The sequence below is a fragment of the Drosophila biarmipes genome, chromosome 3L, assembly GCF_025231255.1.
Source record: "Drosophila biarmipes strain raj3 chromosome 3L, RU_DBia_V1.1, whole genome shotgun sequence".
Classification (NCBI taxonomy): domain Eukaryota; kingdom Metazoa; phylum Arthropoda; class Insecta; order Diptera; family Drosophilidae; genus Drosophila; species Drosophila biarmipes.
The window spans coordinates 7,252,173-7,739,759 of record NC_066613.1 but is presented as its reverse complement, the minus strand read 5'-3'; the positions used below and the strand labels follow the sequence as shown (position 1 = coordinate 7,739,759).

Below are 487,587 nucleotides of genomic sequence, written 5' to 3'. Positions count from 1 at the left end.
GAATTCACAACTCGCGACCGCCACGCGTTCCACTTCAAAATGTGCTCGCAGCGATGGCAAATAAAATAAAATTTTTACGTGCCCACGCGTCCTCAGTCAACAGTTTTCCCGACAGCGGCAGCGACGGCCAAGGAAAATCCGTTTTCACGTTGTTTTTCCAGAAAATTAGTTTAAAAGCATCATAAAATAATTTTCGTGCGGCGCTGGGAAATTTCGCGTTTCCCGTTTTATTGTTGCCATTGACTCCCTTTCAACTTTGGCCATTTCGGGTTCGTTTTTCGGCCATTCTCACACCCATTTGGTGCGCAGGTGGGTAAATGGATTTGGAGCGCTTAGATAGCCCATCACCATCATCATCAGCATCGCCATTCGCCGCCCGAGTTTCAAATGGTCCGGCTCCATAAAAGAAGCAAATGCACAGGGCCAAATTAGATTTATGTCTTTTTTTGAGATTTTTTGTGGGGCAGTTAAAATTGAAAATGGTTTTTGCCCTCTGCACTTAGGTCATCGCAGGGCGATTCGTAATTAGAGATACAGTTTATGTCGAGATCCAAGGGTCAAATTGAAAACAAATTGGGGCAGGTGAAAGAAAAATGGGAGTGGGCAATTACAAATAACTCAAATATATAAAGTATGAACTATGATTTGCTATATTTGTGCTAGAATTAAACCCGTGGAAGCCAGAAAGGGTAAGAGAATATTTGGACTTAGCTTATTTTGATGTGTATATCCTAGGGTCTTAATGAAAACACATTACGGCAGGTGAAAGACAGATGAGAATGGTTTAATTAAAAATTTTTGATTTATGATATATCCTTATGTCAAATTTTGTAACAAAATGTGGCAGGCGGCAGACAAATGACAATTTATAATTAGAAATTTTTTATCACGTAATCAAAAAATTAATTTATTAAATATTTATAAGTGTTAAGGGATTATAAACATGCGTCTGATCGGGTTTTGGTACTAGAAGAGTTCTTAAACAGTCTGAAATAGTGATGCTTTCATCATTCCTAAGAAAAGTTCGCATTTATCATAATATGTTATGTATTTAGATGAAATTACCATTGTTTGTGGCTTTTATCATCCTCTGAATCACAAATTCAACTCTAAGATAGCCCAATTTCGTCATTCATGATAAGACAGAATCTTCTTCGACAATCAGCCTGAATCACTGTCCAGATAAAGGTATTATCTAGTTAGTTGAAGTGCCTGTTGCCATGGGGAATTCCCAGGGGCTGCATGTCCACAAAAACAGAGTTGAGCACAACAACTTCCTTATTAGTCGACAAATTTGTATCTTGTCCCACATAGAGCGCAATATCCTTCTGGCTCACGTGTAATCCATACCGAAATGCACTTAAGTCCACACTCCCACATGTATCCTCAAGACCCAGTGCGAGTGCCCTGAAATTTGAGCAATTTGTTTTCATAAAGGATCCCCGGCAACCTTCTCCCACTTCCTTCTTATACAATATGATGCCAATGGCCACTAAATAGTATCTGGTATCTCAAAAAACGAGTGTATCTTCTTTGTTGTTCCTTCTTTCGTAGGAATTATGCTAGGAAATTTGTTGAAAACCTCTCGACTGGAGCATGTGTGGATTGTGGCATAGCTCGCATGTTGTTCCTCCTCTTAGCAGTCGCTTCCTCTGAGAAAACAATCACCACAGAACCCTGCCAAACCACTTGGCTCACAAATAAAAATTAAAGGAAAACTAAAACTGCGGACTTGTGGTTGAGGCGTGAATGTTTCAAGTGCCTTTCGCTGAGCTGTCTAAGAGTTTGTTTGCTAAGCTTTTTAATAACAATTTGCCACAAATGTGGCCAGGTTTTGTTGCCTTCTTTTCGTTTTATGCATTTTTATATGTAAACATAATTTCTTTAATTGGATTTTGTCGTTGGAGCTGAACAAACATTAAAAGCGCCGTCTGACGTTGCCATAGAGCTGGTGACAATGGCGGTGTGAAAATCGCAGGGGGTGGTGTTCGGGTGGCACAGCCGAGCGAAAACAAACCAGGCTCAGGCCAGACAGCCGGCTCCCAGCCAGCCAGACGAGCCAGTCGGCCAGCTGGTGGAACCCGTTAAAACTGCGACCAAATAAAAGAGTGTGTGGCTTAAGTGTTTAGTTTGGGTCTGCTGAACTTTCCGAGGCGCTGCAAAAGCAGTGGGAGCGAGGCTGGGGGTCGTACGAGGCAAATTTAAGAAAGTTTCGGCATTTTCTGGGATTAAGTAATTAAATAGGACTAGCCCCACAATTACCCGAATTGAATACAGTACTTAAGAACCCTGATCCCCGTTTGTCATACCTTGAGGGTTTACCATGTAACCATATATGTATATATTTATTAAAATTGTTTAATGTCATTAGAACCGTTGCATTGAATTTAACTAATTTATAAAATAAATAGATTTTCAAAAGGACCTGTATTATTATAGGTAAATAGTGTTATCTGTTACCATTTTCAAATCGCCTCAATTTTTATAGGTAGCATCTAACAATGTTACTTAGGAACAGACAGTAAACTCCGAAATTAGCACAATTACACTTGTGTTTCTTACAATATGTAAGTACTTCACTTAGAAATGGTTAGTTTATTACCCCCTAAACCTTTCACTGTCATAAAACTACCTGTAAGCCCCCGAAGAGTCTCTCAAGCAACGCTTCTTTAAGGGTTTCTTTGTTATTTTACTTTCTCAGACCCATCAAACTGTTGAGCTAATCCCGACTCAGTCCGACTTTTATAGCGTATTTTATACAAGCACCCCGTGCCCCCGTACCTTTGACCGAGGACCATGTCCAAGTCACTCCTCGTCCGGTTCGGCGGAGTGTATATCACCGCAGGGTATTCGCTCCAGCAAATGCCGCTGACAGGCGACAGCGCGACACGCTGTCTAACAATTTTAATTTTCAATTTTAAACTACGGCTGCGACGACGTCACGCGGCTGGGTCTTAACCAGGCCCGAAGTACACTACAAAACAAAAAATATAATTGATTAAGGAGTGCTCAGTGTGGGTGTAACTTAAATTCCCACAGTATCACTATATTTAAAAATATATATAACTTTATTTCGTTATGAAAAGTTTTTTTTATAGTTTTCCAATTATTACCCTGGTGTATGTACTTCAAATAGTATATTGTTATAGCCTACACAACATATTCTCTTTTCATGCAAAAATATTATTTCTTACTATTTTTTTTTACAACACCATTTGTATTATTTAAAAAAAAGAAACCACCATTAAAATTTAACTTTGGTAATGCAGGAGTGCAAACAATTCTTTAAAATTTCTTCTATCATACAAAAGTATCATATTTTTACTATATTTTTTTAAACTTTAAATATACAATTGTCTTAGTAAAAATGTGCAAAATATTGTTTAGTACTATAAAAAATATAAATAATTATTTAATTCAAGTTATTTAATTTAGTTTGGTAACGTAGACGTAAGTATATTTTTATATTATCTCTGAAATTACAAACCCAATTATGTGTTTTCCCCGGTGCCGCCTGTGGTGCATTCGCAGTTCGTCCAGTTTTCCTCCAGCCGTTTCCACCAAGCCACGTACGGAACTGGGTCACTGGTGTCAATCGGTCGCTGGTGTCGCTGCCACTGTTGCTTTTGCGTTTGCCATTGCCAATGCTTTTGCTGTGCTTTTGCCGGGGCTGTTGCTGCTTTTGTTGCATCTGTTGTTGTCAACTTAATTATGTCGCAATTGCTTTGAAGTCGGGTTCTCGTTGTGCTGTATTTTTTGCAAATGTAAAGCAGACAGCAGGTGGCAGCAACATGGCCACATTGCTCCGCCGCCGTCCAGTTGAAATTGCGCTTTATTCAATTTTTATGCCAGCTCGCAGTTCCCACCGCCCCGAAGCCCCCAGGCCGCCGCCCCCAATGCCTCCCACTTGCCTACTTGCCCTTTTTAGTGGATGCAGTGTCGTTGTCACTAGTTTAATTGGATTTGGACCCGCTGCCTTGCCAAGGCTTTGTCTTTGGCCTTTTTCCATTTCCTTTCCACCAAGTCGTGGATTTCCCTCATCACCATCGAGCAGTGAGAAAAATTAAGGGGAATTCGTTTATGGGCATCATAATTATATCCCGGAATTACTCACCAACAAAACATAAAACAATAAAATGTTGCTAATCCATTTTTAATTGAACTTTTTAAAAGGAAACTAAACTTATAAACTAACATCAAAATATCATATGTATACTAACTTTGTTTGGATAGAATCCGTATTGTATTTGATTTTTTGAGTTTCTGAAAATAAACTATATATGTTCAAGCGTTTTCTGCAGTGCACCTCGTCGTGATCGCAATTCGTTGCTGTAGCTAAAAAGCTGAAGCGCATTACAAATTGGTTTAGTTATTGGCTTAATTGAATTGTTGCAGATTGCACTTTAAATAAGCGCGACCCAGTCTCGCTTTAGTTTTGAGCGAAAAGCGCCAGCGGCAGTTCGGGTATAAATTTCCATCAGGTGCGCGTGTACAAGGTAGCGTGCAATTAATTTTTAGCGTGGGTGTGAGACGACCGACGGCTATATAGTACTGTACCATATAGAGTGAGGTGTCTAATTGGAGCATTCGCAGATGAGCGTGTGAAAAGTGGCAGAAAAGGAGCGGGGCCAAAAGCCGGGGGAAATGCTGAGCTCGGGCTGAGGAGGGTGTGCAAATCCCATTACAAATGCAAATAGTGCGGAATGATGGGGGATTATCTTATCTTAATTGCTTTTACTGTGGCTGATGTCTAACTAAAAGTGGGGAGCGTTTAATAAGATATCGGAAAATGCAAAGCGACTTATTAGAACAATAAAGCTTTAAACCAATAATTAAACCAGGTGAGGACTGGAGCTTTAGCGGCATACAAAAAGTGGAAAGAAAAACTTACTTATAATAATGTTATTAAGTGCAGATAATACGTTTATAATTGTCGCACAATTAGAACAATTAAATCTGTAAAAGAGTAGAATAAATGAATAATATATGTATATATATATAATAAAATGTAATAGTATATCATTTTATTGAGTTTTGTATCTAACGTCAATAAGGTACATAACACAGGAGGTGTGTTCCAACAATAGAGGTTGGGCTCACCTTGCTTACTTGAATTCATTCATAAAATCTGAATCACTCTGGAAATCATAAATGACTTTCACTTCAATCGGCTAATGAAAGCAGCACTCTTCCCGATTGTTGGATCCTTTTGGCCGCATCACTCCGCTGCTTTTGACAGACTAACAAACCTTTCTAAGCCCTTTCAAACGCCCCAATAACCGACTTATCGAAATCAAAGGAATGGGGCGAAGTGAACCTCAAAAAGTGGGAAAGGTACCTGCGCCAAAAAACTCAAAGAATGCAGCGAGAGGGACACTTCCAAGAATTGCTAAGCCGGCAGACCTGAAAATCCAATGCTTTGTAACGCTACTGTCGCCGGTCTAAACACTCCCCCGACTCAAAGCCCCATTTCTTGTTTGCATGCAACGTTGACAGGGCAAAAAAAATAAAAAATGGGAAAAAGAAACGTCAACACGGGAAAAATTGGAAACTGAGCTCTTTTCTCTGGGCCTGATTGACACGAAAATCAGTGAGGAGGGAAGTGTTTTTGTTTCTTTCGGTGACACTCGAAAACTAATGCGCTTATCAGTGGAAATGGATCTGGGGTCCCCTGAATGCAGGTGATTGTTGGCCGTGTGTGGAAATAATTAACATGTACTTTCGATTTCGTGAGGCGCAAATGAAAGCCGTGCCCAAGAAGCCCAACGACACCCAGCGGACGACAATCAATAACATTGGTAATGTCAATAATGACAAGGGCCACAGGCCCAGGCTGGGGAACCCACATGCCTGAATGGAGGCACAGAGAGAGTGCATTGATGAATTGCCCAAGCACATCAAACCGCCCAGCACCTTGCATATCATTTGATAAGAGTGCTCCGATAAGGGGAATAAAGAAGTTCGGGCTGCGGGAGGCAGACGCAGTGTTTCCCAACACCTTGTGAGCATGACCAACACGATAATCAATAATATAAAATTTGTTTATTGATCGATTCCGATGCTCTGACGAAACCAATTGGGGTCAGTAGAATCGGGGCTTAAGTGGAAATCGGAAGAGAAAATCGGCCGGGCGCCAAGTGCGAAATTAAGGTTAATTGAAAGTCTCCCATCGATGTTAAAGGTCTGTAAGTCCGTCGGTCCGTCGGTCTATGGGTCTATTAAGCGATCCCACACTGTGACCACAACGGCTTTCTGAATAAAAGAATTCCATTTGAGTTTGCCGTGCCGGATTCGATGATCTTGTGGTTTATTACACAAGTTCGGTATGTTAATGCAATGAAATCTTTTACACGTGCGAAACTGGGCGGAAAACTCGTTTGTGTCGGTCGGGTTCAATGACTGGCCACCAAGTGCACTTGATTAATTAAAGTTCGATTCGATGGATCGCGGGGGTGACTTAATGTAAAAACCTCAAAAATGAGTGCAAACTGTTTACATTACTGTGCGATTACGTACTAAAGTGAGAATGCCACTTGTAACTCCCCCAATGATTTGTGTGATTTCGAATCCCACCCGGAATGCTTACAGCCTGAGGATCTGGTGTGCAACATGGTGTTACATAGAACGATCGCTTCCTAGACTTGAGAGCTAGTCTGATTTAATTACAGATCTCGGGCATCAACAACTTGTTGCTGTCAGCGCAAGCGATCGATAAATCAGTGGGGATAATTAATAAGGTTGATCGGGAATATTAAACTGAAATTACCAGATTCCGCGTTCTACCCAGAAGTGAAAAGCGAGCTAAGGAGCTTTGATTAGTTACAGTAGCTGCAAATTAAATGGTAAATTAATCAATAAAAGAATATTTAACTGCATTATAAAATAATTTATAGGTGGTTTTCATTAGCACACACTATTTTGCAAGCTCTCTATTAACCTGATTGCGTGCTGCGTAATTTTCCAGTTGCAATTGCGATTTTGTAACTCACTTAGTTGTGTTTGGCTCAATAGTAGTTTGATTTACGAGTTACTTAACTTGTACTGTTCAACAAGAGAGTTTTGATTTAACCCGAAGGGGCCATAGAAGTACCTATCTCTCCATCAGACTTGTGACTTCTGGGGCTTCCTTCACCTAATGGACTACAAACATTGAAGCAGTTAACCCTGTCGAGAATGTCGAACAAATTTATGCTTGAGTGCTAATAATGTTCAATCAATTGTTGTATAGAAAACCTCTGGAGCGATAAACCAACAGAAAACCGAAACTTTGACAGCCGGTGATGGGGAAAGGTCCCGAAGACGGCGACAATAAAATGAAATAACATCATAAGTACTACACGCTTGGGATGGGATGGTGTCGTAGGGGTAGTGCGGGGAGGAAGTCTGGCCAAGCGCAACGAACTTGGGGCTAAAACGCGCCCAAGATAATCAGACGGTAAAACCATAAACAAATAAAGTAAAAATCCAAGCAACGACAGCGTCGGAAGGTGGACAACTTTGGAGTGCTCCATTCCGTGTGCTTCTATCTGCCGCTATAGCTGCAGGCGGAAAAATTTTGGAGCTTCACAAATAGGATTTCAGTTAAGCAAAAAGAATAGTAAATTGGTTTGTAAAATGAAAAATTGTTGGTTAGTCTTTTAAATCCATATTATCATAACTCCCCATAAAATAAACTTATGCCAACTTTTTTCCAATCCTCGAAACATGCCAAACAGTCCCATTTTCGGTATATAAATATTTCGTTTTTATTTTGATATTCTTGGGCATAAATAAAAATACAATTATTGTATAACATTCCCCTAGATTTTCAGCCAGAAATTCTAGTCCTAAATAATAGTCTCTAAAAACCGACCACATCAAAAACTTGTAATACCTACTTATCTACAAAAATTATTTTATTTCTTACTGATTACTGACACATTTCCAAGCTTTAAGTATTTAAGGAAATCCTCAAAATATAAAGTGTTTTCTGTACAACAATTTCATCCTACACCTGTTTTGCTCAGTGCACTGTAGCTGTATGCGTATCTTTGACTGTGATGGGCGTATAAACATTACAACTGCGGTTCATTGACATTGAATGGGTGGGTGCCTACAAGACGGTTCTGTTGCTGGAGGTGGGCTTGGTTTGGCTTGGCTAAACTTGAGCCAGACTTCCAGCTATTCTGCTAACTCTATGCACAACTGCGTTTTTAATTGTGCCTGGAATAAAAGGCCACTCAGCGCTGCACTTGTTGTCTTCGGAAACAGAACATAATAGGCCCGAGCTACTTGCCTCGACATAAGAATATGAAAAGGATGCCTGGCATGCTCACGCGTAATTTCTACGAATCCATAACAAACACAAAGGGACCAGAGACAATGCGCCGTCCAGAGCTGGCGTTGGAGTGGAGATGGTACCTACTCGGAACCTTGAGGGTTGCATGACCTATATCACAGATTAGGGAACTGCGAACTGACTTTCCCATGGCAGCGGCACGTCGCTCGGTTTCGGTCCATATGACAAATGTTTCACATCACTGCCCCCCGACAACTGCAGCAATTACCTGGCCAGGCACTCTGGTACTTTCAGATATGGCTACACTCCTGCCATGACTTTCGCTCCGTCACAGCTCAGTTGGTCGCAATGCGTCTTGCTGAGCTTCGGAAAAAAGGCACAAGATACGTATCCAGCAAATGCGCCCCGGGCAGGGTGAGAAAAAGTCGGAGTGGAGATGCAGAACAAGTGCTTCTAGTTGCCCGGCAGGATGTCATGACTTTATGGCCCCTGCCCGCGGGTGGCTCAGGGCCCGAAACTCCGGATCCGGGATTCTGGGATTCAGGGAATCGACTGCGAGACTGATTCGTCCAATGATACTTCTCCTGATCGCTCAATAAGAGCAAATGTGAGAAACGCATTGTGCCCTGTAATTATATGGAAATCAGTTTGGCTTGGAGATGTGTGCACAAAAATCTAGGGTTGAATTTACAGCTCAATTAGAACTGGAAGGAAGTGGGTGTCGTATATCAAGGGGTTTCATTCTCATGCTATCCTGCCGGGATGATAATTGCCATCTTAGCTGCACCCGGAAAAAGGTTTCATTGAAAATAAAATTTATTCGGGGAAGCAACTATAGCAAACACATCTCTGAACTAAAATCAAGTGCTTGCATTATCATATACATTTAAAGGTCATCAGCTTTTTCATTTTCTAGTTCGTTTAAAAACATTTCAAGTTCAGTTTTGTTTACTTTTAAAATGGCTATCAGTAAATATTTACGAGGAACTAATTACCTCCCTCATTGACATAAAGATTTAAATCTTGTTATATAATCAGTAATATTTTTTATAGTATTCAAAGAGCATTTATAAATTTTTGCGACACTTTGTGGCTGATAAGGGAAATCTCCTCGAGAATAAATATGGTACGATGTAGAATGGTAATGACGTACAAAATAGGAACTAACAGAAACCCCTGGTGGGGCGTCACAGTTAGCCCAATGACTCGAACCAATGTAACGCCCGTCAAAGAATTTCCTATATAATTAAAGCCAATCCACTTAAATCACTACCAGCAAGCCGATTATGAGGCCGACCATAACTCAGGGGCCCGATCGCCCGATCGGCGGATTCTTTGGGGCCGGCTTCTAGCTAAGGTCAGTCCCCATCATCAATAATGCACACACGGTGCCCTGAGATACAAAGTGCCCTCAGCTAGGACGGGGAATCAAAATACACCGCTCAAGATCAAATTTAAGCCGATTTATTTGTGTCAGAAGCGGTTGACAGGCGACAGAGGGCGGCGGGGAGTGCGGACACCTAAGCCGAAATCCGAAAAATTAATAAACTATGTAAAAATTGTGGCTCGGTGGCGGGCTGCATTATGCAAAGCAGCGCAGAGACCCCGATCTCGGAGTCAGTGAAAAATTAAGCAGCTTTATCAGCATCAGAGCATCTGAGCATCACCCGCATTCGGAAAAGAGTCCCCCAAAAACCAAAGACCGAGGCCCGAAATCCAAAGACTCCAACTGGCCGTGGACTCATTAATTTAACTTTGTTCGGGGGCAGGGAGACACACAGTAGTCGGCATTGAAGACACAAAGCCCAGAATGCCTAAATGGCTCATTAGGGTCTTAAATTAAAGCTACTTGGCCCAAGTCGGTCAACTAAGCCGACGTGCAAGGAAAGGAAAGAAAGCGGCGCGAAGACAAGACCACAATGAGGAGGAACCCAGATATGTACGCCGTCTTTCAGGGCAGAAGCTACTGAGCTACCCCGAGAATAGGTTGAGGCCCAGAAAACCCAAGGCGGGCCTTAGCCCGCTTAATTAAATTGCCATTGTCTCTTCTCACGGTCCGTGACAGTTGATTGCAAGAAACTGCATACCTGGCATAGATGGGCGAGTATCTAAAATGGTAGGGAATGGGAATGGGATTGGCATTGGCATGGAATGTCTTCGCCCATATGGGTTAGCCGCACCAACCGGAGAAGAATACCCGCCTAATTCCCCCGCCCCTGGGTGAGCTGAAAAGACGTCATCGACCCACTGACAACCTCCGGCGTTCTGCTAATCTCCCCAGCCTCTGCTGATTCACTTCCTCGGCGAGATTAGCCGATCGTGATAAGGAATGCTCATTTCTGGCCGCTCTTCGATGAGCTCATCAGGAACCGCGTCCCGAGACCATAGGCAACCCTTTGTGAGTCGCAACGAGATTTATCTTAGGCGCTGTCTTGTTGAAAAGCAATTTCTCCTCCATCTCCGAGCGGGTGCTGATCTTATCCGCCTTGTTTTGAGTGCTTGTATTTATGTGATTTTTATCGACGGGGGCATCGTAATGGGAAATGGCAACTCATTCCGGAGGGGCTCCCTTTAGTTAATTTTTAGGGGATGGCTATAGAATTTTAGCTGATTTATTGGTCTGTTATGGGTCTGAGGAAATGCGTAGGAATATTCTACCATTAAGGGGTTCTATCAAAACGAAAAGCTATGGCGTGGTGGGAAATTCGTTCCATAGATTATTAAATAACTACTTCTTATTATTTCTCTCGTTGAGTATGAGTTGTTTAAGTATTTTTTGTCATCCTCAGAGCACCTCGAAGTACTAAAGATTTTCCATTGACAACCTCTAAGGGGTAATCCCACTGCCATCTCCATTTTTACGCAAGATTATGTCATACCCTGCTCCGCGCCTCTTTGATTTCAAGGATAATCCCCCGGCAGCATCCCTTCTCAGCCACGAATCCTCCAATTACACACACATCAATCCCATAAATGGACAACTGTTGTATCTATTCGGTCCTCGGTGCCAATCCCCATTCCCACTCCCGGTTCCATTCCCAAGACCCAAGAACTAACCCTACCTGCCGCTATCGCCAAAAAGTGATCAACCTAAGCCAGGTGATCATCGCGTCGCCCACAAAATTGCTGCCCGAAATAAGATATCTGCACGTAGCTGTAATTTAAAACTCCACCAAGCCAAGGGAAAATAAAAAATTGAAGAAGAACCAGAGAAGTCTCGGGCCCCTTTGGGCACACAAACAGCAACAGGGCAGCAACAGTCCCACAAACACATTATCCTACAGCCATAATTTCTCTTTCCCCGTCCAACAATGCGGAGGAAAAGAACAGCACTGTACACCCAGAGGAAAACTGTGCTATGGATTTACACTAAATATTTCTAGAATAGCTAGGGAATCTTTTATTGGATTTATAATTTGATATGAAGTCATACCTAATGGATTTTAGCATTTATATTATATTTTTATACAAACAACTATTGGTTTGTCCAATTATTTATATAGTCAAATAATATTAACACTCCAAACAAAATACAATTTGATTTGGAAGTTCGCTTGACAAGATGAGTCGGTGTTCCACGAATTATATGGGTTTTTATTTATTAAGATACAAGTATAGTCTTTACTAAGAATAATAATATAAAAAGAAACCTTAGTATTTAAAGTAAAATAACACTCCGAAATTTTCTGTTAGTACTCCTGTTATTTCTCTAACTGCAAGGAACTGAAGATATGTCATTTGCCCGGCTGCAAACCGAACCGAAATCGAAGAAGCCGGCGGAGAAATGAAGATCGATGCTCCGAGGCCCGCGCTCTCTCTTCCTTATACCGATCCCCGTACCGATCCGATCCCTATCCCGTTCTTCTCCCTCTTCCTCCTGCCTCTCTGCTTGAGCAACATGTGCGCCGCTTTGTAACGCCAATTATGGTCCCATAATTCCAGGGCATTATCTGTTCTGTGGGAGCACAAAAGACGCGCTCTGGAATTGGAATTACAAGATACAAGATCGCTTCACGGCGAGAGAACGTTCTCGGCGATGCGTAACCGAGCGGCAAATGAGTGGGGAGAGGGAGTGATCGAGATCTCGGCCAGGTAGATCTGGACTCGGATGTGCTCTCCGGCGCTCTCTTGAGTGGAACGGAGTTGAACTCGCAGAGCTGCTCGGGCTGACCGCTTGTCGGAGCGGCCGCTCAAGTCAGTTTGTTTGTGGACTCAGGCGTCGACGGACGTATGCGTTCGCCAAAAGAAACCGCAGATTAAGAACGATCCACGAGATACAGATACCGATAGCGACATCGAGGCAGTGAAAGTGTGCCGCACCGGAGACACAGCTACACAGATAGAGATAGAGATTACCCGCCTGCCGACCAATATAAAAGTAAACCATGGAGAGCCTGCCGCGCGCATTGAACTACGAGCTCTCGCACGATTTGCATTTCGACCACTACGCCGGTCCAGCCGCCCAGAAGATTCTGAACAGCGGGAGGAGTACTCCCGAAGCCTCCACGCCTACGATCACCACCCTGGACGCCATTTCGGGCAGCGATTTCCTGAAACAGATTGGCCAGCAGATCCTCAGCTCCATCCAGCTGAAGCACCACCACCAGCTCAACGAAGTCAACCACCCGAGGAACGCCACCGGCGGGGAGATAATGGATTTCGACCTGGCCAACCGGGTGGTGCTGGACAGCAGCAGTGTGGGCCAGCTGCAGCAGCAGCTGGAGTACGACAAGTTCATGAACGAGGTCTGGATCGGCATCGTCTTCACCCTGATCCTCATCTCGATGGTCTTCTGCATCTGCTCCTGCTTCCTGTACCACCAGTTCCGAACCTGGAAACGCAATTGTAAGTATTCCGCACTAGAAATGGCAAGCTGTTGACCTCACTGGTGATTAAGTCTTATCGAGTGTTTTGATTAGCCTTTACTGCCGAAAAGTACTCACGATGTACGTCACAAAACAAGTTAAAATTCCGGCCATTATAGAATACTTTTTATGGCCGAAATTAGGTGACCTGGAGCGACCGTCATCAGGGAAATACTCCATTAGCAGTGGAAATCTTTTCGAGCGTTATTCCGTCTTAGTGCTTCCACATCTCTAATGATTCACTTTATTGTGCCTAGGCAGTTTGGGGTCGTAAAGCCAAAGTGATTCGATACCTGACGCAAGGTTTAAGAACTCCAAATTTCTATAACTCGTGAGGCCGCTGGAATGGGCACAAGCCTTGAACAAATTAGCACACTGCCAACGAAAAGTAATTCGGAAAGTACTGCTAAATTCAGAGAAATTCGTTTACCTCATGCTTATGCGAAAGCGGTGCCAAGGCAATTATGAGAAGAATGCAGCGAAGAGAAAATATTCAAAAAGTTAATGGCAATGAAAGCCAGCAAATAGGAGAAAACAAATGCGAGCAGCGAGGGCTCAGTACTGTAATTCAGCAACTAGGTCGAGGTCTTTATTAATCTCAGCCAGCCCCTTCCACTCCACTTACAACGATTGCAAGTGCTAATAAACAATTATTGTTCTTTGTTTTGCAGATCGCAACAATGCCAGCGGCTCGACGCAGTGCACCGTTGTGGATATAGAGGCGTTGAAGCTGCACCCGGAAGCGGAGGACCCGGTGCCGGAGTACACCCTGGTATCCGGACTGCCCAGCTACGAGGCGGCGCTGAAGCTGCTGCAGAAGTCGCCCCAGTCCTCCTGCCTGATTGTCTACCCGAGTGTGTTTAATGTGTTCAATAGGCAGGAGAGGAGCGGCCAGGAGCCGCTGCATCCAGGAGTTGCAGCCTCAGCACCTCCGGCCTCGGCAGCCGAGAGTGCGGCAGCACCGCAGGCACCTTCGTTTTGCGAGGCCACAATGCCGCTGCTACCAGCAACAGCAGCGCCGGCAACAGCAACACCAGCAACAGCAACACTGGCAACATCTGCGGCCACAGCGACATCGCCCACGTGCGCGGCGATTAAGCCAAACTTTGTGATGATGCCAATTGTGCCCAGCTATGCGGAGGTATTCGGCAGCTCCTACAAGACCGTCGACGAGAAAAAGAAATCGAAGGCGAAAGACAGCCAGGTGAAAGACGACGGCAAGCGGTAGAGCCACCTCGAGTGGCTGCCGCGCGGGTGCCCATCCACGCAACTGAGCTCTGTGATACCTCATATTCATGCTGGAAAGACATACTTTATGTAATTAAACTAAGCGCTGTGATTATCAAAAGACGTTACTAAACACTCTACTCGCTACTGAACGTGCTAGCCAGTTAGTTTCGCCAGATTGTACTTAATGACTCTGTATCCAGTACTTATGGAAACGCGAAGACGCACATTGTTACTAGACTTAAGTAGGCCGCCAACTAGGTGATAATAAATTATACACAAAATACCTAACAATCAAATACCAATGGCTCAATTATGCTCGTATGTGCAGAAGGGGAGTCCGCTTGGCAACTCTCCATCTGTCAGCGGCTCTGATTATTATTTTCCCATCAATCGCTTGACATTCAAATTGATTCATTGGCGCTGCAGCAGCTGATTTGATTGACGCCAGGAACAGATGGCGAAGAAATCCTTTGCCAGGCGGGGACTCCCCGCGCCGCTGAGCTTTATAAATAGCTCCCAGCTTCGGTCTGAGCGAATGCCAGAGCAGAACAACAACCCAACAATCGAGCAATCGAACAACCCAACAACCCGGCAGATTGAGATGGTTGCCGTAGATAGATAGATAGACAGATAGAGACAGTTCGATTTGACATTGAGCTAAGGACGTGATAGCTTATTCGCCTGCCACTGCCAGCACAACTGCACAATGCATCTGTGCAATTGTAATTTCGCATTGATAAGCTAGTAAACCCATGTATAGGTATGCAAATCGCTGGCGGAGACAATAGACATAGACATAACAAATGATCTCGAACACTGTTTTCCTAGCACCGATGCTGGCCCTGTGGACGTGACTCCCAGTTAACCCCGTGCCGGAAAACGTGGCCAGGTCGGAAGGCAGTACGGATTGCGGTAGGTCTAGGGCTTCGCTCTATCTTCTGGGGGAAATGCTTTCGAGAAATTCCCCCGGCTTTATCTTTCCGTCTCCAAAGCGGCGCATTCCATGGGCCAAGATAGGGTCCGGTTAGCGTGAACAAACGACTGCAAGTAAGGTACTATCACTGCGCTATCTGCCATCTGAACCAACCGGCAATCGACATTAACAAATGGAATGAATTCTATGGAAATTTATCCCACAGTGCAACGGATTTGTCGCTCTTTGCCGCCATGTGATTTTTTACTATCACTATTATTATTATCGTTATTGTATTTATAGATTGCCGGTTGCACCGCCAGTTGCCGTTTCCGTGCTTCATTATTATTATGCCCATTTGAATGGGTAAACAAATCACCGACAACTAGAAACCCCCATGTGGGGGTGCGAATAAATTGCATTTATGCGAGCGCAGTAAAAGTTATTTATCTCACGATCCGCGATTGGCAATCCGTGATTGGTGATCGGTGCTCGGAGTGGTGCGAAGTGGTCCAAGTTCGGGGGAAGAACCTCTTGCGGTGGCATTTGCATATCGGTGGGAACCCACTTCACCTGCGAGTCGCCTATGCAAAGCAATAATTATTAATTGCAAATGCAGTCGGGATTTACGATCGCTCTTAGTTTATTTGACAGTTTATGACATATCCCCCTACGAGACGCCTAACTAACTTAGCCTCATGTCTAGAACCTATGAATATTTAGCCGGCGACCGCTTTCACAAGGGCTGGATGATCTATGGATTTTATTGTCGACCGGACTGTAAAATGAGCAAAGCCCCGCCGAAGCACGCCCACCGATTGGTCAGTTTGAGTTCGCCACAATGTGTGCAAATTGTTTCATTAGGCGACTTCGTGTGGCGGTAAAAACAATGCCAAAAAATTCCTAAAACTCACAACGAGCGCGTGGTCAGCCGCTCAGGTAATCCCCTCACGTTCTGCCTTCCCCATATCGAAAGCTTCTGGCTACAAGGAAAGACTGAGGTATTGGCTCTTTTGGTTAGCAGAACAATTCTGGATTGTTACGTATTACGAATTACAGCAGGCCATAGAATTTCATCACCGCCATTACCGGGCAAAAACAAATAGTTCCAGTGCATACTTGAAATTGTTGCTAATGAGTTTTAGTATCGCGCTTTATGTTAGCCATGCTAATTGCCTGGCTAATGGGCTGAAGCCCAATCGGTTATGAGGCAAATAGCCAGTTTCAGGCGAGTATAGCGATTTGTGTATGCTTTCACCTTGGCTCCGGACCCCAGACAGCGAGTCCATTTTATTTTCAGTTTTATTTTCGATTTGCATTTGCATTGACGGTTTAACGGCTGCTGCCACGAAAACATGTGTAGATCGCACACAGGGCACATCAAAATATTATACAGCATAAACAACATAATTAGCTCTAAATGCAAATCGCGGATTCCGCATCCAGCGAGAAAGCGCAACCGAAGGGCAATTTATTAAAAGCCCATCCGTCGGATGCATCTCCGATCGGAGAAAGTTGCAGGTTGCTGGGCCAGAGGGCGGAGGGCCCAACCCCGAGCTAATGAAGCGGACAATTTATTAATAAAATGCACATTAGCCCACGTTTATGGCCCCTCACAACGCGCTGGCCCGGCCGCCTGAATTTTCAATTAAGCGCCAAAATCTTGGCCAGGCCGAAGCCAACTTCGAGCTGGAAGTGGAAGCTGGAAGATACCCAAACACAAAGCTGCAGCCACATCCAAACGGTCCACACCAAGTCCCGACTCAGACGAACCGCCGCCGATGTTTGAAAGCGAAACCGGTTGGCCAACAGCCGCCGGCTGAAAAGCAGCGTCATACGCAACATTTGACCCACTTTTTGTGCAGGCGGCTGAAAGCAAAATCGAAACCAAAACAAAAGCCAGAATCAAAATTGGCAAGCCGCTGTCCCTCGAAAACAGTCACCAAGTTTGAACATCCACACATTTCTATAACATTTTTATGGGGTCAGCCCGTTGCTTGTACCAGTAAAACATAAATTACATGCCAAAGCGTTAAAATCGATTTCAGCCTCGAGAAGAACAAACATTAAAAACTACAATGGGTGTGTAAATTGTGTTGGGCCAATATTTAAATATTAATTTAAGCCCATTGACCTAAAACCTAAAAGTTATTTACAAGTATTTAAGTGGTCAAGGGCGATTACCGGCGATTAAGGCCGTCCAATTTTTTCTGATCCCCATGAAGTGTTTATTTATGCTCTCCGAGATTCTTATTAAAAGTCACACAGTGCCTCCCATTTGTTTGCCCCCTTGTCAGTTGTGGAGCTTTTTAAAATGCCACGAGTTAAATACAACCGCCATGTCTCCATCTTTCCTTTAGACTTTGAGCAAACATTTCGAACTGACGCTGCGTTATTTACTCGGATTTTACCTTAACTCAAAGGTGAATGAAAAGTTTGCAATAAATAAAAAAGCAACAGTGTCTGCCAAGGCAAGATTTTGCAATTTGATGTGTTTGCCTTTGTAAATGGCAGCGAGAATGCGGCGCTTGTGAAAATATTTGCTCAAAATGCTCTCCATATACGTAGATATGGTGAAGTGTAGTAAAAGCTTTGCCCCGGGGGTTGGATAGCGAAAAATTAAGAGCTTTTTTTAGATAAATAATCTGTATTAGAGTTCTGCGTGCCTGGTTTGCGGCAGACCACAGAAAGATATAAATTGGAGGCTGTATCTCGAACACATGTGCTGACAACCAGCAACACTTGCTGCAATTTACCTAACAAAAAACGTTTTACATTCAAGAAAATTAAAGAATTTCTGATTGAAATTCCCAAAAAAATAACAATAAATTGATTTTGGGCTTGGCTTTGAGAGCTGCATGAAAAGGCAATTTAGCACTGGGTCAAGCATGGAATGCGAATTAGTAACTGACAAACGCTCTGCGCTCCAAAAATTCTGCAATGTAAATATAACAATCCCAGCACTTGAGATTGGAGGGCCCAAAAGTGCAGTCGGTTCGGCCAACTTTGGTGCTTAATTCGAGTAAAATATTTAACTCAATTGGGATGCCAAACAAAAGCGAAATTAAATTCTATCTTCATAAAAACATATAAAAAGTTGGTGTGTTCCGAGAAGCCCGACTAAGGAAAAACAAATAAAAATGCAAATAAAAGTTGTACGACTCAAAGTTATGGGCGCTGCAAGATACTGTAGACGTGAACCCAACTCATAAAAACCCAACAGGAAAACTCCGGCCGAACGAGTTAACTGCGATGCGCTAACTGTTCCTATCTCGGGCACTACCATCAGAGGAACGTCAAAGAGCAGCGGTGGGGGTTCGGATTGGATTTGGGATTCGGAATGGGATTGAAAGTGCACTGGGGAAAATATCCGGGAAAGTAGCTGAATAGTTCAAAAATGGGCTTAACTCTCAGTTACGCTAAATGTATTTAATAGATTTTTATATTTTAAAATAAATAAATAAAGGTGTCTATAAAACGTATATTAACAGTGAATCATAACATATCTGGGAGAGCAAAAAAAAATTATTTTAGCTTAGGAAATAAATGGGATTAAAGCGGATTCTTTAAAATCAACAGTATGTGCTAAGGCTAAATCACATTTAATAAGACATATATGTACGCTTAATATTCTTTAAGAAATAAGATGACGTTAATGTATTTAATTACTCAATTACCGCTTTATTTATTCATTTCAAATTTTTTTTATTGAAAAAAACAACTTTTTTCTCTCTGTTTGAAATGGGATTGGGCCACGGATTGGGAGCTCGCAGCAGCCAGCCACAGCGGTTACAGATGCAGATGCAGATGGAGATGCAGGCAAAGATACAGATACATATAAAGTAGGTTGCTGCAGGTTTGTTTTCCTGATAAGCTCGCGCCATGAGATTAGCCTGTTTTCCTCCATCTCCCAACAATTTGTTTTCTTTGCCGTCTTTGTCTGTGCTGCGTATTTGGCTGCGGTTTAATTTTATGGGCCAAAGATTTTATTTTGTAACTCAATGTTTGCCTGGTTCGAGGAGACTCGAGCAGCAGGTTGTTGGATCTTCTTTTATTTCGGTGCTCATCTGCTTTCAACAGAAATGCACTTAAATTGTGAGATGACTGGGGACAGCCATTTACGTTTTATAACCCCTTTCGTATTACACTTTAATTGTGCCCATTTGCAGAGCTTACTGTTATTTAAATTACATTCATCCTTGGTCAAAGGACTATCAGCGAATTAGCTCATTATTTGATTGAAGCGTACATTTTGGTTATCTAGTTACTTCGTTATCTCCACCGCGACCACACAATTTGACCTTTCCCTGATTGGATTCCCAAAATGCAATCAAAGCTTGCTAATCTTATCAAAAAGGCTGCTCCCAGCGGACATCGAGTCGTGTAATTATGCTTAATTGGCCCAACAAATCGAGTTAACACTTTGCTGGCTAAATAAATATTTTAATTAACTATTCAAATTGTACATGCAACCGTCAGCCCATTCACCAATTTAGCTTTATTTAATGAAATTAAAACGACCGCGAAATCAAGATTATTTTGTGTGCAAAAAAAACTAATCCATGTTTAATTATAGGAACTGTCTAGCGATAGAATTCGCTTCCTGCTCCTACTAAAAAATCACTTAACCATAAACAAAAGCCGGTTGAAATGAGAGCTTCCGTGCGTTTCCGAAATACTAGGCCTGAGTGCACATCGAACCCCCAATAAACGAAGAGGGTTAAGTTCTATCTGCAGGTTGATAAATTTCTTATCTTAAATGGAATATTTCCCCATGCGTGCTAAAGTCAATTATAGTTTAGTTCGAAGTCATGACTTCGCCCAGACGTGTCTGCTATTACCTGTTTCTGGTTTTGATTTTGTTCTTGGCGATCACCCTTTATTTTAATATCACCGCCGTTGAGAGGACATCGGTGAAAGCAAGTCACAAACATGCCTTGGATCCGCTCTACGAGAAGGTCCGAGTGCTGTGCATGATACCTTACGACTATACCGATCCTGAGACTGCCAGATATGTGAAGCGCACTTGGGGAAAACACTGCAATGCATTGCTCTTCGTGAGTGGCAACATCGATGGGGAGTTGGAGCCCTATGTGCCCGTGGTCAACTCAACGGACAAGTGGACTTTGGTCCAACGGGGGCTGATGCACGCCTATCTATTTTATGGCCACAAAGTCGATTGGGTCCTCAAAGTCGAGTCCTCTAGGTAAGACCCCGTATTATTCACCAGATCATAACTTCATTTGAATTGCTCGACGTAGTCATAAATTGGCGACGCGCTCATTGTCGTTCGATTTTATCGCTGGAATATTGTTATGATATTCTAAACATTCGACAGTCACTCCGTTCTACACTGAAATAAGTTGTATTCTAAAAAAAATAATTAAAAGTCAATTTTTTAATTTTATTTAAAATACTCCCAGGGCAGAGGCAGGCTTTATCCGTACTAGCGATGGTGGGTGTTAAGCTTTATTTATTGGTTTGACTTACAAATAATTATTTTAAAATATCTAGGATACATAAACTTGATCGGATATTTCTTACCGTGCCTTTTCATTCATTACCGTTTATTTTTATGAGCGCTGAGTTCGGTGGCCGCCACACTCAACATATTTTGACTTCTTTCATTGATAAAGTTATCAGTCAGCCTTCGGCAGTATTTGTTTGTGCTCGAGTTTGGGTCTGAGTTGATGTTTGCTGGATGTTCCCGTTTACGTTAAGGTCCACATCCCGTTCTCAGTCGGTTCCGTTCTATTCACTCCATTGTAGATCGATTTTTCTTCGGCTTCCTTTTGTGGTTTGGCCCACAGAGGGTTTCCTTTATCGCAGCCTGGGGAAAATGTGCCGAGGAAGTGCGAGTATCTATAGGCGGTAGTTTATCTGTCTTTTGTAGGGGCACACAATGCAGTTCCCCACCCCCGGTTCTCCTCTGTGCATATGTCGCTTGATTGCACTCCGGGGAGGTTTGCCTTCATAATTGGTACAAATTTTCAGTTCGGAGTTGAAAAAGAATATTTTCCCATGGATTTCCATTCACGGTGCGGAATGCCATTAGCATAGCTTGCCTCAGATTATGCTGATAACTTGACAAATGAATTCTATTCAGAGCGGGCGATCACAACCCTATCCGAATGTGTTTTCCCACTCATTTCGAATTTTTGAAAAACAAACTATAATTTCTAGACGAGTATCAATGTGTCATTCTATTTTATTGGCATTAATTAGAGTAAATATATTCGCGAATAGCGCTATCAATTTGTTTTGATTTTTTGCGCACTTTGCAAAGTGCAATTCAATTAATCCATGTACTTCTGTTTACGCTCAAATGCCAAGTTAATGGCTACATAAATGTCGAATTTTCTATAAATGTTATTGATTAGACCGCATTATCAAGAGTTTTCAATGGTGAAAATAAGTGCGAGCCAAGGGGTCAATCAAGTGTGCCGGAGTGCTGTCGATGGAAATAGTATTTTCCTAATTTATGCCGTCATACATAATTGGGAATTTATTGGATGCGATGTCAACACCACAGCCGTAGAATATTTCAAAATCAATTGAATGCGGATTAGAATTGGAATATTTATACCCTGCTTAATCGCCTCTGAAATGACTTGATAACTTGACTCGGCGGATACTCCGTGTGGTCGTTGACTGGCAATTAAAAGTTTATGTCTATAGTAACAGTCATTAGGGTTTCTACTTTTATTGGCCGGCTTCGGCTTGGACACAGACTATCTTTCGCACAGCCCAATGATAGCTCGACTTCTGCTTTATTTATATATTTATTTAATTACACGCCTTCATCTGATGGGAAGACAATGCGAAATTGAAACATTGTGGGTCGGGGGGCACTTGACATTCATACCTGCCACATCTAAGTATATGGCACCTCAGCTCATCGAAATTATCCGCAATTACTGGTATCTCGGTCCGGTTGTTTGGCAAATAATCCACACTGTGTTTATGTTTTTTTTACATTTTGTGTATATATTATTTTTCTATCTTAGCTGTTTGCGTCGCACATTTGCGGCTTGAACTTGGACTTTGTTTGCTTTGCGTGTCCACGATTCATTCAAAAACGGATCTCACCATGTTGTTGACACGGTTTTTCTAAATGGCAATTGTTTGCCTTTCGCTATACGCTTATTCAAATTTTTTGAACATCCATAAACCCACACCGGCCAATTTGGCCATACATCGTCGTATTTGCACTCGGCTTTGTATGCACAGCAGATCTGAGATGGGTTTTATTGATATGCACGATTTTGCGACGTGAATGAAGAATGAGAATTATTAGTTGGCACAAAGGTAATTTTCGACTGACGCCTAAGTGTTTTCCAATTCCAGCTTTGTGGTTGTGGAGAATCTCCGGTACTTGATAGATAGAAGAAAGTATCTGCCCAGTCAAGCGATCTACTTTGGCTATGAACTCGAGAACATCATCACACATGAGGTATGTTTTGGCCTAGGTAATAGCTTTCATGTTAAATTTACTCCAAGTTTTTTCATGATTTTATTATCCTTCAACCTAGCCCTTTATTCACGATCGGAGTGGCTATGTGATTAGCCGCGAGGCCTTGAGGCGCTACACAAACGCGTCGATGGATCCAGAGGTCAAGGAATGCCTCCATTGGAAGGGATATGTTGAGGGACTGGATATATATCGTTGCCTGAGCCATGTGGATGTGAAAATAGTCGAAAGTCGGGATGAATCTGAGCACGAGACGTTTTTGCCCATTCCGATGAAGCACCACTTTTTGGGGGGCTACGATTACATAGACTGGCTGCGTAACGTAACCTATCATAAAGTGCCAGGGGTAATAGTTGACTAAAAGTTAAAATTGCTTTTGCTTTAATATTTCTTCCTTATTTCCTTGTAGAACACAGTGCCAATATCCAAGCGCGCCATAAGTTTTCGGGTGGGCTACCCGCCTGAAATGTACGATTACTATTATTTTGTTTACGGATTGAAAATCTTTGGCACCCCCGTGAATACTCCTTAGAATACAGACCTTAATAAAGAACTCACCTCTGCCAGCTGGCGTTGTTTTTCTTTGCTGATGTTTCAATTTCAACAAGACAGAGGATCTTGGTTACTTCCTGGTAAGACCGAGGTAAGGGAGTAACCCACATATCATGCACTCCATCACATAATTCATTTCACATACGGGAAAGGGGAGGATAAACGTGTTCATCAATGAATCTGTCGCCTGGCCTGGAGTCTCATTTTCCCATTGCCCTTTGTCTGTGCAAAAATACTTCAGTTTTTCTTCGATTTTTCCTTTTTTTTGTTGCCCAGCAGCAAAGTGTCATTGTTACATCATGTCTGAGGGAAAGGAAATATGCGCATGCATGCAATATTGCACTTTTCCCCGCTTCCTGTAACCTTAATCATGTGTAGGCCTTGGGTTACCTGTTAGCTGCCATAATTCATCTGGTAACTTGAGCACGTAAACTGAGACATCGATATCCCACATAGGCAGAATATCGCTTACCTCTCACAGGTTGCTTGTTTTTCGTTTGACAGTTTCACATGAAATACGCACATGTGATTACTGAAATCTATACAAACATTTGTGGGTCTTTTGTTTTTGCAACAACGGAGTCGGGAGATTGAATAATCTTTCTTATACATATGCGACAGCTATTTGGTATTTTGAGCGGGCCAAAAATAGATACGATTATCTATGCAAATCTGGAAACGTGTTTGATCCGAATCAAAAGTTGTGGGCTCGGACTCTATGTCATAACATGGCCCGAAGAAGGGAAACACGAGTGCCAGATGAGGCGGACAAGCAATCGATACTCCACTTTGAATTTGTGTGTTTACTCAAAACGAACTGACCAAACCCTTCCCGGAATCGCCGAGCCACTCTGGTCGCTGCCCGGCTTTCAAATGCAAAGTTTTGCATCAACTTGAAAGCCATTATCGTCAATGAAAGACGGTGGCGCAACGTCTTGGGTGCCCGAGTCGTCAGGTGGGTTAATAATTCTAATTGAAAAAGGCAATTTGTATGCGGCGGGTGAAGGGACACCAAAGGCATTGCAGACAGATAAAAGCACTCAATATAATTAAATTGCCGACGGACCACCCAGCGCGAATAATTCCACCACCTGAACCACCGATCCAAGTAATAGTTCGAAAATGCCACGACTGTTCGGTGCACGGCGGCTCTTCCTGGGCGGAAAGAATAGGTTCACCCTCTGCAATGCCATTTATCTGCTCCTCCTGGGCACCCTATCACTTACGGTGATGCTGCAGAGGTACCGGGACTTGGAGCCGGAAGAGGTCGAGGCCGATGATCCCCCATCTCCCCGGATATTTTGCATCATTTCCACCTATGAGTTTCGCCATGAACACACCGCCATCCACATCCACCGCACTTGGGCCAAGCATTGTGATCACTATCTGTTCGTCAGCGATAATGTGCACAAACATTTGGAGCCGGCAGCGTTTATGAACCTTTACAACAAGTGGCTCCGGCTGAGAGCCCATCTGGAATACGTCTACAAGAACCACTTTCATCAAGGGGACTGGTTTCTCTACGCCAACGATGACAAGTATTAATTATTAATTTAGCATTAAAAGGCAGTCCCCATATTTTTTTTAACTTCCCTTTTCAGTTTCGTAGTTATAGAGAATCTCCGGAAAATGCTTGTGTCGTACACTCCCAACGAGCTTATCTATTTCGGATGCAAACTTCGAACTCCGAATGGCCTGGTGAGTGTTTGGCATCTTATTTGGTTTTGAACACAGCAATTGCTGGCTTATTTAAGGTCTTCATGTATGAGGGCTCTGGGATCGTCTTCAGTAGAGCTGCTCTCAAACGATTTGCCCTCGCAGCCCTGACCAACGAAAGCATCTGCAGCTCGGAGCCGAAAGGAAATGATTTCACCGAGGAACTGGGTCGGTGTCTCACCAATGTCAATGTGATGGCCGGAGACAGTCGAGATGAGATGCAAGGGCATCGATTCCTGCCGTTTGAGGCAGACCTTCACTTGGGAGGTCAAATGAATGAGTCCAGAGCTGAGCACAAGTATTATCTGGACCATTCATACTACCCAGTGATTGATGTAAGCTGTTATAATGGGACATCGCATGGCTGATGTATTTGTTTCATATTCAACTTTGTTATTTTTCAGATGAAACTGCCAGTTTCCTTACAATCTATATGCTTCCACATGCAGGCCATAATGAACACATATGACCACTACTACTTTGCATATAAAGTTCGAATTTTTGGGGCGCCACTAGACTTGCCCTCTGAAAATAAGGACATTGGAAAGAAAATAAATCTCATAAATGTACGGAATAAGCAGGTGTTGTTAGGTTGAGTTTATGGTAGAAGCACTTAAAGGTGTCTTATATTAAATTAAACCAAACAATATTCGAAAGAATTAATGATAACATTGTTTCTTATAGAACACCTAAAACCTAAAATTAAATGTACACATGCCGAAGCAGGTTTAGACTCAAACTTAACTATGAAACAATAGAATTTCATCATCTTAGATAAAGTCATGGCAAGTTAGATTTGAAGATTGTCTAAGAAAACTTTTACTTGGTCTTGACATTGTCCCAAAAGTGGCTCAATCTTTGGTTGTTTTGATACCCGAACTTCCATTGCTGACTGGACTTTTTCGGATCACAGACACTCGAGGTAACCGCACTTGTTTTCGGATGAGCCTCCAGACATTGTCTGAAGTTCGCCATCTGGCCTGCGATGACCTGGCGGGACTTGGGGTCGTAGGACCAAAACTGATTACCACTCTGACCATGGCACTGATAGATACGAAGATCCTTCCCTTGGTTGCGCACCTCCAGGCAGTAGTAGCCGGATTTTAGCTCCCGACGGTTGGAAAGGATCCAATGCTGCTCTGATATCGGGAACACGTGGTCTGAACTACAGGGACTCAACTTTGGATGTTCGTGTCGACTGTCGTTGCGATCCAAACACAGTTTCGGCGAGGCCACGCTCTGCAGAACCCCAGATGCGTACTCTGCGGGGTCTATTATGGGATACAAGTTTAGGAAATCCGCTGCAAGGTTATTCAAAAACCACTTAAAGGGCTTGCAGTGAAGGCGCTTTTTGAGTTCCCGCTGTTCGGTGAGGCTTCCTACCGAAAGCACAGTCAAATGTGGCATATTGGCGAAAATCTTGTCCTTAAATTCATCCAGCCACACCTCGGCCACGCGGCGGTAGTTCTGAAAGAATTTTCGATTTAAATTTTATTGTCCATTATATATAGGTTGTTTAAAAAAATCTCTTACCCTCGCAATAATTTTATTCTCCTTGTCTTTATTCTTGTCGGTATAGCGAATCTGGAACCTGCCGTCTCTGTACAGGTGACCAACCCTGGAGCAGGGCACTTCCAGAATCTGGCCCCCGCACAGCCACAGCTTGAGGCTCAGCTCGAACTGCTCGGCTCCCCAGATCTTCAGACCCTTGTCGTAGCCGCCAAGCTCGGCGAACCACTGACGACCGATGGCGAAAAGTCCGCCGTTCATGATGGGATTCTTATGGGGAGCCGGCAAGGCCACCGCCTCCTCCTTGAGGAGCGGCAGCTGTATGTAGTTGAATTGCCAGTTGAAGAAGCCCCTGGACGGCTTGCCCCTCCTGTACGAAAAGTTATCGTAGTCAATGGTGTCAATGATCGGAGTGGTACACGTCCTGTTGTTCCTTAGAATGGGAGCCAGGAGTGGCTCCAGCCAGCCCTTGGTGACCTCCACGTGGGAGTCCAGGAAGACCAGCACATCGGCCAGCGCAAGTTGGGCGCCAGCGACTCGGGCCTGCATCAGGCCCACCTGGCTGGGGAGTCTGTGGTGCCTCACCATGTTGAGGAACTTGATCTGCAGAAAATCGTTGAGCTTCTCGTCCACCGCACTGCTGCCGTCGTCCACCAGGACGATCTCCCGGAGCAGCAGGATCGGAGTTCGGCTCCTCAGACTGCTCAGCGTGCGCAGCAGCACGCTCGCCTCCTCGTTGTGATAGGTTATCACCACACTGACGGAGGGAAGCTTTTCCAGCGAGTACTCGAGCTTTTTGCAGCTGTCGAAAGATCGCACAAGTCAGAGGGTCTTATAATCACAAGTGATGCTAGCTTAACCTTATAAACATTTAACATATAGATATGTATAAAACTTTGATTACAAATTCTTATAAATTTTTTTATTTTCATTACGGAAATTATGTTATATTTGTTATCCTTACATGATTCATGCAATTAATATGAAAACTTTAAATATTAATAATAAATACAAAAAAAAACTACCGAGGTAAAAACTCGCGCTGATCGCACCTTTAACATACACAATTCAGATGTATCAAATCATCAAAATTAAAAGATATTAAATGATTACACATAATACTAAACGGTGTGATCGTTAGTTATTTTCTCATCAAAAATGGTAACCGATTGGTATTCATTCCTGTTTACAGTGGTCGCCCGGATATTTGACTTCGTAAACTCTCCTCGGGTGTATTATCTCTCAAGCACCGGCATCACTGGACCCCACTCTTATACTGCTACCGATCGCCACTCCGCAAGCTCCCGAAGCCCGTTCTCTTGGCACTCAAACTCACCTGCGATGCCGCATGTCGTAGAGCGTTCGCTCTGGCGAGATGCGCTTCGAGAGCCAGGCGTTGTAACCCCTTTCCCGCTGGCTCGTTGCCATGGCCTCCACCTCCTCTTGGGTCCAGTTGCCCCTCGCCGGGCGGCCCAAGGCTCCCAGATCCGGGATGACCTCCGACTCGAAGACCGCCTGCAGCTCGCTAATCTCACGCTCCAGACGCGAGGTCGTCGAAGATGTCTTCGCATCGCGCTCCCGTTCCAATTGCAGCGTATACAGGTAGTAAAGTGTGCTGCCCGTGGCCATCATCAGCAGCAGCAGCAGTACCTTCTTTTTGTGCCTCAGCAAGTCCAGGCACATCGTATCACAGAAACAAGCACAGCCCTCCGGAGCGGACAATAAACTTTCGGCTTAAACCGCGCAGCGTTTTGGCCAAGACTGAAGCCGGCCAGCTGAGAGTGTGACGAGAGCGGTCTTCTACGCCAGTAATCCCATCTTATACGCTGAGAAAGTTTTCGATTAAGTGGCTCAGCCAACCGATCAGGGGCGGGCCCATTTAAATTTCGACCGCAAGTGAAAGGCTTAAGATCAAGTGAAGAATGTCCTCTAAATACATAAAATTAACATAGGTATACTTAAATAAAGTGTAAAAATGATGAAACTGCAGAAAACTTAAGGTTTCTCCTAAGCAACCAGTTAGTATTCGTTATAATAATAGCAAAACTTACAACATGAACTCCCCAACTATTTTTGTAATACCATATAATATCAATTGATTTCACCTAACCGCATTAACACAGAACTTAAGTTATTCCTTAGCATTATGTATTCAGTCTTTCACTCGTTCAGAATGAAGCCTTTACTGTTTGGCACTCCCTTCAGCTGTGCGGTCTTCATTTTTGTGTACTGTCTCATTTCCCTTTTTATTTGGCTCATGTATACGGATAACCTATCAAACGCCATTGTTGACTTTGAGTTCTATTCGATTGACAACCTGGGCGACCAGGGAAAAGAGGCCCATTTGCAGATGACGAAGAGAGATTTTGTGATCGCCGAGGAGCAGTACGGAAGATATCAATACAATGCGTGGCTCTCCGAAAGAATTCCGCTGAAACGAACTCTACAAGATTACAGGGAAGAGGAGTAAGTAGGCCCGAACTTATGAAGAGCAACCTCCATAAAGGTGATCCTCCTTAACAGATGTGTGAACGTCACCTATTCTTCGGAGAAAAAGGTTACTGTTAGCATTATTATAGCTTACCAACTGGAGCATCCCCACACCCTTCTGCGAACCATCCACAGTGTCGTAGAGCAAACATCATCCTATGAAGACACAGAGATAATACTAATTCACGACGGATTAGCCGATAGAGATGTGTTTGATTACATTTCGCATAAGCTTCCCATGGTTATACAGCTGGAAGCAGAAACCATAATGGGACTCATTCAGGCTCGCTTGATTGGAGCAAGGATAGCAAATGGAGATATTCTCGTGTTCCTAAGTGCCCACATGGAGGTCACGACGGGTTGGCTTCCTCCCTTGCTGGAACCCATCTTGCTGCACAACCAAACCGTCACCGAGCCCATTATGGATGCCATTTCCAGAGAGACCTTTGCCTACCAGAAGCTGACAGAACCAGAGCAGCTGGCGTTCAATTGGCAGTTGGAACACACCTTCATACCCTTGGACCAGATCTCCGGGAACAACTTTCCCAAGCCATATGCGACCTCCCAACTGGATGGTCGGGTTTTCGCAATAGATCGCAATTGGTTCTGGCACCTGGGAGGATGGGATGAGGGCCTCCAGGACAATGGGGGCGATGCCCTGGAACTCAGCCTGAAAACGTGGCAGTGTGGTGGGAGCATCCTCACTGTTCCCTGCTCCCGAGTCGGCATCATCTACAAAAGGGATGAGATAGAGGCTCAAATGGCCCCGAATAAAAATCCAAACCTACGAGTTAGAAAGGTAGGTAAAACCAACATAAATTTATTTTTGAAAGTGTAAGCAAGAAATATATATGTTAATCGGGGTTTTTTACAATCACCTATATAACTATTTAATAATGACATTTCAGAACTTCAAGCGGGTTGTTGATGTCTGGTTCGACGAATTTAAGCTGCATTTCTATCGCTACAACCCGAGGCTGGGAAATCTCACGGCGGAGTCACTGGATAAACCGCGAGATCTTCGACGTCGCCTCAATTGCAAATCCTTCGGATGGTACAGAAGCCAAATAGCGCCGCTGCTAAGGAACCACTTCCTTCACGCCGGACTTTCCAACTTGGGGGTCGGTCAGATAATGCCCTTTGTGGCGCCCGAGTATTGCCTATCTATCAAGGGAAGGTTTCTTATCATGAGGAAATGCAATTCAACCAACTTCGAAGACTGGACACTCACGTCCCACTGCCAGCTTAAGCTAGGTCAAATGTGTCTGCATGTAGACTCCAAGAACAACGTGAACGTTGTGGGGTGCACTAAAAAGGTACCGAAAAACCTCTGGCAATATAGTTATCAGCACAGGTCATTTGTTAGCAATGGAAACCATTGTCTGCAAATTGACGTCACAAAAGTGGGTCTAAAAGTGAATACCTGTGACTCAGATCTGGCCGAACAACGTTGGATGTTCACTGGAGTGCAGGACTCAAAACTAGATCATGCCATGACCGCATGCTTAAATACAAACCATTAAACAATCCATTTTTTATGTTTTAAGAGTTCAATTCTTCAACAAATATTTTTAATTGAAAGCTCACATATTTTTTTGCGCTTAAAGCTGTTTTTTTTATTAAGACGAATTAATGAATGATATAGGATAAAATACAGTGAACTAAGAATTGTAATGTAAGCAGAAATTACAAGTTCCTTATTGTTTATAAAATATTGTATCTAACTTAGCAACATTTTCGCTGATTACTTTCGAATCTTTTGTCGCGGGTATGCAGAGGTATATCTGTATAGTTTCTAAAGCACAATCAGCTTTTATTCTTTATAATAAATATAGGTTAGAAAATAATGCGATTACTTAATCTATTCCTAATTATTTTCCGATTGCATGACGCTCATATTGGTATTGTCGAGTATCCATCTCTGTTTTCTATTCGATTTATCGCACTGAGCCAAAAACATGTTGAACTGACCTCCCAATTCCAGACACTTCGTGTTGCTTACCAGATGGTTGTGAAGTGCATCATAGTGCCAACTTTGCCGACCCCCCAACATGTGGCACAAATCGAAACCCAACTTTAAATCGGGTTGCACCTCGGCGCAGATTTGTTTGGCGATTCGGAGATCGTGGAGGTAGGTAAGACTCCATATCTGAAGGGTATAACTTGTTTTGCAGGGCTCCAGACTAATGGTCTGTCTTTCTGAATGAATTGTAAGGCAGCTTTTGGGAAATTCCAGAGGTTTTACCAATCCGGAGGAGTAATACGAACGATTGGTGGGTGTAATGTCTCCTAGTTCCGGCATAACTTCTTTTATAAACGATTTGAACGATTGGCAGTCGTAATCTTCGAATAATCTAAAAGATTTACTTAGATCGTACAAGGGAAAATGTACGAGATCGGGGTTGTATTTGTAGATGATCGACTTCAGATCTTGATCATCTATCCAAATTTCCACGATGCGTTTGAGGTTCTGAAAAGTACTGTATTGTAAGTAAGTAGAACCAATTCCATAAATTTGAACCTCTTACCCATAAAAGTTCTTTGCCCATATAATGGAGACTACCATACCGCTTCAGGTAGTCCTGATCCTTAGGCTGCAAATGTCCAACTCTGGAGCACGGAACTCGGACTATACGCCCACCAGTTCTCCAGACCTTAAAACTTAGTTCGAGCTCAGCGGCGCCAGACCCTCTGAGATTTCTATCGAAATGCGAGAGATCCTGAAACCACTGTGCCGGAATGGCAAACACGGAAGTTCTCGCCAAAGCCACATTGTAGGGTCTTGGAAGCAGATTCCTCGCATGCTCTGGAAGGGGAACTTCCCGTCGTCTCAGACTCCAATCGAAAATTCCTCGCATCTCGACTGAGCGATGGTAGGCCAGATTTCGCTCATCAAGCTCATCCAGAATGGGAGTGGCCAGGGTGAGACTCTGATCCGAAATTGTACTAAGCAACGGGGTCAACCAGCCCTTGGTGAATTCCACTTGTGCGTCGATGAAAACCAGGTTATCGGCCTTGGCCTGCTTCGAGGCCAAAACGCGGGCTTGGATTAGGCCCATGTGTTCTTTAAGATGCATTATTCGCGCTTTTGGATGAATATACCTGATCACATAGCTGTCGAATAAGGAAAGCGATAATTTGTCCTTCCAGAAGTCCACATCACTGTAATCGTTCAATATGATAAGTTCGGAGAAAAGGTGCTTCGGAGTTCTGTCCACCAAACTGTGCAATGTCCTTAGCAGGACTACGAGCTGTTCGTTGCGAAAGATCAAGATTACACTGACTGGTTTCATTTCATCCTCAGCGTATGTCAGGTTTAGGCAGCGAGGATCTCGTAAGTCCGGCAATGTTCGCCACAGGGAGATTCTCTCCGCCAACCAGGAGTTGTAGGCGTAACGCTGCCAACCCTGCGTATACGCATCGATTTCCAAGGAGGGCACACCTAAATAGGAGGCTGTTCCGTTTTCTCCCAGTCCCGGGTGAGAAAGTGCTCCCATCAGACCGTCCCAACGACTCAGATCTCTGTGCAGAAGTAAGAGCACCATAAGGACCCATAGTAAGAAGAACACGTATTTCGAATATTTTAACACAGCCGGGGAAAGTTCCATGACCAAAACGCAACTGATCGTTTAATATGTAGAATTGTACACCTGTTGTCAAACACTTTATGGTCAACTTAAAGCGTAGAATTTTAATTAAAAGCAGAAGTTCGTTTCTTCTCTCTAAACCAGTAAAATTTGTAAAGTACACATTATTTCGTTTAAAGCGAAAACATACATAATTTTAGTTACAAATTCTTTGGCTCTTCAATTGTTGAAACTTAAAGAACTCCAAAAATGTCCGATTCTGTAAGGCCATACTTCTCCAGAAAAGTGGAGGTATATTTATCAATTTTATCCTTGTTCTCAGAACTTAGCTCGTCCTTGTAGGAGCCGACAATACCACGACGCAGAAATCTGAACATAAAATATTGATCATATTTAAATTGGGAAGAAGATGTTTACTTACTGATAGTCATCGCCCGCGTTATTTAACATTTTCATCAAGGCAGTGTGATCGCCAAACTTACTTCCTAAAATCACAAAACCGTATTAGAGAAAATTGGTTTAAAGAACACGCACCTTTCATGTTCTTAAAGCTTAAGTGGCTTAGGAGTTTATCCATTTCACTTTCGCTTAGATCATTGCAGCCCAAGAACCTCGATAGTCTCCTGATAACACCACTTAGGTCTCGGCTCATTTCCTCGTAGGTAACAAAGAAAATATTCTTCTCATCGCGCAGTCTATAAAAGTCGATTACGTGCTCCCAGTAAGGGGTATAAGGAAGCTTATCGGAAACAAATTCGTCGACCAATTCGTCTAAGCTGCCTTGCCAATGATTTAGTGCTGTGAGAAAGTGATACGATGGGACCACAACGTCCTTAGGATTGCGGGCCACGTATATAATCTTGCGGCCCAGTTTCCACAGTTGAGCGGGTAGCAGTTGGGCAGGCAAATGAGATTTTATAAACCTAGGACTGGACTTAATGGCATCACAAAATGAAATCGAATCCGTAGCACTAGGATAGAGTGAAGACTTCCTACAGAAAAAATACGAGAAGAAATGTAAATTGAATTCAGTTCTTAGATTCTTACTTACTCCAAAAAGGGATTCCTAATCAATGCAAAACTGCTGTTAGCTTTTTCGTAATCCATTTGATTTAGCAAAAGCCAAGTACAAAAAGTACATGTATGAATTTAAATACAATTTTTAATAGTTTTTCCTGTTGTTATGTTTCTCAGCTGTTAAGCAATTCTTAGAAATCGCCTTAGATCATATTCAATTAATGGGTATTTTTTCCATAAAAACCGTATTTTATAAATAAAATTCTAGCTCTGTGCAGAAATCATCTTTGCAAACGCCATTTATTCGCATAAACCGCAGGCAGTAGAGAGTTCCCAGCCCCACACCTGTCACATACGTGCGCATTAGGCATCCATCATTACTCATGCCATAAACGGAATCCACTTAATCTCGCAACGAAACATCCGAACATTTATTAAAGACGCCGCACGTCGAGGGTTGCCTGTTCCGGAAAGCCCTTCCGCCAGCGCCCCAAGAAGTTCTGGCTGAAACTGCAACAAAAGGTACAATTTATAGTTCGACACCCTTGCCGGATGAGGCCAACCCCCAAGACTCAGGGGAGCGCACGCCAAGGACATTGGGTGGGTGGTGAAAATGAATTTGCTGCCGCCCCAAAATTTGGCAAAGACCTTGAAAAAAAGAAGCTAAGGGGAGTTGCCTTTGGGGGCCGGAGGTGAGTGATAGAACTTTAAGCTCAAACGCCCGGCCGTATGCAATGAATATTTACGACGGGTCCTCTGAGGATTACATTGTCGGGCTTTCGGCCGGGGGCTTTATGCAATTGCGCGCAAGTAAAAATCTAATTTATCCACCCACCACCCAGCGTTTTGTTTGACAATTGCCCGAAATGATGGCAATGCATTGGCATGAGTGGCCGGGTCTGCCGGCACGTAATTCTTCCGGCTCTCCCACTCCTCCGGGGGAATTCCCCCACTAAGCAGGCTGGAAAAATCGCTCCGCTTACGCATATCAATGCACCCTTTCAGGCCACCGAAGTCCGAGGATTTGGGGTGGCTCTCCCAGCCTCTGGGGTGGGTGGTTGCTGGGTGGGTGGTGGTTCGTGGCTCAGTGGCTCGAAGGTCCCAATCCTCATCATAACACCACATGTTCCGAAATTCGGCGGCGACGAGGCGTCTACTTCATGTAGATTTCTATCTATTCTATTGTCTGACTTTGTCGCGTGGTAAATTTCGGCATTCATTTCGTTTGATGAGGCGCAAAGTTGTGGAATTTATTGCGTACGGGAAAGAAGTTAAGTGGATTTTACGTAAATTAATGAGTTTTCCTCGGGGGTTGATGCCAGCCCGAGGCTATTTAAATTGCTCTACAGGATGTTGCTCATGGGCTGAGGAATGCTGGTAGTGCGGATGATGGCATAGGATCGCTAGGCAGATCGCGAGAGGATCCCCCTGCGGTTATTGCTCCGCTGATTTATACCGCAAATAATAAACATCAACTGAATGCCGTAAAACATTAAGAGCGCCATCAGTCGGACATTCTTCTGTCTCCAGCGACTGTGCACGGGAAACAATCTTTACTAAATAGTTATGCAAACTATTAGTATTAAACTCTGTATATAGTATCATTCAGATTTGAAGATTTTGTATAAATAACTGGGATTCCTAATGAAAAGCAAATTCTAAATGTTCTTCCTAAAAAACTAGACAAAGTTTCGGAGATACTCCTTTAATTTTTTTTAATAAATTCATAGAATCTGTATTATTAAATTTTATATAATTTTGAAATTAAAAATGTAAGTCACCTCTTATAACCTGAAGTAAAACTAACTCCCCAACTAAAACATTTGCTTTCTGTGTAGCCATCATAGTGGACACACAAAGCACCCACAATAAATTTCACTTATCAAAGTTTTCGCTAGCCGGCGGAGACCAAAAATGGAGCAAAGGAGAGATGCGATGAGGACCATTCGAGGAACAGCTGAAAAGAAACCACGACGACGACTAACTTTATTGCACAGCCCCAGATACAGATACTCGTCCTCCGCGCAGAGGAGGTGAAAGGCAGGCGACGCAAGACTGCGGGAAAATTAAATGTCTTTTGTCAACAGACACTGCAAAGGAGCACTGGCAGGAGTCGGAGGACGGAGGACATGGACTGGAGGAGGATCTGGCCGAAAGACAACGAAAGGCGAACGGACAATGACGCACTTTTCGGCCAAAAGTTTGCCCACTCTGATATGCATTAAAGCCGAATCGAAGGAGGGCTGTGTCGATGGTAGATGGTCGATGCCGTGGCCATGGCTATGGAGAACTCCAATGGAGCGCAGAGCAATCTCGCTGTGCAAACTGGCATCATAATGGGCCACTTATCATGGCAATCACTCAGCAGTCAGTTGGGGAGTTCGCCCCTGCACAGAGGAAAATACATCCTAAATTGATCATTGAATCTGTGTTTATTAATAGAAGATGATACTCCTCCTTGATATTTCATATTTCATAAGACGAAACTAAAACATATTAAAACCAAATATTATAAATAGATTAAATATACATTTTTGTTTTATCAAACGTACAATATACTTTCTTCATTTAAGCATGCTTATCTTGTTATTATTTATTATTTAATTGAAATTAATTGTATAAACCAATACTGGTAAGTTTTTCTTCCTCTGCAGACTGCAACTCCAGCGTTATGCTCATGGACACCCCAGAGTTTCGCTCCCAACTTTGCTTTACTACTTTCCGATACTCAATCGTCGTTTGCCTTTTAATACTTTGGGCAAACACATTAAATGGAAATTTCGTGCAAGGCGACCAACACCACCATCCTTTTGGCTCAACCGAAGAATAGGATGTCCTGGGGGCAGAGCTCTTCGGACTGATTTTCCGAGGGTGAGTGTGGGCCATGCAAAGTGCCGGCATTTTTGGCAAACAGCAAACGCATTTTTCATGTGACATTTGCCAAAAAAAGCAAAACAAACTTTAGCCCGAGCGTAGGACTTTCAGCCGACTGTTTGATCTCTTCACATCGCATTGCTTTCCCGAGTTTTTTCGCAATCCCCATCTTTGCCGGCCTGGGAAATCCTTGCGTCAATATGCCCGAAAACAGTTTGGACATTTTTTCTCGTTTCGAGTGTTTTATAAATAAAAGTTCGCTTTTTCTCACTCCGCCTGGGTGGCTCTGAGGAAAAAATTTCTGTGTGTTTACTTTGAAAATTGCTGTGATTCGGGCAGTTCGTTTGCATTCCTTGCGAGCAGGACCAAAAAGGGAGGAGCTCAAGTGGCGTCTCTTAAGGGGGTTTAAAATTGAATGATTGTTGAATTAGCAGATTAAAATTATTCGCCCTGCGGAGAATTGCCATAATGAGAATTTTCAGTGTGCTTGCGGTTTGGATAAGGTGATTTAAGATCTGAGTCAAATTTAGATTTATCAAACACAATATTCAATTAATATTCATAGTCACTTTGGAACAAACCATCAATATATTTAAAAAAAAGGATCATATTTTAAGAACCCCAAAAATCGGAATGAAACATTTTAAACATTCTCGTAACATGAAATTACATAAAAGTCTATACAATCAAAATAATGAATATTTTTTAAAAAGGAGATTAATTTTACAAACCATTCTATTATTCTCAACACAGCTGAAGTGAAAAAATAACACTTATAAATTAAATCAGATCTAATTTTGGACTTATACGGAACTGAAAATAAATGGAAATTCAAGTTCAAGTTGTGCATGTCCTCAGACATATGTATCTGAATCTCAATCTGCTTAGGCATTCGTATCTGTATCTGCATATTTGTACATGCATCTGAAGCTACAGCGCAGGACCCGTCATTCGGCATCTGAGAGTGTCTAATTAATTGTCAAACATTGCGCGCTATGTGACGTTAATAAATGTCAACTAAATGAGCTGCATGTACGGAAGCCCAGCGAGGCGAGACGAACTACTGAAATGGATGTGGTGCGGGACCCAGGGACCCGGGGACCCGGGGAGAAGGATCTCAGCGGCGGAGGAGGAGGGCACAACGAGCCCCTAAACAGATGCTGATGATGCAGACTGGGGCTACTTAGTGGCATTGCCAATGCCACATGTTGCACTCGCCGCCGAAAACAAATGAAAACTATTTTAAGCCGATTGTCTGTCGAGTGGCAGGCAGGTGTGACTGAAACTTTGTCTTGTCACTGGAAAAAAAACCTATAAAATGATTGGTATTTAAAACAATAAATATGCTAAAAAAGGTTATATATTATGTAAACCTTACAGTTTTTTTCCAGTTTATTATAATAAACCAATATATATTATAGTTTTAAATTCTTTTTATTTGACAAACACATAAATACATTTGTATATATTGAGACGAACTTTAATATTTAATAATGGTAGCAAAAGCGATCAGTACCAGAGATCTTTCTTCCAATAAATATAAATAATAAGTTTTTTTCTCCGTGCAAATCCGTCTCCTCCGTATCGGCCCCACCATCTCCTCGGTCTGTTTACCAAATTAGATGCATTTGAATTGATGTGCGTGCATAAATTACGTCTCAAATCCGTATCTCACTTCGGCTCTGGTTTGCTCGGCGGGTTTCCCTGGGTTGGGCGACTGCCTGTGGACAAGTTTAAATTAAATGTTTAACATTCAATCAGGACGACGGCCACCTCCAACTACTCGTAACTCCGTTCGAAACGAAGCCCTGTCTGTGCCGGCGGTTGAAATGCATTTGTAAAGTTTTCTATTTGTCAGATGCGAGTTGTGAGTTGCGGGGCTCGAGATGCGAGATACGAGCTTTGAGGTACATAAACTTATTCACCCCCAGCCTTCTAAACTTGCAATCAGGGCAACTTCCTGCCTGCCGCTTTCACACTTTAATTTCCGGTCTTTATTGTTATAGTTTCTTTGGGTTTGTGTTACGGTTTCGGCTTGGGTTGAACGGAGTTCTGGTTGAGTTCAGCTGACAGGCTCTATATGGCTCAAGTGGTTTCGGTGATCTGTCATTCGAGGGGGTGCAACTCAAAGTGTCTAGGATGTGGACAACCGCGTTTTGGAATTGAAAAGTTGGACAGGAAAATTAATTAACAGGAGCGTAGCAGAGCAGGGAAGATGGAAATCTGGCAAATTGTTTGTGAACTATCAAATTGGGCTGTACAGTCGTTATTAATAAATTATTCAGAGCAGCTAGGATTCAATTTAATAAAATTTAATGAACAAAACACTTCAAATGGGATTTCTGTCTGCAAAATTATTTAATGTTACTGCCTGTAAGTATATAAACACTTTATATTGGTTTCAACCTGCCACAACCGGCTTTCAACACGCTTTGGTAAGTGATCACCTCTCACTCCAGGCGAGTTTTAGCTCCAGCCAGAGCCCAACTTTCCCTAACTTCCTGATATATCATTGACATATCATCCAGATGAACTTTCGCATCTGGCCCCGGGCTAACAACCTTCAGCAGACACAGACAAAAAAGCAACTTGGCAAGTTGAATCCGCTTTCCACCTGCATGCAAAGCCACCGAGGAAATCTCCTCTTACCTTGGGTCATTTTCAGCATGCCAAAGAAGGGTTAATATGGCGAAAGGGGGATCCCCGGCACCGGCACCGCTCCGCACACTTAACCCACCCGCACACACTTGTCTCATTTGGTATTTGTTTTACGTTGAAAGTGTGAAAGCGGCGGAGGGGTGGGGGAAACATGGTATAAATATGCGCTTGGGGTTAAATTCTATTTGAACTTTCTACATCCGTTTTTGTGCTGGCAAAAGGAAAAGCAGGGGTCATGGAGCATTTCATTCACACTTTCATTACAGTCTGCAGAATATATTGCACCCCCGGGGCGTTTGTCACAATCCGTAGCAGGAGTCGCAGTCCGAGTCAAAGTCGGCGATGGACCCTCGAACGGGAGCGATGTATTTGCATTGAAGTTCGCCTTTCAGCAGCGCCTGCCAGGCGGAAGTGCTCTGTGGCAATTGCATTGGAATTTCCACTTTTCTACAGATACGAACCCTTGGATATCTCTTACATCGCAACAATGCAGCGCAATTAGTTGATGGCACGCCTCGTGCAACTCATTTCCCGAACAACAACTGGCAGAAGTAGGAAAATAACGCCCAGTCACGCGGCCACATTAATCAACATTGGCTTCACTGCCGCGTTGCAAGTCGCAAGTTGCACGTTGCACGTTGCCGGTGCCAAGCCGCCAGTGCCGGTTGCCGGTTGCACTCCTCTCGGATGTAGGTGCCGGGCCCAGCTCAGCCCAGCCAGCTCAGTTCCGAAGATTAATTAAGGTCAGCAGGGAGTTAAGGCTCAAAAGAATGCCGCCTAAGACGGCTGACCTAGTCTAGTCATGCCGACTAATATGGGAGAGCCGTGGAGCCTCTTTTCTCACTTCCTTTCCCTACTAAATTAAATTCCCTGCACGCCGAATTCCTACACTCAAAACTACATTCATTTTTGGGCCCAAGTCAGGAATCTTTTATTACAACTTAAGCTAGAACATTTCATAAAAACAAACTAATTTGGATGTTTTCTTTAAGGGGAATGGCCCCTATATGACATATCTGACTATCATATCTGTAAGGTAAAAACAATGGAAACTGCAATTTTTAGCTAAATTAATAAAAAAATATTCAACATATTCTTTATAAAACATGCAGTAATTACTTGAAGTTAATTTAAAACGTAGTCTACTACTTATTTCTAACAAAATGTTTGTATACTCTTCAAGATACAAAAAATATAATAAAATTTTGTACAAAGTCGAAACAATAATAATTATTATTGCAATTATTAAAATATTCCTTTTTTTATGTTATTGGGTTAATGTAAATTGCCCACTCAAAAAAAAATTTATTTAAAGGATATAAATAAAATGTAAAGTTTGCAAATAAAGTTGGAACTGGATTGACTCTTTTATTTTAAGTTGATCCCAATTGATTTGTTTATTATTTGCAGTTCCCAAAATCTGGCAACTTTATTTCGTAGTCTAGGGAAAGGCGGTTTTCTTCAATGTTTATCTCAGTGTAAGTGCAGCACCACACAAAAGCTCAGCTAGAAGTCCGCTTCCGATTTCTGACTTGAAGGCTTCTTGATGCATGTCGAATGCAGGGTAATGAGCGGGGGGTGGCTCACCATATGTGGTCCCCAACATATATTGTTAACGGGAGAAATGTACGATGAAATCGGCTTCAGGAGTCATCAAACATCATCAATTTAATCAATGGTCAGCCCACTGGGGTGTCCTTCGCTCGAGGGGGCGAAAGTGGGAGTCGCTGCACTTCCCAATTGCAAAGTCAAACTGCCCGAACTTTTCTGGGGGTGACCCGGCGAGCTTACAAGTAATTAAGGGTGGCAATTTTAAGACAAATCCTTGGGGTAAGGTGTTCCCCTGAACGATGCGATGGATTCGTTCGGATTGGATATGTAATTGAGGGGGGTTTGCTGTGGGGCGTCGCTTCTGTCGCGCTGAAGTACGTGATAAGGGCATTAATGATGGCTAAGCCGCCACCTTCCGACAACCAAATAGAACTTGATGAGTTTCAATTATTCGCCGGACAGGGGAACGTCTGATGAGAAGTCGAATTTTAACTATGAATGCTTCTGGATTCTGGGAGTAATAAACTTCCGTTCCTTCTTTGTTTCAGACCTTTGATAGGGAAAGTCATCAGCTTTATTAGATGAGTGTTCAGAATGGTTAAGACTTAATTGCATTTTAATTCAAACTGGCTCCATCACGCTCATTTATTTTTCAAGAAATAATAATAAAGATGAAAAGCAGCCATTCACAAAGTGAAAAGAAGATTGAACCAGTGGTCTTAGTTCTTGCTCATTAAATATTAGTCAAAGGAAATCAGTTTGCCTTCCGCCTTTTCATGAAAAGCCTGAAAGGCAGCGTTCGTTGGGTAAACTACAATTGAATCAGGAAAATGATTGCCAATTTGAGTTTTATAGTAGCAGAAAATTCAAGCGGAAATGAATTTCTTTAATTTTGCAGCGCAATTCTAATAAATTAGTCAGCCAAAACCTCACATTTCCAATCCAAATTATGCCCACAACTCAAGTATAACGATAATTTACGGTCAGGAGGACACCACATCCATCAACCCAGGTTGCACCTTGCTTCCATTCCCAGCATCATTACAAATTCTAACCGCAGGATCTCGGCCAGACAACGTCCTTCTCACATGGAATTATCAAATTGCACCTGCTGAATTCATTAAACTCTGCTAACGATCTGCTTGAAAGCCAGCAAACCAGACCCGAAAAAAAAGGAACATACTACAGCCGAAATATTTGTCTTCGCCTGTTTAAAGTGCTGCTCATAACCCAGCACAAACATCATTAATTTTGCACGTAATTATGTGAGCCAAGTGGCGAAACACCTAACCGAAAACCAGACCGAAAAACCCGCCAACCGAGCTGCAAAACCCAGAACTGTAAATCAGTGCAATTAAATGCGACTTTTCAACAAAATGTACCGAAAATTTATGACAACAAACGAGACTAATTACGCGGCGAGGAACAAGAAACCGAAACGAGCGAAAATCTGATGATGAAGTTGGGGCGACGATGAAGACGGCGACATTGCAGATACTGCGAATTGAAGGCAATAAAGTTCCCCTACCGAAAGGAGCGACAATAAAGCCCTAAACGAGAGCAGAACTAGCATTAATCAAGGACTTAATGGGAGCGGGCTCGCCACGAAAAATGTATCTGGTCTGGGCAGGACTTTATCGCCAACTCGTCATCCATATTTTGGCCAGCAATACATCAAACCCAAAGTATACCCGGGACTTGAGGCACAGCCCACTTAACTAAACTGACAGTTCAGCTGCTACAATTTAGTCGATTAACGTCAGATCAGCAGACGATCCCGACTTCTCGAATCCCTGTTTCGAGGGATCAGCCCATGCGATCATTGTTTCTCCGTCTTATTTTTGGCTCGGCCTGGCAACCTGTCGTCATCAATTTTGTGGAGTCGTCTGGGCCCGAAAAAGTGGCAGCTGTTTGGCCTGGTCAACAAACAGCGGCCAAATCACTAAGTGGCCCTGAGTGCCGCAGGTAGCCGCCAGACGGCAGGAGGCACGATCATTGATCAATGATCTTCAGGACAAAGGGCAATCCAACAGCGAGTGCGATGGTACACTCGGGAAAAAAGTCAAAGCTGTGAGCAATTAACTCTAAAATACATGCATTCCTTAATGAATAATGGGTATCGTTTTATAAAACGTACGTTTATTCCTCTATAAAGAACAAAGCTTAAGCTTAAAAAATTTTTTAAACATTTGTACATAATTTCCGAATGGTTTCATTTGATATTATTTATTTTCTTAACTAACTATTAAGTTAAAAAAATACATTTTAAACCTTTACTGACAAAAAATAAACCAAGTTACTATTTTTTTTAAAGCAAAATAATTAAATGAATGATTAAGGATTATAAATCTTATGGATTAAATTGAATTCAGATAAAATTTTATTGAGGTGTCTAAAAGTATGCAGCATTTTTCCTTAGGTTACCAGAATAATAGCTGAATTATCATGTAAAAGTAATTTCATTTTTATAACCTCCTGCTTAGTTTTAACTCATATAGAAGGACTATTTTTTCCGAGTGTTTTATTAAAGTCAAGCAGTGCGCAGGTGACTTTTTACCTCCTGCTATTCCATTTGAATTATGAAATTATGCATCCCAAAGAAAGTTAATCCCGCAGATGCGCACTCCCCTATTGAGAGACAGAGATTTCCCAAATGTTACATGATATGTGACCAGATCTCTATCACCATCGGCCCGGCCATCAGGGGTATAATTAAAAATCGTTCATTTGGCTCGTTTCCATTATCTCTGCTAAGATCTATCGATTGCCTTTCCTGGAACCGCGATGCCGGCTTGTTAGTTTAACAAGCTGGAGGAGAAGCTGCGACTACCAAGGAGACTGCGGCTGACCATTTATTTGGCCGGAATTAATGGTCAGCGGGCCTGGGCTCCATCTGTTGGCAAAGGCTAGAGAGCCATACGATTTTGGTGGCCCGAACGCGTGTCTGCATTTAATTTAATAATACGGTGTCATGTAGCAGTTGTTAGGATGCGCTAAATGCCCCATCCTTTGTCTACGAAACTCGGACTGGCATCTGTCTGAGGCGAGCTGGAGTCGGAGTCGGAGTCGGAGTTGTGTAACCCAATGCCAGACAGCTCTCGTAGACAAAAGCAAGCTGTTGCAGCCCGACCGACAACCTGAAGCCGAACCTGAACATGAAACTCAATGGAAATTATAGCGAAGTATTGTTCATCTGAGAGGATTTCGGTTCGGTAGGTTCGCATTTGTATGCTAACAAGGGCGTGCGCTCAATGGTCTTTAAAGTAGGTGCCTGAAAATAGTAGAAATTCCGCATAATTAAATACGAGAAAGTGCAGAACGATCCTTCGGTTGAACAACTGCCGATAGCTGATCTACTTACCTCAAGTGCAGGCTTTTAGTTTGCCCCTCTAGATTGTATCTTTGAGTACGTGAATGAACCGTGAGATATAATGCAAATACGAGATGGCTATCTCCACGCGAGCTGACCACGTAGTCACCCCTAGATGTAGGACCGTAATCTTATTTTCCTTTCACAACTCGAAGGATTATTGAAGCTTGAATGGTCAAGTCAAATAAAGGAACTAAGGCTTTTCTTGAGATACCTGATAAAGTTGTTATAAAAGCATCAAAATACATATTATAATCCTTTTGCCTGGGGACTTTCGGGTAGGGTTTTTTCCAGTCGCAAAACTAATATTCCCAATCTGGTAATCCAATCTCATCGCTGCCACAACAGCATTACCACTCCCTTTGCCAGAATATTTGGAAAGTGCTCATGTTATTTGCATTCATGTTAGCATCGCATAATTCGTTTGATATTCCCTGTTTTTTATGCTGTCCCCCTCCTGATTATCCTGCTGCGTGTCCCTTCAGCGGAGTGTCCTCGCACTTATTACATATGCAAATGGCAAACAGATTTATATACACCGAAAATGTTGACAGGACTCCAGCCAACTTTTATTTGCCAACTTTCCAGTGGAGTTCTGTATCCCCCGCAGACCATTCAAATGCAAATCCCCAAACTAATTTTTGTTTCGGCAGAATATTCACGGCTCGTTGCACTTTGTGGGGCCACACGTCAGGATGTCCAACCCTTTGCGAGGGTTCAGATGGGTTCACCAGCTGGTCCATGGTCCGTGGCCAATGCACAGCTCCCACTACATAATACAATCGTAAAATTTGCCACAAAAGCCACTTGGCAATATTAAAAGCAGCCGCAGGACAATGACAGTCACGCTCGCCAATAAATCGCTTACGCACAACTTTTCCCTCCGCTCCTCGAGGAGTGATGAAAAATTTTCCATTTTCATATTCCACATGCAATAAAATCTAATAATTTCGATGGGGTAATTTTTGGGGGTTGTGCTGCCAATTTCTGGGAGGCTGTCGCCGACAAAACAGCTACAAACAATTGGCAACACTTGCGAGTGGGGGAAAACAACCCTCAAGTAGTGCACTTGCCGCTTGTCAGGGGTGGGGGGTTTATCCAAGAAAATTGGGGGAGTTATTGCAATCAAAACGGAATCATTTTTATGCGATCCCGAACCCAAACTCCCTTCCCGCTGCCCTTCCGCACGACAAGCTTTCCTCTGATATATGAGATGTAATTAAAGTCCGGACCACGAAATCAGTTTTGGTTTAGTGCAATAGTTTTGCGGTGGGTGGTTCTGACGCGGGGTGGCTCCTGGGTGGCTGTTGGGTGGCAGGCGGTGGGCGCTGGGCGGTGGGGCGTGTCGGTTGATTGCAAATTGGTCCATGGCCTGTTGGTGACGTGTCTTTGATTACGCCGCAAGTCGCTGGCGCTGTCATCGTGTCCCGGCGTCTGGTCTCTGGTTTCTGGCTACCGGCTTCTGGCTTCTGGCCGAGATTCCGGACTCCTTGCTGTTTGTTTTTAATATAAATGCAAATTTCGCCAACGGCATTCGCCAGGCGCCGAAGTTCGCCGTACATATGTGTGTGCGGGCCTGTTCCGGGGATCTGTCATAATTAATATTTTGAAGCTTTGGCCACGGCATCGCAATGCGTGCGTATGTCTAGCACTAGTTGCAGGACGCATATTAAACAGGAGTGCCTGAGAGCCACTTAGCAAAATACCTTTAAAAATTAACCTCAATTTAAGTGCTGTGTTGGTAGGAAACCGTTTTTAAGATATATTTTGTTTTTTTTTAAGGGGAATAGTTTATGTTTATATTTTGTGTTGTTTATTCAAACCCAATCAATATTACTTTCAAGGCTATTATTGTTATTATTATTTATATTGGCAAGACTAATGAAAGAGCTTAACCGATAATTTTTTTGTAATTATTTAATTAAATTAAAAACATTAATTGCCTTAATTTCTTCGAGTGAAGGCCCCACAACTATGCCGCCGGCCTACGACCAGTTTTAATGCAATCTAAAGTTTTTGACAGTCCCGCACTTCAGTTTTGAACGTGTGCCCTGTGCCAAAAAGGATGACAGCCCTGTGTCCTGTCTCCAGTGACCAGAGTCCTGTGAGTCCCGGTCCCGGTCCTTTTCGAGACCCGGGTGAGGGTTTAATTTATGACTTGCAATTAGCAGTTGGCAAATGTGTAATTTTCGTAGATGCAGAGGCCTCTCGGAGTTTATATATAATAATAGGACAGGCTTCCACAGGATATCTCGGCTAATCGAGATTTGAATTTGCCGCTTTGGACAAAAGGCAGTTTAAACTTTTAAGTGCAGCTGAATGGCCCAATATTAGGTTCCCATTTAATTGTGGCAGCCTTTCGCTGCTCAGAAAGTTTGACTTTGGCAAAATGTTGCTGCCAATTTGTGTCAAAATATGAATCCAAAACTGGGTCAGAGTAAGCCCCCAGCTTATCACAATAAATCCACCACATATGAAGTGTGTAGTGTAGTTCACGAGGAAACTTTAATCTGAGTCTGAACAAGTTTTTCATTACAACGATTTATGGCTGAAAATAAAATCAACAACTATCCCGCAAAGGGCCAGGGTTCAGCACTCGAGATTCCTTAGCAATTCAACGCACTGCAGCAGTAATTTCTCCGCTCCGGACATTCGTTCTCGGTAAGCTGCAAAGGCAAGCTCAAATATTTATAATGCTGTCCAACACTTGGTTGACCACAACTGCTGTCCTGGCCAAGAACATTGACCGCAGCCCGAAAAATACAAAAAACAAAAACAAAGAAGCCCAGAAAACATGGCAATCGAAGGGAGGGAAAACAATAAATTGATTTTTGTATCTCCACGGCGAACAAGTGCAGGACTCGGGCGAAGAAATTTTTACAGAGTGCTCGTACACGCCCTGATAATTATGAAATTTGAGGCAGAGAAAATCTAAAAACCCAAAAATAAAAGAAACCAAATTCTACAGAAAGCAAAAATCAATTTAGGGAGCGAACACGCCCCGAAAACTTTGGAGGAACGCCGTTTAACTGCAAAACGCCCCGTTCCCAAGGCGTGTCCGAGCAACAGACATTCGAAAGGATACCAGGCGAGGAGTCGGCAGGACAATGCCGGGTCGCAACATATGCGAAAGGGATAATAATTCACTGGCCGAAAGGCGATGGGAACAATGGTCGCATAACTCAGCCGCGACAGATGAGCTGAGGACGTACATAGGGATTCGACGGGCTGACCGACCGCATTATGGCCTCGGGATCGGCCCTAATTCAAAGGACACGCGCGCAGCGGGAGATGTGCGATGTCCTTTTGCCGGCGTTTGATGTGCTGCGGCGACTAGGAATTGACATTTAATGAGCAGAGTCCTCGCTCCCACGCCGCACCGTTGGGAGTTTTATTTGCGCACTCAGAAAATAAATTGCTTTCTTATTTATTCAATTAGTTGAATTACCCACTTAATTCTAGAGTGTTATTATAATCGAAGTAACCAATACTTGTAAGTAAGTAAACTCTTCAAGAAGAGAACTCAACATTGCCGGAAACTAATAATAGGTTTTATAAATTAAAATAAAATATTTACGTTCCTAGGTACTGATTTTAAGTAGGAACTTAAGATCCTGGAATTTGGCTTTTATAATTTAATTTATTTGTACTTAATTTTAAAAAGTAAATTTATTCTGAGACTATAAAGTTAAAAAATTATTTCTAGTTTTATTACATTTAGGAGGGCATTTTCGGACAATTCATGCTTACTCCCTTTTCTGTGAGTGCATCCTCTTACATAAATCCCGGCTAGCCAGGACCTCGTTTGTGCAACACCTTTTGTTATCGCCGAAAACACTTGTCCTGGGCCCTGGGCTCCTCGCTGCCCAGTCGGATGGCAAATATTACATTGTTACCTGGACACCGGACTGTCCCATGTTTGCTGTCTGGTGGACGTCTGGTCGATGGGGATTTTCGATTAGCTCTCGCACATATCAAAATCGGACGTTAATTGTTTTCAGGTTCGTGGCATGTCAACAGCTTCAAGCACGTCGCCGGGCGGACCGAGGTTTCTACTCGATTTATCCGTCTAGCCGGCTAAATTTTATGGATTTGTTTTGTTTGCCCGCGCTGAGATTGCAACAATTACTTATGAATCATGTATTATGTCTGCAAGACTAAGGCTTAACGTCTAGTTTCAAGGAGCGTTTTAATGCGATTTTTATGGCTTGAGGCTGTAGACTTAGGTACCTATAAATATACTATGATAACAATCAAAGCCTGTTATTATTCTGTTAATGGTTACAAATTGGGACGCAATTCCTCAAACCCTAAAATTAAAGTAAAAAATGTTATAAAAATAATAACAATTTTATATCCTTAATTTTGAATCCAATACGTAAAACTTCAATAATTCAAAGAGCTGGCTCTATATAAATGACGGTTGTCGTTGACTTCTCGCTTAGTACACAATTTTTACTTGCCATTAAAATCAGAGTTTCTTCATTTCCCACACTTTAGGTTGTGATTGGGAGTGCTGGCAAATCGCTTGACTTTTGCGCTTTGTTTGCCCTTCCGATGAATTAAAACCCCCGGCACACACGCAAACATATCAGCGTAAGGCAAACAAGTGCCGAGGCGAGACGAGGGTCCTCCGCTTTGACCACATTGCGGCCAAGTACTGGTCGCATTCTGGCCCAAGAGCACCAGCTGTTGTTCCAACACAACCCCACCCAAAGTCCAGCCACCGCCCACCACCCACCACCTTGCAGCCACCACAAATTCCACCCGCGAAACAACCAACTGAATTCTAATAATTTTAAACAAAACAAACTTCCCGGCCACATGCCTCATGCCCATGCAGTCTGGTATTACAGAAATTACAATGAGCGAGTTTAGAGAATTCGTTTCGAAATTTCACGCCACCGTCTGTGACGAAATTTTTTGTGCGGCTAAGGACAAGTGCAGCGCTGGGCAGGATGAGTCACCCCCTTTTGCAGAGGGCAACCCCCGGTGGCAAGTGGAAAAGGTTGCAATCCGAAACCCAAAAAGCCTCGCAACCCCGCAGACACAGTTGCCACTTTTAATCAGCATGAAAGTTCCCTTCCCGTTCCATCCGGCTGTTCAGCTATTTAAGGACCCCGGAGATTCCGATTCCCCCGAATTAAAACTCTGCCGAAAATGAAAATTTCTATACTGCGTTAGTTCGCTTTTTGTTGAAGGCGAAATAAATGAATGCATGAATTCCAAAGCAATTTTGATGTTGACATTGAGTAATGTTGGCTCCGTTCGGCCTGGCCGCTCACTCTGGGTTCCGGGATCCGGGATCTGCTCCTTCGGTGGGTGGTTGTTTGGCCTGGCATTTTCATATCATTTTCGAATATTACATGCGGATTAGCATTTCCTCATCGGGATTGCAACAAAACGTGTGCCCATCTATTGGGGGTCTTTGTGGGGTGATTTGGGCGGTGGCAGGAGGCATTGGGGATGGGGACCTTAAAAAGGGGGTGGTTCGCTGCACCGGGTGGGTGGTTCGGCCTTTGTTTGGGGGAGTGTGCTGTCGATTACGCTCGGAAGGTGTTTTTTAGTGTTCTTAAAGGTTCTGTTCAAACAAAATTAAAGTGGTAAGCAGGGCGTTGAGAACGGAAATTGATGCCGGAAAAGATAGGAATAATAATGAAGGTTTATGAAAAGGGTTGTATGTATTTAAGACATTTTATTTTAAAAAAGGCTTAAGCCTTTTATAAAATCCACAAATCTATAGTACTATCTTTGCTGAATTTTAATAAAATGAAGTGCACAATCTTATTTTTAATTAATCTAAAATGAAAGAATAGTGACTATACTTTGTATCATAATTATATATCATTTGAATTCGATCCTTATTGGCTGAATATTTATTATTTTACGTAATTATTGAAAAGTTGTTAAGATGTTAAGCATAAAACCGTAAAATCATCTGCGAACTCTGCGCAATCCACCGCACTGCATTCATAGTTTCCCAAACTCAAATGGCTCTCCTCATTTTCCGACTTAGGAAAACTTGCCATATTCTTAGCATATACCGCCAGCAACTTTTGGCTCTTTCAGCCCGACTTTCGGACAAGTTTAAGGAATTTCCCAAATCAACAGCCTTTCAGGAAGCGAATGGTCGCGAAGGGGATTTCGGGGCGAGGGCTGAGTGGAAAACCCGACGTCGAACTAACTTTTCAATTTTCTTTTCACGCTCGCATTTTACAAGCTGCTACATGATTAGGGTCAATGGATCGGGTCCCTACGTCCCGCTCCGCCGGAGCACTGTAACAAGCTGCCAAATTTCACACTCAGCTTCTGACTCGGAAATAACTCGAACGAACACACCTAACGAAGTAAAGTTGGGGGCAGGGCGGCAAAAGGGGGTCCGTATCTCTCAATCTTGTCATCACTGCGATTGTAATCGTAATAACATTCACTGAAAATTTTATTATTAACTGACAGTTTATTAAAAACCCATTGGGCTGGCTGGCCGCTCCGATTTGTTTGCCGGGATTACTGTTTGCCTTGGGTCTCTTGGTCGTCCCTTGTTTGTTATCGAGATCATGGACACATGTCGGGGATGGCTGATTACCGACGCTGGATAAATATTAAGCAACTATGCGGAGGGCTTCCTCCTCGGAGAAGGATTCGGGTGACGACATCGTCGGGCGCTTCCTTGCCGTAATTGACTCGCTGCCAAAGGGCACGGAGTCTCCCCCAAACTGGTAATGAAATTTTGGCTTCGAGTGCTATCAGCATACACATATAGACGGGGGAATCCCCCGACCAGCCAACTCCACTCAAGTTGCCACTGTTGTTGTTTGGCACGTGGCACGTGCAACGTGGCCAGGAAATGCCCTGAAATTGATTTTTATTTTTATTTTAGTTGGGAGTCTTTGTTTTTTCTCGGGGTCTTTTTTGCCCCGGGCCTTGGCGTAATTATTTCTGTCCTCTGTTCCAGCATGTGATTAGATTTTCGAGTAAAAGTTTATTCAGCTTTGTTGTCGCTCGATTACAATTAAAAATGATTAGCTCATAAATATTTCCTCCTGCCGAGGGAGAGATTTATGAGAAGGTAAACACGGAGACAACCGACGCCCCGAGGCCCAAGGAAACATTCCACTTGAAAGAAAAGTTCATAGATAACTTTGGGGAGGCAATCACCCCCAAAAGCGTTGCTTTTTATGTTAAATTAAAAAATATATTTTTATACATAAATCATATACATATATATCATATCATATCATATCATATCATATCATATCATATCATATATATATATATAATAACAGTTTTCTTTATTTTATATTTAACTTTCACAAATGCATTATGTCGGCTATATTTTCACAATTTAATTCCATTCCATTCATCTGAGTTACTGTAATGTAGAGCATTTTAAGAGTGGAGTGTTCATATAGTCATATATTCTATTCTTACCTAAACATTTTGTAGCTTCCAATTCGCATCGGGTGATGTTGCTCCACTGGGATCCAATTTCTTGACTGCAGTTTCGATTAATCTGAAGTACAATGTCATCGTACTTTCCCGCTGTTAACTCAGTTCCCCGACACCTTAGCAGCAGATCATTGCACTTGAAGAGATCCCCAAAATAGCCACTTTCACTTCCATCAAACACACTAACAACTTTAAATAACGTGGAGTTAAAATACAACTTATTAAGAACTAAAAATATAGCCGCTTACCCAGCAGCAATATTATTAAAAACATCTTGAGCTTAACTAAAATGGAAACATTATTTCGAGCGGTTTATATATAGTTAAGCACCCCAAACTCCTTGTGTCAACTTGCCATTCTGTTTTAATAAATGGTTTGCCGAATTATAAAGGCCATATGTTTATTACAAAAGATTTACTTGGTTAAACTTTTCTTAGTACCTGCTGATAATTCAGACAATATACTGCAGTGTCAATAAGCTTTTCTCTTCACTACAATTCCAAGATATCGGCAATGTTATTGCATGACAAGTCATCACAGCGGCGTAAGATAACTAAAATATTAAATTAAATTTAAGAGAACAAAACAAAAGGCTGAACGTTTACTTACGAAGGCAGGTGGCCTTTTCCATTTCACACCGAGAGACATTATTCCATCTTCCTCGGCGCTCCCGGCGACAATGTCGGTTGAAGGAATCTATAGTCTCATCGAATCGCCCTATTCTGGGAGTAAATCGTTGACAATCGGTGTACACATTCTCACAGTACTCTCGATTAGTTTGGGCTTGAATATAAGACAAGTGCAGAGCACAAAGGACTGCCGCGAATTGGGTATAAGTTAAGGGTACATAAACCTTGTTATTAAAAGGCAGACCTACCTAAGAGAAGCGATGTTTTCCACATTTCAATCAATGTGAGCTGATGAAACTGATGGGATATTATCTGTGGGGCTGTATTTATATGCACAAATTGGATCAAGATTTATTGCTAGATAAAAAAAACTTAAGTCAAGCCTTGCCTTAAAATGGGCTATCTGTATGAGATCAATCTTTATTCAGGTGGCCTTTTGTTAAACTGGTTTTCTATCCTACTATGAAAATATATAATGCTCTCAAGGGCTATCCTTGCTCTGATTAAAAAAAAAAATGACGTCTTTGTTTCACCCTGTAGTGTTCAAGTGTTTTCTTTCTTGTTGACTGTGTATAAAACCGAATAAATCCCCTGCGAACTATCAGTTGATGTACATCAGCTGTACTAAGAATGAAGTGCGTTTGCATTTTCCCCCTAATTATTATCCTTTGCTGCCTGTCAATTGAGGCACAGCGTTTAAATTGCAGCAGGATTCGAGAAAATTGTCGTCCTTGTACTCGTCGTTTAGTGGATCCAATTAACAATCTGGAGTTCATAGAGATTGTAGGGAAAAAGTCAGGGAACGTTGGATTTGGCGGGATGTAAGGCGTTGCGATATGCAAATTGTTGCGTGCGAAAGTAAGTTCTCTTTAAAATAAAAATTAAAATACAATTTTATATAATACTAATATATTTTTGTTGTATATTACAGATCATGAGACCAGATTGGATTGCGAGAATGTGGCTAGGATAACTGGAATGAGAAGGATCCGCTAAATTAATTTACCAATATAAGCTACTCTCAGATATTACACAAAATGGAAATAAAATCGTAGTTTATAGCATTACAGGAATATCAAACTGACAACTTTATAACATAATTTGAAGCCTTTTATGAAAATATCTAACATAAAAATTGAAAAACATCAAATTATGTTCTTGCCATGTTTACCAAAGATTCATCCGGTGGGCAACATTCTTACAAGTCGGACTTTCACAATCGCGTACAGTAGCTGAAATCATTAAATTTAAATTAAAATTATTCCAGCTTTTACAGATCTTTGTATACACCCACATAAACAGGCTACTCGTAGAAGATCACATCGGCTGAGGTCTGACCAACCGGAATCCGAACGTCGACAAAACTCGTTAAAAAGCTGAGAAGTATCGTCCTGCCTTCCTAATTTGTCTTCATTTTTAATACACTTCCCGAAAACGCGCATGCAAGTTTCATGCAGTCTTTTTCTGTCAGTATCGGCTTGAATTTCGACCATCAAAAAGCAGCAAAGAGCTGGGTGATATTAAAAATGTTCTATTAAATCCACTAAACAAAACATATCGAACTTAAAACTTACCAAGTGTCAAGACAGATTTCGACATGGCAGTAGCTTCTGATGTGGATCTTTTAGCTTAACCCGTCATAAATGGTACCATTCCGTGTTATTTATACCCTGAAAAAAAGCTGAGAACTGCAATTTTCCGTCAGCAGTTTTTGTACTTCCTTCAATACCTGTGTTCATTTCCCTTTCATTATCTAAATCATAAAAAACAAAATAGGTACTACTTCCTCTTACATATTTTTTTGCTATAAGAAAACTAAAAATATTTAAGTGTTTATTATACAAAATAAGTTAATTTCAGAACGGCTTATGTGCGAGTTGAAAGCTTGGATCAAAAGTAAGAAAGTTAGTTCTTCGAGATGAACCTTACCTATACGGGTATTTATAGCCCGATGTTCCGGATAAATTGCAATGTTATTTTTAATTGTCCACCAACAGATGTGGGATTGCTTTAAAAGGCAGAAGATCACCAGTGATACTGTAAGTACTTTCCCTTCCTTGTAGACCAACATATATAAGGCCCCTTTTTCCGATTTCTTCTATCAAAAGCATCGAAAATGCAGTTGGGTAAAATAATGTTGATCATTTCCCTTTTTTGTTATGTAGTCACTCGTGGACTATCTACTGATTGTCGGACAATAGAGGAGCACTGTTCACGTTGCCTTTTAAAACTCAACGATAGCTATAACCAGTTGGAGGTCGTAAACAATGGATGCAGGCATAAGTTGATCGAAAACTACATCTGGGAGGATCAGGACCTCTGCGATATGCTGGTGATCGCCTGTGAACGTAAGTTAGGATGGACTTTCAAATTATAATTCAATTCAATTTTTGTTATTTCAGAAGCTGGGAAAAAGAAAAAGGATTGCTCAACAATCGCAAGGGTTAAACAAATGCGCAGCGTTAAGGAACTCTAAGCAAATAAGGATTACTTTAATATCGATTTTGAAATAAAAAAAATTATCCAAATTTGAAACAAAAAGTCCAAAAAAATTGCAGGTCTCAGCTTTTCACGTTTCCCTTTTGTATCAAATTTGAATTTGCCTACAACAGAGAGGTAATTACCGAACCATAGCTTAAACACTTTGTATTATTGGGATTCAGAATATCTTTATATAATTTTTGGCTGACAATATTGGCTTGGTTCTGGGAGAAAATAGAAGGATTTCCTTAATTAGGTCGAAGGCTTTCGGCCACATTTTTGCAAGTCCCGTTGTCACAGCGAACCATGGTCACTAAGAAATAAAGAAATCGATGAAAGCAATCTTATTAAACTCATAAATATTAGCTTACAAATGCACGAGGCCCGGACCAGTTCGCATCGGGTTATCCTCTTCCAGTTCCGGTCGTGTCGTCCGCAGTAGGCGTTGAAGAGCCCAACGGTGTCGTCCTCAGTTCCCACCTTGGATTCCTCGCGACGACAGTCGTCGAATAAACGATCGCAGAAACGGCGACCCGAAGCATCCTGAGCCAGGATCTGGGCCACCAAAATGCAGCAAAGAGCTTAAAGAATCGGGTTAGATACTGAGCCTCTGTCTTTAAAGAACTAACTTACCCAATGTGAACACAAGTTTCGACATTTTAGTAGCTTTTAAGATGGGACTGATCACTACTGTGCCAAAACGAATAAATTTTCTTCCTATTTATACCCTTAAAATTAATTCAGGGAGCAGAAGTCTTAAATTATTCGCCAACAACTGGGAAAGACCCTTTTTTCAATTCAATTCAGTTACACTAACTGCAGCTAAAGAGTTGTATTGGGCACAGATCTGTTTCTTTATCTCTAAAACCAGATGTGATCTCATCTGGGGCGGACTACTTCCTCGTTTGTCCCCTTATATAAGGCTGGACTTTGATTTAATTTAAATCAGAAGGCAACCTACAGTTGATTAGCTTCAAAATGCAAATGGCACGAGTCATCTGTTTCCTGTTGATCCTTGGCTGTGTGGTTGTTAATGCCCAAGCTCCTGACTGTCGGAAGCTAAGGGAAACCTGCAATCCCTGCATCCGAGGACTGAATAATACCATAAACAACGTGGAGTACATGAACAACGGTTGCCGCGAGAAAGTACGTGGCAGATACATCTGGAGGAATCAAACTCGGTGCGACCTTCAGGTCATAGCTTGTGGAGGTATAAGCGCAACGAATATTTTAGTTTATTACACAGTAATAACGGAGCTACGTTGATCAATCAACAACATATTTTAGAGATTTTAGCTGCGTACATTTGTATAAATTTTAATTGCTACCTCCCAATTTCAGCCCACAAGAGGAAAATGGACTGCCTGGTCATAGCCGAGCTTGCCGGCATGCCCAGACGTACTTAGAGGAATGCCCACCAGCAATATGACTATCCGAACGAACCCAGCTAAAATATTAAAAGTGATTTTGGACAAATAAATGCACCTTTTCGAAGAGATTTGAGTTGGTTACTCTGGTTGTCTGCCCGGCCAATAAAGCGATATGTTCTTGTCTCGGTCGTGGTCTTGGCCTTCACTTTTTGTGGGTCCCAGCTCGAAGCCCTTCCAGGAATCAACAGTCGCCGTCCCCGAGTGCATCTTCCACGTACGGGGCATTATCGTAAAGACGGGTCCAGACCAGCATCGCGATGAGTTGAGCCAGCACGCACAGCACATCGTCATGCCTGTCTTACACTTGATGCATCCCCGTCATCTCGTCTGGCAGTTCCTCAAAACTCCCCGCCCCCTTTTCCAAAACATAATTTTTCAAACGAAATTGTTTTGATTTTCTTGATGCCATAAAAAATGGGAATTTATTACTCGGCGGTCTGAGATTACAGTCGATGTTTGTGGCTCAGACGCCAGACGCGAGTTCATCTGGGGATCTGAACTTGGAGAAATTTTCCACGACAAGGGCAAACAGAGTGGCGCTTATTAATAAGCTGCCTATTTGCTTGTCCTAAAATTGGCTTCGACCTGAGTTCAAGTCTATAATTAAAATGTATCTTCAGTTATTTACACAATTGCAACCTTACTGAAGCTGCTACTAGACCAGTGCTATAAAAGTTCGGGCTGGAGCTAGGGATGCACACAGTTTCCCAGAACTTCTAAAAGAGGGTCCAACATGAAGCTTACTCCCATCTGCTTACTGGGTAGGTGAAAGAATATATACTGTTTAAACTTTAACTGAAATGGTATTTTTACAGTGAGCTTCGTGCTGCTGCAATGTGTGGAGCACAGTGAATCCTGCTTTGAGCCCTGCAAAGAAGGTGCCCGAAGGGAACATCATAGGGTAATTCATAGGGAAACTCATAGGGAATGTCACAAGGAACCTCATAAACGAGGACCAGGACCCGTGAGGCCCCCTAGGAGACGTGTGACACTAAGACCCAGGCATCGTGTCACTAGACGCATTATTCGACACAGGAGGAAGATACACCATAGGACCACCAGGAGCATTCCAGTTCCTCCTCACGAGCATACTACTCACAGAACTGAACAGACCAATCCACCTTGCAACGAGAAAACTACACACAGAACGTGTACTAAACATACCAATCCACCTTGCACTGAGGAGACTTCAACTGCTAGCTCTAAGGCTTCCTCTGAACCGGCCAGCCGACCTTGCACTGACAGTACTACCAATAGGATTCCAAGATCCGAAAATACTACAGTAACTAACCCAACCTGCACTGAAGAAACTACTACTCCTTGCTCCGAGAATACTACAGTAACTAACCCAACCTGCACTGAAGAAACTACTACTCCTTGCCCCGAGACCACTGCTGAACCGACCAATTCACCTAGCATAGACAATTCTACTACTACATCAACGACCACCGAGGAACCCTGTGGGTGTAAGTCGAGTCACCCACCTGGATGGAATCCTGGCGGTCCTATACAAACGTTACCTCCAACGACCACCGATGAACCCTGTGGAAGCATCTCGAGTCACCCGCCAGGATGGAATCCCGGCGGTGCCATACACACTTCAACTCCAAAGACCACCAAGGAACCCTGCGGCTGTGAGTCGAGTCACCCACCTGGGTGGAATCCTAGCGGCCCTATAAGTACCACCCCATCAACGAATACTCAAAGACCATGCGGAAGTGGTGAAAAAAATCCGCCAGGTAGGAATCCTGGCGGTCCTATAATACCCATACCCAATATTCCCGGGCACTTTGGACCCGGACCTGTTATTCCTAGCAACGGAGAAAACGGATTGGGACCCCATTGCCCAGGAGGAAAGAATCCCGGTGGTCCTTTAATACCAGTTCCCAAAATTCCTGGACCTTTCGAACCCGTTCCCACATTTCCTGGACCCTTAGGTCCTGGTCCAGTCATTCCCATTAGAGGAGGAAGTGGATGTGGCTGCCCCAATGAATGTCCACCCAAAGAGGAGCTTAGCGAGGATCTTCGAATACTACAGGACAAAATTCAGCTACTGCTTGACGAATGCCTCCGACAAAACCAAAGTTGTTAGAAGACTGTTGACTGGCCAAACGATTTCTGAACCAAAATTACTTTTATATTGTTGACTAATAAAATAATTTGTTTTGCATTTAATTGCTTTTCCAGTGTTTTTAGTCGTTGTGCATTTAATGGATCCCAAGTTTAGTGTAGCCCATGAAGAATTTTCTGTTGTGTTGATTTAATGAAACTAAGCAAAGCAGGGCTTCTCAATATGCTTTTAATATAAACTGTGTGAACGCGTGTGTGTCCGTATGAAGTGCTTTTTAAATACTTGTAGCGGTTTAAGCTTTTACCCTCACCAGCTATATGACCAGATGCCCCGACCCCAAACTCCCACTCGACACCCACTTCAGTTCACGTCATGAACATGATTATGTACTTTATGAATGTGCAGGGAGGCGATTGGACCTGCTAAAGCTGAACGATGTTGAGGTACTCTATTCCTATGCAATATATGATACATTTTATTTTTATGTTATATAAGTTAGGTAAATGGATGTTTCAGAATTTGTATCGAGATTTGAGAAAATATATATATTAAAATATTACCAAATAAATAATTACAAAAATTATACATTTTAAGATCATTACTTACTTTTACCAGAATAAAATGAAAAACTTCGAGGGTCAAGTTTTTATTTAAATACGAAGAGAAAACACACAATAGGTTTTTTATATATCATTTTTTAAACTTATCAATATTCATGTCGTAAGTCACACTATATTGTATTTATATTATAAATAAATAAATGTTCCCTTTCATTTATCTTTACGAACCAAGAAAAAAATTGTGTTGGTTATGTGCTTATTAAAAGTTGCACCTTTCCTTTTGAAAAATATAGTTGCAATCCGAATAGACCCGTCCTGAAGTTAGGGCATAGGTGGTGATGATTTTTCCACTCAGCCTGTGCCAACTGCTTATATAATATTTGAAAATTGAAAATCTTTTTGGCGCTGCACTTGAAAAATGCTTAGACCAGGCCATGATGATGAACTTTATAAAACTCTTGACCACATTTGCCGCACCCGTCGCCTCTCCCCGCCGATTGAAACCGCCTTTCCTATCCTTTCCACTTTGGACATGTCTGACCAGCTGACGTCCCAAAAAGTGGTTAGAGGAGGGCTTCGGACTCCGGACTCGGAGCTCGGAGACGGGGTCTACGGAATGCATTGCACTTGACTTTAGCGCCACTTGAAAGTGTAAATTTTATTTGAGCCAGCGGAGTAGGTACACATGTAGACACTCACATTCAACCATGCCCTTTGTCAAGAGCCCCAAAGTGCCTGGCCAGCGATATTGGCGTTTGCACTCGGACTTGGTCTTGGACTTGGAAACATTTTGGACTTGCACTTGGACGGGGCTGTGGAGCATGGGTCTCCGTTTCGATGTCGGTTTTTGGCCCGGAGTTTGGTGTCGTGTCGCTGACAGCTAAGTGGTGATAATCGCTTTTGAATTGAATCTGAGCAAGTAAATTTTCACGCAGACCAAGTTGAAATTCAAAAATGCAACAGGGGAAAGATCCCAGCGTTGGACACTGGCCATCGGACAAAAGACGTCACTGCTTGGCTTCGCCCTGTCTCTTTTTGGGTGGGCGTTTTGGTTTTTGTGTTTTGGCTGCGGCTTTATTCAAAAGTCCGGAGGAAGGGCCTCCGGGGAATGGGGCCACTGCGGTTTGTTTGGCTGGTTACTGTGGCTTCTAATTTGCGAACTGGATTTGCGGCTCCAAGTAACGGAAGGGCGGAGGCTTAGCTGGAATTGTAAGTCATGAAGTCAGGACTTAAAGTCTTGAGCCCCACAGCCCAAATAGTTAAAAAGTTGCATCGTAAAAGCTTGAAAGAGTCGTTGCCACTCAAAAACATTTCAGAAAATTACCCTACTACTATTAATTTACAACGAAATGGTTTTTGTTCCTTCGGAATTCTATTGAATTAACTTATCCTCTCACGAAAAAAACCAGTTGAATATTTCAATGCTCTCTAGTATTTTATTGTCAATCATTTCATCAATATATGAGTTTGTTTAGTTAATGCGGTCCATGCCAGCAATCTCGGCAATGTCGTTACAGTTCATGCGTCGCTCCGCTCCTAAGGACGTGAATAGGATCGATTAAAACACAGATCTTCGGACTTTTCTGGCGAAACTTACCCAAGCAGTTCAGCCTGGTGAGCTCGCACCGTCCCACGTTCCTCCAGCGCCAAGTCCTTCGGGTCCTTTCCCTGCACTCCCTGTTGAAGGCTGGCAGCTCACGGTCATTTCGGTTGTTCAACCTCTCCACACAGCGTTCACACCGCCTGGTCAACTCATCGCAGTTCCGGTTTTGTCCTGCGACCAGGGTCACAACAAGGACTGCAACCCAGAAATGTAAGTTACATATTTTAGGGATGCAGTCTTAGACACAAACTTACCAGTAAATACGGCCAAGATAGCTTTGATATGCATTATTTTGACTTGATAGCTCTTGACGGGAACTTATCGGTTAGCTAACTACCGAAGTGCTTGCCCCAACCCCACTTTATATAAACACCAAACTCTCCCCTTTGCAACTACCAAGCCAGCTGTTTGATAACAAAAAGTAAAGGTCTTTAATATAGAACAATAGGACTACCAAACTTACATAAGCTCTTTTTGATAAATTGATTTAAACTGGGTCGTCTTTTGAGCTCATTAAAGGGCGGAAAACAATCACTTCCTGGGTTTAATAAAGGGCTATTATGTCACAGTTGCCATGGGTTTTTTCCGAGGGCTGTTTAGCAATTTATAAAAGCTCGAGCACGAGCTGAGTTTAAGCACTGCAGTTAACCAAGTTCTCAGCGGCAATACCAAAATGCTAAAGTCAACTCTACTTTTTGGTAAGGATATAGGTCGACCTGCTAATAATATTACATATCCTAATCCATTTGCAATCCTGTTTCAGCTTTCGCTTGCCTTATCGTGGCTGTTCAGGCTCAAACTCCCAGGCCCAACGAAATTTGCCGTACTGAAAACGAAAGGTGCCGCCGAAATGAACAGAGGCTGGGAAGGAACAATGATGTCTCGAACATATTCAACAATCACTGCCGCCAGTCCTCTAGCAACTGGCGTAATGTAACCCGTTGCGAACTGACCCTGGCCTCTTGTCGACGTACGTAGCTTATTATCTACCTTTAAGGTGTATCCTCAATTTGATTACTGTATCCGTTTTATAGTGACAATCGAGCGTTGCGCCGTCGTAAATTGCGAAAACGTGAGGCGGAACCTTGGTGGAGGTGGCGTTGTTCCTCCATCTCCAAGGACGACAACTCCCCGGGTTCCTGCTCCTCAAACTCGCACTCCCTCGTCTCGCCGGACTACGACTCGTCGGACCACTACTCGTAGGACCGGAACAACTAGAACCCCGTCTCCTCGCAGAACCACCACTCGCAGGACCCCGACAACCAGAACTCCTCGCCGAACTACTACTCGTAGGACACCAGCTACTAGAACTCCTTCCCCTCGTCGTACTACCACTCGTCGTCCTTCCGAAGAGTAAACCAGCCGATAAAACGACTAACCTGGCCTTGCTAGAAAATGTTACCTAAAATGTTTATTACTGAAACCCAATAAAAATTCAATGCTCTCTAAAAATATGTTTTATTTTGACTGATTCGTCTTCTGGCTTGGATTTGAAAAATCACATTTAAACTTTTATAAAATCTATAGAAATGTATGAGCTTTAAAAGTGGGTAAACTTTAGTTCGAGGTCAATCGATAGACAATGACGATACAATACATTTCCGTCAAAGTTTTAATTAACTTAATCATTCACACTCGTGTAAATAATAGTTTTACAGTTTATTGATTTTACGTTAAAATTAAAACACAAAAACTATCAAATTATTTCATTTAATTATCCATATTTTTATTAATTTCATCTGCAATTTTGTGGGTACTATGTATACCCGATGTTGTGGGCGAAACGTTTACAACTCCTAAATCCTTGGTAATATTAATAAAGTTTGATGGGACATTCTCAATTGGCACTTCAAGCCCAATAATTTTAATTATATTCTGCGAATTATCTCGATAGTCTTCGCTTGGAAACGATGGGTAAAAGATGATTCCGGCTAAGCAAACTCCGAGCACCATTCCAGCCAGCAGGCTAATGCAACCTCTCCTACGCGATCCTCCTTTTAGGAAATTATTAGGAAGTTTATTTAAATATTTATATTAATTTTATTACAACCAACCTTTACTTTGCTGAGATATAGCTGCCAACTTGCTATTTAGCTTTGCAGAGCTAATTGGGATCATTTCTGCTGAAGCTCTCTTTTTCGAATAAATAAAAACACGTCGTACACTCTCCTTTCTTATACATCGTGCCTCGTTGGAACAATTGTATAAACATAAACATGAAATGCAAGTGGGAATAGGAAGGCAAATGTGCAAAGGTGATTGAACGATTTCGAGCTTATGGCTTATCAATTAAATAAAATATAAAGAATGATAGCATTAAGAAAGTTATTTGTTCATAACATGATTGATTCAAAATAAAAATATTGCAATAAAAATTATTGTAATAATAAAAAAATTGTACGATTGTTACTCACATTTACTGAATGCATTATATACCCCTATTATACGAATAAAGTTTTAATTGTTTAACTGGTTTTTAAAATCCTTTTTTACCATTGTATAAAATAATCATTTTGTTCCTGTGTTTCTTTACTCGTATGCATCGCTGTAAATGAATAAACTAGGTATTCCCTAAAAGTTACCATAAAAACGTACAAATATAGAGCATTAAAGTTTTTATTATTTCGCAGTGTAATCATTTTCACTTCGTTTTTGAAGTATCGATAAGTCAGGTGGTTCCTTACTCGGTGGGTCGGCGATCGAGAGCTCGCCTGATGTTCTCGCAGGACAAGGATTCACATCGTTCCAGAGTCACTGCACAGGGAAAATACTCAAAATGGATAACAAGTTCTAGAGTGAAAGGGAACTTTAGGACACTTACAAATACAGGTGGCCCTTGCGAGTTCGCACCGGGTGACGCTGCGCCAGTTCCTGTCGGTACGGCGACAGCTTTCGTTGAAAATGTCCGAAACATCGTTGGTCCTTCCATTGCGTTCAACCCTGGACAGACATCTCTCATTGACACGCCGGCAGATTTCCCTTTCATTTTGGGCCTGAACGACCACGCAAAGGCAAACGAAAGCTAAAAAGGGTGGGATAAGTACTGGCTCTCCTCTTGTTCGCAGGTCCTTACCAATGAACAGAGTGATCTTCGACATGGTGACTTTGCTGCCAGAACTCGCTTTACTTCTGTGCTGAGTTCGAACCCACTCTTGGGCTTATATAAAGTGCACACCGCTCTAAAGGAAAACTTCTGATTTTTTGACCACCTGGTACATTCAGGAGGCATAATAATTGGCCTATTCAACTCATTAAAAGGCGTCCTATTTTTGATACATTTCCTGAAACTTTTCCATTTTTAATAAAAGGCTTTTATCCCTGATTTATAAACCTGCCACATCTGGTGAAACATCTGCTCTGCGAGATCTTCGTTGTTTTGGGTGTTTATATAAACTCAAGTCAGATCGAAGAGATCTGTAGTGAGCTCACTGATAAGTTCCTGTCAAGAGACGCCAAGCTAAACAATGCATCTTAAAGCCCTTTTGAGCGTATTTGCTGGTGAGTTTGGGTCGGGCTAAAAAGTGTTTTTTTAATGTATTTTAATTTTGTTTTGTTATCTGACTTTTAGTCCTGTGCTTGACCCTGGTTGCTGCCCAGGTACGGGACTGCGATGAGATCGCCAGGAGATGCGAGTCCTGCGTGAGACGTCTGAATAACCCAAGCGATCGCGAGCTGCCCAACTTCAACAGGCAGTGCAGAGAAAGGACCCAAAGGAACTGGCGCTGGAGGAACGTAGGACGTTGTGAGCTCACCAGGCTGAACTGCTTGGGTAAGTTCTGGATATGACACCACTTATTTTTTCGTTTTTTAATAAATTCAAATTCTTCACCAGGTTGGGAGCGACGCATGAGCTGCGCTGACATAGCTGAGTTGGCTGGCATGGAGCGCAGGAGGAATTGATTAAGAAAAAGTCATTTACAAACGGATGATTAAATACAAATAAATAGAGCATTAAAGTAAAACTCAAAAATCGTTTTATTTACAAACCACAAGCAATTCAAATTAAATTTCTTCACGCCTTTGCATTGCATACCGCACTATTCGATCTTCTATTTCGTAATTACTTAGATCGGAATCTAAGTCGGAATATTCTTGATCGTTGTGTAATTCTGGAAAGTGTTGTTCGTCAAGTTCGTCATTCAGGTTGTGATCAACAAATTCCATTTCATTTGTTATGTGATCATCATATGATTGAACACCAATAACTGAAAATGACTCGGTTTGAGGATCTGGTTGATCGGTGGGGCCAATTGTAATATGATCATTGTTTTCGTAGTGATCGTCGTAGTGTTCATTTACTTCAACATCGCTTTGGGGGTACTCCACATTAGGCCGGGTTAAGTGATCATCTAGGGGCTCCTCCGGATCAACATAATCATCATTTTCAATGTTTGCTTGTCCGCAGTCTATGTATTAAACATTTAAATCGCACCTTCTTGTTTATTATTTGTTATTTTATTGTCTTACCCACTATCAGTAAAATGCATAATAAATGGAAAAGAAAACTTAATACCATATTCTTCTCGTATACCTTACAGCTCTTAACAGAATATTAATACTGATGGCTGGCATATTAAAGGCAACTGCATTTCTTTTTGAAGCTTTCGCATATTTAAACAGCATTTTTTCGTTACTGTTTATCAAGAATTTTTTTGGTTACAACCATGGATGCGAAGCCTCGATTACCTCGATTATAGCTTTTTTAATGTTTTATAAGCACTCTGAGCACTCATTTACAATCTCATTTAATAAAATTAGGAAAGGGGCTTATTCAAATATATTGTCTTTATATAACAACGCTAATTAGTCTGAATGTTTATTTATAAAATCACGTTTTGAAATTCTTGCGCTATCTTTAGACCATATATCTTTCAGCTTTGAACTAAGGTGTAAAACTGTCGTCTGGCATGTGGAAATCCATTGCTTATATCTTTGTTGATTCGGCTCTAGTATTTACGCGGCACGAATTAAATACATATTAAAGCTAAACTTGCATTAATATAACTTTTCTTTGGCTATAAAAAGCTGTTGGTGGGAAAACGAATATTAAAACCATTCGTAAATTTTTAATTTATTATTTATACTAGCCAGTTTAAGGTAAAATTTAACAACGGTCCATCAAAATACATTAAAAAAACAAAAAAAAACAATTTTATGTATATAATATGTTTTAACAATTCAGAACATACCTAATGTTAGGTTATTGAACATTTTATACATTTAAAACAGGAGTCTTATCCAAACCTTCTAATTTAATGATGAATTACTAAAGATCCATTCACTGTAGAATCCCCTGAAAGAATTGGTGAAAGCTCTTGGCCATTCTCCAGAACAGAGCTTCACCACGGGCCCAGGGAGAAACCCACCACAGCGATCGGTCTGAGAACGAGCCACTAAATTGCGTCTCTCGCAGGTAAACAAAAGTCGGTCAAAAATCCGCGAGAGGAAAACGCTAAAACAGGCCCGTCAGTCTAAAAAATAACAAAACACAACTGGCAGGCAGGCGTTAACACGCGTACAATATTGTTTAAACAAGAGACGAGATTCTGTCACTTCGCTCGATCTATCTGCTTAAACACACAACGTGATAACCAAGATTGCGGACATTAAAACAATCTTTTCGAGCTGCGGCTCAGTCGCCAGCTATTGTCGCTGTTTTCCACACAGAAAGCGGAAATCCGAAATCTAAAAACAGAAAACCGAAGGAACAAAATAGATAATATAGGGAATAGTCGTTGAACAGACCAACTTGTCAGTTTGTTGGCGGGTTACCAAAGAAACGGTCACGTCAGGCGTCTCACTAAATCGTTTTTCGTGCCAAATTCGGTCTATATTAAACTGTTAAAGTGATTGATTGATGGACTGGGAGAGTGGTGCAATCATGGCTAATTACACAGTGGTGCGTGTGACCAAGGTGCAACCGTATCTGCATTCGGTGGGCAGCAGCTACGCGGCTTTGGCCAATGTCGACGGCTTTTACGGACCGACCTTGGAGGCCGGATTGCTGGATTTCCATGCCAACGGCAGCGCCACCCATGCCAACCTCACGGCCGAGAGTGTTCTGGTCCTCATCGGGGAGGAGAACCTCAGCTACCGGTCCACCTCGACCATAGTCCTCATGGTCTCCGCCTGGATCCTGCTCATCCTGGGCTTTGTCTTCTGCTGCTGCGCCGAGTGCTGTGGCGTCAGCGTTTGGCGCGGCAAAAAGTCGCGGTCCAGCAGCGAGGGCCCAAACCAGGTGGAACAGGATGGCAGCGGGGGTGCCGAGGGGCGCTCCTCCGCCCACGATGCAACTGCAGGTGAGTGCACCAAGTTCTATCGGAGCTTTTGTTTGGGGCTCGTCTGCATACTTTTGGGCTGCCATGAGATATTGATTGGCCCCCGGGAGGCACAAAGCCAGGCGAGTTCTCCCTCGCCAGTGCATAGTGGATAACTGGAGTCATATTTCACGAATATCCCATAAATGGCAACAATAAGCGAGCAGCCGGGGGATGTTCAAGACTTGAAAAGGCTAAATACCCTCTTCTGCCATTGGCCATAATAAGGACAAGGCCTAATGCAAAGGAAATATCCTAAAGTTAAAAAAAAGAATTAGAATAAGCAGGAAAAAAATTAAATGAAAAAGGAAGTCATTAACGAATTTATCAAAGCATAAGTTCCAAACTATAAAAAAATAAAAGTAAAGAGTGAAAAAGTAATATAAATCCCTTTAAGTTATTATAATAATTCTTGGCTCAATATATTTACTATACTATATAGTATGACGACTATGACCGCTTCGTAAGAAGTCTCCAAACATCGTTGACCCCCTCGGCAAGCAAAGGGTATAAAATGCATTTCAATGGCCTGTCAGTGCGCTTTGCTGCCATTGCTGAACTACTTTTCGAATTGCACGAAGGGGCTTCTGTGTGCTGGGGAGTTGCTCTGCAGAACTGCCCGCCTCATCGATATCATACAATATTTAGCTATTTCTCTTATTTCGTTTCGCTCCGTTTTTGGCAAATTTGGCATGCGTTCTGGCCGAAAATTGGCTTTTGGCCAAGTTAACGAAACGTTCAGAGGAATGAATGATACACAAACATTTACACATAAACAAACCAGACACACTCGCACCAAGCCACAAAAAAATGCATTTGATTGGAATATTAAAAATAAATTTTCATTTTTAAATTTTAAGCTTTAAGTACAGAATAAAAATGCAATAAAAAGCTATATTTTTTTAATTTAGAAATGCTTATTTCAAAAACTTGATTAAAACAAGCTTCAATACAAATATACTTTAAAACTATTAATAGTAACAATTAAAAATAATCTTTTTAAAATAGAACGATCACAATCAGCTTAGAGCCTTACACATTTCTTCACATATAACTTTTATTATAATTTTTAAAACTACAAAAACCTTGACGAATTTGTTCTCAGTGCAGAGCCACTAGAGTTTCGGCCGATAATTTGGTTGCATATGCTGCGCTCAATGCAGCTTCTGTTTGCATCGTTGGCAATTAGCATTGTCTCGAAGATATTGCGTTTCATTAGAGCGATATGTGTTCGAGAGCGTTTGTTTGCGCCTGTGAGGGTGTGTGTGCGGGGTGGTGTGCGTGTGAGCCAGAATGCAGGGCAGTCAATGGGTCATTTCGATAACGGCAGAATTTGTTGCAAATTTGTTTGGCATTTAAGCCGAAGCTGGGATTTGTGTATTGTGCGGCTGCCAAAAGCTTAAGTTGTTGCATTTCGGCCATGGTATCTGTGATTTCCGGCATTTCAACCTAACAACCGAAGCGATGGCTCAGCCAATTGTGAGTAAGCACAGATGAGGGGTTCAAAGTGCACGCAAACAGTGTTTTGTTACGCCCATTTAAGGCAACGAAAGTGTGTTCAATTAAAAGCGATGACGTTTGCGGGGAATGTCTGTGTTGCTTTTGAAAACTATGCAAAGTACTTGGCTTGCTAGAACAGCTTAACAGGAATTTCGAAGGAAATAACTGGGTATAAAAATATAAATTGCAATAAAAGGTCCCTACTTCCGGCCAACAATTCAGGCACTAACAAATTTCTTATAAATCGCATGATAGCCAACTCCAGATCAATAATCCCCCTACGTTCTCAACTAACCCAGATAACATATTTCTTTCCTTCTCCTCGCGGTGGGCACATTCAATTTGTTCGCCTGAGCGCATTTGGCCCATTTCGATAACAACATAGGAAGCATCTTAGTGTGTCAGTGCAATAAATTCCCCCACTTTCGTTTCGAACTGTGGCCACAAAACGTGACGGGTCTTGTAGACCTCCCGGCCAATAGTTGCCTAGTTAATGCTCCTGTTCCGTGTTCTCCTTTGGCCCACACGGGCGACTTAAAGTTGAGAGCCATAAAAATTGAGCAAAGTCACAAATGTTTTATGAAAGTCCTTTATATGTATATTTTATTTTGCCTGGCGCTCATTTCGCTGCACAAGTTTTAATAAAAACTTCAGCCTCTTGTGCGAACCGACTGCAGTCGATGCTTTCGCCCCGACTTTTCTGTTCAGGAATTCATAACCGCATTTCTGTCCCGGGTCGCCGGGAAAGTGGGGAAAAGGCGGAAGCCAGGAGGCGCAGTTGTACATACCAATTGCTTATGTATCGACAATATGGGGCTGCGAGTGCACCCACCCATTCACCACCCGCCGGGCCCCGGCTGAAGCGGCAAAGCCCGGGCGTATAATAAGTTTTTGTCTTCCAGCGAAGAGCAGCGCCCGCCAAGTTCCCAGCCTCGAGTTGAATCTATAATTCAGTTTCGCAGCTATTTTCTTTTGTCTTCGGTGCGTAGGCCACTTTAAAGTTTCCTAGCAAATTTGCCAGAAGGATACTTAAATAAGTCATTTGTTACCCCAAATGATCGCTTTGGTGGAGTTTGGAGAATATAGTTAAACAGGTGCAATGAAATTAAGCAACATCTTAGGTATTATAAACAGTAATGTAAAATAACTAAATATTTAGACATTCTAAATGAATATTCAATATAGCACTTTTTACAAATCCCGGTTGACAATTATTTCCTAAATTTCACGTTGTAAAAAATACATATACCTTAACAGTACACGAATTTCTACTCCGTGCTAAGAAACCAAAAAACGGACTTTTTATTATTTATGCAAGCAAAATGCGTAAAAATTTCTCCCAACTTTATTTGCTGTTTACGCGCTTCATTTGCGGACCCAAACACCGCCCACTCGGCTGGAACCCCACGCTCCTAAAAACCACCCACATCCTCCGAAACCACCCACTGTCCCGATAATTCGTGTACATCATTTTTTACAGCTGCTCATCAGTCGGTGGCTCTGCTTAGTTAGTCTTTCATGGCACTTTGATTGCTCATTTGGCATTTATTTGATGATGCCAGGACCCGTCTGTCTTCGGGGTCCTTAAATTATTCATTGTGCGTGTGCGCGGCTCCTGCGCCTCCTCGCTCGCCATCTGACATCTAAAACATCGTCTCAAGCTTGCGTTGGGCCCTGCGAATTTTTTAAAATATTCATGTCCCGCCTTTGGCTAGGGAGAAGGGCGGAAAAGCGAAAAAACGGCAGACAACTCGCTGAAAACAGCGGCGGACAGAGGCGGCCAACTAAAAGTGCGTAATTTTTACCGACAGCGCATTGAAAATATCGCCCTCGGCGGTAACAGCAGACATCAAGGATTGGGAGGGGATGGATTCCGCAGGATTTTATCCGGGGGAGGAGGTCACGGCGGAGGTCCTACGTGAGTTTGAAACTTGTACTTGGTCAGGCTCGGGCAGGCGGATTGGATTTGCGCCGTGTTTTAGCCAGTGACGAAGCATGAGAACGTTCTTGGGTCGGACCTTGGATTGATTAAAATCAATTTAAGTCGATACTAAAGTTTATATGGTTTAATTTGCATTTATATTATGCACAATAGTTCAAATCAAAGATGTAGAAAAAGTGTACAATACTCTTTTTTTCAAGGTTACGATGTAAAATAAATATTATGTACAAAAAATTGGTTTCTATTCTAAAGAATAAGAACAGATAACTAACCAATCTGTGAACACAAGTCATTGTTTGATAAATAATAAAATAAATATTTCAATAGGCTGTATCAGTTTTGGTTCACCCTTATGAACAGTTCCTCCGTAATCCACTTGCCCTGCTTGTGCCTTGACATTTCATCTAATTTGTATTTATTGTGTTGGATCTCTCTGTTCAATTTGTGCATACAATTTACATTTTTTATTAGCGCGGGCTACTTCAAACATCCATTTCCTGGAGTCCCTCAAATTTTCGTCATCAATCTGCAATATCTCTCTTTCACACGTTCGATTATTGATTGGGCTTCGGCAGTGAAAGATGTTCGATACTGGTTCAAGGGGGGAGGTGAATCGTGCTCGATACTTGCTGTTTGGAATTCAGGTCAATTGCAGTTGTTTATGGAGGGGCGATTCTGCATTTGAAGCTGTCAATTTGCAATTTGATTAAGTAGAATTTAATTGCTTTTGTTGTGTAATTATAGAATAAATGCAAATTGCAGTGGGTCGCCGTAGTGCCATCCATTTTGATAAATAATGTTCAATTTATTTACCTATGCACTTCTTTTGTACGACCTTTTGGATTATAGATGAGTGAGCAGTGTCAGTTAAAGTGGTCGATAAATAACTTTGACTGCGCATCGAGTTAAATTGAATTAATGGATTAATTATTGCGTCAGTGGGAGTAGCAATGCCGCGCGAAGGTAAGTCATTGCACCCACGTTAATTACTTAATACTGTTAAAATCAGAGAACGAAAGAGTTTAATTATTTAACCAATATTTGGCAACAGCTCCTTAATTGGCATTTAACGCTCCTTCTGCTTTAGCCGTAAATCTTGCGCCCATTCAGCCGCTTCAATTGCCCACTTAGCAGCCTTTCAACACAAATTACCATAATTCGAGCTCTTTCACCATTCTCTTTTGAAAAGGCTCACACACACTTAACCTTTAATTAAGATACTCAAAAGTTTTCAATATTAAGCTCAATTGTATGCAGTGGCGCCGCATTGTCGGCTCCCTTACACCATGGTGCAGGTTCCCATTTCCCGCTTTTCCTCAGGTTCTAGTGCACTGGGGAAAATCGCGGTACATTTCAATGCAAATAAAATTAGAATAGGGTGGTACACTTATTTTGAACAAGCAGTCAAATAAAATTGAAATATTATTAATCTATTTATGTCAAAATAAAATGTTTTTATGGAAGGATATCCTAACAAACATGCAATTCCCATGTTCTAACTCAATAATGACTCAAAATGATCCCCCGACTATAACGCAAGGGGTATTTTTCCCGGTGCCTGTCCCTCTTATCCCCATTTCCATCTGGCTTCCCGACTCCCATCATCCGGTTCCCCATCGCACGCTCACATGTCAAGTCGTTGCAATTTTCCATAACGAAATTAACGCCATGCCAGGCGGCGCTGCAAAGTATGCAACGTAAATTTTTGCGCCGAACCAATAAAAATAATTGAGGCAAAAGCGCCACATGTGATGGGGGTGGACGAGGGCCACAAGGGGTTAAGCAGGCTGAGGGGGAGTGGAAATCCAGGGGGTTTCGGCTCCAATGGCAATTTTGCTTTTATTGCCTGACTGCCTGATGACGGCAGCTCCTCATTGCACCGCCTTTTCCAATTCGTCCCGCTGACACTGCACAGAAACAAAAAATATTTATTTAAGCACAAATAAATTATATAAATAAAATGATTAAATACTTGTTAATCAAATCTTATTTATAGTAGATTTGTTTTATAAATTGTACACATATTCTGTAGAGAAAGGACACGTATTTAAAGTAAATCAATGTTTTAAATTTGTTATTTCTACTTACCTTTGTATATGGTTGATTTTTGCCTAACTAAACTATGTGATTAAAATTGAATAAAGTAAATATGAAAGGATTTTAAAGCCTTGCTGTGGGTTAAAAAAACAAGAAAATTGCCAATATTTTAAAATATTACATTTGATTTGACTAAATCCAATAGATATTAAATATTCTCGCAAACAATGATTTGTTCCCATAATATCATTATTGGCATTTTTTCCCTGTGCACCTGTGCGATGTTGACGCTGGCGCCTTCGCATGGCTTTTAAGTGCTCAGTCTTTGTTGTGGCTCGCCTTTGTTGTTGCAGCTTTGGTTGTTGTTGCCGGCACTTACACTCCCCTCCTTTTTTATGCCGCTGTCATCGCTCGGTTTGCACTTGCATTTATTCTTGTTTTCATTTCCGCTGCGCTTATCACATTATTGCAAGCTCATTGCCGCGGCTTCTCTTTCGACACACGCACACACGGACTTACGGGCACTCGCAGGTACTCTTAAGCTCACACAGATACACACTGCCCCAAGCAGAGGAGCTGGATATCAGTCAAGCTGTCTCGAATACCTGAGAGATACCTGTGCATGTGAGTGGAAAGAATATCATTCATAGGTTATGGGATTTAATGTCCTTTAAAACATTGCAGTAAGTCCGGAGATTAAAACAGATTTCAGTTACAAAGTACAAAGTTAATGAGAAATTTTTTACCATGCAGAAAAAAATGTAAAAAGAATATTTCGGGCAAATAACAAGTTGCCTTAAAGGAGAAAGAATTAAAATGATTCTTTTCTCACCTACTGTAGAAATTTTATTTCTTATTTAAATATTTATATTTGTAAGCTAATTTCACAATTTTTCAAAAACCTATTTTTTAAGCTGGAGATATATGGTGGTTTTAGAAAACAGATCCTGATAATGTTCATGAATGACTTACTTTTAAATCGCATTTGGAATCAGATTCGCCATTGGCTATATTCGCTTTTGAGAAGTAGTTCCAGCTATTCATCTGTGAATTCAGAATTTAGAAATCGCTTTATAAAACGTTTTCCAGCTGCAGTCCCTTGTCAATGTCCAGGAAACGCCCAAAAAGCCGGGAAATTAAACAAGGAAAACTGTCAAGTCTGGCTGCTAAGCAGTTTTAACCCTCTTTAACTGTGGCACTTTCCAGCCCCCGCCCGTGGTCCCTGGGCTCTCACAATTTTGCATAGACATTAATAAATAATTTGGAACGTGTGAATGATTTTCATATAAATCGCCGCCGAGAAGGAGGAGGTTCCGAAGGAGGGAACAGGAGCCCTGGCCTCCATGTGCGAGTGGGTTTGTCTACTTCTGCAGCTCATGTAATATTCATGATTATTTGAAATTTGCGCTTCGTTATCCTTTATCCCCTTTTATGTTTGGGCGAGGCGGACGACAATCATATGTTAACGCGACGCCTTCTTCTTCTCGTTCGTCGTCGACTGCACAGATACGTCCATGTAATGTACGAACGAGTATACGAATAAGTATTAAGGGTGGTGGGGGTGGCGGGAAGGAAGGTCCTTGCATATCTACCGAGCGTAATCGGGTTTTCATGCTTTGCTGCCACGCAGGACACACTGGGGAATTCCTCCAATGCCATTGATAGCAACTCAACGCGACTTTGGTCCGTCAATATGCCCTGGCAAACTGTTGCGTCGCCCATCCTCGGCTGCCAAACGATTTTTTCTTTGTCACACGTTAGTCGATGCACTGGAAAAAATGTGCAGTAATTATTTTTTGAACGTAAACTCTGAAGTAAGAAAGAACGGCAATGAATGTTATCGTGGCAATAATGGTTAAAAGTATATAACAGTTTATCCTTGATCAAAACAAAATGTATTACAAAACTAAAAACTAATCATTGGTTTTGAGGATTATTTAAAAAAAAATAAAATTTAAAAAATAACGTGAAAAATATACAGACCTTTGTTTCTGCTCAAAATTATGTATTTATTAAAATATATATTATATCACTGCCCTTGGTCTTATCCCTTTAATTAATAATTTTAGTTTTGAATTTTGTCATGGGATATAAAATATTTTGTGAAATTTAATCAGATTATATACAAACAATGTTTGAATCAAGCAAAACTTAATTTAATGGAAAGGTACTTATTTGTTGCATTTTTTAAACCCATGTAACATTTAACTTCAGAGTATTTAAAAAGTAGATGGTGTTTTATTTAAATTTCCCTTCGAACTGTGTTTTTTCAAGTGTATCAAATACCCACTCCCGCTCAGCTAGTGCTGCTGTTTCGCCACTTCCTTTCCAGCGCTTATCAGCCTTCGTCCTTCGTTATTGTTGTGGCTCCCTTGGTGCGCTTTTTGCTGCAACTTTATATGCAGCGCCGCCAAAAGCTAGCAAAGGCGAGTCCTTCCTCCCACCGCCCCTCCCCACTGCCGCCCACAAATGTCAATGGCTTTTTGCTGGAACTTAGTTGATGCCGCTGGAAGTGGGCGTGGCCAGCCGCCCTCGCCACAACCTGGCTGCATTGCGATAAGAGAGAGCTCAGGAACTCCTGCAGCACCGAACTGCGAGTTTGTTGACAAACTGAGAAACAATTATGATTGATTGTGTGTCCAGGAGACCAGGGAAGAGCGCCAGGAAGCCACTGGCTGACAAGGAAGCCAACTATCCCAAAGTCATTTTTGAGATCGCAAAGGTAGATAGTGGCGAAAGATTTCCGGACACAGAAGAATCTATTGCAAACAAAGTGATGAAAACTTTGAATTTCAAATTGCATGACAGGGCGAAAGTTTGAGGCTCTGAAGAGGGGGTTTTAATGGAGTACATTGTTTACCTCAGTGCTTGTATCAAAAATCGATAATATAAAATTAAAGTTACGCTGTTCTTATCCTCGTAGGTGTAACACAACTTAAATGATATAAAAAACTATGAACCGTTAAATTTACCAAACAATGAAACAATGAAAACTTAAGATTTCGAAAGGAACCTAAAATCAATATTCGCTGTAGTACTCACTCTTCACTTCTACCCGGCCCTATTTCAACTGGAACTTCCTCTTTTCCTCACTTCCTTCTCAGGAATATTCCTCAATTAAATGGGATAATAAATGAGACACTGTGTCGCCCCGTGACACTAAGACGATTTGTTCAAAATTCAGGTATAATGAGTATTTAAATTTATTCATTGTCGAGCGGAAGCGATCAAAAACGGCTCATTAGGCCGCCGCTGGTCAGTTTCGGTTCCAGTCTTCGGTTCTTTCAACTAATAAAATACAAAATAGATTTTCCAGCATTGTTGACAAACAGCTCGTAAATTACACGCTCGTTTTTCAGGCAGTTTATGAACAGAACCGGGCCAAGACCGACCTTTCAAGCTGGCTGCTGTGTGAGCCGAGTGCATTGGCCACGGTTTCTGGTCGTTTGTGCTGCGACGGAAATAGAGGTTTGGGTGGGGCGTCAGAAGGCATGAAGAGCATAGTGTATGGGTAATACTTTCCCGGTGACAATCCGCTTGGCGGGCGAAAAATGGTTACTGAAAACGCTGGCATAACTCCATGAGGAATCCGCTCCCCAACCGCCTTTCAATTTCCGTTCTCACAGACGCATTCGCACAAAGGCCGGGCCAGAGGTAAACAAATCAATAAGTTGGCAGGAGAGGAGCGCGGCGATTGCATCCTTATCAAGGCATATGTCGTCCTTGTACCTGTCGGAGGTGCAAAGCCGAAAAGGATACAGACACAGCCGCTGTCAGCCTAACCATTTCCGTTTAGCAAGCAAAACAATAACAATGAGATTTTTCCTCTCTGCGGCAGTCACTCGGAGATAAAAGCGGAAAAGAGGCCGCGACCGGAAAAGCGCATTTAACGCGATTTGATGGTTTACAAATTGGCTTAAAGGAACCGGAGAACCGGGGAGCCGGGCAATCCGGGCCGTCGGGACCGGGGAATCGGGAACACGGGAAACATCTCTGCCAACTGACGGCATTTGTTCGAGGGGTCGGAGGTTGAGGATGCGGCTTGTTGTGTTTGGATAAAAGATTGTTGCGATAGGGTTGCCAATGAGGGATCTACCGGAGACAAGGTATTCGTTATTCAATGGGGATGGGGTGGAGTCGAGTGTGTTAGGGGATTCTAGATTGTTTCTCAAAGATGAAAACGTTTTTTCTTTCGGAGATTAGGGAAATATGCAAAGGGTTGGAAGGGTTCCTGAACTATTATTGAATGCTCAAATTGAATTTTCCTGGAAATACATTAAATTGTATACGGATATGTTAATTAGCTTTTGGGAAATATATATTAAAAGTTAAATTTATGGAATGGGGGAATACACTAACAAAAATTAATATCTCGATGAAAATATACAATAGAAAAAAGTAAAATATACATATTAATTAAAAAATGTATTATTTGATGCCTAAATGCAAAACATAATATAAAAGACAAATCTTACTAAATATATAAAGTGAATATATATCAACTAGGATGTTAGTCGCATTTATTTTATGCAATTTAAAACATTTTAAGCGGAAAATTATTTCAAACATTAGAAGTTTACATTAACATTTGTTTTGTCATGGTAAAGTAAAACTATTTATTGTATTATTAAAATTGTTTATATGTTGATTATTTTCCTAAAGCAATTACCTTCAGCTTCCTTTCAGCTTGTAAATTGTTAAAACGTTATTATCGATCGCACTATCTTGGCTGAAAATATTACCTAATACTTTCAAAACGCAGTAGCATTATCTTCCTATGCGGTCGGTCGTCGTTCAAAGACCCCGCTTACTCAGAGCTCTATAATTAAGTGTATTACAGACGGCTAGCGTACCCTCGCACTTCCTTTGTTTGCCCACCAGAGGCGAATTGAAGCGGGTAAAGCGCAAATATCGCTGACTATTTATATTTACCAAGTATATTCAACTGGCTGGAATGTTGGTATCGGATCGGGCTGACATGGGAAATACCCGGGGTTAATAACAGGCACAATGAACCATGCCGGAGTCACTTACTTGACGCCTTAATCAGCGTGACTGCGAATTTTCAAGCGGTAATCTATCCAGACAATGTCAAATTCCAAAGGTGACGGATTTATGAGTTTGATATTTTTATCACGATCTTATCACCAGACTCGCTGGCGACCCATTATATCTGTTGACCCCCTTTGTTTTGTTTCTACCAGAGCTGTTGGCAACAGTATGGCGACATAACTCGGTTAATTAGAGTGCAGAAATTCCAAAACAGGTTGAATAAGTTGTGTGTAATCTTGGAGTCATCACGTGAGCTGCGTCACTTGATCATTCTGCCTTGCGCATGCGCAACTGGTTCACACCTGTTCATTTCTGCCTGCCGGCGTCTGGCACGCAAAAAGTTCGAGTGTAAACATTATAATGATATAAATATTAATTGCACATTCGCGCCTGGTTTTTATGATTAGTCACTTTTTGTTTTTTGGGCATTAATTAATTTTGGAGGGTGGATTTTCTTACACAGCGGGTTAGCTTCGTTGTCCAGTTGGTCTAATTAGATCAGAGCTTAGCGAGAACACCAACCCTCGATAGAGGTAAATAGGTTGAGAACCGTGCTACTGATTGATATTGCTGTGGTGAATTGGTGAATTTGATTTGGAATATTGGTCTTTTACGATATTAAATATTATGACATTAAAATAAAGTAAAATAAATATTTTTTCGGTTAATATACATAGATTATTAACGATATTTAAAGTAAATCATCATCATCTCTTTGTGAGGGGAGCAATCTGCTGATTGCATCCGTATACAAATAATTATAGCTCCGAACCTTTATTGCCAAGCTAATGTAAAGAGCATGCCCAATTCCAGCTCGAACCAAATCGAACCGACACTACAGCCATAACATCGCCCGGCATCAGAAAAACATTCGTTGTTCTGCCTAAAACAAAAAGTATTTAGCACACGTTTGATACAGAACGTAAATACTAATCTGACGCATGTATGAGCTGCCAAGAAGATTGGTGAGCCACTCGAGATAAGGAACCAGCGTGATAAACAATGCAACCGGCTGCTCCGAATAAATCATGAGTGCGCATATACTTGAGATAAATGTTAGAGCGAAGTGCCCGGGGGAATGCCACAAAAGATACCTGGAAATAGCAATAAACACACGACCCGTATTTGTACGTATCTGTGGCTTTGGAAATAAATATTATTTATATGATTTTAAAACAATAACTCAATCAGGCGTTGTGCCACTCCCCATTCAGGCCTTTTAACCCAATTATTTCCATTCAATTTAGCTTTTAGCAATTAAGCGCGAAAAGAGGTCACTTTAATGAACGCAATTGTTGATTGATTCGCCAGAGCCATTTGCTTGCCACTACAGTTACGAGCGCCATAAAAAGATTTTCAGCAATCTATCAATTGGAAACCCCGTGACAAAGCCTCTTCAAACCAGATTAGAGGACCCCCTTTGAGCACAACAGTGCTCAGTGCTCCGGCTTTAAGTGCTAATATCAATAAAATAATTCGAAATTGATAAAGCTCTAATCATGCGTCACTAAGCCTGTGCAGAATGCTAATTGCAATTGATGCTCATAAATACAGCGCCGCACACAGAAAAGTCAATATTAGCAAATGGAAAATTCATAATCAGGCATTCGATCGAATCAATTTGTGATTTACAAATAGTTAACCGCAAACACCGGAAAAATTACTTCCACTAAGCACACAGACAACACAACTTTCGGTCACGCAATTGCATTAAAGCCCAACGTAATTGAAATTGTCCTGCGACTACAACGCCTCGGACCTAATATCGGCAGCAAAGTGCAGCAGCCACAAATTGCAAATAATGGAATGAAACGAAATAATTAAATGCAAATTTTAATAAACACCAAAAAGATAATAAAACATGCACTGCACAGCCGTACAACAAATGTTGCCGAAAACCAATGAAATACTCGCTGCGAAATTGTCCGTGAAATGCCCACGTTTCGGCAGCATAATTTTAATGCATAAAATTAAATGTAAATGATATGCATTAAACATGAAATATGCACGGTCGGATTAGAAGTAGAATTTGTGATAGTTTTCAGCAGGACGGCAACGGCAAATAAATCAGAGCCAATGCATTAAAGCTCTTCTAAACTTTAAGTGCTTTGCTGAAAATGTATCTGGGAACATTTTAAATAGAAAGCAATCAGTGCTTCGATAGAAAGAAAATAGTTGTGAATAAATGCGGCGAATATTGTGTGAATAGTGCACAATTAATGGCTCTGATTAGAATAGGAGCTCTAAGGGCAGTCGTAGCCAATCACAAATTAATATATACAAATAAGTGCCAGAGCTTTCACTGGAATGGATAAATAGCATTTATATTAATGTATATATAGAATACATTAATAGTAATAAACAATTTATTGTGAGAAGTGGTGAGCTGTAGAAAATGGAACAGGTAGGAAGAAAAATCACAAGCCCATTTGAATAAATTCTTAAATCATACTGGAATAATAGTTGTGAATCACAATAAATTTTGCATAAAACAGCGTCGTGAAAATATTTGTGTGATATTAAATAAATTTTAAAATGGCAGCCCATAAAGCATATCCAAATTACAAAAGTCTGGAGACAGCCTAAGGCTATAAAAGATTTAATTATTTAGTGGGATTATAATTCATATTTAATAAAAATATATATAGCTGACGCCAGAAGCTCAATCAAAACAATACGTCACAATAAATAAGTCAAAGAAAAGTAAAAAAAATCAATTGCTGCAATCGCTTCAGAATAGTTACTGATTTGCTAGTTTAAGCTGTCGTGGGACTGCACTTAAAAAAATAAGTAAAGTAATTTTTCTGTAATATTCACATATATTACAAAATTATGTTTTAAAAACCATTTAATACATTTAAGAAAACTATACGTACGTCATTTTAAATTCCATTTTGTATGGCCTAGATAAAAGCTTGTTGCTAAAGATAAGAAACCGTCTTATTGCTGGCTTTTGTACTAAATACTAAGAAAAATAAATACAAAGTTGTAAAGTTCTTAAAAAACGTTTTAAGGGGATTTCCTTTTTTCTAAGCAAATCTAAAGTTTGAAGGTGATTTTTACTATGAAAACCTATTTTGGTATTAGCAACTTTGGAGTAATTTTTTGCAAGTGCCATTCATATTTGTTCCGGGACCGCCTATAGCACTGCTTCGGTTGATTTAATTTTTTGCGGCGTCTTCACGTCAGAAGCAGTTTGGGCCAGACAGAGCTCAATCTCCAATGCGCATCTGTATCTGTATCTCAATCTCAGCATCAGCATCGCCCTATGGTCGTCATTCAGTCAGTCAGTTGGCGGTTCATTCAGTCGGCTTGTTTGCCCAGAGTCGCTGCCTTTGGAGCGATACTTCGCGGTCGCAGTCGACGTCGCGCTGTCACCGCTGGCGGCAGGGGCAGTTAACTTCTCGCTGTTAACGTGGCTATAATTGCAAGACGCAAAGAAAGCAGTTTTAATTGTTGTAAACAAGCGCGCGAGTTCGGTTCATTTGGCAAAACAAAACAAACGGCCAGAAGTTCTCCGCGAGTTGTTCAATCACTTGTTATTGTTGATAGAGGTCGTGAAAATTGAATTGAAAAGTTTACTGCGAGTGGCGCCAAACGTTTAACGTACAAAACGGTTATGTCAATCAGCCAGTAAAGAAGTTATACAAAAACAAATATACACTTTAAGTGAAAATTATTTATGAACGCTGTCTGTAAAAAGTAATAATTCATGAAAAAGCTTCCTACTTTTCAATATTGCATGTTTGTTGATTTGCTGTCTTTTTAATTTAACAGTGATCACAGTTGTAAAGATTATTCTGAAAGGCGGAAAAATAAAAACAGAGAGCTATTATTAAAAAGTATACGTAAAGTGGAATTCCTAATGCCATGTTAAGGTATACAAACAAAGCTAATAAATGTACACCAATATTTACTTAAGAGGTATTAAAAATGCAGCAACAGGATTACTTGTCTCTGCAGGCTTATCAATAAATGTTAGCTTCCATTACATTCATAACGCATTGTGACATCAAAATGATTTGTCAAACACGTGCCTCAGGCGCCACATGTAGTATTTTCCCCATCAGTTCCCAGTCTGATCTAGTATTGTTAGGCTTCCAATTATTTTGTATGCAAAGGCGTTGAGAGTGCAAAGTTTTCCGCTTGATTTATTCAATAATCGCAGATACTTTGCGCCTGGTCTACTTAAAATGTATACTATAAATGGCCAGGTATCTGTACTGAAATTCAATAGGGCTCCCCGGCTTTAATTAATGTTTATAGATGCTGACAACAAGCGGCCTAATTGACTGTTATTGAAGCTGTTCTAAAAATAGCCCAGGCGTCTGCCACTTAATGAGATGGGTGTGTATCTGATTGATGGCTAGAGTTACACCCACCTATTTGTGAGTCGATCAAAAGTCAATCCGCTAAAGTAGGCACTTGTGAACAAGACTACTTTTTTTATAAATAAAAATACTGAATTACTAATCAGATAAAATAAAATAATATTTCCTAACTTCAAGAACAAAACTCTTTTTTCTTTTAAAACATTATTAAGATCATGCTATTTGTCCTTGGGCTTCCTTATATTAATGAATAATTTTGAAGTCTCAGAATCACTTCCTTATTTTTTTGGATTATGACTCTTGAAATCATTACAAAATAAACGAGAATTGACAGGCCACACGAGTGCTGCCTTGGCTTTAGCTGTATGCACTTCACGTGTAATCGCGAATTGGCAGGGCAAATACGAGGGCTTTGCAGCCTCAAAAGTGGCGGAGATTAACGAAACGGAGCAGAGCTGCAGAGGCACGACAAATGTTTTCCCCCATTTCCACTTGGCAAATCAATAAACTGAATTCACACAGATAGACAGCCGAAGGAGACATAGTATACTATATATAGTATGTGCATACGCTTATTGCTAAGATAAATTCCCCGCCAGCAAAACAGCAAAGAGCAAAAATATAAGGGAAACAGGAGGGCTTAATGCCAACGACCAATATTTGAACAACAAATCAGCAATGAGAGCCGCGATACAGATACAATTTTCAACAAAATCCGTACGAGATGCGTGAGGCGAATTAACACCGGTGCGTTAACACAATTAGTTGAAAAGTGAAAAACGACATAGCGCAGAGCCAGGAGATTAAATAAAATAAAACCTATATGCCGTTCGGGAGTGTCGACAAAAAGCGGGCCAGCAAATTTGCAACTTTACACTCGACGGCCGTTTTCAGTCGCGTAATGAAGCTCCAGCATCGCGGCTGACTCGAAGAAAGAAACACATGTGCCAGAAACTGAAACTAAAGTGCTAAAAAAATATTGCCAACAAAAATACAGTTCTAAACCATGGCTGACTTACTGAAGGCCCTGAATATCACGGGCAGCCTGCTGGCAGGCCTCGAAGATACCGGCAATCTAACGGGTGCAACTGCAACCTCAACGTCCACGACGGTGAGCGAAGGCCTCAACGGCACGGCAACGACCTTGGATGCCACATCCACGAGTAGTGGCGAAAAACTCGATCTTGGCGGCTTCGACTTGCCTGGGAACTACTCGATACTCATTAACAAGCTGGAGCAGCTGGCCCTGGGCTTGGACTCGGCCCTGGGGAATTTCACCATCGACCGCCAGGAGGTCGAGATCAACCTGAGTGGCGGCGCCTCCGCGAACGAGGTGGCCGACGTGGCCGACGACCTCTTCGACGTACTGCCAGCTGCGCGGGCTCCTCCGCCGCACATTGCCCACGGATCGAGGATATACACCGGGGACGATGGTCAGGACTTCGCCCATGTGGTCAGCGACATCTGGATCGGGGTCATCCTCACGCTGCTCATCGTCTTCGTGATATTCTTCATTTGCGCTTGCTTCGTCTACCACAAGTTCCAGCAGTGGAAGAACTCATGTAAGTAAGCCAATGGGGCGTATAAGTGATATTGGGTTCTATTGGAGTTTTTAGGGGAATCGGGGATTCCCTAAACTTAATTTTGGTCAGCCAAGGTTGTCAACTTTTTTTAGTAAAAAAGCTTGACAACTTTGTAATTTACTGGAATTAACGCCTGCAGAATGCATAATTTACTATAAATCCAAATTATAAACTATATTTTTAATTATTCCGACTTTGTTACTAATTTTGACATTAGCAGCTGTTTGAAAATGCAACAGGAACAGGTTATGGTCGTTCTCTAAATTGCCAATTTAAACAATAGGAGTACTTCTAATTTATCTGGCTTATAAAATGGATTGCATATGTTTTATCATTTTTAAATCCCTCTATTGAAGTTTATACTTTAGATTTTAATAGGGATTTTCCATGGCATTGTTAACTAACAAGTGATATATTTTACTTATTAGGAAGTTATATACATCTACTTACTATTCCCTGAACTCGAATTATTCCGCTGATCAGATCACAACTAGTTTAAAGCCATTTAACAAGCCCTTTGCATTTCGCCAGCGTCAACAGGTTAACTATCATCCAGCAATGTTTCGCATTTCTCAGTTTACATTTAATCGGTGCCTTCGTATTTACATACCTGACAAACCAAACATAAACAATTACTCACATAACCCGACTGCGCTATTGAAAATTCAAATTCGCGGTAATCCATAAATCAAATTGCAGAATCATTGAAGCTGAATTAAACGTCAGTGGAAACCCGTTCAGACTTGGACTTTGGCGCGCAGGGCGGAGAGCCAAGCAAATAAAAAACAAAAATAGAACCGATAAAAGCAAATAAACAAAAGTACCAAAAGCAAAGTCTGCGGCAGCAAGAACTTTTCCAAAACAAATGGAAAAAGCGTGAAACAAAAACAGAAAAATAAAGTCGGGCCCGGCGGAGAATGATTCACCTCCAAACGGGGATTGAAATTTCGGCTGGTATTTGTTTAGCACATACCACATAGCCAGTCGTATCTTGTGACTCGGAAACAGCGGCGAAAAGCACAAGACATTTCTCAGCCTGGCTGGCTAATAAACAATACATGAGTGTATTCTACGGGCTGTCTGTTTGCGCCAACAATTTGCCGAAATAATAATTAGAAGCCGCAGAACAGGAGCTAGGCACTGGGGAAAATTCCTATAGATTGCTTAGCATGATTAAAAAAGTAGGTTATTTAGAAAAATATTTATAGGTTCAAGGCTTGAAACCTACAGCTAATTTAACATACCATCGAAGTGGTTTAATGACCACTTGAAATAAATACTTTGGATAATATATTACTTTTAAAATTGCTATAATGATTTTACAATCTATATTGAATGACTCTCCTTATTTCCTTAGAAAGACAATTTTACATAAATATATATTATAATTTTTTACTTATATAATTATTTACATCCAAATTAACCATGTACTTTTCTTCTTCAATAAAAATAATTAAAGTTCATTGAATTTACACAGTAAAGGCATTGATTGAAATAAATTAATTACACAAAATAAAATTTTTGCCGAAACAGGTCTTTTTCCTGTGTAAGGACGACAACGAGCCAAATCGTAATCATATTTTGTCCACTTTCGACCCTCCTATAAATTATAAAGCAATTAGCCCAATAAATTCCCAACTACATCGACTAAGCAGTGGGTGGCGAAGAGCCCCCAGACAATGCGTTCGGGCTCTTATCTTTCGAGAACCCCTTCCCCGGCTCTGTGGGCATTGTCTTTGCCGTCGGCCGCCTTCAAAAACAAACATAACGTTTCCAGTTAATTAAAGTTGCAGTCAAGTGGCCCATTTAGAGTGGGAATCTCGAGCACTGCTGCTGTTTACATTTGCCAACATCTCGAGCCCCAATACTCGGCTGCCGGCGTCTCTATTACACTGCAAATTTGTGTTAATTAATTAAAACTCTCTTGTCCTGCATTCGGCCAACAGACTGGCTGTCAATTGTTTGCTTATGGCCAAAATGACTGCCGGCTAATTTCTTTGCCTCGTTCGCCTTCAATTAAGCCAAGTCGGTCGCCCCGATAAGGGGCGAATGTAAGTCAAGTGCAGGAAGTCAAAGACCCCGAGCATTAATGGGTTCAGGCAGGCATTCGGCCCAAGGAAAATAGACGTGTAAGTGACTTTTTCACTGATAAGGCCTAACGCAATAAAAGTCGGGTTGCCAGGGGGAAAATCGGTATTGGTAGGGGTCGGTACTTAGAGAGGATTTTTAATGTAAACTTTAAGAGGATCTGTTTATAACTATGTGAAATTAGACCCCAAAAAATGATACCATTAAAAGAATATTTTTACTGCCCTGAAAAAATGTTATTGTTGAAATTGACCAAAAGAGATACGTAAAATAGTTATCAACTGTTGCAAATAGTGAAGCTTGCCTTTCAATAATAAATTTTGTGCAGTTTTTTGTTGGCATAATTTCACTTACAGTGGTTAATAATACAACATTTTTTGCTGTGTTTAGACTAAGGTTAAGTATAACCACAATTAAATTGGATTACATGAATCGCAAATATTAATAACTATTACAAATATATTATATCTCTTCTACGCAAAAAGTAGAAACTCTTTTTATATATCTTTCCATGCGCACCCTTGGCCATTTCTAACACTTCTCCTAAAAAAGTTCAGGTGTTGTTTATCCCGAATAAACTCGAATAGAAACCACGAAAAATGTTCGACTTGGCAACCGAGCAAAGTCAACAGTCGCTGCTAAATACTTTTGCCTAGCCACACCCCTGGTCTATTAAAGAAAACTTTTTGTTACTTTTTAGCCATATTTTTCGTGGCAAGCCCATGCCCAGACACGTTTTAGGGTGATCTGTTCAAACAATATGTAGTTATTCATATTTATGGAACAGCAACATTTAAAGTGTTGTATCTCCCCAGAGCGACTTAAATGGGAATGCGCTTTTCAATTTGCTTTGGCGGCTTTTTTCTGGAGAAGAGGGTCTTTATCAAGCCGCGAAACGTCACTCACGTAGGCCCAGACAACAGTGCGTATGAGTGACGGGTCGTGACATGGCGCTCGTTTCGGTTCACGGCTGTTTAATTTCCTTTTAATGAGTTGTTTATCTGTGTTGTTGCTGTTGCTGCCACCGCCATTGTTGCGGCATCGCACTGTTATTATTTTAACTGATTTGCCTCCCAATTTCGTGCTGTTGGCCTGAGCCACTTATTGTTTTAAGCTGACACCCTTGACTGGCTTGCTTGGTTAAAGGCTTTAAACAGCAAATATATGTTTAATATTTGTTTGCGGCCAAAACCTTTGGGCCACAAATTAAATTCTGTTGCTGCGGGGGACTTATGTTGATGGGCAGGTTAAGTTGTGTTAACAATAATCGGCTTTGCAGAACACTTATTCCCTAAAAATACGCAGATTATTTAAGAGAATTTACCCACACCAGGCAGTTAGTAACTGCTGGTCAATCAAAAGCATATAAAGATAACTTTGTAGTACCGCAATTTATAAGCCTATTGTGGGTGATACCAATTAGCAGAAAAGCCGAAGTACCAAATAAAGATAAGGTGTTTGAAGACTATAAAAGCGTTAGGCCATTAAAAATAAACCACTTTAAACAGGCCATTAAAACTGTGTTTATAAATAGAAAACCTTAAAATCGTTATTTGGTGAAAACCTTTCCAATAAGTTCTAAGGTCATGCTCTCACCAAAACACTTTGCGAACTGTAACGAAAACTCCTGTTGGCTCCGCGCCAAATAAAACTTAGCGAGTCGGTAATTAAATTAGGCAGTTTCAAATTGATTGAATTGGCAAATGTAATTAACGTGCGCGGTGCTCCATCGGGTTTATTAAAGTGCAAATTGCAACGGCAATGCCGACTTTCGGACTTTCTCCGCCATTCCCCGAAAAACCCGCGATGGATCCGAATTAAGCTGCTTTATATAATGCAGGAGGGCAAAACACTGACGTCAATACAGAATGGATTTCACGGCAGACAACAAAGCCGTAAGCTGCTTACGGATGTGTGTATATGCACGTTTAGGATCAAGACTTTAAACATGTACACCTATATGCAAATGGCGGTTGTTTTCGATTTGTGGCTAAAATTGAATCGAGCGCGAAATTCGCATAAATATGCTAACTGAGCGAGCCAAAAATGTTGCGCAAATTAGCAGCAGCAACTAAAATGTCAGATCGCATTTAAATTAGTAATGGACGTAATAAGGCAAATACTAATCAGGAGTTGATAGTCTTGAGTAGACTGTGAAATACTGTGGATTCTAATGGGTTTTAGGATATAGAAACCACAGATTCAGACTCCCGATGGTAACACTTAAAAAATAATAAATATATTTATGCTACAAATAGATTAATTTTGTTTACAAAATTTAAATCGTACATACAAATATCTTTTCCCATTCAGGACCCACGTTAATTCCATTTTCCTCCTTGGCAAACAGATTGTTCCGTCAATCAATCAACCCCAAACAAACACGCATACCCCAATTACCCTTTAATTGCCTTAAATGAATGGCCGCAGAAAACAAAATCCCCGATCCGATGGCCTATTCCCGGCCCGGTTCCACTTGCTCGACCGCAGGGTTCGAACCAATCGACATGATGCTTCAGTTTATAAGCCACAAAACGTGTTGGATTTGTTTCAATGGCGCTAATTGCTTAATTGAAACTGTTTTTGCATTGGCAAGCAGCGATAGTGGGCTGGCTGTAAAGCTATAGACATGTGTTTCGGTCCATTATGCAGCACCAGCCCCTTTTCTCTCTCTGTAGGCGGCATAGCGAAATGTCAATTAGTGTTTGGTTGCTAAAAGCCAAAAAGGCAGCGGCAGCAGTAACACCGACACCGAATCCCGAATCCAATAACAACAAATAGCAGCCACCGGAATTAGCTTGAACTCTCGCACACGTCAAGCTGTCGTATACGTAATATACACTTTGATTAGCGTAACGTATACGCCACGATGAGCATTCGAATCTGCATTATTCGGCAAGGGAATCGGCTGTATATATGTGCCATATTTTAATTGCAAATTTCCCCCGACTGCATCATAATTGGGCAGCATATTTCAATAATTGAAGCGCGCTATATTTTTAATTAGTTAAATGCGCGTTTAATTAGCTTTATAAATTATGCACATTCAGCGGTTAGTTGCAGTCGCTGGCCCTCCAGCCCCCTCGCACTCCATTGGGGACCTGCGGGAGCTGACTTTGAGCTTTTTTACATTTATGAATATTTGTTTGTTCGACAGAGCGACAGGCCGCATTGTTGTTTCCCCGCTGCTCTGATTTATTTATGCATTTGGCTATATTTTTTTCGCCCTTATTTCCATTTTTAACGCTTTCGACTTTGTTTGTTTGTTTATGTGCCATTTCACTGTCGACGGGAAATGAACTCGAATGCATTTTTTATTTATTAACGATTGCATGATTTATGGATAAATAATTTTTAATGCATTTCATGTGGATGAGGCATGTCAGCAGGACTTTTGAATAAAAATGGTCGCTAACGCCGGCAGTGTCGCGTTGTAAATGTGTAAATCAATTGAGCCAATCGAAGAAAGTCGCATTCCTGGGGTCGTAAAATATTTAACCAGTCAATTATATGGCGCATAGAACAATTTGCGGTTCTCTGGTTTTAAAATTAAAATTTTTAATCACATTAATTCACGTCTATTGACAAAAAGGCAGTTTGAGCCATATTCGTACAGATATTGCTGTATATATTAATTGCATTTCCGATTAAATTGAATATGAACAAATGTATAGCCCCCAGAATTTCTCAACCTCTTTATTTTGTTTTAATTTATTTTATTTTATTTCTGACTCGAATTTTTCAATAATCTAATGATTTAATTTGTATTAATCCTTTATTACTTATTTAAAATGATATGCTGAAACAAATTGGAGTTACAAATTAAAAAAAAAATTAAAAAAGTATTTAAACTTTAAAACTTAAACTTCATTATAGCCCTATCTCAATTTACACAACTTATCATGCATACGCACCGTTGGCGATTCAAAATCTTCAAAAGCCGCGCGTTCACTTGAGTGTTGGAAAACCTGTCAAATCTCTCCCACTTGCCGTACGCACACTAGTGCAAGCTGCGATGGCGAAGCTGCTCACACACAGAGCAATGAGAGCTGCGCAAACAAATCAACAAAGCCGAACAACAACACAAACACAAGCGCATTTTGAGAGCGCGAAACTTAGAACATCGAGCGGAAACAAACAACAGAATCGAGAGAGCGGAGCGGCTAATATCAACAACAATAAAAACACGTTCAGTTGCAAGTTAACGACCGCAAAAAGAATGCAAAAGAGCAGAAGAAACGCAGCGACGGCAGAGAGACTTAACAAACAAAACAACAGCGGGGAGAGAGAGTTAAGAGAGTCCACACTAAGAAAAATGGTATTCTGCATCTATGCTTCATTACGCTTTTAATGAGTTTAACTTGTTGCGGAAAACCTTTTGTAGATTACTATAGATTATATATTTGCAGTATTATTATTTTGTTTAATAGTTACAGTTTACACATAGTGCAGCTGCGGCTGGTACTTCAGTGATTTTTGAACAGTGCACATCCAGAATAACCTCGATGGCAGGACGTAATTGTGTTAGTGGCCAAAGCCGCTGCCTCCGTCGACGGCGCCGTCGGCGCAGCGTGTGGCTTTTATGGGTAGTTTTAAAATTAACCACACCACAGCCGAAAGAAACAGCAGAAACAACAGAAGAAGTCAAAGTCTGAGACTGGAGCGAAATTCAATTAAAAGCCAGCAACATAAAAGTGTAAAAATGCTGACGAGTCGGGTCAGAAACAAAGCAAATCAGGGGGAGTGGGCAGGAGGCGGGCGGGGGCCGGGAGAGCAGCTTGATCGGCGCACCAACACAGGCACACGCACGGCACACCGACTGACTGACTGTACGACGGGGCGTATACTCGTTTTTTCGGCGCTTTGCTTTCCACAATCGCCAGCCAAATAATGTGTATACGTACAGTTTTCGCTCGCTTTTTGCGCTTTCTACGGCAAAAAGCGGCGAGAACAAAAGTCGCCACACTTAATTTGCATATTTCCTCGCACACCACATGCACAACTTCGGTGCACATGTGTGTGCGCTGTGTCACGTTGCCTATCTGGTTGTTTTGCCTTCTTTTTTGTTTTTGGCACAATCTCACAACCAAAGCACGCGGTACCACGCTTCGTATGCGTAATATTGCACTGAAGGCAGCGTGCAGCGGCTAAATTCTTTTTTTCCCCCATATTTGGCCTCTGTTTCGCTGATTTTAGCATTTTTCCTTGGCCACGCTTTTGTTTGGGAGCCAGAACTAAATAAATTGTCATTGCTGCGACCAGATGATAAGCATATGGCCGAAACATGCGAAAAGAAATTGGTTTTTGTGTGGACCAGAATGCCGGGCGGAATGAAATATCACTCACAAAGGGAGCACAAAACGAATCAGTTTCGTACTTTTGTTTATATTTTCCCACTTTTCAGCGGTTCTATTGTGCTTATTTAGTCAAAATCCTTTTGTTTAATGGGAGCACTAACATTATGGCATGGAAAATTTAAAAAGTTACATTTAACTGAGTGTTTCACTGATTCTACGCTGTTGAGTGTCGTTTTGTTTAAACTGGTTTTTAACTTTATTTTCTTTTTTAAGTGTATTTACACCTTAATGTTTGAAAACATCCCCCTGAAATGTACAATTATTTTTTGGTAAAAATAAAAAAATGTAATAATAAAAATGTAATAATTAAATACCTCATAACGAAAGGTTTAGTAATACAATTTATGAAAGATAGGACTCAGATGCCAGAGTTCAACGATCCTCTGATCCACCTGGATCAAGCCATAAATCACTCTGGCCGGCTCTCTTACAGACCCATTTGGCCCGCTTTACTTATCCCTCTCGCATATCAACCCCTTGGCACTCCGAAATGCACCGTGTACAACCCCTGATTACAGATGACAAACGGCCGCTCGACATTTACTCTCCGGTCGCTCGGTCTCTCCGTGGTCCGTGGTCCTTGCTCCACCCCAATCCCAATCCAATCCCGAACCCAAAACCAATCCTCTCAAGCAATAGTTAGTGCTGAAAAATTGACAAAGGCTGCAGCAGCAGCAGCAGCTGCTCCTCGTTGTCCTGTGCCATAAACATAAAGCATAAAACTCGCACACCCCCATTTCGAATAATTGCAATTTCGGGGGTTGAAGTACCGTCCCGGCGCAACAATTTGCCAGTGGCATCAAATTAGGAACGACAAATGTGAAATTATAAAGTAACGTATATTCATTGGACTCTCTTAGATGCTACAGAATGAGAGAAGCTGCCACAAACTCAATTTACAAGAAATGCGTTCAGTGTGTGCAGGAGAAAAACATTGCTGACTTTTTGCAGTGTCTTTTCGCCACGCTACGGTTCGAATAATTAAGTAAATATGTTAAAGTAAATGCGTAAAGTACATAAAATAAATAAAGTAAGCAGTGGTGAGATAGTGCATAAAGCATTCCAAGGGAAATACAAAAACTTTTCCCGAGAGCAATTCGTATGGTTGCACATATAAAGTTAAATTGTATTCATTAAAATATACTTGTTTTGGAATTTGGAGTATATGTTGGAGATTTCGTATAAATTGCATACCAAATGACTTGCAACTGATTTCATGTGTGCTGTGAAATTAAATGAAATTGTGAAATATTCTTCAGCTTGTTCTGTTTACAAATGCGGGGGAATGGAGAGGAAATGTTTGCAAATCAAATTCGAATCGTTGTGCGCATTGTTTATAAATATCATATTTTGCTGATACTGAAGCTCGATAAGATTGAATTGGCCGAGCGTTTGTTTACAAATTATTCATAAAAAACGTTGATTTTGACTTCAATTCGGTTTAAGAGAAATTCGAGATGCAGCATTTGATTTTCAAGGTATTTCAGGGGCCTAAAGGTTGCAAACATTTCCCTGACTAACTTACTCACTAGTTATTGGTATTTTTACATAGTTTAACTTACTTTGTTCACAAAAGTTGCTCTGTCTATAGAAAAATATATATATTTATGGTATTAAACTCTTTGCAGTCTCTTGCTTGATTTTTTCACATCAAATATCATGATTTCTTTTAAAAAGTAGTCTTTTCTTGTTCTTGTTGGTTATCTGTCCTTCACAACAATAAATATTTCCCGGGTATCTGTCTCCGTAGAACCTCAAAATTAATTCGTAAATATATAAATAGAATATATAGAAAATACTTGATCCCTGCTGCAAGATTGCATGTAAAATCCAAAGTGTAAAATTGCGAGGTGTACGCTACGCTAGGGAAATGTCTCCGCCATTTCCAAGTACGAGTGGCATCTTAAAAGTAATGAGTAAGAAGTGTTGCTGACCCTGAACTTAAGTCTTTAGATTTCCGCCTGCTGGCCCACCACAGTGAAGTAGCTGGTAATCTTGCGGTTTGCCTTGGTCTTGCCATCGGCAGTCGTCGAGCTGGACAAGGCGTTCTCCTTCTCCGGCGTGGTCTCCTCGTCGTCTTCGGGATTTGGTGCCGGTTCCATTTGCATGGACACCGTGACTTGGACTTGAGCAAGCCCTGCTCCCGCATCTGCTGGTAGTTCCTGACCAGCTCCGTCGAGTTTGGCCTGCGTTGACTCCTCTGATATTTCTGGAAGAGAACTCAAGCTGCGTTTCAGGTCGTGCAGTAGTTTCTCCTGCGCTGCAATCTTCTGCTGCAGCTTCTCGCGTCGCGGGCGACGTGGTGCTGCTTTGGCTTTGGGATCATTTTCCTGCTGCTTTGTCGGCTCAGGACTCTTTTTACCGGCTTTTGCAGCGCCAGAGGCCTTCTCCCCGTTGCCATGCTCACGCTCCTGGTGCCGCAGCAGATTCACTCGGGAGGAGTATCCGCGCTGACAGGCATCGCAGTTGTAGGGCTTTTCACCTGTGTGCCTGCGCATGTGGACCCGCATGTCGATCTTGCGGGCGAAGCGCTTGTCGCACAACTCGCACTGAATGGGTTTGTCGCCGAGATGAGTGCGCCGATGGACCACCAGGTTTTGCCGGGCACGGAACGCCTTGCCGCACAGGTCACAGCTGTAGGGCTTTTCGCCCGTGTGAATCCGCACGTGGATGGACAAATCGGAGCTGCGGACGAATGCCTTATTGCACTTGTCGCACTTGTAGCGGCGATCGTTTTTGTGGTGACGCATGTGCAGCGACAAATCCTGCTTGGTGGCCAGTGGCATCGAACAGATCTCGCATTTGTACGCCTTCTCGGCGCGATGACGCAATTGGTGCTCCACCAGACGCATCTTCAAGCGGAAAGACCGGCCACACTGACCACAGACGTATGGTTTTTCTCCGGTGTGCAGACGCAGGTGGTCCTGCATTCTCGAGAACCGCTTAAAGGTTTTGCCACAGAAATTACAGGTGTGTATCGCGCCGTTTCCATTGCGCTGCGACTCCTCGGATGACTCACGCTTGATTGAAGTGAAGCTCTCGTCCGTTGAGCTGTTGTGGGGCGAAACCGTGGCCGAGGAGTCATCGTCCACCTCCTCCTCGTCGTCCTCCTCTTCCTCTTCATCTTTGACTTCCACCACATAGTCCACTTGGTGGCGGCTCTTACGCATGCGCCGCTCCGGGGGCTCTGGCTCCTCCTTTATTTCTTTTTCTTCTAGCGCAATGGGAACTGGTGTGGGGGACTTGCGCTCTTTGCGGCTGCGCTTGCGCTTTGTTGGCATGGCAGGTTCCTGTAATGAAAGTGTTAATTGGGAGTTCGTTAGGTCAATTTTAGTTAAATCTTACATCAGCTTGATGCTGCTGATCCATCTCCGATTTGTCCGACTTTCGCTGTTGCTCCTTCTCTGGCTTTTTTAATTTGGAGGCTTTCTCTGTTTGAGGTTGACATTGCCCTGGACTTTCCAACTGCTGCTGCTGGTTCATGTCATCTTTTTGAAGTTCTTTGTCTTCTGCACCCAAGTTCTGACTATCTTTATTAGGAATGACAAGCTTGTTCGCCTCGGTGTCATCTTCCTTCCCTTGCTCTGGCTCTTGTGCGTTTTTTTGCGGCGGCTGATTCTCCTTGATATGTTTTTCAACCAACTGCTTTTCCTTGCCAGACTTCTCCAGCGACTGCTGCTCCTTTAAATCTTTCTCATGGGAGAGCTGGTCCCTACCAGACTTTTCCACTGACTGATCTTCTCCTAAATCCTTTGTCACCGATTGCTGATCCATTGAATCCTTCTGCGGCAATTGTCCATCCCTTAGAGACTTCTCCCGGGGCTGCTCCTCAGGTTTCTGTCCCTCCCCAAGGAACTGATGACAGTTTTTCTCTGATTTCTCTGGTTTTGGTTGGTCTATTTTAACGTTATCCGGCTGTGACTGCTTAGTACCAATCATTTCCGGCTGCTGCAGCTCGGTTTGAGTTTTCTCCTTCTGCTGTTCCACATCATCATTCGATTTCTCTGGCTGCAAGGTCTCCGTGTCCGACTTCTTTTTGTCCAATTTTTTCTTCTTCTCCGGTTTTTCCTGCTTTCTCTCAATGCTCTTCTCAGACTTGAGCTTTTCGTCCCTGATTTTCTCTGGTTTGGTCCGCTTTCTGCCCCTTTTGTTGGTCGTGGGCAGCTTGATGATCATCTTGCTGACCTTGGGACTGCTGGTTTTCTTCACCCGCTCCGCTGCAATTTCCGCCACCATGGCATTGATCATGGCCAAATCTTCCTTGTCGTTGGACACGGTACTTGGTGGGGTTTCCTTGACGTCCTGCTCGGGTGGGGGAGTTTCCGGGGCGGGAATGGGCAGCTGGAGCTGGGAATTGCCTTTGACCAGAGCCAGAGCCCCCGGAATGGTAACCATGGCCTGCGGGGGGAGATCGCTGGGCTCCTCCTTTGGCACCAGCAGCTTGAAGTAACCATGCTGCTGGCTGAGATGCTCCTGAAAGCGTACTTGATCCACAAACTGCGAGTTGCACGCGAGGCACAGCTGCAGCAGGGAGTCCCCTTGGACGAGCAACTGGGCGCAGGGCTTGAAGTGGCCCATTTCCAGGAGGTCAAGGTTCAGGGAGGGAGTCATCAGGGGCTCTTCAGGGGAAGCCTTGGCCCTACCACGCTTCCTCTTAGGTTTCTCTGCATGCTGCTGCTGGAAGTGCCTGGAAAGGATCAGGCTGTCGGCGTAGTGGTAAGAGCAGCTGGAGCAGCTGTAGATGAAGCGGCGTGACTTTTCATCCGCCAGAACCTCGGCGGCCACCAAGGATCCACTGGAAACGAGGGAAGCGATGGACGCACTGGAAGCCTGCGAACTAGTGGACACCCTGCGCTTGGGCCTTCCACGCTTGTGTTTGTTTTTGGCTTTTCCAGTTTCCTCCAGCTGCTCTGCTTTCCCGTTACTGACCTGCGCTTGCTGTGTTTCTTGTTGCTGCTGCCCCTGCTCTTTCTCTGCCTTTTTTGTTGTCTTTGCTGCTTCCTCTTCCACTAGGCGGATGCGCTGCGCTTCCAGCTCCGCCTCGTCCTCGCTGTCGATTTGGAGCACCACATCGTCCGGCAGATCGTCCTCGTCCTCCTCCTCGTCTTCCTCTCCCTCCTCCTCTTCCATCTCGGACTCATCGGACTCGTCGTCGTCGTTGTTTGTTTTCTTCATTGTTTGCAGCAGATTGGGATTTGCAACATTTGCCATTTTCAGCATGTCTGACATGGAACGCTTGCTTTTCTTTTAACAAATCGGAGTGGAATAAAACAGGCAAAAACTCGAAACTGCGGCGCAGCGTTGAGAACACAACCAAATCCACCGACGCCGCTGGAAATTTTTATTTTTCTACCTCTCTTTCGCTCTCCGCGCTCTCTTTCGCGTTCTTACCCTTGTTTGTGCTCGTGTGCGATGCGAGCGTGCAAAAACCGCCTGTCGTTGTGTGTGTGAACGTGATCGTTTGCAACACTGTTTGAGCGGGGCAGTGCTGGAAAGCGGCACTCGTAGGGGTAGTGCTGCAGGTCGAGGGTGCCGCTTGGCGCTAAAATTCAAATAAAAAGAGTCGTTAAATGCGGAATGCTCGAAAAAAGCACAGCTGGCGCCACTAATGCCGATTTGATAGATATTTGACTTTTGGCGCAGAAGCGGCCAACTACTTATTTGTGTATTCCGTTCACGCGCTCAATTGGCACGTTTTTCGTTTGCGCTCGTTTTTGTATTTTTCGCCCCCTTTTTTCACTATTTCGCGGCTGACTCAACAGCCAAGTTCATGGCAGTGCAGAAAATCTAGAGTTTTTAAATGTTGTCATTTTGTTTTTAGCCTGCACTTAAAACTGCACTTAAATCCGAAAATAATTTAATAAGTGAATGTATATTACGAAGGGCTTCAAGCCTTAGCAAAAGAATGCAGAAATTTAAACACACTTTTGAAGTTATAATACCAGTTTGCCTTAAAGTTAAATTAAATAAATTGCAATTTAAATTTGAGTTTAACCTAATATACAACATGTCAAAATAGTATTTTCGAAATGATATTAAAAGCAATTAGCTGAAACCCTTCATTCAATGGGAAAACTTAAATTTAATAAATGTTGCTTTACACTTTCGCTTGAAATTTTGTTGCGGGAGATTTCTGTGCACTAATCCCGAAAGGAAAATATAAACATTGTAAAAATGTACTTATAAAATTATGTGCAAAGTCTTAAATGAGAAACTTTCTCGATTTTAAGCTCCTTTTAAGCTCTTGCCGTAATCCCCTTTGAAGATCCCTCAGCTTTTCCTTACAGAGCCTTGGCAGCACTGATTCGCACATTCCCAGACAGTTGAAGCCTATTGTGCCGTGCCTTTTTTGTTTTTAGTGGCGCGCACTTTGGCTACATTGTTTGCCCGCATTTTCGCTACGGTGGCAACATGTGCAAAAGTCAATTTGAAAATTGCCGCAACTGCCGCACAACCGCCCAATAGGCAGGAAAAGTGGGACTTTGTGGTTTAAGGCTTGTTTCCATGGCCCTCACACTGGTGTCCATAAACAACCGACCCAGAACAACCCACCGGGAAGTTGTTTATATTGTTTTTAATAACATTCAGCTCTGCGCACAGGCAGAGGCCAAGGCACCATGTGTGGCTTGCATTTTATAAATTACACCAACTTTTTCTCCCTCTGCCTACGCACGCCGTTTGCATTTTATGTATTAGTTGAACTTTCAGCAAGTTCAATGTGCATAAATCAAATGGTCGAGCAGCAGTTACTCAAATTAAATAAAAGAACTCACATTTTTCGCCGAAATGGGCAATATTAAATTTCAAACTAACCGAAAGCAGAGGAAAGCGGATATCCCTAGCAAAAAAGGAAAACAAAGAAGTATGTGGATGGAAAACATTTTGAACTAATGAAAAATACTAATATTTATTTTACGCTGAGTTTTCGCATTTTTTTCAAAAATTTTTTATTAAACCAAGGTACACATTGAGTATTTAGTGATATGTGATATTTATAAGATCTAGTGGTATTGGGCATATTAGCTAAGCAAAATAATAATAAAGACACTTTTATTTTCTACTGTAAGATAATAAAATATTTCAAATTTACAAAATTATAACAATTATGTTGAGCACGCGCATACCAATACAGTAGTTAAATAGGCCCAACCCATTTATTAGATTTGAACTTTTTAGAGTTTATAGTTATTTGTATCAAAGAAGTTATTTATTTAAATTTCATTACTTAAACCGCTTCTTATTGAATTTGTTGGCTAAAAATAAACAGGAGCTAAGTATGATAGTAGCTCATATAATTTAGATTGAAGAGTTGTGAACTTACAGCCAGCAAATATAAAAACCGTAACCCCCTTTTGGATATGAAAACTATTCATATGTGTTGTTTTATCAGAAGATACATTTTCAAGGCTACATCGCTTAGCCCGGTCCTAAGCAATATTTTGCCCGCTCAAATTGAATTTGTGGGAAAAAAACATAAGCAGGGGCAAAATTTGATATACGGTTATATAATTTAGTTTTGGGAAATGCGACTTTCGTGACAGTCCCAAGGATTTCTCCCTTCTCCCAACCGAGGCTGCTGTGGGCGGTCGAGGAGAGATAGGAAGTAAACGGTACGGGAAATGAAATATTCGCAAACAAATAGACACACTTATTACTTTTTCGTCCTGGAGCGGGATGCTGGATGCTCCTGGCGCGTGTTCGTTTACCCCGACGGAAGATGCTGAAGACGTCTTCATGTTGTCGGTTTTGTCCTTTTTATTGTTGTTCTGCCTTCCACTGACAAGCCGCAATTTTTCTTCATTTCTGTTTTCGTGTGCAAGGACCCACCGAGGACCTTCCCGAGATGGATGGGTTGTCTTGCTAATAATTTAGCAGTTAGTTTTAATGCGCTACAGTTCCCGATGCCGGGACATTTGTCCAGGAAACGCACAGGACGTACGAACATACCATAAGGAGACAAATTTACCGTCGAGCCTATCTGATCCTGACATATAGTTCTGGGTCGAAATCAAGTGGGCCGTTGAAGAAAACCTGCTTTGTAATTTTCTAATATTTAAAATCCAAAACTACATATACCGATGCATGAATGCTTGGAAATATACAATACATTTATTTTACATATTTAAAATACGACTCTTTTGGTGGAATAAATTAATTTTGGAACCTTTTAGAAAAAGGAAATATAAAATAATCGAACAACAATTCTTATTTATTTATCCTTTTAAAACATTCAAAAATTAGGGAGACTATTTTATAGGATATTTTAAAATATTATATTGTAGGATATTTTATTATATTATACCACTAAAAATAACTCAATCTAAAAACGAGGCTAAAACATTACTTAAAAAACTTTGCATAAAACTTAAAAATTATAATGAAAGTTTTTAGTATGACTTTTTGCTTACCATTAAGATGAATTTTCATCTTAATATTTTTCTTCTATCAAATTTGTTGGAAATACGAGACTAAAACATTAATTTACAAAGACTTAAATCATTCGTATAAAGTTTAAAAATGATACGGAAAGTATTTTTGTATGACTTTTTATTCATCATTAAGATTTTTTATTTTTTATCAATCTTTTTGGAAATACGAAACTAAAACATTAATTTACAAAGGCTAAATTCATTCGTATAAAACTTAAGAATTATAATGAATGTATTTTTGTATGACTTTTTTTTTAATCATTAGACGAGTCTTCATTAGATTTAAATTTATAAATTTCTTATTCCATTTTTTATTTTTTATCAAACTTGTTGGAAATACGATGCTAGAACATTAATTTACAAAGGCTATCCCCAAATGGTAGGCCATTCGAAAGCCTTTGAGCTCAATCTTTCGCCGTCTTGTCCAGATCCCGGCCCTGGGCAACATCATTTTTCTTGTCTCCGGCTCAAAGAAAACAATGCAATTCTGACATGCGTTTAGTTTAGGGCCTAAAACATTCTTTTCCATTGTCTTCTTTCTTTTACATGCCAGGCCGACACGTGTTTTTGCGATGGAGGCCAAAAGGTATTTGCATGCTCGCTGCTACAAGAGTTTAATTAGTTAAACAAAGAGCAGAGGCTGCAGCAGACAGGACCATAAGTCAGCTGAGTAACCCCTGGCACACCCAGACCCTGACCCTGACGTGGATCAGACGCCCAGGACCCACGAGTCCTGTGGGAGGCATAGGTAGCGTTTAACGCCTGTCTCAACGGCTCCCCAGGATCTGTTCTCTGTTGTCTGCCGGCAGCCACAACTTCAAATATAAAGTTGCCGGGGGACTGGAGCCCCCGAGGCACGGGGAACTTGGGGTCTCTGCATCTTGGGGCAGGCCTAACAGGTGGGGAGAACGGGCGGCACAGTCATAATAATGTTTCAAGGCCGCTTTGGCCCCAGGCGTAGACTTTGGGGAGAAATTTAAACGGCAATTTGGTGCCGTGTTTACCAACCCCAAGGACATGGAGTGCCAGGACGAGGACGGACGACGGCAGCCTCCAAAAATGTGGGCTGAACTTTTATTTTTGGCTCTCTTTTGGGGGCGGGCCGGGCATAAACTGCTTACGTGCCTGGGAAGCCTTCGAGCCGGCTCCTGTCTACCATCCGTCTTGCACTTGCAAAAATCACTTTTAAAACTTTACTTGTTCTCTCTATTTTGGTTTTTATGGAAAAGCGGAGTTATATCTATCTATATCTAATACAGATTTGTTAATATACATTTAACTATTTTAATTAAACCTATTCTTTCAAGATATTTTATTTTATTTTAAAGGATATTGCAAAAGTTCTTTAGAAATACCAAATTCCTTTGTGTTAATATTGTTATTTTATTTAAACTCAACTCTAAAAAATTAAATCCAAACAATTTTTAAAAATTGTATAAAATTTACAAATTTGTATTTTATAAAACAGTTTGTTTAGCTTTTATTTTATTCTTGAAAACGATTCATAACATATGCAGTTCATTGAAGCCAAAGGAAAACAATTTTATAATTTGTTGGTCTACTTTCTGGTCTGTTTCAAATAGATTAATTTTACAAGTACCAAAACATAAAAACCGATAAGGAATACAAAATAGAACTTTTGAATAAATAAAGTTCCTTTTTCTTATTTTCAAGAACCTGTTTAATATTAGTGTGGTTTTCGTTAGCTTTTCTGTCAGTGCGTGACACCCAAGAAGAGCATTTCCCCTTCCCATTCCTCCCATTTTTTTGGTCTGCTGGCATGTCGTCATCGCCATCGTCCTCTTCCTGGGCACGTCACTTTTGGTTGCTTGAGCTGTGTGTCGTTTGTTTTCTTTTTCTGCTTTGGTGGTTTGGCGCACAAATCCACAAAACGCACAGCGCCCAGCCACCCATCCACCCACATCCTGCGTCTCAGCCTCGTCCGCCTCCAATGGAGACCCCGAAACTCGAAAGCGAAGCCCCAACATAAAGTGTGTTTAACTTTTTTTGCCATTGTGAGAACGGCCAAATATCTCTGGCTTGCCTTAGGTAAAGATGGTCTGTACTTACAGGGTGAAAAAAGGGGGAATAAAGGAAGCATATTTTCAAACAAAATAGTTGTATCATGGTTCCTTCTTTCGGATCTGAATTATGAATATTCAGTAAAGTGTTTAGTTCACAGGTTTTAATAAATATTCCTCTTATGTTTTTTTACAACATTTTGTATCTCTAGTAAATGTATTGAATCAAGGCCCTATTTTTTCCGGTGCAGTGCTAGTTCCAGTCCCCGTGCTAGGCAAGTTTTTGTTGTGGATGCCTTGGAGCTTTCACGACCTTTGGCATATTGACTAGTTGGAAATTCGGCGTCCATTCTGCTGCCGGCTTATATCTTGTGGCGCATATTTTATGCACAACGCACTTACACTTGGGCTTTGTTTATTTTCGCTTCCTCTGGCGAGCGGCTTTCGCTTTTTTATGCGCTGCACTTCATTTTATTGTCGTGCTAAGCTGCGTTTGGGGAATTGAATGCGTATGTCCAGGGGCCCAGGATTATGGGCCCAGACCCAGACAGTTCATCAAGCCGAGTAGTTGTGGCCATGCCAAAATCGTCCTTTTCGCTTGGGGATGGCCAGTTTATGGGGGACTCGAACTAAGGGAGGTCCGCTTTGAAGGAAAAGTAAAAGTCACTTGTCATAAAGTTGGCTTTCCAAATGGCCGACACTTAATTTTCACTCAAAATAAAGTTAGTAATCTGAGAACCATTCCCAATTTGTCTTACTTTTATTTGAAACAAGGTTGTTTAATATTGAATCTCAGATTGTAATTGGAAAAGGTGTATTGCAAGATTGGAAATATAAATTAAATTCTAAATTAAAGAATACACAAAAGGAAATGTCCTACATGTTTTTGTAGAATTTTAAAACATAAATTTTACGTTAGATTTTGTGTGTTTACAAAGCAAAGATATATTCAAGTACTGAAGATATATTAATTTTACTGTAGAACAACTATATTTATTTTCCTTTTTCCTCCTAATTCATGCAACTTAACTGAGCTCAATATAATCCCCCTGAGGAGGATTAGCCGAAACCCAAATAATGATTTTACAAGTGCTGTCGACCTGTCGCAAAATCAAAAGTGTATCCAGCCGACTAAAAACAGGCGTCACGCCCTCGGAGCCATGCGTTAAGCTCGCTGTAAGCCGGCCCATAATTAACTAAAGTCAATTGAAAATTACAAAAAGGCTTAGGCACGTTGGCTGTTGTCGCCGGAGTGGAGCCCAGGGACTGACAGCTCCCGGGGTGGTCCATATGGCCGGGAAAACCCCTCCCAAAATGAGTTTTCACTTTCAGTCCGCCCGCCTTCTTCTCACTGGCATCATCAATTTAATTTCGTAAGCCCACAAAGCGCTGCATAAAAAATGAACGTCCCTTCATGTGGGTGTGAAATGTCGGAAAATGTCGACCCGCAGGCCTTAAATCCAGGAAAGTATCAAAAAAGGGTGTGAGCCGAAGCGTGGGCCATTTTCAATATTTGCCAGAGCCACCTAGCATGCAGCTAATCTGGAAAATCTTGTACCACGTCACGGGCCGCATCAACAGCTCCGTGCACTCCATCACCGGGTGCTGACTCACCTTTCCGGGGGAGATCTGGGGGCGGGAGGCGGAGTCTCCCATCCCGGGAGCCACATTCATTTGCCCCCTTCTGCCGGACAACTGCAATAAATGTTTCTGTTGCCTACTTCTGAGGGTTGGAGCCGGACGCAGCCTGCAGCCGGTGGCCTTCCGGGCTTTTTACTAGCTTTTAAGCGAACAAGCAATCGGTATAAAAATTTCATTTGGACCCGCAGCATCCCCAAAAACTAAAGGCAGCTGCTGCGGGGTGGGGGCGGTTTAAGTGCCACTGGGCCACCGTTGAGCGTCCCAAAGGGCAGCAAAGGGGAATTGATTTGATAATTCTGATTGTTCTTTTGCTCCGCTCGACTGCCGGAAGGAGCGAGCAGGAATCCGGGCAAATAAAACAAAGGACTGAGCTGGATAAGCACATAAAAAATGCACTATACTTCTTTTTTAATATATATACTTCTTCTTTTAAAAATAACTATCGGTGGAAGATGTGATATTCTATTTTAAACAATATATCTCGGTATATATTACTGTCTAAAATGAAAAATATGTCTATTAAATTAATATGATTATAAAATAAAAGTAATTAGCAATGGCAACATTATTCATTGTAAAATGTACTAATTCAACAACTTGTTTTGGAGAAGATTTTCAAATTAAAAAAGATTAAGATAAGATAAGGTAAGATTTTAAAAGCTAAAACCGAATTAATATCTTTTTCTAGACTTTAACAAAATAGTTTTAAAATGTTTAATCCTTTCGCCTTTATATTTTATTTATTGATTTGATAAAAAACTAAACGTATTAATAGGGGGAAATATTTTACAATTATGTTTTTGATCCCAAAATAATATATATGGAATAAAAGGAAGATGGAGCTCCGTGAAATACTACATATTATACACCTGCAGTCTGAACTTTTCCCCCTTTACTAATCGGCTTATCTGGTTTTCCATTACTTACCTTTGCAGACCGTGCCAATCACAGTGATCCGACGATTGAGATCTGTCGCCGCTGCCCGCCGGACTACGAGGCGGAGTCGCTGCCCTCCTACACGATTGTGTCCGGCCTGCCCACCTACGACGACGCCCTGGAGGAGTTCCGCAAGGCGGGCATCATCCTGACCCCCGCCGTGGTGCCGATCATCAAGATATTCGAGTGCAACGAGACCGGCAAGGAGCAGGCCGTGGGCTACAGCCTGGTGGAGACGAACGCGTCGGCTGCTGGCGATGGCGGAGCGGATAACGTGTCGATAGCCTCCACCACCTGCAACTGCGGCAACTCCTCGCCCACCTCCTCGCTGCCCAGCTACAGTGCCGCCACCGCAGCTGCCCTGGCCGTGGCTGCAGCTGCTCCTCCCCAGGTGATCGAACTGTCGCCGGAACACCTGGCCTCCCTGTCCCAGAAGCGACTCTCCCTGCAGATCTCATTCAACAACTCGGTGCGTCGGCAGTCGCCGCTCAGGAATCATCTGCTCAGATCCCGGGCGGTGGGGAACTCCGCCGGAATGGTGCCTTCGGAGGGGCCGACCGCCGTCCACGGGGCAGGAGGTCACGGCGGACATGGCGGAGGCGTCACCATCCTGCCCGCCCTGCATCGCTCCACCTCCACCATTTCCCTGTCCAACGAACGCCAGTTGCTGGATCAACGCCTCAGGCACTTGCATCATCGCGGCTCCCTCTACTGAGAACCTCAGTCGAGCATCCGAACTGCCTGACTATTCCTTCCTAAAGGGTATTCCCTACGTTATTCATACCCCAAGAGTTGTTAGCTTTAAGACACAGACACAATAAAAATACGTTACTTTATGAAGGCCTTTGTTTCAAATTTCAATTAAGTTGAGTTTTAAAGGGTTTGGGTCTTCGTTGAACACCTTATAAGGCATAAACATCTTATGGTAGGAAACGTCAAATTGGAAAAACGCTGTTTGCAGAGCCAGAGGCGAAAGATACAGTTTCGTTGAGTTCCAATTTATAATCTTTAATATCTAATGTCTGAAGATGCTATAGAAATGCTTATGTCGCCTAACCTGAACCTAACACTGAGTTCCTCAATTGCATCGGCTTCTTTTACTAAACTTTTTATGCGGAGGACTACTTATAAATGAGATCTGAAGTGGAAAATGGGGAAAATAAAAAAAAAATGTATTCTAAAAGGAATAATTTAATTTAAATAGCGTTAAATAAAATGTTTATTTAGAGCTCTAGAAACTGTTGCAAATCAATAAAGAGCACGTAAGCACATTGGCACTTCCTCCAATAGCTATGGAAACCGAAAAAGTTGTTTATGGATATAAAACCCGGCTTTTGTCGTTTTGTTCAATGCTCAGAGTTTATTTTACCAGCAGCAATGAGCGCCACAACACGTACTGGACTAGTTCCCACGCCCAAGAGGCATGTCAAGTACCTTAAAAAGGTAAGCGGAAAATATTTGGGACGGTAAATATTACTCGTATTTGGATTAAACATAAAGAAAAACCTAGTGAAAACTTCCTTCACGAGGAAATGAAAATCTACACTAATCGTCCGTTTCGAGAAATACATCAACGGAAAGAATTGCTATCTAAAAGAATTGCGTACGAAGACTTTTAAAAATCAATTGGTATGGGAGAAAAAGAGTTGAAAGTATAAAAAGTAAATTTGGAATGTTTGATCTGTTGAAGCCGGTGGGGATAATTAAATATAAATAAAAAATAGCTAAATTTTGAACACCAGTAACTTAAGAACTGCTTTTCAATATGCCATTGATTAGTCGTTTGATTTTGATGATCCGTTTCGAATGTAAAAAATGTAGAAAGTGTATTTATTCAGTAGATCCAATATTACATTTTCGTCACAGAAGTTGATATCAGAACTTTTGTTTGTTGAAGGTGCGATCGTCACTATATTTTTACCTCGTTAAGAGGTGTTTTTTTGTTTGATTTCAAACCACTGAAAATGCCGAATCTATGTATGGACGCTTTAAAAGTTGCCCAAAGTTATTAAAAAAAAGATTTAGATAGTTTTAATAAACACCATAAAATTGGTATACAAAGACACCAATTTGAGGACAACTCCCTTCTTATTTATAGCGAAGGAACCAGCATGGCGATGTTTCGCGAATGCCGCTCAAGTTCGAGGCCACGCCCATGCCGCTTTCGCTGCGCCCCTTTGGAGGCCTCTTTAACCCCTTCGCCAAGGGGTGCTCGGTGCTGTGCAACCATCCAGCTCCCTCTGGGGTTAAGGATGTGATCAATCAGCTGAAGACCTCGTTGGCGATCGAGGGCAAAAGTCAGCAGCACGGAAAGCAGGAAAAAATTCCCGAGGAGGCGGAAGAGCAGCCCCATGAGGACAACATTCCGGAGGATCTGTTCCGACGATATGCGGAGACGGACTCGCGACCGATGACGCCCACTCCCACGGTGACAAGCATCCACACCAGAACCAGTGCCAGTGCCGGATCCTTCTACCGACGATGCATAACCCCGGAGTGGGGAAAGCACGAGAACATCAAGAGGAAGAAGATCATATTGGACCTGCGCAGATCCCACTCCCAGGAGACGCTCTACTGGAAACCCAGCTCGGACCTGACCCAGAGCGGCTTGGAGGAGGACAAGAAGCCCAAGAGTGCGGGGGCCAACGAGGACAAGAAGCCCAAGAGGCAGCCTTCCAACGAGCAGAGGCCCAAGTCCTCGCTGGCCACTGCCAGCTTGGCTCCAGGAGGAGATGCCACCAGCGATCTGGAGGCCAAGCCCAAGGCCTGCATCAACGAACACGAACTGAGCGACGAGGATGTGCGCAGGGGCAAGAAGCGCAAGAAGCTGAAGCCAGCTCAAGGTGGGTAGCCATTAAAAGTGAAGCTATCAAGAATGGCATTAACGTTCTAAGCGAAGATTATTAATAATCTAATTCTGAAGCAAGTATTCTGTGCACTTTCTAATTCTTAACCTTTTCTACGTAAAGCCACCACCACCTTTCATCTGAGTGAGGATCCAGAGACCCAGGTGGCTGCTCTGGGCCCCGATTCACTCAACCCCAGTACCAGACCGAGCTTAATCCCGAACTCCCTCACCTTGCTGCCCAAGGACAAACGGGAGACTGAACGAGAACCGATCCTGCTGAAGGGAAGTTTCCTCACCGATGAGGCCTTTCAGGCTCTGAAAACCGATTTGAATGTGGATCTTATAGAAAATACGTTTGGAAGATATGTATGCGGGTTTTAAAATATTACTTAAATATTTCTTACTTATTGACATGCCTTGTATATTAACAAAAGCTGAATAGAGCTCTCAGAGAAGCCATTAAGTACATGCCACCCAAGCCCAAGACGGTTCCAAAACCCGTCGAGGATAAAGTTCCCCCTGAAACTACATCCAAGATGCCGCGTAAGTTCTCCAAATCAGCGACGAGATTCGATGTCCCCATGGATCTTTCTATGCTAAAAAGTGGGTAAAAGCTAAAACCCTTAAGTCTTAACTTATATTTAATCTCCCCAAAGATATGACCCCCTGGGACTATCTGAGCAAGTGCGTCTGGGTGTCGCAGCAGAGGAAACAGCTATACAAAAGAGTGTTTTTAAAGTATTTAAGTCGAATCGAGGAGCCGGAAAGTGAGTTGGCGCCCATGGGAAGCGATGAGCTGCCGGAATACAAATACAGGGAGAGAACCCTCGTCTGGCAGAGTCTTCCTCAAGCTCTAGAGGACGTCCTCGAGTTCCATGGCACCGAGAAAAATGTGCAAGGCACTCTCAGAATGTTGGGTTACGAGTCCCAGGGATCTGGAGACCTGGACTTTCGAGCCTGGTGCGGAATCGTCTCATTCGCAGAGAGATTGGCTCTCGCTGACGAGTCGGGGTCGGAGGATTCGTGCGACGAGTTGGAAAAGGCCGACTTCAATAGCATGGAGCAAATAATGCCGAGCTTTGCTGTGCCCGAAAACCTCAGGGAAATTTTCAACGTAATTCGCAAGACGCATAAAACCAGGTACTGAAATAATGGATTGGAAGCCACAAAGGTTCAACAACCTGTACTACTAATTTTCTTAAGCCTTGAGACCTGTTTGAAATTCGCGGGCTTGGAAAATACTTTCTGATAAAATATACTTGATACCAATAAAATACTAAGAAAATGCATTTATACATTTTAAGTGTGACCAGCTGCAGTAACTATCGAAACCAAAACACAGATGTGCGTGATATTGACAACAATCGATACATCGGTAGCTGGTTGATCATATCGATACCGAAAATGTACTTATTATCATGGAACCCCCTGCATTCGATTGTTTTAAGTATTTTTAGTTTTAAATACTAACTAAATACTAAATTAACAGTGATTTCCTAAACAGTGACTGAGGTGTATCCCTGGTGTACTCGCCACGGTAGCCTGGCAACCCTGCTCCGTAAATTAAAAGTAAAAACTCGCTAATTAGGGATCATGGCCACTTTGGAGGACAAATTGCTGGGCGAGAAACTGGAGTACTACTGCAGCAGCAGCGAGGGCGAGGACAATGGCGACGAGGGGGACGACGCCAAGGGGACATCCGGGAAATCCCGGTCCTCCGGCCTGACCATTGACACAAATCCGGATGCGACTCCGTCCGGCGGATTCAGGCAGCAAGGCTCCACGAACACGGGGCCCAAGGGCGTGGTCAAGGACTGGCAGAGATTCAAGCAGCTAGAGGCGGAGCGCAGGGATGAAACGGAGCGCCAACGGCTGGCGCTGGCCAAGAAGCTCACCATTACCACGGCTACATCGGCGGAGGATGAGGAGCGCAAGCGGCAGGAGGAGCTGGACTCCGAGCTGGATGAGCTGATGAGCGAGGAATTCCTGCAGCAATATCAGAAGCAGCGGATGGCCGAGATGCTCCGCCAGACAGGCCACAACCAGCAGTTTGGCAAGGTGCAGCAGTTGACCAGCCACGCAGAGTTCCTGGAGTGCGTGGAGCAGGAGAACAAGCACACCACCATCATCATCCACATCTACGAGCGCCAGATGGCCGCGTGTACCACCTTGAACAAATGCCTGGACAGCCTGGCCAGCGATTATCCGTCCATCAAGTTCGCCAAGATCTGCAGTTCCGTGGCCGGAATGAGTCGGGATTTCCGCACCAAAGGACTGCCGGCCCTGCTGGTTTACAAGGCCCAAGCGGTCATCGGGAACTTTGTGCGGCTAACAGACGACCTCAGCGACGACTTCTTCGCCTCCGATGTGGAGTCTTTTCTCATCGAGCACGGAATTTTATTGGACCGAGCTCTGTACAATTAAGGTCTCCCAAGATTCTGAACTGACAAGTAACTTGCGACCCATTCCAAGACCTTTAAATCATAAAAAGTGGGAAACATTTGAAATTTCAAAGTCCGGAAGCAGCTCTTAATCAAAAGGTATAAGTTTTTGGGATCTCAGAGTTACTTGTCCGTTCAATTGAGGCTTGAACGCTCCCACAACATCTGACCAAATATGTGTTCGTAAGACTAGCATTTAAGAGAACTTAAGCCAGGCCCGCCCTCTTTGCTTTTTCAATTTAATTATTTATTCTTTCCATTCAGTAATTAGTTACATTATATGTATGATTCTTTTCTCTTCTTTTGTTTTTGTATACAGAAGTTCTTGAAGTGCAACTTTCGCAAAATGGAAAATGTCTCGGAAACGGGGTAAATCAAAGAAATAAAATTCGATTAAAAATATTTGAAAAATGTATTCGAAATGCATTTTACACTTGAAATTGTGTGGAACAGATCCTGCTCACTAAGAATAGCGTATATCTATAACCTTTCCGTCATCATTTACAATACGAATTATATTTATGTAATAGTATTTAGTGGCTAATGAATGTACTTCACTCGAACTGTACTCTGTAAGATTTATACACTTATATATTTTGTAGCTTATAGCCTATCATATACAGCAATAAAAATGATGTCGATACAATAAAGTATTTTTTTTGCTAATCAACAAATTGGTGTTTCTTGCATTTTTCAGTCCCACGGGTGTGGGCAACATTCTGAGCGTTATGTACTAGTTTTAATAATTAATGGATGCGATTCATACTACGTATGAAATGGCCAAAAAGTGGTTTCTTTTACACTCGTTTTGTTTCCTTAGCTAACATTCAGATTATTTATGTAAATTCAATTTAACAAACACACCTAATGATGCAATGCACAGCGAGGAAATTGTTTCGTTCTCTAACTTCGCAAAGAATTTTTCAATGTAGGCTGAAAAATCTCCAAGTCTGGGTGAGGGGAAACAGAACTCTTCTTCGCGGCGGGGCAGTGGAACTCGATCTGGAGAGTCTTCTCCAGACCTATTACTTGGACTGGAACTATCAAAAGCTAGTCGTGTAGGATTCGCTAAATATACTTTTATATAAAATGGAATTATCTCGTTTGATTAGCTGTCGTTTGGTAGTTCTGATGCCCCGCGAGAAGGGCTGCTCTAGCAAATTGTGTATTAAATATACATATTAGATATATCTTGGACACACAGACATTCACGTATATGTACACATAGCACTATTAACGCGATAACATCATTGAAATAACATCCGATTTACAAATTGATTTCCGTTCGCAGTTACAAATATAATTTGAAAACGCTTAACTATGTATTAAATGCTAACTTGTGTTCTTTAAATCTGTTTAAGAATAGTGTAGAATTTATTATAGATATTTTCGATTGGTTTCCGTTTAGTTTTGCTTTTGTACTTGACCGTATCAAAAATGAATGTATATCTGTAGATGGGTCTGTGATTGCGTTAAAGAGCTCCATTCACTTGACAGTATAAATTTGAATAGCTTAGAAGTAACATCAATAATGGTTCTTACAAAGACAGAGAGTCGGCCTCGAAATCGATTTGTTGGATTGTTCAGATGCTACACAGTTGAGAAATTTTTCCGCTTTCGTATCGTTGTTTCAGTTTCGGTTTGCAATCAGGTGAAGATTTCGTTTATTTTTATCTTGACAATGTTCAAGTTTGAGAGATTCTTGGCTAAAACGTAAACTAAAATCAACCTAGTCACACAACGAAATGAATGCTGAATAAAATTTGGCAATTTGTTGCATTGTATAGTTAGTTTCAGTTGTAAATTTTTGTTTCTTTCGTTCGTTTCTTCTTGGGTTTTGTTTTGTTTGTTTAACTAAAGAAAATCAGCCTTTTCTTGCTATACACATTAAATACATATATCGTTTACCATAACCTAATATATGATGTTGCGTGGGGTCTCCCGGAAATCTCTAGAGATTTAACACTGTTCTTAATTTAACATTATTATAAAATGTTTGAAAGTGGGTGGGGAACACCAGCTTAGTTCCCATTTTAACTGATGTATTAAAATCTCCAGAAATTTCCGGGGTTCCCCCATTTTGTGTGTGTTTGTGTTGGAAGTATACGTATTAAAAATGGTAATCCTTTAAAAATGGTTAGATCTTAACATAGTTCTATGCGGATGTGTCCGGGGTGTCCTCAGTGCTCGATTCAGTGGGCCGTTGTCCTTGTTACAGCCGCGGCGGCTTGAAGCTCAGCGTGGTGCTGCACTCCACGCCCACGTCCATGGCATCCGGCGTCGAGATGCCGCACTCGGCAATGGAGTTCCGCACCGACGGCGGCTGCTCGGCACCCGGCAGGAGGCCCACCATCAGCAGGGGCTTGTTTAGCACGGAAACGCCGCCGGCCGATCCTCCACCCGCTCCAGGATTGCCGGCTAACTGATCACTGCCCAGGCTATTGCTACTGTTGCTCTGACTATTGCCGCCGATCTGCTTCTCCTTGTTGCGCCGCAGCGAGGATCGATACTGGCGGGGCACGTTGATGAGCAGCCGCCGGGTGGTGGGATTGTGGGTGGTGCTGGAGACGCCTCCGAGGCCGGGATTGAGGCCCAGAGTGGCGACCGGTCGTCGCGCTGCGTACTGAATGGACTCGGCGCTGTTACTCAAACGGATGTTGCCAACTAAAATCGGGTTCGGACATACAGTGTGGGACAAAGAAAAAGAGGAAAAATAATATTGCTGATGAGTTACTTGGTTTCAACTGGAGGTCTTGGTCGTGGAGTGGCAAAAAATGTTGGTGTTGGTCTATGGTGGAGGCGCTTTCTTGATGTGTTATATGGCTTACTACTGCCGAATGCTGTGTGGTTGTTGCTGCTGCTGACCGTCTCTGTGGGCGTTCCGACGACAACAACTCGCAATAACGTTAACAAATAATGTACAAAATGTGGACAAAACACACAAAACTCGGGGTTAGTACGCAAAATCAAACAACAACAAGTACAACACACGTAATTATGCATGTAGCCCATGTCTGGGTGTACATCGAGTGTAAACGGACAAAAACAACACAAAAAGCTTTCAACATCTTTCGGTTTCGGGTATACACAGTATAAATAAATAATAAGTTTATTACAAAGCAAAATAATAAATGGGTAAATGAGAGCAAAGTACACAATACAAATAAATAGTTAAAGTATTCGATGGCTAAACCAAAACAATACAAATTAAAAGGTAAGACTAACAATATTCCGATGGGTTGGCGGTGGCAACAAAGAAACCTTGGCCTATCATGCTCGGTTAGGGGATCTAAAGTTAGGCTGGGCATTCCCATTTTACTCCATCTTAATCCTTAGGCATGATAAACACTCGAATTGTTTTGACAAAACAAAAATAAATTAAAATCTTAAGAGTAGTGTGTTTAGCATTAGTTGGACATAAGCAAAATTCATGATTGGATGCATTGGTAGCTACAAAACACAAGACATTTCATTCCGATCTTCAGCTCGCTTTAGCCGCTTTCGCTTCTCTTTTATCAAAATAAAAAGTCCAAAACATTGAAAATGACTGTGGCAAAGTTGTTGTTGTGGTGGTTATTGTTGCTGTTGCTGTGGCCGCTCCTGTTGCCGTTGTCTTGGGGCAGATTGCTGGTGGAGGTCACCTCGAAGGACTGGTACAAGGACGGGGAGCTGCTGCGATGCTGCTGCCGCGGCGTTGAGTGTCGCAGCAGCAACATGGCCGCCTGCCTGGGCTCCACGTGGTGCTGCAGCTCGTGGGCCTGCAGAGTGTGCGGGCCACCGCCGTCCAGGGAATCGCCATCGCTGTCGTCGGTGACCTCCAGCAACTGCTCCTCCCGGACAACGACAACCGGCTGCAGCCGGTTCAAGCATTGGCTGGAGTAGTAGCATGAGTTGCCGAGCGGTTCGTGTAGATAGTTGGCCAGATCGTCGCCGAAATTAGTGTTGTTGGTGGTGGTGAGCGTAGTAGTTAGTCCGGCGTTATAACTACCCGAATTGACGTCCAGCAGCAGACGACGTTGCTGCTGTTGCTGTTGGTGTTGCATGGGCGGAGGTCTCAAGAGACCCTTGGAATGTATCTGTTGCTGTTGCTGCTCCTGCTGCTGCTGCTGCTCCTTCTGCTGTCCGTAGCTGTCCTCGGTGTCCATCATGTCGTCAAAGTGCTGCTCCTGCTCCTGTTGCTGCTGCTGCTGTTGCCTGCGGTAAAAGTGGAAGAGCAACGCCGCCTGGCTCCGTTCGCCCTCCGTTTGCGCCTGCCGCATGTCCCTGGTGCTGCCGCCGCCCAAGTAACCTGCGGCAGCGGCCAGGCAGCAATTGCTGCACGTGTCCGCCGGCAGCTGCAACGTGACCACCGCATCCCGGGGACCCAGGAACCACTCGGAGCGAGTGCGCATGCGTGCGGTTTGGCGCTCATGGACCTAACACATTCCCATTTCGTATACGTCGTTTTCAACATTTGCAATTATTATTTGATGTTTGTTGGTTGGTTGTTGTCGTGTGGTTGTTGTTGTTGGTGGTGGAAAGACGGGGGATTCAAAATTTTCGCATTAGAGTTTTTGGCAATTGAAATTTTCGATTTAGCTAGCTGTAATTTTTGCTTGATTCACTTAAGTAAAGAAATGTAAAAGGCAAAATCAAAATCTTGAAACGAACAAAGGTTCACAAAATAAAGAGGGTTAACAATTCATGTTTTAGTGAGATTATAAAATGCAGCAAAATCAGCGCAGTGGAAAAAGTGCAGATTATACAAAATGATGGAGAGAATATCACAGGGATTCACCATAAAATTAGCGACAAAGAAGGAAGATCCTTAAGCTTAATTTCACCGTGAATACCCCTTGAATATTAGAAACAAGCACATTATAATTAGCAGAAACATTCAGTGAAAAAACCGCCAACAAGCGCTTTGATTGCTTATCTTGGGGTGGAAACAACATTCAAAAGAATTAAATCCGCCAAAAAAGATTAATTACAGATGCAATTTGGGTTTTTCGGCTCGTGTTTTGTAGTATTTGCATGATTATGTTTTCGGATTTTTGTGTTTTCTCGCTTTGCTTATCGACTAAATGTTATTTGGTTAACTACAAACAACTATGGGGAGTGCAGCAAACAACAAAGGCAGGCTTCTAATCTACATAGACAAGACACACAAGCGACAATAAATAAAATGGTGCACATGGGTATCTTAGAGGTATAATAATTTACAAAGTAACGATTACAACAAAATCAAAGAAATCATATCATGTCGGTAGCTTATCATACACAATGTTCTATTTTTTCTGATATGCCACTTTTTACAGCAAATGATAAGACTGGGAACATTAACTAAATAATAACTAAGGTGTACATGGTGTTCTACATATAGAGATAACTACATCTATATTCGGTGTCAAGAGTTTTGAAAAGATTTGTATACTTCTGCGTTACTTTATCCGAGTTTTTGTTGGTCCACAAAGGGTGATCAGGAAATAAACCCTCCGATCCGTAAAATAATTATTCTAATTGGTTTGCCTAACTGATGAAAGTCCAAATACTTGAGCTTTTCAAGAAAAGTACGTTGTCACCGTTTGAGTAACAGTCAAAAATGTCTGTCTCTTTTTTACACAAAATAACTAAACTATGTTTTTATCATCCCCCAATCCCGAAAAAACTCTCGTAACCTTAGTTTATAGTTTAACTTATATCCAATCGATAAAAACTTCTCATTTCTCACAGATTTGACACTCCCAATTGATTTGTTATTATTAAATACGCAATTTTGTGTACAGTTTTAGCTTGTTGCAACTTTGTATAGCACTCGTTTTTTATTTAGTGAAAATAGGTCTTTGGGCATAGAAAATGTATTTATAAAAGGTTTTTATGTTTTTGTTGGATTGGTTTAACATTTTGTTGTTCTCGTTTTAATGTTTTTTTTTTTTCGTTTTTTTGTAAGAGAATTTTGAACAAAAATAAAAAAGAAATTTCTAATTAAATTATGAACATAAAGTGTAAAATAAAAATATGTATTAAATTTTTTCTCCGTTTTTAGTCCTTTTGTACAGAGTTTTGGTGAAATATGTTGATTTTTTGTACTTTTTGTACCATTTTAGGGGGTGTAAGGGTTGTGAGGGCGTAGATTCTTCGATTTCTGGGTCTTACAATTATATAAAATGTGTTGTTGATTGTTGTTGTGTAAGTAGTAGTTGTTTGTTTTCGTTGGCAGGCGCAAATTGTTTGGTTAGATTATGAAAGTATTAGAAAAAACTAGGCAAACATTTCCGAAATGAAACAATTTTGAGCAATTTGCTAGTGATTCGAGTTAGAAGAGAGTCAAAGTAGGAGTGAGTGACAGAGAGATTAGAGGGGTAACATTTCGAATTGACAAAACTCAAACACAAGAAACAAAAGAAGTTAAATTATGGTATTACATAAGGCTCAATTACAATAAATCAAAATTCGCAACAGAAAATGGAAGAAATCAAAAGAAGTAACTTAAAACTAATATATTCTTGGTTCTTGATTCTTTTTCATTTCCTGGAAAAAAGAAACCAGAACTTAAAATAAATTCGAGCATTTGCAAAGGGGTTAGACCTAGGATCTATATAGATGGTACGTTCTACACAACGGTCGCAAGATCTCAAACGGAAATGCGTGAGCCCAGCAAGAACTTGTCCCTCACCTGTGGCAGATACGAGAGGCTCTTGGTGCTCTCCGCATATCGGTTGACGGCCCGCAGCTCCTCCATGGTCATGCCGCCCTCGGCTCCTCCTCCATTTCCTCCCGATCCTCCATTGCCGCCTGCGCCGCAGTTTGCTCCGGCCGAATTGGAGCTGCAGGAGCTGCTGTGCCGTATGCCCCGATTGCAGCGGCTGCAGGTGCGCTGCTTGAGCTTCGGGGGCGTGGGGTTTCCAGCTGCTGCTCCCGGAGCAGCTCCTCCTGATCCTCCTGCAGCTCCTCCTCCCGATCCCGCACGCCTTTCTCCTCCGCCATCGAGGCTCTTGGTGCCCGTGCGCAACCGCCTCTGATGATGGCTGCTACTCGGCGCAGCGGGCTTCTTCTTGTTCTGGCGATAGCGTCGCTTCACAAAGGTCATCTCGTCCTCATCCTCGTCGTCGTCATCGTCGTAGTCTCGCTGGTGCTGGAGCTGCACCTGCTGCTGCGGCTGCTGTTGGTAGTGTAGTGGCTGCTGGGCGCGCTGCTTGTGGCGATAGATGCCGCGGCTGCCCTGCGGCGGCGCTATGCTGCTGATCTCCAGCTCGGCACCAAAGTCATGGACACCGTCCAGCTCATCGTTATCCTCGTCGTCGTCGGCATAGTCGTCGTAGTCGTAGTCCGTGGCATTGCCATTGCCGTTGCCATTGCCATTCCTCTTCGCCGGCAACGGGGACGAGGTCATGGCGTATATGCCGGGTCCCTCCAGCGAAACCGAGAGACGGGCACAGCTCTCGATGAACGAGTGCTCCGGGGAGACGCCCAGCGACAGGACGCTGTTCTCCAACGCCGAACTGGAGCTGGTCAGCAGTGCGGGCGTCGAGCGGGACTCCTCCTGGGCCACTAAATCAGGTCGGCAGTGGGTTATAACAAATGCATTGGATGACTGGTCAAAATGAGGGGTACAAACAACTACGGGGCAAAAGTACATGCAGCAAAAGCTAGAGAATGGGGTGGTGCAGTGCGGGCGGGGGTAGAGGCTTATCTTTCCGGGACACCAGATGACCAAAGATGAGCTTATCAGATATCGGATACATGTTCATTGATCGCATTCCCCCACACACACAGAGAAGTTAGGTCGGACAGTGTGGAGTAACAGAGGTGGAGATTTCCAGAAGCGAAGCACAAAAGAGTATGATTCTAGCTATATCTACGGATAGGTAAACACTTGTCGAGTACTCACGTAAGCCCCAACGCTCGCATTGGCACTGCAGCCAGGTCTTCTCCGCCTCCAAAGAATGTTGCACTGCGGGGAAAGCGATAAAAAGTTATTAGCCAGAGGAATTCCGAATGCCATGAATTCTACACCGAAGAAGGGGTTTGGACAATTACTTAACCAATCAATATATTGACTAAAGACAGGGTAGACAGAATGAGTTAACTCCTACATGATTCACGAACAGTCAGTTCGTTAAGTACAGGTATAAAATAGTGTGATCTCTATTTTGTTTAATGTCTTTTAACTTTTTTAACTATACTATAAGTAAAGCTAGTTTTTTTCGTTTTAAGCTAACAAGCCCTAAAAGTAAGGATGTTTTTTAATATATTCTTGTTTTTATCTTCTAAATTTAAAGAGTTATACGTTTTGTTTTGAAATACTGTATAATTGAAAATGCAACCTTCAAGGCTCTTTATAAAATTAAATTATCCATAAGTATCCAAACCGATCCTAGTTTAACCACCTTCCACAACTCACATGCGTATTTCTGTTGAGCCAGCTTGCCACGCGGCGGTGGTGGATACTGGAAGCTGCATATCCACTCGTCCTGCACCTTGAGAATGCGTCCTGTGACGCGGGCGTAGTACTCGTAATTGTCGCGCCCAAAGATGTCGTGTGTGGCAAACTTGTCGATTATATTCTGCATGATCTTCGTAGAGACCTGAGTAACCAATCGAAACACTTTAAAATCCATTTTGTAACATCAAAGAGGAGACCAAACTCACCTTGAACTTGAGCACATCCTCCATGCGAGCGGTTTTGCCATCGCTCACGCAGGACTGAAAGAAACTGGGGGCCACGGACACGCCCAGCGCCTCGCTGGTCATTCCGGTGGAGGCGTGGGCCGCGTTGCTCGCGATGACCCGGAATGTGCCGAACAGTAAAACTAATAGATGCTGTGTGTATTTCGGCAGCGAGCCGAAGAGTCTGCAAGGGGAAAAGAGAAAGGTTCTTTAGAAGAATGTCGGCACATAAATCTTAGAGATATTAAATGAACACACGAAAGAAGTTTATGTATCTATTTATCACCCCCTACTTAAACACCACATAAAATATTTTCTGAACAACATAACTTGGAAATGGAAAAAAGAAATCCTTATAAATTCCTAGGACAAACAAGCGTGTTTTATGTTCTCTAAAACTCTTGTCTAAGTTCTAGAACAAGTGGACGATTTTTTCGAGTGCATGTGATGACTGATAGATTGTGGATTTGATAAGTATTTGTCAAGATCTGTTATCACAGCGAAATGAATGGCTTGAGCCAGTTGAGCTGGCGGGGCAATTGTTAGTCATGCGTTTTGTGTTACTACCATTACAGAAGTGCACTGACTCATTCTCGAGCGGGCTGAACTACTGCTGGCCGCTCGTTACCCATCAAAATCCAAACTCATCGCCTGGCCGGGCCGGCAAAGAAAGTCAGAGCAGCTCCCTGTTCACACTTTCATTTTGGCGTGCCTAATGATTTTTCGAAACAAATGGTTAAGCCGAGGCGGCGGGCCCCAGCTGCAGCCGGTGACTTTGGCCGGGGAAGAGGAAAAACTGGTTGGCAACCTCCTAAGCGTCCACATTACACAACTCGATAGAGGTAGCAAACCAAAACCGAAAAAACCAAACCGAAGAGCCAGCACCAAAAGCCAAGCCAGCGAGACAGGCCAGGCAAGGCGGGCAGGCAGGCTGTACGAAAAACAGAAAAATAAAACCCAGCTCAATCAATTAATGCTTTAAAAGCAACGCTCTCCTCGCAACATCTCTCCGAAGCTGGCGCTTAAAAAGTGAAAACTTCAAGATACAACAATACGAGTGGCAAATGCAGGCGGAGATGGCGGGGTGGGGGCCAAATCGCTTGACAATGAACTATACTATAATGCGCTGGCTGTCTGGCTCTATTTTCAGTTTCGGATGTGGTGTGAATTGTCCGCGAAGAAAGAAAAGCAGACCGACGAGAGAAACGACAGCTTAGCCCGATAAGTGTTGCATTTAGAACGAATATCTCTGCTCGAGAAGGGAGTGCAGCGATAGGGCTTCAGGGGCATTGGAAAATCGTGAACTCTCGGGTCCCGGTTAATTGAAACCTAGAAATTAGCCAACGCAGTTTATGCGATGATGGAGCCCGCATGAACTGTCACAAGCGGAGAAATCCAAGGGGCAAAGAGAGAGGTGGGAACCTTAAATGCCGTAAGTTACCCACACAAGACATTCATCTGTAGCCTGTTGGAGAAACTGGGGCCCAGATGAGCAGGTCTTTCTTCGAACACCTCATGGTGCTTGGGCATAAAAATAGATTCAAGTTCTGGGAAACATAAAAGACTTTAAATATTGTCTATAAAGGAATACCCCTTCAATAAGCATATTTTTATAAGTTAACTCTATACTTTACGTTTCATATCCTAATCATTCCGTTGTTTTAGCAACTTTCTTAACTTTCATCTCCCTTTTTAAGGCCTAGTAATACACATTATTTTTAATGGTTTAGTTCACATCCCCATTGACTTTTCTTATCGAAGACTCTCCCATTTGAAGTCGCGCCTGATTCCTAGGGAGGTTATCGTTGGTCAAGGTTTCGCCGGTTTCGCTGGCTTCCCAGGTTCATTAGTCCATTGATATCTCCCAATTTGTTTGCTCAAAACTACAGGCGAGTCAACAAGGCGATGTGAACAACCGAAGCAATGCCACTAGACCCCACCCAAGCCAAACAAACACTTTGGAAGACCCCTTCCGTACGCCCTCACCAAACCCCATTGCCCGCAAATAGCAACTGGGCAACGTGCCGCTGAGAGTTATCCAGAAATAAAATAGCAGGAATTCTATCTAATCTATCGAGTTTTAGCTACACATGTTGCGGCTTCTTTGGAGACACTTGAACTCCTCGGAGGCCGACATGATAGTGGGGCACAGCTAATGATCACCTCGAACTCTGGGCCGAGAGTCGCCTGATAACGACGATTATCAATTAGTAGTCATTTGGTCTTGCTTGTTTTGGCGTCGGGTAACGCCCATTAAGCGGAATGCGTACAAATCGTTTATTAATTACAACAATTACGCGGCATGCTGTTAAAAAACATAAACAAGACCGCAGCAACCGCAGCGACTGAAAGCGGAACAAGTGTTTACGTCTGTTGATACGGGGAGATAGGCAATATCATTGGGCCAAACTTATTTCCGAGCCCCACAGTCCCACAAAAGTACCCAAATGGCATGAGTAATTGTGCTTTATTGTTTGCTTTACCATTCGATGATTTCTACGTATTTTACCTTTTCTTCGTGATTGATGGACGCGCTTGGAACCGACGCTCCATTAGGGCCTGCGGATTGCCTTATACAATCGCGTTGCGCATGCGCCGTATCAGTCTGTTTTTATTCCACTCATTTGCATAATCAATAGGCCAAACAACCAGGCACCAATAAAGACAATAAAACCCGGCAAAAGCGTTAGCATACATTCGGTTCCCCGAATCGGCGCTAAATAGTTTCCGATTTTTATACTCAGCATTCGCCAGGCGCAGATTCTGCGTATTGTTCATTGACAGTCGGACAACTCGTCATACTATTTAGGTGAATCATATTTCGGTTTGTGTTAACGTTTTCTGCCTGCCCTGCCGTTGACTGACTCCGTTTTTCATTCATAAAACTGAAATATGTCGGACAATACTTTATTCGCTCGTTGCGTTTGTATGTGCCGCATTTGATCTGCTCTTGTAACAGTGTTTTATCACAATATCATATGAGTCCGCAGATATGTGCGATTTGTTTTCAGTTCGTTACGTATGGAAGTCTCGGAAGCTGCGATGCTGGGCCCTGCAGGGAAACCAGTTCCCCGAAGTTCCCACACACCGAACTCCACTCTTTGTGACACTCTCGAGAGGAGATCTCCGTCGCCGGCGGGGTTTCAGCTCGGATTCGTTTGGAGATCAGTATTCGCATTCGGATCGGAGTGAGTGAGTCAAGTGGGTGAATTATGCCGACTGTCGAGGCCTGTGTGAGTGATAAGTGAAATATCATACACAAGATAATTGAGTTTCCTTGCGGCGCGTATATGTGCCTACTTCAACGGCTTACATTAACGAACAAATGCATGATACTCTTATGGAATTCAGCTGACTGATGGCTTATAAATACAGCATTATTCAAAGGCTTTTCGAGGGAAAGAAGGGGAAGCACGGAAATAGGCCTTGCAGGGCAGTCATTTACTTATGACTTATTGTAGTTTCATTACTTCCAACTAAGAAAAATGGTACATAAACCAGTACTTTTAAAAGCGGGAAGGAACTGTCTGTCCAATTTATAAATAAAAATGTTTCAACTTTCAATAACTGAGTTATTACTTATTTGCAAGAGTGTATTGACAAAATGAGTTGTGGATTAAAATGATATCAACAAATAGAAAGTCAGTCGTTGGTCCCTGCTAAATTGAGTATCAATAAGCGTCCATTTACCAATAAACACAGTTTCAAAATCATTTCATTTTCGAACTGTGAACTAAAGATTAATCGCTTCCGCTATCAACGGATGTCTCATGAGTACGTAACCAATATTCCAAGCTTATAAGCCACAGATAAAGGTTTGTCATTTTTACATGCAATGCTATCGGATGAATGGGCCCATAAAATAAGAATATGTGGATCAATTGATGTGGTCGCCGTTGTTAATGAATCATTTGCATTAGGTCATAAGCAAATGAGTTTATGCTAGTCTGCCGAGAGAATTACGCATCACTTGAGCAAACAAAGGGCATCAAGTGTCTAGGAGTATTGAATGGAGAGTGTGTGTATCTCTGTATCTCTGGATCGCTTATCGGATCGGCCACATCTTTTGCCTACTAAGCAGGCCGGATCGGTCGGTTTTATAATTATGCTGCCCCTGTCGCTTATATCTTTGGCTCCCCTCTGTTTTTCCAGTCTCTCTGCATCAGCATCAATATTCATTGTGGCGAGCTCAATCTGCATCTTGTGCTCACTTCCACGCCCAAGTCCCGAGACTGGAGAGTCAAGTACACAGAAAGAATAACTTTATTCTGATGAAACATGGTAATATAAAATCAAAATTCGTCATATCTTGGCAAGCATTTCCGATCCGAAATAAACATAATTATTCCCCAATTTGATGGTAGTTTCTCACTTAAATAAAGATATCTCAACATTTTTTCTATACAATAGTTATCTGTACAAGTTGCAGATTCAGATGGATAAAGTGGCAGCCAGAGCCTTTGTGTTCGCTTAACAGATGCGAAAACATAACCGCAGCGGCAGCAAGTTTTTCATGTCGGTTTTTTAGTTGGTCGGTCGGCAGAATACAAAAGACAATACGTCATATAATGAACCGAGCAGAAGCAATACCCGCACCAGCAGCACCGAATGCACGATAATAAAAAGCAGTTTTCAACATCCGTATACTAAGTGCAAACATCACGATATGCGATGGATGACGACTATGACCCACCGACCAGCCAACGACAATGCCCTGGTTACACTGGACAACCGATTGTGCGTTGATATCATGGCGATCAATCATGATCATCATCAGATGATAAGGCGCTTCCTTTTCCCCCGATGCAAGAATTTAGTAGTACAACGCCCTTGAAGATAATAATTTCATAAATGTATGGAACAGAACGTATAGTTTTATAATTATTTTTTCTTAAAACTGGTTACTTTGCTTATCTAAGAAAACAACTGAATAACGTCATCGGCACATTTCTGAAAGAAAGCTGTAGTCTCAATCATCCACCCCAGAGTTATGGTTCGTTTTGAAATTTGGTACGAGGTTTGGATTTAAAAAATATTATACTCTCTTAGGTAGGGTCGGGCATCTTGAAAACTGGGCCAGATGAAGCTCCGTGTGACTCCTTGGCGAACAAGAGGCAGCGAACAAAGTTGGAATTTAAAAAATGAACAGCTCAAAAGTCACTAAAAGCTAGCACAATATTTTTGGACCTTGAAGGAAGCCAATTCCCTGATGGGCAGTGTATATCCGCCACATGTTTTTAGTGGCTGCGTCTGCAGTGTTCGGTTGCTCGGTTGTTCAGCGTTCAACGTTCAGGGCGACTCGCTGAGGGAAAAGTGCGAACCCAAGAGAACCCTTGAGGAAAAGAAATACAGACGGTGCGGTCCACTGACGTAAATTTCCACGCTTTTCGTATGTTTATAAGTACATTTTTTGCGCTCGCTTTATTTAACATTTATTGGTTTTGTTTGGCATTGTTGTTTATACACGTCGGCGGCAGTTTCGAGTTTATATTTATGCAAAGTCAAAGTCGAATGGATACTCCTGAGGTGGCAGTCGATAAAACGAAGAAAGATTGGCAAGCCCATAAAGTTTCAAGGGGTTCTACCTTAAATTTTACCACAAGAAGTTAAAGGAGATACTTTTCAAATATTTTGAAGGTTATGTTATCAATTCCATTTACATTTCTACCATGCTCTACCTTAAGCACTTACTTCAAATAAAAAATACAATCTTAATGTAACTTCTCCGTAGGTTTTATGGTCGTTTTAGGATTTCTATATCTATTAATGAAATTTTTCAAGAAAAAAAACAAACACTAACGCTGTTTAACGTTATTCCCTCCTAACCTTTGAAAACTACGATTATTTGGATGTTCTTTCCGAAGTATACGTATTTTAGGGGTTGATCAATAAATAAATGTATTAAACCATACACAACTTACTCTTCTAAATAAATTTCAAATTGTAAAGAATTGGTTTCGCATGGTTGCGGATCTGTGTATCCGCATAACTTTTGTTTTAAGCAACCCCGACCGAAAAACCGATAAATTAAGAGAGAAAACAATGCAGTGCTTGCGAAGACCACATATAATAATAATCAGGAAGCGAAACCTCAGAACGTCTGGAAGTGGGCGACGGATGGGGGGAGGGCCCTTCCAGACGTCGGATGACGATGACGGGCTTATCGACTTATAGACAACAACGTGGTCGTTGTTGTTGTTGCTTCTGTTGGTAATGCCATTTGGGACAATGCGGCTTTGTCGTTTTTGCACTGCAGTTTTTGCCATTTGTTTGTCTAGACCAACAAAAGCGGGCAGAAATTTCCGTTCCTCCGCTCCTCGCTCTTCTCAGCACTTATCAGTATTCGCAGCAGTCAGTTTTTCCTGTGCCTTCGACAATTGTCCAGCAGGCAATTGTGCAAATAGCCTATTAACTGTGGCCCAAGTCTGGGAGGAGGCAGGCCCGCGTACATAATTGAGGAAAGGTAAAAGGAAAGCAGGATATGGGCAGAAGGACCGAAAGGGAGAGAGGGCAGCTGGCAATACCACGGCCGATCGGGTGGAAAATGTGATTTGCGATCATATCCAGAAGGATTTTGGCCGAGCCTAACGTGAAGAAAACGAAATAATGCATAAAGTCCCACAAATAATAAAGAAACAGCAAATGAGTAAAATTGAGTAAATTGTGAAGTTGTTATAGATTAAACTACTTATTGCTATGAAGGGTATTTTATAATTTAGCACACAGTTCTTAAACTAAAAGTAACTAAAATAAATATGTTACATTTCAAATAATTTTTAAAACTTGCGAAAACTAAGATCATATCCCGACTCCCAGCTGGGCTCATATCTTTCCTTAATAGCGGTTTGATTATTTTCACATTTGGATATTAGGGTAAGAAAAAAATTCAATGTAAAATTAATATTACAACTGTTCAAGGCTTCAATTACATGGGTGGACCCTTCTGTTCGAGCAGCTATGTAGGTCAAAGATGTATCTTTTTCCAGAACTTGAAAACCGGGGAGTTGGGGGGATGCGACTGTACAAATAGGAGTAAAACAAAGAGCAACAGGCGTTGGAAAAAGCTTGCGAAAGCTCTTTTTCAGCCAGGCAACAAGTTGCGAATAACAGGACCAGCGGAAAGAGTGTGAAAAGAGAGTGGGGGGAGAGAGAGAGGGAAAGCACCAGTCGCACTCTCTTCCAGCAGCTGCTTTCTTGGTTTTTTCTTTACGCCTTTCTTCTGTGTTGGTAATTTACACAAAACAAAACGCGAAGGAAAACAATACACAATTGATTTATACATATGTAGGTAAGTACGTGGGTGTGTATTTTTGGACTATTGCAAAAACGTGCAACAATGACGTCGATGCGCTGCAACAACAACAAACACGAAAAAGGCCAGCAGCTGGAAAGTACACAAACAAAAAATGATGTGCCAACTGATGGAACTGAGCACTCTCTCTCCCTCTCCCTCTCCCTCTCTCTTTTTGCGTTTACTTTTAATTGATACAAAGTTTCCAACGCGTGTCTATTTATAAAGGTGTAGTTGTTGCTGCTTCCCTCGGCACAGGCGCTATTTTCGCGCATTTTGTTTGATTTGATTCGATTGCGATTGCCTAATGTTTTTTTTGTTGCTCCCGCGGTTGCTGTAGTTGCTGCTGGTGCGCCTGCCCCCAAAAAGCAAATAAACAAAGTAGCCAACGCAGCGCAGCAGCAACAATTACAACAAATGTGTATATAATTGTACAGGTTTGAAAAGTTTACACACACACAGCGGCGGTCAAGTAAAAAGTTCGGTGGAAAATATCTGTGAGCGATTTAATAACATGTATTAATTTTTTATTTACATACAAATTTAAATGTATTTGTATTTTAAAAAGTCTATATATTTATTGTATGAATTCTTAATTTTTACTAATTATTTCCTTTTTTATTGCAATACCACTTTACTACATTTTAAATGTCTTCAGCTTTGTAAGTCCTTTGAAAACGTCGCAAAAAGTGTTACTACAAAAGTAGCACTTAAAAATAATATATACAAAATTCAAAAATAAGTGAATGAATGAATAAATGAATGAAATAAAAAATTGTACGTTTTTGTAAGTGACTTTTATTTTTTATTATTTGATAATCGTACTATTTTTAGGATTACTTTAAATTTAATGTTGTCAAACATTCAGACATTTTAAGTCACCGCAGTGAACCATAACATCCTTCTCCTAAACAGAAGTTGTGGAAGTTTCGTATACATTTTTTTAACATCAGAATTTCCTGCAAACACTGCTAGGATCGTCACCAGCGCTGTGTGCACAAACGCACAGGTTGCCAAACTGAAAATGTACGCCTTCCACTCCACCCCTTTTTCCCCGGAGAGCTCTGCGCGAAATGAAAATAATTTGGCGGTCGATTTCTACGCATGCAGAAGTTTAAATTTATGTTTTATTGCTGACGTTATTTGTTTACACGCACATTCAGCGTTTAGCGATCGGCGTCCAGTGCTCGGTGCTCGGTGCTTAGTGCTCGGCATTTAATGTAACCGATGGATCCGACCTGATCCGATCTGCTGACGCAGGCACCTCCCATCCCACTCCCAGATCCATCTCAATCAGGCGATTGTTTAGCAAATTAACCAACCGTCGGAGGAAGCCCAAGCAGACAAATCATTTCTGCCTGTCAATCGCAATCGATCGGCTCTAGCTGTTCGATTTCCCAATTACTGCAGGCCCTCACTTTGCGAGCGAGCCAATGAAGGAAAAGCAGAACGGGCTGAAGACAATCGCAAGTTGCAGCAGTCAAATACTTCGCTTACTTTTAGTTGAGCCTGCGTTCGGGGTTTCTTTGTGCTACGCTGGCCCACGCTTTACGCTCTAATTCAGGCGGTTAGAAATCGATTGCAGCAAAGGAAAGACAAGCAGCAACGGCCGAGAGTTGGCCAAAAGCGAGTCAAAATCCGAGCTTAGCCCTTTCGGCGGCTTCTGTTTACACTTCCCAGTCTCTTGAAGCCCCTACAAGGCTGGGCAGTGAATCAGCGAAAATCGGAATAAATTATAAGCAGCCGCAATTCTATAGGTTTTCTTTGCTGGGTTTTCTGCAGATCAGTAGCATGCGTACAGCAATTCGAAGGCAAGCTGTGTATTTTCCCTTAAGACTAACAACTACAGTATGTTTTTAGCCCGAAACATTAGTTACATTATAAATCGCCTTCCGAAGTCTGGCACACACACATACTTAGCCACCATATGTTGGTCCACTATTGGCAGTCAATACTGTTTATTATAAGACCAAACATTGCTGCTTGTTGTTTCTGCTGCCGCACAAATTATGTAAATTGCCTGGCACATCTAAGGGTTAAGCGACCGCTTAACGCTCAAGTGAAAATTGGTGAAAATCCACACAAATGTGTCAACAAGTGCCGAGCAACAACAAGAACGAAAACAACAGCAGCAACAACAACCAGTGCGGGCAACGAAAACAACAAGAGGCTGGCTTTCCAGTGAATTAACTCCCCCTGAAGATTCTTGGGCTGCAGCCGAATCTACATCTACGTCTACACACATCTAGAGATCCGGTTCAGCAAGTTTACCGCAAGCTAGTTACAATACAACAAAAAGCAAAATCGGTGTGGCGCACACCTGCGGTTAAAATAATAGGAGCTGCCTTACCCTTGCAGTTGGAACTAATATTAGTCTTAATTCTGATATTTCCCCAGAAATTACTACGTACACGAGCTTTCAAACTGTGAGATACAGATTGAGAATCCAAAGCCTCTACACAAGGTTGTGACGAACAAGTTCTTGTTGTCTCGCACGCGATCTGCATACTAATGCTTTTCTGGTAGTACCATCCCGAATAAGGAGTCGTAGCACTTACTTGTCTACTATTAATTTACGATCTTGTCGATCACTTGGTGTTTGGTGAAAATATAATAAAAGGCCTTTAGGAATTTATGGCAAGTGTAATGATTTCCACCGAGGCATAATAAAATGTCTAAATTTACTGATTCCCAAGATGCTGCCAATTTTATTATGACTGCCAGAGATTTACTGCAGTTAAATTTATAATACAATATTTGGAAATCTAGTCATTATACGATTAATTCTGTTATTTTGTATGCTTTTCAGCTTGTGATTGTTATTGAAACACAAATATTTGTTTTCGCATAGATTTACATTGAAGTGCGACTTAAGTTGTATAATTTTAAGTAATTTAATATTTTTTAAACTATGTTTGTTTTTCCATTTTTGTTTTGCGTCAGTGGACTTTTCTTATTCACTGATTGACTTCCAAAACTCTTAATGTTGTTATTGTTATTTGTTTGAGTTCTGTCCAAACTCGATTATTTTTAAGATGTTTTGAATGAATCCGGCAATTAAGTATTTATTTGGCATGATAAACTATTTTTTATGAAAGGATTCCGAAGGGACCTAATCATCGACAAGTCATTTCGAAATTTATTAACTCCTCCTTAGATTTCCATGAATCTAAAGCTCAACTGATCCCATTTGGGGTTCGTTCAACTTTTTTTTTTTGGATATGAAAACAAGTGACGCGCAAAACTTAAATGAGTCTTTTTTAATTATCGCTCAAAAAAGTGATGGTTTTTATACAATTTTTCTTAAGGAAATTCCCAAAGTTCCTGAGTCATTTATGTACATAACTCTTCCCAGATTTGCCATATTCTTTGGTTAAATATGCAAAGAAAACAAAGGAATATGTCTTTATACTCAATTCATGGATTTTAGCATGCAATTTTCAAAAAGATCTGTATTGCTTCCTAATTAAAAAAATATATATTCATCATGTTCGGCCCTTAATTTGTGATTCTACTTCCCTTAACCGCATAAGGAAAGTAATTACACTGTCTCTAAAATTGTATTCCGTTTTTGAAGCTGCAGTTTCCAAGTCAAATGAACGACTTTTTATCATATATGCGTTCCATATTTCTTCTGAAGAATGTATCTTGAGTTTCATTTCCTTAGCAGTTAAAAGGAAATAAATTATTTTGTGATTTAGAGATGGTTTTGAAGAAACACTGCGTTTAAGGGTTCGATTTCCCTCGATCGCAGACCAGCCAACGTTTGCGATGCTATTCTCGCGACCTCCACCGTTCTCCCACCGCGGCCCCACCTTCTTGCCACTCACCTGTGCAGCCGCTCCGTTTGCTCGGATTCGTTTTGCAGATCGTTGATGGCGAACAGCTCCATCTCGCCGCTGCGCCCGAATATCCCATTGGGTATCTTGCGCAGGAACTTCTTCAAGACGCTGGCGATGGTGAACACCGAGTAGTTGTCCACGTTGACCAGGCGGCCCGCCTGCAGGAAGTGGATGAGCTTCTTCATGGCCCCCTGGTGGCCGGGGGCGCGGAACACATCCCGGCGGTTCGGCGACTCCTTGTTCAGCTTGAGGATCAGGACGAGCAGGGGCCCGGGAATGTTGTTGTTGTGCTTGCACACCTCCTCCAGGGGCACCCCGAATTTGACCTTTTCCAGGCGGTACGGGTAGGAGGGGGCTGTGGCGGGGTGGCCGCAGGAGGTCACCACGTTGCCCAGGTCCGCGGCGCGCCTGTGGACGCGTTCTGCCCAGCTGGACATGATTTTTCACGCGATTTTCCTGCCTGCCTGCGTGTGCGTACGTGTGTATAGGTGTGTATGCGAGTTTTCACGAGCGGGGAAATGTGCTCGGCAGACTTTATGGTTTTATGCTGGCCACAAACATGTTCACTTAACTGGAATGGTAGTTCGCTCGCTTGCCCACCACTGTGCAGGCGTACATATGCGTATTCGAGTATCTTTTACTTTATTTTCTATTGCGAGTCCCGTTCGAATTTGGCCTGGAAAACACTGAGCAAAGCCTGCTTTGATTAAAAAATCGCCACCACTCCTGCTGTATGCATTTTTTCTCTCTTCTTCTTTCGCGTCTCTCTTTTCCACTGCGTTTCTCCGTTTCTTTTCGCTTGCTTTTCTTCTTTTTGGCCAACGCCTCGGAGCTTCGCTTGCCTCTGGCTTCGCTGCTTGCTGAATTAAACGCGCGGCTGGTGCATTTCGTTCGGTTTTGTTGAAGACGCGGCGGTCGGCGCTCACTTTCGGTTAGTTTGCACTGGTTTAGTTGTGTTATTCGGGGAGTGTTTAATTATTTTGTGCGCTGCCCGCACGACGCACGACTTTTTTCGCTTGAGTTAGGGATGTGAAAATGCATCAAAATATCAGTACGACGATACTTTTGTGTAAAAACATCGTTATAACTACCGCTGTTATCGATTGAGACAAACGTAAGAGCCGATGTTTTTGAATAAACATCGGGACACATCTGTTATATCGATTGGCAGCAACGCAAGTGATAGAGACAACGTAAAGCCCGATTCGCAATGCGCGGTATTTTTCAAATGTTTAGGATTTTTGTTTCTGTTTATGCGAGCTAATCTGAACAATGGATTTAAATAATGTAGGATAGTTTTGAACAATGGCATCGCAGAATAGCGTTTGGACATGTTAGAAAACTGACAGTTATGGTTAGCTATATTTATATAGCATGGAAACTTTTGGTTTGGAAAGCCCATTAAATTGGTAGTGTTACGCCCAGCCATTCCATTGGAAAATATATTACATCTCCTCTATTTTAGGAATACAGAACTCTTGGGCATTCGGCCCACATGGTATGCTAAATTGTAAGCGAGTGGCTCCCGAATACTTGTCGTCAAAGTTTCCGATCAAAGTGATGATTCTAGAATGTGTGGAAGGATTTGAGAAGTTAAATTTCCCACAATAAATTGGAGATACGTATGTCTCAACTATATTTTATGTTTTCCCCAGGAATTGGGTGGGTTCCCCTGACCTAGTCAATTTCAGTTGTTAAGAGAATCATGCAATAAAAAATTTGTTAATAAATGAAACTCACATAAATTTCCTGCTCCATATTCAATTTTTCCCGCCTGTTTTTGGCATCCTTGGTTCATGGTACTGGGTAATGGTGGTGAAAAATACCACAAAAAACCTGCGAAAACATACCAAAATATTCATATGCAAAAATATTCACGAAACTGTTGAATTGCTGAATTGTTGAATTTTGGTCTGCTTTTCCACACAATGTCTACTTTCAGAGTTTCAACAATTCAACAGCCTCGTGGCTGCTGAAAATTTTGTTGAATTGCTAAAAGACAGACTGAAAGAGAGGGTAACTCAAACATTTTAGTTTTCGGCTTAAAAAATCTTTGGTAAACACAGACTGGCAATTTGACAATCAGACAAACAGCTGACCTCTTAAAATTGAAAATTCAACAGGCAAAATTTTAACAATACAGCAGTTTAGGGTATACCCTGAGTATAAAGATATGTTTAAAAAAATAATATTTTAAAAGTGAGAAAGACATACTAGGGTACTTTCATTTTCCAGCGGTTGGTGGATTGACACACTTTCAACAGAAATGTTATGATCTTATGTTAAGATAGTCCGTTCATGAAGATGTAAGTCCTCCCAACGTCTGTAGGGAAAATTGCCCGATTCCTCCGGCACAATTGCCAAAGCTGCGACTTAGAAGTCGGGGATTTCTTGGCTACATATCGCTTGATGTTCCCCATGTGTTTTCAATCTGATTTAAATCCGGGGACTGTGCTGGCCACCGCCTTAAGTCAATTTTGTTTTGGCTAAACCACTCCTTGGTCAATTTGATGGTATGTTTAGGATCGTTGTTCTGCTGAAATGTCCATAATAAGGGAATTTCATCCTTAAAATAAGGAATCAAATTTTTTGAGCATACTTACTCGCGTTTGTCCATGATCCCATCGATCATATGTGTGGAGCCCACACTGCAGTATGAGAAACATGCATGATCCATGATTCTAAGGTCACCATGCTTAAGGGTTTTAAGCTTATGGTTCGGGTGGTGTTCGGTGGTCGACGGACATACTGTCATGAACCTGTTCCGCCGAATAACACCAGCTAGGACTCATCTTCCCAGAGGATATTATGCCACTTGGATAGTGGCCCGTTCAAGAGGCATTTGGCAAAATCCATCCTGGATTTGAGAGTCTTATACCAAGTAAAGGCTCCTTTCTTGGACTTTGCGTTTTCAAATTTTTATCAAACAGTCTTTTACCATATGCAACGCTGGGAATTGATACCCTAATTAGATGCCTTGTTGAAATTGGTTTCGGAACGGGAAACAAGTACAGTCAGTTCTGCTTAAACTTTTTTAATTTCCACGTTGATTGTCTAATAAAAAAGAACAATAACCAAAATCGTTTTTTGCATACATCAGTCCCAAAAACAAACTATCTTTGGTTGGCTTAAAATAATTTCGTGGACGGAATGTTCTTTTAACTTATAATATTAATATCGCTTTGGCTAAGTCAATGCCTAGTTTTTCAATTTCGCACAATTTTTGTTCTTAATTTGTTAACTGCCATTATTTTTTTCTTGGCAGTGTACTATTTTGTTTTTTTTAGTACCTATTACAATGATCGTGCAGCAAGAGTTTGATAAAATACTTAAGGATGTCATTTCTGTGTGAATATGGATCCAGCTCGCTAAACCAGTAGGCATATTGCAGTTATAAGAAATAATCAACAACACCATGTGAAGTTTTTAAGGATTGTTGCTGACTTCAGTGATATTACAAAAAAATTATTTCATTTTTTTTTTCAGACCATTTTTTGACAACTATATGTAAAAGTAGTACGATTTTTATTAAATTGAATTCGAAATTGTTAAAAATATAAAAAATTAAGTTCCCAATATTATAAGATAATATGTCAAAAAGCACCTCAAATATAATTTGTTTCATAATATGTTCCAAATTATCCATATTAAAATCGAAATTCAAAACTAATTAAAAATTTGCTATTTCCAAGAGTAGGAGGTTATATGTCAACAAACGCCGAAGCTATAATTTGTTTCATATTATTCTCCCACCAATTTTTCGATCGTTCCTATGGCAGCTAATGATATAGTCATCCGATTTTGATAAAATTTAATTCGAAATTCAAAACCAATTAAAAAATGTTATTTCCAAGTGTAAAAGGGTATATGTTAAAAAACACCAAAGATATAATTTTTTTTTTAATTTTTTCCCCTATAGTTCCTATGGGAGCTATAAGATATAGTTGTCCGATCCGTCTGGTTCCGACATATGTACTACCTGCAATAGAAAAACGAACAGACGGAAATGGCTAAATCGACTCGCCTAGTGACGCTAATAAAGAATATAATATGTACTTTATGGGGTCGGAAACGACTCCTTCACTGCGTTGCAAACTTCTGACTGAAATCATTATACCCTCTGCAAGGGTATAAAAATAAAGTAAGTATAAAATGAAAGATGTAAACAAAATTTTTTCCAATTTGATATCTTTTTAGATTTCAGAAATAAAAAATGAAAATAAAAGTACACAAACAATGGGATATTTCAGAACAAAAAAGGTGTCTGACCCAAAAGAAAACTTTTAAAAAAACAAAATCGGTGTGAAACCAAGAAATTTTTTTCGAAGAACTCCCGTAGGTCAAAAGATAACTTAACAAAAAGATAACTCTTACAAAATAAGAACTCAAAGGTATTGACATTATCACTTTGCATCATTTACACATTATCATAGTTTTACATATTCGAAGTCACTCTTTGTAGCATGCATGAATCAGAGGGTGGTAGCGAAAAACGAAAGGAAACCAGCTGAAAATCATAAATAATCGAAACAATGTAAAAATTTGTAAGCCTCGATAAACAGCTTTGACTTTGTGACATAATACAAAAAATTATGAAAAATGTATAAATAATAATAAATCACAGAACAGTTAGTCATGGCATAAAATGATCTATCAAAGTAAATAAACCAATAAAACTTACTTTTAGCTGCCAACATTTTAAGCATAACCCCTTCCCACCTGCAGTTCGTGACGTCACACTCTCTCGCTCTGCCGCTCTGCTGAGAACATGCGCGTCACCTTCTCAGCGGCAGACTCTGCTGCAGACGTTGCCACCCCTGGTTCAGATAATGCCACCCTGGTTTTTGTTTTGTAAAGTGAAATTGTTGCAAGTCAAACAACAATAACAAAAAGCATAAAAACGCATTTAAATCGTCAAAAACTCTTGGATAAACAAGTAGGTATAGCGCCCAGGTCGGCACTGGGCTGTAGACAACCCCTTTCGACCCGCATTTCCGCTGGCAATTGGTAATTAGTTTGTGTTGTCTGCTGCGAAGGTAACAACAACAAAATCAGGAGTAACGTCAAGAGCAAGAATAGTTTTTCCATTTTGAAAAAGTCAAATATAGAAGTGTTTTTTTATCACACACAACTTGGCCAGAAATTGGACGAAATTTTGCAGTTTCCCCCAGTGTCCAAAGCAGTCGAACAGTCATCGCTTTTGTGACGTGCTCACCTTGAATTCATCAGCAGGCAGCAAGATATTGACCCTGCACATAGACACACTCGCGGGCGCAGAAATAGTAGCCATACGTATAATAGCCCCCCTGAACACAAGCACACTAAGTACTGACATGTTTCGATGTTCGGAAAACTTTTACACCAACAGAGCACGGCGACAACTACAAGTGGGCGAACAAATGACCACCGCCGCCTCCACATCGCAGCATGCGACATCGTCCTCCACAATGATGGCCGGCTCAGGATCCCTGGCTACCTCGACGTCCGTCTCCGCGGGAGCCACGACCACGCCCAGCAGCTCTGCCGTGCGGGCCCTGGCCATGGAGTACAAGTCGCTGCAGGAGGAGCCGGTGGAGGGATTCCGCGTCAAGCTGATCAACGACGACAATCTCTTCGAATGGGAGGTGGCCATCTTCGGACCACCGGACACCCTCTACCAGGGCGGCTACTTCAAGGCGCACATGAAGTTCCCGCACGACTACCCGTACTCACCGCCATCCATACGCTTCCTGACCAAGGTCTGGCATCCGAATGTCTATGAGAACGGGGATCTGTGCATATCCATACTGCATCCGCCTGTGGACGATCCCCAGAGCGGGGAGCTGCCCTGCGAGCGCTGGAATCCCACGCAGAACGTGCGCACCATCCTGCTGTCGGTCATCTCGCTGCTCAACGAGCCCAACACATTCTCACCGGCCAATGTGGACGCCTCGGTCATGTACCGCCGATGGCGGGACTCACAGGTGAGCTGGCTCTTCTGGTCGAAGTAAATGCCTAGTATACGGACTTGTTTATAAAAGCGAGTCCTTAAGGTACAAGAAATTGGGTAAATTTGTAATCCCTGCATTTAGAGGCAGTAATTCAATACAATTATATTAAAAATACCTCGCTTAAAGTCCGTATGCTAGGCATTTACCCCGCTAATTTTCTCTTTAATAAGGACATGCTAATTTCAGGGTAAGGACAATGAGTATCCCAACATCATACGCAAACAGGCCTTGGCGGCCAATGCCGAGGCCAAGCGAGAGGGTATTGTGGTGCCGATGACACTGGAGGACTATTGCCTGAAGCCCACGCGCAAGCCCACAACGGAATCTGGCCTGGATGCCAATTTCTACGATGATGACTTCGATCTGGAGACGGAGGACGACCTGCCGTCTGATGATGACTTCGATGAGGACGACGACGATGAGGATGAGGACGAGGATGAGGAGGACAGTGCCACGGCGTCGATTAGCAAAAATAATGGCGGCAGCAGCAAGTGCAAGAACAATGGGCTGGGCAGGGAAGCGGCCGCTGCTGGAGCGGACGATGCCGAGTCCGCCGACGATAGCGGCAAGGGCGAGACCACATAATGCAGCCAGGCCGGGGTCGCGTCATCTCTTCCTCCCACTCCTGCCCTAGGCGGCGAGCCGCCGCCTTTTCATTTCTCCAACATTATTACTATGATTAATGCTAATTATAAACGTTTCAAAACTAAACCGTGCAATTGAGAAAACAATTATTTACCTAGTTTATACGAGGGTAGCTGAAACCGTGGTCCTAAGCAGAGTTTACCTACTCGATTTACTTTGATAACTAAGAAGATTCGTATAAGCTATTGGTACAGAAGGGCTAACTCACTTTCCAGCCTGTGGAATGCAATTAATATAGTTCAGGGACTTCTCCAAATCCTTTAATGCAGCTAATAACACAGGAGCAGAATGATTCAACCGATCACATCACATGAAACTCAACCAGAAACTGATTATCTATATACACGATATATGCAGCATATGTACTAGGAATAAATTAATATTTAAAAGTATACATACACACATTTTTATGAACAAAATCGGGAAACAAATGTCCCAACTCGAGACACGACATCCTATCGTACGTTCACTCAGAGCATCAAGGTGAACATCCGCGTAACACACACATAGTGAACAATCAATGAATTTCAAGAGTAAAAGCAAATACGGAAACTAGCGGTTAAGCCATTTTTAAGTGCAAAATTGACAGAGTAAGTTAAAAACCAACAATTGCAATAAAGAATCGAAGAACCGCATTGTATAAACAGTAACAAAATTGAAACAAAGATAAATAAGCCAAATAAAATTACAGAAAAAAAGAGGTCTTTAAATGTATGGGGTTAAATGGTGAATTGGTGGATGGAAAATAGCTCAAAAAAAGGAAAGGCTTCTTTTCGATTACATTTATTTGTATAATTATGTGTTCGCCCTTGTCGATTGAGGTTGCTAAATTTGAGCCACGAGCTTGGCCCGTTTTCGCCATGCCAGGAGCGCCGGCGTCAGGTCCTTATCGGTTATGGCGGGCATTCGAATCAGTGAGCTGTAGACACCGATATCGGCCACCGACATCTGGGAGCCGCCGAAATACTGCTGCTGCTGCAGTCGCCTGTCCAGCAGGCGCACCATTGCCACCTGCGTTTTGTGGGTGTTGCAGCGCAGCAGCTGGTAGCAAATGTCCAGGACCAGGTCGATCTCATTGCACAGGGGGGAGCCCTCGTAGCGATATTCGGCGGGACCCACTCGACCCAGGTACCTGATGATGTTCACCTCCCCGTAGATGGGTACGTACATCGTGGGCGAGCTGATCATTTCGGTGTGTTCGCCTGTGGAGTGTTGCATAATCATTATTGTTTTGATGGGAATTTAAAAAAATCGAATTGTTTCTCTGTTTTTTAATAATTTAATGTTAATAAGCTCTATTGAAATACTTACAGTTCTTCCAGATGAGCGTCACATTGATCTTGGGCAGAGCCGGGTTCACTGGAACTTTGGCCAAATTGGCTTCGAATTCCCGAGCGGCTGGTCCAATGTCGGCCATTGTGGAGTGCGTGAAGGTCTTCACATCAATCGTGTACAGATCCCGCCAAGCGTTCTTCAGGGCCAACAATGCATAGGGGATGAAGTTGGGATGTCCATTGATGACAACATCTTGCAGGGGAACCTAATAGGATTGATTAGTCATGTAAGATGATTTAAAAATTGTTTGGTGGCTATGAACTTGTCAATAAATATATTTTTTTATGGCTCAAGGTAAAGTTTTAGTATTTTACTCGTAATTATAATTTGTATCTTATTCGCTAATAATATTTTGAAAGTATAGTTTATTGTTATCGAATTGTATTATTTTTTCAATACTTTTGCTTGCTTTTTGGATAAATAATTAGAAAAGGAATCATACTTAAATTATGTTTCGATGATGTTAAACTCATCACAGTAAAATGACAAATTTAAAACGACCATCATACTTCCTTTAATCCGCCATTCTGGAAGGCAGTCGTGTGCTGGAAGGTCTTGCCACAGACTCCGAGTCCGGCCCGGATCTGTCCCAGTTGGGCCTTGAGGTCCTCCAGCTGCTTGAGGACCTTTTCTTGGCGGGCAGCCACCGAGGCCGTGTCGTCCTGCAAGATAGTTTAGAGGAGATATGTTTAGAGGACAACCACCACAATCCATTGGCCAAGGCCACAAGAACGGAGAGCAGGCAACGGAAAACGGAGCGTGGATGCATTATACATGTCTGTGTTTTTTTGGTTAGTCGGTGGTTTATAAATAGAATTTCGTATTTTAGTTTGGTGGTCTTAACCTTTAGCAGTCGCTGTATTTGTCGGCCTAAAGAGTCCAAATCAAGTGCACATGTGGCTGCGCTTCGGCCTGCTTTGCTGATCCCGCTGGCCTCCGATTTCTGGCAGGGATCACACATGCGGGAATGGAATGGATGTGGCGTTGTTGACATACGTTTTCTTTAACTGTCCTCGGATCCCGACCAACTTCTGACTGGCCTGGCAATCAACTTACGCATGATGATGTGGACGCGGGTGTGGATGTGGAGGAGCCACTGGCCAGGGAGTCCGCCGCCAGGCTCACATTCTTCAGCGGATACATGCAGGTGGGCAGCTTGATGTCGAATTGCGGTAGCAGGGTCTTTAGCTCGTACATTTCCCCGGCGAAGGCGTTTAAAAACCACAACAATTTAATGGAAACTAATAATTGCAAAATGTGCTTGCTAGAGATGGCCGTTTTTGTAGCTAGATATGCACCTATGAGGAAGAGTACCAGCTGTTCTCATCACGAATACATCGTTTAACTCATCTCTAGGGCTCAGTCTCCTCCGAACTGTTCCCACTTCTAAAGAAATGTAACGTACTTTTGAAGTAGCCTTCAGTTAGAAAAAAAAAACAATTTAAACAATAAATCTTATTGCATATTACGTTTAAATATAACATTTTTAAAATCATATTTAAACCTTTGTAAACCAAAATCTTAACAAGAATCCAAACAACATAAATGTTATTACCTAGATGTGCTACTATTTTTATTATATGCAGCGCCTGCTGTTCTATATATTCTGCTAAATGTATATTCTATCTTAAAAGATTATACTCCTTATGGAAAACATGCAATTTGAAAAACACTTGAGCTTTGAAATTCCATATAGAGCTCAGACTGAAAACACTATATATTTTGGGTCCTTAATATCAGTACTTACGTCTCATGTTTTAAGCGCTTTCGAAAAAAACCCTTTTGAAAATAAAACGTTATTGGATTGCGCAACAATTCTCCTGGGTTTGGTTTTTTAGCGCCCCAAACGTTTGTTTCCCCATGAGTAAGACAAATACATGCTCCGAGGCGCTCTCTTCTCTAAAACATTTTTCGTGCCGGACTTTTGAATTTTACATTTATTCCACTGATAAGTCTGTTCTTTTCGGACCGCCGACAACGTCACTTGTGAACTATTTCGCTCTTCAATTGTTTGTATTGAACATTTGTAAAATAAAATTTGGTAAAATAAATGCTGTGTACGGAACAACGCACATTTTAAAGTCATCCCGTATGTATATTATCTTTGTTATTGAATTTCTCAATTACCCCCGCAGAATTTAAGCCAAAGGAGGGAAAACCCGCGGATCCCACGCCGCGGATCACCAGGCAAGTGATCTATAAGTATACAAAATATTCAACCAACTAAGCGACATTTTGTGAGACTGAGTTTGGGGCTCAGCTTACGGACAGATGAAGAAATGTATTTTAATTTCTAACATAATTTTACTAAGACATGCAGCAGCTGCTATCAGCTAATTGTTGTTCTCTGTGAACGTAAAACCACGAAGGCTCAACATTTGTCGATCCCCAATCTGTGCTGGTGATTAGCAAAATTTCAACCAAAATGTGTACAAGCTATCTATTTTGGATCTTGATCGCAGGCATGGTGTTTGAATGTAAAAGATATTTTAGATATTATACATTTTGCCTTTAATTTGAGTACAATTTTATCAATTTTAGAACATTGGAATAAGATCTGATATGTACACTTGCAAAGAACATTAATAATTGGAGAACAAGAGAAGACAATGAATAACAAGAAAGGAGTGCAGTTATCAGAAATAATCAATCTTAGTAGCACTATGTTAAGGATTGTTTCTAGCTTCATTTATATTAAAATATTTTCATTTTTTTATTAATTTATTGTTTTTTCTGACCGTTTCTTTGGCATCTTTATGATGAAGTCGTCAAATTTATTTCGAAATTCCTATAAATACCAAAATATTATTTGCAATGGTATAAGATGGTATGTCAAAAACCGCCGAAGCTTTAATTTGTTTCATATTAATTTATATTAAATTATCCGATGATACAGTTGTCCGATTTTGATAAAATAAAATTTGAAATTTAGAGCTAAGTAAAAACCAATGAGTTTTAGCTAGATCGACTCGTCTAGGGATGCTGATCAAGAATATATGAATATACTTATGGGGTCGAAAACGTCATCTTCACTGCAAACTTCCGACTGAAATCAGGGTATATAAACATATTTAAAAGCTCCCATTATTCTAGGGCTTTAATTTTTTAATGTGGAGGAAAATAGTTTTTATAGTACACCTCACCATTTTTAAAAATGATCAGATAGTTGTTTGTTTGTTTAACTTTTGGCTTAACACCAGTCGCTGCCAGTGTATCCAGCAGCTCCACTCCCTCTGGAGGGTCCTATGGAGGACATGGAATCAGTACCAAGAGAGGAACCATTGGCGAGAGCTGCCAAGTAGGCATAAATTATCTAAAAGTTGACATTACCAAAATGCCGAAGACAGCTTGCCACTATGACGTCAAGATCCTGCCAGGGCGCCCAAAGAAGTTCTTGAGACATGCATTCGAGCAGTTCCGAGTGGATCAACTGGGAGGAGCTATTGCCGCCTTTGATGGCACAGCATCCTGCTACTCGGTGGACAAGTTGAAAACGGACTAAAAAGATTCTAAAGTCATCCTCAGCCTCAGGTCCTCAACCTTTGAATTGTTAATTAACCCATAAAATAGTTGATTTTACTATAACAATTAGTTATGTTACTAAAAAAAGTGTAGAATAACCCCACCCCATAAAATATAGATAATTAATTATTTATGGTTAATACATACTTTAAAACTGACAGAGGCTTTTATTAAATTCATACATACATACGTCACTGTAGCAAGATAATTTAAATGCAAAATAAAACAAAATCATAAAACAAATAGCCATGTCCGTACGCTGAGATCTCGGAAACTATAAGAGTTGAAGGAGTGGGACTTGGCATTCAGATTCCTGGGCTTCCTGCGCAGCTCAAGTTTCTTTCAGGAGGCTGCCACATCCTTTCTAGCACCCACAAACCCACCGAAAAAATTATCAGCTGAAGCGTATTTGTTCATCAATACCTATCGATTGGCCTAAAAAATGGCACGCCCACTCTAACGCCCACAAACAAAAGTATTGGGTCTAGAAAATTATAAGCTATTAAAACTACAAAAGTGCTCGTTTATTTTAGGTGAAAGATGGTCAAGGTCGTGTCTTGACCTACACGGTGGAAATCAAGGAGACTGGGGACTCCGAGCCTGGGAACCGCCAGGAATTGGAAGGCGGTTACGAGGCCCTGGTCGGTCTATATCAGGCCGTGGTACTGGGGACCGTCCCCTTCTGAATGTCGATATATCGCAATCATTTCCAACTGCCGGTGATGGAGTATATGGAGCGATTCATCCAGAAGGCGAAGGTCAACACCACCACTAGCCTGGAAAACTCCAGGCGACTGATTGACTCGTTCCTAACGGGTCTCGACCTGACTTACACACCACCCAAATCCTTTGCTGCAGACTCGAGGGTATACAAAGTGAATGGGCTTTCTCGAAGTCCGGCCTGCAGCCAGAGTAGCAACTGCAAGTTGCAGTATCCGCAGCTCCACTGCCTGCAGGTTGGAGCCCTGACCAAGCAAGTGTACGTGCCCATCGAGCTCTGCCAGATCGACGGAGGTCAGGCATTAAGTGTAAGTTTATTCTAAGAATAACCAATTTTTTGGAACTTGAACTCAGGCATAAAAAAATGAAATTTAAGTACGTCAATTTAGTAAATATAAACGAAAGAAATTCATATGTATGTTTTTAAGTATTATAAATATTAATTGGTGAATCAAGGTGGAAAAAAGACACTGTATGAAATATATTTATTTTAGGCACCTATTTACATACATAAAATCTTACTCCAAATTTCTCTCGAAAAGATTTATGTATCACCGACGAATGGCAATAAAATACAATTTTTTTGTTAAAATGTCCTTATTATGCACCTTTTCATAAGATCCGAACAATGTGCTTTACTTGCTGACATATGGAAAATATGTCGATTTTTTTAATGGTGTATTGCGTGATTTCCGAATTAGGGTCTTTTTTAAACTTTGGTTTAGAGGCCAAGGCGGAGATAAGGACCTTCAAGGACGACCGTTCCCTGGACGAATGTTCAAGGATCTGAAGCGCAAGCAATGCGATCTGGCTTTTATGACCATCCCCACCTTCGGAGCTTCCTACGACGTCAACAAGCAGAAGGCATCTTGACGCAGTGCATCAAGCAGTTCACCGTCAAGCGAAAGCTCAATCCTCAGACCATTGCCAATATCCTACTCAAGGTCAACTCCAAGTTGAATGGCATTAATCACAAGCTCAAGAACGAACGACGGATAAAGAACGCCATGTTCTTGGGCGCCGACGTGACCCATACGAGTCCAGATCAACGCGAGATTCCCAGCGTGGAGGGCGTGGCAGCCTCACACGATCCGTACGGTTCCGCCTACAACATGCAATATCGGCTGCAGCGTCCGGCTCTGGAGGAGATCGAAGACATGGAGTCGATAACGATGGAGACCTTGCGGGTGTATCTCCAGTATAGGAAGACCTATGCGGATCACATTCTCTATTACCGCGATAGTGTCAGTGAGGGCCAGTTTCCAAAGATCAAGAACGAGGAGCTGAAGGGTATTTATGCAGCCTGTTCCAGGGTGAGTTTTAACTCATCAGGCGGATACTTATCTAATTGCTATCTTCCAGGTGGGCATCAAGCCGAAGGTTTGCTGTGTGATCGTGGTGAAGCGTCACCACACTCGCTTCTTCCCTAAAGGGGAGCCGTCGCAGTACAATAAGTACAACAACGTGGAACCCGGAACAGTGATCGACCGCACCATCGTGCATCCCAACGAGATGCAATTCTTCCTGGTTAGCCACCAGTCCATCCAGGGCACGGCCAAGCCGACGCGCTACAATGTGATTGAGAACACGGGGAACTTGGACATCGGCCTGTTGCAGTAGCTGACCTACAATCTGTGCCACATGTTCCCCGTTGCAACCGCTCGGTTTCATATCCGGCTCATGCCTACTTGGCCCACTTGGTGGCGGCATGCGGTCGCGTCTACCTCAGTGGGTACGTCAATGCTTTCAGTTCAAGATTCGAGCTGTTTATTGTTTTTTGTGTGATAGGTCCACTAGATTCTCGGATCTGAAGTCGGAGTACGAGAAGCGGAAGATTGTTCCCGAATTTATGAACAAAAACCCCATGTACTTCGTCTACACTATGAATCGGAATCTTGAGTCTACTTATTATCTATTTTAAGCTTTTTGTTTTAACACATCTTGATATTCTTCTTTGTAAAGCATGTCACTCACCAAAAAATCTTGTTAAATCCCTTCATTTGTTTTAATTTGTATCCAATTTATTTGTAAATCTAGTCCTAACTTTAAGCTATCTTCGCCTTGGGGGGAACCTTCGGTAAGCGCTTTATCCTCCTGTCCACAATGTGACGCAGACGCCTGTCCGGCTTGACCAGCTCGCTCTCCGTCATGGGCTCGATGACCTGGCCCTTGCGGGTGATGACCGAAGGGCGGGTCAGCATCCGGAAGGCCGTCTCCGGCACGAAGTTCCGTCCAATCGGAGCACGGATACTGGCCTCGTAGTCTGCCAGGGATCGAAAGGGGAACGGGATGCTGGAGACCATGTGCTCGCGCGCTGCCTTGCTGGCCGACTCGTTTAGGTAAAGGGCATCCTTGTTCTCGTCACGACGCTTCTCCGGAGCAGCCAGCTTGAGCAGGAGGCGCTTGTTTCGTCGCTCCATAACCGCCTGGGAAATGCCGGCACCCGCCCAGGAACCCCAGCCAGGCAGAGCCAGCTGAAGCTCCGTGTTCTTCAGCTCAGAGTCCTTGGTCTTGTCCCGGTTGAAATCGGCAATAATATCGTCGTCTTCGAAAGCCTGACTAATGGTCAACTGGCGTTCGGCTGCCGCGTCCTCTTCATCGTACTCTGCCGCCTCATCGTCTATCAGAGCATCATGGATGCCACCCGAGATGGTCTTCTTTTGGGTAACCACAAGTGTTGTCACCTTGTTCGGATCTATGGTATCGACAATTGGGGTCACCTTGGCTTCTGAAATATCATCCGATTGATCTGGGATTTTCTTCTCCTGATCCACATTCTCCCCATAATTAAGAGGCTCGTCAATCTCCACCTGCTGATTTGCTTTCTTTAAGGCCAGACTTTTGAGGTTCTGTAGGGCATCTTTCTTTTTCGCCTTCTTTCCTTTGACGGGGGCTGCTTTAAGTTCATTTACGCGTTCCTTTAACTTTTCCATCTTTTCACTAAGCTTGGCTCTCACATTATCCTCGTGCTCCTCAAAAATATCATCAATGGACTTAGTTTTTGATTTTCCTGGCAGTTTTAAAGGTTCAGGTGGCTCGATTTTTTCTACTTCCCAGCCATTCTGTATTTTAATTTTTGATTTTTTAAGGCTCTTTTTGGTAGGTTTGACTTTGACTGATGTCTCTTGAGGAGTTTCATTCTCCTCCACCATCTGCTCTTCCTCTTCTTGCACTTCCTCTTCCATTTCCTTGCGATGCTCCTCTAGAAGCTTTTCGTTTCGGTTCCGCTTCGTCCAATATTGGCGCCAATTGGAATCCTCATTTTCGCCATTGCCGTTTTCAGCTTCCTCCGCTATTTTCCGTTTTGTCCAAGGATTGAAAGGATCGTAGTCATTCTCCTCCTCCTCGGGAGCCGCTCTCTTTCTGCTGGTTTCCTCTTCGCTGTCGGACTCTTGCTTTTTCTGTGTCAACTCCCTGCTAACAGCCAATTGCTCGGCCAGGTCCTTTCGCACTTCCTTGTCGTATTTGGCACGAACCTGCAGATTCTTGGCCCAAGTGCCAGTGTTCTTGTGTCGTAGGCTGGCACGCTCCTGCACCCGACTTTTTTCCAGAGCGTTAAGCTTCTCTAGCGCGGCCTCTGGGTTGGTTTTCTGCAGCAGCTCGAACTCCTTCATCTGCTCCAACATCTTTTGGCGCTTCTGCAGTTTGTGGAACTTTTTGGACTTGATTTTGTTTTGCATGCGCGCCTTTGCTGATTTCTGGGACTCTCGCATCTTTAGGTAGGCCAACTCCTTGCGACGGGCGAAGAGCTCATCCCGGGTGAGCTTCTTTTGGTGGAGAAGACGCTCCTGTTTGGCCAGCTCCTTCTCATCCGTGGTGTCGCCAATTTGCGCCTTGCGCAGTTCACGTAGCTTAAGGTTGCTGGCCTCGAGTTCCTTGGCAAGATCGGATTTAATCCGCGTGTTTAGGGGACGAGCATTGGCCGAGGTGTTCACGTAAATCGTCTCAGAGGGCAGAGGAAAGACCTAAAGAGATTTTTGGGAATGTTAGGCTGCTGGAGATACTAAGTAGATATGGCAAAGACTCGCCTGCGTCTCTGCCGACCGCTGTTGGGCCACCACTGCGTCCCACCGGCCCAGCTTCTTAGTCACTCCCTCGTAGCCAATGGTCCGTTTGATGCGATCCGCTGCCGGTTTCTCCAGAGGCTTCTTCAGCACCTTCTTGCTGCCCTGGACGTTCTTGAGCTTTTTTCCCGTCTTGCTGTGTTTGGTGGAGGTGCGCAGGATATCCACCAGATCATTCAGACCCACCGCCTTGGAAGCACGCTCCGATTCCCCCGACGTAACGCTCTTGACAAGCTGGAACTCATCCTGACGCGACTGGTGCTCATCTCGGGTGGACTTCTGGATGTGCTGCACCTTGCCCAGAGTGCCGATGGCCTGCAGCAGCTTCTTGTGCGCCCTCGGTTCGAAGTGCTCCTCGTCGTCACTCATTCTTGGCCCAAAAATTGGTAAAAATCAAATAACAATAAAGAATGCTTCCCAGCGCACGTGTGCAGAGCAACAGCTGAAGTGTTATCGATAACAGTGAATGTCCATCACTATTGGCAGAACGAAGACATGGGAGTAACAAAGGGGGTCTATACTAACAATTATTTTTATCCGAGGGTGTTTAAAACGTTTATTTTTTCAAACCTATTATTTTGCATATTATAAAGGTTAATAAATTAATTCTGATAATTTGCTTATATATATATTGTTCTTTTTAAATCATATGTATTTTTCAAAATAAACCTTTCAAACTATCTATCTGGGAATTTGCACTACGACATATTTCCTAATTTGGTTCAATAAAATATTTTAAAGTATTTGGTGGTTAATAAAAAATAGGGTTCCGAAGTGAAAGGGGTTCAAGACCCCCTTCGCTACGCCCTTGGCCACTAATATCGATTGTCGACCGGCAAGAGACCGGCTATCGATTCCCATGTAGTGAGTTTGGATCCGGATTTCTTTTGTTTACCATTCGACAGACATTTGCATCGACATGGCTGACATGAAATCCGGGTCGGGTCGGTACTCGGCAGCCGGTGGAAGTGGCACTAGTGGCCTGACGCCCTTGGTGCAGGGTCCTGCGAACCTGGAGTGCAAGGACTTTCAGGAGTACCTGCGCACTCGCCAAACGCCGGAGTCGCTGGAGAAGCTCTACAACTATCCGCCCATTTGCTTGGCTGTGTTCCGGGAGCTGCCCGAAATAGCTAGGCAGTTCATCATTAGGATTCTGTTCGTGGACCAACCGGTACCACAAGCGGTGGTCACCTCATGGGGGGCCCAACGCTGTGCCAAGTGAGATACACTCAAATTGCTTTAGTAAGCCCACTATAATCCTTTAATCCGGCAGGGAGCAAACGGAGGCCACCAGCTGCCTGACTGCGTTAAACGTTTGGCGGGTTACTGCCATTCCTGGTGGCCTGTCCGCCTGGGAGCTGTCACCCACTTTCAAGAAGAGCGTGCGCCAGGTGCTGCTGGGCGGCGGAAAGCCTTGGCCCATGACCAACACCCTGGAGAAAGACTCCAAGCCCAGAGACATCGCCTTTCTCGACACATACGCCATGTCACGGTGGCGCTGCGTGCTGCACTACATGGTTGGCACTGGAAATCGCAACGGCACCGACGCGGAGGCTATAAGTCCGGATGCCGTGAGGATTCTGCTTCATGCCAATCTCATGAAACGAGATGAGCGCGATGGCATCACAATAACCCGACAGGGCTTCCAGTTCCTACTGCTTGACACGCGCGCTCAGGTCTGGCATTTTATGCTCCAGTACCTAGACACCTGCGAGGAGCGGGGGATCAGCCTGCCGGAGTGCCTGTCCATGCTGTTCCAACTCAGCTTTTCCACGCTGGGTAGGGACTACAGTTCAGAGGGGATGAATAGCCAAATGCTGACCTTCCTGCAGCATCTGCGAGAGTTCGGATTGGTCTTCCAGCGAAAGCGCAAGGAGGGGCGCTTCTATCCCACTCGTTTGGCTCTAAATGTGACCAGCAAAGAGGCAGCGGCGACCGCCTCTGTGGCAATGGACGAGGAGGTCACCCAGGATTGTGGCTATATCGTGGTGGAGACGAACTACCGTGTGTATGCCTACACCGACTCGCCGCTCCAGGTGGCCGTGTTGGGTCTGTTCACAGAACTGCTCTACCGCTTTCCCAATCTCGTCGTGGGAGTGCTCACTAGGGATTCAGTGCGCCAGGCGCTGCGGGGCGGAATCACGGCGGAGCAGATTGTCTCGTATCTGGAACAGTACGCGCATCCCAACATGCGTCTGGTAGAGTCTGCCATTCACTCGAAATCCTGCCTGCCACCGACAGTCGTTGACCAAATTAAGTTGTGGGAACTGGAGCGAAATCGCTTCACCTACACGGAGGGCGTGGTGTACAATCAGTTCCTCTCCCAAGTTGATTTCGTAACGCTGAGGGATTACGCTCAGTCGATCCACATGCTGGTGTGGCAAAATGAACGAACTCGCACCATGGTGGTCCAGAAGAATGGTCACGATGACGTCAAGCGTTACTGGAAGAAGTACTCTAAGAGTGGTGTTTAGCCCGGGACTACTTGCCATTAAGGAGTTTACGCAAGGGTCACATCTGTCTCCATTTCGTTTCTAAGCTAAAATTTTAATATATCCTTTAATAAGTGAGTGGGAGATATAGCGTCGACATGAAACGTACAAGAAAATAAAATTAAAGTACACAGGTATCATATACAAGAAATTATTACACATAAAACCACGTTAAAGCTTGACCTTAGATGGTACTTTAGAGTGGGTCGACTTGGAAGATTGCCAAACAAAGAACTGACACAGTTAAGACAAATCTAATCTTTGCCAAAAAAAATGTCAATTTCATGGAGTAATATCATATTTGGTTTACAATTGGCGAAATAAAGACCGAATACAGAAATTTTTATAAAAACTGGTTAGTTATTACCTATTTCTTAATGCAATTGTCACCAAAAGTATTCAAGTAATTCAAATTAAAAGCAAATATGTTTGGACCAATAGTAAAACATAAAATCGACCCACCCTAGGCTATCTAAATGCATATGGAAATGGATCTAATACAAAATCGGACGCTGGGGCATGCAGAGGTTATAGTAACTGCCTTTAGCCCAGAAGTCCATGCCCTTCCAACCGCACCAGCCCTTAATTTGAATGGTGGCCAGTTCATCGGCACCTGTGTAATGTGGATCCAAGATAAGGAACTTCACCTGACCCGTCTGCACGCAGTAGTCCACTCCGATGATGGTGTGGGCCAGCACTCCGCCGCCAATCATCACCGGTGTTCCTTGCGTCTGAAAGTGCATCGCCAGTTCGGAGGCAACAGTGCCCAGCTCGGCTCCAGAGGCCACGTGCAGTATCTTCGAGTCTACGTTAAGGAATCCCTGCAGGCACATGCTAATCTCCGTGGAACCAATCCACTGGGAAGATCCCACAAAGGCAGCCGGCTTGTCGTTGATCTTGTGCAGGTATTCCTGCACTTCCAAATGCGTGGGAATCGGGGCGTTCGTATAACCCTGCAGCACGAACCAGGAGCAGATCGTCTGCAGCGAGCGGTAGGCACAGCCCCATCCCTTGTCCTGCACCTGCTGCTGAAGGTAGTGGTAGTAATGGTAGTTTCCGTTCACTAAGTACTCCTTGCCGTCGGTAACTCCACTGGGCCGGACTCCAATGTGTGTGTTCAGCAGAGGAGTCCACGGGGCATCCTCAGTCTCGCCCAGGAAACGCACCTGATTGGCCCTGCGGAAATAGGGACGACTGACGGGCAAAGCGAACTGTCGATGGAGTCGCTTGCGCCTCTCCTGCATGTTCGGATCGTCGTCGCCCAGGTCCCTCAGGTAAGCACAGCTCACGAAGTGCCCGAACTCCTGGGGATAGAAGTGATAGCTGGCGGGCACCAGCAGTTTGCCGCTTTCCGATTCTGTGAGGTGCTCGATCAGGCTCAGCTCAAATAATCTCAGGGCACGGCAGATGCTTTCGATGAGGACGTCGTACAGCCGCAGAAGCTTGGTTTTCCGGCAAAGGATGGCCATGGCTTCTATCTCCAGTGGAACCTGGACTCGGGTCTGCTCCTCAGTGGTTACCGCAATGCTAAGCGCCGGATGAGGCGGCGAGTCCCTGGCCACAGGATCACGACTGCGCGATCGCAACACATCGATGGGAATCACCTCATAGTCGCAGCCGGTGGGCGCCAATCTCTTGACTGGCGTATTTTGGGCCTTCGCCTTCTTTTTGTCTCCGCCTGCAGACTCCTTGTCATGTCCGGGACTGGGAATGACATCTATAAGGTCCTGAATCTGAGAATCACTGGTGAAGCGTTTGTCCAGCGGCCCGCAGCTGTTGATGAAGATCTTCGTCTGCGGTACATTGAACACCAGATTGCCGTCGGCTACCCGCTTGCGCAGAACATGCATTTCCCGCGCCACAGACTCTGGAGTGGCAGCCGTTTGCAGGAAGAATCCGCACTGCAGCCGGGTGAAGCAGAAGTCGTTGTACAGCTGCTCCGCCTCCATCACCTCGTAGGGCGCGTCCTCCAGCTTACCGTGAACAAAGAACGAGGCCCGCAGGCCCACCAAGGTGCCCAGCTCGCACTGCAGCAGAATGGGATTGTCGGTGATGTCCACCGACTTGATGACCTCATTAAGGTGGGCCTCGCCATCGGTGCAGTCCCCGAACTTGACCAACCCGCAGAGATCCAGTTCGGCCGGGAACCTGTGCTGGATCTGCTCGTAGTTCAGCTGCCCCAAGCTGGACTCAATGTTGAAGCTCAGAAGGAGCAGGGTTCCCTCTCCGTAGAAAACTCCGTATAAACAACCACTGCACTGCTGCTTGGTTCGCTCCAGGCGCTGCAATCGGAAGTTCCAGGATTACCAATTGTTGTTAATGGCACTGATAAAAGCCTTACTTTCAGCAGGAATGCGGATATTTTCAGTTTCGGCAGCATGTTTGTGCTAAATATGTTATGGGAAATGAAGTAATTCGGCCACAAGTGCAATTCTTGCACAGCTGGCAGATTTCTATCGATAACAGCGTCTTGACGGCCTAAGACCTATCGACATGGGCTCCGGAAAGGGGATTTCAATTAACTAAGATTATCAAGATTAATAGCGATTCAATTCGATCAGAATCGGGATAATTTAAGGTAATTACCGGTTTATGCCTAGAACATCGCATCCAAAACAAAAAATAAGGAAGAAATTTACCTGTACGATTGTGTTGAAAAGATTCTTAAATTTGTGCTAAAATTAAACAAAACATGCTCATAAAAATAATTTTATCTTTAAAAAATGTAATCAGTAGTTTTTTTGAGAAAAAAATATATAACTAAAAGGTGTATCAAAAAGACAATTTTTTCAAATAAATTACTTAAAATGAAAAATAAATTTTTGAAAAAAAAGCATTTACCTAAAACACTTGCTTACTTCAAACCGCTTCAATGACGAAATAATAAGGAAATAATTAAAAGTTAAAAAAGAGCTATCTCTACTTCTTAAAACTATCACAGAACACATTCAAAAAGTCGCTTTACACACACATATAACATTTATTTAATATATAGTTTATATTGAATTCGGCATAGTGTATAGATTCGCAAAAATGTTATAAACGCAGCCCAAACACCGCGTACTCCGCCCATGACTCTCCACTCGACTCACCATCCGTAGTCCACAATTCGTTAATTCTATCAATGTTACACATTTATATACAGTACATAATTGAGTGGTGCCTCTTAGTTTTGTTTAACTGGAATATCGTGCTTTATCTCGATTTGCTTTCGTGCCTACTAATTTACATTAAGAGTTTTCAAGCGGTATTCTTTTTGTTTCCTTTACGACATCTACAAACTACTAGGTTTCAGAATTTTCTAATTAATTTCATTGCTAAATTTTATGATTTGCGCAAAAACACAAGCTTACTTCGAAAAAAAGTTTTAAACGCAATCAATCGCTATAAATATATATTGAATTCCTGCGGCTTCCCTCCACGCCCTGCCTCCTCCTTTCCTAATTTTCGATTAACGTTTAAACGCGAAACTTAAAACACAAGCATCCATATCCACCGCGGCTGCTCTGGCGCTACTTCCTCTGCTTGGCAGCAGAAGTGGCTGCAGTGGCTCCAGTTGCAGTGGCTCCTCCTGCTGTCGTAGCCGTGGAGTCCTTGCGTGGTCCAGTGGTAATGGTCACGCTCGGACTGGCGGGCTTAGTCGTTGTCATCGAAGTTTTACAGCCACTGTTTTGGGGCTTGGATTTTGGTGCTGAAGGGACTAAGGTTTTACCTAAAAAACAAAATAATAGTTTTTATTAATGATGATTACAATACAACATTTAAAAGGTTATTTATTCTATTTTTGTTGTTAGGAGAACAAATTTAAATTTAAATAAATTAATTAAGCAAAATTACACGGAGATCTTTAAAATATACATATACAAAAAACAACATTGTAAGCCTAAGAGAACTTTAGAATTCACCCATTATTAAAATTTATATTGTATCTTGAGAATTTAGATTTTAATTAATTAGGGTTATGTCCATTTTTCTAAGAAACTATTTGTGTTGGATTCCAGATTCTTATTTGTCAACTCACCCTGGTCTACCTTCTTGGTCTTGCCAGCAGGCTCCATTTCTGGCTGCTCGGTGGCCTTGACCTTAGAGGGCTTCTCGAGGGTTTGAGTGGGCGACGAGGACTCTCCTTCACCGTACTCCTCGATGGCGGGCATGAATCCCTCGGACACACTGCTGCTGTCCTGGGTGCTGGTGGGCGAGTCCTTCTCCTCGGCAATGCGGGGCAGCGGCTCGGAGTTGGCCAGAGTAACCACAGCGGTGGCACTTGTTTCCGTTCCGGATGCGGTTGTGGGAACCACTGAAGCCACAGCAATTTGTCTTTGAGATTCCTCAGGTGCGGCCACCATCTGCTGTGCTTGTGCTACAGGAGCACTTGAAACTGCTCCTCCAGAACCAGCTGCACCGCCGCCTGGCGTCGACCTCCAGGTGGTGGTCACAACACGCTGGTGCGTGGGCTGCTTTATTGGCGGCGAGCAGCACAGTGGCGAAATCTTCGTTTCAGCGCTACGAGGATGCAAGCGGTCCGGGGACAAGGCACGTCTCAGCAGCGGAGAACTCGGTTCCGCCGACTTGGTGCGCGCAAATCCTGCCTTCTTGCTGTTGGCATTCACCGCCGTCTGCAACGTAGGCAGCGTGCTCCCAGGACTGTAAGACTGTGTGGTGTTGGAGGCACCTGGCTGATGGCCAACCAGTGGAAAGGCCAACGGGGAAGGAGATCGTGTGGGCGACGATGGTAGCGGCGATGGGGAAGGAGTCCGCGCCAACGGAGATAGCGGAATGTGGCCCACAGACTTCCGGCGATTCGGCAGCGAATTGTTGCCCGTGGTGTGGAGGGTCTTCAGTCCTCCGGCGGGATTGCTGGCATTGCCTCCGCCCGCTATTACGGAGGTGGCCGCGTGCAGCTTGTGCTTGAGACCATGTAGAGTGGATGGACGCTGATACAGCTGCGGAACGACGCCAGTCGGAGACACTACAATATAAGTGTTGATATTGATTAACAGCATAATGCTTATATCTTCAATTCACTTACCTGGCACATTTCCCACAGAGGTGGGACTACTGCCGACGACGGCTCCCACGTGAGGCAAGAGCACCAACTGGGTGGGCGGCGGTGCAGCGGGCAATTGCACACTGAGGGCTGAGGGAGCAACTGGAGCGGATCCTGCGTTGCCACCGTGATTGGAGCCACTCGAACCGGTGGGTGTGTTGGGCGATGAGGATGAGGGCGAGGTGGACTGCGATGAGGAGTTGGCTGCCGACTGGCAGCAGCTGCTGTGGTACGATGAATCCAGCGGGGACAGATTTCTGGCCGACGGTGTGGTGGGTGAACTTGTGCCAGCCGAGTACTTCAAGAAAAGTACAAAATAGATAAGATGATGAGCTTCGCAATCATTGTGCAAACGTGGTCTTACCTGCTGCATCTCCGCATTGGCACGCTTGCTGCTTATGCGGCGGAACAGCGAAGTCTTGCGCTTCTTGTCGTGCTCCCGCTTGGTCTGCTTCTTCTGACGATTCACACCCTTCTTGGCCAGCTTGCTCTGCATGAGATCGCGCTTGCGGCCACCGCTCTGGATGCTGGTGTGTTCAAGGGGCGTGGCCCGCAGGGTAACATGCTCGCCCCCGCTCAGGAGCAGCTGCAGCACCTGTGTGTGGAACAAACCCTGCACAGCCTCGCCATTGACATGGGTAATGAGATCCGCTGGGCGCAGTCCAGCCTCAAAGGCAGGACTGCCCTCGTCCACGGCCATGACCAAATGGTGCATCGTATAAAAGTCTGTGTCGCCATAGTACACGCGGATGGTGTGGACAGTAAAGCCAAATCCTCGCGGTCCACGTCGAATTATGATCGGTGGCTTTAGATTTGTCACCAATGGTGAGAGCTCTCGGCACGGGGACGTATCCCTGGAGCTGGCCGTGCTGGAGCCGTTGCCCCCGCCGCCTGGCGATTGAATGCCGCACAACTGAGCGGCCAATTGACTGTTGTCCAGTGATGTCATCAGCGACAAACCCAACGCGGATGCGGACTTAACAATCGACCTCGAACGATGGTGCTTCATGCTGGTTCCACTGCTGCTGCCGTCCATGGATTTCGGTTGATGCTGCAGCGCCAGCGGCGATTGTTCTCTGGGCAAGTTCATGTTCTCCGTGGATGAGCTGCCCGCGGAAATGGTTTCGTCCTCTATCGAGATGGAGAAACGTGGCAAAATGTCCCTGGCACAAACGCCCTTCCGTTTTCGGTTGATCTGTGGCGAGAAGTCATCACTGTCCGTTTGCGAACTCTCCGGCGTGCTGCGCGAAAAGCTGCCCACCGTGGCCGTTGGCGGGGTGGCTGCCATCGCCGCCTGAGATTGAGTTGGTGGCGGAGTGGCCGGCGTGCTGATGATGGTGGTCGTGTTTGGCGGCATGCTATGACGCTGCTGCATGCGCTGAGTTTGTCCGGTAACCGGTTGCTGGAGATAGTGCTTTAACATCCGCAGTTCCGCGTCGTTTCCAATCGTGACATTGTGCAGCAGCTCGGGCAAATAGTCGGCATCTGGGGTGGACGGGACCTTCAGACAGCTGGACGAGAGCTATAAGATATATTTAATAATATAATAACAATATTACACATTGACATTTGACCTGAGTCCAGCTAATACTCACATCGAGCTTTCGCAGTTGTGGCGTGTTCAAGAACTTGTTGACCACTCCCTCGTTGGAGGCGCCACCCGAACCACTGCCGCTTCCGCTTCCACTTCCGCTTCCCATTCCTGATTTGAGCTTAGGCAGGGCGCCAGTTGATGTGGGACCGGCGGCTGCTACTGGGTTCTCCTGGGCACGCGATGGTAGCGATGTAAGTGCTGGTGGACCCGTCGGTTTGGCGCCATCGGTGGCCGTGGGCGTGGCATGACGAGACCAACTATAATGCTGCTTTCTATATTGCGGAGTGTACGAGTTAAAACTCCCGAAAACGGGCGTATCATCAGTGTCGTCCGTATCTTCTCCACCTAGATCATGGTTATAGCGATCCATGCGGGCTGATTAGAAATAAGGTGAAAGTGGTATTAATAAATCTATTTAACATTAGAATAGATTATGAAACTTACTGTCAAAATAACTGGTATCATCATCGTGGGACAACTGCGGCACAAACTCTGCCTTCTGACGCAGCAAGGAGTTCCAATCCATGCCCAGAAAATATTCGTGCTCCTTCATCTCAAGAGCACCTGTTTGAGTACCCAGACGATCCCGCGGATTCTGCTGCAGCAACTGCGAAATGATATCCTTCGCCTCAGATTGCACAGGCCAATCTTCGCTATCCGGCCACTCAATGTCATCGTTGACGGTGTGCGCAAATAATTCCTCCGTGGTCTCGCCGAAAAAGGGGACACAACCGATAAGGAATTCGTAGAGAATGATGCCCATGGACCACCAATCGACTGGCTTGCCATAACCTTGGCGCAGGATCACTTCGGGGGCAATGTACTCGGGTGTGCCATACACCTGGAATACATAACAATTACACAAATTTAATGGTTTCACACTCTTAAATAAGGACTTAAAAATACATACCTGCTTGTCAGAAAACTGCCTTGTCTCCGAATCGATGTATCCCTCGTACAGATTGGTGGCCAACGACATGAGACCCATCTTGGAGAGCCCGAAGTCCGTCAACTTGATGTGGCCCAGGGCCGTAATCAGAAGATTGTCTGGCTTCAGGTCGCGGTGCACGATGCCGTAGCTGTGCAGATACTCTACGGCTAATACTGTCTCGGCGAAATAGAAGCGGGCCATATCCGCGGGCAGGGGCCCGATGTTCTTCAGCAGCGTGCCGCAGTCGCCGCCCTCCACGTACTCCATCACCAGGCACAGGTGCTTCTTGGTCTCGAACGAACAGTACATGCTGACCACAAAGGGATTGTCGGCGAACGAGAGAATGTCACGCTCGGCAAACACCTGCTCCACTTGGTTGCGCAGAATGAGATTATTTTTGTTGATTTTCTTCATGGCGAAGCGCTGACGAGTGGTCTTGTGCTTCACCAGGTAGACGGCTCCGTAAGCACCATTTGAGATCAGCTTGACAATGTCAAAGTCGTTTTCGTGGGGTGAGGGTTGTTGGGCTCCACTCCCGGCTGTTGTTCCTGCGGCTCCTCCTGTTAATCCTCCAGCTCCTGTTCCTGTTACACTGGATCCCCCAACTGAACCTCCTGATCCTGCTCCTGGTTTTTCCTCATTCATCTGGCTTACAGCCTGTGCAAAGGACGGCGCATTTTCACATGTAGCCACGGGGGTCTGAGGAGGCTGCTGGGGTGTCGCTGTGCCACTGCCTGAGTCCAAGGTAATGGAGTCCAGAGCCAGGCTGCTCAACTGTTTGGCTGCACTGGTGAGAGGCGAATTGAGCAGCAAACTGCCACCCGGTTGCAGTGGATCTGCGTCCACGGTAACCTGCTCCGAGCACATTTGCTGCGTCTCCCGCAACTCTTGCTGCAGCTCTGCGATGGGATCCCGGTTCAGGCCCAGCTTGTGGATGATGTATTGCGGAATGTCCGCCTTGATCACGGGCATGGCTTTGGCATGCCCCTCGGCAGCCTCCAACAGCTCGTAGAACTCCTGCGGATCGAATTCCAGGCATTCCAGCAATCGAGCTGGCCGCGAGATAATCAGTAGAAGCTTTTTAATCACACCATTTAGCTCGGCGGCCGCCTCCGGCGACTTCTCCTTGGTCTCGACCAGCAAACGCTCCAGATTCTCACTTAGCTCATAGAAATATTGCGAGGTTATCAACTTGGCCTCCGATTTGTGCAGGCAGTCCCTTGCCATTTCCAATACCTGATGATGCACAAAGCTGGGGAGAGAATTCGTTTTAGTTATTCACTTTCTTATTTATATAGAATTTTATATTTTTAAGAAAGCTCACCGCACTATAGGCTGCGAGTCCCTGAAGCTGTTGCATGCAGCACTCTTGTTTTCGTTGATGAAGTGCTTCAGCCGCTCCTCCATTTGCTGGGTGGCCTTGGGGAACCGCTCTTTGTACAGAGTGTTCATCACGGCAATCTCGTTGTCCACGATTGGCGAACGCGATGGGCTGGAGAGAGATCGGGAGCGCGGACGAAAGTAGGGCGACATGCGACCACCAACCTGCACAGCACTCGAGGCAGAGGTGTTGGCCGATGAGCCTCCACTACCGCCAGCCTGCTGACCTCCGCAGGCCAAGCTCAGTTCGGCACAGCAATTATTACAAGGAGCTGCTACCAGTTTCTGGGTATGCAGCTGGGATGGTTTCGGCGGCTGGGGCGTCAGTTGTTTCTGGGAAACGGCCAGCAACAGAGCGCAGTGCTTGGGACAATGCTGCTTGAGGTGCTCGGCGCAGCAGGCACCGGCGGCCACGGCAGCGGCATCCGCCTCCTGGACTCCGGGCGGAATGTTGTGCGGCAACTGGTTGAGACCCTCCTGACTGGAGCACTGAGACTATAAAAAAGGGAACATTCAGATTGAAAATTCATTCAGATTGTGTACAAAAGCTCACCGATAAGTTGGAGCTGCCCGGGGTGGTGCCGTAACCAGAGGAGGGAAGCGAGGCCACGGACCAGCGACGTCCGTCCACAACGCCCCGGCAAGAGGCGATCCTTTTGATGGGAGCAAATGCAAATGGCATGGGTGAATTGAGGCGTGGACTGTCCACGGGACTGGCCGAGTACGGAGAATGGGCCCGGGATCCGCCGGCCGCTGCCACGGCAGCCGCATTGGTGACCAAGCTGAGGCGATGATGAGCCACTCCACTCGAGGAACCACCCGCTGCACCAGAGCCTCCGCCAGCCGATCCTCGCATCACAACGCCGTGCAAATGATGGTGATGGTGGTGCTTAACCATGCCAATCCCGGCACAGCTGCCCGACCTTGAGATGTTGTGGCCGCCCGAAGGAGAAGCCCCAAAGCCGGGAGCCTGAATCGGTGGCGGAGCAGCCAGCTCGTGGCGGAAATAGTTGCCCGTGAGGCAGGGAGCCGACTTTCCCAGCGAGGAGTGACGCATGCGCAACAAATTGGAGGCTTCTGTAAGGATAATTATAACAATCAAATAATTAAAACATAAAACATATTTATCATATATTTTAGTAAGTCTACATAATAATCAATCTTAATCTAATGTATTATGATAACTCTTAATTAGATAAACATTTGTAGAACTACATTTGACTTTAATAAATATAAAAAAATAGCATTTTGAACGACGAAAATAATACCAATTTAATCGAGTTATCAGGTTTTAAAAGCTTACAAGGGCAGCCAGACAAACATGATTAATTCTATAGTATAGGTGTCAATATGTAGGTGCTAATAACGTCAGAATTCACATCTTACAGTAATGATAAAAATAGCTTGTACACATGCGTTCTGCGCAATGAAAGCTAATCATATCATTGAAGTTATCTTGGAAGTAAGAGAAAAATTAAGACATAATCGTAGGCTTTTCATTTTTCTATAATAATGTCAGATCAATCATTTATTAGTGCTTAAGTAGAGTGTTGGGCTAAAATCTTACCGCTGCTGACTGCACGCAACGAGTTGGTGTGCTGCTGATAGGAAATCTTGCGGAGAAGGGCCGTGTATCCCCTCGAATGCAGAGAGCTGGAACTTCCGGACAGACCGCCGGACGAGCTCTTGGTCAGATTTAGATTGCGCATCATCGAGGAGCCGTTGGTGCTATCGTTGCCGATAGACAGCTTGGCCGGCGAGGTGGGCAGCAGCTCCAGTCCGCTGCAGGACTTGACGCTGCTGTTGCACGAGGACGAGGCAGCCGCCAGAGCCGCTGCAGCGGCAGCTGCCTCCTGGTCGGAGTCGTCGAAGATGAGGACGCGAGCCGAGTAGCTAGACTGCGGACGAATCCGCGACAGATTGGCCGTGCTCAGGTGCCGCTTGGGCACCGGACTGCCGCTCATGGTGGCGCCCGCCGCGGTGCCACTGCTGCTGTCCGCAGATACGGAGCCTGAGATGGACATGGCCTCGATCTCGCTGGCCACGCTCTGGTTGATGAACTCCTGCTCCGGCTGCTCATCGCTTTTCTGCGGCGTCGAGGTGGATATCTTGCTGCCCAGGACAGCACTCACTGAGTGGGTGGACGATGTCGATGTCGATGAGGATGACGATGTGACTGCGACGGACGCTCCCTCGGCTGGACGGGACGCAGCTCCCTCCTGGCGACTCATGATCGGGCTGGGTTCGCGTTCGCTCTGATCTTAGCAGGATCGCATGTTGTTGTTAGTCTCCGGGGCGTTGTTGCTTCTGCTCTTGGTCATGGCGTCGGCGGCTGCAATTTGAAACGATTAATTAGCATACGGCTGGCGGAGCGTCGCCCAGTTCCCAGTTCACTTCCCACCCCATCCCCGACACCCCACTGGCAATTGCTTCCACACACAAGCCTCCGGCTAATTAATCTCGCTGAGTTGTCACTTTGCACGAGCCAAGCAGCGAAACAATAATAAAAATATATAAATCGGTTAAAATGGGATCGAATTGTTTTAATATGTATTACATATTGAACACATTGGAATATGGGAAGCGATCGCCCACTTGGTTTTGGGCGAAAGCCCAGAAATTCCACAATGAGCAAGTGACGGGCGGGCTGAATCACAGTGTCGTGCAGTAACCAGGGTGTCACGGAAATCTCCAACCGAAAGTCAAAATCCCTTGATTCAGAGATCTATTTTTGTCAAAAACCATTGTTTTGAATCTTAAAAGTGGCCATTATTATTCACTTAACTTTACGTCCCATGCGATATGCGAAATATATATAGTTCTTGTGTACAAAATTAAATTTTTGGACATGACGTTTTGGATGACAAGTTCGAAGTTATATTATTTTATTCTTCTTATATTAAGCTGATTTGCTAGATTTGTGTTGAAATGTAAACAACGCTGATTGGAATTAAATTCCAAAATTAACGTTTTCGTTGGAGATTGACGTCGCCATTAAAAAGGGGTATCAACTTTTGTATACAAAAGTAAAATCCAAAGGTACTTTTCTCAAAACTACATACATAAATACATAAAATTGTAAATCCAACAGAGAAATACGAATATTTCAACAAGGTCGGTTGCTCAATTTTCTGTGTAGTGTGAATTTTGAACATTTTAAATTAAATATACTATTATTTAGTCAGGAAATTCTAAATAAGAGTGCACATGTTTCAAAATATGAAAGTACACTTTTTATAATTCGACTACGTTGTAGGTTATCAAACTGATTGGATATTAGTAGAACTTTCAGAACCGTAAGCCTGTTAATAAATGACATATACTTTTTAATAGTTTATCCTTTGAAGGTAGTTTTGCGGCAAGAAATCGGCAACTCCTCAACTGTTCCACGTTCCAGTTCCTTAAAACTCACCCGTGCTGGGTATCTATCTACATATCTACATAAGGCGCGGAGCCAGAAACCGAAACCCAGTTTGCGCTCCAGTTTACCCCTTTCCCTGGCCTCGAAGGGGCCCTAAATTATCGGATTATCCGCAGGTGAGGATCGGGTCGGAGCCGCGGTGGAGGGGCCTCGGCTGCGTAGGCTGTATGGCACTACACGGCGCGGTCGTAAATGGTGCTCCGAGGTCTCCAGACGTTGTCGTAGTCCGACTTCTGCGGTTATCAGTTTGTTTTCGTTTGGCTTATTTTTGTGTGTTTAGTGGCATTTGCTCACACACCGCGCACACCACTGTGTGTGCGCTGCGTACGCACACTCGGGCAGCAGGGCGAGTATTTGTTTAAATTTCGCCCACTCGAGGCGAGACGCGCGAGTTATTCACATGATAATTGGATTCGCAAACGCGACCGCCGCTGTTTGCACGGATTTGATTATATTGTGCGCAGCCCCAGAACCCACAGCCCAGACCAAAGACGGCAAGAGTGACCAAGGGCGAAGGGTTTTCGAGTCCAAGTCAACTATGGCCAAGAGGAGCAACAACAACGACAACGGCAACGGCCAGTGGGGCCTTGCGCGGGTGTGGGTAGTGTGGGTAGTGGAACGGGTGTCTGTGTGTGGGGCTCCTTCGCCGCCCACACACACACAGACTGGCCCCACAGACGTCGCGATTACGGGGTTTTGTTACAACCAACTGCCCTTTTCCCTCTTCTGCGGCTCTCAAAACTCGATGGGGAACTTTACTTTTTGTACGCAGCACTGCCGTGGGGGCCGACACACAGACTCGCGTGCCTGGCACGCGATTTAAGGCGTATTATTAAATATTTTTAACAGCGAAAAATCGTTGTAACAATATAAATCAGCCGAACGGTCTCACCACTAGCGATGACAGCCGATGCTGTGCGAGCTATCGAAGGTTACGGCAGTGATGACACAAAAACCTCCAGATGGATGTGATTTATCGATTGATCGGCGGGTGCTTTGAAAATTAATTTGGCGCAATTTCATCTTAGAGTGTGGGCAAATAGCCCGTGCTATCTAACTAATGACTACTGACTAGTTGGTGTGCCACTAAAAAGACAATGTTTGACCTTACTCTGTGTGGACAAATAGTTGATAAAATTTTTAAAAGGTGTTTTCAGATAAAAGTTTCATATTTAAGGAGTATTCTATAACCTAAACTGAAACTAAACAGCTTTCGCAGCCGCATATTAAAAGGTATTTCTCGTCAATAACCAACATAATTTATGAAAATGTCAAGGAACCTAATTTTACCTGAAACAAATAAGTATAAAATGAACTTTTTAAAATACTTTGTGAAAAAAATGTTTACAATCTTAGACCTTATTATGTTTCAAACTTAAAATTAATATATGATAACGAAAATAGGGTAAAGTAAAATGAATTCAAGAGAAAACAAGTGTTTGTGCTCTTCTTTTAAAACGTTCTTTATTAATACAGTGAGAAAATCATTTAAATTGAAGAATTCTCAATTTTAGAAAGCATTTAATTATAAAAATATAAAATCTTAAAACAATACCAGAGAGATGACAGTTTGTATGGTCTTCAAATTAAGTGATAAAATATTTCAACTATCGATGGTTGAATCGGAAAGTGACTTAGCAAATAATAAACATATATCATTTAACTTTCAATTGTTACAACCGTCTTCAAGGTTCTTTACCTATTTTAAAGCCTTTCTCAATAAATAGATCGCCGGGTATAAGTACATTTACTAACTTTATTTATTTATTACGACGCTTTTATAGAGAAAATGTAAATTTACCGACCTTGCTTAGAATCTCCGTTATTTAGAATAATCAGAATAAAAGCAAATCTATCATTAATGAGAATACAATACAGTGTAACAATTCGTTAGCCATAGTTCATGTTTGTACTGTGCGAGGTCTGGTAGGCGCTGGATATGTTCTTCTGGGAGCTGGAGCTTGCGTTGGACTGCGGCTGGAAGCCGGACCCCGGCGACGAGTCCTCCTTGAGGTGGTCGTTCTCCTGGCACCACTCCACGAAGTCGTCGATGAGCACCGGCCAGGCGCCCTCCGAATCGTAGTTGCTCATCCGATCGTCGATGTTGGTGGCAAAGTCCAGCAGCAAGTTCCAGGTGTCCCGAGAGATGGCCCGCTTGTGCTTCTCCTCGAGGAACTGGCACCAGATGTCCAAGAACTTGAAGCGCCCACTGAGAACGATGCACCAGTAGGCGATGGCCATTTCCAGATCGATGCCCTTCTGCCCCGGATCCTTGGCGTAGTTGAAGGTGAAGTGGTAGAAGTCCTTGAACTTCCCGGCGTCGTTCAGCTCTTGCTCGAGGATGGGAAGCTTGGCCTTCAGCTTGTCGATGCTGTCGATTCCCAGGTCGCACATCCCGTTGATGAACTCATCCCGCGAGAACTCACACTGCACCTCGGCGTGGAACTTCCACGCGATGATCAGCACCAGTTTGGAGTCCGGCTTGAGGTCCAGATCCTCCAGAAAGTGGATGACCCCCTGTGAGCCGATCTTCAGGGGATCGCTGGGATCGCGATAGCGCACGAACAGCTGCTCGATGCGCTTGCGGTCCAGTTCCCGGTAGTAGTATTCCGGATTCTGGAAGTAGTTGTCGCTGGCCAGGTCAAGTTTCCAGTCGTTCTGTTGCAGACAGAAGATGGCCGTCTGTTCGCCCGTTTGTGTCAGCGATATGAACTTCTTCACCTTCTCGCGGTGCTGGTTGGACTTCAGCTTATTCTGCAAGACCATAATGGGGCATTACTTACAATAGATACCACTGCCGGGTCTTGGGGTCAGTTATGGAGATCGCATGGCTAAGGGGCAGGTTCAAAATCTCGGGTTCTTTAAGAGCGCAGAGCTGGGTTTTGGGATGTAGGCCGCTTTGAGTTTGTTAAGCTAGCCAAAATCAGACTGCGTCTAGGAGAGATACCCTGCCCTCTCCACAGGATGTACTCGAGGGCGGACTGGATAGTCTGAAGCGGAGCCGTGACTAATGGGCAGCTTATCTATTAGCCGGGCAAGCGGCTGTACGAGCGCTGCGTTCCTTCTGTTTACTACAGATTTTGGGGCCCAGGAAAATTGCATAAATACAACAAAAACTGCACTAGTGTGCCCAAGCTGGCGCTGCTCGAAGAAGAAGACGCCACGGGAGTGAAAATGGGCTCTTCTCCGCTTTCTCCCCGGACCCGAACTCGGCCACTGCTCGGCCCGCACCACAGCTGCAGTTTGCAGAAGTACTCACCATTGTTGTGGCAATAATTTGATATTATTTGTTTATTTTACGGGGGATTGGAAAACTGCGGAGTGCAGGTGTTGGAAAACGTCGATTGTTTGCCCGATTAACCAAACCAAAGCAAATCAAATCGTTATTGCGCTGGGACTATTTTGCATAGCAATCCGCAGGATTGTTTTAGTGAGTGAGATGGTGTTCAGTTGCTTAAACCTTCCTCCCTACACATATTTGGGAAAGGATAATATTTATTTAGTTTGTTCACTGAGGTGTGACCTTCCCCTGACAGTTGAAATTAACCAGCACGACTGGTAGGGCAGCACGGTCACACGCGAATGGTAGGTGGGTGTCTCGGCTATCTTGGCCAACGTTCTGGTGAGACCGTGCTGTCGCGCAGTGGAAACACATGGACCTATCGATTAGTTAACGCGTCAGTGGAAATGCGCTAAACGAACAATCGGTTAGCCCATATCTGATTCACTATTGATTTCTACAATAACAAAAGCAGTAGCAAGTAGACAAAATAACGCAAGTTGTGAAAATTCAAACGCCAGGAATGATTCGAGCATCCTGGGTTCTGGGGCTCCTGCTGGCCCTGGGAAACCTGACCCACGCCAGCGACATCACGGACAAGGTTTTCGCGGATATCAAGGAGGGCATTGTGGCTGCCTTCGGGGATTTCGATTCCGACGAGCTCACGGACGTCTTTGTCATCCGCGACGAGCAGAAGACTTTGCAGATACTCTTTGGTATGTAGTGGGTTCCACGAAAGTTCCCTGCTAATGGTTCCCCCTTGGTATGCACACAGGGCACTACACGGAGCCCCTGCTGAGACTGGGACCCTTCTGCCAGTACGGTGATAAGACCATTGTGAGCGTCATTCCCGGGGACTTCGATGGCGACGCCCTGATGGACGTGATGGTTAACCTGAAGACCCGGGACAAGGACGTCTACGAGGTGCACGTCAACTGGGGCAACACCAGCGAACTGAAGTGCTCCGAGGAGGCGCTCTTCACCAGCAGAGGAGAGGTGATGGCCCTGGACTTCAACCGCGACATGATCATCGACTTGTACGGCCTGGACTCCGACGGAATACGCACCTTTTGGATTTTCAACAGCAGCAGGCTCCCTCCAGAACATATCCACCAGGCTGAGCCCACAGAAGTCAAGGGAAACTTGTTGAGCATCCCCAATGCCAATGCCTATGTGGACATCGACGGGGACTTCCTGGCCGACCTGTTCCTCCAAACGGAGAACTCCTACGAGGTATGGCACGGCATCAACAAGCAGGACAAGAAGGAGAACTTCAGCTACCAGTACCAGATCAGGTTCCAGCCGATCGGAGGCAACGACTACCACATCGGCCAGGCTGTGTTCATGGACTTTGAGCTGAAGGGCGTGCAGAACATTGTGGTGCCCTTCTGCATCCACTCGAACTGCCGAAACTCCTCGCTTGTGGTCTACGACGGCACGGATTTTCGGAATCTCCATGTGAACTTCCGCGATCCACAAGGCATTACGTGGGCCTTTGTGCCGCCCAAGTCCGACGACGTTTACTTGCGCACCATTACGGCAAGAAGCGGTGACTTTAACCTGGATGGCTATCCGGATCTTCTGATCACGCTGCAGCCCCTAAATGTGGGCAAGCCGGTGATGCAGACTTTTCTGCTGGAAAACGTGCCCTGCATTACGTGCAACAAGCCGTTGAAGCGCACCTTTGAGGTTCGCTGGAACGCTCTTTCGCCGATGGGCAACAACACGGTGGCCGGCGCATTCTACGACTTCTACCAGGACGGTGTGCTCGATGTGATCCTTATCCGGAAGGATGCCAAGGGAATATACCAGCCCCTCGCCTTCCGCAACACCCTCGACTATGACGCGAACTTTGTAAAGGTGATTGTGCTGACAGGCTTGGATAACAAGCAGAATCCGGAGCGACGCACTCCTCTGGGCAGGAAGAAGCGCACGTATGGCACCAACTTGCCAGGACCCCGCATCACCTACACCACCACCACCCAGGATGGAGATCAGCAGTTCGGCAGCAGCGTCCAACTGCCGCAGTCCTCGTACTTCGCTCTTCAACTGCCGTACACGTGCTTTGGCCTAGGCCGAACGCCGAACTTCGTGGACCAACTGACCGTGGGACTGGGCAGCAAGCTGCGCAACTGGACGCAGCTCATCCCCAATTCTCAGATCATTGTGGTGCCGAAGCCCCTGAACGACCCGTCCCACTGGAAAGCCCAGCTATTCGTCACCCCCAGCAAACTGATCCTCATGAGCGTTGTGGCTCTGGGTGGCACCTGCCTGGTCATCGTGTTCATCATTCTGGTTCTGTACATCAAGGAGAAGCGCGAGGACAAACAGGAGCGTCTGCAGGAGTCCCACAGATTTCATTTCGATGCGATGTAAGGTCGCGAATTAAATATTAACATAGTAACCCTTTTGTTTCGACCACGTCAGTTGAGTTTATTTTTGTATTTATTTAACGATTATTAGTATGCCCAAAGTAGGGAGCACACTCTGCACATTGCGCTGTGGGCTCTTCCATCTAACTGATGTCTTGGATAGGCAGAAACCAATTCTATAGAGGAGAATGTACCTCAATTCAGGACATCACAAAACGAAACCCATAGTGCAATCGACAGAGTGTTTTCCGTTACATATGATATATATGAATATGGTTTAAGAAATGTGATAAATATAAAAATTATAAAATTTGAATGAGTTTACTCATTGTTTAGACAAAATACATGGGGTTTGTCTTCATGAACTCGGGCACAATCGTGCGCTTCGCGTACTCCTTCTTCAAGTCGAGGAACCTAGTGGAACTGTAAAACAGAAAGCAATTAGGGTGGGAAGCTGCAGGCGGAAGAACGACCTACCCGGTGAGGTAAACGCGACCGCGTGCTGCCACCAAGTGGGCCAAGTAGGCAGGAGCCGGATATGAAACCGAGCGGTTGCAGCGGGGGAACATGTGACACAGGTTGTAGGTCAGCTGCTGCAACAGGTCGATGTCTAAGTTGCCCGTGTTCTCAATCACATTGTAGCGCGTCGGCTTGGCCGTGCCCTGGATGGACTGGTGGCTGACCATAAAGAACTGCATCTCGTTGGGATGCACGATGGTACGATCGACCACGGTGCCGGGGTCCACGTTGTTAAACTTGTTGTACTGCGATGGCTCCCCGTTGGGGAAGAAGCGGGTGTGGTGACGCTTCACCACGATAACGCAGCAAACTTTCGGCTTGCAGCCCGCCTGAAGGTTAGCAAATAATTACCAATCAGTCGTGCCTTTACTTAACGGCTTATAAAAAGAAATCTACCTTGGCACAAGCTGCATAAATGCCCTTCAGCTCTTCGTTTTTGATCTTCGGAAACTGGCCGTCGCTCACACCATCGCGGTAATAAAGAATGTGCTCCGGGTAGGACTTTCGGTACTGCTGATACACGCGCAAGTGCGCCAATGTGATCGACTCCATGTCCTCGATCTCCTCTAAAGCCGAACGTTGAAGCCGATATTGCATGTTGTATGCGGCTCCGTACGGATCGTGCGAGGCTGCCACGCCCACCACACTAGGGATCTCGCACTGATCGGGCGAGGGGTGGGTCACATCGGCTCCCAAGTACATGGCGTTCTTCAGCATTGGCAGCTTTGGGTCATCCTTGAGCTTGTGGTTGATGCCATTCAGCTTGGAATTCACTTTGAGTAGGATATTGCCGATGGTCTGCGGATTGAGCTTGCGCTCGACGGTAAACTGCTTGATGCACTGCGTCAAAATGCCGTGCTGCAGCTCGGCCTTCTGCTTAATGGTGTCATATGATGCCCCGGCCTGGGGAATGATCACAAACGCTAGATCGTGCTGGCTGCGCTTCAGGTCGTAGAAAACGTCGTCCAGGTTACGGTCGTCCCTAAACGTCCTAATTTCCGCCTTGTCAGCTAGGGTCACGTTAACCGTCTTGCTTTGGTTAAACATTTGACGCTCAAAGTCGCCCACCTGGCTGAAGTGCAACTTGCGACCATACGGCGGATCACAGTACACTATCGCCCACTTGTGAGCCTTCTGCTTGGGCTCCAAGAACCTCATGTTGTCCATGCGCCACGATCCGTTCCTAACTCCACACCATTTGTTGCCCTGGTACTCCACCTGCGGTGCGTTCAGGGTCCGGGTGCTAACCACAATAAAATTGTTGGCGATGCGGATGCCGAAGCGACTGATGGTCGGATCCAAGTTGTGCTGGAAGAAGTTCAGCAAATGCATAATCTTTGCCTTTCGCTCGTTCGTCGAGGTCGCAGCAAACTTAATCATGTTGGCCACCTGGGTAGCTCCATCCTTGCGCTGCAAAAGGTGTTATGAATAAAATAGTTATAATTTCAGCAATACAAAAATATTTGTAAATTTGAGGTGCGGATTTCGAAAGATTTCTTCCAAAACTTTAGTACAACAAATGATGTACTACGAATAAATTTGATGCTCACATTTAAAGGCTGCCCTGCCTCGATGGTGCATAGTTCGATGGGCAGCAAGATATTCTTAGCCGGAGGACCGACGTGCAGACAATGCAGCTGGGGAAACTGCAGCTTAAAGTTGCGACTCTTGAAATAGTCTACGATTGTGAGTTTCTTGCCCTCTTGCTCGAAAGTCTGACTGCTGGCCGGGCTCTGAGAAAGTCCATTGACTTTGTAGACCCTTGGAGCGGTCGCAAAAGACTGCGGTGGTGTGTAAACCACGTTTATCCCCCTTAAGAACGGCTCTATGTAGCGCCGTGAGTGATCCAGGTTGGTGGTGTTGTTAATCTTTGCCTTTAGGCCATAGCGCTCCAAGTACTCGATTACCGGCATGGCAATGGGAAAGGATTTGTGCGATATGTCTACGTTTAGGAATGGCTTGTCGCCCAGCATTACAGCCTGATAAAGACCGACCAGGGCCTCGTAGCCATCATCTAGCTCCCGACGCTGACCAGGTTCGGCCATCTTAAAAAAGGAGCGACCGGCGCGAATGGCCTTGTTGTGGCAGGGCGAAGCCATCACCACCTCCATGCACTGCATCGCGCGCATTGGCTTGTCGAAGATCCGCTCCGTCATATAACTGCAAAATGACGTGTTTTAAAGGGCATATCATCAAAGCTCCGTTCTTTCTTACTTGTTCAGTGACTTCAGATCGACTTCCGAGTCAGCAGTCTCCTTTATTTCCACAGTGTATTTTAGAGTGCGACCATTGCGATCTGTCACCTGCAGGAAAACAGTAATTTATCATTGCATTGAAAAAACGTAGAATTTTTAACGTTAACTTACGGTGACCTCCGAGTTTTGGGTCTTCAGTGGCAGCTTATCTACCGAGTAGCAGGAGGCTCTGCCATCAAAGGCGGCTACGGCGCCCTGCAACTGATCTATGCGATACTGTTCGAAGGCCTGCCTGAAGAACTTCTTCGGCCGTTCAGGCATGATCTTTACATCGTAGTGGTAGGCTTTAGGTGGCATTTTCGACATGTCTATGTCCAGATAGTTAACGGCCACCTGACCGGGTTTGCCTATTGTTCCTCGCTTGATGCTGCCCGGTATCTGAGGCATCAATGGCTGCTGCTGTTGAGGTGGTCCACGGCCTTGCTGGGCTCCCTGCCCTTGCTGACGCTGCTGGTAGCCACCTGGTCCTCCCTGTCCTCCTTGTCCTTGCTGACGCTGCTGGTAGCCACCTGTTCCTCCTTGTCCTTGCTGACGCTGCTGGTAGCCACCTGGTTCTCCTTGTCCTTGTGGACGCTGCTGGTAGCCACCTTGTCCTCCCTGTCCCTGTTGTCCTTGTGGACGCTGCCCGTAGCCACCCTGTCCCTGTTGCCCTTGTGGACGCTGCTGGTAGCCACCTTGTCCACCCTGTCCCTGTTGTCCTTGTGGACGCTGCCCGTAGCCACCCTGTCCCTGTTGCCCTTGTGGACGCTGCTGGTAGCCACCTTGTCCACCCTGTCCCTGTTGTCCCTGCTGGTTGCCACTTTGAGCCCTCTGTTGCTGAAGTGGGGGATGGCCTTGCTGTCCCTGGGATGGTTTTTGCTGACCACCCCACCCCTGGCCTCCTTGTCCTCCTTGTCCGCCTTGCTTTTGCCATCCTCCACCGCCTTGTTGGCCACCAGAGCCAGACGCTCCGGAACTGGTGGATGCCCGGGGTGCTGCCTGATGTCCTGCACATTGGTTTAAAATAGTTTAAAATAAATATTTAAAAATAAATGGATTTTTCCTCGTTTTATGGATACATTTGAATCCAAAATGTTTGACTTTTAGGTTTAATATGCACAGCAACGTTTAGATTTTCGCTGATTGTGGGCATTCCCACAGGAAGGCCAGGAATTTGCCTGCCAAGTCAGACTGTTCGAGCTCTTAAAGTTTCCGAGATCTCAGCGTTCATACGGACGGACGGACATGGCTAGATCGACTCGGCTACTGATCCTGATCAAGAATATATATACTTCATGGGATCGAAAACGCTTCCTTCCACCTGTTACGTATTTTCTGACGAATCTAGTATACCCTTTTACCCTGCGTTGATCTGAGCATGGTATAAGATAAACCAAAGTGCTTAATCATCCTATGCACAGAAACTATTAGGAAAGTAAAAGAACTTCAAAAAGCATGAACGAGACTAGACCTGATTGACTCATTGGCCACAGAGACAACAATTCAGTTGCAGCCAAAGCACATAATGGATCAGGGCCTGTAGGGATTGCAGCGAACACTGGACTCGAATCAAAGCCTTGGGGACGCGAAATAGTGATGTTTTTCGCCACAACCTGGACGCAGGAACTGGCGTGGCTTTTGTTAAATCGAATGGATTACGAGCAGGCCAAGAGCTGTTAGGCAATGGTTAGGAGTCCATACTTGGAGTAAGTAAAGTTTTTGTCAAACTAAGAACTACATAAACGCACAGCTTTCCTTTATTTCCTATAGGAGATGTCATTTACCCCGGTACATAACATGAAAGCTAGTCCGCGGTTTATAAAACTACAACTAGTACCTCTCAATTGCGGAAAGCGGTCCGCAAAATTATATGTGTGGTCCGCAATCCAAAGGACTTTCACTTTCTCGGCGGACTAGATTTTTGGCGTGGAAGTTTAGATGATTTTGTGGACGAATTTGTTTCTGATAGGATTCCCTATACCTCCTATTGGGCGCATGTAAGCGACTTTTACAGAATGCGCAATGAGAGAATATCTTCTTTGTTACCACGAGGAAGATTGTCGGCTCCTACTAGGACGAGTTAAGTGCCGAGAACAAGAAGTATGCCCTTACCGAATCCGACTTTTCGGTGTCATCGCGTGTTTTGACTATCGGATATCCGTTAACTAACATTAAAATAAATATGACTTTAGGACGAAACATTGATGTAGAAATTATTGTGAACATTTTACTCTCTTCACTTTTATCCAAAATGAATATGATGAGGACTTCCTATATACGGGCGTCAGGTCATAACTTATTAACTATTGTTTTGACTCAAACCGTTTTTAGCGTGCCTGTAAAAAAACGACAGTAGTTGTTGTTTTTGATAGCCTAATCTTGAAGTTTACTTATACGTATACCAATACAGCCACGGCCACGTTATTTCATCACTGGTGCATTGAATGTGGTGATTCCCCGTAAAACAGGAATCTTCTGGAGCATTCCGACGGACCCCTCGAACAGAAAGCTTATCTCCATCGCCCCAAGCCGCATATACATATGTACATAAGCTCGTTAAATGCATTGCAACTACATATATATGCCTAGCTGTCAAATTACACTAAAGTGAACCTACCTTGCTGTTGTTGTTGTTGTGGTGCTGGTGCAGGGGCTGCAGGCTTCGGCTGCTCCGCTTCTGGCTTGAACTCTAAGAAAGTAGTTGGAAGTGTAATTATGACATTTACTTAGGCCTGCAGGTCGGGCCACCCACTGTTTTTCTTTCCCATCCTGAACTTCTAGAACCTTTGTAAATTTCCTTCAGAAAATCTCCGGAGCAATTTGCGTTGTTGCACTTTGTATACGGTCTCACTTAGTGATGGGAAACCGGGAGGCTGGCAGTCTGTTATCGAGTCGCACTAATCTTATTCTAATCGCTTATCGGTATTCGGCTATCGAGTAAGCGCGCAGTGCATAAGTTGTTTACTGACCTTGATGTATACTTCACACTTTTCTTTTTCGTAGACCAAAGTAATAATAAAAAATCAAGACCTTAGAAACTTTTACACTTCTAGGACAATTACGGAGTTTTTACTAAAGATTTAAGCCAATTTCACACTCATCGAAGCATTTTTCAAAGGTTACTAATGTTCTCGAAATCCAACATGGTGAATTTTTGAAAATTCAACCTATAAGCTAATTCTTAAAAATGTTCAAAACACACAAAGAGCTAAGAATAAAGTTTCTAAACTAATTTTAAGTAATTCTAACATGTTATGGAGTTTTCATGTTTTTATACCCTTGCAGAGGGTATAATGATTTCAGTCAGAAGTTTGCAACGCAGGAGACGTTTCATAAAGTATATATATTCTTGATCAGCGTCACAAGACGAGACGATCCGTCTGTCCGTCCGTTCCTACGCAATCTAGTCTCTCAGTTTTAAAGCTATCGGGCTGAAAAAAGTCTTGTTTCTATTGAAGGTAGTATATAAGTCGGAACCAGCCGGATCGGACAACTATATCTTATAGCTCCCATAGGAACTATCGGGGAAAAAATTTAAAAAAATTATATCTTTCGTGTTTTTTAACATATACCTTTCTAAGCTTGGATATAACATTTTTAAGTTAGTTCTGAATTTCGAATTAAATTTTATCAAAACCGGACGACTATATCATATAGCTCATGGGAGCTCAAGGAATCATTCCTTTGGAGGAACAATCGAAAAATTAGTGGTAAAATAATATTGAAAAATTATATCTTCGGTGTTTTTTAACTTATAACCTCCTACGATTGGCTTTGAATTTCGAATTAAATTTGATCAAAATCGGACGACTATATCATATAGCTGCCATAGGAACGATCGGAAAATTAATAGGAAAACATGAAATAAAAATTATATATTTCGTGTTTTTTAACATATAACCTTATGAGCTTGAACATAACATATAACATATTTTGACATATTATCTTATTATATTGGGAATATACATTTTTATACTTTTAAGAATTTTGAATTCAATTTAATAAAATTATTGATTATTTTTTATAGCTGCAAAGGCATACAAACTTCGGCTTGCCGAAGTTAACTTCCTTTCCTGTTTTTTTTATACATTTTGCGTTTGCATTTCTAATAGTAGTTTAAATATGGACAATTAGAAGAGTAATCAACAAGTAAATTGTTTATATTTTTCATTAAATTTTGTATACTTTGAGCTTTAATAGATTTTTATACACATATATATACATACGATATATACATACATTTTTGAAATTTTGATCTCGTACTTGGACCATTTTGTCCTCCGAAGGCTGCTGCTTAGTTAGCGATTTGTATTATTTTTCAATGGAAAAGATCGTGCCAGGATGTCATTATTTTAATGTAGATTAATTTTAATTTTTTATTCATTGCCTACGCTCTAGATCAAGATTATATATTTATTTTTTTAGAGCTCTTCACGGAACTTCCGCGTCGCGGGCTGGTCGAGGCGCTCCCGTTCTCGTTCCCGCAACCGCCAACGCCGCCGGTTCAGGACGAGCTCGAGCTCAAGGTCCCGGAACCGCCGACGCCGCCAGCTCCGCACCCCAGATACGCCACCCAGTCACCTCCCGGTGCTCCTCTGCAGCGATACCCGTTGGCACTTTTCCTATTCGATTCCGATTTTTGTAACAACTAAAATAAAACTCGCACATTGCTGCTGTTATGGTTGTATGAATTTTATTTGGAATTGCACTTTTACTTTTGCCAAACTACAGCAACCAATCATAAAAGTTTTACAATTTTTTTGGATTTATTTTCTCGTTTTGTTTTCTCCTTTCAACGTTAAACATACAATATATGCGTTTAAAATGCTATAGCCAAAAAATAGTATAAAGTCGTACATTATTCATACTAGTATATATAAATATAATGTATTTTTCATTAGCTTGTTTAACGCGTTTTATAAAAAATTTTGTCATTGCACGAGCGTTTCGTTTTTCAACTTTGATTTTTGATTTCGTATTTTTACTAAATATCCTTCACGTAAAATTTTACTAACAATTGCACAACTTCGTCCGCTTGCTTTGTACACACATGCACAGGCATTCATAAAATAGCTAAATTATGTTTATAGATATTATTGATTTGATAGGAAAGCATCGGGTCTCGCTTCAAATTTTCTTTAAGTAATTTTGTTACATAAATTCAACTAATTTAAACTAGAATGACTCATTCAGAACGCTGCGGAAAGAATGCAAAGATATCGGTATAAATCTTTATGCCAAAAAATTGCACTAAAACGTAAAACTCAAGTGGTAAACATAAAAACAAAATAATTGCTGCGAAATTTGCTTGAATTGGGGTTTGCTCCTTCGGTCAGTGCAGCCGCCGTCTTATAGTATAAAACTTAACAAACAATAATTCATTTTCATAATTGGCTCGGAAACTGTGTAAATCGGCCAGGCAACGCGGCAGGTGGAGAACGGAACCGAATTGGGGACTCGGATTTGGGTACCCAGTATAAATTCGTACGTAATTCCATCTATTGTGACCCCACTGGACGGCTGCTGGCAACAGATGGTGAAGAGAAACTTAAATGCTGCATACAGACATAGTTCGTTATATAATCCTCCTAATAGCTACATTATGGAATTGTTTAGGTATTCATTTCGCCTCAGCTCGTCTCGGCTTTCGTTTTGATTTGTTTTGAGAAATATCGTTTAAAGGAACAAGAGTCATGCCGAAGACAGCACAGAGATTGGCTCCGGGAGTCTTTCGTTCATTCAATCATTATTAAAACATAATGTACATGTGGCTGCTCTAGGATCACTCCCATCTGGACTCGATGTCTAGCTAGAGCCCGTCTTGCGATCAGCTATATTCATTCTTCTTTTTTAAGCCCTTTCATTACTTTGCTGTTTTTTTATGTTTTTGCTTTTTTGGTTGGTCTGTTGATTTCGTTCAATTACAATATGATTATTAGCTTCTCTTTAGACGCTCTCGGATTGGCTTCTGCCTTTGAGCTTCTCGATCGTAGTGGTAATTAGTTGTTGTAGCAGCTGGTCGTTGCCTACGCTCTAGATCAAGTTTATATAACAGGAATGCATGACTAATATACATAGCTATATAATATAGGTCCTACAGGTAGCTAGGATTACATACACATTAATTATACGGTGTTAGTTATGGGCATCTAGGCGCCGGGGCCTCGCGGAATATATGGTTATTGGGGTGCGGTGGAGCGGTGGAGCGGAGGAAGGGGAATGTATACCGCTTTGTGCTAACCAAAGGCCGAACAAAAATTCATTAAAGTTTCATCGTCACATAAATTCTTGGAAAACTCCCAGACTGATTACTGATTAGGTCGAACAAACAACTGAGGACGTACACATGTAGATCTACAATATAACTCGGGAAGGCGGGCGAACAAGAAACGGTTCCGGTTCCGGAAACCCCTGGCAACCCAGGGGTCCTTGACCGGGGCCTTAGGACTTTTTCACATTGTGCTTGCTAACTAGGGCCTGCAGTTTGTGCAGCTGACTAAGTAGATTGGCATTGGTCTCCTCCAGCCCCTCGAGGCGCTTCTTGTAGTCGTGGTTCTCGGTGACCAGGACCTCCACGCGCCTCTCCAGCTGGTCCATGTACTCCTTCTTCTTGCGGCGGCTTTCCTGAGCGGAGATCTGCAGGGAATCAAATGGGTTAGACTGTTTCCTTCAGCACAGGGCTATTTTGAACCTACTTTATTCTTGATCTTGCGTCGAATCTTCTTGAGCGACTTCTCCTCGGCCTTGGTCAGGGGAAGCTTCTGCGGTATCGGATAGCCCTCGGCCACCAAAGTGCGTTTCTCCTCCTCCGTCAGCAGCAGCGTCCCAGTGGAGCCCTTCTGCAAAATATCAGTGAAAGTCAAATGAGACCAGGGTCTTGAATAACCGAGAGATGAAATCGCCCAAACGACTTAGTCATAATTCCCAAAACGTACTCCACATCCTATGAGTAACCTGACGTTTAGAATAAATTCGGTGTGATAATCTCTTTAATATGCATAAGTGCAAAACAAAACCATTGAATACAGGTTTAACTTTATATTCTATTAAATAATTGTAAAGAGTCTTTTTAAGAACTCTACACTTAAATTGAAAAACTTTTCTAAGAATTAGATAGTATAGAATTTGATTAATTTATAAGTTTCACTCACAAGTACATTTGTACCATTTTTAAATCCAAAATCTACTCTACTTTCTATGAGTAAGCTGACTTTTAGTACGTTTAAAATAAATTCTTTGCTTTTATCTCTTAAAGAAGAGTGTAAAACACTTCAATTAAACAATAGCTTTTTAGAACTCTGCATGTTCTTAAATTTAAAGTCATTTCCTTAGGGCTTTTTTTAATGCATTTTGAATAAATAAATAAAGAACTGCATTGACGTGTCCCAACGTGTAACCAGTACTTTCAACTTACCGGCTGCGAGCTAATCAGCGGCGTGTGGATCGGCTGCCGTGTCGTGGTGGCCGTTGTGCTGGAACTCGAGCCGGATCCGGATGTGGATCCGGAGGACGATCGCGTGATCCCGGCAGCGGCGCGGCTGACCCGTACGGTTGACTCTCCGCCGGCTGGGTTGGCCACGGAGATAGAAACGGAAGCGTTGGGCGACAGGGGCGAAAACAAGTGTTCCGGTGATAAGTTACCTTCGGAATCGTCGCTGGGCAGGGAGGACGGTGGCGTTAGCGGGATTCCATAGCCGTGGGCATGGGTCTTGCCCGAGCCACTGCTGGCGTTCTGTTTCTCGCTCTTGATCTCCATTTTGGCCATCAGCAGATTGTCCTGGCCGAGGACTTGCTGCTGGCGCTGCTGGGACTTGATGAGGCTGTTGTTGCTGTTGCTGCTGGTGGTCAGCAGGAGGCCACCGTGCTGGAAAGGAAAACAATGCGGTTAGTAAAATCGGGAAAAATCGAGGTAAATATTTTTATACCTAAACTAAGGTCCAAATTCCAAAATATATATTTATTTTGAATAAAAATTGGCTTTTAAAAATAATAACTTTTGAATACTTTATTCGAAACCATTGAAATTCCACTAGTGCTTTACAAATAATTGGAATGTTAACTCTTTTAGTGTGTTTTTTGGTATTTTTAGTCATCTTGGTACGTTTAGCGAATTCTTCAGGAGTTTTAATTCAACTTAAATACTGAACATGCGCTCAAGTTTAGTCTTTTTTTTTTTGGTTGGTTAAATACAGCTTTGTTTGTAAAGAATGTTCAGTAATGGTTTGATATATCTAGCCAGTTCTTTAGGATCAAGGACTTACCTTCGGCTCGAAGAGCAACTCCGACTGCAGGTGGGCCAGACTGAGGCTGAGCTGGTGCTGCGAGCTGCTCGCTTGCGAAGTGGGACTGGCGGGGCAGCTGGACTCCGGCGACATGGGCTCATCCTTGATGGCCGACTCGTCGATCTCGATGTCGGAGCAGATGTCCGGCGACATGCTGCCTTCCCGCAACGACGACACCGAGGAGCTGCAGTCGTTGTCGTACAGGTGCTGAGGTAGTTGAAAGTGCTCCAGAGTGGCCACCACCACGTGGTTGGACCCGGATCCGTGGTGCGGCTGGTGCGCCTGCAGACCCTGCAGGCCGGAGGATCGTGTCAGATCCGCGACGGAGGTGTTTAGGGCGGGATTGCTGCTCAGCCGGCTGGTGGGCGTGGCATGCGCGGGCGGGGCGTGGAAGGTCAGGCACTTGGGGTCGATGGTCACGCGCCCGCTGGTCGCCGTCTTCGGTGAAATGGCGGGAAAGCACTCGTCGTCCATGTCTGGAGGGGAAAGTGAGTTAGAGACTGGGTCAAATTGGGTCAATTTAAATGTTTTAAGTTATAAAACTGTCTTAAAAACTCAACTTTAATATCAGAAGTTTATAAAAGTTTTAGTTTTAAAAGCGACAGCAGTACCCTTGAGTAATAACATTTTTAAAGGAACTAAGTTGAAGTTTTATCATTAAACTGTGCCTAAATCGAACTTCTCAATTGTATGTACTTCGTATTAGATTCAGGCATTACTCGAGGGCCCTGCGATTTAGATAGATCCATCATGAGGTACCCAGCTAAAAACAAGACCCTTAACATCATTTAATCGGATCACTTGATCAGGGGCTTAATTACTTGCTTTGGTTTGCGTCAGTTGAAATCGGTGTCAGTTGCTCTGGGATAATTGATGTTTTTCCCTAAAATAACTAGCTCACAGCCCTGTTTGCTCTCCAATATTTTTTGGTAGACAATGGCCGCAATCAAACAGAGCGATATGTGCGCAAATACACTGGCCAAATATTTTCGCGTCTAACCCACATTTCTTATGCAAGAATTGGAGTTCTGGTCTGTAAGTAAGCAAACATCGGATCACTTTCCTTTGCCAGAGCACGCGTCAATTCCCCGAGCTGCACTTGTGTTTGCATTTCATATTCTGTTGTTTCAGTTTTTATATTTTCTGGCAAGACTTTGCCCCCTCCCTGCACCGCCCCAGCACTGCCCCGCAACTACGGAAATTTCGTTTAAATTTATTTACACAGTTGTCGTACAGTTTCCATAAAATTACAAATAATAACAGCTCGAAAAACGAAAAAGAGAAGCCCACAACCCGGGCAGGGTAATTATACACAGTTTGCTGCCGTACAGCAACTGATATCGCGTCAAAGTACAAAACTTCATGCACGAGTACTGCGTTAAATTGCTAAATGCTACCGCGACACCAGAAAGAACAGAGCGGGCCTGAAACTGTTTTCCAACTGTTGTTCTCGCCAGCGTTGTTTTCACTGTGTGCCTGGCCCAAATTAACCAACTGCCAACTGTGTTTGGATTGCCATTCGGGCCCACAGACAGCCCAAACTGGGTCTGCATACGTCTGGATGCAAATGCCCGAGTTATCTGTAATAGCTGGGCTTACCTCAGAATTCGTTGGCTCTTTTGGGGCTTACCCTCTCGGGGTTCTAAATATTTGACAGATTATATTTCGCTTACACAATATATCACCAGAACAAGCTATTGGTAACAGCTCTATTGATCAGTAGCCGCTTGATTGCCTTTGTTTACTCTTTCACACTTTCTATTTATCTACCTTTATTATTATTTATAGTTATTATAGTGACCCCCCATCAATTTTGTACTATCTATAACAGTATTTGTCGAAAATGATTATATATACCAAATAATACCACACTATATGTAGTATCATCGCAACCATATAAACATGATTGGTACCTCTACTTAAAGGGACTCAAAGATATATATAAAAGATCTCCCTCCTATCGATAATATATCTGAAGCTCTGTCATACGAATTGGATAGCTTGTAACATTACTATGTAATTTGTACAAAATGGTAAGGTATACCAAATAATACCACACTATATGTAGTATCTTTGCAACCATTTAAACATGAGGGATACCTCTCTCAAAGGGACTCAAAGACCTACATAAAATATCTCCCTCCTATCGATAATATAGTAGAAGCTCTGTCATACGAACTGGATATCTTCTAACGTTACTACGTATACTAGTATTTGTCCAAAATGGTTATATATACCAAATAATACCACACTATATGTAGTATCTTTGCAACCATTTAAACATGAGGGATACCTCTCTCAAAGGGACTCAAAGACCTACATAAAAGACTCCCTCCCATCGATAATATAGCTGAAGCTCTGTCATACGAACTGGATAGCTTGTATCACTACGTAGCCTTCGCAGATAACAATACCCTAGACTAGGGATCCCATGCCACCCCCTGACTTACCCTCGATCTTGGCCTGCAGGCTTTTTGGTGAATCGGGCAGGGAGTCGACGTCGCTGCTGAGGCTGTAGGAGTGCTCCGTCTTGATGGGCTGGGTGCCGTTGAGCAGGGCGTCCGAGATGAGCTTGTCGTTGAGTATGACGGTGGGATCTTTGACGTCGCGGTCGAACAGCCAGTCGTGCATATCGTGATCGGGGCTGATTTTCAAGGATTCCTGTAACAGGGCAGCGAAATGGAAACAGCAAATGGTTCGCAATTAGTAAATGTACAAAAGTCACTCATAGCCACGGTCGTGTTGCACAGCGATAGCGCGGTTATATAATTAAACACAAAACTGAATGCGAAAAACAAAAGTACCACTGCCATGCCTACATATATACGACCTATGGCGAAATCACACGAGAATCGCACACCCAAAACGCAACGCGGGCCATGCAGATAGCTCAAAGCAAAAAATATACGGGTATATATAGAGAACTGATTTGATTTGATTTCAGAAGTACATAGCGCAGATCCGACTGCCCCATGCATACGGTGGCTATGCAATATATTTCTGGTGTCAATCTTATCAGAAGACATTTTACCATCGACCACGCTCGGCGACTCGGACGTACCCTTGAAAATTTGTTGTTGGGCCGGGCAATCAGCGGAGAGCCGTTTTAGAGCTATCAGTACTTCGTATAGTCATTAAATTTGGGGACCTGCAATCTGTGGTGGGAATATTTCCACCTAGGTGGGTGCGAGGCAGGGGCCAGGAGCGCTCTGGGCTGGGTAATTGGCACTTGAATTTTATTGGGTTGGGTTGAAGGCGTTTTTCGCTTATTGGGGGTATCAAAATGCTAATTTAGTGGTGCTTCGTTCTCTCAGAAGCCAAAAGGTGCTGTTATCACAAAACCAAGGGTCCCTGTATGCACGTTCCCAAGAGTACTGATGGTTGATCGCGCTGAAATTACTAAATTTAACCTCTGTAATATGATTGAACTACAATTTACTTGGGCTTGTGAGCCGCCCCTTGGGACATGTCCTGAAGGACCCATTAAATTCATTTAGTGGTCATTGCCCCTGGTTCCATTAAAGTTGTCAATCGGGTTTTGGCGCAAGATGTCGGCCAGTGGTTGGCACAAATTCAAATTGAAAGTCGCATGGAGAGTGGAGTGGGCCCGAGTGTGATTAATTGTGATGAACAGGGCCAGTGCTAAGTGTTTCGGTGCTGAGATGAGCCAACCTTGGAGATCACTCGCAGCACAATCGGAGTGCAGCACAAGCACCTCAAACGAGTTCTAATCCACGGGAGTATTTGCCGCCAAAGCCCGAAGCGCCGAATGGAATGGCGAAAACAAGCAGCTCCAGAATATATTTAACTTGAGCGCTAAGCCCGCCCGATGATGTAATCCCGAATGTGCCAGATTTTCGGAATGGATTCGCTTAATTGTCCCCTGGCAATCTACGGCAATAAACTGCTGACCCATTTAAAGGCGGCTTTCTGTGGCAGATATGCACATGGATACGGCTGTATGGTCGCCTGAGTGACTGTCTGTCTGTCAGTCGCGATACAGAAGTGCATGTAATTACGCTTTAAAAACACATTTGTATGTAAAAAGCCAGCCGGCCCCGCCTCTCCAAAGTTCACATTCTAAGCCAGCCAAGTGGAATCCAGTTTTGGCCATAAAAAAGGGAACGTCGACGGCGCTGGGTAGACGTGTAAGCAGGTACGATTCTTCCCGGTTCTTTGTGGGTCTTTGGTTCTTCGGATTCTTCGGGTTCTTCCACGCAGTCCGCCGTACAAGGTGCGCACCATGCCCGTAAGCCCAAACATTGATTACCGTTTGCACGCGTGCATTTCTAAGCACCTGAAGTGTTTATGCGGGGCTCGCAGTCGCAAACGAGGCTAGTTCAATGGGTTTGCTCATTGAAGAAGGGTCAAGATCACCTAAGTCCACACTCAGAAAGACCAGGTGTTCTTGGGTTCACTAAATAATTCGATTTCTCATGTGGTTAATACATAACAAACATATTTAAAATGTTTAAATGTATTCTCTATAGTCGGCCTACTTTTTAAATTTATTAATTTCCATAAATCATAAACTCTCTAATCATACTAAAGTTACACGCTGATGACTGGCCACATTAAATGGTTGAAGCGAAGGAAAAAGATTTGGAAGATACACAAAGGTGTAACCACAAATGAACTTAAAAACTAAAACGAGTTTTTACTTTCAAAGTTTCCATTTCAATACGTCAACGCCTTACATAAAATTAGTTATAAATTAGCCTTAATTCCGAGCTGAGAACGGTTTACTACTTTGATTTGGAGTTTGAGATTTCCTAGAAAGCAATAAAACTAATTTTTCATTTGCTTGCCCCTCCTACCCGTCTATCATTACGATGGATGACTTGCCAATTCTAAGTTAGATCAGTGTTAGATTAGTGTAAATTCATCAACTTAAATACTTTTAAGTATCTACTAAGGCCACTGGTGTGTTTACATTTGGTTACAGGCTGAAACACCATATAACACACATATTTCACAACTTTGATCAGGGTTTCTTCAAAAATGAATGGTTGGTGTTAATGACTTTTGCAGTGATTAAAAATGGCAAGCGGCCAAAGAAAGTGCGATAATAGGCGGCAGTTTCTCCTGACCAAAGCGACCACTGCCACTCGATGTTTACTGTAGTTCGCGAATTCTCGAAGAGCCAACGAAAGTATGGAATAACCGAGAATTAACGATCCGCCCATTATGCTAATACTCGTGGGCCGGCCCTCGCATTTTTTCGTTTCGATGGCCAGTGCATTAAACACAAATACACAAGTGCTTTCTCCGCATTTTAGCCGTCGCCGCACATCGGGCCAAGAATCAGCAAGCAGTGCGGTGTATGGTATTCAGTATACTACTTATAAGCACCGAGAAGCGTAAATAAAATGAGAGTGTGCGTGCCAGTGTGTGGTGTGTGTTTATGATGAGTTCAACGAACCCCGGGAATTGTTGAGAATTAGCAATTCTTGAAAAATGCTACCAAAACGGGCAACACAGACACAGGCACACACTCGCTCGGGGATACAGAACACAGGCACAGATACAGATACAGATACAGATACCCGGCAGTCGCACAAATATATACCCATCGGTCGTACAAATATGTTGCTGCCTGCCGATGATGAAAGAAAGAAGAAAGCCAGGAGAAAAATGAAAAAAGACGGCAGAAATGCTCGCAGGCATTTGCTACCTCTTTTGTTAGCTGCTGCGGATCAGGTGGGGGCATCGTGCTCGGAGGTGGGGCATACACCGAGGAAAATCCGCACAGCAGTTCCGATTGCAATTCTCTATTCCTCCTATCTTATCGCTGCCCCACTGTACCCGTTTAATCCCGAATCATATCTTATGGTGGCAGACCAGCCCCAATATCACATAGTTAAGATAGCCATTGTTTATTCTCAACTCTATTTATACATCAATCGAATCGCAAATCTTATCTTATTTAAACCGAATTTTGACCCAGGGGTTGGAGATACTGGAAAATAACAATAAATGCCAATACGACCTTGTCAGGAAAATGTGTGAATTGGAAGATAAACATCGACATTACGCCCTAATAATGTGTGTAATGTGCTTTTTGAGTACTCTTTTATAGATTTGAATAGGTCTAACGTTGAAGGATATATTCCTAACAATTAAACTTTGATTTATTTTTATTCTAATTTATAAAAATCTATGAGGTTACCGATTAACCAGGGTTTGTTTTGTTATCAAAGTTTTATATTAAGACATTTTGATTAAAATGAGATTGGGAATAATTAAGTATACGAAGGGAGGAAAAAGTGTGAAGCTCTCCCGATATTTCAAGGTAAAGATGGTAAAGAACTGTTTAAATGGAGTTCTTTTAAAGAGGAGCTAATAAGTAATGGAAAACTGAGGGCCTATTGGCTAAACTTTGTGGAACTTCAAACGCACTGTCTGAATTCCGGTTTGATCTAACGCTAATAACTTTCCTTCCTTACGTGGTATTACGAGCTATTGTTATGTAATCACCGAATGGATGACCGTTTGTGGTAGGTTTTTTTCCGGGTGCACCTGTAGCACCGCTTGTTGCACGTTTCAGGTGGGCTTCGCCTCCCGCCCTGCCTCTTCCCCGGCTTGTGTGTTCCAATGGAAGCGCGGCACCGGTGAAATGGCTAAGGGCGCCTTCTCAAGTGGAAAGCGGTGCGGCGTGGTGTGGTGCGATGCTCGACTTGGAGCTGGGATCGGGACTGGAATCGGAGTTGAAGTGCCTCTTGGGCCGCAAACCGCTTGAACGCGGCTAAGCCCGACTTGACGGGCCGGCGATCGATTGCCTAACCACCGGAGCCTGTGAAATGCAATCGTTTGACCCCGTTTCGCAGGCATTCGCGCAAACCTGTTGCCCCGCTCGAGTGTCACGTGCAGAGAACTGTTCTAGCCACTCTTCAGGTGCCCCGCACTCGGAACGCCACTCGGGAACCCAATCAGGCAGCTACTTTGGAGCCGATAAAGGTGGGGTGGGGCGCAAAGGCAAATCGGAATAGCCGCCGGAGGGGTTTTCTTTATCTTACGGCATTAAATTAACATACACACATGGGTGTTGGGGCTGCCGGGTCCCCGGTCTACCCATTATACAATTTTATTCAAATTTCCAGTCTTCAGGTCTCTTCCCGAAAAATACAAGAAATCGAAGCCAGAAAGGGTGAGAAAGAGCCGCAAACGTACAATTTCATAAAAATAATTAAACTGGTTATAGTTTTTTCTTCGTTCGGTTTGGTTTCCCCTCTTTCTTCTTTCTTTTGAGCCTCTCTATCTCCTTGGGCCTTTGTTTTTTTCCTTTTTTGGCTGTTTTGTCTATACATTTTTTCGATTTTGCCTTTTTGCTTGCTCCACAATTTGGATTGATTAAATAATGTTGCAGCAAGCGAAAACCTTTCACATTTAAAAACTGCAGCCGTGTGCGTGCGGATCATTATGTATGTATCGTTTTCTTTGTGTTGTGCACAGCATTTTTTAGCCGAGTCTTTATTTCTTTCCAATTTTTATGCCCAGGCTGCATCATTCGCCACCGGTGTGTTGGTAAAGTGAAAGGTGCTCCCACAATTCAAAAGAGCAGAAACCAAAAAGCAAAAAGGCACAAAAACACAGAAACCGAACTGCCTTTTAACTTGAAAAATTGCTACGGTTTCGTTTTTCGTGAGCGTGGTAACTGGTAATGGGGCTGCGATGTAAATGGCCACCGTCAAATGCCTTTGCCTTGAAAAGAAAGTGCGAATTAACCAGAGGTCCCCCGCCAGAATGCAGGGCAAATGGCTCAATCGGAACGTGAAACCATCCGAATATGGCGTGTGCGACATATGCAGCCGCAAATGCAAATCCCCCGGGACTCCATGACGTATTGGCCATACTTTCGGTATAAATATAGCCTAATATGAGTATAAATAGATGGAGAAACGCGAACTCGGGTGGGCGGAAGGTCCGCTGCGGGCCCAGCTTATCGCCAACATATGTTTGTGCGCCTTCCCGTGCGAGGAGGAAAGTACGTAAGCAGCACGTCTGACGCACACTCTCCAGCGATTCGCCAAACGGAAACCATTGTGAAAGTAACCGAAAAAAATGAAAACAAGCTGGGAAAAATGCGAGGAGGTTGTGCCCAGGGAGGCCGAAGACACCCCCACAGTCTCGGCTATCCTAGTTCCCCAGAGATCGTATCTTTTTGCGGTTCGGCTGGGTGTTGAGATAGTCGCAGTGGGTGCTCAGCACCACGGATCCGTAAGGTCTCAGCTTTTGAGACCCTCTAATGCCTTTCACAAAATCTTCGAAGAGCGGCCGAAAGCCAAAAGCGTACATCTGCATATATGCAAAACATAACCAATTTGGCAATGCGCCGATGAGTCAGAGCTAAGCGACCTTATTGGAGAGCCCGTAATGAATTCACTTTCAAGGTTTCTCGGAAAGATAGTGCTTGAAAAATGTGCTGTCAGCGGCTAATTACGGAATTCTAGGCCTTAACTTATGACTCTAATGGATGTTGGTGTATTGGGCGAAGACTTGCGATTCCCAAGTTGGCAAAGTGCATTAAAGTTATTTTAAATTTATAAATAAATATGGCTCTTACTTATGATGAAGAACCTCTCAAATGAACTGGGTAGATACTTGAAGGTCCAAACACTCTCCCTTAACTTTTGCAAAGGTTCCGAAGGTCCATATGGTGCTTAGAGTTAGGTTATCCCAGTGCAAGGGATGGTCCCCTGAAAAGCTGTTCGTTAACAACTTTAAAAAGTCTTAGGCTTATTTGAAAGGTTTTTGAGCTGTTGAATGTCGAATAAATCCATTACCCACGTTGTTTCTTAAATATCCCACCCTATATCATTTCTCGAATTTATCTGGTAAAGTCTCTTAGTGGTAAATTATTATATCCTACACTTTCCCTGCAAGCCTTGAGGTCCAAAGCGATTAAAGGGGTTATCAACTCCCATAACGTGTAACAGCGGGGGTCCATTCGAGACCCCTGCCCTCAGGGTGTTCCCAAAGGCAACTTCCTTTCCCATTGTTTCTCCGCCTCCGAAGGCCTCCAACTGTTGCTTCCCGGTTGCCTGTTGCCTGCTGTTACACTTATCGTATAACACTTCATTAGCACTGGCAATATGTTGTTACGCCCACGCCACACCACCCCGTGCCTCGATAGGGAGGAAGCTGTAACATATTGTAAATTCAGAGCGTTCCATGAATAATTCACGCTCTGGGCCGTGGCCACAACAACTCCTCCGACGTCCTGACATTGACGTCAAAAACAAACGCGAACAGCTGGCCAAACGGCCGAATGGCCCAATGGTCGCCCACTCGTGTGGCTAAGAGAGCTGCTCGGAATGTGGCCCAAAAGAGCGAGCTAAGAGCGGGTTTCCGCGTGGACACCCGTGTATCTGCGCATCCTGCAACGCGCAGCGCGTGCAAATCCGCATGAATGGCCGACATGAATGGGAAAATATATATCTAACTGTATCTGAGAGAGAGCGGAGCCAGCGAGACTGGCGCACATGTAAGCCAATACTATGTGGGGGCACAAATTTAATTATGCGCGCTTTTTGCCTGCCTTTTGCCTTGCTGCTGCCTTGCCATATGTTCGGACTTTTGGCATAGAAATTGTGTCGCTGGAGCGGCTAAATTTGCAATAGTCGCTGGGTTTCTCTGCATTCGCTTTGTGCCGCAACCTGTTTCGCAGATTGCAACGCTCTGGCTCACTGGAAATGTCAAAGTTAAGCAACACACACACCCATGCACCGAAAATCGCGTATCGTATCGCTCGGATACAGATACAGTGACGTTGATAGACCATATTGAAAGTATCGTGCACGGCTCGAACTAGTTATTCAAATATGCTCTCGAGAGTCGAAGTGCCGTCGCAGCCTGTTGCCAAGCACGTTTTTCTGTTTTCCGTTTCTTGCTGGCTAGTAAGTAGTATTCTCGTGTGCATTTTAAGCAGCGGGCCTTGCATTCGGCCGCTGGAAAATCTCGGCCTAACCCCAACGAAGTGCACATTTGCATTCATCGAGGCGGCGGGGCAGCATGGACCATAGAGGGTATCGAATCGGCCGAAAAGAAACTGCTAATGCCATTATGCACGCCCCCTTGGCCCGGCCATATTCTGCTTATATAAGCGAAAGTTAGCCCACAAAGAACAGCTCCATAAATGTCAAAAATATACACTTTTCTTTTGTTTGCCCCATCTCAATGGAAGCGGGGAAAAGTTGCTGACTTCTTGGCTTCTTGCTAGTGCTGCAGTTTCCCCCTTGGTCTTCGGCTCTCAACCTCTCTTTCTGCCTTTTGTCCAGTACGATAATTTAGGAAAGTCGACTGGTTTTGACTTTGCTCAGCATTCTTCGGTGAAGGCAAATGCAGTTTACTTTTTTCGATTTTGCCCAAGGTAATCTTTTCCGGCAGTTCACTGTTTCCAGTTCGACTCAAGAGTTCTGCTTCGAGGTAAGATCGCCGGCGATCTTGGTGGGTTTCAGCTCGAGCCCAGGCTTCGGACCCCCTGATTTCGCTTTCTTTCCACGCCCAACCCTTTCATATACTTCTCTATATAGTACTCGAAACTTACTTAGTTGTTCAGAAGATAAGCCCGGTTCCAAATCCGCTGAATTAGGCGTTCTGTTTCCATGTGCTTCTTATCAACGCAATATGAAAATTTCAGCTTTCAACAGAACAAATGTATTATGTATTTTCTTATCAAGGCTGGACCAGAATCGAAAGTCGTTAAGCTGAAACTTTGATATTTATATTTGCACTGGAAATTGTTTTCTTTATAAAGTGTGTTCTTAGGAAAATTAAACCGGATGATCGCCGATCAGTGTTGCCATTGGTTTTTCCCGGCCTTCGGTTTTCACAGAATTCCCCGATCGTACGCGTATGTTTGTATTTGTCGAGCTCTAAAGATTTCGCTGTGTCAACTCTTCGTCGCTCTCAACTGATAGAGAGGGGAACCACTCCGAGATCTCTGAATGAAAAAGTGGGGGATTTCTTGATAGCGGTGATCGGAATCTCGGAAATGCGGGGCACGTGACATTATCGCAGCTCTCCGAAGACCCGCTAACCCCCATTGGGACTTTCCAACTCCATACCCTTAACGGAGCGACTTGCCAATTTAATAAAACTGATTATCGGCACGACTGCCAAGTCATTATTTTTGGTTTTTTGTTTTGGTTCAAAAAAAAATCCCATGGCATCATAATTATTATTTATTTTTATTTTTGTCACCCGTTTAAGTGGAAAACGGTGCGCTAGGCTAATCAAAATTGGGCATTTCAGGCCTTATCTGGGAGCAAGTTTTTTGCTTTATTTTTGGTTACAAAATACTTTGAGATAAGATTGTTGATATGCCCGAAGAGACTTCAGAATGATAGTTTAAATTATTAAAATAATGCCAAAATAGGAAGCTGATAGGCTTGAGCAGGCAAAACAAAAGGTTGGCATCTTTCTAGGGAACTTCGTTATCTAGCCCTGGACGCTATCTGCCTGATCTTGATCTTGCTTCCCACCAGGCGCAGGAGGGTATTAGCGCGGCGACTTGCCGCACAAACCGATAATTTCTTGTTATGGGCACACACGGGCCTTTGAGATACTTATGAGGTAATTGAGCGCACGCCCCGGGTACGGGTACATAGTACCGCTTACGGGGCGGGAAAAACGCAACACAACGAAACCTATAAAAACTGCACGCGCATTTTCCCGGGCATTGGGCCTATTTCTGTCCCTCCGTCTACATTGTCTACGAGTCGAGTAGTCGCCGGCGCGCATTATTATCTCCTAATAGTAATGACACTGACGAGCCACACTCTATTTGACTAGCTGCAAAGTGCAGCAGCAGCGGCAGGCGAAAAAGTCATTACTTTGCATTTAGACCAGCTGATAGCGACCTCTTACCAACTCCACATGTGTCCTCCGCCCATGCCGTAATAGATTCTTTTCTTTTGTGCTCGGCCAGCAGAGCTTCCTCTGCACGGAAAGAAAAAACACTGAAATTCATGGGGCAGCAGTGGGATTTGAGCTCGGACCTGACTACCAGTGCTACTATAATAACATTTGTTTTTATATTTATTTATATTCAGATTATCTCTGTTTTAACATTATTTACATATCTACAAAAATCTAAAGTCTTTTTGAGGCGGAGATGGGACTTGAACCCGGACCTTCTCTATCAATGCTTGTATAATAACTTTCGTTTTTATATTTATTTATATTTTTAACGCACCTGTATCTAACATTACGCACATATCTACAAGAATGTAAAAGGTTTTTTTGAGGCGCGATTGGGACTTGAACCCTGACCCTTTTTTATGCTCTTGCTTGTTATCATATTTAAAATATTTAAAAGATTGCAGTAGATTTAAACCCTGACCTTTTCGATGAATGCTTCTATAATTACTTTCGTTTTTATATTTATTTATATTTAGGCACCTGTATTTAACATTATTTTCAGTTTACAAAAATTTTAAAGCTTCTTGGGGCAGAGGCGGGACTTGAACCCGGACCCTTTTTTGTGCTTTTGCTCGTTATCAAATTTAAAATACATACTAGGTTTATCATTGTTCGCATATATATACGTGTAATGTTAATATACATAAAATATTAAGATTTCTTAGGTAGAGGTAGGACTCGAACCCGGACCACTACAACGCCCTTTGATATTTTGATTAATCACGAGAAAATATTTTGATTATAGATCTAATTTTTTCTGTGTAAAAAAGCAAGAACAAGTGAAACGAACGGACTGGAGCTGGATGGACGGGCGGACGACATGTATTCATTACTGTTTCCGCAGCGATAAGCAGTAGACGACGGCATCTACATCTATGAGTACTCCGCAAATGAAGCTCAGCCCCCAGCACACACTCATTTCATTATATTGAAACATTTCACGATTGCCGTACGGCGTACGGCTTGCGGGGGTGATAGAGAAAGAACTTCGAGTACAAAACAACCAAAACAGAAATCGTTCGCTAATGATAAATTTCTTTTAATTTCTTGGAAAACTCCAATTATCATTATCGCTAAACACAAAATAACTTTGTAGGACAGCGAAACCTCTAAGTTATGAACAGAAATGTTTCCTGGCTGCGTGATATAGTCGCTGTCTCTTATCGAGAACCATGTAAATTGATATATTCGAACACAAAAAGTCACTAAACGTTGTCTTTTCTCCCAAGACGGGCACGTAGCTGCCAAGATAAAGGCCTTGAGAACTGCCTTTTCCTTTCGGCACCCTGGGATAGGGTTTGTTCGATTCAGCCGTATCATATCTTTTTGGCAAAGTTTTCTGGTTGGGTAACGCCGTTGGGCTCGGCACTCGAAGAACGTCCTCCACAAACATGAACTCAAAACCGTGATTCTAGGTGTGTTGTATATCACGGGTGTCTGATGTCTGGTAGCCGGGAATTCGATTAGATTTTGGTTTCTTTTCACTATGCGGTGTTTTCCGTTCTGTGTTTTTGGTTATTCGGTGAGCGGACAGTTTTATGAGCTTGCTGGGGACAGGTTTGAGCGTAGGCCAGTTTTGGTGGTCGGCGTTCTCTCGGGTGATCGCATACATATAAATGCGAGCTACTTAATATGCAGGGAAAGAAAAGAAAACTAGCTGAGTTCCGTGGGACCCTTTACCCTTAATTTGTTTCTTCTTTCCCTTCAAATCGATCATCATACTTGGAATTCAGCTCATGAATAAGTTCACGTTTTCCTACCCAGCTGATAAGCTTAATGTGGGTCATTAAAATGTTTTTCTTTGGATTTTTAAATGCAATTTCGTTTCGTGGAGGCACGACTCTTGCATGTTTAACGTGTGTACCGAAATGACTTAATAATCGTGTGTTCAAGATGTCTCTGGTCAAAGGCCGGAGATCACCCAGTTTAGTCGAGTGGCCCAACCCAAGTTGGGACATTTCCACCTATAATTTCGGAGTGCTATAACCCACGAGAGCTACCTATATCTCGAACATTTTCTTATCGTTTCGTCAAGTTGTCGGCTTTAACTTTCACAGCCCCTATCAAGCGTACCTGCTGTAATAAAAGCTCTCGAGTATCAATGGTTCTGGCTGATACGAAGAACAAGTTGCTATTCGCCTCCCGCTGTCGAGCGGTAATTTGAGCACTTACCGGATCTAAGTCGGAGTCCCATATATCTTTGAGGTCGCCATCGTAGAATTCCATGGTTCTGTGAGGTTGGCGCTTTCGGACGCGCTCTAAGAACTCTCTTAGTTGATCTGCGGTTCGGGGAGGGCTTGGATTTTGGTTTCGGTTTTGGTTGGACTCGGTTCCACTCGGTTGCAGTCACACTAATTTTGATTTTTCTATTTTAACCCACTTAAAACTGTCTTTCCTCAGTTTATTCTATTATTTTCATAAAATCATACGGACCCAAAGGGGCTCTTTCTCCGCTCTTTCTCTTGCGTTATACTTTATACTTTATCTGCTTATTCCTCGGCTCTCTGCTACCTCTCCTTCTCTTTTCTTTCCTCGAGCGAACAGTTCTGGGTGATGACTGTTGGTTGCTTCTTTATAACACTTATTAGGGGGAAACCTGTTGCTTCCAGAGAATGTTTTCACTTGACATTGTTAGGGTCTGCGTGTGTGTGTGGCTTTTGCGTTCGTGTGTGGGTACCGGGCATTCGTTGGTAGTGTTGGTAGTGGTGTTTGGTGTATCTGTGTACGGATACGGATCTAACTTGGTTTACAACTGTCGGCTGGATTTAACTTGTTGCATGCGCTTTTCTCGTCGGATTATATTTGGCGTTAACCTTAATTGAATTATTAACCATAACTTTCCCGATTCGGAAACGAAACACTCGATTTTCATAGAAAATAGTTAGTTATTATACATTTGGACTTCAACGCCGGTAACCATACAATTAGTTTATTTGATTTTTCTCTTCGCTGTGTATTTCGGACTGATACGATTTCAATTGATTTAATTTAACTCGTGTGTTTTGTGTGTGGATGGGCAGTAAACCGCTGTTAAAATGGCTTCGCTCGGCCCGTGTATAATAGCATTTAATATGGGTAGTTAATATCGTTAGCTTTAGCAGTAATATTTGTAGGTTTGCTTATATGGGATGGTAGCACACAATTAGAATAAACTGTCCGTAGTGCGACTGCAGCCAAAAACGGTACTAAACTAAATGTCGGTGAAATTCTTGTGAATGCGAACGAACGATTCGAAACGCCAGCCCTCTGCCGGCGTCGCTGCGCGCCGTTTCTCTCTGCTCCCCATCTCTTTCGTTCGCGTGCAGCCCGCTCTTTCCGTCTGTCTCTTTCGCTCTCTCTGCGACCACAATGCCGGCAACTCAACTGCGCTCAGAATTCGAGGTGGAAAAGCTCGAACAGCTGATACTCCCTTTATTAGGTATATGTTAAAAATATCTTTCGGATTCCTTTCTTTACAAGGAACGTGAACTGAAAGAGGTGAAAGATTCGTCTGATTTAGTTTCCATTAATGGGTGATTGTTAATGGGTTCTCATTGAATCAAAAATACGTTTAAGTGTAAAGCAGGAAGATCAAAACCGAAAATATTTTTTGTATTTTAAATCTATTTTTACCATATTTGTTCGTAAGCCAAGGTTATGTTAGATACTTAGTCAGTAATCGAGATTTTCAAAGAAAAATTCTTAAAATGAAAGAGCACGAACTTATAGACTTAACCAATTCGTATTCTGTAACGTCACAATGACTAAAATTATAGTAACAGATGCCCAAAAGTCGTCTAATCGCCTACTTTATCGCACCGTTTAATTGAAGGTTATGTTGATACGTAGTCAGTAATCGAGATTTTTAAAGAAAAGTTCTTATAATTCGTGTTCTGTAACGTCACAATGTCTAAAGTTATAGCAACCGATTCCCAAAAGTCGTCTAATCGCCTACTTTATTCCATCGTTTAATTGAAGATTTGGTTAATCATTACTTTACAAATAAGGTCATTAATCGCCTACTCGGTTATTAGAAGTTATTGGTTCCGTAAGTAACTATATATGTATGTTGGGGGTTGTTGTATCTTACTCCTTGTATCTGATAGTTCCCATGGTTCTCACCCACAGATCTACCCTTGATACTGTGTAGCATGCGGGCAGCCGGCTTCGACTTCGATAGTGAGCGACTCTCTCCCGAAACCGCGCTCTTAGGAAACTTTCACGCTCTTCGCGCCTTTGAGAAGTGAATGTAAGTCGATTGTCGTAAGCCGGCTTTGCTCTGACGTCGTCGTGGGTCCGGCGACCGGAGACCGGAGACCAGGGGCCCGAGATTTGAGATTCGAGATTCGAGACCCGGAGCCGCGTAGGAAAGGAAAACAAGTTTCTTCCGACGCTCCGAGCTGCGTCGACGTCAGCGCTGCGGCAACATTTGTTAACCTGTTTTTCATTATAGATTTTGTTGGTACGAGTGTTTGATTTGGAAAGGAGGGGGACGGGGCCGCAGCGGGTTCCCCGCTCTGCAACCAGACCCGACTTGGCTGGCTGCCGCTTGGTAACACTCGCTGCGTTGATCTTGTCAACTTGACCAAGTTATTTGAACTATGCACATGTGCAGACCGTAGACCACGGCGTGCCGAGAGGAGAGTCGGCCGAGTGGCTTGGCTCTGTCATTTGAAGGCTGTTTGCCGGGGCTTGGAGCGCTGCGCGGTCTTGGGGCTGGGATGTGGATATGGATATGGATCTTTGGGGCCTGGCCTGGCCTGGACTTCTGCTGCTGCTGCTGCTGCTGCTGCAACGCAGCGCCAGCGTCGACGGCGCAAAGTGAATGTACTTTCAAACCAAAGATCCGGTTTAAAGCTGCCCGGGCAACAGATACAGCGCAGACGACGATGACAACGGCGATGTTTTCACAAAAACGCTTGTGTAATACATACGGAGGGGCATAGCTATGGCCATGTCTACAGCTCCGTGCATGTCATGTATCCCATGTCCCACAGCACACACTCACGGCCCTCGGCCACTAATTTCTCATTTGTTGCCGTGATTTTTTGTATTCATTTAACAATTTTAAAATCCCCAATATGGCTTACATAGTTCGCCCGTTCGCTTGATTATCGCATTGAAAATCCCCGCAGCCAAGCTCCCGGGACTGAGCCTCCCAGATCAATGAGCTCCGATAGCTGCTGGGCCAGCAAGACGCCACTGAGAGGGATTAGATGGGGTGCCCTTCCTCTGCGGGGCAGGGTACATCGATTTCTCCAGGCAGGTCGCAGAGAATTTCTCCGAATTATTGAATTATGGCACAGAAATTGTCCGCTTCGCCTGGTTGAGAAGATCACTTGCTCGCATCCCCGGACATTTCGTTACACTTTCTAATTGGAAGAAGGTTAAGATGATCTTGTCAAACTTGATCGATTCCATGGCCCCACATCATTCGGCTCTCGGTGTCAATTTAAGCGGTTTATGGCAAATTTGCAAGGGTAGCCTTTCCCATCTTGGTTCAATATTTTATGTGTATACTCGCACTCACTTGAATCACAATCCCATCAACAACATCATCAATGTGCATTGCGAGTGTATAAACAGCCCCATGAATCGACTAAGTGTATGAGTGTTTTGTGTCGTGCACGGAAAGAAAAAATTGGCATCCATTTCGCACCTTATTTTAATTCCTAAAATAGGCATTTCTCAATTTTACATCAATATTTTTCAAATATCACAATTAACTCTAAGCAATAGTAATGGAGGTGTCTAATTTACATTTAATTCAGCATGGGAGTTGAACTCGAAAATCATTTTATTCAAAGCTGTACAATTTTTCAGGCTGTTAGTTTGTGCCTTTCGACTTGACATTATCAGTCAAAACATTACTTTCAGGGGGCGGTATTTGAACTCAGGCTTTTGTAGGCAGAGGCAGATGATAATGCGACATGACTTAAATTTTTACATATAATATTTACAAAAAAAAGTTTATCATAGTTCGCTTAAATGAAAGTGGGGTTCTGAAACCGGTCCTTTTTTAACAGACCTAGTATGCAAATATACGGGGCTGCGCCTCTCTTGCAAATGTCAAAGTGGCATCTAATTGATCGTGAAGTTTCCTGATACTTTTTGGTCAGTCCACCTATAAGATACTTTTGCGAAGGCAACCCCCCTTTCTCTCGGTGCACATAAATTTCATTTGCCAGTCGCGAGACTGTGTGTAATAATTCGTCATGCTGGCCGCATTTGAACCCGCATAGCTCGCCGCCGCAGTCCGCGTCTCTGGCGGGCAAAGCCGAGTCGAGCGGGCCATTCCCAATTTTCGTACCCCAACGCCGCCCCTAATTCGCGAGGCAGAGAGGCGGTGCTCGCGATCCGACTCTCTTAGCGCGGGCTCTGCGGGGCTGCGCCTCTCTTTGCCTCTCTTGGCCCGACTCCGCTCTGCCGATCGCACTGCGCTCTGCCGGCGTCGCCTCAAGTGGTTTTTACAGTTATATAGTATATACAGAAGAGATGTATTGTATCTTGCGGCTGGCACAAATATTTTTCGCCACTGACGCCGCTGTTCGTGTGTTTTCTTTTTCTCTTTTAATATTATATATTTATTTGATTTGTGATTCACATCAGAAAGGCTTTGGATATCTGGGTGTGAGTTGGGCGAGTGTTCGCTGGAAAAAAAGAGATACATTCAGTTGACGTTGGGAGATGGGAGACGGACGTTGCAGAAAGATGTAGGTGCTAGTTGGTCTGAGCACTCCCGTCAGCTCTTCCCTTCCTGTTTATCTGCGGTAATATTTTAATCTGCACTCGAGATTTCTTTCGGAATATAATTTAGCGCTGTGGCAGAGGCTCTGATTAGATTCCTCCGCTGTCATGGCTTTGGGCTGATAATTTAATAACTTCCCCCATGAATGAACTTTTGTTATTGCGGATCCCTGTTATCACTCGCGTTCGCCCACGACGAACACAAACACTATAAATATTCGTTACCTTGATTTCGGAACTCAAAAGTCATAAAGGAGTTTTGATATCTGGGTAATGGAAAGTTAATTTTTTGTTAATGATATGTGCTTCCGAGGGTGTTTCGAGGGGTTTCTGCAGATAAGGATTTCCCCGGCAGGACACAAAGGACGGCTTATCGTGTTGGTAACATGAGTCACTTCTTATCTGCTGCTAGGGTCTGCTTTCCCTCCCAGCGGGTCTCATTTTCTTATCGCTAATTATTTTCAGCATAAATTAACTTGTGTGCCTTCCCTTTCGAGCCCCAATACTGGAAAAGACATTACTGCCGGACATTTCCATGCCAAATCCATCGCACTTAAAGCTTGAATTTTGTTTCGCGTTCAGGCTGATAAGTTTTATTTGCTCTGCACATTAAACGAAATTCTCTTGTTTAATGATATGCTATTATTAGCGACACATGAAAAAGCAGCTGTGCCTGAGGCTTTTGTGTGTTCCTCGGAAAAGTACTAAGAAAATGCATAAAAACATATGCCGAGGCATCTAAAAATATGTGCTCGTGCTTGGCTATCCGAGCAAACGACGAGTACAAAACAAGGTATGTGGCAGGACATTGATCTCTTTCGGCAGTTGTTAGTTGCCTTGGACATTCCTCGCCCAGTCAGCCTCCAGTTCCCGCTGTACCAACGCGGCACTATGCTGGCTGAAAGCGACGGCCAAGTAAGCCGGCAGTACGTTCTGACCTAGTTTCATCATTATCACTCTGTCAAAAGCAGAGTTGGCATAGTACGTCGTACCTGCCTTCGGAGATGCGATACGCATTTACTTTTGTCCAAAAATAATAAATGATCTCATTGTTGTTCCGCTCCCGCTCTGCCTCAGGACACTTTGGGAACGATCGTGTCATCGTCATCGCCGTGTTTCCAGCCACTTGCTAGGCCCATGAAAGGCATCTTCTAGACGGTGGCGAATGGCATTAACACACGAGTGTAAATAAATGTACATGTGGATTGTAAATTAAATACACAACCGTCGATCGGGACGGGGTGCATATTGGGGTGTATATTCCGTCGTGTAAACACACGCAACGCAGCAGACATTTTGCCGTCGTTGTCTTTACAACTGAATCCACACATCGTCAGCGCATTGCGCGTCTTTTGTTCCAGCTCGATCGATGTTTCCCGTCATCCGTTCTGTCCATCTGTCATTGCATTTAAAGCAAATATCGCCCATAAGAAATGGGCTATAATAAGGTACAAACACATGCACCGGCAACAACAAAAGATTGGTTACGTTTGCACTTGTTTAAACAGCTCCATAGGCTCCAGCCACTACCTGGCCGCCCCTGTTGATTTTATTTATATTTTTAGTTTCTCCCCTACAGGTGCGCGACGACACAGTTGGCCAGCATAGAGCAGCAGCGCTCCTTATGTCTTATCGTTCTGGAAACGCTTGACAATAAATTAGATTTTGTGCAAATTCTGCGTCCGATCGATCCACTCAATGGTGTCCGTCCGCCGTGACGGTGCACATAATGGACGTACTCCCTTCCAGAGAAATACACCTCGGGCCAATCACAGGTTCGTGTGATTTATATCACAACAAAGGCGGAGGGGCGGGCAGAAACGAGAGTTCGAAGATTGGCTACTCTTCATCCACTAAATAAGAAATTGAGCTGCCACTATTAGTAATATTGTGCCCAACCAAATATTAAGTAATGGATTTCCCGTAATCTAGATTGTCCCATATACCAGACAGAATAAATAAAAATCAGGTAATAAAAAATTGTATATATCAATTATGGTAGATATGATGATATTTTATCAAGAAAATCAAATATTACAGCGATCGAAACTACATAATTGACATATATTAAAACATCACAGTGCTACTATATTTACATTTTACTGAACGAAAACCATATTGTGGAGAAATGAGGGTCATTTTATTACCTTCAAAAAAACTCAAATTCCATAATAAATTATCAAATCGATTAATCTAAAATAACAAAATTATGTAAAACTTGAAGTATGATGGGACCTAAACATTTTTATGAATTTGTAAGGAAGTCCTCATAGCATCAGGAAATAAGAAAGAAATAAAACTATAGTTGTTTAGAGATTTTGAAATACAGAAAATATATCTTTTAATTTTTATGAAATAACACATACATTTTATAAAGTAGAAATATAAATTATGGTTTTCGTATTTTAATTATTAATTATATTGTTCACAGATTCAGCTTAGGGAAGTTTTTGAAATGGAATGTAAATATTTATGTTGATGTGAAAACGTTGATCCTAAGATTGTTAAACCGCTGAAACTTGAGATACTTAATGCGAATTGGAGCGTGCGCGGTGATAATTTCGTATCTCCACTTTGGCTGATAAGGCCAAGGCTCTGAATTTCAAATGAACGCCAATAAAACTTTGTGCGACAGAGTAGCTCCCAGTCGCGTCGGCTAATCCCGAGTACTTTTCTGCTTGACGTCTTGGTTTTTGGCTATCCATAAACAAAATACGGCCAATGCGGCGTTTGTTGAGGTCAATGATTTCTGTTGCGTTGTCTTTTTCACGCTTTTGACGCTTTTTGTCCGTTGGCCAGTGCCCATACATACAGACATTCAGAGGTATGTGCGAGTGTGCGAGCATACTGAATATTAATTTTTAAGTTTTTCGGCTTGTGTAAACATATTCAGCGAAATAAGTGGAACCATCGACCGCTGTAATGCCGATTCTGCAAGTCGCTGATGACATAATGGGAGATGAATGGTTGAAAACCATCTAGGAATGCTGGGTGCTGGGTGATTCACGGGGCGGAATATTTTGTAATTCAATGAACCTCGTCCAGAGCTATCTCGAAGGCCTTCTCGATAAAGTGATATTCAATTAGACTAAAAAGAAATGCATGTCGGCGGTTATTTCCCGGGCAAAGTAAATCGAAAGGGGTCCATAAATATGATGGGCAAACCGACGAGTTCTTTCAGTAGAAGACCCAAGACGAGGCCAATAAAATGTCCAAATACCTGGTGTACCTGTGCCTGGGGCTGCTCTGGAGCTGCCAAATAAATGCAGATCACTTTGAGGAATGTGAAGGGGCCGAAGACGAGACGTTCGTCCAGAGCTGGGAAAGCTGTCAGTCCTATGTGTACTGCCAGGGCGAGGATTCCCTGAAGGGCGAGTGCGGTGAAGGCGAGTACTTCGACGCGGCGACGGGGGAATGCGACGTGGCGGCCAACGTCCAGTGCTTCCTGGACGAAGTCGACGAACCCGCGGATCCCGAACCCGAACCGGAAGCAGAGGAGGAGGAGGAGATAGTGCCCGCCACCCCGCAGCCGACCGAGCCACCGACAGCCCCACCCACCGAAGTGGACATCCTCGACATAGCCCCCGTGGTGAAGCCCAGCTGTCCGATCAGCGACGACCCCAGCCAGGTTATCTTAATGGCCAGCAACGAGTCGTGCACCAATTACTACCTGTGCTACCACGGCCATGCCATGGAGATGCACTGCACCAATCAGCTGTACTTCAACTCGATTTCCGGGCAGTGCGACTATCCGGAGAACGTTCAGTGTGCGGTGGGTACGCCTTTGGATTTGTATCAGTCTGTGTATGCTTAGCACTAAGTCATTTTGCAGCTGGAAGATCCGCGATCGCACAAGTGCCTGCCCCACATGACCGAGTTCTTCCCGCATCCGGACAACTGCAACTACTTCTACTACTGCATCAAGGGGTTCCTCACCCTGCAACAGTGCCCCTTCTACTACGGCTGGGATATCGAGCGCAGGAGCTGTGTGCAGATAAGTGTGGCGAAATGCTACGGAAACTCCCGCCGTTTGCAGGCCGGAAACTCCCCCGCTCTCCGAGGAAAAACCCGAAACAACTCTTTGTATCTGGGTGGAGTTGTCTACCCCTAGCTGATAAGGGCTCTATTTATTGACAAGTTACAAGATTGTGGCTACATGAGGCGTTTAATTAAATATAACTTATTAGGAAAGACCTTGATTTTGATTGCCGCCGGCTGAGCTATAAAAAGCTTAGCACACCGCTCGAACTCCACAAAGATCGAGAATGCAGCAATCTCTGCGCTCTGAATTCCTATTGGTCGCTTACGGCATCGTGCTCGTCGTCTGGGGAATTAACGGCCTGAACATTCCCGAGTGCACTGGTCAGAATGGGCTTATCAACAACACCCGAACGAACTGCAGCTACCCCTTCATCAATTGTTCCGCGCAGGACTCGACGTTCTGCTCGGACAACAGGACCTGCAACGCCAACTTCACCTGCGGCGCCTTGGACCCTGTGGATAACTCGACTGCTTCACCCATCCTAACTACTCCGCTTGTCACCACTACACCTTCGCCAACCGCCTCACCCTCCGAAATCCGACGCCAGTGTCGTCAGGGTGTGACCAAGAGGTTTAGCTATCCGCAGAACTGCAACTACTTCTACTACTGCGTGGATGGCTTTCTCCTCGTGGAGCAGTGTCCCATTGGATATGCCTTCGATTCGCAAACTGGAGCTTGCGGGGGTCGCATAAGAAACTCCGACGACTGTGCGCTGAAGTAGAGGAAAGCCGAAAAAATCACACACCACTTTTAATTAGGCCTCTTGTCATGTCAAATAAAGTCGTTATAGCTAGGAAATAAAATGAATTTGGAGTCTTATCTGAGAACAAGCAAACCGAAGCGTATTTCCACCTATAAAGAAGGCTCTGATCTGGGCGATGAGGCAGTATAAGCCTATTAAATGTGGCAATTGTTGATATTCCTGGCCTGCCTGCTGCCTGGCCACCAGGTGCGGGCGGTTTTTCTTGAGGAGTGCAAGGGCGTGATTATTAACAAGGTGACGAACGAGAATCAGGAGTGCAGCGAGTTCGTCCACTGCGATGGCGACGACTCCTACTACTGCAACGGGGACTGCCGAGAGCCAGTGCAGTGTTACCAAGAAGAGCTCCCTACGGAGGCTCCAGCACCAGTTACCACCATTAAGCCCATAGTAACGACCACTGCGAAGCCCCCTTCCGAAGAACCCTCTACCCCGGTAAACACTACCTCCACAACAACCTCCACAGCGACGGACCCACCCACTACTACCACCCCGGTGCCCAGCTCGGACGACATCCGCGTGATCTGCAAGACGAGTGGCAGGAACGGGGTCTACCCCTACCCGGCGAACAGCAATTACTACTATCAGTGTATTTCCGGCTACCTTCTGCTCCAGCAGTGCCCCCAGAACTTCCACTTCGAGGCTTCGCAGGGACAGTGTATTTCCAGCAAGCCATATCGCTCATCGGGCTTCCACCTGTAAGATTGGTCGCGGAGTGTGCAATAAAGCTATCAAACCGTGTTCTTAGGCAAATTAGTTTCTGATAAGCGCTTTGGGGTCCGGATCGCAGGAACAGTACGAAGGTCTGCATACGCACTTGATCAGTTTACTTTCCGAGATCAGGCAGAGAAGATGTTCCGAGTCTTGGGATCCGTCTGGGTATCGCTGCTCCTCCTGGGCCCTTGCCTGGCCGACGTCTTCGATGAGTGTAACCAGGGCAATAGCTTGACGTTTGTTACCTCACCAAAGAGTTGCGCACACTATATTTTCTGCAACGGCGATGAGTCATACGATGGCGAGTGCGAGGAGGGCGAATACTTCAGTGCCGATATGGAAATGTGCGAGCCCATGGGCGACATTGATTGTCGAACGGGATTGGCGGTGCAGGCGGAAGGTGAAGCCGATGGCTCAGCGGAGATTAGCTCGGGCGCTTCTGAGGTGGAGGAGCCCACTACGATTTCAGCAGATGTGAACACCACGTCGAAGCCGTCGGTGATTGTCACCCTGCGCCCATCAGTCAGTCAGAATGGGAGCTCGAGTACCGATTCCACGGCCGTGGCTCCCGGCATTGAGGTGGTTGTGACCAACGTGTGCCCCCAACTGGACAATCAAAGCCGCATCGCACTGCTGCCAAATCAGAACTCCTGCTCAGACTACTTCATTTGCTATCGGGGCCAGGCTCTTGCCATGAGCTGTGCCGCCAGCTTGCATTTCAATTCCCGCACGGGCAAGTGCGATCATCCGGAGAACGTCAGATGTTTGGTGGGTCGGGTACTGACCATCGATACGCCTCATAACTAACTGGTAAATTCCTTTCAGACAATGGCTTTCAATCCCCGAGAGCAGTGCAAACGCCATGTAATAGATGTTTATCCGCATTCCGACAACTGCAATTACTTCTACCAATGCCGATCTGGCTACCTGATGGTGCAGCAGTGCCCCTTCTTCTACGGATGGGATTACGAGAAGCGATCTTGCGTTGCACTAGGTCAGGCCAAGTGCTATAACAAAATTCAAATGCAGATGAAATTGAAATAAAGAGCGATATTGCTAAACTACTTTTCATAAGAGTTACTTCTGGAAGCTTAACATTAGATGGGTTGAATATTAATTGGAAAAACTAATGGCCTTCTGACACATAAACATTTAATACATGAATTTATAAAATGTGGACCCCTTTTTTCAAGGTGTTTAACACCTTAACAAATGTCAGTGACCATTAATATATTTAAAAGCAAAAAACTTTAAACTTTTTTTAATTAGGAGATGAACATTGTAAAAGTGTCTTATAAATAAAGATAAATCTTATCAGTCTCTATGCACAGCTATTTAATGACCAAAAATGAAACTCCAAAACAACAACTTTATTTGGGTGCGTTACGTCAAATATTGTAAAAGTATTGGATATCTTCATAGTACCTATCTTAAAAACATTTAACCTTGAATGGCTCCTCAATTTATCAGAACTTTCCACTGGCTTCTCTTTCATATCTTTGCGAAATGTGAACCTTGAGTCAAACATTGCAAAGTTATTGACAGAAATAGGGCAACCTTCTGGTTCGATGGTTATTGTTCCTCATTGACCGATACGATACCATTTTCCTTACAAGGACAACATTTGTCGTGATATCAGCTCACCAATTTCCCCGGAACTGTCGGAGATAATCGGGGCTCCCGTTTCGCCGGGCTTTGAAATTAAAAATCCAGGGAGCATTAAAGATGTATCTTAGTGCCAATTGCGATATCATATCATTGCCAGAGGAACTTCAGTTTTTGGCAAAGAAAAATAAGAATACTTAAGTGTGGTTGCTCCGGCAGCGTTATCAGCTCCTTTTACAAGCAATTGAAAATGGTAATTTTCTGATACTGAGGTTGGTATACGGCTGTATCTTGGCGCCGTTTGTGTGGCATATATGCCAAGTTCCCCGGGAATTACGAAATTAGAATAAAACTGCGCCTCACTGGAGTCTGACTTACGAGTTAAAGATGATGCTTAATACGGGTTAGTACAATGGACTCGGAACACTGAAAAAGTATTTAAGAATCTTTATTTTTAGCGATTTATATGATGATGACCTGCTTGCTTGCCTCGGCGCAGACAAGTTGGAAGCCGTGGAAGCCCACGAATTCGGTGACCATTCGGCAGAGCGGAAGCTTTTGCACCAACCACTTGGTTGGGGAGTTTGTGGAGCACGCGGAGGATTGTCACATGTTTTACCTCTGCGTGGAGAACGGCGATGCTGTCCTGGCCTCGTGCCCACCCACCATGCTCTTCAACGCCGAGAGCAAACTTTGCGATGCGGCGGCAAATGTGAAGTGCAGAAATGCCACGGACGCCATGGAAGCACCTCCCTTTGAAGGTGGCGAAGATGATCCTAACAGCATGGTCACGGATGCAGCCACATATTGTGCTGCCGCAATGGAGCAGCAGTCCAGCGAAAGAATTGTTTATGTCGGAAGTTCCAGCAGCTGCGGTAAATACTACATCTGCTACTATGGGCAGGCCTTACTGCAGGAGTGCAGCTCGCAGTTGCACTGGAACGCGATGACGGGCAAGTGCGATGTTCCGGAGAGGGCCCAGTGCACTCTAGCTGGGCAGGAGGAATCGCCAGCGAATGGGAACTCCAATTCGGGAGGATCCATTTCGAGTGATCTCATTCACTGCCCGGCCTACGGACAGCATCTGTATCCCCACATGAAGCGCTGCGAGTTCTTCATCTATTGCGTAAAGGGCCATGCCAGCCTGCAGCAGTGCCCTTTCTATTATTTCTTTGACATTGCCACCAAAAGTTGCAAGTGGTCGCGCACGGCTCTTTGTGTGCGCGACTTGAATTTGACGCCACAAATAAAGTAGAAGCTATTAATATAACTATGACTTCTGAAAATTTCTTTAGCTTTGTTTTTTTTTTAATTTTAATTTTAGTTTTTGCTTTTCTTTCCAAATCTCCATTTTGTAAAAAGAAAACCACTGCTTTTTACTAGAAACATCATTGATTGGAAAATTTTTAATATAGGAGCACACTTTTTAAATTAGGCGCCGATAACAAGAGAAACCCACATCTCATGTGTACACACTGGCCTTGGACACGCGCTATCGATACCGCCTATCGATAGTGCCACTGTTATTTTTCGGCTACCCAGTAACGGTCCTACGAATCCCACTATATAATGTTAAATTAATCATTTTTATACTTATCTAAATATAAGCAAGGAGAAATGCTTGATTGGCCCCAGAAGTAAACAACGGAGCTGCCCGAAAATGAAACTGAGGAGATGAACAAACGGAGCCTAGGAAAAACCTCACTGAACACGAATTTGCCGTCACCGAACTCGAACTCCCATACTCGGAAAATCAACAATATATATTTGTAACGTGCAAAAGGCTCATTTCAAGACCCCGGCGGCAGGTAATCTATGCAAATCCAAAACAAACCAGAGTTTCTCTAAGAGGACAGTTGGCGACCGAACTCCCGAGAACTGAGCGGAATCTTCTAGAGAAATTGTGGTTCACCCGAAAATGTTTGAGAATTTGCGCGGTATTTTTCGGAAACGACGTCGCTGCGAGACGGACACGCCCCCGCCAGCACCAACGCCCCCGATCGGCAAGGTGCCGGAGATAATACCCCGATATCCAGAGGACATAGACGCCGAGACTCCGGAGTCCAGTGATGGCTTCGAGGTCTCCTGGTCGGAGACGTCTTTTCAGTCAGATAGGTAATTGAATTCTCCGCATTCACGCTCCCTCTCTCTCTCTTGTTGCAGCTTCAGAAACAGATAAAATTAAGCTAAATAAGCGACAGCATCAAACACTTCGACACCCACTCGTTAAAGCTTAAGACATTCCAAAAAAGTAGCCACCAAAGCGGCTAAGAGCGACAAAAGTAAAAAGAAACAGTAAGCAGCGAAACCATCTTGGGTTATAAACACTTGACCGGATTTTCGGAGGGCGGCAGGTTGAAATCAAATCTGGATCAGCCGCAGGATATGGAAGTTGATGCGCCCACAGCGCAGCAAACCAGCGACAATCATCTCCAAAACCAGAGTCACCATCTTCATCCCCACCACCAGCTGTTTCCGCATCTGCAGCAGATCTCGCCCAGCGCGTACCACTCGGAGTCATCCATGAATTTCGATTACTTGCAAGATCTGAGGGCCTCGTCGTCCGCGGCCGCGTCCGGAGGAGGTGGCAATAGCGGGAACAGCTCATATGGACTCGTCGACGACAGTAGAGCCCTGGACAGGTTGTTATTCCATCCTAACTAAAACCAATCAGACACGATACAAAAGCAAACCGAAATATTCACACAACCTCGTAGCGAAACAAACTTATACGTTTCTTATCTATTATTTCTTCACACTACCAGCTAGCAGCTTCATTCGATTCTTTTGTTCCATAACAATAATGGTGATAGCTTAAAGTATCTGCTGCGAACGCCCACACAACTCCGAAAAGAGCTTTGTGTGCGAGCGCCTCTTTTGTAGACCTATTGTGGTTATAATTTCATAGCTCTATAAGTGGTCAGTCGATCCGTGGCAGAGCGATCTAACCGTCTAACGCTGCTTGTCTCTTTTCATGACCTAACCACTGAACCGCAACCACACTTAACCAACATGTGACAGACCATATAACGCCAGCGAGAGGTAAATCTTGAGTCAAGTACCCAAACAGGCATGACTAATCTACTGGTGACTTGCAGGTTCGTCAATATACTGGATCAGCTGGATGCCCGTGTGGAGAAGCTGCGCAAGGATGCACTCAACCTGCAGGAGAAGAAAGACTACTTGTTGATGTCCATGGATCTAATCAAGAGCAACGAAATGATGCAGAACATGAGCGAGGGTGAGAAGAGCATATTGTTAGTAAACCCGTATAGCTCAAACTGTCTCTATTAATATTGTTGAGCCCTTTTTGTATTACTTTTAATACAAAGGGCTACATAATTAAATTTATATCAGTTTCCCTACCCCGCGAATGAGTTAAATTTGGCCTGTTACCTACCTCAACTTACCTCTCAGTTAAACATAAACTCACCGTATACTGATCTTTTCAGCTGAACGAGAGGAGATCATGCTGTACATACAGCGAGTAAGCTCTCGTTTGGGTACCGTGGAGCTGAACGTGCGCACTGTGCGCGACAACTCGCAGGAGGATTCCCTCAGCCAGATCAATGCATTGATCGACACCATGATCAAAATGGGTGATCCCGTGATCGCGCGCCAGCGTTGCCAGTTGTACTTGAACGCCTGCTGCAGCAGCTCGATGGATCCGTCCGGACACATGGGCACCCTGCCCGAGGCCGATGTGGGCCCCATCGATAAGAAGTTCGAGAGCGTTCTGCTCGGCTGCACTCTAGACGATCAGAAGAACATCAAGAAGCGGCTTCAGGCCCTAATGGGTTATCTGAATAAGCAAACTGTTAGCCATTAATTTAATTGTTTTTGGTCTATTAACCATTCATAGCATTATTATCAAACCAAACGAGTTACATCACCATGCCAGAAGAAACGAATAATAAACAAAACATATACACAAGGCCTGCGGTTTTCGGAATTATCTCTAAGTTTACTAAAATATTTTTTATTTTTATTATTCATAAGCTAGGGAAGCACATGTCCTTGGCATTCAAGACCCGATCACTTAGCACCCATAGAGCATCATTGGAGGTAAAGAATATCTGCTGTATGTTCTTCGATGTGAGGTAAATGATTTCATTTCCCTCTGCTGTGATGTTGGCCAGCTTAGCACATCGCACTACTGCCCCGAACTTGGGGATTACGTAATACAAGGTTCCGAAATTATCGATGATCATGCTGCGACTGCTGCCCAAGAGGCTTCCCAGATGGGTGAGTTTAATGCTGCTGCCAACTGAATTGGTGGCTAACTCTTTCTTTCCTTCTACTTCCAGTCTATCCACGGTGCTGTACAGGTCACCATCCATATCGGAGAGGATGAGTTCGCCTTGGATACCAAATGCGAAGTCCACTGGCCTGATGGGGAACGACTGGTTCATGTTCTCGTACTTGGCACTCTCCAGTGTTCTAACGGTCCAAGTCTGCTCCAGGATGTCGTAGGCGATAATTTCGGACACCTTGCCCAGGATGAAGTAAATGTGGCGTTCTTGCCCGCAACCCGGACCCTTGGGTCCCATCTGCACCACTAGGGATTTGGTGTCGTTGGCCCCGATATGTCGACCACAATCGATTCTCAGTAGCTCCGCATTGTTACGCAGCAGATCGAAGACGAACAGTCGCGGGGAGCACTTTCCGCCCGGGAATCCAATGTCCATGACCCACAGTCGACTCAGTGCGTCCACCTGGGACCAGTGGGCCTGCTGCAGCAATGTGCAATCGTCGTGGTCTCCCTTGGCGTGAACATCGGCGTGGGGAAACACCACAGTGGGCATGGGGAAGTAGGAAACCGGCCATTGAGCCTCGATCAGAGTGGGGGCTTCCTCACTTTCAACGTTAACGCTGAGGAACACCCGCGAGAAATGCATCGACAAGTGACGGACGAGGTAGCTGGATTCGTTTAAGCCGGACTGGGACAACCGCCAGGCTTCAGTGGCCAGAGCCAAGCCGGCTAAGAGGAACCCCAAGCAGACGAGCCCTTCTTGTACGACCATCTTTGAACGCGAAATCGCACTGAGCTTAGAGCTGGAGGTCTGCTTACGTTGTCGGTGCTCAAAGAACTCCATCAAATTGTCTACATCAGCAGTTGGTATCGGGTGTCGTGAAAAACCAGAATATCGGCGACCTGCATTAATGGGGATCAACATTGTGAGTTTGCCTCTATTTACCTATGGCCCCGAGCAAAAAAGCTTACTATTAATGCCCAATTCAATCAGAGAATGTTCAGAGACTCATTTTTTCCAGAAAATTTTAAATTAACCATTGTTATACCTGTTAAATTTCTGTTCCTTTAAAATGCTTTTAATTATTTTTAACATGTGTTACACCTTAATAAAATCGATAGAGATATTTTTAACTGAACCTGCCTTATATTAGAAGCATTTTTATAGGTTTCTATGATCTTATTTCCTCACCAAAAACCATAATAAATTCGTATCGTATCTGCAGTTTACTTGACAATACGTATAGCGATTGCTCATTGATTAGTAATCTGGGTAATGCCAACCAGCTAGTGTAAACCCCCTACGAATTTCAGTTCAGGCTTTGATTAGCTTTCGATTTTAAGTGCAATGGTTTAATCAGTTGTGACAGTTTAATTTGTTCCTGCCTAAGAACTGGCAGGTGGGAAACTTCTTTTATACTTTTTCATTTATAATAATACTTTGCCATCTAGTTTGTGTTTTATTTTATATCGAGTACAACTTTGCCCAACGAATCCTCCCCCAAAGAGAAACACCATACCTATAAGCTTTATTTTCTAATACTTATCTTCTGATTGTGCTAATTATGACCGAATCTTTATCAGTTCCTCTCTTTCTCCATCAATATGATGAAAGCTCTGTATTTTCGCTCCAGAATGTGGAAAATGACACTGCATGCGTCAGTTAGCCATTTGAGCTGGGCAGGAACACGTCAAAATCCGGAGACTCTTAACCCACGACTGCGATCATCATGTGTAACGCTCTTTGTGAATGCCTGAAATGTCCTGGCAAAGTCATTTGCTGGTAAGTTACCCATCCCACATGATTAGAGTACACTATTTAGGGGATAATTCATAAAGACTGGGCAGTTTAATTATAAATAGATAAATAGTTCAATATACACATTTAAATTATAGAATTGTTATTTTAACTTTGTAGTTTCTCCTATAGAGAACTAGAACTCTGGCAGGTATGATGGTTCAATTCTATAGATAAGGTTTCCTAAAATTCCCCCAACTCGTTAGGTTCCAAGTATTTTAATCGCTCTTCTAGGAATTCGCAGCTTAAATGACAGCTTTCCCGTATCAGCTAATAGGTCTTTTCGGTGAGATTACCAAATCCTCGAAGCATTTCTTTAGTTTTCGAATTGAGGAGCAATCCAAATGATTTCCGCCATGGTTTTCAATGATAACAATTATATTACTTCCCGCTCAGTAGTAGTTCAGAAATAGAAAGCCGGAGGGTGGGAAAAACCCCTTATTGCTACATACAATGTTGATGTTTGTCTTTCTTTAATCAATCTGGCGCGTATGCCCCATATCAGTTCCCGGCCGAAATCGTTTGTCTTTGTCACGGACTGTCTGTGCCCTTACTCCAGTATATTATGATTCATCTACCTTTGCCACCCTAATCAAATTCTTAGTTTTTGAGACAAAATTAAAATCGAATGTAAACCATTATGTGCTGGAATCGACGGTTAATTGTAATGGTTGTGCTTATCGTCGCGCTGACAATGATCATTTTTGTAGTATTTCATATATATGATAGATATTACCAAACATAGCGTGTATCAAAACTCGATTTCAAAATTGCTCGAAAACATGTGCCTGCGTCTGCGTAATGCTTTACTTTTTTGTGCATTGGTAATGGCTGTAAAAATAATCGTTATCCTTTACTTCGTCCTGAGACGTCGGGACGGGCAGATTACCAGATCCCATGGATAGTGGGTGGGTAATGATACCTCGCTCATGGGGAAAGGGTGTAAGCTCTGTTTTCCAATGTCTCTCCCACACTTTTGCCTCGGCGTCGTGTTAATTATAGCCGACTCGTTATCAGTTTATTGTTTTTATCGCCCGATATGATTGAAGCTTTCAATACCTGGCGACCTAAAACGCGGTCGATAGCTGTTACTCCCCTCAGTTTATATTTTGTGTTGGTCAACAACGCACCGAGAACCGTCAGAAAACCTTACCCACTTATTATTCGCTAGCCCACGACTCTAATCACCATGTGCAACGCTCTCTGTGAATGCCTCAAATGTCCCGGCAAAGTGGTTTGCTGGTAAGTTCCATCGGTTCCTGACTCATTGATCAGCAGAGATACGGATATACACCCCATGTATTGACCGGAAGAACTTCTGTGATATGGCGTTTTGGAACTCTCTGTCTGATACTCGCTTCTAAACGATCTCATTTGACAAGATGATCATGAATTAGGCCAGCTAGGACTAGGACACTTCTTTGAGCACTTTGCAACTTTTCTAATCCGATCTTTTTACCCCTACAGTTGCTGTTCCTGCGCCTGCAAGATGCTTTTGAGCATCGTGTTTTCCGCGCTCCTCATGGTCGTGGTTATCGGCTTGATTGTCTACTTCACGGTCTTCTATCACAAGGATAAGGATACGGAGGAAGTGAAGAATCAGGTCGCTAAGATGGCGCCCATTGTGAAGCGCAGCATACGCGACTACTTCAATAAGGAATACTGATCTGAGGACGTGAATTTTTACTGTAGGCTATATTAATAATAACTCCACGAAAACAAAACGAACCGAAAACCAGAACTGTTCAATGCGTTACTTAATCTAATCGGATCGGATGCCCACAGTGGGATTTTTTCTTATCTATAGATAGTTTGGGTCTCAACTCAATGGGCAATTTCTGCGTTTTTAAAAAGGTTGGGTATTATTTGCCAGTTGATTGTGCCGTTTAATGTGATTCACTGTATACTTTCAGTTTATTTTTTCCGGTGTGACAAATGACTCACGTCGTTCATTTGTATGCATTAAAAACCTGCAAAAAACAATGAGTGGTATGGTTTTGCTGGTGCATATTGATTTATTCGCCATGTTTGGGAAAAAGAAAACTGCTTAAAATGTTATAACTAAAACTAGAAAGCCTAGTCACCAGGAACTTAAAATTCACTAGTGAACATTGGAGTAGGGCCGTTCAAATATACCCTGGATGGTCCTAAGAGGAGGGTTTACCAGCAGGGAAACCCCTCATTACCTCGGTCTAAAATTCGTCGCCTCTCCAGCTGTTTTCCTAGTTTTGTGTATACCATTGTTTAGGATCAGGTAGCCAGATCCTCGTCGAGGGTTGAAAAGTGGCCGAGGTCTGGTGGTCCGTGGAAATGCATTTCAAACTCGTCCCCTGACTGGCTTCAATCAACTTTAGGCTCAGTTGCTCGCCAGCATCAGGTTCACAATGACCTCCGACTCCACGCTGTACTTCACCGCCGTCGAGGATATGTTCAAGGAAGTGGTAACAATAGAGGACGGGGACGAGGTTCCTGAGAACGAGGAGGCATCCGAAACTCCGAAACGCTGTGTGAAGCTACGGCAGCAAAAGTTGTTTGCGAACGACTCCGGCAGTTTTGTGATAAGTCGCCGATCTCCAAAGATTGAATCCAACAGCCTCAAACTGAATATATCGCCAGCAAGGCTGAAGGAGCTCCGCGGTGAGGAAATCCTCCGCATGCGCAAGGATCGAGCGGAAAAGAAACCCCAGAGACGACTTACCTTGAGGATTTAATATAACCTAACTACCTCATATTTCGTTCTGCAATCCAAGTGCTTCCCCGTTGTATGCTTTATTTTAGGAGTTATTTTTAAGTTGTTCCAAGTATGCTATGGTTATTTACGAATGGCAGACCGTGCAGATCTATGGTTCTGTGATTTTACTGTTTCATATTCTGTGCCATTAATAAAATATACAAGAAAAAGCAAAACGAGTTTCTTCTCGGACTATAAATGATTACTGATCTGTTTTCAAATAGGAACCAATCACTTAGGATCGACATACGCAGAAAAGGAAATACCACAATAATTATCCTTGGTTACTCTATTCAATTTTATTATTTGTTATTATACATTTGTGATTTTTATAACACCATAACTCGAATACTCACAATTGAATAGTTTTTTTACTCTTACAATAAAAAAAACGAATCATTATTACCTATGTTGTTGCCGATTTTCACGTTGTTTGATCTAAATTAAACTCCTATAATTTGTATAAATGTATCAGAATTGTGTAAGAATTTTTATTTCTCTTTTGTCAATTAAAGTGATACATTTTCCTCTTTTTTTCAAATAAAGATAGACAGAAATTTGTGTAAGTAAGATTTATATTCACTACCAAATAGCTATCAGTCCATAAAATGTTCGCATTTCGGTAAGGCCCAGCGGCAATATCCTTTTGCGATTGAAGTAAATGCTGAAAAATTACATTTTCTAGATACATACATAAAAATTGGTTAGATACTAAAGCTTACGTGGCAAGTTCCTCTTTTCTCGAAAGCATGACTGCAGTTCCTGTAAGCAATTGTTTAAATGTGTATGGTAACATGTTCCGTCAGTTGCGCAATGAACATCGACTCTATTATCGCAAGTGTTTGTGCAATTGATACCTCTTACAATTTTAACGAGGCCTGTTTAGGGTTTCACATTAATCCAAATCCCAGTTTCGATTTTGTAACCTCACCAAGTGAAAGAAGAATGAAGCACAGGAATCTCATGTCGATGCTCCGGTCACCAGATTTGTGAAACGAATAACAAGACTAAGCTCAAAATTAAGCCTTTAAACCTGCTCCAACTGATATGCAAATAGAGTACACATTCCCATTTTAACTTTATGCAGGCAGGTGTTCCTTTTAGAATTTTAATAAAAGTTCCCTAAAATAACGCAATGTGGTCAACACTCTCTTCAAAAATAATTTAGGCAATACTTTTGTTTTGCAGCGCAATTTTAAATGATGACGTATTTCCTCTTCAAAACTTCACATGCTTCAAAAAACTAAGCTAATATGCTCTAATTTGTATACCCTTTCAGAGTGCATTATGATTTCAGGCAGAATTTTGCAATGCAGTGAAGGAGACGTTTTCGACTCCATAATATAAATCAAACGAAAACAGCTCTGAACGAAATAAAAATCTAGGTACAATCGAACAAATTATGAAAAAAATAATATAACATTTTTTTCTAAATTTATTATATTTGGCACGTTTTATGAAAATTATTCAGCTAAACACAAGCATATATCAGCGTGCCGAATGTTAAAAAAAAAACTGTGGTAATAATCTTCAAACGATAGTATTTAGACAAATCATGTGAGGAAATACCTTTCTAACGGCATATAGCACCAGCCTGCAGCTTTAGTAGTTCACAAGTTACGGGTGTACAAAATTTAGCTATTTATAGCTCTTTTCTCGCCAAACAAGCTGGTTTTTCGAAAAGTGATAGAATTAGAGTATCTTTTATTAATCGTCCAAATAAGGTTTGCATACGCAAAAATAGGGTAACGCTCAGGCAGTGCTAGGTGCTCTGAACTGGTATGTGGTCATTTTTGTTGATTATTTATTATTTTTTACTTTATAGTAGCCGCCCTCGTACATCCTCCTGGTGCGCTTCGTCACTACTTGGAAGGCCGACGCGGCGCGTCTCGGTGCGACGCAGCGCGCACCGCGTGAATGAAAGAAGCATTGCCGCGTCGATATCTTTTATTCCCGGAATCTTTTTAACAAAGAACTGCTAAAAACCACTTCGTCGTCCGATGAGCTGGACATTTATCAATTGTAGGGCTTGCAGATCACGAGAGCCGCAGCGGACATGTACAATGTTATTATAATTATTACCCCAATATCGGGCAAGGATAGTTTAAAAAGTATTTTTACTTTTTGCGACGTTACTCGGTTGTTTTGCCATTTGCTTTAAAAGTGTGTAGGAACAAATTATGGCCAAGGGAAGAGCCTTTATTTATAGCTACCATTTCCGACCACACTTGTCTCCCTATGCACACCCAACTCTCCCCTTATTTTATTTATTCAATCAATTTAAAAAATAAAATTAATCTGTGAGAACTGTTTGAAACCAGTGCACTTTTGAACTGTTTTCTATTCTCTCACTTCTAAAAATAAACAAATTTTCATGCTGAAATTTAAGCGGTGATTCAGATTACCATTGCGTTCGTATGATGATTCACTGTAGGTTAATTTTTCACCTTTTTTAAATTATACATTGATAATATTGAAAATAAAAGTAGTATTAATGCGTTACAAAATAAATGTAATTTAGTTCACCTTAATAACCATTGTTGAGAACAAATATTTGTTAACACAATGTTGTTATACCCGTTACTTGTAGAGTAAAAGTATGTATGTATCAGGCAGAAGGAAGCGTTTCCGACCCCATAAAGTATATATATTCTTGATCAGGACTAGCCGAGTCGATCAGCCATGTCCGCCTCTCCGTCGGTCCGTCACTCCGTATGAACGCTAAGATCTAGGATACTATGAGAGCTAAAACAGTCAAACTTGACATCCAGATTCCTGGGCTTCCTTCGCAGTGCGAGTTTGTTTCAGCGGGGAGCCACGCCCACTTTTATGCCATCAGTCCGCAAAAATCTTTAGCGCCTAAAGTTTTATGATAGACGCAAAATTTTAACTGAAATGTATTCGTCTCATCAATACCTATCGACTGACGCCCACAAGCCGCACAAAACTGTGGTGGTTCCAATTGTCATGCTAGAATTTGTTTTTTTTTTGCCAAAATGTATTTGTCTCCTTAAAACCTTTTGATTGACCTAAAAAAATGTTTTCCACGCCCACTCTTACGCCCCCAAACGGCTGAAACGCTTAAAACTGTCTGCTCCCCACAAAACATATAAAGAAATAGCCGGTAGCTGCCGCTTTACAATATTTCCTTGCTGCTTATATATCTCGACTTTTAGTTTGCTCCCTCAAGCTGAGTAACGGGTATCTGATAGTCGAGTTACTCTTTAATTTCTTAAATTTAATGGCTATTAAAGCTTAAAAGTATTGTGAATTGCTTATATATATAAATTAATAAAATGCTTAATTTCCTTGTGAATTATACCCAAGAAAACGAATTATTTCTGAACCGGAAACGTTCTCCAGCTGTGAAAAAGGAATAACTATAGGACGTATGTAATGAGAGCGACGTTTCGTTTAAGTTACATACCAGATTTTGAACGTAACTCATTTGATCAAGTCTAATTTCAAAAGGTGCTTGGGGGGTGACGGCATTTTCTTTTAAAATGTTTAGCATTAGGACCAAGTTCTCTTTACCAATTTGCATGTTTAGTTTTTTTATCTCAAGGTAACGTAAATTCTTGCAGCTGAGTAATATTTCAAAGAACTCATTTTCGGATAATACACAGCTTATCGCTAGTTTTTCCAGGGTCTTCGCATGCTTTAAAGCAAATTGGTGATGTGAACGTACCCAATTTGAGTAACAATCCCTTAAGGTTTTTAGCTGATTAAAAACTGGCCATTCTGAAGTAGGTACACAATCATGTAACACAAGCTCATCCAAGGCGATATTTGTATTAGGACCATAGATCGATCGCCATTCTTCAAAACCAGTCAGTTTCAAACAGCGTAGATTTGTCAGGGAAAGGCACCACACCAAAACATCAATGTGTGTTTTCTTTGAATTAATGCAAATGGATAGGGATTCCAACTCAAGGAAGTTAGACATTTCGTACTCTGGAAAAATACAATAAGTTGCTAATTAATTTGTATTTGCGAATTTCCCATACTTGCCCTCTGGTCCGGAGTAACGATGGAATTCCAAACCTTTCAAATATGTTATTTTTCTCAGCACCCTGAAAATTCTGGGGGTCGCTACACACTCTATCCACAAATTTACTGACCGCAGTGATTTAAGGTTGCTCAAGAAGGCTCTGGCCTTGTAGCAGTTGCTCTCGTTTATACCGATACTGATGCTCTGCAAATTTGTACAATTCTGCTGAATTATTGTCCTCATATTTTCATCCAAAATGAAGAACTCTTCCGAAATATGGGAAACAGTTGAGCCACAGAGCGCCAAAATATTCGACCAAGGCTTAAAATGAAGTGTGGGAAAAATCTTGTTGTATCGATTTCCGGCTTGGTAAATAAATGCCTGCCTGAGATATGGATGAGTCAAGGCTAGTGAGCACTGATCGTGTACGTGAAGATTGTCGAATATTTTATGTAAAAGTTCCAATGGTAAATCTACAATATGTCTTGAGGACTCCATGGTTGTCTTTTTGCGGAGCCTTACGATCCGAGCGCGGACTTGCTTCTCCCAATGAGTTTGTAGAACTGCCGAATGTTTAGCAAAAACTTAAAACTGTAGTGATAAGACTTGTTTCACTCAAATGAATTATAGCTACATACATATTATATAGAAAAGCTTTTTAATTTGGTCATCAAAGCTCTTTTGCAAATAAAATATACTAAAATGCCGCGCAATAAATGTTTAAAACAGCAATAAATGTATTGGAGAAATTAAAATTTAAAGAATTGGCCCACATGTTACACAGTTTTTTCGAATACAATATTCGCTTTTGCACTACGAGTAACGAGTGTAAAAACATAAGAATGCGTTGAAGACCGATTTAGGATTAGGAAAAAGTTTAACATAAGTGTATTTTACGGGGAGGGAATTCTTTAAAGAAAATTAAAGGGATTTAGAAGGAAAAGAAAATTGTAATTTTACTAACAAGTTTACCTTCCTGTTTGCAAACAGTAGTATACGCCTTAATTTAACACCCGTTTTTTTGGTCTTTAGTGGTTGCACCCATTGAAGAACGGATTTTGCATTTTAATTAAATGAAAAATTACCTTTTACTACGCCTTTTTTTTGGCCGTGATCAACATATGTTTCGGTATTTTTTGGATTTTTAAGATAATTAATTTTCTAACTGCTTTAATTATTTACCAAATTGTACGGACAAACAATAAATATATTGATGTAAATTACTGAAATATCTGTGCCTTACTGTATTTTTATTTGGAAAAATGTATAGAATATCCATCCATATCCATATCCATATCCATATCCATATGTAATGTATAAACAAATCTGAAATTAACATTTAAAAAAATCAAAATTTAACACTATAGAATTAGAATTGAAGTTTGATTAGGGGGTGCCCAACTACAATCTGTATAAATGGCGTTCCAAGCGTGTAACTAAATTGTGAAGCCTTTAGAAAGTGAATCTTATCCACCTGTAAATAATCCTGGTATCAGGCAGCCCACGTAGTGACGAAGCTTTAAAAAACTTTAGCTCTACCGCCTTTGGAAAAACTAGCTAGTTTTGCGGGAAATAGCTAAGATAGCTAAAATTAAATAGCTAAAATTCATACACCCTTATCTTGCGAACTATCATAGCTTTAGGTTGGTGCTATATGTCGTGAGAAAGGTATTGTAATTATAAAATATATTTGTTAGTAGATCGTATAATACACTTTCGTCACAAAAGTTGATATAAGAACTTTTGTATGCTATAAATGCGATCGTCACTAGACTTTTACGTCGTTAAGAGGTGTTTTTGATTGATAAATAATAGACTTCGACTGTTTTTGACCCGTTCTGTTTAAACCCAGGGGTTTATCCTCAAATTTCTACCGGTTCTAGGTATTTTGGAAAATCTGTCGCTCCAGCCCCAGCATCAGCTTACCCTCCCGCTCGTCCAAGGATAATTTCGACGGCCCCCTGGCTGTTGAAGTTTCACCTATCCCTCGACAATATTGGAAACTAAAACATAAAAGAGAAAGAATTTAGTCGTGATGCACAAATATAAATATCAACAATAGGCTTTGGGGGCAAAATTTGTGGTTTATTTATTCCCCAAAATATTTTTAAAAAATTTAACCTCTTTAGTCCCTTTTTAAAATACAACTTGCAAGAAAATTATTTGTATTAATTTTTTATTTTATAGGTTGCTGAAACTTTGTTGGGTTTATATTTTGGGAACTTTCTCTACAAACTATGTAAAAATAAGCAAATACACAAACCCTTAATTCCTTGATGTAGATCAAGATTTACCATTAAGGTAATCTACATTTCGCGATCGTGTCGTTTTAAAATTTATAAGTTACATGTCTGGAATTTAGACTAGAAAAAGTATTTTTGGGCGGAGTGCTTGATCGCTGAAAATAAGAAAGGCCCTTGGAAAAATGTTTTTATTTTTTATTACGTTCATTTTGTACTCCAATTATTAATTTATTTTTATCACCCAATAGAAACCCGAACCCGTCGGTCCTCTTTAAATTATTTCTATCCTTACGAAGCAGGTTAATGATCTCAAAACCCAGAGACAATGCTCGTGCTTTCTTTACGGTTTTAAGTGCTAACGACTTCTTTAAACCCAAAGATTAAAAAAGTTCAGCCTTCAACCCTATCTATGTCTACAAAGGTTTACCCTTGGCAGGCTTAACTCGCCTAGCAACGATTAAAACTAATGATGGAGCGTAAGCCACTTGAGATTGGCCGATAATCCGAAAGGGATTATCGAATGCGCTAAGAGAGAGTTAACCTTATTGTGCAAGACCCAGGTATAGTATACATGACTGGAATATGTTGTAATTAGGACCGAATTAGTATCAACTTAGAAAGAAGTCTTTCATAACTCTGAGTCAAGCGCAGCATTATTTTTAGTGAAAATCTTAGGAGGTGCACCTAGATCACTCTATTCTCCTATTGAAAACCCTCAAACATTTAGTCCTTCGTCAAGTGTCTTTCCTTGCATAAAAGTAGTCAGCAGAGGAACGTTATCTGAGCCATGACTTGGAGTTTGTGAAATCTTCCTAATCACGTTTTTAAATTAATTTAGAGTAGTGAAAAATTCCAAACAAAATGATTTGCAAATGTGGGCTCCCTATATACGCGTCGGACAGTGCCAATCGCAACGATTACATTTAGAGGAAAGCACCCCGTGACCTTTCCCCGTGGGACCGCAGCGTTTTGTGCAACTATTTTCTTCGACTCATTGATCGATTGGGTCACCCTCGCCCCCCCTTTTCACCCACCCAGTAAAATAAACTATTATCAACTCGTGCGACCAACACAAAGAAAGCTAGATCGTCGCGTCAACAACTTTGGACGATTTGTAGTTGTCGGTTTTGTTGTTGCCGCGTCTATAGCGCGTCTGCTGAAGGCAGCTCTGCTTCTTCCCGACGCGAACTTATAACAGAAGATCTTGTAAAATTCGCCCCGGCCAAAGTCCTCAGGATTTTCGTCTCAAATTTGGGCAGCTGCTGGGGATGGGGCTGAGCTACGTGCATACCAAAAATCGGCCCCGAACCCCCCGTGGAAGGCCCTTAAACCGACCAAGTTTGCCACTGCCCAGGGAATGCTCCGATTTCCTTGATTCTTGAGGAATCAGATACTTCAGCCCGCGGGCCACTGACTGCCCGAGTGTGAGCCCGTTCGCTGCACCCTTTCATATAGAAAGGAATTAACAAAAAACAATTTAAATCTTGCGTTCGCTGTAAACAAAAAGTGCTTCGCTATATTTGCCCGTTCAATGGGAATTATCGCCAAACACGCGGCGAACCGGCTTGCGTTGGGGTGAAAGAGAGGGGCCGAGTGGGGAGGGGCACCGGGGCCAGCCGGAGAGAGAGAGAGAGCGGGGGAGACTATGGCCAGAGAGCTGATAGTGGCTTTGCTTTCCGGGGGAACCTAGGAGAGAGAGAGTGGGGACAACAGGTGCTCTCCCCCCACCGAAAAACAACAAAGAGCGGTCGAGTCTGACGAAATTTGGGTTGAAGGCCTGGATGTATGGTATATATGTATCTCATACTCCACATGAGTGGGTGCGAGGAATATCCCCCAAAAAATGTTAAGACAAGATTCAGAACTCAGAATTGCACAGAAAAGAATTTACATAAAGGTGGTTTCATAAAGATAGTTTAATCCACAATACATATGTACGCATAGTGGGTGGATGAAAGACGGACTATACAGCATGTGCTCTCAAAAAACCAAATTAATTTTGGGTTGAAGGCCCTTTTCAGCACATGAATTTGCCAATTTGCACACAGTGGGTGTATGGAGAGTACCGCAGAGTACCCAACAATTGCCTTTCCTAATCAAAGATAATAAAGATATCTCTGTATCTTTCGGATATTCTTACGTGCAATCGCCTTAACCTTAGGTAGCAATAAATAGTTGACAGATATAGAAACCCCCTTTTTGTTCTTCTCATTTTAGCACATGCTTCTATGTATTAAAAAACATATTTATCTATCAATCTACAAATATTTGCACACAGTGGGTGTATGGACCGCAGAGTACCAAACAATTGCCTTTCCTAATCAAAGATAATAAAGATATCTCTGTATCTTTCGGATATTCTTACGTGCAATCGCCTTAACCTTAGGTAGCAATAAATAGTTGACAGATATAGAAACCCCCTTTTTGTTCTTCTTATTTTTAGCACATGCTTCTATTAAAAGACATATTTAGCGTTCAAATATATTTTGGGTTTTCGTTTTTTGGGTCATACTGTACGAGTATAATTAATTAACCATTTTATTGTATTGCTTATCAGGATAAAAGTTTAGCATCCATACTCGTTCATCGTAGTTCATACACATAGCCTCATCAAAGCCATTTTAACAAGGTTTTTTAAATAAATTGCATTTTCCTTCGCTGATCTCATGAAACGAACTAAATATATAACCACTTGAGGCTTTCCCCTAATCAGATCTTTGCCTATGACTAGGTGCATTTCTTTCTACTTTCAATCGATTAGTGCTAGTCACTCCCGCCAGTAATTTATAGACCCTCAAATTAAGTGTAAACTACCCAACTACCCAACCGTTGAGCTACTGATAGTTTTCGGAATTTATGGACTCGTGGAATGCTTCATTCAGATACTTCTGAATTTGTTATTTCTTTCTATAAGTATTGCGAAAGACCTGAGGTCAGTCACACTACTGTCCTTGGATAGAAGATATTTAAAGCCTTGCGATTTTCTGAAGAGGGAATTTTTTCTGCTCGAGATCAGAATAATAATCTTAAGGTTCGTTTTATATTTATACATCTCATGTGAGCTCTAACGTTATTTAATATCAGTACCCCAAATTATATAACAGATGGAACCTCTATAATAGACACAAATTTGACCAGATTTTCGATCAGATCTTGACAGCAATGCAAACTCATTAAAGTTAAATAAACAGATGAGCCAGCAAATTCGTTATCGGAGTGTTTACCGCAGATAAGGCAGGATCCTGGACAGGAACTTAATATGACTTGCAAGCTGTTTATCACCCCAGATTATTCGGACAGTTATCACAGCTGTTGTTTTCGCACATGACGAGGATCAAGTCGAAAAATACTCCTAGGTATTAGCAGGTAGACGCACTTCTGTATTTGCAGTCGTTTAATCGTTCAGAGGCTCCCCCAAAAACAAGTTCATTGCCTTTCCGGCGAAAGGTTGGCTCAAAGCCAGAAAAAAATTCCCTAGCACCTCTAGTCCGATTTACAGAAGTTATTCAAGCGCCAAGTACACCCAACGACAAGTCCAAAAGCATTAGTATGAGATGTTTTTATTATAATAAAATATACGCTTTTCAAATATATTTTATGCCTTCCTAATCTACGTAATACACAATCTGTTTCGAACAAGCAAACTATTCATAAAACTACCCCCCTAGGTGTACGATCTACGCTTAACGTCTATGCACAGGCGGCCATGTCAGCAGTAGAGGCCCTGGCCCTCGTTTTGCTCCACGTGGTAGTTGCAGTACTGCCGCTGGGTGGGCGTGAGACCCATGGTCTCCGCCTCGGCCTTGAACTGCTCGATGCCGCCCACTCCGGCCAGGTAGCCATTCAGCTTGGTGGCCACGTAGCTGGTCTGCAGCAGCTTGGGCGTGAGGTTGAGCGAGGAGGCGAGGTCCTTGTGGCCCTGCAACCTGTACTTTTGGTGGTACCTGTGGGGGGAGAGCGAATTAACATCAAGGGGGCAAGACAGCTAGGGTTGCAACTCACGCCTCGGCTGGGAAGAAGTTCTCCTTGGAAGCAATCTCGGTGGTTATCACCTCCGGCGCCCGGCGCTCCTGCTCCTCCAACTTGGAGGCAAGGGCAATCTGCTTCTGCTCCTCGTCGTGGTACAAAATCAGGGAGGCGTACTGCCTCTTGATGGGCGTGGTCAGTCCGTACTCGTGGTTGTTCCAGAACAGCTCCAGCAGTTCCTTGAAGCTGACGACGGTGGGATCGTAGTCGATCTCCAGCACCTCCGTATGATCGCCCCTGTTGAGAGTCGTGGGTTAGTACCGGGTCCGAAGGGATAATGGGATGGAGCATGTGGGGATGGCGAAGGAAAAGAAATGGATGAGTAATGCTCTCGGCCCGCACTCTTACATTTTACGGTACGTTGGCAAGTCCGAGCTGCCGCCAGCGTATCCCACGGTGGTTCTCAAGACCCCGCGGGTGGCCCCGTACAGGGACTCGGCGCCCCAGAAGCAGCCCATGCCGAAGGTGGCCGTGGCCTTGGTGGTGTTCACATCGTGGACCGGCGAGATGTTCAGTTCCTTTTGTTCGTTGCGAACGGTGCTCTGCAAGAAGAAGCGGAGGGGGTATGAGCAACAGTTCGCGGATTTCGGGTTGGATGTGGCTATGTCTTCGTTTATAGGCCGCACCAGAAACAGAAATGTGAGGCCGTAACCGTAGCCCGGCAAGCAGCGCATGTTGCTCACAAAAAATGAAAAAAGGTCGCAATTCTGCAGATTTTTCGTTCTTAAGCCATTTTTTTCGGGGCTTTGTTCGCGTCTGATGTCGTCAGCAAGCTAATGCACTCTGCGCTCTCTGGCAACTCTCTCTGCTGGGTCCGTGTGGGGCTGCTCTCCTCTCTTCGGGCTGCAGCTGTCGAACAGCTGACTTAACAGACCCTCTCCCACACTCACTGCACTTGCAAAATCAATTTCAAAATCAAGGTCAGTGGAAAACAGTTTAGACGAAAGTAAAAGTCGTTGTTTGGACGGCTTCTGTTTCTCCAGCCAAAAGCCAACAAAAGCCACCGAGTGTACACTCTTCCGAATGTTTAAAAAGATTTTTGTGCTGTTAGGACTTGCCTTGAAGTTACGAAACAGTCGCGAAAACATGGTGTAAACTGCTCGACTGTTGGGAGGCAACTAAACCTGGCCAAAACAAATGGAATTCTCCTAGCCAACACGAAGGTGCGCACATGAGTTTTAATTATGCTGAGCATCAGATGACGGAAACCCGCTTTATGACTAAGCCTATCAAAATTGGCCACTCGACCTTGTGGGGGTTCAAGCAACTTTAAGCGTTTTGCGTTAATAATTAGAAAATTGCGGGTATTTCTGTCGAGTAATTCAGTTCACTTTTAAATAATAAATCTTCACCATATTTTTTGACGCTGAATTTCAGAGAAAATAAGCGCTTAGCCCAGCAGAATTTTTCAAATGACTTTTGAACGATAATTAAGAAAAAGGCACTAGTTAAGAACATTATCTTCTAAATTGTTTTTGCAGGACATTAAAAAAATATCACTTGTCACAGGATAAGACGCCGATCACAGGTCATCAGATGAACTACTCACCAGGTCCTTGAGCTCAGGATGCGAAGCCGTGGGGGTGATAGTCAGAGACATGGTTTCACAATTATTTTTTATTAATGTGTCGCTTTTAAAATATAAAGCTCAACTGATGCATCTGCAGAAAGGTCGGTCCAATTTATACCGCCGCCGCTCCCGCTTTCTACGCGAAAAGAGAGGGCCGCGCTATCTTTATCAATTCTCCCGCTCTTGTCTTCTGGCGGCCCGCCTCTTTCTCCCTCTCGCGATTCTTCGCTGATTAAAACTGCGCAGCGCTACAGGTTTCTTGGACCCACAATGGATCGCACAGCTGGGACATTTGATCAGGGTTACTAATTTAATTGCCTTAAATATTCTAATTAAAACAAGTCAAGTGCAGTCTTTTTTTGGCTCCAGACTGGCAATTAGTTGTTATTTGTTGGGCTCGTATTTCAGCCGACTCAGACGCAAAATGAAGTCCAGCAGGAACATTTGTATTTTTATCTCTTTGGGATTCTCGGTGACATAAAAACCCGGCACGCCGGCCTTTTGGAGTGTGGATTGTTGGTCGGTAACCTGGAACAAGCGGTGTTGCTTAATAATGAAGTAATACATAAAGTGGAGCCTTATGAAACCCATCTAGGCTATATTAAACGGGTACCCCTACTTATATTGTAAAAATAATTGAGCCATCCATCTTTAATGATGGGCTGATCTGAGCACAACCAACTTTAAAGGGGCCATATAAATATTATATGATCTGCCTAGCACTGTAAACCAATTGCAAGTGCCCGTCTTGTGATCTTTATCTGGCATATTGGGCCTATCTTTGAATTATGGTTTTACAATTGACTCAAATTACGTGATATTTGATCAATTTGTAATACAATTAGAAAGTGCAAACATCGAAAGCTAAGGATAGACACAATCGGAGTACAAGCTTTTACCTTCTGATCTAGTATTTCAATAATCTTCTTGTCCGATTCGAGTAGTTTCTTGGTGTGCTTGATTTTCATGAGGCCCAAAATGTGGTGCAGCTCCTCGGGATCCTTGATCTTGCTCCTCCACTCGGCAACCTCAATTTCGTACTCGTTTTCCGCCTGCATTCGCATTTTGATCAAATGTCTTTCGGTTTCGTGTTGCAATTCCATCAGAGCCTTTACTATGACGAAAATCCCCTCGTTCAGGACGCAATTGGCGAGTTCAGTGAGTAAGTCGTAGGATATGCGTGTCTGCAGGTTTCTGCAATGGGGGAAGATCAGTAGACGGCCAAGTAAGGTGATATTTGACTTACTCCGGTAGCTCCGAGTGGTAGGTACGCAGTTGGTCCACCAGAAAGTATATTTTCCTCTGCAAAAACTCCGGAGTCGGCTGCTGCTGCTCCACTAGAGCTTCACTGCTGTTGGAATTGCCCTCCGTGGTTGCCGCAAAGTCTGTCATCTTAAAAGAACTGTATTTTTCTGTATATTTGCACTAATTTGTTTTATATTATATTTTTTGGGTTAATGGTTTGCATCTGCAGTAGGGGTGGGCGATGTTTTCATCGCTAGCCTCTACTCCTAAAAAAACAGAAGAGGAAGAAATCTACCAACGGATTAATATTTAATAATAAATACTTTCTACGGCGGATTTAATACCTTTAATTGTTGATTGGTAATTTTTTTGTGCATCCACACTCCAAATTATTTTCGATTGCCACTTGTCCGCAAGAGCAGCTGATCGCCAGGGTTGCCAGATGCAGCAGCAGCAGTGTGTACACAATCAAATTGGTGGCCCACATATCGATATACCAGTAAAAGGCGCGGAACGGTTATGTTTTAAATTTATTTGTCTACTTTTGTTGTATCAGAGCGTAAAAAATGTGACTGGTACGATTTGAAATCAATGCTGCTTATGACTAAGGTGATTAAATCGGGTCGTTTATGATTAGAAATTCAAAGACTTGCGAGCCTTGATGAAGTGCTTGTCCGCCTCGTAGGTGCACATTCGGTTCATCTTGTTTTTGCGGCGTTTCTTGAGTTCGGTTTGAAACTTTCCCGGTCCTCCGCTGCTGGGGGTGGCTGGCACCAGGCAGTATTTCTTGCTGTCCAGGGAATAGCACTCCCGGCTGACCAATTCGCGCTGCTCCTTGGGAGTTTCCACAATTTTCAGGCTGTTCAGGCGCTGAAGTACTTGGTTGGCTTCATTGGTCGACATGGTTGTTTGTTATTTGTTGATCGGGAAGTTAATGTGAAGCTTGACGTTGCTGGCTTGCTACTGATTTCCTTTTGCCCCCGACCCTCTTTATATCCAGTTGATGTGTGCGCAATTTCAGAACTGCCATAAATATCTGTGCGGGAAATATTGCTTATCCGTTTCCCGCATCTGTCACTTTTACGATGCTACCTGCTCCTAATTAAATTTTCCGCTGAAAATGCTCGCTAATCCCATTTTAATGCGCTCAGAATTACGCGCGCAGGTAACTAAAACTTTTACTTTGCGGAAAATGGGTTTTAGTCTGCCGCCATAAAAGTCGTCTTAAAATATTGGCAGTAAGATAGACTTTGGTTCGGACATTGAAAACTCGCTTAAGTAAAAGAAATTTTTTGAAGGGAACTACAAATTAGAATGTCTCTGAACTACGTTTGGTTTGTATAGAAGTGGGCTGTTTAGGCTGTAGTTTTTCACAACTACTACCTTTGTTAAAATGTTAAATTAACTGATAACAGTACGATAACCTGCTGAGGAATAAGAAATACCTGATATTATAAGTTAAAAAAATAAATCGTAAATTTGAATAATAAATTAAAAAACATAACTAAAATTGATAGATTAAATAAATGTCGTCTCTGGTCCCTTGAAAAGACATTCATTCTTTTTTTAGACTTCATTAATGTTATGTGCTTGTGCCACTAATCAATGTTTAGCTGTGTAGAATTTGTACGGAAATTATTATCAAGGCTCAAAGCCGATCAATAAATTTTTAAGTATATTATATATATAATAAAATTTGTTATATGTATATACAATATAAAGATGAAGTTGTATTCTTTATTAATTCGCGTTACAAATTGCTAGTTAAAGCATTCGATTTCCACAAAGGTGCCCACTGCGTTTTCCTTATTTTTATACCCTTGCAGAGGGTGTAATGATTTCAGTCAGATAAAGTCAGTCCCCATAAAGTATATATATTCTTGATCAGCGTGACTAGACGAGTCGATCTAGCCATGTCCGTCTGTCCGTCCGTTTCCATGCAAACTAGTCTCTCTGTTTAGTTAACTTCCGTAAGTTGAAGTTTGTATACCCTTGCAGCTATAAGAAATAATCAAAGCATGCTAGCTTCATCATTTCTCTGACCGTTTCTTTTAAAGCTATATGTTAGAGTCGTCCGACTTTTATTCAAACGTATTCAAAATTCTTTAAAATACAAAAATGATATTGTCTATAGTATAGGAAATGTTAAAAAACAACAAAGTTTCATATTATTTCCACCAATTTTTCGATTGTTTCTAGCGCAACTATATGATATATTCGTCCGGTTTTGATAAAATTAAATTCAAAATTAAGAACAAATTAAAAAGTGTTATTTCCAAGCGTAGGATGTTATATGTTAAATGGAACCGAAGATGTAATTTTAAAACTTTTTTCCGAATATTCTTATGGGTGCTTTAAGATATATATACTACCTGCAAAATAAAGAAGACTTTAGGTAAAGTTTCAGCTCAATAAGTTTAAAACTGATAGACTAGTTTGCGTAGAAACGGAGGGACATCTGCTGATGAATATACACATGTACATATGTTCTTTATGCAAACTTCTGACTGAAATTATAATACCCTCTGCAAGGGTATTAAAATATATATGTTCGATTTCATCACAAAGCTAATAATTATTTGTTAATCTTTGTCTACAGGAAATTCTTTATGATCCTCATGGATTTGTGATTTTTTTTCTGCCGGATTCAAGGGTGAATCTGATAGCTGAGTGACAGTTGGACTCGAGATACGCTGGAAATGAAAGTTATAAAGCTGGGATTCACCGTCATCTTTCTGCTATGTCACTCAAATTTTGAATTTGAATTTTCGGACAGGTGGTTTTAACCAAGGAATTGTTCTATCATGGTTCATTAGTACCTAGTTCATTTAACGCAGCTAGCGATAGTTGGTATTTTTTGCCACCTCTCAAACGGTCATACTCCGTGGCGCGCTATCATATGGTGATTATGCACGTGTATCAGTTGAACCGTTTATGCGCTAATCGATTTCGTGATTTGTGTCGACCTAAGATCATTATATTAAATGCGTTCATTGTTTTTCTTGAAAAATAAATTGATTTTGCAAGGTTAAGTGTGCAAAATATATATAGCTAATAATTCGAAACACCACATGCAGTTTGGGGCGATGAGAGCTTGCGAGCCGCTGAACATCGCGTACTTGGGGCAATGAGAGCTTGCGAGCCGCTGAACATCGCGTACTTGCGCGCATGAACGCGTTAACATATGGCGCTTAGCGGGTGTTTCTCTTAACAGTTCGTTCTGCGATTTGAATGGGGCACTTGCATTGGAGCTTCGACCGCCGAACAGAACGTTATAAAACACTCGCCTTCCAGGAGCCATTGTCGGTGACTTAAATCGAAATTAATTGGTACGACGGGCTGCCGAGAAATCAAAGAGCGCGGAATCCGAAGCGGAATCATTGCCCCAACAAAAGTGTATTGTGTAACCTTTCAAGACGATGACAGTAGAGCCGCAGGAGCTGGCGCGGGGAAGGGCGGTGTGCCAATAAAGATCATATGATTGCACAGAGCGGAAAAAACCTGAGAACACAGCAAACATCGCCAGACACTTCGTTGCCCGTGGCCAGAAAGCAAAACAACATTACGAAAGTCGGAAGGACAGAGAACATTTCGCCTGGTATTCTCCATCTCCACCATGTACACTATCAACAAGGGACCCAGCAAAATAGTTGCTAAAACGCGCCGAGGTGAGTCCCGAATAGCAATAATAACAATGGTTAACAATGGTACAAAACCCTTTGAAGAGAGCTCTTTTCGCCCAGCTGTTATGTCACAACACACTCTTACTCGCTCTCTCGGCCGCCCCACTCTCCCGCTAGCTCGCTCCCGCTCTCTTTCCCTGTTAACTTTTGTTTTGCCGGCGTTTTCCACTGTAAATACATTTTTATAGCGTTTCTTCACCTAACTTTCCTCACAGGCCTGGCACAAAATTTTGAGAAGTTCGAAAGCATCAAGGAGAGCGGCCGGAAGAACGCCAGCTTCGACCTGAACAGTCCCGAGGAGCACAAAAAGTAAGAATCTTGGGTCTCGGCGGTGCTTATGCAAACAGACAGCACATGGTGAAAATGTGGAAAGCGGGCAAGGGAACGCAGGGGCCGGGCTCGAGACCCTCGTCTTATCGCTGACATTTTATCGCAAGAATCCGTGGCGACCTGGCACTGTGATGCTAATTGGTCCCAGGCAAACATTCCTAGTGTTCTCTCCCTAGGAGACCAGGGAACACGTGGGTCAGCCGGCGGTTATCGGCTCCGATTTAATTTAAATGCCCCGGAGGCATTGACTTTTCCTCGCCCGTTACGTCACGACTTCGGCGAAACTTCTCGTTCTTGACTGAAGGGGCTAAGGAAAACAACCAAACCTTGTCCATTGGTGGGATTTGTAAAGCCATATGAAAGTTTATCCAGATATATTATTTACTCTTAGGCATCTCCCTGCCCTGTGGAAAGAGCCAATCTAAGTAGCATGCTAAACCTAATTTCCCTCGAGCGTTACGTCACATAAAATATGTGTCGGATGAGCGGATCTTGGGGTCTATGCCATGGTATTAATACATTATTCATTTCTTGGCCTAGTACCAAATTCTTGCATGGAATATACGAAGTTAGGACTTACCCGAAAATGTCACATCCAAAGTAATAAACTACAAAATAGTTGTCAATCAATAGTTGAGTACTGTTAACTATCTCCCCCTTTAGATACCCTATCAGTTCTCATTACCAGCAATCTATAAATAGCACAGTTGCTTACTTATAATAATGAATAAAACACGAATAACTTTTAGCTGATAAAATGACATATCAAGTTTGTATCTCCCTCCCAATCTCCAATGCCAATCTGACATAAACTATCTCTTAATCTCTGCCCGCGTTTCAAATAGTGAAATATTTTAGTAGAACAAACTAAATTATAAGCAAAACAAGTAAACATTTGTCAACAGGGACGAAACCTGTCAACCCAAAACAAGGTTAATCAATTTGTAATTTATTTCCGCAAGTGTCAAACGCAAAGTAATGCACCGCCGACTCTTTCGAATTAAAATGCATTTAACGTTCCTCGAACTGAGTACCAAGTTGTCGAACCCAGATTCCCCCACCCTCGCCTCGCTTTCCTCGAGTGATTTATTTTCAAAGTCCACGTGTTTGAGGGGACCTGTGTGGCTTGCATGAGTGCGCTGTCGTTGAAACTCAGAGGCATTGTAACAAAATCTGATATCCCTTTGTACTCTTCTGAAAACAGCATACCGCGTCCGGTGTTCCAACAGAGCTTTGCTTCCAAACGGATAACGCCGACCAAACTGATCGAGGATGAGGTGATAACGCCGCAGCACGAGGAAATAATACGCTACATAAATGACTGTAAGTCTGGCCTCTGTGACTCCGCTTCTCTTACTCGAAAGATTGTGGATGTAAATACATTTTTGTTTCTTTATCAACACACTCAATTCATATTTTAACAGAAAATACTATTTTTGAATACTTTTATTTGTTCAATTCAAAATAAGTATAATGTATATTCATTGCACTTCAAGCTGCTTCTTAGAAGAACTTAAAAAAGTTCTATCATTTTAATTTTAAGCTGTCTATCGATTGTGATTTGAATTATCGTAAGTTTGTGAATACTAATAAAGTTATCCCCACCTTGACAGCGTGGAACATGCTAGTGGCACAGAACCCCTACGACGCAAGCTCATCCGCCAAACCCGCCGAGAAACCACTGGCGGATGCCAACAACAACAGCGCCGCCAGTCCAGTGGAGAGCATCATCGCCAACACGCCGGTGCCCGCGTCCTCGACAGCCACCGTCTGGGTTGAGCCGCCGAGTCCAGCGCTGCAGGACTTCAAGCCCTTCGACCTGGAGTCGTGGTGGGGCCGTCGCCTCTTCCAGAACATTACCAAGAGCCTCTAAGAAGGATCGACTGGACGAGAGAGAGAGCCTGCTCCTGGGAAATTCCTAATTAGCCAGTGCTTCCATTTGTACTTGCGCGTTCGACTGGACTTAGGCAAAATCACACTAGATAGATACATGTATCTGTAGACGAGACGAGGCGAGGCACTCGTGTAGTGTTCGGTTAGTGGCTAAGTGAATATCACTTGGGACGATAGTGGCTAGGAAGCCTCTGAAGCGGCAGGTCATGGATTAGTTTCTTCTTGTTTTACAAGTGTGTACATGAAGTAAATTAGGAGTCATCGCCGCTGGCCAATGTAAATATTACGATTTCTAGTTTGCTCTTAAGAATGTGTTATAGTGTTATAAGAATGGTATCATCTGGTTTGCTTGCCAGTTTTTAAAATCAACATCCTTGTGAATTGTAGCAAACCAAAGGTTCAAATTGACATCAAATTTAGCAATCTGTTTTGGTTTAACTCATTGTTGTAATTGCTTATTCATTCAACACAATTGCCTGTAAATAAAACCATTGGTTTTTATTATGTGAACTCTAGTTAAGACCTAGGAATATCCAAAGTAGAAATTGGTTGATCCGATTTCGCGCTAGTGGCATTGCATGTATTTAGTTTCTCACTCTAGATCGTTTTATGTTTAGCATAAATAAAAATTCAGCATGTTGCGAAGTCTTTTTGGTTTCAGTTGGGAGTATACCAAGTGTTGAGTTGGTTTTTGGTTTATGTTTTAAAATGAAAGGGAATAGAATAGTATCAAATTATCAGATGTTTCTGTAAATGCTTTTGCTTTCGTGGTTTGTCGTATGGGCATATGTCTTGTTGTGGACGTAAAATATTAGTATTACAATGCAACAGTCATATAGAAATAAACTTAAAATGTGGATAGGTAATTAAAGTAACGGTTCAGTTTCGGAATAAAGTCTGCTAGAAACTAAGATTTTTGTTCTATAAATTGTTACAAAAAAATGTATTAAAAAGATTGCCATTTTAGGCGTACAATTTAAGATAAAAAATATAGTTTCCGCTCTTTAATAATAATAATAAGGCTTTTAAATAAAAGTGCGAATATGTGTTTTATTCTTTTACACTTTCTATAAACATTGAGAATCACCTTTTTAAATATTTACTATGCGGAAGTTTTAAATGTTCAGCTTTTATATTTTCAAATTTCTTTCAAAAACGTTAAATTACAATTTGGTATTTTTCGATGCGCAGTTTGGTATATATACTGCTAATGATGTGGCCTCACTACCTGCGGTATATTATAACGGTAGAGGTTTGGTCAGTTCGGTATATATACCGCTAATGATGTGGCCTTACTGCCTGCGGTATATTATAAGGGTAGAGGTTTGGTCACTCTTCCAATACTGCCAAATATTTGTCCGAACTTCTTTTTTGTTAATTATTAAATAAATTCAAATGGCAAGCGACGATGAGGGAATTGCCGAGCTTGACTCCCGTCTGGAGGATGTGAGTCTGGAGGATATAGGCGCCCGGCACCGCCGCGAGCGCAAGGAACTGCAGGCAAAACTGCAGGCCATGAAGAAGAATGCCCCGAAAAACAATAAAAACAAGAGGAAAGAGTTCCTGGAGGAGATGGCCCGCTTAGAAGGAGAACTGGAGCAGCGCCACAAGGCGGAGGTGCAGGCGGCCGAAGCCAAGGATTTGACTGAGGAAACGGAAGAGAAGGCACCTGCGGAAAAGCAAGAAGTTCCAGTGTCAAATAAGGAGGAGATCGATGAAAAGGAAGAGGAGGACGAGCACCTGCCCTCCAATCAGCGGGTGTCCAAGGCCCAGAAGCGGCGGGATAAGAAGGCCAAGGAAGCCCGGGAACGAGAAGCTGAGATCAAAACTGAGCTCAAAAATGCTGCCAATCAGCCAACACCCAAACTAATTGAACTCCAGCAGATCACTGCGAAGCTATCCCAACGTCAACTATCCCTCCACAATATAGCCTCCGATGGCGATTGCTTGTATCAGTCCATCCGGCACCAACTCCAAGTAAATTCGCTTCCAGGTAATACCTGATAAATCTTTCTATAAGTCAGAAATCCTCACCCAACTTTCGTCTTGCAGGTCATAGTGTTCAGGAACTGCGTGAAGAGACAGCCAACTATGTGCGTGCCCACAAGGACTCGCTCATCTGCTACATGGTTCATCCCGAAACGGGAGACCTCCTTAACGACCAGCAGTTTGAAAAGTACTGCCATGATATAGCCAAAACGCACGCCTGGGGCGGCCACATCGAACTAAAAGCGATATCTTCGCTTCTTCGGGTTCCCATTGAAGTTATCCAAGCTGAGGGAGCACCCACGCTCCTTGGTCAAGAGGAATTCGGTGGGTCGCCGCTGGTCATCTGCTACCACCGCCACATTTACCAACTTGGAGCCCACTACAACTCCACAGTGCCAGTAGCCTGAAGAGGGAACCCAATGACACCCCAAACTCACTCGATTTTGTAACAGTTTTTGTTATTACACATTATGTTGACTTTATAAATACGTATGCATTTGGAAGATTTGAATTATTGTCAAAAATTGCAAGTATGTAGTAGTTATATACAGTAATAGTCAATATAATAACAATTCTAGGTTAGCTAGCAACTTAGTTAGCTGGATTTGTTCTAAGAAAATATTTCTTATATAGAAAAATAATTCGTCTAGCTCAAATTTTGTTTTTTTGTGGCGGTTTAGTGTAAATTCAAGCAATAATTTGATTATTCCTCGAGCCTAACTACATATTACTTGGTAATTTTGTTGCAACAACCCATTATTTGTCCATTTTTCTAGGTAAAGCGATCGATTTCAATTATTTGTCCTTGCTGTCCTTCGGCTTCTGTGCAGCTGGCTTGTTGGGGTAAATGGCGAACATGGAGAGTTGAATGCCGCCCAGGACCAGCAGCAAAAGATTCTGGAGCTGAAATTGAAGGTTTATCGGTTACTGATTGTCTTTTAGAACTTTAACTTACATTAACTTACCACCATCACAGTATTTTTGATGGAAATGGCGTACAACGTCCAGGAAGCGGCCACTAGGTTACCAGCTAAAATGATTGGGAATGGCATGCCCTCGGTGCTCTTCTTCTCAATGATTTTCGGCAGGTGCAGGAGTGGAGAGCCCACTAGCCAAACCAGGATGCCGGTGATCAGCATTCCGAGGCGGAACTCGATCTTGGCGGGGTCCTCGAAGTTGGCATATGCTGTGACGACCAACAGGAACACCGAGGAGTAGCCGACCTGCTTCCAGATATGGCTCCTGCTTCCGCTCGAGGCATAGTAGTAAAATCCGAAGAGGAAGACGAAGTTGATAACCAGACCAATTAAATTTGTGTTGATCATGGCAGCATCGTTCATGATGTTTGCCAGCTTCAAGCTGAGAACGGTCCTGGAAGAAAGAAAGTATTTTGTTAGGGTCAAGTTAAATTTCATGCCCATATGAAGATTCATAAAATCCGTAATAATATATAAGAAAAGGACATTCATATTTTATTAAATATTAACCCTGGGAACTAAAAGAAAAACACATTATAAAATAACTCAAAACGGATACCTATGTCGAGTTCCCATTCATTTGAAAATAGAACACGTTTTCATTGGGATCGTATTATTGATTCAAATTCCCTGACAGCGAACCAGTTTTGCGTCGAACAATTCTTTTCGAAAGTAAAGAAATGGAACAAGTTTTCACATTAAGTGCTCCCCTGACTAAAGAATGAATATGTTACTCTTGTAAAAACCCGTTCTCATTTATTAATTACCTTATCAGCCGTAATGCTGTCTAGATATAGATAGATAAACAGTAGTGATTTGCACAACTTGGTACACGTAGCCGTTGATAAGGAGTGGCACGCATGAAAACAAATAGTCATCGATACCATCGATCATTATCATAAACCCACTACAATGGTGAAATACATTCGTGTTGTTTGAAAGCAAACACAAACTGGCCGCTAAATTGCCCTTGACCTACACCTTGTGTGAAATAGAATTCATTTAGCATTCAACTGTTGCTTCCTCGCATGTCTGCGGGTCCTTACACTTGACACGGTCCAAGTTAACACCTGCCGGAAACCACCCCCGAAAGCCCATCAGTGATGGCAGAGGCACCCTTGCAGCCTGTCCGGAAATGAAAAGGGTACACTATTGTTTCCCATGTTATTTTATATTTTTAGCACCCTAAGCAAACAATGGAAACTTTACGTTTAAACGTATCTATAGGATCTCAATGAGATCTGTTTTTAAAAATAAAAACCATAAGTGTTGACCTTATGAAATGTATTTCACCTCTGATTAATACAAATAAGGCATAATATACTAATGAGCGGTGGAAAATTATTACAAACAACATTATCAAAAAGCCTGGAGAAAACTGACATTAACATTTTATTAATAGGTATAAAATATAATTTATACTCTTTTTTGATGTTTTGAGTGTTAGGCCGCCTCTTTAATGTCAATTTTGTGTTCCAAGCCTGTTATTAGAGATAATAGCAAGCAATAAAACAATACTCGCAGAAGATTATGCGGTACAACTACTCAGATTTACCCCCGCCGGAACCTGCCCATGGAATCTGACACCCCTTTATTCCTAGCACGTGGAGAGGCGAGTCGCCTATCTTTCGCCTGTCCCATAAACGATTAGCGGCTCTCCCACGCTGGGCAGATATACTACGCAATGCTACACCAGATCAGCATTCCTAATACGAAGCTCTAAAACTATACACTCCAGATAAGAACTACGTGTTTGGCGAGGCCTCGCGTCGATAAGCAGCCAAAGATTGCCCCGACGACAAGGTTAATCAGGTCCTGACTATTTCGAATTGTAACGGCCAGATGATCGAACGGATTCCCTTCCACCATCGAGTGATGTAACCGATTCCATTGTTTTTTGCTATCTTATTGAACCGAGTGCAAACCGATTTTCAGCGGCCTTGAGGAGACCGATTCTGTGGTGTCATGGCGACAGTTCAAAAATTTAATCAATTCCCACACAGATGCGCCGACTTCTGGTTTTCCCCCACTTTGGTGGCGCAAGCAGTGGAGCATCACGGAAGCACTTAATGCTACGCCGCCCGAGTGAATTGGGCACTTACAGCACCACTCCGCCGAGAAATGGACCCACGGGGTAGACGTCGCTGCTGCCCTTCTTGCGGATGTCGTTCATCAGCGCCACTCCGGACAGGAATTGCAGGGTGGTGATGGTGCCGGCTACCTTGGCGATTAGCTCGCTATAAGGCGCCAAAATATCTCCCAGTGCTTCCATGGTTTCTGCGGGTCGCAAGTGCCTTCCAAACGGGTTCTTCGGGGACGGGAGGGGCCGAGTGCCGCGAGAGTATAAACAAATGAACAACGAAAACAAAAACTAACGACCGACTGGCGGCTGCCGTAACAGCAAACGAACAAATACTGAGCTCCAACGGTGGGGCTGGCCACCTTTTATAATCGAAAATCCCCTAGAAATGGAGCCGTCGCACCGATTTTCCCCATCGTTATCGCTTGGCGGGGCTTATCGGATCCGAATTGTATTTCGAACTGGTGGGAAACGTTACAGCAGGGCAAGCAATCTATCTATTTGCTGGGTCATTTTGCCTGTTAGCTCATAAAACATAATTGTATGCCTGAATTAATGCTAACAAAAATATTGTTAATAATGTTCATCTCACATTTCTATACTCTTTTGAAGTATCTTTAGGTGCAAAAGGTTTTTAAATATCATATTCACCGACTTCTCCCCAACATTCCTTTTAAGAGGAATGAATCCAATCAATTCTTCTTACAAAAATCAATTTATTCAAACTTATCCAACTACAGTCGTAAACAATCGTGCCTAGACCTCCTCCTTCAGCACGTGCTTCTTTTTTTCGCTGACGAAAGGCACCTTGCCCTTCTTGGAGTGCTTGCGCACATTGGCCTCCTTGACCTGCTCCTTCTCCTTGACCGTGCGCATCTTTTTCTGTGCATTGAGCACGTGACGCGGCACCTGGCGATGGCGAGCGATTCGCTTGATCTGCGGATGAGCGGCGTACTTTTTCTTCAGGGCCTCCTGGTAATTGAAGTTGACCCGCTCTCGCGGACGAATGACACCCAGTTTTTCGGAAGCGTTTGACTTCCACATGCGCACGTTCATCTCATCGGAGCCGGAGAAGACGTATCGATTATCCAGCGACCAGGCCACACACACCACGTGCTGCATACGTTTGGTGTGGTAGATGTCCCGCGAGTGACTGTGGTGGGCATTGTAAAGCCGGATTGTCTTGTCGTAGCTGGCTGAGACGAATTCCTTGCCCGTTGGCGAGTAGTCCACGTCAGTAACGGCGGAAACGTGGTCAAAGTGCACCTTCAGGGGCGTTTGCAGCTTGCGGGTGTCAAAGGTGTAAAGGCTGAAAAAAATTGCGATTTTGACATAATTAATTTAAAAGGTCAAAAATTATAGGCAAATAGTTTACGTTTTTCTTTTATATTATTTAGTTACCTATTGCTTTTTAAACTTCTTTTTTTCCAAAAGCTTTCGTTTACTTACTTGCAATCCTCGTTGGCTACTGTGAAGTTGAAGGCCTCCATCGGATTCCAGGCCAGCTTGTTGCTCTTCATGGTGAGGACGACCTTTCTCAATGGCTGCGCCTCCCTTTGATCATAGAGGATAATGCTGCGATCGCTGGCACAGCAGGCCAGGAGGCTCGTTTCGACGGGATTGTAGGAAATGGTGTGCAGGGTATCGACGCCCCACTTCAGGGTCTTCAAGGGATCGTTGTGCTTCTCGTCCCAAATGGCGCACACCTCGCCGCAGGTGGCGAACTTGTTATCCTTGCGGTTGTGCGAGATGCCGTGAAGGCCAAATTTGCTCAGGATGGTGTTCACAGGCACCTCGTCCTCGCCCACTTCCGGGGCTTCTGCCTTCCACACCTTGATGGTTTTATCATCGCCCACGGTGAAGATGCGACCTCCATCCTGGGTGTAGGCAATGCCCCTGACAAAGCCGTCGTGGGCAACGAAATTCCGGAAACTGGTACGATTTGCCAAGTCCCAAATGCGCACTTCGCCGTCGTAGGCGCCGGTGGCCAAGCAGGAAAGTTGCTTGGGGTGCTTCCCAAAGCAAGAGACTCCATCGCGATGCCCGCTAAGGTTGCAGACAAAGGGCTTGGCAAATACTCGGTCCAGTTTGGTGGCGTTCAGGGCTCGCACATATTCCCTAGGACCCTCCAGAGGATGCAGCACCGGATCATAGTTCCGGGGCACTGAAAATGCACTACCAGTTAAACCCGCATCTTCCTGCCTATTTTCCACTCACTTTTGTGCTGCTGCAGCTTGGTTTCCCGGACATAGTTGTCCGGATTGCGACTGATCATCTTCACCTTCATCCTGACAGCATTTGTTCAACTTTTGTGCGCCGTAGAACAAAATATTTCAGTGAAATTGGAACATAAACAACATGTGCGTGTGCAGAGTTGCCACACAGAGCTGCCGCCAGCTGATTGTTACACTTTTTGCATGTGGTCACACTGTTCGAAAACCATTGGCGCAGCACTGAAATTCAAATTTTTAAAGGTATACGAAACAGGTCTATAAAAGTTTCATTTGAATGATTTTGGCTGTTAAGCTTATAAGATATAATAATTTACCTGTCTTATTCGCAAAAAAATCAATAGTGCCCCACAGCATTACACAATTTTATTTAAACCTTGCGCAGGAAGCTCATGTAGTTTCCGAGATCTGAGAGTTCATACGGACAGACGGACATGGCTAGATCGACTCGGTCCTGTAAGTATGTAAATTTTGAATAGGATAGTTATCCTAGTTATGTAAATTTTGAATAGGATAACTATCCTATTCAAAATTTACATACTTACAGGGTCGGAAACGCTTCCTTCTACGTGTTACATACTTTCCGACGAATCTATTATTAAATTGTGTCAAAGCTGAGTTCAAAATAAAATGTATTTTATATATTTTTGATTTTTAAAGTAAAAAACTTTTATTGCATGGTTTCTTTTTATGTTACCAGATAACAAACGATGCTGTTTTTGGATACGATTTTTCACATATATATAAAACTTCTCTTGCGCAGTTGAAATCATTTAATACATTGTAATTTGTGCTGCTTCGTCTGTCGCCCAACACGTCACAATGTTCATTTCCATTATTATTATTTGGCTCTCCCGGATACCAAATATTTAGTGTTAAGGGTTCACCGGTTGAACACCAATTATGCTTTCCTTGTTGAGCCAAGTCGCAACCTGAGGTCCAGTACACATTATCGATTCCATTCCTAAACAAATACTGGTTAACCAAATCCCACTCTTCAATGGTCTCAAAAGCTATTAAATGGGCGTCTATGCGACGGCAAGATTCCGATGCATCAAACCAATTTTTTTTCGTCTTGGTTTCAATATAGTAATATCCCCGGCCAATTTTAACGAAGGGGCCTGTTGCAACTTGCAAGTGGTCTGGTATTCCTAAAAATAAATTGACGATTTAGGACTTTTTTTGTATCTATGGTAACGTTATTACCATCTTCAACAAAAGGTATCACTTTATAAGCACCAGCGAGAGAAATAAGGGCGACGACGGCCCATAGTAAAGTGTGTGGAAAGAACATTTTGCGATTACTGATTTAGCACTAACGAAGTGAGCTCTTTTATACCCAACCCAAATGTTTTCCGAGTACGGAATTACTTAAGTACTAAAGAAGCTAAAGTACTTTGTCAATATTTTCATACTTTATTAAAAACGAAACGCCATAACGGAAATTTCCTCTCTTGAACTTCTTAGAATTTGAGGCAATCTAATAATCAGTTTTTTCTTGTTGACGGACAGTTCCGGTCAATAGAATTCATCCAATTCGAGTGAACAAAATATGATCATATTATCATTGAAATAAATGTTTTAATTTACTTAAGTTGAAGGTTGTTTTTGTTTAATTTTTAGAAATATAGTAAGTTTCTACTTAATAATGTTGATTATGGCTAATCTTTTTTGAGTTTATTAAAAACTTAGCAAATCCTTGTTGTGTATGGTTGCGAAAAGTGGAATCCAAAAGCATGTGTAAAAGATTCGGAACACTAAACAATTTATTTATTTACCGATCGGTTATTCACCTCAATACTGATAACAACCGAAAACGGCAGCAATGCAAACAAAAGTACCGCCATCGTAGGTGTAGCTCACATAATCGTCGGATAGCTCGTCCCAAATGGCACGTGCTCCGTAGAAGCACCCCGCTCCGGTCTGCTGGTAGAGCATTACGTTTACCACGTGCTTGAATCTCGGACAGGAGCCACGGCCCTTCATCTTAAGGTTTATTTCGTCGGCGACATCGCGGGTCCACTTCAGGGCTTCCGATTGGACATAGTTCTTGTTCCCCAGCTTCTCCCTGACCACTTGCGACATCATAAAGCGGATGTACGGCAGTGGGAACTTCTTGCCGAAGGCAGGTCCCATATTGTAAGAGTTATAGATGGTGACATCTGCCGCAGGCTGCACTTCGTTGCCGGGCTCGAGCTCGTCCTCGGACTCACTATGGGATAGTCCTTCGGATCGGCTGTCTCCGCTGATCGCGGATATTCGATGAGGCTCCTTACCCGTTGACAAGCTTCTTGGCCGCTGCGTCGACATTTTAAAGATAAATCAAGATTTGCTTCGCATTAAGGCAAGATATGAATTCGTTAGCTGAACCCAAATATAGGATTAGACAGAAAATTCTGGCCATCTGATTTTTGAAAAACATTAATTGGGTTTTTTCACGTATGCTTTACGAAGAATTATCTAGAAACCAACTCTGTTTTAAGATAACGTAAGTGAAAACAAGCAGAGAATATTCCTTGGAAATGGATAGAAATATTATTATAATAACATCTAAAAACGGAGTGAATTTGTGATATCTTATTAGTACATTTTAATAAAATAATGCAGAGTTATACAAATATTACGTTTTTTAGCAAGAGCTTATGTGTGCACGTTTGAACTAGCTTTATTTTAAAGCAAGGAAAATTATTGTCGAGAGCAATCCAATTCAGTTAAAATAATTAATATTTTTGTGGGCGTTAGAGGGGCAGTGGCTCCGGAATATAATTCTGAAAATGTTATATTATATTTTCCGAGAAGACACCGATAGCACGGACGATGGATATGGATCTTCTCTGGATAGAGAACCTGATCATTATTATATCTACTTTATGGGGTCGGAAACGCTTTCTTGAGCGTGTTGCATACTTTTTTCTTGATTACATTTCTAGTAAGAAAACCTTTAGATTGTAAACCATTGCTAAATATTTATAAAAATATGTTTTATCCTATTAGCTAAAGGTTAGGCGAAAAATCAAAAAGACAGGGTCGATTAGTTTTTATATTTGTGGAAACATATTTTTGTTTTTTTTTACACTTTTCATTAGCTACATGAAGAAATTTTCCTTTGGAAAAAGGTTTTCACAATCAACCTAACGCTAAGGATCAACTAAAAGTGAAGGTTCAACGAGTTGAATGCCTGTGACGATGTCGCCTTGGGGAATCCTGAACGTAGGTGGCACTACTGGCAGTGGAGGGGTCCATGGCCTTTGGGGTGAGGATATCAATGATCTGGTCGTCCTCCTCCTTTTCTTTTTGCATCTGTAGCTGCTGAATCTGGTGGACTTTTCGTAGGCAGCAGCAGTTCCTCAGGGCATCCATGAAGCACTCCAGATTCCTGTTAAAGTTCAGCAGGTTCTCCGGGGAAATGGGCGAGTGCTCCTGCTGACAACACTCGTCGATGGCCGCCTGCGCGTGGAAGATGCACTCGCTGGCCTGGTTGAGGGTGTTCTTCAGGTTGAAGATTTCCTGCTTTTTCTTCATCTGCATTTGGATATATCGAGCGCACAGCATCTCAAAGCGGCGCTGTTCGCCCCGATATTCATCGAAGAGCTGATCATACTTCGAGTGCAACTGCTCCGTTTCGCACTTCAATACCTTGAGTGCTTTGTCCTTCTTCGCCAACTGACGGCGACTCTGGCGATGGGAAACCGATAGCTCGTCGTAGCTGCAAGATACATCAAGATATATGAAATTATTTTCTTTAATCCAAAAGGTTAAAATGGTTCACAGAATTTGTGAAATATTTTCATCTCCCGACCAGGTCATTATATTTGCTATCCCCTAAACTCACCGCTGTTGCATGAGCAGGGGACTGATGGAATCGCGCAATTCACCAATGTAGTTCACATGGGATCCATTGGGTAACTTTTCCTCCGGGTCACTTTCGTCGGAACTGGAAGTATCGATTCCCCGGAGCAGCTGAACCAATCGCCCATTTCGTTTCTTCTCCGAATCCAGGGAAAACACCAGTTCCTGAACCCGTTCCGTCTGCCGATCAAGGGCCATTCGTAGCTTGAACTCTTGCTGCTGATCCTCGCGGATTGTGTGCTCCAGTTCGTTCACCAGTCGCAGGATCTGCTGGATGGTCTCTTGGTAGGGACTTTGGTTTTTACTTAGGTTTGCAGCAGTCGAGGCCAAACGATGGTCGTCGGGAGAGATGTCCTCTTCGTCCTCCGAGGGAATCAAGAGACTGGAGGCAGGATGCAAGGCGGAGGAGCTCGAAGTGGAACCGGAGCGCAGGATGGGATCGTCATAGGAAGGGGACAATGGGCGACCCAAGACCTTCTTCTTTGTGGCGGCCCCAAAGCCTAGACCGTTGCTCACACTTCTCAGGATGGAACTCAGGTTCATCCTTGGTCCTTTCCCAACTAGTGTGGCTGTCTTCGACGTCGTCTTTGTCTTGTCACCTGGCTCTGAAAATATTCAGGTGTGTGCAGCGCTGTGTGCTTGGGTTGTTTGTCAGTAATTGACTGCCTACTTGTGACTACACTAAAGAAAAAAAGACGTAAAAAACGTCAAGGCTAAAATAATTATGAAATAGTTAAATTGAGTACATTGCATAAGTATATTATATATTTTTTGAATTTTTTATAATATTTGTGTAATGTAATTTTTAAATAGTACCTTAATGTTATTGCAATTACCACATTTTAAACCTTAAATATAAGTCTATACTCAGATGTTGTTGTCCAACGTTTTCCTTTATATTCCAAAATATTGTCTGTTATTTTTTTGAGTATACACACGGCCATCCAAAAGTTGCTTCCTCCCAGGCTCACTTTCCATATGGTTTCACAAACTTTTTAAATTGGTTTCAGTTTTAACACCTTTGCCTTCAGTTTCCCCGGCACTCAATCAAAGTTGTCGTTCCTCCGCCTCAGATTTCGCTCCCTCGCATATGGTTTGAAGGCTTTCCCGACTTTCCCCAACACTCTTCCCAGGTTTCCTCTGGTGTTTGTTAGTCGTGCGTAAATTGCCATTAGCCAAAAAGGGTTTCCAAGACTTGATACACTTATTGCATTTTTATGGGCTAAAGTTTTGTTGTTTGTTCCCCGGCTTTTCTATTTTTCGCTGACACAGAGAGTTGCATGATTCCTTGATTAAGCTAGGGGTGAACAGTTTGTATTTTAAATTTGATTGTGGTAATTTCGCTGGTATCGATGTGCTTGGTTTTGTACCACACCTTAAACAAATATAAAACTAAAAGAGTTTGTTGTAAAGAAGTGGAAACGAAAATGCTTAGGAAGCTTTGAATTTATTTCCTTATCCATAATCTTATTTTTTAAAAAGTATAATTATTAAAAGACCTCCATTTTTTCCTAACAAAATACCAAATATCGAACGAGGCTTTTGGATACATTATTTTACATATGTAGAGCCTTAAAATTCGCTTGGCTGTCGTTTAAACCATTATAGGTGTACCTCAATGCGTCTGAATGTTCAATTCTACTGACATTTTTTGGTCCCCCAGGTCCACGTATATCTAAGGATATGCGTTCACCACTTGAAGACCAACCATGCTTTCCCCTTCTTCTCTTTTAAATTTTTAAACAGGTACTGATAATAGGTGGACTCAAATACGATGGGCAAGATTTGTGAGGGTTTCAATGTAGTAATAATTTTTCCCGGTTTTAATAAATAAAGAACATTTGTGAGTACTGATGGCTAAAAAAAAAATTGAGTTGAGTTCTATTATGATACTTTGAACTTTACTGCTTGTTAAGTGCTTCATGGTAAAAATTATTTTGCTATTAACAAGAAAGCAGGTCTGTAGTTTTCGTACAATAATTCTGAGCACAAAAAAGGAACCTAGTTCCTCCTTAAACTCTATACTAACTGTTTTAAAATATCAATGCACTGTTTTGTACTTGGTGAAGTTTCCTCTTCGTAGAACTTGTACAATCTCTCTGCGAGTATTGATATAGAAATATAAATCTTTTTTGTTGCTATGTGTTTTTACAAATTGGATTTTAAGGAAAACATTTAAAACATGTTTTCCTCATTATTTTACTCTTATAAAGTTTTGCTTGAATTACTTTAATGGTCTTAGAAGATTAACTCGACTGTTTCACTACTTAGTAATCTTTGATAGGAGTGTGTCTTATCTGTAGGGCCTGATAAGCGCTCTAGAGATACCGCTTATAAGATAGTTCATTATAAAGCTTTCATTAAACAACAACAGCACTAGATCCACAGATATTCTCACCGCTTTCGCCTGCAAACCAGAAATGTAAACATTTATCTTTTCTCTTTGGCTCGCCTCGTTCTCTTTTTATCTCTGACTGGCTCTCTGTTGCCCCCTGATTGTCTTTTGTAACAGCTGAGCCGTAGTTAGGAATTTTTCCTCAGTAAAGCTCCGTCTCCCTTGGCGGCTGGCCGCTTCCAAATATTTTTATAAAAAGTTTTGATAATAAGAATAATAAGTTTTAAGAATAAGAATAAGCAGTCGAATTTAAGTAAAAGCAGGGAGACAATGGCCCGCTTAGTCTCGGGAGTCCGTACACTATTCCGTCGATATCCGTTCGTGACCAATAGCGCCATCTATGGGAGTCTGTACGTGGGCGCCGAGTACTCCCAGCAATTCGTATCCAAGCGCTGGCTGGCCGTAAGTTATAGTATTTGCAAATAGTTATGCAGGGGATTTATCGAGGGTGCATCTGGCGATTTCTAACGAGATTTATGTGCCTTGTAGCCGGCGACCGAGCGCGAGGATATCGATTATGCAACAATAGGAAGATATGCTGTGATGGGCACCGCAGTGTATGCCCCAACTCTTTACTTTTGGTTCGTGCCCTCCACATAAATCTGTACATACCCACATATTTACTTTAATTTGTATGTAAAAGCAGATGAGGTCGAAATAGTAGCTCCGAATTGGTTTTTCCTTGATTGAGTTAATCTATTTTTATAGTCTTTTTTTAAGTTCGTTTCTAAAGTTTCAACTTCTTATCAATTTATAAAAATAATTTAATATTCCATTACAATAGCTTAAACAATATTATGAGTTTAGCTTCAAGGGTTACAGAAAGTCAATCGGAACTAGTTTCTTGACCACGGCTGTGTGTGCACACTCACATATCGGTGGACCAGTCAATTTACTCACACTTACATGCCCCCCATTTAACCATTCTTTTTATTTCCTCAATTTGCTTCGCCGTACGCCTGCTTTGTTGTTTTTGACTTTCATCAATTTGTTTACGATTCAGTAAAAGCTCCACGAGCACGTGTCGCAAAGTCAAGAGCATGTCTCCCGCCACTCACTTTCTCTTCACACTTTCTCTTTAGAAGCACCCACTGCCTCCAGAGCACAGAGCTTTTCCTCTTCAACTAAGAAGGGGGAAAGCTGTCGAGAAAAGCACGCTACGCACTGAGAGATTGAGACACATGTGCACGACCATAAAAATAAGATGCAATGTAAGTTGAGAATGATGAATGAAGGCTATCAGCCAAAAAGGATCACGATCCCCACACAAGCAAGAGAAAACATGAGGAACACAAGGATATACGAATACAAGATCACCGAAAAACACACACATGGCCACACGAAACACCAGGAAAACAATACTTACCTAGCACTAAAGCACCGAATACATTAATATATTAAACATAACCTTTAAACTAACAGACAAGTCACTCATAATTCTGCTCATTCTTGCCATCCTGCCTGATCTGCATTTGTTAAGAACTCAAGGATAAGCAAAAGCAGTACAGTAACCTTTTTAATCACTTTCTAAGGTACAAATGGTTAGATCGCGTTTTTCCCGGCAGCACCAAGGTCGTAATAGTTAAGAAGTTGGTACTGGATCAGTTTGTTCTAACGCCTTATCTACTGACCGTGTTTTATGCAGGTAAGTTTGTAAATCCTCGATGATATACGCATATTAAATGTATTTTAGGGAAACCCCTTAACATTTAAACTTATCAAATTAAAACCCATCTAAAGGATAAACTTAAAGATAAAGTTCCTTTGTGTCTTCCTAGGCATGTCCTTGATGGAGGGCTCCGAGGATACCTTCTTGGAACTGCGCGAGAAGTTCGTGCCGACTTTTATGCGCTCCTGTATTTTCTGGCTGCCCGCCCAGGCCTTGAACTTCTCCCTGGTGGCGCCCCGGTTCCGCGTTATCTATATGGGTGTTTGCGGTCTGATTTGGGTGAATATTCTCTGCTGGACCAAGAGGCAGAGTCTCCCAGTGGCTGTCAAGGCAAACGCAACTGAAAGCACGAAACCTTTAGCTTCCATAAGGAATTCCGAAACATGAGATTTGAACACCATGGTGTGTACTGTACTATATTCTATATAGTTCTAGATAGATCCTGACAAATAAAGGCAGTATGAAAAGGGCGACTGGATGGTTGTTTTGGGGTTACGTGTTTATTCAACCTGGTTGCGAGGCGTCGGCATACAGTGCGTATGATTGATGTCCTCATAAACGGAAACTCATCAATTACTACTCTATTTTACCCTCTATTCATCTCTATTTGTGTGTGTGTCTGCTGTTTATCAGCGTGTGTAAACGTGTTTAATTGTGTGCGTGTGTGCGTAAATGTTTCCATCGATATTTGCTGTGCACAAACAACAACAGTGGAATCCATCTTAGATTCAGACATCCTAGTTCGACAAAGTGGCAACTACTGCGAATAGGTAGGGAAGCGGTGGCCAGGCCGTAAAAATGGCTTAATGTATTGGGTCTGTGGATGTATTATCCAGTTTTGGGCGGGGTTTAATGGAGTTAGGGGAGTGAGATATGATCCAAGGGATGGCATAAGATGCCGCGGAAATGTTTGCTTAAACCTACCTTCAAATATTTGACTTTAAGCCTACTTCGAAAGCAATTATGACGAATGTATAAAAATATTTAAATATTAGTACCATATAAATATTATTTAATTAACAGTGGTATTTACTCTATTTATTTGGATTTTATTTGGGTAACTATTTAAAGATAAAAATGTATCTTAAAAACTTGTTTTCTCTGGATTATATAAGCTTAAAGCTACAATAGCGTATTGGATCGTCAAGCTGCTTAGAACTTTCATACTTTGCGACTGGCTTACATTATGTTTATTTTATTTCATAATTTATCCTGGACATCGCTCCCTAATTTATGCCGCATGTTTTGCCGGCTTTCCACGGCTAAATGCATTGTAATTCCCTCATCGCATTAGGTTTTTGTCTAATTATTGCTCATCTCTAGCATCTCGGCCGCGTGATGCCCCCTGACCTCCCCGAGCACCATGCTAAACTAATTAGACGTGGCGTGTTTTTGGCTGCCTCCCCACAGCCCCATCACCCCAATATCCGCCCAACGTTAATGCGTTGAATGTGTGCGTCTGTTTAACTTATTGCTGTCTATTTAAATTGCAATTTGTCAATATGCGTGTGTGGGGCCCTACCACAGCCCATCTGGAAGCCACCTCCTTTATTCCCGCACAGCATCCCTGTTTTTCTCCTTTTACACTGAGATAAGCTAGGCTAGGCTTGAATCTAAACTTTCAATATTAAAGAAATATTAACATTTTTTAGCAGAGTGTTATGCTTCTTTTATAAAATGGTACATGTATATAATACTAAATCCTTATTGAAATAAAATAATAATAATATGAAAATATTAAAAAAACACTAAATGTAGTTCTAATTAGAAAAAATATATAATTTTAATATCCTTTGTTAGTTAAAGATTTTAAACTAAAAATGCTAGGAGTATAAAAATGATTTTGAGTTGAATAACATAAAGATAAAGCCTATAATTTGTGTCGGTGTAGGCAGTAGTACAATTAAAGTTCTTGTACAGTCATTAACAGCACATAATGTTGGGCCAGCCGTGTCCAGACTGAACTTGCTAAACTTGGCAGACATCGTGGATCCTCCCCCTGCGTCCGCTTCCTTTGGGCCCTCGGCAGGACCTTTTCCCCACTCTTTTGACTTTGACGTCGACGTCTTCACTGGATTCTCTAGGTTGCTGCTGGTTCCTGGTTCATTTTTTGTACTGCTTTTTTATTTACATCCGCTTGTTTGTTCAAAGCGGAAAATTAATTCCATCTTGGCTTGTTTCCGTTTATCTTGAAAAAGTATTTCGTCGTCTTTTCGCTTTACGCCGTAGTCCACCACGCCCCTTCATCGCCGTCCCACTTTGTTTTACTTTTATTTTTCGACAGCCTGCTGACCAGCTGAAAACTGCTTTTCCTACTGTAAATTTTAGTGTGGAGCTGGGGCCAGGGACTATTTACTTCATCTACTGGTCCGGGGCATATTTTTTTGGGCGCTATGTTGGTGCTGTTTGATATTAAGGGTATCTGCGGATGGCTAAGGGACTGAAGACGGTCTTTATAAAATATATTTTTTATATATATAAATCAGAAATAACAAACAATACAAAATATTTTATTACATTTTTTTATAATAGTTTACAAAGGGAAATACTTATTATTTTAAAAACAATATAATAAGCGTAAATTGCTAACATTTATTTTTCTGTACCTTATAGCTATGCTATGATAATTTTGTTTCCAAATTCGTTTCAAAATTCTTTAGTTATAATTAATGTATTTTTTCAGACCTTTATAAAGACACATATTTTAAGCATAACCGCGCTTGACCGCGTCCCTTTCTATATAATCTTCAATCTTTACTATAATATTCCAGTTAGGGAATTTAATTTCCACTTCTAATGCCCTTTCGTGTTTGGCTTTCCACTCTTGTTTTGTTTTGCTTTCACTGTTTGCCTTGGCCGGGTGATGGGTGATGGGTGGTGGGGGTGGTAGGTGGTCTTGGGGTCCTTGGCCCCGCCCACTTCCTGTCGCCCAGTCATCGTGGCGTGAAACTAGCGCGTCGCCCACCACACGTACATTAAATTAAAAATTAATTTACAAAAATAAACAGAGTTATGCCAGAGGAAGCATCTCCCGAGCGATACCGACCATAAGAAGCTAATACTAATGCTGCTTCATTTCATTCAATTACCGGAAGCAGTCCGTCCGTCCGTTCCGCCGTCCGTCTGGCGGAGCGGAGCGGAACGGAATGTAACGGAACCGCCGGTCTCCGCCGGACTCCGCCGCTCCTCGGGAATTTTCGTGTTTGTCTTGGCCACGCGGCAGGAAGTTGGCTGGCTATCGGGGTATCTGGGTAGCTGGGTAGCTGGGTAGCATCCATCCTCTTTCAAGGACTTGTCGTAATTACCGCACAAGACAAATAGAAAATGGCGTAAAAACGAGAAATTAATCAACGATTGGCGCCCGGCCCTTCGCCACTCGATATAGGTATATATAGTACATTCGAGATCCATCCATCCATCCACTCTGATTGCGATTCGAAGTGAAGCGCTTGGCAAATATGACAGCGCGCATCATCGCTAAACTACTGCCGAGCGGAGATGAAAGCGTGACTTTCACGGCAATGAAACCGGGCTTAATTTAATTAAATTAATAGGACTGTAATCCTGATTGGGAAAAAGTAGTGCAGCCCTACCCATTTTCCACTTACTATGTGTTAAAGAGAGAGCAAGATGGTAACTGATATGGTGGTTATGATGGTTAATATGTTATGAAAATCATATATAAAATATAAAATGTGTCTGGGGTATGTTTTATTTTTCTAGTATTCCCTTACAAGTTTTTCATAAAATCACGAGTTATGATTTCATCAAATGATGATAAATTATAAGGTTTTAATTATTGCGTTTTCTGTTAAATTATTTTAATGTATATACTTGTTTCTATATATTTATATTAAAAGCAAAAATTTGTTTTGCCTTTCATATTTTTTTTTTTTTTCATCAACATTTTCAAAGAGGAGTTAATTTACACTTGAAAGGGTTAATTAGTATTAGACTTTCATTTGGAATGCTGTGATTTCCGGAGCCGAGGGCTCCTTCCAGTTTGCCCAGATTGATGATGGTCCAGCACGATGGCTCTCCCATGCGAAGCGGCATTATAATTTTAAACTGCTTCTTTTGGGCAGCTACCCACCACCCCTTTTCCACCGCTTGTCCTACGTCCCTGCCCTTCCCAGCCCCCTTTTCGACCGAGGGACATCCTGGTGCGGCACATTTGTTCGCCGGCATGTGAAAATTGATTGCTGTTGTTCATAGCTGCGGGATATGGCCAAAGTTTTTAAGTTCCCATTGCCTGTCCCCCGGTTCTGGAGAGCCCCAGACCCAACGCCACGCCCACTTATTTCCCAGCCCGGCTTTCCGCTTTCGGTTGTTGTTTGGGCGCTGAAAAGCTGAAAACAATGCGAATTTTCCTCGCGGGTCTGCCGTCGCCTTGGACCGAGTTTTCTCCTCCTTCTGGGCCTTTTTTCCTGCTCGTTGTATTATTAAGAAAGTTTTATATTTTTTTGTCGGTTTGGGGTTGGAGTATATTTACATTTGGCAGTTGGCTGCGTTAAGCGGCTTGCGTTGCTAGGGAAATTCTGGGAAAGCAGGGGAGACGGGCGGGAAAATATCTCGGACGAGCGATGGTCAGAAATTCTGTTGGTGCTGGTGCTGAAATTTTTAATACTCGGTTACCTTGTCGTGCAGACAATTTGATGCCAATGGGAATATGAGTTTTCCCTCTACATCTCCCTTGCTTTTTTTGTTTTTCGGCTGTAGTGCTATAAAAACCTATATATATTTATATGTATGGAGCGGAGTGCCAGCCGGGCTCGTGTAGCTTTATAATTAAAGAAAGACGAGGCGAAAACAAAGATATAATAGCCAAATAAGAGCTTGGCAACCGTCGGCAGGAGATTTCACAATAGAGAGCCTGTTGATATGGCTCACCTTAAAACTATTCGGGGGTCAAGGCCCCTCAATGAAAGACGAGAAAAAATCTTTATAGTTGGGAAAATGTTTTAAAGCATTCAGAACTGCAGATAATATTTATGTATATGTAAACAAAAATTAAAAAAAAAAATGTTTGAAATTGGTAAAACACTAATACGAAAGAGAGAAATATTATTATTTCTTTCAAATTCAAAATGTTTATATTTATAATGATAATATTGATTTTAAACAGTCAAAATGATTAATTTAACATGATGATATTGACCAAACTATATTTTTGAATCAAAAATATTTTTATTTCGTCTTATCATCACGAACTAAATATTACTATATAATATTTATAATTTTGAGTAATTCTGAGGAATACTTAGGGACAAATATTCTTAATTTCATATTAACATTTTTGGATGAGCTTTTCCTTTAGGTCAGTTCTCATTTTTTGTTGGCATTCAAAAAGCAAATTACATTACACTAATTGCCAAAGAAGTGCCAACATTCAATTATACCGCTAAAGCGCCCGCATCCTTAGCTGAATATTAAAACCGGCAAATTGAAATTGCAATTATGCATTATCTACATCCATTCGATAAATTAAGCCCGATAGCCCCGACAAAAAGGCTAACCCATTAACCCAGTCGGCGAGCAAGGTCAGCTAAGCAATTAAAAGCGAGAACGGGCTGTGCATAAATGTTACAAAAATAACGCACACATTGTGGTTTTTAATGGCAGCCTCCCAGCCGCCCCCTCAGTTTGACCCCAGAAAAGCCATAACTTTTATGGCACGCACGCAGTTTTATTCCCGTCGATCTGCAGCCCGAAATGCCATCAAATGCCTCAACTGCCAGCCGAACACCTGCCGGCAGAGTCAACCATGTAAGCATCCGTGTTTAAAAAAATAATAATAAAAAAGGTCGAGGTTTGTCCCGTGTTTGACTTCTGCCTTTATCTGCATGCAAACGCATAATCAAGCGTGAGGAGCAGACATCCCGTCCCGGCCAAAAATCCAGTCCCGGCACGCAGATATATGTGTGCCGTATGCCTCGACCGGGGAGTACGCAGCCCATTCCCGACGTGCCGCATCCTTATCCTGCTTACATTTAATTTCACCTTCAACCACCGATTCCGGACCGCCAAGACGTCGCGTCGCCTGCCAAGCAACCAGCTATCCGAGCCAGCAGCCCTCCTGCTCTTCCGCCGCTTTATAGGGTTCCCTTCTTGTCGGGTGGCACACACTCTAAAACCGGGTTTTATTCGCTTTTCAGGAAACTTGAATCAAGAAAGGGTCATTTTACAAGTGTTTCGTGTTTTTATCGGAAATCGAGTTAAACACTTTTTTGAATAATTTCTCTGTTTTTAAATTTATTTTGTTATATATTTATATTTAAATGTGATCTTTTTATTTAATTAGATATCTGTTCAGAAAATAAAACAAATAAAATAAATAAAAAGAGTAAAGCTGGGTATTTTATAAAACACTGATTATCTTTAGCTATTTAATTCCCACATTAAATATGTTGTTTGTTGGTTTTTTTTATTCAAACTATTATTTATAATAAAATATAACATAATATTTATTGATAAAAGAATACAAAATTGTACATAAATACAATGTTTGTATAGCTTATTAAACACATAAATTAAAGTCCAACAAGATCTAGAAATAAAAGTAGCTTAAAAGAAATAAATGTATCTTTTCTTTCTTGAAAAATCGTAATTTGAATGTAAATTTACCTTGTAAGATTTATTGAGACAGTTCTTTTCTTAAAAGTAATTTCAACTATTCTTTCTCTACTTTACAATATATGAAAAACACGAGTAAATAATAAAAACTGCTGCATTTATTTGGGATTTATGAGGCCACAGGGCCAGCGAGGATATTTAAAATGTCGGCCATCGCAGATAGCACTTCGCTTATGTCCTTTTTTATTTGGGGTCCTTGTTGTCGTCTGTGCATTTGACAGGAAAAATTAGTTGGCTACGAAAACTTTTGGCCTCGCCGTCGCACATATACAAACGTGACTCCCTGAGCTGCGGGTGAGTGTGTGCTCTATCACATCCTTCGTCCTTTTCGTCCTGGCAGTTGTAAAATTTCTGGTAACGAAAAACCATAAACAGGTGTTGTTTGTTGTTGACGCTGCATGTGGCCTGCCGCACAATCTGTTCCGTTCCGTTCGCATGTCTGTCCTCTACATAATCCGCTCGCCAAGGCTGATCCTGTTTGGTCCTGCCAAGGAGCCCCCCCCTCGACTGCGCTACACAACTATTTCGGGCACTGAAAGTTATTAAACTTAATGCAGTTTAATTGACCTTTCGGGGCCCAAAAGTTTTGCACCGTCTGCTGTTGGCGTTTTAGTGCGAAATGGGCAAATGGGCAAAGACGATGGAAATGGCAGTGGCAGTGGCAATGGCACGGCAGTGGCAAGCGGCGAAGGACAAACACTTCTTCGCATTATTACTTTTAATTACGGCTTAAACCTATTGACTGGAAATTTTAATATGTTATTTATTTACAATTAACGCCCCAGCAAATGCTTTCGTGTACAACTGGGCGTATGATTTATGGCATTCTCGGCCCGCACAGCAATTGTAACTATTGTGAATGCAATTTCCTTTTGTTTGTGATTATACATCTATAAGTACATACGTGTATATAAGGCCGTGCGTGTAACAGTTGCCTCTCGTAAATTACAGGTTTAAGGATTGCGGACGGAGGGCCGGCGGCGGGTGTCACTTTTAAAACCCGAAATCTTCGGTCGAAGGGGTTTTGGGGTTGGATTGTAACCGAAATGAAAATGAAATTATTTATGATGCTCATTTGATGCGACAGCTTTGGGCCAACACGGCCTGATATGGCCTGAGTGCGGGTTCGTAGATGGGGCCAGCGGAAGTACGCAAAGGGGGTTGTTTGGGTGTGTGAATAGAGTCCTTAAAGCTGATCAAATTGCAGATATCATTTCGGTGTCAATGGGGCTTGTTTTGGCGAATTGTAGAACAATTAATGTATTTTACGTGACGCTTGTCAATGGCGAATAGCGTGTGATATGTGTACAGTATACACTGACCAAAACATAGATAGATACAAGCATAAAATTAGGAGAGAAATCTTCTCATTAAATGAAAAATGAAATAACTGTTTTTCTGCAAAAGCTAAAGTAGTAAATTCAGCTAAGAATAATTTTAAGCTGAAATTCGGGTTCTTTACTAGAAAACTTTTTGCATTTCATAAAAAAAGTAGTATTCAAAGTTTGGGTTATGTATTAACTAATTAAATGAATACAACTTACAATAAATTTAAATATAGACAATACATTTAAAATAATTTAAATATAATATTTATTTTATTTTTTCATCTTGAGCTCTATTATTATTCCTATTATTTATTGCCCTTCCCCAATGTCCCCAAAATGGTTTAGTAGTTTGTCCTGTAACCCCTACAGCATCTTGAAATGCTTTTGCTTCAACGAAGCCTGGTATTCATCCGCCCAAACCCATCCAGATATTTTAATTTGGTAATTACTTAGCTGCCTTGTTGAAGGAGGATGAGGCAGTGAATTCATGCACCCAACAGCAGTCCTGGCAAAGTAATCAGCATATAGATATATATATATATATTGGTGTATAACCAGGGTCGTCGGCTCCTGAACCTTGGTACTCCGGGTTAGATGCATCCAGTTAAAAACTTAGCCTTGTCTACTACTTATCTCTAACCAGCGAGCTCCCCTCGCAAACAAGCAATTAAATCGCCCTTTTGGGAGGGCTAAGGATCAGACTAGACCAAAGACATCAGAAACATATTAACCGGTACTGAAGTTAAGGAAAATCTTAAGGCTGTAGCAAACACTAAATGCAACCACACGAATATTTACTTTTGAGCAGGAGCGGTTTAAAAGCGATTTAAAAGAAACGTAAAAGTACGTAAAAACGAATATTTTATTAATTTCACTTAATGAGTAAAATCCCGAAACAAATTCTCACATTGAAAATAAATATATTATCTATATACATAAATAATTATAAAGTCATAAGAATTAAAACCACTCATTGTTGTTACAAATTGGTTTAAGGGCGAACTCTTTGAATAAATTAAAAATTTTAAATGAAAAAATACACAGGAAAATATTTGAGAAGACTGTTGAAATATATAACAATAAGAACTGTAAGTTTCGTTTCAGTCGAATATTTTTTTCATTTCCAAAAATGTACTGTCACTGATGTAATAAGAAAGATAACATATCTTATTTTCTGAGTTCATAGAAAAAATTATAATCCGAATGCTTTCCGAAAAAATATATAATTTTTGTTGTTTTTATACCCTTGCAGAGGGTATAATAATTTCAGTCAGAAGTTTGAAACGCAGTGAAGGAGACGTTTCCGACCCCATACAGTATATATATTCTTGATCAGCGTCACAAGACGAGTCGATCTAGCCATGTCCGTCTGTCCGTCCGTTTCTACACAAACTAGTCTCTCAGTTGTAAAGCTATCGGGCTAAAACTTTCCCGAAAGTCTTCTTTCTACTGCAGGTAGTACATAAGTCGGAGCCAGCCGGATCGGAAAGCTATATCTTATAGCTCCCATAGGAACTATCGGGAAACAAATTTGTAAAAAATTATATCTTTGGTGTTTTTTAACATATACCTTTCTAAGCTTGGATATAACATATCTAAATTAGTTTTGAATTTCGAATTAAATTTTATCAAAATCGGACTACTATATCATATAGCCCCCATAGGAACATTAGGAAAATTAGTGGAAAAATTATTGAAAAATGTTATCTTCATTGTTTTTTAACTTATAAGCTCCTACGCTTGGAAATAACATTTTTTATTTCGTTCTGAATTTCGAATTAAATTTTATCAAAATCGGACGACTATATCATATAGCTGCCATAGGAACGATCGGAAAATTAGTCGGAAAACATGAAATAAAAATTATATGTATGGTGTTCTTTAACATATAACCTTATAAGCTTGAAAATAACATTTTTTAATTAGTTCTGAATTTCGAATTAAATTTTATTAAAATCGGACGACTATATCATAAAGTTGTCATAGGAACGATCGGATAATTGGTCGGAAATAATTTGAAACAAATTATAGCTTTGGGGCTGTTTGACATATTATCTTATAATATTGGGAATATAAATGTTTATATTTTTAAGAATTTCGAATTCAATTAAATAAAATTATTGAGTATTTTTTATAGCTGCAAGGGTATACAAACTTCGGCTTGCCGAAGTTAACTTCCTTCCTTTTTTTTACAACATTTTTAAATTCCTAAAAAAAAAAATAAATAAAATAAACTCATAGTTAAGCCCTCTTAACTTAATGCTGTAATTATAATATGTTATTCATATTTAGGCTCTTCATCTAAGTCGCATCATTATTGAGTAGCAGATTCCTGGATCCTGGCCAATTTGGGTGGCCCAAAAAAAACCGCTCCGTCAGCCGGGAGCCCTATTAGGCCCGTCTCGCTCGCTCCGCCTCCGTCTCCCTCGCTCCCATCGCCCCCGTACCACTGCACATAAGCGCTTAATGAGTATAAATGAGCTTGATTGCATATTCCAAGGCGCTGGCGTCCTTTCCCGTGCGTCTGTGTGTGCGAGCTGTTTTTTAATAGCCTGCATATGGCGTTGTAAAAGTTTTCATTACACAAACAGCAGCAGTGGCAGCAACTACAATTTACCGGCAACAAGAGCAGCAGCCACAGCAGCAGCAACAACAACTTATTGGCCTGACTTTTAAGCGCATTTAACACACGGCGTATGCGTAATGTGTCTGCAGAGCGAGAAAGCGAGCGGCTGGCAGTCAAATTGAATACAGTTGCTCGTAAAATGCTTAAGCACCTGCACACAGCAACAGCAACAACAATTACAGCAGCAGCGACTGAAAGCGGGACAGCACAAGGACTTCGGCAAGGACCTTACAGTGAAAAAATATTCGACTAGATGCACCATTAAATAATAATATGTGAATACAAGAATTTGATTTAAAATGATAGAATAAAATGACAGATATAGAGTGTTGTAATGATATTTTTAATTAATTTTGACCAATATCAACTTGATATTTTATTATAATGGATCATTTATAATTGATTATTAAATTCAAGTTTTCACTCTTTGCCACAACTTAAGATATGGTTTTTCAAACCGAAATATTAAAAAATGTTCGTTTAAGCTCCACTATATCAAAAAAAGGGATATAGGAAAAGCCCTTCCAAAGTTTTTATAAGTGTACACTTAACGCTAATTTGGCGTTTTACCGTCGAATGATTTTTGAGCATACGAAAGTTACATGCCCAAACGCATATACGCACACGGTCGGGAAAATTTGTGCTAAAAGTTAAAAAGTATTTTTTGGACCATGGATAGCGGATGCTGTTTCTGTGGAATTTTCTGGGCAAAATTTCATCTGTGGTTGATTTTGATTGTGAAAGGATTTGCCAAATTGCTGTTTGCAACGGTGCGGCAAAAAATCAAAGGGATTTTCAATACCAATACATTCATGCGGCAGTAGATCGCTTCCCCATGTGTCTGCGAGCGTGTGTGTGGCTCAGTTTGCGGTTCGCACAATGGAACCACCCAGCCACCCACCATCCACCACCCACCGCATTTCTCTCACCCCCACCCCCTGCCAATGCGTTTAAACAACAGTTTAACAGCAGTTTGCCTGCCTTTTGTTATTGGTGAGGCTTTTGCCTTTGCTCCTCCACTGCTCTCTTCTTCTTTTGCTGCATTTCCCGCCTTTGGTGGGCGGAAAATGTAGGATGGCTGGCGGGGAAATTGGGGAAAGTGGGTGTCCATAGCTGCTGCTCGATTTATGGAAATTGTGTAATATTTTTTTGGGCGCAATGAGATTTTTTCAGTGCCCATGTAGGGAAGCCCAGCCTAAAGAAAGCCCTCTAAAAGGGGTTTAATTTTTTGTCTGTGTTTCGTTTTCTATTTTATATCTTGGGCTTAGACAAATTTAGGTATCCTTTTTTCCGCGCTATTTAGAAAAGATTTAGGTTCGTGTTTTTGGTATCTATTTTTGTATACGGATATAAGCTAAAAAAAGTTGGGAAAACTTTTTGACTTTAGCAACAAATTTAGTATTAGCCTAAAGTATCGTCAAATCATACTTATGCAATAATGAACATTTTAGAGCTCTCGTTCTATTGCAATTTGTATAATTTTCTTTCCGATTAAAACCTTTTTTCGTTAGATTAGACTGTATAAACATAAATAAAACAAAAACATTATATTATACTAAAGACCAAGCTCGGCCGTTGTATCTTCATTGTTGAAACTCCAAATGCTAAAGATCATCCCATTCATTAATAATGGAGGGCACATAATTTAAAACTAACGGCTATTACGCATATTATACAAACAAAACATTTTTGTAATACTGGTCGAAGAAAAGTCCCATCGAATGTTGGCTATGCATACTCCCTAAATATTCCGCCAGATTTTCCGCTTAACCCCCTTCCACGCTCTTACCAATTGTCCCTCGTTTTATTATTAAAAACCTTTGACTTTGTACCAACAAAATTTGCTTTTAGTCCTTTTTCCGCATCCACGCCGCTGGCCATGCAAAAATAATGGAGGGGCAAAAAGATGCGGACTCGGAAAACGCTCGGAAAAAGGAATGCAGCCAATAACTTGGCGCTTAATTTTTGCACAATTTTGGCCGCCAAAGGCCAAATAAATAACTTGTTACAGCCAAAAAGGGGCACGGGAATATTTTAGCTTTTTCTCTGCCCATTCCAGGGCGTAATTATGCGAAATGCGGACGCATTAAAAATTAATAACTAAACTGCCTTTGGCAGTATTTGCCATACGGTCGCTCAGTTGCCGCCGCCCCCGCACTTAGCCAAGGGGGCGTGGCTGTTGCGAAACTAAAAGCATATTTAATAAACTGCAGCAACAATGAGCGGCATTTGAAACAGACTGAGCGGATAAAAAGAGGAGAAGGGGATGGGGATGGGGTTGTGGAGCGGCGGACTAAGATGACGATAGCAAGCTTATTAAGTATACGCCATGCTGGCCGAATAGTGGCAGAAAGCGCGCCGAGAATGTGCATTAAAATAATGAGAAATTAAAACGGGGATTATAAAGCACAAAAAATAGACAAGAGTGTACGAGAAAATTAATGAAAAATGCATTTCGAAAATTCTTTGACATGAAGTTGAATCATTTAAAAACGGAAAACTAGCTGCATTTTATTTAGTTGCCAAAATAATAAAAATAATAATTTATTTACTACCTAATAGGATAAATATAAACGGTTTCGCATTAATAAATTACGAAATGTTCTCATGCTTTGAATTCAGATATTAGTTAAACGATAATATAGTTTTTGATTTAAATTATTCCCAACTAAAAATACTTTTTTTTTTTTTTTTGGGATTTATTAAATTATAAGAATTATTTGTAACTATATTTTTTAGCCCACAAGTTAAATCATTTCCATTTCCTAATAATCTCTAAGTAAGTACAAAAATAGTTCTTTATTAGTATGACTCTGCCAGCTGTCCTTCAATTTGCAATATGAATAATAAACTTTCAACTGATTGCATATCGAATGGTACATTTATTATGCATAAGCTAGTTTGAAACTAAAGCACTTACCATAAATTTATAAGAAATTTGTGCAAGGGTCGGTCTCCGCTTTATCCGGGAGGCAGGAAAAGTCTAAAGGCGTTATTAATAAATACGGAGAGCTGTGGACAGGGGCAAAAGCGAGATAGATAGTGTGGCAGCTGGCTTTCATTTAACTTTTTTAAGCCACTTCACAGTCCCCCAGCGACTTGGCCCATTTGGGCCAACTAACGCCATTAGCTGGCCCATTGAGCGCTTTGTTGGCTTTCAATAAAAATTTCCATTAAATTGACCCGCCGCCGCCCCTTCGGCTTCTTGTGCGGCGCTTTCCCCGGCTTTTCCCTAGTTTTCCCCCATTTTCCCCCGCCTCACGTCATTTGCTGCAGCGCATAAAATGCGTATGCATATTGCCGACTTGCAACTGCTACTGTTGCGTTTGGTAACTGGGCAGTAAATTTTAACTACTGCCAGGCCGGGAATCCCCTTACCATCCCCATCACCCTCCCAGTGCCCCTCGCTTCTGTTAGACAGATAAATGGCGGCTAGTTTTGCGTTTGCATGGCTAATGGAAATTTGCATCCAGTTGGCGGCTTCCACAAAACGCGCTGAGCGATTTTTGCACAGCCAACCCAATAAGCCCCCTGCTTCTAATGAAACTTTGGCTAGAGTTGCAGCGCTCGGAAAATGAGCTGCATCGTTATCGATTGCTGGCCAAAATATAATACTTCGAGTGGCTAATTATCTCTCCGTTGTCTTCTCTTTTTTTTAATTTATCTGTAAAACTGTTAAGCTAGATCTAAGACCTTTCTTACTTTTCCAAAAGGAACATTGCTGCATTCATTTCGGTGTCCAATTGTAGCGTATCATTCGATCGATCATGCCATCCGCATAATCCCGCCTGGTTTCGAGTGCTTCACCACTCCGCTCTTCCTGTGCGAATCCATTCGATATTGACTGTTGTTCTGTGAGTGCGCTCCTGCTCCTCGGTGTGAGTGTATATAAATCTTAATTATGTACAATGCACATTTTCTAATTGACTACACACACACCGCCGCGCAGACAGATGGAGGCTGAGCGCACTTTGCATGGGGGCCTGGCTTTTACCTAGGCAGCTGCATATTACGTATACGTTATGTCAATTATGTAAGAAAAGTTGCCGCTTCGAGCGATGCCGTGCGCCAATTTTCTGCGCCAGCACAGAGAAAGAAAATGAACTGGTGTTTGCGGGATTTTAATTTGATTTAAGAATGCTCAGAACTATTACATTAAACATTTTATGACAAGATTGTAAGTATCTCTTTATTTTACCAAAATATGTAAACTACATGGCCAGCTTTACCAATAGCTAAGATTAAAATTACAAGAAAAAAAAATAATTAGTATTATTGTATATTATTATATAATACTAACATATTATTATTTTATTAATGTTATTAAAATGAAAAATTTAATGTTATTGCGATATATCATTTTTTGAACCAATGAACAAAGAATCCATTTTAAGTAAGTTCATCACTAATGTATACATTGTTATTAAATAAATCTTTACTTCGAAGTATAATATTTAAAAAATTAAATCTGGATATATCTCAGCCTCTCGTTAATATAATAAAAGAACATAAAAACATTTCAGGGATGGTTCTAAGCTTTCACATGCACATTTGCATCCATTATTTCGAAGCATCCGATCATTTATTGGAAAATTAGTTTGACCCGGCGTTTTCTCGCAGTGCTTGCTGCGCCGAGAGTGGGTCGCGTAATTTGTTTACCAGGCGACCACTATTGGAGCTCGACGCCTCGCAAAATGCCCAACCAACTGTTAAATTTACTATTATACGGGCTATTATCCTGGCCATGGCACTTACTCCTTCGGATGCAGCGGCTTCTGACGCTGCTTTCTCCTTCGCTGTCGGCCCTGTCTGCTCCGTCCTCCATTAATGGGCGTTTGGCCATAGGCAAATTTTTTGGCAGGCGGCGGAGGCATGGTCGGGCGTAAAGTTTATGCGCACATATGAGCTTTTAATTGCAATTTAATGGCCGGTCATTTATTATCTAGCGGCGACGACGACAACAAAGGGCAACAACGACGGCCGACGGAGGCCACACATCTCATTGTCCATAGGCTGGGAAACTTTTCACTCTTTCGCCTTGTGTAAATTTAACGTGTACTCGGTACATTCTGCAGTTGCAGCCGTTCGCCTTTACTTTTTGGACAACGCTGCGTATGCGCTATGTGCTTTGGCCTAACTGGAAAAGTTACTAATGGTCTGTGTTTCTGTTATTGTTTGCCATTTTCAACCAATTTCGAAATTTCTATACTCCCAGCTAAATGAATGGAATTTGTTTGTTTGCCCTAAAATGTGAGTGCTGGAAAAACATTGTGTTTATTTTTAGGTTAGGCATGCATGCAATTTGTTCCGTTCACTTTTTATTTCATTCTTTATTGTTTTTGCATAAAGTAAATTCCGTTTTCCGTTTTTGGAGTGCAAGTTCACTTTAAAAGCGGATAGTCGCTTGAAATGAAATAGTCTGAACTGGATAATCAGTAAATAAATTCAAGTGCAATGCGTGGACAGTTTTATATTGATTTAATACATGTTCCATATGAGCTTTATATTTTTTAATTTTATGTGTGTTTTACAAATAGGCATTTTAAAATGTTTGCCCAAAATGTGATAAATTATATGTACTATATTAACTCTTATTAAAATTATTCTTTTCTGCTTCTTATATTTTAAAAACACAAAATTTTAGCATAACTTTTATTAAAATAAATTTTATATGTGCAGTAATTTTTTTTTTGGCTAGACTACCTTAATTGGTATGCCCATTAAATTGTAGTTGCCCTCCGAATGAAATATCTGACACATTTCAGACAAATACATTGCAGGCACACAGCTGCAGCCAAAACAATTCCAAAAATTGATTTCAAATGCGTTAAATATTTCGGGACTGGGCAGGGGCCTTGGCAATTTAAATTGCCAGAAACCATAACAATTGACAGTCACATGCCACATACAAGCCATAACACACTCGCCTGCGAACGCATTATCCAAACTATTTTAGTGAGACAAACTTCGACTGACCGCAGTGGAAAACCAAACAAAAACCATCGGACAGGCCAGGACAATGTTTAAGTATTGAATTTTCGCGTTTAGCAGCCAGAAATGATTTATCAGCCCTCTCCACTCTCAATCTGCACATAACTGCCCCGCTTTCGGTCAAAAAAGGAGCCTAAAATGAACTTTGTCAATTAATTGCTCTGCAATTTTTCGAAGCCCGAATGCAAAATGTTGCTTCACCAACTCGACAACACAAATGCACTCAGGAAAAAGTCTATACAGAATAAAAGTAGTAGTGCCTTATATTGGCGAATTTAAGAACAGACATTTTCGTAAACTAATTGATTTTTTAAAATTTTTTAATTCGGAAAATTAAACAAGGAGTTTTAGGATTGTATGTGAACTTTATTTCTACTTTAAATATAAGAAAAGAAAATTATGCACTTATTTGCTTTAATTTATTTTAAAACAGCACACATAAGTATTCAAAATAAAAACGGTATTAAACCCATTTTTAATAGGTGCTTTCCAATAATATTTATTTTGTACACTTCGATTTCTGAATGCCAGTGCTTTTTAAATCCTGTGTGTACAATTGCGTTGTCTGTGGACTCTTGTGTGTAAATTAGCAATGTAAATATAGCAATTTAAAATGCTGTACAATAAATATGAATGCGAAAGCGGCGAACAAAAAACAAACGACGATATCAGCGGCAAATAATTGAATTTACCCACAGCAAGTGGAATCCAGGGATCGGTGGGTTTACGGAACTGGAAGGGTTTGGGGACCTTTGTTGGCCAAGGGCAGAGTACGACCCGCATTCCACACACACAGGCTCCACAACACACCGACGCAGACATATTGTGTGCCTTTGTACGAATCTAATAAACCGAATCGAGAATACATATATGCAAAAATTACTTCAACTCGACGTGTGTCTGTGTGCCGGGGCTGTTGCGTCTGTGGTCGTGTATTTGCATATGTGTGTGTCTGGCTCATCGAGTACACTAAGCTGCAAATTATATTTGGGTAACATTTTCCCAACTGAGCATATGAAAAAGTCAGTGTATTAAAGGGATTGCTTTGAATTTGTTGGTGGTAAAACTTCAAAAGGGGTTGAGGGACAGCGCTTAAGGTATCACGTTTTTAAATGCGCACTACAGCTCCTTAAAACGTGTGGTTTTTGTTAAAAAGTATTTTTTGTATATTCTGTTTTTTAATTGAGTTTTTAATAAATGGTAAAATATCAAGATTGTCCGTCTCACAGCATTCTCAAAGAAATAGACGGTTCTTCGCGCTTTTTGTCATTTAATAGATTTATGATTTTACAAAATTGGATTGAAAAATAAATGAAATACTATTTGCGTAAAGATATTCTCTATGATACATTTAAATTAAAAAATGCCATTAATTTTTTTATTAAAAAGTTCCTTGCGTTGCCTAAAAAAATGTTTCCCCTAATAAACTTTAATTATTTAAAGGGTAGCAACGCCATATGCCACAGCCCTAAAAACACACTTTATGTAAAAAATTATAGAAAATATGTTGAGAATACCTCTATTCCTATGACTTACATGTTCTTAATGGCCAAAATATTTACCCTTATTTTTCATATTCTGTTGCCTAGTTTAAAATGCCAATGAGGCTGGCTTGGCTTGATTATGGCGGCCAATACTCATGAAATATTGAAGAGGGCCCGTCACAGAGACTTGGCTGATCTAGCGATGGGGTGTGGGAGGGGTGGACATTGTGTCACGCATATCCCACACCTCTCTCCTCCCTTCCCCAGCAGATTGATGAAATATGCATGAAGTTGACTTTTGTGCCAGGCCAAAATCACAGCAAAGTGGAGCCCCATCCACCTCAGCGAATCTGCATCCGCATGCCGAGCCCACAAAGGTTGCCATTGTTTGATGTTGGGGTTATGTAACTTTAATTGAAATGTAAACTGCAGACCGCACACGGATCAAACGATGTAAAGCGATGTTTTAATGTGCCGAACAATGCCAACCATTCCTCCCGATACAATATAATTTCCGCGCTCCGTCCGTTTTAATTGCGCCAAAAAGTCAAAATCATTCCGCAAAGGTTGCTCACTTTTCGCAGCTGTGTACTGGTTTTGGGCGAATCAATTTATTCAGGCGTTTATTGTTGTGTTTTGGCCACTTTTATCATGCATATGAAATGAGCAGGTGCCAAGTTCTATGGCTAAAATGTATCCCAAACATTGAATGATTGAATGAGCCGCCAAAGCCGCACGGAAAAGTGTGCAAATATGTTTTTTGTTTCCCCTGATGTACAAATATTTGCCGGAATGGTCGAATTTTATTGTGGAAAGTTGTTAATTGTGCGAGCTTCAAAAGTTGCAAGCTAATTATTTAAAATTAGCATCTTGTTTGCTTACTTTATTTTTGAGTTCTTGAAAGTAGTAGAAAGTAGTATCTGATTCATATTTTGTGGAGAGTTAATTGGCAACTAACTTATTATTAGCGTCTTGTTTTTAGATTCTACTCTAAAGTTCCTGAAAGTATAATCTGTTGCACATTTTGTGGATAATAATCAAGATAAGCCGTACTCTACTATTTTATATGGAAAATCATTTGTAATTTCTTTGGGACTTAAAGACTTTTTCACCACAAAGTCTTAATTTTATTACTGGTTTTAAGATTTTAATGGTTGTTTCGAAAAATTCTTAAAATTACCGTTATATATGATAATCTTAAATCAAAAGCCCCATAAAGTATGCAACGCTTTTTGTTGCTCTATAAGAATTTATGGTTTTCGAGCTGAGACTGCCACTTGCCATGCAAAGTTTCCATTTTCTTTATCTATAAATTATCCGGACATGCATCTCACACCATCCCGTCCCCTACCTCGTTACCAACTTATCGGGGCTTATCTTCCGCGACTTGAAAATGTTTTTATAGTCATCGTCTGCTTTGTGTCGTTGCCGTTGTGTCTGTGTCACGTTAATTACCCAATAATTTTGCACATGACGCGACTTTTTTACGATGAAATATTCATAATAATTTTTTCTTTATTTTTTGTGCTGCGAAAAACTCCTCCCCAGACATTTGGGCGCTCCTCGGGAGGGCGTTTCCTTCCCAATAATGACAGCGTCGCCCCATGAAGTTGTTACTTTGTTTAATGTCTAAGGAATTCCTGGGTACTCACATGCAAGAAGCCAGGACGAGGGGACAAGGGACTTCCGTGGCTTTCCATTTTTTGCCTCAATGAGCGGATCAATCAACGTGTCAAATCGTCTTGAAACGATGTGGATGCGCACGTGATATCCGCTGGAAAGCCGCTTTAACAAATTACCACGGCAGGCATTTTGGTTAGTTAAATTTTGGGCTCCCATCCTCCCTTTTTTTGGGAATCGAAAGAGCAGATATGTCAGAATTCTCTGGGCAATCACGAACGACTTAAGCGCCGTTGATTGACGTTTGATTGAGAATTACCTCAGCCATTGTGTCAATCAAGGTGTGTTGTGGGAAATCGAATTTGTCTTGGCACATATCAAAATATGCCTAAGACCAGGCCGGAAAAATTCAATTGAGGTGTCAGCGGGGAAATTTAATTTGCCTGTCGCCTCTCGTTTGGCGAGTTTTCGTTCCCTTCATCTTCCCGCCGCCTGGCAAATTTTAAAACGTTAATCGCCGAAGTTTTGTATTTTTTTCACTGTGTTTCTTTCGGGGACATTGATGAATGGGACATGGACAGTGGCTGATGGCGCGGCGGGGTGCGGGCTCGGATTGGAAAATAAATTGAAAAGTTGCTACGTAACGTTATTTTGTACTATTTATATACCCGCCCGTATAAATAAAAGAGAAGATGGCGTCTGCCGAGTGTTTGCCAAAGCGTAATTGAACGGCTCTGAAAGTGAGTTTAGCTCGGGCTCACAGCTTATATTAAAGCCGGATCGGGCTCGTTTGAATTGGGTTTTTAGTAAATTCACGAGGATCAAAAGCTGAGAACTGATTTCCTAAAAGAGATTTCTGATCAACTATAAACTCCTTTTGTATTTTGGTCAGCGCAACTGGGTACTGTGTCAAACAAGAGGATTATATTTGACTAAGAACATCATTGTGTTCCTGTGCATTTATTTATATTAAATTTTTTATTTTTTCAATTTTTTAAAAATATATATTTAATGATAAAGTCTTAAGTTTTTATTTGCTTTTACTTTTATATTATTTTCATTTCTATAAAAATAAGTAATAAAATGTACATTAAAAAAAAAGATGTACTTCTTTAGCTTCTTGTCCCTGAGAATTAGGTAGTATTTGTCAATTTTAGGGAACCATACTTTTATTAATTTTTCGCTAGACTTCTGTATTTTATATTTCCAACTTTCCCCTCTCAGTGCTGGCAGTTTTTCCCCAACGCACATTATGCAAAAAACAATGAAATTAACGAACCAAACACGAACGAGAAAATCGCGATGCGAAACTCTCTCTGTCCCCAAAGAAATGCAAAGATATAGCCAGTCGAATGGGAGGATAAGGCGTGCAGCGGACTGTTAGGAGGGATTGGAGGGACAGGAGGTGCGGAAAAAACAGGCGTCGCACAAAGAAAAAATGTTTAAAAAAGCGTAAAATCAAAGCGCCCTGCAAACGCGCACAGATGGTTCCATAATTAAATAAGCATCGACTGGCTGTAGATTGGGGATACGGGGTAGCTCCGGGGCAGCTGAAATGGCGGCAATACCGACACCATTTTTGAAGTCATCCAGCTGCGGGTCTAATGTTCATGCTACTATCTAAAAGCACACTGGAAAATATACACCTTCTATAAAGTAATTATGTCTTGGTTAAGGAATCGCCCAATCTTGAAATATTATTAATCTGTGTATGCTTATACTGTATATAGACAGTTGCTTGTCAGGATGTCCTAATATATTTTATACCTAAACAAAGTATTGCTTTTTTCAAACATATTTTTAGAATATTACAAATTTCAACTACAAATTTTACAAACCAATATTAAATAAATAAAAAATTGTTTTCTTAGTTAACATTTTTTTAGTAAATGATAGATTTTTGTGCAAGTGGATTCCTTCCCTGGCTGTTCCTGTTCCTTTCCTCGAGGTCCTTCCACCGCCTCAGGACTTTCCCTCGACCTTCAGCTGGTCTCAAATTTCCCTCGCTTTCCCTCCGACACTCACTCATTTTGCCATTTTACCTAATTGGTAATTTTTACTCCCCGTTCTGCTGCCCCGCCCATCAGACACTCGTGCTCGCTGGATACCCAATCCCTCAGATACTCAAACACTTGCCAGCGTTCAGATATTCCGGCTGTAGCTCCTTCAGCCCGTCCGTCCGCAATTGATTTCGGTTCGGTGTGCGAGTCGGCAAAGGACGATTGACAAGTCGCCTGGAGGACACTTCAGCGCGACACTTCAGGTATGTCCTGGCTGCTTTTCACGTGCTCTTTAGCCTATTTCCCGTTTCCTGCACCGAATCCCCATCTGAATCCGAGTCCTTTCTGGCCACTGGCGTGGTTGTTGTTGTCGTTCGTTAGCGAGGGGAGGTCCTGGACCAGGAGCAGGACCAGGACCACCAAAGGACCTTTTTGGGGCTGCGGCATGCGCATGCTAATAAGTAAATCCAGCGATCCAATCCAGAGAATAAATATTTGACAAACGTACGCAGGGCGGAAAACTTGGAATGTAAGTATAATAAATGCGATTTTGAATTTGAGTCCTGGCGTTCCTCGTTTTCGTGGGGTGGTTGGTCAGATGGATGGGGTCCTGAAAGCAGGACTCCGTGCTACGTGCCACTTGTTTTAAAATTCAGCGTCAAAATCGTTTTATTTGCCAATATTTCACTGTGCGCTCGAGTCCTTCGTCCCTCGTCCTCCGTCCTCCGCCGCCGTCCCGTCGCTCAGTTTATTAATGGTGTTGGTTTTCGGATTATTTAACGGTGTATTATTTTATTATTTATTTTTGCATTAATTTTTGATGGCCTCTCCGAATTACTTTGCCCATCATCGGCAAATCCCGCAAACCTCTCTAATGGTTAAGCTCGGCCTTTCTCCTCTCCGGCCCCGGCTCCGTCAACGTTAACCCTTCAATTATATACTTTATTGGTCTAAAGTTTTGCATCGATTTTCGGTTTGATTTCTCTTATTCGGCGGACAGCTGTCCGGTAATTATTTATGCATTTCGACGGCGGACCGATTTAAATGTGGTTGGGATAGGCTGCTTTTGTTACGATTGGAAATTTCGCGACAGCCTGTGCCGGGCTTTTTAATTGTGTGTCTACGTTGATAGGAAAAAATTGGCCCTTATTAGTTATTCAGCTCAATTGATGAGTGGAATAATTGGTGAGGTTGGACCATTGAAAAGGAGGATTTTGCACATGTTCGTGAATTTCTAAGAGGTAAATTATTCATAGGTATTAACCGAATTTGTAAGAACTAGGACTTTTTTCTTTACTTTTCTCCAGTAAACCAAATATTTTTATAAAACAAGAACATGTAGGTTTTACCATATTTATTAAATTAGTTAGTAAGTTTATACATATTAAAAAGGTTTTATAGAGAAATTATGTTTTATTAAAATAATGAGTTGTTATTTAAAATGTAATGTGTGTATACATTCGTTTTGGTTTGGAATTCCCTCCCCTCGCCGGTCCTTCGATTGGCCAAGTTCAGTGCCAAGTGCCAAAACCGGGCGACAGTTTGTCAAAGTGCTGGCTCATTAGCGGGGCCAATGTCAAAGGCTACGTGTCGCAGACACATATAACTCGGAGGCCCCGCACTGCCCCTCAATTGCCGGCACGTCTAAATTTTTATTTAGTCCTCTGGGCGGAGCAGAAAATTTTACAGGTGCCGCTCTCCATCGTCCTGTTTATGCCGCCTGTGTTTGCCAACTGTCTGTCCCAAAAAAGCAAGAATATTAAAAAATGAGCTCCCATATTTTTTTATGCTGCGCACTTGCCTTCTTCATGGGGCTGTCATCTTATCATTTTTCTCGCAGACAGCACAAAATTTCGCCCGTCTCCGCAGGAAGGGAAATCTTATGCCATGGGGTTAAAAATTTTGGAACCAAGTTCAAAGGCAAACGCAAATTGGCTTGGTGCAAATTACGACATGTGAGCAGCGAAAAAATATGAGATGGCTGATGGTGCGGGCTGAAAGTTGCGGAAGGAGGCCTCGGGGATTCTATGTCTGCTCGCATATGTCTGCCAATTTGGGAACACTTTTGCCAAATTTGATTAAAATGTTCGCCAGGTTCTTGTTTTATTTTTCTCAAAAGAAAAAATTGTGTTTCTAATTTGTGCAAACTTTGGCACGGGTTGGAAAAAATATGAAGAGGGTGCGAGTTCGGGAAATGTTTATTTTTTCGTCTAGCAGTTTAAATACTCTTGGGGCTACTTCAACAGCACTTCCCTTGAGAAGATTTCTACTGAGACTTTTTAATTTTGAACACATGAATTGAATGAATGAATTTTGGTAGTAGTGTAAGAAATCGTGTATTGACCTTACAACCTAATATTTCCTCTAATATTTTACTTCACTTCACTCATTTGACTACTGTGGAATCGATTTCACCTATCCTTTTTTTTAAATAATTTCCGGACCGAGTTATATTGCTTACAAAATCACTAAGCCAAATCCCTGAAAGAAACTTCGTTCGTTACCAACTCGCCGGCAAAACTTTGATACCCCAAGCCGGAAAAATATCCTGAAGCACCTATAAAAATATCTTATTTGCTGCCAACTTAATTTGTCACAAAACGCAGAAGTCATCGCCAGAGTCGGAGTCTGAGGGCCAAGCCGTGCAGGGAAGGAAAACAATTCATGCTAAATAAATTGCACAACGAAAAGCCAGCGAGCAATATAAAATGAAAATATTTCGCAACGCAAATACGTATGCAAAATATATAGCCTCTTCGGTTCTTGGCCGTAAGTTGCTGGCTCAGTTTGCCACTTAAACTCCGCTGCACGACTTCTTTCCCGGGAAGGAGTCGAGGAAGTTGGCATTTTACTTTTCTACTTTGTGGCTTACTTTGCCTTTTAGCTTTTAGCCATTCGGTTGACTGTTTCTGTTTTCTCCCCTCAGCCACGTTTTTAATAAAAATGTGTATACAAAAAAGTCCAGGGGTATAGTTATAAATTTGTTGCAAGGGCGCAGCCAAAGCGCATTGTTCCTTGAATGAGATGGATCGGGGCGGGGGCTCTGGGTAGATATAAGGGCTCTATAGTGGGCGGGAGCTGCACGCAACTTAACCATAAACAAGTTGTCTAGACTGTGGGAATGTTGAATGCTCTTTCGCCACCTCTTCTCGGTCGTTTTCTTGGCGAAAAAGGCAACTTTTGAGGCAAACATAATAAACATAATTCAAAATTATGTCCAGGTGGTTGGGGCTTAAAAGGATCGCTTCTGTTTTTTGTTTTGCCGACTGCAGAGGATGTAATGTATTTTTGATTGAGATCTGTGATTCAGACTAACAGAGGAAGTCTAAGGGTTTATAATTGGTAAACAAATTAAAAAGTAATTATATAAGTGGTTGCTTATTTTTTGGTTCTCTAAATTTATCTGATTTGAGACGATTTACATTTTTAGTTAATTAAAATGCTTTTTATAATTTCAGTTTTGGAGGGTGTTTCCCATGACAAAAATAATAATTCTTCATATTTTTGTTTTATTAGGTAATTACCATTATTATTAAAAATGTTATCCTTGTAACTTAATGTCAAATTATATCACCATGGAAAAATATAAATAAAACACCCCATGCAAAAAATATTCCCAAACGTTTTTTGCAATAGAAAGCAACATCCAATATAACTTGGGGTTGAACGAGAATGTTAGAGAAATCTGATCCATAATTTGTATGTAATGCCAATCAGCAGCCAGGCAAAATGAAAAAGAAATCCGTTCAATTTGTGCAAAATTTCCGGGTAATGCAGAAAACCAAAAAAGCGAGGAACAAAAATTATTCAATTTGTAACTTTATGCCGCCGGAGTCTTGACAAGCCACAAAGCCAAATGGAGAGTACACGAAAAGCAAATAAAAACACACACATGGGAAGGAACTTTAAATTAGCTGATTAACTAAGTAGTAAAACAAAACCATAAGCCAGAGGCACAGGGTCGTAGCAACTGAGCCAAAAGATTGTCATGTCCAATGTCTACATAGGATTTGTGTCTGCCAGGATAAAATGGGGCGAAGTGGAGTGGAATGGGGGGCAGGAGCAACAGGAACAACGGACGGAGGCAATCACAAAATACCGAAAATAATATTTTCTCTACTTCTAGTACCGGGTACTCGGCGGCTAAGGTGTTATGATATTCGAGGTTTTTTGGTAACTGCTATTGGAGAGCATCACAGTATTAATTAATAAAAAAAGTGTTTAGGGTAACATGAATTGTATGTAAGGGGTTAGCAATTTAAAAACATTTTTGGCTTACGATTTAGGGTCGGCTACACGTATTTATATCTGTACATCATTGAATACCGGGTATCTTATAGCCGGTGCTTTGGATTAGAGCAGTCTATTGAGCTGCTTTTGTTTTAGTTGCGCTTGGCTGCAGAAAATGAGAAAAAAACAGGCGGGTGAGCGAAACACAGCCCGGCTAAAAAATCAACACAGCCAGAGCCAAAATCAAGCGAACAAAAATTGGAAAGAAGGGAAAATGGGGGGGAAAGTTAGGAGCTGCAGCGAAATGAAAAACGTATTTTATCTTTCCACTGGCGAGAGGCGAGCGCGAAAAGCGAACCAAAGCTCAGGAGCAACATGATAAAAGAGCACACCATTTATCAAAAAAGCAACAAAACCAACAGACACACACACGTATGTATATACATTTATATCCAAAAAATATAGCCAGCCCGACACGACCGAAAAATATATGGCGCACAGTGGGCAAGGCAAAGGCACTGTAATCCTCCCCACAAATGAGGCTTTTAGGTCGGCAACTTATTTCACAAAATTTTGACTGTACCTGGTACAGTTGTGGCTCTTTTGCTAATTTATTTTCGGGTGCAACTCTGTGTGCGACAGGGTTGTCTCGCTAATTGGCCCTGGCTTGATTGCCGGCCCGACCACTGTGGCAACTCTGGCAGAGCGCCTGTTGGCTGTCGGTGCCCTTTAGTTTTGACTTTTATGTTTTCGCCGCTTACACATAAGTATAAAATGTGCACAGTCACGCACACAAATATACACACACGCGTCTGTTTTGGAAAATACCCTTTTTTTTAAGGGGTGTTGTTGTGGATACAAATGTTTTCGGGCTCATGTTAATTGAAACCTTAAACAGAATACCAGTACAAAACCCATAAGAAACCTGTGAGCGGCACCTAAAATCTCATACATTGAAGTTTTATTTAAGAAAGAAATTGAAAAAGTTGCACAAAAATGTTCAACTCCTATTGCGTACGAATTTGTATTGTAGATATCTGTCGTTTTCTTATTGTTTTAAATTATTGAATTGTTTTATAAGAACGTTTATAAGAACCTCAGTTTATGTACAGCTTAGCTTTGAAAAGTTCAAGTGTTTTATGGACCAAACTTAATATGAAAATCATAAAAATGATACAGAGCATTTTACATTTCATTAAAAATATTCCGTCAGATAACTTCTCCTTGCTGTAATATGTTTTTACTACTTTTTTGGCTTCCTGTCGAGCCAAAATATTTTGTACGCTAACAAAAATAACAGTATGTGTGGCTTACTAGCATTTTCGCTGGTAAGAAATAAGAACGCACCGTGAGGTTGCCGAAACGGCCAACGGGATGTGCTGTAAAATAAAGCCAAATATGAAATGAATGAATTTTTGTTACCCACTGACACGATTTATTTACGAGTGTCCCGTTGCCATTGTGTGTGACCCCACCCCTCTCTATTCTCTAACCCCCTGACCCCACCCATCTACCACCCAACCCCAATACCCTCCCCTCGCCCAGCCACAACAATAACAACAATAAGAGTCTGAAAAGAACAACAATTTTTATTATCGCTGGATGGCCGTACTGTGTACATCATTATACAACAATTGAAATGTTATTTGGCGTCGCGTTGGCGGTAACGAACACATGAGATGGGAGTAAACGGCTGTGGTCAAAAAAATAGTCACACTTTTTTCTAGTTCAAATTGTAAGTCTTAGCTAAATTCCATGTAATATACAACGATACGAAAATATAATTTTATTACATTTACACTTAAAAACATTGTACCATGTCAGTAAATAAATCTTAAATTTTACAATTAACTTAACTTTGAAATAAACAATATAATCTGGAGGGTATTCGCGTAAATTGGCCCTAATTTTTGGAATAGCTTACTTAAAATTTAATTGTGTAGTAAGATTTTTCTCTCCAATTTAAAACCAAATTTATACCGAAAATATTAAACGGTAGTAAAGGGTTACTATTAAAACAAAAAATTTTATGCGATCTGGCCATAATTATTTCATTTGCACTGTTGACATAATCACTACTGTAGAAATGTGTATTTTAGATGGGGTTGATGGAGGTTTTCCGACCTCGCCCTCGGTCCTTGGCGACGAGAGGGCCCAAAAGAAGACCAGACTGGAAAATCACTGCCAACTTTTGGGCAATTGCTAAGACGAGTGGAGGGGACCTTGGCACCAAAACAAAATAAAACACAGGCCGATTTTTTTCAATTACCGGACATAATATATGGGTCCTATGTGCTGTCATGACCTTTGCACGAAATTAGATGTCTTTTCAGGGGGAAGGGAAGAGTTTAGGAGTTAGGTGATACATACAGCAAAATTTATGTTGCCTTGTTCCCTAATATGATTTGCGATTTTTGTTTAGCGAGCCAAGCTATCTCTGCAGTTGCCATAAATTTGTTAGCCCCAAAAATAGAGTCCAAATTATATTTACACTCTCTGGCTAAGAATGTATGCCTAATGTAAGAATGTATATCCTTTAAAATCAAATTTTAATAGAATTTTTATTGTACATTTTCAAAGCTTAATTTTAAAGGTAATATGTTGGATTAAAAGTTGAAAGAATTGTTCTTTATAAACAGTTTTTTTTATGTTTACAGCATTCTCTTAACTTTAAACCCTTAAATTTCTGAAGTCTGTTTATGTCTTACGGAATTGTGCCAAAGCCAATATAATTTCAACCCCATCTCACACAGCCATCAAGATTTCAGCGACCGAATCCCTTATGTTAGAGGGACTCGCTGTCTTTCATTTAAATTCATACAGAATGCGAAATATGAAAAGTTAATTTAAGTTTCACTTACAAATGGAAATGAAACAGAATGAAATGAAATCCATCTGTGCTCCCAAGCCGGTTGCCCGAGAACAGCAAAAAAGGCCGGCCAAACATCATCCGCTGTCTGGGAACCCCCGGACTCCGGTCTCCAGTCTCCGGGCTCCGGACCTTCGCCCCGACTCTTCACCCGGAGCCGTGGCCAGAATGCCGGATCCGTGGCAGCGCTGAAAAGGGTTGCTCTTTGCTAATAGATTTCGCATAAATTTATGCGCCCCTTTTTCTGAAATATGAGCTCCACGACGACGAGTTCACGACATTTGTTTAGACAGCTGAAGGGGCGGGGGCTTAGAGTAAGGGAAGTGGATGGCGGTGGCAAATGTTTTCTCTCTATTTGCACAAAATTAAACGCATTGCCAACTCTGCGAGCCAACAATTATCCCTTGTACAAATTCATTTGCCGCACTATTGTCCCATGCAATTAACAACAACGAACGACGAGCGACTAACGACGATTTTTGATAAATGCTCCCAGATAAGCAGTGAAAAGCTGGCCAAATGGGAAGGAACTCAGACTCCCGCCGCACTTGGAGTCTGTCGTAACTTTTGGTAGCCGGATTCTGGTAGCTTTACGGGTTTCTCGCATAATTGCTCTGTCATTGTCGAGCTGCTTCGAAGACGTTTCGAGGCAGCCGGAGAGCACAAGCATCCCCAGGATGCTAGGGCCCAAATGCGAATTTAGTTATAAAAAGCAAATTGCGCCGGCAAATTAGTCGCCATTTAAGAAGGCATCGAGCCCGCGTTGTCAAGGCAGCCACCATAAACCGAAGGAGTAAAATAGGGGTGATCGCATTCGATTGGAGCTGACTTCTGGGCTACCCTGCCTGTAATTTGTCACGGTTCAATGAGAAAAAAATGTATATAAGAGAAAGATGTAAGAGTGAAAAAAGAACGGTTCTATCAATCACCTTTATTAAAACTACGCAATTAGATTTGTGTTTAAAAAATATGTTTTATGTCAAGGGTATCAAAATTTAAAAATTTAGACTAAGGTTTTTTATGTTATTACAGAATTTCTAAATGACTATTTTAGTTAGTTATTCCATTGTTTTTTTTTTATATAACGCACACAATACGCTCTTTTAAACCTTCTTATTGTTAACCTGTAGTCGCGAAACCAGGACCTTTAATACCCTTCCTGGCCACTCAGTTAGAGCCATAAAAACTGCACTCGAGACAGTCGGATTTCTTTCTTGGCCTTTGCGTCCTTGGCAACATTGTGATAAAACCATAAAATTTTTGATTTGACAAAATGCATGTTTGAGAGCACGCGGAAATCTCAACGCGACTCATCTCATCTCATCGCCGAGTGGAGGAACGAGAGAGAGATCATGGATGGAAAGCCCTACCTGAGTTCTCCACTTTTTCCGAGTTGTTAACAAAGTTTGTCGCTAACAGGGAAAATGAGAAAAAGCGAAGGAAAACTGGGGAACAGGAGAAAAAGTTAGCAGTTAATGCGACAAAAGGGATTTACGTAGACAAAGTTGGGCCGCATTGCAGTCATCGCTGGCTTCACTCGGTCCTTGGGTATATTAGCTCACAGAAAAGTGCACATGATGAGTGGGAAACTCTGGCTGGGTGGGCGGCGGCGTGGCGGGGGAAAAGCTGACGGGGAAGCCCCTTGAAACATAATAAAGAGAGCGCACGCACATCACGCCGTCAGCATTGGCGCACTTCAAGGCCTCGAGCCGCTCTCTGCGACGAAAGAAAGAAGGAGCCAGGATGAGCTCATAGGCTTGAAGGTGGAGATTATGCACGGAGAGAAAGGGGGGTAGGTTTGATTTTGCTAACCAGACAACTACTCATAAAAAGGTTGAGTTTTTGGGAATTTATAATCTTTTTAAAAGAGTTTATCATTGAAATGTTTTCATGGAAAGCTACTTTAAAAAAAGGACGATTACAATTTTTGAAATTTCTCTGACTTTTATCAGAATTGTTTAGAAAGTTATAATGGTACATTTTGTAATTAAACAGTTGGTTCTAAACAGTGTTGGTTTCCGAAAATGCTTAGTATTTGAATTAGTAAACATGAATTCTTATTAACTAAAATAATATTCTACAGATTTTGGCTATAATCCTGCCAAAGAAAAAAGAAGAGCAGCGGGTTTCTGATATTTTCTCTCTGTGCACTCACCTCCTTTGTTGGCTTTGGGATTTCCCCCCTCTCATTTGCAGCTTGTGGTTTGCGGCAACATTTTACAAAAGGCGGCCATTGTGTTGCTTTAATGAAATGAATTGCCCGGGGGGATGGGGCACGGGGCCCGAAGAGTTGAGAGATGGTCCTCGATGTGGTATGCAAAATTTAAAGCTCCTGAAAGATGCAGCAAACCACGGAAAAGTCCTGGGCCACCATGCACACATGACCCACAATCAATCAAAGGAGACAATGGCGAAACCGTTGCGCAAAGATTCTCAAGGCTTCAGTAGCAGCCAAGCTTTTGCGAAACTTACTGTGGTTATTTGTACAAGATTGGGTTGAGATATCGGCACATAAAGTGTAGTACATTGAATTCAAGATACCTTTACTGCGCTACAGAATATTTATAAAATAACAGTCAAAGCAGCAGTGATTTACTACGAGAAAAATATGATGCATATATTTGTTACTTGAAATAAACATAAAATTTCAATTGTGCTACCTAGGATTTTTGTAAATTAAATCTTACGTTTTTGAGTGCATACAGACCTGTCTTAGCTAACCGAAGAACTACTCATATGCGTATTCGTTTCCGCTTTGGGCAACTTCTTCCATTCGCAGTCGAAACAAAAGCCACAAAATAATGTGCCATGAAATAGAAATTGTTTGCCTCCAAAGCTGCAACTTGGGTTTCATACCCTCCCCACGCCGCACCCTCTGCGATTCCCCTATATATTTGCGAATTTTCTGCAGCGTAACTTTTGGAGAAGGCTCCCCCTCGGCTTGTCACTCTCACTTTGGACTTGACTTTGGTAGAATTTTTCAATTACACTACATTCAACTGTGCGGGCGCCGCTCTGGAGCGTGACTACAGAGAACTAAATCATTGGCGTTTTGTGGTTGAAAATATCCAGTGATTACATCATTAAAAGCCTTGATTTTACCAAGCAAAAAAAGAGACTTCTTGTTCTGAAAGCTTTATCATTAAATGAAAGTACGAGAACAAAATGTTTCCATAAGGGTAATTTGGGATTTATACTTCATCAAGTAGAGAACAATTTTTAAAAATTGGAAACAATATGTTTTGTAACTCCGGATTTTTCAATAATCCATTTTAGTCAAACATTGATGTGGGTTACATCTGTGGCTATTTTCCTACTTCTTTTCTTATATATCTTGTGGTTATTATCAATTTCAAAACTTATTTTTCGACCTTAATTAACTTACATGCAATTTAGAATTTCCATACAATTTTGTTTGGTGTAGTAAGGATCCTAGAAGATGGTGTAAAAAGCCGACTGGTAAAGTAACACCAATGTGCCGCAAAGTGGCCCTCCCCTTTGGCCCCCTTTTAGTTCTCAATGTCTGTGCAAGCTGGGAGACATTTTTAAATCTTAAAAATACTTTCGATTGGTGGATGGCCGGGGAAGGAGTCGGAGGAGTGCGGGGGGAACGTGTCAGGATGCGTTGCGTGTTTTTTGTGCCACGCCGCCTTGACTGGAATTTGGTTTCGCATTCGTTTGGAAAATGGCAAAGGTAGCATCAGCGCAGACGGTCTAGAACGTTATCCAGAAAACTTAAGCCAGGGAGAGGTATTCAAATTCAAAATTGGTATTGTTCGTTTAAGAATATGTATGATAATTTAAAAATATTATTGTTACCTGAAGTTTGGGTTTGAGAATGAGATTTGAAAATGCTTGTTAACCTATAGTTTAATATTCATTTATATGAAATAGTTATTATTACATTATGGTAAATGAAAATACTATAATACTGAATTTCAAATATTTAAATACTTAGATCAGACAGTTCGTTTAAAACATTTTTAGTTTTTAAAGTGTTAAATGTTGGAATCTCCGAAGAACTATGATCAGCTAACGTGAAAGTGGGTACTTCAGCCCTGGCAGGAACGGCGAACAGCCAGTGAACCCGAGTCGCAGACTTTCAGTCTGGAAATTTGTTGCGCAGGCTATAAAGTCAGGTAAGCCGGGGGTGACAGGTGCCCGGGGAGCGGCAGTGGAGCAGTGGAGTTCAGTGTCGGGTGTTTGGGCGGCCATCTCCCAATTTTGGGGCACGTGATGTTGCGTTTGTCGCCGTTGCCGTGGCGATTTTCATGTTACAAAGTCGCCGTCCTCGCTATCGCCATTCCCAGTCCCATCCCCATGCTCATCGTCATCGTTGTCTGTCGCCTGTTTTGTGTAAAGAGTTTTGCTCTGCACCTGGTGCACGGTGAAAAACGCGAGACAATCGGGCATAAATAATATTTTATATGTTTTATTTTGACAATTAAAGGTCCTATTAATCTCTATTTTTATAAACATTTATTTTATAAGCACATCGAACACTAAAAGATTTTTTTTTCGTTATCCAAATTTATAACTGAAAATGAAATACAATATGGAATTTAAAAAGCTTACAAATTTGGTATAAAAGTCGTATAAGGGAATTAAAAAAGCAGAAATCTTATTTTCTGTTATTTTCTTTTTTTATAAAACTTAGCAATTTATATAGAAATTTACAAAAATCAAAATAAAAATTGTGGGTTTTAAAACGCATATTTTCTGTGCAAACTTTTTTATTTAGGTTGGAAATTTTTGGTGCAGCCTTTTCGGAAGCCGGGTGGTTGGGAGGAGGGATTTCGCTGCGGTGAGTCATGTGCCTGCCATCCATCTCTATCTCCCGCCCAGTATCTCCGAGTGCCGTGTGCCGTATTTAGAAATGGTTACAAAATGCGTAATTAGCGTTATGGCGGGGAATTTTCCTGTTTTCCTCTTGGCCCTCCCACAAATACGGGGGCGTGCCTAATGGGCGTTAGCAGAAAATGTGGTGTTGCTAAGCATGCGAACTATGGCGCATTAAGGTGGATTGGAGTGCTCGAAAGGGTTTTGGCCAAGGTGAATGTTACGGAAGTGCTATTAAGTGGGAAGTAAGATATAATTAAAGATATGATTAGATGACTTATGGTGTATTAATACATACTCATCCTGCTGAAGAAGGAGACTACATCTTTGGAAATCGCATCACAAAAATCCACACGATACCATTTGTTTTCCATTAAATGTCTTTATTTTACATATACCTACTTTTGTCTCGCAGTTTTCTAGGCCTAGAAAATATAGCCCGACCACAACTTTCAACTGTAATATCGTTTTATTGCCTAAAGTTTGAAACAAAATTGTTTTTCTTGTCTCTCGGTTTCAATCAAGTGCTGCACCCACCCCTCGAGCCCATAAAAAACTAATTCAACGTTTCTTCTTCGCATTCAAATTAAAAATGACCAACACAAGCCGTAAACTATATCCCATGTGTAGATCCCTCTGCCATTTGGGTGTTCTTCTACATGTACAAGCATTTCACGCATTTTGTTTGTCTCGATTTCCCAGACCCCGAGTGTCTGCCTTTCAGTTTTTAATTCGTTTTTTGTTGCTCGCCCTGGGTCGGAAATACAATAGGAGAGGACAAGTGGGAAAGGTGGAGAAGGGTCTTGGCAATTTCCGTCTCCGTTATCGAAATCGTATAAACAATAAAAAAAGTGGAAAAAGAGGAAACTAACGCCAGACAGACTGTCGGAATAGCTCCGAGTGTCAACCCTTCAATGGGAGTCCTTACCATCCTCAACCCATCTCAAAAAATAATTTTAACCTAGTTGATGTCACGAAAAAATTTGTTGTGGCCTTTATTTTCGAGTCCTGTCTTTAAGTAATAACTTGTAGAAAGGGCAAGGAGTCAAAAGTAGATTAATAGGAACTGTTTAAATTGAAAGGAAAATGGTGTAAAACTAATCTAAAAATTCAATACCTGGCCAGCACTCCAGTTTCCCAAAACAAATTTTATACTATAGAAAAGTTTACTAGATGAATGTAATAAATCATTTTCGAGTTTTGTATAAATGCAATAGAAATTAAATTATTATTTTGGTTTCGATCACATATCGCTGTCGCGTCAAATATGCCATTCCTTCATAATGGCGATGATAAACCTTCATCCAAATGGTTTCAGGCTGTCATGGTAACAATAAATACCGCAATAAATGGTAAGATGTACATAGTTTCCTCTTTCGCAGCATCCCCAACCTTGAGTACAAAGGTTCTTTGGTTCTTCAATTTCATCCTTTTTTGAGCTTTGCGTTTATGTGGAAACTGGCGCCGGATTTAGTAGCAATTTTGTCTGGCGCAACGGGCAATAAAATGTAGAAAAAACCGAATGTCAGGCCATTTGTAAGGAATTGAAGAACTTTTATGTCTCACCAGTCAAGCCTGAAGAACCTTAGTTTTTTAAACATCTGAATATAATAAATATAATAAATTAATATTGGAGAGGAAAGGAAAAATCTATTTCAGTATATATAGATATTAAACTTAGCAGCAAAATAACTATTGGTAGAGTGTATCTACAAATATTATTTACTTTTAGGTGTTTGCCATTGAAATCAGTGCACTGATTAATTTGCATAAATTTCCTGGAGCTTGTCGAGCCCTGGACAGTTTCAAGAGTCGAGTTTTAATCAGCGGACTTTCGATTTCGGATTGCGGTTAACTGCAATGGGCCCAGCACCATTCGCCATATCCTCTGGGGCCCAAATAACCCCCGTACCCCCTGTATTCCATCGAGCAATCGGCAACCCAACGGACATCCGCTTCGTTTGATTTCCGGCATGTGATTGAGTGCACAGCGATTGAGAGGATGGATGCAATGACGACGCATGATGACGTGAAAATGGTTTGGGTCAGTGTTGTGAAAGAAGCGTTTTAGTAGCTATTTCCGAATTAAGACGGTTATTAAATCGTTAATGTATTTGGTAAATTGTAAAAAAAACTTATTTTGCTAGTTGTCAATGAAAAGATGTTCGTAATTTAGAAACAGTATAATATAATAATATTTTGGCCTACCATGAGTATGAATGTTAAATGTTAACATGCTCTATACTAATTATTTATAAGCAAGTAAGATAATTTGCTAAAATGTTGTTTTTTAAAATATGTATTGTATTTTAAAATATATGTTGTAAATCTAAAATAACTTGGGGCTGTTAGATATACATTTTATTGAAAATCAGCTTTAAGCTTTTTTCTAATGCTTAACACTGGTGGCAACACTGATTTGGGGGCTGGTTGTGTCAGGGGATGCGGCGTTTCTGAGGCCCCTCATCAGTGGCATTCATAAAGCGATTAGTCCTCGAACGTGTGCCGATTAATTTGCTGCATGGTTTTAGATATGCCAGGCACTCACTTCTACGTCAGCACAAAAAAGTATCAAATTACATTTTTTTGGGCGTGAATGGTTATTCAATGCTCATTCTGGGGGTGTTTGGTCAGTTCGGGAGGTGGCTTTTTTTGGCTGCGGGTAGTTCAAAGGAATCACATCAAACGGATGCAGTGCTAAGCAATAAATGCGACAGGGTGAGATATTTATTCAAGTATGAATGGGGGATAGAGATTGCACATTTTCGGGGGTTATTTTAATGTGCAGGAAAATTCATGGAAAATTGTGGGCCTTGATTAATAAGTAAGTAAGAATATCATTATGTGCCCTATTTTTTATGTATGTTCTCCTAAAATATACATTAGTTTTTTTCGAAATAGTCCCGCATTTATGGCAAAAAATAAACCTAATAAGAATGACTTGATTTCATTCATTGTTTAGTTATTAAAAGGTTTCGTTCTCGTTTTAGTCTGCTCCAAACTATTTCCCTAAGTGGGAATTCCTTCTTCTTTTGCACTTAGTTTTTCATTCTTATCTGCTTCACCGGCCATGCTCATTTGCCATTCGCTCTGTATTTATAAAGGTCTCGCAAAACGAATTTTCCTCGCTCGTTTTCGGTTTCCACTTTTATGGGACTTTCTGCCCTGGCTCCTCCGCCCTCCCCGATCATTTTTCATGTTCCTGTGACAATTTCTAGTGTCTTAAGCGGCCATCAACAGATTATGCGATAGTTAAAGCCCGCCACTTTTAATTGCCATGGCAATGACATCCCATGCCAAGCTCTCGTTATCCTTCTCGCTCCTTTTGGTCCTACCGATACTTCTGTTTCTTTTTTGCCACGCTTGATCCGGGCCCTCCAAACTATCCTCAAAACTTAGCCACATCATAAAAAGTGCTGGCAGGCCCTGTCGTAACCAGGAGATCCGTTATGAAGCCCACACTGCGATAAAAACCACATAAACTGCGATAAAAACCCCAAACGAGAATATACGTTGAGGAAATCTTTAGGACTTTTGTTTGTTTTTTATACTTTCTAGTGTTCGTATTAATTTCCTATTTATGTCTCCCATATTTTGACTATAATTAACGAAATAAAGTACTGCTGAAAGCTCTTAAAACATTTAAGTTTTCTAAAATATATGTCTAAAAAATGTTATAAACTTTAATTATTTATAAATTGGGAGTAAAAATGTTTTGAAATGTTTCCATAGTGTATTTGGTAACCAAAAGCCATGTCCCAGCCAGCCCCGCCGCCTCCCAAGCCCCCACTTTAGCCCCCTAACCCCATTTGAACCCCCAACAACACCCAACTAGCCCGCCTTTAACCCAACACTAACCCCCACTATTCCCGTTTGATATCCTCGCACCGCACTTCATTTGAGACTTTGAACTGCAAATAGACAAACGTGTTTCACAGCAGATCCGTCCGAAAGGGGGCTGGTGTCCCATCTGCTTTTCGCTTTTCACATTTCCATCATCACAACCTTTGCGCCGCCTTTGCTTTCGTTTTTTGCTGTATTTGCATATCAAATTAAAAGCGCCCGAGTAATTTTAGCGCTTTCCACACAGGCTCTCAGATGGATAGATGAAAGGGGGGGGGGGGGGGGGGGGATCTCCTAGGAAGTGGGCGGGGAACGGAAGTTTGCCAGGGACTCCCCCACATATCCTACACCACAACATGCCGCGTTTTTCCGGCACATTGTCTGATTGTCTGATGAGGGCACAGCCCGTAGCTGTGAAATAAATAAAATACACGTTAGATGGTTCGGCATTTAAAAGCTATAATTAAAAAGCAACCAAAAACACGTATAGAAACGGGGCGAGGGCGGTGCGGGATGGGTGGCACATAAAGCTAGACAAGCCGGGGATTTGATTTACTCCTGGTCTGAACGGGGGTCCCCGGACTTTGCTTTGTGAAATATTTAAATGGCGCCCGCGATGCGTCGGCACACAAAATGGCATTACAATCGTATAAAAGCGACACGGCTCACTGATCCACAGAAGAAAATGTCCTTAGTTTTATAAAGTCTTCAAAAATCAATCAAATTTTAAAGCAAAATTTAAAATGCAATGTAAGAGGGCTTCTGTAACATAATTCAAATTACATGGAGGTTTAAAAACTATATACTGTGTTCTTAAAAAAAAATTAAATTGATTTCGTACCGTAGGAAAATTATTTCCAGTGTGGTGTGTGCGTTAGTCGTTCCAGCTTGTATGTGAGCTATCTCTTTTAGTGTCTGTGCATTTTAAAGCAACTTGTTTGGGCCTCAAAAGCATGTAAAGCACACAAGTTGTTCCGATTTGTTTATCAACGAGCCAACAAGTGGATTACTTTGGGGTTGGGCTAATTCGATTATACAGATTAGTTCATGATAAAATTATTTTAATCAGGCACATTCTATTTTCTTTTTTACTTATATCGTCAATGAGTATTATAAATAAATCTAAACCTTTTAGATTTAAAATCATTTGAACTTCACGTCTGCATTAGCATTAACTCTGCACAAAATAGTTGTTTTTAATTTTTAAGTTTGTTCTTGCAAGTTGTTGTTTTAAATGAAAGAAAATCCACTAATTCCTTTCCACAAAAAAGTTTTTAGTAATTTCTGGACCCCTTTGCCATTCGTGTGTGTGCTTAGAAAGTCCCATCGCGTGCGCACTACTTAGGTGTGTATGTAGTTGTGGGAGGTCCTTTATTATTCAAGATTATCCTGCGGGTATTGAAGTGCCGTGCGATGTGCTGCTCTGTTGCTCGCTGCCACGAAATCCGTGGAACTCCCCCGACATACTCACATCGATGACATGTTTGCGTCGCCAGCATGTCTGAGATTGGCCCACCGTCCCCACTCGGGCCCCACTCCCAAGCAGATCCACATCCACCCATCGAAAATCAAGAGCAACTATAATGGTTAAGCTCTTCCGTCTACAGAACGCTTAGCCACTCTACCTACCCACATGGCGAAGGTTTCCCAAGCTTTCACAGAGAAAAGTCGGTGTAGAGTCGAATTTTCATGTTTCCCCTGAATTTTATAAGAAAATAATGTGAAAACTAAACTTTGATCAGAAAGAAAGAGTTCCTATTATAAGTTACATATAAAACATAAAATTTTAAAAATTTTACTTTTCTGTTTTCTGTTCTAACTTTTCTGTTTCTATAAAGATAGATATTTATATTGCGATTTTTATTAATTAATATTTATGTGTATGATAAGTGATTATGTTGAAAACTCCATTATAAAAATAAAAATGTATTTTTTAAGCCCAACTGGATTTAAGATTTTCAATTAATCAACAGTGAATTTAAAATATTTAAATAATGTAAATTTGCATTTTACGGTTGTAACTTTATCTACCAGTGATTCATTTCCGTCAGTTAATGGACTTAACTTACATAATTTGATTAGTCGCTGCCAAATTTGAAGCGACAGCAGAAAAAGATTTATTTACTGATTATAGACACATGATTTATGATTGCTGCCTTTGCTGAGGCGTCTTGTCAGTCAGTCAGCCATTCAATCAGTGGGCCGTGTGATTAGCCCTGACATGGTGTGTCAATTTTCCAAATCATTTTCTCCAGCTAGCCAGAAATCAAACAAAGGAATCGAGCACGGAAGCCAAAGAGAACCGAATAAAAAATCCTTTAAAAACTTGCCCAAACAGCGTTCTTTCATTAGGCAAACAAAGGCAGGACGCGACGCTTGATGGAATTAGTTTTATTTTTTTATTTGGAGCTGTGTGCTTGCCCCCCGCTTTCCCCACTTTTCCGGGGACTCGTGCAAACCATTTAAAACGCAGATTGTCATCCATTAAGAGATTAGAAATTTTCAAGGGTGTTTTTTCTACCCAGCTGTGTGTGTGCGGTGTGTGGTTGGGAGTTCGTTGCGCTCGTCCTTTGTCTCTCTGGCCAAAATGGCATGAGTTTCGCAAACAGGATATAGACAGGACAGGACAGGACAGGACATTCGGAGCGGTCGTAAAAAATATCGACGCCGGATTTCAGGAAGCATCAGCAACTTTCCCATAAAAATCACTTCAAATGTCATATTAGGCTGGGTGGGATGGTTTACGGATTTCGGGCCAATCCCCTTAGCCGAAAGGACAATTGGCAGAAAAGGAGAAAAAGGAAGCGGGCGTACAGGCGAATTCGTATCGGCAAATTGAAATCTGTGCGCCCGAGTCAAACGCATAAGTTTGGCCGGAGACGAAAAAGACGGAGATGAAGTTCACTCAGCCATAGAATACATATGCTCGACGTAATCCTTTTTGGCCGGCACTGTCCTAGCACTTTGTCCTCCGCTTGTTCACAGGATTTTCGACAAATTTCGCCTGTTTTGACTCGGCCACTGCTGCTTTTCTGCTGCTTGCTGCTGTTGTCACTCGAAAATCATTTTCAATTGCTTGACCAGAGGAAATGGGTGCTCATATTTTAAGTAGTGGCTGTCTGTGAGAAACTTGCTTACTGTTACGCTTCAACAAAGAACAGCAGAAAGGAGTTGAATCCGGGGAGGGGTGACAAGCAGTCGAAATACATATGATTTACAAATACGGATAAGACAATAGGAAACGCCTTGAAAAATGTCCTTTATTTGAATTATATTCTACACTTTGAACTCGATAAAATATATAATTAAATGAAAAATAAAGATAAAGTGTTCATGCCTTAATAATATTTTATCAAACATTTTTATTTAGATTGAACTAACCTTGATTCATAACTATAACAATAATGAGATATTTAAGAATTTCAGAGAAACGAAAAATAAACATTGGGATTTAACAATCTTAAAATTTTTTTCCAACTATTGTTTAATATCTTAACTTCAACTAGGTGCTCGTTGATAAATTAATTTGAAACTATTTTTCGAACCAAAAGTTACATTTTTCTGACCGCAACTGTGTGTTTCACAAGAAAGAGCTGTGCGTGCGAGTGTGTGTGAGTGCGAATGGAATGCTGCTCTCAAGTTAAAGTGTAATTGCATTAGCAAAGTGGCTGCAAAAATTTAAATTACTCCATATTGTTCAGCTCGCTTTAATGCACATTTCAATTTAAATTTAATTTCGATTGAAGTTCGATTAGCATGCGGAGCCATTGTACCTACGATAACAGCTGTAACCGATCGCTTGCTAACATAATCGGTTTTTAATTTTATTTTGTCGCGAAATAAAAGTTTAAAGTAAACTAATTAAATGCCTCAATTTGTGAAATTGTAGCTCTAAGCCGAGTGCAAAAGTGCAATCCTATTAACATTGTCATAATGCGCATTTTCCAGTAAACAAAGACCAATAAGTTTGTTTTTTAAGGTCACTTGTGAAAATTTAGCGCTGCCGGCATAGTAAAGCAATTTAACAATTTTCCATCATATTCCCGCGCTTGTAAATTGTTTAAAAGTGAAAAAGTGTTTGGAATGGGGTACATTTTTAGTCATGGCTTAACATTTTTTATTTGACTGTAAGCGCAATTTTTTTTCTTTGAAGAACAACTAAAACTTTTTGGCTAACGCAACATTTCTGCAGACGCTATCCAGTACTACCTGATATTCATTATTATTTTTAGTTGGAATTTTGGCGTTTCGTTTGTAGTTTCAGATTTTTAGGGGAAAATAAAGATTCTCAGGATTCCCATTTTCAAGCCAATTAGGGTATGCAGATTGCTTGTATATTTACGCTTCGCTCGAAATTTTTACATGTTGTTATTTAAAATGTTTTAAAATTGAATTCGTAACAAAATTGACTAAAAATTCGATATTTTTGCTCAGACCAAAAACATTTTTTTTATAACCATTGAAAGGCATAATTGTTTGAATTTTAAATAAAGTGAAGTGAGTACCGACAGTAGTATTCTATAAGCAACGAATACTTATGATTTATGATTTGGAAATAAGACTTTGGTCTGAACATTTTCTGTTGTTGCCCAAATAAAACTTTCTAAATCTCCCTGCGGGTAAACGAGCACTTCTTCAGGTTAGGTCTCAACTACGGTGTTCTCAAATTTATCTTTGTCTTTTAGTTTGTCCACCTAAAGGAAGATGTATCCGCTGTTGGCCAGATTTGGTTATTGCACTTGTGCACTGGCTCTGATTTAATGGCAGTGCCAGCTCCGAGCTGCTCAGTTACCACTTTAATAACTTGTCAATATACATAAAATGTTGGTCGCTGGGGTTCTCGGTTCTAAACGGCGGCAAACTTTCCCCCTTTCTATGGCTTAACCCACGGCTGCCGGAACGTAGTCGTCTCGCGTCTTCTTTTAGTTTTCATCATGAATTTTCAAAAACTTCACTCGCTAACGTTGCAGCCACGTTGGTACCGGGAAAGTTGTTATCGCTGTCGCCGTCGCATTCGCCGTCTCACTTATCTTGGCATAAAATTTGTTTCCACAAGGAGGAGTCAAAGAAGGAGTCATGTGGGAAGGAGCTGGAGTTGTACAGTGATCCCAGGAATGACTGACAGGTAAAGTCTTATAACTCTTGAAATTAAAAAGAATGATGATCATATAAAAAAATTATAATAATGAACACTATAATAAGCAGGAAATAAAGAAAAGTAGAGCCCTTCATAGATTTATGTGTTTGAATTTTATTTTAAGGTTTGACTCTGTAAACATTAAGGCAATCAGTATTGCTTCAAAAAATTCTAACTTGAATAAATGTTCTATGATCATTTTTGAACTAGGTATCGCAGCGTAAGGCCTAAGAATTAACAATTTTAATATTAAGTCTTCCATAAAAAGGGGGTTAATAAAAAAAGACATTTTTGAAAAAATTATTTAGTTCTGTATGTATTTTTTACATTATCTTTATTTTAATGTTATTATAAATTAGCTATCAAATTTTGTAGTTATAAAATAAAAAATAAAGCTTGAGTGTTCTAAGTGATTGCTGTGGCTGGTTTGTTGCAGGCATTCCCTCGCCATTCGCTTCCCATTTTCTTGCCAACTTATTCTTGTTAACGGCTCTTGCTGCTACCGCTACTTTTAGCCTCTTCGGCTGTTGTTTTTGCTTCTGGTTTGTTGTTTTAGGTGGGGCAGGAATTCTGTGGTATGAGGGGCGGACTAGGGGAGGGCCGAAAGGGACCGCCTCTCATTTTAATATGTCCCTAGTCGCGCGAAATTGCTCAAGACATGTTTGTTTTTAAACAGATTACATTATTTTATGAACGCATTTCGGCTGCTGCTGCTGCTGCCGTTGATAATATGCAAAAACTTGGCAAACAATAACACAGAACTCAACCCAGAAAATCGTCAAATTCCACTGAAAAGTTACCACTCACACACACACATACACACGCACAGAGTGCCCGCCCCATTTTCCGCCCACTTTTCCGCTTTGCACCCACACACTCTCAGCTGTAATGCTTGTGCAAACATTTCCTGGGAATATTGCCATAAGTTTCATCGACAATTAATGATGAAAAACCATAAACATGCATTACATAACAAAACAAAAGCTCTGAGGAGGGAAATTGGCACAGGACTTAGACGAGTTTTTAGGGAGTTTCGCGAAAGGAGGGGGCGTGGCAACAGGGCGCCGCTTTCCTCTTTGTTATGCTAAATGAAAAGTTCATTTCGCAATAGCACAATTTCTGAAGGACTGTGAATGGCTGAAAGGGGTTGCAGAGCGGGAAAATTGCATTCATGGAAAGAGCAATTTCTAAGGCGTCAAGGGGCTTTACATAATACAAGCCTTACAGAAACAACAGGGCTTTATTTAAGGGAAATTCACTAAACTTAAACGATTTGAAAATAAAATGAAATGTATTACGAATATTTTTTTAAAATCCGAGCACAATCCCGACAGGGATATATACACGAACTTATCTTTATATTAAGAATGATAAAGGAATTTTAAAGATGTACTCCGACAGGAAAACAAAATGTCTGTTCTTTAATATTAGAGGGGGGAAAGTTGAAATTAATTTTACTTAAACCGCAGTAGAAGGTCTCTCGAATTCCACTCCTAATCCAAGAACCAAACATTTTTTCGTGTCAAATTCGAATTTCCAACTTATCTTTCTTCTCTAATTCCTTGCCAACTAAACTTTACCTACAGACGTTTGAAAAATGTTTACTTTTTACACTTTTCACTTAGCTTTGTGTCGCCCGACGATCGCACACACTGGCGCTAGAGAAAGCCTCACTCCCCTTGATTCAATCCCATGCCGACACACTTCAGACGCTTTACACGTGCTCCGTGCCATTCAAGTGCCGGCAAAGGCAAGGCTGAAGGCAAAGGTATAGTTGGGGGGCGGAAAAGCCAAAGGTAAGGGCGGGAAAGGTAAAACGGCAAAGGTAGCGCCACCGACATCGCCGGGCTCCTTGGCATAATCGCTCAACAGCTACAGCCACAACAACAACTGTAGCAACAACAGCCGGAAGCTGCACAACGAAAAATGCGTGCACAGAAAAAATCTCATTCTAGCATTTTTAAAAATATTCATTTTATAAATATTAAAAAGTAAAACAATGTGTTTTTTATAGTACATATAGTTTTTAAAAACAAATATAAATAAAAATCGGTTTCTCATTTCTTTGATTAGTTCAAATTGATTGATATTGCAAATATACAATTGTTTACAGTCATAAAATATTTTAAAATGCGTTTTTTTCATTTATATTAGATATTAAGCTAAAAAAATATATATATTAAAACATTTTAGTACAATAAAAGCATATAGATAGCTGAAGTCAATAGAATTCATGGTTCTCTCAAAAAATTTAAGTTCCGCAATCCCAATTCTACTCTTTAATAAGAATAATAATATTACAGAAATATCATCCATTTAATTTTTTCTTATCTTTTTAAAAATAATACGCATTAATGAAAAATTATATATAATGAAAAATTTTAGAACATATTTGTTATTATTAAAAATTAGCTATATAAGATTTATCTATTTGTCCTTACTGCTAGCTAGATAGCTTCAAACTCTGCTGCTTTGATTGGAAACTTTAAAGTTAACTAGCTTGTAGATATTTGTTCTCAGTGTATAAGCTGGTAGCTGGCAAGAGCGTCAAGAGCTAAGAAATTTTATCTGCCTTCGCCGGCGCTTGGCATCTCGCATCCTCGCATCTCGGATCTCGACATCGCGTTCCGTTGCGGATGCGGAAGATGCGGAAGCTTGTTGATGCTTTTACCATTTGTTAAGTGCTGCTTGTTGCTCCAGCTGTCGATGCTGAGGTCAACTGAATGCTCCAGGTGATGGAGCAGTGAGCCAGTGAGCCGGCGAGCCGGCGAACAGGTGGAAACGCCAGCCAGTTGTTGCTTTTGCAGTTGGGTTAGTACTTAGACATGCAGGCAGCTCACATACATCAGGCTGGATTTACCCCTCACATTTTCCGCCTTTTCCCAACCGCCAGCCCCCTTGAGCCGTGGATTTTCGCCAGTGTTCTGGGAGTCTCCACCTTACTACGTGCCCTGGCGTTTGCTTTTAGTTGCGCTACACGCTAATGCTAAGTAACTGTTGTTTATAGAGAGCAGGCAAGCAAAAAACAAAACTAAAAAAGCAAGCAAGTCAAACACACACAAGGGCCCCTGCTATAAGCAATTCAGTCAAAACTTGCCAACTTTCGAACCAACAAAAAATAATGTTGCATGCCACTGGGGGTCGTCTTGGGGTCGTGTTTGATTGATTGATTGATTGATTTCGTGATTGTTTGACAAACCGCATTTGCTAATCTGCAGATTGCAATTCAGTTTTCGCTTGGTATATATATATGGCTTAAAGCTGTTTTCGAGTGCATCATGGTTAAAAATGTTAAGTTGACTTATTAAATTATATTTGTTAAATGTTTATTTCTGGTGTAAATCTGTCTATAGTGTTAAACTGATCTTTGTATAAGAAGAGCATTTATTGCTAGCACGGGCTACCATTTCCATTATGAAGAGTATAGGATTAATTTTCTAATTACGGACCTTTTGGAGGGCTATGATATTAATAAAATATCTAAACAAATTTCATCATTCAAGTGTATTTCGCCTGCTGCTTCCTGTCCAATGTGCAGGACCTTCCCAACCGCTGCAGGCACACCCAAAATATCCTGACAGATTGCATTCAATGACTAGCAGCTCAACTCGGTGTCAGGGGATGTGGGCTGGGCGATAGCTTAAAAGTGCATTTCTCAGTTAACGCCAAATGGCAATTTGTGTACACCGTGCGCTTTGCTCCGTCTCGCTCGGCTGCGACTGCTGCCGTCTCTCAAATTACGGGCTTACGGGGAGTATCTATATCTCGATTCGCCAATATTAATGCCACGAGCTTGGGACTGTTTGAAAAATGTGCATTGCATGTCAGCGATTTACCTTTTACATTTGCTGATCTTTCTCTCCCGTTGTTTACAGCTTGCATTTCAGCTTTTTACTTGTACATCTCCTCAGTTATCCGGCGATGTTTCCTCCGGTTTGCCATACAAATTGTCAAGGTGCCAAAGCGTCAAATGCTGTTCGGTTTCCAGATACACTTTTTGGCGAGGGCGTGGCCCCCATATCAATATCCATTTACATGAGTGCAGTTCTGGTAAAAAATGCGAGGCGACTTTTTGCGGTTAAGCTGAGTGGGTTTCGAGTAGCTAAATAAATCGCGGTATACGGCTTGAGGTCTTTGTTTTCTACTTACAGGTTGGTGGAGGGATTGATGGATGGCCTTTAAACCGATTGTCTGGGGATGGAAATGGCTGTGAAAGTGCCAGTTGTTCGCCCAGCTTTTTATGAAACTGATTAAGTAATATTTCTTTTCAAAAAAATTTGTACCAGCCACTATTTTAGTTGATAACCCGCCTTAAAAAACACTTTTGTCACATTGACACTAATATAATACGTGTACAATTGGTTAAGGAAAAATATTTAACCAAATGTGTATGCAACTAATTTTTCCCCTCGTTTTTTTTTTATTCATTAAATTGTATCTAAATGGCTTACAAAAAATATTTAACAAACCTTGAAAGCTATTTCTTTTTCCCTTATTAAACTAATATCACTGTTACAAAACCTATTTTATTTGTGTAATACTCGCCTAAGTGTTCAACTGAAATTGATTTTAAGCATCTGTTTAGGCAGGGCAGGCCAGAGGCTTAGAAAATCGTAAGCTGCACCTCTCGGGAAACATCGATGTTTTAAAAAATGAACGATGTTCTATCGATGTTTCTGCACCTCTAATTGGGAAGGAACATTCTAGGGCCCGACACAAGCTCGTTAAGTTTGGGGACGAGGTCTTGCCACTAGTGCCATAAGGGAATATATCAACATTTTTCCAATTAAGCAAATATATTATATAAACAAATATATTATAGAATTGAAAATTACTTTTCCCACCGACTTTATGTTTATTAAGATTTGCTATCCCAGTATTTAATTCTTACAAAGTATGATATTAGTATATATTATTAGGAAATTTACTTCCTTCCTTTCACCCAAGAAAACAGGTGCGGCACTCTAAAATATAATGTTCCTCCAAAGCTAACCCTTCAGCCAACTCAAAGATAAAGGCATCCATAAAATAAAGTCTTTTCAATTAGTTTCCGTGCGCTTTACGCCACAGACAGCTCACTCAATCCTGAACCCTTCCTTCTTAATATTGCTCCTGCTTCCTTATTTATAAATATCAATTAATGGAGCACCTCCTTCAACTGTCTAGCTATTTAATCGCCATTTGTTTTGTTTACATAACGCGGGGATTAGGTTTCCTCGGAAAATCCTTTTACAATGCGTTTTTCTCAACCCTTGGGCCAATTACGCTTTTCAGTTTGTGTGCGATGTTTACACGATTCGCCCACAGTTAAATCGGAGTGTTTATGTGTATTCCTGCCGCAGACTTTCAATTAATTTCTATTTGTTTTAATTGAGTTTTCTTTGGCCCAGCACTAGGCAAGACCTTTGATTGATGCAACCGGAGGGCAGCGGAGAAAAGTGAAAACTTTCCACCCCGCCACATGTTCTTTGCCTTCGCAAACATGCCGACAAGGTCATAGGATGGGCGGGAAGGTCAGTGGGCGGCAGCGAATGCAGTAAAATTGAGATTTTGGACGCCTGCCCGTCGACTGCACTGATAGTAAAAATCCTTAAAAAAATATAATGCTCCTTAATATATATAAAAAACTATAAACTATACGCAAATTTGTGAACTTAATTTATTAAAGTGCTAAGCTAAATAATAATGAATTAGTTTTTAAAGACAAGAAAAATGGTAACTTACATGGTTGCAATATTATTTTATATTTTGAGAAAAATATGGAAAATAGCTTACAAAAGCAGAACGGCAACAAATGTATAAGACTTCCATTAATATTATTTCGGTTAGTACGAGACAGAACTTTTTTGAAGATATATAAGCTGAAATGTTTTTGTCCTTTTGAACATTATCTTAATAAATTAAATTTTTATTTAAGAGTAAAAGAAATAACCCAACTGTTGTTTAATTTAGTGAAAGTGATTTTTATTTTGAGTGCACGCAGGGTTATCTTATTTCCCTGGACCTCCAGTGAAAAATCGACGCCAGAGAAAAAAAAAGTGGCCGAAAAAGAGAAAGGCAACAGACTGAAGAGGAAAAACCGGTCCCCGACAACCTTTGAGGGGCGTGTCTGCTCCCACACTCTTCTGCTCTATCTTCATCACTAATAAATTACAAACAAAAGTCAATAAAATCATTGAATTCATTACATTCTGGGGGAAGACAGGGGTGACCGGGGCTCCAGTGTGCGGTTTTGGTAATTTAAGACTCTGCTCCAGTTTCTTCTTTCGTGGACACGCCCTTGAGGTTGCCTCCCATCAAGGACAAGATTGTGTGCACTGAGAAAAATATTAACAAATAGTTGGCGTTTTGAAACTAACTAAATTTGAGAGTAGAAATAAATTGAAATAAAAATATTGGTTATAATAAAACTGTTCTACATATCGTGTAGTGTTTATAACATCTAAAAATTCTTGTTTAAATTTACTTCGACATGCATTTTTTTTTAATTTACAGAATTAACTGTTGAGTACAGACCTATTTTTCCGTGTGCTTTCCTTCCACTTAATAAATTAAATGTCTTGCGAAGAGAAATTTACTTAATTTTCTTGCTCAGCATCGAGGCCATTTCCCAAACCGTATTTTCCGAATGTCCATTCATTTGCATTGGCCACACGCCCCGCCCGACTGGCCTTCAGCCGCCCATCTTTGACACTGTTTTGTCCTCTGTCCGGTGCAAATCGTCAACTAACGATGCGCGTAATTTTATGGCCAAGATACAGGGCGGACTTAACGTAGCCGTGTTCCGGGGGATACCGAAAATTTCTACTTCATTTAAAGTCGAACAGCAGCGTATAAAACCCCAAATGCCTTTCGGCCTTAGATACGGCATTCGGTTTAAGCCGAAATCCAGTAGGGTCGCTTTGCACCGCCCGCCTGCCCCTGTTCACACACTTCGCTTCGGTTAGATAATAACTTGTCCGGCTATTTTCTAATAAATTAACTTTGAATGAAAAATAAATCAGCAAGCAGCTTAGGAGACATGCAAACACCGAAGCGATTGGGGAGGAGGTGAAAATTTAAGTTAGGCCACGGGGATAGAAGGAATGAGCTATGATAATCGGAATACTTGGGTTGCCTATGCCTAGTTTATAGATAGACATCCAATAAATCCAAGTTTACTACTATTACTGCTCAGCACCGTTTTTAATAAAAAGTCCCTATCCACCATTCGCTCCTAAAACCAATTAAAGCGTTGTGCAACTTCTCCTTGAGCCAGCCGTTGGCAAAGTGGAAATATTGAACTTTTGCGAATTTCATGCTACTGGGAAACAATGCACAAAAGTGCCCATACAACGCCTTGAGGGCTGTTCGACTTCCTTTGGCTGTGGAGTCGGTTTTTGGCAGGCTTTCAGCCAGAGCTGTGTGTCCTCCCATCTGGCTGTCCCTCAATCCTTCACTTCATATTGCAACTTTCTCTCTGACGACACGACTTCCGTTCCATGTCATATACCTGCAGGGGATTGCAGAAAGTCCAAAGTTTCATCCGCCCATTCTACACTCGAAATTAAGTCTCTTTTATCCTCTATTTAACAGTGAACCCAGCCCAACGGAAAGTTTGAAAATTTTTCGAGTTCCTCGTACCGGAAATTGCTGGGGATTGTTCTTAATTTCCCAGACAACAGAACCTCGGCTTTGTTGTTTGTGCTCGGTGATGACCACATGCTTGAGATGGCATCCACATCCATTTCCATTTCCCCAGCACTAGCGACACATTTTGAGTGATGCACACGCACAGTTCTCACACTTGGCTGGGGATAATTTGTTAGTTGCAGCCCCGGGGGCTTGCTCATCTCCTCCGGAGCTCGTCTTCGTCCTTTTGCTCCTGCCCATGTGCGTGGCCCCTGCCCAACACTTCCCTCTGTTTTGTGCGGTCGGTACATTGATATGACACTGGTCTCAGAGATTTGGGAGGACAAAGGATTAAAATCAATAGAGTCTTACTAGAGATTAGTCATATTAAATAATTTAATATGTTGCTCTGATCTACACCTTACCTTTATTACTTTAATATTTGTAACGCAAATGGTGAAAAATATAATCAATCCTACACTAGTAAGCCTGTTCAGCTTGTTTCGAGGATTGGAAAACAACGTTGGCATCAGTTAAATTTATCGACAAAATATTACGTTAGGAGGATAAAATTGATTAAGGGAAATAAAAAAAAAGATTTGTATTTAACAAATAAATTCACCTCACTTTTTCCTTTACAGATCTATCTAAATAAACATATCTTCTAATCGATGCAATGTTCTGAGAAGTATAAATTAAAGTGGGCCGACATCTAAATAAAAAATATTTTAGTTATCTATACTAATGAAAAATATTTCTGTAAGACTTAATCACAATATGGTTTTGTGGGCCAGTGTAACAGGTCTACGGATAGTCCCTATGAAAGTCCTATCTTGGTCCAGCAGCCAGCGTTTCCAGCTTAATGAGCTAAAAAAGTTACACAGGATTTGCCTTCGCAAGCTTGTAACATTGTTGAGCGATTTCAGGCAATTTGTGCATAGATATTAGATGAATGGGTTAACGAAGTTGGAATGCTCTCGGAAAATAGTTAACTTGAGCGATGAAAGGAATTTCATTTAAATAAATAAATTAATGAGAAGTAAATTATTTTACTGTTTCATTAAACTATTTTTTTGTTATATTATTTCGTTTAGCAGTTAGTATTACATTAGTAAGACAATAAAAAATGTATTTACAATTTTACAAAAGCTAAAAATATTTTTAAGAAATTGTGTTTGTTTGTAAATTTGTAATTACATTTGATTAATTTTTATCAACATTGGTAGCGTTTGGGAGTTCAACTTGGTGTGGAATTAGCCATGTTTGGCCTGTAATCGCGTGTATTACAACCTGCCTGATTAACCCATAACACCCCAGAAGCTTTGCGGCTCTATACCGATTTAATGCGGCCATAGTTTTGTCGACGACTGTCAATGCCCATTAAGTTGCCTGCTTGAGCACCTCGACAAACACTTTTGGCACATTTGCACCTACTGTCTCGCCCTGCTCCGCCGCCCATGTCCTAGGCAAATCCCTGGCTTTGATCCCTTTGTTCGGGGAGCCTTCTTGGGAGGGGGAATTTGTCGTCAATGTTGCGTTACATCCAACGCCCCTCCGCTTATTGATGTTCTAATTCGCACTTAATCCAATCTAAGATTCGAATGAGCAATTTCAAATTATGATTATACCTTCGTTAGGTGGGAAAACTTCTCCAGAGACCAGTCAGCCGCAACGACTGCGGAGATGACAGGCGGAAAGGACTTCTAGGACCTCTAAAACAGGAAGGAAAAAAGCAACCGCTCGGAATGGAGGGCAGGGAAAAATAAGAAGAGGAAAATTATTTGAAAATATGACGCTAATGAAATTTTATGGGCCATGCGAAGGTTTATTTTTATTTTGTTTTCGTCCTTCCCCGTCTCGCTCTTTTTGCATTGTTGCAAAGCTGATGCCCAAATAACGGTAAATTAAGCGAGATAAATCTGTGGGGGACTCCCCCGAAAAAAGCAGAGACCCGGGAAAGGGGCATTACCGGGGGCCCAGCAAAGTGGAATATTACAGAGTCAAGTGTTTGGCCGGGATTAAAATTTGTTTTTGTTTTTGCCCCAGTTTTCCTGTCCCATTCCTCCGCCAACATCGCAGCTATTTATTTGTAAACAAGTTGGGAATTTTAAAAAATGTACATCATTTTTTACGCGCGATGGCCCTTGGTTCGTTTCGCCCCCATAAAAATCGGTTATAAAATTTGTTTTTAACCGTAAATGAAGTTGCATGCATACGTATCTTTTGATGAATCTCCCTTTTTCGGCAGCTGGGCGTACTTTTTATGGACGGACTGCCACTGTCTTATCTAAGGGGCATGGTATTTATTTATAATTTAATTTGAAAGTTTTTTGTCACTGATTCATCACTGTCATTCCCATTCAGGGCTTTTAGTTGGCCTTTTGGAGAGGTTACTTCTGGAAGTGATTTTTTCATCACTTTGCATTTCGAACACTTTTTGATTAAATTTCGATAAAATCGTAATGGACAATTACTGTACTACAGCATGCAGTGTGTTTTAGGACCTAATAATAAAACAAGCCCTTGATAAATAAATTAATTAAATAGTTTTCGAAATAAAATGTATGCACATAAAGCCCCTTCCTTTCTTTAACGACACCACATAACATCATAAGCCCGCAGTGGCCTTTCCATATTTGTGGGTTATCAAAATGCAATTTATTCACCCATAATCTCCATTCATTAGCGGCCTTCGGCTTTCAATTCTCCTCTTTTCCCCGCCATAAGCTCCCCATTAACCTAATTGATAGTTCTCCAGTGGCGGTTGTACAAAAAAGGCAACGTGCGAGAATTATTTTCTAGTCATGATTGATTTGCAAATGGAAAAGATTTATCCCGCCATTAAAATTTCTATCGATGAATATAATTAATCTAAATGTTAAATCGAATTACACTCGGCTCCTGTCTGTGCTCGTCACCCCTTGGCTTACCCTTTTATCCTGTTTTTGTTATTTTAAATTAAAATGTAATAGAAAATTCATTGGGTTCACATTAAAAATGCACTTATCGGCTTAACGCCGGCAAATTGCATGGCGGCCAAGCGACACCCGTGCCCACCTCACCACCCCTTTGTGCCACTTTCCACCTGCGTATCCCCCTCCCCCTCCGTTGCACCCCTTTCCCTTCAGCCCCTTTTAACACACACCTGTTTTTTGCAGCTCGCTGTTCTTGTTGTTGCTGGTTGAACAAATTGCATGAAATTAATTAAAAATGCAAGTGTGTGTGTAAGAGGGGAGGGGATGGGGGCTTTTGTCAAATGGGCGGCCTAAAGTGCCCCACAGGCTGTTGCAAAGCAAAAGGGGTAGCACCTCTCGCCGCAGGGGGTGAAAACGGTACAACCGATGTCAGCGCAATAGTGTTTATCATGATAAATTAATAAATTTTATAGAAATAAAAAACCTTAAAAAATACACGTTACTTGTTCGCCCACTTAAATATATTTATTTTTGAGCTTCAGGCAAATAGCAATAGTGATTTACTATAAGCTGCCTTTCCTCTTCACAACACAAACTTAATTTAGGTCTTAAACTCCAAATTTCCTTGTAATTTTCAAGTAAAAACTTTCATTTCGGCCACGACTGTTTGGTGGGGGACTTTTCATTCATCGATTTATTAACGTCAGAGGAATGCACAAACATACTGCTTGCCACGCCTTTTTAATATATTTTTTGTACGCCTCTTTGGCAGTGACGCCGCGGAAAGTGGGCGTGAAAAGTTGACTGGGCGCGTGTAGAGATGGAAGTCAGCGGTTGTGGCAGCATTTTTTGACGGCATCCATCAGTTATTTCCAATTTTGCATGTGCAATATTTATGCATGCAACGTGGAGGAAGAGAGAGCAATGCTTTCGGGAAAGAGAAGGCAAGAGGCAGTTGCATGCTGATAAAAATGCAACGAAGCTGCAGCCACACTTCTTTGTTTTTCTTATTTTCCCCCTCAGCTCTTTGGGGGAAGGGGGCAGCGCAGATAAGGGATGGGGGTAGATAGTAGGGGTGGAAACTCTCGGGCGGGATGCAAGAACGGATAAGCCAACGGGAGGCGCAGGAGTGAGTGATGGGACTGCTGAAACTATGGCAGCTTATGCCACAACAAGCGAGGGCGGCCACAGGAATAAGAAAAACAAAATAAATTATATTTCTCTAACAAAAAATAATTACTCAAATTAATGTAATTTGGTTGTTTTTGTTTTGTTTCTGTAAAAACATTCTAGTTTATAATTTTATTTTAATATATTCTTGTGAAAAATCTATAGAAACTAAGGTCATAGTTTTTGTTCTTCAAGTTAGTGGCTTTATAAGAATAGCGAAGTGTAACATATTATTCAGTGTTGAGTAAGGAGTGAGAAAATATTTTTAGAATATGTACCTTCATTAAAGTAACTACTATGGGAGATTTTAAAATGGAATAAAACTAAATATTACAGAACCTTCCTAATTTGTAAACAAAATATTAAAGCAACTCTCTCGGTTCATTTGACTGTGTCACTCGCTCCTTTCTCTCGAATCGCACGTCAGTGCCTACTTTCTTTTTTTCTGCTCCAGAATTACACTGAACTGCTGTTATTTTAAACGTATTGCTGCCGTTGCCGCTCCTACGGCAAAACTACCTTTCTCCGTGCCCTTTCTCCTTTCACCTCTCTCTTTCACTATCTTATTTCACCAACAAAAACGAGACAACGGACGCAATTTTTGCATAACGCATTAAATATTCCAGTTTTGTGTTTCATTTTTTGCTCCTGCACTCCGAGTTTCAATTTAAACGGCGAGCGACTGCTGCCTTCCAATCTCCCGGCTTCTGGGAAAACTTCAATTCCATGGGGGAACTTCAGAGTGGGTGGCGTGCCTCATTTCCCCTGTTTTATTTTCTATCCCCCATTTTAGTTGGGGGCAATGCAATTTTTATGCAGCTTTTACTTTCTGCGGGAGTGGGATCCGAGGTGGAGCGACGAACTGCTCCACTTTTCAGCAATTGTGTGTTTGCTGGCCTCAGGACAAATCGTCCTCGGTCTCCTGTTGGCTGAAGTACTCACACGGGAAAAATATATTACCATGCTAAATATTATTATTCATATCATATGGGCAACTCCGCTGTACTTTTATGATTAAATTTAGATTTTTTAAGACAATTTAGTTCAAGATAGCTCTAGATTTCATATAAAGTAAAAGTAATTCTTAATGAGGCTTTACCATCAAATGCTTCGATCGTTTTCCGTTTATGAAAGTATGAAATTGGTATATTTAAGCCCGAAGATATGAAGTTGCTTGAATTGCAAGGAGAAATCAATTCGCCAGAAAAAATGTTTTAAAATAACGAATGTATGTTGTATATTTTTTCTGCCGTGCATATCACTGACTGCAGGATTCGAGAGTTAACAACCGAAATATTTTCATATACCGCCAAGCGGTTTCAATCACTGACTGACTGTCAGATTGTCTGTCGCCCGCCCACTCCTGCATTTGCATGATAAATAAATTTGTTTTTTACTGGGGAGCGCGGACGCATTTCACACTCTTTGTTCCGCCGAACTGACTCGGGCTTCCTTTGTTTTGCCGTCTTTCTGCTGACCAACAATTTGAAGTTGAATGCTTTCAACGGCGACATTTAGATGTTAACGCTAATAGCCGAGGACGACGCGGAGACGCAATTTATGAAAATTACTGCCCAACGACAATGCTGAAATGCTGTAAAGGGAAGGATAACGTTCACCACGGACTAGGACACTTAAAAATACAAAGACAAAAAGGACACCAGCAAACGGTTTTTATTTTTGTGGTCTGGAGTGTTGTGCCTTCACTTTGGTCATGTGCTGTCGTTGTTTTTGCCTCTGATGTTGTGACACCATGTGCGGCTGGGGCTGAATATTTTTTAACGCACAAAACTTTACAAACTTTGCGCTTTAAATGGAAAATACTCTATTGAGAAAAAGATTCATGCTGCGAGTCTCAGGCATTTTGCAACACATGAAGGAAAAATTGGCCCTGCTTTTACTGTTTTAATATAGAATTTGTTGATAACCAGCTCATTACACTAAAAAAAAAAACATTAAAAAATTGCTTTTTTCTCTTTGGATTCTTATTGGATGATTTGCTGATCTTGTTTGGTATTATTAGGTGCATATATTTTAAAATATTATAGTTTGAACTCACTTTCGCTTACCTTTATTCAATGTTCTGTATCGAGTGCATTAGTTATTTTTCGTATTTGCATTACACACTTAGCACTAGTCAACACATATTTTAATTCTAATGGACGTATGGCTTTCTTTTTACTTTTACACGCGCAGAGGAAACTGTAAAATTGCTAAAAGTGTTGATTAAACCAAATAATAGAGTATTTCCGAAAGCCGGCGTGTCAGGGCTTACTTTCCCTTTTTTATTTACCATTTCGTTGTTTTTTCGATAATTTCTTTTTGTGGCCCGCCTCGGTTCATTTAGCAAGCGCCGTCGCCATGCAAAATGTGTTCGTACTAAAAAAATGTCTGCCAAAGAGCGCACCAAAAAATATACACAAAAAACAACAACTGGAACGGAAAACTTTGTACTTTTTTGCTATAACATTGCGTGGCAATTTTCGTCCGGCGACGGGGTCTCCATTTCCCAGGGATTCTCCTCACGCGGGTTGATAATAATTTTATGCTTACCCAACGAACGCTGCTCCTCTGCGTTTTTGCGCTCTCTTCTGCAAAGTTTGGCTTAAACGGTCATAACAGTAAAAAAAAACACTTTGCACTTAAAAAATAAAAAAGAGCTGCACAAATATTTATGCATAAAAAATCATGGGGTGGCAGCAGCAGAAACAGCAGCAGGATGGTATGCTATGAAAATTGCATTGTACATTCTTTTTTTATTTTAATGGCCGCCGCTGACTTGCGTAAGTGAAAACTTGCCACACATTCGCAGATCGCATGCAAAGCAGGGTCGTAAGTATATGTGGCAGCTTTGTAACTAGTCGAGATTTTTCTTGGGGGTTTCTCGCAAAGCATATTCCTGGAAAGTTTCCTTTCAGCCCACGACCCTCCATGGTTAAACTAAGTTAAGGAAGTTAGGAGTTCAGAGGATCTCTGTGAAACGAGATTATATAGCCCCCCTTAAGTAAGAAGGAGTTTTGAGGCTAAATATATGCACTAATGAGTTCGTGAGCTTGAGATTGCCGCCTTCCTGTTTTCACTTTATTGATATTGACTTTTATGTCTGGTTCAGTTTAAGGTATAAAATATTTGTCGTAAATCCCTGACGTTCGTTGCTTGTCGTAAACTTTGCCACCGCAACTCGTTCTTATTGAGTCCAATTAAAGTAAAGTACAAGTGTAAAAGCAAATCAACATTTCCCTTTTCCGTATGCCGCATTTTCCGCCTTCCGTTCATAAGCACCAGCCACTCTAACCCATTTTTCGAACATTTCCCTCTGCATATATATAATAAAAATTGCGTATACGCCACCGTGTGCTTGGCCACTCAAGTTAATGCAACTTCTGCGAAAAGTTTTACTGTTACGCCATGGATTCCAAACCCATATAGCATATAGCATTCCAGGGGGAAAGGGTTTGCGCTTTTTGAAGTTTAGCTGCGTGCATTTCGCGTCCATTGCAGCCCACAAAAGCCCCAAAGCCCCCTGCTTACGAACACGTAACCCCGCTCTCCAAAACCGGGACCAAAGCAAAGCCCAAGTTATGCCTGCAAGAGCCGCATTGTACAAATGGGTTTTAATAAATTTAACTTTCTATTTTTTGCAGCCCAGTCCGCGCTCGTTCGTTTGTTTAACAACAAAGGGGCAGCTGCATTTGCATATGCGTCGGCGGGTGGCGGGGCTTGGGGGTTACGGGATTTGCTAGCAGTCCAATTAAACCTTAATGCAATGCAATTCGATTTGGAAAATTAACGCAGCATCAGCGGCGGCTGCCTTTCTAATTAGCATACATTTTCGCCCGCCGTTCCGCAATTGAAATTAAAACTAAACTAATTCAAAAGAACCACCCGAGCCTCGGGCTCCTTCTCCTACATTTCATATTGATCATTAGCAGGGCTTCCTTTTTTCCCAGGGCTCTTCCCAAACTGCATCTGCTACAAATGTATTGGCAATGTGTTGCCAATGTCAAACTAATGGTTTGCCCCACCCTCCGCCTCCATTGTTTGGCAAACGAAAAAGTTCGGCGATGGATGAGAGAGGCGAAAAGTGCACTGCGGGAAAAAGGGAGTGCGTTCATTCATGCGTATTTATTTGTTTTGATTTTATATTGCACAGGTTTATAACACTTAACCCAATTTTTTAGATAGGTATCTTTAATGTTATACTAAATATTTGTTGGGGATAACAAAATTATAATTATAATAATAAATCCTATATAGTTTTAAGGTAAGTCAGTGGAGAACGATCTGAAAATCTCATTAAAATCGTTAATAGTGTATTCTATTATTCCGCAGTGCATTGCAAGAGATGGGGGATAAAACTGTGCCAAACACGGCATAAAATGACAGGCAAATGTCTTTTAAATGACGCGAGTGAGACACAAAAGGGAACGCCCCGCGGGGTTTGGCGAGTGGAGTGCGGGAGCTGCGGAAGCCGGTGGCCATGCGATGCCATGAAGAATATGCTGCCGGTGGTCCCGTGGATGCCATGGATCCTGTAGTGGCTGCTGTTGTTGCCGCCGCCGTAGTCAACGTGGCTGACGATGCGCAACTAAGCCCGTAAAAATCTATTTTTCAAACCAGTTGACAAGGCTCGGCATCACAGAGCTGATTTCCCCTCGCGGACCCTCTTTTCCAGCCATTTGGGAGTAGTTTCGGAAGCGTGTGAGAATATTTTATGGCAAGCTAAACTGGAAATAAGAGGAAAGGCATAAAGATGAAAAATGATTTTGCGTTGATAATTTTCTGATGGGGGATAAAATGTTAATATGCCCAGAAGTATTATAAATATGAGATAAGGCTGGAAAAGTTGGGCAAAATGTATTTCTACTTCAATGCATTTTATTTGTTGGGCACAACTTTCATTTTTATTCATTTTCCATCAAAAACAAACCATATAATTTAAATTTAAACAAAATTTCACCTCCGGTAGCCTTAAAAATTTCGAAACTTACCTCCTAGAACTTAACGATTGAAATTTTTTTGCAAAAAGGACCGTAAACCAATTTAAATACATCCTCCCACAAGCTGGCACAGTTCCATAATTGTGCATTACAGAATGTTATAAATAAAACTGGTAGGCGACATTTTATGTTCGGTTTCCTTCCCAACATGCCCGTGGGGAGACATTTCAATTATCAGGCCGCAGAGTAAAAACCCAAGACAAAAATACACAACACAGCTCGCCATGCAGGCAAACATATGCTCGAGTATGGAGCACTGTTTGTCCTTTCATTTTTCGCCACACACGCCCAGCCTAACCTAAACAAATGGAATAGGGACGTCCAAACTGCTGCAGGCCGGGAAGGAGCAGAAAAGGGTCCAGGTCCTGCTTAAGGACGAAGGACGAAGGCCTGCCCAGACAAACAAACACGGCAATCATGACACTTTTTATGCATTTGCATAAAAAAATGCGCAGCCCGAAAAAACATGGTTGGGCAACCTTCACAATCACCTCCCCCGACGAAAGTTTTTATTCGGTGTTTTTCCGTCGTTGGAATTTATGTGCCAAACGCAAAATCGATAAGCTGATGAACCGGTTAAGGTTTAAAATGCATGGATTTTGGTGAAGCCCGTGTTTTCACTTAAAGGTTCTTTCTATTCGAACTGGAAACAAATATGGTTTTCTGATAAGGAGTATCACAAATATGTGGCCTAGTATATCAGCTTGTCTCTAAATTGTTTCCTAAAATTGTTTTGCTTATGTTAAAAAATTATAAGCTTATGTGTAGGCTTATAAAATATTATATAAATAAATTATAATGATTTGAATTTGCTGGATTAAATATTTGTATATAAACCAGAATTAAGTTTGTGTTATAAAAGGCATTTGAGTCTTAACTTAATTTAATATGCCTAATAAAAATGTAATTCGCTATACAAAAGTAATACCATGGGTTTCTTGTGACACCCTATCACACTTTATATCTACATCCAGTTCTTCTTGATCACAATCCATAAACCGCCTTTGCATGCCAAATCCTCGGATTCCAACAATCACTGATTGATGGCCCAACCGAAATCTTGGCCGTGACCAATCAGCTGCCAAAAATCTCTGAAAGGGTATCGTAACTTGCCCCTCGATGGGCACCAGCCCCGTGAGCCCGCCCCACGAGGAACCTTTCACTTGCCCCTTATTTCGAGTGTTTTTCGCCTTCGGCCACTTTGCTTTGGCCTGCTTATCAGTTGACAATAAATTTTTGTTGCTTACGGCACATAAATTGAGGGCACGGCCTTTTGTGTGATGTATTCGCCAGTAATAAATGGGCCGACCGCCGAGCGGAGGAGATGGAAAATCCCCGGGAAGGACGGGGAGGCTCTCGCACCATAAAAACGCTGCATACTTTGCGGCATTAGTTGAGTTTTATGCACAGAAATTTATGGTGATGCAGTTAAAGAGGCAAGCAAAGCAGATGCCCGGAATCGCCCTCCGGTGTTTGGTGATTTTTAAGTTTAATTAAGCCGAAAATATATTTGTTGCTTTAAATAATAACAGCTCCACAGCGAGTGCCATAAAATCTATAACAATAAAGCGAACGAAAAACAAGCAAACGGCCGAGGCGATAGAGATGGCGATGGCGAAATGCAAATCCAAAGCAAAAATGGGCCGCCCGGCTGCCGGAAATAAAATGCTCAGTATAACTGTAAATACAGCGCTGCGTATGCGTAATGTGAGAATTTTATGCAAAAGAGCTTTTCGCTAAGACGAGAGTTTTTGGGTCCCAAAGCGAGGAGTGCACAGGGAAAAATGGGTTATACTTAGTGAAATATATATTAATTGTTATTATATTAAACTAAAGAAGTTAAAGTGGAAAAAAAAGTTTATTTTAATTTAAGAAAATATTAAGAACGGACAAATATTTGTAATAATAATATGATATCTTTATCATAATCTGTTGCATAATCTGTGGTATCTTAACTTATAATAAATTAAGCAAGTTTAAAAATGAAAGGTTTAACAACTTTTGCAATCTAAGGTTTTTAAGTCCCAGATTTTGAGCTGCTTCCTAATTTTGGAGGCTTTTCCCTCAGTGTGACAACTCGTCGGCGACGCTCGGGTGCCTTGGCCGGACTATAAAACGGCGCCCAGCGATTCGGCGAGAGTCCTGGCCTGGGCCACCATTGCTGAACATGGTCCTTGTTTGCCTCTTACTGTTACTATTACTGTTACTGCCTTGTTTTTGCCTGGCCCCAAACTCTACTTTTTCCGTGTGCCCCCTGCCCGGCATTAAAATTTGAAGCACCAAATTAACTGCAGCTTTTGCAACAAACAGAAAGCGCGAGAGGTCTTATAAATACTCTATAACCCTGCGGAAGCGGTTTTTGCGAGGTATGGCCTCTGGTAAAGAAGGCCTTGGGATGAGTGTCTACTTCGCATAGCTTGAGACTAACTTTGTGTAACTCGACAAGGATGGAACATACCGGTTCGGAATACTTGTTACCAAGCTTATTAGTGCCGCGCATGTTTACAATTAAAAGGAAATGTTTAAATCCGTTTTAATTAATCAATTTTGTCCTTTTGCGAGGATAGTAAATCGTTCTTTTGTCCATGCTATTATAGGGATATTGTAGAAAAGCATAAAAAGATGAATTAATTGCTTTGAATAAAACTAGCTTATGTACTTTTTATAATAAACATATAGAATTTTATATAGAGTAGGCCCCATTCGCTACATCCTGCTATTTGTATCGCTTTGTATTTTTGAATGCGAGACATTTTCACTGGCTATTGTTGGTTCTTTCGCCACTGTGCTAGTTTTGGGGCAATGATGATGAAAATTAAAGTAAAATGAAATACACACAGCCGCGGATACGGATACCGAAGGGCCAGGGGAGGTGGAAGTGGAAGGGGAAGTGCCGAGGCCCAAGCTGGAGACACAGTTTTGCGCCATTTCCTGTTTGTTGCGGAGGACTCTGTACAGTGTACACCAGCTGCTATGCTAATCGGAAACGGAAATGGCGCATATTAATACGCAAGCTGCTTGGCAGGAAATCGCCAGCGATTCGCCGCTGCTGCCATTTCCATTTCAGGCACTGCAGCAACATTGGCGCTGCCGCGAAAATAAGGCAGCGCATGAAAATTTTAAAACCTAATTAAAATGTTGAAATGGAATTTGTTAATTTAAAATTGGGCAATTCGGGCTAAGCGAACTAGAAGATGACTGGGGCGACCCTCGGGAGCAGAGGCACGCCAGCTGGGCCAACGACAGTTAACAACTTTGTTGTAAATTAACTACTCATAATGCCCCAAAATAACGAAGAGGAGGAGCCTCTCCTCTTCTGCTCCTTCCTCGCGGAGGAGGCACTTCTGGAGCAGATCCCAAATTGGCATTCTGCTGCAATTAAATGTTATTTATAACCGTCTAGAAGACCTTCTTTGGGTTTGCGCTACTCCTCTTTGGGAAAGCATTGAGAAAAAAGTAAGAGTTCTCTTTGGAAACATATACATAATGTTTATATACGTTCTAAAGATATGGGTTAACTCAGTTTAATAAAAACACTTTGGAAAAGAAAGTAAAAACGTGTTCTATCATATACATGTTTAAAAATAATATTTAAATATGAACCTTTTCAAAATATTTACAATTTTGTTTTCTACAACATAAAAGTTAAAAAAGATACAGATTTTCATTTTTGTATTAGTTATGTCCGAAAGATTTTTTTTAATTAAATCGAAGAAAATCTTATTTGTTGTTTTTTTACTTAATAAATATTGTTAAATTCTGAAACGATAACCGACTTTAATCATTTTTCCCCATTGCACAATTTTTGGGGTGCTAGGTGTCTTGGCAGGGCAATGACTTTTCCACCTCTTTTGTTTTGCTTCCGCTTTTTCCCGCTTTTCCAGCCATCTCCCTCTTCATTTTTCACGCTTTCGGTATTGCACAGTTTGTCGGCGACGCTTTTGGCATCAACTTCGGGCGTCAATTGACAACTTTTGTTGTCTAACCCCAACTCCGCTCTCTAGTTTTTCCGAAGCCATCCTTTTGGTATCTGATTGAGACACCGAAAGTGGGAAAACAGAGAAAAAATAAAAACCGAAATTTCTGAAAATGGGTGAGCAGGCGAGGGATAACGTTCGCGGGGCTTTAAACTAACCGATATCCTGTGGTTTAAGTTCTGACCAAAAATCCCTTAATTTTCCTGCTTTTCACTTGGCCCATTATGCCCAGGGTGAATCAAAGAAGGGGTGATCCAGAGGCATAAAGCCCATTAGCAGCCAGCAAGAAATTGAGATTGTCTAGCGTCGAGATATAAAGTCAGCGGTTATCTATGGCTCCTTTCTTTTCTGCGGGACAAAGGAAACAAGTAAAGTTGCCCTCTGTTTTCGGAAAGAGGTGTTAGTTTTGTTTAGAAACATACAATTTTTTTTGTGTTTAAGAAAAATTTTAGTTTACTTTTTACAAGGGTATTTTTTAAATTAAAGAATTGTAAAGCCTTAGGAAAATAATTAAATTTATTTGTATGAATATTTGTTACCTCTTTAATAATAAGACATTTTATTATTTTATATGTAAAATACATACATTTTTCCTATGGTATTTAAGGTATAAATTCACATAAAAATATGAAAAAAATCTAAGCAGAAGCACTTTGAAATAATCACTTGCCCCATTCCATCCCTAGTCTATTAATTAGCCAAGTAGCCGTAAAAAATGTTTAAACAGAAAGCTTCTTACCTTCAATTTCATTCCACCTTTAGCTAATCTGCCCTCTTCTTATCGTCTGCACCTTCGCCACTTCCCCGTGCGATTTTTGCTTGACTTCACATAATTATTTGCCAACTGGCTGGCAGACCTCTCTTCTTCAATGGGTCTTGCACTGCACAAAACGGCAGACATCATTTTGATATAAGTGAAGAAGAACCTATGGTTTAATCAATAAACACTATTTTTATCCAAATTATCGAAACCTTTTTGTCAAAATATTTAAACGAATTGGTTTACGCTATGTTTGTTTTTTAATTTTTACAGAGTGTCATAAAAAAAATCTGTATTGATTGAAAGCCTAAACCATTTAAGAAAATATCCACTTCCTAGATTCGTGTGGTATCTTAAGGTCCTTATCGTATCTTTAAATATATAAACAGATGGGGTTCCATGAAAATTAACTTTAATCTGCGTTGGCTCTCTGTGCATGTGGGTCCTGGCCCCGGCTTCGTGTCCTGGCTGCCATCCTGGGCTCCCCTCGGAAAACTCGAACTCCATTGCGAATGGAAGCGCTTTTGTTTTGTTTTACTTCTCTTCCGCATTTTTTTGCCATTGTGCAAAAACGGGGCTTTCCGACATGGCTTCTGCTTATACTCTTTGATTTTTCCGCTGGTCCTATCCAGATGTATTTAGTTTATCGTTCATATTTTCCTTTCCAACGAAACGGAACTCATTAAAATAATTCACATGCAAGCATACTTTATCGATCGCCGTTTGACGTTGACGAACGTCGTCTGGAAATACACTTTACACTTAACTCTCCTCTCCGTGCATTTTGAATTATTATTTTTTGTTTTGTTAGCGCAGCGTGAGGCAAATTTTCCGTTTTCCGCTGCCGCTTTTCTTTCACGTGACGCCGTCGTCCAAGCGTCTGAGCAGGAAATTCATTTGGCCCGCGCCATAAATTGTTCGATGCACGAGGCACACACTCGAACATGCGGGGACCATTAAGTATTAATAATATTTTAAAATGATGGCGCTAATGACGCGATGAGGCAGGAACGCCCGGGGATGCCGCGATGATGGGGCTGATGGGGATGGTGCCGCGGCGCAGGGGCGAGCTGCATCGCACTTTGCGAAAAATCGGCAAACGGCAATTAACGGGCAGACAATGAACGAAAAAGACGGAACGACGGCATTCACTTTGATACAATAATTGAAAATAATGGCGAGAAATTGCGGCAGATATGACTCAATACTATGCCCGCGAAATACCCTAAATATTGTGAACAGCTTTTAAAGGGAATTTAGCTGCTACTTATCCTTAGAAAACATAAGAAAAAAATTAAAATAGGTTATTCTGAAATATTCAGAATATTTTCCGAAGTTATGTTATGGAGATAAAACATTTTATAGAGTTTTAAAATAACTGCTCTATTACGTTATTTTAAATAAACTGATGACCAAATTCCATTAACAATTATCTTTAATGGGAAACCAAACAGCCCCCTTTATAATGCACTAGGCAAATGCACGCCCTGCCAAAAATATCCAAAGCCACCAACGTTATTGTAAAAAGTTACAACTTTTGTTTGATTTCTCCTGACCAGGAAAGAAAAGAGCCGGGGATAAGAGGGAGCGGGAGGTGAGAGTTGGAGAAAGCTTTTCCCTGCTGCATACTGATGAAGGTGCGTGTGCATGTGTGTGGTTGTGAATTGGATAGATTGGCTGTCTCGTATGCCTGAATGGAATTGCATTATAGAACGTCGAGCCCATGGGATTGAAAGTGCTGCACAGGGAATAAATACAAGATTTCACAGATCGTATCTTAGCAAAATGTTGCTGTAGTGTTTAAACATATAATTTAATTTGTTTAAGGGCCTATCCACAAACTATAAGATGTTCTTTTGTTTTGAGGTGGTAAATATATAGTGAAAAAAGAAGTTACATTTAAAGGCTTTATTTTATACAATGCACTGGAGTTCCCGGTTTTTCCGCGTGTAGCGATTTTAAGAGGTGCGAATGGGATGGCAGAGCAGGGAAAAAGTGAGAGCGGAAAAAATTCCCACATACCATAGCGAAACGCTTCAAACCAAAGAAGCCATCTTATTTGTTCATCATCAATTATTGGCGTGTATCAGCAGCATCAGCGTTGATGGAAACAATGGAAACGTCATGTATCGCATTCGAAATACAGCGAGGCACACAGACGGGCGTACTTTCCTATATACTTATATAAAAACCTTTATACATGGGGTCCGGCAGGATGAAAAGTGCACGGCTTAAGACGGGGGTTCATAAAAGTAACAAGACCCATTGTCGGAAAAACTGAAACATCAGATGTTGTGAGGGGAGAACAGTCCTCAAGGAGATTAAAAATAGGATTTCCGATTGTAGGCTGACTATTATTTATTTTTTCGGAGAATTTAAAAATGAATAAAGTGTTAATTATATTTAACTCTTTAAAATAAATTTTCATATTACTAAGTTAAATGTAGTAAAATGTGTTATAAAAGACATTTCAGTTCAAAATAAAATAGTGAGTAGTTACTTCCACAATGATAACATTTTGGAAAATGCGTGAGTATTAACCCGTTTTTAATAAAAAGTGCGTATGTAAGTGTCTTTAAATGATAACGTTCTTTGAAATATGTCCCAAGAAGTATCCTGACGTTACCAGATTAAACCTCCTTCTAATGCCTTATGATTTATTGATTCCCTATATTTATTACAGGGACGATTTCATTTTACGCACAATTGGTTGGTATATTACTTGGAATTCTCCACTTCTCCTGTAAAAAACTTCCCCTATATGAACTAAAATGGGACTATGATTGCAAAGTTTTGCTTCTGCTGCTGACGCTTTCGATTTATGTTGAAAAATGCAACACGGCATAAAGTTTTTTGTGGGGGGTTTTGCAGCAGGGCACCCCTATATGAGGCAATCAGCCCCTGTAACATTTGATGTGGCTTTAATTTGATCCCCCAAATTGGTTTGACTAGCTTGCTGATGGACCCGGACCCCGGCGAACTTTGAGGACCCAACCCCTAAGAGCAACAGCATTAATGGAGTGTACTTGGACCCGGCTATCTGAACTGGACCATCTTATAAGCGTTGTCCGGCATCAGAAGCCATTTCCCCCCAGCCGGCTACACCTTCAATCTTTTGGCCTCTCTTCTGATTTCCAATCTCGTTAAGCTGATTTCATAACAGGGTAGGGCAATACCCCGGACAAATGGAAGGAACTGGTGTGCTTTTCTCCCCTCCAGGACCATGTCCATGTGGCTGATGCTTTAAATCAAACGATACCGCCACCACCGCATTCGTCGCCAGCTCATTTCACACTTGAGATTCAAGTCTACACTGAGAAAATACTGTAGTACGGAAGCCAAGGCTATATGTAAGGCGCGACATATTTGTAATTTCTCAAGAAACAAAAATGAAAAATGAATGTTCCTATAAATTTTTTTTGTAAGTCATTTAATTAAAGCCAAATTTTACCGATTTTTTCCTCGTGCTTCACTTTTTCTCCTCGAAACCGATGCGATCCGAGTGTCCCCAAGAGTCTGGTGGCGTTGTCTGGTCACTTTTCCTGGCATTGGCGCGATATGATTGCCAACCGGAAAATGTCAAGGAAAATTACATTTCCACGCTGTTTGTCGTGGCAGGGGCAAGGGGAGCCACCGCAGCACGAGGGTGAACAGCTTCGAAAAAAAAAATTATGTACTACCCAAGATGCTGACTTCATTTATTTATTTTCCCTGGCCCTTATCATCTGGGAGTTGTTATTTATAGGTTATACTTCAATGTTGCTCTGGTAGTGGCTGTGTTGTTAACAATTTGTGTTGTTGTTTATCAGCAAAGTGCAGTAAACAGCAGGAGCGGTAATGGGAGTATCTTTAACTGAAGGGTACCAATCTGAAGCCCCGGAAATTGATACAAGTTTTTATGGTGCTCCGATTTCTATTTAATTAGGCGCATTTCGATTTAATGAAACTGATACGAGGAGTATAAAGTACAAGTTCCTAAAGTTCTTTTTACAAGCAGTAACAAAAGGCTATAATTCATTAATTGCCCTTAAACTGAATTAAAGAAAAAACAGATCTGTACTGGTTTTAATTGTTATGTATTTTTTTAAAAAGCCTTTCTCTTTTACATACCCCATCTATTAGCTGATTAATACCCAATCATAGGAAGTGTTATATGTGTTAGACCCAGAGATATTTCCATTTTAATAATTTACTTGAATACCACGGCCCAAACCAATAATTAACCCATTGCTGACCCTTAACAGTTTTTGTGCCTGCTTTTAATATGCACTTTGTGGCCTACAAATAAATATAAACGTCGGAATATCCATATAAAACGAAAGCACAACCCCGGCACTAGCTGAAAAAGCATAAATAAAACTACGCGAGCCAATCAATGTGAGTGCAAAATAGCTTACCACCCGCGGGTGTGTCCACTGCCCCCCGCCACATCTTTTTTCGCCCGATGTGGTGTTGTTCGGGCTCAATAAAAAGCTATTGAGGTGGGGGCAAGGACCCGAGGGGCGGTGGCAGGACTAACGGACGTTCAGCTGTCCTGAGTTGCATGCAAAATTAGCCTAGGCGCGTGTGCGGCGTGAAAATTTTTGGCCGACCTCGAACAGTGTCGAATAACATAAGGGAGTGGAGGGTACAAAAGAGCGGGATTTCCAGGAAAAACGGCTTAGAGATGGACCAAGAATGTCCGAGGAAATTCTTGAAAAATGCTCGTGGTTTTGGTTTTACTTTGTCAAGGAATATACTCGTTCTGGGAATAGCAAATGCCCAGACAAGGCTTTAATCCCAAACTCTTCTAAGCATCTATTTTACCACGAGAAATTTCGACTTTAAGTGTGGATTAGTTTCTGTAAATTTAATTCATGCGTGTTTGCGTGTTTCATGAGTGTTTTTAATGATTGATTGTTTGGTTAACGCGACACTTTATTTGGTTTGAGCTGCATATTTTAGTTTACACTTCCCTTGGGCTGTCAGTGAGGAATTGTTCTCTTGAAAAATAATCAATGAAATTGGGCAAGATGAACAAAACTTTCAAAAAACATGATCTTGCCCTTAAGGAAAATATATGTAATACAATTTTAATAAGTCTAGGTAAATTTACTTTAATATGATTAAGATTACTCACAGAAATCAATTGAAGACCAGCTTTATGGTGACCTTTTTAAACTTTAAACACTTAATTTTGTTGGCTCCCATCTCTAGCTGATAGACGGCCTTTCGAATGGGCGTCAATACAATTTAAGGCCATTAATACTAAAGGCAAAATTGCAAACACTGTAAACGGAAACGGAAGCAAAACTCGCATACATGTCGACTGAAAAGAGAGCGGCGCCCGTTCCGAGGGGCGTAATTGTAGGTAGGCGAAACGCCTCCGATGACTACTTATACAAACCGAAAACTGCACCGGGGACAGGGAAAGGGGAGCCTGTGAGGGGGTGAAAGTTGTCTGGTTGGTCTGGCACGTGGTTTGGTTAGAATTCAGCCTTAAACCCCAAACCCCCTTTTCTAATGTGCTTGTGCAGCGTATATTAAAAAGGGAAATGAAATGATTGCGATTGCCATTGCCATTGCGGCTGTGAGCGGGGGCATCGATATAAGTGTGTTTCACCGATTTTCCTGTCGGCCAGTGCTGTCAAAGTTCGGTCTCAAAATCTCAAAAATAAAGAAGAACTATTGTAGAGATGACACGGAAAATGAAAGGAGCTAAATAAATACATTGTAGATGTTCCAAGAAATACTATAAGAACATGCTTAATTGGTAAACTTACTAAATATTTTTTGATAAATATTGACAGTATAATTTAATTACATACTGTATAAAATGATGTAGATATACAAGTAAAAAAAAAAGCTTTGACGGTTAATTTATAATCAGACTGCTTAAACCCGATCTTTCTCCATTCTTTTGTACCTTAAAATGGCTACATTTGAAATCGCTAAGTGAGCAGCACTGGAGTCGCTTTTCCCGGAGAACTAGATGACGACTCCAGACTGTGGCTCCAGCTCCGACTTCGATTCCAGAACAGAACTCGACCAAAAGCAATTGGCACAATGGCCGCAGAAGCATCAGCAGCCACCGAACGAGCATTCAGCTCGAATCGTATCGAATCGAATGGAATGGAAGCGCGCCAGTTGGGCAAACATTGAGAGGCTATCGATGGATGCTATTGCTATTTGAGAAACCCGGCAGCAAACAGGAATCCGATATAAAAGTAATTGCAGCCTACAAGCAGCCGCCAATGAGGGGGCAAAAACGCTGGCAGGACGGCCCAGACGCGATATGAATGTGTTTTGGACTGATTTCGATTTGGCGGCAGGAGAACAGATTAAATGAGGCCCATGGAAAGCACTTTCGGAACGGCCAGATGGATGAGGTGGAGAGCGCACAGTGTTATTGCAATGCCATTTAAGGATTTTAATTTAAAATTTTTAAAACTAAGACACGACCCAAGGATAAGTTTGTACCCCACTTGAGATACATGACTCAGACGTGTCTCAAAGAAAACTCCATATTTCTCCCCTTGCTAGTTTTTCTACGCAGTGCAATTATTTTTCATGCCTATCAGTCTTTGGGGACGTACTCGTATTTCACAAACCCATAATCAAACTGCCACTTTCCCATGCCCATGTGAATTTTCTTATTATGACTTATTGAGTCACATGTAACTGGTTGGCATGTCGTAAGGACTTCCTAGTTAACTTTCTTTCTGCTCGTATTTTTTTGCGATAGTTTGGCAGCAGTTTTTAAGTTGAGCTTGGGGTCAAACGACTTCATACTTCATATACCCTTTGCATGCTCCTACCGATTTTTGTGCACCGAATGAACGCAAATTGGCAATTCCACTTTCTGCCACTTTGATGCTTTTTTGATGAGTACACAGAGAAAAATTTTAATCGTCTTAAGAAATTACTTTCTTATTTATAGTGCAACTATCTTAATACATCTAGAAACTCAATGTCAATACCGATTCTTTTTTTATGTCTCAGTTTTATAGGCCAAATATAGTACAACAAAATAATATTAAAAATAATATTCGTCAAATCTGAAAGTCCTGTAGGTTCATTCATAGCAACGAGGTTCTTCGCTACGTACTTTTTGAAAGCTCCATAAGTGAACTGAAAGCCCTAAGAATTTTGTTGCCCTCTCCAATATCTTAATTTGTAGGTTATAAATTTGAGATACTAATCGCTCCCAGCTCGAGAATAATGTTTTTAGCTGTGCACGTGTGCACCTAACCCACTACGTATGCATAAAGTAAGTCAAATTCCTTTGAACTTGGCAAATTTTTGTCGCTTCACCTTTTTTGCCGCCCTGCTTTTCGGATTAGATGACTCCTTGTGACGAGGGGCAGCACTTAAAGTTCCCACACGTTTGTGTGGGCATTAAATCTGTTCAAATAACCGCACACATCTCGGGAGCGGGGTGCTGATAGGAACAGGTACGTATACATATAGCTATATGTATAGCGCCCGAATCCGACGACAGCGCCTTGTCGAATTCTCGATGCTGATAAATCTTTGAACTCAGCCGCAAACACGTAGAAGCATTCGGTGGTTACGGCAACAATTTTTTCCACTTTCTCGTTGTCATAAAATGAAAATGTCCCCCACGTCGTCACATTTTCCGGGGGCGGGGTGTGGCTTCTGGATATGTGCGTGTTGCCGATAACACTTAAAGAGCACTGCAGATTTCTCCATACTTATAACGAGGTGAAATGCCCTCGCCCTAAGCTTTCCCCATGTTGTTCTTTTAATGTGGCGATGGTTCGGTTGGGGGACACCCCCGGTTACGGGCCCCAGACTCCGGGGCTCCCGACATCTCCATCTCGGGGTCCTTGCCATGTGCAGCATTTATGAGTAATGAACTTCTCGCTGGAAAATGCCAGACCACACCGCAAGGTGAGCGGCCAGCCCCCAGATCCCCGGCTCCTGCCCCAAGGAGGAAAAGCCCTTCGACGGGGTGAATTTCGGAATTCCTCGTGGCAACCTTTTTGGGTGTCGACTGCAGGCGACGTCGCCTTCCGCTTGTGCACTCACAGAAATTATGGCAAACATGCTCGGATAGTGTTCATGAAGAAAGGTTTCAGATTCTTGATGGAAAAGTGTTAGCCAAATGTGATTTTTAAAACCTTTTAAAATGTTAAGTTACTGCAAAAGATCATGTACTCGGGGTGCCACCAAAATCACGGAGGATTTGAAATCTGTTTTGAATGTATATTTAGTCGCCTAAATGTATGGAACAATATAGCTTTGGCGTAAAGGTACATTTATTTCTGATAGGCAAATATCCTTTTCTTAGCATACTTCTAGACACCTTCAATGAGATTTAATAGTCATTTGAATGTGTTTAATACATAAATTCTTTCTATTTGAAGGAACTATCGGTCTACATTAATAAGGCCCCATTGAAAAACCGGCCAAATAAATACATTTTTATAATTTAGCAATCTTTTGTATTTTAGACACCCTTTAAAATTTATGAATATCTTTCTGTAATTTGTAGGTGAATTGTATTTGGCTTATGAACTAAAATAGGCTTGTCTTATATGACATTTTTAATTTGATAAAGCTATAGAGTGTTGCTTCCCCATGTCAATTTGTTCTTTTGAAACATTTTATTTTTTATTCCTATTCTAGGTTCAACACCATAAATAACTTTCTCCAAGTGTAAAGTCTGTAGGTGCGGGAGGCAACGCTCCTGTTGAAAAGTAACAAACTGTGTCAGCTCGACTGGCATTCACAAGACGTGACTATATGACCTCCTCCAACCTACGAGCCCCTCACCTTGCCACGCCCCCTTAACACACCATCCGTCGTGTGTGTGACATCAAAACGACAATCGCGTGTGAAGCCAAAAAAATTTAATTTATATTTTGACATAAAAATTATAGCAATAAGCGGAGCAGCAGCTCCCAGCTCAGAGCTGTAAAAGATTTTCGCTGGAAAGATAAGGAATTTGTTCGCCAGTAAACGAGTTTGCTCGGGGAACGTTTTGTTTGCCTTTCAGGATGCCACTGGCGACATTCGTCTGATTAACGCGAAATTGATTAAGTGACACGGCCAAAGCGATGGCCCAAGGAGGAGGGCTGCCATCACCGAGGGGATTGCCACTGGGACTGGGACTGGGATTGGGTGGTAAAAGCGCAGCGCAACTCCGCGGCAAATGATGGATCTGTTTTTGACTCGCCGAGTAAAACGTAATTTAAGCTGATGGGCGGCAAAGATTTCGGCTTTCGGGGAAAGATTAAGAGGTGGTTAAGAAACTCAGAGCTGGTTACTTGTAATTGCAAATTTCAAGGCTGCGTCTTGGGGTTATTTTCTTAAATAATCTAGCTTTAAAAGTCAAGGGATATTACTAAAAAGCATTTTCTTCTTTAAAATAGCAGATCAGTATCGAATTAAATTCAAGATAGTTGATAAAAAGTCAAACTGAAATAACCTACGTTGACCGACTTTTCTAAAGTATTAATTTTTTTCAAAGATGTACAATTGATAAGTAAGAAGTATAATGAATGTATGTATGGCAGGCCATTTGTTGTATCGTCATTATTTTCCTCTGAAGGCTTTCATCCGTTTAATCTTCTCAGCTTCTCAACTTAAGTTCACTTTATCGAAATATTTCCCTCATAGTTTCCTTCCATCGGTGGCGAAAAAGTCTTAATAAAGTATTTAACATTTGACACTTGTCATGGCAACTTCCGCTGTCTGCCCCGCAGCGTTTCTGCTTTTGCGCTCTTGTTGTTTGCAGACCATTGAGACCCCCAATTGTTGTTGCCGCCGTTCATATTGCGCATTTTTCCGTTGCTTTTTGCGTCTTGGCACTAAATACGCTCGGGAAATTATACAATACATTCTCAATCAAACGCTCGCTCAATGCTGCGAAAATACTTCTAAGTATCCTCTCCCCATCGAAAACAAACTAGTGCACAGGCCGAAATACATGACAGCTTTTAATATGATTTCAAAATTTCCTTTAACTTTTCTTCATATAATAGTTATTAAAGTTCTGAAAATTTTAATAAATTAGCAACATAATAAAAATCTATTATCATTTTATATTGAAATCTTGTATGTTTTTTAAGAATGACTAATCGTAGATATAATACGCTGACCAAATTACAATAAAAACAATCGAAAAATCTTTTTATTGATAAGAGCGTGTAATAAAAGTGACATATTTTTTCCGAGTTTTAACACTCTTTTAAAAAGTGTTGTATTCAGACGTTCTTTAATGTAAAGAAGGAAGTAGGGATTAGGCTAGAATAATTTCTTCCGGTACTCTTGCTGCCGTGCAGTAAGCCATCCTACACCACCGCCAAACCTCCGCTGACTGGCTGCTTTGGCTGGTTTTGGCCGTCTGGGGAAATTTGCCATTTTCTGCACAATAAGATTTACTTGTCTAGCTCGTGCTCTTGGCTGCTTTTGCGGCTGCTGCTGCTGCTGTTGTTGTTGATGTGCTGCTGCTGATGTTGCTGCTGCAGTTGTTGCTGCTGCAGTTGTTGCCGCCGCTGTTGCGGCTGCTGCATTAAAAACTTTGACAGCTCATTTACTCGTTGTTCGAACTTGAATCTGCCACGTTTTTCCCTTTTATCGAGCTGCTTTCCTCCGCTCTGGCCAGTTATGTTCAGGTTTAAAGGGTATAACTGTCCCCAGTTTGCTTTTCCATTCAGTCGAAAGGACTTGGGTCGTTGAAATTGCTCAGTGGTTATTCGCTCGTAAGTGCCGAAATAATGAAATCCGTTGTATTATCCGCAACATAAGTTGCCATCGTCCGTGCAGCTTTGCTCTGTAGAAATCTATTTTGCTGCACATTTCTTTGGGCGATAACTCGCAGACGTGGCAAATGACGCTATTCCCGGTATCCCATAGAAAGCCAGGCAACATTGCACGCTGCACAAATTGGTGTGTTCGGGTGGGGGTCCATTGAATCCGGGGAGGACTTCGCCGGGGGAAGGGCATTAGCCTGTTATGTGGATGCAGAAAGCGCAACTCTGGTGCTTAGGTGATCTCTATGGGTAGGCAGCTAGGAACTACTAAAATTAACCATTTTGTTTGAATGGTCTAAGCATTGACTTAAACATTATGTTAAGTTTACATACTTTTCTGTTGATTAGTTTCTTGAATTTCTTCCCTTTGACTTCCCTGAGTTCCTTTGTAAGCAATTTTCCGTAATATATCTCTGGTCGCGAACTGATCAACTCAATTTGCCATTGTCGTCTGCTGTAATATTGAAAAATTACCTTTGCCGCCTTCTCGGTTCCGTTTTAACTGCAAATACATACAAAACAGATATATTACGCATACGCAGTGTGGCTTTCGCACATCCATCTCCATTAGCGCTTACAAAGTTCGCCACTAGCGGCGATGTCCCACCCTTTCTTATCATCTATTCGCCAAGTATAACTCGGAAAAATAAATATATAGTCGAAGAAATTGGCTTCTAAAATGTGTGTCGCACGTTCTTAACAATTAAAATTCATCCTTACATATTTATATTACATTTACGGTATGCTATTCTTTTACTAGGACTATTATAATTTTTTTAATATTTAAATTAAATAATATTTTTTAAAATTAGTATAAGTTGTATACTTTGTATAGGTTATAGTTTAAATAGTACGACTTTAAGCGGCTTTGAATTATTTGATTCTTTAATAAGAAATTCAATGTAGTTAAATAACCTACACAGTTATTATTATATTTTTATATTTAAGTCCCACATTAAGTATTTCTTTTTTTCAGTGCATGTGTAGCGACCGCTCCGCCCCTTAAAACTGTTTGCTGTTAAATTCAATTTCAATGCTCGTTTGTTTCCATGCGTTGCGCTGCAAGACTTCTTGTGCTGCTTCCTTGCTTTATTCCTTGCGGTGGCGCAAAGTTTCGTGTAAGTGGCCAGCCGCCCACCGAAAACCACCCGGGAAATCCATCCACCACCCACCTCCCACCACCCGCCAAGTAGCTGCTGGTTTTCTTGGCTGGCTGGTCGTGCATGAGAATGCAGCAAACGGCTTTTTTATTGTTGGCCATTTTGGCCATGGCAACGCCAATTTTGAAAGAGCCCAAATGGCCGAAAAGGCGGGAGCAACTGTTGCGGTTTCGCTTTCATATATGGGAGTTCGGTTTTAGTGCGCCCTCTTGAAATGGCGCGCTTAAATGGGGCGGCGATTACCAGCAGCCGAAGCCGGAACGTCGAGGACTGCAAAAAAGAAAAGCTAATTCTATTTTGCGGCTGCATTAACGTTGAAAATGTTCGCTTATTTTTTGAAAATTTATACGAGCATTATACGATCTGCACTCGTTGTGCGCCAACCCGAGAGCCCCCTCAGCTTTGTGGCTGTCACATTTGGCAATTTCCATTATTTTATGTCCCCTCATCTCCTTTTCTTTATCGCTCATCCTTGAAGCCAAAGTAAATTTTATACGCCACTTTTCGCGGCTAAACAAAAATTAAATAAAATTTAGCGGTCTTCTTGGCCGCCCCAAAGCCACCACGCACCCGTCGCCGCCCACCCATCCGAAGAGCCCTGAGCCCCCGACCACGGACCTCTAACCCAGAAACTCCAGAAATCGCTGGCCCTCTGTTTATGGTCTGTCTAACGATTCCCGTCCAACTTGGCTGGCGTTGATTAGCCTCTGCGCTGAAGCCTGAATTAGGGCCAAAGACAAAAACGTGCCCAAAAGCGACACTCGGAACCCAAGGCGACGCCGGGACAGTGGAATAATATGTTTTGTATTTATACCTAAAATTGTTTCTTTTTGGAAATAGGGTATTATAAACGCAATACCTTAAAAATTAAGGGGTTCACGAAGAGTTTATCGACTATATTTAAATAAGCATTACATATTGTGTTCCACATGTTACCAAAAGCAATTATTAGTTTTAGAATTTCGAAAACATAATAAATGTATGGAAATAAAATATGTTTCTATTTATAAACTTTTCACTAACCTTACGTGTTTTATTTTGTATGATTCCGGTTTCAGCCATCGTAAATAAAAAAAAATAAATAAATTAATTTAATTGTATATTCTTTTCTATGTTAATAAGGCGTCAGCACATACTATGGTAATAGTACCTCAAGCATAACTTTCTTACAAGTAAATGAAATATTCATAAGCCTTCGCAGAGTTTTTTCTGCACTTTAGGCAAGCTTTTTAATGTTTAATATAAAGAGGGTTGCACTTCCCGAATTAAATTTGCCCAGCATTAACAGGGAATATTCACAAAAATTGGCGGTTCCTTGGGGATTTGCTTTCCCATTTCGACCACTGTGGCGCCGTTCTCCGGAGTTATTTCCACTGTCACAGACGCAACCACATGGTGACGACTGTGACGTCCTGACGCAGGGACACTGACGGCTGGTCTCATCAGGATGTGGGGGAAGGAGTGGGGCCGCACCGGGCAACATGCAAATGAGGCTGTCCCGTAGTTGGTTTTCCGCCTGGACGCTTCGCTGGCTTCGCTGCTTAGCCATTTTCCCTCGGAAAATGCTCTGGCCTTCGGAACTCAGCCAACTGCCTTCATTCCTGTCATTGTCGTTTTTATGGACGCAGTTGTTAATAGAAAATGAGCTAACCGCGGCCAGCCAGAGCCACCCAGAGCCACCCAGAGCCAGCCATCGCCAGCCACTCGCCCCGCCATCTTGGCCAAATAATAAAGGCCTGGCCGAGAGCCGCAAAAAACCGAAATGTTTTTATTGATGTAATTTGCATAAATTTACACTTGCCTCGCAATCTGTCAAAATATCTCACTCGCCCCGCCCAGAGGAAAACCACCTCGGAATTTAGAACTCTTCGAGCTGTGCCCGCCTTTTAATCGCCGCTTGAAAAGCTTTTGTGGCCATGCCATCATTAAAATGGACTTAATTAAAGGCACAATGCAGCTGGCAAGTGGAGCACGTTGCGTATACGCAACGTTTGCCAAATGCGCTTAATTACGTCATTAGCAAAGTCAATAGAATTAGTTTTGCTGCCATTGTTGCAGCACGCACACAGGTTCGCCCGCTGCACTTCCGGCGGAGATGGGGGAAAAAATGTCAGAATTGCCTGACATTTAATTTCGCGCTTAAATCAAAATTAAATTGTTTAAGCACCGCTGCAGCTGCTGCAACAGAGGCAACAAAAACGCACGGATGTAAAGTCGTTGCCATCAAAATGCTGCAGCTGCAACCGCTGCACCATGACTGCCCCCGTCCGGTTGCCCCGGCTTTCGCCCCTTTCCCCTGACTGACAATAACAATAGAAACTGAAGTGGCAAAACAATAACTGGCGCGTCGCGTCGGGATTTTCCGGGCATCAACGAGACCGCACACACACAAGCACACACAAATGCCCACAAACACACAAAATATGATGCCAACTTATGGAAAACTCTGTTCTGCAGCGGAGGTTGCATAATCAGTTGAGTTGCAACTTTAAATTAATAGCATTACGTTGAAGCAATAAAATGTTGTACTTAATCAGTAATATTACTAGAATGAGTAATCAAGTTTTAATTCAAAAGTATACCTTACAAATCAGGAACTATTTTGTGTTTTTTTATACTATTTGGATTATATGGTAAAAATAATTTGATAATCTATAAAACATTTTAATTCTATTATATGTGATTGCATTTAATTCAAATGTATTTAATTGTAAAAAAGAAAATTGTGCTATCCTCCATGACTCCTCGGGTTTTCTGTTCTCTGGGATTCTTTAAACTTTTTAAAAATTCTCATAACATATCAAACGAACCTCTCTGCTTCGCTGGCCTTTTGTCTATAGGCGCACATTACCATTTCCATTTTGCACTCCCGTTCCATTTTGTGGATTTTTCTTTTTCATTTTGCATTTTCATTTTCGTCTTCTTTGGGCTTTGTTTTCCTTTTTTGGGGTTTTTCCTGCAGACCTCTTGACAAACTGCAGACATGGCCAATGTGCAATTCGCATCGACGTCCGCATCCGCACCGTGGAATGCCCCGACTGCGTACGGTGGAATGCTGCGAAGTAATTTTAATGGCTGGCACCTTGCGCATTTCCCGTCGCAGTGTTGCGAAACCCAATTGCATTTAAATTGCTCGCTAATCAAAGCCTTGGCAAGTCATTTGCATTTTTCGGCCCACCGTACTGCGATGGCGATGCTGAGGATGATAATGGCGCCCGGCGATTCCGACGATTCCGCTTCGCTCCGTGCCATTGTGCAGGCCCTGCATTGTCCGCCGCTGGTCCTGTTTTGGTCCTGGTCCAAGGACCCTTCTCCGCACAGGAGTCTGCATCCAGGAGCCCCGACGACGTCTGGCCGCAAATCGATGCGCAAATTTTTACAACGCTCTGCGGTTAGCAGTCGCTGCCTCGGTTTGTCAACTGGAGTGTTTTTATTTCAGCAAGGTATCTTAGCTGAGGCATAAAAGTTAAAAGTCCAGTAGCAGTGGCAATAAATTGGACTCAAAAACTAAAAAATTTTTATATTACAAGCTAACTTGTAATAAATAACATAATAATATCCTGAATAAATATGTTTTATAAGTATCATCGTTTAAACGAATACGAAATTTGAATTAAGTATTTGAGTTCCACCTTACATGCAATGCAAATTTATATTTCACTAAAATTATTTTAGACATTTTTAACCCTCAACCTTCTAGGAAATGGATAAAAAGAGGTCCTATTTAAATTTCTCATAAACGTGCTATTTGCGTTCAATTAATAATATTATTCTTGAAAGGTGTTATAAAGTTCCTGGAAAACACTGCACCCAGTATTTTCCTTTTAAAAAAATACGAAAAACACTAAGAGAATGCGTATTTGTAAATGTTTTATTGGCCTCTTTGTGTATTGGGTTTTTCAGGGTGTTAAAGTTTTCGTTTTGTGAAACATTTCCCGGCTGTTTCCTTTTCTTGTTTTTTAATATAACGTGTTTCCCTTGGTCGCTTCTCGTCTGGGATCGAGGCTTCGCCGCTGCCGCCGTTTGCTGCTGCTTGGCCATTCATTTTTAATTTTTATTAAAATATTTATGCAAATATTGAACATATGCCGGATTCGGTGCCTGCCTGCTGTGCCCGCGCCCAGCGGCTTTAATATTGAAATTTTATCTGGTGTGCAAAAATCAAAAGCTATTTAATTAGTTGAAAGTGTGATACTCCCCGTCTCCACCTCCTCTGACGTGATGTTTTCGGGGCGGTGGCAGTCTCCATCGACACTTGACTGTTAATTAATGCATGAGCTTCGCTCCACGATGCCAGACGACAGTCGATCCCGGTTGTCCAGCTGTCTATCCGTCGGATTCAGATAGGGATGAATATCGAGAAGAAGCTGGCGATACTAGTCGGCATAAGTATTTTGACGAAACAAAATCTAAATATAAATTAACTTAATTCTTGTAAGCTTTGGCATTAATGGAAAGGTAATTTAAACATTTTATTCTTTTTTAACCCATTCAGTACTTATTAAATTAAATTATTACAAATGTGTGGCAAAATCTACCTTTCAAACTTTTTTCCTCGTCTTAAAAACTTAAATTTTCTTTGTTTGTATTATTTTCTGAATGTGACAATGTCGGAAAGAATTTGTATGGACAAGAGAAAGATATGGCTCAAATGCATCTTCCTAAACAATTTAAAAACTCACAAAAAATATGAGCAAAATGATTTTAGAAAAATTATGTATGTAGCTACTATTATTTTTGTTTGAAAAGCTTTTTGCATAAAAATATTAAAGTTTTCAAGACGAGGGAATAAAATGTTGATTCTGAAACAGTTGTGTTCTCCACTCCTTGTAAAGTAGATGTATATATTTTTAAAAATTATTTCCAACTTCGATTCGATATTATATCGAAGTGCAATGCCATCGCTAGTTCCTACTGCCGCTGCTGCATGCGCAATTAATTTCATATAAGTTTATTGTCGCCTCTCGACTGCAACCGCCAGCCCCGGAACCCTTACAGCTCCCACCCGACAAATGCAATTGCGGGCAGCACAGGAAGATTCAATGGGGCTGGGAGGCTGGGGGTGGTAACAAATGGACTTAATTACGTGCGCGGAAATCAAGCATTTTCTACAAATTTACGCTCTGCCACGCCCATGACCGGTTGCACAACCACCTCCGTCCGCCCCTCGGGTGCGGTTTACAATTCTCTTTTCTCGCCGCTTCGGTTTGTTTGTATTTCAAATTAATCATACGCCCTGGTCCACGCAGTTGACGAACTCGGCACCGGTGTTAAATGCTGCGGAAATAAATCTGATCGGTTCCGAAATTGATTTCGGTCTTTCGTGAAATGTGCAGATAGGTAACAAATATACATTTTTTAATTTTAGTTTTTTTAGTTTTAGTTAAACATTTTTTTATTTTGCAAATGACACAAGTCTTTTTGCCTTTCTTTGACTTCAATACGTTATAGTTATTTTAAATTTCTTATTACAAATTTGCAAATCCTGAAAATTATTACCCCTTATTTAAGCATATTTCTATAAGACTTTATAAAGATAAGATCAATTAAAAATGTTTAGAAAAAACAAAATCATGTAATACATCCTTATAATAAATGCCGTAAATATGAATATCTGTAACCAAATTAATTAAAGATCCCAAACTAAAGTATCATTCTTGTATATAATTAGCAGAGAAATCCATTTAAAAATTTAACTGCAGTACTTTAATCGTTAATTATTAACTGAAATACCTATGGGAATATACATTTGTGGAACACAATTCCCAGGCAACCCCTACAAAGCCTCCATCCCACTTGACCCTTGACACAGGCCTCTGACTGCCACCAGCCCGTCCTCTGACGTGTGTGTAGAGTTGTAAATGATCCAGACAACTGCCAATTTGCGCATCAATTGTTGAATAAAACATGATAATCATAATAAACCAGAACGGAATGGGAGCGCCCCGGACAAATAAAAAACACGCATGTACATATAAAATAAATAAATTGCGAGAAAAATAAAATAGTAGACGGTGGTCGGTGGTCTGGTCCCGAGTCCAGTCATCATGCATAAATGAAATGCGAATCAAAGCGATACCCAATTGAAATGGCCAATGACCAAAGCCAATATACTCGTAGGTCTGCTACGCAAAATTAAGGATCGGGATGGGGAGGGTGTCCTTTGAAGGGCTGTGCCCAGTGCGAATAAATAAATGTAATTGAAGGCAATTATAGATGTTCGATTCGAATTAAAGCTTGGTTTTGTAATGGGAAGGTGGGTACTAAAGTGTTAAGGCACTTAAGGCATGGCGGCTAAATTGAGATTGGTATTAAGAAGCTTAAAATATTAATATTATTTTGACATTCATTAAGTTGCTAGTGATACTGTTGAATGCTTGTGGGCATTAAAGTTGAAATATACACAAGCACAGTATTTAAAATCGATAAACGATTTCTTTTACTGGCTATTCCCGAAGAACCTTCAATAAAACCGGAAATAAAATAGACGCAGAACTCATTTTGATAAATAGCTGGAAAAGTGATATACCCAAGGCCAACCTTCACTAATTCAGACACGAACTTAAACGCAGACACACCCACTCGCCGCCCAATGGCCGTATCCCTTACTGTAAGCCTCTCACCTCCCAACTTTCACCCGCTCTGCATCTATAATTTGAAAAGCAAACTCATAAATATTCAAAAAAGAAAAGGCGGCAACGTCCATCGTCGCATTATTGTGTGTGGTGTGTGTGCGAGTGGGTATCTATGTGTGTTTTATATGATTCGCCCACTACAAGCACGGACACTGGGGCGTGGAAAACAGCCACGCCCAGCCAAAAATGCGATTTTCTTTTTAATATTACCAAAGATGCCAAAAGGAGAGGGAGGAAAATGTGGGCATTACACGGACAAAAATTTTTGGTACCTTTTAAAAAAACTACCAACAATTTTTATTCAAAAACAACGATTGCAGGAGTTTAAAAAACTATATACTCTATTAAAAAAAAATTATCAAAAGTTGATAAGCCTTGAATATAAAGTGGTTGTGGATCATTAATCCCAACGAATTCCCATAGCTTTTGAAAATAGTAGCACTAAGGAGAATTAAGGAGAATCTTACAATTTTATCATTCAAGTTAAGAACTTTATTTTCTTGGCTGTATAAAAGATGACGAGAGTCATTATCTGTGAGTGTGTGTGTCGGGATGAGTGAGTGTTTATGTGTGTGCATGGCTTTTTGAAAAGTCCGAACCATAAAATTGAATAAACCGCATTGAAGCACATTATTTTTTATTAACTGCAGGGTAACCCTCCGAGCGTGGAGAAGGTCCTGCAGAGTGCTAAACCGAAATCCCGAGCAGGTTGTCCTTACGGTCACCGCCTCTGACCCCTGGCCCCGATGTCCTGGCACTCTGTCATGTCCTGTGCTTTTGACCGACGTTTGTCAAATAGTCTTTTGCAATTTACACACTCAAAAACTTTTGTGCGACGCAGGCAGGCAATGGGTTATGTTACGTTGCAAGATACCCATTTGGGGTTACCATTGGAGATGTGAGGACTGTAAGAAATTTGGAAAAACCAATATCAAGAACTTTTAAAACTAAAAACTAAATATAATTAAATTTGTTGGTTTTTGAGATACTTGTGACAAGCGTCTCGAAAACATTCTAAAATACCAAATTAGAGTTCAAATGTGTTGTGTACTACAATATTTTAACATTTTTAACAACATGAGAAATAACTAATAATAGATGTGGAAAATTAATTTAATTAAAGGATGATCTTGTTAAGAAAACATTTTTTTTTAAATTTTATATCAGCATAGTCTAATAGAAATCTGCACCTTTCGTGATCCTGTTCTCCTGAACATCAGTCACGCTGTCATCTCCCATTTTGGGTGCCCATTTTTGGGGATATATCAGCATTGGGTGCAGCGCTTGTTGGTTATGGACCCCAGACCTATGGGTCTCCATTGTGTGTGCCTGTGCGAGTGTCCCTCTCGGCGGAGTGCGTCTGTGTGTGCACTTGCCTTTCAAGCACCTTATTTATAAGCACTTTTAATGGAGTTGGCTTACGGAAAGCGTACGAGTGTGGGTATGCGAGGCCTGGCAGCATATTTCTTGTCTGCGTCCTTCCTCCTCTGTCTGTGTGTGCGCTTCAAAATCTGATTACGATTTTTATATGACACTTTGATATGATTTATTTGGTCATTCAGCTTTTCAAAGGCAGGCCTTCGAGCCGAGGCCACGCCTCGCCGAAAGGGTGTCAATGGCTTTTGGAATATCTGCAGAGGATTTCATTTTTGTTTTTACCCCTCGATGAGCCAAAAAAATGGGGGATGCTATCCGTGGGCAAACGAAAATCAAATACCCTTATTTGTGTTACGGATTCAAAGGTTTGGAAATCAAAACTTCAATGTGTCGTTGCTGACATATGTAATCTTAAGCCACATTGTAGGACCATTATAATATGCTAACGTTTTCAGCTCATCTATATATAAACACAATAAAGGAAATGTTATCATGATCATTATGAAAATTTTACTTTTTAGGGCCAGATCTTCTGTTCAAGATCATGCAAAGGCGAGCAATTCATACCCCTTGAAAGGGTATAAAAAGGAATAATAAAAGGACCTAGTCTGGAGGACCAGCTTCCTACTTGTGCTTATGGCCGGATAATGTGAGGCTTCAGCCAAGTTATTTGCAACTGCTTGTTGTTGCTGTCGGCACTGAGGAGGGGGTGGGGTTGTTACCGAGAGCAGAGGCCCAGGGGACGGGCTGGTGGACCTCCTGTAATTGATGACCTTCGCGATACGTTGTCGTCATCCGTAGATCCTTTTTTCGGCTCTTGCCCCGGGCTCCTTTTCGGTTGTTGGTTGTTATTTTTATGGCAGGGCACTAAAAATTTTCTTTTTTAAATTGAATTTAATGAAAGGCGTGAGCAAAGAGAACGGACGAATGGCAGGAAAAGCCCACGGGCGCACCATATTCAAATGGCATTTTCAAATAAATACGGTCGAGCTGGCCAAAAAGGGATTCCCCTAATCGTTTCCATAAAAAATCTCCCATGAATGGTGCGAGTAAATTTACTTTTACGATCCTAGGGCTATTGAATTATTGGTAAAAACGTATATAAAACGATCCAAGAAATATGCCAGATTTAAGGTCAGAATTTACGACTGAAAGCAAGTAAAATAACGTAAAGAACTACAAAACTATCTAAAAATACAGGAACTAAATTTAACGCTTTTAATTTAATAAATAAATTTGTATGCAAGCAGAAACCTATGAAGTAGTTAAAAAATGAGTTATATTGTGTATGGCAAAATGAACAAATATTTAAAGAAATTGCAAACGAGAAAGTCCTGCCCAAGTCACATCTTTCCGCAATAAATCCTATTGTGTAAGCGAACAACGGAAAAAAGTAAATGAATAAAAATAAATAAAAAATAAATCGCTCGATGCAAAGTCCAAGTGCTTATCCTGGCCATTTTATGGGCCCGTTTCAAACTTTGTTTGCCGGCTGCTATATATATTTTTATTGCATAAAAAGATTTGCTCTCTTTTGGTTTCCCCTCGGTCGACCCCCAGTCCCTCTCCCCGCATCGTTATAATAATTATTGCAGGTATTAAGTCAAGTAGCCGCAAAGAGCCCTCGTTACCCCCGGCTAACCCAATCCGCCCCTTCGAAACGAGGCCCCTGTCCCTGGGACCTTTTTTTCAGTTTGTGGTCACTTTTTCGTTGCCCTTTTCCCAGGCTTTGCATAACAATAATTTCGCTGTGTCTGTCTCTTTCGCTCTGCTCTACAGTACAACTTGGATAAATAAACCGTGCGATGTACAGGTATAAAAAACACGTACCTAAAACACCATCTGATTTCAATGTGGATAAACAAGTGCGCAAAGTATATTGTAGAAGTGTTTTTTTTAAATAAGAAACATAGCAAGCGCAGAACAATAAATAACAATTTTTCTGTAAACCATTTTATATTATTTTACGTCAACTAATACACTGTACACTTTTTAGGTATCGATTTATTTTTATGCTAAAGCAAAAATTAAAAAAATACAAAAGAAATTTGAAAAAATTTAACAATAGAATACGAAATTTGAAAAACAAATGGTTGTACCAAAGATTTCAGACTTGTCTTAGTTATTGAGGCTTCACTGTTCTTGTTCAGATAGTATATGTGGATAGAAACCGCAGCGATTTTCGCGCAACGCGGTTTTTTGCGGCTCACGTTCATCTCCAGGGGACAAAACTAAATTGTGTTTAATTAATTTTTTGTTGCATAATTCGGGGATTTTAGTTTTACGCTGCTGCAAAACGCCGGAAAAATAGCAAACAGTTTGTGGTCGTTGGTGCATCATTGAAAGCAACAAATGTAACACACGTGTAGAATTAACCGTCAGTTGAAAATGTGTTGCGATGATTTATACCACTTTTGAATACAATGGAATGTTTTACCGCTTGGGTAAGGAAGACAGATTTACCTGTAAAATAATTTTAAGTTAAATCTGTTTGTCAGTTTATTTACTAAAAAAATCTTTGCTCTCGAAGTTCCTAAATTCAACTGAAATTTTTAGTTGACTACATGAGTTAACTCCACTAAAGCAATCGAAGTTAGACAGTCTTCGGCCTCCTGGTTTTTGCACTATATGAGGTGGGCAATCGGAGCGCAGAACGCAGGCTGGAATATCCCGGTTGATAATGTATCCTGGCTTGCACACACAAGGACCTCCGCATATCAGAAGGCATTTGCTCTTGCCCTCGTACTCACAAGTTTCTGGACAAGCTGTGGGGCAGTCGACCTGGGTTCCATTTTCGGCGCAATCGATTTCTTCGACGAAGCAATTTGTCACCGAGCAAGTGATCAGTCCTACAAGGGCGATTAATTCCCACTTCCACATTATAATTCCACTCAAGTGAATTTTATCCGAAAGTGATTTCCCACTTTATTACTTTTGCAAAAACGTACCTGATTAAATAATCTATTCTCTAACTACTTTAGTTCCAAACTATAAAATTGAGAATTTCGTTGAGCGTAAAATCGGCCATTTCCATCAGGTATAAAATACAGATCTTTAAGATCTGTACATTCGTCAGTTTATACTTGGTTGGAAAGTACACGGATCTTTTGTGACCTATACTATTTTCACTTATCAAAATTCGAAGACCTAAGAAGCTACCGAAATATTAATATGATTTACTATGCTTCCAATATAAAATATAGAAATCAAGTTATTGTTTAAAGTATTTTGCCTCTTATTGTATATATGTTGTACTGAAGCGTTTAAAATGATCAAGTCGTTAGATCAAGATTTTTTTTTGTGTTAGATCCTTCGGACGCAGTACACAACTGCCAAACTTTTTTAATTACATTTTGTTGCAGATCTCCAAATAAACAATCAAATTGTTGAACGCAGGAGTAACGTGGTGCTAAATTTTATTATCTTTGCTATTTAGTTCCATACGAGGAATTAGTTAGGGTATGTTGATAGAATATTTAAGGCACAGGCTCTTATTTTCTGCCTCAGAAAAGAGAGAGAAATTCTAAAGGTTACGTATAAGAGAATCTTATGGTTAGGCATTAGTATTTTTTTATGTATTAGAAACATTAATTGTTAATTTGGTACATCTGTAACGTGTGGAATTTTCTTGTCTAGAAAATTCTGTTTATATTCTTTTTCATCATCCTTCGTGGAAACTTTTATTTATTTCAATGCCTACCGACTGCGACACATTTTTGTCGCTGAAAACTTTACCTCTTCTTGGCATCGTGTGAGTTTTCTTTAATAAAATTTTAGCCATCCCTTTTGGCTCTGCACTCGTTCTGTGGCCATGTGACACGCACACACTCTGAGGCATAAACCAACACAGACGCGGAACAAGGACACACTCAAATGCAGACAAATATCTTGCACTGTTGGCGGCTGCAGACTGTCATTTGTTTACTTGTGTAAACTTTAATTAAATTCCAAAAAGACGACGACAGCCGCAGCTGGTGCGGAGGTTTCCTTCCCCTTTCCCCATTGAAACCCCATTGCCCCATCCAAAGTGTTGCCACTGCACAATTTTAGGCCCACATTGCATTGCAATTCAGTCTGCCCATCGCCATAATTATGAGCCCAGGATTGACCAACTCCGAGTTCGTACACGTAAAAAATTGGGAACTTTAACAAAGTTTTCTGACAAACTAAAAAATGTCCATAGAAATCGGTATTTTTGAAAAATTTTTTTTTAGCCATTTAACGAGAAGAAATGCTGAAATAAGTTCCAGTGATTTTGAACAGCTGCGGCGGACCCTACCGATGCTAGCCACCTAACGGATTGTCCGGGTACTACTTATGATTCTATAGCCTGTTGAACTTAATTAGTCATGATATTTAAACTAACTACGTGACTGATACCATTCTTAGTATTTATGAAGGTATTATTAAAAAAAAAAAATACTGAAACAGACAGACTTTTACACTACGAGAGCGGCGCTCCGCCGTCTAAGTGTTCATACGGACGGAAAAACTGTTTTGGCTAGATCGACTCGTCTTATTTTCTCTGTGCAGCAACATGCAAGGCACTGTACTAACTTCGGAAACAAAGGGACTTCAAATGCAGAAGGGCAGCCACTTAGGCAACATCTGCCCTTCTTGACAAACCGAGTCCAAATTATTTTAACAATTGTCGATTACAAATGGGAATGTTTTGAGAAGAAAGGTCATTTTAAATTCCCTTTCTATTGCGGACTGATATTTCCCTTATATAATATATTTTTGTGATCTTTAAAAAGGTTTTTTTAAATAATAAATAAGGAATAAATAAAGTAGTACACTAGGGACATAATATAGATTATTTACATAACCTTTCTGAGTATATTTAATATAGAAAGGTTTTTATCTCATATTACACCCGTTTTCTAATGTACATAATAATTTTTTTCCGTTTTCTATTTTTTAAATTTGTAAATTGTTATATAATTTTAGTGTTTTGCTGTCCTATTTCGTTTGAGTACAAATAAAATGAATTACAATTGATAAAATACTAATGTGAAAAATGTTGTTTCCCTAATCCCATCTGCTAAATGAAGGAATGATTTGATTTTTTTGTCTTTTTATCAAGTAGTTTCGGTATATTTTTTTACTTTTTTTTATAAACACAACAAGCAACAGAGACATTTTGCTTGAATGGGTAAAGGCGTTAATACAGATTTTAGGCCAGCAGCTTGGGAGAGTTCAAAGGAAGAAGAGCGACCAAAGTTGGAGTACCTTGTGACCAATAAGAAGACTCCCCCGGTCGAGTTGTACCTGACCGCATTCGCCTCGGCCTGCAGCGCAGAGATCGTGGGCTATCCTTTCGATGTGTGCAAGACGAGGATGCAGATCCAGGGTGAGATGGTCAGCAAGACGGGCTCGGTCGCCAAATACAGAGGCTTGCTGGCCACTGCCATGGGAATCGTCAGAGAGGAGGGTCTGCTAAAGCTTTACGGTGGCATATCCGCCATGATCCTCCGCCACTCACTCTACAGTGGTATCAAAATGCTGACCTACGACTATATGCGCGACAAGATGATCGTGCCCGATAAGGATGGCAACCGCCAGCTCTCGTTTGCGGGCTCCTGCATCAGTGGTGTTGTGGCTGGGGCCACCGCCAGCATACTCACCAATCCCACCGAGCTGATCAAGATCCAGATGCAAATGGAGGGCCAGCGTCGCCTCAAGGGCGAGCCTCCACGAATCCACAACGTCTTCCAGGCCCTGACCTCCGTTTACCGAAAGGGTGGTGTGGTTGGACTCTGGCAGGGAACAGTGCCGCACACATGGCGCTCTGCACTTGTCAGTGTAGGTGGGTTGGTGTAAGCTATTCAACTATGAACTGCAGAAATACAGGATTTCTAAATATCCATCAATAATCTATATTTTCTTAATTTCACATAACGTTCCTTAGAAACCATTTAGAATCATAACATATTTAATGGTTTTTATAACTTTTAACAGCTAGGTATCTATTAAATTAAAACTGGACAAATCCGTAACTAAAACGTATCACTTGTCCTCAAGGCGACGTGAGCTGCTACGATTTGTGCAAGAGGCTTCTGATTGCCGAGCTTGATATGGCGGACAACCGAGAGGTCCAGTTCCTGGCCGCCATAACCGCCGGCTTAGCGGACGCCATTTTGAGTTTGCCAGCGGATGTGGTGAAGTCTCGGATCATGAATCAGCCAACTGATGAGAAAGGCCGTGGCATTCATTACAAGGGCTCCCTGGACTGCTTGAGCAGGCTGGTGAAGGAGGAAGGCTTCTTGTCCTTGTACAAGGGATTTGTTCCCTACTGGATGCGTGTCGGACCGGCCAGCATAGTGTTTTGGATGACCTTTGAGCAAATTAGACGTTTCCGAGGCAGTGAAGGCTACTAGTGAATTGCATTGTTCCCATATTTAAATATTTAATATTAAAAACAGCTCAATTATAATAAATCAATAAGCAACCCTTACAATCTATGTTTATTCCACTGACATTTATACTTGTAAGTCAACGTTAAAATCAAATAAATTATTTAAGAAGGTAAAGAATTCCACGGGTTCTTTGTTCATAATTGTGAACCAAATACTTATATATATATATAAAAAAAAATGTTGAAAAACGCATTTATTGAAAACTTTTAACAGGGGCGGACAAAGTTACGCGTGGCTTATATAAATGTTAAATAATCAGTTTTAATAAGCGTGAAACACCTAGCAACCTTTTTTATTGGTACACCTTTCCTTTCTTTTTAATATTTATAAGCTCTCCAAAACTGCAGCATCATAAAATCCCTGCGTAATTACTACCCTAAAAAATCTGAGCTGAATATGAAACCCTTTTCAAAAATCCTTTTAAATACGTTTTTTGCCGTAGCTGTTGCGTTAATAAAGTGTTGGACAAAGGACAAAAAGTTTACTTCCTGGCTAGACATAATTTTAGGGCACTCTGCACTTGTGTGTGGGATGCCGGCCCTCACCTTCTAAAAAAAGAGCGGAAGAACGTCCACTGGCAGCTGGTGGCAACCCTGGAAAACATTGTCCTTCACAACCCAAATGTAATTTGTCCGGAGAGAAACGGAAAATGCGACAAAGGGCGAAAACTTGTTGGTCTGTGTTGTCCACCGACACACACTGTGACTGGAGGTCATTTTTGTGCATAGTTCATTACGATTGAACGGCCACAAAGGTCCTTATTCCCCAAACATGTGAGCAGGAAAGGTAGCCAAACAGAGCAGGACGGGGCTAGGGAACACAGAAAGAGACGGTGCCTGGCAATGCGACCTGGCAAGGCGAAAGCTTTCTATTTTAAAACACTTATATTTTGTTCTTAAGAGTCGTTCTAATTGGACTGTCGTATGGTCTTGTTAGTCGTTTGTTACGAAGAAAACATAATTTGTTTATTTAATTTAGGGGATTTAGTAAATAATGTCGATTTTGCTTATTACCCCTGAGATTTATTTTGAAAGTTAAATCACTTAGTACAGAAATATTTTAAGTATTTTTAATTCAGGAAAGAAAATGACGAATTTATCTATTGTTCTATGTTGAATACTGCTTATGCGTAAAAAATATTCCTAAAATTGTGTTTTCTTTAAGTGCAAAAGCCTATCAGTACTAAGACTATCCTTTTAAGCACATTTCGTGCACCGGCCAAATGTCATAAAGTTGCATCTTCCACCGGCCACGCCCCCTATTTAGCCGTCTACCCGCCCCTAAATCCGATGGCCAGTATCCTCTGACAACCTGATTAGTTTGGGTGCCAAATGAGGAGAGTGGGTGCTGCTGCTCCTGTTGCTTCTGCGCCGTCCTTTGTCCTCAACGACTATTCTTTTGGGCCATAAACTTTAAACTTGGGAATGCTGGCTAAGGTCGACTGAGGGGATTTCACTTCCTGGCAGCCACACAATGCCCAGTCTATGCCCATTTCCCCCACTTTTGTGTGGGGTTGCCCATTGCTGCTCTGCGACCATTCTGACCGTTAAATGTTGACATTTGTGCATTTCATTGTGTATGACCTTTTGGGCACACAACAGCAACAACAGCGGCGGAAACGGTTGCACAAAGAAAAATCTCTCTTGTGATGGAACATGTTTTCTTTACTCCTTTGTATTATTTGAAATACAGAAAAAAACAAAAAAACCTAGTAATTAACATTACACAAATCGTCATTTCGTCTTCGAAATTAAACAAAACAAACTTGGAGAGAGTTTGTTTTTGTAAGAACGAATAATCAATGATTCAAAAAAAATTTCATCTTTATCTAAAAACTAGTAAACTAAACTCTAAACTAAGTAAAATAAACGTTTAGTATAATGTGCATACAGACTTACAAACACATTGTAATTTAATATTTTTAACATACATAGTGACTCCTGATTTTCTTTGTAGTCCTCTTTTAACCCTTGTGGTGGTAATGAAAACAACCATTTTTATGAAATGAGTTCAAGTATAACCACTAGTTAGTTAGTCATCACATTATAAGTTATGTTCAATAATAATACTAATAAATAATCGGATTATTGAATTACAATTTTTTGAGTGATTCGGTTTTTCTCAGTGTGCCAGCAGTAGCTCAGCTGGAGCAGCCGAAGAAGATGCGGAATGTGGAGCAGAAGTCTGAAAAGGATGCTTCTTCCCCACCATTGTCGTCGCTTGTCTACTCATAAACTAAATGTAAATTCCACCCCTCGGTGCCAACGTGCCACCACTTTTATTGCAGTGTTTCGCTGTCACAACGGTGGAGATACGCCGCTCCTTAGCCCGCTGGTGCCCCCGATCCCTCCGAGCTATATCCTTGGGTCCATGTGTGGCTGCTCGCATTGTTCTCGTTGTTTTTGTCAACAGGCTGCAGTGCAGCAGTGGAAACAGCAGGAGCAACTCGCCTCCTTTGACTCCATTGTCCCTCCGTCTCAATGTCCAACTATCCCACTGTCTGACTGTCTGGTTCGGATGCAGTGGCCATGATATTTGAATTTATAAATCTATAAAACTCCACGGCGGCGGGGATGCCAGGATGTGTGTGCATGGGGCTGAATTAGAAGGAAATGAGAATACGTTTTGTTCAAATGGAACTGGTTCAAAGTGAGGACACCCCAGGGAACTGTTAAACACTTAAAGCGGAACAAAGAGATTCAATCAGTCAGCCAGTTTGGAAGCGGAAAACCCAGGATGCGAGTGCTGGTACGAGGAAATGAAATACAAATATCTAATTAAGTTGAGTGAGAGAACTAAAATCCATTGAACATAGGTCCTTTTCAATTTGATAAATGTGTCATTATTGTGGAAAACTAATTGAAAAGAATTTAAATTAGAAAATAGTAACATTTCCTACACCATGTTACACCAAAGACATGAATATACAAGCTCTTGAAGACAAAACTAGATTTATTTTGGGAAAATCTAACATTTATAAGTCAATCTAATCAAATCAAGCTGACAACCATGTTCTCGATACAAAGATCCACACGTTTTGAATTCAGAATTCATGGCATTAGCATGGGATCCACATACTCTTAGAGTAAGCACATTTGTGAATGGGTATTGTTTGACTTTTCACTGTATCAATAAATCTATAAGTCACGGAGTAAACATATTCTATTCACTTGCAACATGTCATTATGTCCTATTACCATACATATATTTACTATATCATTCCCAGGGATTTTCCGCTGCAGTCATTGTCCGTCCACCAACTACTTTACAGCTGTCAGATTACGAGGGGTCGGGGTAAATAGGGCTTTTGGGGGAGCAAGGACTTCAACCCCCTCGAAGTCCCTTGGCCGCAACCCTTGAACCTTGTCTATTCACTTTCTAATGGGCCACGTTGACGTTTTTAGACTGCCACAATATATGTGTTTGTTGGAGAGTTTGTGTGGTGCATATGTCTAAGCTCTAAGCTCTTGGCCCGTAGTCCCCTAACCCTTGGTCGCCCCTTCTCAATTGTCATCATGCAATTGTGGAAGTGCAGAAGTGAAGTCCTCCAACCCCCCTCTCCACTTGTGTGCATAAAAATCTGCAACTTGTTACATATTTCTTTTTGTAGCAAACATTCTCGACTAGCCCCCTCTACAGTGTACGAAAAATAAACAATAATTTTACATTTTTAAACAAAAAAGATGCATTCTTCTTAAATCGTCTCAGTTTTAAATTAAAGGCCGATGTATAAGATTGGGGCAGCTCTTCCAAATATTTTAAAAGGAATTTAGTATACATAAAGTAATTAAGATTTTTTGCTGTGTTGGGATAATTCTTCAGCCTTCCCTCCACATTTGCCGTATAATTTGCATTGTCGTGTCCATTTTGAGGCTTAGCATACGTCGCGTATAAATTGCATAATTTATGTGAATTATGCCGCATAACATTGTCCTCGTCAGCGGGCGACCCCTGCCCCTCGTTGACCCCACACAGCCCATCAATGCCGCGTTGTTTAGCCTTTGGGGTGCAATGAACTTGCAAAGTGGCCTTGTCCAGGACATTGGCATGTCCGCGTCCCCAGTCCCTGTGCCCGGAACTTAATTGTGACAATTGTCAAAACACTTCCTGGAGCCTCCTTCTGCTGGCACAAATCCAATTAGTTGGCTTAGTCCGTGACACAATCACTCACTCGCTCACTCACTCAATAATTTAGCAAGGACTCAAAAAAGGCAAGGACGAGAGCTGGCAGCAAGCTCACTTCCACCTTTTTTGCGAGTCATTTGGCGAACAAAACGATTCGTGTTGTTTCAATCAATGATGCCAATCAAAATGAGACCGATTTTTATGCCACAGAGTTTGAACTCCTAACCGGTGAGATGGAAAAAGGGAAAAGCGAGCTGCAAAATGGCAGCTGTACGTATAACTATATTTATTATTCGTTTACTTCAAAGAGGAGTTGGCTCCGGCGTATAGAGACTGCATGTGAGGAAAAACCGACTGCAAATTTGAAGCACTGACTGTAGAACTTTCTTCAGTCTGTTTGAGGAAAAAAATTACCTTTTGTTTTAAATATTTAAAATGTTATTGATATGGCTTTCTAAAGATTATTGAATATTGTGTATTTTTTCTGAAAAGCTACGATTTTATAAAAATTAAATTGACTTTTGAGGCATATATTTCATAAGTATGATGGGTAGTGTTGTGGTGTCTCCTGCGCTGTGGTGTTTTGTTAGAAGAAGGTATTGCATAGGGGAATGATCTTTATGTAATAAAATAATAATACTTTTTAATAAGTAATTCAGTTCGTTATTTATGTAAAACATATATATTTATTTATTAATTATTTAATAAAAATTACTTTGATTTAATTAACATTTCAACATCGCTTTGAAATATTTTTTTCTGTGAAATATTTTGTGTTTTCAGGATAACACAGCCTCCGGCGAAATGTAAATGTACTTACTAATTTATTCGCAACTTCTAAATTAATTAAAATATGTACAGCAAATTTACGTTCATGAAAAATGCTCGCCCAGAAGGCGAACAGCAAAGCTCAATTACCCGGCTAACTAACCCTAATGTTCGTACTACTTAATGTTCCCACTGCAGGCCCTCGAAAGATCAACCTCTATGATTTATATGCAATTTTGTGGCAAATGTTTGGTGTATCCTGGTCCTGGCTAAATCACATTTGCTTGGTTGGCCTGGAGTTTTCGGGTCTTGCAGCCCGAGTAGTCATTAAGCTAACAACGCTGCGTATGCGTAATAAATAATTGAAATTTCCGCCCAGAGCCAAAGGCTAACCGGTGGGAGAGGGACGGGGGATGCCGGAGAACTGGAGAAATGGAGAAAGCGACTGAGACATTGAGAGAGAGTTGTGTGTTTTAGCTTTTGGGCAAGTGAGCGCACCAAAGCGAAAATGAAAATAATTTTCATTGCGACTTGCAGAGAGGGAAACGCTGGGGGTAATGAACACAGTTTTCGCATTTAAGCTCGCTGCAGTAGAACGCTAATGGGACAGCAACAACAACAGCTAAACAAAAAAACAAGAAGCATTTCCACCAACAACTACAAGACAGCAACTGTTGCTATTTCAACTTGCTATCCTCACATTTTTAATTCCTTGGCACATTTGTGTAACGTGACATGAAATCCATTTGATGTCGCCGTCATCTTTCTTCCCAACTCTCTACCCGTCTCTTTCTTTAGGCTAGCGCCGTCTCTTTCGCTCCGGTCCTGCACTTGTTAACAAACAAACACGCTTTTCTACTTTTTATTGCTAATTTTTATTTTATTCCCTTTTTTGTGTCTTTGCACTGCAATGTAAGAGGGGGAAATGGTGGAGAGGCAAATTACATCGGAAGAAAAACTTACGAATTTGAAAAAATTGACTAAGTGGTTTACGATTACATTGTTTTTTAATTATGACTTAATATTGTCCTTTAAATATTTTTATATAATACATTTAGAGTATTAAAATAAAAATAAATTTATTTGAGGGTTTTAATTTCTCAAATTATATTAAGATGTTTCATTATAAGGTCTAAAATCGTGTTTAAATATTTAATTTATGATGAAGGTTTAAGATAATGTTTGGACGCCCTTAAAAGAATGTGATTTTTTTGTTAGTGTTATAGGGAGATAAAAACAGCAGCGGGGAATCCCGGGAAAAATACAGTGGGAACAGCGAAGCATTTTAACGCGATAACTCCCCTGGCAGTTGAGCTCATAAATTTATAAATGAGCCAGCGACTGTAAAATGCGAAACGAGCCGCGACGACACTGAAACTCGGTCGGAAAAACCAGTGGAAAATAGGGAAGGGCCGGGGGGAGATTGCCTTGAAAAGCACTCATCATTTTTTTCCTTCATTTTGACAGAAATTTGAGATGAGTGAAGGGTATCAAGGCGGTGTCCTGCTGTTTGTTTAGGATGAATATATTGACAAATTTTCTCAAAACTTTTCGGATTGCCACTTCTGAATAATATTAAAGCTGGCAAATATTGGCGTTCAAAGGGGTTAATATTTTAACATTAAATTTATAATTCAACGAAGTAAACCACTTATTTAAAATGGCTGATTAAACTACACTTTTTGTAATTTTTAAAGTACAAAACATTATTTTAGTATGCACACGATTTACAAAAACTACATTACGTACATAAAACTTCACATATTATATAACTTACTTAATATTAAATAAATTTCGTTTATACTAGTTAATACCCTCTGTGGTATGTTTTCCCTTTTAACGAGTAAAATCCAATCTCTTATGCATTAAGGGGAGTACTTAACCAACTAACTCCAAGAGTATTTGCTTGTTTACTTCTGTTAATTTGCAACCATTTCCCTTGTTGCTGTTGCTTTTATTTATTTGTATAACTTTTGTCATTCATAATTATTTGGGCTGTTTGTTTGTTTGACTTGTTGTTGTCGTTGGTCCCTGACATCGAAACATCGGAAACGGAAACAAATGAAGTATCAGACGGGGAAATGTGTTTGCTTTACGAAAATTGACTGAATGACTGACTGAGTGCTAAAAAGCATTCGAGCTACTTTTAATATTTCATTCGCAACTCATGAATTTGTATTTCAAAGAGGGCTAGATGGCGGGGAAATTTAAAATATGCATTCACGCTTTTATGAGCCTCGCGAAAGGGAGTCAAATTGGGGTGCCCCCAATTATTGTCCATTTGGGCGTACTACCATTTGCTTATGATTTTCTATGCCATGATTAAATTAAAATTTCCCTATTGACCCCACTTCCTGCTGCGCTCGGTTGGGCTTTCTTTGTACATCTCTGGTTTGGTTCGGTATATTCGGGCCCGGCCGAATGCAATTAGCAAAGTTTAATGTGGAAATATTGCCATGAAGCCAATAAAATTGAGAGTGCGGTCAAGCGGCATGATTGGATTTCCACGAGGTTAGCAAGCAATAGTAGTTAACGCTTTTTCCGGCCTTATAGCTTGCGTGCGGGTTTCCCCATAATTTCGATAGCCTTCAATGAGTGTTATTTATCATTTTATTAAAGAGTCTTAGTCAATGCACACATTTTATTTTATCGAACGTTTGGACTTTTACGTTTAGTTGTGTTGCACAACCAATTCTACATCACTATGGAAAATTCGGCTACAAAAAGCAAAACAATTATTTATTATGTTCTTAAAGAGTGATTTTTTAAAAATCTTAGGAGGAATTTAATTGAAAACAAATGAAATTCAATTTACCGCAGAATTTGTAAGAAACCATTTTAAAGCTGAATACTTTCGTTTGACTTTTTACCATTTTCTCAAGCCACAAGTGAATCTTTTCCAGCAATTCGTTAAGTATTTGTAGGATTTGTTTGTGGTTTTTGCCATTACAGAAGCCGCAACATGACTGTTACTTATCAATTTGCTAAGCATTTTCACTCGCTTACACTTTACCTAATTGACTTAAAAATGCACGAGTATTTAGTAAATCAATCAATGGTTTAAGCATATTAAAGTTTGGAAGCAAATGTGTACCTGGCCGTAAGACATTTGACAAACTGCAACTCATGAAGCCAGGGCTAACAACATAGACCGTAAATACCCAAGAAAACACGATATAAAAGTCTAGACGAATTTAACTTAATAGTAGGCCACTTAACCCTCGTTAACCCCTACATATTTTTGCATGCGAGTTTTGTGCGATTTGACCCCAAACGCTGTCTGAATAATTGCCATTTTGACATTATAAACATATTTAAAATAAACTTCAATCAATGTTCTCAGACATGGCCACCCAATATGGCCCAAAGCAATGCAAATGATAGACAAAAAAGGCGGGTGAAAATAAAACAAAGCAGAGGCAAGCAAAAATGGGAAAACAAAGAGGGAAAATCCCAGGGGAAAAGGGGGGAGCCCGGGGTATGGTGTGCCTTAAAAGTCAATTTGCCGCAGGCATTGCTAACAAAACATGAAGCGCGACGGCCAACAGACAATGCATATAAAAAAGGTGCCGAAATTTGCACAAACACACGGGCATCATCGAATTTCCATATCCAAAAAAACCAGGGAGAGGCGCAAATTTCACGCAGCTTAAAAACCGCACTCACGCACAAAATATTTTTATTTACCTTTTCGCCGGGCGGCGGGCTGTTCGGCTGGGCAAACAATAAACCACCCGATTCTCCAGCTACGACTACAGTATCTTCCGGATCCCGCCAGAAGTCGGGCACTAAAAGCGCCTTATTTACGACGTTTACATGCAATATTTACACGAAATCTCTTAAAATAACAGTTACGCCTGGCAATGAGCCCGTACTCCTGCTTAGGAGCCGACTCCAGACCTGGGCCCCCACAAAGGGCATCCTCAGCCACTCAATTGTTACTGCCGAGCTCGGTTTACTTTGCATTCCCCAGCCCCAGCACATTATTAATTTGTCAGAAAAAGCACATCGAACAGGCGGAAAACAATCAGGCCTGCGAAATTGATCGCAGCATGCCAATATTCCAATCCAATTTAAGTGAATGACAAATATAATGGTTATAAGCCATAATCCACCTCAGCACTCACATATAAAGCCAAAGAGTTTAGACACACACGAAAGAAATCATTTTAAAAATAATTGTTTCTAGTGGCATCTTAATAGAAACTCCTCCTCTTACTGGTGTCCCCAAAAAGCTGCCCTCCCTGATTTAGAGACACTCAAAATCAATCTGCCGTCATCCCTGAGAAAATGTGAGGGTCTTTGCCAGAAAGCTTTGGACCGGCGAGTCCACGTATAATATTTTAGCCTACCAACTGATTTTCCAACACGTAGCCGCATAGTAGGCAACTCCGAGTAAAAAACTGTCGTCGTCGTCGAGCCGCATTCATATGCAAATACGTGAAAGGCGCAGGCTGGGAGGAAAAGTAAGCAAAGGGAAAAGAATAAAGCGTATCCGCAAAAAGCGCGTTGCGCAAATAGCGCGCTTCCTGAAATAATAATTCAAATACTGTGATAAAAATCGACTGTAAACTCGCACGCTGTGCAGGAAAATCCCCACCCACTGGCACCCCTCCATATGCAGTCCTACCACCCGACTCCCCGATCCCCTCTCGGCCGCGTTCGGTGCGTACGTGCGCATATTTCATTCCCTAACGACCCCTTTTAACTGAGAAAATGTGTTTTCGTTACTTTTAGCATCTTTATCAAATAATAATATTACGCTGCACGAACCCAAATGTCGTCGACGAGACCGCCGTCCCCGTTTTCCCCGACTTCCCACCTTTGGCCCACCCGGCTTTCCCTCTCGATACCGCCGAAAAAAAATTTTTTTGTTTTTATTCCTCTGCATTCTTTGCCATTTTGCACTCGGGGTGGGGTGCGGAATGTAAAAAGTATTATTGAAGAAATTGAAGCGGATGTGCGAAATTGGATGGAAGTTGGAATACCCTGGGGACTAAATTCTTTCCTCAGTAGATCCCAGGATAACATGAATAAATGGTGTATTGTATTGCTTTTGTACTTTGATTAATCACTAAAATGTTTAGTAGGCTTAGCACATCTCATTACAAATTTCTAGAAAAGCATCGTTATCATGAAAACAACTTATCAGTCATAAGCAATGATTCTTATTTTATAATCGATCTATTCTTCAGCATAGAATAAAATAAATTTGCTTTTATTGAATAAATGAAATAGTTACGTATTAATAATAATTAATAAATATAATATATTAAAAATAACACAATAATGGACATTGCTTACCGATTTACTCAACCCATTAAATTGTTTTCCCAATTCAATATTGCTCATGGACCATTTTATTCCGCCATTTTCCAAAGGGTATCAAATAACCAGAAAAATTCCGACAGCCGGTAAAGACTTGCTAAAATATATTGAACAAAAGTTTACAATGCGATGTTGAGTGCCGCTGCGAGTGGATAGTGCTGAATTGGGGCCATGGCAACAGCTTCGACACTTTTTCAACGATTTCCCGGCAACGAGGACCGGCTCCTTTATTTTTCTTTGGACATTTTTGTTTTTGCTTGATTTCTTTTGGGCTCAATTGAAAAATTTGCATGCCAAGAAGTATGCAAAGCGTGGGGAATCGGCGGCAAAGGTCAGCCAAAAACAAAAAGGTTGCTCTTTTCCTTGCCTTCAAGAACCCGGACCAAACCCCTTTCCCGGAGAATATGGCCCGTTCGGGTTTTGTTTTGAGAACAACAAGCAATTGAAACCATCGAAGATCATTTCATTTGTTTCATTCTCCTGGCCTTCGCATTGGTTTCCTTCGATTGGGCTTGTTTCCTCTGTCGACTGCAACCATTATTCTCGGCGGTAATTGAAGAACGTGGCGCAATGTTCGGGGGCGTAAATAAATGTTGCAAAAAAATCCACGGAGACTGAGAATTGCTTAGGACAAATGTCCTTTTCTGGCGCCACTCCTTTGCCACACGAACGCCCACCAATTGAGGGACGATACAGCTTCATTTTCGTTGATGATATTGCCTGTTTACAAAGAAAAAACCGAACAAAAGTAAAATACTTGACACCGTAAGCCGAATTACCAATCAAAAAAAATCAGCTTTTTTTCTTGAAAAAAAAGTTGTCATATCTGAATAGTACTCCATAAAGAAACCAAAAAGAGGAGTAAAAATGTTCTTTAGATTTCCTTTTTTTGTACCGTGTACCTTCAGATAAATATTTTTTCTCAGTCTATTCAGATAAGTACCATTGTGTCTTCGTTCTGATTTGCACATTGTGAATATGATTATTTTTCGTCGCCATTTCTCTGCACCATAAACCACAAAACAGTAGTGGTCACCAAATGCCGATAGAAGGCTTAGGCCCACATTTTTCGTTGACCCAAAAACCTTAAAATGTTTTAGCTAAAATTCACTTAAAACGTGAGCTCCCAAAGGGGAAACCTCGAATTATGGCACACGTTTCCATGCATAATTAAAGTGTGCATGACCCAAAATGCTGACAGTAAAAATTCCACTTATAAATTTGAACTAGAGGTCAATGTGCCCGCAAGCTCGCTGCCGAAAGGGATCTCCGCAGCAAAGAGCATTTTGTGTGGCAGCAATTTATGAGTGATTCAATATTTTATTGTAGGCCCCTGGGACTCGGGCCCTACTCGGCAAGTAATTAGTATCATTTCGATTCGCCGAGCACTTCAAAGTTCAAGAAGTTCCACTTCAATCGCCCCGGCATACATATTGATTTCGTTTTCCAGTCAACGATTTTCGCCGGAAACTCCTCTCTTCCCTCTGCGAATTTTTGGCATTTTGGGCTCGCGGCCGACACGTGTTTAGCAGACACTTTTCTGCTTCCCCCGGCTCCCATGCCGGCTGTCTTATATATAAAACACGTACTTGCAGCATTTATATCGACAATGAAAAGGCGAACGGTGGGGACTCCAAGGGACACCCATGGCAACCCACGCAAATTTGCCGTAGATTTTTTTGATGTGGTTAATTAGACTTGGAGAACAACAAAGTGGGAGCACATCCCATGGAGATGAGGGACAAATTGTACAATTGCCGTCTGAACAGCGGGAGAATGGAGACGGCTGTAACTGAATATTTTATGCTTCAGGGAGATCTGACAATAAGGCTGAAGGAGGTCACTGGATTGACTTGGTCGAATGCTGAATGCTTTCAAATTGGATTTTCTCTTCAGCGGAAAATATTTATGAAATGAAACATTTTAAGCTCAAAAAGAAGGCTTGTTATGTTCCTAAGAATCGTAAAAATATTGCACAAGTTAATAAAGAACATAAGAAATAAGCCAGTTATAATGCCAAATAAGAAAACTAATCTAACATTTTTAAAACATTTCTTAATTTATTTATTTTTATTTTTTTATACACTAAAATTCTTGGGAATCACTCATTGGAGTTATTTTTCTGACCCTTTTGAAATTTTTATAAAGGTTGCAAGTATATGATACTTATTTTTTTAAGGGGGGTTTTAATTATAAGTATAAACGTAGACAGTCAAAATATTTGACTATCTATTACTCCTATAGCAAAGCAGAGTCCATCTCAGTGTTCCTATGACCCAACCCCAAAGGGCGAGAAGCAACATGGTAGTTGGCAAATAAAAGTTTTCATTGTTTCTCCCGCTACTGTCTCCGATCTGCCACGCCCCCTATGCTATCATCCCCGCCGGTTGCGCACCATTTAGCAAAGTGAGTCACGTTCAAGACTGCGAATCGCTGGCCCTGCGGCGGCCAAAGAGCCAACACCTACACTGCCATCACTACTTTGACTGCCACACTCGGCTACATGGTTTCGGTTATTGCAGGCGCTGTAATTTTTACAGCTTGTCACTTGTTGTTCGGTCCCGGCCGCCGGTTGGGCGCAACCCCGTGCGCCGGCAAAAGCCGCCGCTGTCATTGCCATTCAGTCAATTTTTGGTTACTAGGCCCCCGAGACGTCTTTAATTGAGACCGGTTGTTGTTGCTATTGTTGGGTTTACGGCCACCCCCTGAACAATAAAACTGAAGAGCAGAAACCTTTGACGTCAATAAAAAATACGGGACATTAAAACGAGATCGTGGACGGGAGGCGTTCCGGGGAGCTCCCTTCCGAGGGACTTTTTAAAGTCGCTGCAGTCACGCATTTTAAATAGGTTTCGCCGGCAAAAGGAACCTAGAGCGAGAGACGGACTCCACACCGAGCGAATCAATTTGTAATAGTTGGCATATCTCCAAACCGCATTGCCCGGAGCCACAGGATCTTAAGGCAGTACCCTTGTCATTCCGCTTTTCATTTTTGTGTCATATTATAGATTTTTCCCAGTAGCATCGCCCATCCACCCCGGGCGGCCACATTCGAGTTCATTTTTCATTCCTAGCATGGCTCCGATGCCGGAAATGTTGTCGAAATGAGCTGATTTACCCGGCACACATATCACAGACAAACTTGTGGTACTGCGCTCTTCGGGGCTTGATTAAAGGTTATTGATAGCCAAATACACTAGAAATGTGGAGGTTAAGCTGCCCTTAAAACAAGAGCCCTCTAAGGGTACTTAAAATATAGTATTACATTTGTCAATATATATTAAAAGAAAGAATTTGTTACTTATTTATAAATACAAACATCCACTAACAGGTGGATTTTGAAACCTTTTACTTGCGGTGCACAAAGGGGCGCCTTTTGGCATCAAACGATGCCCTGACAAACTCGTCCTGCTTCTCTCACTGGATCCGACCGAATCTCTTCTGGCAATAATAAATACAATTATTCATTTAATGAGGATGAAAGTTTGGGTTACGTAATCCAATATGTATGGGCAGGTAAAGTGCACACTGATGAGTTATACTCAGTCGTAACGATAAACATATTTAATTGTTCAATTAGTTCGACTGCAATACTATAATGAGATTACGATTCAACTGCCGTGGGAGTTCGTTTGGCGAAGGCAATCTGCATAGGATATAACAGTGTGCAGTATGCACTTCTGGCAATGGTCCATATAAATTTCAAATGAGACGATTGCCCTGTAATGCCATACCTAGAAATTACGATGTCAAGTTCTCAATCATAGTTTGCCCTGTTCTTTGGTCAAGTATTGCCGGCTAAACGTGTTTAAAACTATTATAAAAAATATAATGTTATCCTTTACATCCGTATTTAATGTGTATACTCTCTTTTAGTTCTATGACCAAGGTTCCCATACAACCGTTTCCAATTTTAATCCACCATTCTCCGTTACTCAATGAGGATAAATTCAGAATTTCTTCATTGAATATTCGATCCCCAGCGAGCAACCAAAACCAATACAACTCGACTGCTCTGCAGCTGTGGTTGCTGCCCCTTTTGAGCTCCTCTTAAATGCCTGCCACTGCACAGTGGGCACTTGCCCGTTTTCTGCAGAAGAGATCAAATATATTCACTATGTTGGTTTTTAGGTGATTCATAAAAGTGAAACGAGAACTAAAAGAATAAGGAAAAAAGAAGGTATACCTTTCTTATTGGAGATAGTATCTCTTAAAATATATATGGATCTCGCTTAGAAACTCTATTAAAATTATGAAATTGAAATGACTGCTGAAATATTTATTGTCCTGCTCTGCAGATCTGGGGTTTTTGTCCGGAAAGCCCAGAATTTCGGACTCCGTGCGGGAGCACACAGATTGTTCCCCAACATCGCCTCATGTTGCATGCCACGTCTAGTTTTGTGTGGGCCCCAAAAGGAAACTAAATTCGTGGATTGTTGCGCTCTTTGGCGTTTGGTCCGGGGTTAGCCTTCTACTGACGTCCTCGGTTTCAGAGCTTTTTTCCCAGGGAGTCCCCATCGCCCAGAACGAATACCGTAAAGCGGATGGCATGAATGAGAATTGTCGTCCCGGTCCCCGACATCGCTGTCTCTTTCTCGGCCTCAGCAGCGCTCTCTTTCTGCCAGCCTGTCCGCCGTTGTTGCCGTCTCTCTCGGTGTCGCAATGCTGCCATTACTTAAACAGTGCGCTGAAAAATCAAAGCAGCAAAATATCAATATTTTATGATCTACGCTTCCTGTTGCTAGACGACAAGGATTTCCCAGTCATGCGGTGCTGCCCGACACCCTGGAAGTGGAGTAAGATCGAAGGTGTGATGGACTGTAGCCCTATGGTAGACTTTAAAATATTTTTGATTTTATTTAATGTTAGTGTAAAGGTCCTCTTAAAAAGGTTATTCTTATGTATCAGTACGGGCTTTCAGTTTATCCTCAAGACCCGTAGAGCCCTCTTACAATCCAGGATACCAGCCTATCCCTAACCCATCCTATCTCGCACAGCATGCACTAGTGGCGATAGTTTCGCCGCGCACACACATATATTCTTGGCTGGGCTCGGTGCTTGCCCCGACCTCTTGGGGTTTTAGTTCAGTGATTTTAGGCAGCGACTTCCTTGGTCCTGCTTCGATCCTCTTCCGCGCGTGGAACGGGTGCTGCAAAAAATTACATTTCCTCCAACTCGAAAAGTTTTTCGGCTCGAGAGCAACGGCATCAGCCAACAAGGACAAAACAGGAAGAGGATGTGTTCGGTTCTGCGTTGCGGTTGTGTAGCTGGTGGTCTGCTCCGCTGCCTGCTTGTGCGCATTTCCAAATCATTTATCATAATTTTGTGGCATGGAGTGTGGCCCCGAGCCCCGAGCCCCGGCACCCCTTGGACCCCGACCCTTCTGCTATCGGGCATCTAAATCGTTGATAAAAACGTTGAACCGGGCCTAATTTATGTGTATATTGGCATTAGTTGGGTGTGTGTGTGTGCGGGTGTCAGGCGTATTATTAATTTCTAATTTGCATAACCTACAAAAGCTTTGAACTTTAAACTCCCCATTCCGGGGTATCCACATCTGTAAGCCGGCGGGAGCGAGGGCATGTCTATTATGCAAAAGTTTTCCCCAACAAAAGTTCCCTTTATAATTTTCTCCTTTCGGTTCAGGTTTTTATTTTTGAAGCTGTCAGAGCAATAAATCGACTGGAATGGGAAAGTCGGGGCGAGATGCTGGGAATGGGCACGATGATGGGTTAGCTGCCCATAAAGGGGAGCCAAAGTTTCGGGCAAAAGTGCGTGAGAGCTTTTTAATGGTTGCACTGGATCAATTTTAATTATATTTCTGTGCTGCCTGGGCATTCAAAAGGCGAAACTTCGCTTACGGGTGCTCTGGGAAGTTTAACTCGGCCCTATAACAATAAAGCTCTAGGTGAGAATGGGAACCAGTCTGCAGGAATTTTAGAGCCCCAGCAATTGAATAAAACGCATAGCAAATTTTAGAACTAAAACTAGCTCACTTAAATATTAAACCATAGTTTATCACCATAAACTTAATAACAAAGGTATCAAGTACCGAAAACGGACTGTTACTTTATGTAAGTTGCAGTCAATAATAGTGATATTTAATTTGGGTTATGGCCTAGGAATACTTACTTTAACTAAGGAAAGCAATTATTTAAGTGCGTTATTTCAACTGGCCCTTTCACCCACCCTTCACTTTTTCTTGAACCACTTGAACACTTAGGTCGCAGTGTACATTAGTTTTCAAGCGATATCGGCCGAAATAGAATTCAAATGCGGGGACTTAAAATAAATCCTTTCAACCAGACACTGTTCTTTCTAGAAATAAAGTCTGCCAGACGGGTTCTCTATCCTCTTAATCGCATCCACACATTTGCCATTAGAATATGCTTCATTTGAGCAAATGCAGCTAACGAAAATCAATTGTCGGATCTCTTTTGTGTTTTCCAACCCAATCGACTAAAATCACAATGGCAATAAAAACCATCTCCGGATTAAATTTGGCGCAGCTCCATACCAAAAAATAAACATGATATAAATAAACATGGAAGAATATATCTGCTGAAAATATAAGTATATTGTCGCATATGAAACTGCTATTGCGAACTTTTTGTCCGCATCGAAGTTTTGCAAATTTAGCTTGGCTGCTGCCAATTTGCCCAATCGATTTTGTGACTAATTCAGAACATTTTAATTGCGCATGCATTGGCCATGAATAAATAATACGCACACAGAGCTCCATCCTGCCGCAGTTATTATTTTGCAGGGCTGTGTAGTTTATTTCACCAAAGGCATAAACTATCAACTTTTATGGCTGTGCAACACACTCGGTCGAAATATGCAAGGAAGTTGCTCTTAATTCCAGTAAATAGTTTACCAAGCAGCCCAGACAGACGAGTAGACGGGGCCAGAAGACGTTGGCCAAAGTTTTCGGCAAAGAGCATAAATTTCCACGCTTGGACAACACGCAATGAATCGCCCCTGAAATACGCGTTCTGCCCCGAGCAAGGGAAAAATGGGGCTTCCCCACCCTCTTTTAACTTTTTTCTGCCTTTCTGCACATAATCAAGTTTCAATTTCCAGTTGTTGCCTGGAAATTTTTTACAGAAACTATGCAAAAGACTGAAAGAAGGGCCGGAGCTGTGGGCTGAAGACTGACCAACAGTTGTCAACGGCGGCGGCTGCCCGGACTTTCTTCTTGGGCAGCACGGCTGAGGCGTAATTACACTGGACAACAAAGGTGGCACTGCGAGGAAATCTACCCAATGGAACCCAGAGAAACTAATTTATTGAAAAGATAATACAGCAATTACAAATCTTATTTATTTAATCAAGATATTTCAGCTTGGTACATTTAAATTATATTTGATAAAAAAGTATTGAGAAACAGGTAAGGCCACATTATGGGTCTGTATTTTAATAAAAGGGAATCAGAGGACCTAAGTACAAAATCTGTCAAATCACACTGTTTTCACATAAATATAAAATAATGGATTTTAGCATAATAATAAATAAAGTTTGATGTGCATTGTTTCCATAATAAGAAGTGGGGCTTGTGAATGCATTGAAAAGTAAAGAGGGGTTCGTAAATGGACCAATCTCAGGTCTAATGATTTGATACATACATTTGCAAGTAGCTTAGTGTCATCCCCTGAAGATGCATCATTCCTTCTTTTCGGTGCCCTAACTCTATCTGCGCTCACAACACCCCTTCCACGCTTTTGCCACATTTTTACCAGCAATTTAGCAAACGTCTTTTGGATTAAATTAAAAAACACAAAAGGAAATCATAAGGAAAAAACTGTACAAATCAGTTGCTCAGAAAAAAGACGAAAAACTTTCAGCCCGCCTTGGATTTTGTTATTTTTTTGTGAACCATTTAGGACCTTTTCCTACTTTTGCACTGATATTTTTTAATGTTTCCTTTTTTGCGCTGCTCGTTTTCTGTTTCGGCCACCAAAAGACGCCGCTTCCACAAGGATTTCATTTAATTTGCTGCCCCCACCAGCCACGCCCCCACTCGCCTAAGACGCCCGCCCACTTTTGGGGCCACAGACCCGACTCTAAAGTTCATTTCTACGCTCATTACACTTTTGCTTACGAAAATTGTTTTTCAAGCCGCACCACGAAAAGATAGAGAGAGATAAAAAGGGGCCTGGGGAGCGAAAAGATGAAGGAAGCTGGGAGCGGGTTAAGCGACTTTTCCTTTTGGGCTTCAGCTTAGCTATATGGTTGACTAATTCATTTAATTCAAGAGTTTTAATAAAGTTTGTGCTCGAGCACATTTCCCTGACCCTCTTTATCCCCCCTCCTCCCGCCGCAGGACCCCGAAATCCGAGATCCGAGACCCCGAGCACTTCCCCTGACCCTTGACCGACACCCACTTGGTCACTTTATTAAGCGCATAGCTGGAAATTTTTGCGCTCTTTTCGGGGGCTGGGCTTCCCATTTCTGGATATAGCTGAAATCCTTTTTACCCCTGATATAATCAAAAATGTTGCGGCTCCTAAGGGCACTTAAAGAAAATATTACAAAAATTGATAAGAAGTATATTCCTAATATTTCATAAATATCTATCTATCTATTTGAATGAAATTTCAAAATAAATATAACATTCTTTAAAATTTTTAACAAGAAATAGATCAAAATACTTATTTATGCTTAGAAATATTTTGCTAAGTAATATTTTGTGTAAATTATAAGCAAATAGTAATTCACAAATCGTTATGTTAATTTAATATTGATGTGTAAGGGATTGTATTGTAAAGGATTGAATTTGTATTACATTTACAATTGATTGATAAGTTTGTGAATTCCTTAAGGACTAGGAAAGCTTTGATACATACTTTTCCTCTTATAAAACAAACATCTATTGTTGAAAATGTTTTAAAAAATCTGACTTAAAATAGGCTCCGCACTTTTTCCTCTGTATAGACTTGTACTATAACTTCGTCTTCGTTTTCGACTCTTTCCAACATGTGCAATAACTCATTTTCGTGTGGCGCAGTTGGGGAGCCTTTCAAAAATGCCTTGATTTGCTTTGTGGCGTGAAAACCTTTTTTCGCCTTCTTTCTTTCGGTTTTTGCCCCTCGCTTGTATATGCAAATTTGTTTGCTCTACTCTGTAATTTATTTTAAAAAATTTGTTAGGCTTATCTGGTCCTGGTTCTGGACCCGCTCGTTCCTCGACCGACAACTTGCGTTTCCCTGCTCTTGAAAGTTTCGCTTCCCTTTTTTTTGTCTGGCGGTCATGAAATTTTGCTTGAGTTGCTCGAAATTTGCATTTTTATTGTAGTTTTCATAATTGGCAAAAGTTTTTTCGGTCTTGGCTAGCTTTCTGTAAATTATATGAAAACTAATAAGTGGTGAGGATTCGTTTTTGGCGTTTCCAATTCTCAAAAGTTGGGAAATTCAATAAATGAGGAGCGAATTGCCAAAGGCTGGGATGCTCTAATGAGAAGGGAGTTGGTTAAGACAAGAAAAGGAATGTCAAACTAGTGAAAACTTGGAGAAGGAAATGTAAATGTGGTAACGCTGGCCATAAACCAAATAAAAAAAGTTAGCAGAAAGTCTGACTAAAGATAGTGAAAAAGTGGTTAGGCTGCGGATATAATCCAAATGTTTTCAGCCTAAAAATGAATTTTTCTTCCAAGCTTTAAACCTACAATCTGCGCACTGTTTAGGAGCGAAAGTAATCCTGTCCGAAGCCCATCTATCATAGTGCGGCCCTCGAAGAAAGTGAACAAAAGTTTCTCTCAAATTGAAATAATCAATCAAAGCTCCACGATGTTCCGTGCTTTAAACACCAAGCGTTTCTTGAAGCAAAAGTTGTGAATTCAAAGTGCGGGTGAAGCAACGGCCACTGGAGTCCATCCGAGGCGACCATTGACTGCAAAACCCAACCGAACTAAGAATCTCCAACTTATGTGACCGCATCCTGTATAAAGAACTTTTCTCATCTAATCGCATCTCCCCGATTTCCAGAGTGGTAAGTGCAACCGCAACGCCACGAAGGAGCTGGAATTTCCGACTGGGAAAGGGTTGGCTGAAAATGAATGAATCTTTAATGGGGTCCAAGGACCGAACGTCGTCGCGCCGCAAATCTCGTATATAAACTGAGCGAGGGGGCTAGCATTATGCATTCTTTGCTGCAAAAACCACATAAATCTGCCACGAACAACCCCTAGAAATTCTGCGGGATAATATGTACGTTCGCATGTGGGGAGGGAGCGATCCAGCATTTGCGGCATTTTCAATATGCGTTACACGTACGCATTAATAACTAATATATGCATATACAGTAACAGACTTGCAGGAACCATGCCCGACTTCCACATCTCATTGTTTGCGCACATATCTTTTATATGCCTTTATATACGTAAAAATCTAAAAACTGCTCATATCCGAGCTGGCACACATACGTATTATGGTATTTGCAACTGCGCGGCACAAACATCATTACCAATGCCACGCCAGGCAATCTCATATCACTCGCTATCTGACAGATATTCCGAACAAGGAAAAGATTACGAAACAGAGCCGAGAACAGCCCATTGTTCCCGTTTATATTAACTATTTTTGTTTGCCCCATTGTCAAACGGCTTATAAGTAATATTCAAGAGAAGTCACTGACTTGCCCAGGGCCGAATAAGTTGAAAGACTTAATAAAACGAAAAAGCCACGGACTAACTTTATAAATATTCAATAAAGAGCCGGCAGTAAAAAAAACCAAAGCTGAAGTGAGTGAAAAGTTCCACCAATTAAGTGCCTAATCAAAAGTTCTTATGTTTTATTTGAGAACTTTAATGTATCACTAACCGCCAAATGGAGTTTAAAACAAAAGCATACCATCATTTGACATCACATATATTAAACTTAATTCATGCAGTCATTGCATTGCATGCATTTCACATTCACACCTAATTAATGGCCAGCTGAAATTAATTTTGCTATTTTATTTAGGAAAATATGTCAATGGAAATATTTTGACACCTAAATTCCATTTTCTCACCTGTACACCTTTTCTGATAAAGTTCAAAAATGTTTGAGACAGACTTTTTATAATCTAAAAGTGGACTAGCTAAAAAATACCATTGTATGCTACCTATGTTTGCTAAAAGTCATGTCCTCAGCTTGACGCAAACATTTTAACTAATTTAAACAAATTACCTACTGTTGTTATGTGAATAAGTATAAGAAATTGTAGCCTTGAAAAATATAATTTTTTGAATTGGGAAACATTAAGTATGCGTTGTTGAAGTGGCAACAAATTCGTTGGCAGGCATCAGCTTGGCTTGTACTCGGAATCTGCCAGACTCCAGGCTGCCACTGACCCCGCCATCGTAACCCCAGCCTCCCCTATTGTGCCCTTTCCTTCTATGTACCACCATATACCAAATCCCACCCATCATCAGTGGATGCCAGTTTTCCAAGTGCCAAGTTTAATCTGTTACAGTTTCCTTTTGCTGGTTTGGGCCTCGTCCTGTGGCCTTCCCCTTCCCAGCCCCTCGTTGGCATTTCCATGTCCGTTCCAACCGAAGTTCCGTTTGACGCCCCGCACAGTAGGCCCTATATGAAATAGGGCCACCCCTATAAAAATGAACCATTAGAACACCAAATGTAAAATATATATCTTTATCTTTATTATAATGATTCCACCTCATTAGCCTTCATGATTTGGAATAAGGATTTTAAGCAACTTATACTTTGAATATGAAAGTGCTTACTTCTCGTTCAACATCCTTCGTTCCCGATGAAATTTAAACTAGCTATTTGCTGTGTTCCATGACATATACATTTAATTTTTTCAGACTACCCTGGCTCGCCCACTGTGGACTGCGCACTATCTAACTACAGAAAGGCTGACTGGGTCAATAGAGCGAGACGGCGGATGAGAAAGAGACGGGGCGCGATGGCATGGAGGCAGCTGCCATTGTTTGGCTGTTGCTATTTAAAGCGCATTTGCTGTTAATTTTGCCAGGCCGTTTGCGTTCGCAAAGCTTTCGACGCGCACATGTCCGGATATCCGGTTTCCCACGCATGTGTGCACTGGGAGAAACGTGTTGCTAAAGTGGTCATTGATGGGTTGAGACTTTGCCACAGAGAGGATGTTTCTTACATTGATGCACATTTAATATATATGAATAAAGTTAATAAAAAATAAATAATAATCCTAATCATTTTTTAAATTGGTTAATCTAGTTAATTAATACTTTCTCTAATAACTTGTTATTTCTTGCTCGTGTAATATCTGTGTGTGGTTCCGTGTGGGTTAATGTGCGTGTGTTCGCCAACCGTCTGACTGCTCATTATGTGTTTGGCTGTCTGTGTTTAACTTGCAGTGTCTGTGTTGGCGAGAACTTTAATTGAATAATTTTCAGCCATGAATATTTCTAATGGCCAAACAAATTTTTTGAGCAAGCACTTGGCAAAAACTGCAAAAACCCGTCTGCGTTTGCTCGCTTTGTCTGTTTGCACAACCTCCCCCGACTGCCGTGTACATCCATCTGTATCTACCCTGCTCTTTCCGCAGATGCCACCTCTATCTTTGCCATCTCTCTCCCACTTTGTTTACCTTCCGAGGTAGTTTTTGCAGCATTTTTAATTATATGCACACAAAAGGCCGCCACAAAAGCAATTCGCCACCTTTATTGATGCTTGCTTGTTGATTTTTCGGGCCACCTAGGATCTGAACCAGAGGCCCAGACGGCCCATAGTTTTCCGGCTGCGAGCGGGGAATTTCATCAACTTGTTCAAAAATTCAAATGTAAATAAATCTAGACGGACAGTGGGCTCTCCCAGCCCAAAATGGGCAGGTGCGGCAAATGCTGGCCAAAAGCGGGCAAAACAGGGCTGTCCTAGCCAAGTGTTTTGTTAGCATGCCACAGCAATTTTCAATCGCCTGGACAAAAGTTTGTTTGTTTGTTTGTTTGCTGGTCGGTTGGGCGGATGGTCGGATGGTCGAGCCGCTCCGATGATGCAGCTTTCTGCTCTTGGCACATTCGCTGCACTCAGCACAATTCGGAACAGAAAGCTGGAGTGTGCGGCATATCCGCACCCAACCACTCCTTTCGAGCCTCAGTGCGCCCAACAAATTGGTACATTGTTGTCTCCCGAGGCTCTGGAACAGTGGAGCAGCAGGTGAAAAGTCCCGTCAAGGATGTGACATTACTCCAGTCTAGGGCTAACTTTGAAAGCGGTGTTAAAGGGACTTTAAAAGAAGGGACATATTTCGTTGCTGCCAGATAATTCGGACTAACTGAAAATAGAAAAACAAATTGTATATCTTTAACCTTAGTAGCTCTGAAGTAAACATAACCTCATCTGAAATGTATACCGATCACATTGTGGTTTGAATAATAAATAAAAACGTGTAATTGGAAAATAAAATATTTTTATTTAGATTAAATATATTTTAGATATAATGTTATAAGTGAATGCGTGCTTTAAAGTCAAGCAGCACAAAAGGTTACATCGAAGTTTAGTTATTCGCAATGATTTCGGTACAGCCCCACATTCTGATGCATTCGATTGTTTAATATCCCATTGTCCGGGGGATCAGTTGGCTTTGTTTGAAAGATGTCCAGGCAGACAACAATTGCAACCTTGACTGCCATTTGGGGATGGATAATGGATGACGGATAGTTGGGGTGGGGTGGTGAATCGGGGGACTATTACATCCTCTGCCCCACTATCTATGGGTCGAGCCAAGTGGCTTTTGAGTGCTTTGGCTGCTGGTCTCGTCCGTTGTTGTTATTATTGCTATGGGAGATAAGTGCCCGATGGGGCATGGACCACCTCACCTGGCCTTGTCCGCACAGGGCCTGTATGTGGGTGCACTGACAAAATTCAGACACGCTCTTCTTATAAACTTTGTAATAATATAAACAAACTTCAAAATATTAAACGAATTTTTATAAATGTAAAATCAGAAATTTTAATGATTAAAATACTTTAAGGTAAGAACCTTTTTCTTAAACAGATGCCTATCTGAATAGTATATTAAAAACAATATAATTTTTACTGCTAGGGACAACTTGTACTTAGGTTCATCAATCATTGCTTGGTTAAAAACATATCTTTTAAAAAATCTTTTAATGATATACTTCTCCGAAGTTAAACTTCAATACTATGTTTAAACAAAATAGCAATAATAAATTCAAAAATGTGGGAAAGGATATCAAACCATTACAACTTTTACCGTGTGGCAGTCCCAATAATTATTTGCTATAATCTAAAATTAAATGGGATTTGACAGTTGATGAATTGCAGAGCAGTTCGATTGGAAATGCACAGAGAACCGAAGTGCCGCCTGATTGTGTGGGTGGCAGGATTTGTTTGCCGGGCGGTTGGCCGAGAGGGTGACCCCGATTCGCCCTGCACCACCCTAAAATCCAGCTTAGTTATGCATAGTTTGGCAGTCAAAGAGTCTGAGCTGCTGATGCCACAGATGCCACTGTTGCTTCAGGTACACTAATAATATCTTATCCAATAAGTGGTCTTGCCAAATGCAATTGTGTTCGGGGACGAGGATTTGGGCCTCCGTCGATGTTGATTAATTTCGATGATAGAGTGAGCTCTGAGCTTTTTCACAGGAAGATCCGCTGGCCGGCTTATGCATTATAAAGGAGGTATTATAGATGAGTGCCGAGCGGAATGGAGGCAATCAATTAGTGGACGGAATTAAAATGAATCACGGTCAAATCATAGTTGCCTTTTAGAAAAGGATGGACTAACAATGCTGAATATTTCAAATATTTCAATCACTTTTAAGCAAATAGAATTCCAAGCTTTTCTACAACTTTAAACTGGATATTCCTCTTCCCCTTTCAATGCCATCAATGCTTATTAATATTCTGCAGCTCCATAACAAAGGGCCAATCTTGCGCTGCCTCTTTTGAAGCTCGCCTCCCTCGGCTATGATCTTTTGTAATTGAAACAACAATCACGAGATTTCTGCATTTTTAATAAGCGAATTCCCCATGCCACTAGTCTACACATTATTTGCACAATATTTCGCATTTGCTGCATTCAAAAGTAAACAAATTTTTCCCTTATTGTTCCAGCAGTCCTGCCGGCCCCACGTAATTAAACTTTGTTGCTTCAAAGTCTGGACTGGTCGCTCAATTTGCGGCCAACAAAGGCGCAGTCCAAACATTTTTTTGCCAGCAATTGAAATGTGCTACGCATTGTATTGTCCTGGCCATTTCTGGCCGGCGCACTGGCCGACTGTCTGCCTTTCGTGCGGCGAGATGGGACACTGAGTTGGGGCCAGGCCACTCTCTATCCGGCGTGTCCTGCTGTAAACTGTTGTTATTTTAACGCAATTTTCAAGTGGAATGCAAATTGTTTAATGATTTCAATTGGAAAATTGCTGGCATACTTGACGAGAGGAACGAGTGGCACCAAGGAAGCCAGATTAACCGTTTGCGAGTAACGATTAATGAATGCCCTTGAAAACTGTCAATTATATTACAAATATCTATGAAGGGGAACTAGTTTGGTTCCAAAACTAACATAAAAGAGATTTCTAATGCCATGAAAATTAAAAAGTTTTTAAAACAAAATTAAAGTAAATCCTTACAACTTATTACGTCGGTTAAACGACATCAAAAATTTTAATTAAACATCTTTTTTTAGAGTCAAACGTTCCAAGATCTATTTTTTTGGTAAAAGTTTAAAGTAAAACACAATAATTTTTATTTTTTATTGCGCAGGTTATTACTAAGAAGTAGAAGATTAGGTATTCAAATTTAAATGAAATGTTAAGTTCGATGTTTTAAATTCATTAAATCGACATTATAGGTTGTAAGTATTATCTAATACACCCTATATTTAGGGTACCAAAAAGGAAGTATCGAAGAGACAAGAATGGTCCAGCTCTTGCGCCCCTAGTTTAGCCCTATATCATTCATTCTGCACTTATACACAGAGAATAAAAATGCCAAACAAAGCCATTATTATTATTTAGAGAGTGTTAAAAATAGCGAATAGAGTATGTAAAAAAAACTGAAGTTTTTATCCTTTTTCCAAAGAGTAAATATAATATGTTTTTTAGAATTTATTTAAATTACTCATAGAAACTGGCATGCTTTTCCCTCTGTGTAGGCTTTTTTCTCTGCAGTCGTCATCTCATCCGCTCCAGTCTGCTGAGCTTTGTGGGTCCATGCGTAGGCATATAGGGTGGATGTTCCTGCGGAAGGAGTTGCTCCTCTGTGCTGCATTTTTCGTATGCCGAGTGTCTGATTAAATTAAGTTGATGGGATGGACTCCACCCAGCGCGAAGCAATCTGTTTGAAGGACTTTTGTGCTATATTGATGCATTGTGTTCCTTTCGTTCTCCCCGCAGCAGTTACTCAAACACTCGACTACTTCACTCGATTCGTTCATTTAGTCCGTTTGCATTTCGGCTGCTTTTGGTCCTGCACAGAAAAAAAAACGATATACAAAAATATGCAATTAAACAAATGACATAACAGTCAAATTAATCACATCCAATACATTTTCAATTTAAAAAAAAATGAACATAAATATATAATGTTAAATATCTACAACATTGATTAATGTCACATGTTTTTAATTTTTTTTCCCGTGTGTGTTTGCTTCTGATTCAGCTTCTGTTTCTGTTTGCCTTTCACGTCGAAGGAACGCATAAGCGCTCCCACTTCAGCTCCTGCTGAATTTGTTTATCATTATTGGCATTAAAAGGATTCGAAATTGTTTATTGTCTAGCCAGGAGTCGGCAGCCCACCCCCCTCGGCTCCACCAGCTTGACTTTGTCCTGTCTGCCAGTCATCTCAGTCACTTAGTCAGTCATCCCATCGAAGGCTGGCTGTCCTGGCTACGTGCCTCCTGGTGCAGTTTGTTTAGACTTTTGTTTCAACTGCCTTCGACACTGTCGCCAGTTTCAGAAGCAGACCGTCCCTACCTTTCCACCGGACAGTGGCCCAAAGGTCGTGGATAATGTGTCCGATTAATTGATCGATGTGGGACGTGAACTTCGGCGAACTCAATTTCAAGGTGAGTGTGCTCACAGACTTTCTTGAAGCAAGAAGAAAAGATTTGTTTTCATTTGAGCTTACATTTCTTTTAGGAAAATATGGGAAGGAAATCGAAATCTAAGTGCATACAATATGGAAAAAAATATTCAAACTACGTAAAGGCTTTTCCCTTAAAACTGAATAAAGTAAATACATTATTTTTATGTTACGCTTAAAGGACCGTATGGTGGACCTCAAAAAATGTTGAGTGATTTTTAAGAGTGTTATCCTAGGGCTTCCTTCGCCCCACTGTGCCAGCCTCAGATATCACCCACTCTGTCCCCATTTCCGCTCCCTGGCAAATAATCTACTCCTTTTTTGCTTGCGAGTCAGCATGCTATTTGTAATTAATTGTTTTTGCTTGACGGAGCTCCCCACTTCCCAGCCAGCAATCGCCCTCTCAATCAATCGAGCCCTTTCGGTCTACTTCTCGCAGGAGACTGCAGTGCAATGCACGATTTATTGAGAACTCAATTGTTTAACAACAGGCAATGGAAACCACAAGAGTTCTTTGCAAACAAACTTCTCGCCTCGAGCCGTCGCACATCCACTTCCTCTCGCTTCCTCTTCTTTTCGACTTCCGTCTGTTGATGCTTCCGGTGTGGGTGGATTCGGTGGGTGGTTGGGAGGCTCGGTGGCCGATGGATCATTGGACGGCATTTAATTAAATCGATGACAAAATTACGCCAATTAAAGGCGTCGTGTTCAAATTGGTCTAGCCTGAACATAGTGTATTCGCAGCGCTGTCTGCCCGTCCTGTCAAATTGTAGGTAAAAGTTATCAAAAAAGTTTGCCCTTCCACTCGCTCGCCCTGCTGTTTCGGACTTCCTGACATTGAAACCCATCAATTCGTGTCAATTAATTTGCCTGAGACAACAGACCACGCCCAGTCTCTGCGCCCCCTTTTTGGGAAGCAAACTTACATGGGAAAAAAATATTTAAGGCACCTGAATATCGTAAAACATTGTGCGAATTTAAAGTAGGATTCCATTAAATAAAACACTTAAAGAAAAATAATACTGCAAAATCGTTTTAATTTATAATTAATACATATTATTATTAGATTTTTCAAGCATTTCCTGCGGAAAATAAGTGCACTTTATTAATCCAACTATAATCCAAGGTCAAGCTTTAAATTCTTTTTAATAAACACAGAAAGCTTTGTGTTCCCCTGCCCCAATCACTATTTTCTGCCCGTGTAGGCTGACAGCTGTGATGCCAAAAATGTCCCTTCCTATGTATAGTTTGTACCATAATATAATTAAAAACTTTTGCCAGGTGTTGCAAATTTCTCAACTGCTCTTCGGCCGAGACTTTCGTCCCGACTTCCGGAGAATTGGAGAAAAGGACGAGATCTCTTGGGGCTCCGGTCTGTTTTCTGCTGTGCTTGTTACCTTTTTTAGGGCTCTCTATCATCCCGCCCCTGGAAAAGTTGGCAAAGTTTGCGATGAAGGACTTTAAACTGGGCTGAGTGGCGGTCGGTGGAGATGGACGCTAATGCCTTGGCTTTCTGCTTTGCAGAGTTGTGTCTCTAAAACAAATTTTCTGTGTACCTTGTATGCCAGCATGTGTGCCTATCAGTGCCAGCAGCTCGGCCTCTGTTTGCCCGCCTGCCAGGCAGAGTTTCCAGAGACTCAGGGATTCTGGGAATAATCAGGATAATGACAATGATGATGATGGCCCCCGATGAGGAGTGTCCTCCCGGTGGCGGAGGAACAATGAGAGACTCGCCGCTCCACGCATTATGTTAGTTTGATATGTGTCTTTCGAATGTTTGCCTTGAACTCGACGATTGAAGTTTGCCGTCCACACACACAGCCCGATATTGTCCATCGAGGTTGTTGACCATACATGCGGCTAGCCAGCCGATTGTTCGGGCCCTAGTCCGCTTGTTAAATATTTAGCCTTGTAAAGTAAATTTGGAGGCCATCGAGGCATTGTTGGGTCCAGAATTTATTGCGATCTGTGAGCTTTTACGGCGAGTATAAAATGGTCTTACTTTAAAAGAAACAATGTTATAATTGGCTTACATTCAAGATGCCTTTAAAAAATACCATAAAACAACAGCTTTACATTTCATGATTAAATATACTTTTTAAAGGTCGTATACTTTCCACTCTCTTTAATTAACAAACATTTGCACTTAAGTATGCCACAAAATTATACCATACTTTAGGACTTATATTGCAACTAAAACCCACTCTTGTTTTGCGCTTTTACTTAACACAATTCTGGCTTTTTTGCCCTCTGAACACACATATTTGCGCTCCTGTTTGGGCCTTAAAACTCATTTTGCAATTTAGGCTCTGACGCTGCTGCATTTTGGCTGCTGTGTGCTTTGTGCTTAGCCATGTGGCCAGTAAATTCATAAACTGTGATTCCTCCGACAGTTGCGAGTTTGCCGGCACGAAAATCTTTGCGACAAAAGCCCCCGAGTGTGTCAGCTGGAAAGCGGGCGAGCGGCGAAGAAAGCGGTGAAAGCGGAGAAAGGGGTCGAACTGTGGCGCAGAAAGATGGCTGACTGGGGAGGGGCGAGGGAAATTTGAATTGACCGCCTTGTTGTTGTTACTTATCCTCAGCCGCTGCTGCAACCAATTTCCCCGCCCCGCCAACTCGCTCCCTTCATCATTTCGGGGTCTTTCGGGTTAGTTCAGAAAGTGCAGTAAAAACTTGCGGTGGCATAAAGACCTGAGACCTCCACCTCGCACAAGCAGCCCATTCCCTTGTGGCTCAATGTATCACTCGAAAAAAGGGGCCATATTATAAAAAGATCTGGAAAGGTAGAACAAATAATATAGCTATAACTATTACATAAAATTGTTCTTATAGTGAGTGTTCAACAATGTGAGTGCTGATAAAACTATAATTAAATATATAAATTGTTTTAGATTTATTAAATTCTAGCTCTTTTCCTTGACTGACTTTAGAGTACATCCGGATTTCCAGAACCCATTCGACATTTCCCCGAGTGTTCCCATCATCCCCGGCACAAAAGACAAACTTTTGCGTGCTGCAATGGGAAAGTTGGCATCCAAGATGCGGAGCTTGGGGAACGCATGTGCAGCCTGTTTTCTGCGGCTGCGGCTTGAATTTGAAATTTTCCAGTTTGTTTTTAGCTCCCCGTCCTTGGGAAGAATGTGGAGGAGGCGGCGCAAAGGCAGGGGGCAAAGTAGCATAGATCACATTCGCTTCTTGTGCGGGTTGCGATTCTGGCGAAAGATGTAAACTTTTTGTCAATGCGGTTCGCAGCAATGTGGCACTAAAAGTGCCGTCCAAGGACAGCAGCAAAAAACTATCATAAAATGTGTTGCGAGCTGAAACAATTGCGCTGGTTGTTGCTGCTGCTTTGCCAACATGTTGAGCCTAAATCGTTAAAGTTTTTCTCAAATGCACTTGCGGCAGATCTGCGACCAAATCCCCCAACTACCGCACTTTGCAGGCCACACTAAAAGAAAAAAAGAGACACAATCATTTATCACTTCACATTGTGGAAAGTGTATTTAACAGAATTTTAAAACTAATCTTGAAAATGTTCTTATTAATTTGCTAGAACTTTTGTCTGAGTATTATTATAACCTTACAATTACCCTGTTTTTAAGGCAATTTTCCTTCAAGTGCATTGGGCAACGCGAAATTACACGAAAGTTTTGCCTTGTATCCAAAAAAGCCGCCACCGAAGCCTTGTTGTTTCGGTGATGTGTTGCTGCTGCGTTGTGATGTTGCCGCCGTGATGTTGCTGCTGTGCTGTTGCTGCTGCTGGGTGTCGGCGGTGTGTACTTCAAAAAATTTTAATTTAAACTTGCGCCATTTTGAAGGCTTTAAGTGGTTGCCAGCTCGTTGACAGTTGCTCCTGACAGAGCGGACAGACGGCAAAGGCTGTCAGTCCTGCGAGTCCTGTCTGTCGTCCTGTCCCGCTGTCGTTTGTCCTTTGCCGCCGCAGCCTGTTTTTAGCGCCCTCTCCCTCTGTTGGCCACCGTTGTTGCAGTTGCATAGTAGTTGTAGTTGCTGTTGCTCTTGCTGTCGCTGTTGCGTTTTTATATTGCTAGAACGCGTTCACAGGAACACAATTTTACGCCGGGGCTTTGCGAGGGTTGCATCAAAAGCAGTTATAGCTCCACAATTGCTATTGTTTCAATTGTGTTACTGACACTAAAAATATGATTAATAAAAATATAGTAAAAATTATAAGAGTACGTTAAATAAAAACAGAGGTTTATTTTATTGTTAAATGTATATGTTCAAATTAATGATCTCTGGGAAACAAACTTTGGAATTGCATTTGCATATGTTTTAATATCGACTTAGTGATAAAACACTTATTTCCAAACTTTCAGAGTCTCAATCCGAAACATCTAATACTTATTACCATTTCCACAGCATACACGTGAAATTTGAGACGAAATAATTTATTTTCTACGTGAATTCCAGGTCACCTAAGAAAAGTGGCAAAAACATGTTTTGTGGCTGAATAAACTCTGCTTTGGTTTTTTCTTAGCAACTCAATACCTATTCCAATTAGTTTAAATACTATATTTTCCAAGCAACCCACTCAACAAGTAGCCTTTTGCGGGGCCAGAGTTGGCTATGCAGTCATCATCGTCATCATCCAACCTCGCCACTAAACCCACTCATCACCGCCGACCTCCAGGCCACCCACTTGCCGACCTCCCAACCACCCCAACCACCCCACCACCTCCTCGTTTTTCGCTGTTGCACATTTTTAGCCAGCCTGCAGTCATGTAAAAGCTTTGAATATTTATGCAACAGCAACAACCAGACGGATGGCCCCACCCACTCGCTCCCACCGCCCCCGAAGGCCGCCCACCACCCACCGCCCACTTCGGCGTGGGGCCTTTCGCAACAGTTGCTCTTCACTTGTAGCTCTGACACATTTTCAAAAAAGTAGGGTCATCATCGGGCTGGCTGACATTTGCTTAAAACTTGCCATGTTCAAGAGCCGAAAGTGGTGGGCGGGGCTGGGACTCGGGATCCAAGGAAAGTTTGCTGCTTTTTTACGCCAACACGCGTAAGTGCCCCAATTTTTTTTTGTGGGTGGCAGTGTGTCCTGTTTCGCAGCTACCCCCCTCTGGCTTGTGGTCTTTTGTCCGCAACTTTGTGCCAGTTTGGAATACCCTAGATATTAGGACGGGAAGTTGGCGTACTTGATGTAGTTTATAATTTCGGTGCGATCCATTTTAAAAGTATTTTAGAGCTACCAAATTGTTTTGATAGGATTTGATCAGCAGTGGTTTTTAAATTCAATTTTTCTTAAAACAAGGACGTTATAGGTTTTATAAATATTGTTTTTTTAATTTTACTAACTAAAGCAGTTATATTCAAATAAATAAAATTCTTTCTATAAATAAATGTGTTGCCAAGTGTATATTTGATTACCAAACTATGCTTTTCTGATGTAATTTGTTTATTATATTAGATCGTATAAAACTTAACTTTGTTTATAAATCAAAAAGTAGAATTGTAACAGTTCTTTTAACTATCAGGCCCTGCGTGGAGGAAGTCATTATGCATTTTAAAATGCATCCTATTAAATCCTTCCTCCTACTGAGAGCATCGGGGCTTTCCCAGGAGTCATCTGTTATTCCCTCTGTTCTCGAGCTAAGGATTGCAGTGGGGCGTTGATATTGTTCGATTGTTCGGAGGCGGCGTCATCGTCCTTTCTCCGCAGGTCCTTTGCGTTTCCGTCGGTTGCGTTGGTTGCCCGCCCGGTGCGGTGATCTTTTTAATGAGTTGCGTTTTGTGGCATGGTGAAAGTTCTTCTTGGCGCCTTTCGCCGTGAAATGAGGTCGGACACATAATAAAAAAATAAAGAAAAAAGTGAGAGAAAAGCTTTTGTGTTGCCTCAGAGTTTTCCATTGCCACTTTTTTACCCTCACCGTTGTGCTGTGCAAAATGCTTATTTGAGGAGAGCGCTCATCGCGAATTGGAATTCTGGGGGATTGGCCTTGGTAACTTAAGTGGATTCGCTTGTTAGGCGCTTGCCGGTTTACTGGATTTTTTGGTGAAGTGCCAGTGGCTGTGCTGGTTAAGGATTTGCCAGATGGCCGAATATAATGGACTAAATTGGCATAAATTCCGACAGCGCCAGATATTTACTAAAAGTTAAGATGATGAAAATTGGCTTTTGAGGAATCTACATACATCATTATGTTGATGGGATTTATCAGAATTGTATGTGTGCTTTTTAAAAAAATTCCAACACGTTTTAAAGCCATTTTCGGGACCAATTTCTCACTAAGTGCATTTGCTAAGTAAAACAAATTGACAACAATTTCAAATTTGTTTATTTTTATTATACTTGCTCAAATTTAAAATATAAAAAAAATTCAAGTCAGAATGTGTCTCGTTTCTCTTTTAGTATAGGACACCAGAGATCGCTGTGAACCACTTGTGAAATTTAGTCTTTACGACCAACAATTAGTTGCAGCTCTCTGGACCATCATTTTAGATACTCCCAGCCCAAAACATATTGCTTCGGGGACTGTTCCAGTCCATCTTCTCTGCGGTTGAATAAGCCAAACACATCTTTCCCGTCTTCCTGTGACAAAAGTCGCATCTCTAGTATTTACGACACTTTTTGGTTGCAATCCAACTGGGCGAAAGCTGGAAAAATGCTCTCTCGCCATGACCCATGACCCCGAGCATCGACCGTTGGTCCATGTCGCATAACTCCCCGTTTAATTATGAGTTGGTTTTCGAGTTCATTATGAAGCAGCGGCTAAAATCCAGCAGCCCGTTCTTGGCCCCCTGGTTGTCGTCTTCTGCCCGGGGGTTTGTTCGAGCTCATGAACATTTTTGCACGTGAATGCAACAAGAACGAATAAAGTGCACGCCAAAAGCTGCACAATTTACATTTCTTACATTTGCAGTTGGTGCTGCACTCAACCCCTGTCTGCATTTCCCGACCCCCTCCCTCAGGTTCCCCACGCCCAATTCCCATTTCCCTTGCCGGGCTGTCAGCGCGGTTTTTACGCTGCTGTCACAACACACACACAAAAAGACAAACAGAGAGGGGACCGGAAGCCAGGAATAAAATCGCATAACGAAGATTATACTACCTTATGAAGGAACCATTTTTTAGTTAGCGCATGAGGCCCAAAAGAAAGCAATTATGGACTTCATAACCTACTTTTAACATTTTCAGAAAGAAAAACTGGTGACAAATGTTCTTTTATTCTCTTTTTGCAGCTATTGTCAAATACAAAAAAAAAACTTGAAAAGTTAAGATTTTCTTTATAACTTTTATGCGATGTTTTTGTTAAAAAAGGAAATTAAAAAGTTATAACTCAACTTGTTGACAAATTTTAAAGCTTTACCTAAAGAAACAGTTTTTGGTATATGAAAATAAAATCATGCAATTCGGAAAGATTTTTGGGCTTTAAATATATTGTAGCATACTTGTCAGCAGGTTTCAAAGTGTCTTCAAGATATATTACTTCAACATTGTTTCAGGTTTTATAAACATACTGCAGGACCCTATATACAGAAAATACCCCTTGAAAGGGCATAGAATCAGGCACCCTGGGTGAGAGCGAGAAAGACAGATGAAAAGTTACTCGACGATGTGACGTGACGTCAGAGGTGGAATGACGTACACTTGAGGGATTTGTGCGAAACAATGTTTTCAAACCAAATTAAAATACGCAACGAGCACTTTACCCGTCATTTCTTGCATTTGTTTGCCGTCTTCAGCTGTCCTCTGGCTGGGATTCCTTCACCCTACTACTTCAGCCAAAGCCGAAGCCCAAGTCAACTTTTATGCGAGTGTCCTGCGCGACTTTTGAAGGACTCGCCTTATCCACGCCCGACTTCAGCCTGTCAGAGGTTTGCCAGCACAGCGCGATGCCCTCTCTTTCCCAGCTTTAAGGTTTATTAATTTAATTAAACTACTTACAAAGTTGTATCCCCAGCCATCCACGGCTGTCCAGCTTTTGTTCCTCCCCTGACAAGCGAACAGATTCGTGGAGATGTTCGAGCTGTATATGCAGTTGGTAGAACAGTACCTGCACGGTGATTAAAACTAGCTTGGTAGTAGTTTGAGAAATTTAATTGCACATTTTGGTTCTTATGGTTTGCTTAACAATTTATCGGGGGTTTTGTTATTTTGATATTAATAATTTGTCGGTCATACAAGCACCTAAACGGCTGTAAGTATATCCATATATCTATTAGATACGTATGTAAGTATCATTTCTTAATGGTCTTATAGTTTGCCCACTTTAAGTTATGTTAAGCAATTAAAAAATATTAGAAGTATCATAGTGATAATTGGAGATACAATGCCTTATTTAATAAATTTCTCCTCAGTGTTCTAGTTAGCATGCTGTGGCAGCAGCTTCTAAGCCATGCAGAAGCTGAGCTGAACTGTTCTCAACTCAGGCTCGCCATGCCCTGTTTAGCACCTAACTCTCCTTGGCCGGATAGCAACAACTTTTTGTTGTGGTTGCCTTTTGCTGTTAAGAGGGTTAATCAAAGAGTTTGAAGGGTTTAAGGGTTAAATATCCCGTTCTTACAACCCACCAGGTTTCTTTGAAGTAACTCAGATCCAAGATTTGCTCTCCCTTCATATCAAAAGTAACCTTCAATGAGCAAACATAGGAGTTTAATTGATCTTCAATTCAAAATTAGTGGCATTTTCTCATTTCCTATAAAACAAATGAATGTGAATTGTACTCGATTCCCTATTATAAGAAAAGTTTACAACCACCTCCCGTGCGCAGCATTCATATTCCTTTGGCTTGCTGTCGACCTTCTTTTACTGCGTGTACCTTACCTGCGTACATTTGATTATTTAGCATATAGTTGATTCCCCCGCCCCTTTTTCACCCCTTTCACCTGTTTTTGCTTATATTTTCCATTTCTGTGAGAGTGAGCTAAACATGATTTCAGCTTTCAGTTCTCGCTTGCCAGTACTTACGCTCGAATAAATTTTAATAGACATTCGGAGTCATAGTTGGGCGACTCCTTCTCGTCCCTCACCTCCTCCCCAACGTCTTTTGTATCCTGTAATGGCACAATAAGAAGGCATTTCTTTAAAGTATTTACCAAATAATATTAATTAGAACTTTATACATTTAACATGAGTAGATACCAGGATTGACTATTTAACAGTTTTATAAAAAAAACGTTTTCATCCATCACATTATTAAACCTTAAATGTAATAATATTTATCCAACAATGATAAAAGAAACCGCTCTGTTAAAACCTTTTTGATTCTCTGGTTTCTTGTTGATAGCATATAGAGAGTACTTATAGAGAGTATGCCCCTAGTTGAGTGTTTTCATCGTTTTTACAGACAGTCAAAATTGCATATATGGTATATTTTGTTCGAGTCACCTATCCACACTTCTTCCTCGTTTTGTTTATGTGTGCATTCTGGCTTGTGTGTTCGGACGTGGACCGTGTGTATTTGCATATAAATTATACGTAGCCGTTGACTTTGTGGCCTCCGCCGGAATGCCTCAAGCAGCTGGAGGACCGGAGAACCGGAGGACCACAGCGTCTGTCTGGCATTTCTGGCCCCTTTGGGACGTCTGGTCCGCCTCCGTCCGTCTGTGCGTCCGTCTGCCGGCATATGCTGTTTGTCCAATCCATAGCCTTTGGCCATGTTATGCAAATTATTTCAATAGGCCATAATATGTGCCGAAAAATTATTTAGCCCAAGTCGAGCGAGTGTGCAGAAAGAACAACACGAATTAATTATTTAGCAAACATAGAAAAAGCAGCGGGGTCCAAGAGGAAATTATAATAAATTTGAAAGTAGGAGTCATCGATGCCATGACCAGACGCCAAAGGCAGAGAGGGAAAACCCATTGGAGAACTTTCTAGCCGACAGAAATCGCAGACGACCAGCCCCGGGCGGTCCGAGCTGGGCATTTTATGATACAAGTTGGAAAAATATTATTTTGAAGTTGGTTTCGGCAGAGTATGATCAAATACCCTGTAATACCTCAATATTAATTTAATATAGTTAAAAATTCAATTGTGTTTTTATATGGTATATATATATTTTTTTTTATTAAGAAATATTTTGCTTAAATATTAAAAGATCAAATGATTAAATAAATATTAATACAAATAAATATATTTATTTTGCTGGAGTCACTATATATGTATGTCGCATAACTAAATCTATATACCATTTGATGCATATTTAAGAAAATAATAATTGAAAAATTCTTAATGATTCTCAGAATTAATTTTTAGTCAACAATTTGCTCCTCCTTTAAAGCAAATTGGCGTCTTAAATATGGCTTGAGGATTAGTTAATTAACCATTATTTAAACAACAAAGGGACGGAGGTTTTTGTGTTTTCCAGGCTTGACAACACTTCCCTGAATTTAATTTCCATTCAAGATTTTACCCACAATCCGAAAATCCTCTTCTGCAAGGAGAGCATCACAGAGTGGACACTTCCGTTGACATTGAATTAAGAGGATTGAGAGGCGGTCTGGCTGGACAGAAATGGGGTTTTACACTAATAAACTAGCAGGAAAACATGCTTAAAGTGTTTTATGATTGCCCACCCATGCGAGAGGTCGAGATGTGGCGCGTTGGCATTTTTAGACCGCTGTTCTCCCCTTTCCGCCACTCCCCTTCTGGCCGAGAATGTCCTGCTGCTAACCGCAAAAAGCAATCTACACGTGTTTTCAAAATTAATTGTTATGATGGCTTTTGTTGACGCCGTTTTTTTATCCGCCCATTCGTCCGCTGTGTGTGTGACTTGCACGGAGAAAAATATTTATATATTTCTGGAATACCGCCTTAAGAAGCTCGTAAAAACAAGGAACCATTTTAGATTTTATAAAATCTCTTAGCATACTTTTAAACGTTTTTTGAGTGAATTCTAGCCGCAACAATTCAATAAGAACCTTCTAGAAATGGGTAAAAATAATAATAAGACCCCCAATTTAGCCGTCTTTTCTCTCAGTGCTGGGGTATTTGTGTGTGCGTGTTTGTAAGGGACAACCCGGCTACCGTTTGAATATTTGATGAGGGCGTTACGAAAGCACAAACACCGGCAATTTCATTCCGCTGTTGTTGCTACCGCTTCTGCTGTTGCTTTTGCAGCTGTTTTTTTAACGCCTAAAACTATGCAGCATTAAACAAAAACCCCGCGAAAGATGGTGAGTGAAAGAGACGGCAGGGAAGTGGAGGGAAAGAGAGGGCGCGCTGTGACCCCCGACGACATTTGTGCTCGCCATTTTTCACCTTATTAAAAGCTGCGCTGACCGCAAAAACCGTGGCCAGCCTGTTTGACAATTGTAAACAATTTGCTGAATAGAGAACCGCGAGAGTGGGTGTCGGGGGCGTGGCACATGCACATTTTCATCCCGCGAAGGAAGCAGTTCGCAATAACCGCAAGAGGGGTTTAGGACATATAAATTTTCAGTAATTACGTTTTGGTTCGTTTCTAACGCGGTCCTGCGTTGGATATTCCGGAAATTGGCTAATATTCCCTGGTCATTTGTTGATTAAAAATTGAAGTTCAGCTAATTTTACTCATGTATGTTTTCATTTTCTTGAATAAGCCAGTTGTAAGGCAATGTAGCTTTAAAGCTAAAGAAAACATAAATTTCCTACAAAAAGATATTTCTAACTATACTAGAAACAATCAAAATAAGTTCATCAAATTCTTGAATTTAAGTAAATTCTTAAATATTTTCAATGCATTTTCGAATCAATGCTCTTCTATGTGCAATTTCAGTTCTTGCTTACTAAAAGTTGTTTGCTCAATTAGTGGAAATAAAAGTTTGCAAAACGGTTCTATGCCTTCAGTTTTCCGAAATTAATCCAACCGATTTGTAAACCCGCTTCAAGTGGAGTTTTCAACAATGTCCCCTATAGTGTTAAACTACGGTTGAAAACCTCGTTTTAATTTCAAATGGTGGTTCGGTTCGAAAACCACATTTCATGGCCAGCGCGGAAGGGCCTGGATAGATGTTGATTTTTGCCACAGCCTCAAAAACCCCGCCCATGGGTTGACCGCCTACGGAACGCAGTCCAAACGCTTGGCTGCTCCTCAACTTTGATTTTTTGGCGGCAGTGGAAATTTTTAAATTGGTAACCCCTTCCGCCCCTTTTATTCCTCCCAACTCTTATGCGGTCAATGCCGTTTAGACTTTCGGTCAGCCAACTCAGTTAGAATTCCCCAGAGGGGTGGATTTCGGGGGGCCATGGACATGCGGTTTGTTTGGTTTTTGTGGGATGGCAGCTGTTGATTTTTCGAGCCCAATGCGTTATAATTTTCTACAGTATATTTTTGTTGTGCCTCTGGTTTGGTTGGCCTGGCTTAAATTTAAAATGTGTCTGCACATATCGGTGGCAGTCCAAAAAACGGGGGCTGCAAGCCGACCGGCAATCAGGGAGAAATTCGAATAAATTAACAGTAGCCCCGCAGACCCTTCTGCGAGGACCTCCCTGCGCCGCCTGCATTTATTGGCTCGTAAATTAGCATGCAAGTCAAATAAATTAATTCTTTTTTGCAATATTTGCATAAACAATTTTGCATAATATGCGCAATAGTCGGCAGCAATAACAAAATAGGTAAAATGCACATGAGGGCAAATGCAAAAAAAGCGAGGGAGGATCGGAGAGTTATACCATTTCCTCTGGTAAAAGGGTATATTTTCTTCGTGGATATGTGTATCCCTTAAACCGGTTAAGAGAGCAAATGATATCTACTAATGGTGGTAACGAAAAATACGTAATTTCCCTTTAAAAGTACCATTCCGATATTTAAATTTTGTTTATTTAAGTGTTTACCACTAACAGCGATTTTATCTGTTTCAAAATGTTTCTTCCGAAAAAGCTTTACATTTTTGTTTGATTAACTTGTTTAACTGATTTTAAACTTAGAAACATAACTGCATACATTCAAAATAATTTTCCTGGGTCTCCGGCGTTGAATTTTAATCGAAGTTTTAATTAACCACACCCTGTTAACTTGCCTATCTCACCACTTGAAAAGTGCACTGCAAACTGCCTGCCTGTTTACCTTTCCTTTTGCCCAGATGCATGACTAGACATTTTGCCGGCGCCTCGTAGAGGACGATCGGTTCGCACAAGAGGGGCAGAAAGTGGCATATAGCCTATGCATAAACAACTGCAAGTGCAACAACAAAGGCTCCACCACATGGCTGGGCGATTGACCAAGGGCTATCCGAAGTCCCTGGCCGGTAGTTCCCCCTAAGCCCCCAGTCCAGAGTCGACCTCTGGTCGTGTCTGGCTTTTGCATTTGGCATATTTTAATATGTAAATGTAATTTCTCCAATGAGCTGGCTTCATGTCGAGGCCCCCGCCTCAGTCCCAGCGATGTCTGCGGCTAATCAAAGACAAAAAGACGCATCACAGATGCGAAGGAGAAAGATGCTGATGACACAGTGGTCCGTCCGAGACTGCAGCTTCCAGATGCAGATACACTAATTAATCTGAAATTTAAATTCGAGACCATCTGCGCAGAAAATTAAACTGGCAAATAGTTGATTACCTGGAATCGATTGAAGAGAATGATGAGTGAAATTAAGAGTTATATTTGAAGTAATGTATGTATCACTAAATCAAATTAAATAATTGAAATTACATCACTAGAATTCAAGTGTACATTATATATTAAATGATCATAGCTGTGAAATAATATTTGGGTTATAACAATAAAGGGACGCATATATTATATGCAATGCTAAATGCATAATTATTTTCCTTATGGCATAAACTCAATTACCATATTTCTTCACAATTATTCACATTTTTATTTTTCTAAAATAGGACAAGACGTGCTTAATTATTTTGGGGATATTGCACAGAAATCCAAAGTTTTTGAGTGGAACCACTGTAGCATACAAATGTACTAAATACTTATGTATATTCAGGCCGTGAGTATAAAGAGCATCGGGGAATGAGAGGCATGTGCGACAATTAATATGGTGCCCTTTGCCCCCGACTCCGCAATCATCGGAATCATCAGAAGCGTCAACACAGCGAGCAACCGCATTACGCATACGCCGGGTATGTCGCGCGGTGTCGTTTAATAAAAAATGCAAAGGCTAATGTCTGCACCGCAAATTGATGTGAGCCAAATGTGCGCATAAACGACGCTAGATGGCGCACTTTACGCGTGCAAATTGACGGTTCTGCCAAAGAGTGAAAGAGAGGGCCAGTGCTTGGGGGAAAGAAAAGGGAAGCGAGCCTCAGAAAGAGACAGAGCCACAAAAGCGAGACGGCCCACACAACTGCAAACAAACAGCAGTCACACAAGCGGATTAAATTTATAGCAATTTCGCTGCTGTGTTCTGATGATGGAAATATACGCCTTGTTTTTCCAGCCCCAAACATACACTTTTATTTTTTAGAGTAGAAAAAACTGAGAAGAACAACTTCTTACTAAAGTTCTCATTGGTCGTTTTGCAAGGTTATTTAAAAATTACACAGAGACCACAGTGTCAAGCTACATACATTTTTAAAAATACAACACTTTTTGTTCATTATAAAACAAATTATTGTTATCAATTATTATTGATACCAAAATGTTGATTTTTGATTTTTTAAGGAACAACCATATTTGGAGATCAATTCGTTTAAATAAATAAATATTTGTAAGTACTTGGAATTGATAATTTTTTTCTTAAAGTTGTCCATGTCCTTCAAAGACACATACCTTTCTTGGCAGCTTTTATTTATCCGCCTTCAAACCGAACTGAAATGATACCTTTAAAGTGTATTTGGCTAAAACCATTTTCCGCTAAACATTTCGTTAAATTTTCTCACTTTCTTTATCCATGGCGTTGCCTTTAGCTGCATTGTGAGCTTTTTGTTTAGTGATTTGTTTACCCCAACCAACAGAGAGAAAAAAACAAAAAATTGAAACCGAAATACGATGCCAAAGGCTGCGACCCTCCTCCTCCCCACATCAAAGCCGAATCTCTGGGAGGCTTTATATAAAAGCTGTGCGGCAGACAGGCCATCAATACAAAATGGCATAGAGTTGAGTGGGCGTTAACAATATGCCACACCCCCTCGGAAACCTCTAACGCCCCTTTCCAGGGGTGGGGCAACGGGGACCGGAGGGGCATTCATTGTTGGCTGCCTTATAAATGCTGCGTATGTTTTGGTTTTTTGGCTCAACGACTCAACTCGTTTGCAATTTCTCTGCTGTCGCTCTATCAGTCGGCGTCCCCTCAGTAAGTCACTGGGAAAAGTGCTTGTTTTACTCATTGAAAAAACAAGCCTGTAATGTTAGATAATATGTATCTATATATATATATCTATATAATATTAAAAATAAAATATAATAAATAAACATTTTTCCAAAATTGTTTTTTATAACTTCATTAAACATTTTGACTACATATTCCTCCTAAGGAAATATCTAATATTTTCCATCCATTTTCAATCATACGCCTTTTAAAGCCACCACGATTTGTTCCAGTGTGCTCCTGCTTTTCTCCTCCTGATCCTGGGGTCCTGCTAAAGTGTCTGCGAATATGACGCGTCACTCTGGGATCACACCAATTTGTTAAAAAACAGGACAGCCCGGGGGAAAGTGGGGAGTTTTTCCAGGGGCGGCGATGGTTTGACGGTTTGAGGGTGCGGGAGACGTAGGCTCGTTGGTTCATTCACTCAAAATGTCATCAACGTTGAGACGACAGATTGCAGTCATTTTGCCAGCATTTTTTCTTGCCTTCGTTTTTGTTATCATCTGGTTGGTTTTGTTTGTAAATCGTGTGTGTGAAATGGGTTGGATGGAGAGGCGGATAGAAGTGTTTAGGGAAGGGTACAAGTTTAGGGATAAGGCCCGAAAATTGCCAAGAAGCAGCCTTTTCGTTGAAGTTCTAAGTTGTTTGAATAGAGTTCATATTGGTCATTTATGATTTTAGCTTATGATTAAAAGAAAAAAAAAAAATAAATCTAAAATCTTTTCTAATGGATATATATTATAATATATTTCGTTTCATTTTATGAAATTTCTAATACTGTGTGCTTTAATGCTGATCCCCAGTTCGTGGTTAATTTAGAATCTTCGCAAAAAGAACACGTCATCCCATTTGGAAATCTCTTTTCGGGCCAGTAGCTAATCTGGACTTCTGCCTAACCGAATCAATTATCCGTATTCCCCTCTGTTCCAATCCCGATGGCCATGCCGTTGACATTATAGCAGCTCCATCAGAGCCACTCACTCCACACTTTATTGCCCACCACCGGGATGGCCGCCCCATCATTTCTGGCCCCACATCCTTTACTGTCCTGGTGTGGAGCTGTCACTCAGTGAGGATGCGTCACTCATGCCAGATGACAGTGTCGAGAGTGGAGAATTAGATTTAAATTCGAAATCTGCTTAAAGGCACAAACAACCGACGAAGTGAAGCCGTCCTAGCGACTTTATAAATTCCTTTTATCCCACTCACTCCGCCTCGAATGTATGGGAACATCAAAACATCGTTATCATCATCGGCCAGGGCAGAGCAGAAAAAGCAAACCCAGCCAAGCCGGAGGAAGCCAAAACCGAACCGAACTCTACTAAGCTGAGCTGTGGAAATGCAATTCATTTTTCGCGCCATACCTGCACATAAACCATTCATATTCATAAAATTGCATAATCTCGAAGAGTCATAATAATCAAAAACATATTTGCGGCATGCAGCCCCATGGTCTACTCCTTCCGTTCAGCCATAAAACTTCAACTTTGGCTTGGCTTCGAGAGGTGCACTGAGGAAAACGAATTGAACTTCTAAGGAATAATTTTATTTTAATATTTCTTAATTTCAAAAGTACTGTCATAGATTACTAATTCTGAATTGATCTTTACAGGGTATGCAACAATAATTTCCAAATTTATTAATTTTCAAAAACAGAGATGCTGGTGATTTTTCAAAAGTGCAGTGAAAAGAAAAATAAGGTAGAGAGTGTAGATGCAGTGGAACGACAAAAAGGGGTTCATTTTTTGATACAGGGGCGTGCGAAGGGGATGCTGCAACAGCAATCGGCAACGGCAATGGCAATGGCGCCCAAGTAGGCGGAAATAAACGTGGAGGCGAGCGAAAGAACCAAGTTGTATGATTTTATTTATGCCACTAGGTGGCGAGGGTGGCAAAGGGGGGTGAAAGTTGGGGGGTCATGGGGGAATGGGAAGGACGGAGGGCAGATTCTTCTCTAGTTCGCTTCCTCGGCTGGCTGGCTGTGCTGGCTCGTAAAGTTTAGTTGAACCCAGAAGCCGTAAAAGGCGTTGGCAGTGGCACACTCAGCAGTCATCATAAAACTATAAATTTCATATTTGCCACACACACAGCCCAGGGGAAGGTGGAGAAATCGGGGAGGAACGGCATGTTATCATTAATGGTCGGTGGAACTATGATCATGATGATGGTGCTGATGACGTTGGCTTTGGTAATGTTTATGGTGACGCCTGGGAGTTTTTGGGCCAGGCCTGAAGCAGCCTCAGCTCTTGCACTGCGAGAAATCAAGTTCGATCCCGAAATGCCAAGAAGCACTTCCAAATGTGATTTCCTTTCCTAAATGATAGGGTAATAGATGGATGAACCTGTAAAATAGTTTTATTTTCAAGGAGGAAATCGTTTGGCCTGAAGAAATCTATAAATCCATAATGATTCTTAATAATAACCATTAAAGCATAATAGAAATTGTTGATTTTAATGATAGGTAATAGTCATGGGCCTTATCAATTGGCAAGAACACTTTTTGAAATATTGTGGCATACTTTTAGGCATATAAAAAAGGACCAAACTGGGTAAGCCCTCTCTGATTCATAAATTCATTTCAAAATAATAAAATCCAAACCTAACAAGGAAATGAATCTGCTCATATCAGTTACAATCCTTATGTCCTTAAAGTCCTATATAGGTATTTCTATATGAGTATATCATTTTTCGGCAGTGTCTGGCCTCTTTGGCTCTACCTGCCACTAAGTGTTTTGCAAGTATATATATATTATATATACGTTTATTCCGGTACGGGCCTGTGTGTGCTTTGTTATGTAGAGCATGCAATCATTTTATGACTCTGAGCCGAGCCGCAGAAATGTCAGGGGCAGTCCGCTAACCATCCAAAGTGTTCCGCCCAGGCTCATCCCCCGGCCCCTGGATTCCCCATGAGCCCCGACCCCGAGCCACGACCTCCGACCCCTGTGACCCCCCTTTCTGCTGGTGCCAAGTGTTGCCGCAAATTTAATAAACTAGAGACGTGCGTTTGAGCTCTGGTTTTCATTCTGCACTCGGTCGGAGGTTGCGAGCTGCCTTTACTTAAATAGTTTAGCAACTAGATCAAAGTTTTGTTTTCGGCTTTTTACTGTTTCGGTTTCTGTTTTTGTATTTCCGTTTAATTTTTGATTTGGTTTGTGGGTCACAGGGGAAAGTTTTAACTTCGTTTGCAGCGGGTGTGTAATTTATTTAAGCATGTTTCGACATAAAGGGAATGAAAAATGTTGCACAAAAGGTTGCTGCGGGAGGTTACAGCTACCTCCTGGTGCTCCTACTTACAAAAACAACATATCAAAGCAAAATAGTTAACGTTGCAGTTAACTAGTTAATGAATTGTACAACAGTTTAGCATTTGAAAAAGATATAATAATTTCAAATCGTCTATTTATATGCTAAATACTTAATTGTTACTGACGAAAATTATAAGAACAATTTTTACAATGATTATTTATGTTTTTACCTATACAATTTTATAGCAAGCGCGTAATACGTGTAAGTATGCGCTTGGAATATGTCATTTATCCCAAGTCACATCCTTTTATTCGCATCCCGAAACTGCATTACCAATTCAAAAAGCAATACTGCCATTGACAAACATTCGATGACTTCGTTTCACCAATTAGATGCCATTGCTGTAAAAGTTAACAGTGCGAGTTATGGCCAAATTCGAACCAGCTCAAATGATGTGCCATTTCTGCAGCATTGCATTAGTTAAGGTCTGTCCGTATAGCAACAATCAGCGACAGATAGAGACGGAGGAAGCGAGGGCGAAAGAGCCGGCACTATTGCGGTTATTGCCGCACGAAAATTTGTAAACGAAACGGAAACAGCTCGTAACGATTTCAATGGAGAGATGACATGGACATGTCGACGATCTAGGACATCGTCTATGCTCCTGCTTCTGCTGGCGATGGCGATGATGGAGGTGCGGCTGGTGCCGATGATGTCCTTCGGGATTGGAAAGTGATGAAACCGGGCGGCGAAGATGTGGAAAAGTGTTGGAAAATATTCAAATACTCGAATGAAGTATCAAAAAATGTTAGAACTATTTTGTACAAGTTTATAAGTTGCAAACAATTTTTCTATAAATTGCTTACGACTTATAATCCTTACGATATATTAAACCAGTAGGTCCCCAAAAAGCACCTTATTTCTGCGCTAATTTTTTGCACCTCGCATGTTTTAGGCTCCCTTTTGCCGGAGTTTTGATCGATTCATCCGTTTTTGTCCCTGACACTCCGACATCTCTTATGGCCAGTCTGTTCCGAGGAGAGTGTTCCGCCTGGCCCCTGACGATGACTGCCAAATCAGACAAATGTACGCAAAAACCGCACCGAAAACTTTTCGCCAACGCACAAGTGATGGTACCAAAGGCGAGCGAGACGGATAGAGGAGCGCAGATAGAGAGGGAAGTGGGAATCCTCGGGGCATTTGCTCTGCTGCAGTGCAACTCAACTCAACGGATGGCAAAACTCGAAAGTGCTGCCCCTGACCCCGTTCTCTCCAGCAACCTTTTACCAGCCTGCTTGCCAGCCTGCTTGTTTTGTTCCAGCCGGAACTTTGACTGGTACACTCAGAAAACAAGAGCACAATTTTCCCAATTCAGCTAGTTTGCCGAACAATCATTGATAAGATATACATTATATTATTGAGGAAAAAATTCATTTTCGTCCGGTTGTTACTTTTTTTAAATATTACCATTTTTTGCCCAACTCTGGCTTTCAGATCCCTTCAAAGCAGTTCAACCACTTCGTGGCTTTCAGTGGAGAATGTTAGGGGCAACGATTGATGTGCAATAATTATCCAAAGTTGATTTGTTTGTTTGCACCAGGCCAACAAAGCGTAAAAGCCAAGCATACCAATCGAAGAGTCAGCCCTAAACGAAGGTCCTGCCTCTCGGTTTGGTCCTTCAAAATGCGGTAATGCTGTAAATGAGTATTATTATGGCCCGTCTCTACTCCTTCTTACCCTTGGAAGTCGCTTTTGGCCAACTTTTGGCGAGTTTCTTCAATGTTGCTCTTGCCTTATAGTTTTTGGCGTAGTTTTCGATGTGGCTCTGGATGACGATAATGATGATGATGATGGCTACGGGTTTGAGGATGCTGCTGCTCAATAAGATAAGTGCGCTGTTTAGTTTTAAAGCCACAAGCAGAAAACTTTTCCCGATGCACAGAACTTTTGCTGGGAAAGGGGCAGGGTAAGGGTATTTATGGGTATTTAGGATTTGCCGAAATATAAAGAGTTTGATTGGTTATTTTGCGGAGATCTCAAAGTTTTTGGATGAATCGAATGGATATTGAACGGAATTTAATTTATCGGCAAATTTTAATTGAATAAGTATATAATTTTGTGCGAACTACAGTAATAATCAAATTGAAAATAGTTGGGCCATGGTTTGTAAGCTAGGAAAGTCTAAGAGAACCCAGTAAATTTAATAAATTGTTAGAAATCTGTTGTTTAATTAATGCTATTTTAAAATCGTCATCATCAGATGCCTACGACATTTCCTGACAAGTATTAATTTCGTAAAAGTGTAACAAATCTTCGTTAGTATCAACTTTTTTACTGCTAGTTCCGTTTAGTTTTCCTCCCATTCGACTATTTTTGCCATTCGCAATTGAGAAATTAGTACATTAACTTTTCCTTTGACGCCCTCAACAAATAAATGGTGGCATTTATTTGAATTGCTCAAACGAGTTTTACTCTCCATATCCCTGGCACCAATAAAGTGAAAGAGCCAAACAAAAAATAAAACAGAACAACTTTTAGTTAAACTTGCTAACCTCATACGAGCCTCCCTTTTATTCCCTTTTACTTGCTCGGTTGCTTTTACTGTTGATTTACTTTAGCCTATTGCCTCGGCATTTAGGTTTTTAGTTCTTCGTGTTGTTCCATTTGTGAACCGGAAATACACAGGAGCACAGGTCCTTAGGTGGGAAATAGGGCTGGGGATAACCCCACTCGAACGCAATCAAAATACTTTGGCTATACAATTTATTGGCGCAAAAACAAGTTCAATTTCAAATGAAATTCGCTTTTCAGTTAAAGGGAGTCAGGGACACTAACACACATGTAGACAAGATAAACATGTGTACACAGCAAAAAATAAGTATAGCTCAAATAAGAGATTCCCAATTACTTACCGTGGAAGTAATTTGACTCTTCCCACGTGATTTGACTCTTCAAACGTGAAACATGAACAGAGTAATATTAAGCCGAAGATTGTATTGAAACGTGTTCGTAGAAGGTATTTACTTTTTAAATTTATTATCTAATTATGTATTCAATTTGTAATATCAAATAACATTTAAAATGTAACTTTCTCGTGAAAAAAGTATTCAAAATAATAATAACCCAAAAATATGTATTTGTTACTAAAACTCAGTAGAATTTAGATGGGCAACATGAAAATCATAATTATTCTTAGAATGAGTTTTTCAACCCATACAAATAAGGTTGAACAGAATTTTATTTAAAAATTGATTTGGGGTGAGCGACTTTTTTTAAGAATGATATGCAGATTTTAAGGCTAGTATTCGGAAAAATAGTTTAATTTAATAACTTGTTAGGCAGAGTTTTTTGTTCGTCTGTATTGGAGTGTACGAGCTTGGTACACGGATTGTAGGAGACAGCCAAGATTCAAATAAATATCAACATGGAACACTGAGACTCCATACATAGTTGCACCTTTGTGTATGCCCAGTTTGGATTGTGTTTTCTAATATAGAAAATAGTTGGGAAATATTTTGCCAAGTAGCCAAAGAGAAAGATGTGGAGAATGCGGAGAAAGAGAGGCATTTGGCAAGACAAACAATCAGTTAAGAGCTTTGCGAAAGACGATACATTGCATAGAAGGGGAAACAGGGACAGATAGAGATAGTCTGCACTCTTTTTATTGAACTTACATAACATTTTGGGCCATGTGTGGGAGGAAATTACGGGGGAGCCGGAAGTGCTACTGTGTTCTGTGATTTCCGTGCAGCTTCGTTGCCTAGTCTGTGTAATAAATATACACAAGAGTGCTTAAGATCAAATCAATTGATAAAGAGCGTAATAAACTTGTATCCAACTATTTACATAAAATTTCTCTCTAATATTATTATGGCAAAAACCTGAAGAGGATGCCAGAGAATAGGGCAAATCGAGGATGCAGGAGAGCGGAAGCACTCGAAGCTCTTTGCTTTTCATGTCTCGCATATTTGGGTTAAAATGTATTAGTTTTTCTAGCCTTTGCCCTACCCACCTCTCCCCGACTGTCCATCACACATTTTCTTATCAGAAAATGCTATTTATTTTCATCCTTTTTGATGTTGCGAAATATTGAAGACTACTGCCCACACAAAGTGGGGAAACAATGTCGATCTGAATAGCAACTATAAATTCTGAGCTTACAAAAGACTCTTCCCCCAAATCGAGGTAATTTCAACTTAGCCCCTCAAACAGACATTTAACAAGTGACATTTGAACAAGTGTTTTGAAAAGTTGTGGGCCATTTCAGTTCTAATTAAAAGTAAAGGGTGTTTGCAAAACATGTTTGGAATTCGTGTAGGTTATAAACACGGTTAATTAAAGGGCTTACATATAAGTTATGGAAATCGGGCAATGCAAACCTTTACGTTTGGATGGTTAAACAAATTAAAGATTTATTTTTATAATTAAATTTGCTGGAAGTATTAACATAGCTAACATAATTTATTGTAATTTCTATATTCACAGTTACCCAAATTTACAACCAATTAAAGCACTCATACTTTTTCTCGGCCCTTCTGTAGTTTTGCGGCATTTCCTACCGGCTAGACATTCTACTTTTCGATATTTTGCATATCGTGTCGCTGCAATCTCGGCATAAACAACTCCACGTAGATGTACACTCTATAACTCATGTTGATAGTTATTCTAAGCAATATCTCATGTACATTTGCTCGATGTCAACTGCTAAATTTATGCACATGTATGTATGTGGAACTCTTCGGTATCCTTTGGGTATCCTCCTTTCCAGCTTGTTTTTGTTGCGGCTGTCGCTTTATCAAGGCAGCTAAGGTCGCTAAACTTTCCAGGACAACGGCAACAAACACAGGGTGGAAAAAATTGTACAAAAATTTTTATTGGATTTCGCGTGTCGCATCGGCCACGTTTTGCAGTTAGTTTTTGGTTTGGTTGTTGTCTTTGTTGATTTTTCCCTTTTTTGAGGTTTGTTGGCCTTTTGCCAATGGCTTTTTCAATTATCCTAATGACATTCAAAAAGAATTTGTAGAAATGCCAGAATAAAGCCGAAAAGCAAAAACCCATGGCGGCCATTTTGTTGCTTCACACATGCATGTGGCAACCCTAGTCTCTATATTCCCCTTCTCCCTCCCACTCAATGGTGAGGAGCAATCCTTCTCTTTTCGCCGTTGTTGTTTTTGCTGCTGTTCGGCTTTGGCGACTGGGCAAATAAAAACAATTTGCGCCAAATTAAACTTATGAGGCATAAAGATATTTTTGGCTGCTCCCTGTTAATGCCACAAACACGGAACACACAAACAAATTCCTGACAATGCGAGATGAAGATGAGAATCAGAGCATACCAAGCCATGTGGCCATGAAGTAAAAACACAAAAAAGACAACACACTCTGTGTGTATGTATAACTCTGGCAAGTGATAAATCTAGGCAAGACTTTCTTGAAGCCCACCCAAAACAAGGGAGCTTTTTCAAGTACAGCTCAGATCAAAACAGTAGCATTCATAATGTATTTATGAAATCACAACCTGATAAAATCACATTTTCCCAAGATTAATTTTATTTTTGATTGTAAATATTTCACAATTATATAATTGTATTACCAATTATATTATTTTAAATAGTTGCGTATACCATCAGTGTTTTTAGAAACATTAAACGTTTTGAGAAGTGATCGATATTTTACTTTTATGTACTTTATCGGCACTACTTCTATAAATCTTTCCCCCGCTGTACGTACATATGCGTAAGACAAAACGTCACATAGGACACAACAAAAACAGCGGCGAACGCCAAAAGACCAAAGTCGACGCTAAGAAAGGATATTAAAGATTAAATGATATAAGCGGCAAGTTGACGTCGAAACAACTCGAGGGGCGGAGAAGCAGGCAAAGTCCCCGAAAGCAGGCAGGAAACTTAACCAAGCCAAAACCCCCTCCCCAGTGAAATCTGAGCGCCGTAGATAAAACACATGATGCGTTATATATGTGGGAAGTCTGGTGGGTGACATTGAAAAGGATAACAACCCCCCATCGGATTCCGCCCCATCTCAGCTGTGGCCTCAATTTTGTTTTGGTGTTTTTTTCTCAGTGGCTGTGTCTAATTAACCGCGTGCGTGGCGCATCATAAATCGTTTCAACCATGCACAAGGCCATTAAAATTCATATCAAACCAGATACCCAAAGAGGGGCATGTTCTCGTATTCGGCAGGCAAAACAAACGCAAATTTCCCAGTGGCGTAGAATTGGAGGAGGCCGGGGATCGATGGAAGTGAAAGGTAATTTATTCGAATTTTTGAAGAGTTAGCCGTGGCTTGTGATAAGTTTTCATCATGTATTGAAACATAAAACAAAATTGACTCGATATTAAGAAAATTATTATTATAATTTTCTCAACAATATTTAAATATTGCATTTATTTAGTATTTCTTTTTAAATAGAAGACAATCTAGAAAGGTATTTTATTAATTTAGTCGAAAGTGTTTATGAGAACACCTTTGTTTCGCAAAGTCATCTACATTTTATGGCAATATTTAAATATCATATAGCCGACACTTGGCCATAAACAACCTTGGACGCGCATTAATAATTCAAGTCAACTTGAAATTATTCCCCTCGATTCAATTTTCGGGGATGGGTGCAAACTTTAATCATTTAATTGTCCAGAAGCTGAAGTACGAAACTCCAATCCAACTCGACTTGATTTGGGGCTTTACCACATGGTGGCACTTGTAATTATAATTTCCACTTATTACTTCTCATGCCGTGCTGTTTTTTGTTTTTGGTTCATGTTAATGCAAAGCACTAAAGCTGCTTTCGACATTTTTGCGACAATTAAATTACTTTTCTCGGCCAGACATTCGCTGTGGGTGCTGGGGTGTTCGCATTCATCGCTTATAGTTGGATATGCTGGGCATGTTTATAATTTCATAATTTACCAGAAGTTTTGTACGACGCCACATGTCCTGCTGTGCTGCGTGTGGGTTCGGCTGGCGCGGGCACTGTGGGGTTAAGGTGGTCCTTGGGTCTTACTGGTCGGGCTTATGCACTACAAATTTGTGCGGGGCTTAGGGATACTTTTTCTGGGAAAAGTTTGAGCAAGCGAAATATCAAGAATAATTCAGGAGGTTAATCACATTCTTCCTCTCTAATGACTTATCTTTTGAAGGCAACAAAATATAATAAAATCATAATAGCACTTGCAAGTGTGGAAGAAGGTATTTTTAAAGAGCTCTTTGAAGTGTGGCCGCTCTATAGAGCAATAAATTGCAATCCCACCGCATTACATCATGAAAATATCACATGTTATCCAGTAATCCTTTTAATTAAAACATGTACAGCTCAGACTATAGGCATCTTCGTGAAATCCAACCCTCTGATTGACCTCCAATGCCAATGACGATATTTTAAAAATATTCTGATCCCTGCCACTGATATATCGAGTTACAATGGAAATTCCGCCCGTAGGGCTCAACTCCTTCAGTAATCCCTTCGGCTTAGCTCGTTAATCAGCTCTATTTTTCGCTCTGCCATTTTTTCAGGGGACCCAGAGTGCGGAAGGCCCTTCCACACCACGTCCATCGTTCATCAGCATAATTAGAAGCTGTCGCTTGTAGTTGAAAGTAATTTTGCAACTGTTGTTTGCCGGCGCCCTTGTGATGATTTTACCTACTGCAACTGCCTACCAGAGTTCGTGGACCGCCCAAGAGCGAGCGGATCGCCCGCTGAGCGGCAGGGAACCCCGGCAATATGTTGATCGGAACCACGAACCACCCTGAACAAAATTAAAGGAGGCAGGGTGTGGAAAACCAAAAGTGTTTATACGTGGTGTTCGGCAGAGGCCACCCCATCGACGATGTTCCATTAGGGAGGCTGCAGCAGGACGGCCACGCCCCACTCTCTCCGCAGCCTTTGTTGCTGAAAACTAAATTGCAGACTGTCAATTACAGTTGCCGCCTTCGAGTTGGCTAAGAACTTAATTGCCGAGCAAATAACGCCGCTCGGAGAGAAAGCAAACGTGAAATTCCGGTTGGGAAAATAAATTAATAATCAATGGGCGGTTGGGAATTGGCAGAGTGCACAAGACCTAGAACACTTACGATACTTGTTATACAAGGATCTGATCGGGTAAACACAATTTTTAATAGCATGATATTAAATAAATGAATAGGGAAAACACTTAAAACACTTAAGTAAACTAAGGTCAAAAATCAAATCAAAAATGTTTACAAATTTAAAAATTTTAGGTATTTCGATCATTACTTTTAAAGAATATAAGGAATATATAATTTGTAATTGTATTGATATTTTTTTTCTTAAATAAGGTTTATTTAAAAAAAACTACAACTCAGTAATTACGCCACATGCGTGTACCCTGTTCATGTGGAATTATATCTACAATCTGCGGGCCGTGGGCTAATCCTCTTGGTGAAATCCTTGCGCACAAATCCCCTTAATTTGGCGGAAGCTATGACAAGTCAAGTCATTATCATCCCGCCTGGTTCTCCAGATGAGTGGGAGGATGTCCTAGGGTTAGGACCTCCCCGCCCCCTCTCCATTTGTCTGTGTCTGTGCATCTGTGGGTGTCCGTGTGTGCGGTTCTACGAGTGTGTGCGTGGCGTGTTGACGCAGTAATTACCAGATGATGGATTGTTGCGTTGCGTTTAAATTTAATTTCTCTGACATTTGGCGCCTTGGCACTCGCTTCACCAGCCCAAAATGGATGCGAGAAGTGCGTGTTCTACGGCCTGGCCAAAGAACTGTGAAATTATCTACATATAAGTCGAGACAGTTCAGGGTAAAATTATAGGACCCGACAGATGTAATGGCCAAATGAAAAATTAAAAAATTATATAAAGAATACAGTGATATAAAGCCTGAATTAAAGTTTTTTTTAACAAAGTAAAATTTGTACGTCAATAACCATTTCAAAGGTGCATTTATCTGTACAAATTAAATATTTTTATTTCTTCTTCAAAATCTATTTCTTCCCATTTAAAGTAGTAATCTGCCGATATAATATACTTATTCTAACGTTTTTTTTTAATCCTCGAAACATCCCAAGTAGTCCCCTTCCGGTATGAAGTTGGCCAACATGTCATTAACAGTCCTGACAGCCTAGGCCCGCGAAGGTAAAATTCAACTCAAAGAAGTCCCCTTAATTTTCGCCTACAATATTACCCACTACAAACTATACAGTGGATTACTTGCATTCCGAGGATCGTATAATTGGTGCTATTATTTTGACCGCGATGCTACATTCCATTTGAACAGTGTGGGTATGCCAGGAAGCGGAAGTTAAGTAATGTGTCAGTCAAGTCAGCCAGTTGGCATTGATGCAATGGGCGTGGAGAATTTATATGGCGACTGACATTGGTGGCAGATAATTTGGGTTACGTTCACTCTATTCTAATGCCGCCTCGTCTGGTTAATGACAATGTGCTGAAGGGCGGGGGTGGAGGTAATTTCTAGCTTAGATAATGATAACGTCGAGCGCGCTACTCTTATTACCTTTTATGATTATACACATACAGCCACGAAGGCACGCACATACTCGCATAATCACACATCATTTTCAATCGTTAAAAAATGTTCCAAGAGAAATTTTAGAGTTTATGCGGGAGTCTTGTTAATTAGCTTTTGAAGTGAAATTTGATTAAGTTTAACTGGTGAAGAGTATACAGACTACTTTCGAGTAAATTGAGAAATGTTTCTTATCTGAAAAAACTTTCTGTCATTTCTTATTAATAACAAAAATAAGCATTAAAAGAACTATGCAACTAACTCTCTTACTTCCCACTTCACTAATAAACTTACTAAATATTTCATATTTCCAACACTACCACCGCATAAACTTAAAAATGTACCTATCCCAAAATCGACTTTTGCCTTCCTCGTAATCTGATGGAACCCTCCTTTGGCTGAACAAAAAGTACAAAATGAAAAAGGAAATTTCCATAACCCCAACGTCATAATTATATGACATTTTTCTCTATAATGACTTTTTCCATGAAACAGAACCGATAAGACCTGGATGATGGGGAATTGAGGCGGAGTCTTGGGGTTCAGGTATGCGTGTTCCAAGTTCATAGGCGCCTTATTACACACTTTAATTTAATAAAAAGCTTGTAAATGCTCGCACACATGCCCCGCTGGAAAACTGAAAACGCTACGCCTTTTTATTACATAATGAGAACGAGTCTTGGCCACACTTGCCGCCCTTTGGAAAGCTGCTCATTTGATATTCAACTAACGCGGCGCTGCTTCCTGTGTCGAATGCGTGGAAAGTGCGTGGCTTACTCCGAACTCTGCACTGCGAGATGTTCAGGAACGTATTGGAAGTATTTGGGAAATTTACAGGTACTTTTCACAAAGTATTTATAAATTGTATTTATAATAATTGTATCTTTTATCGATCTGAATAGTAAAACCCACTGCTTTTTAAAAGCTAATTAAACATTTATAAAAATTAAATTAAATATTAAATTGAATGTGAAAAAAGTATATGAAAACACAATAAAGTCCTTGAAATATTATACAACTCGAAAACAATATTCCAGACTAGAAGCATAGTATTCTTTAGAGTTAAAGCTTTTTGGGCGCAGTGTGGCCTTCGCTTGGGGTTTGGTTTTGGTTTGCGTTTGAGCCCGGTTTGAGTTCGGGCTTAGTTGGGTGCACCTGCAGGCCACCGCCCTGCGAGTTCCCACCCCCGCGGCCAGGTTCAGATGGCCCTGACGTGTCGGACATTACAAATTATGCCCGGGAGCCCTCGGCGGCAAGTGTGCGGGAAGTGGGATCAGGGCTCGGGGACAGACCACCATCAATGTCCAGACAATGACGAGCGCCGACGTCCCCGACATTTGAGGAGGGTTCTCTGCTCGCAGGTACAAAATGAAATCGAAAATGGAAACGAAAACGAAACCGCAACATCGGCGATATCTCCAAGGAATATCTATCTATGGATGTTATTTAATTTGTTACGCTTTAGAAATTTGTGAGCCGCTCGCTGAAAGATCCTTGCGTGCATAATTTATTGTTTTCACTCGGTCAGTTTTCCCTTGCGGCTTGAATCGCTCGAAAAAGGTGTTACAACGATTCATTCCTTGTGTGAAATCCTAAATTGCAGTATCGGTTAATTGAATTCTTTGTTGCGTGAGCTATTTCTTAAATTCTCTCTCGGGTCTTTTGTTTAACTGAATTTATAGAGCAATGCGGGCGGTCGCGACTATTAAAAAACAGGAATAAAAGTGCGTGCGGGGCATTGTAAGGGGAATGATCTCGAGTATTTAGTTATGCACAGCTGGTAGAGGATGGGAATGTGATGCGTTCTGTGGCACAAAATGATCGTTAATTTGTAGTAACTAAAACAGTAGACTGGGTGGTCGACCAAAGAAGAGGAAGTGGTTTTATAGAACCGCAAACGGGTACAGGAAGTAATGTATTACCTAGGATCAGATATGATGGTGTAAAAAGATATGCGTTCTCTTCCCTGATTTGCTGGAGAAAACTTAAAAAAATTAAGGTAATTTAATTCAGCATTACTGCACTCAACACTCCAAGATTTTCTCAGCCTAAATGGGATTAGTTTCCACTGAAGACCTTCCCAGCCTAAGACCTTACCTCATAACTTTTGGCCCGCTTATCGTAGAAAATTTCTGTGAGCTCTTCCACCAGATTGAACTCTGAGCAGAGTGTCAGGAAACCGGGAAAAAGTTGACAAAAATTAGACGAAAATCTTTTATAGTCTCCCCGCAAAAATGTTATTGTTAACAGCTTAATGGAGCATTCCGTCATCGGGGGAGGCGGGCGTTTGACTTAAATGGGGGCACACAACAAGGAACAGCAATAATAAAGATTATACACGGGCAATAATTACTAGAAAATTGTTGTTCAGAAAATCTCCGACATAACAGATGTCTCTTGTTCTCTGTTGTTTGCCCATGGGTCATGGCTATAAGGGGGCTTTAATCCAACAAGATTAGAACAAAAATGGAAAGTCAAACAGGAACTTTATATCATATAGAAATTTTCAGAGTTTTGTATTTTGCAATCTATTTAAAATTCCGTTCTATGAAAAATAAAGACTTCTAAAGTTAAAAATGTACCCTTAGTAACAGGAGCTACATTTATTTTAGAGCCTCAGAAGCACTCCTTACTACATCAGAGGTACCCAAAAGGTATTTGAGAATCCCTTTTAGCGCAGCCACTGGTGGAAGTCCCTCGAATGGCCTTCCTGCCTTCTCAGTGCCTGCCCCATCCACCCTCCCACCCGACACCCAACTCTGTCTCGAGGTTTCGCGGTTCGTTTGCTCCCAGCTACTCCACCGTAATATGCACCTAATCCTTTCTACAAAATCATAATCGCATAGTACGTAATCAGAGCGATGCCAGCAGTGGGTTCGCTCGGCAAGGACACTGTTGTTCGCCGAGGGTCTTGAGTCCTGCATCCTGCCAACAGCTAACTGGCAACATTCATTCAGATTTAATGCCAGTTTCATAACTCGTGCGCTCACTGGGCCATGAGAAGAAGAGAAGAGCCCGGCAATTAACGCGAGTCCTTCGACTTGCCGCCGCAATATCCCAGCATCATTATCCTTTTGGCCTCTCGCTGGCAGCAGTGGGTTAAGGGCACACACACACGCGAATTTATGGGAGACCCAACGTTGTAAACCCAAGACAACAATTAATCAAGAACTCAAATTTCAACTCTTTCCAGAGGGGGAAATTCAAAAACCAGACTCGTGAAGGGGAAGGATGGCGAGGCCCTCACCTAATCAAGCCTACAATAGGGAGGAACATTTTATAAATTGATATACATTTTTAAAAAATGAATTGCCGCCCAACCCTCGACTCTCGGCCGTGTTTGTGACATTTGACAATAAATATATATATAATTTTTTTCCACGCCCTTTTTAAAATATATGCAGCAGACAGTAACGGGGGGCGGCTGTTCGCAATGATGATGGATGATCCAGAGTTCGGTTTTTCATTTTGGAAAACTCCGGGTTGAAAAACGGTTTGATTTTGATGGGTTCCGGACCCGTCTTTTTCCCCCCGGCTGCGGTTGCTTTGCATACAAGTTGAAAAACAGAATTTAAAAAAGGAAAAATTAAATAAAAATGAATTAAAAATTAATTAAATCAAATTGCTGTGGCGGCTTCTGCTTTGTTCGGGCATGGGGCTAAATGAATCATAAAATATATGACAGTCGCTGGATTATTCTCCCCCTTTTTTTCGGATCCCATATTTATGAGGGTGATGGCTCAGATTGCTAATGACTTCAGTATTTGGGTCTTGAGGCGGGCAGTTTGGCAGATTTGGGGTGAGGAAAAATTGTCTTAAATGATTCGGAAGTAATTGGTTGACATCAGCGGTGATTGATCTTCGGATGATATATCGAAACTTTATGAATTTGAAAGGCGGGAAGGGCCTGAAAAGATAGCTCAGAATGGGGGCACACATATTGATTATGAAGATGGACGTTTTAAAAGGATATTATATTTAACTGACACTATTCACTTGTTATAAAATTACTTTTCAGTTTTTGTTCCAATTAGTATAATGTGAAACGTATATTGTGAAGTGTAATTTGCATTTGCCCTTCAATAGTAAGGAGCTCACGCATGTGCGACTCAATTCATTCAGATGCTTTATACACTCGCCATCGTTCGCATCCAATAATAGTTTCACCTTCAGATGCGGCTGATAAGCCCATCACGACAAATTCCCCTTTTCAACGTCTCTCGCCTGACATATTCTTACAATCCCAGTGGAAAGCTCCTGAAATGCGTCAAACGCGCTGTTCGTTGTTCAATCCTAATCAGATTAGTTTCTGTGACCTACCCTAATCAAATTTCATGCAAATAACCTTTTCTAATCTATTTGTTAGCCGACACAGAAGCACACTCGCAGCCAGAAAGAAGCTTAGTCCTGGTAGTCCTTCAATCAATCAGAATCCTTGTATAGAGTTCCTCAGCTGTCACACATTTCCATCTTCATCTCAGTTCCCCATTCATTCTTTTTCCCTAGTTCGGTGGTGTAAATCCAAGTCAATCCGGGGGATATAGAATGGCACACAAAACTACCCTTGAAGACTTAAAATTCCACCCCGTTCTCGGGACCCTTTGTGGAAATTAGACAAAAACTGCAAAAGATGCTGCGAATTTGTAATCCTTGAGGAATTTTTCACTTATCCCCCGGGGGGACAAGTCCTTCGAGTGACAGAGAAGGCTGTATGGGCGTAGAAAGAGAGAACGCTATGTGGCTGGAGAAAGAGAGAGAGACATCGCTGGTAGCAGAGTTACATATTTAAGTTTTACTTTCCTTTACTTTGTTTGTTGTTTTATGATTATTATTTTTTCGCATTTTCCCAACTTCAGTTTGCATTTATGCAACTATGCCTGCGACAGATAAGTTTTTGAGTTCTTCCAGGACTCTGGGCAAAGGGACGAGCCAGGCCTGGGAGGACGAACGAATTTGTAAAATTCCAATTAAGAATCTTTGGTTTACTTTGTAAGTTGACTCTCAACTTATTTAGACACTACACAACGACACACGAAACACACTCACATGTAAAGTAATACCCAAAGAGGGTGGGGCGGTGAGGCGGCGGTGGGCGGGCAAGTAAGTGGAGCTGGGAAATCCTAACACACACTTAAGCGAAACAAAGAGGACACAAGACAACGGACAAGCAACAACAGAGAATAAATAAAAGCAAAACAAACTCACTCGCTCACACACTCGAACAGACGGGGTCATGAAAGTAGTTGCTGCAGACATACGAAATAAGTCTAGTTAAATTTTAAAGTTTTCTATTTACTGATTTTTTTCTTTACTAGAACCCTATTTTATGTTATGTCTCGAAAAGTTATTCATGGAAACATGTCTTAGCCATTAATAGTTTTTTTTTAAATGATGTATTTAATTTCGTTTCTTATTATTTTATTTTTAGTCTCAAGTCCTAATAATTGTATATTTCTTAAAAAGCTTTAAATATTTTTCAATTGTTTTCTTTTATTGAATTAATAAATGTGAAATTTATTTATTAATTGGCTTCTAGTGTTCCGGCCGCCCCTGTGCACACACTCGCGCTCACCCACACACTCGCAGAGTGAAATCCTAGAAGGGCGAGCGGCGGACGGCTCTCATGTCCTGCTCCACTCGTCCTTGCTCTAATGGACGAATAAATTGCTCGTGAATGAAATGAGAGTACGCTGGCCGCTCGCTTCTTCCTGCCGCCCGCCGCCCGCCTACCTCCGACCTCCGCCCCCGCCCCTCTGCGTGTGGGCGTGGCTGGAGTCGACAACGCACTCGTACGCAAAGCAAAGCAAACAGACAAACAACAAACTGGCAAACAGACTGGCAAACAAACAAACAAACAGACGCAGGAACGGATGCCCGAGACGCAAACTAAGAACTAAAAGCGACATCCAAAAGTAGGGGGGAACTGCTCCCGAAATCTTATTTTTCGACCGGCAATGGGGGCAATATTGGTGATAAAATAAAATACGAGACGCGGGCCAAGACGATGACAGCATCGAGACAAGGATTCGGATGCGGGCTCGGATAGTGGGGCCAGTCCTATCTGCCCTCGGTGCCAGGCCACACGAATTTATGTTTTAGTTAATACACCCTAAGACGCAAAGGGTTCTAATCGCTTGTAAAAGGTTCTCGTAGAGGTAGTGGAGGGTGTTACTGCATATGGTCGTGGTTAATTTAGTGAAATGTGGTGCTCAATGTGTAGCAAAGTTTTCTAGGTACCTTTTTGTGTATCCTTATCACAAGCGATTCTAAGCTCTAAACTTGTTTTTGGAATTTTCTTTGTGTAATAAATGGAGTAGGAGTGTCCCTAATATAATTTATTAAAGTAATTGAATTTATAATTGATAATTTAAATTGTTAATTCGTCCTTTAATATCTGTAATATTTTAATACATGGATGTTAAATAATATATGATATCATTTCTGGCATCGGGTTTTTCAGCTATCTGAATCATGTTTTTTAGTTTCACGTTTTCAAGGCAATCGATGGTTAAGAAAACCTTATTATAATGTTATATATCCATATATTAGTTGTAAGTTTTTTAAATAGAATCAAAGTCCTTGCTGAAACCTTTTACCCCTAGAATATTTAAATTCTCCAATGCGTCTGCCCTCAATCCGAGATGGCTTGTTGTTCTGGCAGCACTTTTAAAGAGCCTTGCAAAGGGTTCGGCTGGCATTTTTTCTTCCAGCACCTCGGAACCCCCCGATTCGCATTGTCCCTACTGACACAGCCAGACTCTGAGACCGGCGCTCTTAACTCCCAACTTCCAACTGCCGCCGCCCTTAACCCCACAGTGCCCCGCCCGCTGCAGCAAGAACAACCGATAGCAGCCAGAGACAGACACATGGCCATCGAGTATGTAGGTCAGGCGAGCGTTCGGGGCTTTTATGAATTGCCAGCAGCTGACTTGAGTTGATGGCAGCAGATTTTGGTTTTCATTTTGCAGCCAAAAAGCCAAAGCCAAGACGACTAAAAATCAATAACTGTCCGCAAGGACACCGAAATGGGCGCCAAAGTGGGTGGCTGGGTTGCTGGGTGGCTGGGTTGCTGGGCTGCTCGCTGATAAAACTGCGACAAAAAGATTTCAAATTAAGCGACAGGACGCGAAGGAGAACAACAGAAAAGTGATATCGAACACGGAGGAGCGAAATTCGAAATTCTACCCAGCGGTAGACAAGTCGAGCAATAAAGCAATTAGCAACCGACAAGGGAGATAATACAACTAATTAAAAGTAAAAGTTATGCGTCAGCGAATGAGATTTTTATTGAGAACACAAAGGTCCTTGAGCTGCCAGTGGGAGTGGAGAGGGCGTGGCAGCTGATATATAGCCTCCCCGGGTGGGAGTATTAAAATGCTGTTAACCCAAGCAACCGTGCCAGGACATAGCAGGCATACCCCACCTTTATCTCGGCCTAAATTATGAGGTTATAATTCACAATTAAGCAAACGCAAGCATAAAACATAAGCACATGACATAATTACGCTCAGCTCTTTCGGATTTATATGTAGTGCGGCGAAACTAAGGCGAAATTGTGAGAATGGCACAAGGATCTTGGGAAATGCGGACGACACTCCCCGCCTTTTGTGCTGCCCCTTTGTGACCTCATCAGATTGCCGAGCTCGGTAGGAGATTCAAATCAAATTAATGAATGACTTTTGCACCTTCGAGTAGAGCAGAGCAGAGTGGACAAGGTTATTTGAGTGGTATTTTGAAGTAGACCGAAATAATTAAGTGACAGAAGCTTGGGTGGTGGGTATTTGTCAGACACTCTTTAAATTATACACATTTCGGGTGGTCAATTATAATAAACAGCACCCGAATTTACTCAAATATTCGTTTTCTGAAATTGGGTTTTTAACAACCAAAGTTCGGTAAGTTATTTAAATTGACGAAACGGTCTTGAACTGAGTTTTGAGTATTATTGTACGAATATTTACACTTTAGCAAAACCTTGTTCCTAAACATTTTCCGTATCATTTTTCCGTTTGTTGGTCTCCTTCAGCCCAAAGTTGTTTAGAAGTAGACCCACATATTTCCACCATTTAATTGTGTAATCGCAGAACTTAGCTGGAGGATTGTTGAACCGTAATTGTAATTATTCGATTATATCCCCCATGCTCTACAATTGTAATGTTTATTTGTGTAGGAGACCCGGTTTTGTTTGACTTAATTTGTGTCACCCAAATATTGTACTTAATTTAGTATTTCTATGCAGATGGAATAAAAAGCTTTTAATTTTGGCAATTTATTAATGAGCTTTTTCCATATAAATAGCATTAATTTATTCGCTATCTATTATTCGTGTGCGCTTGTCGCAGCGGGTGCGTTATTATTTATTGCTAAAATGCATTAAAATTGGGACAGTCCGCGGGGGGCGGATTATTTATTTGCTTGCTGTTGGCTGCCATTAACTGACAAATTTTCACTAATTGCATTGCATTAATAAACTGAAGTAACGCAAACATAAACAGCGTAAAAATCAACCGGGTAAAAATACACGTCCGTGACGGTGAATTATTGCCGATGATGGAAAGCGCCGTCTAAATGCAACTGCAATGCCGAATGCGACTGCATCCGAGGAATGCGGGACCAACAAATCAAAGGAATACCGATTCATCGACGTCTGTCTGCGTATGCCATAAATATGCATCAACGCCGGGGCACACCCCTCTCCACCACCCCCTTGCTGGCATTATAATTTAAATGGACTTTTGAAAAAGCAATTAAATGAAATTAAATTTGTGTGTGTGTCTCTTAATCCTGCATTGAGCTGCATGCATAGTTCATGTTATCCGGTGCGAGGAGTGCGCCAACCGGCCGAAAAGGGTGTGGTCAGGACCTCCACTCTTATCCGGTCTCCCCGGCCATCCACTCCACGTAAAAGTGCGTGCCAACACCTCGACAGGACAGGAAGGATAAACAGGAACAGGAGCCGCGTGGTTGAGGGCAGTGGGAGCAGGATGGCATTGCGTAATAGCATTGCGTGTGGCTACACAGGGAGAATAGTACCCAAAAAGCTTGATTATTTTCATTCAAGCTGTTCAAACTTTAAAATTATGGAGACTTTCCTTTGACCTACATTTAACAAAGTTTTAAAGAAGTAATCAAATCAGTTCCCCTTAAACACATTGGGTGCAACTGCTTTTAATGACCCTTTACAACACTGCTTTGAAATTTTTTAGGTGGCATCCATAGGTATTCCTTACTTTTTAGAAGCTCCAAACTATCATGAATCCTTGAAGTCCTCAAATTTAAAAAAAAAAGTCACCTTTTTACCTGCATAGTTTTAATTAATTTTCAATTATATTATATTTTATCATTTGTACACTAAGTGCTCACATTTTCTCTCCGTGATCGTGTGTGTTTGTTAAGCACTTTTCATATGAATATGAATTGCTTGCGGTTGCATCAAGTGGCACGCGAAATGCACTCAAAGTGCATTCAAACACACTCGCCACACAGACACAAAGCGACTCGCAGACAGAGAGCAGACTTCATTTGTGCACGGGTTCAGTTATCGGGTTTATTATTATGGTACTGATGACCATCTCATCCGCGTGTATGATTATGATTAAACTACCTCAAACAAAAGATTTGATTTGGGTTCATATGGTCAACAAATCGAAAACGCAGAATATTGATTAAATGTGGTAATAATTTATTCAGATAGAGCCGCTGAAACCAGAGCTTATTCTATTAAAATTTGTATTCTTTAATTTGTTTATAAACCAAAAAAAATGTTTGACTTTTTGCGCATTTCAGTATTACATTTTTAGACTTACCCACACTCCCACGTATCAAAAGGAAACACTTTTAAAGATTTCAATTTTTGAAATAAATTTGTTTATTATTGTTGCTTGACTTCATATTGTTTTGTTTCTTTTTTTGACTTCATTAAGTCTACTTTCCGTCTCTCACCGTTCGCTTGTTCAGTTAGTTTTGCGATTATTTAAAATAAATTTCCACTTACACACTAAATAATGGGCCATGTTCATTTAAACGAAAATTGTCAATTGAGAAATACGTTTTCACATATTTGTCTGCCTCGGTATAATATTTCGTATATGGTAATGTATACATAGAAATCGACATTAATTTGCATAAGTGGCATTTAGGAACACAAAATCTTATAAAGTATTTTATTCATATTTATCGGTAATCTGTCACTTTTTCTGCTGGTCTAACATCGTTGCAATTGTTTTTAGGCGAGTAATCGGGAATGAAATGTGTTTAAAAACGAGTAAAGGTGACTTGAAATGTTCAAACTTTAAAAGGTAATATTTGGTTTTTCGTCTTGTGAATCCTATAAAATGGAGATTTAAAATTGGGTTTAATTGGTTTTAAGTGAAATTTTATTTCGAGTGGTAATTTATTACCACTGGATGTTCTTGCTTATTAATTTATCTAAATCTTTTGCGAGTAACTTTTCATTATTTTGGTTTTGCAGGGAATTTTCGACGGCTTCTGTACAAAACTAAGACTAAACGAAATTTGAAATATAGTACATCGTTTTGCAGCTTGTCCAGTGTGTAGTTTATAATTATAATGCTTAGTAAGTATTTATTAGTAGTATCTCAATTGATTTAGGCCATTTGCTTTGCTGTTGATTTTGTGTTTTTAGTTTTTTAATAAATTCATCTGGGATCAATGTTTGTTGTATTTAGTTCATGAAACTTCTTATTTATTGTATACATTTATATAGGTATTTATATATGTACATTTCGCAGGCAGACATGCGAAAATATTATTTATTCGTGTATGCTGTATTTGTTGTTTGCAGAACGGAAAAAATGTAAAATAATAATCATGAGCCCATCCCGATTATGGCTGCCGATTCCGCCCCCTTCAATCAATACACTTCTTTTGTTCTTATTTGCTCTTTTGTTGTTTTAATGGCAAGCCATTAAATAATTTCATTAAATGCTTTGTATGGCCGCGAACAACATTTCAGTTTCAGCAAAAAAGCCTGAAAGTATGCTCGATTGATTGTTTGTTCTGTGTTATTTTCCTTGTTCTGACAGTTTCCTTAACCAATTGATGCGGATTCGGATGTAGCAGCGGACAAGCAATCAAATAAAAAACGTAAGTTCGCAAATAGTAAATACACTCTTGGAATTAATATCAAGGGTGTATCGAGGAAGGAAATATGCATTGAAGTAGGGGATATAAGATAGTCCATCTAAAATATTATGAAGTAAATTAAACGGTAAAAATATCATGTGAACTTTTTCTGTAAGTCTAAAACCAATATTTATTTTTAGTGAAATTACGATGTTCATTTTTAATAAAAAAGCGCGTTCAAAGGGGGAAGTGGTGAAAAAACGTTTTAATTTGAAAAGGAAATAATGGAAAAGTCGCTGTAAATTGTAATTGCTTTGCAGGCATTCCTATAAATCGCCTAGCCAAGCCGGCTTTTTACGCGGAATCCTACCGATGTTATTTAAATGAAAAAATACGAAACCATTAAGCCCGAAACTGCGCCGCGTTTTATTCATATTTTCCCATCGGGTTTCGCCTGGGAGCTTAATTGTTATCAACGGCAGCTTCATCGGGCGGCCGGCTCATCATTATCGCATTTTCAGGGCGACTACATAAGCGGGTGGTCGTGTGGGGGGTGTGATTTACTATAATTTTATTTTCAATTCGTTGAGTGTCAGCTATTAATATTATTATTACGCGTATTTATTTTCTCTCTGAGTGTGTGTTTTCATCGCACTTATTATTATGACTTTTTATTGTTTGCTGCATTTTTCACGCGCTCTGTGGGTGCGAATTTTCGCTCTGTTCCTGCTCCTTTTGCATGTTTACCAATGGCATTGTTTGATGTTTATCGTACAATTTCCTTACATGCTAATTAATTTTCCTGGCTATCTGATGATGTCGGGAGGGCGGGGTGGAGAGGCTGGGAAAGTGGAAAATGATTGGGATTTTTCATCGTTTTGTTTGCTTCTCACACATTTATTTTCGTTCAACATGGTTTTTCTTATATTTGTCGTAGCTATGTAGTATTAAATAAATTAAAGATCGTAATATATTTATAATTATGTACAGGCCCTTATGCAAAACCGCTTTGTCTTTTTTACAATAGTTTTTAAATAATTGAAATCTCATATAGTGTTTATCTCCTCCGGCTCTATTTACAGGGTTATCAATTTTAATTTACTTGAAGAACTAAAAGTATCAGTCTGTTTGAACCATCCCAAAAAGTATGCTAACTGCCTGCCACGCTCTACATTTATAGTTTATGTTTAGTTAGGGTTTTCCTTTAATTTTTATAAATTCACTGGTTGCGCAGTCTGTCTCCTGCTGTATTTTTTTCCTAACCCCTAGACTAACCCTGTTACGCCCACAGGTTCTTCTGCTGATCCTGGTCCTCGTCCTCGTCGTCGTTCAGGCTCAAGTTGGACTCGTAGTGGGTGAGCTCGGGCTGCCGGCTGTTGTTGCTGCTGCTGCTCATGGTGACGCTGCTCTGGGTGCCGCTCTCCAGCAGGTTGACCCCTATGCCCCCGCCGCCGCCGCAGGAGCAGAGCAGGTCCTCGTCGCCGATGCAGTTGCAGGACTTTTTGCAGTTGTACTGGGCTCCGCCCGGGGCCACGAAGTTCGAGCTGAAGCTGGAGGGCAGCCCCGAGGCGGGACCCTTCACCCCCTGACCCCGCTTGCCGGTGCCCAGGGTGACGCACTCGCAGTTGGCATTACTGCGGATCTGCTGCTTGGCATAGTCCACACTGTCGTAGGCCGGGGCCGTACTGGGCAGGTAGCTGGGCACCGCGTACTCGTGCTGGCTCCTGCGATTGGCCTGGTGGCCGTGGTGGTGCTGGTGCTCCAGGGTCTTGGCCATGCCACTCAGGTCCCGCTGCTGCTTCTTGGACAGCTGGTTCATCGTGTTGAACTTGCAGGCGGCCGCGGCGGCGGATGCGGAAGTGGGTATGGGCTTGTATCCCCGGCTGGCGGCCCCAACTCCTCCTCCCGTGGCCCCGCACTCGTTGATGGTGGCGTAGTTGTTGCTGCCACAGTCCGCGTAGCGGGCACTGGGGGCAGGAATTACCCCACCATTTCCCGCCTGGTACTCATGGCTCGTGGCGTACATGTTCACCGAGGTGGTTCTGGCCGAGAGGCAGCCGGACACCACCCTCTTGTTGTTGTTGCCCCGACCGTTCGGCAGGGGCAGGGCCAGGCGCAGCTTCTGCCAGAACTTCTTGTCGTCCCACTCGATGCAGGTGCTCGTCCGCAGGTAGTGCCGCATGTCCATGTCGATGTCCCGCTGGGGCAGGTCGCCGTACAGGATGAAGACCACCCGCTTCCTGCGCTTCACCAGTTCGTGCAGGGCGCTCTTGTACTCGAAGCGGCTCCACTCGTTGTACAGGAAGTTCTTGGACAGCACCAGGACGAACTGCTTGGCGCTCTCGGCGGCCTCTATCAGGGCGTCCGTGATGTAGGCGTTGATGTTCACGTCCCTGTAGTGCAGGCACAGCCGGTAGCCGATGTCGTTCTCCAGGGTCTGGGCCAGGATCTGGTTGACGAAGTGCTCGTCCTGCAGGCTGTACGCGAAGTAGGCGTCGTTGGGCCGCTCCTTGTCCAGCTGGTCCACGAAGCGGGGCGACTTGTAGCAGAAGTTCATCAGGCAGCTGGTGGAGTTGGCCCACATTTTCAGCTCGTGGCGGTAGCAGAAGAGGCCGAAGATCAGGCCGAAGAAGGCCACGAAGGCGCAGGTGGCCACCAGGAGCAGGGGCAGCAGGCCCTCGATCTCGTTGGTGTGCATGTAGTGGGCCACTCCGTCCCGCAGGGTGCACTTGGTGCCGTTCTTCTCCCGCAGCACACTGGTGGCATTGTTGTAGATGCAGCTCACCCGAGAGGCGTCGATGATCTTCTCGGAGCTCTGGCCCAGGTAGTTGCGGAACCGCGCCAGGTAGCCGCACTCGCAGCTCCACTGGTTGTCCGCCAGGCTGATCTCCACCAGGTAGGGATTGGCGCTCAGCTGCCAGACCTCAAAGTGCATCAGGCGGTTGCCGTCCAGTCGCAGCACCTCCAGCTTTCTCAGCATCTGGAAGCTGCCGTTGGCTATGCTGGCTATCTTGTTGGACTGCAGGTAGAGCTCGCGCAGGTTCTCCAGGTTGTGGAACTCGTTGCCCTCCAGGCTGACTATGTGGTTGTCCTCCAAGTGCAGGATCAACAGGCGCTTGAGGCCGCTGAAGGTGGTGTTGTAAATGTGGGCCACGTTGGAGTTGTTGGCATAGAGCACGGCCAGGTTCTTGCGGCCCAGGAACGAGTGTCCCGCCAGCTCCACAAAGTTATTTCCATCTATGTACAACTCGGTGGTGTCCATGGGCACTCGTCGCGGCATCTCGGAGTAGGCGGCTCCCGAGCACTCCACGATGTTGGTGGACCACGTCTGGTCGTGGAAGCAGGTGCAGTTGGTGGGGCAGGTCATCTCGCAGTCGCAGGCGTCGAACTCACAGCAGTGGCAGACGGCGAAGCAGTGGGTCTTGTAGGTGCACAGAAAGTGCTTGGGCTCGGCTTCTATCAGGGGAAGGTAAGCCCGTTCCCTGTTGTTCAGCAGCTTGCAGTAAATGGTCTCCAGGTCCATTATCCTGGGGTACTGACGCGATGTTATGTGGTTGATCTTCTGCAGCCAATCGATGTTGCAGTCGCAGGTAAAGGGATTTCCTCCGATATAGAACTCTGGCAGTGCCCGATGCTCCCAAACTGGCAGAATCCTCAGGGACTTTATGTCCAGGGTGGTTATCTGGTTGGCATACAGATCCACCCTCGTCAGGTTGGTCTTGTGCATGAAGGTATCTGGATCTACTGTGGTTATCAGGTTGTCGTTCAGGAACAGCAGTTCTATGGAGTTCGGAATGGAGTTGGGTCCAATGCGCTGCAGCTGGTTGAAGCTCACATCCAGGGTTTGCAGTTTCAGTTCGGCATCCAGACCAAATCGGTTGGACAGGACGCTCAGGCGGTTCTTGTGCAGATCCAGCCACTGCAGGGTGGAGGGAACGTGGCCGTAGTCGAAGGATTCCAGGCGATTGTCGGAGATGTTCAGCCAGAGCAGGGAGGGCATGTTGCTGAACAGTCCATTGATGTCACTCAACTCATTGCCATCCAGTCGAACAGCCTGGATACTGGAGGTCATCTCGAAGGCTCCTGGTTCCACCACCGCAATGCGGTTTCTGGCCAGATTCAGGATCTGCAGACTGGGTAGGTCCTTGAAGGTGTTCATGGTGATGTTCTCCAGATAGTTGCCAATCAGGCGCAGGCCGTAGAGATTTCCGAGACCCTTGAAGGCACTGTCCTCCATCACGGTAATCATGTTCTCGCCCAGATCCACGGTCCGCAGATGCCGCATGTTCCTGAGGGCCAGCGGCACGGTCTTCAGCTGATTGCCATTCAAATTGAGGTCCTGCAGGGCACTGCAGTTCCGGAAGGCATCCGGATGCACGCCAATCAGGGCATTGTTGTCCAGCGAGAGCAGCGAGAGCACATACAGTCCGTTCAGGGCATATGCATCCAGGTACTTCAGTTTGTTGTGGGACAGCAGCAGCGTGTGGAGGTTGTTCATGGGGGCAAAGGTGTCGGCGGCTATGTTCTCCAGCTGGTTGTGGCGCAGATTCAGAATCTGCAGGGTGTACAGGTCACTGAAGATCTCAGGCTCCAGCTTGGTCAGCTTGTTGTGGGACAGGTTGAGCAGCACCAGTCGGATCAGGCCCACGAACGTGTTCTTGTCTATCCACGTGGAGGTTATCTGGTTCATCGAGAGGTCCAGGGCCTGCAGCTGGTCGAGATTCGAGAAGAGCTGCGGGTTCAGCACACTTATGGAATTGTTCTGCAGGTACACCTCCTGGATAATCTTGGCCTGCTCGGCAAAGAGCTCCGTGGGCAGGGCCACAATTTTGTTGGAGCTCAGGTTGAGCACCTGCAGGTTCTTCAGTCCACTGAGAGCCTTGTCGGCTATCATGGAGATGCCATTGTTGTTCACCGACAGGACTCGCAGCCTCCTCAGAGTGCCAAAACCGTTGGCGGGCAGCACCACGAAGTCGTTGTGGCTGACATCCAGGTACTCCAGGTCCAGGGAGCAGCTGGCACTGCTGGACTTCCTGCCCGACTCGGTGGTGGAGGAGGACTCGGTGGAGACGGTGCCAGGAGCACTGGCTGGCTCCTTGCTGCGGTCCCGGAAGCCCAGCTCGTTGACATCCTGCAGGCGGTTCTCGCTCATGTTCAGGGCCGACAGCTCGGACAGGGTGCAGAAAATGTTGTCCGGCAGCGACCAGATGTTGTTCGAACTGAGGTCCAGTCGCTCCAGTCTGCGGGTCACGAGGAAGGCGTCCGCCTCTATCTCGAAGTTCAGGGCGGGCCACAGGATGTTGTGGGTCCGCAGGGTCAGGTTGCGGAGCTGCTCCAGGCCATCGAGGACCTGGCGGCCCAGGCGACCCAGCTTGCAGTACTGGATGGACAGCTGCTGGAGCCGGGCCAAGTGGGCGAAGGACTGGGCCTCCAGGCGGCTCTTGGCCATGATCTCGTCGTTGCACAGGATGTGCAGGGCCACCGTGTGCTCCGCGGGGATCACGCTGAAGTTGGTGGTGTCGAACTCGCTGTTCACGGTCCGCAGGTTGCAGGTGAGGGCTATTTCCGGCTGGTCCAGACCCGCGGCCGGCATGAAGTGGCAGTCGTCGGGGGCGTCGTACAGCGAGGGGTCGCCCGCGGCGCCCGAGGTCAGGGGTCGCAGGGTCCTCGCCGGGACCGGGGGCTGCATCAGCTGCGAGTTGGAGACCCCGGCCTCGCCCATTATCGCGTTCGAGTGCGACAACTGCTGGTGCTTGCTGGACAGCGACTCCGTGGTGTGCTGATCCTGGGCCAGGACCAGGGGCAGCAGGAGCAGCAAGTGGTAGATCATTGTGGCGATTATCTCGGATGGAGTCACCAGAAAAGGGGTTCTTTCGCGGGGGGCGGGGGACAGATGTTGGGAGAAACGAAAAGAAAATCAATTCCACTGGCTGGCCAAAGAAAAGTCTGCGCACATATTCGGCATATCCGGCTTCTGTGCTGCCTCTACTTCAAGCCAGATTTTCCTTTTCCCCACCGAATTCTTTAGTTAATTATGCTCTCCGTGCGTTCTTCTCTCTTACAACCGGCACATTTTGGTTTTTATATTCGAATTTTTCTACTCGTTTGGGGTTTCAATTTCCCGCTTTTCGCTTCTCGAGGCTTTTTGTTTATTACACGTCGCGTCGTAGGAACCTTTGATGAATTTCAATTTAGCTGCGGGCGCGAATTCTATTATCACTTTTCCAACAATACTCGACTGAACCCACTTTTCCACGGCATGTGTGTGCGGGTGTTTGTGTGTGGGAGACTGAGTGGTGCAGCGTCGGTTTTCCGGCTCGTAATGTGGCGCGCACGTTGGCTGATTTTCGACTGACTGCCGCAGCGTGCGCAACCTCTCTTTTAAATGGAGAGTCGGCCACGAACTCGAACCCCGAAAATCCGAACGGCCGAGGGCGAGCCGAGCGGCGCTGGAAAAGCGCCGAGGAGCAGCCGACAGGCTCTGCACGGGCGGGAAATTCTCGGAGCACTCGCAGAGCGTGACCAAAGGGAAATTCGCTCTGCCTCGGGTCGGATGCTGGAAAATGTTTTCTTTCTCTCCGCCTAATCGCATCAAACAGCTGGCGTTCGTCGTATTTTTCTTGCCTTTTCGTATTTTGTATCTCGTATCTCGCATATCCTTTATTTTTTTTGCCGCCGATTCGAGATAGATCCCCGCACCCCCGCCGCCTGCCGGCGACTTCGGCGCTGTCTCTGTTTTGATAATGAAAATATATGATGTGCATGGGCCAGCGCCAATCTTCATACCAACGTAATTTATTTTTATGCCATGTGTCTGTGTGTCTGTGAGTCCGTGTGTGCGTCGGAGGTCCTTTGCTGTTTTCGCTCCTGTGCCGGGGCCCATATAAAAATAATAATTCCTCACATTCCATTAAATTACAATAATAATTTTAATTAAACTGTTTTGTTTGCGGCTCATGTAGCAATTCCTGTGGTTTCATGACTTCTTTTCGCCCGCCAAAGCACAAAAAACTGTCTTCTTCATCAGGTTAATGGTAATGATTATGGGGCAGCATTAGGGGGTTTGTTTGGGCGCTGCATGTGCGGGGATTTGGGATCAGGACCTCCCTTTGAAGCCTAACCTATTTATGGAAGGTCCTTGCTAGACTCGATTAGGTTATACCAGGAGGTATATGGCTGCTTGGGCACACATTTTATAAAATGTATATGTATTGTATTGTATTTTATACGTCTTACAATTGGCTTCTCACGTATCCCCTTTATTTGTAAAAACTCCTACCTGTACATACCTTGTGTAAGCGAAGATCCGTAGAGCGAATCAATCCATCAGAAAAGTCTTCTAAGGGTTAATTTACAAAGGAGACCCTCCATTGTTCCTTATTTGGTTAACCTCTGCCCTGCTTTATTTTGCTTGTTCAATATTTGTGTGAGAGCAAGAAATATTGATGGATCACCGCCAGCCAATCCAAAAGCGATTGCCACGGCATAGTAACCTTGATAAACTCTACGTCTTTCATGACTAATTCCCAGGAAAAGCAGCTGCCCTGGACACTTTATCTGTGGGTAACTTTCCTTAGCTGGCTCGAAAGTTTTCCCATATCCTTGGCTATGTGGGTGAAGATATTTTTGTCGCCACTAAAAGCAAACACAAAAACATTTCTGCCAAATTGCGTCAGCCAACAGAGCGCCTGCCGCCCACTTCTCGTGCTGGGCTAATGATTTGCCTAATGTTTCTAACAATTATGTGGCTTGGCCACACAAAAGAATATATTATGTAAGTTATTAAAATTATATCACCAGCAGCAGCAGCGCCACGAACAGCAGCCAAGTCTAATAAGCCTCCAGCACGGTAAAAAACGTTGGCGTTTAGTTATTTTCACCGCTTGAATAATTTAAACAAAATATAGTGTTTGTATTTTAGTTTTGTGGAAGTGCTTTTTGGTATAACCCATGGTTCTCTGGCTTGGGCCAAAGGATAATCTATTTCTTTAGCTTATTTTTACACAGGGCTGTTTTTCTCCCAGTGTGCCCCTTATTTTCCTCACCTTCGGGCTTTCGCAGGCTCTTTCAAATGTAAATGGCGGCAAGGACGAGGTTTTTGTGGCCCGCTTTCCTTTGTGTGGTGGCACATGCAACCAAGGAGGATATTTCTTCGCCGGTCTCTTATTCTTTTTTCGGTGGTTATCAATTTGGTGAACGCTTCTGGCTTTTGTCCGTGGTCCTGGTCGCAGCTCCTTTATTTATGTGCCCCATAACGAAGGTTCCTTTCGCTTCTTTTTTTGGTAACACGAATGACAAGATTTTCATCAACGTCATTAATATTAACTTTTGCAATAATTCTCGAGCTGTGGAAAATTATGAGAAATGACCCACGAGATAAAGCCGGAGTCTGGGCAAAGCCGAGCTGAATCGGAGTCCACTTTTCGACAAAGCCATAACTCTCGGTCTGGAGATTGGATTGGTTTGCTGGTTACAGTGGATGTCCTTACCGTGGAATTAGCCTGACGGCTGGGAGGCTTCCAAGTCAATCTTAATTGTGGCTCTGTGCTCTGGACTCGGCCTAATGACAGCATTTCGGATTACTTTCACTCAAAGCCAAGGGGGAGCTAGAAAGAAAGGTTGCATATTTTATGGCGCCCAAGCAGCTTTACGGATGCACTCGGAAAAACAAGTGTTAATTTGGTAAGTTTTTTTGGTGACAAACAAGAATATAAATGACCAAGCTGACAAACGCATGGAGTAGTAAGTAATAGTATTTTTAGTTTAATTACACTAAGATAAGCAGTATAATTTGAATGAATTCTACACATATACCTTAATTAGGTTTAAAAATTAGACAAATTTAATATATATTTTTTTTATATTTAATAGCATTTTGTAAATATAAAGTGATAAAGGGATGTATATTTACTTACCAAATAAAATATACGAAGCTCTATCAATTTATTTTCAATGTAGGAGATGTGGACGGGGCCACAAAAATCACAATTAAATGTAACAATTGCGTCTCTGGGGGCCGCAGGTCTCGGTAACAAGAGCATCGGACTCGGCTCCCTCCTGTCAGTTGCTTGTCCGATGCCAGCTTAAATTGCCCATACACGTCACAGGCAAACACCACCCATCCACCCGCCGCCCCACATCCTTCAGATACCCAACCCATCCGATACCAACCTCCTGATCCCCACCTACTCGAATCGCCCACCCCGCCATCCTTTTTGGCAGCTTTGGCTCGTCCTCGTTTGTCGTTTCTCTTTCACTCTGTTTGCGTTTATTAATTGTTGCCTTTATTTTGGCCTCATTTTATTTGATTTGGTTTCCTTCGACTCGCCGGCCTTCGCCTGCCTTTCTGGGCTCCTTTGTTTTCACTAGCAGCGGCTATAAAGCCAAACCTAATTGACTTATCTTGCCATGGGTTTGCTAATTTCTCGGCCATTGTGTCTCGCTGGCTCGGAGCTTCTTTGGGCCATAAAAATGGCCAGAATGCCAGAAAGCCAGATAGTCAGATGGCCACACAGAAAGTTAGGATAAGTCAGTCAGTGAGGCATTTCAGGCAGCTCAGACAGGCGGATAGGAATCTGCAGCGCACTAATTAGCAATTGACATGAATTGCTCATTAGCAGCAAACTAAAGCTAAAAATTTTCCTAGGCTATCTGTCCAACTAGCCGGGGATCTGTATCCAAAAGATACGGACAGGATAAAAAGTGTCTGTCACGGGGGCGGGCGAAATGGGGGTACCCTAATCTCTGCGTACACTTGTAAAAAATACCTAATGGAATATAATGGCATTGGGCTGACACAAACCAAGTCAAAGCTGTCAAGAGTTTTTATCTATTTTTAACACTGAGTTTTGGTCTTACGCAGGCTACACTCAACAAGGAAAGAGCTTTAATATGCCCCCTAAAATGAAACTAAAGGGAAATCCACCCTAAAATGCTTTAGTAAAGTAGCCAACTAATTTGCCAACCAATTTTGCTAGCTCTAACCACACATAAATAACACAACTAATTAAATTAAATCCATTTAAAAGTAATCAAGTCGCCCCCTTTCTGAAAATAAACTCGCCCGAAGAATGTCTTACAACTCGGTGTATGGCTTCAAAGCTGAGGTAAATAATATTTGATATACGGAAATTCCGCAGCTAACCCAATTTTTATTGGAAAATATCTTTCCACATGCCGCACCGAAACGGAGGCTGCGGTTTCGCCTCCCCAGCTACTGAGTGCAGCCTGACCAAAGTCCATAATGACAGTTGTGCCCAAAGAAAATTGCACAAGCCAAGGACGAATCGAAAAAGGAGGAAAAGCGTGGAGGAAGGCGGTGGCTGGAAGTGCAGCAGTTGGTTCCGAGTCTCAGCATTTTAGCCAAGTAATTGCCCGGTCGACCTTCGAGACGGTCCGCATCCAGTGCGCTCGGCTCAGTTCCCATGAAAGCAGCTCTGGCCACAGTTCTGTGGGTTATGAAAAGGTGGCAGCCGGAAATCGAACATGTGGCCAACTGAAATCGGAATCGGGCGGTTGACATTTAATTTACAAGGAGCAAGGAGAGCTGGGTGGCTCACCTTGGGTGGGAATGGACCTGGGATGAGACCTTCGTCCACCAATTTAGTTGTCAAAATACGCCAAAATGTAAACAATCAGTGGACAAAAAGTGAAAGAGAAACGCAGCCAACTGGGCTGACTTGACATTTACCTACATGTGAGTATTTCCTGCTTCCGCTCCAGCGAAAATAAAAAGGAGCAAAGGACAATGCTCAAGGCCCATAAAGACGTTTGGGAATCAGCTAGCAGGCGGACAAACAAATTTTTTATTTCCTCTACCGAGGGAGAAAGGACAAGATGAATTGCCGATGGCTGTAAAATGTCCTTTTAAAGCAAATACCGAAGGACACTGCGAACCGGACCACCACCACAACTAATCTTGAGCATCCGCAAGTGTTTACCTTGGAGTCTCCTTTCAATTCCTCAATCTGCTCAATCTTCTTCAATTGCGGATTGTGTGTGTGCATGACTATTGGATTTTGCATTGAGATCTGCCCTCGTGGGCGGGGTGGGAATATGGAATTAGATAATATCTCCATCGAGATGACAGCCCCGGGCTGCAGTGCGATTCCGGGAGGTGCAGATGCGGATGCGGATACGTGAATGCCCAGCTCCTCAAAAGGATGTTTATGTCCCCCTCAATCTCAGATAAAAGTGTTGAGCATTGCCTCTGTTTACCCAGCAAAGTGGCTTGGATTTGCGTTGACAAAAGTAACTGGCCAGCTAAGCAGATGAAGATGAGATGCTTAACTCTCGAGATGCCGAGAACTTGGATTAGCACTTGCAACTGGGCTTAAAACGGAAGTGGGACTAGCCCACATCTTAGATTAACGTTGGGAAAATCGAGGTAAGATGAAAGGAATCGAGTAGGCCTCAAAGGACCCCTAAGAGCATGGGAAAAAGTGCAATGGCTGTCCATAGGTTCAGATAAATGAACAGGATAAGGTCTAATGTGGATTATTGGAATACATCTTAGGTTGCACTTTATAAGGTATGGCAAAGACAACTTTTTATCAAAAAAAGTGATGAAGTGAATTGGAGAACTTAAACATTAAATTCTTAAAACTACTTTATAGTGAAAGTATTAGCTCAGATTCAGTGAGTTAAAAATACCTTTAATACCCAAGGTATGTATGCCTAATCCCCAAAGAAGACTTGTGAAATCGTCTTACGACGGTATAAATATAGATCTAATGGTAAATTCGACACCGTATATTTATAATAGCCTTTAGGAGACCCCTGGATCGCTTTTTAACAATTGAAAGTGAAATGCTGCGTATAACAAATGCTTTCTTTATCTGCAGACCTCTATAATCTCCTCATTTCCGCTTCGCGTTCCCCGGAGTTTAAGTCTGACTTTGGTCTGTGCCCGCTGTCAAAGCATTCCCCTCCCCGTCGTCCACTTCCCCGCCGAAACCCTCGTTATCCTGCTCCACAAATCAAGCAGCAATTTTAGCTGTCGGGACAACTCTCGGGTAGCGTTTTCTTCGTAACCAGCGGCTTCTCGAATTTCATAAATTCGAGGACTCGCACCCCTCGATTGGATTGAAGTGAAAGTGTCAATTTCCTAACGATTCAATCTAACTTTGCTTGTTGGACAGTTGGTTTTTTATAGCTGGGCCGTACATATAGTTGCCTGCACCTTTGGGCTTGATTTTTGTGTCGCTCTCTGGTGGAAATTGCGATCGAAACAAAAGGCTCTGCTGGCAGCGGGGGGAGGGGGGTGGGAAAACAATACGAAGGCATTTGGCAATGCGCCTAGCAATCAGTGCTGCCTTTGTCCTCAATCCTGGAGATTTCACACTGTTTAGCTTGACATTTAACTGTCAATCAAGACGGCACTCCGGCATTGTTGGACTCCTTGCTGTCCCCTGTGTGAGTCCTTCCGAGTGCACTCGGAAAAAATATTCTAAATAACTGAAATAACTATTCGAAGTACAAACTAAATATTATACTACTTGTTATAAGAAAAGTAATTACCTTAAAAAATAAATATACTCGTATATAGTTCCTAAGTATTGACTTCAATATGATGCATAGTAGTATCAAAGTGTTATAAAATCTGTTCGAGATATAGTAATTTCAGAAATCCGTTTTTTAGATACTTGTGGTATACTTATCACACTTTTGTATTTTTTTTTTAAATCCAAAACAACATATGTACGTAAATAAAACTATTCATTGCCGAATTAACTTATCTTAAATAATTTTAGGGGACACATTAAGAAATGTAGAGGAAGTATGTTCTATTTTAAGTTCCTATACCCCTTTTACCATATTCAATCTAATACCATATTTTAATTTATTCTTTTAAAATAAGTATTATGTGTGTCTGCGTTTTCTGCGAAGTTCTCAACTAGCCAATAGTAAACAGGGAGAGGGCTATTTTCTCCCAGTGCATGTCCTGTCCAGCAGCCGTGAAGTGTGACTCGAATCGAGGCGGTTCAGCCGGATCGGCTGCGATTTGAGTTGGAAGGTGCGAGTATGACAGCTACCATAATGCCATTGGGCGCAGCAGGAATTTGACTGGAGGAGCACCGCAGGGTTCACGCCGAAATAAGGAAAACTCATTAAATCGGAGTTGAGACAAAGGGGAACCGTTGGGAGTATTGGAAATACGAAAAACATTTCGAGACGGCGGAGGAAACCCTCAAAAGTGAAGTCAGTCGAACAATGCACTGCATGGGATGTTGCAAAGAGAGCGAGGAAAACTGTGGCAGTCCTTTCAATGTTTTTCCCTATTTTCCTACAGCATCTGTGCGCGAGTGTGTGTGAACGTGAGTTTCTGATTTCGAGAGAACGACGACAGCTGTTGCCCGTGGTGAGTTTTCAGGGCCACTTTGCAGACTTCAAACTCACCACTCTCTCTGGCGGCTCTCTCGCTTTTCCGCTCTCACTTTCCTCACTGGGTCAGTCGGGGAAATTCTCTCCCTCTCTCTCTCTCCGACTTTCCGTCTCTCCCATTTCTCTTGGTGCGTGGGTGACACATTTTTTGGAACTCCAATTTGCGTCTGTTGTTTTTTGCTTTTGATGGCTCAAACTAAAATAAATTTTAATTAATTGCGGGCTAATCATTAGAGAGCTTTTAAAGACTCCTTTGTTTTGTTATATTTTTAGAGGCTTTTTAGGAAAATAAATATAAACTAAGGAGGCCGTGGCGCTCCGCCTTTTTCTCAGTTTTTCTTCGGTTTTTCTGATTTTTTTATTTTTTTTTTGCGGGGTTTCCCTGTGACTTACTTTCCGCTAAACAATTTGTCGGTGTCAATGTCGGCATTGTTGTTATTTTCCCTGGCATTTTCCGCTTCTTCGGATTGCGCACATGTTTTCAAAACTCTTTCATATTTATTGGCAACTTCATCTGTTGCAGGTTTTTATTTTGATATCGTTCTCTTTTATGTGGGAGCTATCTTAACGCTCAGGTCATTAAAGCCTTGTTTGGTATGGTTTTTTATTGGGGAACACACTTTATATGGCCGAAATGTTGACGGTAACGCAATTTCGTCGTTGATGACCCACGATATGGGTGTTTGTTTTATACATGACATGATGATATTGAGGTAGGTAAGATGATATCGATTATGCTTAATACACACACCAAAATAAGGTGTTATGCTAAGACTTGTTTTTAAAGAATATTTATTTAAATAGGCATATATGTAACTGTCAAGAGTCCATTCTATCCCAAAAAGTAAGTCTTACTTATGTTCGAGCTATACTTTTCTTGAAGCGTCTTATTTATTTTCCCGACTGCGCTACAAAGAGCTTACAAAATGTTAACCAAAGCAGATTTCAGCTGATGTTATAAACCTCTGAACCACCACAGCAAGTTTTTCACTTACCATTTTATATTTCCATCTGAGTACATCGTCCACAAGAAAAGTATCTTAAGGTTTCATGTTTTCCATCCGTATCTTTCGTCAAGTGTTCGGTTTTTTACTGTTGCTTCTTCAATTTTTGACACACTTCCAGGCGAGTTTCAGTTTTATGCTCGGTTGAACTGAAATAGTTTACCCAAGCCAAGTTGAAAGCAAGGCAGCCGTTTTGCAACCACAAATATGCAGCAAGGATGTTGGGATGGCGGGTGGTGGGTGGAGGCTGTGGCAAAATGGGGAGGCAGGATGGAGCGGTGAGAGTGGGAGGTGAAAGTTGGATTGACTTAACCTGAGCATTAAAGTGCCTCTCGGCTGTTTTGTGGACGAGCATCTGACTTTGATTTCTGCCCCCAAGGTGCGTGTGTCCCAATAAATTTCCCGTTCCGTTTTTCCCTAACAGTTGTGGGGCACTGAGAAAAACTAGCAATAAGAAATTAAAATCGTTTAAAGAGGCCACTTTTTTTTTATTTTTTCAATAAGGTATTTTTTAAAACGTTATTAAAGCGCACCAGCTGTCCATCATTATTATTGATCAGTTAATTCTATACGTTGATGAAATGTAACTATTAAACTTAAAAAAAAATCAAAGATTGTTTTGTGTGCTAGACTTTTGTCTGACAGGGTTGCCAGGAGGACGGGAAAAGGGTTGCCTCTCCTCATCTGCCATGGAAACAATTGAAATGGCAACCGACCGATGGCATGTCGTCAACATTTTTCTGCCATAATCAAAGTGAATAAATAACATGAAAGAACTTTTTCCCCTTCCGCTGGCATTTTCTCTCCTTAACTGAAACACAGGCGACAGAGCAATTAGAAATCAAATTTTCTGTGCACAGGGAGCGGGCGAAAAATAAATGGTTGGGGGCTCTGAGGGAAATTAATTAAAATATTCCGGAAAGGCAGAAAAAAAGTGGACGGGGGCATAGGACAGGGCAATTAGATTTCATTTATTTCTTTCTACTCTTTTATTGTTGCTCTACCGACCACAACAAATGATGGCATGGTCTAGGTTAAGTTGGGTTCGAAGGCGGGGAAAAAAGTGGGAAAAATACACGGAAGGAAAAAAATTGACGGGGGCTGAAAAAATGAAATTAAAAATTGTGAGGCTATCTGTACCCTTAATTGCGAACAATCCTGTAATATTTATCCCTTATTATAAAGGGGTTTTTAAAGGGTGATGCTTTAATCGTTGAGGTTTTGGGCGGATAAGACAGTGGTATCTCATTGTGTTTTAAAGACACCCATTATTACGGATTTTTTTATATTCCTAAGGGGTCTCCTCATTCTCAATTTTAAATGTTTACAACAGGGCTGAAAAATAAATAAATGTATTATTAATTAATATTACAACTATCAGCTAAGTTTAACTAATGCTTTAAATTATAATGGTCACACTGATGTGATCAAACTTTGAGTATTTTTGGATATATATGAAGTTTAAGGATCTAATAAATGTTTAAAATTTAAGTGCTACGCTTTTGTTCAATTTCTCCTTTTACAATATGTAACTATCCACACAGCACAATTTTTACATTTTTAGGATGTGTTTTCCCTCAAATAAAAATGTGCACAGGTTTAAATCCATTAAGTCGGCCCTTCAGTTTGAACAATTCAATGCAAAACGCCATTAAAACCATGTCAATTGTAATTCGAGAGTAAAGCTTCCTGTGACCGTGGTTAAGCCTGTCTCTTTTTAACCGAACTCCCTGTCCCGCTGGCACCTTTTTCCCCAATTGTTGCAGTCAATTTTTTGATAGCCAGCTTTTAGTTCTGATGTGCAGGGCGTTAAATTTGTCACGATCCCCTCGCTTGCTCTTTAGGTATGCGAATACGACCACCTCTCTCCTTTACCCGTGCATATAGAAAATGTCATACAAATAAATTTTAATACCACTCGCATACTCGCACACGTGCACCGGGAAAAAAATGTTCCGGAAAAGTTTCAAGTGCAGTGCAAAGCGCACACCTCAATTTTCCCGCCCGCCACGCCCCGTTTTCCCGGGCTGTGCAAAAATGCCATAAATTAAATTTTATAAAAAACAATTACAGAGAGCGGAGTCCGCCCCCTGTTCCGCTTTTCCCCCGGCTTTCCACAGGAAAACCTTGACAGGTCTACATGTGCCCAGGCTGTGGTTTACACTTGTAAGCATTTTCTGGCCGAGCATATTTCATGCAGAAGGACCCGAAAAAAGAAGGAAATCCAGGGACTAGCAGGCGGCATTTGCAAGTGTGTAAATTTTATTATTTTTGCGGGCAGGAGGAGCTGACTTTACCTGCATTGCTTAAATTAGCACTGCCAAAAATATGTGGGGCAACAGGTCGCCTCCTTTCGGCTAGAGCTCTACTTTCTACTTTCCTTTTCGCTAAATTGGCAACGGGGTGGTGCTGGGGCTGGGCGCCCTCTTTCCTCTTTCCATACATCATTTCCGCCTTTATGCTTTTTTATGTCCTTTTAATAGATGTCTCTGCATTGGAAGCAATTTATATTCCTTTTTTAGCCAAGGAATCTGCAAAGGAGTTGCGGCGCACGGGAAGGTAGACTAAAAGTCCTTGCCTGGGTCCTGTCGGTGTCGTTATTTGCATTTTATGTATTCAAATTGTGACATTTACACACATGCAATCGCACATACCCGCACTCCTGGAGAATTTTGCACAGCTCGAGTTGAAAAGATAGGATAAAACATAAACAATTTATAAAATATATATTTCACATATGAAAAGAAAGCTTAAGAAATAAATAAAGTTCACTTCCCAGTTAAATGAAACTGAAATGTACATTTCGGTTTTAAAATTTTTATTCATATTATAAGCTAATATTTTTTTCTTTTTAAGTAAATAATCCTATTTATTTAAGATAGCCCATACCCATTTATATTTCGAGTAATTAAGGTTTTAGGATGTGTCTCCTAAGCCAATCTTAATATTCATTCCCACTTACTTGACTTTGGCTGTATTTATCCCGAGCAACACTCATAGATATTCATTTGTATGTCAGTCGACTCCTGTTCGTATTCCAAGCCCCTTTTCCACCCGTTCCCACTCATCCTGCACGAATGAATCTAATTGCGCAAATGTGTGTTAAATTATATTTTTGCATACGCAGACAACCTGGGGAAGGGGCCAGAAGGGGTAAGGGGTTAAGGGGAGGCGGAATTCCTCCAGAGGCGGGGGCTTAGGGGGCTGTGTGTGCCAGCTGGGGCTCCACTGCCTTCCCACTCCCAGACACGTGGTTGTTCCTCCGGTCCTACCATCTAAATCTAGCAGCCAGGTGTGTGTTTGCACAGAGCACCCTCTCCTTCTCACAACATCGCCCCTCTCTCCCCTCCGAGGGTTGTGCGAGCAGTTTTCCACCAGCTACCAGCATGGATAAGTTCAAAAAATATGTTACACTTAATTATCGAATGAATTATCTTGGGAGAGCCCGCATGGAGAGGCTCGATTTTGTATTCTGATCAACAACTAATGAAGTCTGAGAACTCCGCCAAAAGAAGCAGCTGAAAAAACGCCATTCTCGAAAGTATATCTTTAATGATTGCGGGACATTATCTATTTATTATTGACTTTTAAGTATTATCTCTCTGATTGCTAGAATTGCAAATACCACTTGCGTCATTGAAATACGGCTTTAAAGAAACTAGTTCGGCCTGAACAAAATTAATAAAAAGATATTATTTTCATCCTTTTCTGCCACCTGTAAACAAGATGTTCCTTCCCATAAAACAAAAGATTTCACATTTTTTATTTTACAAATTCATCTTTGCACCGACCTGAAAAGAATAAATAATATATTCTCTATAATAATATATTGCTATGTGTAGCAAGCCGAATATCTTGCCTAAGCATTTGCCGTGCTAACCTGAAAAATAAATCTGCGGCAACCACTGACTATATAGTACTCCACAATATCCCGAGCCCAAGGTCGCATTCCGCAGCGCCCCGCAACCTTCATAAACTTACAACTTTTGAAATCCACCCGGCACCATCAGCCGAGCTGTGTTTGGACGGGGAATTCGAGGCACTGTTGGTGGGGCATCGGCGGAAGGATATGGCATTCTTCGGTGGTATGTATGGCTGGTGTGCCATAATTGTCAGTAGCTTTTGTTGAATAATTGCTGCCATGCCAGATGCCAAAGCATCAGAGAAGCAGGCGAATACTATGTATGTGGCACATTTATGGCAATGCCAATGGCACTTTACCTGCACCACCGACATCATTACTACGGCCATCATCATCGCTTTCAGCGGAAGCCAACAATGTAGAGAGCCATGGCCATGACTCTTCTTTTCAGTTGGGGCGAAATTTAATACATTTGGATTTAAAAGTCAAGACATGCGGCGTTGCCAGGGATTGGGCTCAGAAAAAGTGGAAGGGAATGGGACTGGGAAGTGTGACCCAGGCACACAGCAAATGGCGACCTACACGTTGTTTTCTACTTTACATAAATTACAATAGCACAACCCACTGGAAAACAAACTCCCAACACACCCCCAAAGGCCCCATTCCGTTCCGGCAACGTGCAACATTTTTATCAATTAGTTTAATCTCCTGTTCCGAGGGGAGAAAATTCAGCCCCCATTTTCCCTTATCATGGCAACAAACAGTTGACAGAAGTTTTCTTTGGCTGTATCTCCTTTTTTCTGGGAGAGCTGACACCAGAAATCGTTAAAATTGATTTTGATGCCGCAGAAGAACATTTCCAATCTTTCCGCAGACACTGAAAACTTCAGACAGTGGCAAATCAGGCAAATTATATTAATTTCCCACATTGTCAGATCCCATTCGCATGACACGAAAAATCTCCAACTGAATTGGCTCCCAACTGGGAGTCACACACAGGGAATTACGCAGAAAATCGATTATTTTAAAGCGGAGCGACTGGAAGTGGGAAAAGGACGCTTGTTTGGTCCCTGGCTATGTTTGGGCAGAACTTTTCCAAACGGCCGAGACAACTGCCCAAACAAATGCTCGGAAAAAGATTACTTGAGTGGGGACAAATGCATAAACTCAAATTATGCGGCAGCCACAACTACAAAAGGAAAGTTTTTGAATTTGATTAGGGAAATTGCAATGCCCTTTTGAGGTATACGAATTGTGAGTATTCGGGTGCAAGGTATTTTCAAATGTTTTAATAAGAAGAGTAGGGGTAGTAAAAATCTAGTTCTGGTAGTTATATTTGCTTTCAGTGTGATAACGCTTTTAGTAATTTTCAGTATTTTATTTTCCCTGAGGTTTCAATGATTATACTAAATCAATAATTTTTACCGCAGTTGAAAGTATTTCATTTCATAAAAAACTAAAGTTTAACATTGTGTTTTCCTTCTTCTTAAGCTCTCCTTTCGAAGAGTATGCTGCCCAAGACAGAAAAAATGAAACAGCAAAAAGGCTGATGCCACCACATGGGTGTGTCGCACAGACAGCACTCGTACTCTATCACACACGGACACTCGCAGGGACGGAGACTGAGTGGGGATACATATAGTTGAAAAAACACTAAAATGCTCTTATTCAAATGCAGATTATCCCACACGCACACTCACCACCACAATTTCCGGGCTTAGGCCAAGGATTTACTTTCATTTGTGCAAGGAGTGCGTGCCTGTCGCCTACTCTCAGAAGCCTCCGGAATTAGACAAATGAAGGAGATCCTCGAGTGTGGAGACAAATTTTAAAGTGCACACATGCACACACGGCCCGAAAAGGACCCTTAAGTACGTCCTCACATAACTCGATTTGGAGTCCTTCAACCTTTCGGGAGCCTCGGCTGGCGGTCTCTCCAAAAGTGACCAGTGCGCTCTGAGTGTTGTCAACTGTTGCCTCGAGTCTGGAGCTTTAAGTATCCTGTGATTCTCGGGATGGACCCCTTCACCCCAAACGGTCCGAGGATATACTGATGTTTTGCCAATTATCGATTCGACACATTTCTGAGTTGTCGGTGCCCCAACATTTTGACACACGCTTCCCAGCCATTGTATTTTGGCAGTGGGAAAACGGTCAATGGCGAAACAATAGCCAAATTGAATTGGTTTTCGGATTATCAAATTTTGTAGGCCACAAAACGTAGATGAAACGAAATGAAACCAAAAACCGAATCGAAAATTTTGTCAGCTGACAATTTGCCGTTGACAAATGGGAAACGAAAAGCTTGGAAATGTTTGACAAGTGCAAACCGATGTTTAACTAATGAGTTGGACGTGATTGAATCAGTTAAAGTGGTTTCAGATGATGACGTACATGGATTGGGTTTTGAGGATTATTTTGATTTGGATTATTTTATCAATCAGAATTTAGGACATTTTACTGGCTTCTATGATACTTTTATAGTTTTAATTTAAAAAAAAATCCGGATGTTTCCACCGAAACTTTAACTGGACGTTCAAGTACTCTGAAACTAGAGAAACCTAGGAGGGTTCCGATTCGGTTTAACGAAAACCAGAAGCCGTCGCAAGATTTTATAGGGAACTACTTATTTGTATAGCACTTTTTTCCACCTAACTAATGTACTTTACTTTTTGTTCTACTTAAGCCAAGAGATATTCTATTCAACTTTTTTGGGTCTCGAATTTCTTGTTGTGTCAACAACAGTTGGCCTGAATGGAAAGAGGGGCTCTTCAAGTGCCCGCCCTTCTGCGAATAGGTCGTAAATCCTATTAGATCCTCTGCAGCATGTGACGGCCTTCAAAGAGGTTAAGGGATAGCTGAACTGAAGCTGCAACATAAGCGGCTTAGGATCGTTTGCCAACAATTGATGCTGTCAACGAGTCGTCTAAAGGGAAAAGTATCTGGACAAGCTGGCAGCATTTCGATCTTGTGATCGATCTCTATCAATGAAATTAGACCAATTTCCAAACGAATTTTATATGGTCTGAACGGATGTTCTCACACCTTCCTGTTAAATGTCAAAAAACCACGTGGCTTCTTACATTTAAATTAATCTTTTATTTACGTAAAATAAAATTGAAGGATATCATTAAAATATATGCTTAAGACTTAACTTAAACAAGACACCCAATAAAATAGCCATAAGAAACAAAACACGAGAAACACACACATCAAATTCACCGCCAACTGTTATTTGTGATACTCGTATATTCAAAGCATAAAGATTCCTATCGGTCAAAATTAAGCCTCTCCCAAGATGATCTTCACACCTATAAAAACCCATCTGGTAGCTTATCTAGCAGATCCACAAACAACAAAACCCAAACAAAATCGTCCTACAAAATTTCTCTTAACTAGATAGCCGGGTTGATCTGATCTCGTTTATCGGAAATGACTAAACAGTATTCTTGTATCGATCTAACAAGTTCTTGCCCCATAATTTAATGCCTCACCGAGAACCGAACCCATAAAAAATCAAAGAAAAACAGAACAAGAAACCCCAGAAACTATTTATCAATCTGCATTTAGGGTTGGGCCCAGATCAAACGAGATCGTGAAAGATCCAAGGAGTCAGCTGACTGAATGACGACTCCCAGGAGATGACTCCGAAGAAACCAAAGCGAAGCGAATAGGAAAACTCTTTGCCGGCTGTCGGGATCGCATCGGATCGGATCCGAATAGGTCGTTAGGGAGAAGCAGGGAGACCGCCAGAGGGCCATATGGCAACCCCTGTCTGGTTTTCAGGGCCCGCCTCTGACTTCGGGCTGTGCCATATGTTGCACTCTTTTTTCGGTAATTATCCTTTTCTCGCCCTCTCTTTTTCACTCTACACTGAAAATCAAACCTTCAATGTGGTAGGACAAATAAATATTTTCCAAGGTATATCAAACATAGCATAGTGTGTTCTTAACTTCAAACTAAAATAAAATCACCACTTTGCTTTAATTTTGGTTTAAAAAAAGTAATTTGCGCTTTTACAACAAAAAATTGTTTTAAAATAAATTATTTAGTTAATATCTTTAATTAATTTTTTTGCTGCATAATACAACAAATCCTTCATAATTTGACCAATTTCAAATCCAAGTAACATATTTAAGTTAACCATATAATTTAAAGCAGAAAATAGTATTATCCCTAAGATGTATACTTCTTTATGTTCAGTGCACTCCCCTTCCTGTCCCAAAATTAGTCTCAGTTTTTTCAATTTTTGGGTCTTGTTGCACAGACCAAAGCGGCTGCCGCAAAACTGTACAGCGCTAGTACGAGTAGGTCGGGAACGAGTATCTCATGGATGCGACCACGGCTAATGCGCTTATGTACGCTCAATAAGACGCTGACAGCCGTGTTTTTGGGGCCGTCAAGGTGAAGGGCGTGCCCGAGACCTCAGAATGCTGTCTGGAAAAGGTTTTCCTTGTACACAGACCCATAAAACTTGCACCGGCTTGCCGGCCGTTTCCCGAACCATTCTTCGGGTGTCTGGTTGTGTCTTTAGCATAATCTGCATATGCCTCCCAGTGCAGGCACTAAATCTAACGCCCTCGAATCTAGAGCACTTAGCGCCAGCTGCCTCAGGCCTCGAGTGTCCCAAGGATCCTCTCCTTTGGCGCAGCGTGGTTCCCAGTTTGGGTTTACTTAGTACACAGAAAAAAAACACTGACCTTACACCCAGAAAATAAATGCAATACACACAAATTTTAAAAAAAATTGAATAACGAAAACCTTCTTGATTTTGACAGACTATATACGCTTTTATTAAATGTTTCTTAAACAACTTAATATTAAATCATTGTTTCTTTTATTTAAAGTGTTTTTTTATGTTAATAGTTAATAGGAAAAATTAGTAGTTTAATAACGTGTACGGAAAACGAGTAATTCTTAAAATTACTCTTGTGTTCTCTTACACGTCCAACACCATCGATTATGTAATCTTATTTTTCCTTGTGTATTGGACTTTTCTTGTATTTTGATACTTTTGGTGTCATTTATCATGACCTTCAACTGCACTAAAAATAGTCGCTCTAGTTGAACATGATGAAGAGCATCGGGTTTGGAAAGGGAGTGAGTAAAATAAGGGCTATAGAGATAATGCGATCGGTGACGATGTACATGAAGTACTTATTGCTGTGTCAAAGTAATCAGCTGGCTGAAAGTTTGATGATCTTAAGGGAGGTCAGAATAGTCCTCAGCTATAAAAAGAAGAAAGCAATATTTATTTTTTTATGGAAAAAAATTAAACGCTTTTGACAGTGTGAAAAATGAGATTATAAGTCCCGACCTCTCTTAACCCAAAGAAATCAATTGAAAAGTATAAAGAAATATGAGATTTTATTTAGAACTTTGTATATCTATGATTTGATTTTTGGACCTATATACAACTTCCCAAAATCAAAGCTTCTGTACAGCAATTTAAACTACACAAACCATAAATTCCAAATATATTCAATCCCCTAGAAGCAATAAACGCAGATCTGCTGCCCCAATAAGGATAATTATAATTCCAGAAATTGTTTTGCTAATTTTCACTTTTTCCTTCCTACTTGTTCGTCACTTTCGCTCTTACCCTCGACGAAGCTTGGTAAATTTAATTATTTTATTGAAATTTCAATTTTCGTATATCATTAGCATAGTTTTCCTCTCCAAGTTCCGCGCTCCTCGTCCTTTTTATTTGAAATTCAACGAATTAATTTTGTTGTTCTCCCGAGTCCCGAAAAAAGAGGAGCGGAAAAGTGAAAAATCTGCGCAGTTTTCCAATCGCCCGCTGACTTACTAACTTAACCAACAAGCCAAGCTCTCTCCCCCAGTTCCCTGCGTATCCTTTGCCAATTTGACCCCCATCGGCGCCCCTGTATTACCTCTTTGCCCTGCCCTGCCACTTGGCCCTGACTTTTTGCGTACAAGTGAATTTTAATTTAATTTCCCTACAACTAGACGTTGAGCTAGACGTGAGCTGAGCGAACAAGCACACCCCCATTCCCACAGTTCCCTCTGCCAAATGCCTCCCCTTCGCCGCCCCTGGAAAATCCACAGCTGCGGTCAAAGAAGAGTATTTAAAATTTAAATAACGTGCACATAGCATTTTATATTTTTCCTTGACTATGAACGGGTAAATGATATTGTGTTAAAAAATAAATACCAGAAACATTATTAACTCTATAAATTCAACTTGTACTTTTGTTTAAAAAACAGTACCCAGAAAAGGCTGTTATTGCTAATATAACCACTTAGAAACGTACTCTTTACTTTTAGTTTACCAAAAATGTACATTTTATAATGCAAAATATATAATTTCATTATCAAGTTTGATCTGAAACCTTGGTTAACAAAAATAATTTCTTTGTAACCAAAGTAATAAACGCATTTAAAGGTTGCGTAATAAATCTTCCTAAATATAATAAAATCTGCCAAATGGTTATTCATCTGCCCCCTGCTGTGTAGAGGATAGACATAGCTCTGCTCCACAGATCCTGGCGCTTTAATTGTGTATGGCATGACAGCGCACAAAATGGCGTCGAGAGTTGCACGTCATCAGGCGGTGGTGCCACTCCCCTCAGCTCCACCGCCCCCTCCCTGAGACCCCTCAACGCCCCGTACTCCAAGCTCTGTGTGCGATTTTCGTATTTAGTTAAACAAAATTAAAACGTGATTTGTTTTCTTGTTTTCGCCTAGCACTTGCTCCCTCCGTACCCTACTTCCCATCGCCTCCTTGGATGTTTGCACATTTTTGGCATTCCTCGAGTGAACTGCGACGAATGTTTTCGGGGCCTTCTTCATTAGGTAGCAGCATTAGTCCGACTTAAAGCGTTTTCAATTCAATACGGCACAGCCTCTAGATCCGTCAATAGGATATTTATTGCATTACAAGTCGATTTATTATGCAGGCAACTTGAGGGGGAAAATACACGGTGAAACAGAATTTTTCAGAGATTCATTTCCGCTATCTAGATGTAGTTTTTAATATTTCATGTATATATATATTATTTTAAAAAGATATTAAAACTCCCCGTTTTGGAATAAGTACTATCTCTTTAGTGGGATAATAGCCAATTTAAAATTTTGTGTTCACGTTTTATTTGAAATGAATGTAGTGCTGTGAAAAACATAATTTTTTGGCGATTCCTCAATGCATATAATAAATAAATGTCCAATAACATTCTTAAAATTGTTATCTCTGTAGGGAAGCTGCAACCAATCAAAACCGTCCTTGGGTTCCGGTTTTATTTTTAGTTCTTGTACTGCTGCGGCTGCCATTTTCCAATCTGCACTTTCATTTGAAACGCTGCTGACAATTTCCATTTGGCGACTCCCGCCAGCTGTCTTCCGCCAACTCGGGCCCTTGCTCTTCCACTGCCGAGCTTCGAACCAGACCGCAGCTGGTAACCAACTGACGTTTAGATTTGATTTGAAATGTTCAAATTACCAACATTATAAAAGATGAACAGCTCCGGGACAGTCAACTATGTAGACCAGCCATCTACTCGCGCCCTCTGAACCATCCACACTGCACCCACCCAATATCCGCCCACTTTCCTCCAGAGTTTCAATTTATTGAGTGGGTGTACTGAAAAGTTATGAAACTGAAATGTTTAAAAAACTCTTAAAATGTTGTTTTTTTTTTTAATTTTAATAAATTACAATTTTAACATTATTGTTATTTTTTATTTGTATAACCGCCTAAATATAACTCTATTTTTTATTTATAATATTATGGAAGGAGTAAAATTGAAATATTTTTAAGACTGTTTCTCAAGTAACGTGTACTTAAGATCAGGACTTTTTTCAATATTTGTTTATGTATATTCACAAACTTTGTTTAAGACAATATAGTATTGTGCAGTATCTTGCCTTTCTTCCATATTGCAATGAAATCTTCATATTGCATTACTTTTGAAGCCACCCATCGCGCTTAGCGAACTCTTCCCTACTGTATTTATCCCACCGTCTGTATGTAGTCACAGTATTCATCCAGCTGTGGGTGTGTGCTTTAAACGCATCAAATGCTTGCGTGTGATTAGTTTGCATACAAGTTGACAGAGACAAGGAGCCGCACTGATGATGATGATGGGGGTTCAGATGGTGGCTCAGCTGATGAGGGGCGGTGGTGGTTCTGCTGAGATTCGGTTTTGGTCGGGTTGCCAAGGATGAAGAATCCCTTTGTTGACAAGTGCTGCATGGCATCATTCATTCCTGTCCTGTCATTTGGCGTTGCTTAATTTCGCGGTTTTCACGCGCTTTCGATTCCACCCCACATCCCCTCCCCCAGAAGGAAACTCCTTTGGCAGAGCTGCTCCCTGCAACCACATCAAAATGAGCATTTTTGGGGATACTAAAAAGGAATTGATAATGACTGCGAACCTGATTCTGATTAGCGTTGTGATGGGCCGGCTAGTTTGTTGGCTAGTTAGTTAGTTAGCATGGAAAAATTGCGGAAAATTGCCTGTAATTTTGAAGGGGGACGACTACTAACTAACCATGGTCCGAAGCGATTGCCAATGGCAAACAGCACCTAACATGAGTGCCTAGTGTCGAAAAATTGGGGCTAATGAGCATTTGAAAAACGCACAATTGTGACTATAACACGGGAATTGGTGGGCAAAAGTTTTCCCGCTTCTCCTTGCACTTGGAAAAATTAAGACGACTTTCAGGAATACTATAGAATAGTATAACCTGCCTATTAGAATACAGATAATTCACTCTGAAGAAAGTGCTATTAGAAAACAGTACCCTTCATGTATTTTTTGTAGGAGTCCAATAAATATTTTTTACGAGAACTGTAAACCAAACCTATGAAACAACAATTCGAACTGGGGAATAAAATATACATATTAATTAAATATTTTTTGGAAAAGGGAGGAACATAAACAGCTTTATCAGTGAGTGCTGGAATAAATTTATAAAAATGAGAATTATAATTTATTTTGACGATTCAAATAAGTATTTTGCGAGTGTACTTTCCTGCCCAACTACTGGCAACCGTTAACAGCTCCTGGCAACTTGTTAACAAGCTGGCACCCGCAACAAGCTCTCGGCTCCAGGGGCGGGAGGGTGGCAGGGAAATCGGGAGGAAAAGCGGGAGAAAGGCGGCAGTGCTGCTGGCTGTGTGTTGACAATTAAGCCGGTTAATATGATTGCCACTTGATGTGCTGATGCTGAATGTTCGCTGCTGGCTGCCAACTGATGAGGCTCCTGATAAGGGCGAACATGCTGATTGTGGGTAGGTGTTGAGGGATTTATAGGAGGATGAGGGATGTGGCTGCTGCCTCCCTTTTCGGCCATCGCAATGGGCGATCGCAGTGCGGCCCTAAAATGAAAGCCAAAAAACTATACCTTAAGTGTACTGTGGAGTAGGCAGATTATTTCGCCATAATTACGGGAATTAAGTGCCAAAAGTGTCAGAAAATTATGCAAGACATGATAATATAAATGGGAAAAGGTGCTTTGAGAACATTACATTAAGTTAATATGGAGTGGATTATGATTTTAAATGATAGATATAAGATATTTATGAGAATATATCGTAGGTTTTTTAAATTTATAAATTTGAAATCGTGAAAGTGTTGCTACCAATTAATAAAATTTGCTTCATTATGCATATCTGTTTATGTGCTTATTTAACGATGAAACCTATCAGATTCAGGTTAATGACCCTGCGTTCAAGGAATGCATTCAACTTTCGTATTTTAACCAGGTTTGATTTTCCCATAGATTTCCATGCTCACCTTCATTTCCGCCCACATTTTCTAATGCGAACTTTGCGCGCAATTTGTTGCCGCTGACAGCTGTGAGAAAAGGAGAAAGGGAGAACTCGTTCCTGTTTCTCGACTCTCAGTTCTCGTTTCTCTATCTCTGTCTGCAGTTGTTGTGCCGTCTCTGTCGCCGCATTCAGGCCAGGATGTCAGCGGCAAATGCAACTGCAACTGCTGACATTCCCATTGTCCTGGAGACCTGCAAAGATATAGTCGGCGGAAGGGAAAGAGAGGGATAAGGGCGAGTGAAAGAGAGGACAAGAGGGAGCGTGAGTGTGTCACAAAATGCTAACGACATTTTGTTATTTACTTATTGCATTCATTTAGCTTAAAGAAACCGTCCCACTCTTCCACCCAATGTCGCCCTACAGAGAGAATATTTTATTCATTTAAAAAATTGTAAAAGTGTTTTACAATGGGGAACTCGAATAAAATTCTGGAATTTTCTAGATACCTTTCCCAGTTGTTCGAAAATATTTTATTTGGTTTTTCAATTTGGATGGCCTTACAAGTTTTTGGGAATATTTCAATTATATGTTAGATAACACATTTTTAATGTTAAAGGTCTTGCGTTAAAAAATACTCAATCATATTACACAATATTAAATATTCCATAAAGATTACCCCCTTTTTTAAATAAAAAATAAATTTTAACAAATATTTCCCCAAGTGCATGCGTCTTTTGCACATTTTTAATCTGCCCGCCTTTTGTACTGCACTTAACTTGGCTTGCAGTCTTGGCCCGATGCACTCTGCCCCACCCCCTTTCCGACCGCTCATTCGCTCTTTGGAGAATGCCTCACAGCCCCTTAGAATTTAGCCAGGAACAATGGGCCTCGCATAATGGGGCAAATTGAATTTGAATTGCTTGGCTGGTTGGCTTGGTTAACATTCTAAGCGCACTCACACACTTAGAGAGGGACGGGTAGAGGGCTCCGAAAGAGACGGGGCGAACGTGTGCAAGTCGGGCCGGCCACATTTCAGATTCTCAATAATGCTTATTGTCAGGGAATTGAATGCGAAAACAATGCCATGTCCCAGAGTCCTCTTCTCCAGTGTCCTGCCATTGTGCGTGGTTCGGTAAATATTATTCTTCTTTAAAAATTGTCGAATTCCCGAGGATACTAGGAGAGCCACCAGGAAAAAGGGAGAGTTCTTTCTTAAAATCGTAGAAGTAGGAGAGGTTATGACAAGCACAAACCATTTGTCCCAAACAAGATAAATGGGAAAAAATTAGAGGCACGCAGATAGCTCATAGAAATCAATTGAAGTCGAGTAGAAAATCAACAGCGTATTATTTTCCCCTCGACCATTTTCCTGGCTCCTTTGTGCGTTGTGGCAAATGACAAAGGAGCAATTATGAGGAGCACCCTGGAATGTAGGGAAGGAGCCACAGGACCACGGTTAAGATTGGGATTTTAATAGAGAGGCAGAAGTCTCAAAAGAAGTGCTGAGAAATCAAGCGAACTGTGATGAAATTCAAACAAAATCGTGATTACCAATTGGCAAGGTGTCCTCGCAATTGACAGCTCTATTATGAGCTCTATTTTTCAGGTAACTGTCCGAGGAGGCGAACAATTTGCAGACTTTTGCCACACAACACGTTCGATTAGCATTGATTGTAATGATAAATAAAGGGCTTGAAAATATTATTGGAAAGTTAAGTGGTGAGGTAAAAATCAATTTATATTGGGAGAAGAAAGGCAGAGTTCATACAGTGAAGAACTACTCTTCATTTACTTTAAATTTAATTTATTTGTTTAAACTATTTTTATATATATCTTTTTATAAGAGTGTTTGGCATTTCATGTAGGTGCGGTGCATTCATAGTAGTGTAATTACAAGTTTTAATACAAAAGAGCCAAAAGTAAATAAAATAAACTCATATTTAAAATACAAAATTCAAACCTACCCTTTTTTACATTTGGGACCGGAAAACAGGAGTTTCTCAAGTAATAACACACACTTAACTCCTTAAGAAAACACTAACTCCTTTTTCCAGTGAGCAACCGGAAGCAAAGGGAGTATTCCAAAATTAATCTCCCTCAACTTGACCTCAGGACCGCACCGCAGCCGCAGGATACCTTTTCAATCGCATTAAAGAGCAATTCATTTGCCCGGCCGAACCTCCTTTAATGGGTTAATCTCATCCGAGTGCAATCCCTGCTTAACATATGTATGCACAGACCGCAGAGCCCAAATCCATCGTCCAGAATCCAGTCCCGAAAACCTGAAAACATGCAGCACATCCGTTGCTGGATGTCATGGCCGATTGAACAAACAGCTAAGCCCGAATGCTAATCCTTTTTCATTTTTTCATGGTTTCGCTCGGTGAGTTTGAGGTCCTGCATTTGTGCAGCTGTTGCAAGGAAAATTACTTTTTTTCTGTATTCGGAAGGGACAAATCCACTGATCCACTTTGCGTACAGTAGCAGCCGCCTCCGTTGTTTTGACAAAATGTTTTTGTCGAGTGCCATTGACTTTGGTAGCAGTCGGTAGTTTGGTAACTGCAACTGCAGCCCGCATTTACCTGACAAATGATGATGACAACTTCCGTTCCTGGCTAAAACCCTCAGCCCCCAGCACATATTTTAATTTTCGAAACAATCCAGCAAAACAAAATACGGAAAATCAGGGGACACGCCAAAGTCGAACGGACACGCCGAGAGTTGTCCTGTCCGGCCACGTTAAGAGGATTACGTCCGGTCGCAATGCGAGAGTGTGGGGAAAACTCGCAATTTTTATGAATATGGAAAAGCCGCTTTAGACGGCAGTGGAAATAATAACAAACTAACGAAACTTCAAACAAAAACATGGCAACGAAGGAGTTAGGATGGGTGGAAATGTTATTAGAGCTGAACAACGATTACATAACCGAAAACCAATTTGAAAAGAAACGGTTTCGGAAAAACTGAGGGTGTACTGTGCGAGATAAAGCTTAGCTCATTTGAAGCAGAGTCAAAGAAATTGGTCAAGAAGAGATGGAAAAAGCATTGAATGGAAGTGAAAATTATGATTTGGTAAAAGAAAATAGTGTACTAAATAGTGACATATAAAAGGTAGTTCCAGCGATGGATTTTACTTTATTTTTATTTATCCTGTTTTCCATATAAATCAAATATCAAACATAAAACAAGTTATTTTAAATATTTATCGAATTTGAAAAGTTTTCACTCGCATTTTTGACAAATGGTTACAAGATTTAGTAATTAAATTTATTTTGCAATCGATAAATGTATTTATTGGATCAATGCGTGAAAACAAAGCTTATGACCTAATATTGTTTTTGGATTACTTTTGTCTTTTGTACTAACACTTTAACACTTCTCAATACACTTTAAATACTCTACTGTAATATAAGAACCTTAAAAAAGCTTATTTTTCACGTAAGTAAAAAATTGATTTACATTTCACTCACTCAAGACTCATATCTCAACCCTTCGTGTAAATTACCAAATCTGATCTTATTCTCCTGGTTCTTATTTATGGAATCTCATTCCCATATGAATATTTACCCAGACCATCCCCCGGTAGCTCTCTTCCTCGCAATGGAATGCAATATCCAAAGTTGTCGCACTCCCCCTGCATTAATTAGTCTCGCTCTTCGCCAATTTGTCACAGAGCCCGATGTCAATGCGCTGGCAATGTGAGGGCGAGATCTTGAACTCCACCCCCGGAGACACCCCCTTGCGGAGGTCTTAAAGTCTTAGCCAGAGGGACTTAAAGTTTTGGCGCCCATAAATATGCCATAAAACTATTTGAACGGTCGACTAGATAAAGGGGGCGGACAGTCTTTGAGCAAGTGTAGCAAACAACCAAAACAACCACCAGACGACTTCTGGGACTACCAACTAGATGGATACTCCTCTCCCCGGCCCATAACAAAGTTAATAATAATAAAGCAGGGGCGGAGAAGTGAGGGGCACGCCCCAGACAAAGTCCCCGCCAAATACGATTACAATTTGTTACACTTACGCAGCACAAAAGTCGTCAGCCACCCCGCACCATCCCATCCCGTTCCCGAGTCCATCTTCTCCTTGGAGCGGGGACGCCAAACAGTCGCCAGTTGTTCCGTCTTTCGTCTTGTGGTTATACAAATCTCCAGACTGGCATCAAAAGCAGCACCAGTAAGTAGAACCAGAAGCATCGCAACCTGACCAAAGAAATGCCCAAACGAATGTCCGCATAAATCAGAGCATAGTTTGGTTCTGAGACAAAAAGGGGGAAGCTGCCGCATGGGCTGCCCAAGGGGGTGTTTCCGTCTAATCAAAATCAACGCAAAGGGGAACGGGCTACACTGAGAAAAATCATCAGTCACATCAAAATTATCATGACGCAATTACGGTTAATTATTTTATATCGGCTTTTACTTTGGCTTAGTTTTGCATTTTGTTTGGATTGAGTATGTAAATACAATAAATAAAACGTTTAATTTTAACAGTATTTCCAATACAAAAATGTTAAAATAACGTTTTTATACCTAATTAGTTAAATGCTATAATAATGTGTGAGTGATCCAATACAAATATATAATTAATACATATATTAAAACTGAATATACTGAGTGCTTCAAATATTTTAAATCTTAGTTATATATTTTGAAAATCAATTTTTCTAAATAACTTGAATAATCAAATTGAATACATTTGCTCGAATTCAACATTTTCTTAAACATCTTACACATATTCCCCTCCCTGCTTTGTATTTTTCCGTGTAAAACCATTTTGAAACTCTCCAAGGAAAATTCGAAAAGGGCAAAGGGGAAAAACACTCCCCGAGAACAGTGCACACTCTCGCTCGGCGATCAGCCGATGCCAATTAATTTATCAAAGTCAGTGCAGCCAGGGAAGAACCATCCTCAAGACAAGGCCACTGGGAATTAAACGACAATGAGCGATCCCCATTCATTGGGTTATTAATACAGCACACTCTACGCAAGATCATCGGGGAATCGATTCCGGAAGCGGCTGCAGTTGCCATCGACATTTCTTTCTTCCCATTCATTCCTTGTTCTCCGGGCCCACTCAGGTAAACTCGTCTGACTTTTATTAATTACAACTAGATTTTTATTTATAACCAACAAATTGTTCACAATTTATCAAATTGGCTTAGTGATGCATTCGTGTATGTTCGTACACCTATATGGATATTGTAAACTTATCAATATTTCGACGTTTCCCCGTTCAGAAACGGTCGCTATATTTGAGCTTCTGCCATCCAGCCCTTTGTCGCTTCATTTCCCGGTAGCTGTTGGGCAGTCCGTAGAAAAAATATATTGACAGTCCTAGGCGAGTACAGAACCGATTAGTTTACGTATTCAGAGGTATCTTGGGCATGCACTTGGTTTTGACGTTTATAATACCACTTCATATAATACTTTAGGGACTAGTTTGCGTTAGCTAAGCATGCGTGTTAATTTATAGGGGATTGCGAGGTCTAAGGACTAAGACAGGGCTCTCGTTTTAATAATAACCCATTCGTATCTACTTTCAATTAATTTAGAAAAGTATATTAAGTATTAAAAAAGATCCCAAAATAGTATTCTTTTACCGTAAAATATGATTTCCATGTGTTAGGAACTCTGTTCCGTCTATCCATTTCTCATATCATCTTCAATTCTTGAAGAACCCCTTCTAGTCACCTCCTTTGTACCTCGCATTCCACCTGGTGCTTTTCATCTAGGATTGCGGGCATAGCATTCTAACTACTGACTAGTAACTACTTGTAACTAAAGCTACGTCAGATATGTACAAGGCTGCATTTGCATTCCGATTGACATGCAGAACTTAACTACTTTTAACTGGGGGAAAATGGCACCCTCTTTGGCTGCACCAGGGGTGTTGGATGGGTTGGTTGTGCTCGGGGGTCCGAAGTATACATAGGGTGTATACAGGGGTACGTAGCCCTCAGCTCTCCCCCTCCTCGACCTCTATGTAGGTGGACTGCGGACGCTGGCGACGCACCAAGTCCGGATGTTGCTGCGTACGGTGCGAGGGACCCCGCTGCAATATGGCCTCCAATTTGGCTTTGAATGGCAACGGCTTCGACTCCGGTTGCTCGCCAGGATCCGGACGCGCCTCCGACTGCGAATCCGGTGGCAGGAGCGCCGGGTTCTTGGCATCCACGATATGCGGCCGACTCAAACTGGGTCGCTGTTTGCGCAAACTAATGCTGTTGATGGTCTTGTACAGCACCGGATCGAATTTCGGTGGACGCGGTATGCTGTTGCTAGTGGCACCTGGAATTGCAACTGCTACAACTGCAACGGCAACTGGAACCGGGGTCTTTGAGGGGCTTCCTGGAGTGGCGGGCACTTCGGTGAGGACCTCATCAGCATTACCAGTCTCATTATGGTCGATTTTCAGCTCACTGATGGCCTTGAGCATTAGGCGACGCACATCGGTTTCGCTTTTCGATTGCTTCAGCATCGGCCTTGCTTTGGGTTCCTCCACCTGGGCCTCCACCGGCTCCACCTCCTCCTCCTCGGACCTCTTGGCCACCCCCTTCACCTGGTGGGCATTGCCATTCATAATGATGTGGCTCAAGCGGTCTTTAAACTTGGCCGAGTGCAGGGGGTCCTCCACAGCGGAGGCCTGGGACCTGAGGGAAGTCTGCGAGGGCAGACGTTGCAGTATAAAAACAGGCCTTTGGTCCTCCGATTCCCTTACTGATTGCGCATCCAACTCCGAATTATCCTCGGTCACCAGGGCAACCTCTTTGGACTTAACTCTCTCCAACTGTTCGTAGAAGGCCTCGCTATTGAACAGCTCCTCCAGCATTTGATGAGCCACCAGCTTGCACTCCTCGTATTTACTCAGCTTCAGGGTATTGCCACTTTGGACCTCGTCATCATCGCTGCTGCTGTGAACGGTGGCCACAATGACGGTTTCTATACCACTCGGATACATCTCGGAGTCCAGGCTGAAGTGCCGCTCGAAAATCAGCTGCTGCTGGAGCTGCACCTCCTGCTGACTCTGCTGCATTTCCTCGGCGTCCAGGACGTCGTCCAGCATGGCTATCACCGACTGTTCATCCTCTCGCGATGGGGAATCGGTGTCGGTGCCCAAAGTGGCAGTGGAACTCTCACTCTTGGTATCCTCCATATAGAACACCTTGCCATTCGCATGCTTAACTTCGATCAGGTCCTCGCCCACATCACTGAGGCTCTGAATCTGATTCAAACTGCTGGTGGGACTTTTCTTCAGCTGCGTTTCTAGGGTCAAAACACTTTCCTTGGAGATGCAGTGATACTCCTGCTCTCGACTCTCCTGCAACCCCTTCAGCGCCTTGTAGAAGGCCCACCTTTCGGGATTTCTCTTCTCCGGGTTCTTGCAATCATACAGATACCAGCATGCAAGGAACACGGGAATACCTAGGACATTTAAGTTAGTAGATGCCACATGCATTACTTTCTACTACATGCAAAAGGATTGGTAATGGGGAACTCGACTCACCCACAATCATCCAGACCCCGAAGCGAATCCACGTCCAACTGTCCAGCTGGAGCATTAGATATATGTTGATGAAGATACTGATGGCGGGTACAATAGGTACAAAAGGCACTCGGAATAGTCTGCGGCGTGCTTCTCTGGGCTGCAGACAAATGAGCAGGATCACCAGGAACATCAACAAGACCAGGACAGCCAGGAGTGTCAAGGCCCAGATCTCCTTAGAGGCAATCAAATGGTGGGCCTGCGTTATCAGCACTCCTATGCCCAAGGAAATCAGGCCTGAAAGTTGTTGATTAGAATATAAGAAGAACTATTAAAACTTGCTATCCATACTCACAAAATAGTGTAGCCAGCACTCCCACGATTCTGGAGGATATCGAAGTTGGTTCCTGGATGCGATGAACATTGAAAAGCTGTGTGCAAACAGAGCCGAAAGTAAATCGCTCGGAGCTCGAGGTCAAAGAAGTGGTTTCCGAAGCCCTAACTTCCCTCTGACCTGGATTCTCCTCCTCACAATAGTCCATGTATCGGAGAAGCATTATCGATATGGCCACAACGCTGTAGGCCAACAAAGTGCCGATGGAGAGCAGGCTGACCAACTGGGCCAGGTCGAAGAGTCCAGCGATTGCCGCCGTGAAAAGAGCTGCCACAATGGATCCAGTGACTGGGACTCGGAACCTCGGACTCACCTTGCCCAGAAATCGGAATAAAAGACCATCCTGGGCCATCGAGTACATCACTCTGGGCAGTGGGAACAGGGCTCCAAAGAGACTAGCCAGCAGACCCACCAAACCTCCCACGGTGACTATCCACATGGCCACTGGCCAACCCACGTATTCGAAGGCATACGGTAGAGGTGCGTTTGCATCTTGGAGATAGTATGGCAGCATCAGTGTCAGTACAGTGGACACTCCGAAGTAGCACAGGAAGATGATCAGCAGAGAGAGCAGAATGGACTTTGGAATGTTTTTGCGAGGGTTCCGAACCTCTTCTCCGGTGGTGGCGATGCAATCGAATCCCACGAAGCCAAAAAAGCAGGTGGCAGCTCCACGGAGAGTTCCCTCGAATCCGAAGGGGAAAAAACCCCCTGCTCCGATGGTAGAATTCGCACTGACAGTGCTCGGATCCACAGTCCAGTTGGAGAAGTCGGCTGGAAGGCGAAAAACAACAATCAATTAATTAAGAAAACATAATCGGAAATCGGGGGTACTATCTTTAATCCAGATTGGTCTATTACGTTGTTAGAACACTTTTGATATTGCTGAGCTGGAATTTTCTGTAGACATGATAGGAATTCATAGAATTAAGTTGACCTAATTTTAAACTGACTTATTAAGTGACGTAGGTAACATTCTTGACTTCAGTTTATTAAAGTTTTTTGATTACCTTCATTTACATATTAAAATTTGGCATAGTTACTTTAGGGCTCAATTCCGAAAAAGCTTGTGTTGGTAAATACGTGCAACGAATTTCGCATGAAGAAACTTCTGTGACACCCCCAACGCATATGTATTTAATCTTACCTCTTATGGCGCCAGCAATTATGACAAATCCCAGAATGAAAATATTCAGGCAGGTGACAAAATTGTTAGCCATCGTTGATGTCTCCACACCAAAGGCAAGTGCCACTGAAAAATGAAAGTCATCATGTTAGTCAACAAAGGAAAACAAAAGATAGTCTTGGACTTACCTCCAAAAACGACCACCAAGCCAAAGGCCAAAAAGTCAAAGTAGCTGCCTAGAAAGCTTACATTCATAGGCGCCACGTCGGCAAATGTGTTCTTCAAGGTATCATTCAGCAAGGAGTCCAGGTACAGGCTGATGCCCCTACAAACACTCGCCGTGCCAATGACATATTCCAAAATGAGATTCCAGCCAATGACGAAGGCCACGAACTCCCCAATGCAGACATAACTATACACATAGGCCGAGCCCGCCTTGGGAACTCGGGCTCCAAATTCCGCATAGCAAACACCTTAAAAAACGCCCATTAGAGAGTAGAATAAATGCTAAACAACAAGCGACTACTGGATACCATCTAAAGAATACATGCGTTACTTATAAAAGAGAAGGTTCATTTAACAAAGAATTTGTTGTTATCATAAAAAAGTAATATAAAAAAACATGAAACTACTAAGGGATGATAATTATGTTCTTATAATGAATTCAAAAATGAAGTTCTTTTCATCAATTATGATATAAAAAAGGTGAAATGCGTAATATCATTTCGCAGTTTTGAAATTTTTAAAGTGAGGTCTGTTTTTTGTTCCCTTTAATACTCATTAACTGCTCTGTAGCCAAAATCGAACTCACCCGCTAGCAGAGAAGCCAGTGCGGCTATGGCAAACGATATCATCACCGAGGGGCCCGCCTGATCCTTGGCTATCTGTCCGGCCAGCACATAGACCCCTGCTCCCAGGGTCGATCCCACTCCCAGGGCCGTGAGATCCCATAGACCCAGCACTCGGTTGAGCTTCGTCTCCCCCTCGCTGCCGTCGGCCTGGAGATTCTTGCGCCGGGTGAGAACCTTCCAGGGCGAGAACTGCCGAACCATTTCGCCGTATCTCTCTCTCGGTTTGGGGAAAGTTCAGTAAACTTCGGGATTCTGGAAAGGAAAAATTGCACGTTCGCTAAGTCGCTTTCAGAGGTTTAGCCAAGATCATAATGCACTTCGATCCACGTATTGTCTTATCTTGTGACGCCGTCCGATTGTATAATGCAAATAATTGAGCTCGAATTGTAATCGTAAATGGCGAGGCTATTGTGAGCTGCGAGACTGAACTCGATTGCTCCACTTAGAATTGGGTATAGGTAATCTATAAATAGGGAGTGCTGTGTGGGAAGAGCTATGTCGGAGGTGGAGAAGTTGTAATGGAAAAGTTTCCGGAAGCGCCTTTCTACAGAAAGTATTATAAGGGAAGGGCATCGATAAAATGTATACATATATGTACAAGTAACTAATGTCTCCAGGTAACAATGCCTCAGAAATTTGGTAACGATATAGGAAAGCTATGACATTGTTAAATAAATTCAATTGTCCTTAAGAATAAACCTTGCAAATCTTTACTGCATTTAATTTTCATTTTTTTCCAACAGGTGACTAACCAAAGCACCCACACCTTATCCTAGAAAAAATACTCCACATTTGATAAGAATCAGATGCTCGAGTTTTCACCTATAAAATCTTTTGAACTTTGTTTGCCTTTCTATTGTTAACTTTATAATGCGTTTGCTCTCCGCCTAACGAAGATAATTAAGTGGGTCTAGGTGAGTCCGCCGGGTTTGTCGAATGAAAAATTATGCTGTCTTAACTGATACTTCACTCACCGACTTTGAGACAGTTTTCTTCCCGCTTCTGTTCGATTCCTATTGCACTTGTTGCTCCGGTGCACTCTATGCAAATATGTTCGCCTTTGTTTGGTTCTTATTAATGAATTGAAAGTCTATTATTAATTTTCGCTCACTCAAAACAATGCAAAGCGGACGAGAAGAGTGTGACTGACATACTTGGCGATCTGGGAGCGTCTGTCTGCAGGCTGTTGGTGTCGTATTGCAGCCGCGAATTCTTCGCGTACTCCTCCTAAGATAAGACCACCAGGCCTGCGGGCCGAACTCGAACCTCCTCCTCAGCCCGACGAGGGAGGTAGGTAGCCATGGGCGAAGAGAGTGGGCTACACGGCGAGAAAAGTCTACCAAAAGCTGGAGGGGTGTACACAAATATTACAACAATTATTTAAGAGAGCAACTTTCGTAGAACATCAAAAAAAAGTATGTATATTTTTATAACGTTTAGCAAACAAAATATCTTTAAACATATTCCTTTTTTATATTCTTCTAATAAAAGCTATTTTTAAATTATAATAAAATCAATATATATATACTTATTAGCGTAAATGCTACATTTTTGGTTAGTCGTTAGTCATAACAAATCAGTTTAAATAAGCACTGTTCTTCAATTGTTCTTTTCGTATCACTTTTTCTAAATTAACTATATTTCCGAATCTTTTCATCTCCATGAACATATCATGCCTAAGCCAAATATGGATTTAACTAAGAGGGTATTTCTCTCAGTGCACACCCGAAGCAAACTGATAAGAGCCGAAGACGACTCGAAGTCGTCTGGATTTAGGAGATAAGGCGCGACTCGGGGGATCGGATGGAGGGCTACGAGATGATCTGGGTTGTAATTAGAGCGAATACGAAAAAATTAGCAGGTGCGCGAGAGGGAGGGGTCCCAGAGCGAGGGAGAGGCCTGAATCACTCTGTATGACGTCGCATATTGCTGCTGTGTTTTGATGTTGCTGCTGCGATATTGCTGCTGCCTGGTGTTGTTGCTGGTTTTCCGACTTTCGGTTTTATGATCTTGCGATAGCGAAAAAACAGATTTTTGTGTTTGCTGCCACTACAAGGCAATTTCAGAACTGTGTTATTTATGTTGTTCCAGATAACGTTGTTTGTATTCACGTTTTACTTCATTTCCGATCTGCCGTTTTTCGGCTTTAGATTTGATACTTTTCTCCCACTCTGTTGCTATCTCTCTTTCGCACCGAATCGCTCTCTCTTTCGCACTGTCGCACAGCTCGGTTGTTGACGGTTTCGGTGTATGGCGTTAACTGAAAGTGTAAGATAATATTCTGGCCCCATATATAGAGAGAGCGCTACGGGAACTGGCCGTCTATATGGTGGAATGCAATAATAATATCGCACAGACGAACACAATTATAAATGCTTTCTGCTCGTCTTCCCATTGTTATTGTTTTCATGTTGTTCTTGGCCTAGGTGTTGTTGCCTTTGTTGTCGTTAGCTGTCGAGTGTAAATTTGTAGACTTTATGGAGTGGTTAAGTCGGTTGATAAGCTCGGATGCGCTTTATATGATGACTTGATTCGGAGTTCTGATCATAACCCATTTCTTTATATTTGTATTTATTGGGTTTGCTTAAAAGCTGAACAGAATCAATAATGCAACCAATTCATGGGCAGTCCCACCCATAAGCCTTATCTGGCTGAAATCTACAATTACGTAAACTCGGGCCGTATAAGAAGGTGAATGAATGGCTTGATTTCATAACTCCAGATATGATTTGCTGGTTCGAGATAAGCCGATTAAACAAATCTGGTTTGATTGCACTGTTCAAAGAGAAGAGAGGTACACCTGATTATCCCCTGCATTTCTGCCTTTTCCGTTTGCAAATTCCACACCTCCACTGACAAATACCTTTCGCCATATTAAATTCATTTATAAACGAATGCACGCATTAGCAGCTGTTTAATTATCTACAAACTGATTAGAAGCATTGTTAAACCAAACCCAATTTTTATTGAGCTTATTATCACGTGTCTATTACTCACTATGTTCGCTTATATGCCGTTTAGCTAACTACTTTAAAGTATAGAGTTTCATTTCGGACAGAACCACAATCTCGACATTCATTTATGGAGATAAGTTTACTTTTAGTTCTCAAATAAATAGATATAAAAATTAAGACCGATTATATTAAACCTTATTATACTGATTTACTCTGCGTGGGCTATGCCTTTTTATTGTTAGCTTCGAATTACAGCAGGATATGATATCGACCGACTCGACATTGGCGAATAAATGCTGATAAGATACTTGAAATGCTCTTCACACTTTCGTCGTTGGAGGGTGAAAATCACAGCCCAGTCGCTACGGCCACACGGAATGTGTGCTGGGGTATTAAAATTTTACTGCACCTTCTTGATGCCGCCAGACAGACATATATCCGCATATATACGCTTACTATATGTGGCCAGGAGCAGGAGGAGTCGGCGAGTCAGGAGCAGACTTCATCACATGTGCGGGCCAGGGCGTGTGGCAAATTGGCCTTTGTGGGTTGTTGTGTGCTGGCCTGGCGGCAAATATAAATGATCTAATTTAAATAATTACGCCCACAAAATGTGACGCGCCTACCGAATTGCCTTCGTTTAATGCTCGAGTGGGAAAATTACCCCCAGCCAAACCGAAGACTGAACTAATTTCAAAGTTGGCTTTGCTTATGGCCTCACAAAGTGTTTCCCGTTCCCATCCACATTTCCATTTCCATTGCCATTGCCAAGTCGATTTCCCAGCCGTTCGGTGATATTAAAGTTTTTCAATTGACAATTTTCGGATATGACTGTCTCGTACACCGCTGAGGTGGCAACATGCAGCTATTTCGGCTGCTTCTGGAAGCTTTTGATGAGGTGAGACATCTTTGACTGGCCCATATAGTGTCCAAAATATCTGAATAATCCGCAGATGGCGCGCAAGCATCTACAAGATTATTTGGGTAGACCTTCTGGCCTTTCTGTGCTGCTACTACTTGATGGCTGTAATCTACCGCTATGCCCTAAGGGATGTCGACAAACCGTGAGTATTTCTGTAATTTCTAAGGTGTAATTTAAAGTAGGGTGATACCTTTTGAATCTTTTTTAGGAAAGGAATATCACAATTTAATTATATTTTAAAATAAAAAATTATTTTAGAAATGGTTTTTAAGTTTTATTCGATTGTCTGAGTATTTTGACAATTATTAAGCTACGATAAATTTCTAAGTCAAGATCTCCAATAAAAATGTATTAGTTCATAATTCCCCATTACCCATAAAACCCCCCAGTATTTTCGAGGACATAGTGATGTACTGCCACAGCTACAGCAACCTGATTCCGCTTTCCTTCGTGCTGGGTTTTTACGTGGGCATTATTATAGAGCGCTGGTGGAGTCAGTACATCACGGTTCCCTGGCCCGATCCCTTGGCGGTTTATGTGAGTGCCCTAGTTCGTGGGCAGGATGAACATGGTCGCCTGATGAGACGCACAATCATGAGATATGTGTGCTTGGCCCTGACCATGGTGCTATCGATGATATCCCCTGTTATAAAGCGGCGATTTCCCACCTACGATCAGTTGATTGAGGTGGGCCTTCTAAACGCCAACGAGGCGAACATTATAAAGGCAATGGATGCAAAGTTCCCGAAACACCCCAAATACTGGATGCCTATAGTATGGGCTGCCAGCATTGTCACAAGGGCCCGAAAGGAAGGACGCATCTGGGATGACTTCTCTCTGAAGTCTATGATTGACGAACTCAATAAGTTCCGAGCCGGTTGTAACATGCTAATCCATTATGACACCATCTCAGTGCCACTGGTCTACACGCAGGTAAGCCTATATTTATTTGGATAGGTTTTTTGCCAATAGAACGTTTTTTAGGTCGTAACTCTGGCCGTCTACTCGTACTTCGTGGCCTCAATATTTGGCCATCAGTGGATTGACCGGGATGTTAAGCACTACAATAACATCGTTAGTTACTACTTTCCACTGTTCAGCACCCTGGAGTTCTTCTTTTTTATGGGATGGCTAAAAGTGGCCGAAACCTTGATTTGTCCCTTTGGAGACGATGATGATGACTTTGAGCTGAACTGGCTGATCGATCGAAATCTGCAGGTCAGTTATCTGATCGTCGATGAGATGCACAACGATCATCCCCAGTTGGTGAGGGATCAGTACTGGGACGAGGTCTTCCCCAACGAGCTGCCCTATTTGGTTGAGTCCGAGAGGGCCGAACACCCGGAGGCCTCTACCGCTCGCTTGGGCATTCCGAAAGTCAATCCCATCCCCTTAACAAAGAGCGAGGCAAGCTTGGAGCACGACTTTACGGAGTTCGACGATGAGGACGAGACCAAGGACGAAGTCACCATCCGATTTGCCCGTCGCGAGTTCAGTTGGAGCAAGAGTTCGGTGTCGATAACGTACTCCTCGGGGAACCAGAGCATAGATACCCTGAGTTTTGACGACAAGGGCGAGGAGATGGAGAACGAGATGGACTCGAGGACTGTAGATTCCAGCAGCAAGGACGACTTCGACCGACTGCGAGAGAAGAGGGAAAGGGAGCGAGTCAGCCGGCAGATGCAGCATGCCGCCCTCGCGATGGAGTTGATGAAGGGAGAACTCGGCTCAAACGCAGGATCAGGAGCATCAAGTCGGACTAACGTCCCGCACAAGGACTCAGAGGTTCAGACGGAAAAGAGCTTCACCAGCCAAAGGAAGAAGGACAAGGATAAGGACAAGGAAGCTGACAAGGAATGAACGGTGTATATAAGAATAATCTGCTTTGTAAACTAATTTATGAGACAACGTCGACAATAATAAAATATTCATTCTTTCAACCATTTCAGATTTCCCTTTTTGTTGAAAAGATACAATATCCTTTATTCACTTGTCACCAATCCAAATCCAATTCATCACCACTCTAATCTTTCTTCTCAGGCTTACTAAAAGAGTCGGTCCCACTTGATGGGTCCTTTTGTGGTTCTTCGGCTTCCCGGTTCTCGGATGAAACTTCCTCAGACGCAGGACGAGGGATTGCAATTGTGTAGAAAGTGCCCGAAGAATCGTGCCGAAGGTGGATTTGCAAATCCGGGAATCGGTGGCGAGTTCGTTCTCTGCGCTCTCGACGGCGCTGCTCAATTAGCTCATTGAAATCAACTGCAAATAAAGGTTTTTAAAAAGTTTTAAAATAACTTACGATAAAGACAATCGCAGTGTCACTTACTTGCGGTAGATTGCGAAGGCCTACCGATAAAATGCGAATCTCTGGGGTTCCCTTGGAAAGGACGGTCGTTCATTTCTAAAAACTCCAAATAGCTCCCACTCGTTGATGATCTTTTCAGGACGTTCTGGTGAATATTAGCATAAACATTGATTGTATAATAACTTAAAAACCCCTAAACAGGGTTCTGTGTTTATACCTTCGGTGGGGCTTTCATAAAGGAAGTCGATGAAGCTGGAGGACCTGTGCGCCTAGTTGTAATATTGTACGGGATTTCATTGGGAAACACCTGTTCTCAATACTGATCTTTAACCAGTTCAGGGTGCTCTTGGTGCATCTCGTCCACAATGCAGTATGCAACGGTAATGTTTCGATCGATTATCCAATTAAGCTAAAGAGAAATAACAAAATGATAACATTTAATAAAACCTATACAAATCCTACGGAGTTTTATTTATAATACCTCAAAATCGTCATCATCCTCCCCGAAAGGATTGATCAACGATTCGGCCACCTTGAGCCATCCCATGTAAAAGAAGAACTGAAGAATGGTTAGGAAGGGGAACCACCTAAGGACACTTAGACCTTGTTGAGTGCTGTTTTCCGTCCATTGTTGCCCAAGAGCGCTGAAGAGAAAAAAGGAGTAGGTGGCCAGGGTGACCACTTGGGTGTAGACCAGCGGAACAGATACCCAATCGTAGTAGAGCAAAAAGCCACAACGACCGCGAAATTTGTTTAGTTCATCAATGATCGTCTTCACCGCGTAATCATCCCGTATTTTGCCCTCCCGTCTTGCTCTCATGACAATACTTCCTGCCCAAACGATGGGCATCCAGTGTTTCGGATAACTGGGGAAGGCCTGGTCCATGGTCTCAATGATTTTCTTTTCATTTTCCAGCAAGAACCCAGACTCAATAATTTGATTATACGTGGGGAATCGACGCTTCACTCGCGGTGATATCATGGTAAAAACCATCACCTGGCACAGGCACACATATCTTAGGATCGTTCGCCTCATAACGCGGGCTCTATCATCGGAGCCATGGATACACGTGCTTATCAAAATGGCAATCCCATCAGGCCAAGGAATCGTGCTATATTGTTCCCACCAACGCTTCATCACAATCGTTACATAAAATCCCATCACGAAAGACAGGGGGATAAGCGCTCCATTTCTCAAGCAATAGGAGGCAATGTGCTCAAAAAACCTGAAGAAGTGTTTAATCTAGTTCTACTATAAATCGGATTTAATTATTCTTACCTCTTGCCCTCTTCATTGATCAACAAGCGATATGTAATCGCAAGTAAGCAGTACAACCCGAAAAATAAAATTAGATCAATCCAGCTTGTAAATACTGCCACGCCATCTTCACAATATAACTTGGGAATTTTTTAAGAGGTATGATAAAGTTTATTTAGTACTTGCCTGAGCAACAACCTGAAAAAATTATTAATTACACTTGATGTATTTACGCTGGATGTATAAGTCACGGTCATGATGGCACAATATTAATTATAAACCCAGAGCTCGTAAATTGACATTGCACCTTGTTTGACAAGAAAATCCATGGGGTCTTACATATTTGTCATTCATAAGAAACCATTGTAAGAAAAAGTGTGACTGTTGAGTTGATTAAAATTAAATTCAAGAGTATTACTATTTTCCAATGTGGATAATTATTTCCCCCCTTTCAAAGAGACTAATGGAATTATTTTAATTTTATTTTTAAATGGATTACCCAAACGTTTTAAGGTAAAATTAATAAGCTGTATCTTGTTGAGGTTTATCAATGAATTGTAATTCATTATTTTCTATTCTTCAATTCTCTAATCGTTCTTTTCTGTTTTATTTTGGGGGGATGGCTTGGTTGAAGGGTCCTGTTGAGCTCTGTCTCCCGCTTCCTGACTTTCCGACAGAGTTTCATCCGACGGCGGACGAAGAACTGTGACCGTGTAGGGGGCACCGGAAGTATCGTGACGTAGATGGGTACTTCTCATATCCAAAAACCGGTGGCGCATTCGCTCCCTGCGCTCACGACGACGCTGCTCAATCAGAGCATTAAAATCAACTGTGGAAAGTATGCATTTTAGTTGTTTTATGGCATAGAATCACAGGTTCTTACTCGTGGATTGAGAAGGTTTACGGGAGCTGTGCAGATCTTGCGGTTCCATGGTAAACTGACTTCCACTGGAGGTCATTCGAGATTGTCCGTCTTCCAATTGAAAGGAGTCTGAGTAGCTCCCAGTGGCAGAGGGTCTTCCCAAGAAGTTCTGTTTAAAGTTGTTCCGTAAACGGGTACTACGGCTGCTACTACGACGACTAGGGTTACCACTGAGAGTCGAAAGTCCCGATCCATGTTGTCTCTACAGTTTCAAAAGAAAACATTTTCGATTAGCTTCTGAAACTGGTACATAAAAACCCGAAGCACTTTACCTTCTGGGTTTCCATATAGGCAGTGGAAGCTTCCGGAGGGTTGTGTCGCATAGTTGGTATAGTGTAGGGCATTTCATTAGGGAAGACCTCTTCCCAGTACTGATCCTTAACAAGTTCCGGGTGCTCCTGGTGCATCTCGTCCACAATGCAATACGAAACAGTGAGATTCCGATCGATAATCCAATTAAGCTAAAGTTAGGTTCACATCAGAACATATAATTAACACAAATAATAAAATGGTATCTTACTTCAAAGTCGTCATCATCCTCTCCGAATGGATTGATCAAAGTCTCGGCTACCTTGAGCCAGCCCATGTAGAAGAAAAACTGGAGAACAGTCAGGATGGGGAACCACCTCCTAATACTTAGGCCGTCCTGATCTGTGGCGTTTTCCCTCCACTGCTGCCCGAGGACGCTGAACAAGAAGAAGGAATAGGTGGCCACGGTCACCACTTGGGTGTAGACCAGTGGAACACTGACCCAATCGTAGTAAAGCAAGAAGCCGCAATATCCGCGAAACTGGTTCAACTCATCAATGATCGTCTTCACCGCGTAGTCATCCCTGATCTTGTTCTCCCTCCTAGCCCTCATCACAATACTAGCTGCCCAAACGATGGGCATCCAGTGCTTCGGATAGCTTGGGAAGGCCTGGTCCATGGTCTCAATGATCTTTCTTTCGTTTTCCAGCAGGAACCCAGCCTCAATTATTTGATTATACGTGGGGAATCGACGCTTCACTCGCGGTGAGATCATGGTGAACACAATCACCTGGCACAGGCACACATATCTTAGGATCGTTCGCCTCATAACGCGGGCTCTGTCGTCGGAGCCATGGATGCTGGTGCTGATCAGAATGGCAATCCCATCTGGCCAGGGAATGGTCGTGTACTGCTCCCACCAGCGCTTCATCACAATTCTCACAAAAAATCCCAGCACGAAGGACAATGGTATGAGGGAACCATTCCTCTCGCAATACGATATAATGGCCTCGAAAAACCTGTGTCATCAGCCATTATTTTCGTGCAGTGTTCAACTTAATTCAACTCACCTTTTGCCCTCTTCATTTACCAACAAGCGATATGTAATCGCCAGCACGACGTACAATCCAAAGAAAACAATGAGGTCCAACCATATTAACTTGTAAATACTGCCGCGCCATCTTCGAAGTGAGGATTACATTAGGGTTTTTTAAGGGAAAAAGAATGCTTTCGGTACTAACCTCACCAGCAAGCCCAAGAAGTTGCTGACAACGTTCGATGTGCTTACACGGGAGGTGTAGGTCACAGTCATGACTGAACAGTCTTATCGAAAGAATGCGTTTGTGTATAAAACAGGCACAACAGTTGACAGTCTAAGCTAGGAATAATATTTTTTCGCAATAAGAATTTGTTTTATTTATTGAATTTATATTGGTTTAAAATAATTTGGAGTGTTTTAATGCAATGTATTTATTTTCTGAAGTGAAAAATAACAAAGACAAAAATGAAGCCTGTCAAATAGAAAACAAAAGACATTATTACAAAGGTGTTGGCAGAACATCATGCTCTTTTCCATCCTCGTAAATTGTCCCAACCCTTAAAATATTCCGCGGATATATTTATTTGTTTTGAGAATCATTTCCATTGAGTTTTCATATTATACCCTGCGATCGTAAAAATAAAGGTGTATAGATTGCAAAGTCCACTCGAAGTCAAGCCCATTTATTGAATGTAAGCATACGTAGAGTTGTCTTAAGACGACTAGTGAGTAGCACAAAGTCGGATTTCCATTTAATAGCTGGTCCTTCTTGCTTTTATTCACCCTATCGAGACCTCCCGCTGGAACTGCGAATCGATTTCATTGCTTCCTGTGACAAAGATTGCCTTTGATGCGTTAAGACAATACGTACAGTTTTGTGAATCATTTATAGACCACATGGGTATTGTGCTTGTGTCATGTGCCAGAAAAGTCCTTTCTGACGGCGGCAAAACCACATGAGCAGCGGCTGAAAAAAGGCTATACATAGGGCTCTCATTGTGCCTTCCATTATCATAACCAAACATGGAAAATCTGACGCGATGCGTGTTATTATTTTTTACACTTGACGGCATTTTCTGCGCTGGAAAAATCGCGACAAAAACGAAATGAAATTACATTGGCACCTCACCATGCGAGAGTGGAAAACTATGGCGACTTTTTATTATACAACAGATTGAGGGCGACTGAGGGTAAAATAATTCCGATTCTGCTCGCCACTTAACTCATTTGGGGCACTTTCGGGGCTTGTTTCTCCCCAGTGCCCGCACAGCAGTTTTCATTTTATAATCGCAGATCGATATGTTGGCACCAAAGTGGGTTTTCTGTTTTTAAACGCGTGAAAAGTTAAGCAAGTGCTGATAGATGGATACTAACTGATTGGAGGTGTACTCTAAGGGGCAAAAGTAATGGTGTTTGAGTTTCATTTTATCTAAAAGAACACTTATCTTTGGGTATACAACATTTCTGATTATCATAGAATGATTTTGATTTAATTATTTTCTTTCTTAAAAACAAAGTGCTTTAAGAATGTATTTCTAAGTTAAAATAATTGTCATATAAATATTAATTTGATAAATTTTGAATACTGCAGATAGTGTTTTAAAAAAACATTTAGCATGTTGAGCAATTTTAAATTCAAATTAAATAAAATTTTTAAAGTATTCACCGCATCTTAAAAATATATATAGGAAGGTATTAGTTTTTTAAATCTAGACATATTGTACCAAAAATGCAAATTATATTCTTAGCATTACGAAAATAAATATAAACCATGTTAACCTTTTTTACATAACTACTTAAAAACGTTCTTCAATTAAAATACATGGTAGCCAAGCGCCTCCAAAGGCTTAAAGTCGTCAGCTGGACACGACTAATTGGCCTTCCCATCATCAAGCTGGTCACCCGACCGAAGGCCGTAACCAATTCGCGAATGCCCCGTGTCCTCGGCAACAATTCAGGCAGATATGCGGCCATAAATATTTCATATTTGCACATCGCGTAGTTTGTGTTTTGTCGCCTGCTGCTTCTGATTGATGACGCGGTTGAGGATTGCAGATGCGGATTTTCGCCCGCCGATATTGGGGGAGCACAAAAAAGGGGTTAATTTAATTTCGCGCTCGGGCGAATTTGTCCATAATTGGCAATTAGCATTGACCATTGCCATATACATATTCGCCGGCGAAGCCATGGCAATCATCGCCGCGCTGGCCACCATCTCACACGGTCAACTTACAGCGTGGCCAGCAGAAGTCCGTTTGCATTTCAGCATTTGCCCACTGGCAACCAATATTTGCCTCATGGTCGTGTCCTCTGGTGTTGTTTTCTGTGACCATTTTTCAAAAAGTGCAAACAAAAAAACTGCCAGAATTACTGAGGCGTTGCAACAATAATCATCGATTCGATCTCCCTGTCAATGAATTTACGCTGCTGAAAATATTGATAGAAACGATTTTCCGTTTATGATGGAAATTTACAATAGATTGAGGTTACCACAGCCAAATCAAGAAAAATATCTATATAAGGTGTTTATTCAAAGTATGTACATAAAATTAAATGTATTAAGGTCACGTATTTATTATTTATATCTAAATCTGTGTCCATGAGTCGAATAAAGGTTAAACATGGATTCCAACGCTGAAATCTTCAGATATTAGCCCTCAATCAACTCGAAATTGTACTTGAAACAGAGCCTTATGGCTTTAATTAAAAGTCAACAGATCCTACTTTTCTATCTTCCACTGTCAATTGTTGCATTGCCTGATTGCAGCTGCTCTGCGTCGTTAATTGCAACACAGTCATGCAAAATCGTTTAATGCGAACTTTTTGCTTGGATTGGGCTGGGGTTTCCCTAGTGTTTTTCACACCATTTTTCAAAGTCAATTTCGGTTCAGTTTTAATGCGACCTTTGGGATAGCGCATTATGTTTTTTATTCCGATGCTATCCTCTTCCTACCGCTTGATTAGGAATGATGAGGGTTGGTAGGGGGCGCAAGAGGAGGTTCGGAATCCGAATTCATTCAACAAGCCGAAATTGATGAGGCTGACCCTCAGGTAGGACTGGGTTCGAAATCGGGTAACCCCAGGAAAGTCATGTAATTTGATGTACAGAAATCCATTTTTTTTAGTTTGCGATGGCCCAGATTTTATAGTCGAGTTTCAGAGGTGATTTGCATTTCGGTAGTAAAATTAATTTTAATTTAAATATATAAGGGATTATTATTTGATGGCTATAACCATTGTAATGTTACTGAGAGAAGCTTTAGTAATTTCATTCTTTTCTACATATTGTATTTTAATAAGGGAAATTTTTAATTGTATTTTAAATCTAATGAATACAACAACTATTTTAGATAGATATTACCATTTAATTTACCAAGAACTAAAAATTCTTATCAAGGCCTTCCTCCATATTATCTGCAACACTTCTTTCGTGTAAACCTTTTGGTACTCAAAATCCTTTCACTCCATCTTTCCCTCAATCTCATTCGTCACTCCGAATCTTGATCTGAAATAAACAGACCCAACAGCTTTTTAGATTACTTTGTTGCCGCAGAGCAGAAACCCGCACAATCTTTAACCCAATCGGAACAAGGCCATAATACCCGACGAACCCATGATGCATTAGGACATCTTGGGCCTTATCGTTCCTGGTCATCTTTGACTCTCATCTATGCCAAGGCTAATGTCAGTCATTCGGGGCTTCAAACCTTTTTTGGGAGGTCCTGTCCGGTTTTGGTTGTTAGAGAGCTAATTATGTGACAGCCTATTAGCAACTCGATAAATATGTGCCCAGCGGAGGATGCCCATGGCCGGACCCGGATCCCCGGGTCCCCGAAATCCCGCCCAGCCATCCGGCAAAAGTTTGCTTTGTGGGGACAGCTCCTCGCCGGCGTTCCACTCATTCATTAGATATGCGAACCTTGCTCCCGGGCTGATTATGACAAAGCACTTTTGCCCAATTGGGTAAATTAGGTGGAAACTGAAAACTAAATGAAACGGAACTCGGCACACGCCCACGTTTTTTCCACCGTCGTCGCTCTAATTTTTAAGCCCAACCAAAGCCGGAAAAGGGCGGAGGGAAGGAATAAAATACCGTTTTGACGTTTTACTTTTATTTTTGGCTGAGTTTTTTCTGCGGAACTTGGAAAACTCGGACCACGAACCGTAGCAATTATTTTGCATTAACGAAAGGGTTTAACATTTGCGTTTTAGCCGACGTTTAACAACAGCAAGCCGCACATTACGACGGGGCTTTTGGACTTCTTGGCGCGGCGCGGGGCGTGTCCAAGTTGGACAGTTGTCCTGGGGGTTGTACGCCTTGTAATTCGTTTCGTTATGTACCCTGTAAAGCGGGCACACAAAGCCGATGGGGGTATACTGATTTACAGGTTATTTAAAATAAAAACCAAATTAAAAAAGATTCAATTATAGTTTTGTTCAGTGTGGTTGGTAACTACAATTATGACAAATTTTCAGTCTTCTCATAATAAAAGAATATGTAAACCTTCAGGAGTAAAACTTTTTAAATATTTCATAGGGTTAAATCAGTCGTGATTTTGTGAGGAATATCTTGCTGATTTAAATTTGTTTAAGTATTACCAACTAACAATGGAAGCTTAGTTTGTAATGATATATTTATATATACAAGGATAACACGCTGTCGAAACGGCAACTCCAGAACATTTTTTGTGGCTGCTGCGACGACGACAATAAATTGTTGTAATTAATTTTTATTTAACTGTGAAAATGGAAATGCTCTTTTTTTCGGCCGTTTTCAAATTGGCTTAAAATGTAAATTATTATTGTGGCCGGGATCGGGCTACATCATGCCAAAAGGAGCTGGGGATTGAGGTATTTCCCCGGCACTTTGCGATGTCTATTAATTAAGCTACATGTGTGTGGGCGGAACCTCCCCACCCCCAGCCCGCCGTTCTGCCTTTGTGGTTGGCAGTTTTGTTAAACCTGGAAAATGGAGAAAGGGAGGGGCGGGGCTGGCAGTAGCTCCATGTTGTAAGTGATAATTACAAGTTGGCAAAACTTTTCACACACAACGAGCGACGAGGACTGGAGGAGACAGACAGCTCCGGCTTTTGGCAAAAAGTAATTACAATTAAGCCGACGAGCATTTGGGAACTCATTTTATTAGTTTATCCATCTCCACTCTATCTACTCAAGAAGTTGCAAGTATTTTTCAGGAATTTATTAAAAAGAAAACCAAAGACAAAAATTGATGTACAAAACGCTTCTCTAATTTCCCCCAAAAAAATCAAAAGGAAACTCGCCAAACAAACTTTTACGCTTTGAATCCTTTCACTTAAAGCCCTGGCTGTTCGTCCCCTCTGCGGAAAGTTTTGTCTAAGTATTACCAATAAAATTGATGGAGAAATAGTCCCGAACTATTTGGCTGTAGATAAAAACTTTTCCCGCCCACACAGAGATATAATGTGGGGGCGGGGAGAGCCCCAAAAGTGCAGCAGAAGAATAGGAACAAGCTTAGCTTAATATTAAAATGGCCCACCCTCCCGAATATTTACCCCTGGCCAAGTGAGCTGAGAACAATTTGGGTGCCAAGCTAGAAAGTACTGAAATTGGGGGAAGTCCCCCATTGTTATGAAACAGGGGCGACTGCAACGGTGGAATACTTTTGTAAGTAAGTGTTGGGGTTAGTTATTCAAGACGGCCCCGCTCCCCCTTTAGTTTCCAGGGATCAAAACTCTTTGGCATTCAAGTCCTAAAGTAAAGACTTTGGCAGTTTTGGACTCTAGGAAACTATAAATGGAATGTTTGGCAAAGCTTCAAATGAATAAATGAATAAGCCCGACTCATTGAATGAATCGAAAAATGAAGCAAGTGGGGGAAACAGAATTTAAACATGCGGAATTTATAAAATTGTTTGGCAAAAAGAAAAATTTGCCCAGAAATTGTAATTTAAATTTTAAATACATCATCAAATTAGGCTTCTACTAATTTTAGTTTAAAAGACTTGCAATATTATATTATTAATCAAGTCTAGGAAATATCATTTATTTTTATTAATTTTGTCTTTTAATCCCAAAGGGATTTCCACACTTTTGATTTTCCACACAACTTTCTTGAAAGCCTTCGTTTTTAACTTAACTTTGTAGCTCCATTAAAGCCTAATCCAATTTATGCTTTTTAATGTCCCTCCCTTATTTCCTCATTACCATAATTTCTAAGCACTCCTCCATAAAAAAGAAAACAAAATTATAAAACTCTCCACCCAGAAGATACAAATTTTGTAGGCCAATTATTGGCACATTTAACCGAAAAGCCGTCTGGATGTTTAACGCCAGGCCAAAATCATATAAAAACCAATCAAAGTTTTTCTTCGAACAGGTGTCCGGACTCCACTGGCCCCCTTTTCCCAGCTTTCCCTTTTCGGCCCATTGAAGCCGAAACACGCACAACTTTCAGCTACTTGTAATTAGCTTTTCTTGTTCGATTCGTTTGGCAGCAGCCGAAAAACGCTTGTCCCACCCAGGATTTCCCCCGCTTTTCTATTTTCCCCCGAAACTTTGCGTGCAGAAATTTCGCTCCTAACGCAGCCAAAGATTTAACTTTTTGATTGAGAAAACATCATTAACGCACGTAAAAGGTGAACTAACTATTTACGGGTCTCGGTCTCGGCTCTATTTGTGCGTCGGTGGGTGTGCGTGAGTATCTGCGTAGGTTAAAAGTTTTTGCTCTCCCGATCCTAAAAATCAAATAGGGGAAAACGGCGAGGAATGCGGTAAGCGAGGCGAAAAGATGCGGGATGAGCCAGCAAAGTTTCTAATCACATTTACCGCAATTACTAACAAGGTTTTTTGTTAACTTGGCCCAGATGCGAAGTGGAGGGGGCATCGCCTCAAATATGTGCGTACTACAAAGTAAATTAAATAATTTAATTAATTATGAAATTTGGGTTTGCAGCGCCGAGCTGATGAAGCAGCGCCAATCAGGATGGCATTAAAAGTAATCTGATTTGGGTAGCAGAACATGAGAGAGGGGAATTTCGCTGGAAAATTGTTACGCAAAAGATGAAAGAAGTGTTAATAAATTAACTGGGAATTTCCAGGGGTTCGTCGAGCTCTGGGCACAGCATCCATCATAGATAAAAAAATGCATTTCATGTATACGCAAAAACTAACAAAGAACTCTAAAACTCAATGAAAAGATAACTTAACAAATCAAAACAAAGTATTAATTTGGGGTTGCCGCCCGAACGAATAAATTAAAAACTGGAATACAAAGTACCCACCTAGTTACTTATGCCACTTAAACATTTGAATACTCCTATACAAAACCAGTTTTTTAAGGGAAGTCCTTATGGGTAAGATAAACGCAAACCACTACCCTATCAAAACAGTGAAACATTTCTGCATAATCAATTTAGGGCCATCGCGCGGAATGCCACCCCTAAAACCTAAAAAACCAACCGAAAACATTTAAATCGAACTAATTCAACCCTAACGTATTGATAATGCATTATCTGGGGAACCAAACTATCCCTATCCCTATCCCAATCCCCTATCCCTTCTCCGATGCTCCATCAAAGTCAGCGACAATTCTACCTGGTAACTGCCAAATTATTTATATCGCACTTAAATTGGCAATGAATAGAAAATTAGGGTTTCCCCGCTCACCGAAAAAGGGGTGAGAATAATGTCCTCGGCGACAGCTGCTCTCATCGCTCTAAATAATTCTCCTTAGACTCGCAGTCAGGCGTTAAGCCATTGATCGGGTTCCTGCCCCTCACATAGGGAGGGTTCCTACGGGATCCTAAGTAAATAACAATAAAGTCGCAAAAGCAGAAGAAAAGGTCCAGGGCAAAACGATCTTAATCTTGGGACAATTATCGTTGGACTTTAATGATAGGGGTGCGACTTCGAAGAGAGGCCTTAATGCAATAGGGAATAACAGGGATAATCCAGTGAAAGTATTTGGACGCGGGAAAGTACTGAATACTTGTTGGGTTTTCAAGTGCTCGGAACGGGGATAACTAAGGAATTGAAAACTTGAACAGTATCCTGTTTTTTCCTCCAGATGTGCTCTATTCTTTGCACACTTTTTTCCCGTATCAGTTCATTTGCTCCTGATTTTCGGGCACGCTTAACAATATTTCAAACTGCAAACTTTTCCCGTGCCTCTGCTTTTCTTGCGCCCACACAATGAGCCCACAAAATGTGGGCAAAAAATAAAGCAGGGCAGAAATGAAAGGCAAACTCAGATGTGAATGGGAAAACACAGTTCGGAAAAGAGCCCGAGTTGGTGGCCACAACAAAAGCTCGGAAAAACTACGGTCTCAACAGCAGGAGGTGCTCGCAGGTAAAGTGTGTTTGAAGTTCTGCAAATTGGAATGAAACTTTGAGCCGGTTTGATTTCAAAAATGCATGGGCACTCACAATTAGTAATAATATCTGCGAGGATAGCACAATATTTGGTTTCGGATTTATGATAGGCAGAAGCATGAATGTGAATTGCCAGAGTATGCATATACAATTATGGCAAAATTAGGTACATACTAATTTTTGAGGAATGTTAAGATTAAAGAACTAATCAGAAGGCTCACTTATTTGGCACCCCTATATTTTGCTACCCTCTTGCTGACCGATTAAAATATAAATAATGCATGTTCCCTTCCTGGATCACAAATTGATCTTCCGCTGGCTACTTGACCACCTCCCCGACTTCATTTCCACAATTTTCGTATAGTAAACTTCAACTTCGTTATGTCGTCATTTGTCCGGAGCCACCGAAAAACCTGGAAATAAAATGCCCTCACACGAGTTTTCCGCACCAAGCTCGCTCACACACTCTCAGCTGCCTTTCATTCACACACACTTGGAAAAAACGAAATGGAAAAGCGGAAGAAAAGCGGAGAAAGGAGCCAGAAAAAAATTTGCTCGCTTCGTTTTCTGCTTGAATTACAAATTGCAACATCAAAAGTTTGACGTTCTTCGTTCGCTTTTGCCACCCACTTAGCACCCGCCACCCGCAAGCACCCACCACCCCCTGACACAGAGTTTTCCAGCCCCACCCCCACTCCGTTGTGTTGTTGTTATTGTTGGTTAACAATACTTTCGGGTTCGGCTGCTGCTCCTTGGCTGCTTTCTGCTGCTTTTCCAGCTTTTCCTGAATGCCGAAAGGAAAGCAATTTTCCAGCAATATGTTGAACGTATTAGAATTTTGTTTACACTCGAAATGGAAAACATGTTGTGCAATGCAACGTCGCACACACACTCGTACGTACACACGTTTCAAAGTGGGTGGATGTTTGGGGGTGGGGCCGAAGGCCAAAGGCGGTGATAGAGACAGGAAGCTCCACATATCTGTCGCTCATTTGTTTGCATTAATATTCAGTTGTCAGACTTTCGATGAGTTTGAAAATGGGTTTTGATTTTTGGCATAAAGGCCCTTAAAGCATTTCGGCCAGCTAGGGCTGCCACGCCCCCTCCCGCAGATCGTATGCTAATTACTTTCGAGCAGCAGCAGCTGTTGTAATAACTCAGCCATAAACTGCCCAATGTATACACTAAAAATTATGCATAATTATTTCAAAGCATTTTCATTAATTAGCTTCCTGCAGAGCAGCAAGTTCCTAAGGCAGGAGCCGCTTTCTCACAGCTACGTTCCGAAAAACTTTCTCCATTTTTAGTCGAAAAGATAGACCATTTTATGGTTGAAGATGCCTACGTTCAATAAAGCTTTTAATATAGGCTGAACATTTTTATATTTTCCGATGTCTGATCTTCAATTCCTAAAATAATTATAAATAATATGATTATAAATGGCATCATTGTTATAATAGTATTAACGAAGTAAGTCTTGTTTTAATTATGATTCAATATGATTTAAAAGTTACAACGTTTGTAGTTTAAAGTTCTATATAATATTCTTACCAGTCTTCTTACAGGACCTAAAATAAATATAATATATTTCCGTGAGAAAACTCAAAAACCGGAATGCGAATTTTCCACTCCGCCTTGAGCTCCCTATATAGGTCGCTAGGTGGCGCCAGCCGCACATTGCAGCGCGGATTTCGACAATTTAACACCTTTATTATTAATTGAAGATAGACCAACTGGGTGGTGGGTGGAGTCGGGGGCTCCAACTTGAAACTGGGTAAATTTTTGTGCTACTGCTGGAAAGTTTTTGTTTTCTTTTGCCGGTTTTTTGCGTGTGTTTTGCTGAAAGCTTCGCCCGCAACTTTTGGAATATTAATGATGAGAGCAGCTTGACTTCTGCTTTAGCTTTCACCGCGGCTCCTTTCCACTTTCATTATTATAGAATGCATTGTTCGCAGAGTGGGTTCGGGGCTCCTAAATTGTTGAAACGTTTTTACTCGTGGCTTATTAAGCTGCCCTGCTCTGATTCTAGTGCACAGCAAATAAAAATGGCACAGAATCGTTTACCCATTAGATATTTCTCGGACTTCAACACCACTATGCTTACCAGATATATGAAAAGTTGAATTATTTAACTATGCTTTAAGCACATCGATGGTATCCCTTAATTAATTTATTTGATTAATGGTTTTAATGCACTTTTGTTAATGCATAATGTCAGTTGAATATGCACAATAACAAATGTATTTTATAAATGTAAAAGAATCATAAATTATATCATATATATAAGTATCTATAAAATAAGTATGCAAACTGGTGGTGCATTTCTACCAGTGTTTATTTGCAATGCTCGACAAAGCATGAGATTTCCTACAGATTTCAGTTATGGCAAATATGAATTTGGCGCTGGAGTGGGGAAAGAATGGGTAATGCTCCTTAATTGCCGTTGAAAAGGTCAGCGGGAAGCTTTTCCCGGTGCAAAGGTCATTCGCAGGAGTAGGAGTAGCGAAAGGATTTCGAGCTCGCTTTCGGTATAATTGATTGAGTTGCGATGATGATGGATGCTTCATTTGCTGCTAAGTTGTTCGTGTTCTTAAGTAGCGTATTTGTAAAGGTAATTTTATTTCTAAATCGGAGTTCATTGAATAGGCGAGTGGAATTGTTTGTATGGCACCCATTGTTCTCGTACAATTTTTGGGGGAGTGCCTGAAGTGGTTATGTTATGGGTAAACGATACAAACTTTTTAAATTTCTCTTTTAAAGAGTGTGCCTTACAAGATCGATAAGCAGTTAGTACAGCTAGAACTGTTACTTAAAATATACATCTATCCATAAGATTTTCTTTATAAAATGTAGCTTTTACAAAATATCGAAGTACCTCGCGAAAAGCCATCAATCAACAGCGACAATCCCAAGTTAGTTAGAGTCAACATCCGTGATCCGCGCCATAATTCCCTTCATTAAACCTTCGGCCTCACACATCTGCTCCAAATATCTTATTGTTGGTGGGCTTCGAGCGGTTAAGCCCATGTTTTGGGTATTATATAGCTATAATCCAGAAAGGACTTTCACCGCCGCTTTCTTATGGCCCCCCTCCCATCAATTTCCATTTCCCCCGACTTTGCTCATTAGCGTTTCATAAATTTGATTAAGACAATCCCAAGGGGAATCCGCCGTTGCTATTTGCTTATTTGTTTGTCTGCCAAGGGGAGGGCTCTTCCTTCCCCATTTGGCAAATTAGCAGGCGAACAGCCACCACCAAATAATGCACATATTGCATCATATACTCGGGGTTGATTTATATCCATTTATATGCAGATATATCATGAAAGTCTTTTACAATTTCGACGCCGCTTTAATTGGATTAATTTGCATTAATATTTATTAGACGCAAATGCAGACGGCGCTCAAAGTGGAGAGCCGCCGGATATTTAAGCAGCAGAATCCAGAATCCGAATCCGAATCTGAGGAAGGAACCCATTTTCATATCGACTCGGGACCGGTGCCGGAGCTGCTCCCCTTTCCTGCGCCAGGCACAAAACATGGCCAAGAGCGGAACGTGGCTAAAATGTGCACTTGGAACTTGGAACTGTCAAAGCAAATATGTCAAACATGGCAGCGTTTGTCCTTGGCTGCTGCACCATTTTTTCCTTAGCATTTTCCTTCTATTTGCTCAGCTCTCGAGCGATGTTTGCCCTCATATATGTATGAATGTCCTGGCTTCTTTTCCCTTTCTTGTCCCCGACCCGTCCCCTGCCCGTTCCCGACTCCTCCTTTCGGGATCCTGGCTCCTGGCGATGACTCCTGCTCCTGCTCCTCTGCTCCAGCATTTGTTTGTTAGCAAACATGTAAGTTGCCTTTGGCCAGCGCCGCAGGAGGTGGGAATAGAACGGGAGAAAGGGTTTGCACAACGCGAAAAACTACGATCTTCTAGAGATGGGGTTCTCAATATAATTTTTAATTTCTTGGGTGGTAAATGATTAACTGATTATTTACATGAGACCGTACGAAATGCTGACAATAAATAAAATTTGATTCAAGTTTAATTCCAGAAATAGAGCTCCATAAATCTCGTAACCAATTAATATAGCCGGCATCATTTAAACTAACCGGCTTTGCCAAGTCCTTTTCAAATTTATTTTTAATTTAAAATAATTTAAAGATAATAATACCAATAATTATGTAAGTTTTGATAAAATTTTCTAAATAAACTGTCCATAAAAGTTGATATTGGTTGATTATTTAATTCCTTTAAAAAATAACTTTATAATGAATTTATAATTTGATCTTAGAATTTTTTAATTTGCTCATCCCAAAATTAGAGAACCCCTTACAAACTTCGCAAATTAAAACCCCAGAGGCTATACCAAGTAAATACGATTTTAGTTAGTTTTAGAAATAGTTATTTTTTTGAGTTTACTGGGATCTGGGGACATTTGGGGAAGGAGATAGTGATAGAGAAGAAACGACAGGCGAGACACATCGCTTACTTCAATCATCTGGCACTTGGCGTTTCTCCACTCTCCTCCCCCTTTCTCTGCTTTTCCTTTATGTCTGACTATGGTTTTTCGATTCCGTACCCCCCGCTGCTATATCAACCCCCCTCCGCCAACAGGCTTTCAAAATCTATTTTACAATGCAAGAAAAAGTCCTTTGCCTCGGTGAATCTTCTACTTCAGCTTCGATGTCTCTGCTCCCTGGGAGCTTTGTGCCCATTTTATATTTTTTTGGCAAACACTTCATACTTTTTGGCAGATTCCCCCTCGCGTGCCACGCCCCCATGGGCCGCCCCCTCGCTGATGTATTTGATTTCGCAAAGTGCGCGCTGGAAATTTGATTTCGACTGCTGCAGCAGGACGAAGGATGTGCCATGTGCCGTCAGTGGGCGCACACACACAGAAATGTGCACTTCCTACGTCACAGACACGCCCCTTCCGCCCAACCGCCCCCTTTTCTTGGCCTTTGTCCTGCCGCTGATGCACATTGTCATATGTGCAATGTCTGGAGACACAAATGGCGGCAAATAGCTTTGACTCTGATTTTGAATCCGATTCCGGATCAGATTTGGGTTCGGGTTCGGGCACATCACATCTTAAGCTTCAATTATCAACGCCGCCTTGTTGCACTTTCACACGGTAGTGGGGCGAGAAAGGAGCTGAAGTTCGAGTTCAAGCATTGTGAAAACTTGTTTTGCTTAAGGATACTGATAGATACTTTTTAAAAATCATATAATAAAAACTGTGTATTTAACATTAAATATTAAAATATATTTTCAATTTTTTATAACGATGAGGATAGGCACGCATTTTCAAAAAGAATTAAAACCAAAACGCACTATTATTATTACATTTTATTATGAGCAAATCAGAACGATTAAATGAACTCTAACATTTGCTTAAAACATATACTAATTTATCCCTAGTTTGTTGTTGCTTAGTATCTTTTTAATTGTCTATTGAGAGCAGAATCTTTAATCCGTCGTCCTATCCAATTAATGCCAGCATAAAAATACCTATGTTCAACCTTCTTAGCACAGTTGACGGCTTTAGCCAACATCAGAGTTTCTCACATGAGAACTTAATTTTCCGATTAAGCCAAAACACTTTCGGCTAATTCCCCCACCGACTGCTGATTCCTCAGCTACTTGCCACCCTTCTTCTTGACACCTTGCCATGGAAAACAAAAGCCAAAATCCATTAACGTTTTGACGCCTTCCCCGCCCTCCTCGGATTTCCGCACGCATCGCATTCACTGGCACCATAACTATAACTATAATGCTTATCACGCTCCACACTCCAGCACGCTTAGGACTTTCTTTCGAGCTTTCCCCGACCTGCCCATTTTCCATTTCCACGATCCAACCAATGGGGCGAGAAAAATGACAAACTTTTCAGCGCTCCGGATTCGAATTTAACTCGTTAACAAACCATAAAGTGAAATTTATGTCGACTACGTGTGTGGGCCAGGGAAATTCACTTCAGCCTCCCGAAAAGGATTTCCCCAGCAGGTTGGCCACTTTGCAACCAGCCATCCATCTGCGAGTATCTATCGTGTATCTTTATGGCTACAGTAAAGATTTAGAGGCGCGAGCTCCTGTTTTAACTATTTCAGAACTTTAGGTTGGACCTTGTTTCACATAGAGTATATTTAACATTACTTGAATTTAGAAAAAATGTATCTTGCGCTCTGGCCATACTTAAAAATCTTTCAAATCTTTTAATAAATAGATTTTTATTTTCTGAAATAAATAATAGTTATAAAAGTGGTTGTAGAATCGTGCACTGTATCCGTATGCACCTTTATCCCATCTATTTGCTCGCAGTTGTCATTTAACTTGGCTGCTGAATTTTCACTTTGATGTTGTTTTGCGGGAGGATGGGCGGAGGGTTTTAAGGGGTTAAGCGGCGATCCAATGCCATGGAAAACGAAAGGATAAATCCCAGACAGGAGGGGAAAGGACGCGGAGGGCGTGGAGTTGGGTGAAGGCCCAGACCCATCTCTTTCTTAGTCATTGTTCGAGTTGCATTTGATGCTTTGACTGCGTCAGTGCACGTCCTTTGCGAATATATGTGAATACGTTTGCACATAGTTTGTAGTCTGTGTATAACTGATATTTTACGTGCCACACACGCATTGCCCCGCCGTACGCGTGTGTGTGTAATGATTCGTTGTATGTTTTGTGTCCTTGGGTAACATAAATTGAATTTCACAAAATTGTTCAAGCATAAAACCTGCTCCAAGTGAAATTTTAGCGTGCTCACTCTCGTATAAAATAATGTTTTTTTCTGTCTGTCATTCCAATCAGCAAGAAGAAGCAGACGAAGCTGAAGAAGTGCGAGGAAAAGTCGCAGGAAAACCCCTTTCCGGGCCAGAAAAGAAAACTGCCACGTCACAAAGCTAAGAAGAACAACAACGGGCCCAACAAGATGAAGCTAATTTACAAGGCGTCCCATGGACAACATTTTAGTCATGTCAAGAAAATCCGGGAGGGGAAGGCGGAAAATGCAGGAAAAGAGATCGGGAAAATGCCAAACTGTAGGCCTTCTGTTGTGTTGGCCACACTCCCTGCACTTGAAATTAATTTGGTTGGAGATTTTCAAAGCTCATATCTGAAATGGTAAGACTATGGTACATCCCACAAACCATTTGAAAAAGGTTTTTTTAATATTAACTATTTGCAATTAAGTAATCTGCAAAAAAGATTGACTACCTTTTATATTTCTAAAGAATTGAAAAATACCTACGAAAAGTTATTAAATGTTTCAAATGCTAAGTCAGTCAGTTAATCTACCTCTATAGATGTAGTTCCATAATAAAGCCAATGTATTTATTGTAGTGTACATATTCATCCGTCACATACACACACTTCCTGTCCGCCGAGCCTCAAACGGCAATCGCCGCTTCCGCATCAATGCTTTAGTTTAATGCATGAAGAAAAATTCAACCAAAGGGAGAAAGCTGTACGAACAGGAAGAGAGTGAGTCGAAGCTGGAAAATTACAGGAAGGGTAACTAAAGCGTTTCCCTCCAAAATATTTTAATGGACTAATACAATCCCATATAAAGCAAAAGTTATCAATCATGTTATTAGGACTTGCTAATAAGCCTTAAAAATAAACTTTAGAATTTAATAACATTTCTAAAAATCTTCACCTTAAATATTAACCAAGCCAGGGTATTTTATGTTTCCTATCCTTAAACCTCGATTTCCTTCCTCCCATTTGTTATTGAATTTTTCGTCAAGTCATTTTGTAAATGTTTTTTTTGGCAATTAACCGAGAAATCCGAGGAATGGGAAGCCAACGGAAGCGAAGGACACGTAATGAAGAGATTTATCATTTCATTGACTGCTGGTGACTCGAAGGTTTCGCATTTGGCCTTCCTCTGCTGTCGGCCTTATGTTACATATAGATTGCTCATTAGGAGCGTAACTCTATCCTCCCCAGGAAAGGGGGAAATGATTTCGGGGCTTGATTTAATTTGTGCTTCGCTAAGCTTCACACTTAAATTGCTGCCCCCTTTTGTTGGCCCACTACATATGTAAGCTGCCACACCCCGTCCTCGCAAAGCGGGGGAGTCGACTTCAGCTGATGACGTCAGCTATAAGGGCTCTCGAGGGTTAAGGCAAATGGAATATCTTGGGGTAGGTAAGCGAGTCGAGAGGGCTGAAGGAGTCTCGAGGAACTTCCCTTAAGGAACTCCCCAGTTCCCCCACTCTTGCAGCCATAAGAAGTGCATCTAATTGACACTCGAGGGCTGTTGCCTGACAAGTGTTTCGGCTGGAAGAAAGGTTCCTTTATTTCCGCCCCGCATTTGGGGAAACCCTTTTGTGTTAAGTCCCTCCTCACATTGTAATTGCCATTTTGGGCGGCATTAAACGTTTGCCACACTCAGGACTCCGGCTGTTTATGGCAAACAATTTTGAAAAACCAAATGAGCGTAAAACAGCTGCCAAGACGACCCCAAAACACGGATGACAGTGATCCTTGGGAACAAGACATAACTCATAAAATGACCAGGGGACAGGGTTAAGAAACAGTGATGGCAATTACGTAAATGAGGAACTCAGGAATGGCCTATTCCCTTTTAATTGCAATTCTTATTAGCATTTTTATTAAACATAACTTAACTTTTATGAGTTTTAATTCAATAAAAGTCACCAAATAAATAAAGAAAAATAAAATATATTTATTTTTAGCTGAAAAGTATACTTCATGTTTAAACAGCCTACTATGATATTTTAAATATTTTCCATGAATATATTTTATTTAATAAATAAGGATATTAGGAACTTTTTAAATCTTCCTGACTTTTTTCGTCTTTCTGTATAAACCAACGAAGAAACATCGCCCAAAATGTCATCTCTGCTGAGGAAAATAGGAGGTGGTTAGGAGAAAAGCGTTTTGGGCAGCTTCAAGCATGCAGAAAAGGGGCAACAAATGAGGTGGATAATTTCATAAGCAAATGAGCAGATTACAGACCAACAAAATGGCATATTCCCTGCTCCGAAGGACCCATCACATGCGGCCCACTCCCCGCAGAACAACCCCTCATAAGGCAGAAGCCTGGTGGTGACCCCAAGGAACAAGGTCGCCGGGCATTTTGTTGTCAAACCAATAAATGTAAAATTTCCTCTAAGTACATATCAAAAAGGATCATAAAATAAACCAATAAATATGGTAGTAGAGCTCTCCACCCCGGTCCCCGGGTCCCGGGCTCTTTAAACGCATTTCGGTATTTTATTGTGCAGTTTTTGCTCTTGAGGCTTCGGCATTGTTGTTATTGTTATTATTCCTTGGCCGCCATAAACTGAGGGCAAACATCGTCATTCGTACATATGGACAAACATATAATAGAGGAGACATAAAATAAATAAATTCATGCAAATGTGAGTCCCTGAGAGGGTGAGATATGAGCATTGTTTGCCCGAGAAGTGTTTACCTTTCTGCTGATGCGTCTTCGGCTCCAATTGAGTTGAAGAATGGCAACTGCATATTAAACAGGTCCCGAACTCCGGACCCCAATCAATAAACGATGAGTGTACCAGATGAGTTAAATACTCGCCACCCTTAAATGAGTTCGAGACTTAAATATTGATTTCTCTAGCGTGTGTGGTTTTTGTATGGGGTAGTTCAATTTGATTGACTCATAATCAGGATTCGAAATTGGTCATTCAAGAAGGAGCACAATTGGTCGGAGGAGGTACCAAGTGGGAAGGAACTTATAATCAATTTTAGTTTAGTATTCGACGATTATAAGCTACATAATATAAGCAGCAGAATTACATATTTTTATCACGTACGAATTCGGTTTTAAAACAAAAAATAGTTTTTTATTTGATTATCTTCCTGTTTGAAGGAGATTGATATATTGAACCTGTATATTTTTTTAAATATATTTACCAAACCTATTTTTTTTGAGTGCATAAAATCGCATTTCAAAAGAGTGCGCGTTAATGATATGTTAAGCAGCTTTTCGCGCGTCTCAAAGCCTTTATCCTTATCGGTGGAAAAGGATTCAATTCTTTATATCGCCTCCGCTTGCTCTCGCCTCCTTCGCTCGCCTTAAATTTCAATTTCACTTTATATGCAATTGCTTACCCATTTTAATGACTGCCAAATTGTTTTCCACTTACGCTGCTACTTTTAAATTTAACAATTCCTGTCCGTGCGTTTCCCTGCGTGGGAGTGTTTCCTCGCCTGTCAAATGGCAGTTTAACAGCTTTAACTGCCTCCTTGGCTTCTCGGCATGCACGTGCCCCGTTTGTTGTCTTTGTTCCGGACACTTTCCTTATCCCCGTTGGATAATACGGCCGGGCCAAATGAGAAAAAAGGCGATGCCATGTATGTGTAGGCCCGAAGCTGCTTAACATTCATTTGGTCAACTGACCAGCCCTTGGAAACACCCCTCATCCCTAATTTTCGGCTACCTCCCCCTTTCCGGCCAGCTTTCTTATCGCCCGGCCATGCGACGCGTTTTAAGTAGCCGCCAATGCGTTAAATTGTGTTTTGTTATTATCAGAGACTTTGTGGGTCTCCCTCCATTGCTGTTCCCCATATGACACTTTTTTCGGGAAGGGCTGGAAGGGAGTGAAGCTTAGGGATTGAACTGGTGCTGCACTGAAAAAAGGTTCGTTATCAAATGAGTATTTAAGCAAAAGGTATTAGGCTCCTAGAATAAAGATAGTTGGTGAGGTTCCCGACCAAAAAAACTCTCGTGTTAGTTTTAGTTTTATGAAACAACAGATTTTCTACTATTTAATATGAAAATGATGATCAATTGGTAACAACCTTTAGAGTCCAATATATATTTTAAATTTTGTGCAATTTAAAAAAAATAATAATTTTTTAAAAATAAAAATTAGAAATGTAATTCAGTACGAAATTTAAATTGATTACAAGTTGTGTTAACTATCCAATTTGTATAGATTAATTTTTTTACACAATTATAGTTTAAAACTTAATATATTTTACAATTTATTTCAGAAATATTGATAAAAAAAATCTCATATAAAAAGTAGAATTCTTTTGTTTGTGCATTAGCTGCCCGTAAAAGGCGTTGAAAGCGTTTACACCTGCGCCTGCAGGGGGTGGCCACTCCCCATCTCCACCCCCACCCTCTCGTTACCGCCCACCGCCCGACCTCATCCTTCACTTTCGCAATATGTGTGTGCAAGTGTGCGTGTATTGCGCAATTTATTTTAACGGCTCACGCTTCTGGACCCTGAAAACCGCTTTTAATGCCCCAAACGCGTCGAGCTAATTTTGTGGCATTTTTATGCCACCCCCCAGGAATCGAGCCCCTGCCCCGTCCATATATCCTGGTGCCAAGGTCCCAGCTGTGCGATCGTTTCTCATTTGTGTATGTAGATACGTGTGGCGGGTGTTTCGTTCCCATTTTTTGCCTTGGACGATATTACGCGGTAATTAGATTATAAAATATCCCATAAAATATGCATGTGTCATGCATTGTGTCTCTTTATGGCACTAAAACACATGTAACCGCATAAATTGTTCTCTTGCGCGAACAAAAACGACTCTAAGTGCGATTCCTTTTTATTTGCCCCATCGCTTTGTTTTTCGCTTTGGTCAATTTGATGGCAGCGAAAGCATTTAAAAGCCATGAAAAAGCATCTAAAAAGCAGCTGGGAAGGAGTGGCCACCCAACGAATTTACAAATTAAGCAAATCAAAGCGGCGAAGAGGTGGCTGGGGAAGGGAGCAGGTGCCGGGGTCAGGGGGCAAGGCATAACGCAGTCAGCGCTAAAAGCGTGGCAAATGAATAAGTAATCAGGAAGCAGCGAGTCACTTTTTAGGACTCCATTACAGGGTACCTTTACAGAAGAGCTGTGGGGCACACAGGAAATATATTTTAATTGTACTGACAAATACAGCCGGATTTTCCAGATGAAACCCTTTATAAAAATCTATTATGTGACTAAGCTATATTCTATAAGACCTGTTTTTTATAATGTACCTATTGTATTAATTAATATATTTGTATATACTTAGTAAATTTGAACCATTAAAAGTATACTAAAAACCCGTTTATTTTTTTCTTCGAAAAAAGCTTTTTCTTTTATGTTTAATAAAAACGGATACAACAAATTTGATAGACAGTTATTAGAAATGTCATATAATTTAACAAGACTTTTTTTCATTATTATTTTCTAAATACTCGAATTTTGTCGAGTCCAATTGCCATTGACATTCTCGTCGCCTTTTCTTCACGAAGGAGTTGCAAGAGTCAAGTCCAATTGGGGACACAAGATTCACCGATGTATATTTTCCGCCCTCTACAGGATATTGTAGAGTCCTCCATATTTGGGGGTTCTCTTACTCAGCATTCCGCGTATCCCCGAAAAAACCTTTGATGTATTTGTGTCTGGGCGGAAGGTCCATCTGGTGCCCGTTTGGTTTTGGTCTGACCCGTCTCTCCATTTGCCAAAAGGCGAATGGCGGCGGCAGCATTAGGACTCATGTAATATGGTTATATTCATAAAATATGAACCCGCCGCTTGACTCCGGGTGACAACTACCGAGCTCTCCGCTGGCAGCTAACTAGCTCTGTATTTCGGTGGCGCTTTGAAGCGTCTTGCGGGCCAACAAAATGCTGGTCGGGGCTTTCGGCGGGTGGGAAAGTGGGTTCTCCGGCGCGTCCGAGGGGGCTAGCCACATAAGTGTTTGTGTGTGCGGCAAATTATATTTGTACATTAAGTTTCCCATCCGCGGCAGTTGACTTTGCTCAGCATCCTTGCGGCTGCTTTCTGGCCCGACTCTCCCGCTCCGGCGTTGTCCTTGTTTGCCACAAAAATTCCTAAGAGCTCATTAATTATTGAGATACTATAAACAAGCTGGATCCCCTTCTCGCAGAGCGCTGGAAACGAAGTCAAGCTCGTTTGCGGCTGCCTACAGCCCAGACACATTTGCAACGTGCCTCACTGCCGCTCCACCATAGCCCCTCCCCACCAGCCCACTGAAAGACACCCCCCCTGGGCACCACGAACCACTCCTCCCTCCTTGGTCACAATTCGAATGAAAGTGGACAGCTTTTCTTTTGAATGCCCTTTCCCTGTCGGCGAAAAGAACGCTAGTCGAAATTGAGAAAAATCTGTAGGGAATGTGAGAAATTTGATTTGATACTAAAACGAATGAGTATTGGTAAATAGAAGTGTAAAGGAATATATCAGCATCGATTTTTTTACTTCGTAAGTCCAGTTCATATTTGTATATTCTTTAAATAAAAAGCTGGTTTTTAAAAAATTCAACAAACCTCCTAGGATTCTGATTGGAAGGTATACATATGTATTAGGAACTCCATATTGGTCCACTTTGAATCACATCGCAGCAAATAAGTTTTCGTAGCATACTTTTTGGGCGGCAAAAAAGTAAATATGATGTTAAATTTGTATTGAAATCTTTAAAATTCCTTTAACTGAGAATTTGCTATCTAAAATTAATTAGTACATTATACTCCAGTAAAAATACTTGAATTATTATTCAAGTGATCAGGGGAACAATTTAAATTTAATAGCATATATATATGTATATAATTTTAATAAGCTAATCGAGTGTAAATTAAAAAATGTTTCATAGTTCGTCAAACAAAATACCTAAAAACCTTTTTATAAATACTTTTATGCCCTGAAGGAAATGCTTGAAATACTTGTTAGTGAATTCGACTTCGTACTGCCTTTGATAGTTTTTCAAAGCCTCCTTAAGTCACTTGCTTTCATTTCACTCCCGCTGCCGCTCTTACTTCATTTTACTTACCACAACATTCTTCCACACACGCACACTCGCACACACACTCGCACACACGTGCGCCGCTCGCCTTATTCATAATTTATGCCGAAAGCACATTGGGCTTCACTCTCTTGCCAGGCGTTTCCCTTTCCTCTAACGAACACCGGAAATGCCACCACACACGAGTGTGTGTGAGTGCTGGGGATTCCTTGGGGCATCCATTGTGGAGGGGCGTGGCAGGAAGGGTGGGGGAAGGGGGCGTGGCAGACGACAATGCGTGACAATAAGAGGCCACGGCTGACACTTGAACTGCGCTCTTATTGTCATTTATTGTTGTTGTTTGTGCACTGCGAGGAATATCGATGAAATTGGATGAATACATATTAGAAAACACCTTTTACCTTTAGAAGCTTAAGCACAAATTCTTATTCGAAAACCCAGATGGCTGAAATGTCAATATGTATTTATTTTGTTGTAAGTAAATTATTATTTCTTCGAATGAGTTATCGATAAGATAATAAGTAAATTATTCAAGCTAACACTAAAAGTAATAGTGATAAATAATAAAATATATATAGGTAAAATATATTATAAATTAAAATTTCTTATATTTATGTTTATTGATATGTGATAATGTGTTAAAAATAGTTTAATTTCTAATCATAAACCTATCAATGGCCTTGATACACATTGACTTGGATAATTGAACAGCCTTTGACTGTTATTAAACATGGAAAAAGCTAATAACTTATATCTAAACATATACCATTTGTTTGTTTTTTGCAGTGCAACAACGCAACCCCAATTTGCACGCCCTTTTCCATAACGGCGAGTGCAGCTAGCCACCCCACCGGCAACTCCAGCCCCCTGCTGGTTTTTTACTTTCGGGTGTTGGGTGGCCCCGTATTTTTTCCATCTTGCCTTTTCTTGAATGCCGCAGAGTGCTAAATTGCACACACTTCCAACCCACACATATGTTCCCCCCTGGGAGGCCGCAAGGGTGGGGCTTGGGGCGGAGAGTTGTGTGGCATTAGTAATAATATTTGACCCATGCACTGCAATTAACGTCGCACACAAAATAGACAACAAACTAAATTGGGACACACAGTGGTAGTATACGAGTACGGAGACCCGGCCCCGAGGCTCCCAGCTGTATAATTGTTATTACAGGGGCGGGGAGGGGTTATGTCGGGGGAATGGCACGTAACTTACACGAAATGTTCCTTGAACTATTTGATAACATTTTATTCATACGCAGATGACGGGGCCAGCTTTGGTGTAACAAAAGTTTTAGTGTTTATGTATGGCAAGCAATTCCTAAACACAAAAGTTTATCCCACTGCAGGAATTTGACAGAAATTTGGATATGGGAAGCAAATAAAACAAATTTAGGGGACGCATGACCGGTGCAATTAGAAACGGATTACAAAAATCAATACTTGACCAAGTAACATAAACTATCATGTTTTATTTTTCATAAATTATTTCAACGTAGGACTATGTGGCTGCAACAAATGTTGATCTTTTGACTCAGCCCTTTCTTTTTGAGTCATACTCGTTCACTTTATGGGTGACAAAATAATAAAATCCCTTTATATTGATAAATCGTTAATTTAACATTCTGCTCCTAAACAAACTTGTAGTTCCGCAAATACTAAAATTATAAAGTTAATATCATTACACTTCCATAAAAAAGACTTTATTCAATTTCCCTGAAATGCATTTCACCTGCAGTTTCACTTTAATTTGATATCTTGCTAACAAGGTTTTCAAAGCAATCGCAGCAGTTGATCTTTGGCAGCATTTTCTGCTCTCGCCAATTCCTTTAGCGAAATCTTAGAATCACAAAGTGTTTTTTTACACTTTTCCTCTCGCTTTCTTTTCCGTGCCTCGCTTTTCCATCTGCCGATGTGTTGTTTTGGGCCATAGTTTTCCCCAGACTCAGTTTTCCGGGTGCCATTCAAATCGCCAATCGATTTCGTTTGCTTTGAGCCTGCACTTCCCGACCTCAGTGTCCGATTCCGTTCTAATTCCGATCCTAACTCTCCTTGGCCGTCTCTTTCTGGCCATCGAAGGCCGTCTCTTTCGCCCATTAGACTGCCTGTGTAATTTGAGTGCAAGCGCCTTTTTGGGACTGGGAAAATGTATGTGATTTGCTCTGTGCCGAAACGCACTCGCAAAAATTCTTTTGATTTGCATGCCTGCCTGCACATCCCACTTTCTCCGCCCATGATACACTGGAAAAACTTGGGAACCATTTCTATACTTTTTAAGCTTAAAAAAATATTGGAAAACAAACATAATTATAGCCAGTGTGAACTATGTTATGTACATATTTTACCTATAAGCTTAGAATTTCCTACCACAGTAAATATGGACCACTTATGGCTAAAATATGAAGGTTCGCTAGACAAAAATTAAAAGAGAGTGGATTACGAATATGGTGATTTTTAATCCCTCTGTAAGCGCACTTTCCGCACCATCTCTCCTTTCTCCCTGCAGTTTTGTAGGTCAATCGGGCCGGTTCTTTCCCTTTTGCGTATGTGCGTTCTTCGCACACACGTCACTACAATTGGGTTGATGGAGATTCGAGGGGAAAGTGCTGCAGGGGGCTGGAAATGTGATTGTGACAGTGGGCGTGCCAGTCAGCCACGCCTACCACAGTTGTCATGCCAAATGCAGTGCAATCTCCTGGTCCGTTCCCGATTTCATTTCACAGTGGTCACTCAAACAACAATACAAATTCCTACCTTCTTGATTGTATGGAAATGTACCATAGCTCAAGAAACCATTTATTCCTATTTGGAGGGTAGGATTTTCAGGAGGGCATGATTTTCATAACAGGGAATATTCGTTATATGGTTATTCTTAGTATGTTCTTAGATCTTTAAAAAACGTTCTTTGTATTCTTCAACACTTTTTGAAGACCGAAATTTCTAACATATATCAGAATTTCAAATTTTGGGTCCCTACTGTACTTCCCCGCTGCACTCTCTTTTTGTTTGTTTTGCATGCAAACGTCTCAAACTATAAATTCGCTGGCGTTTTCCGAACTAAAAATTTGTGGTCGGTCACCGTGGTGCTGCCACCCCTTCCGCCTCCCCCGCCCCGCTCACTCGAACCCCCTAAAACACGCCTGCCGCCTGCTGCCACCGCAGGACACAGTGCATATTTGATTTTATCTGTTAACTCTTTTAGCCACAAATCTACACAACTGCCCCGATGCAGCCAGAATGCGTTCGGATGGCTTTGGTCTGGGCCTGGCCCACTGTGGCCCGGACCACCCATCACCAGCAAGCACCTCCCCCTGGGAGCCAGGATCCAAGGACTGTCACATCCAGTAGGCCTGCTCTCGGGTTCCGTTCCTGTTTTCTCATCCGATGATGCCAATGTCCAGCGTTCAGAGCCCGGCGACGCTTTTGGCATAAATGCATGCCTCCAATCCGCACCGCCACCCACATGCCACATGTATAGATATATATATAAATGGGGCACACACCACATCCAGAACCGTCCAGTCCGATCCCCCGGTGGTTGGAAATGGCAGTTGCGGCCACCCAATTTGTTTTATGACACAGAATGCGGCCTCTCATTGTTATGCCCCAGAGAAGTGCCGAAGAACGATATGGGGTCACTCTTCGGGGGAGTACAGTGGGTACGTGATGGGGTTTGCAGCAAGGGTTAGTCTTGATGGCAACTAAGGGTCCGCATAGGTGGCACACGTCTCTGGAAGTGGCGATGCCCATGAATGGCACTCCCGTCAAAGATTAAGAAATGAGTATTAAGGGTGTTGGCGAGACCCCTGGAGGTTTGGAAACAATCGCAAGGGCTTCCCGAGGCCAGCAATGAATTTATTTATGCAGGTAATACATTAAAAAAGTTCAATTCAACTCAGTTCAACTCAACTCAGATATAGGACTGCTTCACAGTCTCCGGGGACTTAAATAAATGATTAGAGGACTTCCAAGGGAAGCATTTTCGAAAGAGTTATAGCTTTAAGATACAGCTGATGTCTAATGAAACATAAAATATTGAATTGCCAATCAGCTCCAAAGCTGCCATCATAACTTTGGCACTATCAACATTTCCTTATCACAATTGAAAGTGATCTTGTCTCAGTTGCTATTTTCGGAAATCATTTCCCCCTAGCTGGCCTATTCCAAGAGTGTTTCGCATTCGGCCACAGTCTCCGCTTACAGTGTTGATTTCGGTCTGGATCCTGCGTGTGCGGGTCACTCGGAAATTTATTGTTTATTGTGCAATGTGCAATTCATATTTTGTCATATTTTGCGGCCTGCGTCGGCGGACTCTGAGTTTGATTTTGATTTGTTGTCCTTTCTGCGTTGTTGTGTTTGATTCGTCCCGCATAAAATGTTGTCCGTGTTCATCAGCATTTGGGCGCACTCAAATATGGCAGCGATTGTTTTTGGGAATTTTCAATTTGCGTGGCATGATTCGGCAAAGGATATTAGAAATTTCCGCTTTGTCAAAATGCAATATGGAAATGTTTGAAGCGGGTCCTGATGCCTCGAAATGGGGCCAACGCTGTCAAAGAACAGGCGTAATAGTAGCAGAAATAGAAATTGTGGCTATGACGATCGAAAGAGCATGCATTCATGAGGCGTAATCAGCATCCACAAAGTATTCATAAGAAAATAAAATACATGTATAAGATATTCACCTCAGTTGCTGTTTCATTCTGTTTTTATTTGGAATATATTTACCTTGCATGTCCACTTTAAACGATTTAGGGGGAAAGGTTGTTTGGAATGCAATAAGCCTTAACTATGTGAACCGAATACATTTAAAACCCTGCTTTCCATATTTATTTGTGTTGTCTTATATTTTGTACACATTTATTCTCGTTCTCTTTTGAGTGCCCCATAAAATATAGTTCAACTGCATCAACTTTCAGTGCCTGTCATTGTTTGATTTTCAATATGAGCGCATAAAACAAAGGCAACTGCAGAAATGAAGCAAAATAGTGAAATTGTTTTCCCCCAAATGCCACGCCCCCCTACCGCCCCCCTCCCGGCCGCCTCCTGCTGGACGATGTCCGCTTGTTGTCCTTTGTTTGCAATTTTCTTGCAAATATTTTAGACAAACAGCCGGGGAATGTTTTTTGCTCCAAACCCGAGAAATAAAGTCAATGCAAAGCAAAGAAAAATATAAACAAAACTGACGACCCACACTCGCACTCGCAGCCGCACCCATGATTTGTTTGCCTTTTCTACCAGTCTATCATGTTACAAATTGTTCAAGTGCGCCAGATATTGGCAAAAGAGCCGGCCGAGGGGAGGGCCGGGGGCCAAAGGGGCTTTGACTCGGCCACGTTTGTGCCACTCGCCTTTGTCCACATGCCACGCCCACAGCTGAGGCCGAAATAGTAGTTTGCTGGTCCCAATGTGAGATAATAGCCTTTTTAAACTTGAGATAAAACAATAGACTAATTGGATTAATTAGATTATGCATTTAAGAAAGAATCGTAAGATCACTGTAGCAATACTTTTATAGTTTCTTATGCACCTTTTCCAACATCCACTTCTAATATCTTGCCCTTAGCTGTTAGTTCCCCTACGAGCAGCCCCTCGCACACATTCCTTTCTTTGAAATCATTCAAGTGTGTGTATGTGTGGGGCTCGAGCTGGGAGGAAAAGCGAGGGGAGGCGGCAACAAAAGTCCAAAGTTTCCAAAGACAAATAAAACTGTTAAGTGAACTCTCGTACATTTGTTGCTGGCACGTCAAACGGAGAGCCTTGCTGGAAGACAGTAGCGCATGAAAGAGGGCTTGAAGGGTTGAGGCTAGGGGCACTGGAAAGTGGGGGCTGCTGTCGAAGGGCTTGTAAATATCAAATTTGTAAATACATATACAAAATACGGGCATGTTTAGCATTTGCAAACAGTTGTGCGCTTCAATCGGCTGACCTCCCAGCGTTTCCACGATTTTCCGCCCTTCTCATCATGTCATCTTATCGGAAAATGCCGGTAGTTACGTGCGTTCAATTGAAGACTCCTTATGCCTGAAACAAGTGATAAGCCCTCAACACGTGGAGCTCGTGATAAAGAAGGAAATCGGAGGACTTTCTTGATCAATTTGGTAACAGTTCCTAATATAACAATAGGGACAATAATTTGATAGATCCAACCAAAACGGTTTTAAATCGTTCATTAATAATAAATAACAATATAAAATAAATAATAATCTAAAATATAATATAAATTGGGCATTTAATAGCAGGCCTATCATACAACCCCCTTCTTTATCAGTAGAGAAATTGCATTTAAACTGGAAGATCTGGGTCTAAGCTTTAATGAATTTACATATGCTTCTAGTTGCCGGCTTTCCGGCATTAATTCGATTATATATATGGGCACAGGGCCCCTCGAACCGTTGATACCTGAGCATTTCCGCAGCAGTCTATAAATCCACAGTTCCTTACCTGGAGCCCGGCCCTGCCTCCTCCACCTTCCTTCCTTTTCGGCTCACTTCGGCTGCGGAAATAAACTCTCCCTTGGCCCGACTTCTTCCGCCTCGGGGTCCTTTGTCCTTGTGACTCCCCTCCTCCGGCTGCTTATTCTCTACCTCTTCCGGTTGCTATGACAATGTCCGTATTTTCCGTCGAGTCAATATATTATACATTGTCGTCTCTGTTTCTTGCTGGAATTGAAAGTGGGCGAGGGTGGCGGTGGGGTGACCATGGGGGGCCATGGGGCCGGGGAAAGTGGACCGCTTAGAGCTTTGTTAGCAGTTTTTCAAGTGAACAATTTGGCAGTGAGCGGGCTGTGGGGGAAAAGTGCACAAGTAGCACAAAATGTCAATGTAAATAAATAAATTTTGAAATGTATCTCTTTGGTCTCCGTCCTGCATAGAGAAAAATCCTGTGGATTTCTGTTTTTTAAAAGTGTTGGTGGAGTTTACCAAACTAATACCTTTTTAAACTTAAATTTAATTTAAGGTTTACATATTTCTGTGGACCAAAACAGAAAAATAATGATTCTGTTTGACAAAAACTAAACTATCTATTCTATTCCCAACTGTTAGTTTTACTGTTTTAAAGTTTTATCATATTTTTATCAATATAAAACAGGTATAGATGATTTCTTTACCGATTTCTAATAGCCTTATTTCCGAGAGCTTACAAGTCACTTCGTGTCTTATTGCTCCTTACAGTAATTCGATTACTAACTCATTCTTTAATTTTACTTTTAAATTAAAATTATTTTGGGGCTTTTTTTCTCCTGTTCGAATCGCACGTTTCAATGCCCAATTAATGGCGAAACGCAATCGCTTACTGAATGTTTCAGATATTCTTTCTCTGTAGCCTCCGACCGCCCTGTATCTTTTCGATATCTCTGACATCTACTACATGCGTTTGCCGCTGTTGTTGTTGCTGCCTCTATTGCTGTGTTTTGCATGTGTGGCCCTGCCCTGCCCCCTACCCACCCCTCCCGCAGTTACAGATAGCTACACATGTTCAGGTTGGCAAACAAACAGGAGCACACACATTGCGCATACGAAGCGTTGGCCGGGGGAAGCGCTGCTGTTATTGTTGCGGGCGGGTTTTATATGTTATGGCCGGGCTATTGGGAAAAGTCGTACATTTCGTCCGCGTGTGCTGCTGTGTGTCCTTGTGTGCCAGCTTTGTGATATCATTTGTTGCGTTTTCCCCTTTGTTTTATTGGTTAATTTTTGGTCATGAAATATGGAGCAATTCAGGGGCTGACTGCTCTGCGAAAAGGAAGTCAATTAGACTGATGGCCACGTGAGACTCTGGCCAGCGAAATGTGTCCTTTTAAATATTCATATTTAAATGTCAGGGCTTTGTTTTCGAATTTATTGGGTATTTAAGCGGAATTAATATTTTCTGATAACAGAAACGTGAGTGAGACCCAGACTTCTCGGTGAGCTTGGCAGTAAATGTATAGTGTTGTTAACAATATCTTGATTATTCTTTTCATGTAAGGCTTAGTATTTAACCAAACAAAAACTGAAGTCACACTAGCCACAGAATTCCACCGGATAGCTGTTCCAGTCGGTGTGAGGCATTCTCATGTACAGCTGGAGTTCTTAGTCTGATTTTTCGAAGGGCTGTTTGAGTTTAATCGAGGGTCAATGCGCCCCAGAAAAACTGTCATTTTGATCAACTTCCATTTCGCTGATTTCCGATTCAAATCGAAGGAAACCTGTAAGGTATTATAAGTTAGAATATATAAACAAAATCTTTGTTATTAATACTGTTTTCTGTAAGTTTAAAAGTGTTCAAAAGTATAACAAGAATGTGCATTATTGTAACAAGCTGCATTTAAAATTACTAATGTTAACATTTACCATTGTAAGACTCTGAACTTGAAAAAATCTTCCTTTATTGTCGGCTGGTCTCTAGATTGCTTGGTCTTGCTGTGGCCATCATCTCTTTTGTCTTTTGTTTGATTCTTTAAAGAACATGTGCAAATATATATGTACATATGTATGTATGTATGTATATGTAAGCATACGCAGATCAAATGACTTTTTGGGCAATTGACGCCAAGTTTCTTGCTAAACTTGCTAAAATGTTACTCACCTTACCTATACCATTACCATTTTAAATACAAAATTCCCACTTGTTTTATTTTTTTATACCCTTGCAGAGGGTATGATTTCAGTCTGAAGTTTGCAACGCAGTGAAGGAGACGTTTCCGACCCCATAAAGTATATATATTCTTGATCGGCGTCACAAGACGAGTCGATCTAGCCATGTCCGTCTGTCCGTCCGTCTGTCCGTCTGTCCGTCTGTCCGTCCGTTTCTACGCAAACTAGTCTCTCAGATTTAAAGCTATCGGGCTGAAACGTAGTTATATAATAATCAAATTTAGTAAATAATTATTTCATATTATTTTCCCACCAATTTATATATAAAAGTTAGCACCAATTTTAATGTTAACGAAGCTTTTGATAAGTTCATCTTGATGTTTTGTCTTTAGTTATAAGACCTACTAATTCGCAATCCTTTGCGAATCAAAGTATTAGATGATTTAAAGATATAAGTACATTCAAACTGCGCTAACGGTTCAGAATTTAGTTGAACAACCTCTGATTTTATTCTAGGCATATATTCCACATTTCACCATATTTTTTGAATAAGTTCTTAAAAGCATCAGATTAAAATCTTTGTTTTAGGCCGTCATATACTTGATTAGCTTTTTCATGGTGAGACGGGGCTCACAACTTTTTCTTTATGTATATACAAAAATACATATACATATACAAAAATACTGATTAAAAACTCATTTTAAAACAATAACATAACACATAATGACAGTTTCTCAGTTGTATGTTAGATTTTTAGATTTATTTTCAAAACACATTTATTTTACCACGTTTGGACGCCAATTAATGGATGAAATTAATTTTTAAGCTAATATTTAAGCTTCGTTCGCTGTTACGTGCGCATGTTTTTTTTGTAGCACTTCTCTCTCTAACCGTTCGTTTTATTTTTATGTTGAGAAATATTAAAAGAAATATTTTTAAAAAAATTACAAATTTCAGACTTTTTCTTATTTTTGGCCTGTGAAATCAACCACTGTACCCAACCAGGATCTAATTGGATCCACGCAGGCGCCTTCGTCGTCGGCCACAGTGGCGCCTTCGCAGCGATCGCTGTTTCCCTTTTCGGCCACCATTGGCGCCCGCTATTTTTTAACAGCGCTATTAAACAGCAACATCTAACAGCAACAGAGCAGCGGCAGAGAAATGCTGTTAGATTTCAATCCATCCTAACAGCGCTGTTAGAAATTCGCGGATCTTAGTATAAAGCGCCATCTGCTATTGGGCGGCCGAACCAATGTAGTTTTCGCATCGTCTAACGGCTAAGAGTATGCAATGCTTTAGAAGAAATATATTATTTTTATAAAAAATCGTCGAAATCGAAACCAAAATATTCGTCAGCAAACTGGGTGTAAGTTAAAGATGTCAGACCTTTTGGTGTATCTAAATTCTCGATATTATACATTAAAGAAAATATTTGAAGGAAAACTCGCTTCTAATAGCTAATCGAAAACTCATTTTTGTTGAGAAGCTTTAACTTTTTAAAATTTGAAGACGGCAAAAAGTATGCAACACTAATCTGGAAAAGAAGTCATTCTCAAACACTTTTAACAAGTTTTCCATGTTGTTCTGGGCTTCAATATCCTTGTCCTTAGCGTCCGAAACCGGTCATTAAGGACTGGCCCAATTAAGCTCTCGATCCAAATTGTTAACTAAAACGCCGAACCCGCCCGAAGAGATTTCTTTGCTACCCCCTATTATCCTAGATTACGTCTTAATATACATTTCAGTTAGCATGCAAAATATTTGAACTGGATTTATATTTATTTTAGTTAAAAAAAAGTAAACAACTTTACCTTCGCCGTTACTTCTGAATTGGATGCAATAAAAATGGTTTCAATTCAACTATTCAAAAAATCTTGTTTTTTGCATAAAAGTCTACCCAAATTATTCAAGAATGTGTCCCGAAATTTCAGAAGCGAATTCAAAATATTTCTAAGGTTACAGAGCAAATAGTGAGCAAGCGTAGACCAGATCAACAGTGGACGGAAAACTTTGACCTGCGACTTCTCGCTTTGATCAACACACTTTTAAACAATTTTTGAAAAAAAATGTTTTTTTTGTAATTTGCAATAAAATTTTGAATTTATTACCTTTGTTTCATTTTCTTGTTTTTACTAGATGATATACTATTTAAAATTAACAATTTTTGGGTTTTTTGTTTTAGATGGAAATAGCACGACATAGGCACACTCGAGGCGCCTCGGCGAAATGCTTGCAGCAGGCATAATAAGTGATCTATTTAATTGAAAACATTTGAGAAGACTGTTGAAACAGCTGATATTTTCGTATCAATCGAATATTTTGTCCCGTCCCGGAAAAATATAGTTTTTGAATCGTGCAAAGAGGCTTCCCCCTTGAGACTTAGCGCCGTATTGCAGTATATAGGCGAAAAGTTCACTTTTTAATACGGAAACACAGGCTATTTCTCCGCCTCGAGATTCGTCCAATTCATCATTTACCTACCATTTAACCCGAACTGCTGCCTGCATCGATTAGCGTCCCCGAGCAGCCTCCTGAGGTGCCCCCGCTCTGCTGCCGGGCGAAGGCATCTGCAATCGATGGTGATCGGCACTTTTCCCAGCGCAACTTGGCAACTCTCCTTCGGCCTTGTCGGCAAGCACTTGTTAAGGCTACCGTTTTGCAGGCAGTATTTACTTATCGGCTTGCAGCTGCCCGAGTCAGCCGATCGCTGGGTCGTTAACGACCGACACACGCAGCAGAAATCATCAAATGTTTTCCTCAAAATTGATGCTATCATAGTGAAATGATAATTATCAAAAGACAAATGGTTCGCCGTTCGCCGCTCGTTCTCCTTTCCATCTCAGCGGCAGTCCCAAGACAGGATGGATGCTGAAAACCAAGCCGACTTCAGGGTGTACACCGGGGAAAAGTTCACGGCATTCGAGTTAAATAGAAGGAATGTGTTTTAAAACATGTGGCTTTTAAATATAAAAATATGGATAAGTATTGAATTATAACATAGAATAAGCTTACTTACCTAACTTAACCTAGCACGAGCAAAATAAATCTTTTAAAGCTTAAAGTTGCAATTAATCAGGACAAATTTATAGAATAACTAAATTTATGTAAATAAGTTCATAAAATGAAGCTAAATATAACTGCTTAATCCCTGCCATTTTTATTAGTCGCAATTTTCTTCATAAAAATATAGAATCTCAGAAAGGTGCCTGCAATTAATCCTTCCTCGGCAGAGATCGTTTCTCGCTGTGCAGGGCGAGCCGGGTACCCACAGCACGGGCTCGCTGGAGAGGAATCCATCAACATGTGTACATATTTCAAATCCAATTTATGTACTTGCATAGCCGAAACGCAATTACTTCGCAGTTAACGCCCAGTCTCGGTACCAGTCCTCGCTGCCCAGTCCCCGGCGAGGCCGATGCGTTGCAGGTCCTCACTCGCCGCAAGTCAGAGCATAAAAATCAGCGCCCATGCAACGGCCAGCGAGCAGCAAGCAACCCAGCAACATCCAACAAGCAGCCACCATGGGGCAGCAGCGGAGACGCGGCAACCACGCCACACATAACCAGAGTGGCCAAGAGTGGCCGAGAGTGCCGCCGGTTTGCGTTACCAACTCGCTGGCTTGTAAGCGATCCTGCGCCTATAAATTGCAACCAATACAGCAGAAGCCGCGGCGACGGACCCGCGGCTGCTTGTTATACACCTGATATGTTGATGGGGTATATTGATTATAAAGTGCGGCCAGTGCGCTGCGGCAGTGCGGATCGGGGCTCTGGCAAGGGGCATTTGAGGGATTCCGCTGGGCAGTGCAAATTAAAGTGAAAGAGAACAGATGCTGGTGGCACTGGCACTGGCACTGGCACTGGCACTGGCACTGGCACTGGCTCCGGTTAACTCGATAATTGGCCGGCCCGCATTTGATGGCTCATCTCGGGATCTTCGATGGGAACTGACTGCGGTGGGATAAACACTCGTAAAAGATATAGGAAGTCCTCCAGTTCTAGCCCTATAAAAGCAAGCAAAGGTACCGGTGATCAGAAAATGGGTAATCAACATTCCATCAAAGACCTTCTTCGGGAGCGCATCTTTACGATTCGATCGTGGGCATGAAGATGTAAAAACATTATAAAGTCGTCTTACTTAGGATAAATAATAAATATATAAAGAGGATGAATGCTGGTTCTTCCTAGGTTCAATAAAAAACCAATATAAAGGGATGTAAATTTGTAGGCCGTAAAGCAATTTGTCTGACTAAAATATGTTGCTAGTTAATAATGTAATCGTAATATCATAAGCTTATAAATAAAACTTAGCCAACAAATATGGAAAAAAAACTATATTCACCTTACAATATTGTACTGAAAGTTTAAAGTTTACTAATGATATTCTAAAATGCATGTAGCATTCTTTTTACCTATTTATTATTATTATATTTTAAGAATGTGTATATTTATATGTTTGATGAAAAAATAATAAAAATGTTCTTTAAATTGTATTTACCCTTGTGATGCTAACATCACTCTACATTTTCTCTTTCAATTAACATTTGATCATGTTTTTGGTAATCTTTTAAGAAGTGTCCTGGGATACCCCTAAAAATATCAGGTTAAATTCAGAGGGCATCTCCAGGTCGCCAACTGCCCCACTTTGCTGCCTGCGTTGCATGCATATGACGTGCGCACACACACTCTTCCCGCGCCATCTCTTTCGCCCGCTGTCGCCCGTCTCCCTCGGCGACTCCTGCCGGCCAGGCTTGCATGATGACCATCCATGCCAAGAAGTTAACAAGTTTGCGCCAAATGGGAGAAAGGCCAGCGATGAATACCGACAACGATGATGACGACGACGGCGAAGACGAGGGCACAAATGCTGCAGTTGCTGAAGTTGCTGATGTTGCCGTTGCAGTTGCAGTTGCTGCTGTGGTGAACTCGCTGCTGCCGCGTTGCCTGTAAATTTTAATGGCTATGGCAGTTGCTGCATCCGCGCTGCGCTTCCCACTCCCCAACTTCCCCTGCCCATGCACCGTACTAATTTTCTAGCCAAGATCGTTGCGTAGGGCTCGGATGCACAGAGGGAAAGAAATATGCCTGTTAATACTTATATAATTTTTGTATTTAAAATATTTTTAAATGTCTAAGTCATTGGAAGAAATTAGACATAGATACAATGGAAAATACAGCTCATCCTGTAAGTTTAAATGCACTTTAACAATATTTTAATTTCACAAAATATGATCGTTTTTTAGTTGTACACTAATTTTTCGCTGTGCACGTCTCGGCTACTTCTTCGGCCGCCTCAGCTGGCGTCGCTGCGTAATTGTAGGCCGCTGTTTTAGCTTGTTGTCGATAATTAGCGCTTGTTACCGCTGCCGCGCCCCTCGACCCGCCGCTCCCCGAGGAATCCCAATCCCGCAACTAACGCAGCTGAGCAGCCTGGTTATTATTTATTATGATCTTGTTGTTTCCATCCTAGCTCATTGGCCATGACCATGACCATGCCCATGCGCGTAGGTAAAAGGAAGCAGCTCCCCCGATCACTCACTCACTCCCCTGCCAGTTGCCAGTTTTCCTCATTTAACTTGGCATTTTCCATAATTATTTTGAGTAAAACGCCGCGCTTTGGCGAGACACACTCCCCGTGGCACACTTCAAGAAGAAAATGTTCTTAGATATTGGGAGTTATACCGAGATTTTTCATAATAATAACTAGTTTTAAACTAATTTCAATAATCCATTAAATTTACAAGTCAATATTATTCTAGTCCCTTTCAAAACCAAGTATGTTCTTAGAATTATCTACAAAACCGTAGTCATAATCCGAAACAAAAATCCTTCACTTTAAAAGTAGCTTCAATTATACCATACTTAATTTGTTTTGAAATTAGTTATAAAAAATGGCAAACAAATATGAAAAGAAGGAAATGCTGCTATCTAATATGGGTATTACAATTTCCTGCACTTCCTCAGAATACCCAACACAGAAGTAGCACTTTTCTGCGAGTGGAGAACCCTGACGATCCCCGAGAAATGTAATATTATCAGCGAGCAGCAGCAGTTAGTTTTCAATCATGTTCTCCTTTTCACCTGGCCGGCCAACCCCTTCCTTTGGATTTTCCCCATGCGAAAGGCTTCTTCGGAGAGGAGAGTTTAGTACTTTGTTTTTTCGATTTGTGCCCCGCAGTTGTTTGAGCACCGAAAGCCGTTAAGGATGCCAGTCGTTTACACCCAGCCATGAGTTCCAATCGAAAGGAGCCCCTGCCCAGGAGAAAGAGCGAAGAGCTCGTGGGGTTGTGTATTATAGTAATTACAAAATTAAAGCCGTCGAGCAGCGAGGATCCATAAAATCTTGCCAACACGATCTGTTTCACTATGTGGCACAATATCTTATCGAAATCGGATCAGGCCCGATGAGATTCGCATCGCCTTGGCTCGCATGGCGCTGCAGGACGGGATGGCCGAAACGGGAACAAGATTGGAAGATTCTAGGGAAGGCGCTGGTTCGGGCACATAAAAGCTTTCTATGGGGCTTATAAAAATTGACGAGGGAATGGATGCGTTAACCGAAATTGGCAGTTTATTATACAAAATTGGTAAGAATATGTGTTAGAGAATGGTTTAATTCAAGTTGTAAAAAATACATCTCACTTAATAAGTCATGTTAGAATCTGCACACCTTTAAAAGTGTTATAAGAAACTACTATTGGACAAGAATCAAACAAAATCTCCACATAAATCTTGGACAGTTTTAAGTTTAGCTTTCATTATTTTAAGAAATGTAATCCCCTGTGAGAGGCGCAGGTCATATTTACCCGACCTTCGTGGCCTCGTTCCCACACGTTGTTTACCATTATTCATAGAATTTCTAATTAATTTCCCGACCTATGGGAACATTCATTTCCTGCCCTCGTGTGGGTGTTCCACTCGGACCCTGCCCTTCCTCCTCGATTGCGTGTCGGGAAACAATCAGAACAGATGCAGCCACATCCTTCCACTTTGCTGGACACTGCACTCAGTTCTGGCCAAATGGGCCACAGTAGTTGGCCATTTAGCATGTCAGCAGTGGCTCGGCCCACCTGGATTGTCATGAGAACTGCCGGGCCAGGGTAATATTCAATGCAGTCCTTAGTACTCCCTAGCTCTCCGTGTGTGGACGTGTGCAATTTTGTGGAACTATTTGTGAGGTATTTATCCCCTCAGAAGGTAAACGACCAATATTAAGACTGTCTCCGGATAAACAGGAGAAAGCAGAATGAAGAGTTCTTAAGCCGAAGAAACGATCGATCAAAATAAATCTCAAATGCGTACAAAACACAAACACGGGGTCGGGGAACGGCAGACGAAAGACGAAAGCCTTACAATTGCACACACAATTTTCCAATTTTCCACACACTTTGTGTGTGTTTTGGGTAAACAAACGTTTCTCCTCTGCTGTTTTTTTTTGCGTAACAAAAGAGGGAAATGCAGCCAAGAAAATTGCCTCCGCTCAAAGGTTTTTGTGCCTTTTCGAGGCAGCTGTCAAGGCGAGAAGGTCACGTTAGCCCGGTCCGGTAAAAGGAAAAAAGGACAACATCTGCCGTGCTGT

General features: G+C 41.8%; 65 protein-coding genes and 2 pseudogenes across 97 annotated transcripts; 31 read left to right on the top strand and 36 right to left on the bottom strand.

Annotated features, from left to right (window-relative positions):
- The first annotated feature begins 11,939 nt into the window (after positions 1 to 11,939).
- LOC108030702 (protein commissureless 2) lies at positions 11,940 to 14,669 on the top strand. Its single transcript, XM_017103741.3, has 2 exons — positions 11,940 to 13,123; positions 13,815 to 14,669. Exons 1-2 carry the CDS (start codon positions 12,664 to 12,666, stop codon positions 14,369 to 14,371), a joined length of 1,017 nt encoding a protein of 338 aa, XP_016959230.1. The 5' UTR covers positions 11,940 to 12,663; the 3' UTR covers positions 14,372 to 14,669.
- A 5,428-nt stretch (positions 14,670 to 20,097) lies between these two features.
- LOC108030681 (glycoprotein-N-acetylgalactosamine 3-beta-galactosyltransferase 1-A) lies at positions 20,098 to 23,297 on the top strand. Its single transcript, XM_017103714.3, has 4 exons — positions 20,098 to 20,492; positions 22,634 to 22,739; positions 22,819 to 23,103; positions 23,167 to 23,297. Exons 1-4 carry the CDS (start codon positions 20,098 to 20,100, stop codon positions 23,287 to 23,289), a joined length of 909 nt encoding a protein of 302 aa, XP_016959203.2. The 3' UTR covers positions 23,290 to 23,297.
- Positions 23,298 to 24,431: 1,134 nt separating this feature from the next.
- Positions 24,432 to 25,621, top strand: LOC108030680 (glycoprotein-N-acetylgalactosamine 3-beta-galactosyltransferase 1). Its single transcript, XM_017103712.3, has 4 exons — positions 24,432 to 24,847; positions 24,911 to 25,007; positions 25,064 to 25,360; positions 25,430 to 25,621. The coding sequence occupies exons 1-4, from the start codon at positions 24,432 to 24,434 to the stop codon at positions 25,619 to 25,621; spliced, it is 1,002 nt and encodes a 333-aa protein (XP_016959201.1).
- On the bottom strand, positions 25,593 to 28,259 carry LOC108030679 (polypeptide N-acetylgalactosaminyltransferase 8). The gene is made up of 3 exons (XM_017103711.3): positions 27,871 to 28,259; positions 26,559 to 27,336; positions 25,593 to 26,492 (listed from the first exon to the last, which is right to left on the bottom strand). The coding sequence occupies exons 1-3, from the start codon at positions 28,215 to 28,217 to the stop codon at positions 25,845 to 25,847; spliced, it is 1,773 nt and encodes a 590-aa protein (XP_016959200.1). The 5' UTR covers positions 28,218 to 28,259; the 3' UTR covers positions 25,593 to 25,844.
- Positions 28,260 to 28,611: 352 nt separating this feature from the next.
- On the top strand, positions 28,612 to 30,555 carry LOC108030698 (putative inactive polypeptide N-acetylgalactosaminyltransferase 11). Its single transcript, XM_017103735.2, has 3 exons — positions 28,612 to 29,000; positions 29,058 to 29,823; positions 29,933 to 30,555. Exons 1-3 carry the CDS (start codon positions 28,681 to 28,683, stop codon positions 30,545 to 30,547), a joined length of 1,701 nt encoding a protein of 566 aa, XP_016959224.2. The 5' UTR covers positions 28,612 to 28,680; the 3' UTR covers positions 30,548 to 30,555.
- A 23-nt stretch (positions 30,556 to 30,578) lies between these two features.
- Positions 30,579 to 32,634, bottom strand: LOC108030697 (putative inactive polypeptide N-acetylgalactosaminyltransferase 12). Its single transcript, XM_017103734.3, has 2 exons — positions 31,553 to 32,634; positions 30,579 to 31,494 (listed from the first exon to the last, which is right to left on the bottom strand). The coding sequence occupies exons 1-2, from the start codon at positions 32,630 to 32,632 to the stop codon at positions 30,892 to 30,894; spliced, it is 1,683 nt and encodes a 560-aa protein (XP_016959223.1). The 5' UTR covers positions 32,633 to 32,634; the 3' UTR covers positions 30,579 to 30,891.
- LOC108030699 (sulfotransferase 1 family member D1-like) lies at positions 32,627 to 33,730 on the bottom strand. Its single transcript, XM_017103737.2, has 4 exons — positions 33,663 to 33,730; positions 33,146 to 33,603; positions 33,033 to 33,096; positions 32,627 to 32,980 (listed from the first exon to the last, which is right to left on the bottom strand). Exons 1-4 carry the CDS (start codon positions 33,716 to 33,718, stop codon positions 32,845 to 32,847), a joined length of 714 nt encoding a protein of 237 aa, XP_016959226.1. The 5' UTR covers positions 33,719 to 33,730; the 3' UTR covers positions 32,627 to 32,844.
- Positions 33,731 to 50,570: 16,840 nt separating this feature from the next.
- On the top strand, positions 50,571 to 53,408 carry LOC108030549 (uncharacterized). Its single transcript, XM_017103442.3, is given in 4 exon segments — positions 50,571 to 50,800; positions 52,700 to 52,934; positions 52,937 to 53,017; positions 53,091 to 53,408. Coding segments are annotated over 3 exon segments (291 nt in total). The 5' UTR covers positions 50,571 to 50,800; positions 52,700 to 52,789; the 3' UTR covers positions 53,156 to 53,408.
- On the bottom strand, positions 51,310 to 51,985 carry LOC108030554 (uncharacterized). Its single transcript, XM_017103447.2, has 4 exons — positions 51,971 to 51,985; positions 51,779 to 51,814; positions 51,513 to 51,719; positions 51,310 to 51,453 (listed from the first exon to the last, which is right to left on the bottom strand). The coding sequence occupies exons 2-4, from the start codon at positions 51,801 to 51,803 to the stop codon at positions 51,392 to 51,394; spliced, it is 294 nt and encodes a 97-aa protein (XP_016958936.1). The 5' UTR covers positions 51,804 to 51,814; positions 51,971 to 51,985; the 3' UTR covers positions 51,310 to 51,391.
- LOC108030545 (uncharacterized) lies at positions 51,714 to 52,787 on the bottom strand. Of its 2 annotated transcripts, XR_007763714.1 has the most exons (4): positions 52,408 to 52,787; positions 52,140 to 52,346; positions 51,971 to 52,083; positions 51,714 to 51,888 (listed from the first exon to the last, which is right to left on the bottom strand). XR_007763714.1 is itself a non-coding variant. In XM_017103439.2 (3 exons), exons 1-3 carry the CDS (start codon positions 52,430 to 52,432, stop codon positions 52,022 to 52,024), a joined length of 294 nt encoding a protein of 97 aa, XP_016958928.1. In that variant the 5' UTR covers positions 52,433 to 52,786; the 3' UTR covers positions 51,895 to 52,021. The 2 variants fall into 2 exon arrangements, 1 of the variants encoding a protein (XP_016958928.1); XM_017103439.2 differs by lacking the exon at positions 51,714 to 51,888 and having other exon boundaries at positions 51,895 to 52,083; positions 52,408 to 52,786.
- Positions 52,434 to 53,829, bottom strand: LOC108030501 (uncharacterized). Its single transcript, XM_017103390.2, has 4 exons — positions 53,734 to 53,829; positions 53,454 to 53,669; positions 53,331 to 53,391; positions 52,434 to 52,479 (listed from the first exon to the last, which is right to left on the bottom strand). The coding sequence occupies exons 1-4, from the start codon at positions 53,756 to 53,758 to the stop codon at positions 52,434 to 52,436; spliced, it is 348 nt and encodes a 115-aa protein (XP_016958879.2). The 5' UTR covers positions 53,759 to 53,829.
- A 401-nt stretch (positions 53,830 to 54,230) lies between these two features.
- On the top strand, positions 54,231 to 54,784 carry LOC127010868 (uncharacterized). Of its 2 annotated transcripts, none has more exons than XM_050886237.1 (2): positions 54,231 to 54,507; positions 54,565 to 54,784. In XM_050886237.1, the coding sequence occupies exons 1-2, from the start codon at positions 54,276 to 54,278 to the stop codon at positions 54,633 to 54,635; spliced, it is 303 nt and encodes a 100-aa protein (XP_050742194.1). In that variant the 5' UTR covers positions 54,231 to 54,275; the 3' UTR covers positions 54,636 to 54,784. The 2 variants fall into 2 exon arrangements, with proteins under 2 accessions (XP_050742194.1, XP_050742193.1); XM_050886236.1 differs by having other exon boundaries at positions 54,562 to 54,773.
- Positions 54,785 to 54,789: 5 nt separating this feature from the next.
- LOC108030551 (uncharacterized) lies at positions 54,790 to 55,392 on the bottom strand. Its single transcript, XM_017103444.2, has 3 exons — positions 55,274 to 55,392; positions 55,012 to 55,221; positions 54,790 to 54,953 (listed from the first exon to the last, which is right to left on the bottom strand). Exons 1-3 carry the CDS (start codon positions 55,296 to 55,298, stop codon positions 54,889 to 54,891), a joined length of 300 nt encoding a protein of 99 aa, XP_016958933.1. The 5' UTR covers positions 55,299 to 55,392; the 3' UTR covers positions 54,790 to 54,888.
- Positions 55,393 to 55,580: 188 nt separating this feature from the next.
- LOC108030543 (uncharacterized) lies at positions 55,581 to 56,138 on the top strand. Its single transcript, XM_017103436.2, has 2 exons — positions 55,581 to 55,850; positions 55,982 to 56,138. The coding sequence occupies exons 1-2, from the start codon at positions 55,619 to 55,621 to the stop codon at positions 56,044 to 56,046; spliced, it is 297 nt and encodes a 98-aa protein (XP_016958925.1). The 5' UTR covers positions 55,581 to 55,618; the 3' UTR covers positions 56,047 to 56,138.
- Positions 56,139 to 56,772: 634 nt separating this feature from the next.
- LOC108030503 (mucin-2) lies at positions 56,773 to 58,245 on the top strand. The gene is made up of 2 exons (XM_050886227.1): positions 56,773 to 56,831; positions 56,886 to 58,245. Exons 1-2 carry the CDS (start codon positions 56,804 to 56,806, stop codon positions 58,160 to 58,162), a joined length of 1,305 nt encoding a protein of 434 aa, XP_050742184.1. The 5' UTR covers positions 56,773 to 56,803; the 3' UTR covers positions 58,163 to 58,245.
- A 1,872-nt stretch (positions 58,246 to 60,117) lies between these two features.
- LOC108030542 (uncharacterized) lies at positions 60,118 to 60,660 on the bottom strand. Its single transcript, XM_017103435.2, has 3 exons — positions 60,559 to 60,660; positions 60,299 to 60,499; positions 60,118 to 60,237 (listed from the first exon to the last, which is right to left on the bottom strand). The coding sequence occupies exons 1-3, from the start codon at positions 60,590 to 60,592 to the stop codon at positions 60,173 to 60,175; spliced, it is 300 nt and encodes a 99-aa protein (XP_016958924.1). The 5' UTR covers positions 60,593 to 60,660; the 3' UTR covers positions 60,118 to 60,172.
- Positions 60,661 to 60,921: 261 nt separating this feature from the next.
- LOC108030537 (salivary glue protein Sgs-3) lies at positions 60,922 to 61,758 on the top strand. Its single transcript, XM_017103430.2, has 3 exons — positions 60,922 to 61,002; positions 61,068 to 61,274; positions 61,339 to 61,758. Exons 1-3 carry the CDS (start codon positions 60,978 to 60,980, stop codon positions 61,659 to 61,661), a joined length of 555 nt encoding a protein of 184 aa, XP_016958919.1. The 5' UTR covers positions 60,922 to 60,977; the 3' UTR covers positions 61,662 to 61,758.
- Positions 61,759 to 61,836: 78 nt separating this feature from the next.
- On the bottom strand, positions 61,837 to 62,438 carry LOC127010867 (uncharacterized). Its single transcript, XM_050886235.1, has 2 exons — positions 62,359 to 62,438; positions 61,837 to 62,298 (listed from the first exon to the last, which is right to left on the bottom strand). Exons 1-2 carry the CDS (start codon positions 62,420 to 62,422, stop codon positions 62,015 to 62,017), a joined length of 348 nt encoding a protein of 115 aa, XP_050742192.1. The 5' UTR covers positions 62,423 to 62,438; the 3' UTR covers positions 61,837 to 62,014.
- A 464-nt stretch (positions 62,439 to 62,902) lies between these two features.
- Positions 62,903 to 63,532, bottom strand: LOC108030504 (uncharacterized). The gene is made up of 3 exons (XM_017103392.2): positions 63,378 to 63,532; positions 63,126 to 63,326; positions 62,903 to 63,058 (listed from the first exon to the last, which is right to left on the bottom strand). The coding sequence occupies exons 1-3, from the start codon at positions 63,400 to 63,402 to the stop codon at positions 62,985 to 62,987; spliced, it is 300 nt and encodes a 99-aa protein (XP_016958881.1). The 5' UTR covers positions 63,403 to 63,532; the 3' UTR covers positions 62,903 to 62,984.
- A 139-nt stretch (positions 63,533 to 63,671) lies between these two features.
- On the top strand, positions 63,672 to 64,274 carry LOC108030505 (uncharacterized). The gene is made up of 3 exons (XM_017103393.2): positions 63,672 to 63,802; positions 63,873 to 64,073; positions 64,137 to 64,274. The coding sequence occupies exons 1-3, from the start codon at positions 63,769 to 63,771 to the stop codon at positions 64,202 to 64,204; spliced, it is 303 nt and encodes a 100-aa protein (XP_016958882.1). The 5' UTR covers positions 63,672 to 63,768; the 3' UTR covers positions 64,205 to 64,274.
- Positions 64,275 to 64,306: 32 nt separating this feature from the next.
- LOC127010866 (uncharacterized) lies at positions 64,307 to 65,541 on the bottom strand. Of its 2 annotated transcripts, none has more exons than XM_050886234.1 (2): positions 65,494 to 65,541; positions 64,307 to 64,710 (listed from the first exon to the last, which is right to left on the bottom strand). In XM_050886234.1, exons 1-2 carry the CDS (start codon positions 65,522 to 65,524, stop codon positions 64,307 to 64,309), a joined length of 435 nt encoding a protein of 144 aa, XP_050742191.1. In that variant the 5' UTR covers positions 65,525 to 65,541. The 2 variants fall into 2 exon arrangements, with proteins under 2 accessions (XP_050742191.1, XP_050742190.1); XM_050886233.1 differs by lacking the exon at positions 65,494 to 65,541 and adding an exon at positions 64,772 to 65,186.
- Positions 65,542 to 65,882: 341 nt separating this feature from the next.
- LOC108030600 (uncharacterized) lies at positions 65,883 to 104,378 on the top strand. 6 transcript variants are annotated; one of them, XM_050886228.1, is made up of 4 exons: positions 80,486 to 80,854; positions 80,930 to 81,076; positions 82,006 to 83,045; positions 103,538 to 104,378. In XM_050886228.1, the coding sequence occupies exons 3-4, from the start codon at positions 82,490 to 82,492 to the stop codon at positions 104,251 to 104,253; spliced, it is 1,272 nt and encodes a 423-aa protein (XP_050742185.1). In that variant the 5' UTR covers positions 80,486 to 80,854; positions 80,930 to 81,076; positions 82,006 to 82,489; the 3' UTR covers positions 104,254 to 104,378. The 6 variants fall into 6 exon arrangements, with proteins under 6 accessions (XP_016959072.1, XP_050742185.1, XP_050742189.1 ...); XM_050886232.1 differs by lacking the exon at positions 80,930 to 81,076 and having other exon boundaries at positions 82,083 to 83,045; XM_050886231.1 differs by having other exon boundaries at positions 80,486 to 81,030; positions 82,083 to 83,045.
- Positions 91,332 to 95,903, bottom strand: LOC108030599 (zinc finger protein 777). The gene is made up of 2 exons (XM_017103580.3): positions 93,857 to 95,903; positions 91,332 to 93,801 (listed from the first exon to the last, which is right to left on the bottom strand). Exons 1-2 carry the CDS (start codon positions 95,738 to 95,740, stop codon positions 92,461 to 92,463), a joined length of 3,225 nt encoding a protein of 1,074 aa, XP_016959069.1. The 5' UTR covers positions 95,741 to 95,903; the 3' UTR covers positions 91,332 to 92,460.
- A 537-nt stretch (positions 104,379 to 104,915) lies between the features above and the next one.
- LOC108030550 (uncharacterized) lies at positions 104,916 to 107,533 on the top strand. The gene is made up of 5 exons (XM_017103443.1): positions 104,916 to 104,981; positions 105,637 to 106,381; positions 106,508 to 106,752; positions 106,821 to 106,989; positions 107,043 to 107,533. Exons 1-5 carry the CDS (start codon positions 104,916 to 104,918, stop codon positions 107,531 to 107,533), a joined length of 1,716 nt encoding a protein of 571 aa, XP_016958932.1.
- A 366-nt stretch (positions 107,534 to 107,899) lies between these two features.
- Positions 107,900 to 109,477, top strand: LOC108030582 (phosducin-like protein). Its single transcript, XM_017103550.2, has one exon. The coding sequence runs from the start codon at positions 107,980 to 107,982 to the stop codon at positions 108,808 to 108,810; it is 831 nt and encodes a 276-aa protein (XP_016959039.1). The 5' UTR covers positions 107,900 to 107,979; the 3' UTR covers positions 108,811 to 109,477.
- A 311-nt stretch (positions 109,478 to 109,788) lies between these two features.
- On the bottom strand, positions 109,789 to 129,657 carry LOC108030581 (rho GTPase-activating protein 20). 6 transcript variants are annotated; one of them, XM_017103545.3, is made up of 7 exons: positions 128,598 to 129,657; positions 117,459 to 117,660; positions 117,211 to 117,394; positions 116,698 to 116,760; positions 115,483 to 116,357; positions 112,816 to 113,242; positions 109,789 to 111,491 (listed from the first exon to the last, which is right to left on the bottom strand). In XM_017103545.3, exons 1-7 carry the CDS (start codon positions 129,044 to 129,046, stop codon positions 111,040 to 111,042), a joined length of 2,652 nt encoding a protein of 883 aa, XP_016959034.1. In that variant the 5' UTR covers positions 129,047 to 129,657; the 3' UTR covers positions 109,789 to 111,039. The 6 variants fall into 6 exon arrangements, with proteins under 6 accessions (XP_016959034.1, XP_016959037.1, XP_016959036.1 ...); XM_017103547.3 differs by lacking the exon at positions 112,816 to 113,242 and having other exon boundaries at positions 111,334 to 111,491; positions 128,598 to 129,655; XM_017103543.3 differs by lacking the exon at positions 109,789 to 111,491 and having other exon boundaries at positions 111,499 to 113,242.
- A 3,723-nt stretch (positions 129,658 to 133,380) lies between these two features.
- LOC108030641 (ubiquitin-conjugating enzyme E2 R2) lies at positions 133,381 to 135,310 on the top strand. Of its 3 annotated transcripts, XM_017103654.3 has the most exons (3): positions 133,381 to 133,545; positions 133,978 to 134,572; positions 134,786 to 135,310. In XM_017103654.3, exons 2-3 carry the CDS (start codon positions 134,009 to 134,011, stop codon positions 135,182 to 135,184), a joined length of 963 nt encoding a protein of 320 aa, XP_016959143.1. In that variant the 5' UTR covers positions 133,381 to 133,545; positions 133,978 to 134,008; the 3' UTR covers positions 135,185 to 135,310. The 3 variants fall into 3 exon arrangements, with proteins under 3 accessions (XP_016959143.1, XP_016959141.1, XP_016959142.3); XM_017103652.3 differs by lacking the exon at positions 133,381 to 133,545 and having other exon boundaries at positions 133,669 to 134,572; XM_017103653.3 differs by lacking the exon at positions 133,381 to 133,545 and having other exon boundaries at positions 133,676 to 134,572; positions 134,792 to 135,310.
- Positions 135,311 to 136,011: 701 nt separating this feature from the next.
- Positions 136,012 to 137,880, bottom strand: LOC108030642 (probable aminoacyl tRNA synthase complex-interacting multifunctional protein 2). 2 transcript variants are annotated; one of them, XM_017103656.2, is made up of 5 exons: positions 137,636 to 137,880; positions 137,424 to 137,522; positions 137,089 to 137,241; positions 136,556 to 136,784; positions 136,012 to 136,446 (listed from the first exon to the last, which is right to left on the bottom strand). In XM_017103656.2, exons 1-5 carry the CDS (start codon positions 137,774 to 137,776, stop codon positions 136,070 to 136,072), a joined length of 999 nt encoding a protein of 332 aa, XP_016959145.1. In that variant the 5' UTR covers positions 137,777 to 137,880; the 3' UTR covers positions 136,012 to 136,069. The 2 variants fall into 2 exon arrangements, with proteins under 2 accessions (XP_016959145.1, XP_016959144.1); XM_017103655.3 differs by lacking the exon at positions 137,424 to 137,522 and having other exon boundaries at positions 137,636 to 137,874.
- A 2,018-nt stretch (positions 137,881 to 139,898) lies between these two features.
- LOC108030653 (protein argonaute-2-like) lies at positions 139,899 to 142,742 on the top strand (annotated as a pseudogene).
- A 60-nt stretch (positions 142,743 to 142,802) lies between these two features.
- LOC108030652 (U3 small nucleolar RNA-associated protein 14 homolog A) lies at positions 142,803 to 145,332 on the bottom strand. The gene is made up of 2 exons (XM_017103670.2): positions 144,850 to 145,332; positions 142,803 to 144,786 (listed from the first exon to the last, which is right to left on the bottom strand). Exons 1-2 carry the CDS (start codon positions 145,252 to 145,254, stop codon positions 142,867 to 142,869), a joined length of 2,325 nt encoding a protein of 774 aa, XP_016959159.1. The 5' UTR covers positions 145,255 to 145,332; the 3' UTR covers positions 142,803 to 142,866.
- Positions 145,333 to 145,727: 395 nt separating this feature from the next.
- On the top strand, positions 145,728 to 147,514 carry LOC108030639 (general transcription factor IIH subunit 4). The gene is made up of 2 exons (XM_017103649.3): positions 145,728 to 146,103; positions 146,159 to 147,514. The coding sequence occupies exons 1-2, from the start codon at positions 145,805 to 145,807 to the stop codon at positions 147,357 to 147,359; spliced, it is 1,500 nt and encodes a 499-aa protein (XP_016959138.1). The 5' UTR covers positions 145,728 to 145,804; the 3' UTR covers positions 147,360 to 147,514.
- Positions 147,408 to 149,835, bottom strand: LOC108030638 (probable Ufm1-specific protease 2). The gene is made up of 2 exons (XM_017103648.3): positions 149,719 to 149,835; positions 147,408 to 149,659 (listed from the first exon to the last, which is right to left on the bottom strand). The coding sequence occupies exons 1-2, from the start codon at positions 149,755 to 149,757 to the stop codon at positions 147,872 to 147,874; spliced, it is 1,827 nt and encodes a 608-aa protein (XP_016959137.1). The 5' UTR covers positions 149,758 to 149,835; the 3' UTR covers positions 147,408 to 147,871.
- Positions 149,836 to 150,333: 498 nt separating this feature from the next.
- Positions 150,334 to 160,664, bottom strand: LOC108030564 (microtubule-associated serine/threonine-protein kinase 3). Its single transcript, XM_017103462.3, has 11 exons — positions 160,510 to 160,664; positions 157,897 to 158,661; positions 156,883 to 157,406; positions 156,274 to 156,824; positions 154,929 to 156,201; positions 154,463 to 154,859; positions 154,020 to 154,393; positions 152,789 to 153,946; positions 152,407 to 152,722; positions 151,399 to 152,346; positions 150,334 to 151,089 (listed from the first exon to the last, which is right to left on the bottom strand). Exons 2-11 carry the CDS (start codon positions 158,558 to 158,560, stop codon positions 150,890 to 150,892), a joined length of 6,405 nt encoding a protein of 2,134 aa, XP_016958951.1. The 5' UTR covers positions 158,561 to 158,661; positions 160,510 to 160,664; the 3' UTR covers positions 150,334 to 150,889.
- Positions 160,665 to 161,486: 822 nt separating this feature from the next.
- LOC108030567 (DCN1-like protein) lies at positions 161,487 to 163,306 on the bottom strand. 2 transcript variants are annotated; one of them, XM_017103468.3, is made up of 2 exons: positions 163,010 to 163,306; positions 161,487 to 162,504 (listed from the first exon to the last, which is right to left on the bottom strand). In XM_017103468.3, exons 1-2 carry the CDS (start codon positions 163,010 to 163,012, stop codon positions 161,641 to 161,643), a joined length of 867 nt encoding a protein of 288 aa, XP_016958957.1. In that variant the 5' UTR covers positions 163,013 to 163,306; the 3' UTR covers positions 161,487 to 161,640. The 2 variants fall into 2 exon arrangements, with proteins under 2 accessions (XP_016958957.1, XP_016958956.1); XM_017103467.3 differs by lacking the exon at positions 163,010 to 163,306 and having other exon boundaries at positions 161,487 to 162,531.
- Positions 163,307 to 163,447: 141 nt separating this feature from the next.
- LOC108030566 (T-cell immunomodulatory protein) lies at positions 163,448 to 165,718 on the top strand. The gene is made up of 2 exons (XM_017103466.3): positions 163,448 to 163,746; positions 163,806 to 165,718. Exons 1-2 carry the CDS (start codon positions 163,554 to 163,556, stop codon positions 165,404 to 165,406), a joined length of 1,794 nt encoding a protein of 597 aa, XP_016958955.1. The 5' UTR covers positions 163,448 to 163,553; the 3' UTR covers positions 165,407 to 165,718.
- Positions 165,458 to 171,197, bottom strand: LOC108030565 (protein argonaute-2). The gene is made up of 8 exons (XM_017103463.3): positions 170,908 to 171,197; positions 170,773 to 170,844; positions 168,288 to 169,162; positions 168,136 to 168,224; positions 167,472 to 168,081; positions 166,318 to 167,331; positions 165,880 to 166,250; positions 165,458 to 165,825 (listed from the first exon to the last, which is right to left on the bottom strand). Exons 1-8 carry the CDS (start codon positions 170,921 to 170,923, stop codon positions 165,735 to 165,737), a joined length of 3,138 nt encoding a protein of 1,045 aa, XP_016958952.2. The 5' UTR covers positions 170,924 to 171,197; the 3' UTR covers positions 165,458 to 165,734.
- Positions 171,198 to 172,822: 1,625 nt separating this feature from the next.
- LOC108030608 (cyclic AMP response element-binding protein A) lies at positions 172,823 to 191,563 on the bottom strand. Of its 2 annotated transcripts, XM_017103600.3 has the most exons (7): positions 190,532 to 191,563; positions 178,888 to 179,098; positions 176,417 to 176,913; positions 175,797 to 176,019; positions 175,570 to 175,721; positions 174,851 to 174,994; positions 172,823 to 174,791 (listed from the first exon to the last, which is right to left on the bottom strand). In XM_017103600.3, exons 1-7 carry the CDS (start codon positions 190,583 to 190,585, stop codon positions 174,597 to 174,599), a joined length of 1,476 nt encoding a protein of 491 aa, XP_016959089.1. In that variant the 5' UTR covers positions 190,586 to 191,563; the 3' UTR covers positions 172,823 to 174,596. The 2 variants fall into 2 exon arrangements, with proteins under 2 accessions (XP_016959089.1, XP_016959088.1); XM_017103599.3 differs by having other exon boundaries at positions 175,570 to 176,019.
- A 4,317-nt stretch (positions 191,564 to 195,880) lies between these two features.
- On the top strand, positions 195,881 to 197,418 carry LOC127010913 (uncharacterized). Its single transcript, XM_050886702.1, is given in 5 exon segments — positions 195,881 to 196,000; positions 196,304 to 196,533; positions 196,665 to 196,762; positions 196,765 to 196,839; positions 196,842 to 197,418. Coding segments are annotated over 5 exon segments (552 nt in total). The 3' UTR covers positions 196,871 to 197,418.
- A 107-nt stretch (positions 197,419 to 197,525) lies between these two features.
- On the top strand, positions 197,526 to 199,252 carry LOC108030706 (probable chitinase 10). Its single transcript, XM_017103746.3, has 2 exons — positions 197,526 to 198,857; positions 198,918 to 199,252. The coding sequence occupies exons 1-2, from the start codon at positions 198,294 to 198,296 to the stop codon at positions 199,194 to 199,196; spliced, it is 843 nt and encodes a 280-aa protein (XP_016959235.3). The 5' UTR covers positions 197,526 to 198,293; the 3' UTR covers positions 199,197 to 199,252.
- Positions 199,253 to 199,263: 11 nt separating this feature from the next.
- On the top strand, positions 199,264 to 199,956 carry LOC108030707 (uncharacterized). Its single transcript, XM_017103747.3, has one exon. It carries the CDS (start codon positions 199,351 to 199,353, stop codon positions 199,846 to 199,848), a length of 498 nt encoding a protein of 165 aa, XP_016959236.1. The 5' UTR covers positions 199,264 to 199,350; the 3' UTR covers positions 199,849 to 199,956.
- Positions 199,903 to 200,635, top strand: LOC127010826 (spindle pole body component 97). Its single transcript, XM_050885987.1, has one exon. The coding sequence runs from the start codon at positions 200,029 to 200,031 to the stop codon at positions 200,587 to 200,589; it is 561 nt and encodes a 186-aa protein (XP_050741944.1). The 5' UTR covers positions 199,903 to 200,028; the 3' UTR covers positions 200,590 to 200,635.
- A 104-nt stretch (positions 200,636 to 200,739) lies between these two features.
- LOC108030509 (probable chitinase 10) lies at positions 200,740 to 201,659 on the top strand. The gene is made up of 2 exons (XM_017103397.3): positions 200,740 to 201,369; positions 201,427 to 201,659. The coding sequence occupies exons 1-2, from the start codon at positions 200,740 to 200,742 to the stop codon at positions 201,643 to 201,645; spliced, it is 849 nt and encodes a 282-aa protein (XP_016958886.2). The 3' UTR covers positions 201,646 to 201,659.
- A 934-nt stretch (positions 201,660 to 202,593) lies between these two features.
- Positions 202,594 to 203,476, top strand: LOC108030533 (probable chitinase 10). The gene is made up of 2 exons (XM_017103426.3): positions 202,594 to 202,609; positions 202,665 to 203,476. Exons 1-2 carry the CDS (start codon positions 202,594 to 202,596, stop codon positions 203,459 to 203,461), a joined length of 813 nt encoding a protein of 270 aa, XP_016958915.3. The 3' UTR covers positions 203,462 to 203,476.
- Positions 203,477 to 203,730: 254 nt separating this feature from the next.
- LOC108030701 (BAG family molecular chaperone regulator 2) lies at positions 203,731 to 206,140 on the top strand. Of its 2 annotated transcripts, XM_017103739.3 has the most exons (5): positions 203,731 to 204,014; positions 204,370 to 204,848; positions 205,228 to 205,248; positions 205,305 to 205,447; positions 205,659 to 206,140. In XM_017103739.3, the coding sequence occupies exons 2-5, from the start codon at positions 204,592 to 204,594 to the stop codon at positions 206,033 to 206,035; spliced, it is 798 nt and encodes a 265-aa protein (XP_016959228.1). In that variant the 5' UTR covers positions 203,731 to 204,014; positions 204,370 to 204,591; the 3' UTR covers positions 206,036 to 206,140. The 2 variants fall into 2 exon arrangements, with proteins under 2 accessions (XP_016959228.1, XP_050741943.1); XM_050885986.1 differs by lacking the exon at positions 204,370 to 204,848 and having other exon boundaries at positions 203,731 to 204,321.
- Positions 206,141 to 206,144: 4 nt separating this feature from the next.
- LOC108030694 (uncharacterized) lies at positions 206,145 to 207,230 on the bottom strand. The gene has a single exon (XM_017103730.3). The coding sequence runs from the start codon at positions 207,228 to 207,230 to the stop codon at positions 206,199 to 206,201; it is 1,032 nt and encodes a 343-aa protein (XP_016959219.2). The 3' UTR covers positions 206,145 to 206,198.
- Positions 207,231 to 207,234: 4 nt separating this feature from the next.
- LOC108030696 (protein midgut expression 1) lies at positions 207,235 to 209,997 on the top strand. Of its 3 annotated transcripts, XM_017103733.3 has the most exons (3): positions 207,235 to 207,384; positions 208,093 to 208,241; positions 209,724 to 209,997. In XM_017103733.3, exons 2-3 carry the CDS (start codon positions 208,189 to 208,191, stop codon positions 209,920 to 209,922), a joined length of 252 nt encoding a protein of 83 aa, XP_016959222.1. In that variant the 5' UTR covers positions 207,235 to 207,384; positions 208,093 to 208,188; the 3' UTR covers positions 209,923 to 209,997. The 3 variants fall into 3 exon arrangements, with proteins under 3 accessions (XP_016959222.1, XP_050741945.1, XP_016959221.1); XM_050885988.1 differs by lacking the exons at positions 207,235 to 207,384; positions 208,093 to 208,241 and adding an exon at positions 208,824 to 209,164; XM_017103732.3 differs by lacking the exons at positions 207,235 to 207,384; positions 208,093 to 208,241 and adding an exon at positions 209,341 to 209,498.
- Positions 209,974 to 211,288, top strand: LOC108030695 (uncharacterized). The gene is made up of 2 exons (XM_017103731.3): positions 209,974 to 210,110; positions 210,170 to 211,288. Exon 2 carries the CDS (start codon positions 210,641 to 210,643, stop codon positions 210,965 to 210,967), a length of 327 nt encoding a protein of 108 aa, XP_016959220.1. The 5' UTR covers positions 209,974 to 210,110; positions 210,170 to 210,640; the 3' UTR covers positions 210,968 to 211,288.
- A 2,152-nt stretch (positions 211,289 to 213,440) lies between these two features.
- LOC122819025 (uncharacterized) lies at positions 213,441 to 215,571 on the bottom strand. 2 transcript variants are annotated; one of them, XM_044095000.2, is made up of 4 exons: positions 215,501 to 215,565; positions 214,999 to 215,244; positions 214,415 to 214,941; positions 213,441 to 214,350 (listed from the first exon to the last, which is right to left on the bottom strand). In XM_044095000.2, exons 2-4 carry the CDS (start codon positions 215,219 to 215,221, stop codon positions 214,288 to 214,290), a joined length of 813 nt encoding a protein of 270 aa, XP_043950935.2. In that variant the 5' UTR covers positions 215,222 to 215,244; positions 215,501 to 215,565; the 3' UTR covers positions 213,441 to 214,287. The 2 variants fall into 2 exon arrangements, with proteins under 2 accessions (XP_043950935.2, XP_043950934.2); XM_044094999.2 differs by having other exon boundaries at positions 214,999 to 215,571.
- A 5,194-nt stretch (positions 215,572 to 220,765) lies between these two features.
- On the bottom strand, positions 220,766 to 222,941 carry LOC108030656 (peptide methionine sulfoxide reductase). Of its 5 annotated transcripts, none has more exons than XM_017103675.3 (4): positions 222,797 to 222,941; positions 221,596 to 221,789; positions 221,224 to 221,484; positions 220,766 to 221,165 (listed from the first exon to the last, which is right to left on the bottom strand). In XM_017103675.3, the coding sequence occupies exons 1-4, from the start codon at positions 222,845 to 222,847 to the stop codon at positions 220,931 to 220,933; spliced, it is 741 nt and encodes a 246-aa protein (XP_016959164.1). In that variant the 5' UTR covers positions 222,848 to 222,941; the 3' UTR covers positions 220,766 to 220,930. The 5 variants fall into 5 exon arrangements, with proteins under 5 accessions (XP_016959164.1, XP_016959166.1, XP_016959167.1 ...); XM_017103677.3 differs by having other exon boundaries at positions 221,608 to 221,789; XM_017103678.3 differs by lacking the exon at positions 222,797 to 222,941 and adding an exon at positions 222,306 to 222,376.
- LOC108030657 (gonadal protein gdl) lies at positions 222,847 to 224,211 on the bottom strand. The gene is made up of 3 exons (XM_017103679.2): positions 224,064 to 224,211; positions 223,717 to 224,011; positions 222,847 to 223,345 (listed from the first exon to the last, which is right to left on the bottom strand). The coding sequence occupies exons 1-3, from the start codon at positions 224,207 to 224,209 to the stop codon at positions 223,202 to 223,204; spliced, it is 585 nt and encodes a 194-aa protein (XP_016959168.1). The 5' UTR covers positions 224,210 to 224,211; the 3' UTR covers positions 222,847 to 223,201.
- LOC108030659 (gonadal protein gdl-ORF39) lies at positions 224,205 to 224,674 on the bottom strand. Its single transcript, XM_017103681.3, has 2 exons — positions 224,407 to 224,674; positions 224,205 to 224,353 (listed from the first exon to the last, which is right to left on the bottom strand). Exon 1 carries the CDS (start codon positions 224,547 to 224,549, stop codon positions 224,409 to 224,411), a length of 141 nt encoding a protein of 46 aa, XP_016959170.1. The 5' UTR covers positions 224,550 to 224,674; the 3' UTR covers positions 224,205 to 224,353; positions 224,407 to 224,408.
- A 4-nt stretch (positions 224,675 to 224,678) lies between these two features.
- On the bottom strand, positions 224,679 to 225,033 carry LOC108030658 (protein Z600). Its single transcript, XM_017103680.3, has one exon. The coding sequence runs from the start codon at positions 224,963 to 224,965 to the stop codon at positions 224,696 to 224,698; it is 270 nt and encodes an 89-aa protein (XP_016959169.1). The 5' UTR covers positions 224,966 to 225,033; the 3' UTR covers positions 224,679 to 224,695.
- A 2,256-nt stretch (positions 225,034 to 227,289) lies between these two features.
- LOC108030683 (MAPK regulated corepressor interacting protein 2) lies at positions 227,290 to 230,613 on the top strand. Its single transcript, XM_017103716.3, has 4 exons — positions 227,290 to 227,730; positions 227,961 to 228,054; positions 229,280 to 229,398; positions 229,689 to 230,613. Exons 1-4 carry the CDS (start codon positions 227,679 to 227,681, stop codon positions 229,946 to 229,948), a joined length of 525 nt encoding a protein of 174 aa, XP_016959205.2. The 5' UTR covers positions 227,290 to 227,678; the 3' UTR covers positions 229,949 to 230,613.
- Positions 230,614 to 231,275: 662 nt separating this feature from the next.
- Positions 231,276 to 232,613, top strand: LOC108030667 (deubiquitinase OTUD6B). The gene is made up of 2 exons (XM_017103694.3): positions 231,276 to 231,961; positions 232,021 to 232,613. Exons 1-2 carry the CDS (start codon positions 231,364 to 231,366, stop codon positions 232,362 to 232,364), a joined length of 942 nt encoding a protein of 313 aa, XP_016959183.2. The 5' UTR covers positions 231,276 to 231,363; the 3' UTR covers positions 232,365 to 232,613.
- Positions 232,395 to 235,359, bottom strand: LOC108030668 (sugar transporter SWEET1). The gene is made up of 3 exons (XM_017103695.3): positions 235,037 to 235,359; positions 232,923 to 233,328; positions 232,395 to 232,860 (listed from the first exon to the last, which is right to left on the bottom strand). The coding sequence occupies exons 1-3, from the start codon at positions 235,204 to 235,206 to the stop codon at positions 232,753 to 232,755; spliced, it is 684 nt and encodes a 227-aa protein (XP_016959184.2). The 5' UTR covers positions 235,207 to 235,359; the 3' UTR covers positions 232,395 to 232,752.
- A 351-nt stretch (positions 235,360 to 235,710) lies between these two features.
- On the bottom strand, positions 235,711 to 237,398 carry LOC108030709 (DDB1- and CUL4-associated factor 13). Its single transcript, XM_017103750.2, has 3 exons — positions 237,232 to 237,398; positions 236,464 to 237,178; positions 235,711 to 236,323 (listed from the first exon to the last, which is right to left on the bottom strand). The coding sequence occupies exons 1-3, from the start codon at positions 237,299 to 237,301 to the stop codon at positions 235,771 to 235,773; spliced, it is 1,338 nt and encodes a 445-aa protein (XP_016959239.2). The 5' UTR covers positions 237,302 to 237,398; the 3' UTR covers positions 235,711 to 235,770.
- Positions 237,399 to 237,889: 491 nt separating this feature from the next.
- LOC108030510 (C-type lectin 37Da-like) lies at positions 237,890 to 238,539 on the bottom strand. Its single transcript, XM_050885989.1, has 2 exons — positions 238,452 to 238,539; positions 237,890 to 238,396 (listed from the first exon to the last, which is right to left on the bottom strand). Exons 1-2 carry the CDS (start codon positions 238,537 to 238,539, stop codon positions 237,939 to 237,941), a joined length of 546 nt encoding a protein of 181 aa, XP_050741946.1. The 3' UTR covers positions 237,890 to 237,938.
- A 447-nt stretch (positions 238,540 to 238,986) lies between these two features.
- Positions 238,987 to 239,641, bottom strand: LOC108030535 (dynein light chain Tctex-type protein 2B). Its single transcript, XM_017103428.3, has one exon. It carries the CDS (start codon positions 239,553 to 239,555, stop codon positions 239,040 to 239,042), a length of 516 nt encoding a protein of 171 aa, XP_016958917.3. The 5' UTR covers positions 239,556 to 239,641; the 3' UTR covers positions 238,987 to 239,039.
- Positions 239,642 to 240,265: 624 nt separating this feature from the next.
- On the bottom strand, positions 240,266 to 241,754 carry LOC108030527 (uncharacterized). The gene is made up of 2 exons (XM_017103417.3): positions 241,078 to 241,754; positions 240,266 to 240,951 (listed from the first exon to the last, which is right to left on the bottom strand). The coding sequence occupies exons 1-2, from the start codon at positions 241,635 to 241,637 to the stop codon at positions 240,408 to 240,410; spliced, it is 1,104 nt and encodes a 367-aa protein (XP_016958906.2). The 5' UTR covers positions 241,638 to 241,754; the 3' UTR covers positions 240,266 to 240,407.
- Positions 241,755 to 243,656: 1,902 nt separating this feature from the next.
- Positions 243,657 to 245,628, top strand: LOC108030522 (mpv17-like protein). Of its 2 annotated transcripts, none has more exons than XM_017103409.3 (4): positions 243,657 to 243,891; positions 243,979 to 244,070; positions 245,022 to 245,134; positions 245,268 to 245,628. In XM_017103409.3, the coding sequence occupies exons 1-4, from the start codon at positions 243,760 to 243,762 to the stop codon at positions 245,543 to 245,545; spliced, it is 615 nt and encodes a 204-aa protein (XP_016958898.2). In that variant the 5' UTR covers positions 243,657 to 243,759; the 3' UTR covers positions 245,546 to 245,628. The 2 variants fall into 2 exon arrangements, with proteins under 2 accessions (XP_016958898.2, XP_016958899.2); XM_017103410.3 differs by lacking the exon at positions 243,657 to 243,891 and adding an exon at positions 244,572 to 244,700.
- Positions 245,629 to 331,609: 85,981 nt separating this feature from the next.
- LOC108030511 (accessory gland protein Acp62F) lies at positions 331,610 to 332,058 on the bottom strand. Its single transcript, XM_017103399.2, has one exon. The coding sequence runs from the start codon at positions 332,001 to 332,003 to the stop codon at positions 331,623 to 331,625; it is 381 nt and encodes a 126-aa protein (XP_016958888.1). The 5' UTR covers positions 332,004 to 332,058; the 3' UTR covers positions 331,610 to 331,622.
- Positions 332,059 to 334,207: 2,149 nt separating this feature from the next.
- LOC108030531 (mitochondrial uncoupling protein 4) lies at positions 334,208 to 335,583 on the top strand. Of its 3 annotated transcripts, none has more exons than XM_017103420.3 (2): positions 334,208 to 334,932; positions 335,148 to 335,583. In XM_017103420.3, exons 1-2 carry the CDS (start codon positions 334,275 to 334,277, stop codon positions 335,501 to 335,503), a joined length of 1,014 nt encoding a protein of 337 aa, XP_016958909.1. In that variant the 5' UTR covers positions 334,208 to 334,274; the 3' UTR covers positions 335,504 to 335,583. The 3 variants fall into 3 exon arrangements, with proteins under 3 accessions (XP_016958909.1, XP_050741942.1, XP_016958911.1); XM_050885985.1 differs by having other exon boundaries at positions 334,208 to 334,936; positions 335,148 to 335,342; XM_017103422.3 differs by having other exon boundaries at positions 335,085 to 335,290.
- Positions 335,584 to 400,618: 65,035 nt separating this feature from the next.
- Positions 400,619 to 408,198, bottom strand: LOC108030613 (toll-like receptor 6). The gene has a single exon (XM_017103607.3). It carries the CDS (start codon positions 407,687 to 407,689, stop codon positions 403,139 to 403,141), a length of 4,551 nt encoding a protein of 1,516 aa, XP_016959096.3. The 5' UTR covers positions 407,690 to 408,198; the 3' UTR covers positions 400,619 to 403,138.
- Positions 408,199 to 434,936: 26,738 nt separating this feature from the next.
- On the bottom strand, positions 434,937 to 441,945 carry LOC108030648 (cationic amino acid transporter 2). 4 transcript variants are annotated; one of them, XM_044095052.2, is made up of 9 exons: positions 441,809 to 441,939; positions 440,852 to 441,043; positions 440,672 to 440,767; positions 439,658 to 439,949; positions 439,035 to 439,319; positions 438,868 to 438,972; positions 437,682 to 438,494; positions 437,348 to 437,623; positions 434,937 to 437,265 (listed from the first exon to the last, which is right to left on the bottom strand). In XM_044095052.2, exons 4-9 carry the CDS (start codon positions 439,896 to 439,898, stop codon positions 435,800 to 435,802), a joined length of 3,186 nt encoding a protein of 1,061 aa, XP_043950987.2. In that variant the 5' UTR covers positions 439,899 to 439,949; positions 440,672 to 440,767; positions 440,852 to 441,043; positions 441,809 to 441,939; the 3' UTR covers positions 434,937 to 435,799. The 4 variants fall into 4 exon arrangements, with proteins under 4 accessions (XP_043950987.2, XP_016959151.3, XP_016959150.3 ...); XM_017103662.3 differs by having other exon boundaries at positions 440,672 to 441,043; positions 441,892 to 441,945; XM_017103661.3 differs by having other exon boundaries at positions 440,672 to 441,043.
- A 1,436-nt stretch (positions 441,946 to 443,381) lies between these two features.
- LOC108030518 (bestrophin-4) lies at positions 443,382 to 445,516 on the top strand. Its single transcript, XM_017103407.3, has 4 exons — positions 443,382 to 443,549; positions 443,605 to 443,715; positions 443,963 to 444,506; positions 444,558 to 445,516. The coding sequence occupies exons 1-4, from the start codon at positions 443,479 to 443,481 to the stop codon at positions 445,431 to 445,433; spliced, it is 1,602 nt and encodes a 533-aa protein (XP_016958896.1). The 5' UTR covers positions 443,382 to 443,478; the 3' UTR covers positions 445,434 to 445,516.
- Positions 445,517 to 445,529: 13 nt separating this feature from the next.
- LOC108030520 (bestrophin-4-like) lies at positions 445,530 to 447,393 on the bottom strand (annotated as a pseudogene).
- Positions 447,394 to 447,556: 163 nt separating this feature from the next.
- Positions 447,557 to 449,706, bottom strand: LOC108030528 (bestrophin-4-like). The gene is made up of 6 exons (XM_017103418.3): positions 449,549 to 449,706; positions 449,378 to 449,488; positions 448,579 to 449,326; positions 448,331 to 448,519; positions 448,020 to 448,260; positions 447,557 to 447,965 (listed from the first exon to the last, which is right to left on the bottom strand). The coding sequence occupies exons 1-6, from the start codon at positions 449,617 to 449,619 to the stop codon at positions 447,724 to 447,726; spliced, it is 1,602 nt and encodes a 533-aa protein (XP_016958907.1). The 5' UTR covers positions 449,620 to 449,706; the 3' UTR covers positions 447,557 to 447,723.
- Positions 449,707 to 487,587: the final 37,881 nt, after the last annotated feature.

Excerpts from the sequence above, each read along its gene's own strand:
- LOC108030702 (XM_017103741.3), top strand. The coding sequence starts at position 12,664 with ATGGAGAGCCTGCCGCGCGCATTGAACTACGAGCTCTCGCACGATTTG. Across the intron at positions 13,124-13,814 it reads CCGAACCTGGAAACGCAATT|ATCGCAACAATGCCAGCGGC; the intron begins GTAAGTATTCCG and ends TTTGTTTTGCAG.
- LOC108030681 (XM_017103714.3), top strand. The coding sequence starts at position 20,098 with ATGACTTCGCCCAGACGTGTCTGCTATTACCTGTTTCTGGTTTTGATT. Across the intron at positions 20,493-22,633 it reads CTCAAAGTCGAGTCCTCTAG|CTTTGTGGTTGTGGAGAATC; the intron begins GTAAGACCCCGT and ends TTCCAATTCCAG. Across the intron at positions 23,104-23,166 it reads CCTATCATAAAGTGCCAGGG|AACACAGTGCCAATATCCAA; the intron begins GTAATAGTTGAC and ends ATTTCCTTGTAG.
- LOC108030680 (XM_017103712.3), top strand. The coding sequence starts at position 24,432 with ATGCCACGACTGTTCGGTGCACGGCGGCTCTTCCTGGGCGGAAAGAAT. Across the intron at positions 25,008-25,063 it reads TTCGAACTCCGAATGGCCTG|GTCTTCATGTATGAGGGCTC; the intron begins GTGAGTGTTTGG and ends GGCTTATTTAAG. Across the intron at positions 25,361-25,429 it reads CATACTACCCAGTGATTGAT|ATGAAACTGCCAGTTTCCTT; the intron begins GTAAGCTGTTAT and ends GTTATTTTTCAG.
- LOC108030679 (XM_017103711.3), bottom strand. The coding sequence starts at position 28,217 with ATGTGCCTGGACTTGCTGAGGCACAAAAAGAAGGTACTGCTGCTGCTG. Across the intron at positions 27,337-27,870 it reads TACGACATGCGGCATCGCAG|CTGCAAAAAGCTCGAGTACT; the intron begins GTGAGTTTGAGT and ends ATCTTTCGACAG. Across the intron at positions 26,493-26,558 it reads AGAATAAAATTATTGCGAGG|AACTACCGCCGCGTGGCCGA; the intron begins GTAAGAGATTTT and ends AAATTCTTTCAG.
- LOC108030698 (XM_017103735.2), top strand. The coding sequence starts at position 28,681 with ATGTATTCAGTCTTTCACTCGTTCAGAATGAAGCCTTTACTGTTTGGC. Across the intron at positions 29,001-29,057 it reads CAAGATTACAGGGAAGAGGA|ATGTGTGAACGTCACCTATT; the intron begins GTAAGTAGGCCC and ends CCTCCTTAACAG. Across the intron at positions 29,824-29,932 it reads CAAACCTACGAGTTAGAAAG|AACTTCAAGCGGGTTGTTGA; the intron begins GTAGGTAAAACC and ends ATGACATTTCAG.
- LOC108030697 (XM_017103734.3), bottom strand. The coding sequence starts at position 32,632 with ATGGAACTTTCCCCGGCTGTGTTAAAATATTCGAAATACGTGTTCTTC. Across the intron at positions 31,495-31,552 it reads TGGGCAAAGAACTTTTATGG|AACCTCAAACGCATCGTGGA; the intron begins GTAAGAGGTTCA and ends AGTACTTTTCAG.
- LOC108030699 (XM_017103737.2), bottom strand. The coding sequence starts at position 33,718 with ATGGATTACGAAAAAGCTAACAGCAGTTTTGCATTGATTAGGAATCCC. Across the intron at positions 33,604-33,662 it reads ATTAGGAATCCCTTTTTGGA|GAAGTCTTCACTCTATCCTA; the intron begins GTAAGTAAGAAT and ends TTTTTTCTGTAG. Across the intron at positions 32,981-33,032 it reads AACGCGGGCGATGACTATCA|ATTTCTGCGTCGTGGTATTG; the intron begins GTAAGTAAACAT and ends TTTTATGTTCAG.
- LOC108030554 (XM_017103447.2), bottom strand. The coding sequence starts at position 51,803 with ATGTTTTTAATAATATTGCTGCTGG. Across the intron at positions 51,720-51,778 it reads TTTAATAATATTGCTGCTGG|TTGTTAGTGTGTTTGATGGA; the intron begins GTAAGCGGCTAT and ends CGTTATTTAAAG. Across the intron at positions 51,454-51,512 it reads GGAAGCTACAAAATGTTTAG|TAACTCAGATGAATGGAATG; the intron begins GTAAGAATAGAA and ends TCTACATTACAG.
- LOC108030545 (XM_017103439.2), bottom strand. The coding sequence starts at position 52,432 with ATGTGGAAAACATCGCTTCTCTTAG. Across the intron at positions 52,347-52,407 it reads GAAAACATCGCTTCTCTTAG|TCCTTTGTGCTCTGCACTTG; the intron begins GTAGGTCTGCCT and ends AATTCGCGGCAG. Across the intron at positions 52,084-52,139 it reads GGAAAAGGCCACCTGCCTTC|TTATCTTACGCCGCTGTGAT; the intron begins GTAAGTAAACGT and ends TTAATATTTTAG.
- LOC108030501 (XM_017103390.2), bottom strand. The coding sequence starts at position 53,758 with ATGTCGAAATCTGTCTTGACACTTG. Across the intron at positions 53,670-53,733 it reads GAAATCTGTCTTGACACTTG|CTCTTTGCTGCTTTTTGATG; the intron begins GTAAGTTTTAAG and ends AATATCACCCAG. Across the intron at positions 53,392-53,453 it reads TCTACGAGTAGCCTGTTTAT|CTACTGTACGCGATTGTGAA; the intron begins GTGGGTGTATAC and ends TAATGATTTCAG.
- LOC127010868 (XM_050886236.1), top strand. The coding sequence starts at position 54,276 with ATGCAGTTGGGTAAAATAATGTTGATCATTTCCCTTTTTTGTTATGTA. Across the intron at positions 54,508-54,561 it reads GCTGGTGATCGCCTGTGAAC|AAGCTGGGAAAAAGAAAAAG; the intron begins GTAAGTTAGGAT and ends TTGTTATTTCAG.
- LOC108030551 (XM_017103444.2), bottom strand. The coding sequence starts at position 55,298 with ATGTCGAAACTTGTGTTCACATTGG. Across the intron at positions 55,222-55,273 it reads GAAACTTGTGTTCACATTGG|CTCTTTGCTGCATTTTGGTG; the intron begins GTAAGTTAGTTC and ends CGATTCTTTAAG. Across the intron at positions 54,954-55,011 it reads GGTCCGGGCCTCGTGCATTT|TGACCATGGTTCGCTGTGAC; the intron begins GTAAGCTAATAT and ends TTTATTTCTTAG.
- LOC108030543 (XM_017103436.2), top strand. The coding sequence starts at position 55,619 with ATGCAAATGGCACGAGTCATCTGTTTCCTGTTGATCCTTGGCTGTGTG. Across the intron at positions 55,851-55,981 it reads TCAGGTCATAGCTTGTGGAG|CCCACAAGAGGAAAATGGAC; the intron begins GTATAAGCGCAA and ends TCCCAATTTCAG.
- LOC108030503 (XM_050886227.1), top strand. The coding sequence starts at position 56,804 with ATGAAGCTTACTCCCATCTGCTTACTGG. Across the intron at positions 56,832-56,885 it reads TACTCCCATCTGCTTACTGG|TGAGCTTCGTGCTGCTGCAA; the intron begins GTAGGTGAAAGA and ends GTATTTTTACAG.
- LOC108030542 (XM_017103435.2), bottom strand. The coding sequence starts at position 60,592 with ATGCATATCAAAGCTATCTTGGCCGTATTTACTG. Across the intron at positions 60,500-60,558 it reads TATCTTGGCCGTATTTACTG|TCCTTGTTGTGACCCTGGTC; the intron begins GTAAGTTTGTGT and ends TCTGGGTTGCAG. Across the intron at positions 60,238-60,298 it reads CACCAGGCTGAACTGCTTGG|GAGCGGAGCGACGCATGAAC; the intron begins GTAAGTTTCGCC and ends TCACGTCCTTAG.
- LOC108030537 (XM_017103430.2), top strand. The coding sequence starts at position 60,978 with ATGCTAAAGTCAACTCTACTTTTTG. Across the intron at positions 61,003-61,067 it reads AAAGTCAACTCTACTTTTTG|CTTTCGCTTGCCTTATCGTG; the intron begins GTAAGGATATAG and ends ATCCTGTTTCAG. Across the intron at positions 61,275-61,338 it reads GACCCTGGCCTCTTGTCGAC|TGACAATCGAGCGTTGCGCC; the intron begins GTACGTAGCTTA and ends TCCGTTTTATAG.
- LOC127010867 (XM_050886235.1), bottom strand. The coding sequence starts at position 62,422 with ATGATCCCAATTAGCTCTGCAAAGCTAAATAGCAAGTTGGCAGCTATA. Across the intron at positions 62,299-62,358 it reads TATATCTCAGCAAAGTAAAG|GAGGATCGCGTAGGAGAGGT; the intron begins GTTGGTTGTAAT and ends ATTTCCTAAAAG.
- LOC108030504 (XM_017103392.2), bottom strand. The coding sequence starts at position 63,402 with ATGTCGAAGATCACTCTGTTCATTG. Across the intron at positions 63,327-63,377 it reads GAAGATCACTCTGTTCATTG|CTTTCGTTTGCCTTTGCGTG; the intron begins GTAAGGACCTGC and ends CACCCTTTTTAG. Across the intron at positions 63,059-63,125 it reads CGCAAGGGCCACCTGTATTT|TGACTCTGGAACGATGTGAA; the intron begins GTAAGTGTCCTA and ends TTCCCTGTGCAG.
- LOC108030505 (XM_017103393.2), top strand. The coding sequence starts at position 63,769 with ATGCATCTTAAAGCCCTTTTGAGCGTATTTGCTG. Across the intron at positions 63,803-63,872 it reads CCTTTTGAGCGTATTTGCTG|TCCTGTGCTTGACCCTGGTT; the intron begins GTGAGTTTGGGT and ends TCTGACTTTTAG. Across the intron at positions 64,074-64,136 it reads CACCAGGCTGAACTGCTTGG|GTTGGGAGCGACGCATGAGC; the intron begins GTAAGTTCTGGA and ends ATTCTTCACCAG.
- LOC127010866 (XM_050886233.1), bottom strand. The coding sequence starts at position 64,820 with ATGGTATTAAGTTTTCTTTTCCATTTATTATGCATTTTACTGATAGTG. Across the intron at positions 64,711-64,771 it reads ATGCATTTTACTGATAGTGG|ACTGCGGACAAGCAAACATT; the intron begins GTAAGACAATAA and ends TTTAATACATAG.
- LOC108030600 (XM_050886232.1), top strand. The coding sequence starts at position 82,490 with ATGGCTGACTTACTGAAGGCCCTGAATATCACGGGCAGCCTGCTGGCA. Across the intron at positions 83,046-103,537 it reads CCAGCAGTGGAAGAACTCAT|ACCGTGCCAATCACAGTGAT; the intron begins GTAAGTAAGCCA and ends TTACCTTTGCAG.
- LOC108030599 (XM_017103580.3), bottom strand. The coding sequence starts at position 95,740 with ATGTCAGACATGCTGAAAATGGCAAATGTTGCAAATCCCAATCTGCTG. Across the intron at positions 93,802-93,856 it reads ATCAGCAGCATCAAGCTGAT|GAACCTGCCATGCCAACAAA; the intron begins GTAAGATTTAAC and ends CTTTCATTACAG.
- LOC108030550 (XM_017103443.1), top strand. The coding sequence starts at position 104,916 with ATGAGCGCCACAACACGTACTGGACTAGTTCCCACGCCCAAGAGGCAT. Across the intron at positions 106,382-106,507 it reads GAAGCTGAAGCCAGCTCAAG|CCACCACCACCTTTCATCTG; the intron begins GTGGGTAGCCAT and ends TTCTACGTAAAG. Across the intron at positions 106,990-107,042 it reads GGATCTTTCTATGCTAAAAA|ATATGACCCCCTGGGACTAT; the intron begins GTGGGTAAAAGC and ends ATCTCCCCAAAG.
- LOC108030582 (XM_017103550.2), top strand. The coding sequence starts at position 107,980 with ATGGCCACTTTGGAGGACAAATTGCTGGGCGAGAAACTGGAGTACTAC.
- LOC108030581 (XM_017103543.3), bottom strand. The coding sequence starts at position 129,046 with ATGTCCAGCTGGGCAGAACGCGTCCACAGGCGCGCCGCGGACCTGGGC. Across the intron at positions 117,395-117,458 it reads AGGATGTGCTCAAGTTCAAG|GTCTCTACGAAGATCATGCA; the intron begins GTGAGTTTGGTC and ends TTGGTTACTCAG. Across the intron at positions 116,358-116,697 it reads ATGCGAGCGTTGGGGCTTAC|TGGCCCAGGAGGAGTCCCGC; the intron begins GTGAGTACTCGA and ends GACCTGATTTAG.
- LOC108030641 (XM_017103652.3), top strand. The coding sequence starts at position 133,943 with ATGTTTCGATGTTCGGAAAACTTTTACACCAACAGAGCACGGCGACAA. Across the intron at positions 134,573-134,785 it reads GCCGATGGCGGGACTCACAG|GGTAAGGACAATGAGTATCC; the intron begins GTGAGCTGGCTC and ends TGCTAATTTCAG.
- LOC108030642 (XM_017103656.2), bottom strand. The coding sequence starts at position 137,776 with ATGTACGAGCTAAAGACCCTGCTACCGCAATTCGACATCAAGCTGCCC. Across the intron at positions 137,242-137,423 it reads AAATACAGCGACTGCTAAAG|GACGACACGGCCTCGGTGGC; the intron begins GTTAAGACCACC and ends ACTATCTTGCAG. Across the intron at positions 136,447-136,555 it reads GACGCTCATCTGGAAGAACT|GCGAACACACCGAAATGATC; the intron begins GTAAGTATTTCA and ends AACACTCCACAG.
- LOC108030652 (XM_017103670.2), bottom strand. The coding sequence starts at position 145,254 with ATGAGTGACGACGAGGAGCACTTCGAACCGAGGGCGCACAAGAAGCTG. Across the intron at positions 144,787-144,849 it reads AGCGGTCGGCAGAGACGCAG|GTCTTTCCTCTGCCCTCTGA; the intron begins GCGAGTCTTTGC and ends AAATCTCTTTAG.
- LOC108030639 (XM_017103649.3), top strand. The coding sequence starts at position 145,805 with ATGGCTGACATGAAATCCGGGTCGGGTCGGTACTCGGCAGCCGGTGGA. Across the intron at positions 146,104-146,158 it reads GGGGCCCAACGCTGTGCCAA|GGAGCAAACGGAGGCCACCA; the intron begins GTGAGATACACT and ends TTAATCCGGCAG.
- LOC108030638 (XM_017103648.3), bottom strand. The coding sequence starts at position 149,757 with ATGCTGCCGAAACTGAAAATATCCGCATTCCTGCTGAAA. Across the intron at positions 149,660-149,718 it reads TATCCGCATTCCTGCTGAAA|CGCCTGGAGCGAACCAAGCA; the intron begins GTAAGGCTTTTA and ends TTCCGATTGCAG.
- LOC108030564 (XM_017103462.3), bottom strand. The coding sequence starts at position 158,560 with ATGAGTCGCCAGGAGGGAGCTGCGTCCCGTCCAGCCGAGGGAGCGTCC. Across the intron at positions 154,860-154,928 it reads GGCAGTTTTCTGACAAGCAG|GTGTATGGCACACCCGAGTA; the intron begins GTATGTATTTTT and ends TATGTATTCCAG. Across the intron at positions 152,723-152,788 it reads CCAATGCGGAGATGCAGCAG|TACTCGGCTGGCACAAGTTC; the intron begins GTAAGACCACGT and ends CTTTTCTTGAAG.
- LOC108030567 (XM_017103467.3), bottom strand. The coding sequence starts at position 162,516 with ATGGTCTTGCAGAATAAGCTGAAGTCCAACCAGCACCGCGAGAAGGTG.
- LOC108030566 (XM_017103466.3), top strand. The coding sequence starts at position 163,554 with ATGATTCGAGCATCCTGGGTTCTGGGGCTCCTGCTGGCCCTGGGAAAC. Across the intron at positions 163,747-163,805 it reads GACTTTGCAGATACTCTTTG|GGCACTACACGGAGCCCCTG; the intron begins GTATGTAGTGGG and ends GTATGCACACAG.
- LOC108030565 (XM_017103463.3), bottom strand. Across the intron at positions 169,163-170,772 it reads ACAACAACAACAACAGCAAG|GACATCAGGCAGCACCCCGG; the intron begins GTAGGTTCACTT and ends ACCAATGTGCAG. Across the intron at positions 167,332-167,471 it reads AGGCAGGGCAGCCTTTAAAT|CGCAAGGATGGAGCTACCCA; the intron begins GTGAGCATCAAA and ends CACCTTTTGCAG.
- LOC108030608 (XM_017103599.3), bottom strand. The coding sequence starts at position 190,585 with ATGGAATTCTACGATGGCGACCTCAAAGATATATGGGACTCCGACTTA. Across the intron at positions 179,099-190,531 it reads GGGACTCCGACTTAGATCCG|GAATCCTTGAAAATCAGCCC; the intron begins GTAAGTGCTCAA and ends GCCCTGTTACAG. Across the intron at positions 176,020-176,416 it reads AGTTGCTCTTCGAGCCGAAG|CACGGTGGCCTCCTGCTGAC; the intron begins GTAAGTCCTTGA and ends TTTCCTTTCCAG.
- LOC108030706 (XM_017103746.3), top strand. The coding sequence starts at position 198,294 with ATGTCCAAATACCTGGTGTACCTGTGCCTGGGGCTGCTCTGGAGCTGC. Across the intron at positions 198,858-198,917 it reads CGGAGAACGTTCAGTGTGCG|CTGGAAGATCCGCGATCGCA; the intron begins GTGGGTACGCCT and ends GTCATTTTGCAG.
- LOC108030707 (XM_017103747.3), top strand. The coding sequence starts at position 199,351 with ATGCAGCAATCTCTGCGCTCTGAATTCCTATTGGTCGCTTACGGCATC.
- LOC127010826 (XM_050885987.1), top strand. The coding sequence starts at position 200,029 with ATGTGGCAATTGTTGATATTCCTGGCCTGCCTGCTGCCTGGCCACCAG.
- LOC108030509 (XM_017103397.3), top strand. The coding sequence starts at position 200,740 with ATGTTCCGAGTCTTGGGATCCGTCTGGGTATCGCTGCTCCTCCTGGGC. Across the intron at positions 201,370-201,426 it reads CGGAGAACGTCAGATGTTTG|ACAATGGCTTTCAATCCCCG; the intron begins GTGGGTCGGGTA and ends AATTCCTTTCAG.
- LOC108030701 (XM_017103739.3), top strand. The coding sequence starts at position 204,592 with ATGGAAGTTGATGCGCCCACAGCGCAGCAAACCAGCGACAATCATCTC. Across the intron at positions 204,849-205,227 it reads GACAGTAGAGCCCTGGACAG|ACCATATAACGCCAGCGAGA; the intron begins GTTGTTATTCCA and ends AACATGTGACAG. Across the intron at positions 205,249-205,304 it reads CCATATAACGCCAGCGAGAG|GTTCGTCAATATACTGGATC; the intron begins GTAAATCTTGAG and ends GGTGACTTGCAG.
- LOC108030694 (XM_017103730.3), bottom strand. The coding sequence starts at position 207,230 with ATGGTCGTACAAGAAGGGCTCGTCTGCTTGGGGTTCCTCTTAGCCGGC.
- LOC108030696 (XM_017103733.3), top strand. The coding sequence starts at position 208,189 with ATGTGTAACGCTCTTTGTGAATGCCTGAAATGTCCTGGCAAAGTCATT. Across the intron at positions 208,242-209,723 it reads CCTGGCAAAGTCATTTGCTG|TTGCTGTTCCTGCGCCTGCA; the intron begins GTAAGTTACCCA and ends TTACCCCTACAG.
- LOC108030695 (XM_017103731.3), top strand. The coding sequence starts at position 210,641 with ATGACCTCCGACTCCACGCTGTACTTCACCGCCGTCGAGGATATGTTC.
- LOC122819025 (XM_044094999.2), bottom strand. The coding sequence starts at position 215,476 with ATGGAGTCCTCAAGACATATTGTAGATTTACCATTGGAACTTTTACAT. Across the intron at positions 214,942-214,998 it reads TCGTTACTCCGGACCAGAGG|AGTACGAAATGTCTAACTTC; the intron begins GCAAGTATGGGA and ends GTATTTTTCCAG. Across the intron at positions 214,351-214,414 it reads TGAGTTACGTTCAAAATCTG|CTGGAGAACGTTTCCGGTTC; the intron begins GTATGTAACTTA and ends CCTTTTTCACAG.
- LOC108030656 (XM_017103675.3), bottom strand. The coding sequence starts at position 222,847 with ATGTCTCTGACTATCACCCCCACGGCTTCGCATCCTGAGCTCAAGGAC. Across the intron at positions 221,790-222,796 it reads ATCCTGAGCTCAAGGACCTG|AGCACCGTTCGCAACGAACA; the intron begins GTGAGTAGTTCA and ends TTCTTCTTGCAG. Across the intron at positions 221,166-221,223 it reads AACTTCTTCCCAGCCGAGGC|GTACCACCAAAAGTACAGGT; the intron begins GTGAGTTGCAAC and ends CTCCCCCCACAG.
- LOC108030657 (XM_017103679.2), bottom strand. The coding sequence starts at position 224,209 with ATGACAGACTTTGCGGCAACCACGGAGGGCAATTCCAACAGCAGTGAA. Across the intron at positions 224,012-224,063 it reads TACCACTCGGAGCTACCGGA|AAACCTGCAGACACGCATAT; the intron begins GTAAGTCAAATA and ends CCCCCATTGCAG. Across the intron at positions 223,346-223,716 it reads TTGAAATACTAGATCAGAAG|GTTACCGACCAACAATCCAC; the intron begins GTAAAAGCTTGT and ends CGCTTGTTCCAG.
- LOC108030659 (XM_017103681.3), bottom strand. The coding sequence starts at position 224,549 with ATGTGGGCCACCAATTTGATTGTGTACACACTGCTGCTGCTGCATCTG.
- LOC108030658 (XM_017103680.3), bottom strand. The coding sequence starts at position 224,965 with ATGTCGACCAATGAAGCCAACCAAGTACTTCAGCGCCTGAACAGCCTG.
- LOC108030683 (XM_017103716.3), top strand. The coding sequence starts at position 227,679 with ATGTACACTATCAACAAGGGACCCAGCAAAATAGTTGCTAAAACGCGC. Across the intron at positions 228,055-229,279 it reads AGTCCCGAGGAGCACAAAAA|CATACCGCGTCCGGTGTTCC; the intron begins GTAAGAATCTTG and ends TTCTGAAAACAG. Across the intron at positions 229,399-229,688 it reads AATACGCTACATAAATGACT|CGTGGAACATGCTAGTGGCA; the intron begins GTAAGTCTGGCC and ends CCACCTTGACAG.
- LOC108030667 (XM_017103694.3), top strand. The coding sequence starts at position 231,364 with ATGGCAAGCGACGATGAGGGAATTGCCGAGCTTGACTCCCGTCTGGAG. Across the intron at positions 231,962-232,020 it reads CCAAGTAAATTCGCTTCCAG|GTCATAGTGTTCAGGAACTG; the intron begins GTAATACCTGAT and ends TTCGTCTTGCAG.
- LOC108030668 (XM_017103695.3), bottom strand. The coding sequence starts at position 235,206 with ATGGAAGCACTGGGAGATATTTTGGCGCCTTATAGCGAGCTAATCGCC. Across the intron at positions 233,329-235,036 it reads TTTCTCGGCGGAGTGGTGCT|GACCGTTCTCAGCTTGAAGC; the intron begins GTAAGTGCCCAA and ends TCTTTCTTCCAG. Across the intron at positions 232,861-232,922 it reads TCAAAAATACTGTGATGGTG|CTCCAGAATCTTTTGCTGCT; the intron begins GTAAGTTAATGT and ends CTTCAATTTCAG.
- LOC108030709 (XM_017103750.2), bottom strand. The coding sequence starts at position 237,301 with ATGAAGGTGAAGATGATCAGTCGCAATCCGGACAACTATGTCCGGGAA. Across the intron at positions 237,179-237,231 it reads CAAGCTGCAGCAGCACAAAA|TGCCCCGGAACTATGATCCG; the intron begins GTGAGTGGAAAA and ends GTGCATTTTCAG. Across the intron at positions 236,324-236,463 it reads GTAGCCAACGAGGATTGCAA|CCTTTACACCTTTGACACCC; the intron begins GTAAGTAAACGA and ends AATTTTTTTCAG.
- LOC108030510 (XM_050885989.1), bottom strand. The coding sequence starts at position 238,539 with ATGTTCTTTCCACACACTTTACTATGGGCCGTCGTCGCCCTTATTTCT. Across the intron at positions 238,397-238,451 it reads GATACCTTTTGTTGAAGATG|GAATACCAGACCACTTGCAA; the intron begins GTAATAACGTTA and ends ATTTATTTTTAG.
- LOC108030535 (XM_017103428.3), bottom strand. The coding sequence starts at position 239,555 with ATGTCGACGCAGCGGCCAAGAAGCTTGTCAACGGGTAAGGAGCCTCAT.
- LOC108030527 (XM_017103417.3), bottom strand. The coding sequence starts at position 241,637 with ATGAACCTGAGTTCCATCCTGAGAAGTGTGAGCAACGGTCTAGGCTTT. Across the intron at positions 240,952-241,077 it reads CCCCTGCTCATGCAACAGCG|CTACGACGAGCTATCGGTTT; the intron begins GTGAGTTTAGGG and ends TGTATCTTGCAG.
- LOC108030522 (XM_017103409.3), top strand. The coding sequence starts at position 243,760 with ATGGCCCGCTTAGTCTCGGGAGTCCGTACACTATTCCGTCGATATCCG. Across the intron at positions 244,071-245,021 it reads GCCCCAACTCTTTACTTTTG|GTACAAATGGTTAGATCGCG; the intron begins GTTCGTGCCCTC and ends TCACTTTCTAAG. Across the intron at positions 245,135-245,267 it reads ACTGACCGTGTTTTATGCAG|GCATGTCCTTGATGGAGGGC; the intron begins GTAAGTTTGTAA and ends GTGTCTTCCTAG.
- LOC108030511 (XM_017103399.2), bottom strand. The coding sequence starts at position 332,003 with ATGTGGAAGTGGGAATTAATCGCCCTTGTAGGACTGATCACTTGCTCG.
- LOC108030531 (XM_017103420.3), top strand. The coding sequence starts at position 334,275 with ATGGGTAAAGGCGTTAATACAGATTTTAGGCCAGCAGCTTGGGAGAGT. Across the intron at positions 334,933-335,147 it reads CTCTGCACTTGTCAGTGTAG|GCGACGTGAGCTGCTACGAT; the intron begins GTGGGTTGGTGT and ends CTTGTCCTCAAG.
- LOC108030613 (XM_017103607.3), bottom strand. The coding sequence starts at position 407,689 with ATGATCTACCACTTGCTGCTCCTGCTGCCCCTGGTCCTGGCCCAGGAT.
- LOC108030648 (XM_017103662.3), bottom strand. The coding sequence starts at position 439,898 with ATGGTTCGGCAGTTCTCGCCCTGGAAGGTTCTCACCCGGCGCAAGAAT. Across the intron at positions 439,320-439,657 it reads ACTGGCTTCTCTGCTAGCGG|GTGTTTGCTATGCGGAATTT; the intron begins GTGAGTTCGATT and ends GCGTTTTTTAAG. Across the intron at positions 438,495-438,867 it reads AATTGCTGGCGCCATAAGAG|CCGACTTCTCCAACTGGACT; the intron begins GTAAGATTAAAT and ends TTCGCCTTCCAG.
- LOC108030518 (XM_017103407.3), top strand. The coding sequence starts at position 443,479 with ATGACTGTCTCGTACACCGCTGAGGTGGCAACATGCAGCTATTTCGGC. Across the intron at positions 443,550-443,604 it reads TTCTGGAAGCTTTTGATGAG|ATGGCGCGCAAGCATCTACA; the intron begins GTGAGACATCTT and ends AATAATCCGCAG. Across the intron at positions 443,716-443,962 it reads CTAAGGGATGTCGACAAACC|TATTTTCGAGGACATAGTGA; the intron begins GTGAGTATTTCT and ends AAAACCCCCCAG.
- LOC108030528 (XM_017103418.3), bottom strand. The coding sequence starts at position 449,619 with ATGACTGTGACCTACACCTCCCGTGTAAGCACATCGAACGTTGTCAGC. Across the intron at positions 449,327-449,377 it reads GTAAATGAAGAGGGCAAAAG|GTTTTTCGAGGCCATTATAT; the intron begins GTGAGTTGAATT and ends CTGATGACACAG. Across the intron at positions 448,261-448,330 it reads CCTATATGGAAACCCAGAAG|AGACAACATGGATCGGGACT; the intron begins GTAAAGTGCTTC and ends TTGAAACTGTAG.